At 41.4% G+C, this 529,324-nt stretch overlaps 17 protein-coding genes across 19 annotated transcripts; 9 read left to right on the top strand and 8 right to left on the bottom strand.

The window, feature by feature from the left end:
- Nucleotides 1-48,291: 48,291 nt before the first annotated feature.
- LOC109416749 (mucin-2) lies at nt 48,292-285,750 on the bottom strand. 2 transcript variants are annotated; one of them, XM_062857035.1, is made up of 11 exons: nt 285,253-285,749; nt 198,371-198,521; nt 60,296-62,465; nt 59,982-60,236; nt 59,668-59,922; nt 59,354-59,608; nt 59,040-59,294; nt 58,846-58,980; nt 51,094-52,098; nt 49,172-49,315; nt 48,292-49,110 (listed from the first exon to the last, which is right to left on the bottom strand). In XM_062857035.1, exons 2-11 carry the CDS (start codon nt 198,422-198,424, stop codon nt 48,542-48,544), a joined length of 5,097 nt encoding a protein of 1,698 aa, XP_062713019.1. In that variant the 5' UTR covers nt 198,425-198,521; nt 285,253-285,749; the 3' UTR covers nt 48,292-48,541. The 2 variants fall into 2 exon arrangements, with proteins under 2 accessions (XP_062713019.1, XP_062713020.1); XM_062857036.1 differs by lacking the exon at nt 59,668-59,922 and having other exon boundaries at nt 285,253-285,750.
- Nucleotides 285,751-309,110: 23,360 nt separating this feature from the next.
- On the top strand, nt 309,111-309,756 carry LOC134290312 (gustatory receptor for sugar taste 61a-like). Its single transcript, XM_062857419.1, has one exon. It carries the CDS (start codon nt 309,511-309,513, stop codon nt 309,754-309,756), a length of 246 nt encoding a protein of 81 aa, XP_062713403.1. The 5' UTR covers nt 309,111-309,510.
- A 74-nt stretch (nt 309,757-309,830) lies between these two features.
- On the top strand, nt 309,831-321,433 carry LOC109400822 (gustatory receptor for sugar taste 64a-like). Its single transcript, XM_029862854.2, has 5 exons — nt 309,831-309,994; nt 319,777-320,063; nt 320,127-320,289; nt 320,774-320,863; nt 321,059-321,433. Exons 1-5 carry the CDS (start codon nt 309,947-309,949, stop codon nt 321,176-321,178), a joined length of 708 nt encoding a protein of 235 aa, XP_029718714.2. The 5' UTR covers nt 309,831-309,946; the 3' UTR covers nt 321,179-321,433.
- A 53,690-nt stretch (nt 321,434-375,123) lies between these two features.
- On the top strand, nt 375,124-375,956 carry LOC134290310 (gustatory receptor for sugar taste 64a-like). Its single transcript, XM_062857418.1, has one exon. The coding sequence runs from the start codon at nt 375,483-375,485 to the stop codon at nt 375,954-375,956; it is 474 nt and encodes a 157-aa protein (XP_062713402.1). The 5' UTR covers nt 375,124-375,482.
- A 219-nt stretch (nt 375,957-376,175) lies between these two features.
- On the top strand, nt 376,176-377,001 carry LOC134284314 (gustatory receptor for sugar taste 64f-like). The gene is made up of 2 exons (XM_062843122.1): nt 376,176-376,774; nt 376,831-377,001. Exons 1-2 carry the CDS (start codon nt 376,256-376,258, stop codon nt 376,942-376,944), a joined length of 633 nt encoding a protein of 210 aa, XP_062699106.1. The 5' UTR covers nt 376,176-376,255; the 3' UTR covers nt 376,945-377,001.
- Nucleotides 377,002-403,600: 26,599 nt separating this feature from the next.
- Nucleotides 403,601-417,237, bottom strand: LOC109400821 (gustatory receptor for sugar taste 64a-like). The gene is made up of 5 exons (XM_062842339.1): nt 416,338-417,237; nt 416,106-416,269; nt 404,165-404,448; nt 403,846-404,098; nt 403,601-403,787 (listed from the first exon to the last, which is right to left on the bottom strand). The coding sequence occupies exons 1-5, from the start codon at nt 416,804-416,806 to the stop codon at nt 403,677-403,679; spliced, it is 1,281 nt and encodes a 426-aa protein (XP_062698323.1). The 5' UTR covers nt 416,807-417,237; the 3' UTR covers nt 403,601-403,676.
- A 5,178-nt stretch (nt 417,238-422,415) lies between these two features.
- LOC109400871 (integrator complex subunit 10) lies at nt 422,416-425,462 on the bottom strand. Its single transcript, XM_062860560.1, has 4 exons — nt 425,152-425,462; nt 424,829-425,090; nt 422,925-424,363; nt 422,416-422,496 (listed from the first exon to the last, which is right to left on the bottom strand). Exons 1-3 carry the CDS (start codon nt 425,340-425,342, stop codon nt 422,933-422,935), a joined length of 1,884 nt encoding a protein of 627 aa, XP_062716544.1. The 5' UTR covers nt 425,343-425,462; the 3' UTR covers nt 422,416-422,496; nt 422,925-422,932.
- A 1,026-nt stretch (nt 425,463-426,488) lies between these two features.
- On the bottom strand, nt 426,489-438,167 carry LOC109416751 (GPI mannosyltransferase 3). The gene is made up of 3 exons (XM_019690807.3): nt 437,727-438,167; nt 427,589-428,443; nt 426,489-427,530 (listed from the first exon to the last, which is right to left on the bottom strand). Exons 1-3 carry the CDS (start codon nt 437,849-437,851, stop codon nt 426,954-426,956), a joined length of 1,557 nt encoding a protein of 518 aa, XP_019546352.3. The 5' UTR covers nt 437,852-438,167; the 3' UTR covers nt 426,489-426,953.
- A 458-nt stretch (nt 438,168-438,625) lies between these two features.
- LOC109416752 (SUMO-activating enzyme subunit 1) lies at nt 438,626-439,900 on the bottom strand. The gene is made up of 2 exons (XM_062857038.1): nt 439,695-439,900; nt 438,626-439,638 (listed from the first exon to the last, which is right to left on the bottom strand). Exons 1-2 carry the CDS (start codon nt 439,784-439,786, stop codon nt 438,732-438,734), a joined length of 999 nt encoding a protein of 332 aa, XP_062713022.1. The 5' UTR covers nt 439,787-439,900; the 3' UTR covers nt 438,626-438,731.
- A 7,026-nt stretch (nt 439,901-446,926) lies between these two features.
- On the top strand, nt 446,927-447,701 carry LOC109416755 (dynein light chain Tctex-type protein 2B). The gene is made up of 2 exons (XM_019690810.3): nt 446,927-447,252; nt 447,325-447,701. The coding sequence occupies exons 1-2, from the start codon at nt 447,057-447,059 to the stop codon at nt 447,579-447,581; spliced, it is 453 nt and encodes a 150-aa protein (XP_019546355.3). The 5' UTR covers nt 446,927-447,056; the 3' UTR covers nt 447,582-447,701.
- Nucleotides 447,702-447,757: 56 nt separating this feature from the next.
- On the top strand, nt 447,758-449,236 carry LOC109400878 (sialic acid synthase). The gene is made up of 2 exons (XM_019673362.3): nt 447,758-447,892; nt 448,151-449,236. The coding sequence occupies exons 1-2, from the start codon at nt 447,776-447,778 to the stop codon at nt 449,168-449,170; spliced, it is 1,137 nt and encodes a 378-aa protein (XP_019528907.3). The 5' UTR covers nt 447,758-447,775; the 3' UTR covers nt 449,171-449,236.
- Nucleotides 449,237-471,396: 22,160 nt separating this feature from the next.
- LOC109416756 (zinc transporter 7) lies at nt 471,397-473,832 on the bottom strand. The gene is made up of 3 exons (XM_019690811.3): nt 473,647-473,832; nt 473,128-473,416; nt 471,397-472,792 (listed from the first exon to the last, which is right to left on the bottom strand). Exons 2-3 carry the CDS (start codon nt 473,306-473,308, stop codon nt 471,837-471,839), a joined length of 1,137 nt encoding a protein of 378 aa, XP_019546356.3. The 5' UTR covers nt 473,309-473,416; nt 473,647-473,832; the 3' UTR covers nt 471,397-471,836.
- A 19,659-nt stretch (nt 473,833-493,491) lies between these two features.
- On the top strand, nt 493,492-498,173 carry LOC109416769 (small ribosomal subunit protein eS25). The gene is made up of 3 exons (XM_019690827.3): nt 493,492-493,679; nt 494,070-494,346; nt 497,875-498,173. The coding sequence occupies exons 1-3, from the start codon at nt 493,506-493,508 to the stop codon at nt 497,952-497,954; spliced, it is 531 nt and encodes a 176-aa protein (XP_019546372.3). The 5' UTR covers nt 493,492-493,505; the 3' UTR covers nt 497,955-498,173.
- A 9,430-nt stretch (nt 498,174-507,603) lies between these two features.
- On the bottom strand, nt 507,604-508,638 carry LOC109416759 (nucleolar protein 12). Its single transcript, XM_019690816.3, has 2 exons — nt 508,445-508,638; nt 507,604-508,375 (listed from the first exon to the last, which is right to left on the bottom strand). Exons 1-2 carry the CDS (start codon nt 508,525-508,527, stop codon nt 507,643-507,645), a joined length of 816 nt encoding a protein of 271 aa, XP_019546361.3. The 5' UTR covers nt 508,528-508,638; the 3' UTR covers nt 507,604-507,642.
- Nucleotides 508,639-509,196: 558 nt separating this feature from the next.
- Nucleotides 509,197-515,361, top strand: LOC109400850 (protein FAM114A2). 2 transcript variants are annotated; one of them, XM_062859336.1, is made up of 4 exons: nt 509,231-509,249; nt 509,301-510,035; nt 510,118-511,146; nt 515,171-515,361. In XM_062859336.1, exons 2-4 carry the CDS (start codon nt 509,337-509,339, stop codon nt 515,243-515,245), a joined length of 1,803 nt encoding a protein of 600 aa, XP_062715320.1. In that variant the 5' UTR covers nt 509,231-509,249; nt 509,301-509,336; the 3' UTR covers nt 515,246-515,361. The 2 variants fall into 2 exon arrangements, with proteins under 2 accessions (XP_019528878.3, XP_062715320.1); XM_019673333.3 differs by having other exon boundaries at nt 509,197-510,035.
- On the bottom strand, nt 515,303-516,512 carry LOC109400851 (probable dimethyladenosine transferase). Its single transcript, XM_019673335.3, has 2 exons — nt 516,347-516,512; nt 515,303-516,278 (listed from the first exon to the last, which is right to left on the bottom strand). Exons 1-2 carry the CDS (start codon nt 516,402-516,404, stop codon nt 515,416-515,418), a joined length of 921 nt encoding a protein of 306 aa, XP_019528880.1. The 5' UTR covers nt 516,405-516,512; the 3' UTR covers nt 515,303-515,415.
- Nucleotides 516,513-516,656: 144 nt separating this feature from the next.
- Nucleotides 516,657-525,948, top strand: LOC109400870 (double-strand break repair protein MRE11). Its single transcript, XM_019673355.3, has 4 exons — nt 516,657-516,938; nt 516,995-517,597; nt 523,495-524,342; nt 525,424-525,948. Exons 1-4 carry the CDS (start codon nt 516,833-516,835, stop codon nt 525,811-525,813), a joined length of 1,947 nt encoding a protein of 648 aa, XP_019528900.3. The 5' UTR covers nt 516,657-516,832; the 3' UTR covers nt 525,814-525,948.
- The last annotated feature ends 3,376 nt before the right edge of the window (nt 525,949-529,324 follow it).

The following is a 529,324-nucleotide window of genomic DNA, read 5'->3' as shown; positions in this document are numbered from 1 at the left end:
GAATCTTCCCTTACGAAGAATCCTCCCTCACCAAGAATCCTCCCTCACAAGAATCCTCCCTCACCCAAAATCCTCCCTCACCAAGAATCCTTCCACACTAAGAATCCTCCCTAGCCAAGAATCCTCCCTCACCAAGAATCCTCCCACACCTTAAATCGTCCCTCACCAAGAATCCTCCCACATCCAAAATCTTCCCTCACCAAGAATCCTCCCTCACCAAGAATCCTCCCTCACCCAAAATCCTCCCTCACCAAGAATCCTCCCACACCCTAGAAGCCTCCCACACCCAAGAATCCTCCCTCACCAAGAATCCTCCCTCACCAAGAATCCTCCCACACCCAAAATCCTCCCTCACCAAGAATTCTCCCTCACCACCGAAAATCCTCCCTCACCAAGAATCCTCCCTCATCAAGAATCCTTCCTCATTAAGAATCCTCCCACACCTAAAATCCTCCTTCACCAAGAATCCTCCCACACCTAAAATCCTCCCTCACCATGAATCCTCCCTAACCAAGAATCCTCCCACACCCAAAATTCTCCCTCATCAAGAATCCTTCCTCACCCAAAATCCTCCCTCAACAAGAAGCCTCCCTCACCAAGAATCCTCCCTCACCAAGAATCCTCCCTTACCAAGAATCCTTCCCCACCCAAAATCCTCCCTCACCAAGAATTCTTGCACACCAAGAATCCTCCAACACCCAAGAATCCTTCCACACCCAAAATCCTCCCTTACTATGAATCCTACCACACCCAAAATCCTCCCTCACCAAGAATCCTCCAACACCCAAGAATCCTCCCTCACCCAAAATCCTCCCTCACCAAGAATCCTTCAACACCCAAGAATCCTCCCCCACCCAAAATCCTCCCTCGCCAAGAATCCTCCCTCACCAAGAATCCTCCAACACCCAAGAATACTACCACACCCAAAATCCTCCCTTACCCAAAATCCTCCCTCACCAAGAATCCTCCATCACCAAGAATCCTCCCTCACCGAAAATTCCTCCCTCACCATGAATCCTCCCTCACCAAGAATCCTCCCACACCCAAAAATTCTCTCCCGCCCAGAATCCTCCCTCACCAAGAATCCTCCCTCACCATGAATCCTCCCTCACCAAGAATCCTCTCTCACCAGAATTCTCCCTCATCCAAAAACCTCTCTCACCAAGAATCCTCCCTCACCAAGAATCCTCCCTCACCAAGAATCCTCCCTCACCCAAAATCCTCCCACACCAAGAATCCTCTCTTACCCAAAATCCTCCCTCACCAAGATCCTTCCTCACCAAGAATCCTTCGTCACCCAAAATCCTCCCTCACCAAGAATCCTCCCTCCACATAATTCTTCCTTACCATGAATCCTCCCACACCCAAAATCCTCCCTCACCAAGAACCCTTCAACACCCAAGAATCCTACCACACCCAAAATCCCCCCTCGCCAAGAATCCTCCCTCACCAAGAATCCTCCCACACAAAAAATCCTCCCTCACCAAGAATCCTCCCGCACCAAGAATCCTCCCTCACCCAAAATCCTCCCTCACCAAGAATCCTCCAACACCCAAGAATCCTACCACACCCAAAATCCTTCCTCGCCAAGAATCCTCCCTCACCAAGAATCCTCCCCCACCCAAAATCCTCCCTCACCAAGAATCCTCCAACACCCAAGAATCCTCCCTCACCCAAAATCCTCCCTCACCCAAAATCCTCCCTCACCCAAAATCCTCCCTCACCAAGAATCCTTCAACACCCTAGAATCCTCCCCCACCCAAAATCCTCCCTCACCAAGAATCCACCCCCACCCAAAATCCTCCCTCGCCAAGACTCCTCCAACACCCAAGAATCCTACCACACCCAAAATCCTCCCTCACCCAAAATCCTCCCTCACCCAAAATCCTCCCTCACCAAGAATCCTTCAACACCAAGAATCCTCCAACACCCAAGAATCCTACCACACCCAAAATCCTCCCTCATCAAGAATCCTCCAACACCACGAATCCTCCAACACCCAAGAATCCTACCACACCCAAAATCCTCCCGCACCAAGAATCCTCCCCCACCCAAAATCCTCCCTCACCTAGAATCCTTGCACACCAAGAATCCTCCAACACCCAAGAATCCTACCACACCCAAAATCCTCCCGCACCCAAAATCCTCCCTCACCAAGAATCCTTCAACACCAAGAATCCTCCAACACCCAAGAATCCTACCACACCCAAAATCCTCCCGCACCAAGAATCCTCCCCCACCCAAAATCCTCCCTCACCTAGAATCCTTGCACACCAAGAATCCTCCAACACCCAAGAATCCTACCACACCCAAAATCCTTCCGCACCCAAAATCCTCCCTCACCAAGAATCCTTGCACACCAAGAATCCTCCAACACCCAAGAATCCTTCCACACCCAAAATCCTCCCTTTCCATGAATCCTCCCACACCCAAAATCCTCCAACACCCAAGAATCCTACCACACCCAAAATCCTCCCTCACCTAGAATCCTTGCACACCAAGAATCCTCCAACACCCAAGAATCCTACCACACCCAAAATCCTCCCGCACCAAGAATCCTCCCCCACCAAAAATCCTCCCTCACCAAGAATCCTCCAACACCTAAGAATCCTACCACACCCAAAATCCTCCCTCACCAAGAATCCTTGCACACCAAGAATCCTCCAACACCCAAGAATCCTTCCACACCCAAAATCCTCCCTTTCCATGAATCCTCCCACACCCAAAATCCTCCCTCACCTAGAATCCTTGCACACCAAGAATCCTCCAACACCCAAGAATCCTACCACACCCAAAATCCTCCCGCACCAAGAATCCTCCCCCACCCAAAATCCTCCCTCACCAAGAATTCTTGCACACCAAGAATCCTCCAACACCCAAGAATCCTCCCACACCCAAAATCCTCCCTCACCAAGAATCCTCCAACACCAAGAATCCTTCAACACCCAAGAATCCTACCACACCCAAAATCCTCCAACACCCAAGAATCCTACCACACCCAAAATCCTCCCTTTCCATGAATCCTCCCACACCCAAAATCCTCCCTCACCAAGAATCCTCCAACATCCAAGAATCCTCGCACACCCAAAATCCTCCCTCACCAAGAATCCTCCAACACCAAGAATCCTCCAACACCCAAGAATCCTCCCACACCCAAAATCCTCTCTCACCAAGAATCCTCCCCTACCCAAAATCCTCCCTCACCAAGAATTCTTGCACACCAAGAATCCTCCAACACCCAAGAATCCTCCCACACCCAAAATCCTCCCTCACCAAGAATCCTCCAACACAAAGAATCCTTCAACACCCAAGAATCCTACCACACCCAAAATCCTCTAACACCCAAGAATCCTACCACACCCAAAATCCTCCCTTACCATGAATCCTCCCACACCCAAAATCCTCCCTCACCAAGAATCCTCCAACACCCAAGAATCCTCCCACACCCAAAATCCTCCCTCACCAAGAATCCTCCAACACCAAGAATCCTCCAACACCCAAGAATCCTACCACACCCAAAATCCTCCCTCACCAAGAATCCTCCAACACCAAGAATCCTTCAACACCCAAGAATCCTACCACACCCAAAATCCTCCAACACCCAAGAATCCTACCACACCCAAAATCCTCCCTCACCAAGAATCCTCCCTCACCAAGAATCCTTCAACACCCAAGAATCCTCCCCCACCCAAAATCCTCCCTCACCAAGAATCCTTGCACACCAAGAATCCTCCAACACCCAAGAATCCTACCACACCCAAAATCCTCCCTCACCAAGAATCCTCCAACACCAAGAATCCTTCAACACCCAAGAATCCTACCACACCCAAAATCCTCCAACACCCAAGAATCCTACCACACCCAAAATCCTCCCTCACCAAGAATCCTCCCTCACCAAGAATCCTTCAACACCCAAGAATCCTACCACACCCAAAATCCTCCCGCACCAAGAATCCTCCATCACCCAAAATCCTCCCTCACCAAGAATCCTTGCACACCAAGAATCCTCCAACACCCAAGAATCCTACCACACCCAAAATCCTCCCGCACCAAGAATCCTCCCCCACCCAAAATCCTCCCTCACCAAGAATTCTTGCACACCAAGAATCCTCCAACACCCAAGAATCCTCCCACACCCAAAATCCTCCCTCACCAAGAATCCTCCAACACCAAGAATCCTCCAACACCCAAGAATCCTACCACACCCAAAATCCTCCCTCACCAAGAATCCTCCAACACCAAGAATCCTTCAACACCCAAGAATCCTACCACACCCAAAATCCTCCAACACCCAAGAATCCTACCACACCCAAAATCCTCCCTCACCAAGAATCCTCCCTCACCAAGAATCCTTCAACACCCAAGAATCCTCCCCCACCCAAAATCCTCCCTCACCAAGAATCCTTGCACACCAAGAATCCTCCAACACCCAAGAATCCTACCACACCCAAAATCCTCCCGCACCAAGAATTCTTGCACACCAAGAATCCTCCAACACCCAAGAATCCTCCCACACCCAAAATCCTCCCTCACCAAGAATCCTCCAACACCAAGAATCCTCCAACACCCAAGAATCCTACCACACCCAAAATCCTCCCTCACCAAGAATCCTCCAACACCAAGAATCCTTCAACACCCAAGAATCCTACCACACCCAAAATCCTCCAACACCCAAGAATCCTACCACACCCAAAATCCTCCCTCACCAAGAATCCTCCCTCACCAAGAATCCTTCAACACCCAAAATCCTCCCTCACCAAGAATCCTTGCACACCAAGAATCCTCCAACACCCAAGAATCCTACCACACCCAAAATCCTCCCGCACCAAGAATTCTTGCACACCAAGAATCCTCCAACACCCAAGAATCCTCCCACACCCAAAATCCTCCCTCACCAAGAATCCTCCAACACCAAGAATCCTCCAACACCCAAGAATCCTACCACACCCGAAATCCTCCCTCACCAAGAATCCTCCAACACCAAGAATCCTTCAACACCCAAGAATCCTACCACACCCAAAATCCTCCCTTACCATGAATCCTCCCACACCCAAAATCCTCCCTCACCAAGAATCCTCCAACACCAAGAATCCTTCAACACCCAAGAATCCTACCACACCCAAAATCCTCCAACACCCAAGAATCCTACCACATCCAAAATCCTCCCTCACCAAGAATCCTCCAACACCAAGAATGCTTCAACACCCAAGAATCCTACCACACCCAAAATCCTCATGCACCAAGAACCCTCCCCCACCCAAAATCCTCCCTCACCAAGAATCCTCCAACACTAGACCGGCCCAAATACAAAAATGTCGAAAAATTCCACGGGGCACCCTCTAAAATCGTGCTTTTGGATGAGAAGAGCAATCTGTGAAAATTTCAGCTCAATCGGATTAAAATTGAGCTGGCGCAAATGAGTTGAAGGTTTGTATGGGATCTTCAGTCCAAATATATGGGAAATTGTACGACCTCCAGTCTCTCATTCAGCACGCTGGCTGAAAGAGTTTGATTTGGCTCATAATTGAAAAAACCCAGATTAATCCACCTAGTGGTGGTAGTGCCTTTCTCGTCAAATATGTACTCATAACCTCTACGTTGACATCAGCTGATCCTAAGAACACTCATACGCTTAATACGATTCATGTAAAATTTTACCTCCTTATAAACCCAAATTTTGCACTGCAATTGACGCAAAAGGAGATTGGAAAAACTTTATTCATTGTTGATGCGATCAAATTATTTTTTTTCCACAACATGTTGATTCATCCTACATTATAATAACAGCGCAGGAACTTAGAATGGAGTGATTTGATGAGTTTGCTTTGGTCACGAATTTTTTCTCTTGCATATATGAGGACTTTGATCATTTATTCACTTTTAATCTTACCCAAAGTTTATCAGGCTATTAGAAAAGCCACAATTCGATTTATCGCTAAAATTGGTTGTGTTCTCTTTCATAATTCCACTATTTGATGTGTCGCATGCATGAGTTCGGTTGAATTTTACGTTTGACCATTTCCGGCGAACACCTGGAACCGATTCCATGAAACTACCGGTTGTCCCAAATATTATCTATGGCTATTTTCTTGTCAACTGGTTATCAGGCTGCCTAAAAAAACATGAATTGATGTGCTGCACGGGGAGCATCCATTAAGTAAGTATGTCACGCTGCAATTGGGAATTTTCGAAGCCAAAATCGGTTCCCGGAAAGGATCTGTTATCCCAAATTTGATCTGAGACTATTTTCTTGCTAACCGTTCATTAGGTTACCGAATAAATCATGTGACATGTCATATGTGTTGATTCTCTTTTACATTTGAAATATTCCGGCGTGACAGACGGAATCGGTTCCGTGGAACACTGATATGGTCTGAGACTTTATTCCTGTCAACTGAACATCATGTTACCTTAAAAGCCGTAATTTGAGGTGTCGCATGCATGGCTTTGGTTCACATTCAGATTTGGCCACTTCTGTCGGGACACCCGAAACCGGTTCCGGAATACTACCGATAGTCTCTAATACACTGCACATCGGCGGCGTTGTCTTTTTATGTCATAACCACAGCAGCAGTGGTTCGGCATATGATCAAGACTGTGTGCGCGGTGCAAAACGAAATACCAGCGCATAGACTAATTTCAAGACCTCGATGTACCAAAGAAAACCATTAAACTTTGTGTGTCCAGTCCGGTACCCAATAATATTCGTGTATTTTTACGTATAAATTGCTTTTTGTGTAAATTATATTTAGCGTATTACACCGATCTGACAGGAGAAGGACTAAAAATAAATTATATAACGGGGTACCGAGGATTGTTCACAATTTGCGAACTTGAATGCGAAAAAAAAAAAATGCGACCATGACGCCGCTGATGCCAGCTTGCACTAGCACCAGCGGCACAGTGTGCAAAAACGTGCTTACCTTTACAGTTGCAAATTCATGATCTGATATACAATGTTGAATTCGGAATTACAAGAACACGAGAGGCGCTAGACATTTGATGTCAAAGAACAAATTGTAGAACGGAACAGGGGCCACAAATTTGCCTAAGAGAAAATTAAAATTCATTACGCATTTTTCAAAGATAATTTACAAAAAAAACAAACCCTACTTTTTAGCTTATTTGCTGTAGAAAACTAAGTTATTTAACTAAACCAATAGATTCGAGGATCTTTTTTGGTAGAAAATTTAGTAATCTTTTAAATGAGGGTTGAAAAGCTGCGTTAAACTTGCTTATTTTCAAGTTATAGCTAGTTTGAGGCAAGCAAATTCAAAAAAATATAAAAATAAATATAAAGTTCAATTACTAGGTAACGGTTTTGACCATACGTGTAGACATTTTGTTTTCGCCATTTATGATTCTCTATTACACCTTAAAAAGTTTTCATTCACGAACCTAACACCCTGTATAGTCTGAACATATTTGCTTGCTAACATTCGTAAGATTATCAAAAAAGCCGCGATTTGCTGTGTCGCATGCATAGGTTTGGTTCAATTTTATATTTGGCCGCTTTCAGAGGGACACCCGGAATTAATTCCGCCACTACCAGCAATCCCTAATGTGGCCTTAGCCTACTTCCTTGATAACCAGTCATCAGGTTATCGGAAAAACCGTTATTTGTTGTATCGCATGCATGGGATTAGCTCTCTTTTATATTAGGCCATTTCTGGTGGGACACCCGGAAACGGTTTCGGAACTAGACCGGGTCAGGTATGGTCTGAAACTATTTTCATGCTAACCGTTCATCAGGTTATCGAAAAAGTCGCTGTTTGATGTGTCGCATGCATGGGTTTGTTTCACTTTTATAAAATTCCATTTCCGGGGAGACACCCGGAACTGGTTCCGGAATACAACCGGCAGTCCACAACGTGGTCTGAGCCTACTTCCTTGATAACCGGCCATCAGGTTATAGGAAAAGCCGTGATTTGTTGTGTCGCATGGATGGGTTTGGCTCACCTTTATATTTGACCACTTCCGTCGGACCCCCGGAAGCGGTTCCGGAACACTACCTGTTCAAATATGGTCTGATAGTGTTTTCCTACTAAACGTTCATCAGGTTATCGAAAATGCCGCTGTTTGATGTGTCGCATGCATGGGTTTGGTTCTCTTTTATATTTGGCCACTTTCGGCTGAACATCCGGAACCGGTTCCACAACACTTCCGGTTCAGATATTGTCTGATACAATTTTCCTGCTAACCGTTCATCAGGTTACCGAAAATGCCGGTGTTTGATGTGTCGCATGAATGGGTTATGTTCAATTTTATATTTGGCCACTTCCGGTGGGACACCCAGAACCGGTTCCGGAACAGTTCCGGTTCATATATGATCTGAGACTATTTTCCTGCTTACCGTTCATCAGATAATAGCAAATGCCGTGGTTTGATGGGTCGCATGCATGGTTTTGTTGTATTTTCATGTCTGGCCCCTTCCAGGGGTACCGATCCGGAACACCTAAATGGCCATAACTCCGGAACGGCTGGACCGATCCGAACCATTTTCAATAGGAAACAATGGGACCAGATTCCGCGTCGAATGAACCGTCGGTCATTAAAATCGGTTGAGGTTTACTGCCAAAAAGTGATGTGAGTTTTTTTTGTACACACACATACTCACACACACACATACACACACACACACATACATACACACACACAGACATCACCTCAATTCGTCGAGCTGAGTCGATTGGTATATGTGACTCGACCCTCCGGGCCTTCTATCAAAAAGTCATTTTTGGAGTGAACATATAGCCTTTCCAGTACACTTAGTGTACGAGAAAGGCAAAAATATAGTTCATACCCTAAGGAACAACTTTGTAGAAGACTATATAATGATAAAACTTAATTTAGTTGAGAATTCAGCTAACGAAAGCAGGATAAGGACATCTTCTCCTGTTTACTCTCGGTTATTACATGCAGCACGTATTTGCTGTTCGAAACTTGCGCTCTACATCATAGGCGGCTATATTGTCCTTCATTTCAATTGCTCACGCACGTGGGCGGGTATCGAAACAATGAAGAATTACATAGCTGCCTATGATGTAGCACGCAAGCTTCGACCGACAAACACGTGCTGCATGTAACAACCGAGACTAAACGGGGGAAGATGTCCTCATTCTGCTTTCGTTAGCTGAAACCGCAACTAAATTAAGTTTTATCATGATATGGTCTTCTACAAAGTTGTTCCTTAGGGTTTCAACTACCATTATTTCAATTCTGAGCTAAATAGAACTCGCTTAACCAGCGTACTGAGTGAGAGACTGTAGGTCATCCAATTTCCCATATATTTGGACTGGAAATCCCATACAAACCTTCAACTCATTTGCGCCAGCTCAGTTTTAAACCGATTGAGCTGAATCTTTCACAGATTGTTCTTCTCATCCAAAGGCACGATTCTAGAGGGTGCCCCGTGAATTTTTTCAACTTTTCTTTCTCGCCATACAAATGTGGGCCGGTCTACTCCAACACCCAAGAATCCTACCACACCCAAAATCCTCCCTCACCAAGAATCCTTGCACACCAAGAATCCTCCAACACCCAAGAATCCTTCCACACCCAAAATCCTCCCTTTCCATGAATCCTCCCACACCCAAAATCCTCTCTCACCAAGAATCCTCCCCCACCCAAAATCCTCCCTCACCAAGAATTCTTGCACACCCAAAATCCTCCCTCACCAAGAATCCTCCAACACCAAGAATCCTCCAACACCCAAGAATCCTACCACACCCAAAATCCTCCCTCACCAAGAATCCTCCAACACCAAGAATCCTTCAACACCCAGAATCCTACCACACCCAAAATCCTCCAACACCCAAGAATCCTACCACACCCAAAATCCTCCCTCACCAAGAATCCTCCAACACCAAGAATCCTTCAACACCCAAGAATCCTACCACACCCAAAATCTTCCAACACCCAAGAATCCTCCCACACCCAAAATCCTCCCTCACCAAGAATCCTCCAACACCAAGAATCCTCCAACACCCAAGAATCCTACCACACCCAAAATCCTCCCTCACCAAGAATCCTCCAACACCAAGAATCCTTCAACACCCAAGAATCCTACCACACCCAAAATCCTCCAACACCCAAGAATCCAACCACACCCAAAATCCTCCCTCACCATGAATCCTCCCACACCCAAAATCCTCCCGCACCAAGAATCCTCCAACACCCAAGAATCCTCCCACACCCAAAATCCTCCCTCACCAAGAATCCTCCAACACCAAGAATCCTCCAACACCCAAGAATCCTACCACACCCAAAATCCTCCCTCACCAAGAATCCTCCAACACCAAGAATCCTTCAACACCCAAGAATCCTACCACACCCAAAATCCTCCAACACCCAAGAATCCTACCACACCCAAAATCCTCCCTCACCAAGAATCCTCCAACACCAAGAATCCTTCAACACCCAAGAATCCTACCACACCCAAAATCCTCATGTACCAAGAACCCTCCCCCACCCAAAATCCTCCCTCACCAAGAATCCTCCAATACCCAAGAATCCTACCACACCCAATATGCTCCCTCGCCAAGAATCCTCCCTCACCAAGAATCCTCCCTCACCAAGAATCCTCCAAAACCCAAGAATCCTTCCACACCCAAAATCCTCCCTCACCAAGAATCCTCCCCCACCCAAAATCCTCCCGCACCAAGAATCCTCCCCCACCCAAAATCCTCCCTTACCATGAATCCTCCCACACCCAAAATCCTCCCTCACCAAGAATCCTCCCCCACCCAAAATCCTCCCTTACCATGAATCCTCCCACACCCAAAATCCTCCCACACCAAGAATCCTCCCCCACCCAAAATCCTCCCTTACCATGAATCCTCCCACACCCAAAATCCTCCCTCACCAAGAATCCTCCAACACCCAAGAATCCTACCACACCCAATATGCTCCCTCACCAAGAAACCTCCCTCACCAAGAATCCTCCCTCACCAAGAATCCTCCAAAACCCAAGAATCCTTCCACACCCAAAATCCTCCCTCACCAAGAATACTCCCCCACCCAAAATCCTCCCTCACCAAGAATCCTTGCACACCAAGAATCCTCCAACACCCAAGAATCCTCCCACTCCCAAAATCCTCCCTCACCAAGAATCCTCCAACACCAAGAATCCTCCAACACCCAAGATTCCTCCCACACCCAAAATCCTCCCTCACCAAGAATCCTTCCGCACCAAGAATCCTCCCTCACCAAGAATCCTCCAACACCCAAGAATCCTCCCACACCCAAAATCCTCCCTCACCAAGAATCCTTCCGCACCAAGAATCCTACCACACCCAAAATCCTCCCTCACCAAGAATCCTCCAACACCAAGAATCCTTCAACACCCAAGAATCCTACCACACCCAAAATCCTCCCTCACCAAGAATCCTCCCCCACCCAAAATCCTCCCGCACCAAGAATCCTCCCCCACCCAAAATCCTCCCTTACCATGAATCCTCCCACACCCAAAATCCACCCTAACCAAGAATCCTCCCCCACCCAAAATCCTCCCTTACCATGAATCCTCCCACACCCAAAATCCCTCCGCACCAAGAATCCTCCCCCACCAAAAATCCTCCCTTACCATGAATCCTCCCACACCCAAAATCCTCCCTCACCAAGAATCCTCCAACACCCAAGAATCCTACCACACCCAATATGCTCCCTCACCAAGAATCCTCCCTCACCAAGAATCCTCCCTCACCAAGAATCCTCCAAAACCCAAGAATCCTTCCACACCCAAAATCCTCCCTCACCAAGAATACTCCCCCACCCAAAATCCTCCCTCACCAAGAATCCTTGCACACCAAGAATCCTCCAACACCCAAGAATCCTCCCACACCCAAAATCCTCCCTCACCAAGAATCCTCCAACACCAAGAATCCTCCAACACCCAAGAATCCTACCACACCCAAAATCCTCCCTCACCAAGAATCCTCCAACACCAAGAACCCTTCAACACCCAAGAATCCTACCACACCCAAAATCCTCCAACACCCAAGAATCCTACCACACCCAAAATCCTCCCTCACCAAGAATCCTCCAACACCAAGAATCCTTCAACACCCAAGAATCCTACCACACCCAAAATCCTCCAACACCCAAGAATCCTACCACACCCAAAATCCTCCCTTACCATGAATCCTCCCACACCCAAAATCCTCCCTCACCAAGAATCCTCCAACACCCAAGAATCCTCCCACACCCAAAATCCTCCCTCACCAAGAATCCTCCAACACCAAGAATCCTCCAACACCCAAGAATCCTACCACACCCAAAATCCTCCCTCACCAAGAATCCTCCAACACCAAGAATCCTTCAACACCCAAGAATCCTACCACACCCAAAATCCTCCCGCACCAAGAACCCTCCCCCACCCAAAATCCTCCCTCACCAAGAATCCTCCAACACCCAAGAATCCTACCACACCCAATATGCTCCCTCACCAAGAATCCTCCCCCACCCAAAATCCTCCCGCACCAAGAATCCTCCCCCACCCAAAATCCTCCCTTACCATGAATCCTCCCACACCCAAAATCCTCCCTCACCAAGAATCCTCCAACACCCAAGAATCCTACCACACCCAATATGCTCCCTCACCAAGAATCCTCCCTCACCAAGAATCCTCCCTCACCAAGAATCCTACCACACCCAAAATCCTCCCTCACCAAGAATCCTCCAACACCAAGAATCCTCCAACACCCAAGAATCCTCCAACACCAAGAATCCTCCAACACCCAAGAATCCTACCACACCCAATATGCTCCCTCACCAAGAATCCTCCCTCACCAAGAATCCTCCAACACCCAAGAATCCTCCCACACCCAAAATCCTCCCTCACCAAGAATCCTCCAACACCAAGAATCCTCCAACACCCAAGAATCCTACCACACCCAAAATCCTCCCTCACCAAGAATCCTCCAACACCAAGAATCCTTCAACACCCAAGAATCCTACCACACCCAAAATCCTCCAACACCCAAGAATCCTACTACACCCAAAATCCTCCCTCACCAAGAATCCTCCAACACCCAAGAATCCTCCCACACCCAAAATCCTCCCTCACCAAGAATCCTCCAACACCAAGAATCCTCCAACACCCAAGAATCCTACCACACCTAAAATCCTCCCTCACCAAGAATCCTCCAACACCAAGAATCCTTCAACACCCAAGAATCCTACCACACCCAAAATCCTCCCGCACCAAGAATCCTCCCTCACCCAAAATCCTCCTTCACCAAGAATCCTTCAACACCCAAGAATCCTACCACACCCAAAATCCTCCCTCACCAAGAATCCTCCAACACCAAGAATCCTTCAACACCCAAGAATCCTACCACACCCAAAATCCTCCCTTACCATGAATCCTCCCACACCCAAGAATCCTCCCACACCCAAAATCCTCCCTCACCAAGAATCCTCCAACACCAAGAATCCTCCAACACCCAAGAATCCTACCACACCCAAAATCCTCCCTTACCATGAATCCTTCCACACCCAAAATCCTCCCTCACCAAGAATCCTCCAACACCCAAGAATCCTACCACACCCAAAATCCTCCCTCACCAAGAATCCTCCAACACCAAGAATCCTCCAACACCCAAGAATCCTACCACACCCAAAATCCTCCCTCACCAAGAATCCTCCAACACCAAGAATCCTTCAACACCCAAGAATCCTACCACACCCAAAATCCTCCAACACCCAAGAATCCTCCCACACCCAAAATCCTCCCTCACCAAGAATCCTCCAACACCAAGAATCCTCCAACACCCAAGAATCCTACCACACCCAAAATCCTCCCTCACCAAGAATCCTCCAACACCAAGAATCCTTCAACACCCAAGAATCCTGCCACACCCAAAATCCTCCAACACCCAAGAATCCAACCACACCCAAAATCCTCCCTTACCATGAATCCTCCCACACCCAAAATCCTCCCTCACCAAGAATCCTCCAACACTCAAGAATCCTCCCACACCCAAAATCCTCCCTCACCAAGAATCCTCCAACACCAAGAATCCTCCAACACCCAAGAATCCTACCACACCCAAAATCCTCCAACACCCAAGAACCCTCCCCCACCCAAAATCCTCCCTCACCAAGAATCCTCCAACACCCAAGAATCCTACCACACCCACTATGCTCCCTCACCAAGAATCCTCCCTCACCAAGAATCCTCCAAAACCCAAAAATCCTTCCACACCCAAAATCCTCCCTCACCAAGAATCCTCCCCCACCCAAAATCCTCCCTCACCAAGAATCCTTGCACACCAAGAATCCTCCAACACCCAAGAATCCTACCACACCCAAAATCCTCCCTCACCAAGAATCCTCCCTCACCCAAAATCCTCCCTCACCAAGAATCCTTCAACACCCAAGAATCCTACCACACCCAAAATCCTCCCTCGCTAGGAATCCTCCAACACCCAAAATCCTCCCTCACCAAGAATCCTCCAACACCAAGAATCCTCCAACACCCAAGAATCCTACCACACCCAAAATCCTCCCTCACCAAGAATCCTCCAACACCAAGAATCCTTCAACACCCAAGAATCCTACCACACCCAAAATCCTCCCGCACCAAGAATCCTCCCTCACCAAGAATCCTCCCTCACCAAGAATCCTCCCTCACCAAGAATCCTCCAAAACCCAAGAATCCTCAAACACCCAAGAATCCTACCACACCCAAAATCCTCCCTCACCAAGAATCCTCCAACACCAAGAATCCTTCAACACCCAAGAATCCTACCACACCCAAAATCCTCCCGCACCAAGAATCCTCCCTCACCAAGAATCCTCCCTCACCAAGAATCCTCCAAAACCCAAGAATCCTTCCACACCCAAAATCCTCCCTCACCAAGAATCCTCCCCCACCCAAAATCCTCCCGCACCAAGAATCCTCCCCCACCCAAAATCCTCCCTTACCATGAATCCTCCCACACCCAAAATCCTCCCGCACTAAGAATCCTCCCCCACCCAAAATCCTCCCTTACCATGAATCCTCCCACACCCAAAATCCTTACTCAATAAGAATCCTCCAACACCCAAGAATCCTACCACACCCAATATGCTCCCTCACCAAGAATCCTCCCTCACCAAGAATCCTCCCTCACCAAGAATCCTCCAAAACCCAAGAATCCTTCCACACCCAAAATCCTCCCTCACCAGGAATACTCCCCCACCCAAAATCCTCCCTCACCAAGAATCCTTGCACACCAAGAATCCTCCAACACCCAAGAATCCTCCCACACCCAAAATCCTCCCTCACCAAGAATCCTCCCTCACCCAAAATCCTCCCTCACCAAGAATCCTTCAACACCCAAGAATCCTACCACACCCAAAATCCTCCCTTACCATGATTCCTCCCACACCCAAAATCCTCCCGCACCAAGAATCCTCCCCCACCCAAAATCCTCCCTTACCATGAATCCTCCCACACCCAAAATCCTCCCTCACCAAGAATCCTCCAACACCCAAGAATCCTACCACACCCAATATGCTCCCTCACCAAGAATCCTCCCTCACCAAGAATCCTCCCTCACCAAGAATCCTCCAAAACCCAAGAATCCTTCCACACCCAAAATCCTCCCTCACCAAGAATACTCCCCCACCCAAAATCCTCCCTCACCAAGAATCCTTGCACACCAAGAATCCTCCAACACCCAAGAATCCTCCCACACCCAAAATCCTCCCTCACCAAGAATCCTCCAACACCAAGAATCCTCCAACACCCAAGAATCCTACCACACCCAAAATCCTCCCTCACCAAGAATCCTCCAACACCAAGAATCCTTCAACACCCAAGAATCCTACCACACCCAAAATCCTCCAACACCCAAGAATCCTACCACACCCAAAATCCTCCCTCACCAAGAATCCTCCCCCACCCAAAATCCTCCCTCACCAAGAATCCTCCAACACCCAAGAATCCTCCCACACCCAAAATCCTCCCTCACCAAGAATCCTCCAACACCAAGAATCCTCCAACACCCAAGAATCCTACCACACCCAAAATCCTCCCTCACCAAGAATCCTCCAACACCAAGAATCCTTCAACACCCAAGAATCCTACCACACCCAAAATCCTCCAACACCCAAGAATCCTCCCACACCCAAAATCCTCCCTCACCAAGAATCCTCCAACACCAAGAATCCTTCAACACCCAAGAATCCTACCACACCCAAAATCCTCATGCACCAAGAACCCTCCCCCACCCAAAATCCTCCCTCACCAAGAATCCTCCCTCACCAAGAATCCTCCCTCACCAAGAATCCTCCAAAACCCAAGAATCCTACCACACCCAAAATCCTCCCTCACCAAGAATCCTCCAACACCCAAGAATCCTCCAACACCCAAGAATCCAACCACACCCAAAATCCTCCCTCACCAAGAATCCTCCAACACCCAAGAATCCTCCAACACCCAAGAATCCTACCACACCCAAAATCCTCCCGCACCAAGAATCCTCCAACACCCAAGAATCCTACCACACCCAATATGCTCCCTCGCCAAGAATCCTCCCTCACCAAGAATCCTCCCTCACCAAGAATCCACCAAAACCCAAGAATCCTTCCACACCCAAAATCCTCCCTCACCAAGAATCCTCCCCCACCCAAAATCCTCCCGCACCAAGAATCCTCCCCCACCCAAAATCCTCCCTTACCATGAATCCTCCCACACCCAAAATCCTCCCTCACCAAGAATCCTCCCCCACCCAAAATCCTCCCTTACCATGATTCCTCCCACACCCAAAATCCTCCCGCACCAAGAATCCTCCCCCACCCAAAATCCTCCCTTACCATGAATCCTCCCACACCCAAAATCCTCCCTCACCAAGAATCCTCCAACACCCAAGAATCCTACCACACCCAATATGCTCCCTCACCAAGAATCCTCCCTCACCAAGAATCCTCCCTCACCAAGAATCCTCCAAAACCCAAGAATCCTTCCACACCCAAAATCCTCCCTCACCAAGAATACTCCCCCACCCAAAATCCTCCCTCACCAAGAATCCTTGCACACCAAGAATCCTCCAACACCCAAGAATCCTCCCACACCCAAAATCCTCCCTCACCAAGAATCCTCCAACACCAAGAATCCTCCAACACCCAAGAATCCTACCACACCCAAAATCCTCCCTCACCAAGAATCCTCCAACACCAAGAATCCTTCAACACCCAAGAATCCTACCACGGCTTTTCGGGCCCGTATGAAGTTGATCACCAATATTAACTTCTTTTCCCGATCAGCCTAGATAGCTGTGTAGTGTCGGTAGCGGTTAGTTCAACTGGCTAAGAATAGCACTACGGACCGCCTGTTCCAGTGGTAGAAATCCACTAATCAGGTGACCCCTAATTCATGGTGTTATGCGGCTTTACGCTTACCGTGCCTAGGAATGAATGGCTAGGGGGGTCTAATAAAAACCTAACCGCAAACGGAGCCTGTGGAGTACCAGGGCACCCTCCACAGTATTTGCCCTTACTGTGCTAACCGGAGCAATAGCGCGGTGGACCTTGTGTTTCTCCGAGACAATCAGCTGCCCTTCTTCAATCTCATACTTGAGGCTGAATAAGGGCGGGATTATGAAGATGTTATTAATTAGTTTAAATTTTCACCTATATGGTTTCGCATTATGCGTTTTACACAGTGTATTCTGTGCATCCTCGCCTTTGGCGCACTCAAATCGATACCGATCTGGCTTTATTGTTGCTGTTCTTTTTTGTGCTGTGATTGTTAAGAGTTTAATCTTGCCAAGTTTGGGTAGTGGCTACGGTTAGGATAGCTCAGATCAATCTTCAGCACAAAAGAACAGCAACGATCAATCTTTGTAGACTTATGCAAAATGGTACAGCCCAAGTGGCGTTAGTCCAAGAACCTTACTTTCGTAAGGGGAATTTCTATTTAGGAAACCTTGTGAATCCGGTGTTTGCTACTTTCAGTAAAAATGAAATGGCAAACTCACGTGTCATGCCTCGAGCATGTGTGCTTGTCAACAACGCAATCGTTGCTACACTCATCTCTGAACTAACTACCAGAGATGTATGTGCTATCACAATAGATGTATCTGTTGGAAACCTCAACAGGAAATACGTTTATTGTTCGATTTATTTACCGCATGATGAACCATCCCCTACGGATGCTTTCAAGCAAGTCATTGCATACTGCACTTCAAAAGGCCTTCCGCTAATTGTTGGTAGTGATGCTAATGCTCACCATATAATCTGGGGCAGCTCAGACATCAATTTGAGAGGCTCCAGTTTGATGGAATACTTAAGTAGTACAGATCTTGGATTACTTAACATAGGCAACCGCCCAACCTTCATGGTATCTGGTAGAGAGGAAGTGTTAGACATAACGCTTTGCTCTAGCAGAATTAGTCACGAGCTGACCAATTGGCATGTGTCAGATGAAGAATCTTTATCTGACCATCGTTACATCTTGTTTGAACATGTGAATGTTACTTCGCAAACTTTGCGTTTCAGGAATCCCCGGTCAACCAACTGGGATCTCTTTACCGATTTGGTTGCAGCCAAATTTCATGGATACTCACCATCAATTGACACTCCAAGTGATTTAGATGATGCCGTTGATACTACAACGGCCTTCATCATGGAAGCTTTTGAAGAAGCCTGCCCTCTGCGGTCTGTGAAGACCACAAGAGGAACCCCTTGGTGGAACTCCGATCTGGCGAAGCTCAGGAAACAATGTAGAAAGAGTTGGAACAGACGACGTTCGGCTGGATCGGAGGCTTTCAGGTCGGCTCGCAAGGCCTACCAGAAAGCTCTTCGGTCTGCTGAACGATCCGGCTGGAAAAACCTTTGTACAAATGTTTCCAGTCTGAGTGAAGCCAGTCGATTGAACAAAATCCTTGCAAAATCTAAGGATTTTCAAGTGAACGAACTTCGTTTGCCAAATGGTGATTTCACTTCCTCTGATGAGGAAGTTTTAGAATGTTTATTCAGTACACACTTCCCCGGATGTGTGGATATTACATCTTCGGATGAACCTGATGTCTTTTCTTGTAGTTATGATTCTTTAGCTTCGGCTCGGAGTATCATAACTTTAGAATCGATTGAATGGGCACTTAATAGCTTTGCTCCCTTCAAATCTCCTGGGGCAGATGGGATTTATCCTATTTTGCTTCAGAAGGGATTTGATCATTTCAAACATGTTTTGAAACAACTACTTGTTTGCAGTTTTGCTACAGGGTATATTCCCAAATCCTGGCGGGATATTTCTGTGAAGTTTATTCCGAAAGTGGGTCGCGCGTCGTATGAAGAAGCAAAGAGCTTCAGACCTATCAGTTTGACCTCTTTTCTTCTGAAATGCTTAGAACGCATAGTCGATCATCACATCCGTGATGTTCATCTGGCCAATGTGCCTCTTCATGTGAACCAACATGCTTACCAATCTGGAAAGTCCACTGTGACTCTTTTACACAAAGTTGTTTACGATATCGAGAAGGCATTCGCTCAAAAGCAATCTTGTTTGGGTGTTTTCTTAGATATCGAGGGTGCCTTTGACAACGTGCCTTTCGATGCCATATTGGAAGCCGCACGGGGTTATGATATATCTCCAATGATTTCCAATTGGATTCACCAAATGCTCAAAAACCGACATCTCTTCTCGACATTGCGTCAAGCGGCGATTAGGAAATTGAGTGTTTGTGGATGCCCCCAAGGGGGAGTCTTATCACCACTTTTATGGAATCTCGTAGCAGATACGCTATTGAGGCAACTCAATAATAGCGGTTTTCCTACTTATGGTTTTGCCGACGACTACCTAACATTGTTAGTCGGTATGTGCATCAGCACCCTTTTCGACCTGATGCAAAACGCTCTTCAGGTAGTTGAGGGTTGGTGTCGCCAATATGGCCTTTCGGTAAATCCGAGTAAAACATCTATTGTTCTTTTCACGGAAAAGCGAAACCGTAATGGTGTTCGAACTTTACGTCTCTTTGATTCTGAAATCAATGTGACTGAACAGGTAAAGTACGTTGGAGTCATTCTTGATTCCAAGCTTTCCTGGACACCTCATGTTGAGTTCAGAATCAAGAAAGCTTGTATGGCCTTCGGGCAATGCCGGCGAACCTTTGGTACAACTTGGGGTCTAAAACCCAAGTATATCAAATGGATCTACACAACTGTTGTTCGGCCAATATTGGCCTATGGATGTCTTGTGTGGTGGCAAAAGGGCGAAGTGAGAACGGTCCAATCAAAGTTAGGCCATCTCCAAAGGATGTGCTTAATGGCGATGTCTGGAGCGTTCTCTTCAACTCCCACGGCAGCGCTCGAAGTTCTCTTTGACGTTGCCCCACTACACATTCATCTCAAACAAGAAGCACTTTCTTGCACTTACCGCCTATGGGTACTCGGTTTACTAGAGGAAACTCCTGTGAACCGCAGTTCAACACACACCTCGTTGTTTCCACTTTTGGTGAATTGGGACAAAGTTGTCCTTGCTCCAAGTGATCTTACAATTGCTTGTAATTTTCCATATAGGACATTTTCCACGAAATTCCCTCTCCGGGAAGAGTGGACATCTGGTTATCTGGAGAGAAGTATTTCAGACGGCATCGTATGTTACACTGATGGCTCCCTTCTCGAAGGTCGAGCAGGTGCTGGTGTTTATTCTCGTGAGCTAAGGCTGTATCAGTCTTATTCACTTGGCAGACACTGCACCGTTTTTCAGGCCGAAATCTTTGCTCTTATGTGCGGAGTGCAATCAGCACTTCAGCAGCACGTAATGGGCAAAGTAATATACTTCTGTTCAGATAGCCAGGCTGCTATTAAAGCACTTGCTTCGGCCAACTCCAGGTCGAGGATAGTTATCGCTTGTCGAACTCAAATTGAGGAGCTGAATTCAGCAAACGCTGTTCACCTTGTATGGGTACCTGGCCATTCTTCCATTGCTGGAAATGAATTGGCTGATGAGTTAGCTCGCACTGGAGCATCACATGACTTCATTGGCCCTGAGCCAGCTATTCCGGTATCCAAGTGTTGGGTGAAGCTTCAGATTGACACCTGGGCTGCCACTCAGCACAAACAATACTGGAATAGTTTGGAGTCATGTCGTCAAACAAAATTGTATTGTACTGAGCCATCTCTAGGGGTGGCAAAGTATCTAACAAATCTGTCAAAGCAGAATTGCAGCATGCTGGTCAAAGCATTGACTGGCCACTGCCGACTCAGTTATCACATGGCGAATATTCAGCAATCTGATTCATTTGCATGTGATAGCTGTGAATCCGATTATGGAACTTCGTATCATTTAATATGTAACTGTCCAGCTTTTGTGCAATTGCGTTTCCGAGTACTCGGGAAACACTTATTAAGTGAAACTGACTTCAGAAACCTGAATCTTCAGGATGTTCTGTTGTTCTTGACCCGCTGTGGTAAAGAGCTATAGGCTCTCTTTACGCTTTATGCGTTATTACAGTGTTCTTTTCAGGGCGCTGTTCGAACCCATTGTGGCACGCTTATGCGTTATTACAGTGTCCTTTTCAGGACGCTATGTGAACCCATTGTGGTACGCTTTTGCGAGTATGACGATCCTATTCCCTTACCTGTCCTTTCCCATATCCTATCCTTTTTCCTTCCCTTCTCCGTCAGGTAAATGATGAATAGGCTCGTGTTCATGGCGATGGCACAAATTTCCCGAATGGAGGAGAACGTGCCTCTAGAGCCGACCTACTGATACCTGATACCTGATACACCCAAAATCCTCCAACACCCAAGAATCCTACCACACCCAAAATCCTCCCTCACCAAGAATCCTCCAACACCAAGAATCCTTCAACACCCAAGAATCCTACCACACCCAAAATCCTCCCGCACCAAGAATCCTCCAACACCCAAGAATCCTACCACACCCAATATGCTCCCTCGCCAAGAATCCTCCCTCACCAAGAATCCTCCCTCACCAAGAATCCACCAAAACCCAAGAATCCTTCCACACCCAAAATCCTCCCTCACCAAGAATCCTCCCCCACCCAAAATCCTCCCGCACCAAGAATCCTCCCCCACCCAAAATCCTCCCTTACCATGAATCCTCCCACACCCAAAATCCTCCCTCACCAAGAATCCTCCCCCACCCAAAATCCTCCCTTACCATGATTCCTCCCACACCCAAAATCCTCCCGCACCAAGAATCCTCCCCCACCCAAAATCCTCCCTTACCATGAATCCTCCCACACCCAAAATCCTCCCTCACCAAGAATCCTCCAACACCCAAGAATCCTACCACACCCAATATGCTCCCTCACCAAGAATCCTCCCTCACCAAGAATCCTCCCTCACCAAGAATAATCCAAAACCCAAGAATCCTTCCACACCCAAAATCCTCCCTCACCAAGAATACTCCCCCACCCAAAATCCTCCCTCACCAAGATTCCTTGCACACCAAGAATCCTCCAACACCCAAGAATCCTCCCACACCCAAAATCCTCCCTCACCAAGAATCCTCCAACACCAAGAATCCTCCAACACCCAAGAATCCTACCACACCCAAAATCCTCCCTCACCAAGAATCCTCCAACACCAAGAATCCTTCAACACCCAAGAATCCTACCACACCCAAAATCCTTCAACACCCAAGAATCCTACCACACCCAAAATCCTCCAACACCCAAGAATCCTACCACACCCAAAATCCTCCCTTACCATGAATCCTCCCACACCCAAAATCCTCCCTCACCAAGAATCCTCCAACACCCAAGAATCCTCCCACACCCAAAATCCTCCCTCACCAAGAATCCTCCAACACCAAGAATCCTCCAACACCCAAGAATCCTACCACACCCAAAATCCTCCCTCACCAAGAATCCTCCAACACCAAGAATCCTTCAACACCCAAGAATCCTACCACACCCAAAATCCTTCAACACCCAAGAATCCTACCACACCCAAAATCCTCCAACACCCAAGAATCCTACCACACCCAAAATCCTCCCTCACCAAGAATCCTCCCACACCCAAGAATCCTACCACACCCAATATGCTCCCTCACCAAGAATCCTCCCCCACCCAAAATCCTCCCGCACCAAGAATCCTCCCACACCCAAAATCCTCCCTCACCGAGAATCCTCCAACACCCAAGAATCCTACCACACCCAATATGCTCCCTCACCAAGAATCCTCCCTCACCAAGAATCCTCCCTCACCAAGAATCCTCCAAAACCCAAGAATCCTTCCACACCCAAAATCCTCCCTCACCAAGAATACTCCCCCACTCAAAATCCTCCAAAACCCAAGAATCCTACCACACCCAAAATCCTCCCTCACCAAGAATACTCTCCCACTCAAAATCCTCCCTCACCAAGAATCCTTGCACACCAAGAATCCTCCAACACCCAAGAATCCTACCACATCCAAAATCCTCCCTCGCCAAGAATCCTCCAACACCAAGAATCCTTCAACACCCAAGAATCCTACCACACCCAAAATCCTCCAACACCCAAGAATCCTACCACACCCAAAATCCTCCCTCACCAAGAATCCTCCAACACCAAGAATCCTCCAACACCCAAGAATCCTACCACACCCAAAATCCTCCCTCACCAAGAATCCTCCAACACCAAGAATCCTCCAACACCCAAGAATCCTACCACACCCAAAATCCTCCCTCACCAAAATCCACCCACACCCAAAATCCTCCCTCACCAAGAATCCTTCCGCACCAAGAATCCTACCACACCCAAAATCCTCCCTCACCAAGAATCCTCCAACACCAAGAATCCTTCAACACCCAAGAATCCTACCACACCCAAAATCCTCCCGCACCAAGAATCCTCCAACACCCAAGAATCCTACCACATCCAAAATCCTCCCTCGCCAAGAATCCTCCCTCACCAAGAATCCTCCAAAACCCAAGAATCCTTCCACATCCAAAATCCTCCCTCACCAAGAATCCTCCCCCACCCAAAATCCTCCCGCACCAAGAATCCTCCCCCACCCAAAATCCTCCCTTACCATGAATCCTCCCACACCCAAAATCCTCCCTAACCAAGAATCCTCCCCCACCCAAAATCCTCCCTTACCATGAATCCTCCCACACCCAAAATCCTCCCGCACCAAGAATCCTCCCCCACCCAAAATCCTCCCTTACCATGAATCCTCCCACACCCAAAATCCTCCCTCACCAAGAATCCTCCAACACCCAAGAATCCTACCACACCCAATATGCTCCCTCACCAAGAATCCTCCCTCACCAAGAATCCTCCCTCACCAAGAATAATCCAAAACCCAAGAATCCTTCCACACCCAAAATCCTCCCTCACCAAGAATACTCCCCCACCCAAAATCCTCCCTCACCAAGAATCCTTGCACACCAAGAATCCTCCAACACCCAAGAATCCTACCACACCCAAAATCCTCCCTCACCAAGAATCCTCCAACACCAAGAATCCTTCAACACCCAAGAATCCTACCACACCCAAAATCCTTCAACACCCAAGAATCCTACCACACCCAAAATCCTCCAACACCCAAGAATCCTACCACACCCAAAATCCTCCCTTACCATGAATCCTCCCACACCCAAAATCCTCCCTCACCAAGAATCCTCCAACACCCAAGAATCCTCCCACACCCAAAATCCTCCCTCACCAAGAATCCTCCAACACCAAGAATCCTCCAACACCCAAGAATCCTACCACACCCAAAATCCTCCCTCACCAAGAATCCTCCAACACCAAGAATCCTTCAACACCAAGAATCCTACCACACCCAAAGTCCTCCCGCACCAAGAACCCTCCCCCACCCAAAATCCTCCCTCACCAAGAATCCTCCCACACCCAAGAATCCTACCACACCCAATATGCTCCCTCACCAAGAATCCTCCCCCACCCAAAATCCTCCCGCACCAAGAATCCTCCCCCTCCCAAAATCCTCCCTTACCATGAATCCTCCCACACCCAAAATCCTCCCTCACCAAGAATCCTCCAACACCCAAGAATCCTACCACACCCAATATGCTCCCTCACCAAGAATCCTCCCTCACCAAGAATCCTCCAAAACCCAAGAATCCTTCCACACCCAAAATCCTCCCTCACCAAGAATACTCCCCCACTCAAAATCCTCCCTCACCAAGAATCCTTGCACACCAAGAATCCTCCAACACCCAAGAATCCTCCCACACCAAGAATCCTCCAACACCCAAGAATCCTCCCACACCCCAAAATCCTCCCTCAACAAGAATCCTTCCGCACCAAGAATCCTCCCTCACCCAAAATCCTCCCTCACCAAGAATCCTCCAACACCAAGAATCCTCCAACACCCAAGAATCCTACCACACCCAAAATCCTCCCTCACCAAAATCCACCCACACCCAAAATCCTCCCTCACCAAGAATCCTTCCGCACCAAGAATCCTACCACACCCAAAATCCTCCCTCACCAAGAATCCTCCAACACCAAGAATCCTTCAACACCCAAGAATCCTACCACACCCAAAATCCTCCCGCACCAAGAATCCTCCAACACCCAAGAATCCTTCCGCACCAAGAATCCTCCCTCACCAAGAATCCTCCAACACCCAAGAATCCTCCCACACCCCAAAATCCTCCCTCACCAAGAATCCTTCCGCACCAAGAATCCTCCCTCACCAAGAATCCTCCAACACCCAAGAATCCTCCCACACCCCAAAATCCTCCCTCAACAAGAATCCTTCCGCACCAAGAATCCTCCCTCACCCAAAATCCTCCCTCACCAAGAATCCTTCAACACCCAAGAATCCTACCACACCCAAAATCCTCCCTCACCAAGAATCCTCCAACACCAAGAATCCTTCAACACCCAAGAATCCTACCACACCCAAAATCCTCCAACACCCAAGAATCCTACCACACCCAAAATCCTCCCTCACCAAGAATCCTCCAACACCAAGAATCCTCCAACACCCAAGAATCCTACCACACCCAAAATCCTCCCTCACCAAGAATCCTCCAACACCAAGAATCCTCCAACACCCAAGAATCCTACCACACCCAAAATCCTCCCTCACCAAGAATCCTCCAACACCAAGAATCCTCCAACACCCAAGAATCCTACCACACCCAAAATCCTCCCTCACCAAGAATCCTCCAACACCAAGAATCCTTCAACACCCAAGAATCCTACCACACCCAAAATCCTCCAACACCCAAGAATCCTACCACACCCAAAATCCTCCCTCACCAAGAATCCTCCAACACCAAGAATCCTTCAACACCCAAGAATCCTACCACACCCAAAATCCTCCAACACCCAAGAATCCTACCACACCCAAAATCCTCCCTCACCAAGAATCCTCCAACACCAAGAATCCTCCCTCACTCAAAATCCGCCCCCACCAAGAATCCTCCCACACCCAAAAATCCTCTCACACCCAAAATCTTCCCTCACCAAGAATCCTCCCTCACCAAGAATCCTCCCTCACCCAAAATCCTCTCTCACCAAGAATCCTCCCTCAACAAGAATCCTCCCACGCCCTAGGATCCTCCCACACCCTAAATCCTCCCTCACCAAGAATCCTCCATCACCAAGAATCCGCCCTCACCCAAAATCCTCCCTCGCCAAGAATAATCCCTCACCAAAAATCCTCCCACACCCAAAATCCTCCCACACCCAAAATCCTCCCTTACCAAGAATCCTTCCTCACCATGAATCTTCCCTCAAAAGTAATCCTCCCACATCCAAAATCCTCCCTTACCAAGAATCCTCCCTCACCAAGAATCCGCCCTCACCCAAAATCCTCCCACACCAAGAATCCTCCCTCGCCAAGAATAATCCCTCACCAAGAATCATCCCACACCCAAAATCCTCTCACACCCAAAATCCTCCCTTACCAAGAATCCTTCCTCACCATGAATCTTCCCTCAAAAGTAATCCTCCCACATCCAAAATCCTCCCTCACCAAGAATCCTCCCTCACCAAGAATCCGCCCTCACCCAAAATCCTCCCACACCAAGAATCCTCCCACTCCCAAGAATCCTCCCACACCAAAAATCTTCCCTCACCAAGAATCCTCCCTCACCAAGAATCCTCCCACGCCCTAGAATCCTCCCACACCCAAAATCCTCCCTCACCAAGAATCCTCCCTCACCAAGAATCCTCCCTTACCCAAAATCCTCCCTCACCAAGAATCCTCCATCACCAAGAATCCTCCCTCACCGAAAATTCCTCCCTCACCATGAATCCTCCCTCACCAAGAATCCTCCCTCACCGAAAATTCCTCCCTCGCCATGAATCCTCCCTCACCAAGAATCCTACCACACCCAAAATCCTCCCTCACCAAGAATCCTTGCACACCAAGAATCCTCCAACACCCAAGAATCCTTCCACACCCAAAATCCTCCCTTTCCATGAATCCTCCCACACCCAAAATCCTCTCTCACCAAGAATCCTCCCCCACCCAAAATCCTCCCTCACCAAGAATCCTTCCACACCCAAAATCCTCCCTTTCCATGAATCCTCCCACACCCAAAATCCTCTCTCACCAAGAATCCTCCCACACCCAAAATCCTCCCTCACCAAGAATCCCCCAACACCAAGAATCCTCCAACACCAAGAATCCTACCACACCCAAGAATCCTCCCACACCCAAAATCCTCCCTCACCAAGAATCCTCCAACACCAAGAATCCTCCAACACCCAAGAATCCTACCACACCCAAAATCCTCCCTCACCAAGAATCCTCCAACACCAAGAATCCTTCAACACCCAAGAATCCTACCACACCCAAAATCTTCCAACACCCAAGAATCCTACCACACCCAAAATCCTCCCTCACCTAGAATCCTTGCACACCAAGAATCCTCCAACACCCAAGAATCCTACCACACCCAAAATCCTCCCTTACCATGAATCCTCCCACACCCAAAATCCTCCCTCACCAAGAATCCTCCAACACCAAGAATCCTTCAACACCCAAGAATCCTACCACACCCAAAATCTTCCAACACCCAAGAATCCTACCACACCCAAAATCCTCCCTCACCTAGAATCCTTGCACACCAAGAATCCTCCAACACCCAAGAATCCTACCACACCCAAAATCCTCCCTTACCATGAATCCTCCCACACCCAAAATCCTCCCTCACCAAGAATCCTCCAACACCCAAGAATCCTACCACACCCAAAATCCTCCCTCACCAAGAATCCTTGCACACCAAGAATCCTCCAACTACCAAGAATCCTTCCACACCCAAAATCCTCCCTTTCCATGAATCCTCCCACACCCAAAATCCTCCCTCACCTAGAATCCTTGCACACCAAGAATCCTCCAACACCCAAGAATCCTACCACACCCAAAATCCTCCCGCACCAAGAATCCTCCCCCACCCAAAATCCTCCCTCACCAAGAATTCTTGCACACCAAGAATCCTCCAACACCCAAGAATCCTACCACACCCAAAATCCTCCCTTACCATGAATCCTCCTACACCCAAAATCCTCCCTCACCAAGAATCCTCCAACACCCAAGAATCCTACCACACCCAAAATCCTCCCTCACCAAGAATCCTTGCACACCAAGAATCCTCCAACACCCAAGAATCCTTCCACACCCAAAATCCTCCCTTTCCATGAATCCTCCCACACCCAAAATCCTCCCTCACCTAGAATCCTTGCACACCAAGAATCCTCCAACACCCAAGAATCCTACCACACCCAAAATCCTCCCTCACCAAGAATCCTCCAACACCAAGAATCCTTCAACACCCAAGAATCCTACCACACCCAAAATCCTCCAACACCCAAGAATCCTCCAACACCAAGAATCCTTCAACACCCAAGAATCCTACCACACCCAAAATCCTCCCTCACCAAGAACCCTCCAACACCCAAGAATCCTACCACACCCAAAATCCTCCCTTACCATGAATCCTCCTACACCCAAAATCCTCCCTCACCAAGAATCCTCCAACACCCAAGAATCCTACCACACCCAAAATCCTCCCTCACCAAGAATCCTTGCACACCAAGAATCCTCCAACACCCAAGAATCCTTCCACACCCAAAATCCTCCCTTTCCATGAATCCTCCCACACCCAAAATCCTCCCTCACCTAGAATCCTTGCACACCAAGAATCCTCCAACACCCAAGAATCCTACCACACCCAAAATCCTCCCTCACCAAGAATCCTCCAACACCAAGAATCCTTCAACACCCAAGAATCCTACCACACCCAAAATCCTCCAACACCCAAGAATCCTCCAACACCAAGAATCCTTCAACACCCAAGAATCCTACCACACCCAAAATCCCCCCTCACCAAGAATCCTCCCTCACCAAGAATCCTCCCACGCCCTAGAATCCTCCCACACCCAAAATCCTCCCTCACCAAGAATCCTCCCTCACCAAGAATCCTCCCTTACCCAAAATCCTCCCTCACCAAGAATCCTCCATCACCAAGAATCCTCCCTCACCGAAAATTCCACCCTCACCATGAATCCTCCCTCACCAAGAATCCTCCCACACCCAAAAATTCTCCCCCGCCCAGAATCCTCCCTCACCAAGAATCCTCCCTCACCATGAATCCTCCCTCACCAAGAATCCTCTCTCACCAAGAATCCTTCATCACCAAGAATCCTCCCTCACCGAAAATTCCTCCCTCGCCATGAATCCTCCCTCACCAAGAATCCTACCACACCCAAAATCCTCCCTCACCAAGAATTCTTGCACACTAAGAATCCTCCAACACCAAGAATCCTACCACACCCAAAATCCTCCCTCACCAAGAATCCTCCCCCACCCAAAATCCTCCCTCACCAAGAATCCTCCAACACCCAAGAATCCTCCCACACCCAAAATCCTCCCTCACCAAGAATCCTCCAACACCCAAGAATCCTCCCACACCCAAAATCCTCCCTCACCAAGAATCCTCCCCCACCCAAAATCCTCCCTCACCAAGAATCCTCCAACACCCAAGAATCCTCCCACACCCAAAATCCTCCCTCACCAAGAATCCTCCAACACCAAGAATCCTCCAACACCCAAGAATCCTACCACACCCAAAAGCCTCCCTCACCAAGAATCCTCCAACACCAAGAATCCTTCAACACCCAAGAATCCTACCACACCCAAAATCCTCCAACACCCAAGAATCCTACCACACCCAAAATCCTCCCTCACCTAGAATCCTTGCACACCAAGAATCCTCCAACACCCAAGAATCCTACCACACCCAAAATCCTCCCGCACCAAGAATCCTCCCCCACCCAAAATCCTCCCTCACCAAGAATTCTTGCACACCATGAATCCTCCAACACCCAAGAATCCTACCACACCCAAAATCCTCCCTTACCATGAATCCTCCCACACCCAAAATCCTCCCTCACCAAGAATCCTCCAACACCAAGAATCCTTCAACACCCAAGAATCCTACCACACCCAAAATCCTCCAACACCCAAGAATCCTACCACACCCAAAATCCTCCCTCACCAAGAATCCTCCAACACCAAGAATCCTTCAACACCCAAGAATCCTACCACACCCAAAATCCTCATGCACCAAGAACCCTCCCCCACCCAAAATCCTCCCTCACCAAGAATTCTTGCACACCAAGAATCCTCCAACACCCAAAATCCTCCCTCACCAAGAATCCTCCAACACCAAGAATCCTCCAACACCCAAGAATCCTACCACACCCAAAATCCTCCAACACCCAAGAATCCTACCACACCCAAAATCCTCCCTCACCAAGAATCCTCCAACACCAAGAATCCTTCAACACCCAAGAATCCTACCACACCCAAAATCCTCATGCACCAAGAACCCTCCCCCACCCAAATTCCTCCCTCACCAAGAATCCTCCAACACCCAATAATCCTACCACACCCAATATGCTCCCTCACCAAGAATCCTCCCTCACCAAGAATCCTCCCTCACCAAGAATCCTCCAAAACCCAAGAATCCATCCACACCCAAAATCCTCCCTCACCAAGAATCCTCCCCCACCCAAAATCCTCCCTCACCAAGAATCCTTGCACACCAAGAATCCTCCAACACCCAAGAATCCTACCACACCCAAAATCCTCCCTCACCAAGAATCCTCCAACACCAAGAATCCTTCAACACCCAAGAATCCTACCACACCCAAAATCCTCCCGCACCAAGAATCCTCCAACACCCAAGAATCCTACCACACCCAAAATCCTCCCTCACCAAGAATCCTCCAACACCAAGAATCCTACCACACCCAAAATCCTCCCTCACCAAGAATCCTCCAACACCAAGAATCCTTCAACACCCAAGAATCCTACCACACCCAAAATCCTCCCGCACCAAGAATCCTCCAACACCCAAGAATCCTACCACACCCAATATGCTCCCTCGCCAAGAATCCTCCCTCACCAAGAATCCTCCCTCACCAAGAATCCTCCAAAACCCAAGAATCCCTTCACACCCAAAATCCTCCCTCACCAAGAATCCTCCCCCACCCAAAATCCTCCCTTACCATGAATCCTCCCACACCCAAAATCCTCCCTCACCAAGAATCCTCCAACACCCAAGAATCCTACCACACCCAATATGCTCCCTCACCAAGAATCCTCCCTCACCAAGAATCCTCCCTCACCAAGAATCCTCCAAAACCCAAGAATCCTTCCACACCCAAAATCCTCCCTCACCAAGAATACTTCCCCACCCAAAATCCTCCCTCACCAAGAATCCTCCCACACCCAAAATCCTCCCTCACCAAGAATCCTCCAACACCAAGAATCCTCCAACACCCAAGAATCCTACCACACCCAAAATCCTCCCTCACCAAGAATCCTCCAACACCAAGAATCCTTCAACACCCAAGAATCCTACCACACCCAAAATCCTCCCGCACCAAGAACCCTCCCCCACCCAAAATCCTCCCTCACCAAGAATCCTCCAACACCCAAGAATCCTACCACACCAAGAATCCTCCCCCACCCAAAATCCTCCCTTACCATGAATCCTCCCACACCCAAAATCCTCCCTCACCAAGAATCCTCCCTCACCAAGAATCCTCCAAAACCCAAGAATCCTTCCACACCCAAAATCCTCCCTCACCAAGAATACTCCCCCACTCAAAATCCTCCCTCACCAAGAATCCTTGCACACCAAGAATCCTCCAACTCCCAAGAATCCTCCCACACCCAAAATCCTCCCTCACCAAGAATCCTTCCGCACCAAGAATCCTCCCTCACCAAGAATCCTCCAACACCCAAGAATCCTCCCACACCCAAAATCCTCCCTCACCAAGAATCCTTCCGCACCAAGAATCCTACCACACCCAAAATCCTCCCTCACCAATAATCCTCCAACACCAAGAATCCTTCAACACCCAAGAATCCTACCACACCCAAAATCCTCCCGCACCAAGAATCCTCCAACACCCAAGAATCCTACCACACCCAATATGCTCCCTCGCCAAGAATCCTCCCTCACCAAGAATCCTCCCTCACCAAGAATCCTCCAAAACCCAAGAATCCTTCCACACCCAAAATCCTCCCTCACCAAGAATCCTCCCGCGCCCAAAATCCTCCCGCACCAAGAATCCTCCCCCACCCAAAATCCTCCCTTACCATGAATCCTCCCACACCCAAAATCCTCCCTCACCAAGAATCCTCCCCCACCCAAAATCCTCCCTAACCATGAATCCTCCCACACCCAAAATCCTCCCGCACCAAGAATCCTCCCCCACCCAAAATCCTCCCTTACCATGAATACTCCCACACCCAAAATCCTCCCTCACCAAGAATCCTCCCCCACCCAAAATCCTCCCTTACCATGAATACTCCCACACCCAAAATCCTCCCTCACCAAGAATCCTCCCCCACCCAAAATCCTCCCTTACCATGAATCCTCCCACACCCAAAATCCTCCCTCACCAAGAATCCTCCAACACCCAAGAATCCTCCCTTACCATGAATACTCCCACACCCAAAATCCTCCCTCACCAAGAATCCTCCCCCACCCAAAATCCTCCCTTACCATGAATACTCCCACACCCAAAATCCTCCCTCACCAAGAATCCTCCCCCACCCAAAATCCTCCCTTACCATGAATCCTCCCACACCCAAAATCCTCCCTCACCAAGAATCCTCCAACACCAAGAATCCTTCAACACCCAAGAATCCTACCACACCCAAAATCCTCCAACACCCAAGAATCCTACCACACCCAAAATCCTCCCTCACCAAGAATCCTCCAACACCAAGAATCCTTCAACACCCAAGAATCCTACCACACCCAAAATCCTCCAACACCCAAGAATCCTCCCACACCCAAAATCCTCCCTCACCAAGAATCCTCCAACACCAAGAATCCTTCAACACCCAAGAATCCTACCACACCCAAAATCCTCCAACACCCAAGAATCCTACCACACCCAAAATCCTCCCTCACCAAGAATCCTCCAACACCAAGAATCCTTCAACACCCAAGAATCCTACCACACCCAAAATCCTCATGCACCAAGAACCCTCCCCCACCCAAAATCCTCCCTCACCAAGAATCCTTGCACACCTAGAATCCTCCAACACCCAAGAATCCTTCCACACCCAAAATCCTCCCTTTCCATGAATCCTCCCACACCCAAAATCCTCCCTCACCTAGAATCCTTGCACACCAAGAATCCTCCAACACCCAAGAATCCTACCACACCCAAAATCCTCCCTCACCAAGAATCCTCCAACACCAAGAATCCTTCAACACCCAAGAATCCTACCACACCCAAAATCCTCCCTCACCAAGAATCCTCCAACACCAAGAATCCTTCAACACCCAAGAATCCTACCACACCCAAAATCCTCCCGCACCAAGAACCCTCCCCCACCCAAAATCCTCCCTCACCAAGAATCCTCCAACACCCAAGAATCCTACCACACCCAATATGCTCCCTCACCAAGAATCCTCCCCCACCCAAAATCCTCCCGCACCAAGAATCCTCCCCCACCCAAAATCCTCCCTTACCATGAATCCTTCCACACCCAAAATCCTCCCTCACCAAGAATACTCCCCCACTCAAAATCCTCCCTCACCAAGAATCCTTGCACACCAAGAATCCTCCAACTCCCAAGAATCCTCCCACACCCAAAATCCTCCCTCACCAAGAATCCTTCCGCACCAAGAATCCTCCCTCACCAAGAATCCTCCAACACCCAAGAATCCTCCCACACCCAAAATCCTCCCTCACCAAGAATCCTTCCGCACCAAGAATCCTACCACACCCAAAATCCTCCCTCACCAAGAATCCTCCAACACCAAGAATCCTTCAACACCCAAGAATCCTACCACACCCAAAATCCTCCCGCACCAAGAATCCTCCAACACCCAAGAATCCTACCACACCCAATATGCTCCCTCGCCAAGAATCCTCCCTCACCAAGAATCCTCCCTCACCAAGAATCCTCCAAAACCCAAGAATCCTTCCACACCCAAAATCCTCCCTCACCAAGAATCCTCCCCCACCCAAAATCCTCCCGCACCAAGAATCCTCCCCCACCCAAAATCCTCCCTTACCATGAATCCTCCCACACCCAAAATCCTCCCTCACCAAGAATCCTCCCCCACCCAAAATCCTCCCTAACCATGAATCCTCCCACACCCAAAATCCTCCCTTATCATGAATACTCCCACACCCAAAATCCTCCCTCACCAAGAATCCTCCAACACCCAAGAATCCTACCACACCCAATATGCTCCCTCACCAAGAATCCTCCCTCACCAAGAATCCTCCCTCACCAAGAATCCTCCAAAACCCAAGAATCCTTCCACACCCAAAATCCTCCCTCACCAAGAATACTCCCCCACCCAAAATCCTCCCTCACCAAGAATCCTTGCACACCAAGAATCCTCCAACACCCAAGAATCCTCCCACACCCAAAATCCTCCCTCACCAAGAATCCTCCAACACCAAGAATCCTCCAACACCCAAGAATCCTCCCACACCCAAAATCCTCCCTCACCAAGAATTCTCCAACACCAAGAATCCTCCAACACCCAAGAATCCTACCACACCCAAAATCCTCCCTCACCAAGAATCCTCCAACACCAAGAATCCTTCAACACCCAAGAATCCTCCCACACCCAAAATCCTCCCTCACCAAGAATCCTCCCTCACCAAGAATCCTCCAAAACCCAAGAATCCTTCCACACCCAAAATCCTCCCTCACCAAGAATCCTCCCCCACCCAAAATCCTCCCGCACCAAGAATCCTCCCCCACCCAAAATCCTCCCTTACCATGAATCCTCCCACACCCAAAATCCTCCCTCACCAAGAATCCTCCCCCACCCAAAATCCTCCCTAACCATGAATCCTCCCACACCCAAAATCCTCCCTTATCATGAATACTCCCACACCCAAAATCCTCCCTCACCAAGAATCCTCCAACACCCAAGAATCCTACCACACCCAATATGCTCCCTCACCAAGAATCCTCCCTCACCAAGAATCCTCCCTCACCAAGAATCCTCCAAAACCCAAGAATCCTTCCACACCCAAAATCCTCCCTCACCAAGAATACTCCCCCACCCAAAATCCTCCCTCACCAAGAATCCTTGCACACCAAGAATCCTCCAACACCCAAGAATCCTCCCACACCCAAAATCCTCCCTCACCAAGAATCCTCCAACACCAAGAATCCTCCAACACCCAAGAATCCTCCCACACCCAAAATCCTCCCTCACCAAGAATTCTCCAACACCAAGAATCCTCCAACACCCAAGAATCCTCCCACACCCAAAATCCTCCCTCACCAAGAATTCTCCAACACCAAGAATCCTCCAACACCCAAGAATCCTACCACACCCAATATGCTCCCTCACCAAGAATCCTCCCCCACCCAAAATCCTCCCGCACCAAGAATCCTCCCCCACCCAAAATCCTCCCTTACCATGAATCCTCCCACACCCAAAATCCTCCCTCACCAAGAATCCTCCAACACCCAAGAATCCTACCACACCCAATATGCTCCCTCACCAAGAATCCTCCCTCACCAAGAATCCTCCCTCACCAAGAATCCTCCAAAACCCAAGAATCCTTCCACACCCAAAATCCTCCCTCACCAAGAATCCTTGCACACCAAGAATCCTCCAACACCCAAGAATCCTCCCACACCCAAAATCCTCCCTCACCAAGAATCCTTCCGCACCAAGAATCCTCCCTCACCAAGAATCCTCCAACACCCAAGAATCCTCCCACACCCAAAATCCTCCCTCACCAAGAATCCTTCCGCACCAAGAATCCTCCCTCACCCAAAATCCTCCCTCACCAAGAATCCTTCAACATCCAAGAATCCTACCACACCCAAAATCCTCCCTCGCTAGGAATCCTTCCTCACCATGAATCTTCCCTCACCAAGAATCCTCCCACATTCAAAATCCTGTTACCCGGCGGGTCGGATGGACCTGCCCTAGCACAAGAGACTCTTAGGGTCGGCGTGAGCTCGTCAAGGGTTCAAGAAAACGCACTCTTCTTTCTTAAATTGATTTATTTGACTTACGAGATGTGTGGGTGTGGGAGGTGTGGCGTGTATCTCGTCTCGATGAGGCCGGCCGGCGGAAGTGCAGCACGTGGAGGGGTTCTTGACGATCTGGCGGGGCTTCGGGCTTTCCACGTGCAAAGACCTAAATATTCCCACGCCTTCCGATATTCTAAGTCAATTCAACTGTGAAAGAAAAAGATGCATTCCCCCCCCCACACTCCCGTTAGAGTAGCTGCCTGGGTGTGTTTTTATTTCAATTTACACCAACAGCTACGCTCTAGGTAGGTTCTACCCACCTCACGCGCTGTATATTGGAAGCAACGGGAAACATACCATTCGTTACTGACTTTGTTTTTATGACCCATCATCGCACCCGGTGATGGCCGGGTGCGATCGTGTTCAAACACGGGAGTCGAGCCGGTAAATCCACAATATGCTTGGTGGGTCAATGGTCGCTGGGTTTGATTGGCGGCGACCGATTCCAAGGCTTAATTGTAAACCTGTAAAGGTTTTGTTTTTGATCTAAAATGTCGTACTGGACGTTGACTAAAACAACATCCGTACGGTGTCCTGGTTTCGCGGGATAGCGACCGCGCAGCGATGCGTTTGTTTTGTTTTCATGATCGTACATGTTGGGTCCGGTTGGTTTGGTGCAGCTCTGATTACGCTCGGTGGGCCGTCGATAGGAATGCCATGGAACGGATACCCTATCGATCGCGCTAGAATGTTGCGAAAATCAAGGCGCCGTATTGGCCGCATATGGCTTTAGGTAGCCAAAATTGTTTTTGTTTTGAAATCAAGGCGCGGTTTCAGGTAGCCTAGATTGTTTTGGTTTTGAAATCGAGGCACTGTATCTGCCGAGAATGGTTTCAGGTAGCCGTGATTGTTTTCACTTGGTTCGATTTTTGAACCCAGGTGAACCATAAAAGGAATGTTGAAAATCGAAACCGTATTGGCGGCATAGGGGCGCCGGAATTGTTTTGTACTCGATTTTGTTTTGCCTCCGAGTAGAAGAATGTGGGGTATAATTTCAACGAACATCTGCGGCCGGGGCCCGGCTACACAGCAAAAAAATTCTTGTAATATCACATCATTTTCGATGCACATCAGTCACGTCGTAAAATTGATGTAAAAATTCAGCCTCCTGTCACCGTAATACTGCCCCACAGGAAAATAACGAGCCAACATTTCTGGTTCCCACTTCCAGCCGCCTCGTTGAACATAATAGCGGCGGCTCGGCGGCTTGGTTCCCCATGACAGCGCAAAGTTTGTAAACAAACATGATTCCAGGAGCAAAAATCAAAAGTGGCGAAACTTTTTTTCGCAACCAATTTTTTTTCACATTTTAAAATCGTTAGTTTAAGCAAAACATGATTTTTAATTTCGCAATTATTTATTCAAAAATGAAGTCGTAATAGTATCAGCTCGTCTTCGTCAAAGGAATAAAGTTTTCATAAAATTTATAATTGTTATTAATATGATTCAGCAACAGTCAATAATCGTTCCTGGATTTTGATGCTGACCTTAAAAACATGGCCGCGTGACAGGAGGCTGTAAAAATTACATCCGTTCTACGCAGCAAATTAGCCGCCGCAGCTTGAAAGTGGGTCTAGCAATCGCTAGAACCGGAACGGTTGATGAATCATATATAAGTAAAATATTGGCATGGATTCGTACCCTGATCCGTTGATTGTGAGGCGTATCCCTTACCTCTCGGCTATTTCACCGAGTTGGGAGGTAGATGATAAACATGATACTGCTTCTGAGTGTTTTCTGGAAAGGGTTTGTTGACACTTTCCGGTGCCAACCAGGGTGTACATAGTGAGTTTGATAAATGTTGGGAAACGATGTAAGCGAATGAAATTACGTTCAAAAATGGATACATCGCCAGAACTTACGCGCCTGGATATTACAAAATTATTTGCTGTGTAGGGTTCACTGTGCCCAAGTAAGGTACACTTCAATAACAAAGCGGGTGAGGGAGAATTTTGGGTGTGGGAGGATTCTTGGTGAGGGAGAATTTTGGGTGTGGGAGGATTCTTGGTTAGGGAGGATTCATGGTGAGGGAGGATTTTAGGTGTGGAAGGATTCTTAATGAGGAAGGATTCTTGATGAGGGAGGATTCTTGTTGAGGGAGGATTTTCGGTGGTGAGCGAGAATTCTTGGTGAGGGAGGATTTTGGGTGTGGGAGAATTTTTGGGTGAGGGAGGATTCTTGGTGAGGGAGGATTTTGGGTCTGGGAGGATTCTTGTTGAGAGAGGATTTTGGGTAAGAGAGGATTCTTGGTGAGGGGGGATTCTTGGTGAGGGAGGATTCTTGGGTAAGGAAGGATTTTGGGTGAGGGAGGATTCTTGGTGAGGGAAGATTCTGGGTGAGGGAGGATTCTTGGTGAGGGAGGATTCTTGGGTGTGGGAGGATTCTTGGTGAGGGAGGATTCTTGGTGAGGGAGGATTTTTGGTATGGGAGGATTCTTGGTGAGGGAGGATTCATGGTGAGGGAGGATTTTTGGTGAGGGAGGATTTTTGGTGAGGGAGGATTCTTGGTGAGGGAGGATTTTGGGTGAGGGAGGATTCTTGGTGAGGGAGGATTCTGGGTGTGGGAGAATTTTTGGGTGTGGGAAGATTCTTGGTGAGGGAGGATTCTTGGTGAGGGAGGAATTTTCGGTGAGGAAGGATTCTTGGTGATGGAGGATTCTTGGTGAGGGAGGATTTTGGGTAAGGGAGGATTCTTGGTGAGGGAGGATTCTTGGTGAGGGAGGATTTTGGGTGAGGGAGGATTCTTGGTGAGGGAGGATTTTGGGTGTGGGAGGATTTTGGGTGTGGGAGGATTCTTGGTGAGGGAGGATTTTGGGTGAGTGAGGTTTTCTTGGTGAGATAGGATTTAAGGTGAGGGAGGATTCTTGGTGAGGGTGGATTCTTGGTGAGGGAGGATTTTGGGTGTGTGAGGATTCTTGGTGAGGGAGGATTTTGCGTGAGGGAGGAGTGTTGGTCAGGGAGGATTTTATGTGTGGGAGGATTTTGGGTGTGGGAGGATTCTTGGTGAGGGGGGACTTTGGGTGAGGGAGGATTCTTGGTGAGGGAGGATTCTTGGTGAGGGAGGATTCTTGGTGAGGGAGGATTTTGGGTGAGGGAGGATTCTTGGTGAGGGAGAATTTTGGGTGTGGGAGGATTCTTGGTTAGGGAGGATTCTTGGTGAGGGAGGATTTTGGGTGAGGGAGGATTCTTGGTGAGGGAGGATTCTTGGTGAGGGAGGATTCTTGGTGAGGGAGGATTCTTGGTGAGGGAGGATTCTTGGTGAGGGAGGATTCTTGTTGAGGGAGGATTTTGGGTGAGGAAGGATTCTTGGTGAGGGAGAATTTTGGGTGTGGGAGGATTCTTGGTTAGGGAGGATTCATGGTGAGGGAGGATTTTAGGTGTGGGAGGATTCTTGGTGAAGGAGGATTTTAGGTGTGGGAGGATTCTTAATGAGGAAGGATTCTTGATGAGGGAGGATTCTTGGTGAGGGAGGATTTTCGGTGGTGAGGGAGAATTCTTGGTGAGGGAGGATTTTGGGTGTGGGAGGATTCTTGGTGAGGGAGGATTTTGGGTGAGGGAGGATTTTTGGTATGGGAGGATTCTTGGTAAGGGAGGATTCATGGTGAGGGAGGATTCTTGGTGAGGGAGGATTTTTGGTGAGGGAGGATTCTTGGTGAGGGAGGATTTTGGGTGAGGGAGGATTTTTGGTATGGGAGGATTCTTGGTAAGGGAGGATTCATGGTGAGGGAGGATTCTTGGTGAGGGAGGATTTTTGGTGAGGGAGGATTCTTGGTGAGGGAGGATTCCTGGTGAGGGAGGATTCTTGGTGAGGGAGGATTCTGGGTGTGGGAGAATTTTTGGGTGTGGGAAGATTCTTGGTGAGGGAGGATTCTTGGTGAGGCAGGAATTTTCGGTGAGGGAGGATTCTTGGTGATGGAGGATTCTTGGTGAGGGAGGATTTTGGGTAAGGGAGGATTCTTGGTGAGGGAGGATTCTTGGTGAGGGAGGATTCTTGGTGAGGGAGGATTTTGAGTGAGGGAGGATTCTTGGTGAGGGAGGATTCTTGGTGAGGAAGGATTTTGGGTGAGGGAGGATTCTTGATGAGGGAGGATTTTGGGTGTGGGAGTATTCTAGATTGTGGAAGGATTCTTGGTGAGGAAGGATTTTGGGTGGAGGGGGATTCTTGGTGAGGGAGGATTCTTAGTGAGGGAGGATTTTAGGTGTGGAAGGATTCTTGGTGAGGGAGGATTTTGGGTGAGGGAGGATTCTTGGTGAGGGAGGATTCTTGGTGAGGGAGGATTTTGGGTGTGGGAGGATTCATGGTAAAGGAGGATTCATGTGGAGGGAGGATTCTTGGTGAGGGAGGATTCTTGGTGAGGGAGGATTCTTGGTGAGGGAGGATTCTTGGTGAGGGAGGATTCTTGGTGAGGGAGGATTTTGGGTAAGGGAGGATTATTGGTAAGGGAGGATTCTTGGTGAGGGAGGATTTTGGGTGAGGGAGGATTCTTGGTGAGGGAGAATTCTTGGTGGGGGAGGATTTTGGGTAAGGGAGGAGTTTTGGTCAGAGAGGATTTTGGAAGAGGGAGGATTCTTGGAGAGGGAGGATTTTGGGTGAGGGAGGATTTTGGAAGAGGGAGGATTCTTGGTGAGGGAGGATTTTGGGTGAGGGAGGATTCTTGGTGAGCAAGGATGGGAACACTCACTTTAAAAGAGTTACACTCACTTGATATTTTCTCTGCTCAGAAGCGTGCATTCAAGAAACGATGTATGGACGACTTTTGCATTGTGGTTTTGTCTGAAACTTTGCCGAATAGAGTAGGGGTCGCACACGCATACCGAAGTCGTGAGGGAGCTGCGAAGGCAACTCTCTACAAGGTGAATGTAAATTAGTGTTCCCATTCCTGTTGATGAAGGAGGATTTTGGGTGAGGGAGGATGCTTGGTGAGTGAGGATTGTTACCGTTGCGATGATCTGCGTTTGTTTATTTGTATTTTTTAGAATATTGTTAGAGTTGATGTTAGTAATTGTTAGTTAAAATTAATTAGTTCTTCATGTTAATTGTTAGTAAAATTATTATTTGATTGATAATAATTGTTAAAATTTGTTAATATTGTAAAACACTCCGAGAAAGCTAGGGACAAAATTTGTTAACACACGAATACACATTGAACACGCCTAACACCTAAAAGCACGGAGGGTTCGAAAAAAGGGGATATAGAGTTGCCATATGTAAAAAAAAGAGAAATAAAAGAGTCCAATGAGGGAAAAGGGAGGAAAAGGGGGGAGCAGGCTACTGGGTCGAATAGCGCTGAAGCTAAAGCCTATTCTCATCTCGAGCTCATAGCGAACGGACAAGAAAAACCTCTCCACCTAATTAAAGTGACCGTTGCTGGAAGATTGTAGTCGGTGCTACTAAAAGTTATAGTGTTGCCCGAGTGCAATTTGAAGTTGGAATCAGGTATATTAAGCAGAAGTTTGCCGTTTTAAGTATTTCCCACGAAACCCAGTAGCTCCCCTAATGCCAAATATAATCATAACCTCTATTAGGCCCCATTACCGTTGGCCTGCTAAAGGTCTCCCACGAGCCGCCAAATTCCGTGGTGAACACCTGGAAGCAGCCTCCGCTTTAGGGCTTCCGTCTAAAAAGTGCCCAGTGAGAGTCAATAGCGTCCTCTGACCCCTTGGTGCAACCCTGGAAGACCCCAGTACTCCGAAGCATCGGCCTCGCCGGTCAAGCCACGCCCCGGTCAACCGTTTTGTGTTCTCCGAAGACCTCAGGGACCTGCGAGGACGTCCTGGACCCGTGTGAAGCGCCCTGTACCGTTCAGGGGCTGCATAAAACACTACACGGAATTTATTTATTATTAATTCAACTGACTACATTGAAGTCTTATTGAATATCTTATTCTAATTACATCTAATATCAATAGAAAACACATTCAGATCGAACAAAACATTATTTCTCATAACACAACAAACTAATGTACAAATGACTAAGACAAACAAAAATATAGATTCAAGCAAAATTTATTACGTGTAAATTAAACGTTTGGTCTCCATGTATTGGTTTTACGTATAAATTCCCTAAACCGCACATTTCTAGGCCATGTTGTAGGGTTAAAAGCTCGACTTTTCATTACGGTAGGCAAAACTACTTTAAAAGAAATAAAATCTAAATTGAGATGCGCTTTCCGTTTCGACACCAGTTTTGTTACGTCGATTCGTTCGGGGTTTGGGATGCCCATAGCACGTGAAACCATCCGTTGAATGTCGCACTCACTGACACTACTATCGATATTCGTTAGAAGCACAGAGAAATTGTCGTTTTCGGATGTGTTACGAATTCCATCGCTTTCGTCGTCGATCGCAGTGTCGTCGCATGCCGTTCCATTGAGGAGCGAAAAAGATCCTGATGGTGTGGTGTGTACAGTTGTGTGTACTACCTCTGAATTGGTCGGTGACTTCTCTGCCCTAGGTAGAGATTTAGTTATCGAAGCAATGGTGTTCAAAACGCCGGCTACTACTATCTTCAGCTCTTTGACGTCATCGTCAATCGATTGCTTCGTGCTGGTGGTATCGGATGAGTTACCGTTCTTTGTGCGTATGAAGTGATCCATACAACAGTCGCACATCCACAGAACGTTTTGTGCGAGATCGTTTATCGTCTTCCACTGCATACCTCGTAGTCCAACACAGAGACAATGGAACATACCAGCGCAATCTCCTTTGCAAACAATAAAATGTTCATCATTTGCGTCGACTCTCTGGGCACATTTTCGGCAGACTTTTTCGCTCTCCATAGCAAAAGGCGGGAACGGTGACCACGGTAAACTGATTATCAATCCGAGATTTTACAGTAAATGTTGATGTTTTCGCCAAGGATTATTTTGTTCACACGTTTGATACTATCAACAGGCTCTACCGATTGACCAGTTGTATATAAAACCAATTAAAACTTTTTATTCACACTTAACTTCACGATCAAAGATAGAGCAACAACAAGGACGTCGATGTGCAACTAACAACTTGCAACAACAACGGAATGTGGTATCTTTCATTTAATTACAGTCCGACGACATCTTTTTAATAAACTATATTGAAGTATCACAAACCATCACTTATCTTATATTACAACGATTCACTTTTTCTTATATCACCTTAACATGTTCTGTATTTCTTCACCGAACTACTAAGTTTAACAATCTAGAGACACTTCTAGCTTCTTCTTGAACCGACTACTAAGTCCTACCTCCAGCCTTAGGACAGTATCTAGAGGTGTCCCACATGGGAGCTCAAGACTTATCCGATGTGCTGCCTGCGTTAACGTTGTCACCGAACTCCCCGACTACTGACCCCGACTGAAGCCAAAGCCTCCGTATTTATAGCCTAAATTTCCTAGCAATACCCGAACCAGCTTGGGCGTGTCTAAAATTCCTACGATCATTCTCGTCTTGCCGAAGATGTCATGATAATTCCTAACAATGCCCGAACCAACTTGGGCGTATCCAAAACCCTACCAAATGAAAATACTAATAAGTCCAAAACCTAGACCTCTACCTATCCTACTTGTCCTCATCGTGATTAAAATCCTTCTCTTCTTGAAAACATCACGACTCTTCTATCTTGGGCGTATCCCAAGCCCTACCAAGAATCTTAATGCCAACGAAAAACTTATATCTCCTAACCACGCCTGACTTGGGCGTGTTCGCACAAAACCTACTGAGAATCTTTACACCAAGGCCTACATCTTCTAGCCCCGCCTCACTTGAACGTATATAAGGCTTGGGTGTGTGAAAGAATTGAACCCCACCATCGACGTCATTATCATTCTCCCCATCATCATCATCGTCACCATCATCATCCTCATCGTCTTCGGAATTTGGCACCAAATTCTCCAAAACAAAGCAACCGCCTTGTTATTCAAATGTACCCTTGCTTGTGCACAATGACCCCTAGCCGGGCCGGGCCGCGGATGTTCGTTGAAATAATACCCCACATTCTTTTACTCGAAGTCAAAACAAAATCGAGTACAAAACAATTCCGGCGCCCCTATGCCGCCAGTACGGTTTCGATTTTCAACATTCCTTTTATGGTTCACCTGGGTTCAAAAATCGAACCAAGTGAAAACAATCCCCGGGTAGAGGTGAAATACTGACGATCAAAACGTGATATTGGTTTGTGTTCGCCGCAACAGCCCCTTGTATTGAGCACCTCTATTGTAATACAGTGGATCCACTGTCTATCTCATTCATCTCTTGTGAGAATAATAGAACCCCTACCCGAAGACAGTCAAGCAATAACAGGTAGCAGAAACTGATGGTAAATAGAGTCGGATTTGTTGATTGTGACCTGCAAGTGAATTTTATGCTTAATATTCTCTAGTGAAGGTAAACTATAGTGTTATTTCCTAATTGATTAAACTTGATGTATATTAAACTTATAAGCTACTTACAGGCTACTGAATAGTCCTAAATTAAGGTTGCGTGTAGGTTAAGGCATAGTACGGAGACAGAATTGTAAGTAATCCTATGAATTTGTTATGAAATCTATTCTAAAAATAAACCCTATTCTAGCTTTAAGCTGATCATTCTAAATCTTGGGTTTTGATCACTGCTGGAAGAACTCCCAACATATCTACCGCAACAGTTTGATTGACATAAGAGATAAAAGATCTGAAAATAATATCTAAAAAATGTTCCTGGAATATCTGAACAATATCAAAATTTGATATTTCAAGATCAAACTAATAGCTCGCTGCTATTGGTTAGATCTTACAAGATCTAAACATGATATGATGATGATGTTCCAGGAGTAAATTTTTGATATTATTTTTAGATCTTTTATCTCTTATATCAATCAAACCAATATCACTTTTTGATCTCAATATCAAAATATGCTATTATTGAGCTCTTTTCCTCTACCCGGGTCACGGCTACCTGAAACCATTCTCGGCAGATACAGTGCCTCGATTTCAAAACCAAAACAATCTAGGCTACCTGAAACCGCGCCTTGATTTCAAAACAAAAACAATTTTGGCTACCTAAAGCCATATGCGGCCAATACGGCGCCTTGATTTTCGCAACATTCTAGCGCGATCGATAGGGTATCCGTTCCATGGCATTCCTATCGACGGCCCACCGAGCGTAATCAGAGCTGCACCAAACCAACCGGACCCAACATGTACGATCATGAAAACAAAACAAACGCATCGCTGCGCGGTCGCTATCCCGCGAAACCAGGACACCGTACGGATGTTGTTTTGATCAACGTCCTGTACGAAATTTGAGATCAAAAACAAAACTTTACAGGTTCTAATAAACAATTGAGCCTTGGAATCGGTCACCGCCGATCAAACCCAGCGACCATTGACCCACCAAGCATATTGTGGATTTACCGGCTCGACTCCCGTGTTTGAACACGATCGCACCCGGCCATCACCGGGTGAGATTTTCATGCTTCCAATATGCCGTGCGAGGTAGGTAGAACCTACCTAGAGCGTAGCTGTTGGTGTGAAATTGAAATAAAAACACACCCAGGCAGCTGCTCTAACGGGAGTGTGGGGGGAAATGCATCTTTTTCTTCCACAGTTCAATTGACTTAGAATATCGGAAGGCGTGGGAATATTTAGGTCTATGCACTCCCTCACCAAGAATCCTTTCTCACCAAGAATCCTTCCTCACCCAAAATCCTCCCTCACCAAGAATCCTCCCACACCAAGAATCCTTCCTCACCAATAATCTTTCCTCACCCAAAATCCTCCCTCACTAAGAATCCTCCCACACCCAAGAATCCTCCCACACCCAAAATCCTCCCTCACCAAGAATCCTCCCTCACTCAAAATCCTTCCTTACCAAGAATCCTCCCTCACCCAAAATCCTCCCTCACCTAGAATTCTTCCTCACCAAGAATCCTCCCTCACCCAAAATCCTCCCTCAACAAGAATCCTCCCTCACCAAGAATCCTCCCTCACCAAGAATCTTCCCTCACCATGATTCCTCCCACACTCAAAATCCTCCCTCATCAAGAATCCTCCCTCACCAAACATCCTCCCTCATCAAGAATCCTCCCTCACCATGAATCCTCCCTCACCAAGAATTCTCCTACACCAAGAATCCTCCCTCACCCAAAATCCTCCCTCACCAAGAATCCTCCCTCACCAAACATCCTCCCTACAAACGCACTGAATGAGCTCAAAGATTTGCTTCAAGATCGGGATCTGAAGGAAAAGATTCTTTTCATCAGCCAAAGCACAGTAAAACTCGTCGAGCTATTCACTTGGTTTGAAAGTCGCCATGTAAGGATTCATTCAGCGTACAACAGAATAATGGTTTTGCTTGCAGGTATAAACTACATGTTATTTTTAAATAAAAGACCAATATTAACCCTCGAGCAGTCGCGTCTTCAACTACCTGCAACGGCACTACGTTCACGCTGTGTATCACAAGCGTGCATTTTTCATAGTGCGTGTACTCAGTACACGACGCGACCGCTCCCGGGTTAAAATGTTACAAACAGTATTTTCAGATAAATGCAAAGGGAAGGGACTGCAGCGATGGCAATGGGAAGCCTTTGCGGATGCTGCGAATAAGATGAAGCAGTGCTACTCTTCACCTACCACGCGCTTTTGCCAACCGGGTTTGAAATTCCTACGGTCGGTTCGTTTACTGGATCCTCAACAAGCGAAGGTTTTGCCTATTGATGATCTGTTTGATGGTATTCCGGAATGCGCAGCAAACAAATCTATGATAAAAGTATCGGCTTACAAACAGGCAGTTGCGGAAATAACAGACAATGTGGATCCGTTGACGTTTTGGTTTGCGAATCAAGTCCGATTTCCTCAGCTTTTCGAAATAGCGGTGAAATATCTGTCAGTTCCTGGGAACTCTGTTGACGCTGAGCGCAGCGTAAGTCAATACAATTTGGTCAACACACATCAACGTCAAAATTTTACGCAAGAAAATTTGACAAATCAGGTGCTTCTGGCAAGCAATGCGAAAAAATCATAAGGATTATGATTAAATGACTGTTTTTAATTAAATAAATTGTTGAATTTGTTACAAAAGTTAAATTTACTTGTTTTATTTATCAATTTCTTTAAAAAAATGGTCCCGCAAAATTGCCGCGAAATTTGTAGCTTTGCGGTTTGGTCGACCGCGAAATTGAAGAAATAATGCCGCGTATTTCCATTGTCCCTCATAAGCATTCTGGAGAATAATACATATATTTGCCCAAAAAAGTTATCAATTTTCAAACATTATCGATCTTTTTTCGCAATTCCAATGTTTTGGAAGGTGTGCAAAGTTTTAAAAACATGTGTTAAGTAATCTAGGTTAAAAACCCAGTTAAATGAATATTTTTAGAAAATCATAAAAGCCATTTCTTTTTTCAAAGATTTATACAGTATCTCCAAAAATAAAATTACCTAAAAGTTGTATTAAACTATTTTTGAGGCTATTGTAAACATTTTCAACTACTTTACGACACACTCCTTAGTAGATCACTTTCCACATGGGAAATCATATCCAGGAGAGATTTTTTAAATTTAGTCCCACCCAAATGTTGTATTCAACTAGATTTGTTATAAATATTTATCAGTACATGCCCATTATGTTTTACTCAGAAATTATTCAAAAGCAATTCTCCACTCTCACCCTAATGAAAATCATTGGTGAGTTGCAGAAGGGTCAGAAAAGCGCAGCACTACTAACTTGTACCGTCATTTAACACCAAACATCTTAGCACTGAAGCAACCCAATGAATGAAGGTAGTAAAACTAGAAGCTTTTACATATCGGAATGTTTTTTGACATGTATATCACCATGAAAACACGCAGTGATTCACTATTTCAAAAAGTATCTTTATTTACAATAACAACGAATACTCGTTCTCCGTTCCTGCTATGCTATGTACAGTTTTGGAACCGTTCCCAATGAAACCATGCTTTCGTTAATCGTTTAGCTCTCAGCTGTCCGTTACGCTCGATCGAATCTTTTGTACACGTGAATTTCTTTTACCTAATGCTACGTTAAAACGAAGAGTATTTTCTCTGACAAGACTTTCTAGCAATCCGACTAGCCGGAGGTCGTTCATAGCTGTTCGAACTGGAATCCCTTTACGCTGAGCGTAATCGAGATGATCTCCTTGGCTGGATCGCCCAGGTCTCGTTTGCTGCGCTCGAGGACATTCTGGCTCTCATCGATGACGGCGATTTCCTCCGCTGGCTCAGGTTCCGATACTTCCGCAAGGGCGTTGATATCCTTCAGGGTGCTTTCGCTCAAGTGCCGTGCGGTACGCAGACCGGCGGCTGGCAGTGGCGGTAGATAAGTAGCTGGAGGGTTCGTGCTGCTTGGTCTGTACGGTTGCGGGCAGTTAGGGTCCAGAGATCCTGGATAGCACGATGATGGAGTGGTTGTGGTAAAGAATGGCCTTGGACAGGCTGGGTCTGGTGATCCAGGATAGCAGGGCTGCCTACTAGTAGTCGTTGGTCGGGGAGTAGTTGGGCATCGCGGGTCAGTGGATCCCGGGTAACATTTTGGCGCGGGGCTTGTGGTGGGTTGGGGGCATCTAAGGTCCGTCGAACCAGGATAGCAGCGCAATGTGGGGGTCGTTGATGGGCTTGGTCGTGGAGTCGTTGGACATCTGGGATCACTAGATCCTGATTAAAAAGAGAAAAATCAATAAGTAAAGATAGGGTGAGTCAATTGCGATCGAATTACCTGGATAACATCTCAACGCAGGAGTCGTGGTTGGAATCGGTCGCGGTGTTGTGCTCACAGGCTTAGGGCATCGCGGGTCCGTACTGCCATTGTAACAATTTGGTCGTGCCGTGGTTTGAACAGGGCAACGAGGATCTAGCGAACCTGAAAGCGATAAATGGATGGGTAAGTGACGCGCGCTATTGTAAAAAGTACAAAACTACCAAAAAAAACCTCGCTAATCGCTCAAGACTGAAAGTAAGTATTGCAAAAACTTAAAGGAAGAATCTGAAAATGCAATATGTAACAAATTGCTGGAAAGCATGATTAAGGCTCAAGCATCCGTCATCACTTTCTCGAAAAATAAAAAGCAGTTTCGCTGTAAACCAAAACAATGCCCACGAAAATGTATTCACTGTGTTCCATTCGTAATGTGGAATGCAGTGAATACATTTTTATTAGAAAATCTTTTGTTTTGAACGAAAAAACTGCGTTCAAATGTTTGATGATGACGATGATTTCAATGACGAATTGTTCAACGTTAAGAAACACACTTTTATGGATTTTTTTTTTAAATACAAATATAATTTATGCTAATCCGTCCTGCATAACAGAGAGAGAGCTATCCAGCACCAGTATTGTACGTAAGAAATTATTGCGATAATGGCATCGAAACCCAGGAGGTTTCGAATGGCCTCGGCGCTTGCCTTAGGGGCTTCAGGGGCTCTTCAAACGCGTTTTTGTGGGATTCAAGGGGATCAGGAGATCTCAGGGTATTTCAGAGAGTCTTTTAAGATTTTATGGACATTTCAGGAGGTCTCTGAGGGTTTAGAAAGTTTTAGAGTGTTGCAGGGGAATACAGGGGTGTTTCAGAGGGTCATCAAAGGGTTTCTGGAGGATTTTAGGAATGTTTCAGAGGGTTTCAGGAGAATTCAGAGCGGCAAGGGGTTTCAGACGGTTTTCAGAGGCGTTGCTATGCGTTTAAGGGGGCTTCTGGGCCGTTTCAAGGTAATTTAGGAATACTCAATGGATGTCCAGGGTGGCTTCAGAGCGACTCAAAGAGTTTCAAGGACTCACAGGGAGTTGCAAGGGATCTCCGGGGATTTCAGGGGTTTCAAGGGGTTTTAAATTGATTTCAATTTCAGGGGACTTCAGAGCGGTTTCATGGAGAATTCAAGGGGCTTCAAGGGGATTTCAGGGGGATTCAACAGGGTTTCAGGGGGTTTCGAGAGAGGATGGACATTTCAGAGGTCTCTGGGTTTAGAGAGTTTAAGGGTGTTGCAGTGTGATACAGGAACGTTTTAAAGGGTCTTTAAAGGGTTTCTGTCAGATTTTTAGGAATGCGCCGCAATGGTTCTTCTGTGACAAGTGTGGGACGGCAGGGGACCTTGGGCGGTTGTAATGCGTTATAGAGTGTTTCTGGGCCGTTTCAAGGTAATTCAGAGGGATTCGGAGGTTGTTCAGGGGCGTTTCAGAGAGACTGAAGTTGTTCAAAGAGAACGAAGGGAGTGTCAAAAGATTTTAAAGGATTTCAGGGGTCAAAGATCCTATTTGGGGTTTCAAGAGGGGTTTCTGGAGATTTCCGGGGAACTTTAAGAGGATTTCAGGTGTTTCAGAGATCCTAAATGAGTTGCAAAATGTTGAGAGAAGAAAGTTTCAGGGGCGTTTCAGAAGATCTGAGGTAGTTTCAGGTGGTTTTCCCAAAAACTAATGCAACCCCCTTGAAAGGGATTTAAACCCTTTGAAACAAATCTGAGACCGCTTTGCAACCGATTTAAACGCCCTGAAGCCTCCTTAAACCGTCATGGAATGCTCCTGAAACGTACCTTGAACACTTGGTCAATGGCACTTTATATGTAATGAAAGAAGCAAAGCTGGAATCACATAGTAAACTATAAAGGAGTTACCCTACGAAATTAAAGCTACACTACTAGGGATCTTACCTGGATAACATCTCAACGCAGGAGTAGTGGTTGGAATCGGACGAGGTGTCGTGCTTACAGGCTTCGGACAACGCGGATCCGTACTGCCACTGTAACAATTCGGTCGTGCCGTGGTTTGAACAGGGCAACGAGGATCAGTAGAGCCCGGATAGCATCGAGCCACAGCTGTGGTTTCTGGAACTGGGGGAAGATATGTGGCAGGCTGTGTGGTCGGTCTCGGTGTGGTCGTAGGGCATCGAATATCGGTAGATCCGGGATAGCACCGTAAGGAAGGAGTAGTTGTTGGCTGCGGACGAGCGGTGGTTGGGCAGCGTGGATCAGTTGAACCTGGATAACAGCGGGCAGGCTGAGTCGTCGAAGGCAGTGGTTTTGGAGTTGTTGGACACCTAGGGTCGCTGGAACCTGGATAACAGCGCAGGGCAGGAGTCGTACTCGGTTGCGGGCAGCGTGGATCAGTTGAACCTGGATAACAGCGGGCAGGCTGAGTCGTCGTAGGCAGTGGTTTTGGAGTTGTTGGACACCTAGGGTCGCTGGAACCTGGATAACAGCGCAGGGCAGGAGTCGTACTCGGTTGCGGGCAGCGTGGATCAGTTGAACCTGGATAACAGCGGGCAGGCTGAGTCGTCGTAGGCAGTGGTTTAGGAGTTGTTGGACACCTAGGGTCGCTGGAACCTGGATAACAGCGCGGAGCAGGAGTCGTACTCGGTTGCGGGCAGCGTGGATCAGTTGAACCTGGATAACAGCGGGCAGGCTGAGTCGTCGTAGGCAGTGGTTTAGGAGTTGTTGGACACCTAGGGTCGCTGGAACCTGGATAACAGCGCAGGGCAGGAGTCGTACTCGGTTGCGGGCAGCGTGGATCAGTTGAACCTGGATAACAGCGGGCAGGCTGAGTCGTCGTAGGCTGTGGTTTTGGCGTTGTTGGACACCTGGGGTCGCTGGAACCTGGATAACATCGCGGAGATTGCGTAGTTGATGGCGGAGTTGGGCATCGAGGATCAAGGGAACCTGAAATTGATAAATATGTGGATCAGTTTAACCATGGCTGTATGCAGAAAAGTAAAGGTTTGGGGTTGTAACCAGATCCCCACCCCCATCTGCGCACGGGCCTGAATTCTACTTACTGTTGCCCTAACGCCTCTCTCATACGTTTCCTCCCTTCTTGAAAATCTCAAATTAGTCATTTATGACGACGATATGAACTTTTGTGAATGTGTGAGTGATTGAGTGAATGAGTGAGTGAGCGAGCAAGTGAGTGTGCGAATGGATGGGTTGATAATTTGGCGTATTTAGTGTTATAGTCATGTAGCGGTAAGAGACATATTAACCCTCCAGGACGCGCGCTGTTGTAAAAATTACAAAACTTCTTAAAAACCTCGCTCGTCGTATACAGTGCGAGCGCGGTTCAGTTTTGGTTGCTTGATGGCGTCCTGAAAGGTTAAAGAAGCTTGAATCATGAGAAAGAACTCGATTCATAATTTGGCGGCACTATGATGGTCATTATAGCTGGCTCAAGATTTTTTTTTAAATGTTGAGGATTCATTCAGAAAACCAGTCACAGATTTATTTAAAAATTTCTCCATTGATTTACTGAGAAAATTCTCCAATGATTCCTTTAGAAAGCCTTTAGTAATTCTGCCTGGGATTCCTTTTGAAATATATTTGAGAATTCCTTCAAAAATTGTTCTATGAATTTCCTTCATTCACGGAAAAATTCATTCACGGATTCCTTAAAAAATCCAGCAATTTCTTCCAGAAGGGCTGCAAAACGGTGAGTCGATAAGGAGAGCGTCCAACATAGCTCTGTTCCTCACAAGTTCCTACCTCATGCTTCCACGGGTCAAGCGATGACAAAGACCGCCAGCTAAGAGTTGTGTGCTTAGCTGGTAGTGCAGCCTGGGCACTGTTGTCCTTCTGACTTCAGCTAGATTGAGGAGGTACGATCCGAGTGTCTGTTCACCAAGGAGGTGCGGCTCAAACAGCGTCTGTTCTGGCATCCAGCGGCTGAGTAAGAAACGCTGCACCACGCCCAGCTAGATCCAAGGTGGTAGCCCCATCAGCGTGGTCGTCCCAGTGTTGGTTGGGACGTTAAACAGAACTGGCACGATGGCCCTCCGGCGAGACAGGAGTGTTGGCGTAGGCCCAATAAGCCACCCGTAAAAATCCCCATTGCGAATAACATAGGAGAAAATACGACTCGATACAATCGGCAAAGACCCACGCGACGAAATAAGGACTACGATTGGAAACTTGGAACATGGAATTGCAAGTCACTAGGTTTCGCAGGATGTGACAGGATAATCTACGACGAACTACATCCCCGCAACTTCGACATCGTGGCGTTGCAGGAACTTTGTTGGACTGGACAGAAAGTGTGGAAAAGCGGGCATCGAGCGGCTACCTTCTACCAAAGCTGTGGCACCACCAATGAACTGGGAACAGGATTTATAGTGTTGGGCAAGATGCGACAACGTGTGATCGGGTGGCAGCCGATCAACGCAAGGATGTGCATGTTAAGAGTTAAGGGCCGTTTCTTCAACTACAGCATCATCAACGTCCACTGCCCACACGAAGGGAGACCTGATGACGAGAAAGAAGCGTTCTACGCGCAGTTAGAGCAAACATACGATTGTTGCTCGCCGCGTGACGTGAAAATCGTTGTCGGCGACATGAACGCGCAGGTAGGAAGGGAGGAAATGCACAGACCGGTAATCGGGCGAAACAGCCTGCACGCCGTATCGAATGATAACGGCCAGCGATGCGTAAACTTTGCAGCCTCCCGTGGTATGGTAGTCCGAAGCACCTTCTTCCCCCGCAAAGATATCCACAAAGCCACCTGGAGATCACCCGACCAACAAACAGAAAATCAAATCGACCACGTTCTAATCGACGGTAAATTCTTCTCGGATATAACCAATGTCCGCACATACCGCAGTGCGAATATAGATTCGGATCACTACTTAGTCGCTGTATGCATGCGCTCAAAACTTTCGACAGTTATCACCACGCGTCGAAGTCGAACGCCGCGGCTCAACATCGAGCAGCTGCGTAACGTAGAAGTGGCTCAAGACTACGCACAGCAGTTAGCAGTGGCCCTACCAACGGAAGAGCAGCTTGGCGCAGCTACACTTGAAGATGGCTGGAGGGACATCCGATCCGCCATAGGTAGTACCTCGGCTACAGCACTAGGCTTCGCGACTCCGAATCACAGAAACGACTGGTACGACGGCGAATGTGAACAGTTGAAAAACGAGAAGAATGCAGCATGGGCGAGAATGCTGCAACACCGTACGAGAGCGAATGAGGCACGTTACAAACAGGCGCGGAACAGGCAGAACTCAGTCTTCCGGATGAAGAAGCGCCAGCAGGAAGAACGAGATCGCGAAGCGATGGAAGAGCTGTACCGTGCTAAGGACACACGAAAGTTCTACGAGAAGCTGAACCGCTCGCGCAGAGGCTTTGTGCCACAAGCCGACATGTGCCGAGATAATCACGGGAATATTCTCACGAGCGAGCGTGAGGTGGTCGAAAGGTGGCGGCAGCATTACGATGAGCACCTCAATGGCGACGTTGCAAGTACCGAAGGTGGCGTGGTAACAGATCTAGGAGTATGTGCACAGGACGAAAGACTTCCGGCCCCTGACCTCCAAGAGATTGAGGAGGAGGTTGGCCGGTTGAAAAACAACAAAGCCGCTGGAGCAGATCAACTACCAAGCGAGCTTCTAAAATACGGTGGAGAAGCACTGGTGAGAGCACTACACTGGGTCATTACCAAGATTTGGGAGGAGGAAGTACTACCGGAGGAATGGATGGAAGGTATCGTGTGTCCCATCTACAAAAAGGGCGACAAGTTGGATTGCGGGAACTATCGCGCGATCACACTACTGAGCGCTGCCTACAAGATACTCTCTCAAATTTTATGCCGCCGACTATCACCGATTGCAAGGGAGTTCGTGGGGCAATATCAGGCTGGATTTATGGGTGAACGCGCTACAACGGACCAGATGTTCGCCATCCGCCAGGTGTTGCAGAAATGCCGCGAATACAACGTGCCCACACATCACTTGTTCATCGATTTCAAATCGGCGTATGATACAATCGATCGAGAACAGTTATGGCAGATTATGCACGAATACGGATTCCCGGATAAACTGATACGGTTGATCAAGGCGACGATGGATCGAGTCATGTGCGTAGTTCGAGTATCAGGGACACTCTCGAGTCCCTTCGAATCTCGCAGAGGGTTACGGCAAGGTGATGGTCTTTCGTGCTTGCTGTTCAACATTGCTTTGGAGGGTGTAATACGAAGAGCGGGGATAAACACGAGTGGGACGATTTTCACGAAGTCCGTTCAGCTGCTTGGTTTCGCCGATGATATTGATATTATTGCTCGTAAATTTGAGACGATGGCGGAAACGTACATCCGACTAAAGAGTGTAGCCAGGCGAATCGGATTAGTCATCAATGTGTCGAAGACAAAGTACATGATGGCAAAGGGCTCCAGGGAGGAATCACCGCGCCCGCCACCCCGAATTCATATCGACGGTGATGAAATCGAGGCGGTTGAAGAATTCGTGTACTTGGGCTCACTGGTGACCGACGACAACGACACCAGCAGAGAAATTCAGAGGCGCATTGTGGCAGGAAATCGTGCCTACTTTGGACTCCGCAGAACTCTACGATCGAATAAAGTTCGCCGTAACACGAAGTTAACCATCTACAAAACGTTGATTAGACCGGTCATCCTCTATGGGCACGAAACATGGACCCTACGTGCAGAGGACCAACGCGCCCTTGGAGTTTTCGAACGGAAGGTGTTGCGTACCATCTACGGCGGAGTGCAGATGGAAGACGGGACTTGGAGAAGGCGAATGAACCACGAGCTGCATCAGCTGCTGCGAGAACCAACCATCGTCCATACCGCGAAAATCGGGAGGCTACGGTGGGCGGGTCACGTCATCAGGATGTCGGACAGCAACCCGACTAAAATGGTTCTCGAGAGTCATACGACCGGTACAAGAAGACGTGGAGCGCAGCGAGCTAGGTGGGTCGACCAAGTGGAGGATGATCTGCGGACCCTACGCAGAGTGCGGAACTGGAGGCAAACAGCCATGGACCGAGTGGAATGGAGGAGGCTACTATGTACAGCAGAGGCCACCCCGGCCTTAGCCTGATCGGTAAGGTAAGTAATTTCTTCCAGAAAATCAAAATTTCAATATTGCTTCAGATATTTCACAAAGGATTTCTTTAGCGCATCTTTTAAAGTATCCTTCAAGAATTCAGAAATTTTTTAATATAATCCTAAATGGGATTCCTTCACCCCTTTTCCTTCCCACGAATACGAACAAATATGCCAAGAAAGCGTTTCCGAAAAAAGAGCTTGTACAAAAGTTATTCAAATCTTTGCAGAAACGTCTCCAGGATTTTTTAATTACTTCAGGGATTCGTTCATGTAACTCAGCAAAAAATCCTCAAGAAATTCCTGCATTGATACTCTCAGTGATTCTAGCAGCAATTCCTCCACAGATTAATGCAGATATATGTATAGATTCAGGAGTTCTAGCAGTATGCCTCCTTATATTTCCCTAAAAATTCGTTCAGAATTTCCTCCAAGGACATCTAGGAATTTTTCTATGGATTCAAAAATTTCTCCAGAAACATGCCCTAGGAATTTTTATAGCAGTGCTATTGGAAATTTCTCAAAAGATTTAACAAATTCCCCTAGGATTATTTTTAAAGAAAATCGTCCAGATTCTCTATTGAAGGATATCTTCAGAAACTCTTTTGAAGTTTTTCAAACATTTTTTTCTTGAACTTTTACCAAGCGTTTCCCAAGAAGTATTCCTGGAATTCCTTCTAAAATACCAATAGGGGCTTTTACAAGAATTGGACCGCAGATTTCTTGGAATTTCCTTATAGTTTTTATAGTAATTTCTACATGGATCTCTACTGAAATTTCTTCAAACTCCAAACTCGTTTAGTGTAAGTGTTTTCCTTAGAAATTTCAGCAAGGGATTTCTTCACATGTTGTTCAATGGATTTTTCCTTCATAACATTCCGCTACCTTTAAAATAAAAATACTGCACAAATTACTCCATAAATTTCTTGAGAAATTCCTTCAGGGACTCCAGCAGAATATCCTACAAAGGTTCTTTGATGCTCCTGCAATTTCATCAGAAATCCTTTTTGACTTTCTTTCAGAGATTTCTCCGTAAATTTTACAGCAGATCTTCCAAAAAATTGCACCAAATATTACTTGAAGAATTTCTGAATCCCCGTACTTTTGACGTATTTATGTACATTCGAAATATCTCTGCAGGAATTTCTTCCAGGAATTCCTTCAGAAAATTTACCAGAGATTATTTAAAAATTAAAGCAGGATTTTCTTAAAAAATTTGTTCAGGAAATCCTTTAGGAATACATTTAAAAACTCCTTCAATAATTCGTCCAGAAATTACTGCAGACATGGATTCCTTCAGATTTTTTTTTTCAGGGATTCCTTCCAGAAGCTCCTTCTAAGGACTCCTTCAGGATTTCTCGAAGAATTCCTTCTGCGTTTTGTTCAATACTTCTTTCTGGAATTTCTTCCCAGAATTCCTTTTGGGATTCCTGTGGCAATTCCTTCAGAGATTCCTCTAAAAATTCCTCCTGAAATTACTCCAGGAATTCCTCTAGAAGTTCTTTCAGAGATTCCTCCAGGGATTTCTCCAGAAAATTTCTCCAAGGATTCTTACAAGAATTCCTCTAGAGCTTTCTCCGGGAATTAATCTGAAGATTCCACCAGTAATTCCTACCAGCAAGTCTCCTGGAATTCCATTAATTCCCCAAAGGATTTCTCTAGGGATTCCTCCAGGGATTCATCCACGACTTCTTCCAGAGATTCCTCAAGTTGGTTTCTCCAGGGATTCCTAGAATAATTTCTATGAAGCTTTCTCCGGAAATTTATCTGAAAATTCCACCAAGAATTCATGCAAGACTCCTGCATTTTTTTTTTCAGGTATTGTTCAATGCATTCCTCCAGGTATTGCTCAGGTCATTCTCCAGGGGCTCCTCCAAGAATTCCTTTAGGAATTTTGGGTAAGGATTCCTCCAGAAATTTCTCTTGGAATTCCTCAAAAAAGTTGTCTAAAAGTTTCCAGGAATTCATTCAGGAATTGTACACAATCCATGGAACAAAGTCGAAAGCCTTGTCACAAAGTACAGTTTGAGTTAACTAAAGTAGCAGTATTATATGAAATTGTCACATACATATCACACAGTACCGTTTTTTTGAAAATGAGCTATTGTTTTATACCCTCAGTGTTCTCAGGCTCGAAAGAATAGCACTTGAACAAATAAAGGAAAAATATCTGATTTTTTTTTTTAGAGACTACCGCAATGCGGCATTCGCCCCTAATCTGATATTCAGTTTCGTATATGATACTATTTGCATTCAATGTCAGTGCATCACAAACTTTTTCTGCGCATCTGAAATTCTATGGGAAAAGTGATATGTATTCAAAGACATTGTTCTGTGGGGAAATGGCATTCGGGGTAATGTGTCATTCGGGGAAATGGTTTTCGGGGAAGTGGTATTCGGGGGATCGTCTCCGCCAATGGTGATTGAATGAAAGTAAGAGTGAAAATGAGAGTGACAGTTGATTGATTGATTTGACTTTATTAAAGAGACTTTCAGCCCTTGGTTGAGTGACAGTGAGATTGAGAGTGAGAGTGAAAGTACGAGAGGTTTTTCACGTTATAGAAAATCGAGCATACCTGGATAGCATCGCGGGGCAGCACTGGTACTCGCTTCAACTGGCGGCAAGTACGTTGGAGCAGCAGTTGTTTGTGGACACCTTGGGTCCGTTGATCCAGGGTAGCATGATGGTGGACATCTTGGGTCTGATGATCCTGGAACACAAAACAAAAGTAATGAAAAGTTCAAACAAATCAAATCTACCAAATTCTACCTGGATAACAAGCCGGAGTTGTTGGCTTAGTTGTAGTCTGTGGACACCTTGGATCAGACGAACCAGGATAACAGCGAGCGCCTGGGGTAGTAGTTGGCGGCGGCCGGGAAGTAGTACTCTGTGGACACCTCGGGTCGGTACTTCCTTGATAGCACCTTAATGGAGCTTGTGTCGTAGGGCGAGGAGTGGTCTGTGGACACCTTGGGTCCGTTGATCCAGGGTAGCATGATGGTGGACATCTTGGGTCTGATGATCCTGGAACACAAAACAAAAGTAATGAAAAGTTCAAACAAATCAAATCTACCAAATTCTACCTGGATAACAAGCCGGAGTTGTTGGCTTAGTTGTAGTCTGTGGACACCTTGGATCAGACGAACCAGGATAACAGCGAGCGCCTGGGGTAGTAGTTGGCGGCGGCCGGGAAGTAGTACTCTGTGGACACCTCGGGTCGGTACTTCCTTGATAGCACCTTAATGGAGCTTGTGTCGTAGGGCGAGGAGTGGTCTGTGGACACCTTGGGTCCGTTGATCCAGGGTAGCATGATGGCGGACATCTTGGGTCAGATGATCCTGGAACACAAAACAAAAGTAATGAAAAGTTTAAACAAATCAAATCTACCAAATTCTACCTGGATAACAAGCCGGAGTTGTTGCCCTAGTTGTGGTCTGTGGACACCTTGGATCAGGCGAACCAGGATAACAGCGAACGGCAGGAGTAGTAGTTGGAGGCGGCCGGGAAGTAGTGCTCTGCGGACACCTCGGGTCGGTACTTCCTTGATAGCACCTTAATGGAGCTTGTGTCGTAGGGCGAGGAGTGGTCTGTGGACACCTTGGGTCCGTTGATCCAGGGTAGCATGATGGTGGACATCTTGGGTCTGATGATCCTGGAACACAAAACAAAAGTAATGAAAAGTTCAAACAAATCAAATCTACCAAATTCTACCTGGATAACAAGCCGGAGTTGTTGGCCTAGTTGTAGTCTGTGGACACCTTGGATCAGGCGAACCAGGATAACAGCGAGCACCTGGGGTAGTAGTTGGCGGCGGCCGGGAAGTAGTACTCTGTGGACACCTCGGGTCGGTACTTCCTTGATAGCACCTTAATGGAGCTTGAGTCGTAGGGCGAGGAGTGGTCTGTGGACACCTTGGGTCCGTTGATCCAGGGTAGCATGATGGCGGACATCTTGGGTCAGATGATCCTGGAACACAAAACAAAAGTAATGAAAAGTTCAAACAAATCAAATCTACCAAATTCTACCTGGATAACAAGCCGGAGTTGTTGCCCTAGTTGTGGTCTGTGGACACCTTGGATCAGGCGAACCAGGATAACAGCGAACGGCAGGAGTAGTAGTTGGAGGCGGCCGGGAAGTAGTGCTCTGTGGACACCTCGGGTCGGTACTTCCTTGATAGCACCTTAATGGAGCTTGTGTCGTTGGGCGAGGAGTGGTCTGTGGACACCTTGGGTCAGAAGAACCTGGGAAACATCTTGCTGCAGCAGTGGAAGTCTCTACTGGAGGTAAATAAGTTGGAGATTCCGTCTTCTCGTAACATGCTGGATCACGAGATCCTGGATAACACCGGACTGAACCTTGTGTAGTTGGTGCCCGTGTTGTTGATGGGGCTGGTCTGGTGGCCCCGGGGCAGCGTGGATCGGTTGTGCCTGGAGGACAACGCAATACCGGTGTTCGGCATCGGGGATCGTTGGAACCTGGGAAGCATGAAGGTCCAGATGCAGCGTCGATTTCTTCTACTGGTCTTGGAGTTGATGGCACTGGCCGAGGACAGCGAGGGTCGTTAGAGCCAGGATAACAGTCTGGAGCAGCGGTAGTCTTTTGGCTTTCAACTGGTGGAAGATACGTTGGAGCTTCCGTTTGTGGACGCGTTGGTCTTGTTCCTCTGCCGGTCGGACGTGTACCCCGGCCAGTAGGACGAGTTCCCCTGCCAGTAGGGCGTGTTGTGGATGGACGGAATGTTGTTGGGCACCTAGCATCGGTCGATCCTGGGAAACAGCGGAGCGGAGCTGGGGTAGTTGGTGGTGGTGTTGGACAGCGAGGGTCGGTCGATCCAGGAAAGCATTGCGGAGCAGCCTGAGTGGTAGGAACAGTTGGACAACGAGGGTCGGTTGATACTGGAAAACAGCGTAACGGCGGTGAGGTAACCGGAGCTACTGTAGACGGTACGCGACAACGGGGATCTCTTGAGCCTCGGTAGCAATTTGGCTTTTCCGTAACAAGCACAGCGTTGCAACGATCATCAGTAGATCCAGGAGTACAGACAAACTCGGTCGTAGCAGTGACCGGAGGTCGGGTTCTTCGGCGAGGAGGAACAGTGGTGTCTGGTTGTCGTGTAGCTGGAGCTGAAGTTGGTGGTCGACTGGGTCTTGTAACTGGTGGACGGGTTCTTCTTGGGGGAGCTTCTGTAGTATACGTGGGTTGCCGAGTTTGAGGCGGACGTGATCCTCTCCTTGGAGGGATGGTTGTGACTGCAGTTGGTCGCTGAGTGGTCGATTTCTCAACAGTTTTAACCAATTCTTCTATTTCACAAACCTGAGGACCACATCCTCCTCTACAGATTTCAATGTCGCATTTCAAAAACACTTGCATCCGATCTGGGAACTTGAATGCCTTGATGTTGTTGTGTAGAATGAGTGTAGCACCGGAACTTCCTGTTTGAGTAGTCTTTTCCCAGAGACCGAACAATTTCTTTTTGCGAGAGCAGCCGTTTTTGTCGGACAACTGCAGCCTTCTAGTTCCGGACGCGTCGTATTCAGGGCTGTCGTATGCATAACAATCCTTAACAGATACATCATACTCTCCCTTGGGATCCCTCAGATACACTAGAATGCTGAGTGCCTCTCCAATTTTGATAACACTGGGAATTGGCGAAACGTTTGGATACGATCCCCGCTGGATATCCATCCAACATTCAACACCTCCGGTTGCAGTCGGGACATTGACGACCTCCAGCATATCAACCACGAAGGGTTTGAAGAAGATGGTGTTCTGTTGCTGCTCCACCTGGCTGCACGAGATTCTTCGTGCAGTATCCCACGCTTCTTGGACATCTTCGTCGGTTTGAATCACCAGTACGTTATCAACTGATGAGCACACCGAACAGGACGGCTTGCTGCCACATCCGGCGAATGGCACCGTAAACGAGAACGACCGTCCTCCTTTGCCGGCCGAAACGTACCGACACTTGGGATCGTTGTAGTAGCCCTGGCTGTAGATGACTCCCTGAAAGTCCGCCTCGAACTCAATCGTCACCAGCATGCCATTCTTCTGGTCACACGTAACGTCGATGGTCTCGATGTGGGTGTGGTCATGCCGGGGTGCGACGGCGTTGGCCTGACGGGGGAACTTTTTTCCCGAGGGGACCAGCGCATTGTCGTCGCTGCTCGTCAGTGGGAACAGCTGAGCCGCGGCAGTCTGCGAACGTTGGAAAAGGAGAGAGGGGTGCAAGGTTATTTTATGTCAATCGTTAAATGTTACATAAATGAACGTACTTATTGAGGATTGCTGAAAATTGCCATGAGCTATCCGGCTATGCTAAGTGACAGTGCCGTTATTTTTTATGAAGTTAGGCATCTTTCGCTGGTTGTAATCAAATGTGTTTGCTTGGTAATTAAAATAGTCATTACGGTGGCTCAGGCAAACACTACTGATTTACGACTGGTTTAGCACACTAAAGTGAGTGACGTCACAGACTTACGAATAGTTTGTACGAGGAGATGCCAAAACATAAGTGAACGCTGATTCTGATTGATGAAATTTCTTTCGCGAATTCAAGTAATATTGCACATGAAGCTCCTAGAAGTGTGAACAAATATGTATAGAAAGCGAACCCAATTGTTTTGCTATTCAAAAACTATTAACGCAATGTTGAACGACGGAGATGACCCTCATTATCTCTAACCTGCTTAGAGGTTAGAAGCAAAGGGATGTAAATGAGGTTTTGAAATTTTTCACTAATTTTTCATCCCATACAAAATATATGGAGTTTCAAAATCGACCCAATTTTCTCCGATCCGATTTATTGTCATACTTATTTCTAATCATCGTAAAAATAATCCTAAAAAAGTTCTGAAAAGCATGAAATCTGAAGATTTTTTTTCATATACTTATCTCAAAATCAACAAAATAATCTCTTACACCCCTCAATTGAAATCTTAAAAACTATGTGAACAATATCCATGTTTCGATCAGGCAAACATAATACACTGGAACATCCATTCATATAAAGGCAATTAGATATTTCCATTGAGATAACATTACCTTAATGTAATTTGATAATGTTCAAAATAGTTGTAGTACTTAAGATTAGGGATAAGGTTGGTTGAAGCAGTGAGTGGAGTTAAGACACGGACACGTTCAATGAAGGAAGCACGACACTAGACAACGGACTAGCATGCAACGCCCAGAGCCACAGTCGAGAACTATCCTGACAGTTGCGGCGGGAATCGAACCCGCACTTCCCAGCACGATGCGACTAAATGTTTGGTGGCACTAGCCGCACGGCCACGAAGCCACATGAGTTAAGGAAAGTTTATGGCGTCTTCAGGATTCAGAGATGAAGGGAGTTATGATTAAGGTTTACATAGGCTCATACATCTATATTTCGTTTAAGTATGAGTTTAAAGACCGTCTTAAATATTGTAGAAGTCCCTTTAATTTAGGCCGCTGGATTTACAAGCGTATTCAGTGATCTAATGGAACATTATGCTCGCACAGCCTCATGCAACTCTGTGCTGTCAAGTGATGGGTCCAGTGTCTGTTTGAGGATTTCTGAATCGCCCCAAAAAACTCACCTGTTAGCCTGTAAAGCCTCATTAAGCCCTCTGAAAGCTCTTAAATCATCCCAAAACTCCTCGAAACGCTTTGACTTCTTCTTCTTCTTCTTCTTCTTCTTCTTCTTCTTCTTCTTCTTCTTTATGGCTCTACGTCTTCACTGGGACTTGGCCTGCCTCGCTTCAACTTAGTGTTCTTTGAGCACTTCCACAGTTATTAATTGAAGGGCTTTCTTTGCCTGCCATTGCATGACTTTGTATATTGTGATGCAATGGTACACTATGCCCAGGGAGTCGAGTAAATTTTCCCGACCGGAACGGGAATCGCCGTCTCCGGATTGGTGATCCATAGCCTTAACCACTAGGCTAACTGGAGACGCTTTGAAATGCCTCTGAAACCGCCACAAAGCTCACATGAAAACTTATGAAGCCTGGAGCCTCTCTGAAACCTCCTGAAACGCTCTGAAATGCGTTGAAATCACTTAAACGTCTCTGAAACTTTCTGGAGCCCAAGTATTAGCCCACTAAAATCACCCTGAAACCTCCTGAAATGCCATAAAACGCCTTGAAACGCTTCGGGAGTGCTATTTAGAGCTTAAGGATCCTCCTTGAACCCCCTGAAACCTCTTGAAACACCCTAACACATCTTGAAACGTATAGTACACTGGATGCACTTCAGACCCTCTGAAACCACCAGAAACGCACTTGTAACGCCTCCAAAACTAGTCGAAAATTCTCCGAAAGTCTTTACTCTGCAATGCAATGAAAATCACTGCCTTGACAGTAATTACGGCGATAGTGATAAAAAGTATTCACTGCCTGAAGCCCCCTGAACCGCCACTGAGACCTCCAGGCAACCCCCTGAATCTTCCCTGAGATCCCTCTCAAATCCATTGAGACTCCCTGAGACGCCATCGAAACTCCCTTTAGGTACCCTCTGTAATGCCCTTGAAACCCCTTGAAATGTCCCTGAGACCCACTGGAACTCCCATGATCCAGAAGCGCCCATGAGACCCCGAGAGGGTCCGCAAATCGCCCTCCACATGATCGACCCACCTAGCTCGCTGCGCTGCACGTCTTCTTGTGCCGGAAGGTCCACGAAGGAATCATGGAATAAATCTCCAACAGAAACCCAGAAGAGATCCCTAAAGGGATCCCAGGAAAAATCAAGCCAGGATTCCATGAAGGAATTTAAAGATGAATCCTTAAATGAATTCCGGGGAAAAAACCTGAAAAATTTTCTGAATTCGTAAGAAATCCCTGAAAACATTTCGGAAAAAAGCACTGAAAGAGACCTGAAGGCGTCTTCGAAAGAATCCCAGAAGGAGTATTTTCAAGAATCCTCGTGTAATCCCCTGGTAGAGGTGAAATACTGACGATCAAAACGTGATATTGGTTTGATTGATATAAGAGATAAAATATCTGAAAATGTTCCTGGAACATCTGAACAATATCAAAATTTGATATTCCAAGATCAAACGAATAGCTTGCTGCTGTTGGTTAGATCTTACAAGATCTAATTATGATCTGATGATGATGTTCCAGGAGTAAATTTTAGATATTATTTTCAGATCTTTTATCTCTTATATCATGTTACAAGTTTTACTTTTGTGTTAAATGTGCTATTTTAACTTGTAAATATTCTCCTAGAACTAATGTGCATTTATAGGGCTCTGGCAGAATAGAAGTCCGCAATCCTATTTCGATTGCCAACATTCAGGCCATTTCGGGCTGCGATTAAGTACTAGAGATGTAAACCTTTCCCTGGCACAGACTTCAAGTTATAGAACTCTAGTGATGAAACCCGAATCGGGATGCCCCCTTAGGATTATAAATTCCTAGACAAAACTCAAGCTATGAAAGCAACATATGCTGCGAACGAAAGGCAATATGCCATAGAAAATACGGTTACAGGATTGACTGATGGACCAACAACATTAATGAAACCTCGTCATCCTGTCATCGGAAATTGTTATCCAATAGGGTAACAGGGCAAAGTTTATGTTCTGTGTTGTATTTGTCCAAGTGTGATGTCCTAATTTATTACGCATTTATAGTGTTCCACTCCAATATGTTATATTTTAATGTGCATTTGTAGTGCTTCATTATATTTTTCGTAATAATGGCGCCCAACGTGGGGCCGGGTATTGGTAGGGTCCATTTACTTTCGTAAAATGGCACCCAACCGTAAAACCCACGGAGACATTGTAAATAGTGTAAATATGTTACGGCCATGAACACTTGCAGTGATCTGCACAACTACGTTGTGAAGTAAGATATCATGTGCTTTGTGATTATTCAGTTATTCCAAGATCGATTGGAGTTTCTCTGATCGATTTGGAGGTTTTGTTTAAGTTCGTACTAGTGCCGCCAAGATCTGAAGTCCAATTATATTTGAAGATTCTCTGTTCGATTTGGATTGGAGCCTAGCTACAGTTTTGTTGCAGTGTTACGTATAATTTAAGTTGCAGTGTTGCATATAGTTTAAGTTGCAGTGTTGCATATAGTTTAAGTTGCAGTGTTGCGTTTAGTTTAAATTGCAGTGTTGCATGTAGTTTAAGTTGCAGTGTTGCGTATAATTTATGTTGCAGTGTTGCATTTCTGTTATCGTAGGTCTAGCCGAACCAACTTTAAGGTCTTCCATGGAAGAGTTGCTTTGTTAAAGTTGGATGTAAGTTAGTTATATGTTAAAGGTACCTTTATATAAGTTTTTATATAATTTGAGTACGTACGAAATTTTTGTGGATGGTTTCATCCACAAAAATTTCTTTTCCGTTGGGTGTGGTTGTATTAAAAGTTTTATTTTTGTGTTAAATGTGCTATTTTAACTTGTTAATATTCCCCTAGAATCAATGCGCATTTATAGGGTTCTGGCAGAATAGAGGCCCGCAATCCTATTTCGATTGCCAACATTCAGGCCATTTCGGGCCGTGATTAAGTACTAGAGATGGAAACCTTTCCCTGACACAGACTTCAAGTTATAGAACTCTAGTGATGAAACCGGAATCGGGATGCCCCTTAGGATTAGAAATTCCTAGACAAAAGTCAAGCTATGAAAGCAATTAATGCTGCGAACGAAAGGCAACCTGCCAGACAAAATACGATTACAGGATTGACTGATGGACCAGCAACATTTATGAAACCTCGTCATCCTGTCATCGGAAATTGTTATCAATTAGGGTAACAGGGCGAATATATGTTCTGTGTTGTACATGTCCAATTGTGATGTACTAACTTATTACGCATTTGTAAGGTTCCAAAATAATTTGTTATATTTTAATGTGCATTTGTAGTGCTTCATTATAATTTTCGTAATAATCAATCAAACCAATATCACATTTTGATCTCAATATCAAAATATGCTATTGTTAAGCTCTTTCCCTCTACCCGGGCCCCTATCGTAATGCTAAAGGAATCTAGGGAGGAATCTTCAAAGGAATCTCGAAAGAAATCCCTGAAAAAATACCAAAAATATGCTTAAATTAATCCAGGGAGAAATTAATGAGGAAATCTCGGAAATAATTCGAAAACCTCTGACAAAAGTCCATGTGGAAATAATTTGAAAAGATCCTTGAGAAATCCTTGGAAGACCTGCATGGAAGAATCTCTAAAGGGTTTCTAGGAAAAAAAATCTGGAGCACTCCTAAGAGAACTCCAAAAAATTACCGGAGGAACTCTTAGAAAAAATATAAAACTCTAATAATGTGTATGTATGTATGTACAATCCATCTCCCACTGACCGGCAGTGCTTTTATGGAAGAAAAATGTCTGCGCCTATTTTTACTTTTATCCATAGACGCAATCAGTTTTAGTCCTGGAGATAGAAGGTGATAGCTCTAATGCACGTCCAACGACCCATTTCAAGTATGACAGGGCTTCCACGTACATCCTCCTCTTCTTGGCGTAACGTCCTCACTGGGACAAAGCCTGCTTCTCAGCGTAGTGTTCTATGAGCACTTCCACAGTTATTAACTGAGAGCCTCCTCTGCCAATGACCATTTTGCATGTGGATATCGTGTGGCAGGCACGAAGGTACTCTATGCCCAAGGAAGTCAAATGGGCGCAAAAGTCAAGGAAATATCCTTTACGAAAAGATCCTGGACCGACCAGGAATCGAACCCGTCACCCTCAGCATGGTCATGCTGAATACCCGTGTGTTTACCGCCTCGGCTATATGGACCCTACATCTTGAGGCCGTTTTCTGAAACAGTAAGCCCCGCATTGATGCATCCGGATATTAATTGGATATCTGAAATGCATTAACACTTCCTGAATCAAAAATTTGCAAATTCTGTTTCTGGCGCGTATTTGGTATGGTAAATATCCCATGTATGATTAAAATGACGTTTTTAAATTAGAAAGATCTCACCAAGTTCTTCATAGTCTGCCGTGATGTAGTTGTATTCTCATTTCTCCAGCGGTGCAGCAGCGATCGAAATAGGATTTATTTCATTGCCGCGTACACTTAAAACGACGTACCCTTCACTTTGCCTCCAAAATCACACTCAAATATAAAACTCTAATAATAGCTCGAAAAACTCTTACAAAAAGCTCCGTAAGAGCTCTGGCATAAATTCCTGGTGAGGGTGCTGGAACACCCGTGAAAGTTTCTAAGAGAACTTCTGAGGGAATTCCTTGAGAAGTCCTGGAAGACCTTCCGGAGGAATTACTATTTGAACTGTTCAGGAAGAATTTCTGGAGAGCTTTTCAACACAATTACATTGTAATAAGTGCTTCTTGAGGCGCAGAATCCGAATAACCTTTTCACTTCATCCTCACACCTTTGGAAGTTGAGAAATTCACTTGGCCCATGACCGTAAGATTGGAAACCACTGAGCTTCGCAAAACTGCTAAATAATTGATTGTAAATAAACAACTCAAACTGAAGTAGCTTATCACAGGTGCAAAACTTTGTAATTTTGGTTTTCACGCACTGTATCCCAAATATTTAATGCTCCCTCTACGTAAGCACTGATTCCCAAATAACACTTCCCCCATTGACGCTCGAACTCAGTTTACGCTTTAAGACCGATGCAAAAAAAAAAATAAAAACTCAATTATCAACTTTCAGATGGTGTACACATTTTTGTTAGGTTTTAATGCATCACAGTCTGCCTTTCCTTGTGGAAACTAGTAAGAACAATCACTACTGCGTATCCTGAGCAGAAGAAAATATCAACAGCATAATTAAATATGTTATTTTGGCATAATAACTGTATAATGGAATCAGTAATTTTCATGTTAATCACAGATCTTATTATGCTAAAATCTTGGCTGTCATAAGCGGCAAAATAACAAAAATCATAACAAAAAAATGTTCCTGGAAGACCAATTTAGTAACATGTTTTGTTAGATTCAGTAACATCTTAATAACAACGAATTTTGCAGTGAATTTGAAACTTGCTGTTGTTATGTTATAGTTCATCACATATTTGTACATTTTCAACAGTAGAATAATAACAAAACTTGGTCTATAACATAGTATATTATTGAAATGTTATTTAGAGGATGAATCCTAATAACTTTATAATAACAAAATACACAGATAAAAATAATGTCATTTACACGGCATGTAAACTTAATTTTAGTAATGTAAACTTGGTGTTATGATGGTTTACATGATATATCATGTAAATTTACGTTATATGTCATGTAAAACCCCACGCTCCAATTGTGTGCATCATATGTCACAGAATTTTACACTCTTTTTTCGATCTGTGTAAGATTGCACATCAAAACATGTTATAAAAAAGTAATACTTGGATAAGTCAATAATAACAAATTATGATATAAAAACAGGCTACGTGATTCTTCTTCTTCTTATTCTTCTTCCTAGCTCTACGTCCTCATTGGGACTTGGCCTGTCTCGCTACAACTTAGTGTTCTTTTGAGCATTTCCACAGTAATTAATTGTATCCCAAGTAACAATCAGCATGCCTTGAAGGTTTATTCATGTTTTATCCTGGTTTTATACGAGCATGTCAAAAAGCTAGTTGTTCTAAATTAGTTTTATGTGGTAGTTTTTTACTTTCAACCTTTGGCGTTCCATAAAACTATCATATAACTTCTGCTATAAACATCTTCAATTAAAGACTTGCAAGTAGGCATGAATAGGTTTTACCACTTATTATATACCATTTCAATAAAACTTGCATTTGCGGTTGTTGTCGGAGAGATTTTTTTTGTAAACAAATACACAAAACTATGAGGCAATGCATAAAACCAACATAAGATTTCGTGGCCGTAACATAAACCAAAAAAATGCTGTGATAAAACCGCTAGTTCTATCATGAGCTCAGTTATGACTACCTCAGGAGGGTTAGCCCTATTGGAGGAATCATCAGGAACACAGAGTTTTATCAGAAAAATATGTCGCCTAGCCGGGATAATTCATGTAAATACATAAAAACTATTACTCAATTTTATGATTTCACGTACAGCTTAAGATCAAATTAAACCATACTACACGTTTCCGTCATTTAATTTTGTCAGAAAAATTACATAATGTCTTTCAAACTCCGCTGCGTTGAATAAACCTTTTTTGCACCCGATTCCACCGAGTAAATTAAATGCATTTAACTTCCAAATTATGCATAGTTTGTGTGGCGCACTTAGTTTTTGTCATTATCACAGTCACATTCACCACAAATTTTGCGTGGCATGTCTTCTGATACGTATTAAATAGGAAAACAAATCTGAATTCCATATCTGCATCTTTCCAATTGATGGCTGGATAAACAACCAAGCATAATTTATTCTGACGATCGAACATTGAGAGTGAAAAATAATCAAAACAATTATTTGACAAGTCATAAGATGGTTTTATTTAGAAGATTGATAAAACTATGATACAACCCGAAATCCTAAGCCGGTTTGCATACGAAGTCCTGTAGACCCTAATAAGACTGGGCCAACTAGCCAGATCGTGGGCTTATTGAGGCATACAAGAACTCGAGAGCATTTTCAAGTCGGCATCAATGGTTTTATGTTTAGGATTTTTGAATCGCTAAAAAACTGATAAAATTCAAATTGTTACTTGGGATGGCTTCCTTTGCCTGTCATTGCATGGATTTGTATATTGTGAGGCAAGTACAATGATACTCTATGCCCAGGGAGTCGAGAAAATTTTCCCGACCGGAACGGGAAACGAACCCGCCGTCTCCGGATTGGCGATCCATAGCCTTAACCACTAGGCTAACTGAAGACCCGCTACGTGATTCTGTTGCTTTGAATTTGATATTCTCCTCTGCTCGGGATGAAAGCCATCCAACCTTCTCGCCCCTTTTGTGATTACAGGTATACCTCGATTTAATGGACCCTGATAATATGGGCTGAAATTTCTGAAGTAATGCTAAGAATATTGTAGGAGTCTCTGTAGATCTTTCCGAAAGTATCGCTGAAGAAATTTCTGAAGAAATTAAAAAAAATATGAAGAAATTCTAAATGAATTCCTGAAAAAAATTCTAAGAAAAAACATATTTTAAGAATCCATACATGGATTTTCTGATGAAATTCCAGGAGGAATACCTGAAGTAACACTTGAAAACCCGTGGTGGAATACCTCTTGAGATATTTTTGGAAAAAAATCCTGGAGAAATCCCCTAATAAAAATCCTAAACATTTTTTTTAATGAATTCTTCTTCCTGCAGGAATTTCTGAGAAAATACATTGAAGAATACCCGACGAGATTTCTGTTGAAATATCTGTGTGAATTTCTGCAGTAATCTCTACAAGAATGTCTTCCAGCTTTTCCATAAGAATCTTTATGAGGATCTCTGAAAGAATTTGTAGAAAAATTTCTGAAGACATCCTTGAAAGATTTTCTATTACATTCTTAAGAAATTCTTGAAGTTATTCCTGGAAAAGAAATGTCTTGAAGAAATATCCAAAGGAATATAAAGAAATCTTGAAAATTTCCTAACTCTTGTAGAATTTTTAAAGAAAGAAAGCTTTTGTGAAAATTTTGAAGGAATTCTGAATTTCTGAGTAGATGAACTTCTAGAAGAATCTATGCAAGATTTTTCGAAAGGAATTCTTTAAGTATTCTTTAAGGGAATACATGCAACATCTTTGGAAGCTATCAGTGCAAGACTTCCTTGAGGAGTTCTTGGAGAAATATCTGGAGGACACTCTAAGTCTAAGTCTACGTTCAAGTCTAAAGGAATCGCTAGGAGATTGTGCGAAAGAATTCCTGACTCTGAATTTCTTTTGGATTACGTGGATGGAGTGTTAAAGTAAATCTACGAGGAGTTTCCAAAGGAGTTCCTGAAAGAATTTCTTTAAAAATCCCTAAGAGATGATTTCTTAAATAATTTTTTTTTATTTTATTTTTGATTTTACAAATTATTCTTACGATGGATTTCAGCAACGGCCCATGAAAGAACTATCGAAAAATTTGTGGAAATTTTTTCAAAGTAATCCTTGAAGAAATTTGCAAAGTGGAATTTCTGGAGCAATTGGAAGTTGCTGTGGAAATTTCTGGTGAACTCCTTGGAAGAACTTCCAAAGTAACCCCAGTGTAAATTTTTTGAAGAACTTTTGAAACATTTCATGAAAAACTCTAGATTCGTTTCTGCACGGCAGCGCTGAAAGTTTTATTAAAGGAATCTCCTGGGGATTACTGCTCAAATTCATGAAGTTTTGTTTTTTTTTACAAAAGGGGGGATTCCAGATTTTCATGCAATTTAGTGCAAGATGCTTATTTGCAAGAATTCTTTGTGATATTTGTAGAGTTGGAGGAGTTTTTAAGCAAATCTCCGAAGAAAATTTCCGAATGAATTTTTGGAAGAATTTTTGAAAGATTCCGTGACGGATTTTTTTTGTAGAATACTCGAAAAATTTTCCGAAACAATTCTTTTTAGAAAAATTTTTAACAAGAATTTCTGATGCAACTGTTGGTCTCCAGCAAGGAAAAACTATTGGAATCTCCAATATATTCTTCAAACGAATCCATAGAGAAATTTCTGAATAAATATCCAGAGGAATTTCTGGGCGAATTTCTCAAACAATCCCTGAAACGATTTGTGTAAAATCTCGGAAAAATCGTGTAAGAATTTATAAAGCAATTCATACCAGATTTCGTAAAATAATTCTTTGTCGCACTTCTGCAGGAACACATGAAATATTTTCTGAAACAATTTGTAATATATTCATATGATTTGGGAACATTTCTCCGGATATCACCGTTATAAAGTTGATAAATCTGGGTTCACTTAATTTTATTTAACTCCGAGGAGTCGCATCAAAAGGCGATCGAGTAGATAGTGGTACATACCTACACTACTCGTACAGAAAGATTGTTCGGCAAAGGCAGCCAATTAATCGTCCCATAATAAATTAAAAAGTTTTCATAAATAATTCGAAAATTACCAATAAATAATTAGGGGTGGAAGCAATAATAAACTAGAAAAGTTCCATAAACAATTCAAAAAGCACATAAATAAATCGAAACTTCCCATAAATAATTGATTTTCTAGCAATAAAAAATGTAAGAATTTCCACAAATAAATCAACAATTGCAATAAAAAACTATATTTTTTCCAACAAAAATTTTCGAACATACTACATTATAGAACTATTATAGAAAGACTGAAACTATTGTGCAATTTAACAGACAATCGCTTGCTGTCCGAACTCGCTAACGCTCGTCGGACTAAAAAAAGGGATAACATCTCTGTTCGCATTATACCGGGCAAATTTTTGGATCTGTGGATTGCCTAGAACCGAATCGACGCAGTTACGGCGTATCGGATTTCGGAAACATCGGCGGCCTTCTGCCGCCTCAGTTCCTCAATCCTCTATGCGGCTTCGCCGCATGGCTCAGCCGGTACTTTTACCTTGCTCATCAGTTCATATTTATTGCTAAATTTTCAATTGCTTTTTTGATGTTTTTCAATTGGGAATTTTTAAATTATTTATGGAAAAATCAGATTTATTTATGGAAAATTTTAACTGTTTTGGTGGAAAAAAATGTAGTTATTTATTGCAATTATTGAATTATTCGTGGAAATTCCGACGTTTTTTATTGCTCGAAAATCAATGATTTATGGGAAATTTTGATTTATTTATGCACTTTTTGATTTGTTTATGGAAATTTTATAGTTTATTATTGCTCCCACCCCTACTTCTTTATTGGCAATTTCTGATTTTGTTACGGAAAATGATCACTTTTTTATGAGTCGTTTATATTTTAGCCTTCGGCAAATACAGCACTTGGAGATGAACCAGCATCGGGCTGAAAATCTTCCTAATAAAGCTAAATAATAATAATAAATACAGCACAATCAGTAACTTGTCACGGATCTCTAAATTTCCGAAGGAACCTTTTAAGAAATTTCAAAAGGAATCCCTGGAGAAATTACTGAAGCAATTCGTAAATGAATTTCAGGGTAAGTCTACGGAGACATTTTCAGAGGAATCTCTGAATTAATTTCAGAATAATTGGAATATTTTGGAATATTTATACAAATTTTATTGTGTATGTCCATTGCTCAAAATATTGACTTTTGAATAAACCGTGCATATTTTTGGAGACAAAAGATTTCAATCGTAACAAGCTAGCGAGATAGTGGTTTATTCGTTATTAAGCGAGAATAATTAAAACAATGCCAACAACTCCGAGCCTTTTATCGCAAACTTCATTTTCATGCTGTTCCATATGTTTTGGTACATTTTGGTATACAATTTGAGTAAAAAAAAACCAGATTAATCCACCTAGTGGTGATAGCGCCTTTCTCGTCGAATATATACTCATGATCTTTACGTCGACATAAGCCGATCCTGAGAACACTTATACGCTTAATACGATTCATGTAAAATTTGAACTCCTTATGAACCAAATTGTGCACAGTAATTTTAGACGCAAAAGAAGATTGGAAAAAACTTTATTCAGTGTTGATGCTTTGGTTACGATTTTATTCTCTTGTACATATATGAATACTTTGACTATTTCTTCACTTTTAATCTTACCCAACGTTTACCAGGCTATCAAAAAAACCACCATTTGATGTATTGCTAACATTGGTTTTGTTCACTTTCATAATCCCACTATTTTAAGTGCCGCATGCTTGAGTTTGGTTCAATTTTACGTTTGATCATTTCCGGCAGACACCTGAAACCGATTCCATGGCACTACTGGTTGTCCCAAATATTGTATGGATATGGCTATTCTCTTGTCAACTGTTTATCAGGCTGCCTAGCGAATTGATGTGTTCCATGGGGAGCATCCATTAAGTGCGTCACGCTGAAATTGGGAATTTTCGAAGCTCCCCCTCCCCTCTTCGTACGGGTTTTTCCTATACATAACCCGGGAGCATCGTGTACTGAGTACACGCACCATGAAAAAAGCTCACTTGTAGTACAAAGCGTGTGCGTAGTGTCGCTGAGGGTGGCTGAAGACGCGACTGCACGAGGGTTAAAATAGCTTGTCACACTTTTACAATTCCCTCTCCCCCTAGGATCGTGACGTACTTAATGGATGGCCTCATGTAAGATTTTGGTTTCCTTTTATTTTTTACCATTTCCGGCGGGGCACTCGTTACCTGTTCTTCAACACTACCGGTTCTCCCAAATGTGCGTCTGAGACTTTTTGCTGACAAACTGTCAATTAAGTTATTGAAAAAGCCGCGATTTGGTGTGTCGCATGCATAGGTTCGGCTTACTTTTATATTTTCCCAAGAAACAGAACTAGCTGAATAACAGTTTCTTAAGCTAAAGTTTGCTTAAGAGTGGTTTGTTCCATTCTTGTACAGCGAATATGTTTGTTGGGTTACCACTTATGACGAGACACCCAAATTCGGTTCCCGGACAGGACCTGTTGTCCCAAATTTGGTCTGCGACTATTTTTTTTTTGCTAACTGTTCAACAGGTTACTGAAAAAGCCGCTGTTTGATGTGTCGCATGCATGGGTTTGGTTCACTATTATATTTGGACACTTCCGGTGGGACACTACTGGTTCAGATATGGTCAGAGACTAGTTTCTTGCTAACCTTTCATTAGGTTATCAAAAAAGCCGCGCTCTGATGTGTCGTATGCATAGGTTTGTTTCACTTTTATATAAGGCGATTTCCAACGAGACACCCGGAACAACTGTTAATCTCCAATGTGGTCTGAGCCTACTTCCTTAATAACTGGCCATCAGAGTATTGGAAAAGCCGTGATTTGATGTGTCGCATGCATAGGTTTGGTTCTCTTTTATATTTGGCCACTTCCGTCGGGACCCCCCGGAACCGGTTCCGGAACACTATTGGTTCAGATATGGTCTGATACTGTTTTCCTGCTAACCGTTCATCAGATTATCGGAAATGCCGCTGTTTGATGTGTCGCATGCATGGGTTTGGTTCTCTTTTATATTTGGCCACATCCGTCGGGACCCCCGGAACCGGTTCCGGAACACTACCTGTTCATATATGGTCTGATACTGTTTTCTTGCTAACTGTTCATCAGGTTATGCATGCATGGGTTTGGTTCTCCTTTATATTTGGCCTCTTCCGTTGGTACCCTACGGAACCGGTTCCGGAACATTACCGGTTCAGATATGGTCTGATACTGTTTTCCTGCTAACCGTTCATCAGATTATCGGAAATGCCACTGTTTGATGTGTCGCATGCATGGGTTTGGTTCTCTTTTATATTTGGCCACTTCCGTCGGGACCCCCCGGAACCGGTTCCAGAACACTACCGGTTCAGATATGGTCTGATACTGTTTTCCGGCCAATCGCTCATCAGGTAATCGGAAATGCCGCTGTTTGATGTATCGCATGCATGGGTTTGTTGCATTTTCATGGCTGACTCCTCCCAAGGGTACCGGTCCGGAACACCTAAATGGCCATAACTCCGGAACGGCTGGACCGATCCGAACCATTTTCAATAGGAAACAATGGGACTATATGCCGCGTCGAATGAACCATCGGTCATTAAAATCGGTTGAGGTTTACTACCAAAAAGTGATGTGAGTTTTTTGTACACACACATACACACATACACACATACATACACACACACATACATACACACAGACATCACCTCAATTCGTCGAGCTGAGTTGATTGGTATATGTGACTCGTCCGTCCGGACCTTCTATCAAAAAGTCATTTTTGGAGTGAACATATAGCCTTTCCAGTACACTTAGTGTACGAGAAAGGCAAAAAAAAATAAAAAAACCCCAGATTAATCCACCTAGTGGTGATAGTGCCTTTCTCGTCGAATATGTATTCAAAAGCCATAAGCCGAAGTGTTCCTGAATTCTGAGAATACTCTAGAACGGAACAAATCTCATTTTCTTCTTTTGTCACAGTGCTCGTTGACTTATTAATGGGGGAGTAGAGTTGATAAATAATTAATGTATTTGATGAAATAAATACATAAACAATTGAGCAAATCCGCTTAACTCATCGGATTTGGTAATAAATTTTCTGGAGGACTCTAATTTCACTTTAAAATTTAAAGTGAAATAAGGGGAATTAGGGGCATAATGAACACCCTAAGCAAATGAGTACGTTAGGCCTGTATAACAGAGAAAACCTTAACATATTATCAGTTGGTTTACAACTTTAGTTTGTTTCCTACGTATTTCAAACATTTACAGCAAGTAGAATGTCTTTATTGTGAAGAAATAATGAATTGTAAATCGTGTTTATTTGGGGCTGGCAGAGAAGGTACGGGGCGAAATGGACACCCATCGGGGCATAAAGGACACCCTGCATATTTTATGCTAATTCTTTGATTATATCGATCAGTTATATAATTTGCCCACGGAGATCGATACCACAGATGAAATACTCCATTATAGACTAGTTTACATAACATCAAAGTTAATCAAATAAACTTTAGGCTAAAATAATCCAATCGATTTTTTCCAAACACTCTTAAACGCCTAACAGCATGCAATGCGCGTACATCCATTCGTAATTGCCAGTGTTCATTTCGCCCCAAATCGACTACATCATTGAAATTTCTATTTTGAGTAAATTCTAATCACAAATAAAATACTTTATCCATTGCTAAATCTACGTATACATGCAGAAAAGGTAGCATTTCACTTCTTTATATGGTAGACACACTCAAACACTCGTAATACCTTTTTTACTGCAGCGTTGAAATTATAAGAATTTCACCATATGAAAGACATGTTTCAATTTCAATGATATTTAGGTTATTTTGGAGGCATATGAATGGTACTTTTGAAAAATAGACCGATGACTTTTTCCTTTATTCTTATGTATTAAAAGTTTAGCATAAAAGTCAACGGTTTCGGCAAAAATAGGGGTGTCCATTTCGCCCCGAGTGTTCATTACGCCCCGATCTCCCCTATTTATTTGTGCCCTTCCTCAAAATGATGGATTCCGAATAAAATTTTCAAAGGGGCCCCCCTTGACTTAAGAGAAAATCGAAATTTGTGTCAGACTTATTCAGAAAAGCAACAATTTTATTAAAGCCATAATCGAATTTGAAAACTTATTGATGGCTCATATTCTGAAGTTATGTATTATGTCAAACGTATAAGCAGAGCTGAAAAAAAATCAAACCTCTCAGTTGACTGTTTGACCACCTTTACTAGCACTGGATGCCGATCATTATCAAGATAGTTCGGCAAATTTTTTTCTGCGCACTTTAGCCTTTATTTTATTATCATTGATTATAAGATGGTTGTAAAATTTGACAAAAAAGTGCGAGCTGGTGAAATTTCTTATAATAAAACCCATTCAAATTTCAACCATGTTACAGAGCGCGAGGGCTTAACCAGTTGCATCAAAATTGTGTGTAGTAATTTCAACCGCAAAAGGGTATGGATGCTATAAAATTAAAATTTCCCCATACAACTTTGCTTCATCCTACTGTATAATTACGTCTCAGGAATCTAAAATGGTGCGATTTGACAAGATTGCTTTAATTTATATTAAGATTTTGTTCTTTTACGCTTGCATTGATTTTTTTCACCTTCGCGATGCATCCAATCCTGATTCTGCAACACTGCTGGTAATCTTAGGTGTGGTCAGAGACTATTTTCATGCTGCCCGTTTATCTGGTTATCTAACATTTTTGATGATTTGATGTTTCAACCAAATCCATGTTCGCTTTTTTAACTGGCCACTTCCGGTGGGACACCAGGAACCGGTTCCGGAACACAACCGGTTCAGATATGTTGTTTGTGGATTGATTGGTAATTATCGGTGACAAATATCGGAAACAGCTTGTTAAGCGTTACGCGTTTCGACCTACTATTCTTCGGTCATCGTCAGACGCATTCAGTTGTAGTCACCCCTTCAACTTCGTCAGTTTAATATATAAGCGGTTCAGATATGGTCTGAAACTATTTTCCTGCTTACCGTTCATCTGGTTATCGATTGAGCCGCTATTTGGTGTGGTTCACTTTTTTAATTGACCACTTCCGGCGGGACACCTCGATTCGATTTCGGAACACAACCGGTTCAGATACGGTATAAAACTATTTTCCTGTTTACCGTTCATCTGGTTATCGAAAAAGCCGCTCTTTGATGCGTCGCATGCATGGGTTTGGTTTATTTATTATTGGCCACTTCCGACAGAACACCCGGAACCGGTTCCGGAACACTACCGGTTCAAATATGGTCTGAAACTACTTTCCTGCTAACCATTCATCTGGTAATCGAAAAAGCCGCTCTTTGATGTGTCGCATGCATGGGTTTGGTTCACTTTTTTAATGGGCCACTTCCGGCGGGACACCTGGAACCGGTTTCGGTACACAACCGGTTCAGATACGGTATTAAACTATTTTCCTGCTTACCGCGTATCTGATTATCGAAAAAGCCGCTCTTTGATGTGTCGCATGCATGGGTTATGTTCAGTTTTATATTTGGTCACTTCCGGTAGGACACCCGGAACCGGTTCCGGAACACTACCGGTTCAAATATGGTTTGAAACTACTTTTCTGCTTACCATTCAACTGGTTATCGAAAAAGCCGCTCTTTGATGTGTCGCATGAATGGGTTATGTTCAGTTTTATATTTGGCCACTTCCGGCAGGACACCCGAAACCGGTTCCGGAACACTACCGGTTCAGATATAGTCTGAGACTATTTTCCTACTTCCCGTTCATCAGATAATCGAAAATGCCGTGGTTTGATGGGTCGCATGCATGGGTTTGTTGCATTTTCATATCTGGCCCCTCCCTGGGGTACCAATCCGGAACACCTAAATGGCCATAACTCCGGAACGGCTGGACCGATCCGAACCATTTTCAATAGAAAACAATGGGACCACATTCCGCGTCGAATGAACCCTCGGTCGTTGAAATCGGTTGATGTTTACTATCTAAAAGTAAGGTGACCTTTTTTGTACACACACACACACACACACACACACACACACACACACACACACACACACACACACACACACACACACACACACACACATACGCACACACATACGCACACATATACACACACACACATACACACACAGACATCATCTCAACTCGTCGAGCTGAGTCGATTGGTATATAACACTTGACCCCTCCGGAGGCTGTATCAAATTTTCGTTTTTGGAGTGAACATATAGCCTTTCGGTACACCTTGGTGTACGAGAAAGGCAAAACGTGTAAAAATACTGATAAAAGTACCGTCTGTATCATAGATTATTTTTAACAAAAATTTTCTAAGCGCAAAAACTAATGTTCTTCCTGTTGTTTTTTGACGCCTAAACGGAATCTCTTACCGTTTAAGAGATATTCCCGAAAAACCAACGGCCAGTCGCTATATTTGCATAGCGGTGTCCGGCCATTTAGCCGAAAGCCGGTTGGCCGAATGCCGTTTGGCTGAATTATTATAAAAAGGATTTGGAGGCGTGGGCAAACTCTGGATAACATTCTAGCTGCCAATATGATCATCAGAAATATTTCCTTCTTATTCAATCATAAGTAATTCTTTCAAGTTTTACCATCAAGGGATTAGTTGACGTTGAAACTGGGATTTTTTTGTCAGAGATTTTTCTTTCTTTGAATCAATGGCTGTTCTTTCGAGTTATACTGATATAGGAAACAATGGCAAGATCACTTAGGTTCATCAGCATCACCGCGTTCGGCCAAATGGCATTCGACCAAATGGCGTTCAGCCAAATGACCCGCAACCATCTATAACAGCGGCCGTTCACTTGTTGCAACATATTTGCAGGCACACTTAAGGCTATATTTTATTATCATATCATAGGTTACAACATTCATGTAAAATTTGACAAAAAATGCAAGCATGTGGAATTTCCTATACAAACTTCAACCACATTACAGTGTGCGAGGGCGCAACCTATTGCATTAAAATTTTATCAAGTATTTTTAGACACAAAAGGGAATTGGAAAACCTTTGTTGGGGGTTGATGCGATCAATTTTAAATTTTACCAAACCTGCAACGTTGACTCATCCTACTGTATATTGATACCTCAGGAATCTGAAATTGTGTGATTTGGTGAGATCTCTTCACGGTTAGCTAGACGGTGGTAGTGACTAAACGTTAAACAGGAGCAAAAACGCGGCGTGCACCGTGAGCGTTCATTTTACGTACCATAATAGCCTATTTTTTAGCTAACCGTTCCTCAGGTTATTGAAAAAGCCGTGGTTTGATGTGTCACATGGTACATTTGATCACTTTCGGTGGGGTACCCCGAACTGGTTCCGGAGCACTACCGGGTCTCCCAAATATAGTCTGAGACTATATTTCATTACTAATGTTCATAAGGTTACCTAAACACCACGATTTGATGTATCGCCTGCATGGGTATGCATGGACACCCAGAACCAGTTCCGGGATTGTACCGATTGTTCCTGATGTGGCCTTAGACTAGCTCCATGCAAAGTGTTGATAAGTTTTCCTAAAAAATCGCGAATTGATGTACCGCATGCATAAGTTTGGTTCATTTTTGCAATTCGCCAGTTCCGGCGAGATACTCGAAACTTGTTCCGGAGCACTACCGGTAGTCTTAAATATGGCCTGAGACTATTTTCTTGCGCTGACCGTTCTTCGCGTTAATATGCTGCATGCATACGTTTGGTTCCATTCTACATTTGACCACTTTCGGTGAGTCACCTGGAACCGGTTTCGGCACACTATTGGTTTTCCAAAGTATGGTCTATGATTTTTTCTTGTTAACCGTTCATCAGGTTACCTAAAAAGTAATTTAATGTGTCGCATTCATGGGATGGTTCTCCTTTACGTTTGACCATTTTCAATGGAACATCCGTTATCGGTTGCGGTAGTTGTTATGAACACTACCGGTAATCCTAAATATGATCGGAAACTATCTTTTGCTAAATCAAGATACCTAAAAAGCCGCGATTTGATGTATCGCATGCATGGGTTTGGTTCACTTTTATATTTGCTTACTTTCGGCGGGGCACCCGGAATAGATTCCGGAGCAGTATCGGTAGTTTCTGATGTTGTCTGATCCTATTTTCTTGCTAACCGATCATCAGGTTATCGAAAAAAAAAAACAGATTTGATGTGTCGCTTTCAAGGGTTGGGTTTACTGTCATATATGGCCATTTATGGCAGGACACCCGGAACCGGTTCCGGATTACTACAGATTCAGATATGTTTTGAGAATATTTTCCTGCTTACTGTTCATAAGGTTATCGAAAAAGCCGCGCTTTGATATGTCGCATGCATGGGTTTAGTTCACTTTTATATTTGGCTACTTCTGGCGGGATACCCGGAACCGGTTCCAGATCACTACCGGTTCAAATATGTTATGAGAATATTTTCCTGCCTACTGTTCATCAGGACATCAAAAAAGCCACCATTTGATATATCGCATGCATGGGTTTGGTTAACTTTTATACTTGGTCACCTCCAGTGGGACATCTGGAACCGGTTCCGGAACACTAACGGTTCCGATATGATCTGAGATCTGTTTTCCTGCTTACTGTTGATCAGGTTAACAAAAAAAGCCGCGGTTTGATATGTTGCAAGCATGGGTTTAGTTCATTTTTATGTTTGGCCACTTCCGGCGGAACACCCGGAACCGATTCCGGGACATTACCGGTTCAGATATGGTCTGAGACCATTTTCATGGTTACCATTCATCAAATTATCGAAAATGCCGTAGTTTGATGTGTCGCATGTATAAGTTTGTAGCGTTTTCATATCTGGCCCCTTCCTGGGGTACCGGTCCGGAACACCTAAATGGCCATAACTGGGGAACCGCTGGACCGATCCGAACCATTTTCAATAGGAAACAATGGGACCAGATTCCGCGTCGAATGAACCGTTGGTCATTGAAATCGGTTAAGGTTTACTGCCAAAAAGTGATGTGAGTTTATTTGTACACACACATACACACACACATACATACATACACACACACAGACATCACCTCAATTCGTCGAGCTGAGTCGATTGGTATATAACACTTGACCCTTCCGGGGGCTCTATCAAATTTTGGTTTTTGGAGTGAACATATAGCCTTTCGGTACACCTTGGTGTACGAGAAAGGCAAAAATGTTCCTGGAAGACCAATTTAGTAACATGTTTTGTTAGATTCAGTAACATCTTAATAACAACGAATTTTGCAGTGAATTTGAAACTTGCTGTTGTTATGTTATAGTTCATCACATATTTGTACATTTTCAACAGTAGAATAATAACAAAACTTGGTCTATAACATAGTATATTATTGAAATGTTATTTAGAGGATGAATCCTAATAACTTTATAATAACAAAATACACAGATAAAAATAATGTCATTTACACGGCATGTAAACTTAATTTTAGTAATGTAAACTTGGTGTTATGATGGTTTACATGATATATCATGTAAATTTACGTTATATGTCATGTAAAACCCCACGCTCCAATTGTGTGCATCATATGTCACAGAATTTTACACTCTTTTTTCGATCTGTGTAAGATTGCACATCAAAACATGTTATAAAAAAGTAATACTTGGATAAGTCAATAATAACAAATTATGATATAAAAACAGGCTACGTGATTCTTCTTCTTCTTATTCTTCTTCCTAGCTCTACGTCCTCATTGGGACTTGGCCTGTCTCGCTACAACTTAGTGTTCTTTTGAGCATTTCCACAGTAATTAATTGTATCCCAAGTAACAATCAGCATGCCTTGAAGGTTTATTCATGTTTTATCCTGGTTTTATACGAGCATGTCAAAAAGCTAGTTGTTCTAAATTAGTTTTATGTGGTAGTTTTTTACTTTCAACCTTTGGCGTTCCATAAAACTATCATATAACTTCTGCTATAAACATCTTCAATTAAAGACTTGCAAGTAGGCATGAATAGGTTTTACCACTTATTATATACCATTTCAATAAAACTTGCATTTGCGGTTGTTGTCGGAGAGATTTTTTTTGTAAACAAATACACAAAACTATGAGGCAATGCATAAAACCAACATAAGATTTCGTGGCCGTAACATAAACCAAAAAAATGCTGTGATAAAACCGCTAGTTCTATCATGAGCTCAGTTATGACTACCTCAGGAGGGTTAGCCCTATTGGAGGAATCATCAGGAACACAGAGTTTTATCAGAAAAATATGTCGCCTAGCCGGGATAATTCATGTAAATACATAAAAACTATTACTCAATTTTATGATTTCACGTACAGCTTAAGATCAAATTAAACCATACTACACGTTTCCGTCATTTAATTTTGTCAGAAAAATTACATAATGTCTTTCAAACTCCGCTGCGTTGAATAAACCTTTTTTGCACCCGATTCCACCGAGTAAATTAAATGCATTTAACTTCCAAATTATGCATAGTTTGTGTGGCGCACTTAGTTTTTGTCATTATCACAGTCACATTCACCACAAATTTTGCGTGGCATGTCTTCTGATACGTATTAAATAGGAAAACAAATCTGAATTCCATATCTGCATCTTTCCAATTGATGGCTGGATAAACAACCAAGCATAATTTATTCTGACGATCGAACATTGAGAGTGAAAAATAATCAAAACAATTATTTGACAAGTCATAAGATGGTTTTATTTAGAAGATTGATAAAACTATGATACAACCCGAAATCCTAAGCCGGTTTGCATACGAAGTCCTGTAGACCCTAATAAGACTGGGCCAACTAGCCAGATCGTGGGCTTATTGAGGCATACAAGAACTCGAGAGCATTTTCAAGTCGGCATCAATGGTTTTATGTTTAGGATTTTTGAATCGCTAAAAAACTGATAAAATTCAAATTGTTACTTGGGATGGCTTCCTTTGCCTGTCATTGCATGGATTTGTATATTGTGAGGCAAGTACAATGATACTCTATGCCCAGGGAGTCGAGAAAATTTTCCCGACCGGAACGGGAAACGAACCCGCCGTCTCCGGATTGGCGATCCATAGCCTTAACCACTAGGCTAACTGAAGACCCGCTACGTGATTCTGTTGCTTTGAATTTGATATTCTCCTCTGCTCGGGATGAAAGCCATCCAACCTTCTCGCCCCTTTTGTGATTACAGGTATACCTCGATTTAATGGACCCTGATAATATGGGCTGAAATTTCTGAAGTAATGCTAAGAATATTGTAGGAGTCTCTGTAGATCTTTCCGAAAGTATCGCTGAAGAAATTTCTGAAGAAATTAAAAAAAATATGAAGAAATTCTAAATGAATTCCTGAAAAAAATTCTAAGAAAAAACATATTTTAAGAATCCATACATGGATTTTCTGATGAAATTCCAGGAGGAATACCTGAAGTAACACTTGAAAACCCGTGGTGGAATACCTCTTGAGATATTTTTGGAAAAAAATCCTGGAGAAATCCCCTAATAAAAATCCTAAACATTTTTTTTAATGAATTCTTCTTCCTGCAGGAATTTCTGAGAAAATACATTGAAGAATACCCGACGAGATTTCTGTTGAAATATCTGTGTGAATTTCTGCAGTAATCTCTACAAGAATGTCTTCCAGCTTTTCCATAAGAATCTTTATGAGGATCTCTGAAAGAATTTGTAGAAAAATTTCTGAAGACATCCTTGAAAGATTTTCTATTACATTCTTAAGAAATTCTTGAAGTTATTCCTGGAAAAGAAATGTCTTGAAGAAATATCCAAAGGAATATAAAGAAATCTTGAAAATTTCCTAACTCTTGTAGAATTTTTAAAGAAAGAAAGCTTTTGTGAAAATTTTGAAGGAATTCTGAATTTCTGAGTAGATGAACTTCTAGAAGAATCTATGCAAGATTTTTCGAAAGGAATTCTTTAAGTATTCTTTAAGGGAATACATGCAACATCTTTGGAAGCTATCAGTGCAAGACTTCCTTGAGGAGTTCTTGGAGAAATATCTGGAGGACACTCTAAGTCTAAGTCTACGTTCAAGTCTAAAGGAATCGCTAGGAGATTGTGCGAAAGAATTCCTGACTCTGAATTTCTTTTGGATTACGTGGATGGAGTGTTAAAGTAAATCTACGAGGAGTTTCCAAAGGAGTTCCTGAAAGAATTTCTTTAAAGAGATGATTTCTTAAATAATTTTTTTTTATTTTATTTTTGATTTTACAAATTATTCTTACGATGGATTTCAGCAACGGCCCATGAAAGAACTATCGAAAAATTTGTGGAAATTTTTTCAAAGTAATCCTTGAAGAAATTTGCAAAGTGGAATTTCTGGAGCAATTGGAAGTTGCTGTGGAAATTTCTGGTGAACTCCTTGGAAGAACTTCCAAAGTAACCCCAGTGTAAATTTTTTGAAGAACTTTTGAAACATTTCATGAAAAACTCTAGATTCGTTTCTGCACGGCAGCGCTGAAAGTTTTATTAAAGGAATCTCCTGGGGATTACTGCTCAAATTCATGAAGTTTTGTTTTTTTTTACAAAAGGGGGGATTCCAGATTTTCATGCAATTTAGTGCAAGATGCTTATTTGCAAGAATTCTTTGTGATATTTGTAGAGTTGGAGGAGTTTTTAAGCAAATCTCCGAAGAAAATTTCCGAATGAATTTTTGGAAGAATTTTTGAAAGATTCCGTGACGGATTTTTTTTGTAGAATACTCGAAAAATTTTCCGAAACAATTCTTTTTAGAAAAATTTTTAACAAGAATTTCTGATGCAACTGTTGGTCTCCAGCAAGGAAAAACTATTGGAATCTCCAATATATTCTTCAAACGAATCCATAGAGAAATTTCTGAATAAATATCCAGAGGAATTTCTGGGCGAATTTCTCAAACAATCCCTGAAACGATTTGTGTAAAATCTCGGAAAAATCGTGTAAGAATTTATAAAGCAATTCATACCAGATTTCGTAAAATAATTCTTTGTCGCACTTCTGCAGGAACACATGAAATATTTTCTGAAACAATTTGTAATATATTCATATGATTTGGGAACATTTCTCCGGATATCACCGTTATAAAGTTGATAAATCTGGGTTCACTTAATTTTATTTAACTCCGAGGAGTCGCATCAAAAGGCGATCGAGTAGATAGTGGTACATACCTACACTACTCGTACAGAAAGATTGTTCGGCAAAGGCAGCCAATTAATCGTCCCATAATAAATTAAAAAGTTTTCATAAATAATTCGAAAATTACCAATAAATAATTAGGGGTGGAAGCAATAATAAACTAGAAAAGTTCCATAAACAATTCAAAAAGCACATAAATAAATCGAAACTTCCCATAAATAATTGATTTTCTAGCAATAAAAAATGTAAGAATTTCCACAAATAAATCAACAATTGCAATAAAAAACTATATTTTTTCCAACAAAAATTTTCGAACATACTACATTATAGAACTATTATAGAAAGACTGAAACTATTGTGCAATTTAACAGACAATCGCTTGCTGTCCGAACTCGCTAACGCTCGTCGGACTAAAAAAAGGGATAACATCTCTGTTCGCATTATACCGGGCAAATTTTTGGATCTGTGGATTGCCTAGAACCGAATCGACGCAGTTACGGCGTATCGGATTTCGGAAACATCGGCGGCCTTCTGCCGCCTCAGTTCCTCAATCCTCTATGCGGCTTCGCCGCATGGCTCAGCCGGTACTTTTACCTTGCTCATCAGTTCATATTTATTGCTAAATTTTCAATTGCTTTTTTGATGTTTTTCAATTGGGAATTTTTAAATTATTTATGGAAAAATCAGATTTATTTATGGAAAATTTTAACTGTTTTGGTGGAAAAAAATGTAGTTATTTATTGCAATTATTGAATTATTCGTGGAAATTCCGACGTTTTTTATTGCTCGAAAATCAATGATTTATGGGAAATTTTGATTTATTTATGCACTTTTTGATTTGTTTATGGAAATTTTATAGTTTATTATTGCTCCCACCCCTACTTCTTTATTGGCAATTTCTGATTTTGTTACGGAAAATGATCACTTTTTTATGAGTCGTTTATATTTTAGCCTTCGGCAAATACAGCACTTGGAGATGAACCAGCATCGGGCTGAAAATCTTCCTAATAAAGCTAAATAATAATAATAAATACAGCACAATCAGTAACTTGTCACGGATCTCTAAATTTCCGAAGGAACCTTTTAAGAAATTTCAAAAGGAATCCCTGGAGAAATTACTGAAGCAATTCGTAAATGAATTTCAGGGTAAGTCTACGGAGACATTTTCAGAGGAATCTCTGAATTAATTTCAGAATAATTGGAATATTTTGGAATATTTATACAAATTTTATTGTGTATGTCCATTGCTCAAAATATTGACTTTTGAATAAACCGTGCATATTTTTGGAGACAAAAGATTTCAATCGTAACAAGCTAGCGAGATAGTGGTTTATTCGTTATTAAGCGAGAATAATTAAAACAATGCCAACAACTCCGAGCCTTTTATCGCAAACTTCATTTTCATGCTGTTCCATATGTTTTGGTACATTTTGGTATACAATTTGAGTAAAAAAAAACCAGATTAATCCACCTAGTGGTGATAGCGCCTTTCTCGTCGAATATATACTCATGATCTTTACGTCGACATAAGCCGATCCTGAGAACACTTATACGCTTAATACGATTCATGTAAAATTTGAACTCCTTATGAACCAAATTGTGCACAGTAATTTTAGACGCAAAAGAAGATTGGAAAAAACTTTATTCAGTGTTGATGCTTTGGTTACGATTTTATTCTCTTGTACATATATGAATACTTTGACTATTTCTTCACTTTTAATCTTACCCAACGTTTACCAGGCTATCAAAAAAACCACCATTTGATGTATTGCTAACATTGGTTTTGTTCACTTTCATAATCCCACTATTTTAAGTGCCGCATGCTTGGGTTTGGTTCAATTTTACGTTTGATCATTTCCGGCAGACACCTGAAACCGATTCCATGGCACTACTGGTTGTCCCAAATATTGTATGGATATGGCTATTCTCTTGTCAACTGTTTATCAGGCTGCCTAGCGAATTGATGTGTTCCATGGGGAGCATCCATTAAGTGCGTCACGCTGAAATTGGGAATTTTCGAAGCTCCCCCTCCCCTCTTCGTACGGGTTTTTCCTATACATAACCCGGGAGCATCGTGTACTGAGTACACGCACCATGAAAAAAGCTCACTTGTAGTACAAAGCGTGTGCGTAGTGTCGCTGAGGGTGGCTGAAGACGCGACTGCACGAGGGTTAAAATAGCTTGTCACACTTTTACAATTCCCTCTCCCCCTAGGATCGTGACGTACTTAATGGATGGCCTCATGTAAGATTTTGGTTTCCTTTTATTTTTTACCATTTCCGGCGGGGCACTCGTTACCTGTTCTTCAACACTACCGGTTCTCCCAAATGTGCGTCTGAGACTTTTTGCTGACAAACTGTCAATTAAGTTATTGAAAAAGCCGCGATTTGGTGTGTCGCATGCATAGGTTCGGCTTACTTTTATATTTTCCCAAGAAACAGAACTAGCTGAATAACAGTTTCTTAAGCTAAAGTTTGCTTAAGAGTGGTTTGTTCCATTCTTGTACAGCGAATATGTTTGTTGGGTTACCACTTATGACGAGACACCCAAATTCGGTTCCCGGACAGGACCTGTTGTCCCAAATTTGGTCTGCGACTATTTTTTTTTTTGCTAACTGTTCAACAGGTTACTGAAAAAGCCGCTGTTTGATGTGTCGCATGCATGGGTTTGGTTCACTATTATATTTGGACACTTCCGGTGGGACACTACTGGTTCAGATATGGTCAGAGACTAGTTTCTTGCTAACCTTTCATTAGGTTATCAAAAAAGCCGCGCTCTGATGTGTCGTATGCATAGGTTTGTTTCACTTTTATATAAGGCGATTTCCAACGAGACACCCGGAACAACTGTTAATCTCCAATGTGGTCTGAGCCTACTTCCTTAATAACTGGCCATCAGAGTATTGGAAAAGCCGTGATTTGATGTGTCGCATGCATAGGTTTGGTTCTCTTTTATATTTGGCCACTTCCGTCGGGACCCCCCGGAACCGGTTCCGGAACACTATTGGTTCAGATATGGTCTGATACTGTTTTCCTGCTAACCGTTCATCAGATTATCGGAAATGCCGCTGTTTGATGTGTCGCATGCATGGGTTTGGTTCTCTTTTATATTTGGCCACATCCGTCGGGACCCCCGGAACCGGTTCCGGAACACTACCTGTTCATATATGGTCTGATACTGTTTTCTTGCTAACTGTTCATCAGGTTATGCATGCATGGGTTTGGTTCTCCTTTATATTTGGCCTCTTCCGTTGGTACCCTACGGAACCGGTTCCGGAACATTACCGGTTCAGATATGGTCTGATACTGTTTTCCTGCTAACCGTTCATCAGATTATCGGAAATGCCACTGTTTGATGTGTCGCATGCATGGGTTTGGTTCTCTTTTATATTTGGCCACTTCCGTCGGGACCCCCCGGAACCGGTTCCAGAACACTACCGGTTCAGATATGGTCTGATACTGTTTTCCGGCCAATCGCTCATCAGGTAATCGGAAATGCCGCTGTTTGATGTATCGCATGCATGGGTTTGTTGCATTTTCATGGCTGACTCCTCCCAAGGGTACCGGTCCGGAACACCTAAATGGCCATAACTCCGGAACGGCTGGACCGATCCGAACCATTTTCAATAGGAAACAATGGGACTATATGCCGCGTCGAATGAACCATCGGTCATTAAAATCGGTTGAGGTTTACTACCAAAAAGTGATGTGAGTTTTTTGTACACACACATACACACATACACACATACATACACACACACATACATACACACAGACATCACCTCAATTCGTCGAGCTGAGTTGATTGGTATATGTGACTCGTCCGTCCGGACCTTCTATCAAAAAGTCATTTTTGGAGTGAACATATAGCCTTTCCAGTACACTTAGTGTACGAGAAAGGCAAAAAAAAATAAAAAAACCCCAGATTAATCCACCTAGTGGTGATAGTGCCTTTCTCGTCGAATATGTATTCAAAAGCCATAAGCCGAAGTGTTCCTGAATTCTGAGAATACTCTAGAACGGAACAAATCTCATTTTCTTCTTTTGTCACAGTGCTCGTTGACTTATTAATGGGGGAGTAGAGTTGATAAATAATTAATGTATTTGATGAAATAAATACATAAACAATTGAGCAAATCCGCTTAACTCATCGGATTTGGTAATAAATTTTCTGGAGGACTCTAATTTCACTTTAAAATTTAAAGTGAAATAAGGGGAATTAGGGGCATAATGAACACCCTAAGCAAATGAGTACGTTAGGCCTGTATAACAGAGAAAACCTTAACATATTATCAGTTGGTTTACAACTTTAGTTTGTTTCCTACGTATTTCAAACATTTACAGCAAGTAGAATGTCTTTATTGTGAAGAAATAATGAATTGTAAATCGTGTTTATTTGGGGCTGGCAGAGAAGGTACGGGGCGAAATGGACACCCATCGGGGCATAAAGGACACCCTGCATATTTTATGCTAATTCTTTGATTATATCGATCAGTTATATAATTTGCCCACGGAGATCGATACCACAGATGAAATACTCCATTATAGACTAGTTTACATAACATCAAAGTTAATCAAATAAACTTTAGGCTAAAATAATCCAATCGATTTTTTCCAAACACTCTTAAACGCCTAACAGCATGCAATGCGCGTACATCCATTCGTAATTGCCAGTGTTCATTTCGCCCCAAATCGACTACATCATTGAAATTTCTATTTTGAGTAAATTCTAATCACAAATAAAATACTTTATCCATTGCTAAATCTACGTATACATGCAGAAAAGGTAGCATTTCACTTCTTTATATGGTAGACACACTCAAACACTCGTAATACCTTTTTTACTGCAGCGTTGAAATTATAAGAATTTCACCATATGAAAGACATGTTTCAATTTCAATGATATTTAGGTTATTTTGGAGGCATATGAATGGTACTTTTGAAAAATAGACCGATGACTTTTTCCTTTATTCTTATGTATTAAAAGTTTAGCATAAAAGTCAACGGTTTCGGCAAAAATAGGGGTGTCCATTTCGCCCCGAGTGTTCATTACGCCCCGATCTCCCCTATTTATTTGTGCCCTTCCTCAAAATGATGGATTCCGAATAAAATTTTCAAAGGGGCCCCCCTTGACTTAAGAGAAAATCGAAATTTGTGTCAGACTTATTCAGAAAAGCAACAATTTTATTAAAGCCATAATCGAATTTGAAAACTTATTGATGGCTCATATTCTGAAGTTATGTATTATGTCAAACGTATAAGCAGAGCTGAAAAAAAATCAAACCTCTCAGTTGACTGTTTGACCACCTTTACTAGCACTGGATGCCGATCATTATCAAGATAGTTCGGCAAATTTTTTTCTGCGCACTTTAGCCTTTATTTTATTATCATTGATTATAAGATGGTTGTAAAATTTGACAAAAAAGTGCGAGCTGGTGAAATTTCTTATAATAAAACCCATTCAAATTTCAACCATGTTACAGAGCGCGAGGGCTTAACCAGTTGCATCAAAATTGTGTGTAGTAATTTCAACCGCAAAAGGGTATGGATGCTATAAAATTAAAATTTCCCCATACAACTTTGCTTCATCCTACTGTATAATTACGTCTCAGGAATCTAAAATGGTGCGATTTGACAAGATTGCTTTAATTTATATTAAGATTTTGTTCTTTTACGCTTGCATTGATTTTTTTCACCTTCGCGATGCATCCAATCCTGATTCTGCAACACTGCTGGTAATCTTAGGTGTGGTCAGAGACTATTTTCATGCTGCCCGTTTATCTGGTTATCTAACATTTTTGATGATTTGATGTTTCAACCAAATCCATGTTCGCTTTTTTAACTGGCCACTTCCGGTGGGACACCAGGAACCGGTTCCGGAACACAACCGGTTCAGATATGTTGTTTGTGGATTGATTGGTAATTATCGGTGACAAATATCGGAAACAGCTTGTTAAGCGTTACGCGTTTCGACCTACTATTCTTCGGTCATCGTCAGACGCATTCAGTTGTAGTCACCCCTTCAACTTCGTCAGTTTAATATATAAGCGGTTCAGATATGGTCTGAAACTATTTTCCTGCTTACCGTTCATCTGGTTATCGATTGAGCCGCTATTTGGTGTGGTTCACTTTTTTAATTGACCACTTCCGGCGGGACACCTCGATTCGATTTCGGAACACAACCGGTTCAGATACGGTATAAAACTATTTTCCTGTTTACCGTTCATCTGGTTATCGAAAAAGCCGCTCTTTGATGCGTCGCATGCATGGGTTTGGTTTATTTATTATTGGCCACTTCCGACAGAACACCCGGAACCGGTTCCGGAACACTACCGGTTCAAATATGGTCTGAAACTACTTTCCTGCTAACCATTCATCTGGTAATCGAAAAAGCCGCTCTTTGATGTGTCGCATGCATGGGTTTGGTTCACTTTTTTAATGGGCCACTTCCGGCGGGACACCTGGAACCGGTTTCGGTACACAACCGGTTCAGATACGGTATTAAACTATTTTCCTGCTTACCGCGTATCTGATTATCGAAAAAGCCGCTCTTTGATGTGTCGCATGCATGGGTTATGTTCAGTTTTATATTTGGTCACTTCCGGTAGGACACCCGGAACCGGTTCCGGAACACTACCGGTTCAAATATGGTTTGAAACTACTTTTCTGCTTACCATTCAACTGGTTATCGAAAAAGCCGCTCTTTGATGTGTCGCATGAATGGGTTATGTTCAGTTTTATATTTGGCCACTTCCGGCAGGACACCCGAAACCGGTTCCGGAACACTACCGGTTCAGATATAGTCTGAGACTATTTTCCTACTTCCCGTTCATCAGATAATCGAAAATGCCGTGGTTTGATGGGTCGCATGCATGGGTTTGTTGCATTTTCATATCTGGCCCCTCCCTGGGGTACCAATCCGGAACACCTAAATGGCCATAACTCCGGAACGGCTGGACCGATCCGAACCATTTTCAATAGAAAACAATGGGACCACATTCCGCGTCGAATGAACCCTCGGTCGTTGAAATCGGTTGATGTTTACTATCTAAAAGTAAGGTGACCTTTTTTGTACACACACACACACACACACACACACACACACACACACACACACACACACACACACACACACACACACACACACACACATACGCACACACATACGCACACATATACACACACACACATACACACACAGACATCATCTCAACTCGTCGAGCTGAGTCGATTGGTATATAACACTTGACCCCTCCGGAGGCTGTATCAAATTTTCGTTTTTGGAGTGAACATATAGCCTTTCGGTACACCTTGGTGTACGAGAAAGGCAAAACGTGTAAAAATACTGATAAAAGTACCGTCTGTATCATAGATTATTTTTAACAAAAATTTTCTAAGCGCAAAAACTAATGTTCTTCCTGTTGTTTTTTGACGCCTAAACGGAATCTCTTACCGTTTAAGAGATATTCCCGAAAAACCAACGGCCAGTCGCTATATTTGCATAGCGGTGTCCGGCCATTTAGCCGAAAGCCGGTTGGCCGAATGCCGTTTGGCTGAATTATTATAAAAAGGATTTGGAGGCGTGGGCAAACTCTGGATAACATTCTAGCTGCCAATATGATCATCAGAAATATTTCCTTCTTATTCAATCATAAGTAATTCTTTCAAGTTTTACCATCAAGGGATTAGTTGACGTTGAAACTGGGATTTTTTTGTCAGAGATTTTTCTTTCTTTGAATCAATGGCTGTTCTTTCGAGTTATACTGATATAGGAAACAATGGCAAGATCACTTAGGTTCATCAGCATCACCGCGTTCGGCCAAATGGCATTCGACCAAATGGCGTTCAGCCAAATGACCCGCAACCATCTATAACAGCGGCCGTTCACTTGTTGCAACATATTTGCAGGCACACTTAAGGCTATATTTTATTATCATATCATAGGTTACAACATTCATGTAAAATTTGACAAAAAATGCAAGCATGTGGAATTTCCTATACAAACTTCAACCACATTACAGTGTGCGAGGGCGCAACCTATTGCATTAAAATTTTATCAAGTATTTTTAGACACAAAAGGGAATTGGAAAACCTTTGTTGGGGGTTGATGCGATCAATTTTAAATTTTACCAAACCTGCAACGTTGACTCATCCTACTGTATATTGATACCTCAGGAATCTGAAATTGTGTGATTTGGTGAGATCTCTTCACGGTTAGCTAGACGGTGGTAGTGACTAAACGTTAAACAGGAGCAAAAACGCGGCGTGCACCGTGAGCGTTCATTTTACGTACCATAATAGCCTATTTTTTAGCTAACCGTTCCTCAGGTTATTGAAAAAGCCGTGGTTTGATGTGTCACATGGTACATTTGATCACTTTCGGTGGGGTACCCCGAACTGGTTCCGGAGCACTACCGGGTCTCCCAAATATAGTCTGAGACTATATTTCATTACTAATGTTCATAAGGTTACCTAAACACCACGATTTGATGTATCGCCTGCATGGGTATGCATGGACACCCAGAACCAGTTCCGGGATTGTACCGATTGTTCCTGATGTGGCCTTAGACTAGCTCCATGCAAAGTGTTGATAAGTTTTCCTAAAAAATCGCGAATTGATGTACCGCATGCATAAGTTTGGTTCATTTTTGCAATTCGCCAGTTCCGGCGAGATACTCGAAACTTGTTCCGGAGCACTACCGGTAGTCTTAAATATGGCCTGAGACTATTTTCTTGCGCTGACCGTTCTTCGCGTTAATATGCTGCATGCATACGTTTGGTTCCATTCTACATTTGACCACTTTCGGTGAGTCACCTGGAACCGGTTTCGGCACACTATTGGTTTTCCAAAGTATGGTCTATGATTTTTTCTTGTTAACCGTTCATCAGGTTACCTAAAAAGTAATTTAATGTGTCGCATTCATGGGATGGTTCTCCTTTACGTTTGACCATTTTCAATGGAACATCCGTTATCGGTTGCGGTAGTTGTTATGAACACTACCGGTAATCCTAAATATGATCGGAAACTATCTTTTGCTAAATCAAGATACCTAAAAAGCCGCGATTTGATGTATCGCATGCATGGGTTTGGTTCACTTTTATATTTGCTTACTTTCGGCGGGGCACCCGGAATAGATTCCGGAGCAGTATCGGTAGTTTCTGATGTTGTCTGATCCTATTTTCTTGCTAACCGATCATCAGGTTATCGAAAAAAAAAAACAGATTTGATGTGTCGCTTTCAAGGGTTGGGTTTACTGTCATATATGGCCATTTATGGCAGGACACCCGGAACCGGTTCCGGATTACTACAGATTCAGATATGTTTTGAGAATATTTTCCTGCTTACTGTTCATAAGGTTATCGAAAAAGCCGCGCTTTGATATGTCGCATGCATGGGTTTAGTTCACTTTTATATTTGGCTACTTCTGGCGGGATACCCGGAACCGGTTCCAGATCACTACCGGTTCAAATATGTTATGAGAATATTTTCCTGCCTACTGTTCATCAGGACATCAAAAAAGCCACCATTTGATATATCGCATGCATGGGTTTGGTTAACTTTTATACTTGGTCACCTCCAGTGGGACATCTGGAACCGGTTCCGGAACACTAACGGTTCCGATATGATCTGAGATCTGTTTTCCTGCTTACTGTTGATCAGGTTAACAAAAAAAGCCGCGGTTTGATATGTTGCAAGCATGGGTTTAGTTCATTTTTATGTTTGGCCACTTCCGGCGGAACACCCGGAACCGATTCCGGGACATTACCGGTTCAGATATGGTCTGAGACCATTTTCATGGTTACCATTCATCAAATTATCGAAAATGCCGTAGTTTGATGTGTCGCATGTATAAGTTTGTAGCGTTTTCATATCTGGCCCCTTCCTGGGGTACCGGTCCGGAACACCTAAATGGCCATAACTGGGGAACCGCTGGACCGATCCGAACCATTTTCAATAGGAAACAATGGGACCAGATTCCGCGTCGAATGAACCGTTGGTCATTGAAATCGGTTAAGGTTTACTGCCAAAAAGTGATGTGAGTTTATTTGTACACACACATACACACACACATACATACATACACACACACAGACATCACCTCAATTCGTCGAGCTGAGTCGATTGGTATATAACACTTGACCCTTCCGGGGGCTCTATCAAATTTTGGTTTTTGGAGTGAACATATAGCCTTTCGGTACACCTTGGTGTACGAGAAAGGCAAAAATGGTGCTTCAATTTTATGTAAAATTGATTTTCTCAACATTTCGAAAATTGAAATGTTCACTAAATCGAGGTATACCTGTATCTATTTTTGGATGGTGCAAACATTTTTGTAAGATTTTCAAAAAAATGTGTCTGGCTTCCCTTGTGGGCTGCATCATGAATCCGTACTACTTTCCCGCCCTTTTTTGTGATTACTCAATGTGCTTCTGAATTCAGAGGAGTTGGCAGGACAATCCCTCTGAAAGTGCGTCATACAGTGAGACACAGCAACCAAATCAAGAACGATGCAAAAATAGGTATTCAGCTAGAATTTCCCACACCCACGCTTTAAATATGTGCCATTACCCGAAAACGACAGATTTGCCGGTAGCTTGTCGGAAAGTTGATTTCCCTTCTCATCGTCGTAATCGCCTGGGTAAAAGTATTTTCTTATTGAATTTCGGTTTCTACCTACACGAGTTACGAACATTCTTGTCGAACGGATTGCTCCATTAACCACAGTTTAGTCGAAGGAAAAAGGGGTGCAAAATGTACTCCGTCGGATTTTCAAAGACGTTTCACCGACATCGTAGATTCACTTCTGCATCAAACACACCATGTGTGAAACGCTGTGAGGTAAACTTGTGGTAGACACTCTACAGGAAAACCAGCATCCAGAAGGGTTGCTAGAATTGGAAGAGTATGTTGGGCCGGACATATTGCAAGTATGCCGAACAACAACCCCGCGAAATTGTTGTTTGCCACAGATCCAGTTGGTTCTAAATGTTCCTCCAAAGTTATCTTTGTAACGAATTATGTATTATTTAATGAGTGCATTACACTCCACTCTTCTCTACAAATTCTGTGAAGGTAAGCCAAGGAATGCAGTAGAAAACAGGACAAACGTACATGCACGAGGGAACCTACGAGCCATCTATTTGTAGTACCTATAGATAATCACATTTACGGTTCCAGACAGGTTTGGAACGTGAATGAACCATTCGATTGCGGTGGGTGGATTTCAAATTTCAATTGCCATTTCTTTACAATCCGCTTCCTTTCAGAATAAACTGACAAAATCGAATAAAAACCAAAATGGAATAAAAGTCGAAATCGAATCGAAATCGAAATCGAAATCGAAATCGAAATCGAAATCGAAATCGAAATCGAAATCGAAATCGAAATCGAAATCGAAATCGAAATCGAAATCGAAATCGAAATCGAAATCGAAATCGAAATCGAAATCGAAATCGAAATCGAAATCGAAATCGAAATCGAAATCGAAATCGAAATCGAAATCGAAATCGAAATCGAAATCGAAATCGAAATCGAAATCGAAATCGAAATCGAAATCGAAATCGAAATCGAAATCGAAATCGAAATCGAAATCGAAATCGAAATCGAAATCGAAATCGAAATCGAAATCGAAATCGAAATCGAAATCGAAATCGAAATCGAAATCGAAATCGAAATCGAAATCGAAATCGAAATCGAAATCGAAATCGAAATCGAAATCGAAATCGAAATCGAAATCGAATCGAAATCGAATCGAAATCGAATCGAAATCGAATCGAAATCGAATCGAAATCGAATCGAACTCGAATCGAAATCGAATCGAAATCGAATCGAAATCGAATCGAAATCGAATCGAAATCGAATCGAAATCGAATCGAAATCGAATCGAAATCGAATCGAAATCGAATCGAAATCGAATCGAAATCGAATCGAAATCGAATCGAAATCGAATCGAAATCGAATCGAAATCGAATCGAAATCGAATCGAAATCGAATCGAAATCGAATCGAAATCGAATCGAAATCGAATCGAAATCGAATCGAAATCGAATCGAAATCGAATCGAAATCGAATCGAAATCGAATCGAAATCGAATCGAAATCGAATCGAAATCGAATCGAAATCGAATCGAAATCGAATCGAAATCGAATCGAAATCGAATCGAAATCGAATCGAAATCGAATCGAAATCGAATCGAAATCGAATCGAAATCGAATCGAAATCGAATCGAAATCGAATCGAAATCGAATCGAAATCGAATCGAAATCGAATCGAAATCGAATCGAAATCGAATCGAAATCGAATCGAAATCGAATCGAAATCGAATCGAAATCGAATCGAAATCGAATCGAAATCGAAATCGAATCGAAATCGAATCGAAATCGAATCGAAATCGAATCGAAATCGAATCGAAATCGAATCGAAATCGAATCGAAATCGAATCGAAATCGAATCGAAATCGAATCGAAATCGAATCGAAATCGAATCGAAATCGAATCGAAATCGAATCGAAATCGAATCGAAATCGAATCGAAATCGAATCGAAATCGAATCGAAATCGAATCGAAATCGAATCGAAATCGAATCGAAATCGAATCGAAATCGAATCGAAATCGAATCGAAATCGAATCGAAATCGAATCGAAATCGAATCGAAATCGAATAGAAATCGAATCGAAATCGAATCGAAATCGAATCGAAATCGAATCGAAATCGAATCGAAATCGAATCGAAATCGAATCGAAATCGAATCGAAATCGAATCGAAATCGAATCGAAATCGAATCGAAATCGAATCGAAATCGAATCGAAATCGAATCGAAATCGAATCGAAATCGAATCGAAATCGAATCGAAATCGAATCGAAATCGAATCGAAATCGAATCGAAATCGAATCGAAATCGAATCGAAATCGAATCGAAATCGAATCGAAATCGAATCGAAATCGAATCGAAATCGAATCGAAATCGAATCGAAATCGAATCGAAATCGAATCGAAATCGAATCGAAATCGAATCGAAATCGAATCGAAATCGAATCGAAATCGAATCGAAATCGAATCGAAATCGAATCGAAATCGAATCGAAATCGAATCGAAATCGAATCGAAATCGAATCGAAATCGAATCGAAATCGAATCGAAATCGAATAGAAATCGAATCGAAATCGAATCGAAATCGAATCGAAATCGAATCGAAATCGAATCGAAATCGAATCGAAATCGAATCGAAATCGAATCGAAATCGAATCGAAATCGAATCGAAATCGAATCGAAATCGAATCGAAATCGAATCGAAATCGAATCGAAATCGAATCGAAATCGAATCGAAATCGAATCGAAATCGAATCGAAATCGAATCGAAATCGAATCGAAATCGAATCGAAATCGAATCGAAATCGAATCGAAATCGAATCGAAATCGAATCGAAATCGAATCGAAATCGAATCGAAATCGAATCGAAATCGAATCGAAATCGAATCGAAATCGAATCGAAATCGAATCGAAATCGAATCGAAATCGAATCGAAATCGAATCGAAATCGAATCGAAATCGAATCGAAATCGAATCGAAATCGAATCGAAATCGAATCGAAATCGAATCAAAATCGAATCGAAATCGAATCGAAATCGAATCGAAATCGAATCAAAATCGAATCGAAATCGAATCGAAATCGAATCGAAATCGAATCGAGATCGAATCGAAAACGAATCCATTCGTCGATGTTGTACAAGGAACAACATAAGTTTAAAATTGATCGATTCGTCGGGATATTTTCTGACCAAGCTAAGCAAGACGAATGGAATAATTATGCAAATTTCTTTGTAGATGAATCTTCAGTCGTGCCTTTTGTTGCCATGGATTAAGCGCACTCCAGGCTTTGAAGACCTGTTTTCCTCCACTGGCAGATCCTTGGCTCTGGCTGATGACCTTGCATCTCTTCAACTGGCACGAAACCGTGCACACAAAGTTGGCAGATGATACGAAAAGTGTGCGACTTATTTCATTCGGAGAGATGATGTGATGGATTACGTTTTTTTTTTTTGCGTTCCGAAGGTCAAAATCAAAATAAGGTTTCTCCGTAGGAATTCATTCAACAATCTGTGTCATGAGTTCAAAAGCGACGACAGCCCGGTCTTCGCCCCTCACCGTATGATGTAATTTTACAAAATTTCCTGCACGTCTTCCAATCGATGGCGGTAACCCGGGGGTGAAGCCGGAGCGATGAGGCATGGGTGGGAGTCAATCCGAGCCCCGTCTGTTTCCATCGAAAAGCGCACGAAACTGAATCCGTTGAAGTCGACTGGAAGAAACATGTGGGTCCCGACGACGCGATGTCGACGACGACAGCTCTGTCACGCACTCCCTCCGAGCTATGGTAATTTTAACTCCCTCACCGCTTATTTCCAATACTGTATGGTACCCATGTGTCACGCATCCGAGGGAGTTGAGCAATTGAAGGGAGGATAAAAGAAACCGCGACTCGAGAGCAACTTTTTGCGATACTTTGGGCTGTTTTTGATTATAGTAGATGTACCTAGCTATATTTAAACGTTCATATTTGCGACATTTTGTAAATTTAATCATATTCCATTGTCAGGGCGATGAAAGAATTCGAACATGACGTGTGTCTACTGTCTGACAAGATGCAATCAACAAATCTTCGATGGGATGAAATTATCGTCATTTCACACGCAGTTCCATGAAAGCCTCCTGAAACTGTCTGAAGAAAGAGAAGCTCAATTATTCCTCAACCCTCAACAGTTCGAACAAAAACCATAAGATATTGGACGGGAATCTTACAATTGATTAGAAATATCGAAGATTTGGACGGTATTCCCAATAACTTTCACAGAATTACAATTACACTAGTTTACAGCATTTTTGAACTCGGTAAGCTGATGATCATTTTTGGTGTAGAATCATGCCCTGAGTTCGAAAACGCGAAAGAAAAAAATTACAGTAGAGCGGAATTTTTTCGACTTTCCATACAAGGTTGATGATTTGAAATCGATTTTTGTTCTATTTTTAAGCAAAGTCGCTCACTTCAAACAGAATTTTTAAATTGTTTTTTTCTTATTGAAAAAAAAAATACATTTCTTCAAGATTTATTGGGAATTTTGCTCAAATTTAGGGAGATCGTCCCTAAAACTCGCCAATATCATATATTTCATCATTCTGACACAAACCTCAGATTGATTGAATGGTATTGTATTCAGCTTTTAATTTATGAAAAAAGATTTAAAATTGGTTAAACAAAACGGAGTATATTTGAATTGAAGTAAATTGCATATTTTAAAAAGTTGTAAAGCTCGATATTGAGCTCAAACTCAAAAACTGTTCTACTTAAAAATTTTTTAAGGTTGGTTTCGAAATCAGCGCTAAATTGTGCTTCAAAAATTTTGGTCGTTGACAGAAGTTCACGACTTTCGTTTTATTTTGTAAACTTGTGCTATCGAAAACACCGCTATGGTTTGGTTCCCTTCCATATTTTACCACTTCCGGCGGGTTACTCGTTTCGTCACCAGTTTTGGAACACTTTGGTTCTCCAAAATATGGTCTGAGATTATTTACTGGGTAACGATTTATCATGTTACTGAATGAGTCATTGGTATGTCGCATGTATTGGTTCTCTTTTACATTTGACCATTTCTGGCGGGACACCCGGAATCCGTTCCGTATCACACTGATATGGCTTGCGTCTATTTTCTTGCCATTGTTCACCATGTTGCATACCTAAAAAGCCGTGATTCGAGGTATCGCATGCATGGGTTCGGCTTCACTTCCGGCCCGGAACCGATTGCGGATTGGGTTATCAAAAAAGCCGCGCTGTGTCGCGTTTGGTTTGGTTGGGTTTGGTTCAATTTTATGTTTAGCCTCTTTTGGAGGGAAACCCGGAACTATTTTCGGCACTACTGGCAGTCCCTAATGTGGTCTTAGCCTACTTCCTTGATAAGCGGTCATCAAGTTGTCGAAAAAGCCGTGACTTGATGTGCCGCATGCATAAGTTTTGTTCACTTATATATATACGGTCACTTCCGACGGGACACCCGAAACCGGTTTCGAAGGACTACCGGTTCAGATATGGTTTGATACTATTTTCATGTCAGCTTTAATTAGGTTATCAAAAAACGCGCTTTGATATGTCGCATGCATGGTTTTGGTTAACTTTTATATTTGACCACTTCCGGCGGGGTATCCGGAACCGGTTCAGATATGGTCTGAGACTGATTTATTGCTAACTGTTCATCAGGTAATCGAAATTGTTGCAATTTGATGTATTGCATGCATATATTTTATATCTGGCCACTCCCGGTGGGACATCCAGAGCCGGTTCCGTAGCACTACCGGTTCAGATATGGTATGAGACTGTTTTCTTGCTAACTGTTCATCAGGTTACCAAAAATGCCGCAGTTTGATGTGTCGCATGCATGGGTTTGGATCACTTTTATATTTGACCATTTTCAGCGGGACATCCGGAACACTAACGGTTCAGATATGGTCTGAGACTGTTTTCTTGCTAACTGTTCATCACGTTATCAAAATTGCCGCGATTTGATGTGTCGCATGCATAGTTTTGAATTATTTTTATATTTGGCCACTTCCAGCGGGACATCCGGAACCGATTCCGGAACACTACCGGTTCAGATATGGTCTGAGACTATTTTCTTGCCAGCTTTCATTAGGTTATCAAAAAAGCCGCACTTTGATATGACGCATGCATGGATTTGGTTCACTTTTATATTTGGCCACTTCCAGCGGGACACCCGAAACCGGTTCCGGAACACCAACGGTTCAGATATGGTCTGAGACTGTTTTCTTGCTAACTGTTTATCAGGTAATCGAAAATGTCGATGTTTGATGTGTCGCATGTATGTGTTTCTTACATTTTTATGTATGGCCCCTTCCAAGGGTACTGGTCCGGAACACCTAAATGATCATAACTCCGGAACGGCTGAACCGATCCAAACCATTTTCAATAGGAAACAATGGGACGAGATCCCGCGTCGAATGAACCGTCGGTCATTTGAATCGGTTGAGGTTTACTGCCAAAAAGTGATGTGAGTTTTTTTGTACACATACACACACACAGACATCACCTCAATTCGTCTAGCTGAGTTGATTTTTATATGTGACTCGACCCTCTGGGCCTTCTATCAAAAAGTCATTTTTGGAGTGAACATATAGCCTTTCCAGTACACTTAGTGTACGAGAAAGGCAAAAACACAGAAACCACAAGAGCTCCGGCAGCACTCCAGATAATACGGGAACTACAATTTCAAAATTCCGCACGGAAATCCCCTAAACCCCAAAATGAAATATTTGTAGGGGGATTAGGGGCATAATGGACACCCTAAGCAAATGAGTATGTTTGGCCTGTATAACAGACAGAAACTTAACATATTATCAGTTGGCCTACAACTTTAACTTGTTTTCTATGTATTTCAATCATTCACAGTTGGTAGAATGCCATTATTGAGAAGAAATAATGAATTGAAAACCGTGTGTTTTTTTGGGGTTGGCAGGAAAGGTACGGGGCGAAAGGGACACCCATCGGGGCATAATGGACACCCCTGCATATTTTATGCTGTATTTTTGAGAATATCGACCAGTTAAGTAATTTGCCTACGAAGATCAATACCACAGATATAATACTCCATCTTAGACGAGTTTTCATAACTTCAAAGTTAATTAAATATATTTTAGGCTAAAATAATAGGATTGATTTTTTTTCGAACTCTCTAAAACGCCTAACAGTATGCAATGCGCGTACATCCATTCACAATTGCCAGTGTTCATTTCGCCCCGAATCGACGACAACATTAAAAAGGCTATTTTCAGTAAGTTCTGATCAAAAATATAATACTTCATCCATTGCTAAATCTGCGTATACATGTAGATAAGCTAACAATTCACTTGTTTGTATGGTGGACACACTCAAACACTCGTAATGCCTTATTTGCTGCTGCTTCGAAATTATAAGAAATCCACCATATGAAAAAGATACTTCAATTTCAATGATATTTTAGTTATTTTGAAGGAATATAAACGGTACTTTTAAAAAATAGAACAATGACTTGTTCCTTTACACTTATGCATTAAACGTTTTACATAAAAATCAACGGTTTCGACAAAAACAGGGGTGTCCATTTCGCCCCGGGTGTCCATTATGCCCCTAATCCCCCTACTCTAACAAAAATCCCAAGAAACTCGAAAATCTAGACGGGAATCTGTACGAGAATTCCAAAAATCGGATATAGATGGGAATATGGATGTATACTAGACCTGTTCACTTTTTTTACCTACCCGTGTCACATCAAATTACCAATCCACATGCAAAAACATGTCTTCAGTCCAAAAATGAGCCACATTGATAAAGGTTTAGAGGTGTATCAAATCGATTTTGTGTTTTTTCGAGCATTTTCACGAAAATGTACTTCAATATCCACAAAATTGCACCAAAAAGGTACCAAAAATACCGTTAAAATATAGTTAGAACAATACTCTACAACTTTGCCGAAGACACTACGGTGTTTAAATTGCGTATTTCAAAGTTATTCAACAGCTTTTGTTAAAAAATCGCCAAGAAATACAATATTTTTACGGTTTTCCATATAAAAGTCATGTAAGTTTACATTGTTTTAGGTGACTAATTTTATGAGCTATTGCTCCTATGTGTTACGAACATTTCGTCCATACATCATTTTAGTGTAGAAATTCGTTTTCATTGACTAATTATCAAAAGTTTGTCACGTTGATACTAAAAATTGTACAGAGTTGCCAGCATGAAATAAAACAAAGTTACCCGTGATTTAAACGTCATTACACTTCTTTGTCTCATCTGCATCAGTTTGAATTTGGTGCAGATGGTTGAGCATGAGATTGTGGATTCGAAGATTCAAGGTTCGAGTCTTGGAATAGCATTTTTTGCGTTTCGATCCTGCTATAAGTTGATGAAACTACACACTGTATCTCAATGCAATTTGGCATCATAGCATTGTTTCGGAACCGTAGAGTGCATAGTAAGAATGAAGTTTCCCTTTATCGTGTAGTTGTGCTGATTTGTGGGTAGATAGATAACAAGCAAGCTCCACCCACAGTTGTCTGTAAAATGTTGCATCCAGAAGCAGTTCCATCATCGTATTGAATTGTTTTAGCTAAATTGATCATTATCAAACAGATGCTCAATATTTCGCCCAGTTGATCTCGTCGACATGATTTATTGTCAACAAGTATAAACTAAATATCTAGCAAGTCCTGGAATGGGCTTAATTGGCAGGTCCCGATCATTATTATTTGGGAGATTGCGTGTAAAGGGGCCATTAGACTGTTTGTCATAATGACAAATATTTGCCATGGTAGTCCGACATTCATCCGAGGTTGCCATGATTTACGTTGTGTTGGTCATTTGTTGGGCTTGTTTGACCAAATATTTGTCATGTCTAATGGGACCTTAAGTCTTGGCAGATTCATCATCCTAACTGCTACAAAGAAAGAAAAAAAAGTTTATCATGTGTTTGAGCTTGAACCTGGGACCTTCTGATCCGCAGGCTCGAGCCTTACCATCTGCACCATTTCTGATACTTAAATCAAAAGATATTAGAATACGATGGCATGACTTCTTAATCATCGGTAACTTTGTTTTAATTCGTGCTGGTAACTCTGTGCGATTTTTAGTATCAACGTGACATACTTTTGATAATTAGTCAATGAAAACGAATTCCTACACAAAAACGATGTATGGACGAAATGTTCGTTACACAAAGGAGTAATCGCTAATTAATTTAGTCACGTAAAACAATGTAATATTACATGAATTTTATATATAAAATCGTAAAAATATCGTGTTTTTTCGTGATTTTTTAACTAAAATTGTTCAATAACTTCGAAATACGCAATTTAAACACCGTAGTGTCTTCGGCAAAGTTGTAGAGTATTTTTCTAACTATATCCTAACCACGGTGCTTCATTTACCGTTATAATAAAATAAAAATGACCATCAAAACCTTAAACGCCAGTTGATTTATTATATTATTCTACACCCCTGGAGTGAATTTTAAAAAAATCGTTAGACGATTTTTTGAGTTACGCCCTTTTTTAGGTCAAAAATGCAAAAATTTGTATAAAAAGTGCTCAAAGTAATGATACTTTCTTTTTTTTCATATGAAATACCCTGTCTGCGATTGTAAAGATTGTAAATAACGTATTATAATCATATTATATTATTTATGCAATTCAGTATCATAATTTATATTTTATATAGCTCATTTCGATATCATAAAGGCCAATTTTTCCGAACTGGCCCATTATGAAACTGAAATGAGTTGCATAATGAAAAATAGTTGTATAATGTTCATAATGCAACTCATTTGAGTTGCATTATGAACATTATGCAACCCAAATGGGTTGCATTATGAAAAAAATCATTGCATAAAATTTTGTATGGAACTCGTTGCAAAACTCGATTTTTTCAGCACTCTTCGTATTTATCCAACTCGGCAAGCCTCGTTGGATAAATGTACGACTCGTGCTGAAAAAATCAACTTTTTGCAACTCGTTACATAAATAACTATTATCAAATATGTTACCCCCAAAGTGCATGGATTTTGCTATTATAAATATGCCATTTTGGTAGTTATATATACTTGCATGGTTATACGTACTGGGTATTCGAATGCATCAATTGTTTGCGGGAAAACACGGCATGCTCATGTTTTTAAATCGTAGTAGGCATTGTATTTTCGTGACAATTGAAAAATCATAATAGTGAATACTTACTACTCAACCGGTCGTGGTTTACCGTAATCGTTAAAAATGGATAACCACGAGTTCAATAGAAGAAAAGTTTGTATTCTGTGCCTCTCGAACAACAAAAACATCAGGCCGTTATCCTCTTCGATTAAAAAAGTTATCCGCGAACATTATTTGTCCGATTTCGACAGCCGGGAGTGGTACTACCCATCATCCATATGCACGCCATGCCGGGTAAAGTGTTCTGCTAAAATAAAATCGCATTTGTACATGTACAAATATGATTATACACATTTGACAAGATCTACTGATTTCTGCCGATGTGAAGTGTGCAAAGCTTCGAAAGTGATTATCGGTGGAAATCTACCAGGTGCAATGCCCAAAGTTCAGAAGCGTGGCCGTCCTAAAAGAAAGCCATCTGATGCAGCCAAAGTGGTCCGAATGTGTAATATGTGCTTATCAGAAATAATGCGGGGTAAGAAACACGAATGCAACTCTTCGCAACGAACGGAAAATTTATCTAGAATGCTTAAGGCAAAAAGTGCCCCGCCAAAAGCAGCAGAAGCGGCGGTGTCTGAATTCCTAACTGAAAGAGTCACATCATCCGGTACGAAAACAAAATGTATAATTGTTATAAAGACTAACAACGAGTTATATTTAATTTAATAGATTGCAACAAAATTCGCCTGTCCAATCGTCGAGGTAAGCCGTCTCATTACGAAAAAGCATCTGCAGCACCAGCTCCGAAAAGTCAGAACAAAGTAAGTTCCGAAAACATGTTCAAAATAAAGGCCGACAATTCTTTGAGCATGCGAAAAACTTCAGGTAATGTCAAACAGTTTTTTTTTATAAAACCAACCGGCCTTATAAAATAAATTTCTATAGGTGTCATGAAAGGACTTAAGCGGTCCGGTGTAAAAGTAGAGTCTGGAACTAATGAGAAGCTAAGAAAGATGAATTCCCAGCTTAGCGAACTATTTAGTATTATTGAGCTTGGAGAAATAACTGGAGGTAATCATTACAAACTATTTTAATCTATAAGTAATTAATGCAGTTTTCTAAAAAATATAGCCGAAAAAGTAAAACTGGATCAGTACACCACTGTACCAGTAATATATTGCAACAATATATCTAGCCTTATCGACCAGATCAAGCAAAACAGACAAACTGAAGGAGGAAGCGATGAATACATCAAACTTGGGATTGATGGAGGTGGAGGGTTCTTAAAGATCACTCTCTCCATTGTTCCACGAATGTCTGTTCGTCCCACTAAGTCATTCAAGGATAGTGGTGTTAAACGTCTGCACATAATAGCGCTGGCACCAAAACTGCCAGAGAAGTACGAATATGTTCGTCTGATATGGAACCTATTGGAACTGGATAATTTTGAATATGTTGTGGCCGGTGATTTGAAAATTATCAATATTATCGTAGGCATAATGGCCCATTCCTCTTCCAATCCCTGTCCCTATTGTGAAATTGGAAAGAACAATCTTATCGATGCTAGTGGAACACCACGAACTATCGGTCGAATAAAGGAGCACAGTGCTAGGGACAAGACATCAAAGTCGGGACGAAGTAATCATGCCAGCTGTATTCACGAACCATTGGTTTCCGGGAATGATGAAAACCTCATTTTACAAGTTTGTCCTCCGCCACCTCTGCATATATTGCTTGGAATTGTAAATGCAGTATTTCAAGCAGTAGAAAAGGGATATCCAGATTGGGCAGATTTGTGGGCTAATGCAGCCCATGTACGTCATCAGCAGCGAGCGTACGGTTTTACGGGAAGAGCTTGCCACAGCCTAATCGGAGCTGTTGATGTCCTCCAGGATAATGAAGATCTGGTAGGCTACTTCAATGTAAGCTATTGAATAGTGTTTTATTCAAAATTATAATTCTTACATACATTATATATTTATAATCTCTAGGTCCTCAAGCATTTCGAACAGGTGTATGCCAAGTGTTTTTCGTTCGATCTTATTCCTAGTTTTGAAGACGATTTAGACAAGTTCACCGAATGTTGGGAAAAGATGAACCTCCCAAAATCATCAAAATACCACATCACCAAATTTCATGTGAAGGAGTTTTGTAAAACCACCGGTCGAGGCTTAGGCTCACATAATGAGCAAGCCTCGGAGTCCGTTCATAGTGATTTCACACTAACTTGGGAACGTTATAAAACCATACAGACCTCCAAGCTGTATAAGCAACGTCTTTTGCGCGCAGTTGTAGACTACAATAGCGGTCATCTGTGATAGTCTAAGTGGAACTATTGAACTTGTAGTGTAATAAACAAATAATTGAATTAACAACAAATTTCATCGTCTTCTTGCAACAACTGACAAGTCCACATAAGCTAAAACGTAAGTAGTATAGAACATTCGCAATAACAATATTATTACTCGGAGAAAAAGGGGCATCAACGTTTCAAAAGGACGTAAAAGCATTACTGGACAACTGCTTCCCGCATCGCACAGAAAAAATCTCCCTCTTTCGATACTGTTGTTGTTGTGGTTGTGGAACAATTGAATGCTACAGAATAAAAGGTGTTGTTTGTAAAAGCAGTTACGCTCCTTTGAAATGTTAGAATTGAAGTATTAAAAAAAGACACGGACAACGTCTTCAGCTTCGGGCTGTACAGACTGTTTAAACTTAACACTAGACAAAGGACGAATATGCACCAGTGGAAACGGGGAAGAAACTATTCTTACGAAAAGTTTCAAATCCCGGAGCGGGAATCAAACCATCACCTCATAGCATGGTGCGATTATGAGCTTGGTGACCCTAACCGCACGACTATGAGGCTCCACAAGTTATTACAACTCTCGACAATTGAAAATAAGGCATTTCATATGAAAAAAATGAAGGTAGCATTATTTTGAGCACTTTTTATACAATTTTTTTGCATTTTTGACCTAAAAAAGGGCGTAACTCAAAAAATCGACTAACGATTTTTTTAAAATTCACTCCAGGGGTGTAGAATAATATAATAAATCAACTGGCGTTTAAGGTTTTGATGGTCATTTTTATTTTATTATAACGGTAAATGAAGCACCGTGCTAACGGTATCCCCGGCATCTTTTCGGAGCAATTTTGTGAATTTCTGAGTAAATTTCTGTGAAAACGGCTAAAAAAACACATCGAAATCGATTTGATACACCTTTAAATCTTCATCAATTTGGCTCAATTTTGGACTGAAGACTTGGTTTTACATGTGGATTGATAATTTGATGTGTCACGGAAAATCGGAGAAAAAAAGTTTCAAAGTGAACAGGTCTAATGTATACCTAGACGACTTTGATGGAAATCTTACATACATACTGACAGGAAATCAAAGAATTCCTTCGTAAGTCTCAGACTCTCAGGAAATCCGATAAGCATCTCATGCAACTCATGGGAATCTCAAGAATCTCAAATAAAATTTCACGAATGTTACCGGGAATTTCAACTGTTCCAAAAGAATTACCAAATTCCCGGACATAAATTCAACAAATCACAAGAATCTTGACAGTAATCCTAATAGTTCTGCCTGACGAAGACTTCAAGAATGTCGTTAGTAATACCAAGAGCCCCTACGGAAATTTAATGGACCTCCACAACAGTCTAAAGAATCTTATCAGGTCCGGAAAATTAGAACGGAAAGCCCATGAATCCAAAAAATCCTTACGGAAGTTACAACCACCTCAATAGGAATATCAGGAATCTTAACAGGTATCCCATGATTTCGGACGGAGATCTCTAATATGAAAGGAATTGTAAAAAAAAGAATTTCAAGAATTCCATTTTAAAATTCACGGATCCTAATAGTCTTTAACGGAATCTCAAAAATGGAAATAGGAATTGAACGAAATTTCATGAAATATTATCAAAAATCCGAGCGTCTGTTCACCAAGGAGATGCGGGTCAAACAGCGTCGGTTCTGGCATCTAGTGGCTGAGTAAGAAACGCTGCACCACACCCAGCTAGATCCAAGGTGGTAGCCCCATCAGCGTGATCGTCCCAGTGTTGGTTGGGACGTTAAACAGAACTGGCACGATGGCCCTCCGGCGAGACAGGAGTGTTGGCGTAGACCCAATAAGCCACCCGTAAAAATCCCCATTGCGAATAACATAGGAAAAAATATGACTCGATACAATCGGCAAAGACCCACGCGGTGAAATAAGGACTACCATTTGAACGTTGGAAAATGGAATTGCAAGTCACTTGGTTTCGCAAGATGTGACAGGGTAATCTACGACGAACTACATCCTTGTAATTTCGACATCCTGGCGTTACAGGAACTTTGTTGGACTGGTCAGAGAGTGTGGCATCGGACTTCTATCTTCTACCAAAGCTGTGGCACCACCATTAAATTGGGAACAGGATTTAAAGTGTTGGACAAGATGCGACAACGTGTGATCAGGTGGCAGCTGATCAACGAAAGGATGTGCATGTTAAGAGTTAAGGGCCGTTTCTTCAACTACAGCATCATCAACGTCCACTGCCCACACGAAGGGAGACCTGATGTTCTACGCGCAGTAGAGCAAACATACGATGGTTGCTCGCCGCGTGGCGTGAAAATCGTTGTCGGCGACGTGAACGCGTAGGTAGAATGGGAGGAAATGTACAGACCGGTAATCGGGCGAAATAGCCTGCACGCCGTATCGAATGATAACGACCAGCGATGCGTAAACTCTGCAGCTCCCGTGGTATGGTAGTCCGAAGCACCTTCTTCCCCCGCAAAGATATCCACAAAGCCACCTGGAGTTCACCCGACCATCAAACAGAAAACCAAATCGACCACGTTCTAATCGACGGTAAATTCTTCTCGGATATAACCAACGTCCGCACATACCGCAGTGCGAATATAGATTCGGATCACTACTTAGTCGCTGTATGCATGCGCTCAAAACTTTCGACAGCTATCACCACGCGTCGAAGTCGAACGCCGCGGCTCAACATCGAGCAGCTGCGTAACGTATAAGTGGCTCAAGACTACGCGCAACAATTAGCAGTGACCCTACCAACGGAAGAGCAGCTTGGCGCAGCAACACTTGAAGATGGCTGGAGGGACATCCGATCCACCATAGGTAGTACCTCGGCTACAGCACTAGGCTTCGCGACTCCGAATCACAGAAACGACTTCCAAGAGGAATCCCCGAAATAATTCCAGAAGAAATTGCCGAAAGTATTCTAGGAAGAATCCCCGGGGGGATTCTATGAGGAATCTCCTAAGAATTTAGAATCAGTAAAGGAATTTCAAGGTGAAACTCCGAAAGAAATCCAAGAGGAATTTCCGAAGAAATTCCAGGAGGAATCCCCGAAGGAATTCTCAGAGGAATCTTCGAAATCTCCAAGGAATTCTAGGAGGAATCTTCGAATTAATTCCAAGAAAAATTACAGAAGAAATTCCTGCAGGAATCTCAGGGAGAACCTCTGAAAGAGTTCTGGAAGGAATCTCCGAGGGATTTCCAAGCGGAATACTCGAAGGATTTTCAATAGGAAACCCCGAAGGAATTTCAAGGCGAATCCCATAGGAAGTCCAGGAAGCATTCTTCGGAGGAATTCTAGGAGAAATTTCTGAAGGAATTCTAGGAGAAATCACCGATGGAATTCCAGAAGGAAACCCCGAAAAAAATGCAAAAGAAATCCACGACAGAATATCAGGAGAAATCCCCGAATGAATTTCAAGAGGAATCCCAGAAGTAAGTCCAATAGGAATCCTCGAAGAAATTTTAAGAGGAATTCCCGAAGGAATTCCAGGAGTAATTTCAGAATGAGCTCTAGGAAGAGTCTACGAAGGAATTCCAGAAGGAATCCCCGAAAGAATTCCATGTAGAATCCTCGAAGTAATTCCAGGAGGAATCTTCGAAGAAAGTACAGGAGAAATTCCTTAAGAAATTCCAGGAGCAATATTCGAAGGAATTTTGGTAGGAATCCCTGAAGGATTTACCGGCGGAATCCTCGAAGGATTTTCAGCGGAATTTCCCAAAAAGAATCTTTCAAGAGGAATTCCAGAAGGAAATCCTGGAGAGGAATACTTGTAGAAACTCCATGAATGATCCCTCAAGAAATTTCTGGAGATAAGCCTGATTCTAATCCTAAGTTAATTATTGAAGGAATTCCAACAGGAATTATTAAATTAGCTTCTGGAGAAATCTCTGATGGAATTCCTGGAGGCATCCGTGGGCATCCAGGGGACTGGAAAAATCTCAATGTAATTCTACAATCAGAAACAACCCTAGGAGCGATCCCTGGAAGAATCTCTAAAGGAACTTCTCGAGAGATTCCCTGAGGATATCCTGAAGGAATCTTAGAAGAAACTTGTATGCAGGAATCCCTGAAAAATTTCTGGGGGAGTTCCCAGAATTCTCCTGGAGGTATCCTTGGATCCTCCTATAAGATTCTCCGTAGGGACTCCTGGAGAGATTTCTGAAGGAACTTCTATTGGAATCCCTGTAAAAATTCAGGAGAAGTCTCTGAAGAAACTCTGCAAGCATCCCTTAAAGTTTGTAGGAATCTCTGAAGAAACTCCTGGACTAATTTCTATAAGAACTCTTGTAGGAATTTCTGAAGGAACTTTCAGAAGGAATCCCTGCAGGAACTCCTAGACTAATGTCTAAAGACCTGCTGCAGGAATTCCCGAAGAAACTTCTTACGAAATTATTGATGAATCTCCAGGAGGCATTTATGAATCTTCCCGAAAGAATCTCTGAAGGGACTTCTGGAAGGATACCTGGGAGCTTTTAGAGAGATCCCTGAACGAACTCCTAGAGAGATCACCGAAGGAACTTCTGGAGCAATACTTGAAAGAACTCTTGTAAGAATTTCTGAAAAAAAATATCTCGCAGTAATTCCAAAAGGAATCCCCGAAGGAATTTCAAGAGGGACTCTTGAAGAAATTCCAGGAGGGATGCTAGAAGGAATTCCTTTAGGAACTCTTGATGAAACTCCCGGAGTGATCTCTGAAGGATCTGCTTGAGTGATCCCTACAGAACTTCAGGAGAAATCTTCTGTTATATTTTTTTTTCTTATGGTTGTTTTGATTACCGTTTACGTTATCCTTTTCTATTACGATTGGTGTTTTTCGGTGACGATTGAAAACTCCTTCTTTATTCTTCTTTACGTTTCAACCTACTTTATTAACTTTCGGTCATCTTCGCCACGACAAACGAACGTCCGGCGGAATCTTCTGAAGATGACCGAAAGTTAATAAAGTAGGTTGAAACGTAAAGAAGAATAAAGAAGGAGTTTTCAATCGTCACCGAAAAACACCAATCGTAATAGAAAAGAATTCTGTTATAATTGTAGGATCTCCTGGAGGAATCTCTGAGGAAATTCCTGGACTAGTTCCCCAAGAAACTCCTGTAGGAATTCCTGAAGGAACTTCAGAAAGAATCCCTGAAGGATCTTCCGCATGAATCTCTGAATCCTGAACGAACTCACTGAGTTTTCCCTGAAGGCACTCCTGTCGAGATCTTCCTGAAATATATTCTGAAGAAAAAAATCATCCCCTTATCTTTACAGAAATCTCTAGAATATCAATGGGAATCCCATGAATTCCTACTTTTAAAATCTCAACTATTCTCTGGAGTTCCAGGAATATAAAGAATCCAAAGGAAATTCTTGAAATTGCCTGGATAAACTAGAAACTAATTAGCTCAGGACATCCGACAGAAATCGCATGGACAAGAATACCAACGAAAATTACTAAAATTACTACGGGAATTTCAAATGTTCAAACATAAGCAATGCTTCTGGGGCTTTTTGCAGAAAGTTCAGGAATTCAGATAGAATCACCATAGTGATCTTCTATAGCATCGATTCGAAAATATTCGAAAAAAGGCCTTTAAAAAATCCTCTAAGTTGTTCTTGGGAGCAGGGATGGCAAGCTCTTCGGTGTGTATGGAAGTGTGCGCGGTTTTAATATGGTACTGTGCACATTGTCAGTGCGGAATGCCATCCCTACTTGGAAGAACCTTTGCAAAAGTATCTGGACTCAATCTTGAAAGAATTATTAAGCATACCCCTCATGAAATTCAAATAGGAACCCTGAATCAAAGTATACATCTCCCCTGAACAAATTACTTCATCAATCTTGGTGAAATTTTTGAGAAAGATCGTGGAAGAAGGCTTGTATAGCACGTCGCTTAGAGAATTCTCTGGAGAAAGATATCTTTGTAGGAATCTCCAAAAGAATGTCCAGCATGATTATCTGAAGACTCCTTGGGTAAATCCCTAAAGGAATTTCTAGTGTAATTTCAAAAAGAAAACTAGGAAGAATCTCTGGCGGAATCATTGAATAAATTCCTGGAGGAATTTCTGGTGAAGCCTCTTGAGGACCTCTGGGTGAGTTTCTGGAAGGCTGTTTGGAGGAATCTCTGGAAAAGTTCCCGAAGACACGGACTTGATGGTCTAGTGGCTACCGCTTCTGATTCGTATGCAGAAGGTCATGGGTTCAATCCCTGTCCCGTCCCTTTCATCCTACTTTGTTTCTTTCTATTCACTTTATCTATGTATCTCTCTCTTCTCTGCATATCCCGAGCAGAAGAAAATAACAAGTGAATAACATATCAAGGTATTTATCTTAAATGCTAGCATACCTTTATATACCCTTCATTAGGTGGTAATAAGAGGCAAAATAATAAAAACGAGTACCAAAATTTTGTATCAATAACACCTAGAAAATAACAAGTCTTGCTATTTCAATAATGAATGCATACCTAAAATTACAAGTGCTGTATTTGTTATTCCAAAGTTATTGAATAACAAACTAATAACATTTCTTGTTATTGAATTTGTTTGATGACTTCATGATGTAATGATGTAATAGCAAATCTTGTTCTTCGGTTATTTTCACTGCTAAACCAAGAAATACTACATGGATACCAAATTCTGCAAATACCTCCAACTGTTATTGTGATGTTCTCATAACATTTCGTAGAATAACGCAGCAACAACAATTTTAGGTATTAGAGCACATGTTGCTCTTTGCATGGTATTTGTAAGGTATGCCCTTCTGCTCGGGATACAACTCATGTATATTCATATGTTCATAGACCAACCAGAAAAGAACTGGAAAAATCGTCCCTTCCTTCAAACTTTCACAGTGTATGTAACGCCTACACGTTATGTAAACAAAGCGAACTGTGTCGCTGTCCTTCGTAGTAATCACCACACAATCTATCACGAACATCCCTAATCCATGGATCGCATCACCCCCAGACTCCCAGATCTCCCATCCTTTCCGTCTAACAAATACCCCAGACCGTGCTGGTTGTGGGGATGCAGAGGTGCTCTCGGTCTTTAGTAGCAACAACCAGCACACTCTAACTTCTCAACTGACTATAAGGACTTGGCCGGCGCCGTTATTGATCAAAAATGTATGAGCTGCTTGAATTGCACTTTGCGAATAAGTGGAGTGTCCCAGCCCTTATTCATTTGGATCTCAGTGCAATTAGTACCAGCTCAGATCAAACACGGAGGAGAAATCATTGACATGTATAGTCACATTTGATCGTTGATCGTTCGAATCTCAGGAGAAATTCCCGAAGAAATTTTCCCTTAAGGCGAAACTGGAAACATTTCCTCATTTTTTCAGTTTTTGTTTTTTTTTAAATAACGAAGCATTAACGGTTTTCGTACACATGTAGAGTATGGATCAATGTATCTTCTGATTTTTTTTCGTATTGAAAAAGTATTCCATTTTTTTGAAAACCCATTTTTTTGTGAAATTTTGTTCAAAAATGGTTTTTGCAAAAACAAAAAACATTTTCCACTACGAAAAAAAATCAGAAGATACCTTGATTCATCCTCTACATGTGTACGAAAACCGATTTTGAAAATATTGCTTCGTTATTTAATAAAAAAAAAATCAAAAACCAAAAAGTGAGGAAATGCTTTTAGTTTCGCCTTAAGAGGGGAGGACTTCCTCCAGCAACCCCTGAAGAAATTCCTGAAAGAGTCTCATGAGGAATCAATATGGAAATTCCAGGGGGAATCCGTGGAGAAATTTCTGGAAGAATCCTTGGAGGAATCTAAATATGTAGATATAATGGAACAAATTCTTTCATAAATCCTTAGAGTAGTACCACGAACAATGCAGCAATCCTTGAAGATTTTTTCTAATTAATACCTGAAGCAACTCCAAGATTATTACTTGCACGAATCTCTGGAACAATTCCTGACGGTTTCCTTGGAGGAATCCTTAGGAAAATCATTGGAACAATCCTTGAAAGAATTCTGAGGGAAATCTAATTAAAATTTGGGAAATTTCCTAGAGTAATTTCTGAAGAGGCTTCTGGCGAAACTCTTCGAGAAACTCTGGTAGAAATCGTGGAGACTCTTCACAGAAATCTCTGGAAAAAAAATTGCAGGAGTTTTTAAAAATCGTTCGATTATCTGAGGAAAACCTAGAAGGAATTTCTGGAGGAATTCCTAGAAGAATCTTTGTAGGAATAGAGTTGAAGAATTCATCAAGAAATATCTGGACAAATGCAACGAAGAATCCTTGAAGATATAATCTTATATACAGGGGATGGCCAAAATGTTTGGGATAGGCAACTTTTTTTCTCCCACAAAAAAATTCAACATGCTGTAACTTTTGATAGAGAGCATCAAAAAATCTCAAATTTTGACTGTTTGTCAACCTATTATATGTGCATCATTGGTACAAATTTGGGCTCGATTGATTATTTTTTTCGCGAAGTTAGAACCGTTCGGCTAAAACACTATTATTTAGACAACTCATTTTTGAACTGTCATATCTCGGAAACCAGTGAACCGAATTGAATGAATTTTTAACGATTATCAACAATATATTGATACTTAATACGACGTCATAAAATGTAATATTTTCTCACGGCGAATTAAGTTATACCGGATTGAAATTTTTATCCATATAGAGTAAAATAAGTCAAATTTACAATACCACACAAAAATTACTGACTGTGTTCTTCCTTCAATCTAAATAGGCTCTTATATATCTAATTAGAGATAACTTGAGAACAGAAGTGGAAAATCTTTGGATATCAACACTAAAATTTATTGACATTGATGTAAAAAAAATACATTTTTTCGAGAAAAATCGAAAAAGTGTCAATCCATGATAACTTTTTTCAACGTTTAAAAAGTACCCATGTTTTAATTGTTTGTGAAGCATTCACATATTGTTAGTGTTCGTTCAAAATTTCATTTAATTTGGTTCACTGGTTTCCGAGATATGACACATCAAAAATGAGTTGTCTGAAAAATAGTGTTTTACGCGAACGGTTCTAACTTTGCGAAATATTAATCAATCGAGCCCAAATTTGTACCAATGATGCACACATAATAGGTTGACAAACAGTCAAAATTTGAGATTTTTTGATGCGCTCTATTTAAAGTTATAGCTTGTTGAACTTTTTTGTGAGAGAAAAAAAAGTTGCCTATCCCAAACATTTTGGCCATCCCCTGTACCTGGACGAATGACTGGGGAAATCCCTAGAGAAATTCTTGAATTATCACCATCTAAAGGTATGACTTGCCCTTGAGCAATTCTTGATGAAATCCTTAGAGGAACCTTTCAAAGGAATCCTGGAAGCCTGGTGAAGCCAGTCGAGGAACTCTGGATCAGTGCCTGGAAACCTTTTTGGTGGAATCTATGGAGAACTCCCCAAAAAAGTGGTTGAGGAAATTCCTTAACCAATATTTGAGTGGAATTCCTGGAACAATCGATGGAGAAATTTTTGAGAGAATCTCGGGAATCAATAGAGGCATTCCTGAGGGAATAAAATCCTTAAATTCATCATGAAATCCTTAAACGGAGCCGCCAAACTACCCAAATTTGAGTTCTTTTGACGCAACCCCATAGTTTGGCCCAAAAACTCAAATTAGGGTATATCGATTAAACTCACACTAGGTAGTTTGCCTTTAATTTCAGCAAAAAAAAATATACTCAAGAGTAGGTAAATTCAACCCAATCGTGAGTTTTTGCAACCCAATTTTGACAAAAACGGCATTTACCCAAAATTGGCTTATTGGGCCTTAGTGGAATTCCTGGAGGAATCCCAGGACTAGTTGAAGAAATTCACCAATACCAATATAGAATACTCAGATAGAAATATCTGAGATACCAAGAGGTAAAGCCTGTATCCGCAATAATCGGGACACAGAAATGTGGCTGTAACTCTGCAACAGATACATTAAAATTGCTCAAATTTTGCCTTGTAATATCTTAAGATGTGTTCATTCCACCTGCAAAATTTCATGTGAATCGGTGAAGTACCTTTTGTTGTAGCAATGAAACAGTAGAACGCGAGCAATTGAATTTTGTACAGCCCCTGGTTTAGCTTATCAGTGCTGTAACTTTTGAATTTGATTAAGGAAATGACTGAAATTTTGAACACAAACCTCTCAATCTACTTTACTTGCACAGGCAAAATTTCAAAAAAATCGATGCACTATCAACAATTTTGTAGTCGAAACATATATTGGGACTGACCGGGATTTTAGCCCCTCAGACAACAATTTGTGAGTAGTCCTTGTTGTACCGATTGTATTGTTGAAAGTGCTACACCAATAATCATCAAATTTTGCAGGCATAATATACACAAAATCAACTACCTTCTGTGAAAATTTCATGGAAATTGGCAGAGACATTCAAAAGTAATGAATGGGCAAACATCGCACATGAAAAACATGAAACATTTTCACTAACACTATCCCCTATCAACACCATTTACTTTCAATCCAAATGATAAAAGTTGATGAAATTTTGCAAGAAAGTGTCTCTATAAGTATCTTAACTGCACACGAAATTTCATAATTATCCTCACAGAACCTTGAATTGTAGCTGAAAAAAAACCATGTAGTATGCGAATGAAAATGGGTGATGATTGTACAAAATCTTAAAAACCACGTCTGTTTGTTTCTCATCCACACCTAAAAGTAATGTATCGATTTTTATGAAATTTTGCTCAAATAATAAACATACATCAAAGAGTTCTCAGTTAATTTTTATTGATCCAGTACAGAGTTACTGCCGTACTTCTACGTCCCAATTATTGCGGATACAGGCTTTATCTCAGGATAAATCCTTGGAGATATTGTGAAATGGAACGAATCACTGTAGAAATCCCTTGAGGAATTCTTGATTCATTGTCTATAGGAATGCCTTAAGCAATTCCTGCTAGAACCCTTAGAGAAATCTTCAATAGGGTTCTTGGACATTTTTATGCTGGAATCCCTAAAATGATCTAAAAAAATGTATACCTGAAAAAATGTCAATAGGAATCTCTGTAGAAATTTTTGAAGAAATCCGAGGACTCCGTGAGGTCGATTTTGGTGTGACATAATTTGTGCATCGACCCTAAGTTGAATCGAATCCTTCGATACCCTTTAAACACCCACCATCTGCTGCATTTAGCCTAGCCAGAAGTAAAGGATAAATCAGAATATTTGATTTAGAGGATAATCAATTTGTATAATGGGAAAACCCCATTATGGTCAAATGCTTCAGACCAGTGAGAAAAGAATCAACATCAAACACAAACGAGGCCGCAGGAACAAAACGGGTAAACCGGATTTCCTACCGTAACGTGATTGCATCGGAAGCGCTCCGCTAAAATGGTGCGTAGGAAAGGAACGAAACACCCACCCCCTAGGCTTTGATTTTTCAGTTTCGATCCATTTTGAGCGTGGTGCAAATTCTCGGCATTTGGTGAAGTGCGGTCCGGAAGCGCTACAAAAAATGAACTAGATATGATAAATTACGGTTTTATTCGCGTAATGGATTTGGGTTTTGCGAAAGCATAAACAGCCGTCTCCGGCGTGCCTATTCTTAGATTTAGGGCGTCGATTTTTTTTGTTTCATACTTCTTGTCTGGAACCGTATAGTCTAGCAGCGAGACCGCAACATTCTCGCCGTTTAGTAAAATGTGATTGATTGTTTTCGCGAGAGTTGAGAAACATAAAGAACAGTAGGATGCTGACTTGTTACAAGAATGTAAAATCTTATGTTAACCCAGCTTATCACCGTAATCGAAGAGCTTAATCATTCAACGGTTTTGCAACCGAAACTCTTAGGATGCCACATTATACCCCCTACTAGGTGGAAAAGGTTTCCGATAGTGCTTTGTAGCATCCATTCATTAATTTAATTAACACGAACAAAGGTTTCTGCTTTAATGTCAATGGTTGTCCCTGATAGAAGCTGAACGAACATCTTGCCGAAATGACCATGTGGTGCTGACTATCGAATGCCACATATTTCACTTAGGTTAGGGCTCTATCAAGATAGAAAAATCTAAATTGTTTTTTGGACAGTTGTTTAGGATTTTGAAAGAACAAAAATTTTTCGGAGCAAAATTACCAGTTTATCAGATATCAGAAGGTAGACTGCAGCACAGGGGTGATTCCAGGTAACCAATGCAAATTCCCTGACTTACCCCCGAAACCGCATGAAACGTCCTTGAGACTCTTTAGTGCTTAAAAACACCTTGAAGCCTGAGACGCTCCTGAAAACCCTTAAAAATTCTGAAACCCCTGAAACTCCATGAAATTCCCTAGAGCCTCATAAGATCCCCTGAAGCTCGCTGACATATTTATAAGCCCCTTGAAACCTCCAGAAACACCCCTGAGAATCCACTGAAACCCATCAGACGCGGCCGAGAACTCTACAAAAACCCCTCCTTTGAGACCCCCTGAAACTCTTTGAAAAACCTTTCATTACTATTACAGTTTTTTTTTTACATTTGAAAACCTACCTTTTAAGCAGGGTATAAAAAAGTTGCAGAAATTGATTTATTATATTATTGAAAAAGGGGTTTTGTGTATAGAAGGGTTTTGATATGGGTGAAAAAACGGGCTCATTGTGTTTTAAATTGATCGAGGACATCCATTAATAATATAAGCGATTCTCCAAATGCTGAACAGTTTCTGAATATCGCTTTGTTCATCTAAATCAAGTTATTTTCGGGTAATTTTAACGGATGGTATAGAAGCAAAAACATGAGTTGCACGATATTGCATTGATTTTATTTATAAAATTATAAATATGTAGCGGTATCCGAAGATAAGAAAAATAAATCAGCATGAATAGGCAATTAAATCGATTTAAATAAAAGTTTTGCTATTTGGAACGAACAGCAGTATATTTGCAACAGACATACAAAATGAACACTCGCAATATGGAAATAAACCCTGCGTGAAACTTCGCTCAATATGGCCAGTTCACTCACTTGGCGCGCAGATTACTCATCTCGCAAAGCATGGGCTCGGGTCCGTTGGATTGAGTTGAATCTCCCAACTGGATTCCTTGTTGTTATGTAAGTTAAGAACAAGAAATTGCATAATAGAATAAAAGATTGGAACAGGCCAGTTAGATGTGAAAGCTTTGAGAGGGAAAGAGATAAAACAACTGATCGGCTCAAAAAGGTAGTCGGGACTCGTCTTTTGACAAGATCGGTCTCTGGTTTCCGGAACGAAGACCTGAACTCATTTCGCGACCTATCTGAGGAATTCGTAACTTGACCTCGGTCACTTTAATCTGACCCGTGGAAGAGGCAACAGTGTGAAGGTTTCTTAAGTTAGCTTCGCGGTGTGTTTTATAAGGTTTGCAAAACGTGAGAAGTGTCCGAGTTTCAGTGTAATAATTGTGAGTTTCTTCCTTTCCGTTAGGTGTAGTGCTAGTTAGAAGCTTAATAAAATCAGATAAAAAGGTAATTCTAGTGCTATCGATTTATAACATGTAGCTCACACAGTCGAACAGCCGTTCGACGGCTTTTTTTTGTCAGTTTTATTTCGCCGCCTCACCGCCGGCTCGGCACCCCACGCCCTATTGACGCAGTCTAGTGACGTCATCGTACCACACTGTTGACCCCACGAGCCAGCTTTAAAGGTCCCAACTACCGGCCGGAGTTGGAAGGGAGTGCAACCGTCAAACAAGCACTCCGGAAAGCGCCACGTTTCCGCCTGTGGATCACTCGCCGACGTCGAAATTGGTGAGCAATCATCCACGTTTTTTTTTTGCGCCATTCATTCCGCGGTGCCATTGTTCACTGGTGAACCAAAGGCAGCGCAGCGACGCGACGGGACGGACGAAGAGGCGTCGGTAAAACAGAAGCGAATCTGTAAGTAGAAGCCTGACAATTGTCCGCATGCATGCACACGGTGGGAAAAGGTAGCACCGGTTGAAAGTGAATCGATCCTGATGGATCCCGTTGGGAGATTCCACTCAATCCAACGGACCCGAGCCCATGCTTTGCGAGATGAGTAATCTGCGCGCCAAGTGAGTGAACTGGCCATATTGAGCGAAGTTTCACGCAGGGTTTATTTCCATATTGCGAGTGTTCATTTTGTATTTCTGTTGCAAATATACTGCTGTTCGTTCCAAATAGCAAACTTTTATTTAAATCGATTTAATTGCCTATTCATGCTGATTTACTTTTCATATCTTTGGATACCGCTACAAATATTTTCCAGAAAAAAAATGATTGGAAATTAAATTTTGTTTTGCTGAAGACACGGAAACCGCATCATTTTTGCATTTTTCTACACCGTGTTTTTAAGGACAAACGTCTTGAAATCCCGGTTCAACAGTGCATCACAACTTCAGACGCACAAATCTCAAGAAGCAAGCTTCAAACAACAATGCATTTTATTATTCTGTTCTTGCTCACTTGCAATAAGCTTAAAATAAGAAGCTCAGGTGCGCTGGTTTTGTTTACGAAGAGATTTGTGCCCTCAAAATCGTGAGTAGGTGCCAAAGTCGGCCATTGTGGCGGCCATATTGGGATTCTAACAAGTCTGTCCTTAAATAGGGACTGGGTACCCGGGTACCCTGTCGGCCACATAAGGGTTAAAATTACACTTAAGTTATTGTTACACAATAGCATTTGCTGGCAATCCTATAATAAATGTTAAGGTCGCACCCAGGTTCAAGAATTGGGATGATGTCTCTGCCGCTTTTGCATTTTTGAAAATTGCCTTCTTATCGGAATTTTCTTCTTCTTCTTCTTCTTTATGGCTCAACGTCCCCACTGGGACTTGCCCAGCCAGCAATTTGGTTGCTATATCGAAATTGCAACTGAAATAGTCACACATATATAGCACCAAAGAAATCGTATTCAATGCACGAAACAGGCATATACATACTAAAGTGGAGGCCATATCGAATCATATATACGATTACTGCGATTCCATCCAACATAATTTACGATTTCTCGAAAAAAAATCTACGATTTCACCGATTTTACCCGTCTAATTAAGCATGATCTTATTACGATTGAGTGTACCAATATACGACTCAATATTTTTAAATAAAAAAAAAAAACAATTGGTGTTCAGTGGGAATCGAACTTAGGTCCTTCGATTGAGAACTGCGCGTTATCTCTATTGGCTATACTGCCAAGTTGAAAATAGAGAGTTCAAAGTGAATGGCATGAAACGAATAAAAATTAGCATGATACGGTGCGAGACTTGTGGTGGGAGCGTTTTTGTTGTGCATTGAGTGGCACCAAAAGTGGTACCGTGCAAAAGGCCCGGAATTCACATCGTTGTTGGAATCTATACATTACTTAGCTAGTATGAAAACCTACATATTTGGTTGAAATTATTGGTATCATGGTTGGAATGTGTCAACAACAACAAAAATACAAATTTGTGATGAATACCATTTATGTAAACAAAACCATTTACGATTTCCGAGATTAAGATTCGACTATTAAAAGTGCAGTAACAATCATATGCGACTGAAAATATGAATATACGATTGCTACGATTTCATTCACTTGGTATACGACGCAAGTGTGAACCAAACGATCAATATACAACATTGTTATAGTTGTATACGATTTCACCGATTTTCATCATACCTTTAGGTAGCAATCTCGATTTAGCAGATTCATATACGATGTGAAGCGACGATTTCCACGATTCAAAGATATCATATATACGATGCCAGCGAACTTGCAGCTTGACAATAAGAATGTATGTTTTTTTCACGACTCTATCCGATTCTGTGCGATCCTACCGATAGTATCTCGCACCTTTTATGATCGGAGACGACTATATGAAACAAAATCGCAATTGAAATTTAATTTGGCATGAAATGCGATTTTACGCAATCATTGTCAACAAATATACATATTATTATACAATTCTGATTCAATATATGAAAATATACGATTTTTTCCACACAATGATTTACGATATGTGGTTGGCTGGGTTACAATATCTTCATACTGTATTATGTATTAATTGTAAAAAATATTCGTGGGATGACTATGCTGATGAAGCCTCAGTGCACAACTATAATGCTTTTGGTATATTCATGGGATATTCCAGGCTATCCAAACTATTCTGGAATTAGGACCTTCAAGGTCTACCTACAACAGGCTATACTTTTGTTTCTTTTCACTCTACCGCAGTGCTGAAAATTTCATTTCATCATATCTAAATTCAACCATCTACAACTCATTTTAGAAGCTGAACCTGTGAATATGGTATATAAAAACTGGTGCGGCTAGACCAGTTCTGCAAGAAAGTCACGAAAAAACCGCTATTGTTGGAATATTTAAGGTAAATGTCACGGACTACCTTTGAAAAATGCCAATTGATATTCACCGTGAATAACATTGGCATTTTTCGAAGGTAGTCCGTGACATTTACCTTAAATATTCGACAAATTGCGGTTTTCCGTGACTTTCTAGCAGAACTGATCTAGCCGCACAAGTTTTTCATATACCATATTCTCAGGTTCAGCTTCTAAAATGAGTTGTAGGTGGTTGAATTTAGATATGACGAAATGAAATTTTCAGCACTGTCTATCGGGACCTCGTAATATTACGAGTATCTCTATGTGTTGCTATTTGGATAACCACTGGTATACAGATGGACCCCAATGTATTCTAAAGTGTGGGTCGCAATATTTGTCAATCCTTGGATATTTTTATTGTAACGAATGCTTGCGGAATATAACGTATGCGAATTCTAGTGCCTCAGAGTGCAATTCTGATAACTTAGCAACGTTCACTTGATGATCAAGGTCATCCAAATTTTTCTGGAATTAAGACCTTCAAGCTATACAAGTTCTACTCTTGTATCTTCAGAACTTCTTAATGAATTCCCCCACGAAATCCTCCAGAAATTCTCCATGAAATTCATCAATCATTCCTCCAGGGATTCCTCCAGGAGTTTCTCCAGGATATACTCCAGGATATACTCCAGGATGTATTCCACAAATTCCTCCAGCAAATACCCCAGGTAATCTTCCAGGAATTACTCTACGAATTCCTCCAAGAATTGATCCGGGAAAAACTCCAGGATTTCCTACAAGGAATATTTCAAGAATTCCTCCAGGAATTCCTCCAAGAATTCCTAGAAAAGTTCCTCCAAAAATCCTTAAGGAATTCCTCCAAGTTTTTCGCTAAGAATATTTCAAAGAATTGTTACAATAATTCCTCCAGCAAATCCTCTAGAAATTCCTCTAAAATTCCTCCACAAATTCCTCTAAGAATTCTGCCAAAAATTCCTACAAGAATCCTTCAAAGAATTTCCTCACGAATTTCTTGAAGAATTTCTCCAGATATTCCCCAAAACTTCTATCAAGAGTTTCTTAAAGAATCTCTCTAGGACCCTCCAAGACTTTTGCCAAGAAATTCTTCAAGCATTCCTTAAGGATTTCCTCCATGAATTCCTCCCGGGATTCCTCCAAAAAGTGCTCCAGGAATTCCTCCAACAATTTCTCTAAGAATTTTTCCAAGAATCTCTCTAAGAATTTCTTCAGAAATTCCTCGAAAACTTCCTCTAGACATCTGCTGGAATTCCTCCGGGTATTCTTCCAAAACTTACTGCAGGGATTCCTTCGAGATATCTCCAGAAATTTCTCCAGGAATTCGTCAAAAAATTTTTCAGGAATTCCTCGAAGAATTCTTCCAGGAATTCTCTCAGGGATTTCAAAAGTTGTTTTCTTGTAAATTCCTTCCAGAAATTTCTCCATAAATACCTCGAGGATCCTTCAGGAACCCTTTACAAAATTCCTCAAGAAAATACTCCTGGGATACTTTAAGAAGTCGTCTGAAAATTCCTTCAGGGATTTCTTTAGAATCGAATATGTTTTCACTGTGTTTCAGAAGGAGAATGCAAAACAGTGAATATATTTGCTTTACAATTACTTATGTTTTAAGCGAGAAAGCCTCTTTCTAAATTCCGTTGATAAACATTTCTTCAACCTTCAAACTTCGTTTGTCTTTGATGGCGTATAACTCGACATAAACCTATCATTTGACCACAAAACCCAACATAGATACAACAGTGTTATCCAATGTGGATCCACGTGTGGCCCAACATTCGATAAAATTTGATCCGGCATCTGGCTGAATTTTTCAGAGTGCTTCGTGTGTCGTAACCAGCTAGTCATTTGAGTGGCAATTCATTCAAATGACAATAAAGCTCTTCTAGTTAACCATAGCACTATGGTTGACTGAAATCATTTTAAACATGACAAGAAGCAAAAATAACTGAAAAGATTCATTGGTTACTGTTCAAATGAATGAGATGAAACACTGACTCCAGCGGGTTTCAGATCGTTCCAGGGGTGTTCCGGGGGCTTCGGGGCGTTTCAAGAATGTTCCAGGCAATCTCAAAGAGTTTCAGTAGGGTCCAGGTTTGGGACGTTCCAAAGGATTTCGAGCGCCTTCAGAAGATTTCTTAACGTGTTCCAAGTTGTTTCAGGGAGTAAAAAGAAAATCGTGTTAAGTACTGTTCTTTTGAATTCCACTAAAAATTTGCATCCTTTAACAGATACGTATTTCTACCTCAACTGTAAGGTCATCTTCAGTGTCTTGACTCGAAGGATCAAAGGATGCAAATTCTTAGTGGAATTCAAAGGAACAGTACTTAACACGATTTTCTTTTTACTTACAGATATTCCCCTAACAAGCCCAGGTTTATCATCGTGTTTCAGGTAGTTGCAGGGGTGAGCCAGGGGATTTCAGGAGACTTCAAAAACATTACAGGGTTTTAGTCGGTTTCAGGGATGTTCCAAGGATGCTCTATGCGGCCGTTCTACATATAATTGTCTTATGTTGTATGGAAAACTCTATCTGCATGCGCAATTTTGCGTAGAACGGTAGTAGGGGTCTCACAGCTTCCCCACAATCCATCGGAATCCCCTTCGAAATCCTCCCGAAATCCCATTAAAAGCCTTGATACGCCTCTTATACATACCTGAAATCCCCATCGGAAACTCCTTCGAAATTTTTCTGAACATCATAAGAATCTTAAAAATGAATATTTGACAAATTTTCAATACACAGATAGAAAAAAGAGTGTAAAATTCTGTGGCATATGATGTACATGATTGGAGCGTGGGATATCACAGAAGTTTACATGACATATCATGTAAAAGTAATAAAATATAATGTAAACTTCCATTATATGTCATGTAATTCAGCATGACTCTGTGTGTTTACATGACATATAACACAAATTTACATGATATATGTATCATGTAAACCATCATAAAATTAACTTTACATGATTAAACTGAAGTTTACATGACGTGTAAATCTTATTATTTTTATCTGTGTAGATACATTCAAATTCCAGATAATGCCAAAGATCACAAGCAATAAGAATATTTATTAGAATCGCAAGAATACAGATGGGGATCTCAAGAATTTTTAAAACATAATATTTTACGGTGGCAGACAATTAAACGTTCTATAATAAATACAAAATTTCCCATAAATAATTCGAAAAGTGTCAGTGATGAAACAGGGGTGTGAGCAGTAATAAATAACAAAAGTTCCATACACAAATAAAAAAATGCATAAAAAAATCAAAAGTTTCCATAAATAATTTATTTTTGAGCAATTAAAAACGTCAAAAATGCAATGAAGAAATCAACTGTTGCAATAAAAAAAGCCATTTTCCCATCAAATAACTCTGAATTTTCTATAAATAAATCCCATGACTAACTTACCCATGAAAAACAAGTGTAGGAAAGTATGAGGCAGTGAAATGCTGAATCGAACTTATGTGACTAAAACGACTGAAAAGCCTGCGTAACTATGATTTCAATTTACCGAGCAATTGCTTGCTGTCCGAACTCGCTATCGCTCGTCGGACCTAAAAACGGGATAACATTTATGTTTGCATTATACCGGGCAAATTCTTGGATCTGTGGTTTGCCTAGAACCGAAACGATGCAGTTGCGGTGCATCGGCTTCGCCGCATGGTCTATGAAATTTTTTGGCTCAAAATGCATTTACGTTTATTGCTCGTTTTTTGACATTTATTGACATTTATTTATTGATAATTTAGTTTTTCGTTTATTGCACTTTTTGAATTATTTATTGCTTTTTAGATATTTTTTAATTGTGAATTTTCTAATTTATTATGGAAAAATCGGATTTATTTATGGAAAATTCGATGTTTTTTGGTGGGAAAATGGCTTTTTTATTGCAACAGTTGATTTATTCATTGCATTTTTGACGTTTTCAGTTGCTCAAAAATCAATTATTTATGGAAACTTTTGATTTATTTATGATTTTTTTATGGAACTTTTGTTATTTATTACTGCTTACACCCCTGTTTCTTCACTGGTACTTTTGGAAGTATTTATAGAGAATGACCACTTTCTTATGTGCCGTTAATATTTTAGCCTTTTACGGTATGTAATAGATCCACTGCAACCAGTCACTTACTAAAGCATAATTTATTTTTCAAATGTGGATTTTATGTAATTTCAGCATAGTTCCATACCTGTAAACGAAAGAAAGCAGGAATAAGTAATGATAAAGTATTGTAAAATAAATTGCTCTCGGAGAAAGAAAAAGGAAAAAAAACAACATCATTCACTGTCAGAAATGGAGACATCATATTTCATATGTTCATTACCACCATCAAGCCCTTACCCTAGGTCTGATAACCCCACAGGTGTACAACCACTTTTATCACGGTCAATACCCGCGACAGCAGCAGCAGTTGCATCACATGAACATGCAAGTAAATTCACAATTCCAATCCAAACGGACAACACTTAAAACCTATATATGTATGTAGAGATGCCTGCATAACCACATCGTCCATCGAAATCACACGTTTATCGTGCCGCATTGGGTCAAGATGATGCATAACGATTTGTTGGGTGCCATACCTACAATTTCGTATTATCATCACCGTTACTGGTGACCGTTTTTGCTGTCACCATCACACGACAACGTCTTGAACGTTTATAAGCTAATTCAGTCGCATTCGTATATGGTATGCAGATTTGGGAGTTCTTTTGTTGGGGATGATTTCAGGTATTGTCGGTAGTAACAGAAAGTAAACTTTATACTTGTCATCTTTCATAATCAATCATCCTCCCGAATCGGTCAAATAATTAGTAAATGAAGAACTTTCGCAGACACAAGTAAAGAGACTTAATTTTATCTCCGACTCCATTATCTCGTCCATGAAAGCGAATCAGCTTTATGTCGGTCCTGACCTACACCAAACCACAAACCGACCAACAATCTCTTCCCCGCACGACCACCGCTTGTGGCTAATTTTGAATGTTCCAAAACGAGCTTCGTCAAGAGCACTGCTGGCACCCAGCTGCTGCCTACTAACAATCAATGAGCGATGGCTTTCATTTGCTCACCCTTGCTGACTTTTGGAAACTTGCGTCTTTTCACCCATCGACAGGGTTTGTTTTGAACGCCCTTTCTGCTTCCCAGCCAGTGATTTGATACGTTCAGTCCATTAGTACCTAGGGTCTTGTACCATTTGGGCAGGTGTACCTATTTTGGGCACTTGCCGCTATAACTAAGTCAATTTCAAACCGATTGAATTGAATTTTTGTACAGTGTTAGATACTGTACGTGCCTAACTCTATACAAAATTTCAAATCAATCGGTTTGAAGTTGACTTAGTTATAGCGGAAAGTGCCCAAAATAGGTACACCTGCCCAAATGGTACAAGACCCTACCTAGTGCAAAAAAAAACAAAATCCGACCTTCGCATTGCGAAGCTGCGTCCACCCGTCAATTAAATGCATCCGTGTCACGCAGAAAACATAGCATTGCGTAGAGTATAGGTCTCCGCTGACTTTTTTTCCCACCGAATGAAGTGCCATCTATGTACCACGGGCGAGTCCAATGCGTCACACTGACAACACCATCCACAGGATTTTCTGCCTTTGACTCTTGTGCAAAAGATTGCCTTATATCCTGGCACAATGGCCGGGATATTGTGTGGGTTACATTGAGATTCGTAATTTTCATTTCAACAGTCATTGCGAACCAGAGTCATGCAGATGCAGTAGTTTTTTGCTAAGTCATCCAGTAGCAGTAAATCTATTCAAAACATGCAAGATTTTGCATTTTCCGGCAATTGTGCATGATTTGATTTGCATAATTTTGATTATTGAGTCTCCTTCGCTTTCTTTTCTTTCATATTCTTTCTGACTATGCCCTCACTGGAACTTGCCAGTTAGTTAATTTGAGGGGCCCACATGCAAACGGATGTAAGTGACCATTTTGTCGATTTTGACCTGAGCATATTAAAAAATTCTTCAGATTTCAAGCTTTTAGGAACATTGTAAAATTATTTTATGAAAAAAAATAATACAAAAAATACAAAAAAAATTGGTCTTTCCGGGGCCTGTGGTACAAGTGGCCACACTTTTACTTAATAAGCAAATGGTCATGGGTTCGATCCCAGCCCCGGCACTTTCGTCAGTTGCGCTTTCTCCCTGAGAGCAGCTGACACTGATGCTCTTCTGAGCCCATGGTTCAAACAGACCTGGAAACATGGATATCGGCTAACGGCAACTCATAATTGACCCTCAATCGGACTAGAAAAAGGAACAACCAACAGCCACACATTAACATCCTCGTGTTCATCATTCTACCATGATAGGGTTGATTTTTTTTTATTAATGTGTATTTTAACACTAATCTACACTTAAAGGGGGTAGAAAGTGAAAGCAGCGCGAAAAGCATGTAGTTCGATATAGTAGAATATTGGTTTACATTTATGCGCTGTATGTACAAAAAAGTGTAACAGATGTAACGGATGCAATTGGAATCGCTCACGTAGTGCCCTAGTGGACAAAAGAGCTGTAAATTAGGTTAAGTGTAAATAAGGTTAAGTAGAATAAAATAAAATGGGTCCATTTAGAAACTTCATACATTTTGAAAGACTGATGAAAAACTTTATAACTATTTACTCGAAAGTGGATTTTGTCACCCCTTTGCTTCTCATTCCCTCATTTATAAATGCTAAGATTTTTGCTATTTGTGCTGGATGAGTGCGACAGGAAATCTGTTACATCCGAAGAACTAGCTTTCTCAGTACAATAGTCCAATTCAAAACTATGTGTTTTGCTTTGCTCGATGTTATGACTCCTTCATTGGATCTTTTTCAAGGGGATAGCTGTTAACCGTTCCTCGTTACATTGAAAATTACCGGATTTTTTTTAGAGGGGGGACTTCTATACAATTGCGCTCTCATAAACATAAAAAAAATAAACATTGTGTTAAGGCATAGGTTATTATGTATACATTTCCCCTAAATTTCTTTCAGTAGAACGTATATCAAACACTCAACTCACTCTCATATAAGCTTCGTTTAAAATCAGAGTAGAATATCGTAGGCACTCTCTCCACAATATACTTTACTCTCCCTACTGATCACCAGGATCAGTAGATCGTTTTAGTTGAATACAGTCCACCAAACCGTGTACATCGCAGTCTTTCGCTCGCTGTACAAATCCGAGTACCCTCAGACGGTGTCACGTTGCTTCGTTGGGTCGCGTTTCATTTCGGTGGTAAACCACTCCCAAGGGTCACGTTCCGTCGCGAGTACCCACAATCCGGGAACCAATTCCGTTACATTTAATGGTCCTTCGAGGATCCGGATTTGGGGAATTTGTGAGTTTTCGGTAGCCAACACGTGGCTTCAAAAGTGATCTTTTGTGTGTGAATACCACAAGCAGCACCATTGTGTTTCTTTGTTCGCTTGCACGCTGGTCTATAGGCGTCGGTTCAACAATCGGCGATAGCGGATTCGATCGAGCTATCGAATCAATTCGACGGACCAGTGTCAAGGCCAGGCACGCAGCATCCAACAGGCACGGAGCTTCATCGGCGTGTTTCAGCGCACATCACCGCCGTCGTTCTGTTTGCAGCGTCGTCGTTTGGATTGGAGGACAATAGAGCTATTGTAGCTCTGGTAGCGTGAGTACACCGAGACTAAGGTACGGTAACCCGATCAAAAATAAATTATTGCATGCGAGTTTTTCTATAGTTTGTAAGGAAATTGTTTGCGATTTACACCTTTTTTGGGCAAATTGACCTGGCTACGTTTTTGGGATTTTGATTTGGATTTGGAAAATTATCGACACTATTCGCCAGTATGACATTACGCGAATTAACCAAGGCTGAGCGTGGATACTTGGATTCCCTCGTCAATGTGGAATCTTTTGTTGCCAATTTCGATCCACAGCGTGATTGGACGAGGATTGCTTCACGTCTTGAGCACTTGGAAACCCTTTTTAAGGAGTTCCGCGAGAATCGGGCCAAAGTTGAAGCACGGCAAGAGCAAGATCTGGCAGCATCGAGCTCAGGAGAGGCAGAGAAGGATGCGCAAGTGAAGAAGGACATAAATACCGCTAACCGAAAGACGCGGTTGGATTTCGAGAACCGTTATTTCGACGTGAAAGATTTTTTGGTGTCCCAAAGAAGCAACACGACAGCTGCAGCCTCCTCCTCTTCCTCTCCGCCCGGCCAAACCCCTTACTCCCGCGTTAACCTCCCGGTTTTCAAAATCCCCCCTTTTGACGGTAGTGTGAAGGACTGGTTAAGCTTTCGCGATGCGTTCCAGAACACGATCGGCAAAGATGTCTCGCTATCGCCGCTTGACAAGTTCAACTATCTGCTTTCGGTGCTCACCAAGGAAGCTAGAATTTTGGTGGAGTCAATCGAAGTGACGGCTACCAATTTCGACGTGGCTTGGCAAATGCTTGAACAACGGTTCGAGAATAAGAAGATGATCTCACGCGCGCTGATGAACAGTTTTTTGGAATCTGAGCCGATTAAGCGGGAATCGTACGATGCCCTAGTGAATCTCATCGATGCGTACGAGCGCAATCTACTGCAGCTGAGGAAGATAGGACTTCCTACGAAGGGGTGGTCGCACCTGTTGGCTCACATACTCTACACGCGTCTCGATGCCGAAACTCAAAGGCACTGGGAGCGGGCTCACAACTCACGAGAAGCGCCCACGTACGAAGATATGCTAACGTTTCTGCGCGACCATTTGGCCACCCTTCAACCGTTGGTGCTCTCCAAGCCTCGACCATCGGAATCCCGCCAAGATCATGGAAGACCAGCGCAGAAGCCCAAGGTGGGTTCTACGCTCACAACCACAGCCGTGCCGAAGAAAACTTGCCCACACTGTCAAAATCCTTTCCATTCTCCATTCAAATGCAATTCCTTCAATAACATGAATCCTTCCCAAAGGCTAGAATCAGTCAAAAAAGCTGGTTTGTGTCTGAATTGTCTCTCCTCCTCTCATTTGGTTCGGGCTTGTCCTAGTTCAGCTTGTCGTGTTTGCGGCCAAAAGCACCATACGATGCTGCATTTGCGCACTGCAAACAACGGATCCAGCCAAGGCCAAGATCAATCGCTATCGCAATCCAAAAAACCCACTATCCCACAAGGTCAGCCCCCAATCGCACCAGCTTTAGACAATTCCTCCGCCTCGCAATCGCAAGTTCTCGCTACCGCTCCCGCAACCACTGCTTTGGTCGAACCTTCCACCTCTGGTCGTCCGTCAGTCGCTCTTCCCGCTAGTGCACCGACGAATAGAAGTATCGTTCTCCTCTCGACTGCTGTTGTCAAGATAGAAGACCCCAAGGGAAACGTTCAGTTCGCGAGAGCCCTCCTGGACTGTTGCTCCGAACGCAACTTGCTCAGCGAACACCTGGCGCAGAAACTGGAACTTCGACGGCAGCACGATCCCCTAGCGCTTCAGGGCGTTGGACCTAGTACTGCTACATCTAGGCAATCGACGATGGCAACAATCCGTTCACGCTGTACGGACTACGCTATCGATCTCAAGTTCCACATCTTGCCGGAATTCAAACCTATCTTGCCATCAAATCGGTTGCACACCGATCATTGGAATGTCCCATCGTTCGTCCAACTCGCCGACCCTCGCTTCTTCGAACCCAACCGTATCGACATCATCTTAGGAGCAGAGGTTTACTATCGCCTGCTGCTGAAAGGATTCGTAGATCTTGGACCGGAGCTTCCCCATCTTAAGGAAACCGTCTTTGGGTGGATAGTTTCCGGTAAATACGACGCCACGGAGACAAGCCAATCTGCCGTCGCACTCGTCTGCACTAATGCTGATTTGGAAAAGCAGCTGGCTCGTTTCTGGGAGGTAGAGTCCTGCCACTCGAACGAAACCCTCTCAGTTGAAGAACGATCATGCGAAACACACTTTGCCGCAACCACAACCCGCGATCCTTCAGGACGGTTTGTAGTTTCACTCCCCAAGAAACTTGATGTTCTCGAGAAACTTGGAGAGTCTCGAAGCATCGCTATTCGCCATTTCATGTCACTTGAACGGCGACTGCAGTCGAACCCGCAGCTGTTGGGAGACTACGAGGCGTTCATTCAGGAATACCTCCAACTAGGGCATATGGAGCTGATTGACCCTGGCAACGAAGTCTTGCCGCCTGGCGAGAAAACATACTATATGCCTCATCACTGTATCGTTCGGCCGGACAGCGCTACGACGAAACTTCGCGTCGTATTCGATGCTTCATGCGCCACCGATAGCGGCGTTTCGCTAAATGAAGCTCTAATGGTAGGCCCCGTCGTTCAAGACGAGCTGTTCAGCATCCTCCTACGTTTCCGGATGTCTTGTTTCGTCATCGTTGCTGATCTCCAGAAAATGTACCGACAGGTGTTGGTGCATCCCTCTGATCGTCTACTCCAGCGCATCGTTTTTCGTTCCTCGCCATCAGAACCCATTCGAACTTACGAGTTGCTGACGGTTACCTATGGTACTGCGTCGGCACCGTACCTTGCGACCCGTTGTCTTCAGCAGCTTGCGTCTGACGGTGAATCGACTCACCCCAGAGCTGCTAAGGTGCTGTCGAAAAGCTTCTACATCGACGATATGCTTTCTGGAGTGGACTCTGAAGAAGAAGGAATCGAAGTGTGCAGCCAGATGATCGATCTCCTGCAGTCAGCTGGATTCAAGCTGCATAAGTGAGCCTCCAACAGTCCCAACATTCTCTACAACATTCCTGCGGAACTTCGAGAAGATAGCAGCCTTCTAGAACTCGACTCTTCATCGACGCCGGTGAAAACTTTGGGATTGCTGTGGCAACCAGATGACGACGTTTTTCGTTTCAAGATCCCTTCGTGGTCTTATGAAGATTCTATCACCAAACGGCTGGTTCTATCTGAGTCGGCACGCTTGTTTGATCCGCTGGGCCTGTTAGGACCCATTGTTCTACGTTCCAAGCTCTTTATGCAAGAGTTGTGGAAATCCAAAGCTCCCTGGGACCTTCCGTTAAGCGAACAGCAACAGCTATTCTGGACAGATTTCCGGAGTGACCTCAACGTTCTGGATGAATTTTCCGTTCCACGGTGGGCGGCTTCTGTAAGCGATCCTGTGCAAACCGAGCTACACGGGTTCAGCGACGCATCCGAGAACGCGTACGGCGCTTGCATCTATCTCCGCCTCGTTTCTGCTAGTGGAAGCGTATCTGTGCACCTGATTACTGCGAAATCGAGAGTTGCACCTAAAGGAACGGAGAAACTAGACCAAATGATACGCTTACCGCGCCTCGAGCTTTGCGGAGCTCTCCTCTTGAGTCATCTGTACGAAAAGGTGGAAAGTAGTCTGCAAATCCCAGCTCGTTCATTCTTTTGGACCGATTCCACGATAGTCGTGCACTGGTTAGCGTCGTCTCCTTCTCGCTGGAAGAAATTCGTAGGAAACCGAGTAGCAGAGATTCAGCAAATCACAGCTTCCGGTATATGGAGGCACATACCAGGCATCGAGAACCCCGCGGACGTCATTTCGCGAGGAATGCCAGCACAGCAGCTCGTTGAGCACTCGCTATGGTGGCAAGGTCCCATTTGGCTGCAACAACCGAACAGGTTTTGGCTAGACCCCGTACGAACATCAGATGGCCACGGAGCAACTTCAGGAGAAACCAAGTGTTTCCCTTCCAGCGGTCGTCCAGAACTCCATATTTTCGTTGAAATCTTCCCTTTCGAGTTTGGTTCGTGTTGTAGCGTATATGCAAAGATTCTGCAGCAACTCGAAGAAGCGGAACCGAGAGAACAGAAACACCGATGCTCTATCAACGGGGGAACTTGAGGAGGCTTTAGTGGCGCTCGTGAAACTTGCCCAGCAAGACTCTTTTGCGGAAGATCTACGTTCAATTCGCGCCACTGGCCAAGTGAAGACTTCGTCCAAACTGAAAGCGCTCTCTCCGGTACTCGTTAATGGAGTTCTACGCACCCGAGGACGCCTCAGCAACGCAGGCATATCGTATGCTCAAAAGCAGCCAATGATTTTGGACAACAAGCATCCGTTCACTCTACTGGTCGTGCGACACTATCACCTGAATCGTCTGCACGCAGGTCCCACGCTTCTCACCGCTACCATTCGTTTAAAATTCTGGCCTCTCCGACTACGAAACCTCGTGCGCAAGGTAACGCACGAATGCGTCAACTGTTTCCGCAGCCGACCCAGCTTAAGCGAGCAAATTATGGCAGATCTACCATCGGTTCGAGTTACGCCAACTTTACCGTTCCTGAACACCGGAGTGGACTTTTGCGGTCCGTTCTATCTCCGACCGGTTTCGAGAAAGGCTGCCCCACAGAAGGTTTTTGTAGCAGTTTTTGTTTGCCTATCAACCAAGGCAATACATTTGGAGTTGGTAGGCAACCTATCTACGGATTCGTTCATCGCTTCCTTGAAGAGATTCGCTGCTCGTCGAGGAGTGCCGAAAACCATATTTTGCGACAACGGCACCAATTTTGTCGGCGCTCAACGAGCACTCAACGAGTTCCTACAGCTGTTCCGATCTCAACAGAGCCGCTTGGATGTAGCTCAACGATGCTCTGCCGAGGGCATCCAGTTTTTCTTCATTCCTCCTCGATCGCCGCACTTCGGCGGTATCTGGGAAGCCGCGGTTGAATCCTTAAAAACGCACCTTCGTCGCACACTGGTCAACGCCTTGGTCACCGCCGAGGAATTCCAGACGCTCCTTACGCAAATAGAGGCGCTGCTCAACTCTCGGCCACTGACGCAGCTGAGTAACTCGCCGGAGGACTTGGATGTTCTCACTCCAGGTCATTTCTTAGTGCACCGGCCTCTAACGGCAATTCCCGAACCTTCCTACGAAGAGCTACCCAGCAATCGGCTTTCGCAGTGGCAGCAAATTCAGGAATATCTTCGACGCCTGTGGAAACGATGGTCGACGGAATACTTATCAGGACTTCAACAGCGTACCCGTTGGACACGGGAACGAGATAACATCCACATTGGAACGATGGTGCTGATCCGTGAGGACAACCTCCCGCCGCAGAAGTGGCGTTTCGGTCGGGTTGTTGAAGTATTCCCGGGCAGCGATGGGCTCATCAGAGTTGTAAGCGTCCGCACCAAGGATGGAATCTACAAACGGGCAATCGCACGAGTTTGTGTCTTGCCGATTCCGGATAACCACGCGGACTACGATGCTGCAGCGTTCCAGTCGTTCCAGGTGCCAGCAACACAAGCGACGTCGGATGGGAGGGGACCTCAAGGTCCCCTCACAAGTTAAGTATCCCTTTAGTTTTCTGAACCTTGTCTTCGCCGTCCTTAAATCTACCGTCTTGGCAGGACCTATCCCGGCTACGACAGCAGCCTACACTTCTGAAACCTTTGGTCGACGTGCTAGTTCCGACTAGGCAACCAGCGATCGTTGGTCGACGTGCGAGTTCCAACCGAGGAGTCAACAACAAGACGACAGAGTCAACGAATATAGGATAGTTCAAATCGAATTGTAATTTTACTACACGACATTTTGTACCATTCACTACACTAGTTAGTTTTTCAAGCTTACCCACCATAGTTAGGCAGTTTAATTGAAATCTACATTTCAATGGTGGGCGGTATGTTAAGGCATAGGTTATTATGTATACATTTCCCCTAAATTTCTTTCAGTAGAACGTATATCAAACACTCAACTCACTCTCATATAAGCTTCGTTTAAAATCAGAGTAGAATATCGTAGGCACTCTCTCCACAATATACTTTACTCTCCCTACTGATCACCAGGATCAGTAGATCGTTTTAGTTGAATACAGTCCACCAAACCGTGTACATCGCAGTCTTTCGCTCGCTGTACAAATCCGAGTACCCTCAGACGGTGTCACGTTGCTTCGTTGGGTCGCGTTTCATTTCGGTGGTAAACCACTCCCAAGGGTCACGTTCCGTCGCGAGTGCCCACAATCCGGGAACCAATTCCGTTACACATTGTGAGCAGTAATTTCTTCTCTTACATTAGAAAATTGATTGTTTTTGATTTTTTTGCGTCTTTTTTCATTTGGGAGACATCTATCTAATTTTTTTCACCCCATTGGGACTTTATCCAAAGATTTCTTAAGCAGCCCCTCATATTGAATTTCACAAACAAATTCCTGCAGGGATTCCTTCGAATTTTTTCAAAGATTTGTTAATAAATTCCCCCAAGAATTGCATTACAAAAAATCTCTGTGATTTATTCTTGAATGTTCTTCAAGAAATTCTTACGGAATTCTACTATTCCTCCAACATTTCTCAACAGAATATTTAGAAAATATTGCATGGATTACTTCAGAATTTTTTTCAATTATTTCTTCAGAAATACTTCAGGGATTCCTTAGAAAATTCCTCGAAAAATTTCTTGAAGGATTCATTTAAAAAAGTATCCATTGATTTCCTCACACATTCCTCTGCCGATCCCTTCGGAAAGTCTTCCAAAAAATCTGGAAAAAATCTTCCAGGGATTTCTCTGAGAAATTCTTTTGAAACAATCTAAGGACTCCTCAAGAATTTCCCCTGAGGTTCGCTCGAGTTTCTACCACAAATTTATTCAAGAACTCCTTCATCTTCTACGCATTCTTTCCGAAATTTCTCCATGAAATTCATCTCAATGGATTCATTTTAGTTATCTTTCCACGAATTCCTACATTGAGTTCTCTAGAGTATTTTTTTTCAGAAACTTCTCTCTAGAGTCCTACAGAAATGTATCCAAGGGTTCTTCTAGGTAACCTTCATTTTGTCTCCTCATAAATTCCTGAATGGATGTTTTTTTCGGGAATTCCTTCAGAAACGTTTGCCAAATTTCCTTCACATTTTTTTCCAGGGATTCCTTAAGATAATCCTCCAGGAATTCAATAGGAATTTTCTCCAAAGCGGTGTTTATAAATTCTTCCAGGAATTTCTTCGTAGAGATTCCTTCAGAAATTCCTTCAGAAATTTCTTCGCAAATTTATCCTAGAACTTCTTTAGAAAATCTCTTTCCAATTCCTTTCAAATCGCTTCATGATTTTCTTCAGATATTACTCAAGGAACTTGTTCATTAAATCTTCTATATTTTTCAGAAATTGCTCCAGCGGTTATTTTTGAAATTTTTATAAGGATTGTTTAAGAAGTTTTTCCGAGGCTTTATACAAACAATTCCCTTGAAAAATCATAAATTGCTTCCTTAATAATGTATTCCGTAGAATTCTTTTACAACTCTGCCAAGGATTACTTAAGGAGTTCTGTCCAATATTTGTTAAGAAAATCTTCAAGCGATTTCTTGCATTCCATTCCAGAAGTCTCCTGAAGATTCCTTGAGGCAATCCAATGGAAGTTACCGCAAGAATGTTTCCAGAAATTTATTGGAGATTTTATCCAGAAAATCCTTCAGGAATCTCCGTAAACACTTAAAAATTCCATTAGGTTTTTTTTTTGTTTCTGAGATACCTGCAGAAACTCATACGATTCCTTTCGGAGCTCCGCCTTGCTACATGTATTTATCCTGAAATTTTCTCAGGATTTCCTTCACGAATTTTTAAAGGCATCAATTTAGAAGTTTACCCCAAATTAGTCCTAGGAATTTATACAAGAAATTCCTTTGGAAACTTTTAAGAGATTTGTCCAGGAATGTTTGCAGACGTCTTTTTTAGGTATTTCTCAAGATATTTCAAAAAAGATTCCTTAAAAAATACATCCACTCCACGAGTATCCTCAGAAAATGCACCAGTAACTTCATTAGAGAATTTCTCCAGATTTTTTTTTATTTCTCAATCAATTCTTTAACAAATTCCACCAAAGGTTTCTCAAGGAGTTTCTTCAGCTATTCATGCATTCATTTATTTCATTTATTTAGTATTACATCAAATTCAAGATAAAACTGAATCAACAATATTTCTCCATAATACACGGTTCGTGGCTGCCGCTCTCCATCCTCGGTCGCGCCCGATGCTCACCAAGTCACGCTCCACCTGGTCCGCCCATCGTGCTCTTTGCGCTCCACGCCTTCTTGGGCCAACCGGATTAGTTGCAAACACCAGCTTTGCAGGGTTGTTGTCCGGCATTCTTGCAACATGCCCTACCCACCGTATCCTTCCGGCTTTGGCCACCTTCTGGATGCTGGGTTCGCCGTGAAGTGCAGCGAGCTCGTGGTTCATTCTTCTCCGCCACACACCGTCGAAGATCGTCCTTAGCACGCGTCGCTCGAAAATTCCGAGTGCTTGCAGGTCCTCCTCGAGCATGGTCCATGTCTCGTGACCGTAGAGGATTACCGGTCTTATTAGCGTTTTATACATGGCGCATTTGGTGCGTGGGTTAATCTTTTTCGACCGCAGTTTCTTCTGGAGGTAGACGAATTCCTGCACCACCTTGAAAGTATCCCCGTCTATCGTAACATTACTACCCAGACGGATCCGGTCGTGTTCGGTTCCGCCTACCAACATGTACTTTGTTTTTGAGGCATTCACCACCAGTCCGACCTTCGCTACTTCGCGTTTCAGGCGGGTGTACAGCTCTGCCACCGTTCCAAATGTTCTGGCAATAATGTCCATGTCGTCCGCAAAGCACACAAATTGACCGGATTTTGTGAAAATCGTTCCCCGGCTGTTGAGCCCGGCTCGTCGCATCACACCTTCCAGAGCAATGTCTAAGAGTAGGCATGAGAGTCCATCACCTTGTCGCAGTCCCCAGCGAGATTCAAATGAACTGGATAGTTCACCCGAAACCCTTACGCAGTTTTGCACACCGTCCATCGTTGCTTTAATCAGTCTAGTCAGCTTCCCATGAAAGCCGTTTTCGTCTATGATTCTCCATAGCTCTACGCGGTCGATACTGTCATATGCCGCTTTGAAGTCGATGGATAGGTGATGCATTAGGACCTGGTTTTTACGGCATTTCTGGAGGATTTGCCGTACGGTAAAGATCTGGTCCGTTGTCGACCGGCCGTCGATGAAGCCGGCTTGATAACTTCCCACGAACTCATTCGTTTTAGGTGACAGACGACGGAAGATGATCTGGGATAGCACTTTGTAGGCAGCATTCAAAATACTGATCGCCCTGAAGTTCTCATATTCCAAATGGTCGCCTTTCTTTTGAATGGGGCAGATTACCCCTTCCTTCCACTCCTCCGGTAGCTGTTCGGTTTCCCAGATCCTGACTATCAACCGATGCAGACAGGTGGCCAACTTTTCTGGGACCATCTTGATGAGTTCAGCTGCGATACCATCCTTACCAGCTGCTTTGTTGGTTTTGAGCTGGTGAATGGCATCCTTAACATCCCTCAGCGTGGGAATTGGTTCATTTCCGTCCTACGCTGCACTGACTGGTGTCGTTGTTTCCTCCGTTGACATGGACTCCCGTGCCTACGTTCTCCACGTCATTCAGGTGCTGATCGAAGTGCTGCTTCCACCTTTCGATCACCTCACGTCCGGACGGAGGCTTCCGTGTTTCTTGGGAACGGCACAGCAGTTCCATTTCTTCACACTCCGCTTCTTCCAGGCGGCGCCTTTCCTCCCGAAAGAGGCGGGTCAGTTGTTTCCGCTTCTGCTTATAACGTTCCACGTTCCGTCAAGTCCCTTACTGCAGCATTACCGCCCTTGCTGCGTTCTTCTCCTCCAAAACCGTTCTACACTCTTCGTCGAACCATTCGTCTGATCCCCATGTTAGGGGCGGCTGATCTACGTCCGAGTGCCAGGGAAGGACTCTAAGCTCAACTGTGCACTATGGTCCTCCGGAAAGTAGGGGGTTGGTGTCAGGCCCTACGAGCCAGCCGTAAAAATCCATTGTAATGGAAAATCACCAACTCGGTTTGACGAGTAAACATCAGAAAGTACATGAGCATGTCATTTATTTATAAAGCAACTTGTATATCAACTCTCCATGTATGTATGTTTTTTCTGATAAATTGCAGTTCCAATTGAGTTCGATATTGCCATACGTAAGTGGATCGGTTTCCATCCAGCGCCACAGCAATCAACCAATTCGTCAACGTCAAACCACGCGATGATCTTTTCGAGAATTAATACTCATTTGACCTCTCATGTACCTCTCGCGTTGCATTCGTATCCACCAATTTCATTCAAATAACCGACCGCGTCCAATGCAGCCAGCTTGATTGCCTAGATCCTTCATATTCTCATTACTGATACCTACCTACCTACCTACGTTAAGCCTCGTTTGAATTTTTCATCCTTGAGTGATTGGATCACACCGCTCAAGCAAACAGCCAGCAATCAGGTGGAAGTTGAATTGCCAAAAAAAAGCATCAGTCAGTGGCTGGCAAATCTCAACCAACCTGACTGAAATCTGTTGAATGATTTATGAAGTTGCAATGATGTCCTCAAATCCTGAATTGAAAATATCCAGAACAGTTCCTGAGAAGTTAATGATGTCCTAGCGTTTCAATAAGTTGATTTCATGCATATGTATTATGAGTTTATCTTAAAATTCGTTTCAACCTAAACAAAACATTCTTTTGAATGATCCGCACAGCCACTTACTCTGAAAACCACTGATCCAACATAGTACACAAAAAAGGCCATCTGCCATAAATTATTACTTTTTGCCAACCAGTTTTGAGCAGGTTAATCCATCTGTTCGAATCATGCTGATCGCACATCAGAGACCCAACGACGACGGCGAGGACCGCGAGGTTCATCCTTTTCAATCCATCGCACAACTAGCACAGTGCGGAGCGGCCGGCGGCCACCAAGCAGCGATAATTAATACCTGGCAATTAATATCCTCCTACTCCGAATGCCGGAGAACTTTTTTTTCCCATCGGTGAATTTGAATTCGTGGAGGATTAGGTTTATGCACGTCGTCGTCATAGTCGGAACATGAGGGTACCGCGCGTATGAGGTCGCACTCTCGATGCAACCCTGAAGCCATGAAACGGGCTGGGTTTTGCGAATTGACGATGGAGCGCAACACCATCCAGTGCGCTCTGGCTGTGTGTGCCGGTCGGTATGTAGAAGGTTTCGTCATTATGCAATTTATTAGTACCTCCTGAGGAAATGAGATTAAAGTGCTTTTCCCTCGCCGAACAAGATGTCAAAGTTGACGGTTATACTGTTTGATGGTGCGGTTTTATGTTATACGAATTGGCTTGCACGTTTGTTCCAGATGTGAAAACACATGCTTACATCTTTCTTTATGAGTGATATATTTAGCACATGATTAAATTTTTCCTTAAATTAAGCGACATGTTTCCGGCAAACAGGTTCAGGAAGCTTGAATGGAACGCTAAGATTTACATATGTAGAGAGTCAACTGGATGGCTCGTGCATCGAGGTGTAAAACAAGGTCTGTTCAGATAAAATACTTTGTTTACTTTATACAACTGCGCTACCGTTCTACGCCTGTTTGTCCCATGTTATATGGGAATCCCATATAACTTGGGACAATTATACGTAGCATGGCAGTGCGCTCCTGGCGTTCATATATCAACCGGGTCTATGATGAGCAGCGAGCTCGTGAGTCTCCTTTCAGTGCCAAGATCGTCCTTAGCACTCGTCACTCAAGCACACCAAAAGGTACGTGGCAACTTATCAATCCGGCCTCATCGTTGGTCTGTCAACGACGGATCCAATCTTGTCCTATGGCAAAAAATCTTCAGAAATGCCGTGAATATCAGGTCATTGAATTCACTGTGTGCACTTTTCGGCCTAATGACACTTTCGGCATAATGACCTTTTTGGCGTTATGATCTATTCGGACTGATGACCTGTTCGGCCTAATAACTTATCCGGCCTAATTACCTTTGAGTCCTAATCACCTTTGCGGCCTAATGAGCTTTTCTGCCTTATGAATTATTCAGTCTAATAAAGTATTCGGCCTTATGACCTATTTGGTACAACGACCTGTTCAGCCTTATGATCTGTGCGAGAATACTTGGCAATACAATAAGGGGCTGTCCATAAACCACGTGGTCTTTTTTTTGTGACTTCTCAACCCCCCCCCCCCACGTGGTCATTAGTCCATACAAAGTTTTTTTTTTCTTCCATACAAAATGGTCATTGGCCGATTAGAACTGCTGAGCACCTAACTCGTTCAGCAAAAACGCATTGTTTACCTTCTGGTTCGGACGCTTTCAGGCCTACCAGTAAGCTCTTCGGTCTGCTGAACGTTCCGGCTGGTAAAACCTTTGTACAAATGTTTCTAGTTTGAGTGAAGTCAGTCGGTTGAACAAAATCCTTGCGAAATCTAAGGATTTTCGAGTGAACGAACTACGTTGGCTAAATGGCGACTTCACTTCCTCTGATGAGGAAGTTTTGTAATGCTAACTCAACACACACTTCCCCGGATGTGTGAATATCACATCTTTGGATGAACCTGATGTCTTTTCTTGCAGCTATGACTCTCTGGCTCCGGCTCGGAGTATCATAACTATAGAATCAATTGATTGCGCACTAAAAAATACTTGTTTGCAGCTTTGCTACAGGTTATATTCCCAAATCTTGGCGGGATATTACAGTAAAGTTTATTCCGAAAATGGGTCGTGCATCGTATGAAGAAGCAAAGAGTTTCAGACCTATAAGTTTGACCACTTTTCTTCTGAAATGCTTAGAACGCATTGTGGATTAACACATCCGTGATGTTTATCTGGCTAACGTGCCTCTTCATGTGCACCAACATGCCTACCAATCTGGTAAATCCACTGTGACTCTTTTACACAAGGTTGTTTACGATATTGAGAAGGCATTTGCTCAAAGGCAAACCTGCTTGGGTGTTTTCTCATATATCGATGGTGCCTTTGACAACGTGCCTCTCGATGCCATATTGAAAGCCAGACGGGGTCATGGTATATCTCCAATGACTTCCAATTGGATTCACCAAATGCTCAAAAACCGACATCTCTTCTCAACATTGCATCAAGCGACGATTAGGAAATTGAGTGTTTGTGGATGCCCCCAAGAGGGAGTCCATTCCAAAGCAACACACATGGTTACAAAACAGTGACGGCAGCGCATGTAAGGGTTGCGCAGTAAGTCACAGCAACTTCTGTGCAACTGTTACATGCGCTGCTGTCACTGTTTTTTAACCATGTGTGTTGCTTGGGTTGTCACCACTTTTGAGGAATCTCGTAGCAGATACGATATATTGAGGCAACTCAATAATAGCAGTGTTCCTACTTATGGTTTTGCCAACGGCTATCTAATATTGTTGGTCGGTATAAGAATCAGCACCCTTTTCGGGGTTGATGTCGCCAATATGGCCTTTCGGTTAATCCGAGTAAAGCATCTATTGTTCTTTTTAAGGAAAGGCGAAACCGTAATAGCGTTCGACCTTTGCGTCTCTTTGATTCTTAAATCTATGTGACTGAACACGTTTGGCATCATTGTTGAATCCGAGGTTTCCTGAACACCTCACATTGAGTTCAGAATCAAGAAAGCTTGTATGGCCTTCGGGCAATGCCGACTTACCTTTGGCAAAACTTGAGGTCTAAAACCCAAGTATATCAAATGGATTTACAAAACTGTTGTTCGACCAATACTGGCATATGGATGTCTTGTGAGGTGACAGAAGGGCGAATTGGGAACGATTTTATCAAAATTAGGCCATCTCCAAAGGATGTGCTTAATGGCGATGTCTGAGATGGTCAAAATTTGATCTACGTGGTTTATGAACAGCCCCTTGTTAGCTGAGCATCGGTTAAATGGGAAAGCAATTCTGCTATCGCTTGTATCGTTCCACATTCTGCCAGGTTCCTTGTTGCAGCATGACTGCTCGCGCTGCGTACGATTCGCAGCAATGATCACGTTTGATTATAAATTGTTGCTTAATCGCTGGATGAGAACCTTTGAAAATAACCTACTATTTGGATGTTTTGAAAGAGTTCAGTTTAGTAACTGATCTAGATGTTGACAGCTTTATTTTTTTTATTTCTGATACTCTTATTAACAACCTGATTTTATAATAGAAAGTGGTTTTTTCCTTAATTCTTATTGTTTCTATCACAGAAATTATAGGTTTCTTGCCTAAGGTAGAAAATGGCATCCAGATTAAAAAGTGAGTCATAAGATAAGCCAATCACATAGTTCGGAAATTTTTGAATACGTGATCAATCGAGCAGCACTGCCTTACGCCATAACAAAGCATTTCAATATATTACTATCAAAACAAGTTTGGAAATCGATCGCTGTCGATGCATACGCAAAACACAAAATTCGTCGTTCACTGAACAATCCAAAACAACACTTCCACTTCTGATGTAGTGTCGCCCTATGACCATGTAATAGGATCAGTGCTCTCGGAGTCCTCGCCTTTGTCCGCAGCAAAAACCTGTCTCAGGTTGTCACCGAGCCCTTCTGACAATTGCCACCAATCGCTGTTAGATAAGGCCACTTTCTGACCTAAAAGATTCGTAGACAATCCTATCTCCAATTTCATGGATAACCGCTCTCTACACCCTAGCACTGCAGTAGCTACGTTTCCATGCGAGAGCCCAAAATCCCTTTCGAAGAACCAGTGACATTCCTACGTTGAGCGCAAAGTTCAACCCTAACAACAATGGAACGCAAATCGATAAATCAAAAATTGATTTGACCATAGGAGGACGCAGTGGTTCAAACTGGGCACGCTCACGTTTGGATACTAAAGAGGAGGTCCGTGCGGCTGCGCGCGCGCTGGCTGGTGTTCGAATGATCGATGAGAGACGCGGCGCTCGGGGTCCTCACTCACTATCGCTCGGACGGACGAGGAGTGTTTGATTTTGACGCACAGCTGACGGGTCCATTAGTTAGGTTGAAGCCCCCTTTACCTTTGCAAGGTACCAACGTCGTGATTATGAAGACGACGACAGCGACGGATTAGGCTAATCGCGAGCGAAGCGATACAGCGCCCATATTGGCTGGTATGCTGGTATGTTTGAAAACTGGCCGCGCAAGAATGACCAACGACAGTCAACGCACTCCTAACACCGTGAACTATCGCTTTCTGTGGTCATAAGGGATGTTCACGAATGATTCCGGACACTAAAAAGTAAAATAGTTTTACAGGATTCTTAGCAAAATTATACACAATAAAACCATTAGTTTACACTCTTCTTTCGATCACCTTAGATTTCTTTTATGGAAATCTGAAACCCATTTTAAGTTTCAAACGGGTCACCTAAATAAATTATTTTAATATACTACAATTTTTTTGCAAATGTTACTGTCATTATAAGCATAATTAACTAAGTTCATCGATTTTTTTTTTACAAAACCTACAATAAAACTGATTAAATACTTCAAAAAAGTACCAAACAGACCGAAACGTCGGGAAACAAATAAAAAAAACGACAGCGAAGTGAATACCATGAAGCACATTTCACACCCACAGATTTTTTTTTTCGTGTACAACCTTCATGCATTTTACTCCTTGACCGGCTCTTCTGGTGGTTAAGTGCCTATTCGCGGTGGAAGAGGACTCAACAGTACAAACAAGGCTGGGACAAGCTTGATCTCCGCCACACAGCGGTCGTCGGTCGAACCGGGCAGTCACTGAAAAGCTATAGTAAAATAATCATAATAATTACTACTGCAATGAACGGTAATTGTAGATCGTTTCGAGGAGCATCTTGTCCGTTTAGAGATGTTTTACCATCGATGAACCAACACAGGGCATGTCTGCTGCGGCGTGGTGCCGTTTGGTCATCTGCATTTTACGACCGTACGCATGAACATCTTCAGCTTAGCGGTTAAATGTCATCGAACTGGTCGGGATCTCTTTGCGCCGAGGTTTGAAAAGATCATCAGCCGTAAGGTGGTGTAGTTACATATGTTCAAATTCATAAGGATTATCATCGACACAATTTCACACGTAACATAATTAAGGGGTATAAGATTAGATACTCATTTTATAACCTTTACTTTGGGCAGGGTTGGTCAACTCTGAGGAGAATTCAAAGTGTAGTGCATTTTTTTTACACAGCACCCACAGCTTGCTTGATCTGATTCGCTCTACCAATCATCGCTCTCACTTCATAATGCTCTTTTGTGAAATCTCACCCGCGAGAAAGTGTAGCACATTCTCTTACACTTTTCTAGTAAAGAGCAATCAAACAACAGTACGCTTGCCCAAAATTAAAACAGCTTTCGGAAGTTCTATACTCTACTTTAAAATCGGTAGCCCAGGTTAGAACCCTTGTCAAAACCAGAGTGGCTGATGAGAGGGGCCCTAAGCATCGATTCCATTCCGGTCTGATCGAGGCTTATTCGAGTCAGTCCGAATCACGGACTCACGGCACGGCATGAGCAAGAACATGGTTATGATTGGAATAAAGTCGATGTCCTGGGGTCGACCAGGTCTTAGCACGGTACCAGCCCAGTGGATATACTGAAAGCTGTGGAGTGTGTATCCCTTCCTAGTTTTCGGGCAATTCCACTTCGTCACAGGTTTGCATGAATGAATGCGAATGATTGAGGCTGGAGTTATTTAGGGAACCCAAAATCGCCATTCGAAGCACTGACGGGGCCCTCAACCGGGGCTAGCGCAGCGCCTGGCCCCAACGCCAGCGCGGCCTGATGACAACTTCTTCTACAATAAAGCCCAGTAGAATCTCCGTACACCACTGCATGGTATGATGATCTCTAGATGATCCCAGAAATTCGTTTAAAGCGGGATTGAATTGCCAGCTGCATTGACAGTTTGCTGTAGCAAATCAGATTTTCATCGCGAGTCTCGTATTCGAGCTTGTGTGGGTGCCATGGCAACATGCATTCGTTCACGCTTCCCACACAACCGAGCAAGAAGAGGTAGTGCGGATAAATAAACTACTCTTTGCGTGGGAAAAGCTCGGTGCACTACGCTCTTTTTCGCGGTTTCACTTTTTGGTAAAGAGATATTTTTCTCTTTGAAATCAAAGAGCGTCAAGGCACACTTATCTATGCCGCACTGAAATTTGCACTTTTTAAGGGCAAGAGCGAGAATTGACCAACTCTGACTTTGGGAGCACTGATGTTTAAAGGATGCTTTTAACACCCATTTTGAGCGCAACTACGATCGCCAGTTCAAGATCACCAGGAAGAGGAATTCAGATAAGATTAGAAAGGTCGACACTCATCAGCTCACAAACATCTTTTTCTTCATTTTCTTGGCGTAACGTCCCTAAAGCCTGCTTCTCAGCTTAGTGTTCTATAAACGAACACTTTCACAATTATTAACTGAGAGCTTCGTTTGCCAATTAACGTTTTGCATGTACGTATCATGTTTAATTTTTCATAGAAGGAGGAAATCTGCTGATCAGATACCCAAGAGGTGGGTCCTCGGGTTATTCTCTCTCATTCTATCTCTTCCTTACTTTCGCAGTACACCTGTTAGGGATGACTTCGTGAAGGAGGGGAGAAGGGGCGTGCATGAGTAGCATTCCATCAGCTATCGCCTTGAGCTGTCCTCTCTCCCCTGGAAGATTGTGTCATATCTCTACCACACGTCTCCTGCATACACGGTGTCAAAATTTCGATTGTTATCGAACATTCATGTACCTCGGATTTTTCTTCGAAAATGATTAGTAGTTGGGCTATGTATTCATAATCAGAAAACTAGAAAATATTTCATCGGCGAAAATTTTTCCATACATTTTGTATGGGACTTTTTTTGGGCTAAAATAGTAATTATTGATTTTTAGTATGGAAAATAGCCAAAAACTCATCTAACTCAAGTTTTCCCCAATAGAATATTTTCAAATTTTGCATTTATTCATTATAGCCGAAATTCTAACATTCTATGAAGAAAAATCCGAGGTACATGAAAGTTCGATAATATTCAAAATTTTGACACCGTGCATACTCGACTTTTGCTCCGCGGTCTCGTCACACTTTGAGCGATCTGGAAATGCGGAGGCAACTATGCAGCATGGCCATACCGTAGTATAGAGTCTGCTACTGCCTAGCTATTCGACATTATCTTCCATAATACCGGACCCAAGATGGAACCCTGAGGTACCCCCGCGGTAATGTTGTAGCTCCTCTCGCCTTCTTCGGTGTCATAGATTTGCTCTCTATTCTGGAAGTAGCTCTCCAGTATCCGCCATAGGCTATCCGGCACTCCCATAGGTGGTGAAAGCTCGGCACACTCAATGGCGGCCCAGCTGATGCTGTTGAACGTATTCTTCACGTATAACGTGACGACCGGAATACCTTAGAGGTGGTGGAGGAATTCGTCTACCTCGGATCCTTACTGCCGAAGGCTGACGACAATGCTTGCAGTGAAATACGAAGGCGCATCATCGTGCCTACTATGGGCTTCAGAAGAAACTGCGGAAAAGTTTCACCCACGCACCAAGTGCGCCATGTACAAGACGCTGATAAGGCATGGTACACTAATTACGTAACGCAAAAATTGGCCATTTCAGACCCCCTCCCTCCCCCCATGTAACGCTTTTTGTATGAAAAGCCAAATTTTTTTGTATGGATCGTAACGCTAAGCTCGACTCCCCCCTCCCCCTATAGCGTTACGTAATTTGTGTACGATGCCTAAGACCGGTGGTCCTCTACACGAGATATGGGCCATGCTCGAGGGGACCTGCAAGCATTCGGAGTTTTCGAGCGATGCGTGCTAAGGACGATTTGGCGGTGTGTAGGAGAACGGTGTGTGGCGGAGAAGAATGAACCACGAGCTCGCTGCACTTTACGGCGAGCCCAGCATCCAGAAGGTGGCCAAAGCCGGAAGGATACGGTGGGCAGGGCATGTTGCAAGAATGCCGGACATCAACCCTGCAAAGCTGGTGTTTGCAACTGATCCGGTTGGCACAAGAAGGCGTGGAGCGCAGAGAGCACGATGGGCGGACCAGGTGGAACGTGACTTGGCGAGCATTGGGCGCGACCGAGGATGGAGAGCGGCAGCCACGAACCGTGTATTATGGAGAAATATTGTTGATTCAGTTTTATCTTGAATTTGATGTAATACTAAATAAATGAATGAATGAATGTGTGGTTCAATGTCTATGCAGTAAGAATAATTCATTATGTTTCAAATAAGCCAAGAATAATTAAAAATGAAAGATGACAAAGATATCAACAAATTACTTTTCCATGTTTTACGATAGTGACCCCAAACTTTTGGTCGATGACATGAAGAGTTAATTTACTTAATAACTTTTTTTCTAGATTGTTTAGCTAAGTTCTGTAAAAAGCAGTTGAAAGCTAATAGAAAATGTGTTATATTACCGTTCTCATCTTAAAATTTTGTAGACCCAATTTCCAGCGACACTGCCGTAAGTTTATATTAAATTTTTAGAAAATTTGGCAACTTTGGGTTAAGTTTACATACATAAGTTTTTGAAAAAGTTTCTTTTCAATCATGTTCAAAGTTTCTTTGACTTATTATCTTTTGAATGAGACCTAGAGTTTTGAAATCGGACGCAAATCGGCGAAGATATGGGCCTAAAAAAATGACATGTTTTTGAGGGGGTGACCCCAAACATCGGGAGTGTATAACATGACGACCGGAATACCTTCGAGGTGGTGGAGGAATTCGTCCACCTCGGATCCTTACTGACGAAGGCTGACGACAATGCTTGCAGTGAAATACGAAGGCGCATCATCGTGCCTACTATGGGCTTCAGAAGAAACTGCGGAAAATATTCACCCACGCACCAAGTGCGCCATGTACAAGACGCTGATAAGACCGGTGGTCCTCTACGGACACGAAATATGGGCCCTGCTCGAGGAGGACCTGCAAGCACCCGGAGTTTTCGAGTGACGCGTGTTAAGGACGAGCTTCGGCGGTGTGTAGGAGAATGGTGTGTGGCGGAGAAGGATGAACCACGAGCTCGCTGCACTCTACGGCGATTCCAGCATCCAGAAAATGGCCAAAGCCGGAAGGATACAGTGAGCAAGGCATGTAGCAAGAACGCCGGATAGCAACCCTGTTAGTTAGTGTTTGCTACTGAACCGGTTGGCACAAGAAGGCGTCGAGCGCAGAGAGCACGATAGACGAATCAGGTAGAGCGTGACTTGTCGAGCATTGGTCGCGACCGAGGATGAAGAGCGGCAGCCACAAACCGAGTATTGTGGCGTACTATTGTTGATTATGTCTTGTCTTAAATGGGATATTAAACAAATAAATCGGCACCTACATTTCAAAAGGGCGTAACTGCATTTGGAAGTAATACCTTCTTTCAAAGCTGTAGGTCGTACTGCCTCCCTTACACTCAAACCACTGTGGTTGTCGGAAAGAGGAGAGTTTTTCCCATCTGGTACTTGTTGTGAAAAACATGGAAATCATAACACATGATCCACAGCTTTAAAAGAAGGTGATGATTCCAAAAGCAGTTACGCCCTTTTGAAATGTTGGTGTCGAAATGTACGTATGTATGTATGTATCTATGTATGTCTGCGTAGCCATAAATTGAAAACCACTGATATTTGCAAAACGTATATATTGAGATGACCATTCCGAAAAACATGTTCACTTCTTCCTAGCACTTTCGTCTTGCGAAATTCTTGTGGCCCGTGAGCCCAGAATGGTAGCCACTGAGTTTGCAACACAACTATATTGCAATCAGTACGGCGTGAATAGAAAAATATACATTTTCGTGATGATGATTAACCTGGGCTTGTTAGGGGAATATCTGTAAGTAAAAAGAGAATCGCGTTAAGTACTGTTCCTTTGAATTCCACTAAGAATTTGCATCCTTTGACAGATACGTATTTCGACCTCAACTGTAAGGTCGTCTTCTGTGTCTTGTACTTGAGTCGAGTCAAGTACAAGACACTGAAGACGACCTTACAGTTGAGGTCGAAATACGTATCTGTCAAAGGATGCAAATTCTTAGTGGAATTCAAAGGAACAGTACTTAACGCGATTTTCTTTTTACTTACATTTTCATTTCATCCCAAAAATTATTGTTTTTGAGAATTTCACGTGGCCCGTGACCATGAATTGGAAACCACTGATCTTTGAAATGGACCTGTATTAAAGATACTGCTCCTTGAGATGAACAATCTGAAACATATTTGCACTACTTTTAGTGCTTCAAAAATTCCCCTGCCCCGCGACGTAAGATTGGGAACCACTGGGCAATAATCCAGTGAGTTTATCCAAAGGCATGGAATAAAAAAAACATTTCCATTTCGTCGTTAAACTTGTACTCCCTAAAGTGCAGAATCCGAAAAACATTTTCATTTTATCCACTGAACTTAGCAAAATTGCTGAATTATTGATTGTAACTATGTATATTGCTTGTAACCTTTTGCAGATTATAAACTTTGTGATTTCGATCTTTACAAAGTAATTCTGAAACTGAAAAAAAACGCTCCCTTGATTTACGCACTATTTCCTCGGGAGCATCCATTAAGTACGTCACGCTAAAATTGGGAATTTTCAAGCCGTTTTCGTTCACGATTTTCCATAGCTCTGCGCGGTCGATACTGTCGAATGCCGTTTTGAAGTCGATGAACAGGTAATGCGTTGGGACCTGGTATACACGGCATTTCTGGAAGATTTGCGATACGGTGAAGATCTGGTTCGTTGTCGACCAGCCGTCGATGAAGCCAGCTTGATAACTTCCCACGAACTCATTTGTTTTAGGTGACAGACGACGGAAGATGATCTGGGATAGCACTTTGAAGGCAGCATTCGAACTAGTGATCGTTCTGAAGTTCTCACATTCAAAATTGTCGCCTTTCGTGTGAATGGGATAGATTACCCTTTCCTTCCACTCCTCCGGTAGCTGTTCGGTTTCCCAAATCCTGACTATCAGCCGGTGCAGACAGGTGGCCAACTGTTCTGTGCCCATCTTGATAAGTTTAGCTGCGATACCATCCTTACCAGCTACTTTGTTGGTTTTGAGCTGATGCATGGCATCCTTAACTTTCCTCGGCGTGAGAGTTGGTTCATTTCCGTCCTCCGTTTCACTGTCATCATCGTTTTCTCCGTTGCCGTGGTCTCCCGTGCCTACGTTCTTCACGCCGTTCAGATGATGATCTAAGTGCTGCTTCCATCTTTCGATCACCTCACGTACGTCCGTCAAGGGGCTTCCGTCCTTATCCCTGCATATTTCGGCTCGCGACACGATGCCGTTGTGGGATGCGTTGAGCTTCTGGTAGAACTTCCGTGTTTCTTGCGAACGGAACAACAGTTCCATATCTTCGCACTCTACTTTTTCCAGGCGGCGCTTTTTGTTTGTCGGGTCCCTTGATGCTTCATTATCGCCTGCGCTGCTTTCGTCTCCTCCAGAACTGTTCTGCACTCTTCGTCGAACCATTCGTTCCGTCGATTCCATTCCACGAACCTGACGATGCTTTCGGCTGCGTCGTAGATGGTTGCTTTCTCCGTACTCCAGCAGTCCTCTAGAAGGGCCTCATCGAGCTCGCCCTCGTCTGGCAACGCGACCTCGAGATTCTGCCCGTATGCTGAGGCAACATCCGGTTGTTTTAGTCGTTCTAGGTTGTACCGTGTCGGTCGCCGGTACCGTACATTGTTGATGACGGAAAGTTTTGGACGCAGTTTGACCATCACTCGATAATGTTGGAGAAGTGCCGTCCGTCAATCAGAACGTGATCGATTTGCGATTCTGTCTGGTGCGGTGATCTCCAGATGTAACGTTAAGGGAGGCTGTGTTGGGAAAAGGTGCTACGTATGGCCATCTTTCTGGAGGCGGCGAAATCAATGACTCGTCTTGTTCGTTTTCGTCCGACTGCTACTTTCTGTTCGCTGGGGTCGTTGCCGTTGGTCTCGGTTCGTATTATTATGTTGCTGATTTTCCGTCACAATGTTTTTTACGGCTGGATCGTAGAGACTGTCATTAACTCCCTATTTTCCGGAGAATCATAGTGCACAGTTAAGCTTTGAGTCCTTCCCTGGTACTCGGACGTTGATCAGCCGTCCCTAATATAGGGATCAGACGCTTTTGTGAGCCATTCATCCTGAAGAACAGACGCTCAGGTTTGCAGAAGCAATCCCCCTTCCCTGTCAGCCTACGAGAAAAATTCTCTCTGGGCTTGGTTACCCGACCTTCCCTGAGGTTGCCCGTAATTTCCATCCGGTATTCGCGGAGGTACTCCCACACCTAACGTGGCAGGCGCCATTGCCGCCTAAAAATAAAAGATCATCAACGCTCACACACTGAAGATGCCTACTTAGTCTCCGGCAGATATCACCGGTTCCTTGTGTGAGGGTGTGAGTGTAGCTGCTCTGGCGATACTGGAGTAGCATCGATAGGCGGTCAATCAAGCTCAAGCCAAGGCTCGAGCTCTCAAGATCCCAGCCAATAGCATAAACAAGTTCCCAGTGTACCAGAAATCTCCAAGCATAATCAATTTCTTTACCTACTCCACGTTACTAATTGATGACCTTCCCGAAGAAACCATAATATTTACACGCGTATCCCACACCAATTACCTAGGGTCCACCACCTACTTCCAATGGAATAGGCACAACCCAAACAGCAATTTCACCATACACCCCCAAGGGCCACGACATCACCAAGACCGCGCACTAATTGGACAGCAGCCAGCACCGTTCCACACCATCCACCACGTTTATAAATAGGACCCATTGCTGTTGGTGGTACAATAGCTACACGCTAATTTGCATAAATTTGTATGTATTATCAAAGAAGAAATTGTTGTTTACCCAAAAATTAGCCCACCCGCTTGCCGTCCATTCATCTACTATAGTGCAGGGATGCCAGGGGTGAGGAGTGGCATCCCTGATCCAGTGGGTTCTTCTGGCCACGCCGAGATATGTATGTACAATGTAAAAAAAAATAGCAATAGCGAACTAACTTTTTTTCGATGATTGCGATAAAAACGTGCCGCAACAAAATAGTAAAAACAGAACTCCACAAGGCGTCATCATCGTCTTCGTCGTCGTCGTCGACATTGGACATCGGAAAGATTGCGCATATCTCGCCGGTTGAGCTACGCGCTCCCTGCGGCAATCAACGCGACCGATGCGATGGCCAGTTCGGTTGGTCATCACTCCAGCAGCAATGGATCGTTCATCACGGTGGTGGTACCTATTACATAATTTCGCTTTACATGTTTGGTCCCAAAACAAGCCGCGTCGTCGGTGACCGACAGACCAAGCGACCTACCGACCTATACCATGTGTACGGACGGGCATCACATCTCTTCAGCGACCTCTCCCATTCGAGTCGCCGTTTTTCTTGGAACCGGCGGCGTGCGGCAAGCGGTGGTGGATGCTGTGCGGTCATTGTGGTTGCTCGTGTAGGTACCTACCTACAGGCTCGCTGTTGAACCAAAGTGCGACCGAAGCACATCTTTATCGTTAAATCATGATCAGGTTTCAAGTACACTGGACTGGCGTGACGAGTCGCGAGATGGGGGAAGCCCTTTTTGACACCCGAGTGGGTACTGGCGGGGACGGTGGAAACCGGTTGTCCGAAGAAAGGCCTAATAGATATGCGATGCTTGAGGGTACGCATATCGATCGATGCAGATGATTGTGGTTTTGGGCGAGTAGAATCTTACTTTGTAGGGTTTTTTTTAGATTTGAATGGCTAATGTATTCAAAGGGACATTTTTCGTAGAATCAGCTACACATACCTTAGCATTAATATTCGCAACTGTGAGAAATATGCTGGAAGACTATTGGGATCATACCTGTAAAAAAAAAAGAAAACAAACATCAAATTTAGTTCTTAGGGGGCTTAATTTAGGGGGTGTTTATATTAAAAATGTGCAGAATTTGAAAAGAATAAAAAAGAGTTTTGTGCATAAATTAAGTTGGTGCTTTAATGAGGAAACTTAGTTCGAGAGAACAGATCTTGATCCAGGGCATTTGGGATAGGTCCAAGAAATTTCCAGCGAGCGTTTCAAGGGATTTTAGGAGCTTTTTAAGAACGTTACGACAGGTTTCGTTGGCGTTTCAATAAAATATTGAGACGTGGACACAGCCAAATGTTTCAATAATGTACGCAAATGAAACATGATCAAAAATACAAGTGCTAAAAATGACGTCACGTTTTATTAGATCCTGTTTTTTTTTCACTTGCCTTTGCCAGACCCAGTCACTATTTTTTGGTATCTTGACTCGAAGTCAGGTCATTGCCGAGTCCGAGTTCAACCCCAACCAGATTCATCCCATTCCCAAAACATAAAAATAGCTGTCTGATCACATTCCTTTCCAAATTCACTAATGACCTTGGCATGCCAAAACCTGTTATCGAGTTTTTTTTGAAATCGAATTTTATCACACATAAACTATAGAAGATGGTCCCACGGATGATGGACCGCATCACGCAACGACGAAATTACTGTCATGAAACCTGTCGGTGGCAACCAGTTTCCATAGTGCGATCGTAAACGCAATCAGCTGCCTGCCTGCAGAGTGCGGATTGATCAATATGCAAATGTGGTCGGATTTGATCCATCAGACTACTGCTAGCTGTCATGCATCTAAGATATGTACATTTAAATACAACATCAGCAGGGGAAGCTCAAGGTCAATATATTGCACGGACTATCTGACTCATTCATGCGTCGGATCACGCCAGGTGAATTCAGCTCGAGGTCCCACGCGTAGAAAAATGTCGCCCTCAAGTGTAATTGGGACAAATCATTCGTCGAGCTTACGTTGATGGGTCATTAAAGGTCAGAAATGCGTATTTTACAGCCTCATCTCTCGGGCGCCTATAGATAATGATTATCTTACGCCATTTGAAGTGATTCTGTGTGCATGAAGTGTGCAAAGCTGTTAAAACGCCTAGGCGTTTGTCCTTAATAATGACGGGAGTTATTGTAACGACGGCCAGGGGTTGTTTATAGGGGAGAGCAAAGGAAGGTTACAGGGGCATTTCAGGAGGCCCCAAGGGGTTTCAGCGGGGTACCGGGAGATCTCAGGGGGGGGGGGGGTTTGCAGAGAGTTTCAGAGGATTTTCGACGGGTTTTGTAGGCATTACTGGTACGTTTTCAGGGGTTTCCGAAGGTCTCGCGTGCGTTGCATGGAGTGCGAATGGGTATTAAGGGGATTTCGGAGGCATTTCTGGAAGGCTCAGAGCATTTTAGACTGGTTTCAGAGGCGTTGCGTAGGTGTTGCTTAGGTGTTGCGTTGGCGCTTTTGGGGGTTTCGAAGAATCTCAGGTGCGTTACATAAGGTCCGAGGGAGCTTTAGGGGGATTTCGGAGGCATTTCAGGAAGTTTCAGGGGAGTCAGAGACGTTATAACGTTGTCGCATCCGCCGAGAGAGACCTTGGCAGCCGTGGTCGCTGGTCAGACATTTCGACGAAGAAAAACCATTTTGATAGTAATACATGAAGTGATAAGACAAGTACAACTGCAAGATTTTCTGACGAAACAAATTAGGCTGATACGCACACCGCTTCATTAACCCAAATCATGCGTTGGGATCTGAGATAAAGTATCTGCATCGTTTGAAAATTCTGATGGATTGTAAAGCTATGTTCATTTAGAATCCGGAATGACAAAATCACGTATATCTTAGGGATGGAATAACAAACATAAAAGGTGAAGCCCTCAAAACAAAGGTTATTTATTGTACTTTCATGGAAAAATATCATTGAAATTATTTATTTTTATTTTTAACACATTTTCTCACTTTTTCAGTGTTGACCTCTCTAAAAATCTGCACAACGGTGGTAAATTTTAGCAACAACCCCTTCCGCACGTTTGTTCAACAATCAGGTCATCTATGCAGTGTCCTGAGTGCCTTGACTAGTCTGACTAGGATTCCGAAGAAAAATTGCCAAACTTTTTTTATTGCGAAAAGAGGGGCAATTCAGTGAATTGAGAAAACGCGAAATTTGAGTGTTTTTTTCGTTGATAAACACTATCCATCTGTGACGATACCACTGAACGTCTCCGGCTGTCATGGCAGCTCATCAAAATAGGTAAAACCTCTACATATCCCTTGTGTGCGTTTTTGAAAAGCAGCACGCGATTCTTGAGGCTGTCATCTTTGTATGAATTGGTTCTCATCATTTTGTTGCGAAAAAACCATGCCCAGAGTTCAAACTTCTTGCCAAATCTTCAAATTCAAAGCAGATTTTTGATGTTTTCGAATTATTTTCTTTGCTAATCTAGCATTTCAACAACAATACAGTAAAAATGTATGCAGTACATGCAGTAATTCTCTTCTACTTATGATAATAGCCGCTTCGATCGCTCACCAGCATTCTTCACCATTCGCCAATCGTTCATTCGCTTGCGATCCAAATTGCGACGAACGGCAATGAATATCCATGTCGAGCAGCTGGCGTATCGCTTTCCACTGGTGATGGGGTTGCGTGTTTGATCACGACAATCCGTTTGCTGCTTCTTTCTCGATTCGCTTCAGCAAAGAGGAGTGAATATGAATGGAGTGAGACGAATATACCGATCCTTGGTTGAAATCACACTTTTTACATGGAAAATTTCAACCCTGTTGACACGGTAGAGCAAAGTATTTTGGAGGCAGGTATACCAACTCAAAAATTGATTCGCAAAAAGATTGTGTTCAACTAGAATGTATTTCGGGGACACAGTCATTGTTGCTTAGTGATTTAAATCGTAAATAGGGTACGCGATACAAAAATGGTGGGAATATGCGTATGTTAACTAAGAATAATTGGTAATCAACATTATAATGCTTTATAACAGCTTGCAACTGCAAAAACATCGTTGGTACGTCTACCATATTATTGCCATAGTGGTCGAAACAACAATTGATATGCTCTCAATTAAACAAATTATCAAAAAGTAAGAAAATCAATCATCGATATGACGTCATTTATTCATTATTTTTGGTTATACCTGAAAGTAATCAACATACTTTGAGTCATGCAGTTGTTTTGACGTTTAGACACGATGGAAACGAAATGAGCAGAAACAAAATAAATCGAGTCGATTTTCCACGTCTAAAATTTATCACTTTTCGTGTGGTCGATTTGTTCTAAGATGCCCTTCTCTTCTCTGCTACCATGATAGAATGATGAGCACGAGGATGTTGATATGTGGCTTTTGGTTGTTTTTTTTTCAGTCCGATTGGGGGTCCATTATGAGTTGTCGTTCGCCAATGTCCATGCATCTGGGTACGTTTGAGTACATAAAGTTATTCTTGTAGATTTGAAGGACTTCATTATAGAACAGTTTGGTCGAACCTTAATGTCCCAAAGGTTTATAATAAACAAGTAGATTTCCGATTGGTCCAGTAACCACGGATAAATATGCAACGTTACTCAGTATAGCAGATACAGCTGTTGTTACGAGTGTAGAGGTAGACCTAAAGTTCTGAACTCCAAGGTAGTTGGCTGACCTGGAATATCCCTATAGTGTCCATAAATGATATTGTAGATGTCAAGAGCTTCAAGGATCTCAGTAGGGTATGCAATGCTATTATTTGTGGCGAAAATACATAATATAATTCTTGTAGATTTTAAGGACTTCACTATGTCTATAGGACAGTTTGGAACACCTAGAACATCCCAGAATATAAAACACCTTTTGATATTCTTGGCGAAGGTTAAATGAATACATATAAACGTAACCCACATTCAAGTTCAGCTTTTAGATCAACTGGTATGTCAATTATTTCGTTTTTTTTTTCAAATTTCCTGGTGTTCAGGATGTTCTAGGTTGTCAATGAAGCCCCAAATACAAATATGCCCATTTTTCCCTAATAGAAGACTCAATTTGCAGCAGCTTTGCCGAAAACAGTGTTTTGTATTATCGAATGGGTGAATTTATACAGCCGTTTTTACATATGTTGAGGTCCTACATGACCCCTCCGGCTCCAAAGGGTTATGGTAGTGATTGATGGAGATTTGTTTGAAGTTATTAAATAACACTAGTTACTGTGACGTTTCCCATGAAGGAAAAAAACATATTATAGCTGCAAATAGGGCCTGTTGACTAGCAGCAAAAAAGACTGAAGAGATTGGTTGAGAATGAGATGGTTTTTATTGCAACACTAGCATTTCTGGGGTATCAGGGCGTTTCAAGAATATTCTAGGAAATCCCAACGATCCATAGATGTTCTAGGCTGCCATTCCACACACAAAATTGTCTCATGTTGTATGGAAATCCCTATCTAGATGGCACAAGTATGCGTAGAACGTTGGAAGCCCTGGGTCTCAGGGGCCTCTGGGTCTTAGTGACCTTCAGGGGCGTTCTGTGGGCTTTCAGGGGCGTCCTCTCAAACCAACGGAAATCATTTTCCGAAATCCTTCTGAAAAGCCCTGGAAGGCCCAGATACGCTTCTGATATATGGGCTTAAATGGGGCAATCTGGTTCGCGAGGACAGATCTCGCTCCTAGGCATTTGAGATGGGACTAAGGGAGTTTTCAGAAAGTTTCCAGGGTGCTAAAAATAGTGGGTTTGAAGGGGCTTCAGGGGCGTTCTAAGGGATTGGTTCAGGGGATTTGTGGAGCCTTTCAAGGGCATTCTGACAAGATTTGTTGGCGTTCCCATGGGATTACGGGGAATTTAGGGGCATTTCAATAGAATTAAGGGGACATTTCTGGGACGTTTCAAAGGGATTTAAGGGCAATTCAAGGGATCTCAGAAGCCTTTAAAGATATACCACCAAAATCCCCCTGGAACCTCCTCGAGCCCCATGTAACGCACCCAAGACGGTCCTAAACACCTGAAACTGCCAGCGTAACGTCTCTGACTCCCCTGAAACTTCCTGAAATGCCTCCGAAATCCCCCTAAAGCCCCCTCGGACCTTATGTAACACACCTGATTCTCCGAAACCCCCTATTAACAACCCCTGGCCGTCGTTGCAATAACTCCCGTCATTATTAAATGTTCTTATGCACACTATTGACTCTAAGCAGCTTTCCCTCTTTTATGCAGGGCATAAACAAGGTGCATAAATTAAAATTAAAATTAAAAATTTTGTGCAAACGTCTTAACCAACATAAGTATAACGTTAGAACAAAAAACATATCTGGTACTGGTTTGTCACAACACGCCATAGAAGAGGGGCATGTTTTCGACTTTGACAAGACAAAAATACTTGACAAAGTTACAAATAGCTACACAAGACTAATAACAGAAACTTTTTACATTAAAATAAGAGGTGACGAAAATGTTGTGAACAAACAGATAGACTCTGCAAACTTTAAGACGGCGTACGACTCTATTATAACGAAATTAAAAACGACTACCAATGATACTTGATATGTATGTAATGATAGAATGTATGTAATTTGTATGTATTTCAATGTTTGTAAAGTTATGGCCGTCTGATAGTGAAGAGACGGCTGGAAGATTGTAAGGAATTTAATTAGTTGGTTTTGTGTGTTTTTTAAATGTTTTAATATATTTTAGAGTCCGCAGAAGATGGTCGAAGGCCAGTAAAATCGACCGAAACGTCCGGACAGTCTGGCAAATAAGTTTTTAATTATTTCTCGCCGAAAACCAATCGATGAACTACAAGCACATAAATTAAAAGTGTATACATGCTCACTTTTCTTCTCACTTTTCTCACTTTTCTTTTCGCGGTGTATTCGTTTTTCGGTTACTCTTCCTTCTCTATTGCTCCCTGCTCTACCCAGCCTCCTGTCACCGCAATACTGCCCCACAGGAAAATAACGAGCCAACATCTCTGGTTTCCACTTCCAGCCGCCTCGTTGAACACAATAGCGGCGGCTCGGCAGCTTGGTTCCCCATGACAGCGCAAAGTTTGTAAACAAACATAATTGCAGGAGCAAAAATTAAAAGCGGCGAAACTTTTTTCACAACCATTTTTGTTTCACCTTTTTAAATCGTTAGTTTAAGCAAAACATGCTTTTTGATTTCGCAATTATTTATTTAAAATAAAATCGTAATAGTATCAGCTCGTCTTTGTCAGGGGAATAAAGTTTTCATAAAATTTATAATTGTTATTGATATGATTCAGCCACAGTCAATAATCGTTCCTGGATTTTGATGCTGACCTCAAAAACATGGCCGCTTGACAGGAGGCTGGCTCTACCGGGTTTCTGACACCATGCTGGATACCCGGACGTGCACTGCTTTGGTTTTATGAACTCTTGGTTATATAAATAAAGGCTCTAAAGATGCTGTCAAAAGTTTTCTAAAGTTTTGCTTGTTTTACCCTACAATTGAAAACATTTTCGTTCGAGCATTTAACAGTTGTTCCGGTTCATGAAAAATGCGCTCAACCTAGACCAGACATGATAGAGCCATTTAGCACCGATAATTTTACTACCCACTTGCTCTCCTCGAGCGACCGATCAGCAGCGACCTTCCCCTTTCCAACGCTCTTGTAGCATCATCTCCCATTAGAAGACAGCAACCGGAACGAATCACTAAACACTTGAAGCGCACGCTTGAAGGCTTGGTCGGTCAACGGGTTCTTTCGAATCGTGTGGTATGACCGTTGCGGTGCCGGTGGTCTGTTGGCGCGCTGTAGTTCACAGCTGGGGATTAATAGGAGTCGGTGTAGGGCAAAAATCAATTCGTGAGATACACCAGAAGGTGATAGGCAAATCATCTTCCGAGATGCTGCTGCTGGAAAAGTTCATCCGGAATCGTGTCGTTCCCTATGGCCTATGCGATGGCAGTGCTTCTCCATCACGTGAAGACGTTCAGAGGACGCCTTTGCACATCATAATAGGACTCTATTAGTGTGTAATTGCCAGGTTCTAAGTAACGCGGCGCGTTCGCTGATCAGATTATCTCCCCCCGCTCGAGAGAATCGCCTCCGAAAACGGGTAAAATTGCGATGAGTTGAACAGCGGAGCAGCTTCACACGGCTTACCCGATCCATCGGAAAATAATGTCTGATTGCCACGGCGATGTTGCGATGGCGATGGCTGCCGGTCTGCCGGCTGCCGGAGTGATTGAGTAGCGATATTAGTGCTCCTTGTTACGCTAATTGTATTGAATTTTTGGATGTGATGCACGATGAAGATTGTGATTGTTGCCGACAGTTGAATGGTGCGATTCATGAAACGCAGGGATTCTGACGAACGTTTGGGACTTTGTGAGTACAAACGAGTAGGTATAAAGCCTGCGCACTTTAAAATCGGTACGCTTTCTACCGGCTGCAAATCAAAAACGGTTTAACCTAGAAAAAAATGTTGTAAGAAGCAAATGACGCTTATTTATTGTATTTTGTAGGAAAAATATGAAAAAAACAGTTTTTATTTCTTCAAGATAAAATTTTGAACTGATTGTGAAATTCATGCCATTTTATTCTGCACAAACCAATGATCGTCAATATTTTCAAATTTCACAGCTCACGGGCTGATATTTCCACAAGAAACAAAATTATACTCATCAAACATATGCTCAATAGTAGTTTACGCAACAAGGTGCAGAATGAAGATTTTTACAGCACGAGTCGTACATTTATCCAACGAGGCTTGCCGAGTTGGATAATTACGACGAGTGCTGGAAAAATCGAGTTCTGCACCGAGTTGTGTACAACGTTTTTTGCAATTTCATAAATTATCGCTTGAGGATAGTTTTTAACAAAAATTTTCATCAAACTGTACACTGATGTTCATAGCCATGTTTAAGAAAGTCTGATCATAACAGGTTATACTGTGCATTTGTCACATTTTTTCGGAGCTGCGTCCACAAATCACCAAGAAGTTGATCAAAACTAAAAACAGTTCTGTAATGGTTCATTACGCAACACAAATCAGTGCTGTAATGAACCATTACAGCACTGCTAATTTGGTGTGTGAAAGTAGGCCTTTTCCTGTCAGATTTGCGTGAGGTAAAACAGCCTATTACGATGAGAAATTGCAAAAAAAAAAAGTTACGACATTAAACTCTTGACAAATATGGTTCACAAGACCATAATAAACTTAAAGCCTTATTGTCCATTCACGCTATATTCAAAACATAATTTTACTCAAACTAATTTTTTAGGAAAAAATATTTCTTTCCTTCGTTTTTTGGATCTACAATTCCCCAATTCAAGTGGCCCAACTTAATTCATATCAAAACCTGGATTATTTTTTGGAATTATTAGCAGTTTTCCCTCACAGTAGTCGGAAATTAACATTCATAAGGCTAACTCCTCATAATAAGCCTAAAATAAGATAGTTTTCATGGATAAAACACTGAAAACCATATAGATCATGGAACTATAGATGTGCTTCTATGATCACAAATAACAAACTTCTGAGCGATTCCAAGCAACAGCATCAAAATTAAGGAAATTTTTTAATTCATGATTTTCTATTGAACTGAAACTTTGCACAGTTTTTAAGTTCCATCTAAATCGCCATTTTCCGATATCAAATTTTTATTTTGAATCACGACTAACTTTTCAAAAGGGTGTATGTGAAAATGGTTCAAAAATATTCAAAAATCTGCACAGCCAAAATGGTTCGTTCGATTGCTATGAATTTTTCAGCAAAGTTAGATAACTAAATGGTGATTCGTAAGAAAATATACACTGTGAAAAAAATCTTTTTTAACATTAGTATCATTTTAGTCACAAAAACTCAAATATCTCAAAACCCTACCTTTTTACCAACGTAATTTTTTCAGGGAAGATGGTCCATTGTATTAGCAATCTACCATAAAAAATTGGTGATGGTAAACTAATAAACAAAAAAGTTATAAGATTTCAAACATTTCACAATTTTCACATTTGGTAAATATTTTTTTCTGTGTAAATTATTTCGGTCAGAAATCGCAGTTTGATGCTGATTTTATTGTTCAGCAAAGTTAGAAAACTAAATGATGATTCCTTAGAAAATATACACTGTGAAAAAAAATCTTTTTTAACATTAAAAATATCATTTTTGTCACAAAAACTCAAATATCTCAAAACCCTATCTTTTTACCAACGTATTTTTTTTAGGGAAAACGGTCCATTGTAGATTACCATAAAAATTTGGTGATGATAAACTAATAAACAAAAAAGTTATGACAATTCAAACATTTCACAATTTTCACATTTAGTAATAATTTTTTTTAGTGTAAATTATTTCGGGCGGAAATCGCAGTTTGATGCTGATTTTATTGTTAATGGCCTTGCGTGAGTAAAACAAGCTGTTTTTATTATGTATTATGTATATTATATGTACAGTAATGTTCCGATTTTATCACGCCCTCCGTGCATTAGTCGTTTATTCATTAGTTTGCTGTTACATTTGAGGACAAGTGTTTTCCCTCTCCTTCAAGATGAATGTTGAAAGCGTGTTTTGTAACGTTAAACATATTGAAATGGGTATAGATGTTGAAGTATATTTCAAAGAATTTTTGAAAAGGGGCGTGATTAAATTGTTTAAACAGATGTCGCTGATGGTACGGTGGCATGACTCTCTGCACTTAGCACTTCTGGCTATTTCTCAGTTGTTGTCGTTTTCGAACTTCCTGCGCCCTGCTTTACCGATGATATACAGATGGCTCATTTGTCAAAGTATAGACGGCAGGACGTGCCAGTCTCTTTCAGTTTATCTATGGTGCTTTCGGTGAGATTTCGTAACTCTTTTGAACATTTTTTTTCATCAAACGGTCTACAAGAGAGCGTTGAGTTGAAGACCTTTGAGAAAGCGACTGTTCATGTTGTTCGTTAGATTATAATAAACAAAATCACTTATTAGTTTTAACTGACTAGTTTGGTGTTGTTTGCTTGGCTGAAGAAAAAAATTACTATACAATTTTTAATATCCATAGCGGTAGTATTTTTTTTTGCTTTTTCGTGAGCATTGTCATGGTATGTATACAGACAAACAAACGTAACACTGACGAAATTTTCATTGACCACGCCTTTAACGATCATTTTGAATCTTGGTTGTGGCTTTCATAACCAGAAGAGTGCCCATCGTTTCACACTAGCGCCTTCTGATGACGATATTGCACAACGCAGTGTTTCGTGAAACATCATTTCCACCAGGTGGTGGTAGTGTGAACTGGGCGATGGATTTTCACGAAAATTGTTCTAGGCGTTTCGTCTGTTTGTCTGTGGTATGCACCTCTCATGCATTTCTTGTTGTTGAAGTTACTCGCATTGTTCCGATCATATAGTCTGTTCTCTAAGAGGTTTTTTTTGCAGATCAACGCGTATATATAAAACTTTTAATATGCAGCTTTCGTCCTAAAAATAAGATTAATTCCATTTTTCTTATGATCAACAGCTTTTCAACACTATCAAGGGATTTTTTCACCAGTCAGGTACAATAAAAAGTATGACACTCTCAATATTTTTGATCACAACACTGGTGCGTCTAAGTCTGAAATAGATACTATAGTAATTATGAATTATGAAACAAAAATATCATGAAAACAACTTGTTTAATTCAGGCGGTAGCCTTTACAATAAAATCAGCATCAAAATATAATTCTCGAAATAATTTACACAGAAAAAAAAATTTTTTTTGTTACTAAATGTAAAAATTGTGAAATGTTTGAAATGTCATAACTTTTTTGTTTATCAGTTTACCATCACCAAAATTTTACGGTAGATAGCTGATATAATGGGCCATTATCCCTAAAAAATTGACGTTGGTAAAAAGATAGGGTTTTGAGATATTTGAGTTTTTGTGACAAAGATCATATTTTTTTAGAGTAAAAAAAGAAATTTTTTACAGTGTATATTTTCTAAGTTCATTTAGTTATCTAACTTTCATAACAAAATTCATAACAAACGAACAATCCGTTTTTGCTGTACAGCTTTTAGAATATTTTTGAACTATTTTCGCATACACCCTTTTGAAAAGTTAGTCGTGAGTGAATATGAAGGTTTGATATCGAAAAATGGCGATTTAGATGAAATTGAAAAACTGTGCAAAGTTTCAGATATTTTTGAAATGGTCGCTCAGGATCGACTGACATGACTCCTTGGAATTCCTCTTCTGAGTAAATTCAGTTTTATTAAAAAAAAACGTTAAATATTTCACGCCATCAAAACACATCCAATTAATTTCGTCAGCAATAGTCCATACAGCTTTCGAGCCACGATTATTTATATTGTTCTGCATCAAATCATTGGTTTCTTGTATACCCATACTATTCGTATAGTATCCTTCCCGTATGCGTATTTGCCGAACTAAAGTTTATGCGAAAACAACTTTTTTGACCTTAAATATCTATGCAGGTCTTTGATTTTCCATAAAACCCTTCAAAGGCTTACCATACCTATATTGGGAATTTTAAAACACTCATGAAATATTTTACCTCCCTTAATCAACAATCATAATACTAAGAACTATTCTATATTGCGTATTTGGTGGGTTTGATAATTATATATTCCTACACAAATCTTGAATCTGACAATGATTGATTTTTGCTCAATGTTTGCAGAAGAAACTGGCACTATTTACGAATTCAGATCAATGGCTCATCTAAAAATATAAAAACAGCAAATTTTATATTTTTTCTACAAACTACAACAGATAAGCTTCAATTGCTTCTAACAACAAGTGACACCGTTTTTGAGCGGCAGCCGGTTGAAAGTGTACCGATTTTAAAGTGCGCAGGCTTTACAACGAAGATTTGTGTCAAATTTGTATGATCCTTGATGACTTTTGGACATACTCTTCTTCTTTTTAGCCCCACTTTTTCATAAGCCGTCGAGCCAGATGAATATGTGAGTTAAAGTAATGATGAGTATGTACCTACTTGATTTACCAAAGGAGTAGACAAATAGTTCGTCCGTTTATCACATCACTAAGTCACTCAATCACCAGTCTATTCGCTCATCAACTCACCCATCATCACACTAATTCATAAAGTTAATATTTTGCCATGTCACTCACTGACCAACTTACTCGCTCACTTACTCGCCAACTTTTTTTCATCCTGTCTTACGCATCAATCTCGCTTGCTATCCAATTTACTCACAAACCGACACTCTCACCAATTTGCTTACATGCCAATTGATTCAAGTAACTCACTACCGCTAAGTGAGTGGGTTAGTGAATATGGAAGCTGGTGAGTGGTGAATAAATGAGTGAGTTACTGAATTTCTTGGTGAGTAAATAAAAATGAGTTGATGAGTGAGTTGAGGAGTGACAGATTTGTGGAATGAAAAAGATGATGATTCAGTAAGCTAGTGAGTTGATGGGTTCATGTGTGGGTTCATGGGATGATGAGTGATCTAGTTGGTTACAGTGTTGTCATAGAGGTTACTCCAAGTTACCCACTGAGAGACCAGCTCTTCAGATTAAAAAAAAAACTTCAATTACAATTATTTTTGAGATAAATATTTTGGCTTCTTATGCCTACGAGTAATAAAACTCTCAATAAACTCGATCTCCTGAAAATGTGAGAATATGAGAGGTAGTTGTAAATAGTAGCTCTATCTTTCCTCTTTTCAACAACAATTCGTTTTGAGGTGGTTTTTGAAGAAATTTTCGAGTTATAACGGTTTAGATGAGCCACCATTTGACCAAAATCTGCAAAAATTGTTGTGGCTCTAACTAACGGGGGGTCCATCAATTTGAGTAACCAAATGCATTTTCCTTACTTTTTTAGCGAGGACTTTCAGAAAATCGCCACCTACAACATTTTTGAATATAAGGCGTGAATAGTGGGCTGGTCTCAGCGAGAACAACTCAGGTTTTAGAATCATTCCACAGATTTCATTATTTATTAATAAAAAGGATTCCTTTAGAATATTCTCTAGAAAATCCTCTAGGAAAACCCTCCAGGTATTTTGACGTAGGACTACGTCTCTGTTTTCTATACCCGGTGTCATTTCAAAATTTATGAAACCAAGAGCGTTACGTTTGAGTGAAAGATTTTAAACGCTCACAGTACCTTTCCCACTGAACGAAATGATAAACAAATCCCGTTATCCGAGAGATGAAACTCCCGCGTTCAATTTGTAATATTCGGTGAACCTGAAAATCATTGATAAATAGTTGAAAAGTTGTTTTAAAGTTAGACATTGAAATCGCTGAAATCTATAAATATGGGTAGCGGACAAATTTTCTCGTTCAGTATACCAACGCTCTCTGATTGGTGCGCATCGTGGGGGCAACTACGATGCAGGAAGGAATGCGATCATGCGAGAGCTGATCGTCAGTTCCATTTCGACCACCGTCGAGGTGACACCTCGAGCTGGGCAGCGGCACATCGACTCAGCGACGACACTTGGCTATCGTACTGATAGCACCAGGAATCTCATTCACAACAGCAAGCGGCGGGCCAGTTTTCGACTGCGTCTAGCGTTGAGCGCGGAGAAAATCAACACGAATTGCGTGGCATTGTAAATTCATCAAAATCGTCCATTATTCAAACGGTTCTTTTCAGGACTATCGAAAAAGATTTCTCAAGAGTTAATTGGATGAATTTCCACCCTCGATCGAGAAAGGTGAACCTAGTGCAAAGCAAGGACAGAGCGGCGTTTCTCAGCAAAAGCAAAGCCGGTCATTAATCGCATGCACGGCAGCAAGCGGCGGGCCAGTTTTCGGTGGCGTTCAGCATTTAGTGCGGAGAAAACAAACACGCATAGTGGCATAGTGAATTCATTTAATTTTCCTCCTAATTTAAGGACCATCGAAAATGATTTTTCAAGAGCTGTGAATCGGATAATTCCATTCCAACGAACGGGAAAAGTGTAGTACAACCGAAAAGTGAATGATTTTGAATGCTTGGTGACTCAGTCAGCAACAATTATGACGTCTAATTGTTCCACCCGGACTTTGGCAACGCATTATCATATCCGGACCATTTTGCGTGAAAAATGTTTCAATTCTAACATTTTCCAAATTAAAATGATCTAAATCATCTAATATTTTGGTTACATTATCCGTTCAATGGAAATTTTCTCATTTCTCGGTTGATTTATCGTTTGATGCATCTGGAGCATAAGGGGCGGGTCATGCAAACGAAATTAACTGAAAAGCCAGCCGAATGGGAGGAGCTTCATCTGCCAATCTAGGGGTATAAAAGCAGTGTTCTCTGTTTTCTTTCGTCATTTTCGTTGGATCAGTCAAGGAGGTTGGAGGTGGATGTCACCTCCAGCAAGGCAGCAGCACAACAACCCAGCGACTACTCTCGGATATCGTGCTGATGATAGCACTTGGAATCGCATCCATGGCAGCGGCGGTGGGCCAATTTTCGACGGCGTCCAGCATTCTCCGCACTCCGCAGCGAAAACCAACACGCATTGCATGGCATTTTGAATGCATCAAAATCGTCCATTATTCAAACCGGTCCTTTTCAGGACCATCGAAAATGATTCCTCAAGAGTTAATTGGATAATTTCCAACATCGATCGAGATGTAGTGCAACCAAAAAGCAAAAGACAGAGCATCGTTGCCAGCAATAGTGAAACTGGTCATTATTGTAATCCACGGCGGTCCAGTTTTCGGTGGCGTTTATCATTCAGCACGGAGAAAACCAACACGCATTGCGTGACATGGTGAATTCATGCCATTTCGTTCCTAAAATCGTCAATTAATCAAACGGTCTTGTTCAGGACCACCGTTAATTATTCCTTAAGAGTTTGTGAATCAGCTAATTTCATTCCATCGAACGAGAAAAGTGTGGTGCAATTGAGAAGTGAAAGATTGAATACTTGGTGGCCCAGCAATAATGATGAAACCGGTCACTAATGGCCTAATGGTTCCACCCGGAATTTAACAACGCATTATTCTATCCGAACTATTTTGCGTGAAACATTGCTTAATTAAAATTAAGTTTAAACAATTTTCGAAAATGTTCGAAGGTGAATATATGACGAAGCCACACCTAGAATTTTCTAGAGCACAAATCTGAAGAACCGAATGTCGGTTTGCGCTTAAAAGTTGATCGTTTGGTTACCCGCTGGTGGTTTGCTCATTTCTCGGTTGGTTAGTTGCTTGATGCGTCTGGAGCATTCGGGGCGGGTCATGCAAACGAAATAAACTGGAAAGCCAGCCAAATGGGAGGAGCCTAATCTACTAATCAAGGGGAATAAAAGCAGTGACCTCTGTTTTCTTCCGTCATTTTCGTTGAATCAGTCAAAGGGAATGGATGTCACCTCCGCAGCTGCGCACCAATCCTGCGATGACTCTCGGCTATTTAGCTGATAGAACCAGGAATCTCTAGAATCTGGAACCAGGAATCTCAGGCTATATGGAACAGGGCCCATATCGTCGGTTTCCTGCAATAGGGGCACAACTCAAAAAATGTGAATTTTCAGAATGAGCGTTTGAAAATTGGCAAACTTGAAGCACTTCCTACAAGTTCACTTATTTCTCTCATTATTCGACAAAAGTAAACGAATTTTGATTGTTGTATCATAGAAAGGGGCTGAAGGACTATCTGTTTCATGATTTTTGGATTACTATTTTTCATCGACTATTGAAAAAGTTGACTGATTTTGAGTTGTGCCTTTATTGCGGAAAATTGGTGAAAATTCAAAAATCTCGCGTTTCTCAACAAATTTTGGAACGGGTCTTTGTGAGATGAAAGTTTGCATAGTTTTTCATCATTTGCCATCAAAATCTCAAAAACGACCAATTTTGAGTTGTGCCCCTATTGCAGGAAACCGACGATATAGCCGAGGCGGTAAACACACGGGTATTCAGCATGACCATGCTGAGGGTAACGGGTTCGATTCCCGGTCGGTCCAGGATCTTTTTGTAAAGGAAATTTCCTTGACTTCCTTGGGCATAGAGTATCTTCGTGCCTGCCATACGATATGCACATGCAAAATGGTCATTGGCAGAGGAAGCTCTCAGTTAATTACTTTGGAAGTGCTCATAGAACACTAAGCTGAGAAGCAGGCTTTGTCCCAGTAAGGACGTTACGCCAAGAAGAAGAAGAAGAAGAACCAGGAATCTCATCCACGGCAGTAAGCGATGGCAGTTTTCGATGGCTTCCAGCATTCAGTGCGGATAATTTTCAATTGTCTTGCCGAAATCTCTTGTTATTTAAAAGGTTCTTTTCAGGACCAGTGAAAATTATTCCTCCAGAGTTATGAATCGGATAATTAAAAGCGACAGACTGAAAACTTAGCAACAGCATAGCCGGCCTCTAATTGTTGTTCGCGTAACTATACAACGTATTGTTGAATCTAGCAATTGAGTTGTGTCAAATACACATGGCTACGGTGGCTCCATCTGTTAATTTCATAGCGGCAATTTTAGTTATTTTAATTATTGTTGCGATCGCAATATGATGTTTGGGAAGCTATGGCTTAACGCCTTTCAATATTATAATCATTCTTTCCTTTCGACGAAAATTCTTTCAAACTACGGTTGAACATTTATCTTCAAAATAAAATAATACTCAACCCTCAAGTGATGGCCAACCGCGCGAGTTACGGAAGGTTTAACTAATTAACATCTTATGAATGCGTTCAGTGAAATGGATCACATAGGTAACAACTTTAATCAACACATCACTCCGCCGATTTGAATTTTGCCAGCATACATTGTGTAGGCCTTTTATCGTCGGTTTCCTGCAATAGGGGCACAACTCAAAAAATGTGAATTTTCAGAATAAGCGTTTGAAAATTGGCAATCATGAAGCACCTCCTGCAAATTCACTTATTTCTCTCATCATTTGACAAAAGTAAACAAATTTTGATTGTTGTATCATTGAAAGGGGCTGAAGGACTATCTGTTTCATGAATTTTTGACAACTATTTTTCAACGACTATTGAAAAAATTGACTGATTTTGAGTTGTGCCCTTACTGCGGAAAATTGGTGAAAATGCCCAAATCTCGCGTTTCTCATCGAATTTTGGAACGGGTCTTTGTGAGATGAAATTTTACATAGTTTTTCATCATTTGCCATCAAAATCTCAAAAATGACATATTTTGAGTTGTGCCCCTATTGCAGGAAACCGACGTTATGTGATAAATTCGTTATGCATTTATTTACGAAGGTCGGACAACAATGACACGAAAAATCAGCTGATTTAAGACTTCAAATTAAAGGGCCCATTTCAATATATAAAAGTCGGAACCTCATTCCAGCCTTTGTCCTACGTCAACAATGCGGTTATGTCTCAGACATTACCCACCCCTAGTTTTTATCAGTCAAATAAGTGAAATCTCATAATGATTTGCTGTTTCAAGAAATATCAACGAATACTATTTTTGACGTAGGACTACGTCTCTGTTTTCTATACCCGGTGTCATTTCAAAATTTATGAAACCAAGAGCGTTACGTTTGAGTGAAAGATTTTAAACGCTCACAGTACCTTTCCCACTGAACGAAATGATAAACAAATCCCGTTATCCGAGAGATGAAACTCCCGCGTTCAATTTGTAATATTCGATGAACCTAAAAATCATTGATAAATAGTTGAAAAGTTGTTTTAAAGTTAGACATTGAAATTGCTGAAATCTATAAATATGGGTAGCGGACAAATTTTCTCGTTCAGTATACCAACGCTCTCTGATTGGTGCGCATCGTGGGGGCAACTACGATGCAGGAAGGAATGCGATCATGCGAGAGCTGATCGTCAGTTCCATTTCGACCACCGTCGAGGTGACACCTCGAGCTGGGCAGCGGCACATCGACTCAGCGACGACACTTGGCTATCGTACTGATAGCACCAGGAATCTCATTCACAACAGCAAGCGGCGGGCCAGTTTTCGATTGCGTCTAGCGTTGAGCGCGGAGAAAACCAACACGAATTGCGTGGCATTGTAAATTCATCAAAATCGTCCATTATTCAAACGGTTCTTTTCAGGACCATCGAAAAAGATTTCTCAAGAGTTAATTGGATGAATTTCCACCCTCGATCGAGAAAGGTGAACCTAGTGCAAAGCAAGGACAGAGCGGCGTTTCTCAGCAAAAGCAAAGCCGGTCATTAATCGCATGCACGGCAGCAAGCGGCGGGCCAGTTTTCGGTGGCGTTCAGCATTTAGTGCGGAGAAAACAAACACGCATAGTGGCATAGTGAATTCATTTAATTTTCCTCCTAATTTAAGGACCATCGAAAATGATTTTTCAAGAGCTGTGAATCGGATAATTCCATTCCAACGAACGGGAAAAGTGTAGTACAACCGAAAAGTGAATGATTTTGAATGCTTGGTAACTCAGCCAGCAACAATTATGACGTCTAATTGTTCCACCCGGACTTTGGCAACGCATTATCATATCCGGACCATTTTGCGTGAAAAATGTTTCAATTCTAACATTTTCCAAATTAAAATGATCTAAATCATCTAATATTTTGGTTACATTATCCGTTCAATGGAAATTTTCTCATTTCTCGGTTGATTAATCGTTTGATGCGTCTGGAGCATAAGGGGCGGGTCATGCAAACGAAATTAACTGAAAAGCCAGCCGAATGGGAGGAGCTTCATCTGCCAATCTAGGGGTATAAAAGCAGTGTTCTCTGTTTTCTTTCGTCATTTTCGTTGGATCAGTCAAGGAGGTTGGAGGTGGATGTCACCTCCAGCAAGGCAGCAGCACAACAACCCAGCGACTACTCTCGGATATCGTGCTGATGATAGCACTTGGAATCGCATCCATGGCAGCGGCGGTGGGCCAATTTTCGACGGCGTCCAGCATTCTCCGCACTCCGCAGCGAAAACCAACACGCATTGCATGGCATTTTGAATGCATCAAAATCGTCCATTATTCAAACCGGTCCTTTTCAGGACCATCGAAAATGATTCCTCAAGAGTTAATTGGATAATTTCCAACATCGATCGAGATGTAGTGCAACCAAAAAGCAAAAGACAGAGCATCGTTGCCAGCAATAGTGAAACTGGTCATTATTGTAATCCACGGCGGTCCAGTTTTCGGTGGCGTTTATCATTCAGCACGGAGAAAACCAACACGCATTGCGTGACATGGTGAATTCATGCCATTTCGTTCCTAAAATCGTCAATTAATCAAACGGTCTTGTTCAGGACCACCGTTAATTATTCCTTAAGAGTTTGTGAATCAGCTAATTTCATTCCATCGAACGAGAAAAGTGTGGTGCAATTGAGAAGTGAAAGATTGAATACTTGGTGGCCCAGCAATAATGATGAAACCGGTCACTAATGGCCTAATGGTTCCACCCGGAATTTAACAACGCATTATTCTATCCGAACTATTTTGCGTGAAACATTGCTTAATTAAAATTAAGTTTAAACAATTTTCGAAAATGTTCGAAGGTGAATATATGACGAAGCCACACCTAGAATTTTCTAGAGCACAAATCTGAAGAACCGAATGTCGGTTTGCGCTTAAAAGTTGATCGTTTGGTTACCCGCTGGTGGTTTGCTCATTTCTCGGTTGGTTAGTTGCTTGATGCGTCTGGAGCATTCGGGGCGGGTCATGCAAACGAAATAAACTGGAAAGCCAGCCAAATGGGAGGAGCCTAATCTACTAATCAAGGGGAATAAAAGCAGTGACCTCTGTTTTCTTCCGTCATTTTCGTTGAATCAGTCAAAGGGAATGGATGTCACCTCCGCAGCTGCTCACCAATCCTGCGATGACTCTCGGCTATTTAGCTGATAGAACCAGGAATCTCTAGAATCTGGAACCAGGCATCTCAGGCTATATGGAACAGGGCCCATATAGCCGAGGCGGTAAACGCACGGGTATTCAGCATGACCATGCTGAGGGTAACGGGTTCGATTCCCGGTCGGTCCAGGATCTTTTCGTAAAGGAAATTTCCTTGACTTCCTTGGGCATAGAGTATCTTCGTGCCTGCCACACGATATGCACATGCAAAATGGTCATTGGCAGAGGAAGCTCTCAGTTAATTACTTTGGAAGTGCTAATAGAAGCAGGCTTTGTCCCAGTGAGGACGTTACGCCAAGAAGAAGAAGAAGAACCAGGAATCTCATCCACGGCAGTAAGCGATGGCAGTTTTCGATGGCTTCCAGCATTCAGTGCGGATAATTTTCAATTGTCTTGCCGAAATCTCCTGTTATTTAAAAGGTTCTTTTCAGGACCAGTGAAAATTATTCCTCCAGAGTTATGAATCGGATAATTAAAAGCAACAGACTGAAAACTTAGCAACAGTATAGCCGGCCTCTAATTGTTGTTCGCGTAACTATACAACGTATTGTTGAATCTAGAATATTTCATGAAACTGCAATCAAAATTATCTAAAATTTCGTTAACAGCAATTGGGTTGTTTAGTGAATTAAATATTACCATTTTCTTTAGCCTAATCGAAAGAGCTCATTTTTCTGAGTATTAGGTGAATTTATTGCGTTCCAATTTCTTTGTTTTGATGGTTAAATAAACAAAACAGTTTTAATTTCCGTGGATAGAATGACAGTTCAATCGATAAAGTGACATTTCACCCCGACCAAAAAATTTTCTCCATACAAACTTTAAATGCATTTTAAAAATAGTTCCCGGTCACCAAAAATGATGAAATTTTGGATTTCGACTAATTTTTGGACGGAGATTCCGATTATGCAATAATCTGGATACCCCTAAAGAACCCAATTGAGTTGTGTCAAATACACATGGCTACGGTGGCTCCATCTGTTCATTTCATAGCGGCAATTTTAGTTATTTTAATGATTGTTGCGATCGCAATATGATGTTTGGGAAGCTATGGCTTAACGCTTTTCAATATTATAATCATTCTTTCCTTTCGACGAAAATTCTTTCAAACAACGGTTGAACATTTATCTTCAAAATAAAATAATACTCAACCCTCAAGTGATGGCCAACCGCGCGAGTTACGGAAGGTTTAACTAATTAACATCTTATGAATGCGTTCAGTGAAATGGATCACATAGGTAACAACTTTAATCAACACATCACTCCGCCGATTTGAATTTTGCCAGCATACATTGTGTAGGCCTTTTATCGTCGGTTTCCTGCAATAAGGGCACAACTCAAAAAATGTGAATTTTCAGAATAAGCGTTTGAAATTTGGCAATCATGAAGCACCTCCTGCAAATTCACTTATTTCTCTCATCATTTGATAAAAGTAAACAAATTTTGATTGTTGTATCATTGAAAGGGGCTGAAGGACTATCTGTTTCATGAATTTTTGACAACTATTTTTCAACGACTATTGAAAAAATTGACTGATTTTGAGTTGTGCCCTTACTGCGGAAAATTGGTGAAAATGCCCAAATCTCGCGTTTCTCATCGAATTTTGGAACGGGTCTTTGTGAGATGAAATTTTACATAGTTTTTCATCATTTGCCATCAAAATCTCAAAAATGACATATCTTGAGTTGTGCCCCTATTGCAGGAAACCGACGTTATGTGATAAATTCGTTATGCATTTATTTACGAAGGTCGGACAACAATGACACGAAAAATCAGCTGATTTAAGACTTCAAATTAAAGGGCCCATTTCAATATATAAAAGTCGGAACCTCATTCCAGCCTTTGTCCTACGTCAACAATGCGGTTATGTCTCAGACATTACCCACCCCTAGTTTTTTTTGGAATATCTTTCGCCGGTTGCTTCAGAAGTTCTGAACCTTGAACCTTCAGAAAATTTTCCATCACTTCCTTAAAACATTAATCTGAGGATTTCTTTAGAAACTTGCCTTATTATTATTATTAGCTTCATTAGGCACAATGGTCAGGGAGGTTTCCTACGTTGCGGTTAATAAAAATGAAACTACAGTTTATCGCCCGCCCAGCCATGGCGGAGGCATACTCGATACTATTTATTAATCCAATTCTACATTGATGTGTGAGTACAATACAAGTAGGGGTGTTTTACATATAAACGCGGTGCACAAACAGGGAGATTTTCAGCCCGCAGCTGGTTCATCTCCACGAACTTGCCTGGGAATTCTATCATTAATTTGGAATTCCCTTCAAAGTTTCTTACAGAAATTTTTCCAGGAACTCCTTACAAAAATCGTTTTTCATAAACAATATCTATGGATTTCTTCAGAAAGAGATTCTCTCAGAAATTTTTACTTCTTAAAATCTTCCTTCAAAAATTGCTCCATTCGATGCTTTTTGCAAATCTTTTCCCCCCAGAAATTCTTAAGAAATTTCTCCTTGGATTCCTTTAAAAACTCTTGGGCTTTTCGGAAAATCTTCCACGGATTTCTTCAGAAATTACTTCGCAATTTCTGCAGGATTCCTTTAAAAAATCTTCCGTAAATTCCTTCAGAAATTCCTCCAAAGTTTTCCTAAAAAATCTTCCAGTGATACAGTTTCTTCCTGAAAATTTTCCAGGAACTCGATTAAAAGTTTTTGTAGATAGGCTTGTTTGCACTGAGAGCGTGAAAATTCTGCTTTTGTGATTCACATCAGCAAAATCATCAAAAAAACAAAAGAAAGCACAAACCAAAAAGCGGGCCAGCCTGCTTTTAGAAATTCTTACAGAAATCCAGTTTTCTTTCCAGAAAGTTTCCTCCAAATATTCCTCAAAAAATCTGCCATGGACAACTTCAGAAGTTACACCAATAATTTCATAATATAATTTTCCTTTAGAAAAATCCTTGGAAGAATCATTCGGAATTTATTTTGATAGTTTCTTCTGAGATTCTCCCAGAGATGCTTCGAAAAATTCCTCCGAAAAATCCTTCAGACGTTCCTGTAAAAAAAAATAGTAGTAATTTTTCAATTAATGTTTTAGCAATTCTTCAAGGATTCTTCCAAAAAATCTACTAGTGATTTTTTTTGGAGATTTCTTGTTTAGAAAACCTTCCGAGATTTCCTTTGGCATACTCTCCATGAATTCCTAAAAAAAATATTAAGGGGTTCATTCGGAAATTTACTCCAAGCATTTCGTTAGAAATTTCTCAAGGAGATTGTATAAAAAACATAACTCCTTTGAACATTTTTCCATGAGTTCCTACCGGAATTTCATCATGAACGCTTTCAGAAATTAATATTTCATAGGAAGTGCCATAAGATCCTTCTCTGATATTTTTCAAAGACTCTTGCAGAAATTTATACAACGACTACTTTCGCAATACCTCTTCATATTATTTCTCAGAAATTCCTCTATGGAGGCCCATAGAATGTATTCCACGTTAGTCTCCAGGAATTTTAGAAGCATTTTTTGTAAATATCTTAGAGTCTGCCCATTGATTCTGTAAGGCCGTGGAATTTCACTGGAGGTTTCTCCAGGGATCGCTTCGAGCATTAGCTTTTTCGAGCATTTTCTCTTGAAATGATCCTAGAAGCAAACATCTAGGTATTTCTCCAAAAATCTCAAAAGAGATTTCCTCTGGAGATCCTTCAATATTGCGCTTGAAGTTCCTTCAGCAATTCATCAAAGGATTTCTTTAAAAATTACTTCAAGAACTCTTTCAGAAAGTCTCTCAGGAAGGCCTTCGAAGATTTTGTCCAACGATTCTTTCTGAAAAAAAATCCAAGGACTCCTTCAGATTTTTTCTTTGTAAAAACTCCTACGGAAATTCCACACGTATTCTTTCGGGTAGTTCACCAGCAATACCTCCGCGAAAATTTTCAGGGACCTAAAGATTTTTTTCGAAAATGTTCTCCAATGTTTTTTTTTCAGGAATTGTTCAAATTTTATTCCTTAGATAAACAGAATTTTTTTTCTTTAAAATCCTTCAGACATTTCTTTAAGAATTACTTCAAAGAATTCTCAAGAAATTTTCCTAATGAATCCATTTGGAACACTTCCAAGCATTCTCTCAAGAGTTCTTCCATGAATTCACTCTGGTAATATTGCAACTATTCCTTCAAGAATATTTTCAGAAATCTCCCCAAGTGATTGATTTAAGGATACTTTAAGTATACCTCCATGAATCCTGTGAAATATTTCTTCAAGAATTCAATCAAGTAGTTATCATTGAATTACTTCAAAAAATACTCAGAGGATTCCTCCAGGAACTCCTCCAAGCGTTCGCTCAGAAAATTCTCAAAGAATTTTTGCTGAATTTCTGAAAACTTATCCAAGGAGCATGATCATGAGCATTGGTGACCGTACACTTCGTAGTTGCTACTCCGTGATTGACCAGAGCTAGCGGAATTGCACAGGGAACCAATAGAGACCGAGGAGGGAAAGGAATGTTAGTTCGCCAACCGTTCGACAAGTTCTGAAAACTTATCCAAGGAATTCTTAAAATTCCAATAAGGTTTCTTCAGCATTTTTCAATCAGGAATATATCTCAGGATTACTTAAGCAATTCCTCTAAGTAATATCATTGGAATTGCTTAAATGATTCCTTCAGGAAATCTTTCAAAAAATCTAAAAGAATTTATTTAACGATAGGGATTATTTAACGGATTTCTTCGAGTAAACCTTCATGATTTGAAGAATAAGAAAAAGCCTGATGGATTAAAAAAATTGCAAAAATTTCTTCAGGAATTCCTTTAGGAACTTCCCTCATATAACTGTCACGAACTCCTCCAATGAATCCTTCTAATATATCCTTTCAGGAATCTCTCAAAAGCTAATTATTATTTTTTTTTTTTAATTTCCTCCAGTAATCCTCCATGAATACCTCTCAGGGATTCCTCTACGTTATTCCTTAGGAATGCCTCCAATGATTCCTTTAAAAAAATATCCTTGAGGACTCCTTTAAAAAGTTTCTCAAAGATTTGACAAGTTACACAAGTATGTCTTTAAAACTTCCTGCATCAGGATTGCAGCAGTATTTCCTTCATGTTTTTTTAAGTAAACTGCAAGTTCTTAATCAAAATTTCCTTCAAGGATTGTTTCAAAAATTACCCCAAGGATTCCTTCAAACATTCTTTCCAGATTTTTTTTTTCGAAAAATCCTCCAAGTATTTCTTTGAAAATTTCTTCAATGATTCCTCAAATAGATTTTCCAAAAGTTTCTTCGGAAACTCCTACACAAACTCCATCGAGAATGTGGAGCGGATCTGGTGTGATGGTTAAAGCACGTGACTGTCACGCCGAGGACCAGGGATCGAATCCCACTCCCGACAAACTCGCAAATGTGAGTTCTTCCTTCGGAAGGGAAGTAAAGCGTGGGTCCCGAGATGAACTAGCCAAAGGCTAAAAATCTTGTTAATACAGATAAAAAAAATCCATCAAGAAATGCACTAAAGATTCTTTCCGGAATTTTTTCTAGTATTTTTCCCATCTGGTATTTCTCCAAGGAATACTTGAGGAATTTATCTACAGATTCGCTTTTGAATTCCTCTAAGCATTCTTCCGGGAAATCCTCTAAGAATTTCGTTAAAATTTGTTTCTGAAATTTTTCGAAAGATTCTTAACTCCTTCAGTAATTCGTTCAATGGATTTTTTAAGGATTCTGTTTAAAGATTCTGTTCAAAATACTTCCAGGGACTGCTTCAGTTGTTCTGAAATATTCCTTAAGGAAATTTTCCAAAAATTTTTCTAAGTTTGTCGTTAGATATTTGCCAAAAATATTCATGAATAAAATGAGGATTCTTCCAAAAATTTCTCCAGACGTTCATTGCTTTGGAAATTTCTTTTAATATTTCTCCAAAGATTTTACTATTCAATATCCTGTAACGAAAAATAATTTTCAAAGACTAATAAAACAAGTTTCAAAAAAATACGTTTCAAGTTGACGTGCTCGTTTTATGAATGGAAAAGAGGATAAGCTATTTAAGGGTTTTACTGGACGAGTTTTCTTGGGATATTTTTCCATTCCATAGTCACAAAAACGTACCTTCGTTGTGTCCCTGTAGGGCCACATAAATATTACGCCGACTTCTAACAATATCACGTCCACCATTTGACTGTGCATCTGATTAATCTAAGCTGCCAAAATCTCACGCCAAGCCCCAACTGCTGCACGTTTAATCCCAAATAATGGCCTGTTAATTACATGACCTAAACCGTCTCACACTAGTTTGGCCCCTCGTAAACCTCGCAGGGCCGCCCGAAATCACGCACCATCTATCCATCTTAGATCTGCCTAATTGCTGCACGTCGCCGTCCAAGTTCGCGAGAGGTTGCAAATAATGGGAAAATAATTGTTTTGGCCACCTGTCTTCTGAATCGACCGACCCGCGATGCCGTGCATCACTAACCGTCCTAGCCATCTCTCCTCCCAGCTACCTAGTAGGTAGTGGATGGCCGGCCATCCACTGACAAAAGCCTCACATGGCAATGAAACACAACCAACTATGACCGTGTAATATGCCCTGGCCAGTGGCCTGGCATAGCCCATCGAACGTATGCGAAGACGATACCGACATCGACGACGACGGGAAGACGCACTCTGCGTTAATCGCGTGAATCTCAGAGAAAGGTCAACCACTTTTGCTACTTAGGTACCAATGGCGGCCGAACTCTGCGGGTTGAAAATTTTCATAGTTTCAGCTGAAAACTTGCGGTGTGGCGATCCGGTGCGTGCGTAGACTGTAGAATTCGTCCGTTGCTCCTCCCCAAAATGCTGAGCGATTGTGAATATGCAAATCATGCAACCGGTTTCCTGCTTTAGAAGTTGCGATGCGAGGTGTCATCAAATGCGCGTGTAGACCGCGAAGATGCTTTATGCTTTCTTAAGAAATCGACACCTGCAGAGCATGGTGGCGACTGGATGTGGTAAAACTTCTACCTTTTTGTGGAGAATGGACATAGAAATTAGCATATATCAAGAATTTGGTCTGGTTCCGTGTTTCAGAGGCAAACTTCTAAGAACAAATACGATTGCTGATTTGTTTTTCGTCATTTGGCTGAGTTATATAACATCCTAAATCCGGGGTCAAATTGATGACTTTTAAAATTATATAGGATAAACATGAACAGGAAATTGATCAAAGGTCGGACTCGATAATCGACAAACCTAATTTATTAGAAAATTTTACATTCGATGATATGATTGCGGGAAACTTACGACTGGCAGTCCACTTTTCTAAGCTAGAAATAAAGTGATTATTGTATTTTTTTTTCCAAATTTTGTTCGCAACCCATTCAAGTCAACGACTGTTCGAACCCGTATGAAGTTGATCATCAATATTAACTTCTTTTCTCGATCAGCCTAGATAGCTGTGTAGTGTCGGTAGCGACTGTCTCAATTGGCTAAGAATAACACTACGGACCGCCTGTTCCGGTGGCAAGAGTCTACTAAACAGGTGACCCCTAATTCACGGTGTGATGCGGCTATATGCTTACCGTGTCTAGGAATGAATGATTAGGGGTTTGGCTAGGGGATCTAAAAACCTAACCGCAAACGGAGCCTGTGGAGAACCGGGGCGCCCTCCACAGGAGTTTGCCCTTACTGCGCTAATCGGAGCAATAGCGCAGGGGACCTTGTGTTTCTGAAAGACAATCAGCTACCCTTCTTTAGTTTCAAACTTGAGCTAGATAAGGGTTGGATTATGAAGATGCTATTAATTGGCTTAAATTGTCACCTATATGGATTCGCATTATGCGTTTTACACAGTGTATTCTGTGCATCCTCGCATTTGGCGCACTCAAATCGATACCGATCTGGCTTAATTGTTGTTGTTCTTTGTTGTGCTGTGATTGTAAAGAGCTTAATCTTGCCTAGTATGGGTAGTAGCGTGGGTCATCGGAACCGTTTTCTCAGATCAAAGCTTTTTTTTGTTCCGTTTCGGGTCCTGAGTATCTGTGCAAAATTTGAGCACGATCGGTTGCGTCTACACTTTGCGCACTGCAATTGAAATTTGTATGGGATTTTGTATGGAGAAGCATACTTTTTTGCATTTTTGTAATAAGTTGAAAAAGTTTGTCTGAAACTTTTTAACCGATACTGTAAAATGATAGCCTAGGATGTCCTGAAAAACTTTGTTGAAGACCGCAAAGCGATCCGATGCTTTTGAAAATAGTTATAACCAACGAATCGCATGTATGTGTTTATGTTTTAACATGTAAAGGAATAACAATAGCAACAAAATCATGCTGTTTCGCCAAGCAATGCCAACGCTATAACTTTTTTCATAAGCATCAGATCACTTCGCGGTCTTCGACAAAGTTTTTCAGGACACCCTAGGCTATGTTTTCCTTTTATCGGTTACATGGTTTAGAAAAATTCGAGCATGTTATGAGAGAAATGCAAAAAATAGTGTTTTCCCATGTAAAACTCCATACAAACTTCAAACGCGATGCGCAAAACGTAGACATAACCGATTCTGCCCAAATTTTGCACACTTATTTGCGTCCTGAAATGGGATCAAAAAAGCTTTGATCTGATGGGATACCATCGAATTTTTCATTTTTCCCTATAAACGATGACCCACCCTAATGGGTAGTGTCTACAGTTAGGATAGCTCAGATCAATCTTCAGCATAAAAGAACAGCAACGATCAACAAGGGCGTAGCCAGCTTTTCGGTCAGGGGGGGCAAGCACCCTTAGCAAATTTGTACCAACAAGCTTTTATAACTAAACGCAGCACGATGAAATTGAGTATATTAAAATTATTTTTTTCTCCTCATCTGTAGAGCCTTTTAACCACTGCGTCCATTATTTAGGAATATTGTGGTACGACCCATATTTAATTTGGTGCTAGTCAAATATCCTGTCACAATTGAGCTGTGATGGACAATGGTTGATGTAACACCTGATCCCAACTAGGCACAACTCGTTTTATGAAGTTTATTACCCTGTTGGGATTATTTCGCCAAATTACCAAGGGCTCTAGAAACCCTTTACCAAAAACCGCCAATCTCTGATTGGATAGTAATCCACAGTTGCAGAGTAAATGTTCAGCAGTTTGACAGAAACGACACTCGGAGGATTGCATTTTTCCAATCTTACTTAGATGATATTTACTCGGTCAGTGACCAGTCATCAGACCAGTAATTACCCTGAGATCTTTTTTGTTTAGATTCAATAAGGACCTGGCTTTTTCTGCACAGGGTTTTATAAACCTTTTCGCTTGCTTGCATGTATCCGTGGCATTCCAATTAGATTCTACCGTGGACATTTCCCAAGTTTTTAGTTTCATCCGAAGAGCACACTCAGGAACTCCACAGAAAAGTTCAGGGCCTACAAAGCTCGATGCCACACCCTGCCTGGCTAAATTATCGGCGTTTTCATTTCCCAGAATTCCACAATGACCGGGCACCCAGTATAAAGTTACCTCGTTCCTACTGGCCAATTGCTTCAGAAAAATAATGCATTCCCACACCAAGTCCCACACTAGCTTTGATTGACAAGTAAAAGCCTTTAGCGCATTTAGAGCCGCCTGACTGTCCGAAAATATACAAATCTTAGCAAACCTATAATTTCTTTTCAGACAAATGTTGGCACACTCTAGAATGGCTTGAACTTCTGCTTGAAATACAGTGGGACTGCATCCCATTGGAATAGGTATATTAACATTATATTCTTAAAGCATTATTAAATCCTTCAGCTCTCACGCTGTTGTATTTTGTTCAATACGTTAAAAGAAAGCTCGCCTGATGCACACAAATCATGCTGGTAGCGGTGACCAATTTCTGAAAGATTAAGGAATTTTATTTACCCGTACATTATTTTGCTATGATTTTTATATTATTAAAGTCTACAAAATATTCATAAGAAATTATAGCTGAAATCTTTTGAAAATTACAAAAATTTTTGAAGATAAACCTAGAATTTCCTGGTTCATCTATGCATCCCTTTTTAATTATCTTCCAATATTATTCGCTGGGGGAATTCCTCTACAAATTATTGAAATAATTTAAATAAAAAAAAAAACATCACGTAATCCTGAAAAAGTTCTTGGGTACATTCCTGAAAAGATGTTTGAAGGATTTCTGGAATTTTTGAAGGAACTCCTGAATGAATTTTTGAAGAAATCACTTGAGGAATTCCCGAAGAAATCCCTGGAAGACTTCCTGGATAAATCCTTGAAGAAAAACTGGATGTATCCATGTTGCAATTCCTTCAGGAATGCCTGGAGAAAACCCAGTAGAATCCATGGAGGAACTCCCGGCGAAATTCCTGGAGGAATCCCAGGAAGACATTTTAAAAGTATACCTGATGTAATTCCTATATAAATTATGGGAGGAATACCCAGAGAAATTTCTGAAGAGATCTCATGAGAAAATCCTGGATGAATTCCTTCATAAACTGCTACAGGATTCCTTGGGGGAATTCTCGGAAAAATCCCAGAAGGGATTCCTGGAGGAATCCTTGGAGCAATTACTGGGAAAATCTCTAGCGAGAATCCTAGAGGAATGCCTGGAGAAACTTCTGAACAATTCCGGGTGTAATTCCTGGAGGAATACTTGGATAAGACCCAGCCGGAATTCTCGGAGCAATCCCTGGAAGAATTTCTGAAGAAATCTCCAGAGGAATTCTGGGAGGAATTACTGAAGAAATTTAGGAAAAAATCCCTTGAGAAATTCCAGGAGGATTTTCTGGAAGAACCCTTGGAGGAATTTGTGGAGGAATCCCTGGAGGAATCTCTGAAGAAAACCCTGGAGGAATGTGTGGAGAAATCCCTGAAAGAAATCCTGAAAAAATTCCTGAAAGTATTCCTGGAACATTTCCTAGAAGAATCTCCTAAGAAATCCCTAGAAGATTTCCAGGAGAAATTCCTGAAGGAATTGCTTATATAATTTCTGAAGGATGTCCAGAAGCAATTCCTGGAGGAAATCCTGAAGAAATTCCTGGGGTATTTCCTGGAGGAATTCCTGGAGAGGTTCCTGCAGAAGTTCCTGGTGAAATTCCTGGATGAAATCCTGGAGGAATGCCTGGAGGAAATCCTAGAGGTATTCCTGTGGCAATTGCATGAGGAATTCCTAGAGGAAATCTTGAAAGAATTACTGGATTATACTTTTTTTTTTTTTTGAAATCTCCAGAGGAATTCTGGGAGATTGCTATTTCTATTATTTTTATATTTCTGAAAAAAATGTCTTGAGAAATCCCCGAAGGAATTCCTGAAAGAATCTCTGGGGGAATCCTTGAAGAAATTTGTGCAGAAATCCTTGGAAGAATCTCTAGAGAAATTTCTGAAGGAATTTCTGGAGAAATCCCTGAAAATAATCCTGAAAGTATTCCTGGAGAATTTCCTGGAAGTATTTCTGAAGGTATTCCTAGAGGATTTTCTGGAAGAATCCTTGGAAGAACATCTGGGGGATTTCCTGGAGGAATCTTCGAAGGATTTCTTGGAAAAATCCTTGGAAAAATCCTTCTAGAAATTTCTGGAGCAATCCCTGAAGCTATTCCTGATGGAATCTCAGGAGAAATTCCTGGAGAAATACCTGGAGGAATCTCTAGAGAAATTGCTGACATAATTTCTGAAGGATGTCCTGGAGCAATTCCTGGTCAAATTTTTGAAGAAATTCCTGAAAAAATTCTTGGGGTAATTGCTGGAGGAGTTTCTGAAATTTCTGATAAAATTCTGGAAGAATTCCTGTGGAAGTTGCCGGAGGAATCCATAAGGTAATTCCTGGTGGAATCTCTAGAGGAATTTTTGAAAGAACTACTGGATGAATTTCTAGAGGTACCTCCAGGGGAATTTCCTAAAACAAATCCTGAAGGTATTCCTGGAGAATTTCCTGAAATATTTTCTGAAGAAATCCCTAGAGGATTTCCCTGAAAAAGTTCGTGAAGAAATCCCTGGATGAATACCAGAAGCAGTAAATGAAGAAATCTCAGGAGAAATTCCTGGAGAAATGCCAGGAAGAATCCCTAAAAAATTCCTCAGGATATTTTCGTAGAATTTCCTGGAAGAATTTCTGAAAAAATCCCCAGAAAATTTTCTGAAGAAAATCCTGGATTTGCTGTCATATTTTCTGAAGGATGTTCAGGAACAATTCCTGGAAAAATTCCTAGAGAAATTCCTGGAGGAATTCCTGAAGAAATTCTTGGGGTAATTCCTCGAGAATTTCCCCTGGAGAAATTCCTGAATGAAATCTTGGGAGAATACCTTTGGGAATTAGTGGAGGAATCCTTGAAGGAATTCCTGGAGAACTTCTAACAAAAATTACTGAATAAGTATCTGGGGGAATCTCTAGAGGAACCCTGGGAGAAATTTCTGAAAAAATCCCCTGAGAAATTCCTGGAAGAATTTTTAGAGAAATTTCTGGAGGAATTCCTGGAGAAATCTTAAAAGGGGAATCATTGGAGAAATTCGTGGAGAAATCCCTAGAAAAATCTCTAAAAAAGTTCCTGGAGGAATTTTTAGCGGCATTTCTGGAGGAATCCTTGCAGCATTTTCTGGAGGAAGATCTGGAAGAATTCTTGGAGGAATTCCTGTAAAAATTAGGTATTCCTAGAGAAAATCCTGGAAAAATTTCTGAAGGATTCCTGGAAATAATCCTGGATGAAATGCTGACATAATTTATTAGGGAATTCTTTGATTAATTCCTGGAGGAATGCCTGCATGAATTTCTGGAGGAATCCCAAAAAGAATTCCTGAAGCAATCCCAGGAGTCCCTGAAGCAATTCCTGTAAGAATAGCTGGTGGAATCCTTGGAGGAATCGCTGAAAAAATCGTAGAGAAATCTCTAAAAGAATCCAAGGAGGAATCCATGGAAGAATGCCTGGAAAATTTTGCGGAAGAAAGCCCAGGAGAATTCCTGATGCAATTCTTGGATGATTCTCTGAAGTAATTCCTGGAGAAACCTTTAGAGGTTTTTTGTACGAGTCTCTGGAAAAAATCCTTATAGAAATCCCTTAAAGAATTCCTGGATAAATTTCTGTAGGAATTCCAGGTGGAATTCTAGGAACAATCCCAGAAGCAATTTCTGGAGGAATCTCTGGAGGAATTCATGAAGGAACCTTAGAGGATTTCTTGGAGGAATCGCTGAAAATAATGTAGGAATTCTTGGAGGGGTCCATAGAGGATATCCTAGAGGAATGCCTGTAGCAATTCCTGAAGGAGTCTCCAGAGGAACTCCTGGAGAAACCCAAGTAACAATTCGAAACCATTAATAAGCACGCCAGTTTAATAAACATTGTACAAAAGCGCCGACAGTTGAACAAGAGCATATGTTGATCAAAGTGACGAACAAACATTACAAACGGTTAAAATAGAACTTTTGTTCATCATATAGATGATAATTTAATAACTAGTCGAACAAAAGTTTAAAGAAAGTTGTTTAGGGATTACCGTCAATAGCATAATAATGTTGTAACATTGTTAGAAGAGAAGCTGCTTCTAACTCATTAGATGTCGTTGTTCCACATATGATTCTGAGTGGAACAAGTAGCTTAAGTATAGTTTATTAATACTTTCTTAGTCATTTTATTCAGTTGCTGATTAGTAGCGTAATAGTATCACTTCATCGTCATTGTTCGCCATGTTCACAATTGTAAATCTGATTGCTGTTTTTAAGCTTGCACTGGATTAAACATTAACGAAGAGAGTTGCAGCAGCAAATAATTTTACACAGAACACTCATAAAAAACATCATAACTTACCTTTAAAACTACAATGATGAACGATAGCGAAACCACTGAGCTTCAAAAACGGTAGCTGGAGCGGCCCCTCTAACTACCATCGACAGAAAGTTCCCCAGCGGTTCGTTTCTTTTCCATTACACTACTCGGATTGAATATTGTTTTCATCAGGCTCTAGATCCGATTAATGCCTGATGCTTGACAGCTGGTAATTTTGCAAAACAAAAACATTTGCTACACACAGCTACTGTTAAGCTCCAGTAGCACTGCAGATGAACAAAGCTTGCTAAAAGGTCAATCAGCATGAACAAACGTTGCAGTAATGATTAATCAAACATTGATCAGCTTTAATGTGGATCTAGACAATTAGTCGAATAAATTACTCAAGCGATGTTTATTCAACGCATGAAAGGAAACGTCGTCGACATAATATTTAAATACTGCTTATTTTTTTTTCAAGTCTTGTATCCCGGATTGGAGCAGAGCAGATGCAGACGATAGTGAAGCAGTAGGTCCCGAGTTCGAGTCTTGTCATTGTTGAAAGTTTTCCATAAACATGTAATTAAAATGCACACCTGTAGGTAATTTAAAGTTGTTTCAATTTTAATATATGTGAAAAAAACAAATGAAAAATAGTAATTTATTTTGCCAATTAATTGGTATAGTAATATTGAAGAATCGTTTAACATACATGTTAGGGCCCATATAGCCGAGGCGGTAAACGCACGGGTATTCAGCATGACCATGCTGAGGGTGACGGGTTCGATTCCCGGTCGATCTTTTCGTAAAGGAAATTTCCTTGACTTCCTTGGGCATAGAGTATCTTCGTGCCTGCCACACGATATACACATGCAAAATGGTCATTGGCAGAGGAAGCTCTCAGTTAATAACTGTGGAAGTGCTCATAGAACACTAAGCTGAGAAGCAGGCTTTGTCCCAGTGAGGACGTTACGCCAAGAAGAAGAAGAATTGACAAACTCGCGGGTCATGCCTCGAGCCTGTGTGCTTGTCAACAACGCAATCGTTGCTACACTCGACCCTGAATTAACCACCCGAGATGTATGTGCTGTCACAATTGATGTATCCGTTGGAAACCTCTACAGGAAATACGTCTATTGTTTGGTGTATGATGAACCATCCCCTACGGATGCTTTCAAATAAGTCATCGCATACTGTACTTCAAAAGACCGTCCGTAGATTGTTGACAATGATGCTAATGTTAACCATATTATCTGGAGCTCAGACATTAACTTTGGAGGTTCCAGTTTGATGGAGTACTTAAGTACTTGGATAACTTAACATAACCTTCAAGGTATCTGCCAGAGAAGAAGTGTTAGACATAACGCTTTGCTCTAGTAGTATTAGTCACGAGCTGACCCATTGCACAGTGGGCAGAAACGGGCCTGTAATCGGACTTATTTAGAAGCCGCTGGTTTTGAAACTCCATCTGATGCATTTCCCATGGAAAATGGGCCGATAAATCGAATGGTGATGGTTTCATCCTGTGCCGACCTCGGGAAGGGGTTCATTTTGCCTTATTTTACCCTAAATCAGCCATTTTCAATGGGTATACTTCCATAACTCTACACGCCGCTGATTTTTTGTATATAAATTGACGAATATGATATTATTATGTTTACAGAATTGACTGATAAAGGTTTCATGCAGTGCTGAGCCTTATAAGTGACCCATTTTGCCCTATTTCACCCTATATTTATTGTTTTAATGAATATATGCTTGTAACTTCAATTCATTCAGATTTTTTAGTACATGAATGAAGAAATTTCATGCTATCATATCTACAAAATTGAATGACGATGCCATCATGCTATGCTCAGTCCAAGAAGTGGCATATTTTACCCCATTTCACCCTATATTCGAAATATTGATGATTATAACGTCTATATCTTCAATTGCTCCAATAATTTAGGCTTATAATTGGACAATTAAGATGTAACCAGCTGTACAGTATTGAATGACGATGGGGCCATGCTGTGACAAGTCTGAGTATTGGCCCATTTTACCCCATTTCACCCTATATAAGTTATATCGCAAACAGATCTCTATAATTTAGTTTGCTGCAGAATATTTTACTAACTAATCGACAAATGTTATGTTATCATCTGTTCTGAATATAATGATAGTGATGGCATGCAGTGCTGAGTTCAAGAAATAGTCCATTTTACCCTACTTTACCCTATATTTATAATTAAAATGAAAATATTCCCCTAAATCCGATTCTGATGATATTTTTGTAAAGTGAAGTACAAAATTGATGTTTTTATCTTTACAGAATTAGATGGTGATGATGGAATGCAATGCTGAGTTCAAAAAGTGTTCCATTTTACCCTATTCCACCCTACATTAACAATTTTAGTAAAAATATCGCTCTAAATCAGATTCTGATACTTTTTATATCGTATTGTTCAAATTTGGCGTAATGCTCTACAGAATAGCTTCCAGGGAAATTTTGTAAAGAATTCCGGGGAATCCTAATATTCTTATGTTTACAGAATAGACTGACGAAGCGTTCATGCAGTGCTGAGCCTTATAAGTGACTCATTTTACCCTATTTCACCCTATATTTTTTGTTTTAATGACCATATGCCTGTAACTTCAGTTTATTCAGTTTTTCTTGTACATGAATGAAGAAATTCCATACTACCTTATCTTCAAAATTGAATAACAATGACATCATGCTATGCTTAATTGAAGTATATTACCCCATTTTACCCTATATTAGTAATATTAGTGTATATAACGTATAGTGCTTCAAATTCTGCAATACTACAAGTTTATGATTGAACAAGTAATGTGTAATCAGCTCTACAGCATTTTATAATAATGGAGCCATGCTGTCACATGTCTTATTAATTGCCCATTTTACCCCATTTCACCCAATCTTAGTTATTTCGCAAACAGATCTCTATAAATTTGTTTTATAGAATTTTTACAAAGTAATCGACAAATTTAGAATCTTGACAGGGATTCCAGGTGAATCCTACAGGGATTTTTGACAGGGATTTCTGGGAAATTCGGATAGGATTCCCACTGAAATTCCTGTCAGGATTCCTGCCTGGTTTCTGCTAGAATTCCTGCCAGTATACCGCTAGAATTTCTGCCAGGATTCTGCTGGGATTATTGTCAAGAATCCCGTGAAATTCCTGTCAGAATTCTACTGAAATTCCTGTTCTGACTTTCTTGGAACTTCTGTCAGGATTATTGTCAGGTTTCCTTCGGAATTCCTGTTAGCATTCCCACGGATAAAAAGATAAAAACATCCAGTTTGTACAATACTATACAAAAAATCCTCAGCATGGGATTTAGGGGATATTTCCATTAAAATTATAAATATAGAGTTGTGTACTATTTCGTGCCATATTAGCTCCCCATTTCGTTACTACCATTCAATTCAGATAACATCAAATTTGTCGATTACTTTGTAAAAATTCTATAAAACGAATTTATAGAGATCTGGATGCAAAATAACTAAGATAGGGTGAAATGGGGTAAAATGGGCAATTACTTAGACATGTCTCGCGTTTAGTATCATACAGGCGTATCTACAATGATCGATTTCTCTTCGTCGGTTTTCTCTTCGCATTATTTCGGAAAATACGACCAATATTCGGATTATCTCTCGGTGTATTTCGGTGAAGGACGACTAGGACTAGCATCTAAAACAACAAAAACAATCAAAAATGATTTGCAGGCCAAGTTATTAGCCGAAGAGAAAATCGACGAAGAGAAATCGATCATTGTAGATACGCCCGTATGATACTGAGCGCGAGATGTGACAGCATGGCTCCATTATTAAAAAATGCTGTAGAGCTGATTACACATTACTTGTCCAACCATAAACTTAAATTATTGCAGAATTTGAAGCACTATACGTTATATACACTAATATTACTAATATAGGGTAAAATGGGGTAATATACTCCAATTAGGCATAGCATGATGTCATTGTTATTCAATTTTGAAGACAAGGTAGTATGGAATTTCTTCATTCATGTACAAGAAAAACTGAATAAACTGAAGCTACAGGCATATGTTCATTAAAACAAAAAATATAGGGTGAAATAGGGTAAAATGAGTCACTTATAAGGCTCAGCACTGCATGAACGTTTCGTCAGTCTATTCTGTAAACATAAGAATATTAGGATTCCCCGGAATTCTTTACAAAATTTCCCTGGAAGCTATTCTGTAGAGCATTACGCCAAATTTGAACAATACGATATAAAAAGTATCAGAATTTGATTTAAAGCGATATTTTTACTAAAATTGTTAATGTAGGGTGGAATAGGGTAAAATGGAACACTTTTTGAACTCAGCATTGCATTCCATCACCATCATCCATTTCTGTAAAGATAAAAACATCAATTTTGTACTTCACTTTACAAAAATATCATCAGAATCGGATTTAGGGGAATATTTTCATTTTAATTATAAATATAGGGTAAAGTAGGGTAAAATGGACTATTTCTTGAACTCAGCACTGCATGCCATCACTATCACTATATTCAGAATAGATGATAACATAAAATTTGTCGATTAGTTAGTAAAATATTCTGAAGCAAACTAAATTATAGAGATCTGTTTGCGATATAACTTACATAGGGTGAAATGGGGTAAAATGGTCCAATACTCAGACTTGTCACAGCATGGCCCCGTCGTCATTCAATACTGCAGGCTGGTTACATCTTAATTGTCGAATTATAAGCTTAAATTATTGGAGCAATTGAAGATATAGACGTTATAATCATCCATATTTCGAATATAGGGTGAAATGGGGTAAAATACGCCACTACTTGGACTGAGCATAGCATGATGGCATCGTCATTCAATTTTGTAGATATGATAGCATGAAATTTCTTCATTCATGTACTAAAAAATCTGAATGAATTGAAGTTACAAGCATATATTCATTAAAACAATAAATATAGGGTGAAATAGGGCAAAATGGGTCACTTATAAGGCTCAGCACTGCATGAAACCTTTATCAGTCAATTCTGTAAACATAATAATATCATATTCGTCAATTTATATACAAAAAATCAGCGGCGTGTAGAGTTATGGAAGTATACCCATTGAAAACGGCTGATTTAGGGTAAAATGGGGCAAAATGAACCCCTTCCCGAGGTCTGCACAGCATGAAACCATCACCATTCGATTTATCGGCCCATTTTCCATGGGAAATGCATCAGTTGGAGTTTCAAAACCAGCGGTTTCTAAATAAGTCCGATTACAGGCCCGTTTCTGCCCACTGTGATTGTGATATATCAGAAAAAGAATCTTCACTTGATCATCGGTACACCTTTCCCTGTTTCAGGAAACCCCGGTCAACCAACTGGTATCTCTTTTCTGATTTGGTTGCGGCCAAATTTCATGAATACTAACTGTCTTTTAATACTCCAAGTAATTTAGATGATGCCGTTGATACCACAACGGTATTCATTATGACAGCTGTCCTCTGTGAAGATCACAAGAGGTTCCTTGATGGAACTCTGATTTGGCAAAGCTCGGGAAATAATTTAGAAAGAGTTGCAATAGACTACGTTCGGCTGGATCGGAGGCTTTCAGGTTGGCTCGCAATGCCTACCAGAAAGATCTTCGGTCTTTGGCATAAATCATGTAGAACACAATCTGACTCGAAAAACCTTCGTACAAATGTTTCTAGTGTAAGTGAAGTCAGTCAGTTGAACAAAATTCTTACGAAATCTAAGGATTTCTGAGTGAACGAACTTCGTTTGCCAAATGACGATTTCATTTCCTCTGATAAGAAAGTTCTGGAATGTCTATTCAGTACACACTTCCCCGGATGTGTGGATACTACATCTTAGGATGAACCTGTTGTCTTTACTTGTAGTTAGGCTTGCAAAGACAAAAAAAAAAACAATTTCAATGAAATAGCCGCGTTGCACTTACCTGAACGAGCAAAATTAAACCTAATGAGCTTAGGCCGAATGTCCTTCTCCTCATTGTGGTCGTTGTCTTTGTCGTCGTCGTTATCCCCTATAGAGAGGGGAGGCTATCGACTGACGTAACAGACAACTGGCGAACGTATGCGATGTTGACTCTGTAAGAAAAAGAATTAAAACAAATAGATTAGGAACAGCTGAATATTCATGAAAGCTTTAAACTAGAGAGATTATTTAAAGCTTGAGTAGACTAAATACATCCTATTATTTCATAATTAAAGGTAATAGTTCAGAATATATACAATAGCTGTGTTCATAAAAAATACAAAACGGTCAACTTTGGCATGTTGTAACTTTTTTCTCCTATCAGCGATTGAGCTGAAAATTCAACAGCGAACTACAAATATGATGAAAATTGTTATAGCAAAATCTGAGAATTTTCGAAGCACGTGGAAAAAAGTTAAACACTATGTGAAATTGTTCAAAATAATATCAGTGTAAATAAATTGAAAGGTAGCTTTATCTTGAAGAAGCAAGAAATATTTTAGCACGCTATTCAAACAGTTTCCGCCTTAATTACAAATTAATGTTCAAATTTAAATTTTTCTAAATAGTTTGCAGAATTAAAAAAAATCAGAAAAAACACTGCTATTATTTTGATCAATTCCACATAGTGTTTAACTTTTTTCCACGTGCTTCGAAAATTGTCAGATTTTACTATAACAATATTCACTATATTTGTAGTTTGCTGTCAAATTTTCAGCGCAATCGCTCAGTTGCAGCTTGCCAAAGTTGGCCATTTTGTATGGAAAACGGCTCTCACTGCTATTTTTATGAACACAGCTGTACATATACATTATAGAAATGTGAACTTTTCAGCAAAAAATGCTGAAAACTTTCATTTACCCTTGGCAATCTGCATGTCAAATGCTATTGAGCTATTTCTGATCTAATTAACCGGTTTTCCTCATATACTAATAAGTCTGCATTTGGATGTATTATCCGTCGTGATGATTCAGGAACCATCTCACTTTACTGCAGATTTTGAAAACCACCGCTTTCAGGATGTTGTTCAGGCCATTCTTCAATTCTAGCAAGTCTAGAGACCTCAGGGAAATTAAGGGTCAACTCCAGTTGCCGGGAGGACAACCGGAATTATACGGACGTCCTCCAGGTGCAACATCTGCTCCAACTCCTCCGCTAAATAGTTCATGGGACTTCGTTATCTTTCTGAAGAACGTTGACGGGACATTATGGTCTAACATTACAGTGATGTCTCCAGTTAGCCTAGCGGTTAAGGCTACGGATCGCCAATCCGAAGACGGCTGGTTCGATTCTCGTTCCGGTCGGGAAAACTTTCTCGACTCCCTGGACATAGGGTATTATTTTGCTTGCCTCACAATATACAAATTCATGCGATGGCAGGCAAAGAAAGCCCTTCAATTAATAACTGTGGAAGTGCTCAAAGAACACTAAGTTGAAACGAGGCAGGCCGAGTACCAGTGGGGACGTAGATCCACAAAGAAGAAGAAGAAGAAGTTCACCGTGCAATGCTAGCAGCCATTATCGGTATGTAGGTTGAATAGTTCAAGTATCGTCCATTGCCGCCGCATGTTCCGTTCGATTCGATTTCAGTTTCGCACTTTTTGCATCTTCTGTGTGAACCCCCAACGCACTTAATCCCACAACAACGCTTAGGTACCTACCTCGCGTATCATGGAATGCATCGTCGGTCGTGGTGACCTCTTACCACAACAGCCGGCGAGGAAGTGTGCCAGCCTTCTGCACTAGCCAACCAACGAAGATCCATCGATGATGCTGCTGGTGACGAGACCAACGGCGAATTTCCTAATTACATAAGAGAGGACCCCTCTCAGAAAAGCGCATCTTTCGAGTGCCGGCCCGATTCGCCGTCGTTGTTCGTCATCGCCCCAAGAGGGTACTTAAAAAGGAGATGGACGAGGTGCTGGATTATGTCAAGATTAACTTCTCCTCAGTAGTCTCAGACTGAGCGTTGTCGTCGTAGCGTGGAGTCGTAGCGAGTGCAGGTGCATTCGTCTGCCTAACCGCCAGCGGATGGGGATGCGCCCCTTCAACGATTATATGACAAAAGCAATGGGATCACGGTTGACCTGGTGACTAAGCGTAAGCACGCTAACGCCTAAGTTGCGTACCGCACCAGCAGCGAGTGATTTAGACAAATTAATGGGGCCTTAGGTTGGGGCAGGTGTGACCGAGCGTTGTCGCTGCGTCTTGCTGCGAATTGATGGGAGGAGGTGTCGTCGTCGTGTAGAGACGGTTGACATATTGGACGAGTTCGGTAAGATGCGCGGTGCGTCTGATTGCGTTGGATTGTTTGGACGAGGTAATAGGTCAGCGTTTCAGCGGCAGTTAGTGGCAGCTTGCTGATGTGTGTGAAGAAGTATGCAAATTAGAGTTGTCTTTAGTACAAGCGGCGCGTGGGAAATCTTCAAATGATGCGGTGATTGCTGTTGGGAAGAGGTGGGATTCGAGTGAAGACTGAAAAAAAGTAGTCCGTTTGTGCTTGCCACAAGATGTACGAATCAAGAAAGCTCTCAGTATTTACCCTCAATGCAGAACGGACTCGATTATCCGGGGCTCGAATATCCATCATTCAACTATCAGAGTATATTTTATATATGCTGATCTGTATTTTATATTGATATTCATGTCACTTAAATAACCGTTATATCCGGTATTGCGATTCATAACTAAAATCAAGTTTTAGAATTTATCAATCAATATCACGTTTTGTGACGGGCTAGTGGTCTGGTGACTACCGCTTCTGATTCGTATGCAGAAGGTCATGGGTTCAATCCTTGGCCCGTCTCTTTCATCCTACTTTGTATCTTTCTATCCACTTTCTCTCTCCCTCTCTCTCTTTTCTACACATGCAACTCTTGAATATTCATATGTTCATAGCCATCGCTATAACCAGAAACGAATTGTAGAAATTCGTTTCCCTTCCCTACAGCACAGTGTATATAACGCCTACAAGTCATGCAACCAAAGCCGCTTGTCCTTCATAGTAATCACCACGCAATCTATCACCTTACGAACACTATAAATATCCCCTATCCATGGATCGCATCACCAACCGAACGGTGACTCCCAGATCTCCCATCCTTTCCGTCTAACAAATACCCCAGTCCGTGCTGGTTGTGGGGATGCAGAGGTGATCTCGGTCTTTAGTAGCAACAATCAGCACACTCTAAAATTCCTTTCCCTTCCCAACTGACTGTAAGGACGTGGCCGGCGCCGTTATTGATCAAAAACGTATGAGCTGCTTATATTGCACTTTGAGAATAAGTGGAGTGTCCCAGCCCTTATTCATTTGGATCTCAGTGCAATTGGTACCAGCTCAGATCAATCACGGAGGAGCAACCATTGGCATGTATAGTCAGATTTTATCGTTTTTTTTATCATTGATCGTTTTATCAATCAATATCACGTTTTGATCTTCAGTACTTCTCCTCCACCCGGGTCTTCTTCCTTTTTTCTGCCTTTGAAGATCTTTTTTGCCTGCTATTGTTCTAAATTGTGCATTATATGACACGCACTGTAATGCACGATGCAAGGAAGTTAAGAAAATTTCTCGATGGGATCAGGAATCAAACCTGCCATCTCATGATTGGCTATTCGAAGCCTTACGACTAGACAGTAAAGAGACCCTAGCTGAAGAAAAAACTAGGGGTGGGTAATGTCTGAGACATAACCGCATTGTTGACGTAGGACAAAGGCTGGCATGAGGTTCCGACTTTTATATATTGAAATGGGCCCTTTAATTTGAAGTCTTAAATCAGCTGATTTTTCGTGTCATTGTTGTCCGACCTTCGTAAATAAATGCATAACGAATTTATCACATAACGTCGGTTTCCTGCAATAGGGGCACAACTCAAAATATGTCATTTTTGAGATTTTGATGACAAATGATGAAAAACTATGTAAAATTTCATCTCACAAAGACCCGTTCCAAAATTCGATGAGAAACGCGAGATTTGGGCATTTTCACCAATTTTCCGCAGTAAGGGCACAAATCAAAATCAGTCAATTTTGACGTTGAATAACGTCCTTCGGCAACATATAGGGGTGTAACTTCAGAAAAACCAAAAATCGGCCGCGTCACGAAAAGTGGTCAGCTTTTGAACGCTAATAACTCAGTCATTTATGAACGAATTTTAAAAATTTTAGCACCGATCAGACGCAAATATTTCCAGCAATTATGTCAATTAATAACAACTATTGATTTTCAACAGCGAACTATTGAAAATTTAGGAAAAGTGAACCCATGTTTTATTCAGCCAATCACGTTCGAGCGCAGTTTTGGACTTTTCCGTCGAGTGCCTGGCAGTATAAAAGCTATTTCTTCTTCCCCTCTTCTTTCATTCTTCATCAACACCTCGAGGGGAACGCATCGGCAGAGAGCTGTGCAGTTTGCTCCGTTTGCGTTTTTCTTTAGTGTTCTTTGGCAAGCCGAGCGCGGTGGTCGGTGCCTCTTCGCGTGCGGCAGCTCGTTCGTCAGAGACGGAGGAGCACAGCTCGGTTTGCATTTTCGTTCAGCATTCTCTTCTCACAGCACATTCTCACGCTGTCGACCGCGGTAGACTGACGGACGCGGGACGGGACGGGACGCACCGACGACAACCGAGCAGCAGCGGCGGTGGTGGAATAATTTATCATTTCCCCAGTTCGGAAGCGGATGGGCGCCGACGACATGGCGGTAACGCGGTTGGGTTTGTGAAATCAAAATTCTCAGATCAAAATTAAACAGCCATTATTAGGGCTACAATTTTAAATTCCACGGAAGAGTTGATTCGAATTCATGCAAACATTTTGAAACCTACTTTGAGAGCACCGGCAGCAACCTAGAAGCAGCCGCGGCGGTGGCTCATTCGCATTTTCCCAGTGTGGTAGCGGATGGGCATGGCAACAACTGGGAATATTTTAACCGCTTGATAATCTATTCTAAATTCAAGATACGGTAACAAAAGCCTAAACTTATGCGCGCATCATAAATCTGTTTGAAATTTCTAAAACTTTGAAAAATGGCAGGTTTGCTGGAAATGAAAACTGTTAACCAGCGCTGCCAAATTTCAATAAGAATTTTAGAACTTCAAATATCTGTAATCTTTAGAAATTTTGGTCGAAAATACATGACTTTTGTACTATATACTGTCATTCCTTACTAAACATTATAATATTGGTTAATGCTAAGCCTACCTACTGATTTGGCAATGGCTAATAATAATCATTTTAGTATATTTTAATTCTCCGCTATAATAAATTAATGCAGATAAATGTGTATGGTATTGCTGAATTTTACTCCCCTCACATCTAACCAATCACGTTCGAGAGGGGAAGCCAGGCGATTGTGCCGTATAAAAGCAAACTGCTTCTTCTCATCTTCTTTATTCTTTCGTGACCCCTCGAGGGGATCGCATCGAAGGAGAGCTAGCCAGTTTCTCCGTTTGCGTTTTCCATCAGTATGCTTTGGCAAGCCGGTGGTTGTCGGCTGTTACGCTCTCCTACGCATCGTTGTACACGGCGCCAGTGGAGCAATCAGCCAGTTCAAACTGGTGCGCGGCAACAACGAGGGCTTTCTTTTGCCCCGAGTTTGCGCAGCATCGCCATCGCAAAACCCCCATCGGAATCAACGCCACCGATGCCGTTCTGGATTTGGTTGGCATAGCTACCGATTTTCACCTCATGCAACAATTGAACGATTATTGTACAACAAATAAAATTAAACAGCCTTTCTAAGGGCTGCAAAAATGTTCCTCACAAGAGTGAATCGAATAATTTTCTTAGACGACGCTTCTGGTCACAAATATGTCAAAACCGACTAAGTCTTAAAACCGTAGCATAAACTTGGCAAGCGGAACAGTGGAAATATATTAGATTGTTGTAGCATCCTTTATATTTCCCAGCCAAATTTTAATGTGTGTTGTGTCCGCAAAAATTAAACATTTCTATGCCCATTTTTGTCACACAATCTAGAAGAAAACTGTATGATATCTAGAAATTCTTAGTTATATAATTACATATTGGTAATTCCAGTCCACCAATTAGCAAAAGCTTAATGATTTGCATTTTTGAATGATCTGTTGGATTGCATCTGTTTAAACTCTTATAAAATGAACGGTTACCAAGACAATTCTGTTATAGGTAAAGATTTTTAAATGGTTTTGAAAAATTCGTTTATGGAAACATTTTAAAACCAACTACTACGCTGAACAAGTCTTGTCGCGTCCATTCTAAATTTCTATATATAAACCTGCAAAAGCAGAGAAATTGTGCGAGAGGATTTGAAATCTGCATCAATTTTCTTCGCAAAATAAATTACCTGTTAGCATCCAAAGAAATTCAAAGGTCTAGCAAACTACAGTTGGCCCGCTGAACTTATTTTGCAAATTGACTCACTGTATTTCGAGAGCAACAACATAGTTTAATGAAAGAGAAACTAGTTACGACTACCAGTACATGCATGGGCTGCCCATAAATGGTGAACCAAGAAAACCTAGTGCTGGGCTAGTACACAGGTTTAAATAGTTCTGCCGTTCGATTTGAATAGGTCGTATCTGTATAGGAATCCCAGCAAATTTACGACCTATTCAAATTGAACGGCAAAGTTCATAAGGAATGAATCGGATCGAAAATAATGATAAATTAAACTCCCCTATCAATTGCCGTCTACAATCAAACTAAACCAAACCAAAATTTCATGTCACAGGCTTTATCAATGTTAAAACAGCATTCAATAATCGAAACTAATGCATAAACGGACGTTATTCAACGTCAGACTTGCGGTCGTGTCTAGTATATAACCCCTCCAACTTTTTTTTCAATAGTCGTTGAAAAATAGTTGTCAAAAATTCATGAAACAGATAGTCCTTCAACCCTTTTTCAATGATACAATAATCAAAATTTGTTGGCTTTTGTCAAATGATGAGAGAAATGAGTGAATTTGCAGGAGGTGCTTCATGATTGCCAATTTTCAAACGCTTATTCTGAAAATTCACATTTTTTGAGTTGTGCCCCTATTGCAGGAAACCGACGATAAAAGGCCTACACAATGTATGCTGGCAAAATTCAAATCGGCGGAGTGATGTGTTGATTAAAGTTGTTACCTATGTGATCCATTTCACTCAACGCATTCATAAGATGTTAATTAGTTAAACCTTCCGTAACTCGCGCGGTTGGCCATCACTTGAGGGTTGAGTATTATTTTATTTTAAAGATAAATGTTCAACCGTTGTTTGAAAGAATTTTCGTCGAAAGGAAAGAATGATTATAATATTGAAAGGCGTTAAGCCATAGCTTCCCAAACATCATATTGCGATCGCAACAATCATTAAAATAACTAAAATTGCCGCTATGAAATGAACAGATGGAGCCACCGTAGCCATGTGTATTTGACACAACTCAATTGCTGTTAACGAAATTTTAGATAATTTTGATTGCAGTTTCATGAAATATTCTAGATTCAACAATACGTTGTATAGTTACGCGAACAACAATTAGAGGCCGGCTATACTGTTGCTAAGTTTTCAGTCTGTCGCTTTTAATTATCCGATTCATAACTCTGGAGGAATAATTTTCACTGGTCCTGAAAAGGACCTTTTAAATAACAGGAGATTTCGGCAAGACAATTGAAAATTATCCGCACTGAATGCTGGAAGCCATCGAAAACTGCCATCGCTTACTGCCGTGGATGAGATTCCTGGTTCTTCTTCTTCTTCTTCTTCTTCTTGGCGTAACGTCCTCACTGGGACAAAGCCTGCTTCTCAGCTTAGTGTTCTATGAGCACTTCCAAAGTAATTAACTGAGAGCTTCCTCTGCCAATGACCATTTTGCATGTGCATATCGTGTGGTAGGCACGAAGATACTCTATGCCCAAGGAAGTCAAGGAAATTTCCTTTACGAAAAGATCCTGGACCAACCGGGAATCGAACCCGTTACCCTCAGCATGGTCATGCTGAATACCCGTGCGTTTACCGCCTCGGCTATATGGGCCCTGTTCCATATAGCCCGAGATTCCTGGTTCCAGATTCTAGAGATTCCTGGTTCTATCAGCTAAATAGCCGAGAGTCATCGCAGGATTGGTGCGCAGCTGCGGAGGTGACATCCATTCCCTTTGACTGATTCATCGAAAATGACGGAAGAAAACAGAGGTCACTGCTTTTATTCCCCTTGATTAGTAGATTAGGCTCCTCCCATTTGGCTGGCTTTCCAGTTTATTTCGTTTGCATGACCCGCCCCGAATGCTCCAGACGCATCAAGCAACTAACCAACCGAGAAATGAGCAAACCACCAGCGGGTAACCAAACGATCAACTTTTAAGCGCAAACCGACATTCGGTTCTTCAGATTTGTGCTCTAGAAAATTCTAGGTGTGGCTTCGTCATATATTCACCTTCGAACATTTTCGAAAAATGTTTAAATTAAACTTAATTTTAATTAAACAATGTTTCACGCAAAATAGTTCGGATAGAATAATGCGTTGTTAAATTCCGGGTAGAACCATTAGGCCATTAGTGACCGGTTTCATCATTATTGCTGGGCCACCAAGTATTCAATCTTTCACTTCTCAATTGCACCACACTTTTCTCGTTCGATGGAATGAAATTCTGATTCACAAACTCTTAAGGAATAATTAACGGTGGTCCTGAACAAGACCGTTTGATTAATTGACGATTTTAGGAACGAAATGGCATGAATTCACCATGTCACGCAATGCGTGTTGGTTTTCTCCGTGCTGAATGATAAACGCCACCGAAAACTGGACCGCCGTGGATTACAATAATGACCAGTTTCACTATTGCTGGCAACGATGCTCTGTCTTTTGCTTTTTGGTTGCACTACATCTCGATCGATGTTGGAAATTATCCAATTAACTCTTGAGGAATCATTTTCGATGGTCCTGAAAAGGACCGGTTTGAATAATGGACGATTTTGATGCATTCACCATGGCATGCAATGCATGTTGGTTTTCGCTGCGGAGTGCGGAGAATGCTGGACGCCGTCGAAAATTGGCCCACCGCCGCTGCCATGGATGCGATTCCAAGTGCTATCATCAGCACGATATCCGAGAGTAGTCGCTGGGTTGTTGTGCTGCTGCCTTGCTGGAGGTGACATCCACCTCCAACCTCCTTGACTGATCCAACGAAAATGACGAAAGAAAACAGAGAACACTGCTTTTATACCCCTAGATTGGCAGATGAAGCTCCTCCCATTCGGCTGGCTTTTCAGTTAATTTCGTTTGCATGACCCGCCCCTTATGCTCCAGACGCATCAAACGATTAATCAACCGAGAAATGAGAAAATTTCCATTGAACGGATAATGTAACCAAAATATTAGATGATTTGGAAAATGTTAGAATTGAAACATTTTTCACGCAAAATGGTCCGGATATGATAATGCGTTGCCAAAGTCCGGGTGGAACAATTAGACGTCATAATTGTTGCTGGCTGAGTCACCAAGCATTCAAAATCATTCACTTTTCGGTTGTACTACACTTTTCCCGTTCGTTGGAATGGAATTATCCGATTCACAGCTCTTGAAAAATCATTTTCGATGGTCCTTAAATTAGGAGGAAAATTAAATGAATTCACTATGCCACTATGCGTGTTTGTTTTCTCCGCACTAAATGCTGAACGCCACCGAAAACTGGCCCGCCGCTTGCTGCCGTGCATGCGATTAATGACCGGCTTTGCTTTTGCTGAGAAACGCCGCTCTGTCCTTGCTTTGCACTAGGTTCACCTTTCTCGATCGAGGGTGGAAATTCATCCAATTAACTCTTGAGAAATCTTTTTCGATAGTCCTGAAAAGAACCGTTTGAATAATGGACGATTTTGATGAATTTACAATGCCACGCAATTCGTGTTGATTTTCTCCGCGCTCAACGCTAGACGCAATCGAAAACTGGCCCGCCGCTTGCTGTTGTGAATGAGATTCCTGGTGCTATCAGTACGATAGCCAAGTGTCGTCGCTGAGTCGATGTGCCGCTGCCCAGCTCGAGGTGTCACCTCGACGGTGGTCGAAATGGAACTGACGATCAGCTCTCGCATGATCGCATTCCTTCCTGCATCGTAGTTGCCCCCACGATGCGCACCAATCAGAGAGCGTTGGTATACTGAACGAGAAAATTTGTCCGCTACCCATATTTATAGATTTCAGCGATTTCAATGTCTAACTTTAAAACAACTTTTCAACTATTTATCAATGATTTTTAGGTTCACCGAATATTACAAATTGAACGCGGGAGTTTCATCTCTCGGATAACGGGATTTGTTTATCATTTCGTTCAGTGGGAAAGGTACTGTGAGCGTTTAAAATCTTTCACTCAAACGTAACGCTCTTGGTTTCATAAATTTTGAAATGACACCGGGTATAGAAAACAGAGACGTAGTCCTACGTCAAAAAACAAAATTCAAAATAATCTGCGTGCCTACCTTTTGTAGGTTTGGAATCCGGTTTGCAGATTTGTCTATGGAATTCATCATGGAGTTCTCTGGCAACACTTCCATGAGCTTCTGCAGTGATCTTTACAGGGATACAAGCTGGGATGCCTCTGACTATACTAGGATGTTACACTAGACGAACCACGCTAGCGTAGTGCACATTCAGCGTGCTTATCTGGGTCATAGTTCGACCCTAATAACATCTTACTAGTGACCACAAATCTTAGGAGATTCTTCCAGTTAACCCTTTGAAGTCGTTTTTTTTTCAAGCGTTATATAGAGTTTTTTATCTACATATTTCTGTAGTTTTGGTGCTCAACCAAATAAAAAGCGTATAATATGATGCGGAATATTTTTTCTGGATATCCTTGGTCATCCAAACTATTCTTGAGTTTAGATCCTTAAGTCTAAAGGTGCAACATTGACTTCTTTTATTATACAAAACTACAATTTGTAATCTAATGTGTCCAGTAAAAAAGTCTTCTGGAAATTCAATAGACAGTATCAGATTAGTCAGGATATCCTAGGTCATCCAAACTGTTCTAGAGTTTAGATCCTAAAGTCTACGGATGTAACGGTAACTTCTTTCATTGTTCAAAGCAACGATTTGTAATCTATCATGTCCAGTAAGTCTTCTGAAAGTTCAATAGACAGTATTTGATCAGTCTTCAGATATCCTAGGTCATCTAAACTGTTCTTGAGTTAAGATACTAAAGTCTATGGGTGTAACGGTAACTTTTTGCATTATAGAAAACTACGATTTGTAGTATACCATGTCCAGTTAGTCATCTGAAAGTTCAATAGACAGAATCAGATCAGTCGGGATATTCTTGGTCATCCAAACTGTTCTGGAGTTAAAATCCTAAAGTCTACGGGTGTAATGGTAACTTCTCCCATTATATAAAGCTGCGATTTGTAATCTATCATGTCCAGTTAGTCATCTAAAAGTTCATTAGACAGCATCAGATCTTTTGGGATGTCCTACGACATCCAAACCGGTCTTGAGATTACACCCTGAAGTCTGCGGGTGTAACAGTAACTTCTTTCATTATACAAAGCTACGATATGTTATCTATCATGTCCAGTAAATCTTCTGACTGTTCAACTGGCTGATGTGGAATATTCCAAAAATATCTTGGAACAATTATTGATTTGAACCATGTTTAGTTGTGTGTAGTTACTAGTTTTAGCTTAAGAAACTACTATCATAGCCATACCCGAGCAGAAGAGAATAACAACAGCATAACAAAATGCGTTATTTTGGTAAAATAACTGCATAATGGAATTTGTTATTTTTATGTGTTTAACATAACATATTGAGTTATAAACTTCTCTGTCATAAGCGGCAAAATAACAAGTCACATAACAAAAATTTGTTCCTGGAAAATCAATTCAATAACATGTTTTGTCATGTAACCTTCGCTGCAGTTTACAAGCTGTATCTCATATCTCGGTTTATGTATTGTTAATATCCTGAGATAATATTGTATGTAAATGTAAATATTCACACAAGAATATTTTGGATTATATTAAATTAATTAAACCCAAATAAAAGAAAAATCGAATTTCGCTAAATCTACTTTGAGTTTTATGGCAACCGATTTTGATATAGACCATCACGCCGCTTTCCGAAAAAAAATGAATTAAATCGGAAAGGCTGGCAGCACGGCAAAAAGAGACGATGTGTCGTCAAGTGAGAGCTCTCTCAAAAACGGTTCGCCAATTAGGAGCTAGGGCAATTCCGAAATTCGAACATAGCTAGGTAGCACAGTTGGATGCGATAAACTGCTCGACTCTCTCCGGGTGGCGCCAAGACCAACACCAGCAAATATGGAATGCGGCCTTAGCTACGAAGAACGTGGGTTTTGGAATAGGATCATCCGATTGCTGTATGATTGTGGCTATTCATCCCGAATAGTTAGGCAAACCTATATAAGGCTGCCCTGGCCACATGGAAGGTCTCTTTTTGATCCTGGATAGTGAAACAAGCAACAAGGTGTTATTTCGGCAGTGACCAAATTCAAGTTTAAGTCTACGGACAAAAGTTATAGTCCACGAAGAAGTTAAGTGCATTTTGCAAAAAGTGGTTTAGTTCACAGACAATACGATTTCTAGTGTGGGAGTGATTATTAACCCTACTAGTAAGGCTAGGAGTAGCCCCGGTTCTCCTTATCGCTAACGTTGAGGCCGGTCGTTTAGTGAGAGGTCGCGATACGGTTCAAAGTTAAAGACGGTACGGTGATTGACCGCGGCGTTTGTAGACCGTTTTCGTAAGGTACCGCGAGTGAGCTAAACCCTATAGAAATTCCTCTCTAGTGCTATCCAGTGATTGCCGAAGGTCGTACGTCAACACACGACCGAATCACCGTGAAAGTCCTCCGTGAGAGGTGAACGCTCCAAAGTCCGGTTAATACCGGTGAAGCCCAACGAATACCCACGGCCGGTCAGGGACCGGCGAGACCCAGGAAACCCCATCCGCCGGTAGGAATCCGGCGACGTCCAGCGAATCGTCATCGACCGGTTGGGAACCGGTGGCGCCACGTGGTACCGCGTGGTGGTGATATCACACCGTCTCTTCAGCAGTGAGCAAGTGAGTCCGTTCCTCTTTTCCAACTAGTGCTTTGACAATTTCAATAAATTATTCGTAAATGATAAAATAAAATTAGCTTTCTTTGATTTTGCCTAAAATTTGCATTGCTTCTTGTGTGAGCCGAGAAATTGATTTTCAGCCTCTATTGTTCACGACGGTTGCGAAAGGTACAGGTGAGTATCCACTAGTGCGGACGTTTGCCCCTGAGATAAAGAGATAGGTGAGCTAGTTGGGGACGTGCGGACGTCCACTTTTAAGACGTGTGGACGTCACTGAAAGTATTAATTGGCGATCCTTCGTAAAATTGATAAATCTCAAATTGTGTGGCTTAACCTCACAATTTTATCCGCACTAGGGGAGACTCACGAACCCTCATTCTAACAGTGTTTCGTGATCAGATTGCTATTCGATCTCTTTTAGCAGCTATCTGAGCGATGGGAAAGTCTGTTTGATCGGTAAAAGCAAGCAAAACGGCAAAACAATATAGCCACAAAAACACCTTTTGTTCTCGGGTGGCGTGATCTCAAAAATATATAAATCTCATGGTCATTGCGAATGCTCATCTTCTTATTATTTAACAGCGATACGACTTTCTAGCAAATTTGCGTGTGCGGAGTTTTTTTATCAGCTTTGGTGTGTTTCTAGTTGTCTGGACATATTATTAGCTCATTTTTTCCATTTACTTTGTACCGAAATTTGCAAGCGATGGCTAGTGCAGGTAGTAGTCAGATCACGTGCCTCGAAGATTTGGAGGCGCATTTTTGCGATCTTCGTGTCGATTTCTTGAACGAGGATGAACTCGATTATGAGTTACATGTGAGAGGAATCATTTGCGAAGAAGGCGCGCAGATGGTCAGAAAACGAGGAAATCTCAGAGAAGCGTTGAAACAGGAGCGAGAAACGCGCGCGGTGATTAGTGTGAAATATGAGCTAGATCCCGAAGACGATTATGCGACGTGTGTAGATAAATATAACCATACTCTTGATAGTCTGGTTGGCGTGAAAACTGTACCAACACGTTGTCAGTCTTCACTGCTGCATTTAGGAGTCAGAATAGGCAGATTGAAACAATACATGGATGAAAAAAGGCAGGATACGTTGCAGGCATTTCTCGATAAAATCATAGATTTATTAAACCGCTTCTTTTATCAGAAGCGAGACCGACAGAAAACGGATAGTGATGGAAGTGACTTGCTTATCGGGGAGTTGTTAACTGTTCCCTCTACTTTGCCAAATGTTCAAATGGTACCGGCTACGCCAAGTTTTCAGACAAGCGGCCAAAGCGCCGCGACGGTAGATTCAGAAGATATGGACCTGATTCAGTGTTTGCAGAGGTTAGGATGCCTAGACCCGTCGAATAGTTCAGGAAATCTCAAAAAGGATGTTCGAGATGCAATGCTATCATTCGAGCATGAGCTGTATCATTTGCGAAAATTCAAGCAGACTTCACAAGCAAGCTGCACTATAAAATCTCCGATGGTTACCCAAACGACGAACGTAACCTCAATTTCAAATACTCATTTTTCGAACCCCTCTACTACAGTGACAAATGTTCTGAGCTCTCTGAGAGTTACAGCAACAGTTAATGCACACCCTCCCTTGATTAGTTCCAATGCACAGAGCACCACAGCAGGTACTATTCCAAACGTTTCACTCGCATACTCGGCACCCCAAGTGTTTGGTGGTTTGCCTCACGGGTCGTCCGCTTTTGGATACCCGACTCCTTATTCGGGAACGTACCCCAGCATGCATACCTATGCTGGCTTGTATCCGAATTACTACGGAAATGCTCCGTATCAACCATATCCTCCGATTTCGTATTATGCAACTCAAGTACCCTTTTCGACAACGGTACCAGTTGTATCGGCTGTTCCACCCATGTCAGTGATACAATCAGCCTCAATCTCAAATCCAGTTGGTTCTATCAACCCACAGATAATTTCTGCTCCGGTGGTGCCTCCTATTATCCCAACTGTTCCTCAGCAGCCGGCATACAGCCATAAGTCATTGCCAGTCTCTAAATGGAAACTAGAGAAATACGCAGGTACCGATCAAGGCAGTGGATTGAATGAGTTCCTAGTGCTGGTGCAACAGTTATCGCTCGCTGAGAGAATCTCAGAGCAGGAACTGTTCGACTCAGCCTTTCACTTATTCACTGGTCCTGCCTTGAACTGGTTCATGTCGATGAGTTCTAGTGGACTGTTGAGAGATTGGAACCACATGGTGGACGAGCTGAGAAAATCGTTCGTACACCCAGAGCTAGACTCACTAGTGCGCTCGAAGGTGTACCAACGCAGGCAACAAAGAAACGAGTCGTTTCAGGATTTTTACTACGATATGGATAAACATTTTCGATCGATGACGGTACAGATGGGAGACTCAGAGAAACTGGACGTTGTGAAACGTAATATGCGAAGCGACTACAAAAAGTATCTTTTGTGGCAACCCATTGCGACCCTGCAACAGTTAGTTGAGGCAGGTCGACAGATTGATGCTTCAAATTTTTCGTTGTATAATAAAATGTTCGGCTCAGAAAAGTCGACCCATGTAATTAGTCAAATCAAATCGGGAAAGCCAGATGTGAAATCCCAACAGGTTCGACCCAACGATAAGAAATGGTCTGAAAATTCCAAACAAAAATTTTCCAACAGCGCTAACAAAGCAGCTAAGGAACCTCCAAAACCACAACCGAATCCGAAGAAATCTTCAATTTCCAGTGATTCCGCGCCCAAGCCTCCAGTAGGAAAGGAAGACCCGCGAGAGGGAAGCTCTAAGAGTATTCGTACGTTAGACAGTTTGATCGCGGCTCACAAACCACCCCAACTGGATCAATGTATTTTTTGTCGTTACACGAACCACACTGTTGACCAATGCCGATCAAGCAAAGGTCTGTTTTGCAGATTATGTGGATTCAAAGGGTTCGACACCCAAAATTGCCCGTATTGTTTAAAAAACGAGTTGCAGACGACCAAAAGTCGCCGGTCGTCAACGTCCTCCGCGTAAACTCTTTTGAGAATTCGATTACACCGTTGGAATGTTTTGAACCTACTTCAACGGATATGTACTCAAAAGAGGATCCAGAAGTACAAGTAATCCTTAATTCAATACCAAATGACAATCGACCATACGCTAAAGTGAAGCTGTATGGCTGCATAGTAAAAGGTTTACTCGATTCAGGTAGTAATTTAACCCTGATAAGTGATCGAGTTTACTCGAAACTTAACAAACCAAAGCTACATGCACTCCAAAGACCCCTGGATATTAGATCAGCCAGCGGGACCCAACTACAGGTGTTGGGAAAATTATTTATTCCAATAACCTTTGATAACCAAGTGCGTATTATTTCAACATATGTAATCGAAAACTTAATTTTAGATTGCATACTCGGGATGGATTTCTGGAAAAGATTCAAAATATCTCCAGCCATTCAACGGTGTGCTTTAGTTGAAGAACAGACTCCAACCCACGAGGAGGCTAGTTCTTCACTGACTGAATCCGAGTTTCAACGATTAGAAGAGGTTAAAAAGCTCTTTAAAGTCGCAAACAAGGAAGAAATTTCATCCACCCCGCTCATTACTCACCGAATTGAGATTTCGGATGAGTGGAAGAGCAAACCAGCTGTTCGTCAGTACCCGTATACCGTCTCTCCGAAAGTCCAGCAAAAGTTGGCTGATGAACTCGAGAGGATGCTTCGAGTAGGAATAATTGAGAGATGCCATTCAGATTGGTCCCTAAATATTGTCCCAGTAATTAAACCTACAGGGAAAGTACGAGTATGTCTTGATGCTCGCAAGATTAATGAGCGTACCGTGCGAGACGCATATCCTCTCCCACACCCTGGTAGGATTTTAGGACAACTGCCCAAAGCTAAATATCTTAGCACAATTGACCTCTCCGAGGCATTTCTACAAATACCCCTGGAAGCCTCCTCACGCCGGTATACTGCCTTCAGGGTACAAGGCAAAGGAATGTTTCAGTTTACTCGCTTGCCCTTTGGCTTGGTAAATAGCCCGGCGACCTTGTCCCGTCTGATGGACCAAGTATTAGGACACGGGGAGCTGGAACCACGAGTTTTTGTCTATTTGGATGACATAGTCATCGTGAGCGAATCCTTTGAGGAACATATAAAATTGCTTGAAGAGGTCGCTAGGCGGTTGAGAGCCGCAAACCTCGCTATTAACATAGAGAAGTCCAAATTCGGCGTAAACGAATTGCCATTTTTGGGTTACTTGTTGTCAACCCAAGGCTTAAGACCAAACCCTGAGAAAATTAAAGCAGTAGTAGACTATGAGCGCCCATCCACGATGACTAAATTACGCCGATTCTTGGGCATGTGCAATTATTACCGCAGATTTATCCAAGATTTCAGTGGTATAACTGCGCCTTTAACCGAACTGCTCAAAACGAAGAGCAAAATTCTAGGATGGAATGACCAGGCCGAAGAAGCTTTCTGTGCCATAAAGGAAAAGCTCATAACAGCTCCAATCCTCATGAGCCCCGACTTTTCCAAGGAATTCTGCATCCAAACCGACGCCAGCGACGTAGCGGTGGCTGGAATTTTAACTCAAGAGCAAGAAGGCTCTGAAAGGGTAATTTCCTATTTTTCACACAAACTTACGACCCCACAACGCAACTATCATGCTTGCGAAAAAGAAACTTTAGCCGCTTTATTGGCGATTGAGGCATTCCGAGGGTATGTAGAAGGAGCCCACTTCACTTTGATTACGGACTCCTCAGCACTCTCCCACATAATGACTACAAAGTGGAAGACTGCATCACGTTGTAGCCGCTGGTGCCTAACGTTACAGCAGTATGATATGGACATTGTCCATAGAAAAGGAAGGGACAACATAGTGCCAGATGCACTGTCCCGGAGCATTGCTCTAGTCGAAACCCGGTCAGCTTCTTCCTGGTACGAAAAGACCCTCGAGGAAGTACGAAAAAACCTCGATGATTTTGTAGACTACCGAATTGAAAACGAAAATCTATACAAATTTGTTTCCACTCCGAATCAACCGTATGATCACCGATTCGAATGGAAATTCGTTCCACCCGCAAAAGACCGGGAGGGAATCATTCGTGAAAATCACGACGAAGCGATGCACCTCGGAGTTGATAAGACCCTGGATCGAATCCGGCAGAGGTATTATTGGCCAAGGTTAGCCGCCGAAGTGCGGGAATATGTCAAGGAATGCACTACATGCAAAGAAGTGAAAGGTGCTTCCGTACCCGTTGTTCCCCTCATGGGTGATCAAAGGATAACCAAACACCCCTGGCAAATCATTGCGATGGACTATATTGGTCCCTTGCCCCGAAGCAAGAAAGGTTACCAATACATTTTAGTAATCCTAGATTTATTTAGCAAATGGATTATGCTTACCCCTGTTAGGAAAATTAGTAGTTCGTCGTTGTGTACGTTAGTCCGAGATCAATGGTTTTTCCGTAACTCAACCCCGGAGGTCATCATCACGGACAACGCCTCATGTTTTTTATCCAAGGAGTTCAAATCACTCTTGGATCGATTTAACATTCGACACTGGCTAAATGCCAAATATCACTGCCAAGCGAACCCCGTAGAAAGGGTAAATCGCACAGTAAACGCAGCCATAAGAACTTATGTCAAAGAAGATCAGAGACTTTGGGATTCAAAGCTCTCGGAAATCGAAACCATTCTTAATTCTTCAGTCCATTCGGTGACGAAGATGACCCCTTATTTTATCACTCATGGCCATGAGCTATTTGTGAAAGGTTCAGACCATAAGGAATTGTCTTCTGAACAAGATCAAACTCTTGAAGAACGATCTCAGAGTCAAAAGAAACTGTTCGATAAGATCTACGAGGTGGTAGAGAAGAACCTCAGAGAGGCTCACGAAACCGGTAAACATAGATATAATCTTAGGCACCGACAGCATGCCAAAGCTTATGAAATAGGCCAAGGTATTTATTATCGAAACATGAAGCAATCTAGCGCTGCACAAAATTACAATGCTAAATATGGCTCCATGTATCTGCCCGCTCGGGTGAAATCTAAACTTGGCTCGTCTTCGTACGAAATCGAAGATACAAACGGAAAAAGTTTGGGCATATGGCATGCCTCACACTTGAAACCCGCGTAAGCTTCCAAAGGACTAGGTAAATAATCTTGTCTGGTTCATCAATCGTAGATCTAATCGAGTTTCAATAAAATCCGTCCTAGCAACGATTCCGAAGCAAACACTGAATCGTCTTTGGTTTGTAAACAATCTTTTGCAGTTGGATTCCCATTCATCTCAGCTTTTTGAAGAGTCCATTCAATCACTACAAAGAGAGAAGAGATTAATGAGGGCTAAAAGTTCGAAAAATCGTGTCACGATCAGGTAGAAATATCCAAATATCCAAGATTTTTCTTCAAGCAGGAAAACTTCGCTAGCTAATGTTTTGCTCACGTTTTCACGATGACAGGAGAGAAAATTATTTCGAAGAAAACAGTGTTGCCAAGTTCTTTCGAATATGCCTGCATGTCGTTTCACATCCTCAATATAGCAGAGTTCGAATACGAGAGTTCTAAAATTTGAAGACACGGAAAAGAATCATTCGGTAATTTGAATCAGGTGTTTGATTCAGCCTAACCATTAGACAATCGCGTCTAAGGCAAACAGAAACGGTCGCGTGTACAGTTAGTAGTAGATTAGAGTTAAGTTATAGCCATTATGAAGTGTACAGTTAGTAGTAGCGTTTAGGATAATTTAAAAGTAATTGACTGGTTGAGTATGGTATGAAATGGAGGGCCCGCTTGAGTGTTATTTGTATGAATGGATGAATGAGCTTAGAAATAAATACCAGTACACCCCTGAAACATATCAAAGTTTCCTCGCAAAGTTGAGGGAGTAATAATGAATTCTTATCTTGAGAAAGTCGTTTTCCAAATAATGAATAAGTAGAATGAATATATCGCAAAACAATTCATGAAGATTTAAAAACATATGATTGAACGTTTTACTCGACAACAAAAGGATTTCATAACCACCAAATAAATGATCCAGACCTACTATCCCGTAGAAAAGCGTGAATTGAGTATCCTTGATCAATCTCCTCGAAGACTGATCCCAACAAAATTACCCTAATTGAGTAATTTTTCTACTGGGAGGAGGATCATTGTAACCTTCGCTGCAGTTTACAAGCTGTATCTCATATCTCGGTTTATGTATTGTTAATATCCTGAGATAATATTGTATGTAAATGTAAATATTCACACAAGAATATTTTGGATTATATTAAATTAATTAAACCCAAATAAAAGAAAAATCGAATTTCGCTAAATCTACTTTGAGTTTTATGGCAACCGATTTTGATATAGACCATCACGCCGCTTTCCGAAAAAAAATGAATTAAATCGGAAAGGCTGGCAGCACGGCAAAAAGAGACGATGTGTCGTCAAGTGAGAGCTCTCTCAAAAACGGTTCGCCAATTAGGAGCTAGGGCAATTCCGAAATTCGAACATAGCTAGGTAGCACAGTTGGATGCGATAAACTGCTCGACTCTCTCCGGGTGGCGCCAAGACCAACACCAGCAAATATGGAATGCGGCCTTAGCTACGAAGAACGTGGGTTTTGGAATAGGATCATCCGATTGCTGTATGATTGTGGCTATTCATCCCGAATAGTTAGGCAAACCTATATAAGGCTGCCCTGGCCACATGGAAGGTCTCTTTTTGATCCTGGATAGTGAAACAAGCAACAAGGTGTTATTTCGGCAGTGACCAAATTCAAGTTTAAGTCTACGGACAAAAGTTATAGTCCACGAAGAAGTTAAGTGCATTTTGCAAAAAGTGGTTTAGTTCACAGACAATACGATTTCTAGTGTGGGAGTGATTATTAACCCTACTAGTAAGGCTAGGAGTAGCCCCGGTTCTCCTTATCGCTAACGTTGAGGCCGGTCGTTTAGTGAGAGGTCGCGATACGGTTCAAAGTTAAAGACGGTACGGTGATTGACCGCGGCGTTTGTAGACCGTTTTCGTAAGGTACCGCGAGTGAGCTAAACCCTATAGAAATTCCTCTCTAGTGCTATCCAGTGATTGCCGAAGGTCGTACGTCAACACACGACCGAATCACCGTGAAAGTCCTCCGTGAGAGGTGAACGCTCCAAAGTCCGGTTAATACCGGTGAAGCCCAACGAATACCCACGGCCGGTCAGGGACCGGCGAGACCCAGGAAACCCCATCCGCCGGTAGGAATCCGGCGACGTCCAGCGAATCGTCATCGACCGGTTGGGAACCGGTGGCGCCACGTGGTACCGCGTGGTGGTGATATCACACCGTCTCTTCAGCAGTGAGCAAGTGAGTCCGTTCCTCTTTTCCAACTAGTGCTTTGACAATTTCAATAAATTATTCGTAAATGATAAAATAAAATTAGCTTTCTTTGATTTTGCCTAAAATTTGCATTGCTTCTTGTGTGAGCCGAGAAATTGATTTTCAGCCTCTATTGTTCACGACGGTTGCGAAAGGTACAGGTGAGTATCCACTAGTGCGGACGTTTGCCCCTGAGATAAAGAGATAGGTGAGCTAGTTGGGGACGTGCGGACGTCCACTTTTAAGACGTGTGGACGTCACTGAAAGTATTAGTCAGTGTCAATAACAACTCAATAACAGTGGATTTCGGAAATGTTTCAATAACAAATTTTGATATTAAAGAGTTATTGATAACATTCCGAAAGCAAAATTAGTTATGATATCAAACGATCGAATATGCTGTTGAATAAGGATGCTAAAGTGGAGGCGATATGCGTACACTTTACCCGTGGTTAAATGGAAGTATTTATGCATGAGGCCTCCATTTTAGCATCCTATTCTACATCATATGTGAGTTCGTGTTGGCTGAAAATGCTATACATATTTATTTCTGAAAAATCCCATTCAAAACCATCTATAATTTTGGATTCAGCTGTCTGTATTAGATTTGGTTGAACAAGTTTACTCAATAAGTTTGACATTTTTATCATTGAAATTCTCATGTCAAAGGCGGAATCTGGAACGTCCCTTTCAAACCCCATCTTCAATATCGTTTGCTATGTTCTCGTTTTGATGTATGTAGGGTACTTTTAAGTTACAACCCAGTCAATTTCAAACCTCGCACCGCCCAGCAGGGACTTGTACACATTACAGCACCTCCATGTCACTTAATACACCACACCTCTTATCAAATGTGATACCGTAAGCATAACATACTTTGCGCAAATAGGGCCTAACTTTCCGCGCTTTTCAAAAAATCGTTCAACAATTTTGTGGTGCATTATGCAAACATTTTCCCACGGAATACTATCACTAGCTAGTATACCGTGGGAAAAAGTTTGCTTGCACTCTGTCTCAGTTAGGATGTAATAAAAAATGGAAGAGGAAGACAAATTGATGAGAGAATATGCAGTTGTTCCCCTCTCTTACGAAATGCTGTAAATAGCGTTGTAGAATGACGTAGGTTTTATTTCAAAACTTGTTTTGGTTTTGATAGCAATAGCATAAAGTATTTGTACACTCTCAATAATACAATAATAACTAAACTTGTTCCACAACAAAATGTAATATTGAAATGTTATTCAATTGCTGTATACCAATAGCTTGGTCACAACAAAATAAGATTGTCCAACAAAACATGTTATGGAAACGTAATACCTTGATAATTCAATAATAACACAACAAGATATAAAAACAGGTTTTGTGATTTCGTAGTTATTAATTTGATATTCCCCGCTGCTCGGGTAGAGTTTTAAGAACTGAGTTCTAGAACACTTATGTTAATCCAGAAACCCGCTGGAGCAGATCAACTATCAAACGATCTTCTAAAATACAGTAGAGAAGCACTGGAAAGAGCGCTACACTGGGTCATTACTAAGATTTGGGAGGAGGAAGTATTACCGGAGGAATCGATGGAAGGTTAAAACCTAAAAAAAAGGGCGACAAGTTGGATTGCGGATACTATCGTGCGATGATCATACTACTGAGCGCTGTCTACAAGATACTCTCTCAAATCTTATGCCGACGTCTATCACCGATTGCAAGAGAGTTCGTGGGGCAATATCAGACTGTACTTATGGGTGAACGCCCAAAACGTACCAAATGTTCACCATCCGCCAGGTGTTGCAGAAATGCCACGAATACAACGTGCCCACACATCACTTGTTCATCAATTTTAATTCGGTGTATAATAAAATCAATCGAGATTATGCACAAATACAGATTCCCAGATAAACTGATACGATTGATCAAGGCGACGTTCGAGTATCAGGGACACTCCCAAGTACCTTCAAATATCGCAGAGGGTTACGGCAAGGTGATGAAATCCCGGATGTAATCTATGGAAGAGTGCTGAATTAATCCCTGAAAGAATTCCAAAAGTAATCTTTGCGAACATACTGGAGTAATTCTGGAAAGAGTTCCAGGAGAAACCAAGGAAGTCGTCACGGGAGCGCTCCACGAGGGAATCTTGAAAGAATTCGTGGAGAAATTATTAAACGGATCCCAGAAAGATTCTTGGGAGTATTTTTAAAAGGAGCCTGAACGAAGTCCCTACAGAAAATCTGTGCATATTCGATAAAGAACTTGCGGGGGAAATCTACGAAGTAATGCCCAAATGAATATCAGGAAGAATACTTGAAAAATGCAGGAAGGAATTCATGAAGGAATCTCCGGATTAAACTCTGTATGAATTGTCGAAGGAATCCCGAGAAAAAAAAATGACGTAGGAATTTTTGAGAGAAACCCCTGCAAGACTTCCGGAACGAATACCTAAAGTAATCTCGGCAGATATCCTGGTAGAAATCCCAGAAGGAGTCTCTAAATTCAAGCTGGAATCCCGGATGGAATCCCTGAAGGAATCCTTGACGAAAGCTCAGGAGAATTTTAAAAAATCCCGGGAGAAATCCCCAACGTTTGAGAAATCAATGAAGGAATCCCGGATAGAATCCCTAAATGAATCTTGAGAGGAACCTCTATAAGAAACTACTGACAAATAAATGATAAAATTTTGGGAGATATTAATGGAAGAATTTTGTAAGAAATTCCTAGCGGAAGGCCGGAAGAAATTCTTAAGGTGAAACATCAAGAAATCCCATTGAAATTATGCATACAAACTTTAGAGGAACAAATCTGACGAACGAAGCATCGAACTAAGCCGCTCTTGTTTATCCTGGCTTTGCTCACTTGCAAAAAGAGGCAGCTTTTCCAAATCGAGGGCATTTGTGTACGAATTTTTAAGATTGGTGCTCTTGAAAACGTGAGTAGGGGTCCAAGCCGGCCATTGTGGCAGCCATATTTGTATTCTCTGAAGTTTCTCCTTAAAGGAATGTCGGGAGAAGACCCTGATATAATTCTGGAGGAATCCCTGTTGCAGTTTCTGGAATAACCCGTGGAAAAATCCCAGAAGGAGTCTCTGAAGAAATCAGTAAGGGAATCCCGGGAGGAATTCCTGAGTTGTTCCCTGCTGGAATAACTAAAATCCCCATAGGATCCCCAAATAAATTTTGGAATTCCCGAAAAAAGCCAGAAAATTCCCAGAGTAATCATTGAACGAATCTTAGAAGAAATTCAAGGAACAAATCCTCAAAGGAATAAATCTTTGAAAGAATGCCTGAAATAATCTTGAGAGAAATCTTTAAAGGGAACCTTAGCGAAACAATTAGGAAAGCCCGAGAGGAACCAATGAAGAAATTCCGAGAGAAATCTCTGGTGGAATGTCGGGAAAAGTCCCTGAAGAAATTTTGAAGAATTCCCGGGGAAATTTTCAAAGAAATTACCTATTGGTTTTATGGTTGGTTAGTTAGAATATATAATACAATGAAAATCTAAACAAATATTTATTGGAGCATAGATTCGCGGCTTGCTGTTTTGTCGTAAGTTGTTTTATTTAGGAGTTGCCGTTCTTCGATATCCATGAAGAAAAACTGACGAAAAATTGCAAGTGCTCGGGCTAGAATCAAACCCATGTTTATCCGTTTAAAAAACAAACGTATGATCAACTGCGCTACGGTTCCTGGCAGGGTTTCAATTTTTTAGAAACCAAACCTGCAATCAAACTAAAACTCTTAACTGAACACCAGTGTACAGCAAGAAGCTCGGATACTCCAAACATGAATGAAATCTCCGCCAACCTAGAACCCCTTTAACATTTCCATTGACTCATCTGCCGCACCAGCAATCAGAAACATGAAAATCAACTATATTACCATAGATCACCCAGGGTCTCCCCGGTCAAGCAATACGCTCAAGTGAGCTGTTTCCCCCCATCGCTTTGCTGCAACACCCGTAGCCATTTCAATTAATTATCGACATTATTTGTTTGACATTTAGCCACGCTTGTCCAGCCACGGATCAACCACCACAGAGCGGGGCGGTAAAGCACACAACACAGCACAGCGCGGTAGAGCAATTTACGTTTCATCGTCTTCAACCCCGTTCTGGGCAACCTCCCCCGGTTTTTATATTTAGCCGACAGACCCTTCTTCGCGCTGTGACCGGTTCTGGGTTCTTTCTGCCGAGTAGGCAGGCAACGATGCACCACAGAAAAACAGACGTCTCACTCTACTCACTTCCCATCGTTTCCTTATTTAACGGATTATTCAAATATTCAGTAGTTCGCAAATCGCTCACTCATGGCGCTCGCATCTATTTTGTTCCTGTTTGACGTTTGCTCACTACTGCCATCTACTCAGGAAGTTTGCGTACCACAGCGCAATTAGCATTGAGCGATTATGTTTGCATGACGATGATTTTTATCGCATTTTCTTCCAAGTGATACGTCTGTTTGTCTGTGGATGCACACTCTCTCACGTGCCATCGAGATCATCATTGACCGTCGTCGTCTACTGGAATCACGTTTAGAATTTTCGCGTGAAACCATGTTTTCAGTCCTGTGTTGAATAAGATCTGCGATGGCATGGTGTAATGCCAGGATTCGAATCCTGAATCGCACTTGAATCCTTTCGGGTTTAGGCATCTTGGTTGTGTCAAAAATATCTAACGTGATCAGCAATCAGGCATACATTGTTGCGATGAGATATTTTCGCATTGGCTGAGGGCCGGTTTATATGAGAAAAGCTAACCGATCCGTAATGGTTATCTGAACCACACTCACATACTGCACAGACCCTGGCCGCCAAGTGGGGAAGGAATATCTTCGTTGTGAATCTTGTCATACACCACTAACTGGCAGCAGGCACTCGCACAAGTCCATACCGCCATCGATGTCACGTTCAGTTTTATGGTCCCGAGAAAAGGCGCTTCCAACAGTGTGATTCTTGATTCGTTTTATTTCTCATATTTTGCTTTATCGCCCGTTTCTCACTGGCCCATTCAGCAGCAACCGTATCCGGGTCTGGTTCTATGTCTCCTCGACTGTATGTTGGTGATGAGGATGGTCATCATCCTCCCTCATCCATAGCATCCACAGTGATGTGGGGAAAGGTGTTGGGATGTTGGGATGAAAAAGGTAGGTTCTCTAGGCTTGCGAAAATCCATACAGAGTCTTTTTAGATGGCTAATGGACTTCGCTTTATGGTTATTGTGTGCTCATACGGTTTCCAAATCGAAGGCAATTTTATTGAAGGGAGAAAAATTGATTATCGTAGTGAAGTCATCCGAATCCATCGATGGGGTAATTGATACGTCTCTTGATTTTAGATGGTTGTTAATGTTTCGTTATCGAGTCTTATTATGAGTTTATCTGTTGGCATAATGGTCACGGAATACAATAACTAACATAACTTACATATCGATAGGATAGGATAAATAGAGTACAAATTTCTTTGTATCGACACAATATAAAACGAAATTTCTCCCGGAATCTCACAAAATGAGCATTTCAATGTTAAAACTCAAAACCCATCAGTAAATAAATATATTGCAATATATTTCCAATGTGTCGACCCGTAATAATGCAACGTATTATATAGAATGTATGATAAAAATCCTAATTAATCCACCTAGCGGTGATGGCGCTAGTCAAAAACTCCACTTTACAACCGCCATCTTGAATTTAGAGCCGCCATCTTTGATTTTAGACCGCCATCTTGGATATTCAGGTCACCATTTTTGGACTCCGGACATCTTGTCCATACAAAATATACCCTTATTGCATAGTTTTAGAGCCAAAAACTCCACTAAACAACCGCCATCTTGAATTTTGAGCCACCATCTTGGATTTAAGACCGCCGTCTTGGATATTCTGGTCGCCATTGTTGGCCTCCAGACAACATCCTCATACCAAATGTACCCATATTACATGGTTTTAGGGCCTAAAACTCCTTTAAACAGCATCCATCTTGAATTTGAAGCCGCCATCTTGAATTTTAGAACTCCATGTTGGTCGCCATTCTTGGACTCCGGACATCTTCCATATTCAAAATATACTTTTTTTTGCATGGTTTTAGGGCCTTAAACTTCGTTATACAGCCGCCATCTTGAATTTGGAACCGCCATCTTGGATTTTAAACCGCCATATTGGATATTCAGGTCGCCATTTTTAGACTCCGGACATATTCTCCATACAAATTATACCCATATTACATGGTTTTAGTGCCTATAGCTCCATTAAACAGCCTCTATCTTGAATTTGGAGCCGCCATCTTGAATTTTAGACCACCATCTTGGATACTTAGATCGCCATTTGTGGACTCCAGATATCTTTCCCATACAAAATATATCCATATTGCATGGTTTTAGGTCCTAAAACTCCGTTAAACAGCTGCCATCTTGAAATTGGAGGCGCCATCTTGGACTTTCGACCGCCATCTTGGATATTCTGGTCGCCATTATTGGACTCCAAACACCTAGATTACAAAATATACCCATATTGCATGGTTTAGGGCTTAAAACTCCATAATACAGCCGCCATCTTGAATTCGGTGCCGCCATTTCGGATTTTAGACCGTCATCTTGAATTTTGGACCGACATCGTAGAATTTTCGGTCTCCTGTGTTGATATCCGCACAAAATTTGTAAACCATGCTGAAGGTTACAAAAATCGCCGCAGTTTGATGTGTCACATGTTGGGGCTTGGTTCAGTTTTATGTGTGGTCAGTTCTACCGGTGCTGGTACGGATCACTCAAATGGCCATAAATCCGGAACGCCTCGACCGATCCGGACCATTTTTAATTGCAAACAATGCGGTAAAATTCGAGCTATAATCCGAAAAATCGGCCAATGGGAAGTGCCTTAAAAGTGAGTGACCTTTTTTGTACACAGACATACATACACACACACATACATACACACATACATACATCACCTCAATTCGTCGAACTGAGATGATTAGTATATGTGACTTGACCCTCCGAGCCTTCTATCGAAAAATCGCTTTTTGAGTGAATATATAGCCTCCCAGTACACTTTGGTGTACGAGAATGGCAAAAAAACATTTTGGAGACATTCTTAATTGAATAAAGCCCATTGAAGTCCACCGCATGGCGACCGTGACAAGACTCGAAGATAGTATCTCTGAATGCCATGCTAATAACATGGTGATCAAACTGGTTTCGAACGCATAGAGTTTGCACTGAGTTTACACCGATCAGATGGTTGGTGACGAAGTATGTGTCAGTCGAGCTTCAATATCAACATTCTCCCGCGAGAGTGAGGAAGATTGGCATCTAAAAGCCGAAAAAGAGATAAAGCTGTGAAAGACGTACCCGGTTAGGGTGATGCTTCGAATTCAGTTTGATTTTCTATTCCGCAGAATCGTACCTTGTTCTGTGGCTTAGTGGATTAAAGCGCCGGACTAGCGATACGGGGTAGTGGGTTCGAAACGCACCAAAACAACTGATATATTTTCACAAATTTATCTCTCAATTTGCCAATTAAACGTACTTTGCTTAAAATACTTCAAGCTTTTACGTCAATTTCAGACATATTGGCCGACTGGTAAAACTGGAAAAGGGCAATAAAATCAGTGCTCCAGGAGTTTTTTCTGGGTTTTGCAGGGAGTTTTTGATCAGATTCTTCCGAAGGTTTATTGAGGATTCCTTTAGAAGCTGGGGTTTTTCCAGGAGTTTCTCCTGAGATTCCTAAAGAAATTCCGTCTGAGATTCATTCAAGAGCTCTTGCCAAGATTCCTCCAGGAAGTATTCCCGAAATTATTTCAGATAATATTCCTGGGACTTCTTAAGAAATACCTTCTATGTTCTGAGTTCCTTAATTCATTCAAAACTCCTCCCGAAATTTCTCTAGAAATTCCGATATTCCTCCAGAAGTTCCTTCTAGGATTACCTCAGCTATTTTTCCTGAGATTCTTCTAAGTGATTCTTCCGTGGTTTTTCCACATATTTATTCTAAGATTTCTCTAGGATTTCTTTCTGTAATACCTCAGAGAGCTCCATCTGAGATAGTTTTTGGGGTTCCTTCAGAAGATCCCTCCGGAATCCATTGTAAAATTCCTAAATGGTTCCTCCATTCACTTCTTTCAGGATTCCTACATATGTTCCTTCTAGAACTTCAAGGGATTTTTTCCGGGATTTCTACAGGAGCTGCAGGAATCATTCGGTAATTCCATCCTAGATTCCCAATGATTTCTTTTGGAATGTCATCAGATTTTTTTTTACTTTCAGGAGGTATTCCTGGAAAATATGCCTGAGAATTTCACCCGGGACTTCTTCCGGGATTCCTCTCAAGACGGAATTCTGTAGCAATCTTGGAAGGAATTCCTTAAGAAATCCTCTTAAGGAATTCCTTCCAAGATTGCTACAGAATTTCGTCTGGGATTCCTTCCGGAAATTTCATGCGAGATTTCTGCCGGAGTTCCTACTGGTATTTTTTCAGGATTTTTTTTTTTTCAGAAATGCTTCCAGGAGCCCTACAAGAACTTCATTTAGTATCATTAAAAACGGCTACGCAGTCTTGAAATTAGCAAACGATGTTTATTACTTGCCCAACGTTTCGACACGTGATTAGTGTCTTCTTCAGGGGGATATTAATTTGGTCGTTTTAGTTTCCCCCGTGTCGAAACGTTGGGCAAGTAATAAACATCGTTTGCTAATTTCAAGACTGCGAAGCCGTTTTTAATGATAGTTGAAACGATACAGCCCAGCCTCCACTAGAATTCATTTAGTATTTCTCCAACTTCTCCGGGATTCTTCCAGGAGTTCCTTATGATTTTTTTTCGGTAACTACTTCTGGAACTGCTTCAAAAATTCCGGGAATTTCTGCTGGGATTCTGTCAGGCATTGCTTCTAGATTTTTTTTTTGTGGAACTCATCCGTAGATTTCTTCAGGAACTTCTTTCGGAACTTCTTTGGCAACTCTTGCCGGGATTCTTTCGGGAAGATCTTCTGAAAATCTTCCAGAAACTCCTTCGGAAATTCTTCAGGAACTTTTTCCAGGATTCATCTGGAAACTCTTTTTTTTTGGTTTCCTCTAAGCGTTTCTTTTGGAATTCGTGCTAGAATTCGTCCAGAAGTTCCTTTTGGAATTATCTTAGATGTTTCTAATGGACATTCTACAAGAGTTTATTAGGGACTATTTTGAGTAATTCATCCTGCAGTTTTTTTTTAATTTATGGCATTCCTCACGAAGTTCCAACAGGATTTTTTGGGAAAATACTCCACCAATTTCCTTCTGGTTTTCCTCCACTAGGAGTTCCTGGAGAAATCTAAGATGGAACCTTTTAGGAATCTCATGATGAATTAGGAATCTCAGAAGAAGATTATAAAGAAATCCCATAAGAAACTTCTGCCGTAACCGCGGCATTATACACTCCCGAACGAAAGTCTGGGGTCACCCTCTCAAAAACATGTCATTTTTTTAGGCCGATATCTCCGCCAAGCGTCCAACATAGCTCTGGTCCTCACAAGTTCCTACCTCATGCTTCCACGGGTCAAACGATGATAAAGACCGCCAGCTAAGAGTTATGTGCTTAGCTGGTAGTGTAGCCTGGGCACTGTTGTCCTTCTGACTTCAGCTAGATTGAGGAGGTATGTCCCGAGCGTCTGTACACCAAGGAGGTGCGGCTCAAACAGCGTCTGTTCTGGCATCCAGCGGCTGAATATGCAGCGCTGTATCGCGTCAGCTATACCTAAGGTGGCAGCCCCACCAACGCGATGTAGGCAGCGCGACCCCGGTAAGGTAGCCCGTCAAAGCCTTTCAACACTACGAAAAATGAAGTAAGAAATAGAATATGCGAACGATACTCTCGGAAACCGACCCGGCAACGAAATAAGGACTATGATTGGAAACTCGGTACCTGGAACGTCAGGACCTTAAATGAACCTGGACGAGTGAGCCTTTTGTCTCGTGAATTGCAGAAAGTTGGTGTGTGTGCGTGGTTGCTATAAAGGAAGTGCGGTGGTCCAAAACTGGTGAACGTGAATTCAGAGCGGTGGATCCTGTCGCCAACACATCGTTCAAATATAACATCTACCACAGCGGCAGCGATAAGGCAGAACAAGGGGTCGGATTCATAGTAATCGTGAAACAGATGAAGCGATTTATGAGGTGGAAGCCGATCAACGAGCGGATCTGCGTATTGAGGATCCGGGGCAAATTCTTTAACTACAGCCTGATCAATGTCTATGCGCCGACCAACGAGAAAACCGATGATGTGAAGGATGCGTTTTATGAATGTCTTGACAAGACCTATGGAGAATGCCCAAAACACGACGTTAAGATTGTCATCGGTGACGCCAACGCACAGGTCGGACGCCACCGACGCAGAGAGGACTTTTTCCGTCCAATCATCGGTACGGAGAGCCTTCATTCCGGCACTAATGACAACGGCCTGAGATTAGTCAACTTTGCTGCCGCCAGGGGGGCAGCACCTACTTTGCACGCAAGGATATCCGCAAGCACACCTTGAGACACCCAAACGGCGATACTTGCAACCAAATCGACCATGTGCTGGTAGATGGCCGACATATCTTGGACGTAATTGATGTTAGAACTTTTCGAGGTCCCAACATCGACTCAGATCACTATCTCGTAGTTAGTAATATTCGAGCTCGGTTATCAATTGATAACCGTGTCGGACTCTAGGAACCGGCGATCAAAGCGTTTCAACATCCAGCGGTTTTCAGTAGACGGTACGGTAGCTGACTATCACCAGAAGCTGGACGAGCGGATAAGTGAGATCAACGAGAGCGATAATCTCAACACTCTGTGGGAGTCTATCTACGGAGCGATGAGTACAGCAGCGCGGGAGATGATAGGTACTGCTCAAAGACGACCTAGAAACGGGTGATTCGACGAGGAGTGCCAGAGGGTAACGGACGAGAAGAATGTTGCCAGAAGCCGGATGCTGGTGTCGGGGACCCGGCAGAGCAGGGAGCGATACAGGGAAGCAAGAGTAGCCGAAAAACGAATCCACCGCAAAAAGAAAAAAGAGCACGAGGAAAATGTGATTGCTCAGGCGCAAGAGAGTATGGAACCGAATGATATGCAGAGATTTTACGAAACTGTCAATGGCGTGCGGAGAAAAACAGCGCCTTCTACCGTCATGTGCAACGACCGTAATGGAAACTTGCTGACAGACTAGACAATGGTGGCTGCCAGGTGGAGAGAGCACTTCGAGGTATTGTTGAACGGTGGGAGTGGAAGAGCGACGGACAGAATTCGAATTGACGACGACGGACAAGCTGTGGAACCTCCAACGCTAGACGAGGTCAAGACAGTCATTAGGGGACTGAAGAACAACAATGCTGCTGGGAAGGACGAACTCCCGGCCGAGCTTCTAAAGCACGGTAGTGAGCAGCTGTATCAACTCTTACACCGTATTATATTGAAGATATGGGAAGAGGAAGAACTGCCCGCTAGTTGGTTGGATGGTCTCATTTGCCCTCTTTTCAAGAAAGGGCATCGACTGGAGTGCGCGAATTACAGAAGAATAACACTCCTCAATTCAGCGTACAAAATTTTGTCCGGAGTTCTGTTCCACAGGCTGAGGCCGATTGTCAGCGAATATCAGGCAGGATTTCGTGAGGGCCGATCAACAACGGACCAGATTCTCGATAAATTTCGGGAGTACAACTTGCAGGCCCATCATCTGTTTATTGATTTCAAGGCGGCGTACGATTCAGTAAAGAGAAACGAGTTATGGCAGATTATGATCGAACATGGATTTCCGGCGAAGCTGATTACACTGATTCGTGCGACGCTTGACGGATCGAAATCAAGTGTACGGGTTGCGGTTGAAATTTCGTCATCGTTCGTAACCTTTGACGGACTGAAGCAGGGCAATGCTCTTTCGAACTTACTGTTCAACATAGCACTGGAAGGAGCGATAAGGAGAGCTGGTGTGCACAGGAGCGGCAAGCCTCGTTGGATAAATGTACGACTCGTGCTGAAAAAATCATCATTTTGCAACTTGTTGCATAAATAACTATTTTGCAATTATGTGGCATAAGATTGAACTTTTCAATCCGAAATGGCCTACTTTTCTTCACTAGTATAAGAGTGCCGAAAAGTAGTACTTTTCAGCACCTTTAAGGGTGCCGAAAAGTTCTATTGCATTCGGATTATTGCATCCGGAGATATAACAGCTCAAAGTTGGCTATCGGATAATTATACATTTTTCTAGAATCTTTATAGCTTCGCACAGAATAGCCCGATCTTTTCCAAAATTGAACCATCGATACACAACTAATTGATCACCTTACAATAAAAATTTCAGATTTTTCGATGCACTTTTCAAAAAGTTACAGATATTTGAATATTTTTTGAAAAGTGAAAATTTTGCTTATCCCGATCATTTTGTCTATCCCCTGTATCTCTAAAGTGTCCAGACAGAGACGTCAAGAGCTGCTGATACCCATAAATCTTATATGCAAAGCCAAAACAGAAATGACGTGTCCTGTACAATGACCTCTCCTAGAAAACTTCCTTATGACTTTAATAAATTAGCAATTTGTCTAGTGGCCACTAGAGTCTATTCTCAATCACCGATTCCATAGATGACCAAGCCCCCATCATCTCATCGTCCCCCACCTTTTCGAGTCAGCACATAATCAGCCTTCAACTATTTTGATGAGCTCTGACATTTTAACACTCTTGATCATCAAACCGAAACATCTTCCATATGGCAGCCTCAGCATCACCTCCTCCAGCTCATCGCTACATCATTTTTCACATGTATAACAACGACAAGGCACACAAGTAGCACTCATAGTCATAAAATCTCGCTGTTGTTTAGACACACTGCTGACTGCTTGCTGCATCAGTGTTGTTTACCAGCATCGTCGTCTGATTTGTTTGACACCACACCACCGACCGGGCGGCCCCGTGTCATTCCGACACCAACAACAATAGACCCTCGGCGGCATGGCAGCTGCGGACAACGTTTGAAGGCAGACTACATTATTTGGACGACCCCGTGACGCGAGCTCGGTGTGTGTCTGGTGCTAGTGAATCCGAGTTCACCAAATTGGGAAGCAACCTCAGACTGTTGGACGAGGATGATTTTTGTAGATTTGCCAGCTGGTGATGACGAATACTCGAAGAAGTTTACAAAAATGAATATAAAAAGTCATAGCAAGAATCTTTGATTAGTATCAAGCTCATCAACACAATCGAGCGACACTTACAAATCTTTGGTATTGTTTTCAATAAAGCTATCATCTACCAAAATCGAAACAAAAGCATCAAAAGAAGTAACTATCGTTGCTACTTAAGCCCTGTTGGAAAGCTAAATGGAACAGCATTTCGCATTTTCCTGCTTCGATTATGAATGCCCACGCCCAGGGCAGGGATGACCCACCCAACTGAGCAACAACAAAAAATGGTTCACTGATTCGCTGATGCTCGTTTTAGGGCAAATGACTGGCCACCCTCAGCAGCAGCAAACGGTATGGTCTGGTATGGTATGCAAAAGTGATAAAGTTTATGAGACTTGATGCGAGCGATCTGGGTGGCGGCGGCGGCGTGTAAATGATGGGTAGCTGAGTTATGATGATGATGGAGATGGAATTTTGCACGAAACACAAAGCGCGATTAATCTTAATCGAGAGGAGTAATTTGGTCGGGCCGCTGCTATGGAGAACTGGAGCAGTGGATTTCCAGTGTTATGACCTAACGAACCTGCCGAAGTTGATGCAGGTATGTAATGTAATAGATACATGGCTTAAACGGGAGCTTTGTTGAAACGCTTTAGAATCAAGTTGAGGGCCTAGGGTGACACATGTTCACAACAGATATCGCCTATTCCCATCTGGAGAAGATTTAGATTGTGGATAGAAGCAAACAACATAGGGAATCGCGCCACTTGGGCGGTGGCTTCTATATTCGTCTGTTTTCCGCTTTAACGCAGTCAAATTTGAACCAATTGATACAATTTATGGAATGCGGTGAGATAGGTATAGTATCTACCCGTGTACAACATTTCAAGTCAATTGGTTCAAAATTGACTGAGTTATAGTGGAAAACAGACGAATATAGAAGCCACCGCCCAAGTGGCGCGATACCCTATGTGCGACAGTGGAATGGAGTTCAATTCTACACCATCAAACGCTAAAGGTTGTCAAGTGAAATCGTAGATTGAAGGAATAGAAGCGCTCGTATCGCGAATAGGGAGTCGGTGGGTTTGATTTCCACCGGAGCAGATTTTTTTTTTCGCAATTAAAATCTCAATGAGTCTATTCTATTGTATGTCAAAGCATTTTCAACTTCGTAATTTCCACTTGGGTTGGTTAGCCAAAGTAAAATAAAAAAATTGACATTGACAAAAAAGAAAATTGGATAGTGCCCCCGAAGGGGTCAAGTGTTACATACCAATCGACTCAGCACAGCTGATGTCTGTGTGTATGTGTACAAAAAGGTCACCTCATTTTTAGATAGTAAATATGAACCGATTTCAACGACCGATGGTTCATTCGATGGGGTATATTGTCCCATTGTTTTCTATTGAAAATGGTTCAGCTCGCTCCAGCCGTTCCGGAGTTATGGCCATTTAGGTGTTCCGGACCGGTACCCCTAGAAAGGGACCAGAAATGAAATTGCAACAAACTCATGCATGCGACCCATCAAACCAGGGCATTTTCGATTATCTGATGAACCGTAAGCAGGAAAATAGTCGCAGACTATATCTGTAGTATTCTGGAACCGGTTCCGGGTGTCCCGCCTTAAGTAGCCAAATATAAAAGTGAACCAAACCCATGCATGTGACACATCAAATCGCCGCTTTTTCTATAACCTGATGAATGGTACGCAGGAAAACAGTCTCAGATCATATCTGAACCGGTAGCCTTCCGGAACCGGTTCCGGGTGTCCCGCCAGAATTGGCCTATTTGGCCAATTGAACCAAACTCATATTGGCGACACATCATATCGTGGCCTTTTCGATGGCCTAATTGTACGGTTAGCAAGAAAATAAGCTAAGCCCACATTAGAAACTGCTAGTGTTTCGAAATCGGTTCCAGGTGTCTCGCCTAAAGTGGCCAAATGTAAAAGAGAACCAATTCAATATTCGCGACACATCAAATAGCTTTTTAGGTGTCCTGATGAACGATTAACAACAAAAAATATCTTAGATCATAGTTGGAAAAACTAGTAGTATCCCGGAATCAATTCACGCCGGAAGAGGTCAAATTTAGAAGGGAACCGAACCCCATGCATGCGACACATCAAATCGAGGTTTTTTAGATAACCGAATTGAAAGATTTCCATCCTGGGCGATTGCCAGCCATCGCCTTGATCTGTGGCCAGATATAATTTCTGTCGACTTGCTTGATTTCGTTATTGAGGCTTCGCCGCCATGAGCCTCTGGGTCTGCCTCTGCCGCGATGTCCTGCTGGGTTCCAATCTAACGCTCCCGAATTTCTGTCGCTATCGGCTTTTGATGACATCGACGATGGAGTTCCACGTTGGAGATCCAATTATGAGGCCACCATGCACGAATTATATACCACAGGCATCTCTTGATGAAGACCTGCAGCCGTTGAGTGTTCTCCATTGATACACACCAGGTTTCACTGGCGTATAGTAGCACAGATTTCACGTTTGAGTTGAAAATTCGGATTTTAGTGCACCAACTAATCTAACACGTGAAAGATTTTACAAATGAACCCTTAGATGGATTTCAGCAAGGGTCCATGAAAGAATTATCGTAAAATCTGTGGATGTTTTTTTCAAAGCAATCCTTTGAGAAAATTGTTAAGAAATATCTGGAGGTATTTCTGAAGAAATTTTTAGTGAAATTCATAATTAAAGCCAAGGGAGATTTACTGATAGATTCTTTCAAAAAAATTGAGAAGCACCCATAGGAATCTTTGCAGAAAATTCCCGATTGGATCTCACAACTTTCTTTAAAATCCCCGGAGCAATTTCTAAAACAAACCCCGCAAAAAAAGTTTTGGAATAATTATTTAGAAGATCGTTTGAGAGCATGCTTAAAGGATATTCCAAAGGATTTTTCGAGGAAAAAAAATCTAGGAAAGTCCCGAATTAAAAATAGTAAATCTCTGATATATTTTTTAAAGAAATCCCTGGAAAAATAACTGCAGAAACACATGCACAACTTTCTTACACAACTCTTTGTAAAACTTCTGGAGGAACACCTAAATATTTTTTTGGAGGAATTGGAAGTTTGCGCGGAAATTTTTGGTGAAATCCTTGAAAGAATTAAAAATTGTTGAAGGAACTTTTAAAATATTGTCTAAGAAATTCTGGAATAGTTTCTGAAGGCATCGCTGGAAATTTTATGAGAGGAACCTCTGGAGAGATTTCTTAATAAATGTCTAAAGAAATTTCTGATGGAATCTATGGACGATATTTTGTGAGAATCCCTGAAGGATTTTGTGCTCAAATCCATAGACAATTTTTTTGAAAAAAAAAAAGAATTTTAGAAGTAAACGGCAAGATGCTTTGAAAAAACCTCGGAAAAAACCTTTCCAGGGGGAATTTCTGAATTCTGAAATTTTCTGAAAGCATCCGTTAAGGAAATTTTGGCTGAATACTCGGAAAAATTTCTTAAACATTTTTTTTAAGATTTTTACAAGAATTTCTGAAGAAACATTTGGTAGATTTTCTAAAGGAATTTTCCTTAGATTCTTAAATCGAATTCTTAGAGACATTTCTGAATAATTATCCAGAGGTATTTCTAAAATAATCCCTGGTAAAATTTTTCGAACAATCTCTCAAAATGATTTGTGAAAAACCATGGAGAAATGAGTGAAGTTATTCATGACAGATTTCGCAAAAGAATTCTTTTTGACACTTCTGGACAAATGGAAAATTTTCTAAAATAATCTGTACCATGATGATTCAATTTGGGAAGTTTTCATCAAAAACCGATAAAGTTCAATATTCTGAATTCACTAAACTTATTTAACACCGCAGAATTGCAACAAAAGGCGACCTACACTGCTCGTACAGAAAGTATCAAATACAGCACAACCAGTAACCACGCTCCTATCAAGTGTGTGACAAGCTCTATCTAAATTTCCTAAAAACAATCAATTCCTGTATAAATTCCTTATCATATTGTAAAGGAGTTCCCCTAGTAAATCCTTCAGAAGTTTCATAAAAAAATACTGCAGATATTTTTTCAGTAATTCTTGCAGGAAATTCTCAAGAGGTTACTCCAAGTATTCATCCGAAATAATTCCAGCAATTCCTTCAAAAATTCAGTTCTTTTTCATTTCCGGAAATGCTTTCTGGAATTTTTGTTGGAGTTTCCAGAGGTTCCTTTCTGATATTCCTCCCGGAGATTCTCTCGAATATTAATTCAGAAATTCATCTAGGAAGCTCTAACGGGATTTGTCCCAGAAGTTCCTCGAACATTCTTCTGGGGATAACACCACAAACTTCTCTTGGAATTCATTGACATCTTCCTAAAGGATATTTTCAATTTCTGGAAATGTTTCTGAAGTATTTCTTGAGAAAAAAAAAACAAAAAGAATCCGTGGAGGAAGTTCTGAAACAATCCTTGAAGGATTTTTTGAATAAATCTACTGTCTAATTTCTGTAGAATTCTCTGGAGATTTTCTGAAGGAATATTTGAAAGAATCAGACGAACTAGCCAAGGGCTGAAAGTATCTTAAATAAAGACAATTGAAAGAATCATAGGGAAATTTCGAACGAAATCCTACAAGTTGTTGCTGATGAGATTCCTTGAGGTAAAGCTCCAGGAAGAACTGCTTGAGAAACCCTTGGTGAAATTTCTTTATATAGAAATACTTACCGGATTTTCTGTAGAAGTCCCTCATCAAATTCATGGATTATCAAAAAAAAATACCTTCTTTTAGAAATTCTTTCCGAAATCACTTCCGGATTTATTTCTTGTCGTTTCTCCAGGTATATCTCAAGAAAATCTTCATGGAATATCTGCAGAGCAATTTCCATATTTCCAGGCATTTAATTTCTTCAGAATCATAATTTGGTGATTCTTTCAAGAATTCTTCCAGATTTGTTTGAAATTTCTGCTGGGTTTCCTCTGAAAGTTCCACTAGCGATTATTTAAGAACATGTTTCAGGGATTTTTGTCCACTCATACCTTCGGACATTTGACAAGACTTTTTTTAGGATTTCTTCCAGAAGTTCAATCTTGAAATGAAATCTTCAGCTTCATGCTTTAGAACATTATCCAAGAATCCCTTCAGAAATTTGTACATAGATTTTTTTCAAGAACTCCTCCATACCTTTCTTTAAAATTTCTGCTCGGATTCTTGCAGAAATTATTTCAAGGATCCCTTCAGAGTTTTTTTTTTCTGTGGTTAACTTTAAAAATTTCTCAAAATTATTTTTTAGAAATGTCTTCAGGGATTTTTTAATGAGACTCCTCCCTTGACTCCTCCAGGAATTTTCCATTGAATTTTTCCAATAAATCCAATTTTCTCATAAAATGCTCCTTGAAAATCTTTTAGTGCTATATCAAGGGTTCCTCCAGAAACTCCTCCATAGATTGCTTCAGATTTCTTATCATAAAATTATCTCAGGGATTCTCCAGAGGTTCCTGCAGAAGCTCTTCCAAGGCTTACTTCAGAATTTTCTTCAAAAAATCCCTTGAAAATTTTCAAAAAAAAACATCATGAAATCTCCAGAGGTATATCAAGGAATTCTTCTAGAAATTCGTTAAGGGAATCCTTGAAAAAAATATCCAGTATTTTTTGAGTAATTTCATGAAGCATTTCTGTACAATCTGTGAATATCCGAAAGAATTCCTGGAGGAATTTCTGAAGTAATCTCAGGAGATATTTCTGAAAGAACAATACAAAAACAAAAACCTTCTAGAAATTGTTTCAGTAGCCCGTGACCGAATTTTGTAAAGGATTCCTAGAGGAGCCCTGGAAGAATTTCCGAAATAGTTACTGAAGATTTTTTTTTAAAAAAAAAGCTCTACATTATTTTTTAAAAAAAACCGTGGAAGTTTCAGAAAAAAATCCGTGGAGGAACATTTAAAAGAATCCTAGATGGATTTTTTGGATAAATCTGTTCTCTGATATCTGTATAAATCTTTGGAGATGTTTTTTAAAAATCATTGGGCGAATATCTGAAAGAATCATTGGGAAATTCCTGAAGAAATCCTTGAAGATGTTTCTGAGGAAATTCCTTGAGTAATGCCTGGAAAAACTGCTTGAGAATCCATTGGTGGAAATCCTTTGGGAATTTATTAAGAAATATTTAAAGGAATTCCATTAGAAAGAATATCCGAAGGAAAAAGTGAATATTTTTTAAGGAAATCCTGGAAGAATTTCCAGAGAAACAGTTACACTTCTGTAAAGTATAAAAAAATAATCTCAAGAGAAATGTGCGCTTCAAGGGATCTCAGGGGTTTCCAGGGGAGTTCCAGTGGGTTACAGGGACGTTTCTGGGATTTTCAGGTGTACCAGGGAATCTCAGAGGTATTTCAAGGGGGTCTCAGGGGGTAGCAAGACACCTAAGAGGCGTTTAAGAAAGTATCAGGGGACTCCATGGGGTCTGAGGGGCGCTTCAAGGGGTTTCAAGGGTATTTTATGGGGTTTATAGGGCGTTTCAAGAGATCCTAGGAAGTTTCAGGGAGTATCTGAAGCCTCAGGGGTACTACAGGGGGTCTTGGGGGTTTGAAGCGCCCCTGAAATGCTTCGAAACGCCCCTGAAGCCCATCAGTTATCCATTTGAAATGCTCCTGAAACCTCTTGGAACGCCTTAAAAGGCTCCAGAAACCCCCTGAAAACCTCTTAAAGCGCCACTGAAATGCTATCAATCGCCCCTGAAATCTCTAGGAATGCCCTTAAACGTTCCTGATATCCCTTGAAACTATCTGAAATGCCTTAAAACGCCCTTGCAATCACTTGTAACGCCCTTGAAACTCCTTCTAACGCTCTAAACTCCCTTGACTCCCCCTGAATCGTCCTTAACCCTCCTTGTGCATTAGGGCCATTTTTGATCCAAACCGTACACTACGTAAGCGAGCTGTTTCCAACGTGATGCATTAGGAAGGTTAAAACATCTGAAATGTCCCAAAAACCCCGCGTAACATTATTAAAACATCATCGAACCTTATCGGAACATCCTTAAAAGGCTCTTGAAATGTTTTTTTTTCTCCCTTGAAACGCCCCTGAATTCCCTTGGAACTCTCTTATGTTGGTCTCTTTCATGAGAACTTCCAGGCCCAATCTTAAATGCCCAGGAGTAAGACCTGTTCTCGCAAAGTAAGCTTCCTTATTAAAGCGCTGACTTAATTTATGCCCAAAATTACCTCTTTTTTATGCACCTGTGTGAAGACTTAGCCTAGGTTTTCGTTGAAGAATTTCACAAATAAAAAAAATGCAACCCCAGCCCACGGTATAAAAAGAGGTTTCAGTGTACAATATTTTCCAAACATGTTCTAGTAAAAAGGTGGCAACCAAATATGCATTCACTTTATTCCTCTTTTCATCTCGGGAAACCATCACTGGGAACAGGAGTGGCAGAAATTGTAGCCTTAAATTTTACGACGAGTTTACACGTTACCTTACATTCTGTCTGCACAATCCGACTGTGTACCACGAGCATGGTAGCATAAGGGTGAGGAGTTGATTTAGTACAGCAGTTAAATTTAATTTTCTCGGTGATCTTCTACCGCCCGGCCTACAGGTCAAACATTATGAAAATTGGTTTGTAAATGCCCTCGCCTCATGTACCTACAATGCCAAGAGGTTGTTTAGGGTAGGAATAAATCTGTCCAGATGGCAATGATTGTCGTAGCCTGGTAGGCTCCATTTCCGTTGATTTATGAATGCTTTTGATTGCTACCTTGACAGCGAAAGTTGTCAATTCATATTTTCTTGAAGTACATCATCTTTAACGAACTTAAACTCTAAGCTGGACTGTTGCTTTTTCCCTGATAACTTCTCATAAATTTTCTTGCAAATGCTTCGGCAAGAATCCTAAAACCTAAAGAAACTTCTGAATGGTTTTTATACTAGTTTACGGTTAGAGAAAAAAAAACTCTGGCCACTCCGAACGAGCAGCAGCTATCTGACGACATGCATACATTAAAGCTACCCCGGCTAGTAATAGTGATGAAGTGGTTGTGCTTGCATTAAGTAAATCACCTCTCTCAGCTCAACTAAAGCCTGTATCCGCAATAATCGGGACACAGAAATATGGCTGCAACTCTGCAATATATACACCAAAATTGGTCAAATTTTGCCTGATAATATCTCAAGATATGTTCATTTCACCTGCATAATTTCAATTGAATCGGTGAAGTACCTTTTGTTGTAGCAATGATACAGTAGAATGCGAGCAATTGAATTTTGTACAGCCCCTGGTTTAGATTGTCAGCGCTGTAACTTTTGAATTTGGCAAAAGAAATGGCTGAAATTTTGTATACAAACCTCTCAATATACATCCCTTGCATAGGCAAAATTTCAAAAAAATCGATGCACTATCAACAAATTTATAGCCGAAACATATATTTGGGCTAACCGTGATTTTAGCCCCTCAGACAACAATTAGTGAGCACCCCTTATTGTTTCGATTGTATTGTTGAAAGTACTACACCAATAATCAACAAATTTTGCAGGGATAATATACACATAATCAACTACCTTCTGTGAAAATTTCATGAAAATTGGCAGAGACATTCAAAAGTTATGAATGGGCAAACATCGCACATGAAAAACATGAAACATTTTCACTAACACTATCCCCTATCAACACCAGTGTCTTTCAATCCAATCGATAAAAGTTGATGAAATTTTGCAAGAAATTAACGGCTGTTCGAGTCCGTATGAAGTTGATCATCAATATTAACTTCTTTTCTCGATCAGCCTAGATAGCTGTGTAGTGTCGGTAGCGATTGTCTCAATTGGCTAAGAATAACACTACGGACCGCCTGTTCCGGTGGTAAGAATCCACCAACAGGTGACCCCTAATTCATGGTGTGATGCGGCTTTATGCTTACCGTGCCTAGGAATGAATGGCTAGGGGGGTCTAATAAAAACCTAACCGCTAACGGAGCCTGTGGAGTACCAGGGCGCCCTCCACAGTATGTAGCCCTTACTGCGCTAACCGGAGCAATGGTGCAGTGGACCTTGTGTTTCTCCGAGACAATCAGCTGCCCTTCTTTAGTCTCACTTGAGGCTAAATAAGGGCGGGATTATGAAGATGTTGTTAATTAGTTTAAATTTTCACCTATATGGTTTCGCATTATGCGATTTACACAGTGTATTCTGTGTATCCTCGCCTTTGGCGTTTTCCAATCGATACCGATTTGGTTTTATTGTTGCTGTTCTTTGTTGTGCTGCTGTTGCGAAGAGTTTAATCTTACCTAGTTTGGGTAGTGGCTACGGTTAGGATAGCTCAGATCAATCTTCAGCATAAAAGAACAGCAACTATCAATCTTTGCAGACTTATGCAAAATGGTACAGCCCAAGTGGCCTTGGTACAAGAGCCTTACTTTCGTAAGGGAAATTTCTATCTAGGAAACCTTGTGAACCCGGTGTTTACCACTTTCAGTAAACATGAAATGGCAAACTCGCGTGTCATGCCTCGAGCCTGTGTGCTTGTCAACAACGCAATAGTTGCTACACTCATCTCTGAACTAACCACCAGAGATGTATGTGCTATCACAATTGATGTATCTGTTGGAAACCTCAACAGGAAATACGTCTATTGTTCTGTGTATTTACCACATGATGAACCATCTCCTACGGATGCTTTCAAACAAGTCATCGCATACTGCACTTCAAAAGGCCTTCCGCTAATTGTTGGCAGTGATGCTAATGCTCACCATATCATCTGGGGCAGCTCAGACATTAACTTGAGAGGCTCCAGTTTGATGGAGTACTTAAGTAGTACAGATCTTGCATTACTTAACATAGGCAACCGCCCAACCTTCATGGTATCTGCTAGAGAGGAAGTGTTAGATATAACGCTTTGCTCTAGCAGAATTAGTCACGAGCTGACCAATTGGCATGTGTCAGATGAAGAATCTTTATCTGACCATCGCTATATCTTTTTTGAACATTTAAATGTTACTTCGCAAACATTGCGTTTCAGGAATCCTCGGTCAACAAACTGGGATCTTTATACTGATTTGGTTGCAGCCAAATTTCATGGATATTCACCATCCATTGACACTCCAAGTGATTTAGATGATGCCGTTGATACTACAACGACCTTCATCATGGAAGCTTTTGAAGAAGCATGCCCTCTACGGTCTGTGAAGATCACAAGAGGAACCCCTTGGTGGAACTCTGATCTGGCGAAACTCAGGAAACAATGTAGAAAGAGTTGGAACAGACGACGTTCGGCTGGTTCGGAGGCTTTCAGGTCGGCTCGCAAGGCCTACAGGAAAGCTCTCCGGTCTGCTGAACGATCCGGCTGGAAAAACCTTTGTACAAATGTTTCCAGCTTGAGTGAAGTCAGTCGGTTAAACAAAATCCTTGCGAAATCTAAGGATTTCCGGGTGAACGAACTTCGTTTGCCAAATGGCGATCTGACTTCCTCTGATGAGGAAGTTCTGGAATGCTTATTCAGCACACACTTCCCTGGATGTGTGGATATTACATCTTCGGATGATCCTGATGTCTTTTCTTGTAGTTATGATTCTTTAGCTTCGGCTCGGAGTATTGTAACTATAGAATCGATTGAGTGGGCTCTTAATAGCTTTGCTCCTTTCAAATCTCCTGGGGCAGATGGGATTTACCCTATTTTGCTTCAGAAGGGATTTGATTATTTCAAACATGTTTTGAAAAAACTACTTGTTTGCAGTTTTGCTACAGGGTATATTCCCAAATCCTGGAGGGATATTACTGTAAAGTTTATTCCGAAAGTGGGTCGTGCGTCGTATGAAGAAGCAAAGAGTTTCAGACCTATCAGATTGACCTCTTTTCTTCTGAAATGCTTAGAACGCATTGTGGATCATCACATCCGTGATGTTCATCTGGCCAACGTGCCTCTTCATGTGAACCAACATGCCTACCAATCTGGTAAGTCCACTGTGACTCTTTTACACAAGGTTGTTTACGATATCGAGAAAGCATTCGCTCAAAAGCAATCTTGTTTGGGTGTTTTCTTAGATATCGAGGGTGCCTTTGACAACGTGCCTTTCGATGCCATATTGGAAGCCGCACGGAGTCATGGTATATCTCCAATGATTTCCAATTGGATTCACCAAATGCTCAAAAACCGATATCTCTTCTCGACATTGCGTCTAGCAGGGATTAGGAAATTGAGTGTTTGTGGATGCCCCCAAGGGGGAGTCTTATCACCGCTTTTGTGGAATCTCGTAGCAGATACGCTATTGAGGCAACTCAATAATAGCGGTTTTCCTACTTATGGTTTTGCCGACGACTACCTAACATTGTTAGTTGGTATGTGCATCAGCACCCTTTTCGACCTGATGCAAAACGCCCTTCAGGTAGTTGAGGGTTGGTGTCGCCAATATGGCCTTTCGGTTAATCCGAGTAAAACATCTATTGTTCTTTTCACGGAAAGGCGAAACCGTAATGGCGTTCGACCTTTGCGTCTCTTTGATTCTGAAATCGATGTGACTGAACAGGTAAAGTACGTTGGAGTCATTCTTGATTCCAAGCTTTCCTGGACACCTCACATTGAGTTCAGAATCAAGAAAGCTTGTATGGCCTTCGGGCAATGCCGGCGTACTTTTGGTACAACTTGGGGTCTAAAACCCAAATATATCAAATGGATTTACACAACTGTGGTTCGGCCAATATTGGCTTATGGATGTCTTGTGTGGTGGCAAAAGGGTGAAGTGAGAACGGTCCAATCAAAATTAGGCCATCTCCAAAGGATGTGCTTAATGGCGATGTCTGGAGCGTTCTCTTCAACTCCTACGGCAGCGCTAGAAGTTCTCTTTGACGTTGCCCCACTACACATTCATCTCAAACAAGAAGCCCTTTCTTGCACTTACCGGTTACGGGTACTCGGTCTACTAGAGGAAACTCCTGTGAACCGCAGTTCAACACACACCTCGTTGTTTCCACTTTTGGTGAATTGGGACAAAATTGTCCTTGCTCCAAGTGATCTTACAATTGCTTGTAATTTTCCATATAGGACATTTTCCACGAAATTCCCTTCCCGGGAAGAGTGGACATCTGGTTATCTGGAAAGAAGTATTTCAGACGGCATCGTATGTTACACTGATGGCTCCCTTCTCGAAGGTCGAGCAGGTGCTGGTGTTTATTCTCGTGAGCTAAGGCTGTATCAGTCTTATTCACTTGGTAGACACTGTACCGTTTTTCAGGCCGAAATCTTTGCTCTTATGTGCGGAGTGCAATCAGCACTTCAGCAGCACGTAATGGGCAAAGTAATATACTTCTGTTCAGATAGCCAGGCTGCTATTAAAGCACTTGCTTCGGCCAACTCCAGGTCGAAGATAGTTATCGCTTGTCGAACTCAAATCGAGGAGCTGAATTCAGCAAACGCTGTTCACCTTCTATGGGTACCTGGTCATTCTTCCATCGCTGGAAATGAATTGGCTGATGAGTTAGCTCGCTCTAGAGCATCACATGACTTCATTGGCCCTGAGCCAGCTATTCCTTTATCGAAGTGTTGGATTAAGCTTCAGATTCACACCTGGGCTGTCACTCAACACAGACAATATTGGAATAGTTTGGAGTCATGTCGTCAAACCAAATTGTATAGTGCTGAGCCATCTCTACGGGTGGCGAAGTATCTAACTAATCTGTCTAAGCAGAATTGCAGCATGCTGGTCAAAGCATTGACTGGCCACTGCCGACTCAGCTATCACATGGCGAATATTCAGCAAGCTGATTCATTTGCCTGTGATAGCTGTGAATCCGATTATGGAACTTCGTATCATTTGATATGTAACTGTCCAGTTTTCGCGCAACTGCGTTTCCGAGTATTCGGTAAACACTTATTAAGTGAAACTGACTTCAGAAACCTGAATCTTCAGGATATTCTGTTGTTCTTAACCCGCTGTGGTAAAGAGCTATAGGCTCTCTTTCGCTTTATGCGTTATTACAGTGCCCTTTTCAGGGCGCTGTTTGAACCCATTGTGGTACGCTTGTGCGTTAGTACCCTCTTCCAGGGTATTTTTCCTATTTCCCTACCTGTCCCTATCCCCATCCAAATCCTTTTTCCTCCCTTTTCCCTCAGGTAGATGATGAAATAGGCTGTTATTTTGGCGATGGCACAAATGTCCCAAATGGAGGATAACGTACCTCTGGAGCCGGCCTTCTGATACCTGATACCTTCTGTGAAAATTTCATGAAAATTGGCAGAGACATTCAAAAGTTATGAATGGGCAAACATCGCACATGAAAAACATGAAACATTTTCACTAACACTATCCCCTATCAACACCAGTGTCTTTCAATCCAATCGATAAAAGTTGATGAAATTTTGCAAGAAAGTGTCTCTATAAGTATCATAACTGCATGGCACAAATTTCCCAAATGGAGGAGAACGTGCCTCTAGAGCCGACCTACTGATACCTGATCATAACTGCTCACGAAATTTCATAATTATCCTCACAGAACTTTGAATTGTAGCGGAAAAGAACCATCTAGTATACGAATAAAAATTGGTGATGATTGTACAAAATCCTAAAAACCACGTCTGTTTTTTTCTCATCCACAGTTAAAAGTAATGCATCGATTTTAATGAAATTTTGCACAAATAATAAACATACATCAAAGAGTTCTCAGTTAATTTTTGATCAATTTTTATTGATTCAGTACAGAGTTACTGCCATACTTCTGTGTCCCGATTATTGCGGATACAGGCTTTACATGGCAGATGTACCGCGCATGAAATTTTATGCTTCATCCTTCGTAGCCAAAGTCAGAGGGAAAAGTGTTTGGATGCTTGGGGCTACAGGTAACTTGTTGAAAATGCTTTGACATCCATGTGCACAACAGAACATGTGCTCGATGAACAAATTGAGATTTGAAATTATGAAAAGAAATCCACGTACTCCGGTGAGACTCGAACTCACGACTCCCAATTCGCTAGACGGGCGCTTCTATTCCTTCAAGCTACGGAGTCACTCGACTATCTCCGTCGCCAGCAGGCCTAGAACTGAACTCGATTCCACAATCGCACATGGTTATCTTCTTTTCACAATCCAAACCCCCTTCGGATGGGATTAGATGAACATCTAACACATTGTCTGTTGTGCACATGTATGTCAAAGCGGGAGAGGAAGTTATTTTTAATTGTCGAGAGCTTCGGGCACTGCCTTCCAATCACTTATTGGTATGGCAATTAGTGTGCAGTCGGACTCTCGACGGGTCGGTCCTCGGCCGACCGAATACGGTAAGGGTGACCGTAGCACCTTACAAATGTCAATTTCTTGATTTTGCTTTGGCTGACCAAGCCATGTGGGAAATTACACTGTTGAAAATGCTTTGACATCCATGTGCACAACAGAACATGTGCTCGATGAACAAATTGAGATTTGAAATTATGAAAAGAAATCCACGTACTCCGGTGAGACTCGAACTCACGACTCCCAATTCGCTAGACGGGCGCTTCTATTCCTTCAAGCTACGGAGTCACTCGACTATCTCCGTCGCCAGCAGGCCTAGAACTGAACTCGATTCCACAATCGCACATGGTTATCTTCTTTTCACAATCCAAACCCCCTTCGGATGGGATTAGATGAACATCTAACACATTGTCTGTTGTGCACATGTATGTCAAAGCGGGAGAGGAAGTTATTTTTAATTGTCGAGAGCTTCGGGCACTGCCTTCCAATCACTTATTGGTATGGCAATTAGTGTGCAGTCGGACTCTCGACGGGTCGGTCCTCGGCCGACCGAATACGGTAAGGGTGACCGTAGCACCTTACAAATGTCAATTTCTTGATTTTGCTTTGGCTGACCAAGCCATGTGGGAAATTACACTGTTGAAAATGCTTTGACATCCATGTGCACAACAGAACATGTGCTCGATGAACAAATTGAGATTTGAAATTATGAAAAGAAATCCACGTACTCCGGTGAGACTCGAACTCACGACTCCCAATTCGCTAGACGGGCGCTTCTATTCCTTCAAGCTACGGAGTCACTCGACTATCTCCGTCGCCAGCAGGCCTAGAACTGAACTCGATTCCACAATCGCACATGGTTATCTTCTTTTCACAATCCAAACCCCCTTCGGATGGGATTAGATGAACATCTAACACATTGTCTGTTGTGCACATGTATGTCAAAGCGGGAGAGGAAGTTATTTTTAATTGTCGAGAGCTTCGGGCACTGCCTTCCAATCACTTATTGGTATGGCAATTAGTGTGCAGTCGGACTCTCGACGGGTCGGTCCTCGGCCGACCGAATACGGTAAGGGTGACCGTAGCACCTTACAAATGTCAATTTCTTGATTTTGCTTTGGCTGACCAAGCCATGTGGGAAATTACACTGTTGAAAATGCTTTGACATCCATGTGCACAACAGAACATGTGCTCGATGAACAAATTGAGATTTGAAATTATGAAAAGAAATCCACGTATCCCGTATTCGGTCGGCCGAGGACCGACCCGTCGAGAGTCCGACTGCACACTAATTGCCATACCAATAAGTGATTGGAAGGCAGTGCCCGAAGCTCTCGACAATTAAAAATAACTTCCTCTCCCGCTTTGACATACATGTGCACAACAGACAATGTGTTAGATGTTCATCTAATCCCATCCGAAGGGGGTTTGGATTGTGAAAAGAAGATAACCATGTGCGATTGTGGAATCGAGTTCAGTTCTAGGCCTGCTGGCGACGGAGATAGTCGAGTGACTCCGTAGCTTGAAGGAATAGAAGCGCCCGTCTAGCGAATTGGGAGTCGTGAGTTCGAGTCTCACCGGAGTACGTGGATTTCTTTTCATAATTTCAAATCTCAATTTGTTCATCGAGCACATGTTCTGTTGTGCACATGGATGTCAAAGCATTTTCAACAGTGTAATTTCCCACATGGCTTGGTCAGCCAAAGCAAAATCAAGAAATTGATACAGGTAACTTGCTACAGCATTATGTACCACCTTGTGGATGCAACAGCGATGACACTCTCTGTCCAATCTCTGTTATTAAGTTGGATAGAGCGTCAGAAGGGGCCAGGTCATAAACGTCACCATGTGACGAATATAATGGCCCCTTTGGGGGATCAAAAGTGTAGGTACGACGACGACATCTTCCGAAGAAGGTCAGAGCCATGACGTTGATTGGATTGGATTGGCTTTTATTGAAAATCAAACTGGTAAGCTTATTCAAATAACTTAAAATGCTTGAAGATTGACTTTTTCTTTTCACGTTCGGTCCCATTTTAAATAAATAAAACTACTTCTCAGTTTAGAGTTCTGTGAATACTTCTACAACATCTTCTTCTTCTTCTTTATGGCTCAAAGTCCCCACTCGGACTTGGCCTGCCTCGCTTCAACTTAGTGTTCTTTGAGCACTTCCAGTGTTATTAATTGAAGGGCTTTCTTTGCCTGCCATTGCATGAATTTGTATATTGTGAGGCAAGTACAATGATACACTATGCCCAGGGAGTCGAGAAAATTTTACCGACTGGAACGGGAATCGAACCCGCCGTCTCCGGATTGGCGATCCATAGCCTTAACCACTAGGCTAACTGGAGACTTCTACAACATCTGCTTGCTAAAAAGAAGCGCGTTAATAAGCTGTGCAATGTGACCCAAGCAATAATTCACAAATCCTACCAACATTTGTAGAACCAATTTAAAAGCAATTTGATTTTAATAGTTAAATTTGAGAATTTTACCCACAAAAAGAAGTGAACAAAAAGAGAAACAGCCAATAGACAACAACCAGAATTACCGCATAAAATTCACACCAAGCGCAACAAAGTGTCAAACAAATTAACACCTGAGTCACCTCCTAAACACCGTCGATGCAACCGTCGCTAGCTCAAGAAGATGATTCCCCATAAATGGACATTATGCAACGGATGGTACCAGCAGGCGACTGATGACCAACAATTTGCAAATCTCATAGATTTGGAAGCAGAATAAGTAAAAAAACAGTTAATCTACAAACACATAATCAATCGAGCGAAACTCGACAAACGAAACAAATGACAATGTTTTAACCCGTCAACACTTTTGATAAATGTCTCCATTATGACGGCGACTAAATAAGATTGCAAACATTAGATGACCTCCAATTCAAGTTCACACCTCGCATCGCGCACGATGGTGAATGTCCGTATTGGCACAGCCAATTTTGAGAGACGAAAACCCATCCAAGCGCATCTCATCACGCATTTTTGTCGGGTCATCAAATCGAACCGAAATCCGGTGGGGGAAAAAGTTTTTGCGATCATTAAACATTTTGTCTGGTCCCGATATCTTTTTTCATGAACACGCTGCCACCTATTCGTAGAACCGCGCGAGACACGCACTGTCAGCCTTTCGGCCATGATGGATTCCGATTTGACGTTTGCCTAACATGCACACTACTGCACAAATCGCCCGTAATTTTCGTTCGCATCAATTAGCAAAGGGGCCGTCCATATACCACGTGGACAGAAAAATCATGGTTTTTGACCAGAAATTTCAGTAGATTCCAAAATTCAGTATCAAAAAGTTACCTGTAAAACATGCAGTAAATTATTTTTCCCAAGTTTGGATCTATATGAAGCTGTAAAAAATATAAAAATGGTGGTTATTGCCAATTTTTGTACGGTAAAAAATATTTGTATATTTATTACGAAAAATTGCCATTTTTTAAAAATTTCGGCGGGGCGACCTCTAAACGTCATTTCTGAAAGTTGCCGTCATACAAAAGTTTGTTTCTAACACCCTTAGCTATCATTTCCAGGGTAAGCCCCCAAGCTTTTTGAACATGTGCCATTTTGGGACACCCTACTGCAGAGATTCTTGAAGAAATCCTTGGAAAACTGAAGGGATCTCTGAAGATACTGTACGTTTTTATTTATAAATGGGTTAGTGAAGAAGTTTCTCAGTAATTTTCTGAGAATTCAGACGGAATTTTCTAAAAAAAACTCTAATCGAACCCCTATGGAAAATACTTAAGAAATTCCTTGTGAAGCCTTTGACTAATTACCTTTGAAGTATGTCTTCAGAAGAATTTCAAGAGAAACTCTTGAATAAAATCTCCGAATGTTTTTCTAAAATACTTCCAGGAGGAATGTGTGTTTTTCTGAAGAATTAGCTTGAATATATTGGATAAGATTCTCTTAGATTTTTTGAAGAAACTTCTATACGAATTGGAATTTTTAAGTACATATTGCTGGAGAAATGTCTAAAAGAATTTCTGGACGAATACGTGGAGAAAAACCCAGAGGTATCGGAGGAAATCCTGAAAAAAAATCTGAGGAAATGTATAGAAATAACAGGAAAAGTTCTGCTGAAATCTCTGAAAGCATTCTTGCTAGCACATTTGAGAGAACTCGTGCAATAGTCTTTAGAGGAGTCCCTGAAAAAGTATGTAGACATTCGAATCTTCGAGAATCATCAATGTAATTACTGGAGAAGTTTGTGAAATAACGATCTAAGAATTTTCGAAACCATTTAAGAACGAATCTCTGAAAGAATTTCCGACACAAAATTTGAAAGAATACCTACAAATTTTTTTTGATGAAATCCATGGAAGACCTTCTAAAGTGATCCTCGGGGAAATTTCTGAAAATAAAAATCATAGAGCCACATCTGAAGGAATCCCTTAAAAATTTTTTCAATAATCCCTGTTAACATTTTTAAAGGAACAGCTAGAGAGATTTCCTAGGAAGATTTCATGAAGAAATTGCTGAAAGAATTTCTTGAGGAGGAGTCAATGTTGGAAGTACTTCAGGTATTCTAACGGAATTATTTGAGAAATGTGTGAAGGAATTGAGAAAATTGAGTAAATCTAGACAACATGTAGAATAAACTAATTTGACTCTTATGCTAAAAATATAAAAAGAAAAAAATCAATGGGGAAACTTTGGAAGATTTTCTTTAATGAACTCCTGAGGGATTCGCTATACGAATCGCTTGACTGAACTTCTTAAGAAAACTTTGGAAAAGAAATTATAAATTTTCTGTAGAAACAGCTGGAGGGATTTCCGAACGAATCTGGAGATGATTTTTCACAAGGATATATGACAAAACAAATCCATAGATAAATTCCTGAAAATGTCCAAGAAAGGTTTCAAAGAATACCCCAGATAAACTTCTTAAGCAACCAAAGGATTTTCGTAGAGAAACTCTGGCGAAATGTCTGAGACATTTCACGGAGGAATTTCTGAGGCAATGCATGCAAGATTTTTTTTCCAAAGAATCCCTCGAGAAATTTCGGTAGGAATCCAAGGAAGATGTTCATGAATAGAAAATTTTGTGAAATAAATCTCTGGAGGATATTCATGTTTATCTCTAGAAAAAAAAATAAAGTAAAGCTGAGAGGATTTTTTAAAGGAATTTATCAATGAGTCAACTGAAAACATTTTTATATAACTACCTGAAGATTTTCCAAAGAAATTCGTGGGAAACTTGTCTGAGGACATTTTTGAAGGATTCTTTGAAATATTTACTAGGAAAATCTATCAAAGGTGTTCCGAAGAACACCGAAGAACCTTTGGAGAATTTCTGGGCAATTTCTAGATAAATTTCTGTAAGAAATGCTAGACGATTTTCAGATGAAATCATTCTGGAATAACGCATGGAATGTTTCCTTAAAAAAACTCGAGAATTTTTTTAAGCAAACCACCAAGGAATTTATGTTGGAATACTTGGAACACTTCTGTAAGAGTTCTTGGTATAAATTGTTAAGGAATCCATGAAAAACTTGCCACTGAAATATCTGGAGAAATTTCTGGAAGAAACTGATTTCAGAAGAAATTCCTGGAAAACTTTTTGATAGGACGCTGGATAAATTTCGAAAGAAATCTCTGTACGATTTTCTATGCGAATTCATAAAAGACATTTCATTTCTGATTTCCAACAGTTATCGTTAGAAGAATTTCAGAACAAATTTCAATAAGAATTTCTAAAACAATCTAACTAGAAATTTCTAAAAAAAAACAGAGGAATTCCGAAATGCTTCCTAAAATTTTTTTATGGATATTCTGGTAAAGTTCCTATAAAAAATTACTGGGCGATTCTTTTAAAATACTTATACTAATCAAATTCCTGGGAGATTTGTTTAAAGAACCATGGTACTGCAGTACAAACATTCCTTGGTTAAACTTTCAAAGGAATCCTTTTGAGAAATTTCTACAGAATTTTTTGGAAGACTTTCTGAAAACAGAATCGGTAGAACCTCTGAAGTCATTTCTGAAGGATTTTCGAAATGCATCGCTGAAAGAATTTTTAAATAAATATGTAGAAAAGCTTTTGGAGAAATCTCTGGAAGAGTTTCTCAAAAAAGCCTTTAGAGCAATATCGGAAGAGTGGAGCGGACCTGGTGTGGTGGTTAGAACACTTGACTATCACGCCGAGGACCTGGGATCGAATCCCACTCCCGACATACTCACAAAATGTGGGTTCTTCCTTCGGAAGGGAAGTAAAACGTGGGTCCCGAGATGAACTAGCATAGGGTTAAAAATCTCGTTAATACAGACAAAAAAAAATATCGGAAGAGTCGTGATCTTCGGTCACTGTCTATCAATGACTTATCGGTTTGACAATTCAGTGTACTGTCAGACTCTAGGAAGAAGTATGATTTTTTTTTTCAATACGGAGAGCTAGCTACTCAGTTTGTAACTTGGAGTAACTTCGATGGCATTACTGCTTTACATTAGGATTCGTCCCAAAATTTCTAATACCTCTCAGGATTCTTCCTGAGATCCTTTCAAGTTCTCTAAAATTCTTCTAAAAATTCTACCAGGGATTCCATCCGGGATGTCTTTATGGAATTCTCACGTAATTTCTTTGGAGATTTTTCACGGTTTTTTTTATGTCTTTAGGGTTTCCGTAAAAGATTTCTCCAAAGATTCTCGGGGAGTTATTCAGACCTTCCTTTCAGAATTTGTTCATTGACTTTGCTTGGGATTCTTTCAAGATTGTTTCCGGCATTTTTCCCGGGACTCCTTTTAAGATTTTCCCCCGGATTCCTCCATTGATCCGCCCTGAATTTCCTTTAGGAATTTCCCCAGGGATTCCTTCCGGGATTCTGACAAGGAATCCTCCAAGATTTTTCTTAAGAAATTCGTAAGGAATTCCTCCCTTAGAGAGCATCCTTCCAGTATTCTTTCAGGGATATTTTCCTGCATTTCATCAGTGATTCTTCCCGGGATTCCTTCAATAATTTTTTCTATGATTCTCCCAGGATTCCTTGCGGATTCTTTAACAAATAATTTCAGGAAAAATTTCATATCATGAACTCATCCGGGATTCTTTCTGAATTTTCTTCCTCAATTCCTTCAGGAATTTCTTCCGGGGGTTCCTCAAGAGATTTCTCCCGCCACTGATTCCTGTATTATTCAGGTAATCTTGCAGAGATTCATTGAATGACACCGTACCTACTTCGCGTGTCCTGTTCAACAGACTGAGACGCCTTGAGGAGTCCTTCGGCTGGTTTTCGCGAGGGCCGATCAACGACGGATCAAATAAGCTTTGGTAGATAATGTCAGAATATGGTTTTCCGGCGAAACTAATTAGGCTGATACGCTGTTCAATATTGCACTCGATCGAGCGATGAGGAAGCCTGGCGTGCAGAGAATGGCACTGTCATCAAAGGTTGCGTATGTCCCTCGACTTTGCGGACGATATTGATCTCATCGGCATCAATCGAAGGGCAGTGCAAGAAGCTTATGCTCCTTTAAAGAGAGCGAGAGACACCAAGGATAGGCTTGACGATTAACTTTACCAAGATGAAGTACATGATAGCGGGTAGAGACAGGGGCAGGCCTAGTGATGTTAGTGCTGAGTGCTGAGGTTGTAATGGAAGGGGATGTTTTTGAAGTATTTGAAGCATTTGTTTATCTTGTAACAATCGTAACATGTGGCAATGACATTTCCCGTGAAGTGAGAAGGCGTATTGCAGCTGCGGATAGGGCCTTTTACGGTTGCGTAACCAGCTTAAAGGAGGTAGACCGAAAGCTTTCGGAGTTTTTGAGCGCAAAGTGCTGCGGACAATTCTCGGTGGTAAACAAAAAAAAATGGAGTGTGGTGCAGACGCATGAATCACGAGTTGTACCAAGTGTAACAAGATGCGAATATTGTGAAACGTATAAAATACGGCAGCGACAGATTTCAGTGGGTTGGACGCATAGTTCAAATGTCGGAAGAAACAATATTCAACAAGGAACCAGGTAGAGGTCGGCGACTTCGTTGACAGCTGCGAACGCGCGGTTGAAGAAGATCTGCGATCCCTAAACGTTCGGGGAAGCTGGAGGGAAATCGCCTAAAACCGACGAAGATGGTGCTCTACTATACGCTCGGCGTTGGAGTAAAGTTTCTTTGTACCCAACAAGGTATCATGCGATTTTTTCAGGGATTCCTTTTGAGATTCGTTCAGGAATTCCTCCAGGGATGTCTCCCGAGAACCCTACACTTATGCTTATGGGGACTCCTCCAGAAATTTCTCCTAGGGGTTCTTCAGTGATTTCCTCTTCCCTATTCTGATTGGTTCAGAAAATTCACCCTGGATTCTTCTTGGGATTCATCATAACAATTCAAAGGCACTACTTTTGAGATAAATAAATAAATAAATAAACTTTTGAGACTCATTCAAGGATTAGTCCAACATTCTTTTAGAGGGTCCTGGTGGGTTGGCTTTGAGGATTTCTTTAGAGTTAGAGTTCCCGGGTTTTTTCTCGAGAAACCCTCAGAGATTCTTTCATATGACGAGCTTGGTGGTCTAGTGGCCACCGCTTCTGATTCGTATGCAGAAGGGCATGGGTTCAATCCCTGGCCCGTCCCTTTCATGCTAATTTGTATCTTTCAATCAACTTTCTCTCTCTCTCTTCTCTACATATACAACTCATGTATATTCATTAGCGTGGGACACCAAAAGACATTTTACTCCTGTACACTTTTTGAGTTCCATTTTGGTCCCATATCAACTGTGCAAAATTTCAGCTCGATCGAAGAAAGTATATTTTAGTGCCAGCCATTTTAAGTTTTCATACGATTTACTATGGGGAAAATCACTTTTTCAAAGAAAAATCGCTACAGGTTGCCCCTTAACCCCTAAAAATAAATCGATGAATGATTTCTGTTGGAAATTTTACGAGGAACCAGCCCTCCGAAGACCGCAAAGCGATATAAGGCATGTCGAAAAAGTTATTGACTGAAAACCGAATGCTATCTTGTACCGACTTTTCGAACCCTCTAAGCAGAATACCCTCTATGAATGAGTGTAATCAGTTTCGTACCTTTTAATTCCGCCCTATGTTGCTTATCCTTTGACAGATACGCGTATTTCGACTACCACTTGTAATCTTCCTCAGTGTCAGTTATCCACTGAAGAAGTCATCGCATTCACCCCGCTTCTATATCAAAATCCTACCGCTACTATTGTTACCCAAAAACTACCTACACATTTTTTTAACCTCTATAAAAGTACCTAGTATGTAGCTTATTTTGGTACCTATGTATTCCTATCACGTGCACTGCGCTTAGGTATGAATTTAAATAAACGTGACTGACCGTTTCCCTGATCCTTGTTAAGAAGTAATGCCGCCCTTTCTTTGTAGATTTCTAAACTTTCCGCTACGTCAAGTTTCCAAGATGAAGATACATTTCGCAGGATACTAATGTTATCCTTTGTCAACAGGTGTTCATCTTGGAAACATGTTCTGCCACTTTCGATTTAAATTCATACGCTAAACCCTTTTCTAACTCTTTACCCGCTTTCTTAACCTCTGCAATATGTTCTTTGAATCGAATTTCAAGCGTTCTTTTCGTTTGTCCTATGTAGATTTTATTGCAATGTGGACATGTTATCTTGTAAACTCCCGCTTTGTTTAAATCACTTACTTTATCTTTTGTTGATCCTAATAATGACTTAAGTTGACAGTTCCTGCTACTGAAAACTAAATCTATACCCAAGTTTCTGAATTTTGATTTTAATGATTTCGTAATATTATCATCAAAGTTTACCGCAACCCTTTTCAACTCATCTTGTTCAGTAGCAAGAGTTGTCATGCTTTTTCTAAATAAATCCCTCTTTTTCTTATCGATAATAGCCTAAACTGTACTATCGTTATATCCATTGAGTCTAGCCGTTTCAAAAATATAGTCCATTTCCTTTTGTTTGCCTATATCACTTAAAGAAAGAGTATGCATCCTGTGAATCATATGATGGAAAGCTGCCATTTTGTGCTGATAAGAATGATTAGAAGTTCTGGGAATAACCCTCATTATATTCGTTGGTTTCCTATAAATTTCGAATACAAAGTTGGGCGATTCCCTGACAATTAGAAGATCCAAGAACGACAATTTACTATCCTTCTCTTCTTCATGGGTAAATTTAATATCTTTATGAATGCCATTGATTGCTCCAAGTATCTCTGGCAAACTTTCTTTCTTGATGATGCTAAAAACATCATCAACGTACCTCCACCAACGCTTAGGTAACAAATCTTTCTTTTTCAAAATACTCTCAAGATTTGCCATGAATAATTCGCTCAGAAAAGGAGACAATGGATTACCCATTAGTGCTCCTTTTGTTTGTTTGTAAAAATTCCCTCGGAAACTGAAATAGTTTTCTTCCATGCAAAGTCGTGTCAATTTAATATAGCTACGAACTTTGTTTTTCCAATTCGACTCCTCATACTGGCTAAGAAGCCAATCCTCCAAAAGATTTATAGCTTCTTTTACCGGCACACTTGGGAATAAAGCAGTGACGTCAAACGAAACCATGATTTCATCGTCTTGACTATCACCAGAGGCTTGCAGTTGACTCCTGAGTATTATTCACCGAACGACTCTCAAAAGCTTTTGGCATGGATTGCAATTCTTTCACCAGCCATTTTGCAAGTTTATGGGTAGGGGACCCTTCCGCTGAAATAATCTCTCTCATTTCGTTACCCGGTATATGTATTTTTGGTAGACCTTTGATTCTTGGCAGAACTGGATTTGATACTTTGATACGACTAGTGTTATCCCCAATGATTGCCTTACATTCCTTAATCGTTTTATCTACATGTCTCACCATTCCAGGGAGTGGATCGACCCTTAGGGGGTCTATGCTATGCCAACGCTGTTTAACATGTAAGGAATAACAATAAATAATAAAATCTCGTCATTTTATCGATCGGGTGAGGCTTAATAACTTTTTCCACGAACGTCGCATCGGTTTGCGGTCTTCGGAGGTCTGATTCCTAATGAAGTTTTCTACAGAATTCATTCATCGACTTATTTTTAAGGATCTAGGGGTGGCTCCTAGCGATTTTTCTTTGCAGAAGTAAAATTTCCCCATAGTAAATCGTATGAAAAACTAAGAATGACGGGCGCTAAAATATAGTTTTTCCGATCGATCTGAAATTTTGCACAGGAACTTGTGTTTTTTCATTTTTTGTATTTTCCCATATAAACCGTGTACCAGGCTAGTATCTAGCCATGTGCAAAAAATCATGTCAATCGGTTTGAAATTGACTGAGTTATAGCAGCAAGTACCCAAAATAGGTGCTCCTGCCCAATTGGTCCCAGACCCTATTGATTCTCTTTTACATTTAACCATTTCTGGTGGGACACCACTGCGTCTATTTTCTTGCAACTGTTCATCATGTTACCTAAAAAGCCGTGATTTGAGGTATCGCATGCATGGGTTTGGTTTCACTTCCGGCACTAAACCGGTTGCGGAACACTGCCGGAAGTCTCTTAAATAGTCTGAGCCTATTTGCTTGCTATCATTTATTAGGTTATCAAAAAAGCCGCGCTTTGCTGTGTCGCATGCATGGGTTTGGTTAAATTTTATATTTGACCACTGCTAGCGGGACATCCGGAACCGGTTCCGAAACATTACCGGTTTAGATATGGTCTGAGTATTTTTTATGCCAACCTTTCATTGGGTTATCAAAAATGTCGCGCTTTGATATGCCGCATGCATGGATTTGGTTCACTTTTATATTTGGAAACTTCCGGCAGGACATCTGGAATCGGTTCAGGAACACTACCGGTTCCGATATGGTCTGAGAATGTTTTCCTGCTTACTGTTCATCAGGTTATCGAAAAAGCCGCGGTTTGATATGTCGCATGCATGGGTTCAGTTCACTTTTATATTTGGCCACTTCCGGTAGGACACCCGAAACCGGTTCCGGGACATTACCGATTCAGATATGGTCTGAGGCCATTTTTTTGCTTACCGTTCATCAAGTTAACGAAAATGCCGTAGTTTGGTGTGTCGCATGGATGGGTTTGTAGCGTTTTCATATCTGGCCCCTTCCTGGGGTACCGGTCCGGAACACCTAAATGCCCATAACTCCGGAACGGCTGGACCGATCCGAACCATTTTCAATAGGAAATAATGGGACCAGATTCCGCGTCGAATGAACCGTCGGTCATTAAAATCGGTTGAGGTTTACTGCCAAAAAGTGATGTAAGTTTTTTTGTACACATACACACATACACACATACATACACACACATACACACACACAGACATCCCCTCAATTCGTCGAGCTGAGTCGATTGGTATATGTGACTCGACCCTCCGGGCCTTCTATCATAAAGTCATTTTTGGAGTGAACATATAGCCTTTCCAGTACACTTAGTGTACGAGAAAGGCAAAAAATAAAATAAAGTATACAAAACTAATACTTCATCCTTACAACGCACTTCAACGGCAACTATATTGCCACCTTATACACATTTTTTTTTCTGTTCGTTTAGAAAAATTTTACAGCTTCTGTTTTTACTAATGGACACATTAGGCCTTTGTAAACACTCATGATTTTTTTGAGCCATAACAAATATGAACGGGCTTTTTAGAACAAAATGTCTCTCCAAAAACTGCCATTTCTGAGTGCATGAAGGTTTATAAGCTCGATATTCTGTTATGGTGAGCGAATTGAAAATCCAATGATGGAGAATGAAAGGCCTATGTTCCTTTTGCTTGTGGACAAAATTTCAACTTGATTGCTTCATTACTTTTAGAAACTCAGCCTTTTGAAAAAATGTACTATAATAAATGGACATGTACTAAAATTGCCATATCGTCCAAAATAATTGACCAATCGAGTTCAAATTCACACAAGTTACTTATGAATATTAGGGCAATAACCTTTCAAAAAATCAGCATGATTGATTAACGCATCACAAAATAACAACACTTTAAACTTTGTTGTTGACAAAAAGTTCAAATTTAGACCATTTTTTTCATACAAAATCGACCATCGAATTTTTTGAAAATAAAAACGTTTTTATTCATTACACCACATGTACTTTATATTGCAATGTAGAACGAGTGGATTCCGTGCCTGGTTTTCTCGGCCTTATAAAGGGTTAATGATTAAAATTTGCCACTAAAATCTGATTTGGCACTTTTATCCTACTTTTCATTTCAGCAATTCATTTTGCTGAATGTGAAATCCAAAATTGTGTATTTAGAGTTGAGTTTGAGCTAATGCATGCATATTTTTCTACGGTCGCCTAAGCCTGGCTGCCGATTCGAATCATCCAACCGCACAGCGTTGGCAGCCCACGCTGCGGAAGATCTTATCGGCCACGCTTGTTTTGATCGATTTTCGCACGCTTTGGCTTTATTGCGCGCAGCACCGCGCACGAAAGGCGAAAATCAATTACTAAGGTGAAGTGATTTTCACTAACCTATAACTATCCGTTTTAGCAATGATCGAGTCCGTTTCGCCACCACCGCACCGTGGTCCAGTGCGGTGCAGTTCAACCGGTGTAATGCGATTAGTAGGCGTTAGTTCATCCCATTTAATCGGCTTTTTTGAAAGGTTTGATGCATCAAGCGCTGCCAATCGTGCCGACCTTTGAGCTCGCAATATTGGAGAACCCGGGAGAAAAGTTGATCAATACGGAGGCCTCGAATGCCGGAAGAAGCATCCATTAGCACAGCCAGCGCTCGCTAGCTGTGTGCTATGCTATATCGATAAGGGTCAAAAAGGGCGCCCTGAGAGTGCCGACCGACCATCAGCCCATCAGTGCAGTGGAATGGATGGCTGCGTGAAAAATGGTTTCGCCATTTACACGAGCGCGCGAGAGGGAAATTATGCACCTAATGGTGTGAGATGTTGTTGAAGTAGGCATTATTTATCCTAAAACAACATTACGTCGGGCGGAGTGTATCTAAAAAACGACAACTTCTGGAGCGACTTCAATCGCATAAAGATTCATGTTTTATGGAATCTTGGAAAAAATGTCCTTGCTCCACGCGGCGGTTGGTAATGTTTACCATACGCCTTGTTTGGAAGCGACCTTTTCACCCTTCAGCCACCTTTCCGCGCATAAAAAGGGATGTAACCCACTTGGTGCGACCGCCGCGAGAGTGAACGATTATTATTCATGCTGACTTATGTCGGTTGGTGGGTTTTTAGGGTAAAACCGATGTGTTTCGATTGGCTCTCGGTCTCGGACCGGACCGGACCGGTTGTTGGTGTGTGACCGTGAAGGTGCTGTGCTTGCAGAGAGCCCTCGGGGGCTGCCGTTTGGGTTGCGCTGTTGGAGAAACCACCACGCCGGCGCGCGTTGTGCCCAAGTCATTGGTTTAACAATCAAATGAATGCATCACTCAGCGGGGCCGACAAGCGCGCGATCGGGTAAGAAAATGATAGATATATCACACAGAAATGAGCCATTTAACAGGGCGGCAGAGAGACCCCATTTGGTTATGTGGGAATACGTAGCGAAATGAGCTTTTGAGCCGCGTGTCGCGGTCGGTGACTGATACTCACGGGTGGGAAGTTGCGTAATCGTCGGGTTCAAATGAATGAATGCTTCATTCTTCGAGATGGGGCTTCTTGTTGCTCTAAATTGAGCTGTTTGAAAGCATGACGATTTACCTACATGAAAAGGAATTGGATGCAGTCGTGATTCATTTGACTGTGTCCGTGGACAGATGGTTGATGAGATGACAGAGAATAACTCATTAGGAAAACTAGAATGCATCATGTGTTAGTCAACTACATAGTTGTTTTGGGCTATGTCCTCAAATTTAAGAAAAACTGTAACAAAAAAATCTAAATATTTGGGAATGCTTATGGTGAGAAGATACGAGGAACCAACCCGATGGGCGCCAAGCGATCTAATGGAAGAGAAAAACCTAATTGCAACGTAGGTTAAGGTAGAGAATGATGCCATTTTCAAAACTTGCATCGTTTACAATGATACATAGCCTTATTTTGTTAAGCATTCAAAGTGGTAACAGCAACTAAACGATTGATACTTCAGCAGAAATATTCACGAAACTTAAAGGACGTACCCAGCTTTTCGGTAAGGGGGGAAGAGCAGCCATAGCAAATGCATACCTACTAGCTCTTATAACCAAACGCAACACGATGAAATTGAATGCGATAACATAACACGCTGTTGTATTTTATACAATACGATGAAAGAAGCTCATCGTCTATTCTATAGAATATACACAAAACAGCAAGACGCTGCACAGTGGGATCATTCTGAAAAAAGACGATCAAAACCTCTAAGAGCCGTTAGATGACATTTTAGCATATAGGTGTCTTTGGAAGATGTGTTCAGAAATATCGTCTCTATTTTTATGCATATTCACTGTATGGTAAAACTGTAGGGTAAACCCGAGCAAAAAAAAAAAATTTTCAAAATAATTTTTCAGAGGGTAGATGTTTTCAGCAAAGTTGTAGAACAAGTAATTTCAAGTATCTTTGCTGAAGACACCATATAGTTTGGACTTCATTTTTTGGGAGAAAATATGAAAGTTTAAAAAACATCCTCAAAATCAGTTTTTTGAACTTTTCCATGATTATATCGTAACATTTCAACGTGATATGTTCTACAAGTTTGTGGATACTACTGGAATACACTATCTTGCCGAAGACACCAACTCTGTAAAATTGAAAATTGCTCCAGTAAACCAATTTTTTTGAAAATTTTTCACTATTTTCACTATTGAATATTTTTTTGAATAGGCACTTTTTGGCAGCCGTGCTATCAAAATTTCAATGCTTTATCATGTCCAGAATAGACCAAAAGTGACTTATCAATCGGGTCTGATAAGGCACTTTGATTTCTGATGCTATTTTAATAGTCATTTTTCAAAGAAAATATTCACAAATTTCATACAAATCAATTAGGGTGCCTGTACCAATTATGGCATTACCAAAGGGAAACTATTTGTACAAAAATAACCAGAAGACCAACGAATGTAACCAATATGTCAAAAGATAGTTTAGTTTCCATACTTTACAGGAAAAATATAAAAACGGAGCCAAAACTACTTTTAGTATTTATTACAGCGTGTGCCAATGATAGGAACCCTGTACCAGTTATGGCTACATTTTATAACTTCGGTTCCTTTTCGCACTATTTGCATGTATTTCTTATGGGATTAGCCATAATTGGTACACTATGGCAAAAAAGGGTGCAAGGAAGCCGAAATTTTAAGGAAAATAATTTATTTCTACCATAATTTGAGCAAAATAAGGAATTTAAATGAGTGCAACCATCTTTTGTGAACGTGATCTGTTGTTCACATTTTTTTTATTGTTGATATATATCGTTAAAGGGTGAAAATCAACTATGGCGAATAATTGGTACTATAGCCATAAGTGTACCTACCCTAATACAAATTGAAAACTCACGAAAACATGCACGAAAACTTTTCGACATCAATATTTGTTAATCCAAATAGTATTCTTGTTGAAATAGTCTACATTTATAACACTGTGGTTGACTTTACATTGAATGTACGACAAAAAATATCGCTTTTTAAATTTTTAGACGAGTTTTTAATACCAATTAAAAACTGTGTTTTTATCTAATTTTTTATTGTAATTCCCAATGCATTTGTTTATGTAAAAATACATACATTAATCAATCAACTAAAACAATGATAACATTTTTTTTTTCATTTGCTATGTTAACATTATAACTTCGGTTATAAAACTAAAAAGGCGAAAATATAATGAATGCCTCTACAAGTTTTGTGTTGAAAATAAAAAAAAAATAAAACGAGTGAAACATTGTTACATCACATTGAAATAGCCAGTATCTGTTAGAGATATTCTAGGTTGTAAATCTTACGTCATGATGAAAATTCTTCACAGATATTTTATTGAAATTGGTTATGCTGTTTGATACTCTTTAAAATTTATTTTTTCCAGTTTTCAAGAAATGCGTCCGTTAGGTCGATTCCTGTCCATGATTTTCAAGATTCCTTCGTCGTAGACATATTACCTTGGGTCAAAATTTGTAGTTCAAAATAAATGACACTAACAGTTGAAGTTCATTTATTTAACTTGTTTTTTTTTATTCAGAATTACTACTTGGATGAGCTAAAAATAATATTGAAAGGTTGTATGAGACTTGTGAATATTTTCTTTGAAAATTACTATTAAAATAGCTTCAGATATCAAAGTGCCTTATCAGACCCGATTGTTTAGTCAATTTTGGTCTATTCTGGATATAATGAACCATAGAAATTTTGACAGTGCGGCTGCAGAAAGCGCTTACTCAAAAAATATTCAATAGTGAGTTTTTAACTCATCTAAAAATTTAAAAAGATATATTTTTGTCGGGTATTCAATGTAAAGTCAACTACAGTGTTAGAAATGTAGACTATTTCAACAAGAATACTATTTTTATTAACAAATATTAATGTCGAAATGTTTTCGTGAGTTCTCAGTTTGTATTAAATGATTTGTATGAAATTTGTGAATATTTTCTTCGAAAAAATGACTATTAAAATAGCATCAGAAATCAAAGTGCCTTATCAGACCCGATTGTTAAGTCACTTTTGGTCTATTCTGGACATGATAAAGCATTAAAATTTTGATAGCACGGCTGCCAAAAAGTGCCTATTCAAAAAATATTCAATAGTGAAAATAGTGAAAAATTTTCAAAAAAATTGGTTTACTGGAGCAATTTTTAATTTTACAGAGTTGGTGTCTTCGGCAAGATAGTGTATTCCAGTAGTACCTACAAACTTGTAGAACATATCACCTTAAAATTTTACGATATAATCATGGAAAGGTTCTAAAAACCGATTTTGAGGTTGTTTTTTAAACTTTCATATTTTCTCCCGAAAAATGAAGTCCAAACTATATGGTGTCTTCAGCAAAGATACTTGAAATTACTTGTTCTACAACTTTGCTGAAGACATCTACCCTCTAAAAAATTATTTTGAAAAAATTTGTTTTTGCTCGGGTTCACCCTACAGTTTTACCATACAATGAATATGCATAAAAATAGAGAAGATTTTTCTGAACATATCTTCCAAAGACACCTATATGCTAAAATGTCATCTAACGGCTCTTAGAGGTTTTGATCGTCTTTTTTCAGAATGATCCCACTGTGGCGCTGATTCCCTGATGGAATTCCCGAAGGAATCCTAGGATAAATCCTAAAACAATTGTTGGAGGAAATCCTCGAGGCATTCCCAGAGGAATTTATAAAGGAATCCCTTGTTAATTTTTTCCATCCCTGAAGGACTTTCTAAGGGAACACCCTCAAAACATCCCTGGAGAAACTTCTAAAGGAATCTCTGGAGGAGTTGCCGAAGAAATCCATGCATAACTTCTAACTTGTGTCCTTAAAATTATCCTAAAGAATTCCGGTACAAATCGCTGAAGTAAGTAATTGAAACAATTAAAGTAAAGAAATAATTGATAATGGAAACATTATTGAAATCGCTGAAGAAACCCTTGAACATTATTTTGAAAATATCCCAAAATGAATTTCTGAAGGAATCACAAGAGGAATTCTTGGAGTTATCCCTGGAGAAATCTCTGGGGAAATTTCAGCATCAATTTTTGAAAATATTCCTGGATGAATTCTTGAGTAAATTCCTGGAGAAATCCTTGGAAGAATTCCGGGGGAAACTCCTGGGAGAATCCTTGGAAAAATTCCTGGAGAATTTTGTGGGGAAATTTGTGAAGAAACCCGTGGTGAAATGCCAAGAGGAATCCCTGGAGGAATTTCTGGGTTAATTCCTGAAGGAATCTCTGAAAGAATTCATTGAGAAATATCTGTATGTACTCCTACAGAAATCTTTAAAGCCTAAAGGAATTCTGGGAGGAATCCCTTGGAAAAATTTCAGAAGAAATCCCTGGAGAAATCTCTGGAAGAGTTCCTGATTGAATTCCTGGAGAAAATCCTGGACCAATTCCTGGATGATTTTTGGAGGAACTACTAGGGAAATTCCTGGAGTAATTCTCGAAGGAGTAACTTAAGGAGTCCCTGGATGTATTCCGGGATGAAATCCTGATGGAATGCCTGGGGTAGGTTCTGAAGGAATTCCTGGAATGTCTGGAAAAATCCTTAAGGAATCCTTAGAGAAACCCCTGCAGGAAGTGCAGAGAAATATCTGGAGAACTCATGGAAGAATTCCTGGTGGAATACCTGTGTGGAATACCTTGAGGATTTCCTGGAGGAATGTCTAGAGTAATCCCAAGCGGAAACCCTAGACGAATTTGTGGAAGAATCTCTGATGAAATTATGGATGAATTCTGGAGATATTCTGGGAGGAATCCCTGGAGGACTTCATTTAGGAATTGCTGGAAGAATACATTGGATAAGTTCTAGGGGGAATCCCTGGAGCATTACCTGCAGGAATTCCTGGAGGAATTGCAGAAAAAACGCTGGAGCAGTTCCTGGTGAAATCGCAGAAGGAATTCTTGAAAAAATCCTGAGGAATTCCTTAGTCAATATCTGAAAAATGTCCGGATAAATTCCAGGAGGAGTTTCTGAAAGGATTCCAAGAGAAATTTTAGAAAGAGTTCCAAGAAAAGTTTCTGGAGAAATTCTTGGAGATTTTTTTTAAATATTCTCTGGAGCTGTTCCTGAAAGAATCCCGTATAGAATGCCCGAGTGAATTTCTGAGGGTGCCCTTGGAGGAACTCTTTAAGAGATTATTTAAATAATAAATTAGAGGAATTCCAGAAGAATCCCCTGGAGATATCCTGGAAGAAATATCATGAGGAATTCCTTAGCCAATCACAGGAGGGATTTCTAAATAAATTCCTGGAAGACATTCTGTAGGAAACCCTGGAAAAACATCTGAATAAAACCATGTTTGCAGTTATTTCTGGTTATGTCGAAATCCTTAATTGAACTTCTTAAGAACTTTTTACGGAAATTTAGCAAGAATTCCTTAACTAATCTTCGAATAATCGCTAGTAGAATCTTTTAAAAGAATTCCTGGAAAAAGTCCTGCAGAAATGTTTTGAGTGATTTTATACGGAATCGTTGACGGATATTGAAGGATATGGAAAAACTCCTGAAGAAGTCTCTTAAGGGATACCTGCAGAAATAGCTGAGAGGATCTCTGATGCAATTCCTTTGGGAATCCCTGCAGAGATTCCTGAAGAAATCCCCAAATAATGCACTAGATTAATCACTGGAGGAACCTCTTAAGATATCCTAGGGGAAACTCCCGGATGAATGTTTAATGAAATGCCTAGAGAAATTCACATTCAACCAGGACCCGCATAAGGATGCACGCAATACATCGCGATGTATGCATCATATAAAGTACTATTTTAACCGTTATGTGTCCGACAAACTTTTTGCTTTTTTCTACACCGTGCTTTTTAAATGGGCGCTGGGTACCCGGGTACCTTGTTGGCCACATAAGGGTTAAGTTACTATCGCATATATGAACGGTGGAGAGACATTTTTCATCGTATATAAAGTAATTTTTTTGAACTTATTACGATGTATTTAGTGAAATCTTTACAAAGCATTTTTTATAAGATACTAGCTGTCCCGGCAGACATTGTACAGTCAGGATTCGTTATACACGGTGCCACCCGCTTTACGCACACCACAATTTTTTGTTGTCTTTCAACCAATTTAGCTTTTAAGTTTTTTAAGGTATTGTGAATCCCAGCTTAGTCACTCAGATGCTGATGATCTCAACCAGCCGTCGTTTATCGCGAAAAGATTGCGCTCCGTTTGATTTGAATACGGCGGCTGATTATCCATGACAGCTCTCACCCGGCGGCTGCAAAAACAGTTTTAGCCAAGGTGCACACCGTGTGTAAATCATACGGGCGCGGTCTGGCGCGATCTGATGCTGCGCGTTTCGAACGCAGCTTGTTGAGAATCTAAGATAAGCGCGACAATAGTTAGCTTACGATATGCAGCAACTACACAAAAAAATGAGGCAGCTGAAAAATCCCGGAGGGCTTGATCCCACAACTTGTTTGACAACTGTTGTGGGATCATTCTAACACCACACTCGAGATTGGTTTTATTGCGATTGTTTCAAAGTTATTATCTGCTCATAATAATGTCAGTAATTTCACAATCATTCTTCTAGTTAGTAGATTGTCGTAACTTTTAATACGCCCGATTCTTTTTTTGCACGGGTCTGGTTTTCGCTATACCTCAGTCGATTTTTAATCGATTTTCATGAAATGTTGTACACATGTAGGCACGATTAGTACTATCAGTGTACAAAATTTCATAAGTATCGGTTAAAAAATGACTGAGTTTTGCTATTACTCCCACCAGACCGTGCAAAAAAAAAATCGGATGTACATATAAACACGGTCACCCTGAAGACGGATAGATTCGTGCAATCATGCTGATAAATCCATCCGTTCGTGAGTTTTAGTGCAATAGATCGAATTTACAACTCATTTTTCTGTATTAAGATGACCTAGGATAGGATCAGACAACTGAAATTCACCTGCCAATCCATTCCATCGACGAGGAAACCCCAGTGCAGCCAATTTATTTCACTCCAAAATTTCAAAAAATTTACATTTAACGAATGAAATTTGCATGCACATTCAGAACCGTGGAGTACTATTTGCAATTGTAATAAGCGTTATTTGCAACTGAAATTGCTTTTAAACCCTTCTTTCATTTCTAATGAAATATATGAAATATTCAATGGTTTTTATCAATGTTCAGGCATGGAAGTCACTTTAGGTTGATTTACATTTGAATGCTGACATATTTGAGGCGAAAAAGCAATGATTTTGAGTATTGATATCAAATGCTAAACCTACAAACTAGCCGCACGGCCAAATCAACAACAAAGCGATCTGAACACAGCGAACGGATATCAATTTCGACCAATCAGCGACTGGTCTCCGTTTGACAGCAAATTGGTCTCAAATTGGCTGACGATTGTCGCATCCTATCCTAGGAGATGACAACATCGTAGGAAACGATATCCTGACGTTCTATTTACTTTTCTGATTGTGGCAAATTAACTTGGATTGGTGTACGAATGACCAGAATGGAAAACAGTGAGAAATGCAGCTGAGCAGACACAAACGCAAAGCTATCCTACTCGTGAACAACAGAAGCCAGAATATATTCGCGCTTCCTCCACTCGCGAGCTAACGAAGCTGGTCACACTCGTGATTGATTCGCGAAGCAGCTCTGAACATTTTTCAATTTTGTGAAAAAACGAATTTACACGGCCGACAAATTTACTTTTCAGGAACAATAAAGCACAAAACACTACTACCTGATGGATAATTACTTGTTTTGCTATTAAAACCGCACTAAAATGCAATTCCCGCATCTCCATTCGTTCTTCGCGAATAAAAATTCATGAGTGTTTTTGTTTTTGTTTTGCTTCATACTCGTGAAGCAAGCGGGTGCGAATAAACTCACACACGGCTTACTCTCGGCACCGTGAGTAAACCGATTGTTGGTTTTACACTCGCGAGTTGATTCACGATAAGAGTGTTTCCATCTCTGCGAATGACATCGCAGAAATGTAGTAATAAACTCGTTTAAGTGTACATGCAAACGCGCATAAGCTAGAATCGTTTATGTTAACATAATGACGAACAATGTATTAAGTATAGAGAAACCGCGTGTGCGACTTAAACTTTATTCGGCAAACTTTTAGATAAAACTGCAATGTGAAAGTCCTTCAAATACCGTCTATTATAGCATGCTTCTGATCTGAGATAGCGACAAGTTAGTACAACTCTTTGCAAGTGAGTATTCTGAACACTGGGGAAACCCCGTACGGAGGGGAAAGGGGGTTGAATTTCCTATTTGAGCGTGACGTACTTGACGAACGCTTCCTAGCCATCATTTGACCCAATGGTCCATTTTTTGACTTTATGGGTGATCTGAGAAAGATGTAAAAATAAGTGATAGTAAGATAGAATAAGGGATCTCCAGTTAGCCTAGTGGTATGACTTTGGATCGCCAATCTGGAGACGGCGAGTTCGATTCCCGTTCCGGTCGGGAACTTTTCTCGGCTTCATTGGGCATAGTGTAACATTGTGCTTGCCTCACAATTCATAAATTCATGCAATGGCATGCAAAGAAAGCTCTTCAATTAAGAACTGTGGAAGTGCTCAAAGAACACGAGTTGAAGAGAGGCAGGCCAAGTTCCAGTTGGAATGTCGAGCCAGAAAGAAGAAGAAGAAGATAGCATAAATTTACCTATGCAAACATCAATGAGGTTATGATACTTTCCAAATTAAGTTGAATCAAAAGAAGTGGTGAATATTATCAATACCTGGGACATCTTCTTCAGGGAATTAGAAGTATTTGTTAGCTTTCGTTCTGAAAAGCTTTGTGAAAGCATAATCCGTCTAAAACAAAATTTTAAAAACGTTGGGATCCACTTCTAGAACACTAATAATATTCGCAGAATTCGGTTCGCACTTCTAACAACACAGCGATTAACACTTCTAATTCCCTGAAGAAGATGTAATAAACATCGAAACGGCAGATGAAGGAGAATATCTGATCGTTTGATTGCAATTGCGACTGCCTAGCCGAAAATCGTCCCAGGTTTCCAGATCCCTCCAGTCGATAGCTACCTCCAAATATTATCAATACCTTACGCCTCCATTTCTATCACCTTCTGCTGTACCACAAAACACAAGAAAATTAAGAGACCAGGCAATAAAACCATCGTAATTTGTGCAACAACAATCCAATGTCACCCACCCATCTTGACCCTTTCCGATGGCACACTTTCTGCCTAGACATTGTTATCATTACATCACATCCAAATCGTCCTAACCTCCTAACCCAGTGCAGTCATAGTCTGCCTAGGTAGGCAAGTAAACACAAAAGACGACAAACCAGTTCCAGATTTATCTTTAACACCACCGTTCCGTCCCGTCCCGTAGGTTATGCAAACACCCAAACTACTCCCACGTGCTTTCCTTCCTTCAATACAGCTTCGTTCAATATGCATATGAACTTCAACTGCTCGGCAAACTTGAACGTTTCACAAATGCATCATCCCCCATGCTCCTCCGCCTCCATCCAGTGAAGATCGGGGCGTTTTGATTCAAAACTATTTGAATCGAGCGAACATATGAGCCAATATGGGTGTACGATGAAATAGGGTGAGCCCTAACATTTTACAGCAAACAACTGTGGGCATCGATACATACCACGTTTCACTGGAGTACAGCAGTGTTTCGCTTCTTGAATATCTGCTTTGGATTTAGAGTAGGCGTACGACAGGAGAGAATAATGGGCTATTGTGGTTTTCTCGGTCTGACCTGGCTAATTCAGCACAGCCCGACGTTTCGGTCCCGCATATTGCCTATCCCTTGTAAAAGGTCCAATATACGCGACCGAAGCATCGGATATACCAAACTTGCTGTTTCGGTCATAAACCTGATAGACCTGGTATTGAAATTTTGATTTTGAATTGTTTTTTTGTTGTTCTTGTTGAAGCAGCCTAGTTTACTTGTTGCCATTCTTAGTTTTTTTTTTTTTATTAGCTTAGAAAATTCTATGCTAATTTACCAGTTTTTTTATTGGAATATCGGGTTCGAGTTCAACAGATAGTCTTTGCAAAAGTAAATTTCCATTACGAAATGTTCCTGGATCAACCGGAAATCGAATCTGTGCCTTGCCCTATTATATTCATTAAGTTTTTTGTCTGGAATTCTATTGTGAATTTAATATGAAACGACTCGAAGCTTTTCCCAAAAATTCACTGAAACTTTTGAATAAATCTCAAAGGATTCCATCTCATAGTCCTTTCGAAATTCTACAAAAAATGCTTATGTGAATTCAAATTCTGTCTCGCTAAAACGGTTCAGAAGTCCAGTAGTCCAGAAGCTTCAAGATTCAAGGATTGATTGATTTGATTGATTGATTTGTCTTTATTTGAGAGACTTTCAGCCCTTGGCTGGTTCGTCTCTTAGATTCAAGGAAGCAGTCTCCGTAGGTATATTGCAAAAATCACCGAAGACAGGGATGATTGGCCACCCTAGTGGAGTGGATTAGCGTTATAATAATTGAATATTGTCCGCATTTTGTGGTTGCCGCCGTAGGCAATATTTGTGCTACGATAAAATTAAATTGGAAAGGAATACACTCGCAGTAATAATTTTTTCCACACGCATCGTTCCACGGAGGGATTCCGGCCGAGGAGCCGGAGGAGGAGGACGAGATCTGTGTGATGCGACATTTGACATTTGAACGCATCATCGTCGTATCGAACACGCCGCCGGTGGTATTGCCGCACCACGACGAATCGCAAGCTTACTCAGAGCTTGGAGTTGCGTAGATGTGTTGATTTTAGCGACTTTCGATGGCGGTGAGCGTTTAGATCTCTTCTAGCCAGTCAACCTGCTTGAAGGATTTACTGCTGGAGATTCCACCTGTGCGGTGCGAAGGGAAACGGATTCTAGCTTAACTATTCCGTTATGGACGATCGTCGTTCTTGTTGGCGATTGTGAAATGTGTTTGCACACTGATGGGGTTAATTAGTTTGATGCCGCCGAGATCGGTAATAAAATTAGTTATTGATAACCTGCTCCGGTCATCTGTCTCCTGTGCAGCAATGGACGCGAGAAGGGCGGTCGATTCGCTGATCAAGGGATTGCAAAACGTTTGTACAACTTACTTCGAAAGGTCACAACATTCATTCTAGTATGCTGGTGTTCTGGAGCCTATGGCGGTGACAAAGTAGTACCCTGGTAGTATCCATTCGTCACATGTGTTGCAGTGTAGTTGTTACTTATTTTGTTGATGGATGGCGTAACAGTAAATCACGCGGCTCACGTCACCCAACCAGTCGTATTTGATTCAAAGACCATTTTTTACTGCATTATAAAACAGAAACTTAACAGTAAACCCTGGTAATTGTAGTCTTCAACTAACTTTCGTCTTTTTGAAATACTAGAAATATCAAAGAAAAGCAGGATAATATTGATATCCTAAGTATTTTGCATATCCAATGTAAATTACACGAAATTGATTATCATAATGTTTGACAGCATCGGGTCGTTTGGCCATACGCCATTTGGTCGAAAAAGGAATGATGAACTTAAGTGATGATGCCTCTGTTTTCCACATCAGTATAACTCTTAAGAGCAGCCTACGAATTAAAAAAAAATAAAAAATCTCTGGCAAAATATCGGCAGATTCAACACCAACTAATCCTTTAGCTTTAGCATGAGTTCGAGCTTAAGCTTGATTGACCGCCCGTGAATGCTACTCCAGTATAGCCAGACCAGGTACACTCACACAAGGAACCAATGAGATATCTGCCGGGGACTAAGTAGACATCTTCAGTGTGTGAGTGTTGGTGATCTTCTATTTTTAGGCGACAATGGCGCCTGCCACGTCTGGTTGCAGGTCAATGTGGGAAAGGGCAAGGAAGTGATGATTGCAATCGTTTGTATCAAGTTTTCTCAAATTCATACGGATGTCGGAGTGTTGGTTGGAAATGGTTGGCAATGGGTTCACACATTTGTGTACGGATGCCAGGCGTAAAGAAATTGATTAGTTTATTTATTACTCTGAATATAATGCGGCACAGTTCGCTTGATTGCATAACTCGTAGGCGTTATATGATAGATTGACACTGTGCTAGGAAAGTTTGAAGGAAGGGAAACGGTTTTTTCAACCCGTTTCTGTTCTAGCAATGGCTATGAACATGTGAAAATACATGAGTTGTATTTGTATATGAGGAGGGAGAAAGTACATAGAAAGATACAAATTAGGAGGAAAGGAATGGGCCAGGGATTTTATCCACGACCTTCTGCATATGAATCAGAAACGGTAGCCACTAGACCACCAAGCCCGTCAGACCAGATCATCAAATCGGCAGATTCAACACCAATCAATCCCTTAATGGCAAAACTAGAAAGAGTAGTCTATGATTGGAAGAAATGAAACATTTCTGATGATCATGTACCCGACTAGAATATGTAGGACAAGTTTTATTCGAGAAGAAAGATTCGGTTCAAGAAAAAAAATGTTTTAAAAACAACTGTAGCTGCTTAACATGGTGCGGCTTATTCTGCAAAACATACATTTCATCTTGTTTGAAAACTATCAAAAAAAAACTACACCAGGAAACTTCAAAAACCTGATCGCTTCGATACGAATTTAATATTCATAGAAGTTGTATATTAACATATTCATCGCATGCTACTAATAAAGACCTATCCTAGAGACTAGTTTTGGCCGCTTGGAATTTGGATGCTTTTCCCATCGAAATTATGCAGCCGTTTCAAGGTCAGGTGAAGAGAACCATCAAACAGACGGCAGTAAACTGATGAAACCTGTAACATCCCTGTCAGTGGGCAAGGTCATGAGATCAACAATTTGAATGTGAAATGTGATGTCACCTTAGAGTCGAGGCTAAGTAAAGACTGCCAGATTGTGCCAATCCGATAGATTGTATTATGATATTGATTGTGATTTTGAAGTGGATTTTTGAAATGTATGTGAAAAATAAACGAGTACTTGTCAGGAACTAGCCAGGGGTTGAATCCAGAACCTACTGCATATGAATCAGAAGCGATAGCCACTGACTGGACCGCCAAGCTCGTCATGTTTTATGAGTAACTGTTTGATGTATCCATTCTTAAGGTAAGTTTCCTGTTCCAAAATAAATTGCCTCCTTTTTCCGTAAGTAATTTTGATTTTTTTATTGCCAGCATTTTACCGAATCGATGCTGTAAGAAGGATGTGAACAATAATAAAATTGGCAATTCCTACAGGAGTTCCTTGTTGGATTCGTCCTTGTGGAATTCCTTAAAAGAATTCTTTTGGGAATGCTCCAGTTTTTTTTTGTTAAGCTTCTGAAATTCTTCCAGCATTTCCTTCAGGAATTCCTCAAGTCGTTTCCTTAGGGATTTCTACAACAATTCCTTTTAGGATTCTTTCAGAAGCAATTTCTGGGTTTCCTTCTGGAGTTCTCCCAGAAATCCTTCAGTGATACTTCTGAGAATGGATTCTAAACTTGTCTCAAGCAGTTCCCCAAGAATTTATATAAGTTTTCTGGAAATTTCTCCATAATAACCCTAAGAATTTCTTCAGAATCTACGCAGAACTTCTTCCAGATGTACCTCGGGAAGTCCTTCAGGAGTTCAATGAGAATTCCTTTAGGAGTTCCTAAGAAATTCCTACAGGAGCCCTCGCAGTTTTTCACAAAAACGATCCTCCAGAGTTCCCCGTGAATTCCTCCAGGAGTTCCTCGAGAACTCCTCCAGGAATGTCCTGAGGATTCCTTCAGGAGCTCCCCTGCAATTTCTCCAGGAACTCCTCGATAAATCTCCCAAGAATTGTCCAGGAATAGTTCCACAGAAATTCCTCTTGGAGTTCCCAGGAAATTATTCCAAGAGTTTCCCGTTAATTCCTCCAGGAATTCCTCCAAGAGTTCCCCGGAAATTCTTGTAGTAGTTTCCCGGGAATTTCTCCAGGAGTTCCTAGGAAATTACCATGGGGTGGGACACTCGTTAATATTGGCAGTAATATCCATTTATATTGGATTAATATTATATTATTTCAGTAATATCAATGATGCACATCAAGGTGGCATTGATTTATTTTAAACACAAAGACATCTGACAACTGCCATCAACGATGTCAATTCATTCTTCATCACATAGAGAAAAAGCTGGAAACCGTAATACAATCAATCCGCATTGTGCTTAATTGTGCCATATTCTCAGAAATTGATTTATGGATTCTGAATTTCTGAATTCTGATAAAAAAAATCCTTCCAATTCATCCATTATATCTAACTCAGTCATTCGCCAGAAATGGTAATTGAAATTCTTCTCGACGTTTATCAGGGAACTTGCAGCTAGAGCTTGAATAATCTAAACATTAGCGGCAAGTGAACTATCAGTCATTCAACCTTCCAAGGTTTCCTTGCAAGCTTCTACTTGTAATACCGTCCACGAAGCTTCCGATGATTAGTTAAGTAATTTTGGCCTATTACCCCCTGCAGTTCCCCTGACCTGATCTTTCCTGCTCCTATATTCTTAAAGTTTTCTGTATTCTCTGAAAAGCCCATCCACATCCCGTGCTATCCAGACTGGAGGATTAAAACGACATACAGGAGGACATTATCATATGAAGGAAATACCTAAGTACTGAAATTTGGTCATTGTATGAACGCCACCATTAGATCTCACTAGTAGTATGCACTATGCAGTCATGTGGAATATCGCCCGACGGCCATTGGAACAAATCCCTTTCGATTTGACCAACCTGCAATAAATCAGCCAGAGAGGAGTTAAGGAATTTTGGCCATATAGAAACCCTAATATATTTTGAAAACTTACGGCTGTGATTTGGCTGTTTTGTTTTGACATCTATAAACAACGGCAAAAAAGCAATGATCACTTGATAATATTTCTAATACCGGAATTAATATCATTAATATCTATTAGTATTTCTAATACGAAACCGAGTGTCCCACCCCATGGAAATTACTTCATAAGCTCCCCAGTAATTCCTCTGAAAAATCTTCGAGAATACCTTCAGAAGTTCGTCACCCATTCCCCCAGGAGCTCCCAGGGAATTGCCCCAGGAGTTCTCTGAGAATTTCTCCAGGAGTTCCTCAGTAATTCATCCAGGCACTCGTCAGAAATTCATCCAGGAGTTCATTGGGAATTCTTCCAGAATCTCCTTGAAAATTCCTCCAAGAACTCCTCAGATATTTCTCCAGTCGTTCCTTGGAAATTCCTTCAGAAGTTCCTTGGAATGCTTCGGGAATTCCACAGGAACTCCTTCAGAAGTATCTCGAAGGTTCCTTAGAAGTTCTTCCAAGAGTTCTTCTGGAAGATTTTCTTAGGAACTCGTGGAAATATTCCCGAGGAGCTTCTGAATGAATTCATGTAGAACTTCTGCAGGATTTCCCAAGTAACTGGTGGGAACATGCAAAGCATTTTCTAAAAGAAATCCCGAGGAACTCCTGGAGAAATTCCTAGGGTAATCTTGAAGAGGAATTCCGAATGATTTATGAATTATGAAGCAATTGACTAGGAACTTCTGTAAAAGTTGCTCCTGAAGAAATTTCTTGAGAAATCGTGGAGAGATTTTCCTGGAGGAATTTTCAAGAATTCTTCTGGAAAAAAATGCTAAGGAAATCCTAAAGACCTCCTGAATACCTTGAGGAATTTCAATGGAGCTCCTGGAAGAATTTCCGAGGAACTCCAAGAGGATCTTCTGAAAGAACACTTGGAAGAATTCTATAGAAGAAGTCCTGAATAAATTCCCAAGGATCTTCTGCGGAAATTCCCGACCAATTCCTGGAAGCATTTTTGCGAACTTCTCGTATAAACGCCGTGGAACTCCTGAAGAAATTGCCGAGGAACTTCCGGAGGAAATACTGAGGAACTTCTTGAGCAATTCCCGTGGGGCTTCTGAAGATACTCCCGACGAACTCTTGTAGGAATGGTCGAGAAGGTCTTTGAAGAATTCCCGTGAAACTCTTTGAGGAATTCTAAATATTCCTGCAGGAATTTTCGACCAACTCCCGGGGAAAGTATGGATGAATTCCTTAGGAACTCCTGGTGGAACTTGCGAGCATCTCCTGGGAGAATTTTCGTAGAACTCCTGAAGCATAAAGAAATTTTTTAAGTAACATTTGAAAGATTCTATCAATGCAAACTTTCTTACATATTCTTAAAACTGTAAAGGAATTCCCAGTATTCAGAAAAATAATGCAATCTCTGGAGGAATTTTTACCCGGCATCTACGAATAAATTAATTCATTCTTGAAATCTTCTTACTGTTACCACGCTAATTTGTTCCGTTAAAGGTAGAATGTCAATTGCAATAAGGATCGTGATATATAAATTTTAAACTACCGTCGTGTGGGGCTTCTTTTGAAATACGGGGGTACTTTGGACATTTTGAATATGGATTTTTTGAATCTAAAATATGGTTCAAATCTGTTTGATGTCTTTGGGACTATTACGACGCAATATTTTCCCCTACATTTGGTTGAAATTGTTTTTCAAACAAATCCTTTATTGCTTGTCAGGAGGCGAATAAACATCAAATGAATCATAAAAATATACATAACGTATCAGAACATTTGCTCTGTAAGCATTGTTTCTACAGTTCATAAATTTCAAAGGGTTGCTCAATTCGTGCAAGAAGTATCGACGTAGCATATACAATCGAGTATTTGTAACGATACACATTGCAAATGACTGTTTCACCTAAATAAAGGATTGATGGCCCCCAGACAGCCTTTAAGTCTATATTAAAATATCACGCTGCTCAAAATACCAAAGGTAGCACAGAACCACCTAAAACGCATATATTTATTGAAATCATGTATGATATAGTATACAATAATTATAATGAATGTCCAAAGTAGCCCCCCTCTGGTTCTATATGAGATGTCTCCGTTTGGTGTATGGACAACTTTTTTGTTTATCGATGGATTTAGTTCAAATTTTGCATGCATCCTACATACATACTCACGATTATTATGTGTAAAATTTGTGGAAATACGTTCACTACTCTGGGAGTTATAATCGATCAACGATCGATCAATTCTGACTATACATGTCAATGGTTCAATGGTTGCTTCTCCGTGATTGATCTGAACTGGTACCAGTTGCACTGTGATCCAACTGGATAAGGGGCTGGGACATTCCACTGATTCTCAAAGTGCAATTTTAGCAGCTCATGCATATTTGATCAATAACGGCGCCGGCCAAGTCCTTATAGTCAGCTGGGAAGGGAAAGGAATGTTAGAGTGTACTGGTTGTTGCTACTAGAGACCGAGAGCACTCTGCGTCCCCACAACCCGCACGGACTGGGGTATTTCTTAGACGGAAAGGATGCGAGATCTGGGAGTCACCGTTGGGTCGGTGATGCGATCCATGGATAGGGTTATTTATAGTGTTCGTGATAGATTGTGTGGTGAATAAGGTGAATAAGATCAAGCACGCTTTGGTTGCATAACTTATAGGCGTTATATATACACTGTGCTGTGAGTGGAAGTTGGAAGGGAGGGAAACGATTTTTTTTCAATTCGTTTCTGGTTCTAGCGATGGCTATGAACATATGAATATACATGAGTTGTATATGTAGAGAAGAGAGAGTGAGAGAAAGTGGATAGAAAGATACAAAGTAGGATGAAAAGGACGGGCCAGGGATTGAACCCATGACCTTCTGCATACGAATCAGAAGCGGTAGTCACTAGACCACCAAGCCCGTCATTCACTACTCTGGGAGTTATAATGTCATAAAGTTGAAAAACCATGAAAAAGTGTATAAAGATTAAAGAAGCCCCGCACGACGGTATAACATTTTATGGTTATCCATTCCAATAAATCCAAAATTGTTAACTGGCAACACTGCCACATTTTTTCCCACAATTTTTGCATACCTTGGTCTAAATCAGACAAAATCACCTTCAAATTGCATCAAATAATGTTTTCTTAGCAAAACTTGTAAGTTGGACTAATTTGATACATGAGCAAAAACGTTTTCCAAGCTTAAAACCGCTGTATCTGTAGAACGGCCAAAAAGAGACTTCGGGAAGTTACATGGGAAGTTAAGCTTTTTCGATTGGAAAATAGCTAAATAAACATTCCAACAAAATTGATCGATAACACGCGGTGTGTACATTTGATGTGAAATGAACCAAATATATTTTAATATTTTGAGTGAGTTGTAACTTTTTTTTTGAATTGTTATTATCAATTTAAATTAGGGATCCTTAACATATTTTTCTATATGTGTTTGGACTTTTGTTTTGATACTTTAAGTAAATTTTGAGGAGATCCTTTTATCTACGCTTTTTGACAGATGCCTCTAGCAGCTAAGTGTTTTGAACATCCATAAAGTTCCGTCAAGAACAGATTTAACACAGATTGCTTAAGTTCACAAAGGTCTGCAAATTTATTTGAAGGTTGGTGAAGTTCCGCTAGATCCGATCAAGCAGTGACCGCAAGCACTCGTAAAGGCCTGCTATTGATGAGTATGTCCCGCGGAAGTCCATAAAAAAATAGAAAGAATTTTGACGTTCACGAATCCCCGTTACAGTGTTCCCAGAGAACTGGCGAAGGTCCACGAAATGTGTCACACTTTATTGAAAGCAGCCGAAAATGAGTGAAAGCATTTTTACAATAATACGTTTATGTTCAATGCAGTTTCTTTGAGCTCCCTTTGTGAGGCAAGTACAATAATATACTATGCATAGGGAGTCGAGAAAATTTTCTCGACCGAAACGAGAATCGAACCCGCCGTCTCCGGATTGGCGATCCATAGCCTTATCCGCTAGGCTAACTGGAGACCACTTACTGCTTTTCACCTGATTTATATCGAGAATTGCACAATCAATGACATAAGGATCTTTAAATATTCTCAAGGTTCAATCGACAAGATTTTAAAATCATAGTAGAATTTGAAATTGAAATTAAAATCAAAATTTTATTTGATTTGTATAAATCGTTAATTTAAAACCCGAAATGAAATTGTTCTGGGTTAAAAATACCATTTATTAAGATAAAATAAAGTAAATTTAGATGTTAATAGACCAATGTAGGTATCTTTTGTTTTTTTTTTGAATATTTTACATGCCTTATGGCTTGCAGTAAAAAAAATGCATATTTTGCCCTATAAATTGAGCAATAGTTCAAAATTTTGTCGTACCGAAGCAAATTTGAGCCCGGATTTGAGTTCAGCGGCCCAAAATCCGTCAAAGACACATAAGTTTGCTTCTGATCCATAAACAAAGAGCGATACGCTGTGTAATTTACAAAACTGCCTGAGTGTCTTGTGAAATTTTCATGAATCTATTCAATTTTTTTCATTGCGTGTATTTTTTCATCAACTTTTAATTTTAAGATTTTAACCGTTATTGTCGGTTAGCTGGTTATGAAGCCGTTAAGTTCCCAACCAAAAATATTGAATTATTGATATAATTTTAGAAGACTGAATAAAACGTGTTATAAAAAAAGTTTTTGATTTTTTTTTCAATTTTTGAATAACTTATCAAAATTTTTTATTAGGCTTTTTTTCTTGGATTTTGAAAATATTCATAATTAGTTTTTCAAATTGTCACACATAGAACTGCATGATTATGAAAAGGCTGACATGTCATTTTTATTCAGAAAATTCCTGGTAAGCATACATGGGATTTGGAAATCAAAATGGTTTTGAATGGAGATGATTTCAAACATTTGTAATTAAACTTATTGACGCATTTTATGTATCTTTGTAATTATCGATAAAATTCGTATATTCTTCTTTTTGCCTTTCTCGTACACTAAGTGCACTGGAAAGGCTATATGTTCACTCCAAAAATGACTTTTTGATAGAAGGCCCGGAGGGTCAAACCACATATACCAATCAACTCAGCTTGACGAATTGAGATGATGTCTGTGTGTGTGTATGTGTGTGTGTATGTGTGTGCGTGTGTGTGTGTCTGTATGTGTGTGTACAAAAAAACTCACATCACTTTTTGGCAGTAAACCTCATCCGATTTCAATGACCGACGGTTCATTCGACGCGGAATCTGGTCCCATTGTTTCCTATTGAAAATGATTCGGATCGGTTCAGCCGTTCCGGAGATATGGCCATTTAGGTGTTCCGGAACGGTACCCCAGGAAGGGACCAGATATGAAAATGCCTCAAACCTATGCATGCGACACATCAAACCATGGCATTTTCGATAACCTGATGAGCGGTAAGCAGAAAACTAGTCTAAGACCATATCTGAACCGGTAGTGTTCCGGAACCGGTTCCGGGTGTCCCGCCGGAAGTGGCAAATATCAAAGTGCACCAAACTCATGCATGAGACACATCAAACCACGACATTTTCGATAACCTGATGAGCGGTAAGCAGGAAAATAGTCTCAGACCATATCTGAACCGGTAGTGTTCCCGAACCGGTTCTGGGCGTCCCGCTGGAAGTGGCCAAATATACAATTGTACCAAACCCATGCAAGCGACACATCAAACCACGGCATTTTCGATAATCTGATGGACAATGAGCAGGAAAATCATCTCAGACCATATCTGAACCGGTAGTGTTCCGGAACCGGTTCTGAGCGTTCCACTGGAAGTGGTCAAATATAAAAGAGAACCAAACCCATGCATGCGACACATCAAACCACGGCATTTTCGATGACCTGATAGATAATGAGCAGGAAAATCATCTCAGACCATATCTGAACCGGTAGTGTTCCGGAACCGGTTCTAGTCGTCCCGCTGGAAGTGGCCAAATATGCAAGTGAACCATACCCATGCATGCGACACATCAAACCACGGCATTTTCGATGACCTGATGGATAATGAGCAGGAAAATCATCTCAGACCATATCTGAACCGGTAGTGTTCCGGAAACGGTTCTAGTCGTCCCGCTGGAAGTGGCCAAATATGCAAGTGAACCATACCCATGCATGCGACATATCAAACCACGGCATTTTCGATAACCTGATGAGCGGTAAGCAGGAAAATAGTCTCAGATCATATCTGAACCGGTAGTGTTCCGGAACCGGTTCTAGTCGTCCCGCTGGAAGTGGCCAAATATACAATTGAACCAAACCCATGCATGCGACACATCAAACCACGGCATTTTCGATGACCTGATGGATAATGAGCAGGAAAATCATCTCAGACCATATCTGAACCGGTAGTGTTCCGGAACTGGTTCTAGGCGTCCCGCTGGAAGTGGCCAAATATACAAGTGAACCATACCCATGCATGCGACACATCAAACCACGGCATTTTCGATGACCTGATGGACAATGAGCAGGAAAACCATCTCAGACCATATCTGAACCAGTAGTGTTCCGGAACCCGTTCCGGGGTTCCCGCCGAAGTGGTTAAATCTGAAAGAGAAACAAACCCGTACATGAGTCACATCAAGTACCTAATGAACGGCCAGCAAGTGTTTCGGAATCGGTTTTGAGTGTCCGGAATAGGCCAAATGTAAAAGTAAACCAAATCCAGGCATGTAACACATCAAATCGTGGCTTTTGCGATAACCTGATGAACAGTTAGCTAGAAAATAACCTTACGTCACACTAAAGATAACTGGTAGTGTTCCGGAATTGGTTCCGAGAGCCCCGTCGAAATTGTCAAACCCTGCATGTGACACCTTCAATTTGCAGCGTTTTTTGTTAACCGATGAGCAGTTAACAAGACAATAATGTTAGACCATATTTGGCTCAGCCGGTAGTTACCCGGAATCAGATCCGGGTAGTAAAATGTAAAATTTAACCAAACCCATGGATGCGGTACATCAAATCACGACCAGTCTTGTAAACATTCGACACTTTTTACTACCTTCATTTCGTTGCCGCAGTCGGGTGTCAGTCGGCTTTGTTACATTCGTGCGCTATCGTTATCTCTTACCTACACACAACACGAGCAGTAGAACGAAGACCAAAAAACATAAGAAAGGGTCAAATCAATGTCATCTAACACGATGACATGTGTCTAATGCTAGCTTTACGCATAGATTTTAAGCCAATTCCGATTATGAACGTTAATATTAGTTTATTATTGCATGTTGCATTGAATACGACACACAGATGGGCAACATTAACATAGCTCTTATTATGGAAGAAGACAGGAATAACAAAAGCCGAACCGTCTCCCGAAGCCGCTATCGTGGTGAAGTGCATTCGTTTGACATTTTTGTTTCGAACAGTAGTTTGATTGCTTGTGTTGCGAATGTCGGAGATAAAGGAGGCCGAATATCGACGAAAAGGTTCAAATGACTGTGATCTCTAACAAGACTGATCACGACTTATCGACAACCTGATGGAAAAATAGGGTCAGACCACGTTAGATTCCCGGTAGTGTTGTGGGTTCAGCTGTGGCTTCGAAAGTGGTTAGAAGTAAAAGTGAAGCAAACCCATTCATGCGATATATCAAATCGCGGTGATTAGGTAAAGGTGAATAAATAGCAATAAAATATTCTCAGACCATAATTGGGACAACCGGTAGTGTCATGGTCCATGACTCATGGAATCAGATCCGGCTATCCCACCGGAAATTACCAAATATAAAAGTGAATTAAACCCATACATACGACACATCAGATCGCAGATTCTTTGATAATCTAATGAACGGTTAGCAAGAAAATAGCCTTAGATCACATTAGAGACTAGCTGTTGTGTAGCAGAACCAACGTTCATGTGAAAAATTAAATCGTGGCTTTGTTTAATGGCCTGATAAACATTAGGTATGAACAACAGTGACGAATAGGTCTAAGTTCTCATATATGAGAACAAAATATAGACAAAACTAAAGCGATCTCATCAAATCGTACCATTTCAGATTCCAAAGGTGTAAATTTATAGCAGGATGGGTCATCGTTGAATGGAAAAATAAGAATTTGATCGCGCCAACAGAAGATGGTGGCTGTTTTAAGGAATTTTGAGCTCAAAAACTATGTAAAATAAGTCTATTTGGTATGGGAAATATGTTCGGAGTCTACCAGAGTATCCAAGATAGCGGTTCAAAGTCCAAGATAATGGCCCAGTATTCAAGTTAGTGCCTATTTTATAGGATTTTTATTTCTTGCATTATGGGCATATTTTGTATGAAAATATGTCCAGAATTCAAAATTTGTAATCAGAAAACCCAAGCTGTGCGCTGTTTCACAAGGTCTGCAATATGACTATAGTTTGAATGGGGAAGAATGCCGGTCTTCGTCCAAAACTGGTAACCAGAAAATCATAATCGACATGCCAAAATTCAATACGGCGACTATTTTATGTAATTTTAGGTGCAGAGTCCAAAAATGAATACCAGAACATCCAAGATGGCGTCTCAATGTTCAAGATGGCGGTTAGTTTAGTTGGGGTAGATATCCGGAGTCATAAAATGATGACCGGAAAATCTAAAATGATGTTTCAAAATTTTGCGGCTTCATGACACTTGTTTGGTTTGAGTTTTCGATCGTTTGTCTTATATTTTCTGAATATTGGATGTTGGGCTATTATAAAATGTATCCATATTGAGTTGATTTTGCAAGAAGTTTTCATTTTGTATTTATGTCAATGTCATCAACATGTCGCTCGAGTTTTGCTGAAAGGATATTTTAAAGCACGAGAAAGGCACTATCACCGCTAGGTGGATTAATTAGGGTTTTTTTTGTTATAATTTCATTCGTATTATAGTCCATGGTGACTCAACAATTCCTTCAAACATTCACAATTAAAAAAAAACAGATATATGTTAATTAGTTTGACTTACGTTAGTGAATCCACTCCTTTTTTTCCTTTTAGCACTATATTTGATCTTCTTCACTTTTTACAACACTTCAGAGCCGATAGTCCTTCAATTTTCAAACAGTCCAGAGCAATTTCTTTATTTTCACAAAAACGTCACTATTCACTAGCTTCAGAAAGTCCACAGTCCATAGATATTCTTCGAAAGTGCTCTTCACCGTATCACAGCAGGATAGTAAAAAAAAAGTTCACTCGGATAACACAATCAGAACCACTGAATCCGCTCGAAGCTCTCTAGTGCGCATCCGCGACAGAATTCGAAACTGCCATATCCTAGGCAACGATGGTAAGGAAAAAGTCGAGTGTCGTCCATGTGACAACTGAAAGGCTTCTACGTGCTGACATAACTTAAATACCTTTTCGCGCGCGCGCCCGCTCAGATTTCCAAGAGCTACGCGCGCGCACCCAAAAGATGATCATCAACATCCCTGTTAAGCAGCAGCAGCAGCAACCTTAAACAACCTCCCTCCTTTTTTTTTGTTCAATTTAAGTTGTACGATCAACAAATGAGCGCGGCCCGCAAACAGCATCTTCTCACCCCTTTTCGATTGTTGTTGGGACCCAGGCTCTGGCTGAGTCACCACACCGCAAGTTGCGCGCGCAGAAGTCCGGCGGAGCCCGAACCGGAGTCGCATACTATGTGTCGCGTGAGAAAATACTCTCACTCTCGTTAGGAGTGTACCGGCTGGCTGCTGCTCTTGCCTTGAACGACCTCAACTCGACAACGGACCGACCTGTTGCACTATGGGACCCATATGGTGGCCAGAACATGTTAACGGTAGTTCGTAAGATTTCTTAGTATGGTCTATGATAGCCCTCAAGGGTTCGTGGATATCCACAAAAGTTTGTAAAGTCCTACAAAGCTACGCAAAGGTAAGTGGGGGTACACGAAGGTATGCGATGATTCGTTACGGTCCGTATTTGTCAACGAATGACCCCAAAGGGATCTACAAAAATGTTTGATGATCTATTGAAGTTCTCTGCGGCTCGCGAAAACTTCTGGAAAAGACGGGGAAAATCTGTAATAGTTCATAATAATCTACGAAGGTTTGATATAAGTCCATCTCTAGGCATTCATGAATAAATTTCCGGAAAGGTCTGTAACGTAACGTAGGAAAAATGACACGTGTTTGAGGCAGTTGCGATGGGGATCGCGATAGGGTGTTATTGTTCGAAGGAAAAAGTGAAAAATGCCGCGTGTTTGGGGCAGATGTACTTTGTCCTTCCTCGTGAAGTGATGAAAATTGATGAAAACTTGGTAGCCAACAGTATTGCAGAAAACTTAAGGAGTCAAGGAGTGCAGTGGATGCGGTCATTCGACGACATGGAACTGGGTGAGATCATTCCGATTCCTATCTTTACATCCTAGAAGAAGTTGGGGTAATTTCATCAATGCAAACGCATGAGGACTCCTGGAGTCTGGTGATATTTGCAAAATAATCTTGTAGCTTTGAACTCTCGAATTGTGCATATTGAGAGTGTGTAGCTAGTCCCAAGCACCATTCATTGGATCTCTGTGCAACTTCGACTGTTCTGGTCAATCACGGAGTAGCAACTACGATGTGTACTGTTATCTTTGCTTTGCAAAGGTCTTTGGAAAGGTCTGTAACGTAACGTAGTTAAGATTCAGGAAGTTCCGTAAAGATCCGCCCAAATTCGCATTGGTACTTTTGTATTCAGTATTCAGCCAGACGGTACAAAGCTGACGGTGTCAGCTTTCGATTTCCGATACAATCGTAATATAAAAAGAATCCCTTTCCTCAATAATACAAACTTATTATTGATAAACCGCGCAACTTTTTGACCACCTGAACCCCCACGGTGCCGTCATCATCGAGCCGGCACAAACAGAAGGGATGTTATCTCATCTCGCGACGGCCACCGCACTGTGGAACCATCATCCATGCAATCATCTCACACGGCGCCGCTATCGGGATCGAACTCTCAAGCTCAACTCGACAACCGTCCGATCGCGACCGGTGTGGTGTGTGAGACCGAGACGAGCTTGAGTGTGAGCTTGAGACCGGCTTTTTTCTGTCGTTTCCGACGGAGCGGCGGACCGGCCCGGCATCGACAGCTACAGAAGGTTATGAGTCAAGTGAGAACGAAAGTGTGACTCTTCTGCTGCGCAGCGCGCAAAGTTTCGCTCTCTTCGCGCGCGCTTTGTCGATATGACGATGTTGCGATGCGATGGCGCGCAACGCGGTACACGTGAGTGAGAGAACCGCGCTCGAGAAGAGCACTGACCACGTGCTATTGCGACTAGTTATCAAACGGTCGCATTTGATAGCGAGTAGGTACCTACTGTTTCGTTCAGTTGATGTTTAGGTTGATATTTTGGAACATAAATAATAATCGGCACTCGAACCTTTTCATACTTCCGTTTTGTTAACGCTGGTTTATTTTAGGTCCACATTAATACTATCGAAATTTAGAGTAACAGTTATTCAAAAATGTTGGTAACGCTCAACTGGGAACGGTGCAGGGGGGGGCAAGAGAAGAAGAGAAACGAATTACGAAGTTATTACCCTTATAAATTCGGCGCACAATATACTTTCGCGTGTCCTGTTCAACAGACTGAGACCTCTTGAGGAATACTTCGTCGAAAAATACCAGGCTAGTTTTCTTGAAGACCGATCAATGACAGATCAGATGTTTAACCAGCGGATAATCTTAGTCAAATTTCGGAAAAATAACCTTCAGAAAGTAGCATACAATTCGGTGCAAAGAAATGAGCTTTGGCGGATAATGTCAGACCATGGTTTTCCGGCGAAACTTATTAAACTGATTCGCGCAACGCTAGATGGATACAAAAAAAATGAAACCAATATTGTGCATTGGGCGTTTATAGAGGAGAACAAAGATTGCGTTTCGGGGGTCCCTAGGGGTTGTGTTGGGGTACGATGAGATACCAGGGGAGGTTTAGAGGGCTCCAGGGGGTCTCTGGGGGAGCCATCAAGGGGTCTCAGGGGCACATCAAGGAATCTCAGAAGCGGTTCAGACGGTCTCAGAGTGGATTCTGGGAGGTCTCCAGGAGCGATTTAGGATGTCCCAGAGAGATTCAGGACGGTACTTTGAGGGTTTCTGGGGCTCACAGGGGGTTTCTAGGTGTCTTAAACGGTTTTTGAGGTGCTCCAAAGAGCCACAAAGGACTTTCAGGGGATCTCGTGAGGCGTTTCAGGGGGTCCAAGGAGCTTTAAGGGGTACCAGAAGGACTCAGGGGTACTTCATGGTGTCTCAGGGGCTTTTAAGGAGATCCCAGTAGTCTTCGGGGTGCTAAGTGCTTAAGGCATACTGCGGTTGCACCGATCAAGCCTATGTGTCAGCCGAGCTTAATATCAACAATCTAAAACAACATACCAGTGCGAGCTTGTTGTTCGTTGGCCGCAAAAGTGCGGGACAAGATGCGGGATATAAAGTTGTGAAAGACGGACCCGGTTAGGGTGTCGCTTCGAATCCAGTTTGACATTCTATTCCGCAGAATCATAACTTGTACTGTGGCTTAGTTGGTTAAAGCGTGGGTTCAAATCCCACCAACACAAGTGGTATTTTTTCACAAATTCATCTCTCAATTGGTTAATTAAACGCACTTTGCCATCATGTTTCATGTTTTTACGTCTTCTTTGGGAGTATTCCATGTGCGTTTCACGGGATACCTGGAGGTTATAGAAGCGTCTCAGAGGGTTTCAGGAGGTCTCTGGGAGTATCAAGAGAGTTCCAAGTGGTATCTGGGGCGCTTCTTGGTCTCAGAGGCATGTCATGCGATCTCAGGGGGTCTCAGATGAGTTTTAGGCGGTCTCACGAGAGTTTCTGGGGGTTTCATGGTGTCAATGCGCTTTGGGCCGTCTTAGGGAATTTCAGGCGTCTTAGGGAGTTTCAAGCGGTTCAGGGGCATTCCAGAGAGTCTCAGTGGGCGCTTCAAGAAGCCCAAGGACGTTTCAGGTGGTCTCATGGGGTACTTGGAAGTGTCAAGGGCGTTTAAGAGAGTCTCTAGGGGTTCCAGGAGATCTCTGGGGCATATCAGGGATTCCCTGGGTCGTTCCAGGGGGTATCAAAGGCGTTTCAGAGGGTATCATGGGTGTTTCAGGCGCTTCCATCTGGTTACAGAGGTATACCTGGAGGCCTCACCCAAGAAACAATTATCAGTTTAAGAAATGTTTCTCAAAGCAGCGTTGTTAAGCCACATGTCGAACTATGTTTGGTTTAGTTGAGAGAAAACTGTTGTTCAACTCTTGTTAGCCCAGAAATGGAGAACTATTTCAACAACAGTCGTTCTATAAACATTGTGAATGTGATGTTTATTCAATGATCGTGCCATCGTTTTACAGCTGTTGTTCAACGTTCAAACCTTTTACTATTTACAAATACATCAGAAATGTAAAGATGATGTCTTTTTGTATAATCGTCTAACAAAGATCGTAGAAACAATTATAGCGCATTAGCTTCTTGGTTCATAATAACAAGCTTTCTACGACAATTATTCCAGCACAATACAATCAAAACATGGCAATCATTTCAGTGTTTACATTTGGTTGAACAAATGCTGCCAAAAAGTTTCTTGAACGTTTCTTCAATATAGCTGTATGAATGAAAGCAAAAATTATTTTTCTTTTACATATTTTTTCATATGTGAATAATTTGAAAGAATTTAATATGACCATATTTACCTACATTAACGCATTTCAATCACATTTTTATGATAGAACTCACATCGATGACAAGACTCGAACTCGGGAACTACTGCTTCACTGCCGTCTGCATCTGCTCTTCTCCAATCAGGACCACATGAATTGGAAGATTTGAAACAGTATTTAAACATTGATACCAATACGCTGCCGTTCATGCGTTGCTTAAACATCGCTTAAGTTTTGTTATTCGACTAATTGTTTACATCAACACTGAAGCTGATTCATGTAAACAAAATTTTCGGTAAGCTCTGATCATCAGCAGCGCTACTGGAGCTTAATATTAGTTGCATGGTCTCTTAGCTACGGTGCGGTGTTGTTTTGCATATTTGGTGACTTTTCAAACATATTTTCATTTTTTATACTCAATAAAGTTATTTGTCATTTGTTTTCGGAACTTACATTTCGTGTACGGAGGAAAAATATGTTTTCTCCTCTTGTGAAACTTCTTATAAAAAGTGGATCCTGAACCCGCTCGAGATTGGAAGGCTTAACCCGTGTCGTGATGAAGGAACCGTCAGGGGGGAAATTTCTCGACGCTGCTAGTTAGAGGAGCCAGCTGCTGTTTTTAAGCACGGTAATTTTGCTGCTGTTAATCAGAATAGTGTGAAAGGTAAGTCGTGATGTTTTTTAAAGTGCGATTTAATGATTTAGAGCTGCTGCAAGGCTCTTGTTTGAGGTAAAATAATATGCAGCCGTAGATGCTCTTATTAGGTTCATAATCAACAACCATGTTTACAAATTTAAACATGGCGAACAATGTTAATTAAGTGATATTATTACACTGCTAATCAGCAGCTGAACAAAACGATTAAGCCAGTATTCTTAAACTATGTTTAAGCTACTTTGTTTCTCTTTGAATAATATGTGGAATAACGGCATCTAATATGTCGGAAACAGCTTGTCTTCGTACATTGTTACAACACTATTAGGCTATCGATGGAAATATCTAAACAACTTTCTTTAAATTTTTGTTCTCTCTAAAACAAAAGCTCTCATTTTTGAGTAACGCCCATGCCGCACAGGGACTGTGTTGGAAACACACATTTTTTAAAATTGCTCATACGCTCACATTTTTGCAAAATATCAATATTTTTCGGTATTTGAAGGTGGTTTATAAACCCAGTGAGGTTGCCATGTCGAAATTATTGCAAAATACATGCTCATGAGAGCGTAGGGGTGGTGGGGGTAAAGTGGACAGGTGGGGTAAAATGGACAGGGTACAGTTTCATGGCTTTTATTGTTTTTCAAAATTTTTCAACGATTGAAGCTTATGCCTAAGCATGAATCATTATACTTTTGCTGATCTTGAACATTAAAATCAAATAATCCTCTTCAGGATGACAAGAACATTAAAAATCACGTGAAACAACGGAAATGATGTAAAATCTGCTTATAATTGCTAAGGTTTTCTCGTAAGTTATTTTCAAATTATTACAAGTTTTACACCCTAAACCAATAAAGTCCACGTAGAAGAGTGTATTCGACCGAAAAAAAAATAGGTTTTGTAAAAAAAAATAAGTTTTGGATTTTTTTTTAACAAAATCAGACCGTGGGGGTAAAATGGACAATTGGTACAAATTTCACCAAAATTTCATATTTTTTTTGCGAACTTCAGAATCATCAGCCGTCATACCTATCGTGAGATAATTGTAGTAAAAAAATTATAAAAAACCCAAATTAATCCACCTAGAGGTGATAGTGCCTTTCTCGTCGTATATGTTCTCACGATCTTTCCGTCGACGTCAGTCAAAGTGTTCCTGAATCCTGATATTTTTTAAGAAAAGCAAGCATTTTATCAAAGCCATCATTGAATTGACTTAAAACTTATTGATGGCACATACTCCGACGTTGTGTTCAGCGTAGAAGCAGAGCTGAATAATATCAGATTTCTCAGTTGACTGCTTGAGTACCTTCACTAACATTGGGAGCTGATCAATATCAAGACGATACTAACAAGCTAAGATATAACTTTTTACACATTCACAGATCACTTTGCGGTCTTCGATAAAGTTTTTCCTGCACATTCTAGGTTATATTTTATTGACCGTTAAAAACAAGAACGTAGTGAGTATAGTGAGACGTCTGTTTGGATGTGGGTTTAATATGTCAAGATTTTGTTCTCTTACACATATTTATCGCTTGCATTGATTTTATTTACTTTCTTAGTTCCGGCGAAGCATCAAACGCTGGTTGTGCAACCCTACCAGTAGTCTCTAATGTGGTATGAGCCTATTTTCTAGTTAACCGTTCCTCAGGTTATTAAAAAAGCCGTGATGTGATGTGTCGCATGATACATTTGGTTACTTTCCGGAACAGGTTCCGGAGCACCACCGGGACTCCCAAATATAGTCTGAGGCAATATCATTGCTAACGTACATCAGGTTGCCTAAAAAACCACGATTTGATTTATCTTATGCATGGGTACAAATCACTTTTACATTTGACCACTTCCAGTGGGACACCCAGAACTAGTTTCGGGACACTACCGGTTGTCTAAAATATGGTCTGAGGGTATGTTCTTACGAATCGTTCATCGTGTTATCAAAAAAGGGTCTCCAGTTGGCCTAGTGGTTAAGGCTATGAATCGCCACTCCGGAAACGGCGGGTTTGAGCATAGTGTATCATTGAACTTGCATCACAATATACAAATTCATGCAATGGCGGGCAAAGAAAACCCTTCAATTATTAACTGTGGAAGTGCTCTAAAGAACACTAAGTAGAAGAGAGGCAGGTCAAGTTCCAATGCGAACTTCGAGCTATAAAGAAGAAGAAGAAGAAGTTATCAAAAAAGCTGCTATTTGATGTACTGTCAAACCCCGCGTATTCATCACTCTTTAATTAGACACTTTTTAACTTGTACCCCGCTCATTCGAAATATGTTGAATTAAAAAAAAGATCAAATGGCACAGTGTAATACACTGTAAATACGAATGATACGATATTGTGATGTTACTTACACCCGCAGCGGCTCCTCGTGCAACTGCTACTTCCGAAAGTTCTAATTTGGTGCATTCCGACACCTGATCCGTTTGGTAATCAACTGCAGTGAACCTCGGAAGCCAACAATTGTAAATTGTACAAGCTATCAATTCGTACCACCACAATATCTGTAAGATTTGTGTTCAAAAACAAATCATACAATCTAAACAAAACTAAAATAGAGTTATTTTATCGAATTGAAAGTTTACACAGGTAATTTGACAGCAATCATTGTCGAATTAGCGTGGTTTTATGGTACGACACGCATGAATTTGATTCAATTTCACATTTACAATTTTCGTTTCACATTTTACCACTTACCGATTGTCCCTGATGTGGTCTTAGACTAGTTTCATGCAAATTATTAATCAGTTCTCCTAAAAAGTCGCAAATTGATGTAATGCATGTATGGGTTTAGTTCATTCGTGCATTTCGCCAGTTCCGGCGAGGCACTCGAATCTGGTTCCGGAACACTACTGACCTGAGACTATTTTCTTGCTGACCGTTCTTCGCGTTATCGAAGAAGCCGTTATTTAGTGTGCTGCGTGTATGCGTTTGGTTTTTTTTTCTACATTTGACCACTTCCGTCGGGGCACCTGGAACCGGTTTCGGCACACTATTGGTTTTCCAAAGTATGGTCTATGATTTGTTTTGTTAACCGTTCATCAGCTTACCTAAAAAGTCATTAAATGTGTCGAATTTATGGGTTTGGTTCTCCTTTACATTTGACCACTTCCGATGGGGCAACCGTAATCGGTTGCGGAACACTACCGGTTGCCTTAAAATCCGCGATTTGATTTGTCGCTTGCATGGGTTTGGTTCCCTTTTATATTTGGCCATTTCCGGCGGGACACCCGGAACCGGTTCTGGATCATAACCGATTCAGATATGTTCTGAAAATATGTTCCTGTTTACTGTTCATCAGGATATCAAAAAAGCCACGATTTGATATGTCCCTTGCATGGGTTAAATTAACTTTTATACTTTGCCACCTCCGGCGGAACATCTGGAACCGGTTCCGACATGGTCTGAGAATGCTTTCCTGCTTACTGTTCATCAGGTTATCGAAAAAGCTGTGGTTTGATATGTCACATGCATGGTTTTATTTAAATTTTATATTTGGCTACTTCCGACGGGACACCCGGAACCGGTTCCGGGACACAACCGGTTCAGATATGGTCTGAGAATATTATCCTGCTTACTGTTCATCAGGATATCAAAAAAGTCACTATTTGATATGTCGCATGCATGGGTTTGGTTAACTTTAATACTTGGTCACTTCCGGCGGGACATTTGCAACCGGTTCCGGAACACTACCGGATCCGATATGGTCTGAGAATGTTTTCCTGCTTACTGTTCACCACGTTATCGAAAAAGCCGCGGTTTGATATGTCGCATGCATGGGTTTAGCTCACTTTTATGTTTGGTCACTTCCGGCGGGACACTCGGAACCGGTTCCGGGACACTACCGGTTCAGATATGGTCTGAGACTATTTTTCTGCTTACCATTCATCAAGTTATCGAAAATGCCGTAGTTTGATGTGCCGCATGGATGGGTTTGTAGCGTTTTCATATCTGGCCCCTTCCTGGGGTACCGGTCCGGAACACCTAAATGGCCATAACTCCGGAACGGCTGGACCGATCTGAACCATTTTCAATAGGAAACAATGGGACCAGATTCCGCGTCGAATGAACCGTCGGTCAATAAAATCGGTTGAGGTTTACTGCCAAAAAGTGATGTGAGTTTTTTTGTACACACACATACACACACACACACACATACACACACACACACACACACATACACACACACAGACATCACCTCAATTCGTCGAACTGAGTCGATTGGTATATAAGACTTGACCTCTCCGGAGGCTCTATCAAATTTTCGTTTTTGGAGTGAACATATAGCCTTTCGGTACACCTTGGTGTACGAGAAAGGCAAAAATATTTTATATCAACAAAATATAATTTTCATCCAAAACAGTGCTTGTTTTTTACACTATTTTTACAATAACTATTTAAGTGTGTTTCAAAGTTTGTATCAAAAGTTTTAAAACAACAAAATAAAGGTATCGTATGAAATTTGATAGTTTATATTTAAAAACATAGAAACAATATGTTGTTATATAACTTTTAACGACTTGTTCATTTTACCCCATCGATTGTCCATTTTACCCCCACCAATTTTTTTTCACGCTATTTTGATGCACGATTTGGTGAAGAAAATAATCAAAGAAAACAATATTTTTTAAATGCAACCCCTTACAAGATTTTTAGAGTATATCATTATCTTCCATGTTACTCGGAAAAGTAGATGGGTTTTGCCGCATTTCCGCGGGAAACGACCAAAATGCTTAGGTTGTCCACTTTACCTCCACCACCCCTACGAGCAATTTAAAAAAAATGTGTGTCTCCAACACAGTCATGTGCGGCATGGATGTTTACTAAAAATGTGCAGGCCGAACACATTTTTGAGCGAAGGCGTTTTTGCGTGTTCGATTAGTTGTTCAATTACCAAAAAATGATGAACAAAAGTGCTGTTTTAGCTTTTGAAATATTTATTCGACACTTTTTCAACACATACTCTTGTTCAACTGTCAGCGTTTTTATACAACACTTGTTAAAATGGCATGCTTATTAGTGGTTCCGAATTGTTACTTGGGCAGGGCCCTTAAAATTCCTGTTAACCCTTTGGAATACCTCTAAAATGCATTGAAGCGCCTCTGAAACTCTAATAATCCTATTCAAGGTTGATAATCGATAAATTATCGTTATCGATAGTCGATAAACTTTTCACTGTTAATAATTTATTGATGATCAATTTTGATCCTATTGTGACGCCTCTAAAATCCTCGTAACCTGTTCGGAATTAATCTGAAACCCATTGAAAAGCCCTTAAAATAATCCTGAAACTCCCTCAACGTTTCTGAAAACCTTGACTATGAAACGAATACTGAAACCCCCTTAAATACTTCTGAAACCTACTTGAAACGCTCCTGGAATCAAACGCCTCTGAAACGTCTAGGAACATCCCTGAAATCCCAGGGAACCCGCTGAATTTCTCTGAAACGCCCAAAAAAAAAGGTCCCCGATAAAAATCAAAATAATGTAATTGTATTCCCGACTGCCAGGCTCATGTTGTTACCATCAAGACTCTTCTTTTGCTTGAACATCCGTAGGTTGATGTTCCTACCAAGACGAAGCTCAAAACTTAGTAAATCAACCATTATTCTGGTTGCTCCCGAAGATCAGGAAGTTGGTTTTTCGAAGATACTATTGAATAACCAGTTTGCTTTTTATATCACTTACCATGTCAGAGTATTACATTGGTTTCTTTTGACCAAAAATGACCAGGGGATAGACAAAATGTTTGGGACAGGCAAAATTTTCACTTTCCAAGAAATGGTAAACTAGCTGTAACTTTTCGTAAAGTGCATCAAAAATTCCCAAATTTTTACTCCCGATCAGTTTGTCTATCGCCTGTCGTTCCTTCGAGGGTCCCTCCAAGATTTTTTTCTGGTGTTTTTCCAGCAGTTCATTTCTTGATTTTTCCAAGAGCTCCAGCTATGAATTTACCTAGGAGTTCATCCTGGGATTTCTCCTTTCCTCTCTGGGATTACGTCAAAAGTTCCTTCTAAATTCCTCCTTCTAGGATTCATTCATTATTCTTCTAATATTTCCCCGACAGATTATTCATGGGTTCTTCCAGGGTTTTCTGCTAAGACTCCACCTGGAGTTTCCTCGGACATCCCTCCAGGAAGTTCAACTGGATTTTTTTTCTATAAGTTTATTCTGAGATTACTCCAGAACCTCCTTCCAGGATTATTCAGATATTTCTTCCGGGTGCTTCGGGATTATTCCAGGAATTCCAAAATTTCTCCATTAGAGCCTTCTGGAATTTCTCCTTCTAAGTTTTGTCCAGGAGTTTCTTCTTAAATGCCTCCTGTTGAGAATTCCTCCTTCTTCCCCAAAAAATTGCAGGTCATATTCCTTAAGAAGTTGCTGAAGGTATTCCTCAAGGAAGTGCTTTAGGAATTTTATAAGGAACTTACGAGAGAATTTCAGGTTGAAGTAATTTTAAAAAAAACTCCTGGGGAGTTCCTATGCGAAACACCTGAGAGAACTTAAGAATGGACATCTGGAAGAATTCCAGAATGATCTGTGAAAATTACATAGGGGTCCCCTCCAGGAGTCCTAGAAGAAGTTCCTGGACGAATAACGTAAGGAATTAATTAAGAAATCCTGGAAGGAGTTGCTGGAGGATCACCGAGATTCTTATAGAAATTTTGGAAGGAATTTCTGAAGGTATCTTGTGTTGAATTCCAGGGGGATTACTGAAAGAATCTCGGTAGGAAATCCTGAAGAAATCCCGGGAGGAATTACTGAAGTAATCCAGGGTAGTACAACTGAAAAAATCCCGAAAGATATTGCAGGTGAAATTTATGGTTGGATGTCAGATGTCACTCCTGGTGTAATCTCTGAAGAAAATCCTAAAATAATTCCTGAAGTAACTATGAGAGGAATCCATTAAGTAAATCCTGGAGCAGTTCCTGGAGGAATCATAGAAAGAACTAATGTAGAAATTTCGGATGGAATTCCTAAAGGAAAATTTGCCTGGAAGAATCACATAGAACATTCCAGAATAAATTTCTGGAGAAAACTCAGTATGAACTCCTAGAGAAATCCTGGAGGAGTTCCGAAAAATACTTCTAGAGCTATTTCAGAACGAACTGTTTTATGCATTTTAGTCTCAGATGGAACTCCTGGAGGAATTATACCGGAAGAACTCCTGTGGGATCTCGGAATGATTGACTGAACCTTGTAAGGATTACCTGAAAGAATCTCGGTATGAATTCCTGAAGGAATGTTGGAAGGAACTTCTGGACATGCTTCAAGGAACTTTTGAAGGAATCCCAGAAGATGTTTCAGTTGAAATCCCTGCATGGAAAACTCCTCGTGGAATCTCAAAAGAAAACACTGGAGGAAACCCTGAAGGAAAACCTGGGAGGGTACCTGGTAGAATTTCTGATAAAAATCCCAGGGAATTTTTAAGAGAATCCTTGGTAAACTACTGATTGATTTTCCGGCGAAATTCCTGGTAAAATTTAAAGAGGATCTTCAGCGAAGCTCTAAGAATAAATCCATTTTTATCACATTCTTTGAAAACGTCATAATTTTGGCAAACATGAAGAGATTTGAATGAACTGAAGATGTCTTTAAGGTTAAGGTCTAAACTAAACAAAGAAGAAAAACACCGGCATTGGCGTGTTTTACCACTGAGTTGTTTGTAATACTACCGATTCCGAAATACCTACCGCAATTTAACGTGGACAGGCAAATTTTCATGGCACGGTAAAGGCTGGGTATGCTGCGCAATTCAGATCCCATTGTGATCCACTAGCCTCTGCCCAGTAACTCCTATCCCTACCTCCACGCGGTACCGGCCGGAAACTATGAGCAACCTTAGGGAAGATCGGGTAACCAACCCCGGTGGGACCTTTGGTCGTAGGCTGACAGGGAAGGGGGGGTTTGCTTCGGCAAACCTGAGCGTCTGTTCTCCAGGAGGAGCGGCTCACAACAGCGTCTGATCCCCATGTTAGGGGCGGCTGATCTACGTCCGAGTGCCAGGGAAGGACTCTAAGCTCAACTGTGCACTATGGTCCTCCGGAAAGTAGGGGGTTGGTGTCAGGCCCTACGAGCCAGCCGTAAAAAACCATTGTAACGGAAAATCAGCAACAGAATAATACGAACCGAGACCAACGGCAACGACCCCAGCGAACAAAAAGGACTTGCGATTGGAAACTCGGTACGTGGAACTGCCGATCTCTCAACTTCATTGGGAGCACCCGCATACTCGCCGATCTACTGAAGGACCGCGGGTTCGGCATCGTAGCGCTGCAGGAGGTGTGTTGGACAGGATCCATGGTGCGAACGTTTAGAGGTAATCATACCATCTACCAGAGCTGCGGCAACACGCGCGAGCTGGGAACAGCTTTCATCGTGATGGGTGATATGCAGAGGCGCGTGATCGGTTGGTGGCCGATCGACGAAAGAATGTGCAGGTTGAGGATCAAGGGCCGATTCTTCAACTTCAGCATAATAAACGTGCACAGCCCACACTCCGGAAGTACTGATGATGACAAGGACGCATTTTACGCGCAGCTCGAACGCGAGTACGATCGCTGCCCAAGCCACGACGTCAAGATCATCATAGGAGATTTGAACGCTCAGGTAGGCCAGGAGGAGGAATTCAGACCGACGATTGGTAAGTTCAGCGCCCACCAGCAAACGAACGAAAACGGCCTACGACTCATTGATTTCGCCGCCTCCAAAAATATGGCCATACGTAGCACCTTTTTCCAACACAGCCTCCCTTATCGTTACACCTGGAGATCACCACAGCAGACGGAATCTCAAATCGACCACGTTCTGATTGACGGACGGCACTTCTCCGACATTATCGACGTCAGGACCTATCGTGGCGCCAACATCGACTCCGACCACTATCTGGTGATGGTCAAACTGCGCCCAAAACTCTCCGTCATCAACAATGTACGGTACCGGCGACCGCCACGGTACAACCTAGAGCGACTGAAGCAACCGGATGTCGCCTCAGCATACGCGCAGAACCTCGAAGCCGCGTTGCCAGACGAGGGCGAGCTCGATGAGGCCCCTCTAGAGGACTGCTGGAGTACAGTGAAAGCAGCCATCAACGACGCAGCCGAGAGCACCATCGGGTACGTGGAACGGAATCGACGGAACGAATGGTTCGACGAAGAGTGCAGAACGGTTTTGGAGGAGAAGAACGCAGCGAGGGCGGTAATGCTGCAGCAAGGGACTCGACAGAACGTGGAACGGTACAAACAGAAGCGGAAACAGCAGACCCGCCTCTTTCGGGAGAAAAAGCGCCGCCTGGAAGAAGCGGAGTGTGAAGAAATGGAACTGCTGTGCCGTTCCCAAGAAACACGGAAGTTCTATCAGAAGCTCAACGCATCCCGCAACGGCTTCGTGCCGCGAGCCGAAATATGCAGGGATAAAGACGGAGGCCTCTTGACGGACGGACGTGAGGTGATCGAAAGGTGGAAGCAGCACTTCGATCAGCACCTGAACGGCGTGGAGAACGTAGGCACGGGAGCCCACGGCAACGGAAGGAACGACGACGCCAGTGCAGCGGAGGACGGAAATGAACCAACTCCCACGCTGAGGGAAGTTAAGGATGCCATTCACCAGCTCAAAACCAACAAAGCAGCTGGTAAGGATGGTATCGCAGCTGAACTCATCAAGATGGGCCCAGAAAAGTTGGCCACCTGTCTGCATCGGCTGATAGTCAGGATCTGGGAAACCGAACAGCTACCGGAGGAGTGGAAGGAAGGGGTAATCTGCCCCATTCACAAGAAAGGCGACCATTTGGAATGTGAGAACTTCAGGGCGATCACTATTTTGAATGCTGCCTACAAAGTGCTATCCCAGATCATCTTCCGTCGTCTGTCACCTAAAACAAATGAGTTCGTGGGAAGTTATCAAGCCGGCTTCATCGACGGCCGGTCGACAACGGACCAGATCTTTACCGTACGGCAAATCCTCCAGAAATGCCGTGAATACCAGGTCCCAACGCACCACCTGTTCATCGACTTCAAAGCGGCATACGATAGTATCGACCGCGCAGAGCTATGGAGAATCATGGACGAAAACGGCTTTCCTGGGAAGCTGACTAGACTGATTAAAGCAACGATGGACGGTGTGCAAAACTGCGTAAAGGTTTCGGGTGAACTATCCAGTTCATAAGTATCTCGCCGGGGACTGCGACAAGGTGACGGACTCTCATGTCTACTCTTCAACATCGCGCTGGAAGGTGTGATGCGACGAGCCGGGCTCAACAGCCGGGGAACGATTTTCACAAAATCCGGTCAATTTGTGTGCTTTGCGGACGACATGGACATTATCGCTAGAACATTTGGAACGGTGGCAGAGCTGTACACCCGCCTGAAACGCGAAGCAGCAAAGGTCGGACTGGTGGTGAATGCCTCAAAAACAAAGTACATGCTGGTAGGCGGAACCGAAAACGACCGGATCCGTCTGGGTAGTAATGTTACGATAGACGGGGATACTTTCGAGGTGGTGGAGGAATTCGTCTACCTCGGATCCTTACTGACGGCTGACAACAACGTGAGCCGAGAAATTCGGAGGCGCATCATCAGCGGAAGTCGGGCCTACTACGGGCTCCAGAAGAAACTGCGGTCGAAAAAGATTCACCCACGCACCAAATGCACCATGTACAAAACGCTAATAAGACCGGTGATCCTCTACGGGCACGAGACATGGACCATGCTCGAGGAGGACCTACAAGCACTCGGAGTTTTCGAGCGACGCGTGCTAAGAACGATCTTCGGCGGTGTGCAGGAGAACGGTGTGTGGCGGAGAAGGATGAACCACGAGCTCGCTGCACTTTACGGCGAACCCAGCATCCAGAAGGTGGCCAAAGCCGGAAGGATACGTTGGGCGGGGCATGTTGCAAGAATGCCGGACAACAACCCTGCAAAGCTGGTGTTTGCAACGGATCCGGTTGGCACAAGAAGGCGTGGAGCGCAGAGAGCACGATGGGCGGACCAGGTGGAGCGTGACTTGGCGAGCATTGGGCGCGACCGAGGATGGAGAGCGGCAGCCACAAACCGAGTATTGTGGCGTACTATTGTTGATTATGTCTTGTCTTAATGATGTTGAACAAATAAATGTATGTAATTTTCATAAAATTGTGTACCGCTTTGAAAGACCCTACTAAATACAAGACTTTGACACCTGCCATCTACTCCAACTTTATTGAGTATTCATACTCCTGTCTTGCTGTCTTCTTGGACTTAATTCTGATTCAGTTCGATACAACCGTTCCCAAATAAAGTAAAGTGAACTCGTTCACTTGACATTTCATCTCGAGTATTTCTCTCAGAGTTTAGAGCGTGAATTCTTACACCTCCAGGCAAACTAAAACACCCAATTGCACTGTAAGAGCCGCCTCCGTACATGCAAACAAGTCATCTTCATGGCCGTGGAACGACTTCATTTGGCAGAATGTGCCATCAATGACTGCTTTTTCCAAGTAGCGGATGTTTGACATTTTCTATTTTTTATCTACTGGTAAGTTTCACCTTTTTGTCTTCCACCAATTGTCGAGTAGCCAAACGAACTCTAGTGCATCTCATATAAGTAAGGAACCCAGCATATGCTTTTTCGACCTTGAGGTGCCCAAATTACATTGTATCAATCCCGGTTCGAACCAGCCTGCAGCGCAGCGTCTCAATACCGTCTACCCCCGTTGGTTTGACCTCATCTAATCTGAACACTTTTTAATTTGACCCCCTCTAATCTGCACATCGTTCAAACTAAAAATTGTTCAAACGTCATTCTGCTCATGGAACGGGGTGAAACGGAACGCAGAATCAAAACAAAACAGCAAAAAGGGTTACCATCAGTGTGTTTTTCGATGCCCACAGAGTTACTAGAAGTTCAAATTAAAAAATGAACCCCGCTGGTTTGCATGAGGTGTCGTTCAAACCAACGGGGGTAGACGGTAATCGCAATTCGCCAATGAACAGGGTGGCCTTTCGCTGCGGCCCATCATGTGTGTGAACTGAACAGTTTACTCATCGCCCCACTGAATAAGTGGTAAATTATACATGTCTTTTTTTATCGCAACCTAATCTTCTTGGTCCGAGATATAAGTATTGCTAAACATTTGCTGTGCTTGCTTCATACGCATTGACTGGCTGGCTGTTGTTATGAAGACTGACCAACTATAAGGCATGCTCGCACCTTGCAGGTATACCTTCCTTCCAATAGGTCATTAAATTAAATCATATGGAAAACCACTGCTACCGTTGTTGGTATAGCATGTGTAGTCATAGTCGTCGTCGTCTGCGTGTATATTTTTGAAGTTGGCCAACTATCGGGTACATCCCTTTTTCATTCACGCGGAGTTCAACCAGTAGAGAGGTGTAACATTTTATATGAATGAGACCATGCGACGAGCCTACATAAGTATGCCAAAATACAGTGATCAAAATATATTGCTAAAGCCAAGAACGACCACTGCTAACCATGTAGCAGGAATTCTCCCAGGGATTCCTTCAAACATGTTCGCAGATTTTCGTTCAGATATTCCCCCGAAGGAGTCCGTACGGGATTCTTTTAGTGATTTAATCGGGATTTTCCCCAGGGATTCCGTAAGAAATTCCCCCCAGGGATTCCGTCAGGAACACTTCCAGGGATTCCGTCAGGAAATCCTCCAGGGATTCCGTCTGGAATTCCTCCAGGGATTCTGTCAGAAATTCCCCAGGGATTCCGTCAGGAATTCAACCAGAGATTCCGTCAGGAATTCAACCAGGGATTCCGTCAGGAATTCAACCAGGGATTCCGTCAGGAATTCAACCAGGGATTTCGTCATCAAGAAAGATTGAAAATTCTTATCAATGTTACCCTGGATTACGGTTTTTATAAAATGTATTTATTATGTTGTCAACATTTATCAGTGTGGTTGAGCATCATCAGTGACAAAGCTTCATACCCTCTAAAATATTTCTCTCCTGAATGAAGGAACTATCCCATTACTAGATAGAATTCCTCATATCCATTGCTGTAAATTAATTTCAAACTTCTTGGGATTCCCACCGAGCATGGCAGACAAACGCATCCATTTGGTGAACAACTTTACTCCCTCCTGTTAGTTTTCTGAAGGTACATCTAGCACACGCACGGTCGCGGAAAGACGCGTCGTCGTCGCCGTCGTCGCATCACTTTGACAGCGATATTGAATTCTCTGCGTATCAAAGAGTCTATAGCCGGCTATAGGTGCTATAGAGAGTTTCACACAAACAAAAGGTGGCGCATCACACGTTCCATGAAATGACAACCGTTTCTATATCTGGCTGCCATCCGTAGATATTGTGTGGTGCTCTGGTGGGGCTTTGTGCTAGAAACTTCATTTTCAATCTCTGCCAGCAACCACCACCGCACCGTCATCGGAATCGTTGTCTTGTCGTCGAAGATGGGGTGCACTTGAAATCCACTAGAAGCAGTTCATGAACTTTAACATTTCTAAGTAAGATTAATTCCGAATGTTTTTAAAAGATATTTGAACCACGTCGCCTTATGCCTTCAGCAGCGTTGCTCTTTGTGTACCGTACCGCTTCTAGGGTATATTGCCAGTTATTGCACTCAACTCAATTGTTGCATACTTACCTATATTTGAGATATATCCTATTGATTTATTGCGGAAGTCAAAAACAATCTGATTTGTGCAACATCAATAGGACATCAATACTTTAAAACTACGCAATAATTGAGTTCAGACAAGTGTTGCTCATTCAGTCGAACTTCAACTGATTGAAACAATTTAAGAAGAATACAAATCGTTTGAGAGCATTATTGTCATAAGCATTCACATGTCCTGTTCACAAATTTGTTTAAAAATATGAATAATTATTAATTTAACAACCTATATTCTTAGTACTCATCCTATCTTTTCCTCAAATATTATTGTTTGCTCTTATCTCGTCCAAACCTCGAGTTTAACGTTTCCCCAAAACTCACATAGGTATCTAGTAAATAAATCAAAAGTTTGAAAATTTGAAAAATAATTCAAATGAACTCGGCTTCGTTATGCCTGTTGGCGCATGAGCTTAAAATAAGCGATAATGTAAAAAAATCTATATGCTTATGCTGCATCCTTATCCGTACAGTATTTGGCGATTTACCCTAATACCAAATACAGAACGCGGTAGTCTTCTAATAACGTAGCAACAGAATTCAGCGGACACCATCAGAGATCTGTTCTAGCCGAACAATCAATCGGAAGGGGCTCTTTGTTTGTGCGTCTATTAATGATGGCCCTCTGACTCCATGCTAAACAAATCTCGAATGATATCGAACAGGACAGACAGCCAAACAAATCATAATTCATGGTCTGCACTGGCACGCATTGGTCGATCAATTTATCAAATTGCCAAATATGCAAAAATCGATTAGGCATTATGATTATTAGCTGGCCGTGCTATCCCGGATGCTTGCTGCATATCGTTTTCTAGCTATTCACTGGATGCTGGATTGAGCAAAAAGATCCCTGCAATACTAATAAATTCCATGAAATCAAGGAACCCTGTTTTCCGATTGATTCCCTTTTCCTGATCCATCCAATTAATGCCGGTTCCGGATGTAGCTACTTGTGAAATTTGTATTTGGCTTACTAATCCGATAGAATCCATCATGGGGCTTGATAATTTCCGAGAAGTGAAACTGTGTGTGCATAATGGTTTCCGTGATTGTAATTTTCGTATCATTCATTTCATATGCTGAGTAGTACCAGAACATCAATAACTGTTGTTCCAATACTACCAGCTACCGTGTAGTGATGTTCGTAACTAAGAATATTGAATGGTTTTTCATGAAGATGGTTTCGAACATACTCAGGATTGAATTTTGCATTTATATCTACTGATCCGTTTCTATTCTTTTCGTAACGCCAAAAACATCCCAATTGAGACAAAGCCTGCTAGTTTCGATAAGCATTTCTACAGTTTTAACTGAACCGGGAATTCAACACATCTCCCTTAGAATGAACTTGCTGAATAGGGTAACCAACAAATTATGTTAACATACATACTATGTATGTTTAACCCTCAGGATAAATTTAGGGTACATATTAAAACCCTATTTTTATGCAGGTTATTTTATGTACTTTTTTCAGAGCCAATATTGTGCATAATAAAATGTAATAATACCGGGAACGGCGGTCAGGACTCAGGAGCCGTTTATAGGAAGGTAGCTTGCAGGGGCGTTTCTAGGAGATTCCAGGAGGTTTCAGGGGAGGTCTGAGAGGAGTTTAAAGAGCCTCACGGTCATCTCACGGGGTTCAAGAGGGCTCCATAGGGTCTCATGGGCATTTCAGACGATCTGAGGGACGTTTTATGGGGCCTCACGGGGTTAAAAAGGGTCCAAGAACACTTCAAGGTGTCTCAGGGTGTTCCAGGGAAGTTCCACAAGGTCTTGGGCCGTTTCAAGAGGTCTCAAGGGCATTTTAGGGGAACGTTTTAGGCGGTACCAAGAGATCTTAGGGGCGTTTGAAGGGGGTCCCAGGTTATTTCAATGGGTACAAGGAGGTCTCCGGGGCATTTCAAGGGGGTTCCTGAAGGTTTTAGGAATGTTTCAGGGGATTTCAGGGAAAACCAGGAGATCTAAGGGGTGCTTCTGGGGGTCTCAGTGTTTTAAGGCGTTTTAGAGTGCGTTTTTGGAAGGTTCCTGGACAGTGAAGAGAATTGTCAGACAAAAGAGGCACAAAACAAGAAACAAAGAAGAGGCGGCGATTACTCTTTATCCCAACTGGTAACAGATAATGACATGATCTCGAATTTTTTTTTGTTGCAGACAAAACGGAAGCTGAATTTGTTGCGTACTTTTCAACTCGTGAATAATCAATTATTACTAATCCAAAATCGAAACTTTTTGATGATACATCTTCAGCACCGTTGCAGTGTTTACCGACTCGAAGTTACCGCTCGAAAATCACGATGCAAGGCTTAAAAATCTCTAAACTCGTGGTGCACGATCTTTGTCCTATTTTGTTCAAGTTGGGACAAACATATGTCGCATTGGGTAGAATGTCGCAACAAATTCAGCTTGCGACATTGTCATTATTGTTGCGCGATGGTTGAATTTTGATTCACTGTTCCTGGATATCTCAGGGGTAGGGGGTTCACACTTATGAAAAACATAAATTTCGAAAAAAAAAATGTCAAGTCTTACTTCCTGAATCAGTTGTTTTGGACTACCAGAAGCTACGTTCAAAATTTATGCGGAATCGAATAGGCCTAAAACGGCGCTCCAACAGCTTGAAGCTTGTATGGGAAAATGTGGCAAAATGTATGCAGAAATCTCAAGTTTTCGATTTTTGTCACTAGGTGGCACTGCACAGTGGTCCACGAACGAGATTTACGAGGAAAGATGCATTCAGCACCTTCAAATGAGTTTTTAGACAATATGGTCTTCTACAAAGTTGTTCCTAAAAATAAGGCCCTCTTTCCTCTTTTCAATATACATGAAAATTAGGGTGGTCCATTTTCAAAGAAATTGGAAACCAAACTTTTTAATTGCAAGAATAACTATATACTTTCTTCGGGAAAATTGTGAGACAGTTTTTATGTAGCTTTAAAATTGACCGATATAGAGATATTTTTCTGAAAAAGCTTAGGGTGGTTCAAGAAAAATCGGTTTGCTGGCATTAACTTTTTCAGTTTCGATTTTTCATCAAAATCGCCCAAGAAACACTTAGAGAGCATTTGAAGACGCGTCGTTTCGTGTGCTGAGATGGTCGTTTTCTCTTTTGGCTCAATAGTTGCAGGTGTTTTCCTTAAAAAAAATCATAGTTTTTCAAAAAGATGATATGACGGGTTGGGACAAACATAAAAAATATCTTTTGCCCGCATTCAAAAGAAGAAGTGTTGTTATAAAACCTTAAAAAAAGAGGGATGTTATGAATTTTCCTTGAGAGATTACTAAGGCATTTTTCAGTATTTTGCTGGATGATTCGTATCTAACGCAATTACACTTTGTTCATTGGAACTTTTCAGGCATTGCTCAAAAAATTCCTAAAATATTTTTTTTAAGAATTCATTTCGATTATCCATTTAAAATTCATGCTCACTACCATTTTTTCCACGAATGCAGCAGCTTTTGGCATGCTTCTCTAAAGCTTAAACATATTTTTTCAATCTTTATTAGTATCCCAATCAATTTTTACATTCATCAACTTAAGCTAGGTGTTCTGTGGTTTGTTACACACTATCATCCTAATTTGGTAAAATAAATTTAAGCTATTATCAATATTTATAATGGAAATGTTATTCCAGCAAAAAGTCAATGATTCCTATGAAAACTCAGTGATGCACCATATCACCAACGGATTAGAATTCCTATTCTAAATAAAATAGCAATACAATTTCTGCCAGTGTATACGTTTTCCACATAGCCCCATAAGTTGCCATCGATCGGACAATCGTTTCTAAGATATATGCTTAGACCACTCTCAAAAGCAAGCTACAATCAAAGTGGTTAACTGATGATGCCGATTGTACTTTTCAATTATTAAATATGCTTATACAAAAATTGATTCAAATTTAAAACATTAAGAACGTCACTATCAGTGAAAATGTTTTAGGCATAAAGGGAATTTCAATGAAACTTTCTTGAATTCCAATCAAAGCTCCACATCAAAACTTGTACTGCCCACTAGGGCTTCAGACCATTCCTATCTACCATTTACAAGCATTATCACATCATTATCCCATCTACTTTAAAGTATTTATAACAGAAAATTCCTTTGTTTCTATCATTCCTTAATCTCTTCCGCATCGGTCGCTACCTTCGAACTCTTTCCCTGTTCCCTGTCCATTTTGCGCCCCGAAACGCTAGTAAATATTAATAAACACTTTTTACTGCGCTTCACGCCCAAGCTTCTGTACTGACCCGTGCCGCACTTGGCATAATTTATCGCCCTCATTGCAGGACCATCCACCAGTAAAGGTCATTAATTTGTTCGACAAAGTTTTATATCCTTCACTCTTTGGATATACCGTTGTTAGCAATGAATCTTAATGATTCCAAAGATACTGCTGAAGTACTGCTTTTTATTTCGCTACTTGAATTCAAGAGTAAAAACTACATGCAAGGGCTTAATTGTTTATTTGCGTCGACTGGCTTGTTTACCAGTTTGGTGGAAAGGCAACCTGCAGTGCAGTGGATAGATTTTCCCACACAGATAAAACCGAAATAACTTACTAGCGTGTCAGAGTTTCGATAATGTCGCGTGATTGCAACAAAACTGCTGCAACTATGAGAGTTGTTGGGATGTTATGAGCAGTTTGGCATTACTAGAAATTTTCAGATTTGTGGCGAAGTCCTAAGAATATTGCACGAATTTTGGCAAGGATTACAATAGTAAAGCATCAAAGATTTTGCGAGAAAACAGGTAAACAATCCATAAAAAATCATGTAAGGAATTACCCAAGCAAACTTTTCAATAGAAATTTGTTGCACCTCCTTGGGTATACGATGTTTCCATAGCATTTGCATCCTCTGAGTGTTCATAATACCCTTGGTTCCCCTATATTGTGTGAGCACGTGAATTAGAGAAACGAAAACAATCATGCTGATACTGCTGCAGTAGTTTCAGAATATCGTATTTGATTACACACAATGTCTAGTACAAGAAATGTTACTGAAGAAAGTAAAGCTTCTCAAGAACAACTTCGTAAAGGAAGAAGTACAAGACAGCTTCCATCAGGCTATAAGACCTTGTAAGATCCGGATGCATATCGTTCAATAAATACCAATCACCTCCAACCGCCCCCTTTCCAGACATCCTAACAGGACAAATCTTCGGAATCTTCCCCCTCTCGGGAATATTCAACGAGGACCCCAGCCGAGTCCGTTTGGTGTGGTCCTCGCTCCGGGTGATCCTCGACCTGATAGTGCTCGGAGCCGGAATTGTAAACTCCATAGCGGAATGTATGCGCCTGCAGATGGTGGGAGTCAACGCCAAGAACATCAACGGCCTGATATTCTTCATCGATGGGTGCATCATCAACGTGCTGTTCCTGCAGATGGCCACCAAGTGGAACCGCGTTGTCGTCAAGTGGGACAGTGTCGATAGAATTTTCCTCACCGAGTCGTACCGGATCGAGTCCAAGTGGACGCTAAAACGCCGGCTGTGGACTGCCACGGCGCTGCTGTTGGGATTAGCTTGCTGTAAGTAAGATAAATTGGCACTTACGCAGTTGGCTGGAAACAGCGATTAATCATATTCCGATTATGGTTTTTCTAGGTGAACATCTGCTGGCAAGTGTGAATAATTTGTACGATCAGCTGCAGGAAATTGAACATTGCGGGTGGAAAGGGAACATCACGGATAACTTTCGACATTTTTCTCTGAGGAAGTTTTCCAACATGTACTCATTCGTTCCTTACAGCACCGCTTCTGCTTTGTTCTTTATGGTAAGTATATGATTCCGAACAACTGAAACACACATAAGAATGTGATCAAAGTATGAATTTCATCGTAATGAACGTCAAACAACAAATCGTAGGCTGAGCGTAAGAGCAATTGTGCGTACTTCTTCTTAAAATATCAATTTTACTCGCATAAGAGGATAGAAAACTCACAAACGTACTTATGGCCATATGTATGCTAGAGATGGTCGTGGGTTGAGTTCGGGCTTTTTTTTTTCTTCTAAACCATAGGGGGATAATCTGCAAACAGACACCCTAACATCAAGGATAGGGTAGTGTGGGGCTGAGGCCGTCTTCTACAACAATAGTAAAAGCCAGGACTACTCTCTCCTCGTACCTACTAAACACATTCCTATTGTCGCCAAATCCTACATCTCTCCGGAAGCACCAAGAAGGTATTGCTTCAGAGAGGGGCTAGTGCATATCGCATCCTCAAGGTTAGCTGCGTAGCCTGCAGCAACGATCATCGATGACTCGCTCTGGAGATCCATCACGGTAACATGCTGGCGCTTAGCCAGTTTCCCGAGTGGTCCTCACCACTCCCTTTGTCCTCGGAAGGCGAGCAGGGTCAACCCCGCCCGCGCCAAACTGCTTGGCAGACATCAAGAACTGATGCCCACGCGCAACCCGATCTGACCTGCCCGTAAGGAAGGGTATCACTACCCTTCAGGCCCTGTCAGATGCACCTGAAGGTTGCAGACAGCAGGGTCTCACCTATCCCGACCCTTGCCGGGGACCCCTTTCCAACCGCGGGTTCGGATCCAACCCAGTAGATCGACGCCATGACAGCACCGCTACCGGGACTTCCTCTCCGCGGTCACTTAATCGCTGTAAGGGTCGATCTCGACCGCAGGGCACCGGTATGACCTACGAATCCGACTCCCAACCCCTGGACCACCTCTTGTACGGCATCTGAACTAGCCATTATCCGAGTCCACGCGCCACCTCCTCTGTAGCTCCCAGACGATATGGGTGATGACCGTTGAAACGGCGTTCCAGCCAAACTCATCCCTACACATCCTCTGGACCAAGTTGTCCGGGTTTGTGTCCTCCCCTAGGTCCTCCCCGCATGTGGCAAGCATGCGGTCACGCATTGTGCGAAAACGCGGGCACACGAACAAAACGTGTTCCGCCGTTTCCTCTAAACCATTGCACACTGGGCATTCGGGAGATTCCGCATGCCCGAAACGGTGTAGATACCGTAGGAAGCAACCATGACCTGTAAGAACCTGTGTCAGGTGGCATGTAACTTCCCCATGGCGCCTATTAATCCAACTATCTACCCTCGGTATCAACCTATGGGTCCACCTTCCTTTGGTAGAACTGTCCCACGTGCGCTGCCATTTGACCATAGAGGCCATCCTGGCAGTCCTGCGTATGCCTCTTGGGCCGCGCATTTCGAAGCACTCCATGTCCTCACTGATGAGAATGCTGATAGGCACCATACCAGTAATGACGCAGAGAGCGTCGTGTGACACGGTACGGTACGCGCTCGCAACCCTCAGGCACATAAGCCTGTAAGTACTTTTCAGCTTCCGTCGGTAGCATTTAGTACTTAGCGCGGTGCCCTACGCCGGGCCGCCATACCTAAGTATGGATGTAGCAACACTAGCCAGAAGCTTGCGCTTACTGGCGTACACCGCAGAGCTATTGGACATCATCCGGGACAGTGCCGCTGTCTGCTTTTTTTTTCGTAAACCAACTTTTTCTGTAATCTTGAGTACTCCAACTGCTCTGACCCTAATCAAATTCCATTTGAGTTACGTTACCTAAATGGAGGGAACTAAATCGATTTTACCTGAATGGAGGTTTCAGTGTATCCTCCTACTTCTCCTTAGCTTTACGTCCCTACTCTGCGGCTTCTCTTTCATCGTCCTCTTCTTCGGAGGGAATAGTATCGACTGAGGGAATCTGGCAATGATATGTTGGCGGCGTAGCAGTCTTTTCACAAATCAAAAACTAATTTGTTTCTATGTCCGACGTTTCGATATATTTAACATCTTTTTCAAGGATTAGAAACTTTAGCTTTTTTGTCAGGTGGCTCTAGTTGTTCTGTGACTACTGCTCAGCAACTAGAGCCACCTGACAAAAAAGCTAAAGTTTCTAATCCTTGAAAAAGATGTTAAATATATCGAAACGTCGGACATAGAAACAAATTAGTTTTTAATTTGTGAAAAGACTGCTACGCCGCCAACATATCATTGCCAGTCCTCTTCTTCTTCCATCTATTCACTAGAGTCCAGGGAGCGTCCCACCCCTGACCCACCCTAACCTGTGGTGGCTGAGGACCTACCCACTCTTTTCAGCTTTCCAGGATACCTAGTCGGGATTCGGTATTCAGGTATCAGAAGGCCGGCTCCAGAGGCACGTTATCCTCCATTTGGGACATTTGTGCCATCGCGATACATGTAAGCCTATTTCATCATTTACTTGAGGGACAATGGGACAAAGCATGGAATGGGATTAGGAAAGGAAAAGGTGATGAAATAGGAAGGGGTGCCCTAGAATTGGGAATGAACGCATAAGTGCAACGAGAGCTCATTGCTCATACCACAATGGGCTTAATCAGTGCCCTGAAAAGGACATTGTAAAACGCATAGGCGTAAAGAGAGCCTATAGCTCATTGGAGGTAGCTTGTAACGTCATGCGACTTTCAATATGACATTGAAAGGCACGTCATCGAAAGCATCCTCAATATTCAAGAAATCACCCAAGCAAAAACTACGTTTGAGCGAGTACTTTCTTGAAAACGTATACAACTTAGTGTAAAAGAGTCACTGTGGACATCTCAAATTGGAGGGCATGTGAGTTCACATGAATAGACATGTCAGCCAGACGAACGTCACAAATGTTATACTCGACAATGCGTTTCAAGCATTTCAAAAAGAACGAGGTAACGCTTACTGGCGTACACCGCAGAGCTATTGGACATCATCCGGGACAGTGCCGCAATAGCTGTGGAGGTTCTTTTACAGGCATAATCGACGTGGCTACCGAAGGTAAGCTTATCGTCGATCATCACGCCCAAGTGTTTGACGGAGCGCTTTGACAGGATAGTGCACTCTCCTACACTGATCTCCGTCTGCTGCTCCGACTTCCGGTTGTTAACAATCGTCACCTCTGTCTTGTGGTGAGCCAGCTCCAGTTTCCTGGATCGCATCCACGCCTCCACAACCTTGATCGAGTGGTCGGTAGTCAACTTCACCTCCTCGATCGTTTCACCGTAGACTTCGAGCGTAATGTCATCAGCAAAGCCGATGATCTCCACTCCCACCGGGAACTCTAACCTCAACACCTCGTCATACATTACATTCCATAACATCGGACCCAGGATGGAACCTTGCGGGACTTCTGAGGATATGTGAAAGCACTTTGGACCACCTCCATGTCATAAACTAAAGCTATGTTCACTTAGAATCCGGAGTCATGTCACATTTTCTAGTGGCGCTCTCAATGAACATAATCATTATTCTTTTGCAGCACTCTGATCATACACTAATCCTCTTTAAATGGTAAAAATTTCATCGATTTTCTTGCAACGAGTGAAAAGTTATTTCAGATTGAAGACAAGAGGAGGAAAAAAATCTTGCACAAACACGTTGAAAATTTAGTGTGGTCAGGTACGACAGTCGCGAAAAATGTTAATATCGTCAAAACCATTATGTATTATGTGCACAGATGTTGTTAACCATGGCATAAGGAAGTGTCTTCGGAAGAAAAAAGCTTGGGTTAATTGATAAATCTGCTTTGAATTTGAAGATTTGGCAAGATGTTCGAACTCTGGGCATGGTTTTTTCGCAACAAGATGATGATCATCGCCAGCCCCAGTCCCCAACTGTCCTACGAAAGGCGGCCAAGGGACGGAACAAGCTCTTCGATGATCCCCTCCAACTTCTCCAGAGACTGCTCTGTAGGAGTCATTACACCTCTTGTCTTAGCCATCACGATCCTACAGGCATCACCAAACGGGTAGGCCTTTTGGCTTGTCCTTATCTCAGCCTTCAGCGTGGCTTTGGCAGCGGCAAACGCCACCCGCCGTTCATTTCGCTCTTCCTCAGTTTGTGCTCGCTGCATCCACCACCTAGCCCGTAGGCAAGCGCAGCGCAGATCTTTAATCGCGTGAGTCCACCAGTAATCCGGCGGTCTCCTCCCTAAATACCTCGTCATTGAAGTATGATGTCTTCCATAAATGAGGACTTCGCCTTAGCCTAGTCGCCTCATCCTCCAACCGCTGTCTGCTGTTATTGTAGTCGATGCTGTAGCGAACCGCCGCCAGGTTATCGCTACGAGTGTCACTATCGTCTACCTTCCAGGTCGAACTATTTGCTAGGCCAGCACTACATAAAGTAACGTAGATAATCGACTCTGCTCCGTTCCGACTAGAGGTACTTTTGGTACCGATATTAGCCAGATCGACATCTAGCATAACAAGTACCTCTAGTAGGATCTGACCCCGCTGGCTCGTAAAACAGCTTCCTCATTCCACGGCCCAGGCATTGAAGTCACCCGCTATTGCCACCGGAAGAAGACCTCGTTTACTTTGGCTAGATAATAGAATAAAGATAGATCCGCGAAGCTCAATCCGTTGTATCCAAATGACCTGTCAAAACTGTATCCAAACAAGCATGACGTCAGGATTCCAACAACAATGGACCCAGTCAACCAGATCGTATAAGATGTTGCATAAGATGGTAAAGTGGAGGCGATATGCGTACATTTTACATGCACCTAAATGGAGACACGCATATGGCCTCCACTTTATCATCTTATGCTGGCGGGTACTCGATATGGGTCCGATATGATGGTGATATCTGATCCTCACTTAGAAACTGCCTGACAAAGAAGTTTATGATCTGCGTCACAGTGGTTCAGATTCAGTCGCGTTTCCTGCACTGTGATTTGTCAGCTACGGCTCTTCTGAAGGCTGGGCACTTTGTACCTCCGATTATTGGGTGCTTGCTGTTCGCGGATTTCCAGGAACAAATCGAACATGTGAGTGGACTTGTGCAGCCTTGTGGTTTGTGGCGTTCACCACCATATGACCAAAACAGCTTGACCCATGACTTATGTCCTGGTTTCAGACACCTGAAGCAAGCTTCCGGCGGATCGTGCAAGGTCAGTTGGCTTACTGTGAAGCCCATCTTGAGCTTCCCTTCTTTAACGGGCTTGTTAGCTTCCACCACAGTTAGCTATGAAAGCGAAGGCCTCCATCTGGGTACATGTCAGAACCTTTGACTATACGGGTTCTTTCGCTGCCGCAGTTGATACGAGTTTCTCGTGGTTCTGCCTGGTTGCCATAATTGACTTACGAGATCTAATAAGGGCGTGCGAAGTCCTCAAGCTAATATTAGATTTCGCGGACGCAAATTCAATTTTTGGCACAAGTCCGTCAAATACTGGGTACGTCGATTCCAAGATCCATTGGCTTGGCATCGCTCCTTATCGCCTTCTAGACCTCTGAGTACCTGAACTAATCTGTCTTGATGACGAGAACATCACCTTTGTCATGTTTGGCACCTACACCCGAACCTCCATTTAGGTAACGAGTCGGGACTGCCTGGATAGAATTTTTACCTAAATGGATTTCAATGTTGCAAAGAAGTTTGAGAAGGGTAAGTAGCTTACCGATGCAAAGAAGTGGGGGGTCAATGCTTTTAGATGTAAAGTGGGAGGGCGTTTTAGGGTGTTTCAGGAGATTTCAGAGGGCTTTTCTACCGCGTTTCAAGGCGTTTCAGGATGTTTCAGAGGTAGTTTTGGGGGGCTTCAGAGGCTTTTAGGTACATTTCACATGGATTTCATATGCGTTTTAGAGGCGCTTCAATGTGTTTCAGGAGGATTCAGAGAGGTTTTATGGGGCTTCAGAAACTATGAGGTGAGTTTCATGGGGGTTTCAGAGGCATTTCAAAGCGTTTCAATGTGTTTCAATGCGTTTCAGGGCGTTTCATGGCCATTCAGGAGGTTTAAGAGGGCCTTCAAAGGGTCGCAGGTCAATTTGACAGAGATTTTATAGGGGTTTTAGAAGCGTTTCAGGGCGTTTTAAAGCATTTCAGGGTATTTCAGGAGGTATAATGGGGCTTAAGGGAGCTTCAGAGGCTCGCAGGTGAATTTCACGGAGGTTTCATGAGGGTTTCAGAGGCATTTTAATGCGTTTCAAGGCGTTTAATAGCGTTCCTGGGCATTTCAGGAGGTTTCACTGGATTTTTAGGGGGCTTTAGAAGCTCGTAGGTGAATTTCACAGAGGTTTTAAAGGGGTTTTAGAGGCGTTTTAAAGCGTTTCAGGGCGTTTAATGTGTTCAGGATTTTTCAATTCGATTCAGGGCGTTCCAGGAGGTTTCACAGGGGTTTTAATTCTCTTGTGAGTATGAACCTTAGTCATGAAGCTCTTAGAGACAATCAACTACGTTGGTAGATCCCATGACCTATACTCAAGGAAGCTCTTGGAGATCCTCAATCTGACAGTGAACTCACCACTTTACAACACATAGCAACATGAGGCTGTGAAAACATAAATTTCATAATGCTCCAATAGATCGCTGATTAAGCTTGTAGATCATATGGCCTTAACTGCAGGGAATTCTCGGATACCGTCAAACGGGGTTACTAGCAACAGCGGTGTAACTTGCAACACGATGACATACACTAAATGTGAAGCATTTTCTAATAATAATAAAAACTAGTACGCCCTACTATTTCGGTTACAGAGATTATGTGTATCAAAGATCGATTTAGTATAAAAATTAGCTTTGTTTCTTTGTTTATGGTTTAGCTACACTGTTAAAACGGATTGCTCATTTTATGCCATAAAAACATGTATGAAAATCGTGCTTCACCTCTCCCTTATGGTAAGTGCGATAAGTCTGATGACCTTGCTTGCAGTTAGGGTACCTAATAGTAAGCTTAGCTAAACGATAAAAGTTTGATAAACTTATCGACTAAGTAATGCAAAAAATCATTATTATATTCGACAACCACTATAGGGTAACTTGCAACAGTTGAATTTGACGAAACCTTCTATTATATATCTTCATTTCACGATATACTTGACAGAAATAACTAAAATGGATCATTTATTGATTACGTACCGCGTTCATTTTCAAATAACAATTTATTTTTTACATTTTTTTGCACGTGACCTTCAAACATTGCTAGGAAATACCACATTTTGAAGTTCAATTCTTGTTTCATCATGTTAAAAGTTCAATTTTTGTTTATGAACGCTGTAAAGCAATCACCAACATCAATTCTGAACCTAGATGGAGTAAATTATTTCAGTTTAATACCCAAATTTTGAGTTTGACATTTACAAAGTAGAATAGGTGTGTTTCAATCATGTTAGTTTAGCTGAAATTGCCAAACACCACTTCAAACTGAAAACTACTTGAAGATGACTCACTCTACCTTTTCAAGAAATGACAATAATCATTGTTGACATTTTGTAATGAGTGCTAAGTCACGAGAATCATATATATTTTGCGTTTGAGGGACGTGAGACCTGTTGCTAAACGATATTCTCTCGCTTGCAATAACTATCAATCCTTTCATGAAAAATTATATGTCAATTGGTTAGTGTACATTTTTTCATGGTATGTTTTTCATGCATAACATCAAAAATTTACAATACGACTAAATACTAGAATGTTAGCTCTGTTTAATGATAGCTAACTTAGCTTCATGTGATATGTTGCAAGTTACCCCACAGATGGGGAAACTTGCAACAAGCATGTATTTCGCACCTCCTGATTAGGTGGCAACGTATTTTGGTAAACTAAGTGCTGCATAGTAATCTACTCGGGGTTATTAGCGTACACGATGCTTCACAGGATGTTTCAAATGTTTAGATTTTCAATGATATTGCTTCAAGGTTGAAAAGTGTTGCAAGTTACCCCATTTGACGGTACTCTTAAACTTTTAATCCTCATACACTCCGTAAACGCCCCTAACTCTTAATTCTGCTTTTTTTCGTAAACCAACTTTATCTGTAATCTTGAGTACTCCAACTGCTCTGACCCTAATCAAATTCCATTTGAGTAACGTTACCTAAATGGAGAGATTTAAATAGATTTGACCTAAATGGATCCTACTTAACCTTTTGGAGCCGATTTTTTTCGCCGCTGTCGACGCAACCTCGCTGGTGTCGAACACGTTTGTTATGCTCGGTTTCATCGCCGGGGTCATATATGACCCCTCCGGCTCCAAAGGGTTAAATGGAGGTTTCAGTGTATCCTCCTACTTCTCCTTAGCTTTAGGCCCCTACTCTGCGGCTTCTCTTTCATTGTCCTCTTCTTCTTCCATCTATTCACTAGAACTAGAGTCCAGAAAGCATCCCACCCCTGACCCGCCCTAACCAGGAGTGGTTGAGGATCTACGTAAGGTGTCTCACTCTTTCCAGCTTTCCAGGATACCTACACTGAACGGCGGCTTGTGGTGAAAATTACTATTCTGAGGGTCAATTTATTGTGGATATAGCACCAAATTGGTGTCGGAAGTAACTTCATTGACTTCCGCTGCCCTTCCTATGCGTTAAACATAACGTCGGAAGTAGTGCGCTGTATAGTAAATCTGATGTTCTATACAGCGCACTACTTCCGACGTTATGTTTAACGCATAGGAAAGGCAGCGGAAGTCAATGAAGTTACTTCCGACATCAATTTAGTGCTAAATCCACAATAAATACACAACGCCACTAAATTTGTGCAGACTGATTTTCGTTTCAATTCAACAGAATTATGTTTTCAATTTTACCATGGACTCGATTTTCAATTAAAAAAAGTTTCTGTTGGCAACCGGATTCGAACCAAGAACCTTGACATCATCAGGCTCGCACGCTACCACTCGGCTATCGAACCGGTTGATGTGAGAAGAATCAAAACGCACACAAGAAGCGTTGGTGGGTCGATGATCATGTTTTGCCATGGTAAATTTAAAAACATTTTTATGCTTGTCATTACTGAAAGCCGCCTTTCAGTGTAGTCGGGATTCGACTTGCCGGCGTTACAGCCCTTCACACTCGGGATTAACAACCTCCTGACCTTGCGAGTGCCACCTGGTAGCTCATCACTTGATGAGCTGCCTAGCACGATTCTGCGATTGCCTGTCGAAAGCAATCGTGTCCAGCGTTCCCTTCGGGTTACCTGCGAATACAAATGCCTTCGTTTGAGTAGACGTCAACGCCTGCAACTTCACGAGCTTTACCGCTATCGCTGTGCCTATGAATGTATCATGATCCTGGTTGGCCGTCAGCATCGAATTACAAAGTCGTTTTACACCTTGAATTGGGGTTACCCAGTTTGGAGGACTTTAACCCCTGAGCAGGTGATTCGTAGAGCTATTCTAGTCTGGTAACTACACAGCAAATTTTTTTGTGCTTTGAGAAGATTCTCCAGTAGCTCCAAAAATAAGTAGTTTCATATATACCATAATCACGTAACTTTCTCCAGTCCGCCGTTCGGCTAGTTTGTCAACAACTAAGTAGAGTCAAAATTGGTAAACGACAATAATTGAAGTTATTGCTGTGCGAAAAGTAACACCTTCTTGGCTGTTGTAAGTCGAGCAGAAGCCCAAACCACCGCATCGCGTGCGAGCGTACCGCGTATACCATCCGTCAAAGCAATTCACACATTGCAGATTTCATGTGGGCTGTAAACAAATTACACAATTTGGAGGTCAAGCCATGGTAAACGAATTTTAGCCCCAATTAACGGGAAGCGCGTCATCTCATTGATGGAATATTTAAATTTTGTATTATTTAATCTCCTCCCACTCCACAGTACGTATCGTTTGCCCTGACGCTGTACTGGAACTATTTGGATGTGTTCATCATACTGATAAGCATTGCCATCGCCACCCGGTTTGACCAAATCAACACCCACCTGCGGACGTTGGCCGGCGGAGGTGTACTGATCCCGAACGAGCCCTTCTGGATCCGGGTCCGGACGCATTATGTCTCCCTTTGCGAGCTGCTGGACGAAGTGGACCGGGCCATCGCCTGGATTGTGCTCATATCGTGCGCCACCAATTTGTATTTTATATGTCTGCAAATACTGAACGTGTCGCAGTAAGTTTATAATTAGCTGATGGCGGTGGAACGGAATGGTTCTAACAGTTGGTTGCCCTACAGGAAGCTGCGCTATCCAATGAACGACGTCTACTACTGGTTTTCGTTGCTGTTTCTGATTGGACGAACCGCGACGCTGTTCCTGTGCGCTGCCCACATCCACGAGGCTGCCAAAAGGCCGCTCGATATCGTAGCGAAAATTCCTAACAATGGATGGAGCGTTGAGGTATTGTAACCCGAACATAACTGATTGTATTGCAACCATGTGACACGTTTCGAAGGGTGATATCAATCAATGAACTGATCCAACGGGTTTTCTTGGCATTTTTGTTTTAGAATAATACTCAATCAAGTTAATTTCATTTGTATGAGAATGTTCAAATGAGTCTTTATCTCCTTTAGAAATCAAATTGAGTCATCTGAACAATTACATTAAATTTAAAAATGGGCTTTTCTTGTCAGTGGAGCTTGTAGAGACCTACTTTCGGACTCCCAACAAATGAATTTAACACACCTAAAGTAGCACAACACATTCCTTAGCAAATCGTCTTCCCAGAATCAGCGTTGGAATTTCGATCAGAGAGAATCATCTGTCCTTCCCAGAAGATTGAAGCAACAATCGCTTCAAAACCCCCGTTCCATCACGAAAACCCTCCTAAACCCATCCTAATCGTAACAGCACAATTGCTCTTTCTTTCCTATCGTTTCAGTTGGACCGATTTTCATCGCAGTTGAAAAGCGAAACGATTGCACTTTCCGGTATGGGCTTCTTCCACATCACCCGGCAGCTACTTTTCTCGGTAACGAATTTTCCTAAACGCGCCCATTCCATTCATCTCCAATCTCAAACATCACCATTTTGCCAAAAAATGCGAAAAAATCCTCATCCATAGAAGTGTGTCAAACTGAAACCGATTTTCCGCCTCGAACCTTTTTCCTTCTGTTTTCTCCTTCCATACACGCACTTCCGGAACGGTGGGGGCCAACCGCATCAGATGGCCGGCACAATCGTAACGTACGAGCTGGTGATGCTCAAATTCGACAAGGAATCCGAAGGCAAGGGCTACATTCGACCGTGTTCGTTTTTCGATATCGAGAAAAAGTGGCTCACATGATTCGTCGTTGGAGGGGGTGCTGTGATGGTGAAGGTCAACCGGCAAACGACGACGAAGACGACGCATTCCGCAAAACTCATCAAATCGATGATGATAACTTTTCTGGAACAGGGTTAGAGGCAAAATGGTGCGTGAGCAATCGAAACTGGTTGTGTGGTAGAGATTATGTTTACGTTGCACAGTGGTTCAATATATTGAAACGCGAAATGAAGCATTCCATGCTGGTAATCTCAACTGAAAAACAAAAAAAAAAATTAAAAATTATAGCTCCACAGTAGAATAGTTTAGTTATGCACAAACACAAGTAGATTATAGTTTACGAAAATAAAGGCAACAAGGTTCATTTAGTTTGTCATTTCTTTGCGAGAAAGAACTATTTTTTCCTTTTTTTTTTTTGTTTTTATTAATGTGTATTTTAACTTAAATGCTAATTCTACACTAAGAAAGAACTACTTTAATTAAGGCGATTTATTTAATAATTAACACTTTACAAATAGTGGATACCAGAGTGTACTGAAAGGCTATGTTCACTAAAAAGAATTTTTGATGTAAGGCTTTGAGGGTCACATAAACCAACCAACTCAGTTCAACGAATAGAGATGGTCTGTATGTCTGTATGTGTGTATTTGTTTTCTTTCTTCTCTAAGCAATGGGGAGATAATCTGCTTAACAGACATCGGAACGGCCCAGGACCAGGTAGTGTGGGGTTGGGGATTGTCTTCCATAGGCAAAGTAGAAGACAGGACTACATCCCGACCCACTAAATACATTCCCATTGTCGCCAAACCCTTCGTCTCTCCGGGACCAGCGAGGCACTGCTTCGGAGAGAGTGAGCTACGTAGCCTCCCTCAAGGTGAGCTACGTAGCCATGCAGCGACGAACATCAATTACACGCTCTTTGGGGAGTCCACCAAAGTAAAGTGCTGACGCTTTGTGAGCTTCCTGGGTGGTCTTACCACTCCCTTTGTCCCGGAAGGCGAACAGGGTCGCCACTACAACAAGTACCAAGAAATGATACCGCGTGCACAACGATTTGACCTTCTAGTAAGCCAGTACACAGAAGGACGTGCCGACACTGCCGACATGAGGCCTCCACCTGCCCCGACTTTGCCGAGGACCCCTTTCCAATCGCGGACTTGGATTCAACCCAGTAGACCGACGCCACGACTGCAACGCTACCAGGATGTTCTCCAGGCGACGATCGGCACAAACCGGTCCTTCGGGAGAACCTGCAGGGCCAAAACGAAGTTGATATGGCGCCTGTTGACCCAATTATCTACCCTTGGAATCAACCTGGGGGTCCACCTTCCTTTGGTTGAACAGTGGAGGCCATCCTGACAGTCCTACGTATGCCTCTTGTGCTACGCATTTCGAAGTACTCCTAGATCCTCGCTGATAAGGATACCGATTGGCACCGTACCGTACCAGTGATGACGCAGAGCGCATCGTGTGACATGGTACGATGCGCGCTCGCAACCCTCAGGCACATCAGCCTATAAGTACTTTCCAGCGTACCACGGGCGCCATAGCTAAGTATGGACGAGGCGACACTAGCCAAAAGCTTGCGCTTGCTGGCATACACCGCAGAGCTATTGGACATCATCCCGGACAGTGCCACTATAACTGTGGAGGCTCTTTTGCAGGCATAATCAACGTGGCTACCGAAGGTAAGCTTATCGTCGATCATCACCCCCAAGTGTTTGACGGAGCACTTCGAAGTGATAGTACAATCGCCTACACTGATCACAGCTTGCTGCTCCGATCTTCGGTTGTTCACAACCACTACCTCAGTTTTGTGGTGATTCACTCCAGTTTCCTGGATCTCATGCACTAATCCACAACCGCGATCGAGTGGGCAGTGGTCAATTCCACTTCTTCGATCGACTCACCGTAGACCTCCAACGTAATGTCGCCAGCAAAACCGACGATCTTCACTCCATTCTGGAACTCTAACCTCAACACCTCATCGTACATGACATTCCATCCCAAGTAACACAGAAAACATCTTTGCATAATTAATTTTTTAAAGATGCTTATTAAGTATAATATAAGAGACTCAGAATACATCTTGTGTTATTATCGAGCTGTAAATATGTTGGAAGATAACAAACATCACCGAAAACATCATTTTTGGTGTCACGCATGAAATACTTTTGTATAACAATTAAACAACATAATAATCTCTCATATGAAAAAAAATCATGTCGCAACTCTATTAAGTAACACTAACAAGCAATCAATGCAAAGAGTGCAATGGACTAGACCCTTCTTAGGATACTACTGGTGCCAAAACGTTATCCATTTCACAGGAATATAGACGATGATCGAGCTTCTTTCAAGAACCAGGACCTACACATATGCCGTATTTTGTTCTCTTGCAGCCAGTGATCGCGTCTTGGCCAGGCCACCTGCAATGTTCCGTTTATCATATAACCTGAGCTTATCAGATAAACTTCGTTTTCCCAAATAAGAAATCTGGGTAGCTAACGACAACATGAAACAGCAGCCTGAATATAAAACTGGCCGCTTCAGCATTTCAACGTTATAAACACAAATCATTAACTGTGTTTGTTTGCTGATCCAGGTTTTTGCCTTTCAAGCACCGCCGGAACTATTTTCAACTTACTGTTCTTGATGGTAACATACACTCGGCCTCCGCTTGGCTTGAAATCCTCCGTGACTCCGTCTTAGGGATCCGATATACTGCTTCGTAATTATAATTATCGACCACCTAAAATCCTGCAGAAACTGACGGGCCACCGCGGCCAATTGGAGATGCTTGAAGATTTTTGTTGACATTGATTTGGTACTTTGACAGCTGTTGGTCTGTTATGAATAAAGCTATAAAAAAGTTTTTTTACACGTTGTAAAGATGTACAGTAAACTAAATTATGGCTAATTTGTAGTTCTGTTGAAAATATGTTTTTTAGATGTATTACCATCGTAATTTCAACTCTGGAATTTTTGAGATATGTTTTGTGTATTTTTCTCAGATTACATTACCGATCAAAAGAATAGATACCCCAAATAAAATAAGTAGCAAATTGGAACATTTCTTTTGGTTTTTAATGAAATTATGAAACTTGCTTTTTTTAATTATAAATTTCACAATTATATTTGAGTCATAGCCAGTAGTGAGCTATAGGCACAATTATAACTTGGTTAGAAATTCAAATTGATCTCAATATTTTTGAACTACACTGTAAGCTAGATGGAATTAGCTGCCATATTGCTTTTCATGTTGATATAGAAAAATATGTCATCAAACCGCGCCATTTAATTGTTTCAACATACAATTTTCAATTCAATTCTATGGCGGCTGAATTATGGATGAGTAAAAACAACTGTTTCACCATAAATCTGAAACCGCAAGTTGAACATCTCTACTGCTATTGACTGTTGAGAATGTCATGAATAATTATAAAAATAGTTTACAATATGTCATCTTTGATCATTAAATGGCATTGATCACTTGGTACTTTGATTTATTTTTTCCGAATTGCAAGAGTATACTTCCATCATTATTTAGCCGGTTGCTACTCATATATTTTCTACTCATATTAGTTTGCAAAATAAAAGGTACCCGTAGGTTGTGTTACCTACATATAGCTTAAGTAGAACCTATACATATGATATGTTACATAAAAGTTGTGCATCAGTTATATAGCTTCGAAGTAACTTCATTTCAACTAGTGAATAAGATTGTATGTTAAAAGTACTTCACAAGTTTTTTTTTATTGACACATAACTCAATTTGAGCTAATCGGTAAATGAAAGCTGGATGGAACGCAATTATTAGTACTATAAGTGTTGTGGAAAACATCTTATAGAACCAGATAGATGTTTTATAAGCCGCCATTTTTTGCGCTGTTTTGAATTTATAAGTGTTCAATATTGCGTAAATTATGCAAGAATAATACAACAGAACTTGTACGAAACGTGTATTTTAAACTATTATATAGCTAGATGTGTTACTTGGGATAACACCGGACCCAGGAAGGAGCCTTGCGGGGCTCTTGAGCACTTCCGGCCCACCTCCATGTCATAAACTAGTACTCTATTCTGAAAGTAACTTCCGAGAGTCTTGTACAGGTATTCGGGTATCCCAGACGCAGGAGCGCTTCGGCAATAGCCGCCCAACTGGCACTATTGAACGCGTTGCTTACATCCAGAATCACTACTGCACAGTAGCGAAATCTCTTGCTCATACGCTGGAGCGCTATCTCGACGGTTTTTGGAACCGACAGGATAGCGTCTACGGTCGACCTCCCTTTTCGGAAGCCGTACTGGCTATTCGACAGACCATTTACACCCTCGGTGTGCCTCAACATTCTATTGAGGATGATCTTTTCGAGCACTTGTCGATCAACCGCCGTGTCGATCAACCATATTGGTCTATATGCCGATGGGTTTCCGGATGGTTTCTTCGCCTTTGGCAATAGAACTAGGCTCTGCCTATTCCATACTTCCGGGTAAACTCCCTCGTCCAGACAGAACATCTCGGGAGCCTCCGCAAAAGCTACTTTTAAAGCCAGGTTCGGAGCTCCGTCCGGACCTGGGGCCTTACCTACGCTAAGGGACTTTGCTATCCCTGCAAGTTCCACATCGGTGACCCTCTCCTCATCGCCAGCCCCAGTCCTCGGCTGTCCTACGAAAGCAGGCCAAGGACTAGGATCATGACTTGGAAAACGGCCCTCGATGATCACCTCCAACATCTCTGGTGATTGCTCTGTAATAGTCATTACACCTCCAGTCTTGGACATCACGATCCTGTAGGCATCACCCCACGGATTCGCATAGGCACTCTGACAGAGACTCTCGAAGCAGGCCTTTTTGCTTGCCCTTATCTCGGTCTTCAGCGCGGTTTTGCAGCGACGAACACCACCCACCGTTCGTTTCGCTCTTCCTCAGATCTTGTTCGCTGCATCCGTCGCCTAGATCGTAGGCAGACGCGGTGCAGGTCCGCTATCGCTTGAGTCCACCAGTAAGCTGGTGGTCTCCCATTTCTAGGGTGGACTCTCATGGTCGCATCGCACGCACGCGAGAGCATCGCTGCCAGCTCATCGCCGTCTAATCCAAGTAAGTTTCGCACACGACGGAGCGCTTCCCTAAATACCTCTTCATCGAAGTATGATGTCTTTCACCTATGAGGACTTGGCCTTTGCCTAGCCACCTCTTCCTCTATCAGCTGCCTGCTGTTGTTGTAGTCGATACTGTAGCGAACCGCCAGATGATCGCTGTGAGTGTAGCTATCGTCTACTCTCCAGTTCGATCTACTTGTTAGGCCAGGACTACAAAAAGTAACGTCAATAATCGACTCCGCGCCGCTCCGACTAACATTAACCAGGTCGACTTCAAGTATGACCAGTGCATGATCTGGCCCCGCTGGTTCGTGAAACGGTTTCCCCATTCCACGACCCAGGCATTAAAGTCACCCGCTATTACCACCGGCCTTCGCCCTGTTAGCATGGTCGTCATACAGTCCAGCATCTGCGTGAACTGCTTTATCGGCCACCGCGGATGCGCATAACAGCTACAGAAGAAGACCCCGTTTACTTTGGCACCACGAAGCCCTCATAGGTAGTAGACACCAACACGTCCATTTTGCCGCCATTTTTTCTGGACCCATCCGAAACCCAGTTGCCGTTGCCGGCGAGTACTCGGTATGGTTCCGCTATGATGGCGGATGGCGTCCCCCACTCAGAAACCGCCTGTCAAAGCAGTTGCTAAGCTGCGTCACAGTGGTTCAGGATCAGCTGTGTTACCTGCACTGCATTTGTTCACTGCGGATTTCTTGAAGGCCGGCCACCTTGGACCACCGGTACAAATCAGACAAATGGGTGGACTCGTGCATCGCCTTCAAGACGTCCGAGTACTTTGACTGTTCGGTTATGATGACGAGCGCGTGCCGCTTCTCTCGCGCTTGGCACCTACTCATTTACGCCTTGGTTTGACGTCCCTAACTCCCTAGACCAGCGGCTTTAACTTCTTCTTCTTCCGCTCGACCTTCGTCCAAGGGGGGTCCTCCCCTTGGGTCGCCCTACTCTGTGGTTGCTGAAGGCCTAACAACGGTCGGAACCCCTTGTTCATTCATCCTTCCAGGACGGACCAGCCTTTTCAGGCCCACCCTTCCCAGCTTTCCGGGTCACCTGGTCCGACTTGCCGGCATTACTGCCGACCTTCGGGGTTAGTATTTGTCTAGCCTTGAGGGCAACGCCAGACAGCTCCTCGCCTGACGGCTGCCTCACCCGTTTCTGTGAGTGCTTCTCACGAGCAGTCACATCCGCCACACTTTTTGGACTACCTGCGAAAACGAAGGCGTCAGTCTGGGTTGACTTCGTAACATTTTCTTTTGCAGATTTCGCCGCTGCTGTAGTCTTCACGAGTCTCACGTGTTCCTGCTTGGCATCGTCCATCGACTTACGAAGTCGCAACAGGGCCGTTTTCAGGCCAATGTTGGACTTCGTGGACGCAAAGTCGATGATCTTGCCAAGCTGCTGCTCAGTCACCTTGATCGCGGGCAGTCCTTTTCTCTATTGGTTGATGACCGTCATCAACCGCGCACCGTCTAGTATCTCCACCGGCTGGATTGCCGGAGAAAGAATCGTAGTTCCCACGCTGGAGCTATGTGCACAGCTTTCCGCTCCTACATCCTCGCTTCTCCTCAACGGAGACCTCGCCAACCCACTTCTTGCGAAGGGGTTAGCCTCGCCACTATCACTTCCTCCTGCCCTGCATTAACGCGGTAAGGGACGAGCAATTATGGGGGTCGCCCGGGTACCCCACAGGCTCCGTTAACGATCGAGCATCTTTTAACCCCCTCGATCACTCATTCCTCGGCACGGGTCGCTTGACACCTTGAATTGGGATTAGTAGTCATATTCTTAGCCGGCGACTACGCGACTGACTCGCAAGCGGGGGGAGTGTTCGTCAGGTCCCGGGACTGTAATCCCTGCTTCGCATTTGACGACTGTCCCCTACCCCAGACTACCTGGGCCTGGGCCGTTCAGGTGTCTGTTGAGTAGATTATACCTCCCCCCGCCCTCTCGCCAACATTATTGCTTCTAGATAAGAAGAAAAAAATGACCACTCAAATTAATTTCTGTAATTTCTGCGCTGTCCCAGATGATGTGATGAGCAATGGCGCCATTGCTAACAATCAGCCAAAGGCCTTTTGCATACAACTATGCAACAAAGATGATTCATCTTGCGGTAAATAAACCGAACAATATACATTTTTCCCGTTGAGAATCCCAACAGATACGTCAATTGTAGCAGCATCAACATCCCTGGTAGTTAGTTAAGAGATGAGTGCAGCGATAATTGCGTTATTGACCAGTACACATTGTCGAGGCTTGACACGCGAGTTTGTATTTCCTTTTACAGAAAGTAGCAGTGGGTTTACAAGATTTTACCTAAATCAAGACCTAGATAGCAAGAAAGGTTCTTGAACTTGAGCCACTTTGAGTAAACCATAAGTCTGTAAATATTAACCATTATCGTTTTTTGCCTTTCTCGTACACTAAGTGTACTGGAATGGCTATATGTTCACTCCAAAAATGTCTTTTTGATAGGAGGCCCGGAGGGTCGAGTCACATATACCAATCAACTCAGCTCGACGAGTTGAGGTGATGTCTGTGTGTGTATGTGTGTATGTGTGTGTACAAAATAAACTCACATCACTTTTAGGCAGTAAACCTCAACCGATTATAATGGCCGGTGGTTCATTCGACGCGGAATCTGGTCACATTGTTTCCTATGGAAAATGGTTCGGATCGGTCCAGCGGTTCCGGAGTTATGGCCATTTAGCTGTTCCGGAGCGGTACCCCTAGAAGGGGCCAAATATGAAAACGCTACATACCCATCCATGCGACACATCAAACTACGGCATTTTCGTTAACTTGATGAATGGTAAGCAAAAAAATGGTCTCAGACCATATCTGAGCCGTTAGTGTTCCAGAACCGGTTCCGGGTGTCCCGCCGGAAGTGGCCAAATATAAAAGTGGACTAAACCCATGCATGCGACATATCAAACCGCATGCGACATATCGTTATCGGAAGATGTCCCACCGGAAGTGGCCAAGTATGAAAGTTTACAAAACCCATGCATGCGACACATCAAATAGTGGCTTTTTGAAATCCTTATGAACAGTAAGTAAGGAAATAGTTTGAGAACATATCGGAACCAGTAGTAATCTGGATCCGGTTCCAGGTATCCCGGTGGAAGTGGCCAAATATGAAAGTGATATAAAACTCATGTATGCGACACATAAAATCACGGCTTTTTAGGTATCTTGATTTAATAAAAAAAAATGACGATATTTGGAGCTACTGGTAGTGTTCCGCAACCGATTACGGGTGTTCCACCGGAAGTGGTCAAATGTAAAGGAGAACTAACACATGAAAGCGACACATTAAGTGACTTTTTACGGAACCTGGTGAATAGGGTGGCCCACACTTATATGAAAAACAAAAATTTCGAAAAATACCAAGTCTTACTTAGTCACTTAGTCACTTTACGGTCTTCGACAAAGTTGTTTGGCATATAGTCACCTACAATAATACCAAAGGACTTAATTGTTGAACGCTTACAGCGCCACGTAGCGCCAAAAATCGTAAACTTAAGATTTTTGCATATATTTGACCACGTTTTCCCATACAAACTTCAAGCTTGTTGAGCGCCCCCTTAGGCTTGATCGATTTAGCTCAAATTTTGAACGTAGCTTCTGGGAGTCCAAAACAACTGATTCAGGAGGTAAGATGTGGTATTTTTCGAATATTTTGTTTTTCATATAAGTGTGGACCACCCTACTGTTAAATGATTAACAAGGACAAAAATGATAGGCCATGCTTTGAAAACCCATTAGTGTGCCGAAACCGGTTCCAGTTGTACCTGTGGTCAAATGCAGAATGGAAACAAACGCAGTATGTTCAATAACGTATTCTTCGATAACACGAAGAACGGTCAGCTAGAAAATAGTCTCAGGCCACATTTAAGGCTACCAGTAGTGTTCAGGAACAAGTTTCGAGTGTCTCACTGGAACTAGCGAAATGCAAAAATGAACCACACCGTGCATGAGGTACATCAATTCACGACTTTTGCGGAAAACTGATCAACAATTCGCATGGAGCTAGTCTAAGACCACATAAGGAACAATCGGTACAATCCCGGAATGGTTCTGGGTGTCCCACTGGAAGTGGTAAAATGTAAAAGTGATCCATACCCATGCATGCGATACATCAAATCGTGGTTTTTTAGGTAACCTAATGAACACTAGCAATGAAATAGTCTCAGACTACATTTGGGAGAACCGGTAGTGCTCCAGAACCAGTTCCGGGTACCCCACCCGAAGTGACCAAATGTACCATGTGACAAATCAAACCACGGCTTGATACATGAATTTTGTAACTTATGATATGATAATAAAATATAGCCTTAAGTGTGCAGAAAAAACTTTGTCGAGGACCGCAAAGCGATCTGTGATTTTGTAAAAAGTTATATCTTAGCTTGTAAGTATCGTCTTGATATAATTCGGCCGTCAGTGTTAGTGAAGGTGCTCAAGCAATTAACTGAGAAGTTTGATATATTTTAGCTCTGTTCATACATTGAACATAACGTCAGACTATGTGCCATAAATAATGATTGAGTCAATTCAATGATCGCTTTGATAAAATACTTGATTTCTTTATAATGTATCAGGATTCAGAACACTTTGGCTTATGTCGACGGAAAGATCGTGAGAACATATTCGAAGATAAAGGCACTATCACCACTAGGTGGATTAATTTGGGTTTTTATGTTGAAGATTGATCTGTGCTGTCCTAACCATAGCCGCTACTAAAACTAGGCAAGATCAAACTCTTTACAATCACAGCACAGAAAAGAACATCAGCATTAAACCCAGAACGGTATCGGTTGAAAAACGCTAAAAAGAAGGATGCACAAAATACTATGAGTAAATCTTATAATGCAAAAATATAGTATAGGGAAAAATTTAATCTAATCAATGACAACTTCATAATCTCGCTTTAATGTGACCCAAAGATTAAGATTGAAGGAGGGCAGCTGATTGTCTCTGAGAAGCACATGGATCTATTTTACGATTTAGAGCCTACAACAGAACATATTGGAATCAGCAGACAATATTCTTCGAAACCCCTGTGTCAAACTGGTCGATCCGAAAATGACTCTATCGTTCAAATTATTTGTAATATTAGCCACACAATATTGAAAAAATACAGCATGACAAGACGAGAGATAAAATGAAGATGACACTAATAATACTGCTACTGCTGCTGCTGCTGCTGTGCTGAGGGACGACAGTTGATGGACTAGAAAAAAAATCACAAAGCAATACCGGTTTGGAAGATTGGAAATTTCACACACGCACCATGACAATTTCGTGTCATCTTTTTGTGCCACCACCGGCGGCCCCCCATAAGCCGCAATCGATGACCTTAGAGACAGCCAACACAACGTGGTCCAAACAACCAACCGACAACAAACGGATGATGGTGGACATCTTCTGACCGCTTCAGTTCCTAAGGGGGTGACATGCTACGCACCACGCCCGCACGCGAAGCACGCTAGATATTAGATAAATACCGTCCATAAACGACGTAGACTTCTATCGATAAAAAAAATGTCAATTGGTGTGGCGTATTGACTCTGGTCAGGCCTCATCCCCCACCAAGTCAACGTAGTTTATGGACGAGCCCATATGTGTAATTTGCAGTATTTGCATATGATATCATCTGCCAAGCAGAAAAAGCGGCAGAGGGCCTCTATAACGATCGACCCAAGATTCAAGAAAGGTGCACGCTTCACACGTACGCATCACGCACACTCCTTCGATGTCCAGATGTCTTTATTTGTTGGGCAATAAAAATCACAGAAAAGGCAACATTTTTTCTGTCAAAACTTCTCGTTTTGCGGGATATTATAAGCTGATGCCGAACAGCAGGTGGTTGAGTTGCTGCATTTGACAGAGGGATTGATTAATTGGCCTTGCCAGTCGTACATGACTAATAAAATGTTGGACCATGCCGGCGACTGGTGTGAAATCATTTGGTAAAGTGATGGTTAATTGTCTGTTATTAGGAAAAGACGTACTATGTGCATAAAAATGTCTAACAGGACGAAGAACTGTGCAATGCTGACAAAGTAATAGACTCTAAAGGATGAATCATGCTCTCTAGAGCCTACTTAAAGCTATGAACGCTGAAAAAGATAATGTACAGTATAATTCTGACAGTTTTCTATAGAAGTAGGCAGTGCTGAAAATGTCATTTTGTCATATCTAAATTCAACCTCATCCAGCACATTTTAGAAGCTCATCCTGAATATGGTATATAAGAAACTTGTGCGGCTAGACCAGTTCTAAGAAAGTCACGGAAAAAGCGCTCGTTTTTTTAATATTTAAGGTAAATGTCACGGACTACCTTCAAAAAATGCCAATTGATTTTTCGAAGGTAGTCCGTGACATTTATCTTAAATATTCGAAAAAGATCGGTTTTTCTGTGACTTTCTTGTAGAGCTGGTCTAGTCACACAAGTTTTTCATATACCATATTCTCAGGTCGAGATTCTAAAATGAGCTCGATGAGGTTGAATTTAAATATGAAATGACATTTTCAGCACTGGAAGTAGGATTCGGTTTTGGCAAGTTTTACGGCCAAATTGAAATATGTTTTCAAAAAAAAAACAGTAGCTACCTATGGAAGCAAGAGATCGATATTGGCCATACTTTAAACTTTTATTTTTTTCATTTTGCTCGCTCGTATATGTAAGGTTCAGAAAACTGAAAATTAGATGATTTCTTCTAGTTTTTTTTTAATTTATTTTTTTTTTTAGGTTTATTACGTCACGTTTTTAGGGAGAGGGGGTTTGGAGAAGATGCTAACATAAGGCTAAATTTCAAAAGGCTGAATGCACAAAAGGCTGAACACAAAAGGCTGAAAGTAACATAAGGCTGAATTTCAAAAGGCTGAATGCACAAAAGGCTGAATTTGCGGAAACGCACGAAAGGAGTTATAGTACCTCTTCTTCTTTTAATGGCGTAACGTCCCATCTGAGACACAGCCTGTTTCTCAGCTTCTATACGCAGTTCTACAGTTATTAATTGAGAGCCTTATCTGCCAATGACCACTTTGCATTTGTATATCGTGTGACAGGCAAGAAGATACTTTATGCCCTCGGTTGTTAAGGAATTTTCCATCACAAAAAGTTCCTGGTCCGAGCGAGAATCGAACTTGTCACGCTCAGCATGACTACCCGTTCGCTAACCACATCGGCTACATATATGAGCCCTAGTCATAGGCTGTGCTTAGTGAAGGGGCTAATGATGCATACCAACGAGCATAAAAAACGACTGATGATATTTCAATCAGAGATTTTTCCTTCTTTAAACATGAGCTATTCTTTCGAGTTATGCTGTTAAGATTGGTCGCCATAACAGCTGCTAACAATGTCATCAGAGATTTTCCCTTCTTCTAAACATATGCTATTCTTTGGAGAAATACTATCATAGTTATGTAGGCGATCAATAATGCATAGCATGGAATTTTAGCGCGGACAAATATAACGCTTTTCGATGTAAAACATAGTAACGGAAGCATGTTCGCCTAATGACAAAAAAGATTTAGTTTGGCCAACTATTAATTAATGAGCGGTAGTATGCGTCAAATGTCAAGCTCAAGCAAACCAATACAAGTGCCAGGGCTGGTTGGTCGGCCAACTAGCAAATTTTCAAAAAGACCGTTATATCAGTGTACGATATGAATAATAAGAGTGTTATGTCTGTTTGTCTGTGATGTTAGTGCTGGTCTTCAGCACGACTGCTTATGGGCTCGTCGTTTGAAAACTAGTCGACTCATTATTTCAGCCTTATGTTTTTTCAGCCTTTTGATATTTTCAGCCTTTCGTTATTCAGCCTTTTGTAATTCAGCCTTTTGTTATTTCAGCCTTTTGTGTTTCAGCCTTTTGTACGTAACCCGTTTGGAGAACGTGACGACCCATACAAATAATGGTAACGTTCCATACAAAACGTGTGGCATAGGGGGGAGGAGGGTTGAATACTATAATTTTTGTATCATCCCTAAAATAAAGTACGGTTTACATATGTATTTATTTTCTACACTCAAAAACGAAATCACATATTATATGGGAAAATTCGATAAAAAACTGCTGCTGGGGTTAAGTTTACCGACCTCCAACACAGTTTAGGGTAGCTGCTAGTAGAAGAACGGTTTCCAGGGATGATCTCTGAATTGGAGAATATTCTGTGTAGGTGCCATTGCATCTGACCCATTATTCGTGTTGCATCGGGTTTGTTCAGCCACATATTAAAGCGACATAAAGTTTACACAAACAGACATTACATTATGAAGTATAAAACTGCTATGGGCATCCTGCTCGGTAACTACTATTTGCGAGGACCCATGCTTAACTTCCTATATTAGTATATTCTGTTTAGGTAACACGAACGACCCTTACGATGCTCTCTCTTGTGTAGAGACTGTTACCCGGCGGGTCGGATGGACCTGCCCTAGCACTAGAGACTCTTAGGGTCGGCGTCAGCTCGTCAAGGGTTGAAGAAAACGCACTCTTCTTTCTTAAATTGATTTATTTGACTTACGAGGTGTGCGAGTGTGGGAGGTGTGGCGTGTATCTCGTCTCGATGAGGCCGGCCGGCGGAAGTGCAGCACGTGGAGGGGTTCTTGACGATCTGGCGGGGCTTCGGAATGTCCACGGGTCCAGGACGTCCTCGCAGGTCCCTGAGGTCTTCGAAGAACACAAAACGGTTGACCGGGGCGCGGCTTGACCGGCGAGGCCGATGCTTCGGAGTACTGGGGTCTTCCAGGGTTGCACCAAGGGGTCAGAGGACGCTATTGACTCTCAAACGGGTCGTCGTACTGGGCACTTTTAGACGGAGGCCCTAAAGCGGAGGCTGCTTCCAGGTGTTCACCACGGAATTTGGCGGCTCGTGGGAGACCTTTAGCAGGCCAACGGTAATGGGTCCTAATAGGGGTTAGGATTATATTTGGCATTAGGGGAGCTACTGGGTTTCGTGGGAAATACTTAAAACGGCAAACTTCTGCTTAATATACCTGATTCCAACTTCAAATTGCACTCGGGTAAAACTATAACTTTTAGTAGCACCGACTACAAACTTCCAACGGTCACTTTAATTAGGTGGAGAGGTTTTTCTTGTCCGTTCGCTATGGGCTCGAGATTAGAATAGGCTTTAGCTTTAGCGCTATTCGACCCAGTAGCCTTCTTCCCCCTTTTCCTTCCTTTTCCCTCATTGGACTCTTTTATTTCTCTTTTTTTACATATGGCAACTCTTTATCCCCTTTTTTCGAACCCTCCGTGCTTTTAGATGTTAGGCGTGTTCAATGTGTATTCGTGTGTTAACAAATTTTGTCCCTAGCTTTCTCGGAGTGTTTTACAATATTAACAAATTTTAACAATTATTAACAATCAAATAATAATTTTACTAACAATTAACATGAAGAACTAATTAATTTTAACTAACAATTACTAACATCAAATCTAACAAAAATTCTAAAAAATACAAATAAACAAACGCAGATCATCGCAACGGTAACAAGACTCACACAGAAAACACAATCATCAGGTGGTGAATTAAAGGTGGATTCTACATTAGGAGTGTCAAGAGGATGCAGGAATGCCTCCAGGTGTTTCATCAGCGATTCCTTGAGAAGTTCCTTCAGATATTCCAACAAGAGTTCCCTAAGGTATTCCTCCAGAAGTTCCTTCAGAGATTCTTTCAGGAGGATTCAGGGATGCCTCCAGAAGATCTATCAAGATTTCATCCAGTAGTTCCTTCGGGAAGTCCTTCAGGAGGTGCTTTACCGAAATTCATCCAGGAGCACCGTTAGAGATTCTAACAGAAGCTTCAGGGGTTCGTGTAGATGATTCTTCAGAGATTCCTCCAGAAGATTTTTTAGAGATCTTTCCGGGAGTTCCTCCAGGAGAATTCAGAAATACCTTCAACAAATTCCAACAGAAGTTCATTCAGAGATTCGTTCAGAAGTTTCTTCTCAGACTTCTCCAGTAGTTCTTTCGGGAGTTCCTCCAGAAGTTTCTTTTGGGGATTCTCTCAGGAGTTCTTGCTATTCCTGGAGATTTTAGAGATGCCTCCAGGAGCTACATCAGAGATTTCACCAGAAGTTCCTTTAGAAACTCCTACACGAGTTCCTTCAAGCATTCTCCTGGGAGATCCTTCATAAATTTCCTTAGAACTGTAATCAGGCATCTTTACAGGATTTCCTCCAGGAATTTCTACAGGAACTTCTCCAGGATTTGTTCCAGGGACTCCTTTTAGATTTTCTCCAGGTTTTCCTTTTAGATTTTTTTCAGGAATTCTTTAGGGGATCCCTTCTGAAAATTATTCGGGGATTCCCCCTGCAAATCCTCCGGAGATTCCTCTTGGAAAACCTTGTAAGACTCCTCTTGAAAATCCTTCAAATATTCTTCCTGGAAACCCTTCGGAGATTCCGCATGTAAAACCTTTGGAAATTAATCCTGGAAATCCATTGGGGATTGCTCCTGGAATTCCATCAAGAATTCCTTCGGGGACTTTTCCTGGAATTCTGTTGTTTATTCCTCCTGGAATTCCTTCGAGGATTATTCCTGAAAATCCTTCGTGGATTAATCCGGGAAATCCTTCATGGATTTTTCGTAGAAATCCTTTGTGGATCCATCGTTGAAATCCTTCGGCGATTCATCCTGGAATTCTTTCGGGGATTCTTCCTTGAATTCCTTCAAGGATTTTATTCCTTCTTGAAATTCTTCGGAGATTTTTCCTCGAATTGCTTTGGAATTCCCGCTGGAATTCCTTTGGGGATTCTTGCAGGATTTTTTTCGGGGATTCCAGCTGTAATTCATTCGGAGAATCCTCCTGGAATTCTTTCGAGGATTCTTTCTAAAATTCCAGGAAAAATCCCCGAAGGAATTTCAGGAGGAATCCCCGAAGGTCCAGGAGTAATCCCCAATGGAATTCAAGGAGGAATTTTCGAAAGAGTTTCAGGAGGAATCCCCAAAGGAATTCCAGGAGGAATCTCTGAAAGAATTCAGGGATTCCTAAGTTCAAACAGTGCGTCCTTATTATCAAATTTGATACCTTTTGAAGCTTCTAAACAAAACTAAACAAAACAAAAACTACATTAAAATGAATCTTTGATTGCCCTTCAATGGCAACGCATTAATGCGACATAAACTACACTAAAAATATGCGACATGCACTACACTAAGGATACGGGTAATGCCACAATATGCCTAATAACTTTCTTATAAAATTTCTTTGCTTCGTCAATGTTGACTTGATGGTAAAATTTCGATCACGCCGATTCACGCCGCTGCTACCTATCGCCGAAAGTTGCCTCCGCTTCTGACACACCGCTTCTTTCAGACGCCGCCTTTTCAACCAAAACAGGCGGGTCTGCTTTTTCCGCTTCTGTTTGTAACGTTCCACGTTCTGCCGGGTACCTTGCTGCAGTATTACCGCTCGCGCTGTGTTCTTCTCCTCCAAAATCGTTCCATCGATTTCTTTCCACGTACCTGATGGAACTCTCGGCTGCGTCGTTGATGGCTGCTTTAACTGTACTCCAGCAGTCCTCTAGAGGGGCTCACCCTCGTCTGATGACGCTGCCTCGAGCTTTTGCGCATATTCTGAGGCAACATAAGATTGCTTCAGTCACTCTATGTTGTACCGTGGCAGTCGCCGGTACCGTACATTGTTGATGATAGGTGTAACGATAAGGGAGGTTGTGTTGGGAAAAGGTTCTACGTATGGCCATGGCCCAAGGCTCTTTCCAGCACGCGCGTAGAGTAATGCGGGGCAAAAGTTCACACCTAACAGACTTCACAAAATAAATATTAAACGAAAAGAAAACAATATCGTTTTTCTTCGTTAAACAGGTCCCTATCATGTTGCCTTCAAAACGTAGTACTAGATTTTTTCGCGTTCCTTTTGTAGTTTTAGTAATACAATTTTTAAAACATGTACACCAATGCGAACTTTTGCCCCATAGTGGGGGCAAAAGTTCGCATTATGTGGGGCAAAAGTTCGCACCTTGTACAGGGTAGTTTATTGGTGTGATGTTCATTTATGTCATGTTAATACATGTTCGTCTTTTCATTCTTGCCATGATATCTGTTTCTTTTTGTTCTTAGCTTTACGGCCCAACTGGAATATGACCTGGTGTTCAGCTTTTGTATAGAGTGTGTTTTATGAAGATTTCCACAACTATTAACTAAGAGCTGTCCTTTACAGCGTTACTGAAGTTGTCAAAATACATTGTGGGGTAATCATAGAGATACGTGTTGCACAAAATACATGAAAAAAAAATCAAATATGCAGCAAAACTGTTGAACGGGACCGTAATCGCATCTTATCCCCATCAGAATGGCGATGAATTATAACTGTGAATTTACAAACTAAGCTATGAAAGATGTAAAGTAGATGAACATAAGACCTTCTGAAACGTACGAAAAGACACGACGAGGATGACGGAGAAAATGTTTTAAAAAGGTTTTTAGCCATTTTTCATTTATTTATTTAAATGGGTGAACATAATGTATGCCTTACAATCAATCTTCTTACAAAAGTAAGTTCAAACCCTTTGCCGCAACGATTTCAGGGTGCATACTACACATATAATGCATATATAGTAGTTTCTATACGAAATTATCATTGCTTCAAAGATTCTGTAAATATATTGATATACTATAGACTCAGAAATCTAGTGCGAACTTTTGCCCCACTGTCGAGGTTTTAACAATGTCCCTTTCTGCAAGAAGCACTAGTAGTTTATTGTTAATTCGAGTGCACCTCGCGAACTACTATGGAATAACAGTTCTCCGACATCAAGAGGTTATGAGATTCTTCTTCTTCCTGTTACTACATATTCTTATTCCACCAAAAGTTCTATCAAAACACCGAGAAACACATTTTTTCGCATTACTCTGCTAAACCATAATGAAATCGTTCCAATTTTTATTGACGAATTGCTGACCTGATTATGTGTCGAACCCATACAGATTTGTTTGGGTTCTTAACTCGTGCTCAGAAAAAGACCCACTGCGAACTTTTGCCCCGCATTACTCTATTGTTGCCGCTCTGGCATATGATATGATTACCTCTGAACATTTGCACCATGGATACTGGTAAACTGCAACGCTAGGATGCAAAACCCGTGATCCTCCAGTATATCGGCAAGTATGCGGATGCCCCCGATGAAATTGAGAGAACTCCAGTTCCATGCACCGCGCTTCCAATCGCAAGTCCCCTTTGTTCGCTGGGGTCGTTGCTGTTGGTCTCGGTTTGTATCCTCTTGTTGATTATTCGGTGCTTGTTTTTTACGACCGGCTCGCAGGGCCTTACTCCAACCCCACGGTTCACTGTCTCTGGAGGGACCCAGTAAGTTTGACGAAGCAAACCCCTCGTCCTACTCTGCATACGACCAAAGCTCCCACCGTTGTTGGTTGCCCGATCTTCCCTAAGGTTGCTCGTATCCCCGCCGGTTCCAACTAGCAGATATCGAAAGGAGTGGCATGGCAAGGAGCTGAGGGACCTACAAGTCGTCTGATTCGCTGTACTAACCTTTACCGTGCCTTGGAAGATTCCCATTCTCTACTGCACTGACGAAGTCGTTTGCTGTGTTGTCTTGGTCTCTTATGACAACGTTCTCTACCCCATCCAAGTACACCTTCCACCTTTCAATCAACTCACGTCCGTCTGTCAAGTGGCTCGCACCCTTATCCCTGCACATTTTGGCTCTTGGCATAGATAGGGTTTTAACAAGGGTTTTATTTTAAAAAATATACCACGGGTGGGAAAAGAGGTTTATAGATTTTCGTGGTACCTATTCAACCGTTTCTGGTTCTGGTCACGGCTGTACATAAACATAATGGCTAGTAATTGAATTCTGTAAACAAAGCTGCCATCATAATTTTACCAAGCTAAAACCAGAACGTCTATCGTGAGTGCAAATAACGACATTTTTTAACATAGCAAAACAGAAAGTTGCTCTTATCTTTATGACGCATATCTCAAGTTTAATTTGCATACTACAGATAACAAAATGACCACTTCCTGAATAACAGTTTCTGATCGATCACAACAACTAAATATCGAATCAGTCCAGTACGATCCAGATATTGGGATTGGTCGTGCATCTTCACCACTGCAAGAACTGACACCTATATCGCAAAAACCAAAGCACAATGCTCATTAGCAAGAAAATTAGTCACTCATTCGTCGCTATTCATTGGGGATCCGTAACCCTCCCAACTTGTCGACATTTGCCCCCTGAGCTTCTTTGCTTTCCATAAATGCACTCCCTCCTGAACTGGCTTTCACGTTTTTTGAACAAATAGCAAACAAGTTGCTGGCTTAAATATTGTGCGGCGCGGATCCCGTCAAGGAGTGCTAAATTATTTTTGACATTTTTTCTTCAATCAAGGTCGAGACATCGAACGGCGAGATGCGCCCGCTGATGTGACGAACAAATGGTAGCTTTCGCGGGCGCGCGCGAGCCGTAACAAGAAAAGATTCGATAGGCTCTGTCGCTAAGGCATATAGGGTGACAATGGGTATTATCGGCAGGTTTGTTCTCTTCGTCATGGGGGGTTTTTGTCAGCCAAATTGCCTGAAACTTGGCCATATAATTAAGCTTAGTTGGGAAGGATTTGAGACCAACTCTGAGTTCAATAGGTTTCAAAAAACCCTCAAAGACGAAGAGAACAAAACGGCCGAGAATAGGTAATTTCCCCTATGCACTTGCCGTCATAACCTGATCCTTCCATTTGTTCGTCAATAATGGGGGAGAGCGGGGTGAAATGCGATTAAGAAACATTTGATTTTTTTTCTTGTCATTCTATGGATATATATTGATGCGCAATGTTTCCTGATTCTTATTCGAAGATCCATTAGATTGCAAGTATTGGTCTCTAAATTTCATAACTTAATCTACAGAAGAGAGACTCATACGTTTGAATGAGAGATAATTTCTATAGAATAAATGAAAGAATTAGTATGGAACGAGCTCACCAATATATCGATAAATAGCTTTTTACGGCCATTAAGGCATTAATCCTCCAAAACGCTCATCTCCAGATAAGTATTTTACGGAGTTAATGGGACTTAAAACCGCATTGAGCACCGATTCCTCCAACGGCCGAAAACCCGAGGTTGCAAGGGGGTACACAGCTGCCGACCGCACTATCTCGCAATCAGCTCAGTGATTCCAAACATTTGAACTTTTAATATCTTGTCTCCCCGATCAATCCGTAGTTGGGCACCTACTCATCATTTTTACGCCGTGAAGACGATCAGTCAGTGCGTCGCGACGTGAGAGATCTATCCATTAATTTATCATCTCTTTTTGTTGTGACCAGTGTGGACCGCTAATGGTTCGGCGGACACCGTTCGCTAAGAGGTGGCCCTCGCATCATTGAATGGTGTGTTTGCTGACGCCAAAGTTCATAGGAAAAACCTGATGGGTACGCCCCAGGGGCTCAGCATTTTTGTGCATCGATTCGGTTCAACGACAATTAATTTGAACTTGAACCGCTCTTGATTGGATGCAAACAAAGCACGCTTTTTGAATTAATGCCCTTTTGATGTGCCCTTGATAGGATAATGACTATATTAAAAGTAAGCACATTACGAATGTAGAATGAAATTCAAACTGACTATTTGCTTGACTTACTAAATCTGGCACATTTAATCGAAAATCCTTATCCAGGGAACTGCAATCTAATCAAAAGTCTCCCGGCACTAGGTGACAGCTCCCCACTCCTGAATGGCTTTAAAATATCGCCGACAGTGACAAACCCGATTCCATTAATTTACATATCCAATGGAGGGATCAATATCGTTTGGAAAATTCAATTTTCCGGCATAACCGCCATCATCGCTGCTGCGGGACCACCACATCAGGGACCGCTGGCTGCAGCGATGATACGGGCTGATAAGAGAACGTCCCATGCTTGTTAATGTTTATGCGCTAGCTGAGTGTCCCTGTTCGTAAATCTGATGGAAGGGCCATATGGAGCAGCGTGGTTTACGGTAACAATTTCATCGAGCACTTTATCCCGTGAACCTGAAACTCATCCTGTTTTCCAATTTCCTCCAACTCTTGTGCCCCTGCGCACATTCACATCCATCAGCTGCGGGACATAATAACAAACATCTCACATTCGCATATAGCTTTCATCTATATTCTATATCTCGCCCAGCCCTGTAGGTAATTGTTTGTACCTAGAGAAGCAGATACGATATTCGTGTGGAACGACACGGGTGTGTACAGCAGGTACGGCGTGCCAATTTATTACAACTTTGAAGCTGATGCGGAAATACTAGAACACCAATTTGCTCATTCTGAACGCGCGGATTTGCTTGCCACACTCAACGAAATAAGAATGGTACCACTCCAGGGTAGAGCTTAATGGCGGAATGATATAGGGTAGAAATCTATTTCGTCATATGCGCTATTTCCCGTCATATCAGCAGGAAATAGCCAATAGTTACTGATTTTCCAACTTACCTTTGGCAATGGCTCATCAGATGAAAGCAAAAAGATGTAGACTAGGGGCTGTTCATAAACCACGTAGACCAAAATTTGACCATCTCAGACTCCAACCCCACCCCCTCCCCCCTCGTAGACTTTTGTCCATACAAAAAAATTAAAATTTGTATGGAGCGTAGACTTTGGCTAGACCCCCCCCCCTCCTCCCAAAAAGTCTACGTGGCTTATGAATGGCCCCCTATCAATAATTCAATAATCAATTACGCGAAATTTCACATTTCAATTTCGATCCAATTATGATTTGATATTATTTCTCAAAGAATATCATCAGAAATACTAAACGCTTTGAGAGATTCCTTCAAAAAATTAATTAAAAGAAAATCATCAATGGATATTTTCAGAAATTTCTTCAGTCATTCCTTCAAAAAACTTTCCAGGAAAATTTTAATTCACTCTGCCAAGAATACCTTCGGGAATTTCTCTAAGAATTCTTCAGAAATTCATTCTGGTGCATAGACCTAAATATCCCACACACTCCGATATTAAAATTTAATTCAAATGATAAAAGTGCATTTCACCCCACACTCCCATAAGAACGGCTGCTCGTGTGTTTTAAATTCAATTTACGCTAATAGCAATGCTCATCGTAGGTCATCTACCTACGCGCGGAATTTCGGAAGCAATGAAAATCGCACCATACGTTACTGACCTAGTTTTTATGAGCCATCATCGACCGCTGGTGGCCGGGCGCGATCGTGATCGAACACGTTGGGCCGGTCGGTGTGGTGCAGTTTTGATTACGTTTGGTTGGGTCGACGACGATAACGATGATGAGGGTAATGATGATGATGACGAGTAGGATAGGTAGAGTTCTATGTTTTGGACTTTGAGTAATGCATTGTCCAGTTAGAATCCGGACGCAAAGGATAATTTATTGTGACGCTCTCAATGATCATAATCATATTGTTTTTACAGCAGTCTGATCATAAACAAGTCCTCTATTGATGGTGGAAATTTCATCGATTTTCTTGCTACGATTGAAAAGTTATTTCAGATTGAAGACAAGTGAAGGAAAAAAATCTTGCACAAACACGCTGAAAATTAAGCGTGGTCAGGTACGACAGTCGCGAAAAATGTTAATGTCTCCATAACCATTATGTGTGATGTGCACAGATGTTGTTAACCATGCCATGAGGAAGTGCCCAAGGAAGATTGAAGTTTATGTTCATGGATAAATCTGCTTGGAATTCCAAGATTTGCCAGGAAGTTCGAGCTCTGGACATCGTTTTCTCACATCACGATTATGACACCAAATGTGTACAAAGATGATAACCTCAAGAATCGCGTGCTGCTTTTCAAGAATGCACACAAGGGATCTGAAGAGGTTTGAGCTAATTTGGTGAGCTATCACAACAGCCTGAGATGTGCAGTGGTGTCATCACTGTTGGATAGTGTTTATTAACGAAAAAACCCGATTTAATCCACCTATGGTGAACAGAACCCTTCTTACACTTATTAAAAATATTGTTGTATTATTCGTATTTAACAAATTTATTTTGTGTGATTGATCAAAAGTTCTAGAAAATATTGTGGATTTGGCATCTAGTGGATTAGTTTCCAAAATAGCATCAGACCATGGACTAAACTACCAGAAATGCCAGACACCTCCTAGAATCTTGTATCAGAATGTTAAAAAAAAATAGCTTACATATTCTGGAATATTGTATCTTTTGTTAACTGCCAAAAGATCTTGAATCGATCAACAAATGGATAAGAAAATCAGCGAGATACACTTCGTCTAATATCTATTAATCAGTCGAATAAAATAGCTCCGAAGTACTTGGTGTTCATGGTTATGGTGTAAAAATGATATATCTACTATGTAAATCAGTTTTGGCATTTACTAGTTATTTTGGCTGTCCAGTTCTTGCATTTTTCCCACAATATATAAATTCAAAGCTTTCATTTAACATATTGTTAGTTTTCATTGAATTCCTGTTTATTTGTAATTTGTTATTTATAATTTTATTGAAAATAATAACCTGCTAGTATACACTTTATATGAGGTCAGCATTATTTATAGAAAAATAATTTTCCTTATACTGACCAAAAGCTTATGCAAGATAACAAGTGAATATAATAATAAATAAAAAAGGAATTTATTGAAATACTCTTCGAAAGATATCTCAGTAACCGAATGTCCAATCGAAATAAAATTTAAAGGCCTTTTACAAGGATATTGTAACTTTCATTTGGTGCTTAGAGAACCCAAATCGGTTGACAGACGGCTGAGATATTTATTATGGTACCCTTGGTCAAAAATCTCTCAAAAAGTTAATCTGTATTACCCCCAAGTACTCTTTGAAAGATATCTCGGTAACCAAATGTCCAATCCTAATGAAATTGTATAGGGTTCTACTAGAATGTTGTAGCTTTCATTTGGTGCCAGGATAACCGAAATCGGTTGACAGACGGCTAAGATATTTATTATGATACTTTTGATCAAAAATCTCAAAAGGTTTAGTTGTATATATCCTAAGTACTCTTCGAAATATATCTCTGTAACCAAATGTCCAATCGAAATAAAATTTCTGGGCGATCTACTAGGATGCTGTAGCTTTCATTTGGTGCCAAGAGAACCCAAATCGATTGACAAACGGTCGAAATATTTATTATGATATACTTGGTCAAAAATCTTAAAAAGTTTAGAAGTATGACTCATAAGTACTCTTCGAGAGATATCTCGGTAACCAAACGTCCAATCGAAAAAAATTCAATAGCGTTCTACTAGGATGTAGTAGCTTTCATTTGCTTCCAAGAGAACTCAAATCGGTTGACAGACGGCTGAGAAACGTGCGTGACTTTTTTTTGTAACGCACATACACACACACACATACACACATACACCTATACACACACACACATACAGTCATTTGCTCAGTTCGTCGAGCTGAGTTCATTGGTATATGAGACTCGGCCCTCCGGGCCTCGGATCGAAAGTCGGTTTTTCGAGCGATATTTATACCCTTCTTATGGGTGTAAGAACGGTAAAAAGGAATTTATTGAAATACTCTTCGAAAGATATCTCAGTAACCAAATGCCCAATCGAAATAAAATTTCAAGGCCTTTTACAAGGATATTGTAACTTTCATTTGGTGCTTAGAGAACCCAAATCGGTTGACAGACGGCTGAGATATTTATTATGGTACCCTTGGTCAAAAATCTCTCAAAAAGTTAATCTGTATTACCCCCAAGCAGGCTTGATAATCCTCCTCGAAATCAAAAGAGTTTTGCAACATGCTCTAGAGCGGTGTTTTGCTTTTGCCTCGTCGCGAGGGAGCGAAGGAACCCCAAACAGAGAGGCAAAAAAAACTGAGCGAGGAAGAGGGGAACGAAAAAAGAGCCGATGATTATTTCGGGTTTTTGAGTGCGATTTTCGCCTCGGGAGTCTTTCTTTGTATGGGAGTGGAACTCGCGAGAGCTTTTTGAGTGTGAGTGGACGTGAGAAACACAACAAACAATTATGAGTTTTGGACGAACTCCTTGCTGCGCGGCAAGCTCACGCTCGGTGCTGTTGAGGATTTGCGTTGTGATTTCTGAGTTTTATTTTCACTCCTCAGAAAATCGCCGAAATCGCTTACTCATTTTCTCGCGAGGGAGTTTCTGTCAAGCCTGCCCCCAAGTACTCTTTGAAAGATATCTCGGTAACCAAATGTCCAATCCTAATGAAATTGTATAGGGTTCTACTAGAATGTTGTAGCTTTCATTTGGTGCCAGGATAACCGAAATCGGTTGACAGACGGCTAAGATATTTATTATGATACTTTTGATCAAAAATCTCAAAAGGTTTAGTTGTATATATCCTAAGTACTCTTCGAAATATATCTCTGTAACCAAATGTCCAATCGAAATAAAATTTCTGGGCGATCTACTAGGATGCTGTAGCTTTCATTTGGTGCCAAGAGAACCCAAATCGATTGACAAACGGTCGAAATATTTATTATGATACACTTGGTCAAAAATCTTAAAAAGTTTAGAAGTATGACTCATAAGTACTCTTCGAGAGATATCTCGGTAACCAAACGTCCAATCGAAAAAAATTTCAATAGCGTTCTACTAGGATGTAGTAGCTTTCATTTGCTTCCAAGAGAACTCAAATCGGTTGACAGACGGCTGAGAAACGTGCGTGACTTTTTTTTGTAACGCACATACACACACACATACACACATACACACATACACACACACACACACATACAGACATTTGCTCAGTTCGTCGAGCTGAGTTCATTGGTATATGAGACTCGGCCCTCCGGGCCTCGGATCGAAAGTCGGTTTTTCGAGCGATATTTATACCCTTCTTATGGGTGTAAGAAGGGTAAAAAGGAATTTATTGAAATACTCTTCGAAAGATATCTCAGTAACCAAATGTCCAATCGAAATAAAATTTCAAGGCCTTTTACAAGGATATTGTAGCTTTCATTTGGTGCTTAGAGAACCCAAATCGGTTGACAGACGGCTGAGATATTTATTATGGTACCCTTGGTCAAAAATCTCTCAAAAAGTTAATCTGTATTACCCCCAAGTACTCTTTGAAAGATATCTCGGTAACCAAATGTCCAATCCTAATGAAATTGTATAGGGTTCTACTAGAATGTTGTAGCTTTCATTTGGTGCCAGGATAACCGAAATCGGTTGACAGACGGCTAAGATAATTATTATGATACTTTTGGTCAAAAATCTCAAAAGGTTTAGTTGTATATATCCTAAGTACTCTTCGAAATATATCTCTGTAACCAAATGTCCAATCGAAATAAAATTTCTGGGCGATCTACTAGGATGCTTTAGTTTTCATTTGGTGCCAAGAGAACCCAAATCGATTGACAAACGGTCGAAATATTTATTATGATACACTTGGTCAAAAATCTTAAAAAGTTTAGAAGTATGACTCATAAGTACTCTTCGATAGATATCTCGGTAACCAAACGTCCAATCGAAAAAAAAAATTCAATAGCGTTCTACTAGGATGTAGTAGCTTTCATTTGCTTCCAAGAGAACTCAAATCGGTTGACAGACGGCTGAGAAACGTGCGTGACTTTTTTTTTTGTAACGCACATACACACACACACATACACACATACACACATACACACACATACACACACACACACATACAGACATTTGCTCAGTTCGTCGAGCTGAGTTCATTGGTATATGAGACTCGGCCCTCCGGGCCTCGGATCGAAAGTCGGTTTTTCGAGCGATATTTATACCCTTCTTATGGGTGTAAGAAGGGTAAAAACACTCAAATTTTGCTTCTTTGGAATTCACTGAATAGCCCTTAATTTCGCAAGAAGAGAAATATTTGGCAAAGTTTCTTTGGAATCCTAATCAGATTGGTAGAGGGTCTCAGGACACTACAGAGATGACCTGATTGCTAAACAAATCCGCCGAAGGGGTTGATGTTAAAATTTACTACCATTGTGCAGATTTTTAAGGAAGTAATCACGGAAAAAATGAGAAAATGTATTAAAAATTAAATTAAATAATTTTAATGATATTTTTCCATGAAACTACAGTAAATTATCTTTGTTTTGAGGGCTTCACCTTTGTTGAGGGCTTGGAGTTTGTTATTCCACCTCTGAGATATAAGTGATTATCTGCGTCCGGATTCTAACTGGACAATGCTTTAAATATCTACTAACTCTAGCATTCCCTTTATGTGCATGCTTTCTCGCTGAATTTTACATACATATTTTTTCTGTGTGGAGCGTGACAATATTGTCCACACAGGATCGTCCGGCACGTTATCCTGCTTGCTGCCGCCGGAGAGTTGCGTCAATCTTCCCCTGTATCTGCTTTAGGATGTCTTTGAGAGCGATACACAGTTAACATGATGCCCTGCCAATTATTGCATACAGTCAGGTCACCCTTTTTGGGCACCTTTACAAAGACGCCTTGCATTCAGTCGGCCGGAAGTACCGCAGTTTCCCATATGTTGCAGAATAATTGATGTGCAGATACTAAGGGGTCAGCTTTGAGCATCTCGGCTAATATGCGATCGACCCCCGGGGCTCTGTTCGATTCCTTGCTACGAATGGCTGTTCCTATCTCCTGCACTGATTGAACTTCGGTAATGCGTTGAACTCTTGGCGGATTCTGCTGAGGTGTTAATGGCGTGACCGATACTTGAACAAGGTTTCCAAAGTGCTCGCACAAGCGTTTCAACTGATCAGCCAGGTCGGTCAATAACTGTCCAGACGTGTCTTTCACGGGCAGTCCCACTAAGGCGACGTTAGACATCGTAAAGGAGACGAATGTCGCCGGTGCGGTGTTTGCGGTTTTCTCGCCTTCGTCGGCTAGTTTTCGCTCGCTCTATCGCGGCTTTGGCGTTCCTGCGCTCCTCTGTCTTCCTCCAGGTGTCATCTGTGTTCTACTGCTTTCTCTGAGTGCGTAGCTCACCCAAATTATTCTTGCCGGTTGCGATGAAGGCGTTCTTAATGGCACTCCATTTATCGTCTACACTCCCACCTTCCGGAATATCCGCAGTACGGTTCTCCACCTCCTCGATGAAAGATGTTTTCACCACAGCGTCTTCCAGTCGGCGTGTGTTGAACCGGCGCTCGATTTTCTTCTAGTGTCCTATGGATCCTCGCAATGCGCAGCCGGATCTCGCCGATTAGGAGATGATGGTCGGACGCAATGTTGGCGCTACGTTTGTTCCGCACATCAAGAAGGCTCCATCTCCATTTTCGGCTGATGTAGATGTGGTCGATTTGATTTTTCGTGAAGCCATCACGGGAAACCCTTTTCACTTTGTGCACTGGTCGATAAGAAAAGAGCGATCTCCCAGACATCATGTCATGGTTGCCACAAAACTTTGCAAACATCTCTATGTTCTCGCTTATTTCTCCGAAACCATGACGTCATATGACGTGCTCATAGTCCGAGTTGTCGGAACCAACCTTCGCGTTGAAGTCGTCCAAGGCCTTGATATCACCATTCCGATTCTTGTCCACGACTGCATTTACATGACTGTAAAAGTTCTCTTTGACTTGCATTTCGGCAACATTGGCTGGCGCGTAACATTGGATCATAGTAAGGTTTCCAACCCGTGTTCTGAATCTGGCTACAATTCAGTAACAAATTTTGAAAACGACGTATAATCAATGGTGTAGCATTGATTATACGTCGTTTTCAAAATTTTTTACTGAATTATCCTTTCATCAATATGTTCCCACCCCATGAGCGCAGCGTGGGCGTGAGCGCTGAGCAGGAAACCAACTCCACGGTGGCGAGGAGCGTATTCACCTCGTAAGCCAGAGTATACAACAGTGCCCAGGCTGCACTACCAGCTAAGCACACAACTCTTAGCTGGCGGCAGTGTTGCAAAAATTCAATTCATTCATTTGAACACTAACCAACCAATCTGTTCAGTCATCTTTCCTTCTAGTTATGTTCAAAACAATTTCATTCAATCAGAGCACCTATCAAATGAGAAGCGAATCCTTGTCAATTGAATAAATTGTCACTCGAATGAGTAGCTTAACTCGAAACACGAAAAATCCCGCAAAATTCCGCCAGACTGAAAAAATGTCGAATGTCGGGTCAAAGTCGGGTCAATTTTTATCGAATGTTGGGCCACTGTTGGACCAACATTGATCAACTATTGGGTCTAAGTTGGGTTTGGTGGCCAAAATAAAAATAGGTGAATGATAGGTTGATGTCGGGTTTGACGTCATCAACGATGGTAAAAGCTTTGAACCTACAACACCACACATTTATGCTTCCTAGCTGGGGCTCAATTGAATGATATGTGCCTTGACTGAGGCTGGAGCTGATGTCAATTGAATGATCAGAGGCTATTCAATTGATATTCCGATAGTAAATGGAAAAATGAGTGGTTACCATTCTCAATTTCAGCTTTAAATGTCGGTTGATACTGACACTTCGCACCACTGGCTGGCGGTCTTTGTCATCGCTTGACCCGTGGAGTGGAGGCATGAGGTAGGAACTTGAGAGAACCAGAGCTATGTTGGACGCTCTTCTTATCATTTCACAGTTTTGCAGCGCCGTGCATGGATTGCTTCAGAAATTTCTCCATAAGAGGCTTCAGAAATATACACAATTTTTTCTCCATAAACTCCATGAGAGTTTGCTCCAAAAACTTATCGACGGATTCATTCAATGAATACCTTCAGTAATTTCTCCAGTCATTGCTTCAAAAAACTTTTTAGGATTTTTTTATGACACTCTGCCAGGAATACCTGCGAGGTTTTCTCTTAGAAACTCTTCAGGAATTCTTTCGAAGATTCATTTAGAAAATGCATCGCTTTCTTTAGAAATTTCTCCAAAAATTGTTTAGAGATAACTCCAGAAACAAATTTCAGAACTTCTTTATAAAATATCTATCTGATTCGTTCAGAAATTGCTCCTTGGATGTCTTTACAAAATCCTTCAGGAATTCCGTTCAGAAAGACTTCCAGAAACTTCCATGAGTCTCCTCAGAAATTTCTCCATAGATTCTTTTTGAAATCCATACTAGAATTATTTCAGGAAATCTTCCACGGATTCTTTCAGAATTTTTTTAGCGATTCCTTCAGAAAATCAGAAGTTTATAATTCATCTGGAAATTTCTCCAAAGATTTCTTTAGAAAATTTTCCACAGACTTCTTCAGAGATTTTTCAAAGTTTCCTGGCATTTCGAGTTCCTACAGGCATTCCGTTGGGGATTCCTTCAACAAAAAATTATGAGATTCATGCATGAATTTGTCCAAGGATTGCGTTAAGAAATCTTCTAGACGCAATCGCAATCAAACGATCAGATATTCTCCTTCATGCGACGTTTCGATGTTTATTACATCTTCTACATAAACATCGAAACGTCGGATGAAGGAGAATATCTGATCGTTCGATTGCGATTGCGACTGCCAAGCCAAAAATCGTCCCAGGTTTCCAGATTCCTCAGTCGATAGCTGCCTCTAGAATTCTTCTATGAATTTAAAAAAAATCCATTGATTCCTTCAGAAACTACTTCAAAAATTCGTTCTTAATCTTATCTTCAAGAAACTCCTTCAGCGGTTTCTTTAGATATTCTTCCAGAGATTATTTAATAGAATCTTCCATGGCTTTCTTCAGATATCCCCTCATTAACTTCTCCAAGAACTCTTTTAAGTGGATTTCTTCTTAAATTTCTTTAGGATTTCTTGTACGGATTCGTAAAACATCCCTCAGATTTTCTACAAAGATTCCTTTAGAAGTTCTTTCGATGATTCATTCATAAATTATTCTACCGGTTCTTTCGAAAATAGTCTTCTAGAGATTTCTTCAAAAATTCATACAAACCTTTCTTCGAGAAGTCAACCAGGAATTTGTTGAGGACTGGCTCTAAGCTTGCCATTGAAAATTCCTGCATGTATGTGTCCTGGATTTTTTTTTTTGTTTTTTTTTTTTGGGATTCATCCAGAAAATTAACAGAAATTCTTTTAGACATACTTTCCATAGATACTTTGAGAAAACCCTACAAGAATTTTAGTTGAGGATTTCCCAGGATTTTTAATAAATAAACTTTTCTATGTATTTCGCCAGAGGTTTCTCAAGGTTTCCACATAGATATTTCTCTAGAGATTTTTTCAGAAATTCCCGCGGGTTTTTTTCAGATATTCGGCTTGTGATTCATTCCCTATAATTACAGGGATTCTGCCAAAGATTTCTCCAGACATTTCTACAGGAATTCTTTCAGAAATTCCAGCTTGGATTCATTCTGAAATTCCTTCAGGGATTTCTTCAAAAATATCTCGAGAAACCTTTTTATTATTTCTTCATGAGATTTTTGCAGGAGTTTCGGTAAGAGATTTGTTTAAAGATTCTAATATTGAGTTTTCAGAAATTTTTATAAAATTTCTTCAAAAATCCAGACATATCTTCTAGAATATAGAGATTCGTGCAGGATTTTTTTTCAGATATTCGTCTTGGAGTTTTTTTTTCAGAAGTTCTTCCAGGAATTGAACAAAAAAGTACTGGAAGAATTATTGAAAAGAATTATTCCCGGAAGAAATTTCTGAAGAGATTCCTAGACGAAAATTCTTGGAGCTATTTCTAAAGCTATCTCTGAAGACATCATAATTGAATTTTATTGGCTTTTCTCGGTGAACTTAATACTACTCAAAGAAGGAGGGAGTAACGAAAGTAATGAAAGAAACGGTGGATAGAATCGCAAGTGTGCGACGAGAGAAATTGAATAGAAGTTGAAAATTAACAGAGGGCCATAATTGAACAACACAATCACAACGACGACCCCTTTGCCTAACGTTCTCGTGTTGAACGGCTAGGTACTAGTAGTTTGATGATGACTACTAGCCCTAGACAGGCTTCTAGGGCTAGTAGTCATCATCAAACTACTAGTACCTAGCCGTTCAACACGAGAACGTTAGGCAAAGGGGTCGTCGTTGTGATTGTGTTGTTCAATTATGGCCCTCTGTTAATTTTCAACTTCTATTCAATTTCTCTCGTCGCACACTTGCGATTCTATCCACCGTTTCTTTCATTACTTTCGTTACTCCCTCCTTCTTTGAGTAGTATTAAGTTCACCGAGAAAAGCCAATAAAATTCAATTATGATAAAGTCATGCGGTGATTAAACCTAGAAAGTATCTCTGAAGAAATTTCGAAATGAATGCCTGCCAGAATACTTGAAAAAACTCTTTAAAATATCTTCTTAATTGAAAGAAAAAAAACATAAGAAGCTTCTAGAAGAACTTTAAAAGTAGTTCCACAGAGAACAGACATTTAAGCTCGAACAAAAACACGTTGTAATCATGTGTAAAAGATTTGGGTGTACCTCAACGCCACCAACGATAACTGTCCGACTTATAAACTCGATTTTACCACATGATGGCGGTGTTCATCGTTAAAACACACTAGCCCAAAAAGCGACATGAGCGCCCAAATGCCGAAAACGATGATCCCAAGGAACAAAAACGACAACATGACAATGTAAGTGATGTGATGCTAGCTACCCTTATACGACCGATACAAAGTTCTCTGTGGTAATTCCTAAGGCCAGTAGTACACAGGGTCAAATATTTGACAAGGAAAGAACTCAAGAAACAACATCAGTTTGACACTAATGAAAATTCGATCGAGTCAAACAAGATGTTTGAGCATTGGTTTCTTTTTGGACAAATATTTGACCCTGTGTACTAGCAGCTTAAGCAAAAATGGTTTGATCAATTTCTGGGGAGATTCATGTAGAAATCCGTATAGAGGACCTTCAGAAGAAACCTCTTATAAATTTCAGAAATCACTGCAGAAATTTCAAACAAATGTGCTGGTGAAATTCTTGAAGAAATTTTTCAATAATTTTCTGTGGATTTTCTGAAGGAATCCTTCAGAAATGGCAAAAAAATCTAAGAATTCCTCCCTAGAGAATTCTTAGATTTTTGTTTTGCAATTTCTGAAGGGATGTTTCTTAGAAATTCCAAGGAATAGATTCTGGAGTAATTTGTCTCAAAGAATGCAGGTTCCTTCATAGCATCTTAGATCTGAATATATCCTAAACACAATCCCTGGAGGAACTTCTTCGTGAAATTCTAGAAAAATCTATTGAGAGTTTTTTTTTCTAAATATACAGGGTGTTAGGTTCCTGAGTGCAAACTTTTTAAAGGGCGATAGAGGACCATAAATTGTGAAAAAAATTGTTCTACGCATATGGTCAAATCTCAACCGTTACGTAGTTATTGAACTCCCCATGTCTTTGACTCTTATTGCCTTAACTGGCTATAACTTTAAAATGGTCAAACTTATCGCTGTTTTTTTACCCTTATTCGAAAGATTATTGAATTTTCTATCAAATGGCATCTTTCAATCGATTGGTTAAGTTAAATAACTAAGTTTTCTAGAGCAAATAGCCTTAAAGTTGTGTGTTTTAATTTGTTTTTGTCAATTATCTTTGAAAAATGCGTAATAAATTAAAATTCTTTCTTTGGCAAAGTTGTGGCCCCTGCTTCACTCTACAATTCGTTCTTTGACATCAAACTTCTATCTCTTATCGTTTTCTTGCAATTTCGATTTAAACGTCGCATTTCAGATCATAAATTTGCAATCGTCATGGTAAGCACCTTTTTGCGCACTGTGCCGCACATTTAAATCAAAATTGCAAGAAAATGATAAGAGTAAGGAGTTTGGCATCAGAGAACGAATTGTAGAGTGGAACAGGGGCCACAACTTTGCCAAAGAAAGAATTTTAATTTATTACGCATTTTTCAAAGATAATTGACAAAAACAAATTAAAACACGCTATTTTTAGCTATTTTGCTCTAGAAAACTTAGTTATTTAACTTAACCAATCAGTTGAAAGATGCCATTTGATAGAAAATTCAATAATCTTTCGAATAAGGGTAAAAAAACAGCGATAAGTTTGACCATTTTAAAGTTATAGCCAGTTAAGGCAATAAGAGTCAAAAACATGGGGAGTTCAATAACTACGAAACGTTTGAGATTTGACCATATGCGTAGAACAATTTTTTTCACCATTTATGGTCCTCTATCACCCTTTAAAAAGTTTGCACTCATGAATATATGGAATACTACTTGAAAGAATCTTTGGAATAATCTCCGCATCTATGTTGAAAAAATTTAAAGAAATCTTTCCAGAATTTTTTGAAAAACCCCCTAGAGAAATTCTTAGAAGAATTTCATTCGATATTTCTTGACTAATATATGGAGAATTCTCAAAGAAAATATCCTGGAAGAAATCGAGAGTATCCCAAGAATTTGAAATTAAATTTCTCAAAGAATCTCTGAAAAATTCATAGGAGAAATTTCTTAAGAAACCCGTAACCACAGAGAACAGACATCCAGGCTAGAACAAATTTCATTCGGAAAGTTGTGTAAGGATTTGAATCTTTACTTGAGTAAGGTTGCAAACCAATACACGATGACAACACTAACGCCACCAAACACCATATTGCCACAGTCAGTGGTGAATTGAAACATTTCAAGTGGTGAATTTAATTAGTATGGGAAATTAACCGATTGCAGCGCCACGCTATTGCCACTTGTGTTGCCGATTTCAAATGGTCGTTAAATCTCTTACACAGTTTCCGAACTGGACTTGGATGTCTGTTCTCTGTGCCGTAACCTAGTTTCAAGATTAATCTTTCGAAAAATTTCGGGAGGACTTCCTGAAAAAATCTTCCTGAAAGAATGGAAACATTTTCAAAGAAATACATGGACATGAAAGTTGTCGAAAGAGATATCTGAAGGAATCTTCAGATCTTGCCCAAAACATTTTCGGAAATCCTGCAAGAAAAAATTAATCCTGAAAAAATCCTTAAGAATTTTTTGGTGGTATTCCTGGAGGTAATCGTGGAAAATATTCCAAAGAAGAACATGGGAAGAATACATTTTAAAAGAGTTCTCTGAGGCATCTATAGAAGAATTTTTGCTGAACTTATAAGTGGAACTCCCACGTACACAGGGAAGTGGCTGTAGGCAGGAGGAGTCCACTGCTGCTGCATCCGAGTGATTGTTTTTTAGTTCGTCGGATCGTGTTTTCGCGTGTGTTGAACGGAAAAGTCAGCTCCGCTAGCATTTTAGGAGAAGTCGATGCAGGAATTGCTGGAAGTTCCGACCAATTGTGTTTCAGTTCATCGAGTCGTGTGTTCACGTATTTGTATTTTCTTCGATGTACCCGTCGTTAAATGGCCGAATACTTAGCGAGTGGTGTGAACGAGTGAACATTGAATTTGGTTTGGAGAGCATTCTAAACTTATTGGATACTGACACCGGAGGCAAACACAGGAAGCCAACTGAATATGATTGTCCGGTAAGTTCATTCCTTGATATTTCCTTTTTCTTTAAACATGACATATAAATGGGAATTCCGGAGGAAGGGGGGGAGGGTTTGTAGCCTAAGGAAGCTAAATGAACTGGTTTCTGGGCAAATGTTCGTGGGGTGGCCATGCTTTGTCACGAGATAACAACCATTATGCTGTTTGCCGATGGTTTCCAGTGAATTTAGCTTACCCTGCTACAACAAACCATCAGGTAGATCATTCCGTTTCAGTATAACTCTACAGTAGGGTGGCCCACACTTATATGAAAAACAAAAATTTTGAAAAATGCCAAGTCTTACCTCTTGAATCGGTTGTTTTGGACTCCCAGAAGCTATGTTCAAAATTTGAGCAAAATCGATTAAGTCTAAGGGGGCGCTTAACAAGCTTGAAGTTTGTATGGGAAAACGTGACCAAATGTATGCAGAAATATTAAGTTTCCGATTTTTAACATTAGGTGGCGCTGTTAGGGTTAAATGATAAAATCCTTTGGTATTATTGTAGGGGACTATATGCCAAACAACTTTGTCGAAAACCGTGAAGTGATCCGACGTCTGTGAGAAAAGTTATACCCCAGGAAAAGTGAGGCAAAGTATTGAGATTTCATTATTTATATTATTCCTTTACAATTGGGTTCTTTAGGGATATCCAGATTATTCCATAATCGGAATCTCCGTCCAAAAATTAATCGAAATCCAAAATTTCATCATTTTTTATGCCCGGGAACTATTTTTAAAATGCGTTTAAAGTTTGTATGGGGATTTTTTTTTGTTCGGGATGAACTGTCATTTTATCGATTGAACTGTCATTCTATCCACAAATATAAAAACTGTTTTGTTTATTTAACCATCAAAACAAAGGTATTGGAACGTAATAAAATCACGTTATACTCAGAAAAATGAGCTCTTTCTATTAGGATATAGAAAATAGCAATATTTTGTTCACTAAACAACCCAATTACTGGAAAACAACCAACAACCATAATGTCTCGCCTCATTTTACCTAGGGTATAACATTTTTAATAGGCGTCGTATCACTTTGCGGTCTTCGACAAAGTTGTTTGGCATATAGTCACATACAATAATACCACGGGGTCACAGCACCACCTAGCGGCTAAAATCGAAAATTTAAAATTTCTGCGTACATTTGGTCACGTTTTCCCATACAAAGTTCAAGCTTATTGAGTGGCTCTTTAGGCTTAACCGATTTTGGTCAAATTTAGATCGTAGCTTCTGGGAGTCAAAAACAACTGATTTAGGCGGTAAGACTCGGCGTTTTTCAAAATTTTTGTTTGTATATAAGTGTGGGTCACCCTACTCTACAGCCATAGGTAATCCTTGCGCTGATGGTGGGTACACAATCATCAATCATCATCAACTTATAGATGGAACTCTCACAAGAATACGTTCGGGCTTCAGAACTGCGCTCTCGAAAAAAAAATACAGAAGAACAATGTGGGCGCAGAAGAATGAATCACGAGTGCACTCTGCGGCAAACCCAGCATCCATAAGGTATCCAAAGGAGGACGAATGATACAGAGGGCAGGACATTTTGCAAGAATGCCGGACAACAATATTGTAAATTTGGTGTTTGCCACTGATTAGGTTGGCACAAAAAGGCGTGGAGCCCAGAGATTGGGGTGTGGCGTGATCTGGCGAGCGTTGGGTGTGACCAACGTTGGAGAGCTACAGCTACAAACCGAGCATTATGATGGCAAATGGTGGACTGAATAAACTTAATTCATTATTTCCAGTCAATATGTAGGGAATCGCGCCACTTGGGCGGTGGTTCTATATTCGTCTGTTTTCCACTATAACTCAGTCAAATTTGAACCGATTGGCACAACTTTTGGAATGTGGTGAGATAGGTATAGTATCTACCCGTGTACAACATTTAAAGTCAATTGGTTCAAAATTGACTGAGTTATAGTGGAAAACAGACGAATATAGAACCACCGCCCAAGTGGCGCGATACCCTAGTGGGAAAAACAAAGTGGCACTATTATTATTTCGCTCGGTGTACAAATCAACGTGTAGAAAATCCACCGTTCTGGTCTCATACTGAAATTTTCAATAAAAGCCCTAGGTATTTGTTATTGTCTAGTTAAGGCAGAACGACAACCATTCATTGTGCGGAAAAACAGAGGGTACGCGGGCGGCAAGCTTATCAGCGATGGATACGTCCTATAGAAGGCGCTACAGACACTCCAAACACTCGTAGGCGTTACACATAGGAATAAAAGAGCTAGAAAACCCTGAACTTCAACGTGTAAATCGATGAGAGTGGCCCTAATACTGGGTTAACCCCCCAACAACGTGTCGAGCTGCGACAATCCGAACAAACTAGAACAAGCCCCCACCGCTTATCACCACCACCCCCTACCAATAGCCCACCGCGCGCCGTGGAAACTCGGGAAAATTCACAAACAGATCAACCGTCGTCGTCGGTTAGATTGCCACCACCACCGCACCATCACCGTCACCCGCCGCATTCAAATCCAGCACGCGGTTAGTCGGTTCGAAATTACACACCAAGCTTGTTATGAATAAAATCAGCATAAATTAAATGAGCATATCCTGCGGCCGGAATCCGTTACCACGCCGTCAACAGCCGGGCCGGGCCGGCGATGAGGTCAATGTCGATGATTATGAATGATAACAACGGCAACGACTACGACGACGACGACGACGGTACGGGATCGCTTGCTATTAGGAGGAAAATCGGCACACGATAGACAATGATGATTATTGTTTTCCAACCCGCCAGGAGGATGTTTGGCTCAAATTTGAATACATCGTGCATAGATAGGCATGTAGGTACATTAACTTTAGGATAGGATTGGTGCTCGGTGTGATTACTGGATGTGATTGGACGTTATTGATATTCTGTTTGTGCTTTCGCCAGGATAAGGTTGATTGTTTGCTGGAGCAGATTATAAATCGATTTCTGTTGTGGAAGGTAATTATCATCCTGTAATTGGTAAACATTAGGATCACATACTTGAGTGTATTGCTTGCTGTGTGTGTTAAGGTGTGCTTTAAGATGCGTTGAAATAGGAATTTTCAATTGTGATATAGTTGAAAAAATACGCCATTCAATTAAATAAATATAACGCCACAACAAACGTTTAAATTTCTCAATATGTACATGCAAATTATAAAATACAAGACATTATTTTCCATGAATCATTCGATAAGAATAAAGAATATCTGCTTGCTGCTATCCCAAATATCAAAATAATTATCCAAATGTTCTCGAAGAATTCTGCAATCCTTACCCTTTTTCAAGTAATAGTTCTCGGATAATCTAACTGGTTTAATTATTATTATATGATTCGCTTTTCCTGAAAAAAAAACCCGTAGGGCAATCACAGAAGGAATCTCTGGAGCAATTTCAAATATATAAATAAGCGCCAAAGGAATTCCTGAAATAATTCTTGAGAAATTTATAAAAGAAGCGCTGGAAGATGGTTCCTCGAATAAAATCTCAAAGGGATCTTTGGAGAAATTCCAGAATTCCTGTAAAGCATTCCCGACGGTGTCTTTGGAAAACCCTTAACGGAGATTCCTAGTAACTCACTGGAGGAACTCCTGAATGAATCCTTATAGGAGTTAGCGAAAAATTGCGAAAGGAATCTGTGGAAGATTTTCCTGAAGCAATTCCCGAAAAAACGGATGAAGTCCGTAATCGGAAAAAGATTATATTACTGGAGGGATTCCCAAAAGAAAAACCCTTGTGGAAGAAATTCCTAGAGTAATCCTTTTGAGAATTCTTGAAAAAATCTTTAGAGCAATCTTTGGAGAAGGAATTTCTAGAGGAACATTAAAAAAAATCCGAGGGAGGGGTCTTTTAAAGAATTTCTGGAAGATTTTTTGAAGACATTCCATAATGAGTTCCTGAATAAATTCCCGAAGAAACCACTGGAGGGATGCGCAAAGAAATTCCAGAAGGATGCTATGTACTTCTCGGATGGTCGGACCTCTGGCTACGATCTGAACACGGCAAGTGTCGATACGAGCTTTACCCGCGCAGAGTTAGCTATTCTCGAGATCAAGGGATCAATAAAAGCCTACACGCGCTAATTACTCATAACCAGGTTTTATTTCAAAACTACTCACCAATTTGTGTGTGGTGTGCAGTGTACGGTGAGCTGGCCGGCCGTTACTGCTGCTACAGGTGACTGTGGTACCGCGTGTACATTAAATTTTGGCAGTTTTCAATTGCACTTCACTGCCTTGTCAATACAGGCATTACATTACATTTACAGGTACAATACATTTTTCTAAGTCAAATTTAACCCTCCTTTTGCATTAGGATCATTTTTACCCAAACCGCACACTACGTCAGCGAGCTGTTCCCAACGTGATGCAATAGGAAGTTAACCCTCAATGCCCTAGGACAAACTTTTTCTTTTTAATCGGTTGATACTCAGGATCTGTACAATATAAAAATAAGTGGTTTTTCACTATGATCGATGGGAAGAGTTGTGCTTTATGCAAGGGTAGTTTTCAAACCGGAAGTCCATGCTCGAACCTGATTTATAATCTACAGCTGCCTTTTCGCTACTTTTTCAACAAATAGCTGTTTATTCTCGGTAAAATCAATCAAAGTGGAATCTAAATCTGGCCTTTAATTTCTTAGCGAAACGTGCTTTTACAAATTGGAATCAATTTTGTAAATTTGGACAGAAACCGATAAACGCCTAAAAGTATGCAATGATCTAGTAATTCGTTGGCTAAAAGTATGACTCGTGTTTGAATTTTAGGTGGATTAATCACATGAGTGATACTTTTAAAAGAAAGGCTCAAATATACAAAACAAATTATTCATAGACACCAAATTTCTAAAGTCATCTTTTCAGGTCCAAAATTATTATGATCACGAAATTAGGTCTTAGGGAGTCCTACCGCAAGTACACTCCTGGGACCAAGTTTCAGATGCAACTCATGCTAGAAAGCAGTCTCAGAATTATGTTCTTGCGTTGGCCCAACACTTCAAGTTATGAAAGATTTCAAAATTATTATAAAATACTAGATTCATAGACGAATCGCCAAAACATTGCACCAGGGAACACTTATTTCCGATGCAAAAACAGGTTCAAACATGGACTTCAGGTTTGACAAGTACTCTCACATGAAGTACAACTCTTACCATCGATCATAGTGAAAACTGCTTATTTTATATTTTACAGATTCTGAGTCACACGCTTAAAAATAAGAAGTTCGTCCTGGGGTTTTGAGGGTTAATATTAACTTTAGGCTGCTACGGTCGCCATATGGAAAGTGTTACTAATGGACGTTCTTTCCCGATGACACCAAAACGCCCAGTTTGGTGGTTAAACTAATAATGTTTCATTGATCGATTCTTAATCTACATATATGTGAAAGTAAGCACGATATGTGCGGTTGGGTCGCATTGTAATTCGAGATAGTTAAATTGCATGATATGCTCGGTGTCATCGAACTGATTTGTGCACTGCTGCATATGCGTTTCCTTTGCGTGAGAACTGTCTTCGCGGGGTACTTGACTGATGGTGCGGCCTTCTAAGAATTATGGCAACACCTGGACTTCAAGTGTCTAATATAGGTACAAATATGGGTTGTTGCTACGCATGCCACACATTGATTTGCGGTTTTCAGCAAAGTTTTTCGGGTCAACTGAGGCTATACTCTATCATTTTTATTCCTGTTCAGGTTTGCCACTGCGACCAGTTCTTAGATCTATCGTGACATCACCCGTATCCTTAGTGTAGTGCATGGCGCATTACTCAATTGCCATTGAGAGGCAATAGAGTATCGATTTTGATACAGTTTTTGTTTTGTTTCCTTAGAAAACAAAACAAGATTACTAATATTGGCCATGCATCGGAAGCCTAGCATCAATGTGATATAATAGAGGTGTGGAGGAACTCATCGTTTGCTTGTGTTAGTGAGGAGTAAAAATAAACAACTTTTGAGGGGAGGGGAGGTGACGTCATACAAGTTCATAAACAATGTATGTAGAATAGGCACGCGACCCAATCGCGTGCCTGATCTACCTGCTCGGTTTATGCGAAAAGAAAAAATCAGCTGCAGCATATGTAACTAGTTGAAAACTCCCAAGGGGTTTCTAATGGACAAATCCTCTCAATAAATACATAATCTGGAGGAGCTTGAGGGCAAAAAATACATATTCCCTTACTCTTTGCCTCTTCCTATCGAACGGCGGCCACGAGTAACGAATTGTCGCAAAAAAACATCGTTTTGAGGACACCAACTACCGTAATTACTTTTGCTCAGTTGCAGTATTTTCTTGATTCAAGTGTTCGTCAAATCTTTAAACAATACACCATCTGCACTTGATCCTAAAATAGATAAAACAGTTGAAAATTTTGCAAATCCTGCATTTTTTCCAAACGCTGCCAACTTACCTTTGTTTTGTGTTTGAATGAAATAACAAGATGCAGATCACCCTTGGTAACAGTAGAAGTAGGGGAAGCGGACCAGCCGAAAATTTAGGCGGGCTTCGTAAATTCACAACAACTGACTGTATGACGTCAATCGTCGTCAAGATGCTGAAGGTTGCTATGTTAAATAAAAAAACAGCGCACTAACACTAGCAAAGATCTGTGTATTACACAAAACGATCTCTACACCTTACTTAGATCACATTGGCCTAGCATCACCCTTGTTTTACTGCTAAATTCTCCCCACTAGGAAGTTTAGGACCCGGGTTTTAACATTAGCAGCAATTTCATTCCAATAATGGAACATATGTTCAGTAATAAGAATTCTGGTATGTTCCTTGCATACTAGCACTGACCAGTCTTTGAAGAGTTAGTACATACATTGATCCCTAACCCAATTTAATTTCGTTTGCATTGAGTTTAGCCTCGGATGAGGAGGTTTTTAACTAATTGCAAAATATAGTTGGTTAGCCTAAAACTAATTTAATACTTAGTTTATTTTATTTTTATTTTTTGATACTTTAACATAATCGGCTTTATACTTTCAGAATAATTTTAATATTTTATATGGAAAATGCAAAACAGTAAGTTTTCCCATATAAAATCCCATACAAATTTCAATTGCGAATATGTAGATATAACTGATCGCGCTCAAATTTTGTACAGTCACTCAGGATCCGGAATCAAAAAAACCTTGATCTGAAAAAACGACCTCAATGCACGCTAGTGGTCAACCCATGGCCACCGTAATGTGTCCTGAAGGAGCCTACTTCGAGGACGTTTTGGCATGCAACGGTTATTTTTTCATGATTTTCCATATTCAACATCTTAGTAGTCGTAATAAAGCCAGTGACCTCCCTGGTCAACCTGTGGCTATAGGAATGTTCCCTGGAGGAACCTGCTTCGAGGACGGTTCGGCCATGGCGCAAAAACTAGACATGTGACGGCTCAATCTTCACGATTTTTCACATCCATCATCTTGGAAATCGAAAAAGGAACATTGGCCTCTCCGCTAGCCTCTCGTTAGAGGTTCCTCCAGTAATTCGGGTATTTTAGCCAATAGTGGACCCCTTACCTATAGTGGACCCCCTTATATTTTTCCTAATTTTCCTGCTTAAATCTGTTTTTACCGGTGAACTTCCACCGGGAGACGATGGATCATGTTCCTAGCCAGTAGTTACAAGTGGTGGAGCTACGCTGGGAAGCAATAATTTGATTTTTTGAACAAATTTGTAAATGTAAACAAATCTGGGGGACCACTATTGGTTAAATCCAAGGGGGTCCACTATTGTCTCCGTTTTAACATGGTAAGAGAATACGATTTATCCTATAGTGGACCCCAACAATCCTTTAGTGGACCCCGGGGGGACCACTATAGGATAATTTGAGCCAGATTTGAAATGATTATTTTATGGGAAATATAGGGTGGTTTGGTAAGGTTTTTGTGTGCAATGTGCAGGAAAGACATAGAACTTGCTGTGCAAACGTTGACAGGGGCAATTTAATTGGAATATCATACTGTTTTAACGATCAGAGCAATTTTCAGCTACTAAGGGGTCCACTATTGGTTAAAATACCCTCATTCCGAGAAGGATTCCTATAGAAGTAACCTTCGAAAAGCTCCAAGGAATTCTTTTCAGGGATTCCTCCAGGAGTCTCTTACGGGAATTTGCTTCCAGTATTCCTCCAAGAATTCTTTTAGATATGCTTCCTAGATGTTGTGGTAGTTCCTCCAGAAATTAATTACATAGATTTTTTCCAGAAATACGTTCCGTTCTCGATAAACACATCCGAGCTCTCTTCCACAAGTTACCTCCGAAAAGTCCGGATGTTTCTCTTGAATTTTCGGACGAAACTAAAGAATTTCTTCAGGAACTCGCCAGGGAGATTCCGCCAAGAATTCCTTCAGAAGCTTTTCCGTGAATCCCTCCAGGGATTCCTTAGAGAATCGCTCCGGGAGTTCTTTCAGAAATTCTCCCAGTATGTTGTTCCGTGAGTTCCTTCAAAAACTCGTGCAAGAGTTCCTCCGAGAAATCCTCCGAGAATTTTACCTGGAGTTCCTCCAAGAATTTCTCCAAGAATTTTTCCACGAAGTTCACCCGGGAGTTCCTCCAGGAGTCCATCCAAAAGTTGCTACAGGAGTTCCTCCTGGATTCATTGAGACTTTGATACAAAATGGAATAATGAAAATAGAAAAAATAAAAACAAATAAATCACTAACAATCTTGCAAAAACTATGGACAATTCCTACCTAAACTCCTCACGAAATGCCCACTCTAATATTTTGCTAAATATACTACGTATTCTCAAAATTCCAAAATGTTACTTTCGAAGCAATCGCTGAACAAATTTCTGTAGGGAAGCCTACAGGTATTCCAAAAGGTATATTTAGGCAAATTACCGTCGTGCGGGGCTTCTTTATACACTTTTTCGTGGTTTTTCAACTTTATGACATTATAACTCCTAGAGTAGTGAATAAATTTCCACAATTTTTACACACAATAATCGTGAGTATGTATGTAGAATGTATGCAAAATTTGAACTAAATCCATCAATAAACAAAAAAGTTGTTCATACAATCGGACACAACTCATATAGAACCAGGTGGGGGCTACTTTAGACATTTTTAACTATAACAAAACTGCATTGAAAATACCAGGGTTATTTAGAAAACTACGTTGTACCAGTACTGTAGCATACTATATCTTACATGATTTCAATAAAAATATGCGTTTTTCGATGGTTCTGTGCTATCTTTGTTATTATGAACAGCGTGCTATTGTAATATAGACATCCTTAAAAAAGGGGATCATCAATCCTTTATTTAGGTGAAAAGGTCATTTATAATTTATAACAATTCAAATCTTCGATTGTATATGCTACGTTGATACATTTTGAATGATTTGATCAACCCTTTGAAATTTATGAACTGTAGAAACAATGCATACAGCGCAAATTTTCTGATACGTTATATAAGTTTTTGTGGTTTATTCAATGTTTTTCCGCATCCTGACAAGCAATAAAGGGTTTGTTTGAAAAACAATTTCAACCAAATGAAGGGGAAAATATTGCTTCATAATAGTCCCAAAGACATCAAACAGATTTGAACCATATTTAGAATTAAAAAAATCCATATTCAAAAGTGTCCAAAGTAGCCCCGCATTTCAAAAGTAGCCCCGCACGACGGTACCTGAATAATTCATGAATGATTCGCCGAAAGTATTCTTGGAAAAAAAAACCTACAAAATGCATACAAGAATAAATCCTCAGATAAATTCTCAAAGGGATCTCTGGATGAACTCACAAAAAAAAAGAAATCCTTAAGAAATCCCTGAAGAAATAAAAAATCCACCCAAAAAATCTCTGTAGGAATACTTAGAAGAATCTCCAGATGAGTTCTTGAAAAATTGCTGCCTAGGAAAATGTCCAAAGAAATCCTTACTAGGATTCTCTAAAAATCCATTGAAAAAATCCCGAATGAAACTCAGAAGGAACTCGTGTAAGAATCTCTGCAGGTATGTATTTTTTTTTTTTTACTTATTCGTTTATTTGGAAGGCTCGGGCGCCACATGAGCATAACTGAGCCGAAATCTTTTGTTTTTTGTTTTTTTACAATGATTTTACATTTTACAATTTATTACTGCCTTAAGCTATGTTAGTTTGGGAAGCCGAAGTACTCGCGGCTGTTTCGAGGTTAAGGATTGAGAAAAAAAAATAAAATTGGGAAGGAGGGATTTATGGGTTTAAAACTAAATTATTTGCTAACTTATACTAAAACATTGATGGGACAAATTGTCCATATCTGTAACGGAACCAAAAAAAAGGACTTTATCGGTAGAAAACGACAAGAAGAGGACAAACGGAAGGGGGGTGACGACAGACAGGGGCGAACAACAAAACCAAAAGGCGGACAACGAAAACAAGGAACGTACTACATCAAACTCTGACATCAACACGTTTCAAAAACTGGTAAATCAGGTTCATGTATTCCAAATCAAGTCCTGCCAACACTTCTCTAACGGGTTTCTGTTGTTTTCCTCGGACCCGGAGAATTTCATGCAGCTCAGATCTGACCTCACGATACTCATTGCATTGCCACACGACATGTTCGATATCCTGGTAAGCTACGCTACAAACACAGAGATTGCTTTCTGAGAGCCCAATACGGAAGGTATGTGCATTCAACAAATAGTGGTTGGACATCAGCCGACACATTACACGAATGAAATCGCGGCCTAAATCCAACCCTTTGAACCATGGCTTTTTCGACACCTGTGGAATGATGGAGTGCAACCATCTACCCATCTCTCCATCTCTCCATTTGTGTTGCCAGCTGATCAAGGTCTCCTGACGGGCCAATGCAAAAAATTCGTCGAAGGCGATTTGACGCTCGTAAATATCGCCTCCGCTAGCGCCCACCTTAGCCAGAGAGTCCGCTTTCTCATTGCCCGGAATTGAGCAATGTGAAGGGACCCAAGCTATGATGATGATGTATGAGCGTTTGGACAAAGCACTCAAGACTTGGCGTATTCCATTCAGGAAGTACGCTGAGTGCTTCATCGGTTTCATTGACCGAACAGCCTCCAGAGAGCTTAGACTGTCGGTAAAAATGAAGTAGTGCTCAGGTGGAAGAGTGCGAATGTAATCTAAGGTGTAGTATATAGCCGCTAGCTCAGCAATGTATACCGAACATGGCTTTTGAAGCATATAGGTGGCGCTATGAAATTCGTTGTAGACACCGAAACCACTCGAATCATCGGTTTTCGAACCGTCTGTGAAGAACTGTCTGTCCCCGCTAACATGCCCGAACTTACTTGCAAAGATCTGTGGAATACCTACGGAACGAAAAGATTCCGGAATACCGGTGATCTCATCCTTCATAGAGAGATCAAAATCCACTGAGGAGCTGTCGAAGTTTGAGAAGTTGTCACGATTGGTGTTAACCGGAGATGGGCTTACCTCCAGCCCATCATGTACCAATAGTACACACTCATAAAACGAGTTTGAGGGTTCTGTTCGAGCAGCTTTTCGAAATTTTCTATGACCAATGGATTCACAACCTCGCATCGGATGAGGAACCGGAACGATAACTCCGCAAAGCGGTCTGTCAGAGGCTGTACACCAGCGAGTACCTCTAAACTCATAGTGTGAGTTGAGTTCATGCAACCTAACGCGATCCGAAGACAACGGTACTGAACCCGTTGAAGCTTCAGCAAGTGTGTTTTCGCCGCGGATTGAAAACAGAAGCTACCGTATTCTAAAACCGACAGAATGGTTGTTTGGTACAGCCTGATCAGATCTTCCGGATGTGCTCCCCACCATGTTCCGGTAATAGTTCGCATAAAGTTGATTCGCTTTTGGCATTTCTGTATCAGATACACAATGTGCTTTCCCCATGTGCATTTGGAGTCGAACCAGACGCCGAGATATTGAGAAGACATGCTATGAGTGATTGTCTTACCCATCAGATGGAGCGGAAACTTTGCCGGTTTGTGTTTTTTAGAAAAGACAACCATCTCAGTTTTCTCCGGAGAGAATTCGATACCCAGCTTGAGAGCCCAAGTAGACAAATTGTCCAAAGTATCCTGTAGTGGTCCTTGCAGATCGACTGCTATTGATCCCGTTATAGAAACAACACAGTCATCCGCAAGCTGTCTTAACGTGCAATTTTCCATGAGACAATCATCTATGTCTCTAACATAAAAATTGTAAAGAAGGGGGCTTAGACATGAACCCTGGGGGAGACCCATGTAGCTAATTCGTGAAACTGTCAAGTCGCCATGAGTAAAACTCATCTGCTTCTCAAACAGCAAATTATACAAAAAGTTGTTCAAAATTGGTGAAAGGCCACTTTCGTGTAGTTTGTCGGAGAGAACATCGACACAAACTGAATCAAAAGCTCCCTTAATATCCAAAAACACTAAGCCCATTTGCTGCTTTTGAGCAAAGGCAAGCTGAATTTCTGAAGTAAGCAACGCAAGACAGTCGTTCGTTCCTTTGCCTCTGCGGAAACCAAATTGTGTATCAGACAACATGCCATTCGATTCAACCCATTTGTCCAGTCGAAAGAGAATCATCTTCTCTAACAACTTCCGCAGACAAGACAACATCGCGATTGGACGGTACGAATTATGATCCGACGCGGGTTTCCCGGGTTTTTGAATAGCTATCACTCTCACTTGCCTCCAATCATCCGGAATGATGTTGTTATCCAGGAACTGATTGAACAAGTTCAACAAGCGCCTCTTAGCGACGTCGGGGAGGTTTTTAAGCAAGTTGAACTTAATTCGATCCATTCCTGGAGCGGAATTGTTACATGAAAAAAGAGCAAGTGAGAATTCAACCATCGAAAACGGCCTATCCATGTCGTCCCTATCCTCGGAAACATCACGAATTATTCGCTCCACGGGTACGGAATCTGGACAAACTTTTTTTGCGAACTTGAGAATCCACCGAGGAGAGCTTTCTCGATCCTCGTTTACCGACGACGCGTTACGCATTCTTCTCCCGACGTTCCAAAGAGTTCTCATTGATGTCTCGCGCGATAAACCCTCGACGAACCGACGCCAGTAATCGCTTTTCTTCGCCTTGATCAAGTTCTTAAACTTGCTTTCAAGGGAAACGTACCGCTTAAAGTTTTCAACCGAACCGCGTTTCCGAAACTCTTTGAACGCAGCGGATTTCTCGCGATAGATTTCTGTACATTCGCTATCCCACCACGGATTGGGGGGTTTCCTACGAGCCGAAGGACCTGGAACTGGCCGACGTTGTGCCTGCAGCGCGCTACTGATGATCAGTTCTGATAGAAACTGATACTCTTCCCGCGGTGGAAGAATTTCTACCGATTGCTCACCGTCGATAATTGCTTCCGCGTACTTTCCCCAGTTAATGTGTTTCGTGAGGTCGTAGGAAATGTCAATAGATGGAGGTTGACGTGAACCATTGGAAATAGAAACAACGATCGGAAGGTGATCACTGCCATGGGGATCCTGGATAACCTTCCATGTACACTCCAGCGATAGTGAGCTCGAACAGATTGAGAGGTCTAATCGGCTGTCTCTAGGACTGCCATCTTTAGCTGGAGGTGCCACTCGCGTAACTTCTCCGATGTTCAAAATTGTCATGTTGAAGTCGTCGCAGAGGTCATATATCAAAGTTGAACGGCTGTCATCGTACAGTTCCCCCCAGCCTGTACCATGGGAGTTGAAATCTCCCATCAGCAGCCGTGGCTCAGGCATAACCGAGCAGATGTGGGCGAGATCCCTGCGAGATATCGCAGTTCTCGGTGGAAGATATATGGAGGCAACACTGAGGGTTTTACCTCGGATTGTCACCTCACATGCGACGGCTTCGATGCCTGTCATCGGTTGAAAATCGACTCTGTAAAATGAGTGCTGCTTTTTGATCCCTAAGCAGGTATGTATTCCCGAAGGAATCCTTGGAAAAGCCCTAAAATTCCAAAATCTGAAGGGATTCCGAAAAAAATCTCTGGAGAAATTCACTAAGAAATCTCTGGAGGAATTTCTGAAGAAAAATCCTTAGAAGAATCTCTGAAGGAATTCCCGGAGGAATTCTTGAAGGAATCCTTGGAAAATCTACAAATAATTCTTTACAAGGATTCGTGGAGTAATTTCCGAAGAATTAATTGAAGAAATTAACGAATGACTGGATGAATTTTTAGAGGAATCCCTACATGATTCCGTAAACGAATACCTAGGGAAAACATCTGAGAAATCCATGAAGTAATTCTAGGGGTCATTTTTGATGAACTTCTTGGAGGATTTTCGATATGTATGTACAGTACACATGATACACACGGGGGACAAACTAATAAACATGCAATCTATTCATTGATCGTTATCCTAATAAACGAACAAAAAATGATAAAGTGGAGGCCATATGCGTACATGCCTTCATATGGGCGCATGTTAAATGTACGCATATCAACTCCATTTTGCCATCATTGGTTGACTGGGCAGGTCGAAAGTATCTGTTAGACCGGCCCAAATACAAAAATGTCGAAAAATTCCACGGGGCACCCTCTAGAATCGTGCCTTTGGATGAGAAGAACAATATGTGAAAGATTCAGCTCAATCGGTTGAAAACTGAGCTGGCGCAAATGAGTTGATGGTTTGTATGGGATGTTCAGTCCAAATATATGGGAAATTGGATGACCTCCAGTCTCTCATACAGCACGCCGATTTGGCGAGTTCGATTTGGCTCAGAATTGAAAGAATAACAGTTCATACCCTAATGAACAACTTTGTAGAAGACCATATCATGATAAAACTTAATTTAGTTGCGGTTTTAGCCAAAGAAACCAGGATGAGGATATCTTCCCCCGTTTACTCTCGGTTGTTATATGCAGCACGTGTTGGTCGGCCGTAGCTTGCGCGCTACATCATAGGCAGCTATGTAATTCTACATTGTCTCGATACTCACCCACATGCGTGAGCAATGAAAACGAAGGACAACATAGCCGCCTATGATGTAGTGAGCAAGTGTCGAACGGCAAACACGTGCTGCATGTAACAACCGAGAGTAAACGGGGGAAGACGTCTTAATCCTGGTTTTATTGGCTAAAACCGCAACTAAATTAAGTTTTATCATGATATGGTCTTCTACAAAGTTGTTCATTAGGGTATCAACTGCTATTCTTTCAATTCTGAGCCAAATCGAACTCGCCAAATCGGCGTGCTGTATGAGAGACTGGAGGTCATCCAATTTCCCATATATTTGGACTGAAAATCCCATATAAACCTTCAACTCATTTGCGCCAGTTCAGTTTTCAACCGATTGAGCTGAATCTTTCCCAGATTGTTCTTATCATCCAAAGGCACGATTCTAGAGGGTGCCCCGTGAATTTTGAAAACTTTTTTTTCGCTTCATACAAATGTGGGCCGGTCTAGTATCTGTGTATACTAGCGCCACGTGGCGGTAAAATTCGAGATTATGTGATTGATCTCCTGGCAGCGATCGAAGTCCTTAACAACTTTGCTGAAGATTGTTCCTCCCTATCTGGCTTGAATTAATTGTTGCATCTTAAAGAAATTGTACCGGATGTAACTATGCACACTAACGCCATGTGGTGATAGAATTTATAGCTATGCAATTTACCACCACGAAGTAGTTGTTTTATTTTTTTTTGAACAACTTTGCCGAAGACATACTGCCGGAGGCAGAATTCCACTCGAATTTTTATGAGCACAAACCTGAGGACCAATCAAGCAAGCTGATTGCTCCATGAATTCCTTCGAGAATTCCCCTAGGAACTTTCCCAGTAAGTTCCTTCAAAATTCCCTTCGAGAATTTCTCCGAAAATTCCTCCGGGAGTTCCTTCAGAAATTTCTCCAGGAATTCTCCAAGTAAGATCCTCCGAGAGTTAGTTCTGGAGTTCCTCTGAGAATTCTACCGAGAATTCCTCCGGGAGTTCCTTCAGGATTTCCTCAAGGAATTCCTCCAAAAGTTTCTCCAGGAATTTTCCCACGAAGTTCCTCCGAGAATGCCCCAAAAAGTTCCTTCAGGAGTTCCTCCGAGAATTCCTCTGAAAAATCCTCCAGGACTTCCTTCGAGAAATCTACCAGGAATTCTCCCAGTTCCTCCAAAATTTCCTCCAGGAGTTCCTCTGAAAATTCCTTCGAGACTTCCTTCAGAAATTCTTCCAAAAATTCCTCCAGAAATTTTCCCAGGAAATTCCTGCAGAAGTTTGTCCGGGAATTGCTACAGGAGTTCCTCCAGAAGTTCTTCAAGGAGTTCCCGTAGGATTCCCTCCGGGAGTTCAGCCAGGAATATTTCCATGAATTTTCCCAAGAAGTTCCTCCGACAGTTACCGGAGAAATTCCTGGAGGAATTCCCGGAGGAACTCCAACAAGATGGATATGGAAAATCGTGAAGATTGTGCCTTCGCCTCGCCTGCCTATTTTGGTGCTATGGCCAAAATATCCTCGAAATAGGCTCCTCCAGGACACATTCCGGTGGCCACGGGTTGACCAGAGCCAGGGAGGCCACTGGAAGATCATGCATGCCTAGTTTTGGTGCCCTGACTAAAATGTCCACGATTCAGATTCCCGCGGGGGTAGTTCCGATGCCCGCGACAGGACCAGATTGGGTTGGCCGGCTCCACATGTCCACTACCAGAAATGCATTAACCAGCTGAACATTCTTGCCGCAGACACCAACATTCAGTGCTTCGTATAATGCTTGTGTAAACAAGATTCCTCTCACTAAACTGTTCAAATCGCGAATCCACTCTTCTGCTATCGATTGTCGCGCTAGTCGATTTCTGTAATAGCCTTTCTACTCGACTCGACATTGATAGCAGGCGAACCGAACTCAAGTTATAAAATAGCAACCAACCGATAATACATAATAGAATTTTAAGATAATGTTTTAAAATATTGAAGGTAAATTTATAAAACATCAAAATCGATCAACTACTACGACGAGCTTTGTGGTCACTGCGAATTCTTCATACTTGAAGGATTCATCAATGATCGGAAGTTTTTATCTGAATTCTTCATAAAACCCTGCCACACGCTAAGATCGCTCAGCACTAAAGTGTATAATTTCCAAACTACACAGCAAATAATTTTGTAATATCCAGACGCGTAATTTCTGGCGATGCATCCATTTTTGAACGTAATTTTATTTGGTTACATCGTTTTCCAATATTTATCACACTCATCATGTACACCTTGATTGGCACCGGCAAGTATCAACAAACCCATTCCAGCAGATACCTAGAGGCAGTATCATATTTATCTTCTTCATTCTAACTCGGTGAAATAGCCTAGAGGTAAGAGAAATGCCTCACAATCAACGGATCAGTGTACGAATCCATGCCAATATTTTACTTATATATGATTCATCCATCGATCCGATTCTAGCGATTACTAGACCCACTTTCAAGCTTCGGCGGCTAATTTGCTGCGTGGGAAGGATGTAATCTTTACACCACTTTTACGACGCGACTGATTTGCAGCGAAAATGATGTGATATCACAAGATTTTTTTTTGCTATGTACACCAAAAATGTGTAACACTTACACATTCACAAAATTAGCTCCTGCGTCCGCAAAATCGTGAAATTCGCAAAAGTTTTTGTACGGCAATCTAGCTAGGTTTACTAGTGACCTTGGTAAACAAAAGAAATATTGAAATTTCGCATCTAGAAGAGTGTACGAGCTGTTCTTTAGAATGTGTAACTGTTACACATTTTTGTGTGGTCTGAAAATTATGCACTTATGAGTAGGCCTTACACATTTTAGGTGCTGAGTGGTTTTAGCGTGCAAGTATTTCTCCTGGAGTTCCTCAATATATTTCTTTTATAGTTCTTCTACGGATTTCTTCATAAGACCATCCGGAGATTCATACTGATGATGTTTATCCCGGAATTTCTTTTGTGCTTTTTCAACGTCCTTTGTTGTTTCTTTTGTAATTCTTTTAAAGATTTCTGCTGAAATTCTTTCAAAGATCAATACCAAATTTACTTCTGGAACCTCTTCCCGAGTCCTTCAAGGAATATCTCCTGGACTTAATCCGAGGATTCCCAGAGATACCCACGGATGGGATTTCTTCAATGGATTTTTCTGGAGTTCTTCTGGTGTTCCGCCAAGGATTCCTCTTAGAGTTTCAAGATGGATTTCCCTGCAGTTCTTCCAGGAATTCGAACTGATGGTGTTCCATCTGAGATTCTTTCTTGAGCTCCTACGGGAATTTCTCCTACTACATGAATTCAATCTTTAATTTTTCCTGCAGTTCGTGGCGTGTTTCGTCCTGCAATAACTCGAGGGATTTCTACTGAACCTGCTCCAAAAAAATTTTCAAAATAATATTTCACTTAAACTTTTTCTTTTTTTTTCTATATTTTGGATTTCACATGACTTAATGGATACTATGAATTTGAGGTAAATGATCACAATACTCGTTCATACAAACGCCCATTTTATTTCAGATATGACTGTGAACTCACGATGATAGATCCACTGTGGCGTGACCGATACGTACTATGGAAGCAAAGCAAAATCTTGCAACTTGATGAAGAGCTCGACAAATCTTTGGAAGACAACGACTCAGAATGCGACTTCTTCCACATTGCTATCGCACCAGGCAGGCTTGTCCGCACTCAGCGCATGAAAATTCTGCTCTTTTGATTTACATCCCCTAAACCATCGTATTTATTCAATCTTTCTATCTTACCTGATAGAAGGATGTTGAAATATCCTAAATGTCATTTCGAACTGTCAAAAAATCGCACCGCAGTGCCACACTGTGCGCGCAAAGAGAATTTCACCCGGGTGAATTCACCCCAGTGAATTTCTCTTTGCACGCTCAGTGCGGCACTGCGGTGCGATTTTTTGACAGTTCGAAATGACATTTAGGATATTCAAACATCCTTCTATCAGGTAAAATAGGAAGATTGAATAAATACGATGGTTTTGATGGTGTAAATCAAAAGAGCAGAATTTTCATGCGTTCAGTGCGGACAAGCCTGGCACCAGGTAATAATAACAGAATTTCCAAGACAACTTGCTCATTAAAATTCTGCATCACAGTTCTCCGAATTTCCCAACTGTTTGGAGTCTTCCCACTGCACACCGTGATGAATCGTCTTCCACGGGAAATGCTGTTCAAATCGACCAGCTGGGCAGCGGTTCTGAGCATGGTGGCCAATTTCGGAGGATACGCCGTGTCCGCACTAAGCCTGAAACGCCTCGCTAGATCCGGACTGGATGCTATTAACATAGCCGAACCGTTTTTCTTCGCTGTGTGTGCCACGAGTGCAGTTCTTTTCTGGGCACTGGCCAAAGAATGGCAGTTTGTGGTTACCGTGTGGGCGGAAACGGAGCGGGTATTTCTGCGTAAACCGTTTCGCGGTAAAAGACTGAAGAGCAGCATCCGTCGTACCGCGATTGTGGTTTTAATGCTTGCTCTTGGTAAGTAGGGTTTTATGTTGATGTAGAACTATTCCATAACCAATATCGATATTACAGCTGAACACATCTTTTCCGTGGCAAATAACATCGCCAATCTACAAAGAGAAATCAAGCATTGCAACTGGACTATTTCGAAACCAGTGAAGTTCTTCTGTTTGAAAACCTTCAGTTCTTCATTTCATAGCATTCCATATAACCTTCCAGTGGCAATCTATAATGAGGTGAATACAATCAGTGCAATCATATCTGTTCAAATTTCATATCGTGCATCATGATCTTCTATTTCTTTTAGTACGTAGTCGTCGCCATGACATTCGCGTGGAATTTCGTAGACCTGTTCATAGTGCTAGTCAGTATAGGTCTGACAACTCGCTTTACTCAACTGAACACACGCATATCGGATCGGATACGAAGTGGAAGCAGCACTTGCGAGAATTTCTGGGAACAAATTCGCATACAATACGTATCTCTCTGTGACTTAGTCACTTTACTGAATCGATCTATCAATCGTCTGGTGTTCGTCTCGTATGCCAATGACCTGTACTTCATCTGTCTACAGATAATGAACGCCACCCTGGAACAACCGTTTTTGATAAACAGAGTGTACTTCTTCTATTCGTTCAGCTTTCTACTGCTGCGAACATTTCTAATGTTTTGGTACAGCTCGCAAGTTCAGGATGCTAGTCATCAACCTTGTAGGTTGATTCTACGGGTTCCGAACGACGAATACTGCGATGAGCTACAACGGGTGCAAATGTACTCCAGGCGAGGCGTTAGTCTCACAGGAATGGGCGTTTTTCTAGTTTCCCGAAGGATATTCCTAACGGTAAGGCTTACGGTCTTGGCCAAACAAAGGTTTGCTTTACGATTTGCTTTTTCTAGATTGCTGGAACGATCATAACATACGAATTAGTGCTGTTATCATTCCGCGACCGAATTATGGACCAGCCGGATGATGATGACGATGTGTCATGTGTGCCATTGGATCTTGACTGAGCTTGACTGAGTAATGGTGATTCGTATGACAATCATGTATTAATAAGTGATGCACCTTCTTAAATCATTACTTTTCGAATATGATCCTTTGTTTTCAATTTGAAAGATATGTCATCAAAAATGATTTTATGCAATTTAGTATCATAATTTCTATTTTATATAACTCATTATGGTATGATAAAGGCCATTTTTTCTGAACTGGTTCATAATGCAACTTAAATGAGTTGCATAATGAAACATAGTTGCATAATGTTCATAATGCAACTCATTTGGGTTGCATTATAAATATCAAATGAGTTGTATAATGAAAAAAATCATTGCATAAAATTTTGTATGGAACGAGTTCCATACGTATTTATCCTATAAATGTACGACTCATGCTGAAAAAGTCAACTTTTTGCAACTCGTTACATAAATAACTAATCTAAGAAAGACATTTCATTTTATGTTCAATGGATCAATGAAGCCAACTTTTCAATGTTCACCGCATGTAAACAAAAGCGCCACCATATATGGACATTAAGACATTAACCCTCGAGTAGTCGCGTCCTTAACCATCATCACGTACGCTCACACTGTGTACGACAAGTGTGCATTTTTCATGGTGCGTGTACTCAGGAGGAAGAATAAAACAATGGTGGCTCCCAGGAGGAGAGAGAGCACTTCGTGGTATTGTTGAGCGGTGGGATTGGGAGAGCGACAGCAGAACTCAAATCGACGCCGATGGGCAGGCTTTAAAATCTCCTACGCTAGTCGAGATCAAGACATTAGGTCTTGTTTATTTATTTATTTATTTATTTATTTATTTAGTGATCAATGATGTTAGGTCTAGTCATTAGGTGACTGAAGAACAACAAGGATGCTGGGAAGGACGAACTTCCCACTGGGCTTCTCAAACACTATAATGAGCAGCCGTATCAGCTCTTACACTGTATTAGGAGGAAGGACCGCTCCCGGGTTGACATCGTGACATCAGTCACAGTCAGTGGAGTTATGTCAAACACACAAGGCTACGGTGGCGCTATCTTTTTATTCCATAGCGGCCGATTTAGTTATTTTAGTGATCCATGACTACTACGATTTCTCTTTGTTGAACAGAATACCTGATCAAGTAGCTGACATGATTGTGTACGCCGACTTAACTAAGGGAACGCGGACGGCATCCATTTCTTTCTCTTTTCTCTATGGAGTTTGACAGGTTGGATTTGTGCCTCCTTACGTCTAGCATAAATTCATAATCCAGTCAAAATGTTCACCAACACAATCGTGAAAGTGGAATGTTTAACTTTTTACGAGGGATATCGGGTCAAAACGCTTATTTCGGATTAGATCTCATGAATGTGTTGAGAAAGCGGAATAAATTAATAATTTTGAATTTTAGAGTGTCGGTCTTTAAATGAAGGTTCTTCTTCTTCTTCTTCTTCTTCTTCTTCTTCTTCTTCTCCTTCTCCTTCTTCTTCTTCTTCTTCTTCTTCTTCTTTCTCTTCTTCTTCTTCTTCTTCTTCCTCTTCTTCTTCTTCTTCTTCTTCTAATTCTTCTTCTTCTTCTTCTTATTCTTCTTCTTCTTGGTCGGGCTCGCTTCAACTTAGTGTTCTTTGAGCACTTCCACAGTTATTAATTGAAGGTCTTTCTTTACCTGCCATTGCATGAATTTGTATATTGTGAGGCAAGGACAATGATACACTATGCCCAGGGAATCGAGAAAATTTTACCAAGCGGAGCGGCAATCCATAACCACTAGGCCCCTTAAATCATGTTCCTATAGAGTACTAATACTTTGTAAAAAGACACACAACACTGCTTTTCGCAAACTTTCCTTGCTAAGGTGCGTTTTTCTTCATTTGCTTTCGCTGCTGTATTGAGTGAATGTTAGTATTGGTGAAGTCTGGTTGCTCAAGATAAGCGGCAACAAAATCAGTTCCCCGAAGCACCCCCGTGAATTCAACCCTTTGGAGCCCAATTGTTTTAACCTTCGCTGCTGCAACCTGCTGGTCTCCAACACGTTTCTTATGCTCGGTTTCATAGCCGGGGTCATACTGATCCCTCTAGCTCCAAAGGAAGCAGTGTTATTTCGAATAAAATGACGCATTCCAGTCTGTGTTCCTCATAGCCGCTCTTTCAACTTCTGGTGGTACTGATGTGTAACAACTTCTGCTGTAAAGCGCTGAATATTGAATCGCAACGGTCGTTGAATTCTTGAGTACGCCACGGTTGATAACTACGAATCTTACAGACAACGAGATAGTCGATGTCGATGTCCCTACTCCTGAGGGACAGGAGTTAGGTTGCATCTAAGGGGCTGTCCATAAACCACGTGGTCATTTTTTCCTGAACTTTAGACCTTGAAAATTTTACAGAACATGGCTCTAAAAATGTCCTTCCAATTTTTTTTTTTATTTTTCCGTATTTCGAAAATAGTTTTTCCGACTTTTCCAAAAGATTTTCCTCAACAGCGGAAAATTATGTGGAAAATATGTTTTATACTATATATATTAGGCCTGTCCAGCTTTCCAAAAATGTTCTCTGATTCTCAAGTCCACCCCCATATTTTGATTGGCATCCTAAAAGAAGTAACTGGTCAAAATTTCAGCCAAATCCATTGAAATTAAGAGGTGCATCAAATCAATTTTGTGTTTTTCGACTATTTTTGAACTTCAAAAAATCATAACTACACTAAAACTTGTCAAAACTTAATTCTTCCGGCAGAAATTGAAAGCTATACTTGTTTGCTACAACTTCTCCGAACAACGTGTGCCAATAAAATTGAAGGAAACATGTGTAATTATCACATTTGTGATCAGAAAAACCTTGAAAAGTTGATTTTTTGATAGATTTCGTTCTAGAACACCCTAATATACTTAATAAGTTGGATTTTCCAGAACGGCATCATATTCTCCAATGTTTTTTGGTTATTTGCTTCTTTGACACCAATGCTGTAGGAGTTGAGCAAAAATTACCAAAATTCGGGAAAGCCAAATGTGGCCTCAAAACTAGCTTTCCGGGTGCAATCACGCTTTGGCGCGCAAAAAGTGGCATCGCGTCAGCCTTGATATGATAGCCAACACCTGTCATCACGCTTGTTTGTTATCACCTGTGATAGGGGGTAGCCAAGGTAAACTACAAGGAAGCAAAGCTACTACGTTCAGTACAATTTCGCGCCACAGCGTGATTGCCTCCAAAAAGCTAGTTTTCAGGCCACACTTGGCTTTCCCGAATTTTAATATTTTTTGCTCAACTCCTACAGCATTGGTGTCAAAGAAGCAAATAACCAAAAAACATTGGAGAATATGATGCCGTTTTAAAATATCAAACCTATTACGTATATTAGGGTGTTCCAGAACAAAATCTATCGAAAAAATAACATTTTAAGGTTTTTCTGATCACAAATGTGATAATTACAAATGTTTCCTTCAATTTTATTGGCACACGTTGTTCGGAGAAGTTGTAGCAAACAAGTATAGCTTTCAATTTCTGCCGGAAGAATTAAGTTTTGACATGTTTTAGTGTAGTTATGATTTTTTGAAGTTCAAATATAGTCGAAAAACACAAAATTGATTTGATGCACCTCTTAATTTCAATGAATTTGGCTGAAATTTTGACCAGTTACTTCTTTTAGGATGCCAATCAAAATATGGGGGTGGACTTGAGAATCAGAGAACATTTTTGAAAAGCTGGACAGGCCTAATATATATATATTATTTTTTTGAATTGCTGAGAAAATTTGCTTATGATTTCACAAAAAAAATGTATCTACAATGCTTCGTTCTTGAGTTATGATTTTTTCAAAGTAGGTGGTGTCTGTGGAAAATGTTTTTCCCACTGGAGTTTTCCGGAAAATTAGGCGACCCTAATATTTTTTCAATTTAGTTTTTGTTCATATATACAGGGTGTTTGTTTCCGGACTTTAAATAATTTGAGGGGAGATAGGTCCTAATGAGATATGAAAAAGTGCCCAAGGAACATGGGGTCGCAAATCACTGCTAAGTGAGTTATTCAAAATTCTATGATTTTTAACATGCAAAACTTCAAAAAATTATATCTCAGCTATCTTTGATCAAAATCTCAATCTTTTTGCATGAATTGAAAGCCTGAACTATTGTGCTGTTATGCTTCTTGGACAAAAACTCGATCTAAAGTGATTAACATGCTTAAATTTTGGAAAGTTTGCGGCAAAAGCCGAAAAAAATGCTCTTTTTTTAGGTATTTTTGTTGTTATCTAATGAAAACACGTAGTAAAGTAGAAAAGTGATATTCTACAAAAGATGGTTTATGTTGTTTTCTACCAAACTCTCTTTGGGACCAACATTGAATTTTTTGTAGTTTGGTCACAATAATTAATTCAAAGTTAGGTAAGAAACTCATCGAATTGCGAAAAACATCGCCTCGATTTCATTCAACCGTGCTTTGGCAGCACTTCCCGTTCGTGTGCTTGCTGTTTACTCTCCCAACAGCAGGCAAGAGAAACTATTGCAACGCACATGAATAGCCAAACATTGCCACACAACCAACCAACTCGTCCTGATTGGTGTTATGTTTGGTCGTGCATAACAAACATTGCACCAATCTGGGCGAGTTGGTCGTTCGGGTGGAGAGCCGGAGAAGTTTGTAGCCACGACCATGCCTCTGTTATTGTTGATGTGGGGAATGCGCACAGTTTAAAGCAGCGCATCGAATTTCCGCTATGGCGGAAAGCAATGCGGAGGTTGCGTACGAAAGGACGCGCGCAAGATTTTTAAAACATTGATATGCTAGTAGCGATACTAATGTTGGTCGCCGAGAGCATGACGAGCTGCGTAGTGTTTAAATTCCTTTGCCGAGTTGGGTTTCCTTGCACTCGCATAGTCAAACTGCGGTGCTATTCAGATGGGGTGGGATTATGCTGACGAAGTCAGATATTATTTTATTGATTTTAAATAAGTAATTCAATAAATAATTCCATAATTAATTACAACATTATTGTATACTAATTTGCTAAATAAGCTGTGATTAATCTTTTTTCTGGCATTACGTGCCATCGGGTACACAGTCTGTTCTGTACTATTTAAGGTATGAATGGGTGATATTAAGGTGGATTATTGCGGGAAGTTGGGGTTTTTAAATGAATGTTTGAGAATTTTAGAAGATATTGGGGGTATTGTGAGGGAAGTTGGGTCCTTTAAATAAGTGTTCGGTAATTTTAGGTGATATTGGGGGGCATTCTGAGGGAAGTCGGTTCCTCCCAATAAGTGTTCAGTAATTTTAGGTGATATTGGGGGGCATTCTGAGGGAAGTCGGTTCTTCCCAATAAGTGTTCGGTAATTTTAGGTGATATTAGAGGGCATTCTGAGGGAAGTCGGTTCCTCCCAATAAGTGTTCAGTAATTTTAGGTGATATTGGGGGGCATTCTGAGGGAAGTCGGTTCTTCCCAATAAGTGTTCGGTAATTTTAGGTGATATTAGAGGGCATTCTGAGGGAAGTCGGTTCCTCCCAATAAGTGTTCGGTAATTTTAGGTGATATTAGAGGGCATTCTGAGGGAAGTCGGTTCCTCCCAATAAGTGTTCGGTAATTTTAGGTGATATTGGGGGGCATTCTGAGGGAAGTCGGTTCCTCCCAATAAATGTTCGGTAATTTTAGGTGATATTGGGGGACATTCTTAGGGAAGCTAGGTTCCTCCCAATAAGTGGTCGGTAATTTTAGGTGATATGGGGAAGCAATCTGAAGGAAGTCGGTTCCTCCCAATAAGTGTTCGGTAATTTTAGGTGATATTGGGGGACATTCTTAGGGAAGCTAGGTTCCTCCCAATAAGTGGTCGGTAATTTTAGGTGATATGGGGAAGCAATCTGAGGGAAGTCGGTTCCTCCCAATAAGTGTTCGGTAATCTTAGCATGCGCTCAACTACAGTATATTTGGCCCCTCAGCTCCAATGTCATGCACGCTGCCCGTAGTGCACGACAAGCGAGCACGGCATTGAAGCTGAGGGGCCAAATGCGCTGTTATTACGCGCATGAATTTTAGGTGTTATTGGGAGGCATTCTGAGGGAAGTCGGTTCCTCCCAATAAGTGTTCGGTAATTTTAGGTGATATAAAGGAGCATCCTGAGGGAAGTCGGTTCCTCCCAATAAGTGTTCGGTAATTTTAGGTGATATTTGGAGACATCCTAAGGGAAGCTGGTTCCTCCCAATAAGTGTTCGGTAATTTTAAGTGATATTGGGAGGCATTCTGAGGGAAGTCGGTTCCTACCTATAAGTGTTCGGTAATTTTAGGTTAAATTGGGGGGCATTCTGAGGGAAGTCGGTTCCTCCCAATAAGTGTTCGGTAATTTTAGGTGATATTGGGGAACATTTAAAAAAAAGACACTACACCGTTTTCAGTGGTTGCACAGACTGAACATTCACTAACATTAGGCAACGGACAATACGGAACACCCAGTGGACCAGTGGAGGATTTTTCGTTTGACGAAAAGTTTCCTCCGGCTTAAGCGGGAATCGAACCCTCACTCCGTGGCACTCACAATACGCCTAAACGACTGACGCCGCTAACCGCACGGCCACGAAGCCCACAATTTGAGGGAAGTTAGATCCTTCCAATAAATGTTCGGTAATTTTAGGTGATATTGGGGAGCATTCTGAGGGAGGTTGAGTCCTCCCAATGAGTATTTGAAAACTTTAGATGTTATTGGGGGGCATTCTGAGGGAAGTCGGTTCCTCCCAATAAGTGTTCGGTAATTTTAAGTGATATTAGGGAGCATCCTGAGGGAAGTTGGGTCCTCCCAATAAGGGTTTGGTAATTCTAGGTGATATTTGGGGGCATTCTGAGGGAAGTCGGTTCCTCCCAATAAGTGTTAGGTAACTTTAGGTGACATTGGGGAACATTCTTAGGGAAGCTGGGTCCTCCCAATGAGTGTTCGGTTATTTTAGGTGATATAAAGGAGCATCCTGAGGGAAGCTGGGTCCTCCCAATGAGTGTTTGAAAACTGTAGGTGATACTGGAGGGAATTCTGAGGGAAGTTTGGTCCTCCCAATAAGTGTTCAGTAATTTCAAGTGATATTGTGTGGCATTCTGGGTACTCCCAATTAATTTTTGAGAATTTGAGATCAATGCTTCTTATGTTTAATCACCGCATGACTTTAGGATAATTCTATTTTATTGGCTTTTCTTGGTGAACTTTATACTACTCAAAGAAGAAGAAAGTAACGAGAATAGCAAAATAAACGATGGATAGAATCGCAAGTGTGAGGCGAGAGCAATTGAATAGAAGGCTGTCTAGGACTAGTAGTTATAATCGAACTACTAGTACCGAGCCGTTCAAAACCAGGACCTTAGGCAAAGAGGTCGTCGTTGCGACTGTGCTGTTCAATAATGGACCTCTGTTAGTTTTCTTCTTCTATTCAATTCCTATAGTCGCACACTTGCGATTGTATCCACCGTTTTTTTCCTTTTTTTACTAGCGCAGACCTTCTGATCCATAAAGAACAGTTTCTTTCAATACTTTCGTAACTCTCCTCTTCTTCGACAAATAATAAGTTAACCAAGAAAAGCCAACAAAATTCAATTATAAATTTCAGGTGATATTGAAAGGCATTCTGAGGAAATCTAAGTCCTCCATATTAGAGTTGGGAAATTTGGGGGATATTGGGAGGTATCTTGAGAAATACCAACGAGTTTTTGGAAATGTTTGTGATATAGGTGAGTATTCTGCCTGAGAATGCCCCCCAATATCACCAAGAATTACTGAACACTTATTGGGAGGACCCAACTTCCCTCAGAATGCCCCCCAATATCACCTAAAATTTCTAAACACTCATTGGGATTACCCAACTTCCCTCAGGATACCCCCAATGTCACCTAAAATTACCGAACACTTATTGGGAGGACCCAACTTCCCTCAGAATGATCCCCAATTACACCCAAAATTACCAAACCAAAATTACCTCCAATGTCACCTGAAACACTTATCGGAAGAACCCAACTTCCCTAGGAATTAACCTCAATAACATCTAAAATTTTCAAGCACTTTCTTAGAACCAACTTCCCTAAATTACCGAACACTTATTGGGAGGACCCAACTTCCCTAGGGATGCTCCCCAATATCATCTAAAATTTTCAAACACTCATTGGGAAGACCCAACTTCCCAAGGATGCTCCCCAATATCACCTTAAATTACCGAACACCTATTGTGAGGAACCGGCTTCCCTAAGAATGTCCCCCACTATAACCTTAAATTATCGAACACTCATTGGGAGGACCCAACTTCCCTCAGAATGCCCCTCAATAACACCTAAAATTCAGTTGCTATCCATCTTTCGCTCACACCAGACGTGCGTTGTAGTTTTTCTCCACCAGATTTTATTGTGTCGCAACATGCCGAGTATATCGAGAAATAACTGTGTCGTACTTGACATTTCTATTCTTCCACGGCGGCCAAGCGTTCCGGACATTAGAAAGTTCCTCGATGAGGAGCTCAAGATGGACTGGACCTCAGTGAAGAGCTTGCAGCTGCACAATGTTAAAAACGTTGTGTATCTTTCGATGCACAGCGAGAAAGCCGCCTCTGACATCGCATCGAAGTTCCATCTCAAACATTGTATGGAGTGTGATGGAAAAAGGATCGATATTCCGCTGCCGGTCTATGTCGATAGCACCGCAGTGGATGTTCGTATTAATGATCTCCCGGAGGAAATCGACAACTTGGCAATAATTAACCATATGAGCCAATATGGTAACATATTTAGTATTCGAAATGAGGTCTGGAAGAATTATTTTCCAGGCCTCAATAATGGAGTTCGTGTAGTGCGAATGCAAATAACCAAACCAATACCATCGTACATAACTATCGCTGACGAAATCACGTCAGTTACTCACTTCCAACAAGTTCGCACGTGTAAAAACTGCGGAGATAAACTGCATTCAAAACTTCGGTGTTCAGAAGCCGCAGGGAAAAACAACATCCAACCGCGCCCCATTAGCACACCACAGCCGCCAGTAACAACAGCTTCTAAACAGCAGAAATCAAACCACGATGAACAATGGCCATCTCTGTCGAAGTCAGACGCCGCCAGTGTCAAAGCAACAGCATCCAAACCAAGCAAATCTGAAACAAAGCGGCAAAGATCGATTGACTCGGACACAGCGAATAGCAGCCAGATAACAAAGAAGCCCGCATCATCAGCCTCCATCGCAAGTGATAGCAGCGTTATTGTAGCCCCTGATGTTTCGCCGGTACGCACTCGCAATAGACGGTCTTCGTACTCTTGGATCGAGGATGTCGAATTGAGGACGCAGTACATGGAAGAAGACGATAGAAGGATAAACGAATTGTATGCACAAGGTTACCGTTGTAATTAAATCATGTAATCACATTTATGCAAATTGGCTCCGTTATGCTTTTGAGCGCATGAGCCTGTCAAATAAATGATTAAATAAAAAAAAACACCTAAAATTACCGTACACTTATTAGGATGACCCGACTTCCCTCAGAATGCTCTCCAAAATCACCTAAAATTATCGAACACTTATTGGGAGGAACCGATTTACGTGAGAATGTCCCCCAATATCACCTAAAATTACCGAACACTTATTGTGAGGAACCGATTTCCCTCAGAATGCCCCCCAATAACACTTAAAATTACCGATTACTTATTGGGAGGACCAATATCACCTAAAATTACCGAACATTTATTGGGAGGAACCGACTTGCCTCAGAATGTCCCCCAATATCACTTAAAATTACCGAACATTTATTAGGAGGACCCAACTTCCCTCAGAATGCCCCCCAATATCACCTTAATTACCGAACACTTATTGGGAGGGACCGACTTACCTCAGAATGCCCCCCAATATCACCTAAAATTACCGAACACTTATTGCGAGGACCCAACTTCCCTAAGAATGTCCCCCAATATCACCTAAAATTACCGAACACTTATTGGGAGGACCCAACTTCCCTTAAATGCACCCTAATATCACCTAGAATTACCGAACACTTATTGGGAGGACCCAACTTCCCTCAGAATGCCCCCCAATATCACCTAAAATTACCGATCACTCATTGGGAGGAACCGACTTCCCTCAGAATGCCCCCCAATATCACCTAAAATTACCGAACATTTATTGGGAGGAACCAACTTCCCTCAGAATGCTCCCCAATATCTCCTAAAGTTACCGAACACTTATTGGGAGGAACCAACTTCCCTGAGAATGCTCCCCCATATCACCTAAAATTACCGACCACTTATTGGGAGGACCCAGCTTCCCTAAGAATGTCCCCCAATATCACCTAAAATTACCGAACACTTCTTGGGAGGACCTGGCTTCCCTAAGAATGCCCCCCAATATCACCTAAAATTACCGAACACTTATTGGGAGGACCCAACTGTCATAAGAATGCCCCCCAATACCACCTAAAATTACCGAACACTTCTTGGGAGGAACCGACTTCCCTCAGAATGCCCCCCAATATCACCTAAAATTACCGAACACTTATAGGGAGGAACCGACTTCCCTCAGAATGCCTCCCAATAACACCTAAAATTACCAACCACTTCCTGGGAGACCCAACTTCCCTCAGAATATCCCCCAATATCACCTAAAATTACCGAACACTTTTTGGGAGGACCCAACTGTCTTAAGAATGCCCCCCAATATCACCTAATATTACCGAACACTTATTGGGAGGACCCGGCTTCCCTCAGAATGCTCCCCAATATCACCTAAAATTACCGAACACTTATTTGGAGGACCAAACTGTCTTAAGAATGCTCCCCAATATCACCTAAAATTACCGAAAACTTATTGGGAGGGACCGACGTCGCTCAGAATGTCCCCCCATTATCACTTAAAATTACCGAACACTTATTGGGAAGACCCAACTTCCCTAAGAATGTCCCCCAATATCACTTAAAATAACCGAACAATTATTGGAAGGAACCAACTTTCCTCAGAATGCTCCCCAATATCACCTAAAATTACCGAACACTTATTGAAAGGAACCGACTTCCCTCAGAATGCTCCCCAATATCACCTAAAATTACCGAACACTTATTGGGAGGAACCGACTTCCCTCAGAATGCCTCCCAATATAACATAAAATTACCGAACACTTATTGGGAGGACCCAACTTCCCTTAGAATACCTCCTAATATCACCTAGAATTACCGAACACTTATTAGGAGGAACCGACTTCACTCAGAATGCTCCCCAATACCACCTTAAATTACCGAACACTTATTGGGAGGAACCGACTTCCCTCAGAATGCCCCCCAATATTACCTAAAATTACCGAACACTTATTGGGAGTAACCGACTTCCCTCAGAATACCCCCAATATCACCTAAAATCACCGAACACTTATTGAGAGGAACCGACTTCCCTCAGAATGCCTCCCAATATCACCTAAAATTACAGAACACTTATTGGGAGGACCCAACTTCCCTCAGAATGCCTCCTAATATCACCTAGAATTACCGAACACTTATTAGGAGGAACCGACTTCACTCAGAATGCTTCCCAATATTACCTAAAATTACCGAACACTTATTGGGAGGAACCGACTTCCCTCAGAATGCTCCCCAATATCACCTAAAATTACCGAACACTTATTGTGAAGAACCGACTTCCCTCAGAATGCCCTCCAATATCACCAAAAATTACCGAACACTTATGTCTCCCAATATCACCTAAAATTACCGAACACTTATTGGGAGGAACCGACTTCCCTCAGAATGCCCTCCAATATCACCTAAAATTACCAAACATTTATTGGGAGGACCGAGCTTCCCTTAGAACAACTCCCAATATCACCTAAAATTACCGAGCACTTATTGGGAGGAACCGACTTCCTTCAGAATGCTTCCCAATATCACCTAAAATTACCGAACACTTATTGAGACGACCCAGCTTCCCTTAGAATGTCTCCCAATATCACCTAGAATTACCGAACACTTATTGGGAGGAACCAACTTCCCTCAGAATGCCTTCCAATATCACCTAAAATTACCAAACACTTATTGGGAGGAACCGACTTCCCTCAGAATGCTTCCCAATATCATCTAAAATTATCGAACACTTATTGGGAGGAACCGACTTCCCTCAGAATGCCCCCCAATATCACCTAAAATTACCGAACAATTATTGGGAGGAACCGACTTCCCTCAGACTGCTCCCCAATATCACCTGAAATTACCGAACACTTATTGGGAGGAACCGACTTCCCTCAGAATGCCCCCCAATATCATTTGTAATTACCGAACACTTATTGAAAGGAATCGACTTCCATCAGAATGCCCCCCAAAATCACCTAAAATTACCGAACACATATGTCTCCCAATATCACCTAAAATTACCGAACACTTATTGGGAGGAACCAGCTTCCCTTAGGATGTCTCCCAATATCACCTAAAATTACCGAACACTTATTGGGAGGAACCGACTTCCCTCAGAATGCCCTCCAATATCACCTAAAATTACCGAACACTTATTGGGAGGTACCAGCTTCCCTTCGAATGCCCCCAATATCACCTAAAATTACCGAACACTTATTGGGAGGACCCAACTTCCCTCAGGATGCTCCTTTATATCACCTAAAATTACCGACCACTTATTGGGAGGACCCAGCTTCCTCAAGAATGTCCCCCAATATCACCTAAAATTACCGAACACTTATTGGGAGGAACCGACTTCCCTTAGAATGCCCCCCAATTTAACCTAAAATTACCGAACACTTATTGGGAGGAACCGACTTCCCTCAGAATGCCTCCCAATATCACCTCAAATTACAGAACACTTATTGGGAGGACCCTACTTCCCTCAGAATGCCTTCCAATATCACCTAAAATTACCGAACACTTATAGGTAGGAACCGACTTTCCTCAGAATGCCTCCCAATATCACCTAAAATTACCGAACACTTATTGGGAGGAACCAGCTTCCCTTAGAATGTCTCCCAATATCACCTAAAATTACCGAACACTTATTGGGAGGTACCGACTTCCCTCAGAGTGCCCTCCAATATCACCTAAAATTACCGAACACTTATTGGGAGGACCCAGCTTCCCTTAGCATGCCTTCCAATATCACTTAAAATTACCGAACACTTAGGCGCTGTCCATAAACTACGTAGACTCATTTTGGGCCATCTCAGAACCCCCCTCCCCCTCCGTAGACTTTTGTTCATACAAAATTTTCGAAATTTGTATGGAGCGTAGACTTTGGCCAGACCCCCCCGTCCCCCCTAAGAGTCAACGTAGTTTATGGACAGGCCCTTATAGGTAGGAACCGACTTTCCTCAGAATGCCCCCCAATATCACCTAAAATTACCAAACACTTATTGGGAGGAACCGACTTCCCTCAGAATGACCCTCAATTTAACCTAAAATTACCGAACACTTATTGGGAGGAACCGACTTCCCTCAGAATGCCCTCCAATATCACCTAAAATTACCGAACACTTATTGGGAGGAACCGACTTCCCTCAGAATGCCCTCCAATATCACCTAAAATTACCGAACACTTATTGGGAGGTACCAGCTTCCCTTCGAATGCCCCCAATATCACCTAAAATTACCGAACACTTATTGGGAGGACCCAACTTCCCTCAGGATGCTCCTTTATATCACCTAAAATTACCGACCACTTATTGGGAGGACCCAGCTTCCTCAAGAATGTCCCCCAATATCACCTAAAATTACCGAACACTTATTGGGAGGAACCGACTTCCCTCAGAATGCCTCCCAATATCAACTAAAATTACCGAACACTTATTGGGAGGAACCGACTTCCCTTAGAATGCCCCCCAATTTAACCTAAAATTACCGAACACTTATTGGGAGGAACCGACTTCCCTCAGAATGCCTCCCAATATCACCTCAAATTACAGAACACTTATTGGGAGGAACCGACTTCCCTCAGAATGCCCTCCAATATCACCTAAAATTACCGAACACTTATTGGGAGGAACCGACTTCCCTCAGAATGCTCCCCAATATCACCTAAAATTACCGAACACTTATTAGGAGGACCCAGCTTCCCTAAGAATGTCCCCCAATATCACCTAAAATTATCGAACACTTATTGGGAGGAACCGACTTCCCTTAGAATGTCTCCCAATATCACCTAAAATTACCGAACACTTATTGGGAGGAACCGACTTCCTTCAGAATCCTTCCCAATATCACCTAAAATTACCAAACACTTATTGGGAGGACCCAGCTTCCCGTAGAATGTCTCCCAATATCACCTAAAATTACCAAACACTTATTGGGAGGACCCAGCTTTCCTTAGAATGTCTCCCAATATCACCTTAAATTACCGAACACTTATTGGGAAGAACCGACTTCCCTCAGAATGCCCCCCAATATCACCTAAAATTACCGAACACTTATTGGGAGGACCCAGCTTCCCTAAGAATGTCCCCCAATATCACCTAAAATTATCGAACACTTATTGGGAGGAACCGACTTCCCTCAGAATGCCCTCCAATATCACCTAAAATTACCGAACACTTATTGGGAGGAACCGACTTCCCTCAGAATGCCCCCCAGTATCACCTAAAATTACCGAACACTTATTGGGAGGACCCAGCTTCCCTTAGAATGTCTCCCAATATCACCTAGAATTACCGAACACTTATTGGGTGGAACCGACTTCCCTCAGAATGCCTCCCAATATCACCTAAAATTACCGAAAACTTATTGGGAGGACCCAGCTTCCCTTAGAATGCCCCCCAATATCACCTAAAATTACCGAACACTTATTGGGAGGACCCAGCTTCCCTTAGAATGTCTCCCAATATCACCTAGAATTACCGAACACTTATTGGGTGGAACCGACTTCCCTCAGAATGCCCCCCAATATCACCTAAAATTACCGAACACTTATTAGGAGGAACCGACTTCCCTCAGAATGCCCCCCAATATCACCTAAAATTACCGACTTCCCTCAGAATGCCCCCCAATATCACCTAAAATTACCGAACACTTATTGGGAGGAACCGACTTCCCTCAGAATGCCCTCTAATATCACCTAAAATTACCGAACACTTATTGGGAGGAACCGACTTTCCTCAGAAAGCCTCCCAGTATCACCTAAAATTACCGAACACTTATTGGGAGGAACCGACTTCCCTCAGAATGCCCTCTAATATCACCTAAAATTACCGAACACTTATTGGGAAGAACCGACTTCCTTCAGAATGCCCCCCAATATCACCTAAAATTACCGAACACTTATTGGGAGGAACCGACTTCCCTCAGAATGCCCTCTAATATCACCTAAAATTACCGAACACTTATTGGGAGGAACCGACTTCCCTCAGAATGCCCTCTAATATCACCTAAAATTACCGAACACTTATAGGGAGGAACCGACTTCCCTCAGAATGCCCCCCAATATCACCTAAAATTACCGAACACTGGGAATGTCTCCCAATATCATCTAAAATTACCGAACACTTATTGGGAAGAACCGACTTCCCTCAGAATGCCCCCCAATATCACCTAAAATTACCGAACACTTATTGGGAGTAACCGACTTCCCTCAGAATGCCCTCTTATATCACCTAAAATTACCGAACACTTATTGGGAGGAACCGACTTCCCTCAGAATGCCCTCTAATATCACCTAAAATTACCGAACACTTATTGGGAGGAACCGACTTCCCTCAGAATGCCCCCCAATATCACCTAAAATTACCGAAAACTTATTGGGAAGAACCGACTTCCCTCAGAATGCCCCCCAATATCACCTAAAATTACCGAAAACTTATTGGGAGGACCCAGCTTCCCTTAGAATGCCCCCCAATATCACCTAAAATTACCGAACACTTATTGGGAAGAACCGACTTCCCTCAGAATGCCCCCCAATATCACCTAAAATTACCGAACACTTATTGGGAGGAACCGACTTCCCTCAGAATGCCCCCCAATATCACCTAAAATTACCGAACACTGGGAATGTCTCCCAATATCACCTAAAATTACCGAACACTTATTGGGAGAACCGACTTCCCTCAGAATGCCCCCCAATATCTCCTAAAATTACCAACTTCCCTCAGAATGCCCCCCAATATCACCTAAAATTACCGAACACTTATTGGGAGGAACCGACTTCCCTCAGAATGCCCTCTAATATCACCTAAAATTACCGAACACTTATTGGGAGGAACCGACTTCCCTCAGAATGCCCCCCAATATCACCTAAAATTACCGAACACTTATTGGTGGAACCGACTTCCCTCAGAATGCCCTCTAATATCACCTCAAATTACCGAACACTTATTGGGAGGAACCGACTTCCCTCAGAATGCCCTCTAATATCACCTAAAATTACCGAACACTTATAGGGAGGAACCGACTTCCCTCAGAATGCCCCCCAATATCACCTAAAATTACCGAACACTTATTGGGAGGAACCGACTTCCCTCAGAATGCCCTCTAATATCACCTAAAATTACCGAACACTTATTGGGAGGAACCGACTTCCCTCAGAATGCCCTCTAATATCACCTAAAATTACCGAACACTTATAGGGAGGAACCGACTTCCCTCAGAATGCCCCCCAATATCACCTAAAATTACCGAACACTGGGAATGTCTCCCAATATCATCTAAAATTACCGAACACTTATTGGGAAGAACCGACTTCCCTCAGAATGCCCCCCAATATCACCTAAAATTACCGAACACTTATTGGGAGTAACCGACTTCCCTCAGAATGCCCTCTTATATCACCTAAAATTACCGAACACTTATTGGGAGGAACCGACTTCCCTCAGAATGCCCTCTAATATCACCTAAAATTACCGAACACTTATTGGGAGGAACCGACTTCCCTCAGAATGCCCCCCAATATCACCTAAAATTACCGAAAACTTATTGGGAAGAACCGACTTCCCTCAGAATGCCCCCCAATATCACCTAAAATTACCGAAAACTTATTGGGAGGACCCAGCTTCCCTTAGAATGCCCCCCAATATCACCTAAAATTACCGAACACTTATTGGGAAGAACCGACTTCCCTCAGAATGCCCCCCAATATCACCTAAAATTACCGAACACTTATTGGGAGGAACCGACTTCCCTCAGAATGCCCCCCAATATCACCTAAAATTACCGAACACTGGGAATGTCTCCCAATATCACCTAAAATTACCGAACACTTATTGGGAGAACCGACTTCCCTCAGAATGCCCCCCAATATCTCCTAAAATTACCGACTTCCCTCAGAATGCCCCCCAATATCACCTAAAATTACCGAACACTTATTGGGAGGAACCGACTTCCCTCAGAATGCCCTCTAATATCACCTAAAATTACCGAACACTTATTGGGAGGAACCGACTTCCCTCAGAATGCCCTCTAATATCACCTAAAATTACCGAACACTTATTGGGAAGAACCGACTTCCCTCAGAATGCCCCCCAATATCACCTAAAATTACCGAACACTTATTGGTGGAACCGACTTCCCTTAGAATGCCCTCTAATATCACCTCAAATTACCGAACACTTATTGGGAGGAACCGACTTCCCTCAGAATGCCCTCTAATATCACCTAAAATTACCGAACACTTATAGGGAGGAACCGACTTCCCTCAGAATGCCCCCCAATATCACCTAAAATTACCGAACACTGGGAATGTCTCCCAATATCACCTAAAATTACCGAACACTTATTGGAAGAACCGACTTCCCTCAGAATGCCCCCCAATATCACCTAAAATTACCGACTTCCCTCAGAATGCCCCCCAATATCACCTAAAATTACCGAACACTTATTGGGAGGAACCGACTTCCCTCAGAATGCCCTCTAATATCACCTAAAATTACCGAACACTTATTGGGAGGAACCGACTTCCCTCAGAATGCCCTCTAATATCACCTAAAATTACCGAACACTTATTGGGAAGAACCGACTTCCCTCAGAATGCCCCCCAATATCACCTAAAATTACCGAACACTTATTGGTGGAACCGACTTCCCTCAGAATGCCCTCTAATATCACCTAAAATTACCGAACACTTATTGGGAAGAACCGACTTCCCTCAGAATGCCCCCCAATATCACCTCAAATTACCGAACACTTATAGGGAGGAACCGACTTCCCTCAGAATGCCCCCCAATATCACCTAAAATTACCGAACACTTATTTAAAGGACCCAACTTCCCTCACAATACCCCCAATATCTTCTAAAATTCTCAAACATTCATTTAAAAACCCCAACTTCCCGCAATAATCCACCTTAATATCACCCATTCATACCTTAAATAGTACAGAACAGACTGTGTACCCGATGGCACGTAATGCCAGAAAAAAGATTAATCACAGCTTATTTAGCAAATTAGTATACAATAATGTTGTAATTAATTATGGAATTATTTATTGAATTACTTATTTAAAATCAATAAAATAATATCTGACTTCGTCAGCATAATCCCACCCCATCTGAATAGCACCGCAGTTTGACCACGCAAAAACGGCTACGCTCAAAAATGTGTTCGGCCTGCACATTTTTAGTAAACATCCATGCCGCACATCACTGTGTTGGAAACACACATTTTTTCAAAAATTGCTCGTACGCTCACATGAGGATGTATTTTGCAATAATTTCGACATGACAACCTCACTGGGTTTATAAACCACCTTCAAATACCGAAAAATATTGATATTTTGCAAAAATGTGAGCGTACGAGCAATTTAAAAAAATGTGTGTTTCCAACACAGTCCTTGTGCGGCATGGGCGTTACTCAAAAATGAGAGCTTTTATTTTAGAGAGACTGCGAGTGCAAGGAAACCCAACTCGGCAAAGGAATTTAAACACTACGCAGCTCGTCATGCTCTCGGCGACCAACATTAGTATCGCTACTAGCATATCAATGTTTTAAAAATCTTGCGCGCGTCCTTTCGTACGCAACCTCCGCATTGCTTTCCGCCATAGCGGAAATTCGATGCGCTGCTTTAAACTGTGCGCATTCCCCACATCAACAATAACAGAGGCATGGTCGTGGCTACAAACTTCTCCGGCTCTCCACCCGAACGACCAACTCGCCCAGATTGGTGCAATGTTTGTTATGCACGACCAAACATAACACCAATCAGGACGAGTTGGTTGGTTGTGTGGCAATGTTTGGCTATTCATGTGCGTTGCAATAGTTTCTCTTGCCTGCTGTTGGGAGAGTAAACAGCAAGCACACGAACGGGAAGTGCTGCCAAAGCACGGTTGAATGAAATCGAGGCGATGTTTTTCGCAATTCGATGAGTTTCTTACCTAACTTTGAATTAATTATTGTGACCAAACTACAAAAAATTCAATGTTGGTCCCAAAGAGAGTTTGGTAGAAAACAACATAAACCATCTTTTGTAGAATATCACTTTTCTACTTTACTACGTGTTTTCATTAGATAACAACAAAAATACCTAAAAAAAGAGCATTTTTTTCGGCTTTTGCCGCAAACTTTCCAAAATTTAAGCATGTTAATCACTTTAGATCGAGTTTTTGTCCAAGAAGCATAACAGCACAATAGTTCAGGCTTTCAATTCATGCAAAAAGATTGAGATTTTGATCAAAGATAGCTGAGATATAATTTTTTGAAGTTTTGCATGTTAAAAATCATAGAATTTTGAATAACTCACTTAGCAGTGATTTGCGACCCCATGTTCCTTGGGCACTTTTTCATATCTCATTAGGACCTATCTGCCCTCAAATTATTTAAAGTCCGGAAACAAACACCCTGTATATGAACCCTACCTATGAAGTAAATTTCATCAAATTCTGAGAACCTTCGTACCAATTTTTACGATAATAAAAAAAAACCAAAAGTGTCACAAAAAAATCTATTACGAAATCTGGCATGGATTACTAAACCAATTCCTCCATGAATGTTCACAAATCATTTCAGAGATTGTTTGAGAAATTCTGGAGGGGGGTGGATTTAGGGTTTACATCAAAAATTCATCTGGATATTTAGAGAATGTACCAGAAATTTCTGCAAAAATTCTTCTAAAAAATCGTTTTGAAACAAATTCTTTCGGAAATTTGTCCCAGCATTCGGCCGAAAATTCCCTCACGAATTATTTAAAAAAAACCTTTCATTTCATCCGGTAATTTTTATCAGGGATTTGTTTACAAATTCCTGCTTTTCGGCGAATTTCACAAACAATTCTTTCGAAGCATATTGCATGATTTACTTCTGAAATTCTTCCCTTTAAAAAAAAATGTCCTTGAATTTGAGCAAAAAATCCTCCAGAGTGTCTTTTAAAAAGTCGTTCAGAGATTCCTTAAGAAATTTTTATATTGACTGGTTTGCTGAATATGATACACCGCGCGGCCTTTGTAATGTTCCAAACGCGCATTTCCACGAAATTCCACGCGGCAAATCCCTGAGGAAAGGAACAGCCGCACTTGAGGAAACGCCGCAATGTTATCTCCCATAAGAATGGAGTAAAAGGGGAGCAAAAAACGCGGCTGTTCCTTTCCTCAGGGATTTTCCACGTGTACTTTTGGGCAAATGCGCTAATAGACTTTAGACTTTCAGCGATGTCTTCAGACACTATTCCAGAGCTTTTCAAAAAATGTTCCAAAAGTTCCTTCAACAATTTGTACTGGAATAACTTTGGAAATTCTTGCAAGGATTTCACCAAAAACGCCCACATCAACTGCCAACTTCTTCAAAAATTCCACTGTGGATTCCTTCGAAAGTTTCTTACAACTTTCTTACAAGTTGTGTGTGAGTTTCTGCAGAAATCCCTCCAAGAATTTCTATTGAAAACCCTTCAGGGTTACTCCATTTTTCCAGGACTTTCCAGATTTTACTTCCTAAAGTTCCTCCAGGAATTTCTTTAGAAAATCCTTCAGAGATTTCCTCTATTTTTTCGGGACTTTTCTAGATTTTATTTCCAAAAAATTCTTTCGAAAATTTCTTTAAGCATTCTCTCAAACGATCTTCCGAGGATTTATTGCATTTTTTCCGAAGTTTGCTTTAAGGCGAAACTGGATCCATTTCCTCACTTTTTGATTTTTGATTTTTTATAAAATAACGAAGCAATATTTTCAAAATCGGTTTTCGTGCACATGTAGAGTATGGATCAAGGTATCTTCTGATTTTTTTCCAGAAGGAAAATGTTTTTCGTTTTTGCAGAAACCATTTTTAAACAAAATTTCACAAAAAAAAGGTTTCTGCACAAACAAAAAACATTTTCCATCTGGAAAAAAATCAGGAGATACCTTGATCCATACTCTACATGTGCACGAAAACCGATTTTCAAAATATTGCTTCGTTATTTTATAAAAAATCAAAAACCAAAAAAATGAGGAAATGCTTCCAGTTTCGCCTTAAATTGCTCCATGGATTTTTTGTTGAAACCCTGAATTTCTGTCAGAAAATTTTCCTGGGATTTGTTTAGAAATTCCTCCATGGACTGGAGGATTGTGAGATCCATTCGGGAATTTTCTGCAAGGAATTTTGCCTAGGGTTCCTTCACACATTTTTTCAAGGGATTCTTTCAAAAATCTGCCATGGCTTTTAGCTGTACCCGGCAAACTTTGTTTTGCCTACTGCATTTTTTGACGTTTCTAGTTTCTATCCAAGACCAAGTCCCCGGTCACAAAACGTATGGAAGATCGATTTTCAAAAACTCTCAATTTTTCCATGTTTTTTGCCTCATAAACCTTCCTTGGGTGAAAACTAACAGAACAAAACTAAGACGATCAAAATCGGACCTTCCGTTTGCAAGTTATGCGTGGTCCCACGTATGCCACTGCATTTTCATATATATAGATTCAACTAATAATTTCTTCAAAAATATCTCCAGATTTTCCTCCAGAGATTTCTTTACAAATTTCTCCAAGGATTACTTTGAACAAACTTCCACAGATTTTTCGATATTTTTTTCATGCACTCTTGCTTAAATCTATCCTAGAATTCATTTAAAAACATTTTCACGAGTTCCTGAAAAAAATAATCCAGGGATTCTTAAAGAAATTCTTCCAAGAATTCCATTAAAAACTCTTCGTAGATTTACTTAAAAAAAACATCCAGTATCTGTCAAAGGATAAGCAATTAGGGCGAAATTAAAAGATACTTACCTTACCGATCAGGCTAAGGCCGGGGTGGCCTCTGCTGTACATAGTAGCCGCCTCCATTCCACTCGGTCCATGGCTGTTTGTCTCCAGTTCCGCAATCTGCGTAGGGTCCGCAGATCGTCCTCCACTTGGTCGACCCACCTAGCTCGCTGCGCTCCACGTCTTCTTGTATCGGTCGGATGACTCTTGAGAACCATTTTAGTCGGGTTGCTATCCGACATCCTGATGACGTGACCTACCCACCGTAGCCTTCCGATTTTTTCGGTATGGACGATGGTTGGTTCTCTCAGCAGCTGACGCAGCTCGTGGTTCATTCGCCTTCACCAAGTCCCGTCTTCCATCTGCACTCCGCCGTAGATGGTACGCAACACCTTCCGTTCGAAAACTCCATGGGCGCGTTGGTGTGTAGAGGACCAGGGTCCATGTTTCGTGCCCATAGAGGACGACCGGTCTAATCAGCGTTTTGTAGATGGTTAACTTCGTGTTACGGCGAACTTTATTCGATCGTAGAGTTCTGCGGAGTCCAAAGTAAGAACGATTTCCTGCCACAATGCGCCTCTGAATTACTCTGCTGGTGTCGTTGTCGGCGGTCACCAGTGAGCCCAAGTACACGAATTCTTCAACCGCCTCGATTTCATCACCGTCGATATGAATTCGGGGTGGCGGGCGCGGAAATTCCTCCCTAGAGCCCTTTGTCTTCGACACATTAATGACTAATCCGATTCGCCTGGCTTCACTCTTTAGTCGGATGTACGTTTCCGCCATCGTCTCAAATTTACGAGCAATAATATCAATATCATCGGCGAAACCAAGCAGCTGAACGGACTTCGTGAAAATCGTCCCACTCGTGTTTATCCCCGCTCTCCTTATTACACCCTCCAAAGCAATGTTGAACAGCAAGCACGAAAGACCATCACCTTGCCGTAACCCTCTGCGAGATTCGAAGGGACTCGAGAGTGTCCCTGATACTCGAACAACGCAAATCACTCGATCCCTCGTCGCCTTGATCAATATTTAGTATCAGTTTATCCGGGAATCCGTATTCGTGCATAATCTGCCATAGCTGTTCTCGATCGATTGTATCATACGCCGATTTGAAATCGATGAACAAGTGATGTGTGGGCACGTTGTATTCGCGGCACTTCTGCAACACCTGGCGGATGACGAACATCTGGTCCGTTGTAAATCCAGCCTGATATTGCTCCACGGTATTGGTGATAGACGGCGGCATAAAATTTGAGAGAGTATCTTGTAGGCAGCGCTCAGTAGTGTGATTGCGCGGTAGTTCCCGCAATCCAACTTGTCGCCCTTTATGTAAATGGGGCATACGATACCTTCCATCCATTCCTGCGGTAATATTTCCTCCTCCTAAATCTTAGTAATGACCCAGTGTAGTGCTCTCACCAGTGCTTCTCCACCGTATTTTAGATGCTCGCTTGGTAGTTGATCTGCTCCAGCGGCTTTGTTGTTTTTCAAACGGCCAACCTCCTCCCCAATCTCTTGGAGGTCAGGTGCCGGAAGTCTTTCATCCTGTGCACATACTCCTAGATCTGTTACCACGCCACCTTCGGTACTTGCAACGTCGCCATTGAGGTGCTCATCGTAATGCTGCCGCCACCTCTCGACCAGCTCACGCTCGCTCGTGAGAATATTCCCGTGATTATCTCGGCCCATGTCGGCTTGTGGCACAAAGCCTCTGCGCGAGCGGTTCAGCTTCTCGTAGAACTTTCGTGTGTCCTTCGCGCGGTACACCTGCTCTTCCATCGCTTCGCGATCTCATTCTTCCTGCTGGCGCTTCTTCATCCGGAAGACTGAGTTCTGCCTATTCCGCGCCTGTTTGTAACGTGCCTCGTTCGCTCTCGTACGGTGTTGCAGCATTCTCGCCCATGCTGCATTCTTCTCGTTTTTTCAACTGTTAACATTCGCCGTCGTACCAGTCGTTTCTGTGATTCGGAGTCGCGAAGTCTAGTGCTGTAGCCGAGGTACGACCTATGGCGGATCGGATGTCCCTCCAGCCATCTTCAAGTGTAGCTGCGCCAAGCTGCTCTTCCGTTGGTAGGGCCACTGCTAACTGCTGCGCGTCAGCCTCCTGTCACGCGGCCATGTTTTTGAGGTCAGCATCAAAATCCAGGAACGATTATTGTCTGTGGCTGAATCATATCAATAACAATTATAATTTTTATGTAAACTTTATTTCCATGACGAATACGAGCTGATACTATTATGACTTCATTTTTAAATAAATATTGCGAATCTTTTCTGAAATCCGCATACCGGCCAACAACTCGTGCGCCGACAGCCCATGCGCCGGGCTGTGCGCCATACAAAATGTAAATAAACAAGTGTCAAAATGGTTCGCGCCAAGAGCTCTATCTCTCTTAGGGTTCGGTTCCATTTATTGTCTAAAACATTGAACTTCCTTATGTCTGGAAATAATGTACAACAAAGATATTATTGACGGTAACAACGCTTTTACTTCATTAAACCACTGATTAATAGTGATTTGGCTAGTGAAAAACTTGGCGCATAGGCAATCGGCGCGCAAATTGTGCGCTGGTGTGCGGATTTGAGTTAATCGTCGCAAAGTGCCCAACACACATTATACCCTGGCGCGCAACCTAGAGGTCGAAGAGAAACTTGTCGAAATGCTAACAATTCTCGAGAAGCTCAATAATTGCGAAATTAAAAATCATGTTTTGCTTAAACTAACGAATTTAAAAGGTGAAAAAAAAGTTGGTTGTGAAAAAAAGTTTCGCCGCTTTTGATTTTTGCTCCTGGAATTATGTTTGTATACAAATTTTGCGCTGTCATGGGGAACCAGCCTCCTGTCACCGCAATACTGCCCCACAGGAAAATAACGAGCCAACATCTCTGGTTCCCACTTCCAGCCGCCTCGTTGAACACAATAGCGGCGGCTCGGTAGCTTGGTTCCCCATGACAGCGCAAAATTTGTATACAAACATAATTCCAGGAGCAAAAATCAAAAGCGGCGAAACTTTTTTTCACAACCAACTTTTTTTTCACCTTTTAAATTCGTTAGTTTAAGCAAAACATGATTTTTAATTTCGCAATTATTTATTTAAAAATGAAGTCATAATAGTATCAGCTCGTATTCGTCACGGAAATAAAGTTTACATAAAAATTATAATTGTTACACAAGTTTACAAAATAAAACGAAAGTCGTGAACTTCTGTCAACGACCAAAATTTTTGAAGCACAATTTAATGCTGATTTCGAAACCGACCTTCAAAAAATTTGAAGTAGAACAGTTTTTGAGTTTTAGCTTAATATCGAGTTTTGCAACTTTTCGATATATGTAATTTACTAAAATTCAAATATATTGCGTTTTGTTCAACCAATTTTCAATCTTTTTTCATAAATTAAAAGCTGAATACAATACCAGTCGATCATCTGAATACAGGTTTTGCGTCAGATTGATGAAATTCATGATATTGACGAGTTTTCGGGACGATCTTCTTAAATTTTAGCAAAATTCTCAAAAATTTTTGAAGAAATGTATTTTTTTCAATAAGAAAAAAACAACTTAAAAATTGAGCATTGATTATGGAGAATAAGATGTTTAAAGTAAGCGACTTTGCTTAAAAATAGAACAAAAATCGATTTCAAATCATCAACCTTGTATGGAAATTCGAAAAAATTTCAGCTCTACTGTATTTTTTTTCTTTCGCGTTTTCGAACTCAGGACATGATTCTACACCAAAAACGATCATCAGCTTACCGAGTTCAAAAATGCTGTAAACTAGTGTTATTGATATGATTCAGCCACAGACAATAATCGTTCCTGGATTTTGATGCTGACCTCAAAAACATGGCCGCGTGACAGGAGGCTGTGGGGAACCAAGCTACCGAGCCGCCGCTATAGACGAGTGCACCGATGAACTGAATTCATCGCGGTCCGAGAATTCTGACACTAGAGCGGGGCCGCTTCCAATCAGAAGTGAACGATTTCCAATCAGAATTGAACAATTCTGATTGGGAATGGCCCCGCACTAGTGTCAAAATTCTCGGACCGCGATGAATTCAGCTCATCGGTGCACTCGTCTATTGTGTTCAACGAGGCGGCTGGAAGTGGGAACCAGAGATGTTGGCTCGTTATTTTCCTGTGGGGCAGTATTGCGGTGACAGGAGGCTGTGCGCGTAGTATTGAGCCACTTCTTCGTTACGCTGTTGAGCCGCGGCGTTCGACTTCGACGCGTGGGTGATAACTGTCGAAAGTTTTGAGCGCATGCATACAGCGACTAAGTAGTGATCCGAATCTATATTCGCACTGCGGTATGTGCGGACATTGGTTATATCCGAGAAGAATTTACCGTCGATTAGAACGTGGTCGATTTGGTTTTCTGTTTGATAATCGGGTGATCTCCAGGTGGCTTTGTGGATATCTTTGCGGGGGAAGAATGTGCTTCGGACTACCATACCACGGGAGGCTGCAATGTTTACGCATCGCTGGCCGTTATCATTTGAATTAAAAGATACAAAACTAATTACACTCATTCGGAAAAAATGGATTATATACCTCATTGAAATAAAACTATATTATACTTCTAAAATAAGATAACTCTTTAATTTATTCTCTTTCCAAGTATTCTATCTATATGTAGTTGCTAAAATTGTCAGTTTAAATTTTAAATTTGTACTCATCAAGGTCTACTAGACTTAATCCCTCGAAAACGCCAGCCGCGAACATGGAACCACGGCACCAATGCCCTTGGTATCTTTTGCTACTTTCAACATTACCAACTGATAGCTTACCACTAAGCCGACCATCTGTAGAAAATAATTTCAAATGTCAAAAGTTCATTTCTTAATATGCTTACAATCTTACCGCCAGCATGGTTCTTTTGGTGAGCCGAAAAAATCCTATTCCACTGTAAGCGACCTTGTCGGACCTCAGCTGAGCAATGTAACGCTCAAGTTCCGAACACCATCCTTTGTTGGGAATACTTCTGCAGACCACCAGCGGAGCTTTGGCCGTTTCGTAGACCATCGCCGCGTTGTGGAACACCATAGTTGTCTTGATGATGAGGTAAATCAGGGAACACCAGTGATGGATGCGCGAAGCGGTGCTCTGTTCTTTCCTGTGAATGCAAATGTCTGTTTCAAAATCGATTCTCTTGTCCAACATGTGAGTATTCTTCAATTACCTGACTATTTTAATCAACTCGTAGCACATGAGGTACAGATTTTTGCAACAGGAGTGTACAATTATCAATGCCAAATGGGAGTTCGCTTCCTTTACAAACTCACAAAGCAGCACATACTGGAAACGGATCTCTATCCAGAATTTCTCGTTCGCTATCATGATTCCGTTGCCGAATATCTGTACCTTTTCGTAGATCTCATGGAAGTAGAACGATATTCCAATGCTGGTCAAAATGATCATCAAATCGTGGCAAGCCCACGCCAGTTTCAGAGCCACGTCCAAGTACTGAAAAATAATTTTCAAAAAATAGTAAATTTAACGATCTTTGCTTCGGTAGGGTTCGGCAGTACGCAATTGGTATAAAATTGAAAGAGTTATAAACGAAAATTCCACAAAATAGGCATACCGTCAAAAGGGGTTACTTGCAACAGCGGTGTAACTTGCAACACGATGACATACACTAAATGTGAAGCATTTTCTAATAATAATGAAAACTAGTATGCCCTACTATTTCGGTTATAGAGATTATGTGTATCAAAGATCGATTTAGTATAAAAAATTAGCTTTGTTTCTTTGTTTATGGTTTAGCTACACTGTTAAAACGGATTGCTCATTTTATGCCATAAAAACAAGTATGAAAATCGTGCTTGACCTCTCCCTTATGGTAAGTGCGATAAGTCTGGACCTTGCTTGCAGTTAGGGTACCTAATAGTAAGCTTATCTAAACGATAAAAGTTTGATAAATTCATCGACTAAGTAATACAAAAAATCATTATTATATTCGACAACCACTATGCGGTAACTTGCAACAGTTGAATTTGACGAAACCTTCTATTATTTATTTTCATTTCACGATATATTTGGCAGAAATAACCGAAATGGATCATTTCTTGATTACGTACCGCATTCATTTTCAAATGCCAATTCATTTTTTTACATTTTTTTTGCACGTGACCTTCAAACATTGTGAGGAAATACCACATTTTGAAGTTTCATTCATGTTTCATCATGTTAAAAGTTCAATTTTTGTTTATGAACGCTGTAAAGCAATCACCAACATCAATTCTGAACCTAGATGGAGTAAATTATTTCAGTTTAATACCCAAATTAGCGAGTTTGACATTTACAAAGTAGAATAGGTGTGTTTTAATCATGTTAATTTAGCTGAAATTGCCAAACACCACTTCAAACTGAAGGCTACTTGAAGATGACTCACTCTACCTTTTCAAGAAATGACAATAATCATTGTTAACATTTTGTAATCAGTGCTAAGTCACGAGAATCATATATATTTTGTGTTTGGGGGACGTGAGACCTGTTGCTAAAAGATATACTCTCGCTTGCAATAACTATCAATCCTTTCACGAAAAATTATACGTCAATTGGTTAGCGTACATCTTTTCATGGTATGTTTCATGCATAACATAAAAAATTAAAAATACAACTAAATACTAGAATGTTAGTGCTGTTTAATAATAGCTAACTTAGCTTCATGTCCTATGTTGCAAGTTACCACACAGATGGGGAAAATTGCAACAATCATGTATTTCGCACCTGCTGATTAGGTGGCAACGTATTTTGGTAAACCAAGTGCTGCATAGTATTCTACTCGGCGTAATTAGCGTACACGATGCTTCACAGGATGTTTCAAATGTTTAGATTTTCAATGATATTACTTCAAAGTCGAAAAATGTTGCAAGTTACCCCATTTGACGGTATCCATTTTTTTTAGTTTCCAAATTGTTTGGTGAACAAATTACTGTGACATAGCTTTATGGAGATCCACCCAGTACTGATTCTTCAGAAACTTCTTTGAGAACTGCTACCAATGTTATCCGCAGAAGTTATTTTAACGTGTTAAATTTGACCTCGGATTATGGTATCGTTATACCGTGAGCGGCTGTCCATTTACTACGTAAGGCAATGTTTACAATTTTTTGACAACCAAAGCCCCCTCCAACCCCATTAGAATTTTCTCTATAAAAGTCCAACTACGTTTGTATGGTTCTGATTTCAGAAACCCCCTCCCTTCATAATCACGAAATCTCGACATAAAAGCTTGCCCTTGCACGACGGTTTACTTTTCATAAATAATTGTAAAGTTGGCTTAAAAAAATAGACACACGCAAAACCTCAAGTTCATAGGCACAAAGTGAACAACTTGATATGACAAATTTCGAAAAAAAATCCACGTAGTTCTGGTGGGATTTGAACCCACGTCTCCCCAATTCGCTAAAGAGGGTGCGTAAACCAACTTCGCCACAGATCAACTCGAATGTTGATGTTTTTCTGATAACTAACCGAAATGGTATGTAGACATACGTGAAGCCCGAAGTTCATAGGCAAAAATGTGTTGAAAATGGGCAAATTGAAATGGAAAAATGAGAAAAAAAATCCACGTAGTTCTGGTGGGATTTTAACCGAAGGGGATGTAGAGCAGCGAAGAAGAGCGTGGCTCCGCAGAATCGTTAGCTGTTCTGTGAAGAAGTTGTTTTATGCACCCTGTTCATCGGATTGAAGAGACGTAAGTTCAAATCCCACCAGAACTACGTAGATTTATTATTTTTTCGTAATTTTCAGTTTCGATTTGTCCATTTTTTCAACACATTTGAGCCAATGAAATTCAGGCTTTACGTATGTCTAGCATATAATTTCGGTGGGTTATCCGAAAACATCAACACTCGAGTTTGAAATAGTTATTTATGCAACAAGTTGCAAAATGATGATTTTTTCAGCATGAGTTGTACATTTATCCAACGAGGCTTGCCGAGTTGGATAAATACAACGAGTGCTGAAAAAATCGAGTTTTGCAACGAGTTGCATACAAAGATTTTTGTAATTACGAAAAACACCTATCGATTACCACCTTTACTTGCCAAAGCCTAGTTTCGAGTTCAAAAGAAATTGCTCAAGAAACCGATTCCTGGCAGAAATTGTCTACTGTGGTTGCCATTTGAATTGTCATTTCTTCGCAACTGCGTACTGCGATCGAAGAAAAACGGTTTCTTGGGGGATTTAGGGAAGGAATTTCCCATGCATCAAGATAGGCAAAGAAATTCTTTCTGAACTGCAAACAGCGCTTAACCAAACACATCATGATAAAACAGGCAAGCGGCCTTCCACGTGCATTAGCTTGTAAGCTGATCAAGTAGGCGTTTCAGTAGGCCGACAGACCAGGACAGACCGTGATGACTGTCACAAATTTTCAAGCTTCCGACCAGTTCGGTCTGGCGCTTTGCTTTCAAGTTTTACAAGAAAAAACACCATAAATGAACTGCAGGACGTGCCTGAGCATAAAAGGAATACAATTCAGGTAGACTCATATTATTTACAGTGGAAAATGATGTCAAAGAATCATCAAATTGACCATTCATACAACAGTGCCAAAAAGTACTACTTTTCAACACACTTAAAAGTGCCGAAAAGTAGTACTTTTTGGCACTGTTGTTCAAATGTGGAAAAGTTGGCCTTTTCACTGCACTTTCACCGATCGAAAAGTGAGACTTTTCGCAATGAAATTACAAAAAAAAAGTGTAATTTTGAACAGCTTAATTTTTGACTTTTTTTAAATGCGTCTGTATCGTGAAAAACCCGATTTAATCCACCTATGGTGAACAGAACCGTTCTTACACTTGTTAAACTATATGTGTTTGGCTAAAAGTTCTAGAAAATATTATGCCTCTCAAGAAAAATCAGAATATGGCGGTTATCTGCCTCTGGATTCTGATATTAGCGCGACAGTCACTAATAATAACAGCGTCACCAGATTTAAAAGTATATAATTCCATTATATGGGGTTTGACAGCAAGAACACTCATTCCACTGAGCCACTCTTGCCGTTCGTCACAAATACATTCAAAAACATCTGTCACTTCGCGAAACCCACGTGCTTTTGTTTTTGGCGGGAACACTTTTTCTTTTGTTTTGCCTTGCGACTGTCATGCGGCGGTATGCCTTGCGAGCGTACGACCGCCGCAGGACTCTAATAAAAGATAAGCGCGACAATATTGTGAATTTGGCATCTAGTGGATTGGTTTTCAAAATAGCATCATGGACCATAGACTAAACTACCAGAAATACCAGACACCTTCTAGAATCTTGTATGAAATTTTTAAAAAATAACTTACATATTCTGGAATATTGTATCTTTTGTTAACTGCCAACAGATCTTGAATAGGCTTGACAATAGTTACACTTTGTGTAACATCTCTTAATCAGTCGAACAAATTAGCTCCGAAGTACTTGGTATTCATGGTTATGGTTTAAAAATGATATATCTACTATGTAAATCAGTTTTGGCATTAACTAGTTATTTTAGTTGTCCGGTACTTGCATTTTTCCCACAACATATAAATTCAAAGCTTTCATTTAACGTATTGTTAGTTTTCATATAATTCCTGTTTATTTGTAATTTGTTATTTATAATTTTATTGAAAACAATAACCTGCTAGTATACACCTTATATGAGGTCAGCATTATTGATTGAACAATAATTTCCCATAGACTGGTCAAAAGCTCTTGCAAGATAACAAACGAATATAATAAGGCTGATACAAATTTATTTTTGACTTTTTGTCTCCCCCCCCTTCCAAAATTTTTGGCTGGATTTTGTATTTTGAGGGGGCAGATAAAAAAATATTTATCAAAATATCGGGTCTTGCCAAAATATCTTTAACAAATCCGATGAGTTTTTATTATTTTTCAGAATAAATGCTTTATTATTTTTATCCCCCCCCCCCTCGACCAGCCAAAGAGTGGTGGGACAAAAAGGGAAATAAATATTTGTAACGGCCTAATAAAAAAAGGAATTTATTGAAATACTCTTCGAAAGATATCTCAGTAACCAAATATCCAATCGAAATAAAATTTTAGGGCCTTTTACAAGGATACTGTAGCTTTCATTTGGTGCTAAGAGAACCCAAATCGGTTGAAAGACGGCTGAGATATTTATTATGATGCACTTGGTTAAAAATCTCTCAAAAGGTTAACATGTATTACTCCCAAGTACTCTTTGAAAGATATATCGGTAACCAAATGTCCAATCCTATTAAAATTGTATAGGGTTCTACTAGTATGTTACAGCTTTCATTTGGTGCAAGTAGAACCGAAATCGGTTGAAAGACGGTTGAGATATTTATTATGATACACTTGGTCAAAAATCTCAAAAAGTTTAGTTGAATAAATCCTAAGTACTCTTCGAAAGATATCTCTGTAACCAAATGTCCAATCCTAATAAAATTTCTGAGCAATCTACTAGGATGTTGTAGCTTTCATTTGGTGCGAAGAGAACCCAAATCGATTGACACACGGCTGAGATATTTAGTATGATACACTTTCTAATTTAATCTAATCTAGTGCTTGCACAGCCAGTATTGAAAAGCATCCTGGAAATATCAAAATTTCTTCCGATATTTTCTTGTCAGCATTAATATTTGCAGCATATCAGAGATGATGTGACACAAATATTAAAACGGCCAGGCCCACTGTGCAGACTAATGGGTTCGAAGATAATTCAAAAACTTAAGGCAATCAGGTTATCCACTTATGAATAACATGATTGGCAAACTTTTTTGAATTGAATGAAGGAAGAAACGGGGACAACCGTACCAACCGTTTCGTTTTAGGGGAATGGTGTTTGAACATAAAATTGTTGGGAGTGGTGCTGCTAAGAAGGTTAATGCACACTCCGTTGGCGTCTCTTTTCCTGGGATGGGGCACAGGCATTTCTCCATGTGTCCTGGCTTCAAAGCCTAGGCTTAAGCGCCATTACTCGCTCTCTGCACGTCAAAAAAAACACAGTAGGCAGGCAGAACGACGTTTGCCGGGACAGCTAGTAGTAGATAAATGAGATATTTAGTATGATACACTTTGTTAAAAATCTCAAAAAGTTTAGTTATATAACTCCTAAGTACTCTTCGAAAGATATCTCAGTAACCAAATGTCCGATCGTAATAAAATTCAATAGGGTTCTACTGGGATGTTGTAGCTTTCATTTGCAACTAAGAGAATCCAAATCGGATATCAGACGGCTGAGAAACGTGCGTGACTTTTTTTTGTAACATACGCACACACACACATACACACACACACAATACACACACACAAAGACATTTGCTCAGTCCGTCGAGCTGAGTCGATTGTTATATGAGACTTGCCCTGCGGGCCTCGGATCGAAAGTCGGTTTTTCGAGCGGTGTTTATACTTGTGTTTATACCCTTCTTATGGGTGTAAGAAGGGTAAAAAACACCACCACATGGCGACCGTGGAAGGAACTTATAATCTTCGGATGCATGTTTTATTTACTACTAGCTATCCCGATAAACATCGTACTGCCTGCTTACAGCGTTTTTTGGCATACAGTTCCATAGAAAATCCCCCGCAAATTCGTTTGTATGGTAGCACCCCTTTCCAGAGGAGGAGGAATCTCAGTCCAAGCAAAGAGCCATCCCATGCCCGAAACACCTCGGCATACACATTTTCACGCCCATCGGTTCAGTAGTTTCAGTAGGCGCAGTATCATAACGTCCGAGGCCATAATGTCCCAGGACCTTTTGGCGCATTTTTTCGGGGCATAACGTCCGAACATGCAGATACGCCACGAAGTCCAAGGAAAGAAGGCACATAGGATATTATGACACATCCAAACTTTTGGACGGTATTTTGCAAAAAAATACGACTTAACGTCCCGGACAGTGTGGCCTCGGACGTTGTGATCCGGCCCCGTTTCAGTAGTAGGAAATTCATCTATCTATATCTACGTGCGGGTATTCTCAAATCGAATACGACGGTTCGGAACGTCCATGCTTCGAACAGTCCCAAAAATCGTCCGTTGTTGCCTTCACACCTGGTTTCACAGTCATATGTGTGACAGAGTGGTACGCGCTTTTTTTGCTACCTCACTCAAATTTCATCTACGCTCCCTTCCATTTTTCAACGATGACAGCAGGAGGTCACATCAAAAAACGAGGTAGTTTGTGTAAAAGTGGCAGCAAGGAGACTCAATTTGACGAGGTTCGTAGAAAAGGACGTTTGAAATAGGGTGTCGAATCGATCTTCAAATAGGGTGGCCAAGAAACGGATTCACATAATTCTTTTGCTATTGTATTCGCCCAGGAATCCGACGTGTTCGTAGACGAATAAACTTTATGAAACCTACTGGTAAAGTTAATAGAAATATGAAAAATTGATGAAAAACCAAAGTGCTACAATTACACAGCGCAACATTTTTTTGTCTCAAGATCAAACTTAAGTGTCTCCGACAGATTTTGGGCCGCTGAATCCAAATCCGGGCTCAGATTTGCTCCAGCACGTCCCAATTTTGAGCTATACCCCAATTTATAGGGCAAAATATGCGAGTTTGTGCTTTTTTGACTGCCAGCCATTAAGCATGGAAATATTTTTTTGAGGCAATCAAAAGGTAAATTGGTCAATCAACATCTAAATTAACGACATATGCAAAATATTTCGTTTTATCAAATCAAATTTGATAGTTTTAAGTGATTCATGTTAAGTACAATATTTCCCATACACGTCATACTTTAAAAGTTACATGCAAGTTTACATACTACCATAAAATGCTTAAATCTTTCAAATTTGATTTGGAAAACGAAATATTTTGCTTGAGCCGTTAATTTGGATGTTAATTGACCAATTTACCTTTTGATTGCTTACAAAAAAATATTTCTATGCCTAATGACATGCAATCAAAAAAGCTCAAAATCGCATATTTTGCCCTATAAATTGAAGTGTAACTCAAAATTGTGACGTGCTGGAGCAAATCTTCGCTCGGATACGGATTCAGCGGCCCAAAATCTGTCGGTGACACAATTAGAATAACTAGCCACAGAAGTCCAATGTCGCGACTGTTCGTGTGACTAACATCTAGTTTGCCACGTCCTTACGCCGTCACTAGCGGTACTAGAAGTGTCAAATAAATTTTGTTTACCAAAACAAAAGATCCTCTACAAGATGGATACTTAAAAATAGTCATATATTACAATCAAAGTTATTAAATTAATTAAATAGAGAAAGTGACAACAGCGCCATTGGAGTTCTAGTGTATTTCTATTGTGACACATAAGTTTGCTCTTGAGACAGACCAATAGTTAATTTTTGTTGTGCTGTGTTACCAGTACAAATGGCCACAAGCGCAATGGAAATGATCGTAGTGTGCGTTGTCAAGATCGAATTTCATTTGACATTTCAGCATAGCCACTTCAATGTAATTGTGTGTAATGATTCGCCTCTGAACCGGCTGAACAGTTTAAGGTCCCATTAGACATGAAAAATATTTGGCCAAACAAGCCCAACAAATGACCAACACAACGTGAATCATAGCAACCTTAGATGAATGTCGGGCTCCAACGGCAAATATTTATCATAATGTCAAACAGTCTAATGGCACCTTTAGCTATAACTTTTATAACTTCGATAACTTAATTCATGGATGCCTTCATTTTTCCATACACTACTCTGGCCCATAAGACGATATTTCCTATATAACTCTATGCTCTCTTTGGCACAGTAAACTTTAACCTCCATAACTCCTGTACCGACTTTCCGAACCCTCTAAGGGAGCGTTTGCAAATGACGCAATGGATTGTTATTACGTTACTGGTACGGTGCAACATCCTAAAGATCCATTGAGCACTGTACTGAAGAAAACTCATTTCCAAAGGTATTCTAGGTGTTCAATGAAATTCTGTGAGTTAAGGCATTAAGATCTATAAGCGTAATCAATGGATTTTTGTTACAGTATCCGACATTATCGACGTCAGGTAAGTGTAGAATTAGCATAAGTTAAAATACACATAAATACAAACAAAAAAAAAATCGACGTCAGGACCTATCGTGGCGCCAACATCGACTCCGACCACTATCTGGTGATGGTCAAACTGCGCCTAAAACTTTCCGTCATCAACAATTTACGGTACCGACGACCGCCACGGTACAACCCAGAGCGACTAAAACAACCGGATGTCGCCTTCGCATACGCGCAGAATCTTGATGCCGCGTTGCCAGACGAGGACTGCTGGAGTACAGTGAAAGCAGCCATCAACGACGCAGCCGAGAGCACCATCGGGTACGTGGAACGGAATCGACGGAACGAATGGTTCGACGAAGAGTGCAGAACGGTTTTGGAGAAGAAGAACGCTGCAGCTGCAGCAAGGAACACGACAGAACGTGGAACGTTACAAACAGACGCGGAAACAGCAGACTCGCCTCTTTCGAGAGAAAAAGCGCCGCCTGGAAGAAGTGGAGTGCGAAGCATCAGAAGCTCAACGCATCCCGCAACGGCTTTGTGCCGCGAGCCGAAATATGCAGGGATACAGACCGTGGACTCTTGACGCACGGACGTGAGGTGATCGAAAGGTGGAAGCAGCATTTCAATCAGCACCTGAATGGCGTGGAGAACGTAGGCACGAGAGACCACGGCAATGGAAGAAACGACGACACCAGTGCAGCGGAGGACGGAAATGAACCAACTCCCACGCTGAGGGACCAGCTCAAAATCAACAAAGCAGCTGGTAAGGATGGTATCGCAGCTGAACTCATCAAGATGGGCCCAGAAAAGTTGGCCACTTGTCTGCAACGGCTGATAGTCAGGATCTGGGAAACCGAACAGCTACCGGAGGAGTGGAAGGAAGGTGTAATCTGTCACAAGAAAGGCGACCATTTGGAATGTGAAAACTTCAGGGCGATCACTATTTTGAATGCTGCTTACAAAGTGCTATCCCAGATCATCTTCCGTCGTCTGTCACCTAAAACGAATGAGTTCGTGAGGAGTTATTGTCTATCCGGTTGGAATCAAGACCGACATTCAATCTAAAATTGCCATTTTCTTGGTCCATAAGTGTTGCAACTGTTTCGCATCTAGTGCGCTGTGTTGCTGACAACAACGGGAAGGATGCGCACTACTTTTGACATGATTAAAAAAACGTCGCGAGTTGGGTCGCGTCGCGACTTGATTGTGCGAAGTCCGGTTTGGTGGCGGCCCGACAATATCAAGCCGGCTACATCGACGGTCGGTCGATAACGGACCAGATCTTCACCGTACGGAAAATCCTCCAGAAATGCCGTGAATACCAGGACGCATCACCTGTTCATCGACTTCAAAGCGGCATACGACAGTATCGACGCGCAGAGCTATGGAGAATCATGGACGTAAACGGCTTTTCTGGGAAACTGACTAGACTAATTAAAGCAACGATGGACGGTGTGCAAAACTGCGTAAGGGTTTCGGGTGAAGTATCCAGTTCATTCGAATCTCGCCGGGGACTGCGACAAGATGACGGACTCTCATGCCTACTCTTCAACATCGCTCTGGAAGGTGTGATGCGACGAGCCGGGCTTAACAGCCGGGGAACGATTTTCGCAAAATCCGGTCAATTTGTGTGCTTTGCGGACGACATGAACATTATCGCCAGGGCATTTGGAACGGTGGCAGAGCTGTACAGCCGCCTGAAACGTGAAGCAGCAAAGGTCGGACTGGTGGTGAATGCATCAAAAACAAAGTACATGCTGGGTGGGCGGAACCGAACACGACCGGATCTGTCTGGGTAGTAATGTTACGATAGACGGGGATACTTTCCAGGTGGTGGAGGTATTCGTCTACTTCGGATCCTTACTGACGGCTGACAACAACGAGAGCCGTGAAATTCGGAGGCGCATCATCAGCGGAAGTCAGGCTTACTACGGGCTAATAAGACCGGTGGTCCTCTACGGACATGAGACATGGACCATGCTCGAGGAGGACCTGCAAGCAATCGGCGTTTTCGAGCGACGCGTGCTAAGAACGATCCTCGGCGGTGTGCAGGAGAACGGTGTGTGGCGGAGAAGGATGAACCACGAGCTCGCTGCACTTTACGGCGAACCCAGCATCCAGAAGGTGGCCAAAGCCGGAAGGATACGGTGGACAGGGCATGTTGCAAGAATGCCGGACAACAACCCTGCAAAGCTGGTGTTTGCAACTGATCCGGTTGGCACAAGAAGGCGTGGAGCGCAGAGGGCACGATGGGCGGACCAGGTGGAGCGTGACCTGGCGAGCATTGGGCGCGAACCAGGATGCAACGTTGAACAAATAAATGTATGTATGTTGTCACATTACTGATGCAGTGCAACATCCGACATATCCATGGAAGTTCTATAGAAGAATGATTTCCAGAGATGTTCTAGGTCATCCAAGAACTTCCGCGAGTGAAGGCCCTAAGATCTACAAGCGTAATCAATGGATTATTCTTACATTACTGATACGGTGCAAGATCCTACAGGTCCAGGGAGCACTGATCTGATATTATAGGTCCTCTAAGAACTTCCGTGTTAACGACCTTAATGTAATTAACTAATTTACAAAGATGTTCTAGGTGCCCCAAGGACCTCCATGAATAAAGGCTTTAGGATCTACAAGCGTAATCAATGGCTTGTTGTTTCATTACTGATACGGTGCAACATCATTCAGGTTTTCATGTTGTCAACCATGGACCTGTAGGATGTTGCATCGCATCAGTAACGTTACAAAAGTCCATTGATTATGCTTGTAGACCTTAAGGCCTTTACTTGCGGAAGTTCTTGGATGTCCTAAAAGATATTTGAACAAAAAACTTCTCTTGAGAACTATGCTCCATACATCTGTAGGATGTTACACCGTATCAGTGATGTAACAGAAATCCATCGATTACGCTTGTATTTAAGTCTGGAATATAGGGGAACTTACGGTAATTTTGTTCTCCTCGTCATGGGGGGTTTCTTGAAACCTGTTGAACTCAAAGTTGGCGTCAAATCTTCCCTAACCAAACGGAGTTATACGACCAAGTTTCAGTCAATTTGATCTACAAAAATCCCCATGACGAAGAAAACACTCCTGCCGATGATACCCACAGCGCACCCACAGTCACCCACGATGAAATAAAATATAATAGGAGACAAACTAAATTTGAACCTACCTCAAAAAACAACACGATCAAAATGTTGTAAGGAACATGCTTGAGTACGAAGGAATAGTTGCGAGTGGCGTAATAATGTGGAAAATTATCCACAATCCAACCGCAAAACTTCGCCTCACGATACTGGTTAACCATGTCGGCAGCTTTCGAAATCACATGTAACACTGTAAAAGTTTGTTTAATTATTATCAATACGACGAGCGATAAGTGCAGCAATTTCTTAAGTCCGTACCGATGCAGTTCACCAGCAAAGTGCATGCAGTAGCACGTATCGGCAGATGAATTCCTTTCTTCCCTTCGCCGCCGCTACTACCAAATACGAAGACTTCATGGATTTCACCAAATTTAACAACCAGCTGTTTCCATCTCTGGGCAATCATCACCAGCAGCATTATGCTAAACACCGTATCCATGTAGAATAAGATCCCAATTATGCTCTGCGTGTTGACTCCTCCGACCCGCGTCAGTCTTTCGTACTCAACGACACTCATCACTAATCCAATCAGCATAATGGTAACCGAAAACAAGGCTCTCAACGTAAGCCACCGGAAGCGCAAATCTTGAGGATCTTTTCTCGTAATCCCGTAGACGGGAAATACGCCTATCACTTGGTACAGCAGCAAAATCGGTCGCATGGCACTGTGGAACGTTTGACCGTGCTGCATTTTCGAACTTGGCTGGCGCGAAACGGCAGTCGGCATGGGACTTTATAATGCAAGAATGTTGCAAACCACTAAGATTGGGATAATCGATAGCACATGTCTATTAGCCCTTTAACCGATGGTATCCTCAATTTTATATTGACTTTTCTGATGTCATGGCTTTAATAACAATAAAATTCAATAGACTTGAAACCACATACGGACAGCCATGTAACACTGTTTTATGAGACCTCTGGAATTTATGTATGGATCGTCGCACTTTACTAAACCTTATCTACCCGTCAAATCGTGACGTAGTTTATGAACATTTTTTTTTATCTGTATTAACTAGATTTTTAGCCCTAGGCTAGTTCATCTCGGGACCCACGCATTACTTCCCTTTCGAAGGAAGAACTCACATTTTGTGAGTTTGTCGGGAGTGGGATTCGATCCCAGGTCCTCGGCGTGATAGTCAAGTGTTCTAACCATCACACCAGTTTCGCTCCACAGTTTATGAACATTCCATTACTGAATTCGTCAGCTAATACCAGGTTGGATTTTATAACAATCACCGACGGTTCTGATTTATAATTCAGAATACAACTTGAGAACTTTGAATTATCTCAAATAACCACTACGGCCAAATAGGGAACCACTATGGCGATAACTGGTACACTCAGCCAAGTTGCTACTGCAGTATCGCAGGATCAGCTATATTCACACACGAGAAACCAATGAAGAAGCTGCTCGGTAAACTGACAAGCATCTTCATTTTTAGGCGAAAATGACGCATGCTACGTCAGATGGCAGATCAATGCGGGTAAGGGAAGGAAATGATAATGCAATTCGCTTTCCCACCACGACAGACCCCGTTTACCAGTGGTTCCCAAACTTTTTGACAGTACCTTTTCATATTTTTTTTTATGTCGTAGCACACCAACAATTGGTTATAACATTAATCATTCTTTATCAAATTATACATCAATTTAAGGTAAATAAGTAAGTATAATTACCGGGGCCCGTGGCGCAGTGGCTACACGTTCGCTTCATAAGCGGATGGTCATGGGTTCGATCCCAACCCCGGCACTTTCGTCAGTTGCTCTTTCCCCCGAGAGCGGCTGACTCTTGACCCTCTTCTGAGGTCTCATAGCTCAAACGGACCCAGATAATTGGATATCAGCGAACGGCAACCCATTATGGACGACCCCCAATTGGCTTGTTTAGCGGTGTTGAGATAATTCCATATTCTGAATCTGCATGCCAAACTAAGCCGGAATCCAATTTTTAGTGAATTTTGGTGCCCGGGAACAATCAGTCTGAAGTTTGTATGGTAGCGATTTGTCGAATCACCCCTCGTCGTATTTTGTACTGGACGGAGCTGTCAAACAGTAGCCAAGCTGTCAAAAGGTGATTTCAAAAAATCTTTTTGAAATTGATTTTAGGTATCAAAATAAAGTTCTAAAAATCTGAAAAAAATCATGATGGCACAAAAAAAGGTGCTCTTTCGTATGAAATCAAAAAATCAATACATTTTTTCTAAATTTAAAAACCCAATTGAACTGGAAAAGGAACAACAGCTACACATAATATAATAAAATACAAATAGAATACATTTACGCGCTGTACAAAGTGTAAGTACTGCCGCCAATTGGAATCGCTCACGTAGTTCCCTAGTGGACAAAAGAGCTGTAAAATAGGTAAAGTGGTTAAGAATAAAAAAAGTAAGTATAATGTTCGTTAAGGAAATTGATAAAGATTTTCAAAAATATTTTCATGATTTCAAAAATCGTATTACAAAAATTAACAAACGAAATGTGGGGATAGCGGAAGGAGTTTTTTTTAATTCTCGATGTTTGCGTAGCGTATTTTATGGACGTTTGTTTCTAAATAGATGTTTCTTCTTCCATCGGATCCAATAAATTAAATTTTGATTCAATATCAATTCTGATAAATGTGGATAATTGTATTTTATTGCACTCGTTATTATTGAAGAACATTAGGCAAAAGAAAAGACTTCAGCTTGAAAGGGTCAGTGCCACTGAGCCGATTCCCACGCACGTGTGCCGCATGATTGAAATATCACCGCAATATTGCAGAATGCACTGTTAGGTATCGATGGTATAAGATAGATAGTTGGTCTTTAAACGGAACATTTATTTACGAATATGGTGCCATTAGTTAGCAGTGAAGATATGGGGCGGTTAGCAACAAAAGTGAACCGTCTACTAAGTAAGTTAGCAGTGCTAACTGCACTAATGAGATGCTATTATCGTTGATGCTTACCATTCACGTGTTTTTCGCTCACATGTACTTACCATACACGTGATTTACAGCGGATTACCCGCTTTGCGTGTGGTCACAATTTGGATCAGCAGGAGTAAAATCAATTCACTGAGTATGACGGGTCGGTCAATAGCTGTCCATATGTGACTTTCACGGGCATCGTAGCATTAATCTTAGTCCCACTAAGACGACGTGAGACATCGTAGAGGAGACGAATGTCCCCGGTATTTGCGGTTTTATCACCTTCGTCGGCTAGGGAGTCCGCCCACGCTCTTTTGTCCCGTCTACATGAGCGCTTCACTTCCTTCTCGAGAGCCGAATAGCGCTGACGGGCTACGGCTTTGGCGTTCTTTCGCTCCTCTATCTTCCTCCAGGAGTCATCTGTGATCCACTGCTTTCTCCGGATGCGTAGCTGACCCAAATTCTTCTCGCCGGTGGCAATGGAGGCGTTCTTGATGGCATTCCACTCTACGCTTCCACCTACCGGAATATCCCTAGCACGGTTCTCTAGCTCTTCGACGAAGGGCCTATTCACCGCAGCGTCTTCCAGTCGGCGTGTGTTAAACCGACGCCCGATTTTTTCCTCCTGTCGCAGGATGCTATAGCAATGCGCAGACGGATTTCGCCGATTAAGACCTAAGACCTAGTATTAATCTATTTCATTTAGACCCTGTTGTCCGATGAAAACAAACACAATAAATAAATCAATAAATAAATTATGAGGTGATCGAACGCAATGTCGGCACTTGTTCCGCACATCAAGAAGTCTCCGTCTCCATTTCCGGCTGATGCAGATGTGGTCGATTTGATTTTATGTGACCCCATGCCACTTTGTGCTCTGATCGATGGGAAAGAACGATCCGCCAATCACTACGTCATTGTTGCCACAAAACACTGCCAACAGCTCACCGTTCTCCAAAGTTCGATTAACGGACTTCGCTCAGTCCTACGATCTCAAGCTTAATACGGCATGCCTCATTGGCTAGCTGTGCCAGTTTGCCCTGCTGGGCTAGGGTTAATACATTGCTCATGAATCAGTTCGAAATCTTTTATTTTCGGTTTCTGTAACGGTTTTTGGGTTTCGAGAACAGTAGGTTGTTGGCCTAAGGATCCCTATCCACCTGGGCTACCACCTTAGGTACTCGCTTAGGTATAGCTGCCGGCGGAAAAGAATTCCATACTCAGCCGCTGGATGCCAGAACAGACGCTGTTTGGGCCGCACCTCTTTGTTGAACAGACGCTCGGAACGTACCTCCTCAATCCAGCTGAGGTTACAAGGACAACAGTACCCAGGCTGCAATACCAGCTAGCACACGATTCTTAGCTGGCGGTCTTTGTCATCGCTTGAACCGTGGAAGCATGAGGTAGGAACTTGTGAGGACCAGAGCTATGTTGGACACTCTCCTTATCGGCTCATCGTTTTGGAGCCCATCCTTGCTTTCCAATTGACTTATTGTTCTTGAGCTACTTGATGCGATCCTTAACTTCTCTCAACGTGGAAATGGGCTCGTTGATGACGTTGTCTGTCTGCGCTCTCCACTCCATTCAGGTTTTTTTTTTTTTTTTTTATCTGTATTAACGAGATTTTTAGCCCTAGGCTAGTTCATCTCGGGACCCACGCTTTACTTCCCTTCCGAAGGAAGAACTCACATTTGCGAGTTTGTCGGGAGTGGGATTCGATCCCAGGTCCTCGGCGTGATGGTCAAGTGTTCTAACCATCACACCAGGTCCGCTCCACTAGTCTCCATTCAGGTGCTCATCGAAGTGCTGCTTCCACCTTTCGACCACCTGACGTCCACCCGTCAGGAGGCTCTCGTCCTTATTCCTGCATAGTTCGGCTCGCGGTACGAGCTTCTGATAAAACTTTCGTGATTCTTGAGGGACGGCACAGCACTACAGCAATTCCTCGCACTCCACTTCATCCAGGAGGTGCTTTTCTCCCGAAAGGGCTGTTGTTTCCCTTGTGTTTGTTTCGTTACAAGTTCTGCCGGGTTCCACAGTGTTATGGCAGTGTAACACCACCTTTAAAATATTGTATCTCACAGAATGAGATACAGTCAAAGGCGAGCGCCGCCAGAGAAAATAGGTAGAGAAGCGAAGAGTGAACAGCCGCCTGAACGGCAACACTTTTTCTGTTTTGATTTCATTGCTCGGAGGCTGGCAACTGTCGCAAAGCAGATTAATCCACCCATCGAAGGTAGTGCCTATCTCGCTTACCGCATTTGAAAACTTTTTATACTGTTGTTGTATTAACTAGGAATTATCAAACTTATGTTCCAAAGTGGAACAATTTTCATTAATTCAAGAAATCAATGTTGTTTGCACTGTTATCACAAACTCATTTAGTTAAGTTAAGTTTGTGCTGTTATCCATAATATTTGGAAACTTTGGTGAAAATTTGTTTGAAATGAGTGCAATACTTATCTTCACTTTTGCGGCAATCGTCAAGGTTTGTTGATTTTGTTCATTAGGATACCAGTTTGACGGTTCGATAAGGTATTTTTGGCTTCACACTATTCGCTTCTCTACCTATTTTCTCTGAGCGCCGCTACCTCTCGAGTAGGCATGTAGACGAATAGGCGAAATAAATATATGAGAGTAATGTTTTAACTGTACACCCTTAAATGAAACAACACAGCGCACGAGTAACTTTCACGCAGCGAGCAAAAAGACAAAAGAATTTTCACGCAGATTTGTGTAACACCGGATCAGCACATTTTTTGTGTTGATCCGGTGTTACACAAATCTGCGTGAAAATTCTTTTGTCTTTTCGGTCGCTGCGTGAAAGTTACTCGTTGCGCTGTGTACATCGAGTTCTGCGTGTAGACCGAACAACTTGTGTTTATTGTATGCCGTTCCGATGTCTTGTCGTTTATTACACACAGTTCACCTTTCTTCTTTGCAACTGCAGATGCACGTGTCATGTTTTCCGCATCGAATCAAGCAGTCTGGTTCAAGACATACCGTGAGGTCACCATTCACCGCTCATTTCATATGATTTATATTCAAATCGTATGAAACGAGGGTTGAATAGAGCATCAGTGGTCACCTCATAGAATACGAGGTGACGACATTGGAGTCGGCTATCCATCCTTCTCCCTTCTTTGACCCATTGGATGTAGCAGAACATTCGATATTCACACTTCGTGGAAATGCGTATGTTTCTTTCTTGACCATCGGACAATCACGCTTCATCCGTATTCCGACATCGATGGCAAGAAATCTTCTTCTCGGGACCGACGCGAAGAAATTTAGATAGATTTGTATGTAGTACCCACGTTGTAGTTGCGCTCCACCTCGACGGGAAGCTTTGCCTAGAGTTTAGCAGAGCTGCCGCCCAGATTTCATTATCTTTTTTGTTACAACACATTCATTAGCCATAAGCGGACATTTCGGACAAAAGAATCATTCCACAATTTAATCGAAAAATTATTATGAAAATGCATGATCCTATGCTAACTACCTACCTACATTCAGGCTTGATAATCCTCCTCGAAATCAAAAGAGTTTTGCAACATGCTCTAGAGCGGTGTTTTGCTTTTGCCTCGTCGCGAGGGAGCGAAGGAACCCCAAACAGAGAGGCAAAAAAAACTGAGCGAGGAAGAGGGGAACGAAAAAAGAGCCGATGATTATTTCGGGTTTTTGAGTGCGATTTTCGCCTCGGGAGTCTTTCTTTGTATGGGAGTGGAACTCGCGAGAGCTTTTTGAGTGTGAGTGGACGTGAGAAACACAACAAACAATTATGAGTTTTGGACGAACTCCTTGCTGCGCGGCAAGCTCACGCTCGGTGCTGTTGAGGATTTGCGTTGTGATTTCTGAGTTTTATTTTCACTCCTCAGAAAATCGCCGAAATCGCTTACTCATTTTCTCGCGAGGGAGTTTCTGTCAAGCCTGCCTACATTATTACTTTTCGAAAATATTCTGCAACAATGTCATGTGTTGTTGTTGTAAGAACTGCACCAACAGTTCATCCAGATCCTCATTGCTGCGGCTGATCTGTTGTCTAATCGCCTGTTTGAAGTCCTCTTTGGCGCCTTTATCCACTCCTCGCGTACCGATTCGTCTAGATCCGGCGGCAGCTAGATTGTTACTGCTCGACGACAGCGCCAGCTCCAGTTTTATATCGGGACAGTTTTGCCAAAGATACATGAATTCTTCCACTATTTCCACATTCACCACATAGCTGGTCCAGATGGGATAGCTAAACTGACGGCGAGATTTGATGATTTCAAAAATGATTTCCACAATCGTGGACTCGTGTGGCCAGTTCAGCTGGCAGAGAACAAGGAGATTGCCGATCACACCGTTGGAGCATTCCGGATCGCTCAACTTGGCCTTGAGAAGTGTGATGAGCGTTTGAACTATGTAGTGGAGGATGGAACGCTTGGTCAAAGGCATCAGCATCAGAACTCGAGGTGCCGGGTACAGCGCAACGTTCTGTAGATAGTGACCATTTGTGGCCGGGAGGTTCTGCAGAATGTTGTTCATTAATTCGAAAAGATGGACATTGATAGTCCCTTGTACCAACGCAAGGCCAAACAGGCGAACGTTTTTCTCTAACTGAGACATGTTGCGCGCATTCTGAGATTGAAGCAACGAATGGGTTTCCTCGTGCTGCCCGACATAAACCGACAAATCTATCAGGAATTTTTGAATCCACAGCGATAAACCCGGAATGCGAATGATCAGCTGGGTGAAATCTGCCTTCAAAATTTCATTCGAGTGCAACAGCTGCCAACAGTTGTACGATGTAACCAGACAATTTGGGGCATCCGGATTGACTGGTCCGTTGACGACCACTTGCGGAATTTCCAGAACCGATTCCATCTGTCGGCGTTTTACGTCTATCTTCAGGTCCTTCAACCCCTCCACCAAAATCACCTCAACCTCGTTATCCTTCCCTTTCAAACGCGAAAAGTTGATATAATCTTGAAGCGAGAGCACGAACACGATCGTAGCGCAAAACAGAATTTGTTTGTTCTCGGAAGGTCTCGGCGGTGCCGATTGGACAATCTGAATGATTTTCTGCCAATAGATGTCCTTGCTCCAGCCCTTTTTGTACGGAACGAACGGCTCCCACTTCAGAATCGTCCCGCAAAATTCCAGAATTTCAAAAATCTTCCGCCAACAGTCGGCAATCGTGCGAGCTTTGTCCTCCGTTTCGGTCAGCATCTGGTTGAGATAATATTCGAAGCACACGGCCATAATCTGGTGGACCAATTTGCTCGGCAGATCCGGTGGCCGGTTGTACACGAGGGGAATTGCTTCCTGTACCAGCATTTCCTTAAAGCTGGGGATCGTGATGTTTTGGACCAAGGTTTCCAACAGTCGTGGCTGCAAGAAAAAAATTAACGACCTTAAGATATAGGGTTCTCTCTCTTCTTGGCGTAACGTCCTCACTGGGACAAAGCCTGCTTCTCAGCTTAGTGTTCTTTAAGCACTTCCACAGTTATTAACTGAGAGCTTCCTCTGCCAATGACCATTTTGCATGTGTATATCGTGTGGCAGGCACGAAGATACTCTATGCCCAAGGAAGTCAAGGAAATTTCCTTTACGAAAAGATCCTGGACCGACCGGGAATCGAACCCGTCACCCTCAGCATGGTCATGCTGAATACCCGTGCGTTTACCGCCTCGGCTATATGGGCCCTAGATATAGGGTTGTTACAAGTGTAAAAAAATAGCGCCAAATTCGCGCATGCAATTCCAGAAGTAATATCTTGAGATTTTAGAGAGGAGTTTTTAGAAACCCCAGAAGATGATCCCAGGAACAAAATTTATCCATTGAGGATCAACTTACAGCGTGCGTAGATATCGCCTGGGGAAACCGCTTCAGTAGCAGCAAAATCAATCGGCAATGATCCAGATTGTTATTCGAATGAGCAGCCGTCAGCAATAGAATCTTGTGCTGCACCTCGTACGAAATATACTGGAACATCTTGACGTAGAACTCCTGCTCCGGTGTTGTGGTCCCCTCCGGAACCCGAAGCGCCGACGTCATCAGTGAGATTTCGTTCAACAAACTGGCCGGTGTTTGATGTGCATTTTGGAATGTCATGATTCTGGAAAATAAGCAGGTAATTATTGACTTCGTGTTTTATTGATTGTTGTTTAACAACTTACATATAACTCAAGCACTTAGCGGCTTCCTCAAAATTGTTGGCATTTTTCTCGATTTCGTACGCCTCGAACTGGACACCAAAATCGTTCGGGAAGAGCGTCTTCGCTGCGATAATCCATGCTTTGGCCGTATACGGGTCTGTGGTTTCCTTGGCTCTGGCAATCAGATACTTCTCACTGGACAGCACTTCCATGGTTCAGTTTCGGTATATTTCAATTAATTTTATCCAGAATTTCATTGAAAAATGTTTCAGAGCAAAACAAACATTCCACCTGCAGCGGCGGCTACTCGCCTAACACGGAATTTATTTGACAGCTGCAACACTGGCAGCACTGATCACGGATGAACTCGTCAACAAAGGTTCATTCATGCGGGGGTTGCCAAATGGCATTTTGTATCACTTGAGTGTAATTCTAGATTAAGGTCAAGGCTTACCAAGTCCTGGGTAATGCGGCTAGAGTTTCCAGCTAGAGTGCATACAACAGGGAGGATGACACAAGATTGCACAATTCGAAAAAAATGTCAAAAAGTCGGAAAATTCACGGAAAAAACGGCAAAGCTTTCGCGGGTTTTACCGGGGTAGGTATTTCTTCTTTTTTGGGATATTTCGTCTTGGAAAAACAAATGAGCCTCGCTGTGGAGCTTCGTAGCCGTGCGGTTAGGGCAACATTAAATTTATGGTTAGGGTCACCAAGCTTCTAATCGCACCATGCTATGGGGTGAGAGTTCGATTGGGGTGAGAGTGCAAATCGATTTAAATTATTTAAACAAGTGAGTTATTAGCAGTTGAAAATATTTGACATTTTTCACAATCACCCGCTTCAGCATGACTGCTCATAAATATTTTCATGGGGAAGCGAAAACCATCAAGCGTCTGCTTGACTGCCGTCGGCGCGGCGTCTGATGGTATCCAGCAATTTACGAGCGCTAATGGCCGCCGCGATTATGCTCTCTTTCTGGTAGGGATAAGCCGATCTGACGTTTGGCTTGTGTCGTTTGGCAGCTGGTCGATAAGTTTTCTTATCGATCTTATCGACCAGCTGTCAAACGACACAAGCCAAACGTCAGATCGGCTGATCCCTACCAAAAAAAGTGAGTGTAATTGTGGCGGCCATTATCGCTCGTAAATTGCTGGATTGGTGCTGCCGTTGTTTTGTTTTTATTTTACTGGCGGTATCGATGAACGGAAGAGAAAAAAATATTTTTGCCATCCCTGGCTGCTGATCAACTATGAACACACTGAAAGCTTGTAATTCATTGACTATAATGCGTAGGTATCAATAATCTCGTCGCCAACATCGAGCACTGGATTTCGGTTAAAAATAATGACACTTCAATATTATTAAAATATGAACACTTTATTTCGTAAAAACATGGTAATCTTAGCAAGGTTTCAGCTAATCAGGAAACTATATCTAGGACATATGACTCTACGGCAGTGAAGTTTCAATTTCGCCGAGTGACATGTCTCAGTTTGACACAATCTTGTCGGGTAATCGAGTTTGTCAGTACATACCTATCTAAACGTTTTTCACAATCGAAAAATTGCTGCACATTCTTTCCCAGAGAAAGTTTGTTCGATTCTTACACTAGATTACGAAAATATGAAAAAGTACGCGAATGCTGAATTCAATTGCCAAACTTTATGCCCAAAAGCCTACTGTTAATTGCCGCACATTAAATAAAAAAAAATATAATTTTCAACCAAAAAGAAATAATTTGGTTCCACGGAAACGTTTAAAGACACAAATAAAAAGTAATGTCAAATGCACACGAAATCTTAAGCATAAGAAGGTCGGTCTTTTTAGGCCTCTGTTTCGCCCTCAGTCGGTTGATTGTCAGGTTCTTCCTCTGCCGCAGGTGGCGCTGGTGTTGTAGGTTTATTGGGGTTGTATCTCTCATAGATAACCACATTTCCACCAACTTTGTCAGTTGTGTAATCAGAATGGAAAAATGATTCCATCTTCTCATAGTTTGCAAGAAAATCCTTGATTTCTGGTTCTAGAACGTCGAATGCAATTACGTGGGATGGCATGGCACTGCGTGGATGAACTGGAATATTTCGGCGGAGCCAGCTGATTGGATCCTTGTAGAAAGTGTCGGCTTCATCAATGTAGACATGGTCTTCGGAAAAGTTGGGTTCGCAACGCAAAAACCGCATGGTCGTGTTTTGATGGATGTGGCTGTGGAAAGGCGTAGAATGGCAAGGCATCAGGAACAAGAATTTCGCACCTTGACCATTGTCATCTCGATAGTTCTTTGCGACATTCTGCAGCGAAGACATTACGTCCAAAGTTCCACGCTGGTGGACGAAACTTAAATAATATGCCGGAATGGCATTTCCAACTAGCAGCACAACAGCAGCCAGCCAAACAAGTTTACTAAAACAAAAAAATATTATTAGACGGGAAATTTGAAATTATCTTAACATTCACCTACCCAGAAGCTTTCCTACTCCAGCGGGACAAGAAATCTGCTGAAACGTAGAGGCAAACCGGAAGAACTTGTAGCAGAAAACGGAATTCCTTGTGTGGTAAAAACGAGTAGACCACAACCGTAAACAATACACTTAAAAGCAGGATAGCTCGTTCTTTGAAGACCTGGCGATGACGAATGGTTTCCACAGCAGCGAACAGGAACGGCAGTGTTCCGATTCCCAGAACAGTTGGAAGACCCACGTTGCCGTACCAGTACCATGGATGTTCGCCGTAGAAGCTTCCAATACCCTTTAATACGTTGAAACGTAGGAACTCGTATGGGGATAACAGCAGCGATCCATGTACGAAGGTATCGACAGCTACAGCAAATGTGCCGACAACGAACCCAATCACCAGGTACCGTTTCAGCAACAACTCCCATACAGGATACGACGATTTCTTCATATGATACAGGCACAGTGGAATCCACGGGAGGGCAGAGGTGGGTCTCAGGAAAACCGATATGGCTACAGGCCACAAGAAGGCAGTGCATTCCGACCCTGACCACGGGAAGTAGCTCAGAGCTATGACCATTAGCGATGCTTCCAAAGTATTCGACAGTGTACGAGATGCCGTGTAGAACCAGAACCACGATGTGGCTGCCATGAAAATGGACCACTTGCTCTTGTTCGACCACACGTAGAACCGATAATCCGAATAAGCCGAAAGAAGGGCCTGAAGCACACGTGGCAACAGAACGAGCAGCTCGACGCAATCCATCTTGACCAGTTCCAACAACTTGTACACAGCAGCTATGATCGAAGGGTACACATAACTACGGATGCCATACGTCCATTCCCATGTGAGGTGTCCGTACCTGGAAAAAGTAGAAACAGATAATTGATTCATCTTGAAAAAATCTAGGCCAGAAATTATTCAAAATCAAAAGATATTACATTTGAATAGTTTTAACATTTTATTCTCTAGCGAAGCATAACGTCTCCTTTACAACACTTCAATGAACCTGGTACCGTCTTACCCCGCTCGTTCGACACGTTTTAATACGACACTTTTTAATTCGTACCCCGCTTATTCGACACATGTCGAATTAAAAACTGTTCAAATGTCATAGCGATGTACACTGTAAATGAAAAAACAGTTTGATAATGCTCTTATACTCGCGACCGCAGCAGCTCCTCTTGCAGCCGCTAATTTCGGAAGTTCTGAGTTGGTGCGATTCGACACCCAAACCGCCTGGAGACTAACCGGAATGAACTGAGGGTGGTAACAATCGTAGAAAGAACAAGCTTTTCATTCGTACCATTGCAATTTCTGTTGAAGTTATGTTTCATAACAAATCCGGAAATCAAAACGAAAACAAAAACAGAGTTGCCAAATTTCAATGAGCATGGCGGTGTAGGGTGACCAGTTTGTCGAATTAAAAGTTTACCCCGGTTATTCGACAACAGTCGGTGTTGAGGATCGTTTATTCTATTCTGCTATTATCAACGCATTCCCTGGTATATGCCTATCTGCGTAGTCTTTTCACTGTGCAATACGTCAATAAAGTTAATGGGCTTGTCGGACAAAAGTCATGTAGATAGAGGGCTGAAAGTCTCTCAAATAAAGATAAATCAATCAAAACCATGTAGCTAGGCCAAACGCCTCACCTAAAACTGTTTGGAAGGCACAATTGTCCCGCCCACTGGTATTTTTCAATTAGTTATTTATAGGCAGAGATGGAAACACTCTCATCGTGAATCAACTCGCGAGTGTAAAACCAACAAACGGTTTACTCGCGGTGCCGAGAGTAAGCCGTGTGTGAGTTTATTCGCACCCGTTTGCTTCACGAGTATGAAGCAAAACAAAAACAAAAACACTCATGAATATTTATTCGCGAAGGTCAAGTGGAGATGCGGGAATTGCATTTTAGTGTGATTTTAATTGCAAAACAAGTAACTATCCATCAGATAGTAGTGTTTTGTGCTTTATTGTTCCTGAAAAGTAAATCTGTCGGCCGTGTAAATTCATTTTTTCACAAAATTGAAAAATGTTCAGAGCTGCTTCGCGAATCAATCACGAGTGCGACCAGCTTCGTTAGCTCGCGAGTGAAGGAAGTGCGAATATAATCTGGCTTCTGTTGTTCACGAGTAGGATAGCTTTGCGTTTGTGTCTGCTCAGCTGCATTCCTCACTGTTTTCCATCACTGCAGGTTGGGTTCATATATAAAAAACAGAGTCGCCTAATTCGAGGTCTAATTTTGCGGAAAACTCCAGCGCAAAACAATCATTTTCCACAGACACTTACTTTAAAAAAAACATAACATAAAAAAGTATCGCTATACATATTCTGATTACATGATGACCAGGGATCACAACCATCAAAACGTTCCACACTTTACCTGTAGGCAGAGTTTAAAATTTTCATTTTCAGTGAGTGAAATTCAACGTGTATTTTGAAGATTCTCAACTGAGGCATCAAAATAAAATTCATTTTGGTGAATGAATTTTTTCACCTATTCATTCATTTTTCTGTCACTGACAATTTTCACTGAGAAATAAAACTGGACCGTCACTCCCGATTATACTTCCAATTACCTCAAAACTTGTGTATAGTAGTTAATTAGAATATTAATTATATTCTCTATTTGTCCATTAAGTCGGATTGTGCGTCAGGTAATAGAAATTGGACATTTTACGACGTGCGAAAAAATATTCGTGACAGAGAATTGAATGAAAAAAGAGAGGCATTCAGCTGACAATGAACATGGCCAAACACGAATGAAAAAATGAGAATGTCAATCTTCACTTTCAATCTTCGATTTTTTTACTCTCTGCTGTAGGCATGATGATTACGCTACCATTACCATTACGGAACCATCATGGCTAGCGATGTTGAGGATCGTTTATAATTCTATTAACAATAATTTTTCGATCTACTCATCTACCTACAGGTCCTTCGCATCGTTGATGAAAAAAATGACGACTGCGCTCCGAGTCCACGCAAAATATTATGGAACTAATACTCGAAGAAATTTCAGAACAACGGTTTGCCGTAAACGCAACCGCCTTGCTATTTATCGCTGAGCAGTAGTATGGGACAAACATCAAATTCTCGCTCCAGTCGATTTTTTTGATTCTATTTAGGACCCATATAAACTGTGCAAAATTTCAGCGCAATCGGTGAAACTATAATTTAGCGCAAGCGGTTCAAAATTTTCAAAGGATTTACTATGGGAAAAGTTCACTTTCAGATAAAAAATCCCAGAGGTCGCACACTTAATTTGGAATACAGTGTTCGGTAATTTTTTGACGAAAATAGAAAATCTGAATACAGTTATTCTGCATTGTTTACCTTTTGCACCCGGTTTTGACAGTTGGAGTGCTGAGCCTCAGTAAAATCGATTACCGAAGCTACTGAAATAGTTCTGCTGTTCTATTTTCGTCAAAAAATTGTTGAACAGGCAATTCAGGTTTGAGTGTGCGCCTTTTGTCTCCTTACGTCTCCACTACACAGAAATGTCTTGCCATTTTGCTGCCAGAAAGAGAAAACGTAACAGAAATGATCAACACCACTGCTTTCCATGCAAACAGCGAGAGAACATTTCTGTCATGACACATCTGTCCAGCAAAATGGCAAGACATTTCTGTCTAGTGGAGACGTCGGGTTAGTTCAAATCGATCAACGCTTCCTGTAGAAAAATCATTTATGAAACTTTCCTTCGAAGACCACAAAACAATTGGAAGCTTGTGGAAAAAGTTCAATGGCGTCTCGTAACCTCTTTTTTTTACCTGTTCAACGACCCTAAACTTGTATTTGCGAAGAGTACAGTACCAGGATCCAATTGAAAATGGACGGAAACGACTATTCTCGTCATATTCTACAAATTACAAACCAATTTGTTGAGAAAATTCAAGAATTTACATTCGTTGAACAGGTAGATTTGAGGTTAGGGAATCGCCACTGAAAAAGTTGATTTATTGCCGATTACTGATCCAACGAACGGCTTTTTGTTTTGTTTTATTAGCAGCACTGTAGCTGCTGCCTTGGCTGCTGCTGTTTCTGGGGGTGGTGATGCCTCCCGCTACCCCATGCAAAGGTGCCAAAGTCGGCCATTGTGGCGGCCATTTTAGGTTTCTGACAAGTCTTTTCTTATGAATTATCTTATGAAATTTTTTTTATGCGAGGTATGCACTTCAGGCTGCGGCCAGAGTGGACGCGTCACGCGACGCGACGCGGTGCGGCGCGTTTTTGACGCGGCTTCCAACGCGACTTGATAGCCACAGTGAACGCGGTGCAACGCGTCTGTTCGTAAAGCAAACTGAAAAGTTTTCATAATTTCCTCCACCTTTACACATGAATACTGACCATAACTATTTTATTTAATAAATATTTTATTAAACTCACTATAGTTATTTTATCTTTCAAATTACAACAAACGGTGAGAAGTTTTGTTAAGATTTTTTGGATATTGGATCACTTCACACCATCAATGTATAATTTCCAACTCGGGTTGCAGAGACAGTTTGTGACAGGTTCGCCTTGACAACCAGTAGCACACAATCAAAGCGAGCTGTCCCCTATCTATCGGTTTAAAAGCCATAGCATTTCAACAGTTTTCTAGAGTTATCTAATGAAAAATTTCCAGGAGATATGTGATTATTGTGCTCAACCTAAAATTAAAAATGAATAATTTATCTAAATTTACCTTCAACTGCTATTTATTTCAGATGATTCAGAAGAGGTATACATTTGGGACAATGGTGATTCCCTAACCTCAAATCTACCCGTCCTACAGGCACAAATTTTGAAATTTTACAAGTGTGCTTGTAGTCAGAGCTACCACAGGGTTGTATACGTATAAAATGGCACCCCTTCGTTTATTTTTAAACAGCAATGCAATGGAACAAATATGTTAACTCAAAAATAGTATATTTTTATTTTGAAACAATTTTTTAAGCCTACAGCCCTAGTAGAATACTTCGAGATAGTAAAATAAACGAGAGGGTGCCAACCGTTTTTGTGCATGAAACATGGGTAGGGGTAATGTGAAAGCTCTGCTTGTAATGAATGTAGAATGACAGATATTTCGATTATTTCCGTTAAGTCTTTAATCATAAATTTGAAGGAATTACTGATTTTGTTTCGCAGAATAGGTGAAAAGTGAGGTTACGAGACGCCACCGGATAAAAAACATGTGGTATTATTCATGTTTATATTTTTACATTCACATTTGAATGCATTTGAAAAACAATTTCGTAAAATTAGCGCCGTGATTTGGTAAAAACGGACGAAATCCACACAAAAATACAAAATTCTCCGCGCGAACCGCGTTACTTCCGCATCAAAAACAGTGCATGCACTGTTTTGTCGTGCGTCGCGCGGCTAAACGCTTTCCGCTTCGCATCGTTCCGCGCGCACTCTGGCATGTTATGATTGTTTTCCCTGTATTCTAATGAACGGAGTTCTGCCGCGCGTCGCCGCGCGACTTGTCAAATGCCGCATTGCACCGCGCCGCGCCGCGTGACGCGTCCACTCTGGCCGGCACCTCAAACGGAATCGCTCAAGTAATTTTTGTTCAGTGTATTATTTTTCCGTGACCGGAATGGTCAAGAACACAGAAAGCCCCATAGAGCTTGCTGACGTTTATTCATTTTTCTCTTTCAAACATGTAGGCGGAATAGGATTTGTTGTCATCGAAAGGTTTCCCGATGAAAACAAATCCTATCCCGCCTGCAAGCTTGAAAGAGAGAGGTGAATAAACGTCAGCAAGCTCTATTTGATTTGACATTTCGTTTCAGCTACGTACTAGGATCCTGAATAAAGCGACGCTTTACTATTTCTTGAGCGATTCCTTGCCTGAATTTTCCACGCATCGAGATAGGCCAAGAAATTTCTTGCGATCTCTACCCATTAATCAATTAATGCACGTCAATATGAAAAAAAAAATATATGTATCAACAATGTATTTAAGAACCTGTTGGAATCATCAAATAAATTCAAGCCTAACTTAACCAAACACCGTATGTAACATATGCAAACAAAAAGAAGATTTTCACATGAGGCGATGAATTTCGTTAAGGAGTACTTGTATCACTCACCTTTGGGGATGATTTGTGAAAAATTACCCGGATTTTTCACGTTTCTGAAATGATCAATGTATGAGTTGCTATGGCAACTGCGAACTTCCCCTCCGATTTTCTCCGTTTGTTTATTTTGTTAGAAACGGTGTTTGGTAAAGTTAGGCTTGAAATTGTCTTCAGAATTTGTTGGCAGGACAAAACCTAATTTCGGAGTACCGTCAAGGCGCCATTCACCGTGGGGACTCCATTCACCGTGTGCCTTCGAATATTTTTTCATTATGTCCATATTATGATTGAATGATATGACAATTTCCCTTCAATTTCACCAATACAACACGGTGAATGGCGCCTTGACGGTAATTCGCGAAAAGGTCGTATCTGACAAAAATTGTAAATTATTTAAGTGATTATAGAACTAAAAAGATGCTAGATTTTCCTTCTAAATACTCACGAACTTTCTTTGATATCACTTTTCTAACTATTGAAAATCGCGGATTAATTGGAAGGCGTAATTCCATTCTATGTCGCACGTCACACGAAACAAGAATTACGCCTTCCACTTCTGATGTTTTGTTTACGAAAGTAAAAGGCAAAACTGAAATCAAAACGTAAACACGGCGGTAGTGAAAGGTGAAACTGAAGTCAAATCGAAATTCTGTCAAATCCATAAACAAGGCGAAAATTAAAAGGCGATTCTGAATTTGATATCGATTCAAGGCGCATAGTATTAAGAAAATGTGTCAGAACTGTGTCATTTAAGCTTGTTAATGTTTAATTACTCTGAATTACTTCTAAATAGGAATTAGGTTCTTTAGGGGTAACCAGATAATCGGAATCTCTGTCCAAAAATTAGTCAAAATCCAAAATTTCATCATTTTTGGTGCCCGGGAACTATTTTTAAAATGCATTTGAAGTTTGTATTGAGTTGTCCAAAAAATGTCTCACTAAACCTAATGCAAGCCTATCCATATACGGGAGAACAAAAGATGTTTACAAAGTTCTTACAGATAGATTAACACGGGAAATCTGAACACAAACCACTACCACACAGGAATTTGGATTGGTCAATGGAGAATTTTTTTTGTTCGGGGCGAACTGTCAATTTATCGATTGAACTGTCATTCTATCCACGGAAATTAAAACTGTTTTGTTTATTTACCCATCAAAACAAATGAGTCGGGACGCAATAAAATCACATTATACTCAGAAAAATTATCTCTTTCGATTAGGCTAAAGAAAATGGCAATCACCCTCATTCTTGTTTTCGATCGAATCCACTTTCGAACGAAAATCGTTCGCATTCCCGTTTACGCCAGCAAAATCAAATGGCCTACTGATTCGATCGAACCAAAAACGTTCGAAAGTCGATACGTCCGTAAACAAGAATGAGGGTGAATCATTTAATTTACTAAACGACCCAATTGAAATTGTATCAGCATAATTCAGTTGTTGTTTTCGCATTGCCATTGCTTTGCAGTTGCGCCCTGTTTGCGTATTACTACGAAATCATCACTTTTAAGATCTCACTTGCCCTGGGGTACCTTATACAACTCATTTGGATTGCATAATAGTAGTTTACGCAACAAGGTGCAGAATGAAGATTTTTACAGCACGAGTCGTACATTTATCCAACGAGGCTTGCCGAGTTGGATAATTACGACGAGTGCTGTAAAAATCGAGTTCTGCACCGAGTTGCGTACAACGTTTTTTGCACCTTCATAAATTACCACTTGAGGATAGTTTTTAACTAAACTTTTTCATCAAACTGCACACTGATGTTCAAAGCCATAATTAAGGAAGTCTGATCATAGCAGGTTATACTGTGCAGTTGTCACAATTTTTCAAACCTGCGTCCATAAAGCATCAATAAGTTGATCAAAACTGAAAACAGTGCTGTAATGGTTCATTACGCAACGCAAATCAGTGCTGTAATGAACCATTACAGCCTAGGGCGGGACAGCTCTAATATTGATTAGCGGTATTAGGCAGTATTAGGAATACTAATCCCAGAGAGAATCAATTTTTGAACAAAGTAATCCATGAACTGGATTGATGCCAAATGTCAAAATTATGAAATGCGTGATTTCATCGCTCTGATGTCGAATCTGTATGAATGAATGTCGTCAGCAAAATAAATGCAATTCGGCTGCATATTATTTATATTTTAGTGTTTCTCACTTCTGCAGCAACGATTCTGGACGATGGCGGACACGATCACCAAACTGTGGTGCATTGCAACTTATTCTATGTCCCAAAAGATTGAACCTATGATCTCCGCACAAATCATTCCAACTGATGCATTATCAAGAATCTATCTGCCAATGGTCCACGCGAGAGAGGGTGGAGTGGTTTGATCCAGAGAAGACTACGTGATTTATGGACAGCCTCAACTAGTTTAGCCCAACGACCCAACGATCTAGCAGTGGTATCCAGGCTGAAATCGGCATTGGAGTGCAATATGTCATAATGCCCGTCTGTTAATGCATATTTTTCTCCATTCTGGGTTTTAATAAGCTTACGCAGCCGTCTCAGGGAAATCTTTTGCGTGAGCTCGATTAACAAACATTAAACAACGCACTTTCATCTGCCCAATGGAAGTATCACTACGCAGTTTACAATTCAATTCAATTTGTCTTTATATTTATTCAGTATATCTGCATTTGCAATAGCAGTGTTACAGAGCTAGTACAGTACAGTACAGAGACGTTCCTTTGGGACCAGCATTGAAACCACATCATCCTCCTGATAAAACCCCTTTTAGATTTTTGCTTTTCCGTTCAGCGACATAGGCTTCCAAAAGTCATCTGTCCGGTAGTCTATATGAAGATCACGCTATTTTCACAGCTAAAGAAAACCAACAGAAATTGAAATGTTTAATTAAATAGGTTAATTTAAGGAAATCCACAAACAAACCGTATTTCCTAAGACCTCTCGTTTTCGTGACAGTTGGTTGTTGTATGAGAAGTCATGACATACTACAAAAATTTCGTTCCAATTTTGGCCGAGTATTAGGAATCTAATATTTATTAGCGAGTATTAGCACAAGTATTAAGAGCTGTCCCGCCCCTAGATTACAGCACTGTTAATTTAGTGTGGGAAAGTAGGCCTTTTCCTGTCAAATTTGCGTGAAGTAAAATGGCCTATTACGATGAGAAGTTGCAAAAAGTTCATTATGCAACTCACTCACAAAACTTGCAGTATGAATATAAAGCCGATGCAAATATTTAAATTGTTTTATGTCACCCCCTCCCCCCATTCAAAAATCGCAAAATATTAAGAAGCGAAAAATAACATGGCGTCCCATGACTTGTTCCTTATTATTTTGTCCCTTCCCCCCTCCTACCTGATGAGAGGTCTCGACATAAAAGAAAAAAAATATTTGCATCGGCCTAATTGGGTTCTTTAGGGGTACCCGGATTATTTCATAATCGGATTCTCCGCCCCAAAATTAGTCTAAATCCAAAATTTCATAATTTTTGGAGTCCAGGAACTATTTTTAAAATGCATTTAAAGTTTGTATGGGGAAATTTTTTTGTTCGGGTCGAACTGTCATTTTTGTGATTGAACTGTCATTCTATCCACGAAAGTTAAAACTGTTTTGTTAATTTGACCTTCAAAACAAAGGTATTTGAATCCAATAAATTGACGTAATACTCAGAAAACTGAGCTCTTTCGCTTAGGCTATAGAAAATAGCAACATTTTATTCATTAAACAACCCAATTGAACTCTTTTTATTATGCAAGTAATTCAAGTTACATAATGAACCAGTGTAAAAAATAAGACATAATAATCAAAATAAAAATACGTTTGTCCGATTACATAAAGTATTATTAATTTTCACATTGAAGAACCCCTTGACCCACCTTATCATCCGAAGCCAAGACTTAAACCCCACGTGATTGAGTTCATCCGAGGTTTACCCGCCAAGCGTTCGCAACCAAAATAAACACTCGCCTGACCCGCAGAATTTTGAAATCTTCCTTCCACGTCGCCCGCTGGACGCCACCCACCCCGCACTTCTTGCTTCTTCATCTTCTTCGTCTGATGCAACCCATCTTCCATCGCCGAAAACTTACCCAAATGCAAGCCGATGAGCCACCTCCAAACTCTGCCAGTACTCGTCCGGGACGTACCAGGTCCGCACCAGGAACACGGACGCCAGCCGTAGGCCGACGAAGAACAGCAACACTTTATTTAACATCGCTTCGATTCAGTTCCTGGGATGCTTTTCGTTTATCAAAATAATGCCGCAACCATGCGTCGCGTGCTCGTTCCAATATTTCGAATTTTCACTCGCTGATTTCACCAACTGATGAGCGTTTTTTGCCACGATAAACTATCACATTTCGATCGGAATCACACCGACAACACTTTAATGGACCATTTTTGACCGAAACGATTAGAAATAACGAAAAATTTAGCGAAAAACCACGGTAACTAAACTCGCGACTGAGGGGCCTCCCTCGAAGAAAGCACTCGACTGTACCTGGTCCGGTGGATGGATGGATCACCACCGCTCCGTCGTCGAATGAACTTTCTTCACACTCACACCATCACGCGCAGCTGTGGCTGTGGAGTACGCAAAACGCTAGAAAAACGGTTTCGGTCTAAACGAAAATAAACTTTCGCCTACACACACACCAATGCTGTTGGTGACGTGATGCCGTGCTGCACGCCAGTGTTGTCAGATGTGCTCAACTATTCTGATAGTAGGTCAGATCCGTGGTCAGATCATACTCTTGTTGGCATTGAATAACGTTTCTTTTTTTATAGGTAAATAATTGATTGTTAATTTGTCGTGTAGATTTTCATTGTAAATCCAAAAATTAACATTGATCGATTTCGGTTCTTCTTGTTTCCAATATCAGGGTCATACAAAGCTAATAGCAAATAACCGAGTATTTCTCAGTTCCCCGACCCTCACGAAAGGCTTCTTCATTCAACGTTTGTCGCTAATGTTAATGTTTTATGGAAATAAGATTAGTATATGTATTGAATAGCGTTTCAGATAATTATTACAGTAAGTGGCTTAAATACTACTTTGCCGGCCGGTTACTCGGTGTTTGAACAGCGCGTGCCTTTTAGGCATCCACTCCAACCGATTCGATAAAGCCGCAGCAGCTTTCCGGATCAAACAGAAACACATTGTGATGGGGGGCTTCCTTCTGCGAAACGGTTTTGATGATCTCATGTGCCACGGCACCTCCCACGATGGCTGCAGCCGGTGAGATTTGAGCGAAAACGTGCACGAAGGCACTGTCCGGAACCAAATCGGGGGCAACTTCGTCCCGCATCTTTAACAGCTTCTGCAAATCGGCTTCCCGTTCCGAGTAGAGAGGATCACGTTTCTCGTCGTCGCGGAACTTTTGCAATACACGCAGCATTGGCAGCGCCGGTCCGGAACGCTTTAGCTTCTTCGCATACGATGGAGCCTTGTAGTCGAAGTCCAGCAAAACCTGGTAGGCTGGATATGTCAAAGTGCGCTTAACCGTGGAAGTGACCAATTCAGTCTTGGTTTTCTCGTGCGGCTTAGAGACAATCTTGTGCTTGACGACATCCTCGGCAAAATTATGCTCCTGCAAGTCGGCAAAGCTGAACCCGAACATACCCCACAGATCAGCCGCAAAGAACTTGATTCCGGCTTCCCGACATACTGAGTCAATACGTAGCAGCTGCTCCGTATTGGCACCGATGATGCAAACCACATCGAAACCCTTGAAGAACTCGTCCGTCTTCTTCGAAAGTTCTTCCGTATCTGCCTTCAGCTCAACCATTGGATTCAGCTGCTGAGCCCGGGACAAGGAAGCTTCCGCTCGATTCGTTCCCAGCGAATCCTGAGGAGCCAAAAACTGCGAGCAGAAATCCGTCTCGTGTACAACTTGGTTATCCAGCAGTGTAACGGCTTTCACACCAGACAGAATCACATTCTTAGCTATTTCCGCACCCAGTCCGTTGACACCGGCGATCAGGATGCGAGCGGCTCGTAACCTGCAATTTCAAGGTTATGTTACACTGACAAAACATCAACACAAGCAAAAATTTACCTTTTCTGAGAATCCAGTCCCCACAAACGGATCTGACGATCGTACAACTCGGCTTCCTGCTCGGTCAGCTCAATTCCGTTTGCTTCAACCATTTTTTACTGATTTACCGGTATTTTTACCACAATTTTATCCAAAATTTACAGATTTAACTTTCGCTACAGCAGCGTCTGATTCACAAAGGCGGCGTCTTCAACTTTGTTTAATGTTTTCACACGACTGTCATTCCCAGCTCAAATTCGCCCGAGAAGCCGGCAGGCGAAATGCAGAGACGGAGTTCGCATGTTTGATATAAAAAAGATTGACCTATAACGCTCGTTGAAATCTACTCTAAAGAGAGTAGATTTCTACTCAGTTGCTTACTTTTCTAAAAACTGTCAAAAGTGAGTGACAGTGCTTTTCGTAACTGAGTTGATTTCTACTCTATTTGACAAAATTAGTAATCCACTCACATTTGAGTAGTCTCAATTTTTTTACCACTCACTTTAACGGAAATATCTTAGAACAATTTGGAAGAATCTTTGCCAGTGTTAAGTTGTTCTCGAAGTTGTTAAAACAGGTTTAACTATTTTAGAACTCAGCAAGAAAAACATGTAGTGCCTTTCACCGCTGAATGTTTTAAACGTCGATGGAAAGGGTGATTTTGAAAAGTAAGTAAGTATGTTATTGATTTGGCATCAAAACTCGAACTTAACTAGATTTTCAAAATCGTCATTACCATCTAGGGCAACGCCTCGGTCTACGCTTCCCGGGAACTTCCTTTATTGGAAAAGATTCAGCTGATCGATACGGTACGGGGGCTGCTAACCACGGAACTTCCTGTTACATCTAGCGGATAGCCGAGCGGATAGCTGCCTTTGATGACCAGCAACAGCTGAACGGAGTACGAACACACCACATGGGGGAACTCTCGGGAGAACTTGGCATCAATAATGGCTCAAGTGGAATGGCAATAACCATCGATTAAAATCTAGATTTATATTGTGCAGAATTTGTAGGATAGTTTTATGTATAAATAAAATGTATGTTGTATTTCATTTATTTTGAAATTGACATTTTTATTTGAAGAAAAAGAAGAATCTAAATAAATCCACAAAAGTGAGTAGAATCGACTCATTTCGCTAATTCCCTGTAAAATGAAAGTGAGTGAGAGCTACTCTAATTTGAAGAAAATCCAATATTACTCTAAAGTGAGTAACTGCCCATTACTCTTTTTTGAGCTGTTCCACTTTGTACCAAAGTGGGTCGAATTCTACTCACTTTTGAGTAGATTTCAACGAGCGTGTAATGAAGTGACCGATGGAATCTTGGTCTATAAGAGCACCTCACGGAGAAATTGGGTACTTTGTAATAATGGGTATCCAGATTATTTCACGGAACTACAAATCAACACAAATTTAAGTTCTTTTGACGCAATCCCGCACCTCCGTGGAATTACTCAAATTTGCGTCAAACCGCGATAGTGGTCACTAAAGTTCTCATTTGATCGTGGCAAAAATTTTCACCCAGTGGTAAGTTATTTTCACCCAGCGGAAGCTTTATTTGACGCAAATTTGGGTTTAGTCAAGATAACCCAAATTTGGCTTCTTCCACGAAGCAGCACGCTTGTGTCGGTGCTTCTCTCTTCATTTTTGACAACATTCGTGTGGGGCGAGGGGGAAAACAACCCAATGCTGAGTAAAAACTAAAAGCTGTTTAGCCAAATTTGAGTTTTTTCAACATATTCCCTGGGTTAAAATATTTTTCAGTGTTCATTATCGGATTCTCCGCCCAAAAATTAGTCGAAATGCAAAATTTCATAATTTTTGGAGTCCGAGAACTATTTCAAAATGCATTTAAAGTTTGTATGGGGATTTTTTTTTCGTTCGGTTCGAACTGTCATTTTATCCCTGATTTTATCGAATAAACTGTCATTCTATCCACGAAAATTAAAACTGTTTCGTCAATTTAACCATCAAACCAAAGGTATCCAATAAAATCACTTTATACTCAGAAAAATGTGAAAGCAACATACAATATATATAGCAACATGGTATGGGAGCGTTCACAAACTACGTCACGCTTTTAAAGGGTTAAGTAAAGTGTGACAACCCATACAAAAATGTCAAAAGTTTCATACAAAAAGTGTGGATAGGGAGAGGGGGGGTTGAAAATTGGCATTTTTTGCGTGATGTAATTTATGAACGCTCCCTATCCTCAAGTGTCGGTAGCCGTGTGGATAAAGTCTGCATCATTTTAAGATTTTTGTGCTCTTTTCATAAGTCTTTCTTATGAAATTGGCCATATTTTTATAGTGTTATGTTGGCATCCATAACTTTTAGTTATAGCAAACATTCATAAGGTATTTTGATAATTTTCGCTAGTTTTTTCGCTCTTCAAGAGAATAGGCCTAATCAGAAACCGTTTAAAATCAGCTGCTTTTTCAGTCGGTTGCGATTCGTCCATGTTTTTGAAGTCAGCATCAGTTTCAGAACAAACATTTGATTTGAGCGTGATTTACGAGTAACATTTTTTACCTCTTCTTCAGGACCCCAATTATTAGCTAATTCACACACGTTTTTATTTAAAGTACTATATATCAATTTTTCGGTCTCACTCAAATCAGACTGAAAAATCAGATACAGTCCCGATTCGTTCGTTGGCGGCTCGTTAAATGGGCTGTCTCGATGGTAGGATGTTCGCTGGTTGGAGCAAAACCCAACTAAAAAGCACTGTCAGGCTTGTCCGCACTGAGCGCATGAAAATTCTGCTATTTGGATTTACACCATCAAGCACATCATAAATTATAAATCTTTTCATCTTATCAGATAGAAGGATGTTGAAATATTGTAAATGTCATTTCGAACTGTCAAAAAACCGCACCGCAGAGCCACACGGAGCGCGCAAAGAGATTTTCACCCGGGTGAAAACACTCTAGTGAATTTCACTTTGAACGGCCCGTGCGGCGCTGCGGTGCGGTTTTTTGACAGTTCGAAATGACATTTACAATATTTCAACATCCTTCTATCTGATAAGATGAAAAGATTTATAATTTATGATGTGCTTGTTGGTGTAAATCCAAAGAGCAGAATTTTCATGCGCTCAGTGCGGACAAGCCTGAGCACTGTCAATGTCAAAATCGATGTCAAAACGAGTTTGACGTCTGAACCGAGGTCTGAACGTCGTCGCATCGCAGCTCTTGTACACAGACCGTTTGCGCAAGTATGTGAGTGTTTCGTGACGTATTTCTTGCCACTTGCGTGTGTCTAGAGCATTTTGATCAGTTGTCAGTTGCCCCAACCAACGAAAACGATTCGCTAATCGGGGCGCAGTCGTGACCCAACGAGCGAATCCTCACTGTAGTCCGAACGGGCCTTACCCCACGTCTCCACTAGACAGAAATGTCTTGCCATTTTGCTGCCAGAAAGAGAAAATGTAACAGAAATGATCAACACCGCTGCTTTCCATGCAAACAGCGAGAGAACATTTCTGTCATGACACATCTGTCCAGCAAAATGGCAAGACATTTCTGTCTAGTGAAGACGTCGGGTTAAGGGTATGCCGATCCTGTGGTTTTCTAATAGGCTTCTTCAGTTGACACGTCCGTGTATGCCACTGTTTATAACTGCCGAATAAAGGCGCAAACGCTGAACTGTCATTTCCATAGGAGAACTGTCAAAGGTTCCCAAAATCTTAAGAGCGTATGAGAACACTCAACGAAAAAAATCACCGACTTCGGTAATGTTTTACCGAAATGCTTAGTGTTCATGAAAAAAACTTTTGTTATTTTAAAAATTTTAAAAGATTTTTAGTAAAATAAAAGTTAGAAGGGAATGCGTTACATAACATTGTCAAACGCACCCACTCACCCTCTCTTTCAACTGTCACATTTTGTAACACCTCGTTGTACACCCACGATATTGTCGGGCCGCCACCAAACCGGACTTCGCACAATCAAGTTGCGACGCGACCCAACTCGCGACGTTTTATAATCATGTCAAAAGTAGTGCGCATCCTTCCCATTGTTGTCATCAACACAGCGCACTAGATGCGAAACAGTTGCGACACTTGTGGACCAAGAAAATGACAATTTTTGATTGAATGTCGGTCTTGATTCCAACCGGATAGACAATACCCAGGGCTCTACATTTTCAATTTCAATTGAAATTTTCAGGCGAAGTTTGTAAACAATGTTTTCAATCGTCAATGGAAACAAGGCGCCATCCTAGGGGCAAGACACTGTGCAAACAAGAGCAACTCTGAGAAATTCTGAGTAACTCTTTTCACCAATGATCGACGAAATTTGTTGAAAAACACCCCTAAATCTGCAAGAAAAGCGAGATATCGGGCAATATTGTTTTGATTTTGCGATGAATCAGGCAACAAGGCAACACCCAAGCAAAAACGGGAGCAATCCGGAGGAATTCTGAGCAACTCTGTGAAGGAAAATGTACTCTCCAGCACAGTGTCTTGCCCCAAGGCGCCATCGTCGTCGCTCAGCCCGACTGTCATCGTCACCGATGAACCGACGCTGCTGCGTCGTCACAGATGCCATTTTGTTTCGCACTCACAAGCTCACGCACGCTCGTTCGACTTCGAATGAATTTCTCTGTTACAACTCCATTAATGAGTGTAACAACCGTCAAATCTGTGAAATGTTAATGTATGCTATGCATATTTGAAATAGTTTATTACCCATAAAAATATTAAACAAACATATATTTTAGACAATTTGAAAATTTCAATTGAATCCCAGTCGGTGTGAAAATGAGCCGCCACCCGTCGTTGCGTCGAAGAAAGTGACAAGAAGAGCGGATGAAGCGAAGCGCATGCATGTTGTTTTGAATGTTCCCGTCGTCGGCGTCCGTCCGATGCTGATGGGCGCTCGCTTTTAGCGTCATGTTTTGATTTCGACGATGTAGGCCCCTGATACCCACCCACCCCCTTTAGCGTTATGAAATTTGTGATCGAGCCCAAATAAAAAAACTATTTTAATTTTTTAAAATTTTGAAAATGTGGCCCCCTAAGGTGAATATAGAACCACAGATAAACAGACGTAACACTCTGATAATTCCCATCGTTCACCGATTTAACGATTTTCTTCAAAATTTGATAGTTGACCAACTGCCCAACCGTGGCGCTCGCATAGGTTTTGTTCGAGTTTGACGTTTGCTCACTACCGCCACCTAGTTGGTGTTCGGCCAAACATATTCCTTTTAGCATTGGGCGAATATGTTTCCATGACTATGATTTGAATCGAAAAATGTTCGAAGTGTTACGTCTGTTTGTCTGTGATAGAACGAAGCCACACCTTGAATTTTCAAAAGCACAAATCTGAAGAACCAAGTATCGCACTAAGCTGAAAAGTTGATCGATTGGTCACCATCAGCAGGTTACCAGTCGATCAACTTTTCAGCTCGGTGCGATGTTTGGTTCCTCAAATTTGTGCTTTCGCAAATTCAAGGTTCGTTCTATATTCACCCTAAAGTGAGGTTATGTTTTGTGAAATCCCATTTCGTATTTTAGTGTTTGAATTCGTTCCATATAATATTTTTTTGGTATCGGGGTAGAAAAATCGTTTTATCGGTATTAAATATTGAATTTACCAAAAAAAAAAATGATTATTTAACCTATGGGGAACTGGCTTTTCCCTTTCAAACTTCCAAATTTTCGCGACATATAGGGTAATTCGCCAATTGTTGAACGGTTAGTACTGGCATTTTGGTTTTCGTTCGTTTTTCCGTGCATAATTCCACTTTAGTTGAAAAATATCCAGTGAACGTCTAGATCTACTCATCCCTTATACTGCCCATTGAATTAGTATTCCCTTAAATTCCATTTTCTAAGAGAAAATAGAACATTTGTATGGGAAGTCTGTAACCCAAATGTTGAACGCTTCCTTAAGCTAGCTCATTCTAATGTTGGACGGTTCTCGCCAATTGTTGAACGGTTGAAGCTTTGTTCGTAATTAATGACGTATAACCCGACATCAACCTATCATTCATCTCTTTTTATTTTGGCCACCAAACCCAACATAGACCCAACAGTTATCCGATGTGAGTCCAACAGTGGTCCAACATTTGATAAAATTTGACCCGACTTTGACCCGACATCCGATATTTTTTCACTCTGGCGGATTTTTTTCCGGATTTTTTGTGTTTTGTGCCCAGCTAGTCCGAGCTAATGACAATTCATTTAAATGACAAGGAATCACTCATTTGAAGAGAGCTCTAGTGGACTGAAATCAATTTAAACATGACTAGATGCAAAAATGGCTGAAAAGATTTGATTAGAAGCGAAAACGACATAAGAAAAGTATGCCTTTAAAAGCCCCTGAAACACTTCTGGAAACCCATGGGACCAACTCAACCCCCAAGAACACCCGTGGAACTACCCTGAAATTCCTTGAAAACACGTGGGTTACTCCTGAACCTCCTGGAACGCCTTGAAATACTCTTGGGACCCTTTAACACTCTGAATTCCTCTTGAACAACTCTGGAATGCCCATGAAACCCATTGAAAACCACTGGAATCTTTCCGAAGCTCACTGGAACACCCCTAGAATATCCCTGGAATGCCCTTGAAACACCATGAAATGCACGGTTAGGTAAAGTGGAAAAAAAAATTCTAGCAGTAATGCTAACATTGTTGGTTATGCCAGTGTTCAACAATTGGATCATGGATGCATAATGATAGTGTGATAAGAAAAATATTTTTTCAAATTAAATTACAATGAAAATGTGATCTTAAACAATGTTAAACTGTTAAGGACATCCTTCCAGTTCTTGTAACTATGGCGTGCCTCTGATATTTGTGGTTGATTTGCCCGCAAAGCTTATTTCGTAACAGCAATTTCTTAACATTAATCTTAAGAATTGTGTAGTTTTCGCGTCACCAGCGGTACTAAATTTTCAATAAATTTTTTTTGACATAAAATATGTATAATTTTGTAAATTAATTAGAGCAATATCCTGTCCCACATGTATATGCATCTACATCATACGTTTACGTTGGATGAAAATTATTTAAGTAAGATTTATAATAAAATATTCAGAAACTGTTCAACATTTGGGTAGTGTTCAACAATTAGCGAATTACCCTACCTCTATTTTCAATCGCCAATTCGGCTTTGAACTGAAAATGTATTATAGCAAATGTTGTTGTATACCAACCAGGCTGAACACCGGGCGAAAAGATACTATAAAATAAAGGCTCAGCTCGGGAGAGCTTGGCTTTTCTCTCAGCCACGACTCACCCGGGAAACGAGCAGAGCAAAACAAAACGCAAAATAAACGGATCGTCATAACTATCATGTTCTCTCAACTAAACTAATATTTTTTTTTAAAGTTTTGTACATAATTGAAAATCAATCAAAAATAACATAGAATGCTTCAGCAAGAACAACTGCTCAAAGTAGACCGGCCCTGCCCGGATCCCGACCCTAATGTGGCCGCGGCTGCCACCGCTGAATCGACTCCTCCCCCGCCTAACACGTACCAGATGCGACCGACTTTGGAACAAACGTTCAAATCGGAGAAAATCAAACAGATCATCAACGCGGTCCTTCATGACACTTTAACGGGTAAGTTGGCTCGGGGCTTAAAAATGTCTTGAATGGTTAATCTTCATTGCGATTTACGTGGGTGGGGTCCAGGACAAACCTACACGGCCGTAGACGCAGCCCGGTGGACCAAAACCCTGGCCGACGAGATTAGTCTGAAGGTGAAAGATCTGGAAATGAAACGGTACAAGCATGTGGTCCAGGTTGTTCTCGGTCAACAGCTAGGCGCCGGTTGTAAGTACATTGCTCGCTGCCGATGGGACGCCGAGTGCGACAATCAAACGTCTGGCGAGTTCAAGAATGCCACGATCTTCTGTATCGTCACCGTGTTTGGACTTTATCTGTATTGATCGGTAGGGCTGAGATCGTTGTGTGTACGTGTTCACAGCGTTTTGTGTGATATTGATATTCATTGGTTTAATTTGTAGAGTAAGATGGCTTTTAATTGAATGAAGTATTGTACCGATTTGTCTCGATTAGAGTCACTCGCTTCGAATAAAGCAGTACGAGTCAAAACTTAAAAGTAAAAAAAACAGTTATTACCATGAATATTTGTGGAAAGTTTGTTGGAGAAATTCATCCAGTCTTTATCATAGCAGAAATCGGCCAAAATCATCAAGGTTCGCTGGAAATTGCAAAAGAGATGATTTTGGAAGCTAAGGTACTTTGTTTGATATAAACTGTGTATACAGAATGGCATGTCCCAAATCGGGGATAACGTGCCTCTGGAGTTGGTTTTCTGATCCGGATGTTGTCCCATACTAAAAACCGGGGAAAGATCCAAAAAAAATAAAAGCTTGTTTAAAAGCATGTTTTGTACTTCACGGTAACATATTTCCAATAGTTTGAAACAATGGCACCGTCCTGTACACGCTATAGAATCAGACACTATATGTTTCTTCCAATTTCCACATCTTAGGAACTAGGCGTTGACTGCGTTAAGTTCCAGAAGTCTAATCTGAACGCCAAGTTTACCCGGAATGCCCTTGAAAGATCCTACTCGGGGCCCAACTCTTGGGGGTCAACCTACGGAGAGCACAAATCGCACTTGGAATTTTCGACCAATGAATATCGCGCCCTACAGGAGTTTTGCTCCGAAATAGATATTATGTTCACTGCGTCAGCAATGGATCCAGTCTCTCTGCAACAACTGGTAGACTTGGAGGTACCTTTCATAAAAATTGGTTCCGGCGATGCCGATAATCTTCCCATGCTGAGACAAGCCGCGCTCGCCGATATGCCCCTAGTCGTTTCAACCGGAATGCAATCGTGGGCTCAAGTCCAGCGGATTCATCAAATTCTTCGCGATACCTCCACGGCACTTCTGCACTGCATTTCGGCTTATCCCACGCCTCCTAAAGAGGCACACCTCAATCTGATCCCATTGTACAAGCGCCATTTTCCAGAATTCATCATTGGTTACTCAGGACATGAGCTCGGGCTGCAGATTACCGTAGCTTCCGTACTTTTGGGAGCACGTATCGTCGAACGTCATTTCACGCTGGACAAAAGCTGGAAGGGAACGGATCACCAGGCGTCCCTAGATCCAGCAGAATTCGGTAGACTGGTCAGATACATTCGAGCGGTGGAGAACATCGGTTGTGTCCGGGAAAGTCACCAGATACAGCAAATTTGCGCACAAGTTTTGCTCGAGTCGGATTACAACCGGGACGAACTTGGTCAAGCCTTAAAATCGGTAACGGTGGATGATCGCAAACTTTTGGAAGCGGAAATTGCTTGTCACAGTAAGTTGGGCAAATCACTAGTTTTCGGCAGTGATGTTGAACCGGGTCATGTATTGCAAAAGGCAGACGTTGCAGTAAAAGTTAGTGAGCCCCATGGTCTTTCGCCGACGTTGTACGATAGCGTTGTGGGAAGAAAAATTGCTCGTAGCTGCCGTAAGGACGATCCCATTCGAGAGAATGATTTAACTGATTGAATGATATTAAATGTTGAAAACTGAGTTACATTTTTAAACAGCATGTATAAAATAATGCCAATAGAGTACTGTTTATTGAAATGCGTTAGTAGAGAAATTTCCAATGATTTATTTTATTAAAGCAATCCAAGCATATCGTTTTACCTATCCCATGTAACAAAGTATGCCAAATAGACTAAAAGTGGTTCTTCAAACCATTTTAAAACTAAAATAAAAGATATGAGGTTTCATAATGGTTCTCAGTACCTCTATCAGACTAATTGGGTTGTTTAGTGAATAAAATATTGCTATTTTCTATAGCCTTTTTGAATTTTCTGAGTATACCTAACGTGATTTTATTGCGTTGCAATACCTTTGTTTTGATAGTTAAATAAACAAAACAGTTTTAATTTTTGTGGATAGAATGACAGTTCAATCGATAAAATGACAGTTCGACCCTATTTTAACCTTTCAGGACGCGCGCCATCTAGCAACCGAAACTGCACCGCGCTCTCGCTGTATACGAAAAACGAGGTTTTTTGGTAGTGTTGTACTTTTTACAACAGCGCGCGCGCTGAAGGGTTAACAAAAAAATTTCGAACATGGTTTAAAAATTTTCTCACAATAAAAAAATAGCAGAATTCATATAGGAAATTATGGCAGCATAATTCCTTGTGATTAAATCTGAAGAGTTGCAGGAAGAATACTCCGTAGCTGTCGTGTCCGGACGGACACTATGGCAGTCCGATCAATCAATTCTACCGGCCGAAACTCTTCACAATCGAGGAAGGATGCAAACGATGCAACCTATAGGTATACTCGTGCGAAATATTTTACACGACTCACCAGTGGTGGAAAGCATCATGCGCTTGGCGTGATTTTTAATTCACATCGAACACAAACTTTGTACTCGTGCTCGCGAACCCAAAAAGCGAAAGCGGTTCACGGTTTGCCGAAGCGAAGAACCAACACAAAACCAATTGGCGACTACGAAGGTTGATGAGCCGGGAAACACTCTTTCTTCCTACGCTGTTTCTTATGGGAGTATGAGTGAAAAAAAAGCAAAAAATCTTCCCTCCTTCACTTTCTCACAGAAAACCGCAAACAAAATCATCACCTTCGTAGTCCCCAATGTCAAACGAGCCGGATCGCAGTTGATTCGCCAGAAGGATCGCAATTTGCTCACACTTGGTTCGTTGCCTTTCTTTGCTCCTAAATATAATTAATTTACTGTTTTATGATTATATTGGACAACTACCATTCCATTAAATCATATCAACGAAAAAGTTTACGAAATTTCAGGCCAAACATTTCAATAGGTCCTATCTGCATTTGAGAGGCTCTCTTTGTTCACTTTCTCTTTCAATTATTGCAATGTAATGGTACACTTTTCAACTATTTTTGCAGTACAAATCAAAAGTCGATTGTTTTGACCATCGTTCAATGCAAGGAGACAATCATAATACAAATAAACAGCTGAGATATTAACGAAAGAGAGGGAAACCAAAGAGAGCCTCTCTTCTGCAGATTGGACCTTTAGACATGTTTGGCCTGATTTGATTTCATTAGAGAAATATTTCCGTAATAATTAGCGAAAAAGCCGTAACCAACAAAATGTACACAATTTGAGTAATTGCAGGAGTGAAAAGATGCTAGATTTGTCTTCTAAATGCTCACCAAGTTTCCTTGATATCACGTTTCTAACTATTGAAAATCACTGATTGAGTGAAAGGCGTAATTCCATTCTATTCCAAACGAACAAAAACAAGAATTACGCCTTCTACTCCTTTGTTTTGTTTGGTGTTTTGTTTACGAAAGTGAAAGGCGAAACTGAAATCAACACGTAAACACGGCGATAGTAGAAGGCGAAACTGAAATCAAAACGTAAACACGGCGAAAGCAAATGGCGAAATTCTGTCAAAATTATAAACAAGGCGAACAGTAAAAGGCGATTCTGAAAATGATATCGATTCGAGGCGCATAGTATTGGGCGAAATTAGCATTCTTAGGTATCAATTCAGGCGTAATTAAATAAATGCAATTTTAGTGCAAAAAATATCAAATTCGTGCAGTGTTCTTAGAAAAACAAGGAACTATGTCAGAACTGTATCAATTAACCTTATTTAAGTTGAATTATTCTGTATTACTTCTAAATAGGAATTGAAATTTGATCAGCAAAATTCGGTTGTTGTTTTCGCATTGTTATTGTTTTGTTAGTTACGCCCTATTCGCAAATTACTCCCGATTTGTCGTGAACCACTGAAACACAAAAGCATCGCAGTACAGAATGATGCGAATCTCTCGCTCGTGTAACTGTCGGACGATCGCGAACCACAACAGCACGAACAGTTCGCTCCGCAGTGGATAGCGATGCGATGGCATTTTTTTGTGTCTTCTGAACCGATTTTACTCTCGGTTTTCTAGCTCTGCTTAACCGCTTAACGTTGCTCTTTTCCCGCTTGCTTTGTTTTGGTGCCACTCGGTATCGCTTCCATTGATATAGGGCACTGCACTGTTTTGATTTTGTATGGGACTTTGACGTTTCGTGGCCTTGTTGTTTACAAAATTTCTGTAAGAGTGAGAGAGAAGGAGAGATGTTCATGCAGTGCCCTATATGTAATGTTGCTATTTTTCAATAATTACTTGCTCATCAAAGCTCATCATTAAGCTTGGTATGCACCTGGAACGGAAAGCAGCCAAGTAAAAAATCCTCTAATTACCAAAGTAATTTTGACAATCGAGCTTGAGAGCAGAAACAGAAGAAGAAGAAGAAAATAATCGACGAAATGTTTGTTTACAAACAAATTCGGATTATTTTTTTTGGTTTCGTGTCGGCTTGCATAGGATCCTGCCAGATCCTGCGGGCTAGCAAATACAAATACAACAGTAGCACCAGCAGCGCTGGCAGTAGTGGAAGTACCCTCAACAGTAGCACCGGAAGCAACAACGTCAAGCATTGCTCGTCGTCGGAACCGTTTGCGTGGTCTGCTTCAAGCCGATCCAGTTCTACGCCAGTGCGACCATCTGTGTACTTCGAGTGTTTTACCCGGATTCGGGTGCTGTGTCGGCAGAACGATTGTCCCATCTGTTGGCGGGATTTGGCCAAGGTAATCTCGAAGACGCTGGCCCCGTATCGGGAGCTGGACGTGAAGAATCAGTTTGAGTTGTACGATAAGCAGTATCGGACGGACGGAGAGGTGCAGCAGGCGTTTTTTGAGCTACTGGACAATAAGTGTCCCAGGTGCGACGAGAAGAACTTCTTCAAGCTCGACATCCTGCAGGAGCATGGCCATCCACCGGCGGATCGGCAATCCGGACATCGTCGGCCATCGGGGCCATCCGCTTTGCGAGTACTGCGACAAATTGTTCCTGGACAAGGACGAACTGTTTCGGCATCTGCGGAAGATGCACTTATTTTGCCACTTTTGCGATGCCGATGGGACCAACTACTTCTACGGTGACAATGAATCGAGCGAGCGAGCAGGAATAGTTTACGGCGGTGTTCCGATCGGAAATAATCTGCGGGCGCATCGAGCTTCGGCCCACGGCAAGAGTAAGAATAAGCTGACCAATAAACAGACCAGGACTTTAGAGTTGGAGTTCAGTTAACGTCATTCTGGTTCGGGACCTTTGGGAAGTGGCCCCGGCGGTGGTCGAAATCGTGGTGGAGAAAATAGCGATCGCGGGGATGGCGGTGGACACCGCGGAGGCTACGACACGCAGAGAGATGTCGATGCGATTTGTCTCCGGTAGCTGTGTGGAATCAGAAATGATCCGGGATGGGAGGAAATTTTGAAGAGTAAGTATTTTGCCTCCCTTTACCAATTAAAAAAAGCGTTAGTTGTTGTTCAAAAACTCATAAATCACATTTCATCTTTCAGTCACACCGATTGATTCCTCGCTGCCACCGTGGACTGTCTGGAAGAGGCGGTAGCAAGACATATATCCTGAGCACTACTTCATCCCATCCAAACTGGAATCGTCTCCAGCCAATGAGATCCTAGTGAAAAACACCCTATGGCCAAAGATGCAGAAACTACGCGCTGGAGGAAGGATGCGATTTACAGCTGGTGATCCAAGCAAATGAGTGTCCACAGTATGATCATTTAGTGCTGATTGGACGCACGATTCGGTCCATGCTTCCGGATCACAAAATAGGAAGGTGATTTTATAGTGTATAGGAAGGACTTAAAGCAGATTTGCGGGGTGCTGGATTGGAAAGGAGAATTTGTGATGGCATTTGGAAGAAGTAAAGTAGAGGATCCGGTAGTTTGATCAATGGTTTATGAAATAGATATGTATTGTGTTTTGCATTCATACATTAACAATACAATAAAATGTTAAACTAATAAACTGTAAAAGTTCCAATATGTAGGAGTAAGAACTGATCTGTTATTACAGCTAGTTAAAATATATATTAAGTGTAAGTACGAGCAAAAATGTTTTCTTAGACGTTGATACATCATGAATTTTCTTAGTGTTTTAGGGATTCTTCCAGGAGTTTATCCTGTCCTACTTTAAAGAGTTCCTTCTGGTATTCATCCAGGAGTTTTAATGGGATGCCATATAAACAGTAACTTCTGGAAGGAGTTCTTTTCGGGATAACTTTAAAAAATACTAAAGGGATTTCTACATCTATGCATTTTGGGATTCCTCTGGAAATTCTACTGAAAATCTTAATGATCCTGGAAAGAATCATTTCTGGAATTCATTCAGTCGTCATTCGTCGTCAACCTCAGCATGGTCTAGCTGAACATACCGCTTCGGCTATTGAAGCCCTTCTTCCAGGAGCTCTTGAGATTCATTCTTCCCTGAAATTCCTCCAAAAGTTTCTCGGGAATTTTCGAGGAGTTTCCGGGAATGCCTCCAGGAGTTTCACAGGAATTCCTTCAGGATTTTCCCGGAATAAGCCTCCAGAAGTTCTCCGAGAATTCCTCAAAAAGTTCCTCGGAATTTCCCAGAAGTTCCGCGGGAATTCTTCCACACATTCCTTCCAGGGGGAAATTCCTCCACACATTCTTCCAGAAGTTTCTCGGGAATTCTTATAAAATTTCCTCGGGAATTCTTATGAAATTTCCTCGGGTATTCTTCCAGAAGTTCCTCGGGAATTCTTAGAGAATTTCCTTGTGAATTCTTCCAGAAGTTCCTCGGGAATTCTTAGAGAATTCCCTCGGGAATTCTTCCAGAAGTTCCTCGGGAATTCTTCCAGAAGTTCCTCGGGAATTCTTCCAGAAGCTCTTCGGGAATTCTTCCAGAAGTTTCTCGGGAATCCTTTCAGAAGTTCCTCGGGAATTCTTCCAGAAGTTCCTCGAGAATTCTTCCACACATTCCTCGCAAATTCTCCCAGAAGTTCCTCGGGAATTCTTCCAGAAGTTCCTCGGGATTTCTTCCAGAAGTTCCTCGAGAATTCTTCCAGAAGTTCCTCGGGAATTCTTCCTGAAGTCCCTCAAAAATTCTTTCAGAAGTTCGTCGAGAATTCTTCCAGAAGTTCCACGGCAATTCTTATAGAAGTTCCTCGGGAATTCTTATAGAATTTTCTCGGGAATTCTTCAAGAAGTTCCTCGGGTATTCTTACAGAAGTTCCTCGGGAATTCTTCCAGAAGTTCCTCGGGAATTCTTCAGGATGTTCCTCGGGAATTCTTCAGGAAGTTCCTCGGGAATTCTTCAGGAAGTTCCTCGGGAATTCTTCAGGAAGTTCCTCGGGAATTCTTCAGGAAGTTCCTCGGGAATTCTTCAGTAAGTTCCTCAGGAATTCTTCAGGAAATTCCTCGGGAATTCTTCAGGAAGTTCCTCGGGAAATCTTCAGGAAGTTCCTCAGGAATTCTTCCAGAAGTTCCTCGGGATTCTTCCAGAAGTTTCTCGGGAATTCTTCCAGAAGTTCCTCGGGAATTCTTCCAGAAATTCCACGGCAATTCTTATAAAAGTTCCTCGGGAATTTTTATAGAATTTCCTCGGTAATTCTCCCAGAAATTCCTCGGGAATTCTTCCAGAAGTTCCTCGGAACATCTTCCAGAAGTTCCTCGGGAATTCTTCCAGAAGTTCCTCGGGAATTTCTGTAACTATTCCCGATGAAATTCTGGAAGAATTTCCGCGTAACTTCTGGAAGAATGCCCGAAGAACTTCTGGAAGAATTCCTGAGGAACTTCTGGAAGAATTCCCGAGGAACTTCTGGAAGAATTCCCGAGGAACTTCTGGAAGAATTCCCGAGGAACTTCTGGAAGAATTCCCGAGGAACTTCTGGAAGAATTCCCGAGGAACTTCTGGAAGAATTCCCGAGGAACTTCTGGAAGAATTCCCGAGGAACTTCTGGAAGAATTCCTGAGGAACTTCTGGAAGAATTCCCGAGGAACTTCTGGAAGAATTCCCGAGGAACTTCTGGAAGAATTCCCGAGGAACTTCTGGAAGAATTCCCGAGGAACTTCTGGAAGAATTCCCGAGGAACTTCTGGAAGAATTCCCGAGGAACTTCTGGAAAGTTCCCGAGGAACTTCTGGAAGAATTCCCGAGGAACTTCTGGAAGAATTCCCGAGGAACTTCTGGAAGAATTCCCGAGGAACTTCTGGAAAGTTCCCGAGGAACTTCTGGAAGAATTCCCGAGGAACTTCAGGAAGAATTCCCGAGGAACTTCTGGAAGAATTCCCGAGGAACTTCTGGAAGAATTCCCGAGGAACTTCTGGAAGAATTCCCGAGGAACTTCTGGAAGAATTCCCGAGGAACTTCTGGAAGAATTCCCGAGGAACTTCTGGAAGAATTCCCGAGGAACTTCTGGAAGAATTCCCGAGGAACTTTTGGAAGAATTCCCGAGGAACTTCTGGAAGAATTCCCGAGGAACTTCTGGAAGAATTCCCGAGGAACTTCTGGAAGAATTCCCGAGGAACTTTTGGAAGAATTCTCGAGGAACTTCTGGAAGAATTCCCGAGGAACTTTTGGAAGAATTCCCGAGGAACTTCTGGAAGAATTCCCGAGGAACTTCTGGAAGAATTCTCGAGGAACTTCTGGAAGAATTCCCAAGGAACTTCTGGAAGAATTCCCGAGGAACTTCTGGAAGAATTCCCGAGGAACTTCTGGAAGAATTCCCGAGGAACTTCTGGAAGAATTCCCGAGGAACTTCTGGGAGAAATCCCGAGGAACTTCTGGAAGAAATCCCGAGGAATTTCTGGTAGAAATCCCGAGGAACTTCTGGAAGAATCCCGAGGAACTTCTGGAAGAAATCCCGAGGAACTTCTGGAAGAGTTTCCGAGGAACTTCTGGAAGAATTCCCGAGGAACTTCTGGAAGAATTTCCGAGGAACTTCTGGAAGAATTCCCGAGGAACTTCTGGAAGAATCCCCGAGGAACTTCTGGAAGAAATCCCGAGGAACTTCTGGAAGAATTTCCGAGGAACTTCTGGAAGAATTTCCGAGGAACTTCTGGAAGAATTCCCGAGGAACTTCTTGAAGAATCCCCGAGGAACTTCTGGAAGAATCCCCGAGGAACTTCTGAAAGAATTCCCGAGGAACTTCTGGAAGAATTCCCGAGGAACTTCTGGAAGAATTCCCGAGGAACTTCTGAAAGGATTGTGGCAGAATTCCCGAGGAACTTCTGGAAGAATTCCCGATGAACTTCTGGAAGAAATCCCGAGGAACTTCTTGAAGAATTCCCGAGGAACTTGTGGCAGAAGAATTCCCGAGGAACTTCTGGAAGAATCCCCGAGGAACTTCTGGAAGAAATCCCGAGGAACTTCTGGAAGAATTTCCGAGGAACTTCTGGAAGAATTCCCGAGGAACTTCTGGAAGAATCCCCGAGGAACTTCTGGAAGAATCCCCGAGGAACTTCTGAAAGAATTCCCGAGGAACTTCTGGAAGAATTCCCGAGGAACTTCTGGAAGAATTCCCGAGGAACTTCTGAAAGGATTGTGGCAGAATTCCCGAGGAACTTCTGGAAGAATTCCCGATGAACTTCTGGAAGAAATCCCGAGGAACTTCTTGAAGAATTCCCGAGGAACTTGTGGCAGAATTCCCGAGGAACTTGTGGCAGAATTCCCGAGGAACTTCTGGAAGAATTCCCGAGGAACTTCTGGAAGAATTCCCGAGGAACTTCTGGAAGAATTCCCGAGGAACTTCTTGAAGAATTCCCGAGGAACTTCTGGAAGAATTCCCGAGGAACTTATAATAAATAAATTATTGACAATATTTTCTATAGTTTCTGGAATACATCCCAGTGAACTAGAAATTTCTGAGAATATGTGAGGATTCTCAGGAATTATATAAAAATATTCCATATTTTTTTCTGATTTTTATAAATGGTTGAGAATATTTTCTATAGCTTCTGGAATACCCCAACAAACATTTTTGCTGTACAAGAGTGGAACAAACCACTTATCCCAGATGACTGGGAATTTCTGAGAATTTTTAGTGATTAGGTATATGAATATAATCCATAATGCTGATGATTTTTAGAAAAGATTAAGATTTTTTTATAGTTTCTGGAATATATCCGAGATGACTGGGAATTTCCGAGAATCTTTAGAAATCATTAGGATTTTTTTCAAATATATTCCATTATGCTTCTGATTTTTATAAATGATATTTCTATAGTTTCAGGAATACACCCTAAATGAATTTCTTAGAATCTTCAAAAATCATCAGGAATTTTTTAAATATATTCCATAATACTACTGTTGTCTATAAATGGTTGAGAATGTTTTCTATAGTTTCTAGAATACATCCCAGGTGACTGGGAATTTCTGAGAATGTTTAGGGATTCTCAGGAATTATATAAATATATTCCATAATGCTACTAATTTTTATAAATGATTGAGAATATTTTTTATAATTTCTGGAATGCATCCCAGACAACTGTGAATTTCTGAGAATTTTTAGTAATGATTTAAATATTTAAATATTCTATAATGCTACTGAATTATATAAATAATTGAAAATATTTTCTATAGTTTTTATAATAAATCCAATTTGGTTGGGAATTTCTGAGAATTTTTGGGGATTCAGAGGATTTATATTAATATATTTCATAATCCTATTGATTTTTATAAATGATTGAGAATATTTTCCATAGTTTCAGGAATACATCATAGATGACTGGGAATTTTTGAGAATTATTTAAACATACTCCAAAATTATACCGATTTTTATAAATGATTGAGAATATTTTCTATAGTTTCTAGAACATACCCCAGATGGCTGGGAATTTCTGATAATTTTTAGGGATTCTCAGGAATTATATAAATATATTTCATAACCCTATTGATTTTTATAAATTGTTGGGATTATTTTCTATAGTTTCAGGAACACATCCCAGATGACTGGGAATTTCTGAGAATCTTTAGAGATCCTCAGGAATTTTTTAAATATATTTGATATTGCTACTGATGTCTATAAATGATTGAGAATATTTTCTACAGTTTCTAGAATACATCCCAGATGACTGGGAATTTTTGAACATTTGTAGGGATTTTCAGGAATTATATAAATTTATTCCATAATGTTACTGATTTTTATAAATGGTTGAGAATATTTTCCACAGTTTCTAGAATATATCCCAGATGACTGGGAATTTTTGAGAATCTTTGGGAATTCTCAGGAATAATATAAATATATTCCACAATGCTATTGATTCTTATAAATAATTGAGAATATTTTCTATAGTTTCTAGAATACATCCCAGATGACTGGGAATTTCTGAGAATTTTTGAATATTCTCAGAAATTTTTGAATATTTTCCATAACGCTACTAATTTCTATAAATGATTGAGACAATTTTCTATAGTTTCTGGAATACATCCCAGATGGCTGAGAATTTCTGAGAATCTTTGGGGGTTTTCAGGAATTATATAGATATATTTCATAATCCTGATTTTTATAAATAATTGAGAATACTTGCTATAGTTTCAGGAATACATCCCAGATGACTGGGAATTTTTGAGAATCTTTTAAGATCCTCAGGAATTTTTTAAATATTTTCCATAATGCTACTGATTTCTATAAATGATAGAGAATTTTTAGGGATACTCAGGAATTATATAAATATATATAGTCCACAATGCTACTGCTTCTTATGAATAATTGAGAATATTTTTTATAGTTTTTAGAAAACATCACAGATGCATGGGTTGATTGATTGATTTATCTTTATTTGAGAGACTTTCAGCCCTTGGCTGGTTCGTCTCTATGCATGGGGATTTCTGAGAATCTTTAAATATCCTCACGTTTTTTTTTTTAAATATATTCCATAATGCTACTATTCTTTATAAATGATTAAGAATATTTTTAATGGGAGCCCATATAGCGGTAAACGCACGGGTATTCAGCATGACCATGCTGAGGGTGACGGGTTCGATTCCCGGTCGGTCCAGGATTCTTTCGTAAAGGAAATTTCCTTGACTTCCTTGGGCATAGAGTATCTTCGTGCCTGCCACACGATATACACATGCAAAAATGGTTATTGGCAGAGGAAGCTCTGGAAACTGTGGAAGTGCTCATTGAACACTAAGCTGAGAAGCAGACTTTGTCCCAGTGAGGACGTTACGCCAAGAAGAGGAGAGAGAGGAATATTTTTTTATAATTTCTGGAATGGATCCCAGACAACTGTTAATTTCTGAGATTTTTTCGTGATTATTTAAATATATTCTATACTGCTACTGAGTTTCATAAATGATTGAAAATATTTTCTACAGTTTTTATAATATATCCCATTTGGTTGGGAATTTCTGAGAATTTTTGGGGATTCTGAGGATTTATATTAATATATTTCATAATCCTATTGATTTTTATAAATGATTGAGAATATTTTCAATAATTTCAGGAATACATCCCAGATGACTGGGAATTTCTGAGATTTTTTAGAGATACTTAGGAATTATATAATTAAATATATTGAACCGAGATGAACCAGCCCTGGGCTGAAAATCTCGTTAATAAAGATAATAAAAAAAAAATATATATTGAACAATGCTACTGCATCTTTTAAATAATTGAGAATTTTTGTTATTGTTTCTAGAATACATCCCAGATGCTTGGGGATTTCTGAGAATCTTTAAATATCCTCAGGATTTTTTTCAAATATATTCCATAAAGCTACTGTTTTCTACACAGCTAATCGCGTTCGGTAATTTTTACCGAAATCTCAACCGCTGAGCGGTCGGTAATGGATTTTCAACGAAATTCTGTAAAAAATAAACAAATTTCGGTAAAATGTTATCGTTTATCTGTCAAACTCTAACGACCTTCGGTAAAAGTTGCTACCTTTACCGATTTTTTCCTGTAAAATAAACTTAACGGTTGAGATTTCGGTAAAACACTACCGAAGTCGGTGATTTTTTCTAACTGTGTATTAATGATTGTTTCCAGATGGCTGGGAATTTCTGAGAATCTTTGGGGTTTTTCAGGAATTATATAAATATATTTCATAATCCTATTGATTTTTATAAATGATTGAGAATACTTTCAATAGTTTTAGGAATACATCCCAGATGACTAGGAATTTCTGAGAATCTTTAAAGATCCTCAGGAATTTTTTAAATATATTCCATAATGCTACTGATTTCTATAAATCAGCGTTTCTCAAACTATGGGTCGCGACCCACTGGTGGGTCGCGGGTTGATTTTTGGTGGGTCGCGAAGGTCAGCTAATCATTTTCTAATTAAAAAATATTCCCTTGGAGAATCGGCAGTGTTAGTTCTAGAAATTCGGGTTATCCTTATTTCTATTCAATATTTTATATTATAAGTCTTAGTCTGGAGTATAATGAATATTGAAACTATTGTCTGCGTTCTGAAATCGATTCTAGAACTATGACTTTTCAATCAGATGGCTTAAAATTTGGGTAAACTTTTAGCTTTTACTTTTGTTCTTAAAAACTGAGATTAAGTTGTTGTTTTAAGTTTGCATTTCACGTCGATTTTAGCAGTTAAAATATAAAAAAATATCAAAATAAGCAAAAAATACCACAAAAACCTTAGCTTTGACGAACCTAAGTAAGACTTTTACGAAAATCAGAACAATTGAAACATGATTTGAATAACAATAGAAATAAAAAGTGTGTATGAAAGATATGACTAAAAATTTCAAGAGGATCCACTCAGCAGTACTAGAAATCTAAAAACTCTGTTTGATGTCCATCCACTCGCTATCAATATTCATAGCATTTTCATCCCGAACTTTCATTTTTAATTTGATTTTAAATTTCTGTAGAAGCACAAAGTTGCCATATCTTTAAAGAGTTTGAAGAAATTCTTTTTCTTTATTTAGCCTGATACAAATTAAATTTTGACTTTTTGTCTCCCCCCCCCTTCAAAAATTTTTGGCCGGATTTAGCATTTTGAGGGGGCAGATAAAAAAATATTTATCAAAATTTCGGGTCTTGCTAAAATTTCTTTAACAATTCCGATGAGTTTTTAATATTTTTCAGATTAAATGCTTTATTATTTTTATCCCCACCAGTTTCTACGTGCTGGTGGGTCGCCAAATTCTATAAAAATCAAAAGTGGGTCGCAAGCTAAAAAAGTTTGAGAACCCCTGCTATAAATGATTAAGAATATTTTCTATAGTTTCTAGAATACATCCCAGATGACTGGGAATTTCTGTGAATTTTTAAATATTCTCAGGATTTTTTTAAAATATATTCCATAATGCTACTGATTTCTATAAATGATTGAGAATACTTTCTATAGTTTCAGGAATACATCCCAGATGACTGGTAATTTCTGAGAATATTACAAGATCCTCAGGATTTTCTTAAATATATTCCATAATGCTACCGATTTCTATAAATGATTGAGAATATTTTTCATAGTTTTAGGAATACATCCCAGATGACTGGGAATTTCTGAGAATTTTCAAGGATTCTCAGGAATTTAATAAATATATTCCATAATGTTACTGATTTTTATAAATGGTTGAGAATATTTTCTATAGTTTCTAGAATATTCCCAGATGACTGGGAATTTATGAGAATATTTGGGAATTCTCAGGAATAATATAAATATATTCCACAATGCTACTGATTCTTATGAATAATTGAGAATATTTTCTATAATTTCTAGAATACATCCCAGATGCCTGGGAATTTCTGAGAATTTTTAAATACTTTTAGGAATTTTTTAAATATATTCCATTATGCTACTGATTTCTTTAAATGATTAAGAATATTTTCTATAGTTTCTAGAGTACATCCCAGATGGCTGGGAATTTCTGAGAATCTTTGAAGTTTTTCAGGAATTATATACCTAAATATATTTCATAATCCTATTGATTTTTATAAATGATTGAGAATACTTTCTAAAGTTTCAGGAATACATCCCAGATGACTGGGAATTTTCAGGATTTTTTTTTAAATATATTCCATAATGCTACTGATTTCTATAAATGATTATGAATATTTTCTATAGTTTCTAGAATACATCCCAGATGACTGGGAATTTCTGAGATTAAAAATTATTAGGATTTTTTTCAATATATTCCATAATGCTACTGATTTCTATAAATGATTGAGAATATTTTTTATAGTTTCTAGAATATATCCCAGATGACTGGGAATTTCTGGGAATCTTTGGGAATGGACTACCTGCTTTGCGCGCAGCCACAGTTGATCAGCAGGAGTAAATCAATTTAATTTTGTATGGCGAAATGCATCTAAACTTGAATTACTTGAAATACAAAGCTTTCCCGAAAAAATATTTGGTAGGCTTAATAGTGGTCACCATTGTGCACAACCACTACCAAATATTTTTTCGAATAATGTGTTCCACTTTGAAGAATTTGCCTTTAGATGATATTCGCCATACAATATTTTTGCGATTTACTTATAGCGATTTTTCGCGCATAGAAGCAAGCGCCACATTTGTCGATGCGGAGAGTTCTATAGTTTCTAGAATATGTTCTATATAGTTTCTAGAATATGTTCTATAGTTTCTAGAATACATCCCAGATGCCTGGGAATTAGAAGACATCCCTGATGGAACTCCTGAAGGAATCCCTGAAAGAACTCCTGGAGGAATCTCTGAAGGAACTCCTGGAGGAATCCCTGGAAGGAACTCCTGGAGTAATCTCTGAAGGAACTCCTGGAGGACTCCCAGAAGGAACACCTGGGGTTTCATTCAAATATTACGTAACGCAAAACATGACAATTTTAGACCCCCTCCCTCCCCCACGTAACAACTTTTGTAAGGAAGATTTTGAAATTTTGTATGAAGCGTAACACAACGCTAGACCCCCTCCCTCCCCCCATTACGCTACGTAATACTTGAATGAAACCTGGAGGAATCCCTGAAGGAACTCCTGGAGGTATCCCTTGCGGAACTCCTGCAGGAATCCCTGAAGGGACCCCTGGAGAAATCCCTGAAGGGACTCCTGGAGGAATCCCTGAAGGAACTCCTGGAGGAATCCCTGAAGGGACTCCTGGAGGAATCCCTGAAGGGACTCCTGGAGGAATCCCTGAAGGGACTCCTGGAGGAATCCCTGAAGGGACTCCTGGAGGAATCCCTGAAGGGACTCCTGGAGGAATCCCTGAAGGGACTCCTGGAGGAATCCCTGAAGGGACTCCTGGAGGAATCCCTGAAGGGACTCCTGGAGGAATCCCTGAAGGGACTCCTGGAGGAATCCCTGAAGGGACTCCTGGAGGAATCCCTGAAGGGACTTCTGGAGGAATTCCTGCAGGAACTCCTGGAGAAATCTCTAAAGGAACTCCTGGAGGAATCCCCGAAGGAATTCCTGGAGGAATCCCCGAAGGAATTCCTGGAGGAATCCCCGAAGGAATTCCTGGAGGAATCCCCGAAGGAATTCCTGGAGGAATCCCCGAAGGAATTCCTGGAGGAATCCCCGAAGGAATTCCTGGAGGAATCCCCGAAGGAATTCCTGGAGGAATCCCCGAAGGAATTCCTGGAGGAATCCCCGAAGGAATTCCTGGAGGAATCCCCGAAGGAATTCCTGGAGGAATCCCCGAAGGAATTCCTGGAGGAATCCCCGAAGGAATTCCTGGAGGAATCCCCGAAGGAATTCCTGGAGGAATCCCCGAAGGAATTCCTGGAGTAATCCCCGAAGGAATTCCTGGAGGAATCCCCGAAGGAATTCCTGGAGGAATCCCCGAAGGAATTCCTGGAGGAATCCCCGAAGGAATTCCTGGAGGAATCCCCGAAGGAATTCCTGGAGGAATCCCCGAAGGAATTCCTGGAGGAATCCCCGAAGGAATTCCTGGAGGAATCCCCGAAGGAATTCCTGGAGGAATCCCCGAAGGAATTCCTGGAGGAATCCCCGAAGGAATTCCTGGAGGAATCCCTGAAGGAACTCCTGGAGGAATCCCTGAAGGGACTCCTGGAAGAATCCCTGAAGGGACTCCTGGAGGAATCCCTGAAGGGACTCCTGGAGGAATCCCTGAAGGAACTCCTGGAGGAATCCCTGAAGGAATTCCTGGAGGAATCCCTGAAGGAACTCCTGGAGGAATCCCTGAAAGAACTCCTGGAGGAATCCCTAAAGGAACTCCTGGAGGAATCCCTGGAGGAACTCCTGGAGGAACCATAGCAGGAACTCGTGAAGAATCTCGGAAGGAGTCCCATAATAAATTCTTGGAGGAATCTCAAAAGTAATCTCACAAAAACCTCATTGGAGAATCCAAGAAGCATTCCTGGCAGCGTAGAAGGAATCCCAGCTGAAAATTCTAAAGGATTCCCGGTAGGAACTGTAGGAATTGTGAGCGCAAGAACCGAAATAAATGAAAACATGTAGATGTGTGGAGAAATGCAAGAAAAAATTCTTGAAAAAAAAATCCCAGATGGAACTTTTGGAAGAACCCCAGTGATTCCTAGAAGAATCCCAGAGAAGCAACATCAGAGAAATTCCGGAAGGATCTTCTAGAGGAGCTGTAGAAAGAGCTTCTGAAAGATTTAGAAAGAAACCCCTGAAGGAAATGAAGGAAAATAACAGATTGAAATACTGATTCTGGAATCTCAGAGGAATTTTTTGACAACGGAATCTCAGAAAAAACTTTTAGGGGAATTTCAGAATGAACTTCTGGAAAATACTAGTAGGAATTGCTAAGAATTTCCAATAGCTTCTGGAGAAACACCAGATAAAATTTCTTGAAGAAACCCAGAAGGAAGCTCTGGAGGAATAACATAAAAAAAAATGAAGGAATCCCATTAGGAACTCTTGGAGACTTTTCAGAAGAAGCTCCTGGAGGAATTCCAGTAGTAACCACATATAAACACTTCTTTTTTGAAAATAGTTGCTCTCCACATTCATTTTTCTTGATTTGCAACAAGTCCCGGCATCTAATCCCGGCAACAGCTGACCGCAGAGTTCGTGGTGCTGGTTCCATAGAGATATTGGGATTAGATTCCGGCAGGGAACTTTATCTATTATTTCAGAAGACATGCTTGGAGGAATCTGGAATTCCCGGAATAATCTTTGAAGGAACTGTTTCAAGATCCCGGCGATTCCTAACGGAAGCCTAGGAGGAACTCATGCAGGAATCGTAGACAGAATCTCGAAAGGAACTCCTAAAGAAATTGCATAATTATTTTCTGGGAGAATCCTAAAAAAACCGGAATTGATGGAGCAACCCCAGATAGAAATCTTGGAAAAATCTAAGGAAATCCTGGTGGAATCCCAAAGGATACTTTTGACGGATTTTTTAAGATAAATTCAAAAGAATTCTAGAAGGAAAAGCCGAAGAAATTTTAGAAGGAACTTCTGGGGAAAATCCAGAAGAAACTCCTATAAACCCCAGATAAAACTTCAGAAGGAATCCCCGAAAAAAAAAATCATAGAAATCTTTGAGGTTTATCACAGTGTCTTGAAGAAATTCCGGAAGGAACTTGTCGAGGAATTCCAGAAGAATCTCCTGGAGGAATGCTCGAATGAATTCTTGGAGAAATCCCCATAGAAATTCATGAAAAAATCCTCGAAAGAATTCTATAAATATCTCACTTCAAACTAGTCAGGAACAAATCAATGAATTTCTTAAATGAAACCAGAATGAAGCATCCCCAGGAAGATCGGAAGAGCTTCAAGAGGCATTCTGTAAGGAGTTCCAGGAGGAATTCCCGTAATAACTCGTTGGAGAATTCAAAACCATAAAAGCCACCAAGGATATCACCTTGCTGTTTACCGAAATATGCACATTGGTTGAAAAGCCACTACCGAGGTAACTTCCTTCTTCGTGAACCCTTTGTCCATCACTTTTTCTAGATGCTTTTCAGTATGTATTCCCAAAAAGTTTCCATTTCATGCAAATCCCCGCTACAATAGCTGCAAAAGCTACTGGTTCCGGCATCTGATCCAGTCGTCCACGTAGAATTCCGGCAGCAGCGGCAGGGGTTCATTGTGACGACAGAGTTCCAGTGCTGATTTCAACGAGAAACTGGTACTAGATTCCGACAAGGAATCGGATTCCGGCAGGAACTTTCTCCAAAAATATCTTCCAGCTGCACCCGTTGTTGTTTACGTATATCGCACCGGCACGAACCTGTCACTGAAATGTCACTTTTACTTGCGGAATAATGGGTCAGATCATTTTTCCCAAAGCAAAAGTGACAGTTGGTTTGATCGACACAATCATCACACCATCATCACCATCATCATTGTTCATCGATTATTCCGTTTCAGCTGCGTACTGCTCAAGTAATTTTGAGAGCGGAATCATTCCGTGACCATTTCTTGGCCTATCCTTTTCCACAGTACTTGCGAGGTGCGTACTGCCCATTAAATACAAATTTTGTATTTTAATCACGCGCGATTATGCCGTGCTCTGATCATCGATGAGCAAGAGCAAAGATATGGGAAGAAAAACATAATGAAAAGTGCAAACGACTGTGTGCACGCTAAGAAAATGTTACTCTAAAATGAGTAAGATTCACACAAAACTGAGCTAAACTGGGACAGCTCAAAAAATGAGTAAATTGCATTTCCAGCGATAGCGCTGGCCCAAGTGCAAAAATTCAAACAGCTTAAGCCGTATAATATTCTTCGCATCATCAAGAATATTATACGGCTTAAACTGATGAGATTTTCGCACTTGGGCCAGCGCTATTGCTGGAAAAAAAATTTACTCAATTTTGAGTTGTCCCACTTTAGCTCCAAAATGAGTGAATTTTCTGACCGTGTGAGCATCTGCTTGTGTCGCAGTGCGCTCGTTTGTTCTGCTCGATCATACCGAATAGAATGGATCGACACGGTTCGGCCCGAACACTTGCGGTGCACACAGATAAAGCATTCGAATATACCGACACAAAAGTGCATGCATACCAAGGATGGGAACACTCACTTGTAAAGAGTTACATTCACTTGCAGTTTTCTCAGTTCAGAAGCGTGCAAATAAAAAACGATGTATGGACGACTTTTGCCATGTGAATTTGTCTAAATGTTTGCCGAATGAAGTACGGGTCGCACACGCATACCGAAGTCGTGAGGGAGCTGCGAAGGCAACTCTCTACGAGGTGAATGTACCCAAGTAACCACAAGCATTATATCATAACATTAATTCCATCGTATTATAGTTTAGCTAATGCAACATAACTTTTATTTTACATCTGTCAAGTAATGAAGCGTTTAATCTACATTATGAAAGCATTGAAGCATTACGAGATTTTGACAGTTCTGTATAGTTCTATAGAGCCGTTGTTAAATGCTTCATTGCATTACCATGTTAAAAGCTTTATAGCAATCAATAATGCAAGCATTTATTACTTTATATGTGCCTTTACTAAAGCTTCCATCGTTGTAAACAGAAAAATATCGCTCAGTTCGAAAAAAAAACTGTAAAACACTTTTGGAAACAGAACCATTCAAAACAAACCAAAATTTTCATGGATTGCTGCGGAGCACTTAGATTATCATGCTCTGATGTTGCTGTGTGAAAATTTATATTATGTATGTTTTTTTGGGTTTCTGGTTGGGACATGAAAATAATCAGATGCTGAGGGAACAAAAATTATGTGGGGTATCGGTTTCCTTGTTTAACTCGATTTCATAAAAGGAAGAATTGAAGCGCTGTTTGTATTGTTTCTTATTTATTGTATTTTAGGTAGAAGTGAGCACATATGAAAACAAAAAAAAACAGAATCAACACAGACGAATTTATATTCGAGAGTAACATAACTGATGGCATTCAGACCCCGGCACATTTTTTAGAGTTGCTGAAAACACAACTCAATAAGGCACTTGCTAAGTATACTTTACTTTATGTTGCACATTTTTCCAGGTGCAAAATACATGGTATCGTAGCACACAGCATTAGCGCGTCCGAGTTTCATCGTGGTCAGTTTCAGCAGTCTAGGTTCAATTTCCGAAATACAATGTGTTTTTTATCAAAGTGAGAGTATCGGAAGATAAAAATAGATAGAAAAATGATAAACATACTTTTTTTCTTTTTTGACATGATGCATTAAGTGTGCATTCCATGCGATTTGATTGCATTAGCTATAAGGTACAAGCATTTTATATGCTTTAGCAATCACCACAGTAAAGCTTGCTGTAAATCAACAATAGTAGCGCCACTTTCGACTTTAAACCTACTTTAATGGTGCCTATATGACAAAACAACTTTATATCGCATGTCATATAATACACTATAAAGCGAAAATAATGCTCTATATAAAGCGTCATGGTTACTTGGGTAAATTACACTCACCTCGTGGAGAGTCGCTTTCACAACTCTGTCACGACTTTGGGATTCGTGTGAGACCTCTTCTTTATTTGGTAAAGTTTTAGACAAAACCACAAGACAAAAGTCGTCCATACATCGTTTCTTGATTGCACGCTTCTGAGCTGAGAAAACAGCAAGTGAGTGTAACTCTTTGCAAGTGAGAGTTCCCATCCCTGACGCATACCAAGCCAACTATGTCTCGTGATGAGCATATTCAGCGATGAAAAGCACGGATTGCCTGGAAAGCGTCCGCTCAGTGCGAAAGATAGTTACCAACATCGCTGATCGTTGTCGAACCGAATCGTGTGCTATTCGTATGGGCGGTTGCACAGATGCTGCGGTGGAAAGATACTTTTCGCTCGCTGTTGACAACGACTCAAGGCTACTCGCCTATGATTTCACTTAATAGCAAGGTTAAATAGCTATTGTTAAGCTATAAGCTGTGGAATCTGGGAGTCTTCCGGTTGGACAGTCCTAGGTGCAATCATATATACCGCATTTAGTTCACCACTGGACTGCGAACTGCGACTTCATAAGTGCGAAAACGTAAATAAAAGTGCGCGATTGCATCAAATCAGGTTGATGTCTTCGGCGCACTATTTCTTCAATCTATGGTGAACAAGTGCTCTGAAGACACCGAGTTGATTTGATGCTATCGCGCACTTTTATTAGCGTTTTCGCACTCGTAAAAACTAGTGCGATAGTCCAGTGGTGCACTAAATGCGCTATACCATTACAAATTTGCCTTTCGCAAAAAAATCATGTATGCAGGTATACAATATCTTCTTCCGAGAAATAAAAATATGAATAGCCTTCGTTTTTTATAAGCTTCGTAAACGCATGGTTCATAAACATGAAATTTTTAAGGGATTTTATTTGAACATGGTTCACAAAATCTGCAAGAATTTCTTTTGAGAATAGAACCAGAATATTGTGCAAAAAAAATCCCAAACGATAAAAGTTCACAATTTCACAATCTTCCCTAAAATCATGAAGAAATTGCAAAGAACTGCAGGAAATTCATTTGAATATTGTGCACCAAAAAAAATCCTAAACGATAAAAGTCCACAATTTCACAATCTTCCGTGATTTTAGCCACAGAACTGCAGGAAATTCATTCAGATATTGCAAGGAGATCATTAAGAAATGTTCAAGGCCTTCAAGATTCGCACCGAAACTTTTAAGTAAACTTCGAGTTTTTACAAGAATTTTTCAATTATTTCTCGAAATAGGATATGTGTGCCATCAGTAATCTCACGCTCCTTTATTTAACCTATTCGAATACAAGCGATTACGGCACTGATTGATTCCGTTCTTTTTGTTTTCATGGGTGCTCACTTCTAACAAAAAACACAAAAATAAGAAACAAAACAAACAGCGATTCAATCCTTTGTTTTTCGTAGGATGAAAATGGGAGTCACATGTTTAATAAGGGAACCAATACCCTACATTAGCTAGCTGTGCTCATTCTGCGAATGGAGTGACATGAGAAAAGTCGGAGTCGTATATTGTTCATGCAGTTGAAAATCGGAATTTTTGACACGCGAAAATCGATTTTTCTTCCAAACCGTGCATCGGACGTACGTCGGACAAAGTGCGCTGGATAGAGGGCCAGATCCGCTGCCCAGCGCACTACGTCCGACGTTAGGTTTCACGTATGGAATTGGAGAAAACTCGATTGTCGCGTGTGGGGAAACTTCGGGTTTCAACCGCGACGATAATATCGAAGTGAGGAATACCGTCTCGAATGAAGTGACTCACCGTGTAAATCAAATGGAGAGTCCAGCCCAGTGACAGGCATTGTTATCAACATCTCTTTTGTTATAATGGCCCCAAAATGTGTTGATCAAATGAAAATGGGCCCCTGATGTCTGAATTGTCACTCCATGTTATTGATATAGGCGTGTCACAAGCGTGGGAGAGTCACCTCATTCGAGTCGAGATTTCTCACCTTGATATACGACTCCGACTTTTCTCACGTCACTCCATTCGCAGAATGAGCACAAGCATTTTTTCCAGTAAAATTTCTAAATCAGTAAATCTTACTGAGTAAATCATCGGCATAAACGTTAAAATAATTGAAAATAGTGAGGATGATGAACCTGGGCTTGTTAGGGGAATATCTGTAAGTAAAAAGAAAATCGTGTTAATAACTGTTCCTTTGAATTCCACTAAGAATTTGCATCCTTTGACAGATACGTATTTCGACCTCAACTTCAGTGTCTCGATTTAGTTGTACTTAACATGATTTTTTTTACTTGAAAAAGTGAATTTTGTTGAAATTTCATAAAAATAGGGACTTTATAGTGACTGACCCTAAAATAGTGACCAAGTCACTAAATAGTGACTCGCTACTAGGCCTGAGAGCCATCTGACCGGTACAAGAAGATGTGAGCTAGGTGGGTCGATCAAGTCAGGCCTTAATATGACCGGTAAGGTAAGTAAAGGTAAGTATGCAAGACCGATGTTTTCCCGGTTTCCACACCCTTCGCTTAGTCAAAGTTGGTAAGGAGCACAGCAAGTTTAATTAGGTACGATAGATTTCAGCGAGTATCTTCTACTCGAAAGGAAGTTCTTTTATCGTTCTATGATTGATCTACCCAATCAGACAAGCATGGTTTCAACGTGGGGCTGATATCTACTGCTTCTCCAAAGAAACATAGTACAATAAAATTAGGTCCTTAATCTTTGTAACGCTTGTAAACGGACACAGTACAGCTAACCAAGAGGTTAGCAACTGAAAAAAATATCTTTAATTAAATATAGTTATGATGTACTGTCCATTCACTCAAAAAAAGTATAGGTACCTCGAAAGTAATAGAATATTGTGTGTTCAATTTTTACATCCGTTTTGCTCAAGTTTGTTTAGGGTCAAAATGCAAACTTTTACAAGTTTCTAGTGACCAGTTAGTACAGTTTCACGCGCTCATTCATTTAAGTAGAACCTAAATCGATGAAATAAGATCTTCGATAAAAACGAAGAAACAACACACGCGCAATCCTAGACAAATATGTACTTACTCGATTTCTCCTATCTCACACAACTTAACTTATCACATTGCGGCATAGTCGAGCTGAATGTAGATTTGCCGGACGCCGATCGCTTCGAAGATCATGCGCGTGTGCTGTACAACGTACCGAGGATCAACGTTCTTGGACACCTCCAACTTGATCGCCCCAACGTAAACATCACTGCATAGCGTCCAAAAGTGAGGTTCCTGAACGCTGTAGACTCCAGCCAGGCCCGTCACCTTCTGGTAGCACTGTGGCAGCATCCGATCCAAACTGACCGGCTGTCGCTGCATCAAAACCATTACGGATTCCCTGATCAAAGACAGAGTGCTCAGTCCGATTGTCAGGGCTATGAACATACTGCAGATCGGATCAGCCCTCATCCAACCGAACAGCTGCATCAGAACTGCCGAAATAATAACTCCCACCGATCCCAACGTATCGGCCAATATATGCAGGAACACTCCGCGCATAATCTGCGAGTTGTTCGAAGAGATCGATTGGTCCATATTGATCGATGCCGACCCGTGGCTATGCCCGTGATGATCATCTCCTCCGTGGCTGTGTCCATGGCCGTGATTATTAGCCAACAGGTGATGTGTGTCGCTGTGACCTCCATGGGAATGTCCATGCCCTCCACCGCCGCCGCCGCCGCCATGGCTATGGCCATGACCGCCACCGTGGCTGTGTCCATGACCACCATGCTGGAATGCATAAATGCCGACCAGATTGACCAGCAATCCCAGTACCGACACCACAAACAGGCGCTCGTGCTTAACCTCCGGCGGCTCAATGGCCCGTTCCACCGCCTCGGACATGATGAAAAATGCAATGAACAGCAGGAATAAACTGTTCACAAACCCTGCCAGCACTTCTGCCCGAACGTAGCCGTACGAGTATTTGTCGTTCGCCTTCCATTTGGTGATGACCGACGCGGCCAGTCCGGCCAACAGTCCCGTACAGTCGAAGAACATGTGGAATGAATCGGAAATAAGACCTGCGTTTGGAAAGAGAAACCAAGTAAATAAGTAAGAGACCTTAAAGTTATTATTTTCAAAATATTTCAACTAAACATAACAATATCAATAGATCTAGAGCAAATTGTATTGTTAATTATAGGAAAACTTTACTTCCAACGACATACATATGCAAAATGGTCATTGGCAGAGGCCTCAGTTAATAACACTGTGGAAGTGCTCATACAACACTGAAAAGCAGTCTTTATTCCAGTTGAGGCGTAACTTCAAAAGAAAACAGGAAATTATTTATATTCTGCTGGTCTTCCTAGTGATCCATAAAAGGCTTGCAATTAGACATTGAAATAAAACTCACCTAAACTGTTGGTCCATATTCCGTACATCAGCTCAACAAACGCAAAACTCAAATTAAGCAGCAGGAACAAAAACAGATTCCTCGAGTTCCGATCGGAAAAAATCAACCGGGTCAGGCTGTTTATTTTCTCCCGGACCTTGTACGTGAAGCCACGGGAATCTTTATGTGTAAGCGGAAGCATTTTGAATCGCTTTTCCTATCGTGTCTCCTCTTGTCCTAAATGCAAACCCCTTTCTGTTGTGTTTCGGGGAGATGACCGAAAAGCTTTTCAATCGTACTCGTTCGGAGCCTGAAATCATAAGAAACAATCATCTTGTTATCAACGAAATTAGATAATGAAACTAGATTTTTTCTTCTGAAAGATAAACAACGATTACAGTCATAATTACTGCGGGTTCTTCGTCATCAAGAGCACCGATGCCGATTATTGCATACGTGTTCGAGGTGAAGATGAAGATCCACCCAATATACCTTCCTTTAGAATAACGCAATTAAAATACAATTTCCGTCCCAATTTACCTGTTAGCCAGGATGCACAGTTGCTGTACTGCAAGCAACTATATGGATTCCATTTCTAAACACTCGATCAGCACTAGAACATCTCTTAAAACTCCATAATATCGAGCAAAAGAAAATTACAATCTGGAATTGAAAAACTTTTCGGCAGTCTCTGCGGTGTTGATTCGTTGTCACCTCTGATGGGCGATGGGCCGATGCCGCGATGACAGAAGTTTGACAACCGCAGTGGACCTGCGCCAAAGTTTGCGTTTCTTTGAATAGGCTTTTTCTTGTGGCATACCCGCGGCATACCTGATTATTTTAAGCCCATTCAAAAAATAGTTATTTATGTGACGAGTTGCAAAAAGTTGATTTTTTCAGCACGAGTCGTACATTTATCCAACGAGGCTTGCCGAGTTGGATAAATACGAAGAGTGCTGAAAAAATTGAGTTTTGCAACGAGTTCCATACAAAATTTTATGCAATGTTTTTTTCATTATGCAACCCATTTGAGTTGCATAATGTTCATAATGCAACTCAAATGAGTTGCATTATGAACATTATGCAACTATTTTTCATTATATAACTCATTTCAGTTGCATAATGAATCAGTTCGGAAAAATTGGCTATTATGATACCAAAATGAATTATATAAAATTGAAATTATGATACTGAATTGCATAAATATTTAAATGATATTGCTGACTGCACCCCAAATTGGACTGACACAATAGTGTGCACACACCTTCAAAGTGTGATTACAGCGCAGGGATACGTCGGATCGAATTGAGGTCTTCGGTGCACTTATTCCTTGTAAATGGAGGAATAAGTGCACCGAAGACGTCGAGACGATCCGAGGCAAATGTGCACTTTTATCACACTTTTTAGGCGTACCATAAAAAGTGTGATACAGTCGGAACCCGCTCGTTGAGCCACAACCTACACCCAACCAACGAATTCGATTCGCTAAGTTGGGTGAAGTGACAACAGCACAAGGAGCGTGCGCATTTTTTTTAAATCATGTTTGAGTTGGAAGCAAAAAGGAAACATTTTCAATTTGTTTTACATTTAGAGCAAAACTGATACGTTTTGCAAGATACATATATGGCCAATGCGAGAAATAATTATTTTCACCCATTTTCAGTCGGTAAAGTGAAAATATCAGCGGACCCGCATGCGGCAAGGTAGGCCTACTGCTCATCTTTTGCGAGTGTGTTAGTGTGACTGGCAACGCGACCAGAAGCCTAGTCGAATCCTGCTTGGAAATCGGTTTGTTTTGTCGATGGGGGTGGCCCGCGAAATCGCATTGTGTTGTTTGGGAAGGCCCGCTCGATGCATGTTAGGTAGGCGTAGTTTGTTCGAGTTTGACGTGCCTACCCAAGTAACCAGTAAGCCGTAAAAATTGGCATCAAGTCGGTTCTATAGTCGATAATAGAACAGGGCTAACAGAGCTAGAAGAAATTATATTCTCCAATAGAGCTGCTTCAAAGCCACATTTGGCGAATTATTCGGTTGATATACGGCCAACTCTAATCTTTCGTACCGAGTCTCTGACAAGAAATCTGTCAAAACTGGGACAAGGAAAAAAAATAAAAATAAAGTTTTCTCCTGTCCTTTTCATGCGTCTTACGTGATTCACTTCAATTGTTTTTTTTTGCTGCTCGATCCAGATTCCAGTTAAGGATCTCGAGGGTTCCACTTCAAAACACGGTTCTCGTCATGCTTGCCATCTGCTCCACCAGTATACCATGGTATTGGCTCGCAAAATACCATATTTGAACTAAACCAAAGTTGAATGTTGAAGCTTCAAGTAGGAACAGTTGCACTCGAAAAGTCGATAACAGCAAAGAAATTAAATCAAAAACAGCCAATCGTTGGTATTGGAGGAAGAGAGAATCAAGATGGCATGCATTATTTATTGGCACAGATTCAGAAACATTAAGGGAATCTCCCCGGAAATCCATGACGATACCAGAAAAATAAAAATGACCGGGAAACTACTAGCTGTTAGTTAGAAATTGGAAACTTATATCGCCTGTAATGCAGGAAACACCCACGGCACTGCAGCTCCTTCCTGTTCAGCTTCAGATCGCTGGCGGCTCGTTATACTTGAGGCAGATATCATGCAGGAGAAAATCCTCGGTGAAACTCCTAGTCATTTAATCAATTTGATGCTGCAACCAGCTAGCAACATAATTTTCGCTGAGTTTTACTCCCATCTTTCTTCTTTAGTTTTGTTTTGTTCAGAATCTGTTTTGATTGACATAAATGTCATGCACGACAAGCCGTCCAACAGCACTGACAGTCGTCTTATTCGACTTATAGGCACAGGGCCTGCAAGCCCTACAAGATAACGATATATACCTATATACGGCCTACTTTACTGCTCATAGTTTGCAGGGCCTATAAGCATTTGAAAACCTTGTGCAGAGCTTATTGACACTGAAAAGCTGCTAGATGGCCTTTCAAGTGTTTACAACAGTGCTTAGTGGTTACCTGGCTATACCCTCCCTGGAAAATATAGATGTTTATGAAACCACCCGGACCAAAAGCAAGCACAAAACACTTTCAATGATCGACAAAATAAAGATTGCCTATGTTTTGCATTTGTTTCGAAGTAATTATACATATTCTTTTTTTTTAAGAAATATGAAATAGAATTTTTTTTCTCGATTATCAGTAAAGTTTAAGCAACCAAAAACTCATTAGCTCGCCCCTCGGAATTACAGATTGGTTGTCATTTTCAGTTTGACATTGAATTATGACAAAAAATTGTGTAGCTTAAAATGCTGAAGTCAGATAGTTATGGTGTCTTCAGCAAATTTATTGGTCATCACACAAGAAACATGTTTGCCGAAGACACCATAGTGATTTGACTTCAGCATTTTTGGCTACATAATTTTTTGTCTTGGTGCATTTTTATTGTCAAAATTCAACCTATCTGTAACTTTTGTAACAATAGTTATTACTGAACTTTTTCAATAATTTTTGAAAATTGAAATGTTTTGTAGTTCGTCACAGAAAAATGGAAACAATCGCTTGAGACATAACTGAGATATTGCAATCCAAAGTTGACTAGCTTGTATGGGAAAACGGCTTTGGTGCATTTTTATTGTCCGATACTGTATGCGCAGACAGACGTTCTAGCTCGAACAAATTTATTCAAATTTTCTATGTAAATTTTCACTAGCGACACCTAGGCAACCGATTGCCACAGTGCAGTCGCGTGCAGTTGACAGTTAGAGAAACCACGTGCTTACAGCCGCTTACTTACCACCCAATTCACCACCCACCGAAAAATAAAATCAAAACAAACACTGTCAAAATCATTCCTACATTTGCGTTACATTCACAAAGATTTTCCAATGCGCGTGAAGTTCATCCAAATGCAGTTTTATTCAAGCAAATCTATGTAAAATAAAAGTAATAATGTGCAAAATAGTTTACGAGAGTCCTGCGCTAATTTGTGCAAAAGATTTTAGACATTGAATAAAAGTCATTTACTCTGCACAAATTTTGTGGAAACATTATTAGCGTGCAACACGTGCGGTCTTTTCCCGCCATCCGGCTGGAAGACGACCGTGGTGACAGTTGTTGGTCGCAACGCACATGTGAGGCAGCGATTGAATATGAACGTCGCTAACGCCATCTGTTCGCTGATTGCCACTTGGCAATTTGTGGCGGCCATGTTTTTTACACAAGCTGCTGAGTCAAACTTGAACGTCTGTCTGCGCTGTATGGTTCAAGAGTACATATTTACTCATTTTTTGACGTTTTTATTAATCGTAGTTGAGAATATATAATTTTTATTTTTTTAGCCTTTTGTCTCGTCCCTAGCTTATAACAAATACTTTGAGTGATTTTTTTTCACCGTGTATGTCAGATTAGCCTGTGCACGCCGGCAGGATCGACATACGAATGACACTAATGAGTGGAGCTTTTTTGTCGACTATTCAAAGCTTTCAACAATGTTCGACACTCGATGAGAAAATCTTATTGGAATCTTATTGGAATCGTAAACAACAGCTTTCCCCATTGAACCCTTATTGCACAGACAAACAGACGTAACTCTTAGAGGAAATTCATCAAAAACTTTTGCCCATCGTCATTTTTATGAGCACACTGCCACCTGTTGGTAAAACCGCGCGCGACACTGTCGGCCATGATGGGTTTCGATTTGACATTTTGCTAACACGCACACTACTACACAAATTTCCTGTAATTTTCGTTTGGCTCATTCAGCAGTGTACACGTTACTGGTAAACGTCAAAGCGATCGAACACTAGCACATCTGGTGGAACGATCGCGCAAATCAAATGGAATTTGAATTGATCGTTAAATGCATGTGCCAAGTCGTTTTGAAGAGTGTTACGTCTGTTTTTCTGTGCTTATTGACTGAAATTCAATTCAACCGTTATTTTGTAGTTAAAAACATGATTATTTGCCACGCGAAAATAGATTTTTTCGTAAACCGTGTGATGGACGTACTTCGGGCATGTTGCGCTGGATAGAGAGCCAGATCTGCTGTCCAGCGCATTACGTCCGACGTTATGTTTCACATATTTGAAGAAAAATCTATTATTTCTTTGACAAAGTTTTTTTGTAATAAGCAGGAGCATTAATTTCCAAGAAATTAGTAGGGTAATTTTCCAATTGTTGCACAGCTAAAAACTCGCCTATTGTTGCACACTCCATGTTTTTCTTATGGAGTTTGCAACAATTCTGGAGCAACATTTGAAAAGGGCATACAAGCATTGGTAAACAATGACTTCACACGTCGCTCCTGAGCCCCCATCAGCTTATTCACAAAAACTAAGGCCGTTACCAGATAGAGCAAACATCGATCTTTCGGATAACGGTGTTCATTTGTGTGGGCGGGCTGCTGTTATGCCCTACGGAGCGTTTTCGAAAAAAGACACAAGACCTCTTGGGTCCTTTTCAAATGTTGCTCCAGAATTGGCAAATTTTTAGCCGTGCAACAATTGGCAATTTACCCTAGTTCGTTACTATTCCGCCGCATAGGTAGTCGAAGCGACACCATGTGACGGAAATGCTTCGTTTCGGAGTAATTAATTTTGTCCCGCTAGATAGCGATCCTGGCCCCCAGTGCATTGTGACAGCAGTCGAGTTATATCAAACACACAAGGCTACGATGGCGCTACCTGTTCATTTCATAGCGACCGTTTTAGTTATTTTATGCCGTTTTTCTTTTTTAACCTGGGTTGGAACTAAATTGGCGGAAAATGTGTAAACAAACAACTGGAACTGGAACTGGATCAAAAAGGAAAACGGCATTAATGATCCATTCAAAGGTATTTACAACACGAAATACACTCATTCGAAGAGGATATTCTGCTTAGAAGAGACACTGAGGAAGATTATAAGTAGTAGTCTAAATACGCGTATCAGTCAAAAGATATACATTAGAGAGCGGAATTAAAATGAACAGTACAAAACTAATTATTTATTAAAAGGACTCACTAAACAGTTTAAATTGCTGCGTAAGCCCTGATTTTCTGTTATTTGAAATGTTTCATGAAATTGTGAATCAAGGCGATCGCGACCTTTAATCAGAATATACTTTAATAAGTGGTTTACGCTGTCAAGTGAATCCCCTTATTAATTAATTAATTGATGACATTTTGTTAGATGGAGGTCATAACAATAAATAAATAAGTAAATTAAACTTCCAACCGTTAAAAAAATCACCGTTCTAGTTTGCAGTTTTGCATTGAATTAACGACAAAAAAGGATTGAATTTCCAGCTATTGTTATACTTGCCGTAATTGTTTCTAATTAATTCTGTTAATTCTACCGTCTACCCTCGTTGGTTTGACTGCATCTAATCTGAACACTTTTTAATTTGACCACCGCTAATCTGCACATCGTTCAAACTAAAAGTGGTTCAAACGTTATTTTGCTCATGGAACGGAGTGAAACGGAACGCAGAATCAAAACAAAACAGCATGCGTTTTTCGATGCCCACAGGGTTACTACAAGTTCAAACTAAAAAATTAACCCCGTTGGTTTGCATGCTGTGTCGTTCAAACCAACGGGGGTAGACGGTAATCTAATTTGATCTTAAATTATTTTTTCATGTAACTAATGATAATCTTTGATGTCCCGAATAAAACGGTATCATACATAAGCCATACGGGATATCATTTTCATATCATTCGTGTTATCATAAACTGGATTATAAATCGATGATACAATCAATCATATCGATGCTACCTGTTATCATTTGTGGAGTTTTAATGATAGACCGAATGGGTTGTTAAGTATCGTTACCATTCAAAAATGCCATTTTTCTCGAACAAAATTTTAGCCATATTATTCATATTATAATCGCTTTATCGTATTTTTTATGATACAGTGAATAATTAAAACAAGGCGGAAATATTTCATGAAATATTTTTTCATCGACTCGAAAAAATACACCCCTGCGAGCATTCGCTGGGCACTGTCAAGTTTTTGTATCATTATATGAATCGTTGTTTACATTCGTGGTGATTTTTTTACCAGTTTGCCGGATCTGAGGCAGGATCGGGAATCGAACCGTGTTATTGATACGCTTGCTCCTTCTCGCGCGGTGTCTCCGTACTGGACCAAATTGAATCGTCAGTCGCGAGTGATTAAAAGTGGTAATGGTTCTAAAAGTGGAAACCCTGTCGAATTCGAGGAACATCTTCCTTGACCACTGGTATTGACCGCATCGGAAGGTAAGTTTTCAAGTGACTGCAGTGATTAGCTGGATGCAACTGCTCGGCTGGAAACGTTAAGGCAGCAGTCACCAGCCGTCGTAACAAGAGCCGGAAGAAGGTCTATACTACAGTTGAGTTCTTTGTGCTTATAAATGCCGGATTTCGTTCCCCCAATGTCTCGCCCAAAGCTTCAAAATACTTTGCAAGTGGCATTTAATACGAAAGTAACTGGATCATGCGAACGCAGGGGCTTTTGTTTTGAGGTTCCGCTCGTGGTAGGTGGTGGTAGATGCAAAGTGTTAAACCCAGTTTTTGTGCCAAAAAGGCCAAACAACGGCATTGAAAATCAGACAACAATGCAGACTAACGTGATGGCCACTTATTTTAACCGTTCAATACTAAATATAGTGAAAAAAAAGTTAAAAACATTATTTTTGTCGCTGCAATTTTGGTAAATCCTATTATTAAATATTATTCAAATATTATTAAACGTATCATTATTATATGTTCAATGATACTTGAACTATTCTGAATTGTTGAAATTTTTCAACCCGTATCATATTATCATAAAACGATTACTCCTTGTATAGTTATTATTGCACCAATGGAAATCGTACACACTAAAACCTTGAATTCCACCTCGGTAATATTTTTTGCTGAGTTAAAACTGTAAAAGTTAATTTATACTGAGGAATCAGTAAACTATTGAACATTTATCCGATCTCAGTATTTAGTATTACCGATCACCCGGCAAAATAAAATATTTTTACAAATATCAGTAATAGAAAATACCGATTAGGATTGTATATTGCATTGCTCGGTACTTCTATTGAGCTCCGTAAATAATTTTACCGTACAATCAGTAAAAAAGTGCTGAATACTCTTCAAAACTATAACCGAGACCTCAGCTCCTGGAATACTTGAGTGACGCCCAGGGTGACGCCATTTGTATTTATAAATGATAGTCAGATTTATTCTTGCGCGGTTCATTCGAACACCTTTTTTCTCAAATTTGTTGGCTTTTAGCTTATTTTTGGCTCAAACAATTTTGTGTTTTTGTGAAGCTTATGACGTGAAAAAATCATTTGGTAAGTATGCATAATAAATGAAGTTAGTTGAAATTTTACAGCGAAGCATATTTTTCTCTCTTCGTTCTGTTTCAGGATAGCTGACTGAGTTGGAAGATCGCCTAAATATGAATTATATTAAAGCACTAACAGGAACAGGAAAGTGCTTTGTACAAACTGGAATTCTCGGAATGCCACAATTCTTGGCCAGACGCTCTACGAAGGGGCCGATGAACTTTAAACATCCCCAGACTTACGTATCCTCCGGCGGAACCTGCGATATACCTAATTTGGCACTGCCAACAGTTTGTGGTTGCCCTTGCACCGAATGCAGATTGATATCTGAATAAAAATCAAGATGACTTAAAACATCTATGTTTCTATTCATTTTCTCAAAATTTTCCTTTTTTTTGCATAATTTACCAATAAAATTTCCGGAAAACCATACAAGATACTGAGTCGCTCGGTAAACTGTAAAAAAAAGTTACTGAGTACTCGGTACTTCTTTTATTATGCCTCTCAAGAAAAATCAGAATATGGCGATTATCTGCCTCTGGCTTCTGATATAAGCGCGACAGTCACTAATCATAACAGCGTCACCAGATTTAAAAGTATATAATTCCATTATATGGGGTTTGGCAGCAAGAACACTCATTCCACTGCGTCACTCTTGCCGTTCGTCACAAATACATTCAAAAACATCTGTCACTTCGCGAAACCCACGTGCTTTTGTTTTTGGCGGGAACACTTTTTCTTTTGTTTTGCCTTGCGACTGTCATGCGGCGGTATGCCTTGCGAGGGTACGACCGCCGCAGGACTCTAATAAAAGATAAGCGCGACAATACAAAGTATTCAGTAATAATTTGACGAGCAGCTCAGTGATTTGTGACATTTCATCAGATGTAACGTAATACCATAGACTAATTTCAAGACCTCGATGTACCATAGAAAACGATCAAATTTTCGGTGACCAGTCCGGTACCCAATAAATATTCATAACCGTGTATTTTTTTCCGTGTAAATTGCCTTTTGTGTAAATTTTAATTAGCGTGTTACACTGATCTGACAGCTCTGACAGTAAGGGACTAAACATAAATTACGTAAAGTGAGTACCGAGGATTGTTCACAATCTGCGAACTTGACTGCGGAAAAAAATGCGACCATGACGCCGCTGGTAATACCGAGTAATCGGTAGTTGAACTCAATTACCGAGATGATCACCGAGAGCTCAGCAGTTGAGAATTCGGTAATCTGATAACTGAGCCCGGTAATAAAAGTTAAGTGTGTATAATATGAATGATGCCATGAATAGTATTTTTCTATGCGGGGTATTACCAGGGGGTGCGACACTGTAATCTTTTTCGAATAATTTTAAAAGATTAAAAAAGATTCGAAAAGATTCAAGATGATTCGGCGAGATTAATATATAAAAAAAGTGCACCCGTCAGTTTTATTAAAATAGCTGGACCATTTCGTTCAGTGTTTGTTTTGGTTTTGAGTAATGAAGCGATCAGCATAGTCAACATCAGATCAGTTCGGGAACTGAAAATGAACAAAACTGAAGGTAATTTGCTTTAATTTACATTAATATAAGTATTTAAAATCTAAATCTATTTCAGCTGCAGTTCAAGCGCCGTCACCGCTTCACATACGTAAGGTAATGCTCCCGCAATGCGACCGATATCCGCGCCATAAGAGCACCGCCACGGGAGTCCTCATCGCTATCCCTATTATACCACTCCTTTTCGGGTGCTATTTTAGGATAGCACCCCACCTTCCCACCAGTGGTTTCTATTTTGGGATTAGGGACTTCAAAAACATATTGATTTTCCACCGTGCGTTGCTAAAAGCGGTCCTTACTTTTTATTGGACGTAGTACAAATTAAAACAAATTAAATATGTCCAAACTTTTGATGAATCCTGCATAAAGTGACAAAGGCATAAAGGGTCACAGACAAGCACACGTAACACTTCTAACATTTCGTCACAAACAAGCAGACGTCTCCGGTCTCCCTCTAGTCATCTCTTATCGTTTTATTTTTTAAAGAATATTTAAACCAAATATTCTGTAGTTTGCAAATTGTTCGCAGACGGCGCTCACATAATTTTTGCTGCCGCTTGACGTTCGCTCACTACCGGCACCTACTGAGCGTTTTGTGAAATAGCGTGTTTGGCATTGGGGATTATGTTCACATGACGATGATTTTAATAGCAATTTCTTTCAAGTGTTACGTTTGCTATTCAAAATCATAGTCGCCGAAACATATTCACCCAATCTAGAAGGATTGAGTTTGGCCAATAGAGTGGCTAATCATAAACTAGGTGACAATTGTGAGCGCATGTAAAATTTGAACAAAAACGCTGCGAACGCCACAGATGGGCAATTGGCCAACTATTAAATTTTTAAATAAACGTGAATCGGTGTACGTGGGAATTATTAGTGCTGCGTCTGTTTGTTTGTGATAGGGTTCTGGAAAACATCTAGTCACGTAAGACAAAGTACATCAATATTCACCTCTTGCTCTATTTATCCACTGCTGTTCATTTTCCACACCACTACTCAGCTCACTTCACCGCAAAATGTAAATAAAGAAAGTGACGTCACACAAACCATCGGAATAGCAACTCAGTGCAAGATTTGAGTGGGTCCCCAAATGTGGAAACCCATCGCTAATCCCATGTCGCGTCCTTATTTTTCATTCCCGTTTAGATACCACCGGTGTGAACATGGGTCCCTATTCAGGGCCCGGAAATAGGGATAGGGACCCAGATAGGGACGCCCGTGGCGATGCTCTAAGGAACGTTTCCATCGCCGGAAAGTTGATCGAGATGGCCATTCAGTCACTGCGATTCGTTGACCCTCAGGTGTTTACCAAGGCACATCGTCTGTAGAAACTTTCCCGTAATGCAGTTCTTCGGCCAAAGCGGCCATTGGCTCCGTTTTTCTGTGTAGTCGCTGGTCTACAGAACGCTGAGGTAGGTTCGGAACTATGCAATGGCTAAACATAGGTATCTCAACATTCAATTCAATCTGCAGATAGCAACGCACGAGACGATTCGCAAGGAGCGCAACCCGGTGGTCAACCCGAGGCAGGTAATATGGAAATGTTCGAAAGAACGCCATCGGCAACCCGAAGCAGTTCGTCATCCTGGCGCACTGCATCTTTCACAGCATCCACGGAGTGTGTCCTATCGTGGCTCGAAAAAGTGATCGGTCGCCACATCGAGCTGATCCGGGTGGCCGACATCAGTGGTGTTGATCTATGCCATATAGCGGTCCGAGCTTCCCAGGAGTACTGCATTGGCCTGTGCCATAACGAGCAAGATATATGTATCTCTATTCTGTCCAAGCAAAAGGAGTACTTCAAGCATCCGCTGATCGAAATATAGGTGTGTTTTGTGAATTTTGATAGCAAACATGAATTTGTAGAATTGTTATTCCGAAATGCCTTTTTATTGGATATAGTGGATACACGTCGGTGAAAAGCATCTAGATCTTCAGTTTATCATTCAACACAACTTCACACGGATTCCAATTATGTTTGTAGGTATCGGTTGATCATCTTCGTTTCCCGTTCAGCTTAGAGAGCTATGCAGTGTCGGTATCGGTTATCTCAATTGACTAATCCTACTAAAAACAGTCCAATATACAGGTGACTCCTCCTAATTCATGGTGTGATTAACCCTCCTTGTGCATTGGGGTCATTTATGACCCAAACCGTGCACTACGTCAGCGAGCTGCTGCCAACGTAATGCATGAGGAAGGTTAACTCATGCTTACGGTACCTAGGAATGAATTATTAGGGTAGTCTAATGAAAACCCAAGAGATGTATTGTGCATCACCAAGCAACTTAAGTGGACTTGGTGACCATCTCAACGGCAATTTCTGAGTACAAGGAAGAACAACTTAAGAACATTTATATATTTTTGAAGTAAATCGTAAATGTATTGTGTGTGTCACCAAATAACTTCAGAGGACTTGGTGAACCTTCTCTACGACAAGTTCTGAGTACCAGGTAGAATAACTTAAGAAAATTGGAAGTAAATGAACTGTGCGTCACCAAACAACTTTAGAGGACTTGGTGAACCTTCTCTACGACAAGTTCTGAGTATCAGGAAGAACAACTTAAGAAAATTCATCATTTTTTGAAGTAAATTGTAAATGTATTGTGTGTGTCACCAAACAACTTTGGAGGACTTGGTGAACCTTCTCTACGACAAGTTCTGAGTACCAGGTAGAATAACTTAAGAAAATTGGAAGCAAATGAACTGTGCGTCACCAAACAACTTTAGAGGACTTGGTGAACCTTCTCTACGACAAGTTCTGAGTATCAGGAAGAACAACTTAAGAAAATTCATCAAGTTTTGAAGTAAATCGTAAATGTATTGTGTGTGTCACCAAACAACTTTGGAGGACTTGGTGAACCTTCTCTACGACAAGTTCTGAGTACCAGGTAGAATAACTTAAGAAAATTGGAAGTAAATGAACTGTGCGTCACCAAACAACTTTAGAGGACTTGGTGAACCTTCTCTACGACAAGTTCTGAGTACCAGGTAGAATAACTTAAGAAAATTGGAAGTAAATGAACTGTGCGTCACCAAACAACTTTAGAGGACTTGGTGAGCCTTCTCTACGACAAGGTAGAATAACTTAAGAAAATTGGAAGCAAATGAACTGTGCGTCACCAAACAACTTTAGAGGACTTGGTGAACCTTCTCTACGACAAGTTCTGAGTACCAGGTAGAATAACTTAAGAAAATTGGAAGTAAATGAACTGTGCGTCACCAAACAACTTTAGAGGACTTGGTGAACCTTCTCTATGACAAGTTCTGAGTACCAGGTAGAATAACTTAAGAAAATTGGAAGTAAATGAACTGTGCGTCACCAAACAACTTTAGAGGACTTGGTGAGCCTTCTCTACGACAAGGTAGAATAACTTAAGAAAATTGGAAGCAAATGAACTGTGCGTCACCAAACAACTTTAGAGGACTTGGTGAACCTTCTCTACGACAAGTTCTGAGTACCAGGTAGAATAACTTAAGAAAATTGGAAGTAAATGAACTGTGCGTCACCAAACAACTTTAGAGGACTTGGTGAACCTTCTCTATGACAAGTTCTGAGTACCAGGTAGAATAACTTAAGAAAATAGGAAGTAAATGCACTGTGCGTCACCAAACAACTTTGGAGGACTTGGTGAACCTTCTCTACAAGTTCTGAGTACCAGGTAGAATAACTTAAGAAAATTGGAAGTAAATGAACAGTGCGTCACCAAACAACTTTAGAGGACTTGGTGAACCTTCTCTATGACAAGTTCTGAGTACCAGGTAGAATAACTTAAGAAAATTGGAAGTAAATGCACTGTGCGTCACCAAACAACTTTGGAGGACTTGGTGAACCTTCTCTACGACAAGTTCTGAGTACCAGGTAGAATAACTTAAGAAAATTGGAAGTAAATGAACTGTGCGTCACCAAACAACTTTAGAGGACTTGGTGAACCTTCTTTATGACAAGTTCTGAGTACAAGGTAGAATAACTTAAGAAAATTGGAAGCAAATGAACTGTGCGTCACCAAACAACTTTAAAGGACTTGGTGAACCTTCTCTACGACAAGTTCTGAGTACAAGGTAGAATAACTTAAGAAAATTGGAAGCAAATGAACTGTGCGTCACCAAACAACTTTAGAGGACTTGGTGAACCTTTTCTACGACAAGTTCTGAGTACCAGGTAGAATAACTTAAGAAAATTGGAAGCAAATGTATTGTGCGTCACCAAACAACTTTGGAGGACTTGGTGAACCTTCTCTACGACAAGTACTGAGTACAAGGTAGAACAACTAAAGAAAACCGATCATTTTTTAAAGTAAATGTATTGTGTGCGTCACCAAACAACTTTAGAGGACTTGGTGAACCTTTTCTACGACAAGTTCTGAGTACCAGGTAGAATAACTTAAAAAAATTGGAAGTAAATGAACTGTGCGTCACCAAACAACTTATTAAAGGACTTGGTGAACCTTCTTTACGACAAGTTCTGAGTACAAGGTAGAATAACTTAAGAAAATTGGAAGCAAATGAACTGTGCGTCACCAAACAACTTTAGAGGACTTGGTGAACCTTTTCTACGACAAGTTCTGAGTACCAGGTAGAATAACTTAAGAAAATTGGAAGCAAATGTATTGTGCGTCACCAAACAACTTTGGAGGACTTGGTGAACCTTCTCTACGACAAGTACTGAGTACAAGGTAGAACAACTAAAGAAAACCGATCATTTTTTAAAGTAAATGTATTGTGTGCGTCACCAAACAACTTTAGAGGACTTGGTGAACCTTTTCTACGACAAGTTCTGAGTACCAGGTAGAATAACTTAAAAAAAATTGGAAGTAAATGAACTGTGCGTCACCAAACAACTTATTAAAGGACTTGGTGAACCTTCTTTACGACAAGTTCTGAGTATAAGGTAGAACAACTAAAGAAAACTGATAAATTTTTGAAGTAAATGTATTGTGCGTCACCAAACAACATTAGAGGACTTGGTGAACCTTCTCTACGACAAGTTCTGACAAGAATTATTTGATTTCCTAAAAAAAATGTTGTAGAAGTACATAGGTATTTAAAATCAAAATTGAAGGTGTTATGCGTGTCTTTGTAACTGAAGGAGGACATGGTGGCCCATTTATTGTTTTCAATATTTTGGGTCAGAGTATTTAAATAGTTAAATGAAACTAACTACAAATATATACTTACTTGTTTCGTGTCTCTTCGTAAAGGCTTAATCTGTCAATTGAATTGTATGTATCATTTTAAGCCCACTTGAACAGTGAACATGGCCAATAATAGCCTTGTTCAGAAACCCTGGATGCAATTTCGGATTTTTTTAAGTATCCCCCCCCCCCCCCCACACACACACACCAGTTATATTTATTGCCATAGATGAAAACAATAAAAAATAAATACATATAACAATAACAATATGATAATGATATCTGAATCCATTGGCTGGATGGGATGGTGGCGAAGAAGATCCTTTAAAAATAGGGAGACTGCAACAGATTTGAAAATAAATTAACGTATTGGTTATAGCTTCCCCTTCTTTGTGTAACGTGCCCACTGCAACAAAAGCCGGCTTTTCAGCTAAAGTTTTAACATTTTAGTTAAACATTTAACGATTTCTCATTAGGTCAATGAGTTATTTTACGAAATTTGTGAAAATTCCCAATTTTAGCGTGACGTACGTAATGGATGCTCCCCTATATAAGAGTATTGTGGTGACCGATAACAGTACAGTACAGCAGCCCAAGTGAACGTTCCAATTACGGTACATGCCCTGGAAAGAACGGCCACACTAACTCTCCCATCTGATTACTGGAGATAGAGGGCCTATATAGCCACAGATGTGAAGGCGTGGGTGTTCAGTATAACATGCTGAAGGTGACGGGTTCGATTCCCGGTCGGAACTTTACGTAATGGAAATTTCCTTGACTTGCTTGGGTATCTACGTGTCTGCCACACGATACAAAATGGCCATTGGCAGACACTGTTATCAATTAATAAGTATGGAAGTCCTAACAAAGCTGAGAAACAGATTTTGTCCCACTGGAAACGTTACGCCAAGAAGAAAGCAGATTACAACGAAACAGTGTTCACCTTGGTGTTCACTCTTTTTAATTTTATTCAGAATACCTATTCCTTACCTTCAAGAATATGCCTCGAGGATTTGCAAATTCTTCGTTTGGTGTCGAATGAAAAAGACACTGGACGCTGGGATCCAGTTATTGTAATGCTGTATGGGGACGAAGAAATATTGTATAGTAGTCATGAGAAAGGCTTTCAATAATTACAAGCAAAATTCTTACCTGTCACTTCGTCAAGACAGTATTCCACAAAGAGCTCAAATCGTGTATTCAGTGTCCGAAAACTCTAAGCTGTTGGCCAAACATCGGCTGCTGCATAACGGCAGCGGAAATCGCTCAGCGAAGAGAATCTCGAGGACAATGAAAAGGAAGAGGATGAAGAGCCTCAGTGCTTAAGGGAACTGAAGGACCTGGAAAAAGAAAGAACAAGACATTAAAAATCCAAGATAGGGGTAATTATTCTGGGTCTCGTACCGGCAGCGAATTCGAACCATCCTAATCCGGTTCACGTTCATGCTCAGAAATCGGCCGTCCCATTCAGGCAGCCGTCAGAGCCGCAACATTCCACAGCTGTCGCAGTAACTTCCTGCTTGCTTTCCGGTTACAATTTATGATCTGGTTGTGGAAGTTTATTCGTTCCCGGACACATTGGCATAAAACACACCGGAAATCGGACTAGGATTCTCCGAAATCTTACGGATTTCTCGAAAAAGTAGCACAAACACCGTACCGACCGCACCACTTTGTTTTTTTTTTTTCGATTTCGATTGAGCTCGACACGTTTGACAGATTGCGCGCAAAACACTGAAGCAAAAGTGCTTCTACATTTTTTGGTCACAATTTTGCTGATTCAAAAAGATTCGAAAAGATTCCGAAAGATTAAAAACTGATTAAACTTAAAATCTCGGAGTGTCATCCCTTTGGGTATTACTTACCTTCACGTTAGTCTATTGTCGTCACGGTTGAAACAATAATTTTTTCTTCAAATAAATATGTGAAACATAACGCGGATGTAATGCATTGTACAGCAGATCTGGCCCTCTATCCAGCGCAATATGTCCGAAGTATGTCCACCGACGAACCGACGTGACAGTGGTGATTCTAAACTGTCCCCCCCCAAATTTAACGGTCGGTCAGCGAAGCGAGCGATCGATTCTGTCAAATCAGCGCAGACACGAACCGTTTCCTATATGAACACACGGGGGTTTGGTCACAGACAAACAGACGTGTGACTTGGAAGAAAATGCGATAAAAATCATCGTCACGCAAACATAATCGCCCAATGCTAATTATGCTGTGGTACGCAAACCTACTGAGTAGATGGCGGTAGTGAGCAAACGTCAAACAGGAGCAAAAACGATGCGAGCGCCATGAGCGAGCGATTTGCGAACTACGGAATATTTGAATAATCCGTTAAAAAGTGAAACGATGGGAAGTGAGTAGAGTGAGACGTCTGTTTGTCTGTGGTTTGGTGTCGAGCTAGCAAATCATCGCGAGCCGTTATAGAGGTGGCGATAGTGTTCGGCTATTTTTCATCATGGCGCCGCGGACAACAATTTTGAATTTATTTGTTCTAGCTGTCACGTCGGTTCGTCGGTGGTATGTCCATCACACGGTTTACGAAAAAAAAAACGATTTTCGCGAGACAAAAAAAAATCATATTTTCAACTACAAAATAACGGTTAAATTGAATTTCAGTCAATGAGAATTCAATGGGAAAAGCTGTTGTTTACGATTCCAATAAGATTCCAATAAGATTTTCTCATCAAATGTCGAACACTGTTGAAAGCTTTAAAAATGATCGACAAAAAAGCTCCACTCGTTAGTGTCATTCATAAATATGTCGACTACGCCTGCGCGCACAGGCTAATAGGAACATTTTTGAAATCCCAGTGCGAAAAATGTCGAGCTCAGTCACACAAGGTTGACCTCAAATGTCAAAGTAGAACTATTTACCATTTTACTTATTTTGAATTTTCTCATTATTCCTTTGTTTTTCAAGTTCGAGCAAAGTACAATTCCGATTAGAATACCACAGACAAACAGACGTAACACTCTGATAATTTCCATCGTACACCGATTTAACGGTCTTTTTCAAAATATGATAGTTGGCCAACTGCCCAACCATGGCGCTCGCATCGTTTTTGTTCGAGTTTGACGTTTGCTCACTACCGCCACCTAGTTGGTGGTCGGCCAAACATGGTCGATTTAGCATTGGGCGAATATGTTTCCGTGACTATGATTTGAATCGAAAAATGTTCAAAGTGTTACGTCTGTTTGTCTGTGAGAATACCATGCTTGATCGTATTATTCAATATAAGCGAGATTTCGTCTTTAATTTTAGGACCCTATTTTAAATTAAATACCGTTTTACCCCGCTGGTTCGACACGTTTTAATACGACACTTTTTAATTCGTACCCCGCTTATTCGACAAGTGTCGAATTAAAAAGTGTTCAAATGTCACAGCGATGTACACTGTAAACACAAAACAGTTTGATATTGCGCTTATACTCGCACCCGCAGCAGCTCCTCTTGCGGCCGCTAATTCCGGAAGTTCTGAGTTGGTGCTATTCGACACCCAAACCGCCTGGAGACCCACCGGAATTAACTGAGGATGTCAACAATCGTAGAAAGAGTGAGCTTTCCATTCGCACCACCGCAATATCTGTTGAAATTATGTTTCACAACCAATCCGGAAATCAAAACAAAAACAAAAATAGAGTTGCCAAATTTCAATGAGCATGGCGGTGTAGGGTGACCAGTTTGTCGAATGAAAAGTTTACCCCGAGTATTCGACAACAATCGGTGTCGTATTAACGGGGTAATACGGTAAACCAATGGTTTGAACACTGAATCCAAAAGTAACAATGAATTCAAATGTTAATCTATTATTTGTCTATGTAACAATGAAATCTAATGTGAACCAATTGTAATCATTATAAAGAATCAAATTTTAAAATATACTGTATAATACATTCACAATAGAAAGCAATGTTAACATAAAAATCTATTGTTTTTCAATTGTTTTTCCCATAGCCTTAATATTGTTCGTTTTTATACGGGCAATGACGAACTTGCGAACGGTTTGTGAGCTGCCGGATGCAGCTGCGACTGGGAGCCTGAAGTGATGACGTACTATGGACAGCTATAATACCGAGTATAATAGGCTCCTAAAGGCCTATCTCAATTTCTGCATAATTCGATCAGGCATTGATTAAAACGACATGTTTACTCATTTTTTAAGTATTCCTATTAGGTAAAGCCCATAAAATATATTTTCAAAAATTTTAATAATTTTTGCAACACTCCTTGTTTAGCACTAAATTTTGGGTAAATTTTGTTTACCGTGTATGTCAAACAGGAACATTTATTGTCAAAAGTGAGCCAATGTGGTGTCTTTTGCAACCCGCCGTTTCACTTTCGTTACGTCAAGGTTGACCTCGAATGTCAAACAAGACCTGCTCATCATTATTTTATTTTCAAGTTTATTAACTATTCTGTTATTGTTTAAGTTCGGAAAAATTACCATTGAGATCAGAAAAGCATGCTCTTTCGTGTTATGCAGCAAAACCGGGGAAATATTTTTCATTTTAGGACTCTATTCAAGTATTCAAGTATCAAAAAAAAAATCAACCTGATCGTAGATTGCGCGAAATTTTGGATTTATTTATTGTCGCGCTTATCTTAGATTCTCAGCAAGCTGCGTTCGAAATGCGCAGCCTCAGATCGCGCCAGACCGCGCAGGTATGATTTGTACACGGTGTGCACCTTGGCTAAAACTATTTTGCAGCCGCCGGTTGGAGCTGTCAGCCGCCGTGTACAAATCAAACGAGCGCAACCTTATGGCCCTCAGCAGGATCTGAGGGTGTGAACCATTTCGCTTATTCTTTAACTTTTAGTTAAAATTTGACACTTCGATAGTTATTTTGAAAATAACCCTACTCCCGAGCAGGGTTAGTCTTGACAGTTCGATAGTAATTTTTTGTTCGCAATGATTTGGCTGCGCACTGTATTTTGTTCCAAATAACTACTCGTCTGTCAAATTTCAAATGGACCGCCGTCGTGGTTATTTTTTAACTTTTCGATGGCAAATAACTATCCAAGTGTCAAATTTTAACTAAAAGTTAAACGAATAAGCGAAATGGTTCACACCCTGAGTGATTAAGCTAGGATGTACACGCTAAGAAAAAAATACCCTAAAATGAGTAAGATTCACACAAAACTGAGCTAAACTGGAACAGCTCAAAAAATGAGTAATTTTATTTCCAGCGATAGCACTTGCCCAAGTGCAAAAACCCAAACAGTTTAAGCCGTATAATATCCTTCACATCGGCAAGAATATTATACAACCTAAACTGATGAGATTTTCGCACTTGGGCCAGCGCTATCGCTGGAAATAAAATTTACTCATTTTTGAGTTGTCCCACTTTAGCTCCAAAATGAGTGAATTTTCTGACCGTGTACAATAAATTTAATTTTATGGATTTTCTTCGGGTGGTGCATACCTTCCTTCGCTGGCAACCCTGGCGCCTTGGGGAGTCGCGTTCGCCGTACCGACCGAAACGCACAGCTGTCAAAGTTTGCGTTTTGCCACTTCCTTCTATCATCGACTGTCGTCGGCGGACGTTCTTTCCGAGTACATTTGCCAATATGGTAGGTTGTGTTTTGTGCTTTTTCGGTGAAATTTGGCTGTTTTCGCGTTGTAAATGCAAAATATTCGTTCGGGAAATGATGGATCTAGTGCGCTCCCGTACGTAGAATGTGCAAATTTTGGCGGATTGTGTGCGTTTAGTGGATTTTGCGGACTGGAAGTATCTGCTTCAAGTAGTGACAACTTTCGAACTGTTTCCAGTGTGAACTGAATTTGTTTATGGACTGTGTTCTGCATGTGGCAGAAATAACTATTATCGCGAAAGCTTGATTGTGTCGCGAGGAGTGCAGATTTTCTCCGTGGTCGTGTTAACCGCGCAAAAATAGCCAAAATCCCGAAATGTTATCTAAGTAGAAGGAAACCGGTCATTGATGTTTTTGTTCTCGTTTTAGCCTCCGAAGAAGGATACCAAGGGAGCGGCAAAGCAGCCGCAAAAGACCCAGAAGAAGAAGGAAGGGTCTGGAGGCGGCAAGGCCAAGAAGAAGAAGTGGTCCAAGGGAAAGGTCCGCGATAAGCTGAACAACCAGGTTCTCTTCGATAAGGCCACCTACGAGAAGCTCTACAAGGAAGTGCCCGCCTACAAGCTGATCACCCCCTCGGTCGTGTCTGAACGTCTGAAGATCCGAGGCTCCCTGGCCAAGCGCGGTCTGCGGGAACTCTGCCAGAAGGGTGAGTGTTTTCCTATGGATATATTTGATAATTTTGTTTTAGCACTGAGAACTATTGAGATTCAAGTAGTTCCGTGAGCATAAGCACCCTGAAGATGATAAAGATCGAATTCCGATTGGTTTAACGTTTTTATAAAGTTCTACAACTGGAAAGTGCTGGAATGAAGATGCGTTCACTGGCTTTCAAACAATACTAAACTAGAGAACCAGGGGGATGTTAAAGATATTACGGAGGATTTGTACAAATCTCTGGAAGACTTGCTGTTTAATGATAGCACCTATAATAATTTTGATATGCTTCATAGATTGGTAAAGGAAAACAAATTTTCGTCATTCGTCAACGCCTTTAAACAGTATGTCGTGTTGACTACTTTTACAATCTGGCTTTGAATCTCTTGGCATAGCGTGTTTCCACGACTTGGAATCAGTTATAGGCATTATGACCATTATCCAAGCACCGATAAACGCCCAACAGTATGCAATGCTCTTGAAATTTCATGTAGTTTGAAGTGTTGTGTTCAAAATTCGTTTATTTTTCGCAGTCAATACTTGTGGAAGTGATCTTAAAAGAACACTAGCTGAGCAGCAGTCTTTGCCACAGTGGGGACGTTACAACAAGAGGAAGAAGCATGATAACAGAAACAATATGTAATGGAAAAAGTCGGTGTCTGAATCGTTTGTTTTTATTTTTGAAATAGGATGAAGAAGGGTACTCCTACTATCCACATTGTTGGGATGTTAGGATATCTAGAAGCCATAGGATGTCAGTTCCACGGAAAGCCGGAAATGCCGGTAATCTAATCATCACATTTTATGATCCATATGCAATATGCATATGGAACATATATGCGATTCACGGTAGTGAAACAAATGGAGAAGACTGAATGCGAATCCGTTGTGGATTAAGCATTTTAAGTTGAGGGTGTTTTATGTAGGATTTGGGTACTAGCAATGGACGCCCTAAGCCATCGAAATTTACTTCTGTGGCTTTTTAGCTATGTTAAGGCAGTGGATTGTTCCAAAGTAGATTTTTTCAACAAGTTTCACGTCCCCTCCTTTAAGTTCAGACCGTCAAACATACAACAATAATAAATTATTCCAGTGAAAAACGCATTTGAAAATACGGATCGATGTTGCCGATAATGGACACCATCGGGGTCCATTATAGGATTATTTACAAATATCTTGGCGCCTAAGTAACACCGCTAGCCATGATGGTCTCCAATAGCGGAAGGTCCGAAAGAGCTTGAAACTATTGAGAAATCATCATGTCTACAGGTCGTAAGCCCTGATAAAGTGTGGAACGTTTTGATGGCTGTGATCCCTGACCATCATGTCAAAACCCAGGGATACCCAAGTGACCATACTGTTAGGGTGTAGGGGTTGTATGTGTGAGGCGCATATATTGACAGGCATTGCTATGGACCGTTAGGGCTGAGTAGGGTCGAAGAATGGATCTACGATTGCTGAATTATACTGAAAAACTCGTGATTCAGCAGTGGTGGCACCGCTTTCCGCTTTTGTTCGGCCTTGGTGGTTTGTGTGGGGTGGTGCGTGTCGGTGTGTGTGTGCTTTGTGCGTGTGGTGCTTACGGCTTCAGCAGGGTGGTTACTTGGGTAGTGTGGGATAATTGGGTTTGGGACTGAGGGGGTCGTCGTTGATAAGGCCGACATCATTGAGTGCTCAGTGTTGGCGGTTGTATTGGTGACGATTTCTTCAGCCTTAAGATCTCATTTATACCACGCACAGATTTTTGGGAAGAGGGAGTACTTTGTAATGCAAGAGAGGGATTTAAACTCTGCGTTACGGGTTGGGCGAGGTCATGCAGATAGACTCAACCCAGGTGACCGTGCGGCTCGGACAGTGATGCATGAATGAGTGCGGTGTGGGTGAGGTGCGCTGCCCTGTGGGTGCAGTTGAGTCCGGGTTGGAGTGGAAAGAGACCCTTCTCTACTCTAGGTCGGGTTCGGTTGTACGGGCGTGGTAGTGTTTGTCTTATTTGTGCCGTGTTGTGCGTGATTTGCGGCTCGAGCTGTGTGGTTACTTGGGAAGTATTGTGCTCTGTAATCTAGATTTTGGTTTTAAGGTGAAGCTAAGGCTGGGCTGTGCCTCGGATTTGTTGGGCGCAGGTCGGGAGAGCTGGTGGCAGTTTGTGCTGGGGGGTTTACTCGATTGGTTATTCACTGATGGTGGCCAGTCGATCGACTTATCGGCGCTGCCTGTCATTTGGTTCTTGGGGTTTGTGCTCTCGAGGTTCGGGGCGTTGCTTCGTTGTATCTTCGCTTTAATACTAATATTCCTTGTTTGATTTAACTGACTGTTTTCTACAGGCGTTTAACTCATTCGATTTCATAGATTGCCAAATTTAAGGGTAATGGTTCAATAGGGTGTTAGCTATCAGAGTGGATTAGAACGAGTTGGCGCCTACAATACACCAACACTGACACACACACTCCAATACTTACACGCACACATGCACCTACAACTAGCTGTAAAAGACCAGTGGGCGGGACAATGGTGCCTACCCAACAGTTGTAGGTGGGGTGTTTGGCTTAGCTACATGACTTGGTCCGGCAAGCCCATAAACATCAATTGGTAGACGTATTGCCTAGTGAAAAGACAACGCAGATGGGCGAAAGCCAGGGGATGCGTTGATAATAGCAGAATAGCAGAATTTACAAATATCTTGGCGCCTAAGTGGATCCCCATTTGATTTCCATGTAAGCTGTCACGCCGCCAGTGGACTCTCCCTGAGTGTGCGTATAGTGGACCCTTTTGAGTGTTTACATTCATTAAATAGTTAAAATAACCGATTGTTGCGACCACGGGGTCATTTGTTTGCCAGGATTTGCTGTGTAGCAATGTAATTGATGTTCCCCCTGTGAAAGTTGCCTGGAAACAGTTGATTTGGGAATTTATATTTGAGTTTTTTTCTGAAGGGGGTACACTACTAGCACACAACTCCTACACTCTGGATGATTAGAGGCTATGTCATTTGGCATAAATATCTAATGTTAAACATTCCTCAACTAGGGGAACTTAGGTATTTTCGGCATTTTTGTTCTCTTCGTCATGGGGGGTTTTTTGAAACCTGTAGGTCTCTCAATCCTTCCCAACCAAGTTGAGCTATATGCCCAAATTTCAGGCAATTCAGCCCACAAAAATCCCCCATGACGAAGAGCACAAACCTGCTGATAATACCCTTCGTCACCCTATTTCTATTTAATAAAAGTATCGTTTTGTATTTGTATTTTATTAATCGTACGTAAGCCTGTCAGTTTTACAACTATGTATCAGGTTAAGAAAAGTTAAACTACACAATTGTGTAGCAAAGTCTACAATGGAAAATAAATCGAACCTACAAATTGAAAACCTAAAGTAAAAGTATCGACACGATTTAAGAGGATTCCAATGAAATCATTCAATTACGGACCCATACTTAGGGATATTATTAAATTATTGATTGAACAATGTTAACGCAAAGAATACTATGATATTCAACCCTTTCCTCTCTCTTCATCTTCCCCAGGTCTGATCCGGATGGTCGTCCACCACCACGCCCAGGTCATCTACACTCGCACCACCAAGGGAGACGATCCAGTGGCGTAAGCTGTCGCTGCCAACTGAGTATTGTTAACCGCTAGGAGCTATCCTATATTAGGTGAAGAGAACATAAGTGCGTGTGTACGATTGCAACCTGCGTTTTGTCGCACCCCGTTACAACGGTACATTCTGAGGAAAGTGAGGGGTGAACAGTTTAGATGATATTCGCCAGCAGGATGTAACAAGTTGCGAAAGAGGAGATAATATACTTATTGCTAAGTAAAACGGTGCGCTGTGTTCAGTCAGTGTGAAGTGATGACATCCTTCGGTTTCCAGGTAGGAAAGCTAATATTAGTATTAGCATTGAGCGAGTCGCACACAGTCGTTGGTCCTAGACCTGTGGAGGAGCTGTGGAGTACCAGGGCGCCCTCCACAGTATGTTGCCCTTACTGCGCTAATCGGAGCAATGGTGCAGTTGACCTTGCGTTTCTCCGAGACAATCAGCTACCCTTCTTTAGTCTCACTTGAGGCTAAATAAGGGCGGGATTATGAAGATGTTGTTAATTAGTTTAAATTTTCACCTATCTGGATTTGCATTATGCTATTTACACAGTGTATTCTGTGTATCTTCGCCTTTGGCGTTTTCCAATCGATACCGATCTGGTTTTATTACTGTTGTTCTTTGTTGTGCTGCTATTGCGAAGAGTTAAATCTTACCAAGTTTGGGTAGTGGCTACGGTTAGGATAGCTCAGATCAATCTTCAGCATAAAAGAACAGCAACGATCAATCTTTGCAGACTTTATGCAAAATGGCACAGTCCAAGTGGCCTTGGTCCAAGAACCTTACTTTCGTAAGGGGAGATTCTATCTAGGTAGCCTTGTGAACCCTGTGTTTGATACCTTCAGTAAACATGAAACGGCAAACTCGCGTGTCATGCCTCGAGCCTGTGTGCTTGTCAACAACTCAATAGTTGCTACACTCATCTCTGAACTAACCACAAGAGATATATGTGCTATCACAATAATTGGAAACCTTAACAGGAAATACGTCTATTGTTCGGTGCATTATAAAGAATCTTTATCTGACCATCGCTACATCTTTTTTGAACATTTAAATGTTACTCCGCAAAAACACCGCTAGCCATCATGGTTTCCCATAGTGGAAATCATCATGGTTACAGGTCGCAAGCCCTGGTAAAGTGTGGAACGTTTTGATGGCTGTGATCCCTGACCATCATGTAATCAAAATCCCAGGGATACTCAAGTGACCATACTGTTGGGTTGTGAAGGTTGCGTGTGTGGGGTGCATATATTGACAAGCATTGCTATGGATCATTAGGGCTGAGTAGGAGCGGGGAATGGATCTACGATTGCTTAATTGCGATTATACCTACTGGTATAGTCGTGGTTCAACAGTGGTGGCGCCGCTTTTCGCTTGTGTTCGGCCTAGGTGGTTTGTTTAGGCGGTGCGGGTAGTTCTGTATGTACTTCGTACGTGCAGTGCGTACGGCTTCAGCATTGTGGTTACTTGGGTAGTGTAGGATAATTGGGTTTGGGACTGAGGGGGTCGTCATTGATTCTGCCGACACCATTGAGTGCTCATTGTTGGCGGTTGTGTTGGTGACGATTTCTTCAGCTTTATAATCTCATTTATACCACGCACAAACTTTGGGAAGAGGGACTGCTTTGTAATGCAAGAGAGGGACTTAAACTCTGCGTTACGGGTTGGGCGAGGTCATGCAGATAGACTCAACCCAGGTGACCGTGCGGCTCGGGTCGTGATGGATGCAGGAGTGCAGTGTGTGTGGGGTGCGCTACCCTGTGGGTGCAGTTTAGTACGGGTTGGAGTGGAAAGAGATCCTTCTCTACCCTAGATCGGTTTCGGTTGTACGGGCGGGGTAGTGTTTGTTTTATTTGTGACGTGTTGTGCGTGATTTGCGGCCCGAGCTGCGTGGTTACTTGGGAAGTATTGTACTCTGCAATCTAGATTTTTGGTTTTAATGTGAAGCTATGGCTGGGCTGTGCCTCGGATTTGTTGGGCGCAGGTCGGGAGAGCTGGTGGCGGTTTGTGCTGGAGGGTTTGCTCGATTGGTTATCCACTGGTGGTGGTCAGTCGATCGACTGTTCGCGCAGCCTGTCATTTGGTTCTTGGGGTTTGTGCTCTCGAGGTTTGGGGCGTTGCTTCATTGTATCTTCGCTTTAATACTAATATTCCTTGTTTGATTGACTGACTTATGTACAGGCGCTTAACTCATTCTATTTCATAGATTGCCAGATTTAAGGGTAATGGTTCAATAGGGTGTTAGCAATCCGAGTGGATTAGAACGAGTTGGCGCCTACAATACACCAACACTAACACACTTACACCAACACTTACACGCACACATGCACCTACAACTAGCTGTAAAAGACCAGTGGGCGGGACAATGGTGCCTACCCAACAGTTGTAGGTGGGGTGTTTGGCTTAGCTACATGACTTGGTCCGGCAAGCCCATAAACATCAATTGGTAGACGTATTGCCTAGTGAAAAGACAACGCAGATGGGCGAAAGCCAGGGGATGCGTTGATAATAGCAGAATAGCAGAATAGCAGAATTTAAATGTTACTCCGCAAACATTGCGTTTCAGGAATCCTCGGTCAACAAACTGAGATCTTTTACTGATTTGGTTGCGACCAAATTTCATGGATACTCACCATCCATTGACATTTCAAGTGATTTAGATGATACCGTTGATACTACAACGACCTTCATCATGGAAGCTTTTGAAGTAGCATGCCCTCTACGGTCTGTGAAGATCACACGAGGATCCCCTTGGTGGAACTCTGATCTGGCGAAACTCAGGAAACAATGTAGCAAGAGTTGGAACAGACGACGTTCGGCTGGTTCCGAAGGCTTTCAGGTCGGCTCGCAAGGCCTACCAGAAAGCTCTTCGATCTGCTGAACAAACCGGCTGGAAAAAACTTTGTACAAATGTTTCCAGTCTGAGTGAAGCCAGTCGGCTGAACGAAATATTGTAAAATCTAAGGATTTTCAAGAGAACGAACTTCGTTTACCAAATGGTGATTTCACTTCCTCTGATGAGGAAGTTTTGGAATGTTTATTCAGTACACACTTCCCCGGATATCTCGAAGTCATCCCTAACGGGCGTACCACGAAGGTAAGGAAGAGAGAGAATGAGTTTTTAGTGGGTCGATTCCCACATCACCCGAGGAACCACCTCTTGGGTATCTGTTGCAGATTTTCTCATTATATAAAAAAACACTTCCCCGGATATGTGAATATTACATCTTCGGATGAACCTGATGTCTTTTCTTGTAGTTTTGATTCTTTAGCTTCGGCTCGGAGTCTGGAATCGATTAAATGGGCAATAAATAGCTTTCCTCCTCTTGGGGCAGATGGGATTTATCCTATTTTGCTTCAGAAGGGATTTGATCATTTCAAACATGTTTTGAAACAACTACTTGTTTGCAGTTTTGCTACTGAGTCTATTCCCAAATCCTGGCGAGATATTACTGTAAAGTTTATTCCGAAAGTGGGTCGTGCGTCGTATGAAGAAGCAAAGAGTTTCAGACCAACACCCAAAATGGTCAAAACTAACTTTTTATCAAATTTTGCTACCTGAGGGGTAGTCGTGGGTAGGTATCGACTTTTGCCAAATCCCATTTACACTCAATCTGCGTCTGTTCTTCTGAAATGCTTAAGAACCAGTGCTGAAAATTTAATTTCATCATATCTAAATTCAATTACCTACAACTCATTTTTGAAGCTGAACCTGAGAATATGGCATATGAAAAACTTGTGCAGCAAGACCAGTTCTGCAAGAAGTCACGGAAAAACCGCTATTTTTCGAATATTTAAGGTAAATGTCACTGACTACCTTTAAAAAATGCCAAATGATATTCTCCGTGAATATCATTGGCATTTTTCGTAGGTAATCCATGACATTTACCTTAAACATTCGAAAATAGCGGTTTTTCCGTGACTTTCTTGCAGAACTGGTCTAGCAGCACCAGCTGCACAAGTTTTTCAAATACCATATTCTCAGGTTCAGCTTCTAAAACGAACTGTAAGTGATTGAATTTAGATATGACGAAGTGAATTTTTCAGCACTGCTTAGAACTATACTGCCCCCATTCGCACAACAGTCCCATGTGAATAGGAAACCCAGCAAACATGGGACTGTTATGCGAATGGGGGCAGTATAGACACTATAGATTCCATAGACTCGCGGAGACATGGTTGAGCAATACGATTTTAGTGTGTTTTGTCATGAATTTAGAGTGTACCGAGCGAATATGACGTCACGCAATCCATTGTCGCTATTGAAATCGTGACGTCATGCTCGTTTGGCTACACGAACTGACAGTTCGTTTGGCTACAGTTGTCTTCGCCTCCGCGAGTCTATGGAATCTATGTATAGTATCTATACTTAGAACGCATTGTCAATCATCACATCCGTGATGTTCATCTGGCCAATGTGCCTCTTCATGTGAACCAACATGCTTACCAATCTGGAAAGTCCACTGTGACTCTTTTACACAAAGTTGTTTACGATATCGAAAAGGCATTCGCTCAAAAGCAATCCTGCTTGGGTGTTTTCTTAGATATCGAAGGTGCCTTTGACAACGTGCCTTTCGATGCCATCTTGGAAGCCGCACGGGTTCGTGGCATATCACCTATGATTTCCAATTGGATTCACCAAATGCTCAGAAACCGACATCTCTTCTCGCTATTGCGTCAAGCGGCAATTAGGAAATTGAGTGTTTGTGGATGCCCCCAAGGGGGAGTCTTATCATCACTTTTGTGGAATCTCGTAGCAGATACGCTATTGAGGCAACTCAATAATAGCGGTTTTCCTACTTATGGTTTTGCCGACGACTACCTAACATTGTTAGTCGGTATGTGCATCAGCATCCCTTTCGACCTGATGCAAAACGCTCTTCAGGTAGTTGAGGGTTGGTGTCGCCAATATGGCCTTTCGGTTAATCCGAGTAAAACATCTATTGTTCTTTTCACGGAAAAGCGAAACCGTAATGGTGTTCGACCTTTACGTCTCCTTGATTCTGAAATCAATGTGATTGAACAGGTAAAGTACGTTGGAGTCATCCTTGATTCCAGGCTTTCCTGGACACCGCATGTTGAGTTCAGTTCAGAATCAAGAAACGAAGACTACATTATCAAGAAGACTTGCAGCACTGCTGACTCGACTGCTGAAAATCGGGAGTCACTGCTAGCAGCGTCACCCCGGATGAAGGTGGCACTATTCATGATAGTATGTGTAAATTTTCATACTCGCACCAATACACTCTTACACTTTTACACAAAGGTACCACCTTAGCTCACCAGTCGGCGGTGCCGTCGGTGACGCTTTCCGTTAGTATGATAAAATAATAGAGTTGCATGATGTCTTCTTGATAAAGTAGTCTTCGCTATACTGCCCCCACTCGCAAAACTGTCCCATATGAATAGGAATCCCAGCAAAGATGGGACTGTTATGCGAGTGGGGGCAGTATAGCATGAGCATGAGCATGATTGACCGCCCGCGGTTGCTCCTCTGTTATTGCAAGGACAACTGCATTTACACAAAGAACCAACAGATGATGCTTGGGATTAGCTTTCTCTTCATTGTGTAAATGCTGGAATCCCAATACTTTTCAATAAGCAATACCAGCGCCGGCCGCGTCCGAATGCAGGCCTGGTAGCGAGTCACTATTTAGTGACTTGGTCACTATTTTCGGGTCAGTCACTAAAAAGTCACTATTTTCAAGATGTTTCAACTAAAGTCACTTTTTCTGTTAAAAAGTCACTATTTTCAACTATTTTTAGTGTTTTGTGGCAAATGATAATCTATTCAGCGGGAAAAATAAGAATTGGAGTGATAAAAGTGCAAATGAAGCATTTGTGTGACTGGAGACAATAACATGTTTAGTAGCTGTGTTAGCTAATGTATCAATTGTCAAAATAGACTGACTGATTTTGAGTATTGTGGTATTGTTAAGTCAAGTTAGGTGTCTTTAACAGAAAAATCTCCAGTGTGAAACTGATTCATCTATTCAGGGGTTGTCTTTTTGCACAAGATTCATACGACAAACTAAAAAGCATTCTTTCCCATTGAAGTTTCTGAACATTCTACAGTAAAGTGATGAATGTTTTTGAACTATTACCGGAACAAATATTGGTGAGAAATCTGAATAAACTTGCCATTATTCTCGGAAATAAAAAGCACAAAATATTTGCCAGAACTCTTGAAGAAGTTCTCGACGGAATTAACGTTACAATAATTGTCGATGCGGACTTCGAAATATGCTCCTGTATGACCTCCATGACAATTTCTGCATGAATTCATGCAGGATTTTGGTGAAAATCACTGAATATTACTTGTGAAATTTTATCTCTAGCTAAGCTTTTGTCTAAATTTCTGTAGGTATGATATTCTAGTTCCACGCCTAGAAAATGATAAAATTCTTTGGCGAATGTTTGGAAGAGAAATCTTTGAAATGATATTTTCCATTCGATTTTCAAAAATTGTCCACTACTTTTGACAACAGTTTTTTCGGGAACACCGTCAAATACTGTTTTGACTATTTTGTCTTTAACTTTTTGCTTTCCTTTTTGCTGATATTTTTGAAGCTTATTGGAAACGATAGCTATCAACACTTATTATTCCCCAGCTTCCCAGATTTCCAGATACTCCAGTCACTAGCTACTCTGTAAATTTAATAACTTCTACGGAGAATCCGCTCAAAAATAAATAAGAAATTGCATCCCGAACTATTTTTTCAAAAACTTCAAATGTGAGAGAAATTTAAAATTAAAATGTCATTTTCGTCACTGATTGTTTTTTGTAATTCCTCGGAAATGTTTGAAATATATACGTTAACAAATACTACAGGAATTCTATAACAAATTCTGCCTAAATTTCCCCTTCTTATAGTTTTGACAGGTTTCTCGCAAATATTTTCAAAGAAATGTGAGAAATTCTTACATAAATTTGCCCACATATTGTTGATTTATCTATCTATGCTTTCTTGATTTTCTTAAAAAAAAATCATCAAATAAATTCTCCCGGAATTTTTAAAAGCAATTTCGTATCTGAAACATCGTTATTCCCTACCAGGAAAATATATATATTTCTTTTAATTTCGCTTTTTTTTGTAATTTTGTACAATTTTCTCTAGAAATTTTAGCAAACACTATTCCATGATTTTTGCCAGCAGTAAATCCCGCAGCTCTTTCAAATAAGGCTCAAGGGCCTAATTTGACCTGAATTTCTCTATAAGATCCAAAGAAATATCTGCATTAATTTTCATATAAATCTATTTAGAAATTTGTTCAGTTAGCCTCATATCAAATTCTTAAAGATAATATCAGCTTTCACTAAAAAAAATACCAGGAACTTGCACCTATGTTTCCGCATTGAATTTCTCTAGAACCGACTAAAGAGAAGCTGTAGGTGTCAACAGCCCTTTTCGTTCATTGACTTACTATTCATCTAGTTCTGCACAATATCTGCTTGTTAACTATTGTATACACATGCATTTTTTATAATTTTTGAAAGAGAAGCTTTTCCTGAAAATGTTTATTATGCGGTAGCCCAAGATTTTCTAAATCAAGTTCGGCTCACAATTTTAGGCTGCTAATTATATTTTTGTTTCCCAAAAGTCACTATTTAGTCACTTTTTTGCCATGTGTAAGTCACTATTTGGTCACTATTTTCGTGAACTTGGTCACTAAAATAACTATTTCAACCATCAGTCTTTGCTACCAGCCCTGAATGCAGGTCAATTGAGGATAGGGAAGGAAGTGATGACGTGATTCTCGCTTAGGCCAATAACCGAGGAATTCTCTGCGTTACTACGAGAAATCACTAGGAGTTTGGACAGGGGAAATGGAGATGTGTTGAGGATTTTGTCGGGGTAAACGAGTGTAATGTTTTGATTCGCGATTAATAATGCGCTCGCGAAGAAATACCCTTCTAAACCTTGGACGACGAACGCGATCTTTTGTGCCTCAAAACTCACCCTACAAAAGTTGTTAATTCGCAACTAAGGAGAACACAATGCTAAACACCGACGCATCTGTAGTTTGCGTTTCCGCGCGAGACAATGCTGAACGCGATCAATTCACAAGTATTAACAAAATAACACGTGATAAATAAATCAGAAAGATCTTACCGCATGGTTCGCCGTCTATCTTTTACCGACCCTCTCTTTTTCCAGAAATTCATGCAACCTTTATTTGAGTCAAAACATTTATTCATTTGGACTAAAATATAACAAATGTCGACACCGAAGATGAAGAACCATTCAAATTGTTGTGTTCATGCAAAAAATGAAAGGAAATTATTTATTATCAACTAAATGTGCATTTGGAACTAGCGCCGACACATGACGTGACGAACTTTTCAATATTTGTTAGATAAATACACAAAAACCAGAGCAGAATTGTATAAATCCTTTAGCATTAATTATTATTATTATTATTATTATTATTATTGTTATGATAAAATGGAAAGAGCTCACCAATTAACATCCTTCGAAGTGTCCAGTGCGTATGTGCTACAGCATCTTCCACTAATTGGCCTCTTCTCCGAAATCACACTGAACCGCTACAACTACACACGGGTACGTCGATGTGGACAGTCAAATAGACGACGACGACGGACGATCCGAATGAAAACGCGGCCTGTACACTTTGCCTCCAAAAACTCAAAGCGGCATTTCGACGTTACCTCCAAAAACACACTAAACTGTCCTGTACGAAGATGAGCACTGTGAAATAGACGACGACGACGACGCGCTCGCGGCCGAACCAAATGAAAAAGCGGCATTTGGACGTTGCCTCCAAACACACACTAAACTGCCCTGTACGAAGGTGAGCACTGTGAAATAGACGACGACGACGACGCGCTCGCGGCCGAACCAAATGAAAAAGCGGCATTTCGACGTTGCCTCCAAATACACACTAAACTGCCCTGTACGAAGACGAGCACTGTGAAATAGACGACGACGACGACGACGCGCTCGCGGCCGAACCAAATGAAAAAGCGGCATTTCGACGTTGCCTCCAAAAACACACTTAAGGTGAAACGGGACGCCGTGTTATTTTTCCTATCTTGCCTCTCTTTCTAACAATTTGCCTCGCGATTTCGAAGATGGTAATCTCGAGTTCTATCGCACTGAAGATGCTGAAAACCAATCAGCATATGCACTGCAAGTGAGCATACACAGTGATAGGTTTTTGTTGCAAAATATGAAGTAGAATCTGAGATTACCATCTTAGTAGCAACAGAGCAATGGCGGATATTTCCCCGACCGTCCCGTCCGCCCTTAACTGCCCTGTACGAAGATGAGCACTCCGTTTGTTATGCGAGTGGGGGCAGTATAGCTCAAAAACAAAAAGGTGTGCATTTTGCACAGTACAGTCATGATCAATTCAATGAAACAAACTACATACCTAGACCTACCTAGGGTCTGGGAACATTTGGGCAGAAGCACCTATTTTGGGCACTTGCTGCTGTAACTCAGTCATTTTTTGAACCGATTGACTTGAATTTCTGAACATAACTAGATACTGTGCCTTCTGAGTTACAGCAGCAAGTGCCCAAAATAGGTGCTCCTGCCCAAATGGTACCAGGGTCTATTAGGTATATTTATATTTTGTCTGTTACCTGTTTCACTACCAATGATTTCTCTGAATACAAACAACACAGCATAACATTTAGAGCCTTTATTATAAACAGATTCCTACAAACTAATCTCTCCCTCCACGTTTCTTTCCCTTGCCTTGTTTAACGCCGTCATTCAACTTACCCTTTCGCTTCAGGTGTTTGGTCTTGAAATGCCGAACCCGGCGAGAGTTTTTCAACTGCTTTTGCTGCTGCACCCGAACCGACCGCTGGAAGGCTTTGCTTTTCTGCATCGACTTTTGTGCGTGCCGTTTGAGCTTTTTGTTCAGCTCTTTCTTGGAGCGAACTCCCTCCAGGTTAAGTACCGGTCCGCGGGGTTTCTGCTTTCCGCCGGATGGGGCCTGTTTGTCTTCTGGCTGCTCCTGATCCTCATCATCTGAATCGTTGCCGTGCTTGGATTTCCTCTTTTTCGAGCTTTCTCCATCCAGTTCCATGCCTGGAACAGTGTCGACATCTTCGTCGTCGCTGGAGGATTCCTCTTCATCCTGGTCCTCTTCGGCGTCTTCCTCGTCGCGCACCACTGCGGAATTCTCTCCGATCCAGTTGTTTTCCTTGGCCAGATCCGTTGTGGACAGTTCGACCACTTTGACTGTGACGTTTTCGGTGTCGTATTCGTCGTCCTCACGGTCCGCAGCGGTCAGCTCCGGGATCGGTTTGTACGAATGGTACAGCTTCTTGACGTTATCCTTCGCCTCCAGCCGGATTCGACGAGTTTCCTCCTTGAGTTTACGCTGGAGATCGCCATGGGCTAGCTTTTTCCGGTGCACTTTACGCTTGTGGAATCCGGTGAGAAATTCCCTAGCAAAACAAGAACAGATACAAGACGTGGAAATGATGGGAATGGATGGCAACAAAATCGGTACTTACTTTCGCTTGTTTGGATCAAATACAAGTTCCGTTTTCCGCTTCACAAAAGCGGGTTTGTTACCGCTTTCTGATTTGCGCTTCATTTCACAGAAATAACTATAATACGAGCTCAATAATTGAAAATATTTTAAAGAGAATCCAAAAATGCACTAAAACACATGCCAGGATGCGATTGATTCTCGCGTGTTTTGATACACACTCCAAAATGTCAACCAACCGTTAGCTGGCACACAGTGGCAAATTCAATTTAGAGTGTACGATCTCGTTCCGAGTCTCTGGGAAGTATCCATCACCAAAGTATCTAAATACCAAGGTAAGAGATTCCCGCAAATGTCAAAAATGAGACTCACCAACACATCTGCGTTAGCTATGAAAAGTTGGTGATTTTACACTAAAATGTCATTATCTCAGCAAAGTTTATGAAGTTTTATTAGTTTGTATGTTTCTAAATGCTGAAAAAAATATGTTTAGAACCAATTAAAAAAAATGTTTCCGATTTTCAAATGGCGATATTTCCTGTTTTATTGCATGGAGGTCACATTTAATTCAGTGAGATGCAATTAAATAATTGTTTCTACGATAGGAGTGCTTAATTTCGTAAGAAAGTTTGCTAAATAGTGATGCGCCCATACAAATCAGCGCAAACTTCATAACTATTTTTTTGCTTTTTTCCTTTTCTCACTAATCCGTGAATATTAGCGGGAATCTCTTACCTTGGTATTTAGATACTTTGATCCATCACAACATCGCCGCCACGACTGACAGCTCGTTGTTGTTTCATCAGCATCCATCTCTCGCGAACAGCGTAAAAATTTCAGTATTTTTGTATTATATTTAATTACCTACTAAATTTTAGGAGCGATCCCGTGAATTCCTGCAAATTTATACAACAATGTGTGATTCCGATAATGAAGAGTTTGAAAGTGCGGATGAAGATTTTGAGGACGTGAAAAAACTGCAGAAAGGTGACAAAATGTTCCCCCCTGCTGCTGCAGATCCAAAGTCTGACGTGGAGCCTACGAGGAGCAGTGGCGACGGTGCCAGTGGGAAGGATGACGACAAAGCTGCTGACCTTGACCCGCTGGACGAGACCAAAGAAGAGCCGAAGAAAAGCGGAGTTAGGAAAATTATTAGACCTGATAAAGAGCGGCTGAAGGAAGCCAAGTTGGTCGTTGGCAATGTGGAAGAAAGTGTTGACCAAAAGAAGGATGCGGCGAAAGAAGCTATGGCCAGCACTGGCGATGGTTGGGATGACTTTGATGATGATTGGGGAGATTTTAGCGTTGATGCGGCTTCAGCCACGAAAAAATCGAAGGAAACAGAGCAAAAGAAAGCGGAAGCGAATACCAGCTACAAAGATGTGGACATTGATGAGGTGGAAAATAAGCTCAAAGATTTTATGAAGCGACAAGATGATCCTCCTGTGAGCTCAGTACTGGATCGCTTGTCTAGTCAGCAGGACCCGAGCAAGTCTGTGGCGGGGACGGGACAATCATGGAGTGGGTGGAAGCCCAGCTGGGGCGGTGCCGCCGTGTCGTTTCTGTCTTCGGCGTCTAAGAGTGTTGCCTCGATTACGACTAATATAACTCAGGTATGGAGCGTCGCTTAGCTCTAAATTGTATTTATTTTTGCATTAGAATTATCGTAAAATGTCGCATTATAATATTTCACAGGCAATTGAATCAGGAATCGGCGTTCCCACCCCGGAAGAGATGGCTAAGCGTCAGGCAGAGGAAAAAGCTAAACTCGAAGCCGACGGTTATGTCCCGGAAGACAATCAACCAAGGGGCGAACCCAGGTCCACGACCGCAACCGATCGGTTTGGGTTCGATCAGATTGTTTCGGGTGTGACCCAAATCAGCAGTAAGGTCATAACCGGTGGATTGGATACTTTAGAGGGGATCGGCAAGAAGACCATGACGATTCTGCAGGAGAATGATCCTGGATTGTTGAGTAAACGAATGAACGATGGTGTTGTGCTGAGTCAGGTGCTTCGTGAAGCCAAGGAGAAAACCGAGGAGCGCGAAAGAAACTTGAAGCAAGTGCAAAAGCATCTTTATAAGAAAAAGTTGCACTTCGAGACGCTCTTCGATGATTACCATGGTTTGGTGCACTTGGAAGCACTGGAGATGCTTTCCAAGCAAGCGTCTCTTAAACTGGATTCCTTAATGGTTCCCCTCACCGGAAATGCCCTCGAAGAGCTACAGGAGACCATGAATGAGGTTAAAGAACTTTGCGAGTTGCCTGATTCGGAAAACGACGACACCGATGGAACCCATACTGTTGAAGAGCTAGAACAGAAGCTCAAGGAAGCGGTTACCGATCTGGACGAAGTGAAAGTGGACTTCCAAGATCTACTCAAATGCTGGCGAGAGAACCTCGAGTGGATCGAATCGTCGACAACAACCGTACGATCATCACAGCAAATCTTCGAAAAGGCCCTGCACGCCCTGGCGCAAACGACGGCCTTGTGTGTGCTGCGAATGCACAAACTGGCGGAAATTCTACTGATACTGGAACATCACAGCACGGCCAACGAAGCCGACGCCTTAGTTCAGCTGACCACCGTTTTCTGTTGGCATTTGAGCGGAGTGGCTGCACGGTTTTCAGCGGAGCTTAGCAAATTGAAAGCGGACCAGCAAACGCGCCGATCCGCTGGGGAAGATAGCGATAATGCACTGATAACGAATATTTTCTTGGAGGTAAGTAATGAGATAAGCGCAGGACTGTTAGAGAAACATTACTGTTGCACATTTTCAAGTTTTACTCCATCTTGCTAACCCTCGAGTGATCGCGCCGTTGTATTTTGTACAACAAACATATAAAAACTCGTTTTTTTTTGTACTCAGCATTAGCATGATGCTGGCGGTGGTGGCCAACCACGTGAACGACGGAAAGTTAACAGTTCAGTGCCATGAAGCTATGCCATCGGACGTATAAATGTCTCATGTTAAATTTCGACATTTTTGAGGTTTTTGTGTTAATAACCAGGGTGCCTACTCAAAACTCAAAATACAATTCCCCGAGTTTTCCAGGTTTTTCCAGATGAAATTTTGAAAGTTTTTTATTCAAAAAATAATCAAAATTTTCTAAAAATTGTAAAGGGTTACTTAGGGTATCATCGGCAGGTTTGTTCTCTTCGTCATGAGGGATTTATGTCGGCCAAATTGCCTGAAGCTTGATCATATTCAGCTTGATTGGAAAGAATTTGATGCCAACTCTGAGTTCAAAAGGTTTCAAATAAAAAACCATGACGAAAAGAATAAAACTGCCGAAAATACGTAAGTTTCCCTACTCTTCAAAAAATCATTCAAGATTTCTGAGCGTAATTTCTGGAATTTCTACCAAAGTTTCTTCCTGGCTATCCGCAGGATTCTTTCACAAGATATCTGTTTGAGTACGTCCCGATATTTCTTGCGAAGGTTTTCCGATATACTTCCAGAGATTCTCGCTGGATTCCTCCTGATGATCCATCCAAAACTATTCAAAGTTTCTTAAAGAATGTCATTGGTTGAGCCTCATAGCCATGCGGTTAGAGTCCGGATGGATGCGGGTTCGATTCCCGCTCCGAGCGATGAATTTTTTCACGAGAATCTTATTATTAGCCACTCCGTGTTAAGTTTCTTTCAATCGGTAAAGCCGCCGGCTGAAGCCAGTGTCCGTGTCTTTTTGAGTGGTTTTCCGGGATAGCTATCCAATAGTTAATGTCGGGATTTTTACCGATAGTTTTCCGATATTTCTCTTGTTTTCCTCGCGGATCTTCGTCCGTAGTTGCTTTCAGGAATCCATGACGTTTTCAGAATTCCTTCTTGGATGTCCTTAATATTTCTTCTCGGGATTACTATTACCTAGAACTTGCCTAGAACTTTTTTCGAGATGTCTCATTTTTTCTCAGGTTTTTCCTGAAGTTCTTGTCGAGATTTCTTCAATAACACTTTGCGGAGTTTCTCGCAGGAATTCCCTTTGAATATTTCTCCAGGAATTTCCTATAAGGTATTTCGTAGGTTATCTCAGGAGACATTCTGAGGAAAACCCGTAGAAGAATCCCTACAATAACTTTGCTAGAAATCCCTAAAGGAGTATCCAGAATCTCTGGACGATTTCTGGTAAAGATTCCGGGAAGAATTTCGGGAATAATGCAGAGAATCTCAGGTAGATCACTGAAAGAAATCCGACACAACTACAAGGAATAGCCTGACTCTGAAAGAATGCAAGAGAAGAATTCAATGAGAAATATCGGCAATAACTCCTGTGGAAATCCCAGAAGGCACTCTGGAAAAAAATCATGGGAAAAAGTCCAGCGTAAATTAAGAAAAACTCTGAGAGGCATCTCATGACCAACATCGGAAGCAATCTTCTGGGAGAAGTTACTCTCAGGATACTCCGAGAGAAATTTCAGGTAAAACTTCAAAATAAACCTCGCGAAAACTTTTAAGAAATTCCTGTAGGAGACCAGGAAGAGCATCTCGAAGAAAGCCCAAATTGTTTGAAGATATCACAGCAAAAAAAATGAGAGAAATCTCTTGAGGAACTCTTGCAGTAAATTCGTGAAAACTCCTTCAGAAACCTTCAGAAATTCTGGGAAGATCTTCTGAGTTCTGAGGAAGTCCCAAGAGGAACACCGGAAAGAATCGCGTAAAATTTCCATAAGAAATGCCAAAAGATATTCCACGATTTATCCCGACAGAAATTCTTATAGAGCATTCGGGATAAATTATGGTAGAAATCCTACGAAGATTTCTTTGAGCAAAACACTGAAGGAACTCCGGGAAGAAACAGCATCCCCGTGAAAAACTCCAGGAGAAATCGGTTGGAATTCAGGAATCCTGGAAGGAATCCGGAAGTATACCTTTCCGGAAAAATTAAAAATGAATACCAAAAAATAGCGTCAAAAATGCGGAAGGAATTTCATAAGAAATCCTGGGAGACATTCCAGGAGGTATTTCTAAAGAAGTTCCAGAAAGAAACCCTGTCGGAGATTCTGAAAAAAACCTTGTAGCGAAATTTCTATATGGATTTTTACTACATACCAGGTTTTTATTCATACGACCCAAAGTTTTTTATCGGAGTAAAATTTCCCTGAGTATACTCAAGATATTCCCTGAGTATTCCAGGTGTTAAATAAAATTTTCTGAGGATTCCCGGTTTTCCAGGTTTTTCCAAGTAGTAGACACCCAGGAAACGTCATATTTTGATAGGTTTTTTTTAAATATTTTGTCAACATATGAATTTATAAGTATTTCGATAGTTGAATTGCGTTGAAGACAATCAAATGCGACCTCAGCCAAAGTTTTTTGAAACTTCAAATGTGTTTTTCTCGAGTTTTTCTGTTGTAACATGTGACATTTATGCGTCCGAGGGCAGTATAGATCTGATACGATATTTCAAAACTCCTTTGCGACAAGCTGCATATTTTGAAGTGCAGTGTTTGAGATTCACTTTATTCTTGTGATTGAATGCCCAACAAACAGAACTAGCTGAATAGCAGTTTCTTAAGCTAAAGTTTGCTTAAGAGTGATTTGTTCCACTCTTGTACAGCAAAAATGTTTGTTGGGTGACGTTACGTTGATGAACTTTTCAAAGAATCGTGAAGTCTGAAGATCCAAATATCGTACCACGCTGAAAAGGTGTTCGATTGGTCACTTGCTAATACAAAGAAGAAAAATGTAATCTAATTGATTATGTAATACTCTTCGTGCCAGCCCTGTTGTCAATACATACACGTTAAGGCCCCTTAGCTTAGCGTGTCATCGCAAAATGGCTTCTTCAAAATCATTGACCGAAATCAACTTTACACAACATTGCACCAATACATATTTGTAAAAAATCGACGCTTATCTTATTCTATAAAATAATCAATTACACGCAAGATATTTGGCATAAAAATTAATTCACACTACTTCAAATACAAGCCTCTTTCCAAGTAATCACGATACTAAAGCATTATTTCACTCGAAAGTAGAAATTTTTAACGATTTGTTTCGACCGCACTCAAAATGTTGTTGGCGGTGTTTACCACCCACCGCAGTACCAACGACGACGGCGGCAGCGCGGTGATATTTTTTGGCGCGCACAATCATCGATCATTGCACGCAGTGATGTCGATCCTGCTGGCCAAAGCATCAATAAAATTGATCGAAATCAATCAAAAAGTTAAGTCAAACCCATTGGTTATGCGTCATAAAATCAAAAATAATTTGTTGGGTGATTATTTTTTTTACTTTTTAGCACAAATTGTTAGTGAAATAAGCAAAGCATTAAAATTTACGAAATCTTCACCAAGCGGTCCGCCAGCACTGCTGTTGCAGCAAACATAAACAATGGGAAAGCGTACTAAAATAATTCGATCATTTCTAGCTTGTTACATATAAAATCTAACATTTTTCGTGACATTAGGATATGTTTCCTAGTTATTCATTGAAGTAGAGTAGTTTACTGCTTGAGTTGCTTCCAAATGATTTATATTGTCGAAATGTTTACATTGGAGGTACCGAGACAAAGCGGTGCTATTTTTGTTTGTTTATGGAATTGATATAGAAAGGCTACACAATGGAGATGAACCAGCCTCGGGCTGAAAATCTCCCTAATAAAGCTAATAATAATAATAAGGCTACACAACTACTATCGTGCTTGATGATTGTTTGGAATAAGAATCAAATAAGAAGAACAAAATTTGAGCTGACACGAAGGGGCCTTAATTCTGTTTACATTTTTATCCGCTTCTAGGGTTCCAACAGTACTTCTTACGTGCAGAATGCTTTCCAGTTGTTCATCCCAATACTGCAGATCGGAGCAGCGTAGTTTCCGTTTTCCCTAGCATCTTCAACGCGAGTGTTTCTAATCGTATAAATCACAGTGTTTTATCGGTTTAAATAAATGAAAGTTTATTACTCTTCTTGTATGTATAACAAATCGTAGCTTATGGTAGGTATTGGAATACCCATTGAATCATTCCTAGAGAAAATTTCCGATTAACTGAAATGAATGCCTTCAGAATTGAACGCATGAAGAACGGCCATAAAATCGTCAGTGTCCATGGTCCGAGCTCGTTTGCTGCCAGCGTCGATCTTTGCCAGGATGCCTTCCACCTTGTCTTTAATGCTAAAGCCCTCTGGTACGTCTTGGTTTTTCAGCGAGCATTGCATTTTGAAATTCTGCTCCAGTGCTGTCATGACCGAGGTCTGTTTGAAAGCCGCAGCCAGGGTCTTGTTCTTGCGCAGAAAAGCTATCCTCGTTAGGCCATCCCACTCGGTGTAGTTGATCGGTGGCGGAGGATTTCTCGGCTCGATCCGGACCACACTGCTCTCCACTTTGGGCGGTGGCCGGAAATTGTTCTTTCCCACCTTCATCAGCATGTCGACCCGCGCCAATAGCTGCGTGTTAACGCTCAGTCTGCAGTACAGCTTGTCTCCCGGTTTGGCTACCAATCGTTGAGCAAATTCCAACTGGAACATGAGCACCGCACAACGGAAGAACGGTCTGTGCAGCAGCAGTTTGAAAACGAACGGTGAACTGATCTGGTAGGGCATGTTGGCAACACAACAGTCGAAAAATGGTAAATCCGCTTTTAGGACGTCTCCTATCAGGATCTGTAGTTTAGATTGCATCGGTGTGCCCTGGACACGCTTCTGCAGTTCCGCCACCAGTCGGGGATCGATTTCACAAGCGACTACCTTTTTGACCTTTTCCAACAGCTTAACCGTCATGTTACCGGTACCGGGACCGATTTCCAGCACCACATCCGTTGGTCGAAGTCCGGCCTTATCCAGCATCGATGTGACTATGAGGGGATTCTTCAGAATGTGTTGACCGAAGTCCTTGTTGAAGACGATACCTGGACGAATGCGAACAGCATGTTAGCATGTTGAAAATAGGTAGGAAAGTACTTGAAATCTGGCGTACCTTGTTTGGCCACATCGGTGTGGACACGGGATTTCTTTTCTGCACGAACTTTCGGCATTCTGATGATTAATTTTACTTGTTTTACAATAAAAATAAATGAACTTTGGGTGCACTCGGATATCAGCAAAATCACAACACAGCCATGTGCAAACGAAATGATTGAAAAAGAGTATGAAGAAAACCCAAATGTCAAAGTCCAGTGACTGAGAACGTACTTGCTTGTGAGGTTGCTAACGCTTGATGATTTTCAACAGTTTCATTGAACAGTTCTTTTGAAACGGGCGCAAAATTCTAAACGTCATCTTCAAAGCCGTGGGGAGGGAGGCGGGCCGGCTTGCAAAACGCGATGTAAACAGAAAAAAAAGTTCAGGTTCGACCGTTCGTTCTTCCTGAAACAAGGTTTTTCAGGAAATTTTTGTTAATATTCTCAGTGTTCTGGTGCCACGACCTGTCTGTTAGTTTTACTTTTTGTCCCGTTTGTGCAAAATGTCCGAGACCACGCCAAATTCCACCATCGACCCGGAGGACACCATCAAGATTTTGGTGGCAAGTGATATCCACCTGGGATACAACGAGAAGGATGTGATTAGAGGTAAAGATCTCGTTTCAAAATTAACTGTGCTTCTTACAAATTCGTCCAACTTTCAGGAGAGGACAGTTTCATTGCGTTCGAAGAGGTTTTGCAGCACGCATTGGAAAACGATGTGGATGCCATCATCCTCGGGGGCGATCTGTTTCACATTGCCAATCCCTCCACGAACACGTTGAACAGATGTTCACGGTTGTTGAAGACATACTTGCTGGGTGATAAACCCATCAAGTTAGAATTTCTGAGTGATCAGAACGAAAACTTTCTGGAATCGCTCAACAGAACCGTCAACTACGAGGATCCAAACATGAACATTGCCATCCCGGTGTTCACGATCCACGGGAATCACGACGATCCGAGTGGATTCGGGCGGATCAGTTCGCTGGATTTGTTGAGTACCAATGGCTATGTGAACTACTTCGGCAAGTGGACGGATTTGACGAAGATTAACATTAGTCCGATTTTGCTGAAGAAGGGTGAGAGCAAAATGGCCCTGTACGGATTAAGCTACATCAGCGATGCAAGGTTGGCGCGGCTGTTCAACGAAGCCAAAGTGTTCCTGGAGAAGCCGGAAGATTCCGACTGGTTCAATGTGATGGTGGTGCACCAGAACAGGGCCGACCGAGGGCCGAAGAATTATCTGCCGGAGAAATCCCTGCCAGGTGAGTATGAGTAGTAATCCTAAATAATCTTCTGAGGCGAATGACCAATGTCAAAAACATTGTCCGGGAAATACTCATGAGCAATACTCATAATGATCTGAGGCGAATACTACGGATTAAAGCTTCTCACCTAATGTGCCTATATCCCGGCATTTTTCCTGTCCTAGAATTCGGGATTCATGGGGAGGGTTGCATTGAAAAAGGAAGATTGAATTAATATTTTGCAATTCGAGCTACAGCGTGCGCTTATCTAGGGATACGATAAATCACGAATAAACCAAAATCCCAAGACTGTTTGTCCCAGGGGGACACTGTGTTCCCACCAGTGACGTAGCAAGGGTGTGCGGAGGGTTCGGTCTGTACCGGGCCCCCGAACTCAGGGGGCCTCCACATCAGGGAAGGTTTCTTGCACTAGTTTGAATAAAGTTTTTTAAATGGCGCAAGCTTCCTATAAGTAGGTATAAGTTCAATACTTCGCAGATCTGCTGGAAGGGAGGTAGCGGCCCTTCGTAATTATCAGGAGTTTTTGGAATGGGACAGCTCAAGATGGCTTATTTGAAGTTCAATTATAGATGTACATACACACTTTATTCAAGTAGTAGTTAATCAAATTAGTTTGATGACTACTCTTTGCACCTACTGGGGCCCCAAAATTACAAGAAAAAATGTGTTAGAAATCAAAATTGAATTTTACGAATTTCAGTACCGATATGGAAGTTGATTGATTGATTTGTCTTTATTAGAGAGACTTTCAGCCCTTGGCTGGTTCGTCTCTCGTTATGGAAGTTAAATTCATGAGCATTGTAAAAACGTTCCCGATATCCTAACCACATGACCAAACATAGCTGTTGACTTTGCTTAAAGTAGAAGCTGGAATTCAAGGGCCCTGTTCATAAAAATTAGGATCTGAACACATGTCGCGTCCACTGGCGTAGCCACGGGGGGGGGGGGGGGGAGGTTTAGGGTTAACCCCCCCCCCCCCCCCCCCCCCCCTAGAGCCAAATTTTCTGGAACAAATTTCCAGTATAAAACGCTTTGTGATGAAAATTTTTTTCGGCTGCGCCGCTATTTTCAACCTACGGCTAAAATTCATTGTATATATTTACGAAATGTGAGTGTCAAATAGAAAAAGGTATTATTGAACATCGAAAACCCCTCCCAGAGCAAATTTCTGGCTACGCCACTGGTTGCGTCAAAACCGTAATAGGGTTTCAAACCAATGTGATCACATTGGTTTCAAACTACTTGGACACCCGCGTCAATTCCCGGAACCTCACAGCAAAACAAATCAAAATATCACTTGCCGCATAATTTCAAAACGCACTTCAGTATGTAATCATCTACCGCAACATTTCCGCAACGGGATCCACAGTCAATGAGCTACACGTTCACTCTGAAGCCGCACAAGTGCTCAGAACAACTATAACACGAAGACGATTGCCTTCGTCAGCACAAAGATGGGTGCCGAAGTGATTTCCCATTTGATTTTGCTGGAAGTTCGGCACTGGTGCCGAGAATTGGCGCTGGACTAGGTGCAGTACACTCGTTTAAAATGAATATTTCCGGCAGAAAATCTTCACAACAATCACTGTTAATAACAAGTTCACGCAATAAGGTACATAGCTGATTCAGCTGGAAGAAGTGGACGAAACGGTCGTTTCGTGGTGAATTTAGGTAATGCCCAATTTTTACCTGTAGTGCCGGGAATGGAGTCGAAAACCCTAACAATAGTTTGGCCTTTTTTTTGCTTTCGTATGAAAAATAAGTGCAATCAACGTATTCCAACGATTTCACCAAGTATTTCTTTCCAAATATTCCTTGAAGAGTTTCCCCAAGATTTTCTTTGGGCAAGGGGATATGTTTTACGATTTATCTAGCAGTTTCTTGAAAGACTCCTACAAAAAAAAATATATTTAAGAAATACCTTCTTACAACTTCTTCAGGAACTCCTCCAAGCATTTCTTGGGAAATTTCTTCAGAAACTTATCGAGGAATCCTTCAGGAATTCCTTCAAGGATTTTTTTTAGGATTTTTTTCAAGCCTTCCTTCCAGGAATACCTCTTTGGATTCCTTCACAAAGTCCTTCATCGAATCCTTCAAATGAACCTTAAAAAATTTCTGCAAGGATCATTTTAAAGATTTCTCCAAGCAGGAATCTTGCTGGAGTTCCTCATGGGAAATATCTTTGATGAATTTTTGAGATTATGCTTGGAGCCATACCTGAATGGATCCTTGAGGTATTCTGGAAAAATTTCTTAAGGAGTCCTTGACAAAACTAGATCAATTTAATCTTTAATGAGATTTTTGAAGGATTACTACAGATTACTACAGTACCATGAAGTAATACAGAAAGTACTAGAAGTACTATGAGGAATTACCTAATGGATTCCTGAAGAAATTTTGAAAGCAAAAGGATTTTTGGAAAAGAAATCAATGGAAACCCCAAAGAATTTCTCGCCAATACTTTGGTTCAAATCAAAAAACAATCTTCAAAAGAATTCTTATAGATTTTCTTGAAGAAGTTTCTGTAAGATTAACTGAGAAAATTTGTGCAGGAATCTCTTGGGGATGTGTTCATCCTTGTAGGATTATCTGAAGGAAAACTTGGAAAATCTGAGCAATCCCTGAAGGAATCATTGTAACGTAGCTTAAAAAAATCCTTGTAGAAAAAGATTAAATTTTTATTGAAAATTCTTTAACGAATTGTGAAAGAGGACTTGTTGAAATCACCCAAGGAATCTCTGGATGATTTCCTACATTAATTGTTGGAGGGATTTCTGATGATGAAACGAATTCGTAAGAAATTCTTGAAATAACTTCAAGAAAAGCCGCTTGATGCATTGCAAATAGAACCCTTGATGTCATTTCTTTAAAAAAAAATCTTGAAGGAATTCCTAAAGCATTCCTCTGAGAAATCGCTGTAGGGATCATGTGGGGTAGCGCCAAAAGAATCATTTGTGGAAATCTTTGAGAAGACTGGGGAATTCTTGAGAATTCATATTACTGAAGAAATTCTTTCGGATACGCTTGGAAGAAATCCTTAAACAATCGCTGAAGCAACTTTCGAAGAAAATCTTGGAGGAATTTATAAAGAAGTCCTTGAAGTAATTCCTAGATAAATCGTAAAAGATATCCAAGAAAGAGTTCTTGGAGATCCTCATTTGGAACAAATGCTTGGTGAAATCTTTAGAAACAATTCTTAGAAGTTGCGTGAAGGAAATCCGGGTATTATCGCTAAAGAAATCTTTAAAGGTGTCAATTGATTGATGCACCAAGCGAAAATAAGAAGAAGTTTTGACATCCAAGCGGTGTGCCGTCGATTAGATCCTCGTCGCTGATTGGTCGATGGATGTAAACGGCACACCGCTTGGATGTCAAAATTCTTCTTCTTACCGCTTGGTGCATCAATCAATAGAAAAAAATCCTGAAGAAAAACTTGGAAAAATACCTGCATAAATTATTGAAGGAATTCCAGTAGAATTTCTTCTTACATTTTTTTTATTTCAATTTCTGAAGTATTTCTTTAAGGTTGAAGGATTCGTCATTGACATAATCGTCATCATTGAACATTCAAAAGCAGTTTTCTCGCTCAAAACATGAATTTTTACATTGAAAATGTGTTCACTGTACTCCATTCTGCATCCGCAATGCAGTGAATACATTTTCACTGCAAAATTTTCAGCTTTGAACGAGAAAACTGCTTTCGAATTTTCAATGACGACGATTGTGTCAATGACGAATCCTTCAACCTTAACCCTCTAATACCCATTTTTTTTATTTTGATCTAAATATCATTTTTCGTCATCCAAAATCGATTTAAACATGTTTTGGAAGATGAATCGTGTTACGTACGCGCCGGCGGGGTGGTCGAGTGCATCGTTGCACATAAATTAGACGCGAACGTACATTAATAACACGAATAAAACTTTATTAAAAACTGGACTACAAAGTACAAACATTCGCGGGAAGCGCGAACTATTACAATGGCTGATTTATTATTGTTTACAAATATTTATGCTTCGCGCATCTACGGGTAGTAGTCAAGCTGCTACCAGTGAGCATAGCAGTATTGGTGGTGGTAGCGATCGGTTGATCACTAGGTTGGTCCAGTGGTTCCCAACAAATCGAGAATTAAGATTTCGTGAATTTCAGTTTTTGATTTTTCTAATTTTTATTTTTGAACATCCCCACACTTTTAAATTTTTCCTGGAAGCCAATTTGGGGAATGGATTTTTTTGAGATGAAAACATTTTGAGATTTTATGATTATTGTGAAAATATTATTTTAAATTTTTTCACAAAAAAAAATATTTTCCGTGTAATTGTAAGGAAAATAATTTAAGAGTGTATTCGATTCCCTTAAACTATTAAACAAGGATAGAATGATTTGGGAAAAATTTGAAATATATTGATTGTAGCGATTCAATCAATACAAAATAAACAATGGCTTCTAAATGGTGACTAAAACATAAATTTTTCAGTGTTTTTTAAAAAATGTAAATACGCTTTAAAATACACCAAAAACTATTATGAGATATACAGAACAGTCCTAAATATCAGCCAGAAATATAAAAAAATAATTTTCTACGAAACAAAAATTACAAAAATGCTCAAATTATACCCCGTCTAAAGGCGGGATTGGGTATTAGAGGGTTAATCAATTCTTGACAATGCTTCAGTAATGGCTTTGCGAATTTGATCAGATTTTTTTCTACGGAAATTTCTTTGAAAATTCCGTCTGCAACTTCTCGCTGTTTTTTTTGAGAATTCGTTTGAAAAATCCCTTGGTAATTACTTCGGGAATAACGGAAACATTCTCTGAAAACTTCTTCCGGAAAATTTATACGGGAGTTGATTTAGTAATTCATTTGGCACTTATTTTGGAAATTGATCCGGTCAACATCCTGTGAATTACCCTGTGAAAATCTTTCGTATAACCTCTGGCGGAGTTTTTTCGACAAATCCTTTGGTAATTTTCATTGTATTTGATCTGAAAAATCCTATTGAGTTTTTGGGGTTTCTTGGACTTTTTTTGAAAACTTTTTCAATAATGCCTTCGGAATTCGGTTTGGTAGCTCTTTTGGAAATTTCTCGGCAATAATATTTGAAATTGATTTAGGTTTTAATTTTTGAAAATATCCAAGGTATTACTTTTCTAAATTCTTTGGGCAATTGCTTTGGAAATTTATCAGGCAACTCTTACGGGATTTACTTCAGCAATTTCTTTGTAAGTTTCATCGGCAGTCTCTTTTTAATTCTTCTGATAGTTTTTTTTCCAAATTCATTCGGCAGTTACTTTAAAAACTCCATAGTCAATTCGTTTGTAAATTGAAATGGCGAATTTGATTTTTTTTTATCTGTATTAACGAGATTTTCAGCCCTAGGCTAGTTCATCTCGGGACCACGCTTTACTTCCCTTCCAAAGGAAGAACTCACATTTTTGCGAGTTTATCGGGAGTGGGATTCGATCACAGGTCCTCGGCGTGATAGTCACGTGCTTTAACCACCACACCAGATCCGCTCCACAATATTTGAAAATTTCTCTGGTAATGTCTCAGAAAATTCCTCTGGATTTTTTTATTATTCGTTACGGAATTCAGTCTATTGTTAAATTTGAAGTTCTATGAGAATTGCTTACATTTATAAAGTTTTCATTGAAGGAATTCTTGAATGCTTGAAAGGCTTATTAAAGGAATTTCTAAAGCATTTCTAGCAAAAACACAAATTTGTTTCCGCACCGGGCCCCCAAATTCCTAGCTACGCTCCTGCTTCCCATCGTTTCTGTCTTATCTCTGGAGATATGTATAACATGCAGATATCTAATACAAAGCTAATCGACACCTGATCAAACTTAGAATTGGTATCATCTACATAGAATGTTCTGCTACTGCTACTTAGGTTTCTTGGATCTGGTCATATGGGGCCACGAACACGACTGCCGCATTATACCGGAGGAAAATCCCAACAAGAAGTTTTTCGTCACTCAACCGGGATCGACGGTGGCCACTTCTCTTGCCGAGGGGGAAGCACTGGACAAGTGTTGTGGAATACTCAGCATTCACAAGAGCCTGTTCCGGTTGGATCCTATTCGGTTGCAAACGGTGCGACCGTTTATTTTCGAATCCATCAACATGGCCGAGTACTTTGACGAGCTTGGCTTGGACGAGGGCGATGTGCAGCAAAAGATGCAAAACTTTGCCGCCGAGAAAATCGAAAACATGATCAAACGTGCCGAGGAGAAGTTGACCGGAAATGAGAAGCAACCGAAAGTTCCTTTGATTCGATTGCGACTGGATATAACCGATGTGGAGCAGCAGTTCAATGCCATCCGATTTGGGCAGCAGTACAGTGGTCGTGTTGCCAATCCGCAGGATATGATCGTTTTCAAGAGGAAAATTACCAAGGCAAAGGATGAATTGAAGCCGCTGGACAAGGATGCGCTGCTGGAAGCGTACGAGAATCAGAGGGAAGCAACTGCCAATCGTGCCGAGGAAGTGGTGGATAGGTACTTCAAGGAAGCAGACGAAGATAAGCAGCTGGAACTGCTGTGTTCTAAAAGTATGAGCGAACTGACGAAACGCATGGTCGATTACGAGGACGACGATGCCGCGGACAGCATTATCAAGTTCTACGAACGCCAAGTGCTGAAACACTTGGAAGGGCAGGCCGTTAACGAGGACAACATCGAAGAAATATTGGAAGGCTTTCGCTCGAAGGAGCGGGATACGTACAACGATATGTTGAAGGTGAGTAGTCCATGAAATGTTGACATATCCATTGGTATGTTCAGCAACCCTTGTTGAATAGAATAGGAATGTATGAAGACATACAGGGGATGGCCAAAATGTTTGGGATAGGCAACTTTTTTTCTCCCACAAAAAAAAAATCAACATTCTGTAACATTTCATAGAGTGTATCAAAAAATCTCAAATTTTGACTGTTTGTCAACCTATTATATTTGCATCATTGGTACAAATTTGGGCTCGATTGATTAATTTTTCGCGAAGTTAGAACCGTTCGGGTAAAACACTATTTTTTAGACAACTAATTTTTGAACTGTCATATCTCGGAAACCAGCGAACCGAATTGAATGAATTTTTTAACGTTTATCAACAATATATTGATGTTTATTATGACGTAATAAAATGTAATATTTACTCACGGCGAATTAAGTTATATCAGGTTGAAATTTTTACCCATTTAGAGGAAAATAAGTCAAATTTACAATACCACACAAAAATTATTATATGTGTTCTTCCTTCAATCTAAATAGGCTCTAATATATCTGATTAGAGATAACTTGAGAACAGAAGTGGAAAATCTTTGGATATCAACACTCAAATTTATTGACATTGATGTAAAACAATTACATTTTTTCAAGAAAAATCCAAGAAATGTCAATCCATGATAACTTTTTTCAACGTTTAAAAAGTACCTATGTTTTAATAGTTTGTGAAGCATTTACATATTGTTAGTGTACGAGCAAAATTTCATTCAATTCGGTTCATTGGTTTCCGAGATATGACAGCTCAAAAATGAGTTGTTTAAAAAATAGTGTTTTACCCAAAAGGTTCTAACTTTGCGAAATATTAATCAATCGAGCCCAAATTTGTACCAATGATGCACATATAATAGGTTGACAAGCAGTCAAAGTTTGAGATTTTTTGATGCGCTCTATGAAAAGTTATAGCATGTTGAACTTTTTCGAGAGAGAAAAAAAAGTTGCCTATCCCAAACATTTTGGCCATCCCCTGTACATACCCAATGAAAAATGGACAATTCTACAAAAAATAGAATAACAATATAGGTACCTATCTAATCTTACAGATGTTGGATTCACGTAGCCAGAAAGGCCCTCCGGCAAATGATCAACCTAGACCCAGCGCCCAGGACAGCGACGAGGACCTCGACGTTAAACCAAAGGCCAATTCAGCTTCAGTATTCGCACCACTTTCGACAACGGCGGCTGGCGCTACCACTACTACCACCCGCGGAGGCAAAGGAAGCCGAGGTGGACGAGGATCGCGATCGACTGCGGCAGCCGCTTCCGGTTCCAGTGGTCGCGGTCGGGGTCGCGGCAGAGGGGCATCTAACAGTTCGACCAGTAAGATCGATTCGTTCCTGACTCATACGGCCAAACCGGCCGCTAGTTCTCGGGCCAGCAGTCGGAACATTTCCAAGGTGGTGTACATTTCCGATGAGGACGACGACGAATGAGTGTAAATAGTATTAACCTGCTGTTGTTTTAAACATTCCCAGTTCGAGCTCTCTGTAAAATGTTTTGTTTCTGTTTCGTTTTTTTAAACATCACATGAGCCATATTGAATTCAAGAAATAAAATTCCTACGAATACCTAACAGTTGATTATACAGAAAAGTTGATATTATTCATCAACTAGTAAAACATGAGAATTTCCTTATTTTTTTTAAAGTTATGTCATTTAGCTGGTTTTGGTTAACAACTGCGTAAACGTGTCTTTCTCGGGCATCGTAGTATTCATCCTAGTCCCCATAAGGCGACGTGAAATATCGTTTCTGTGATATTTGTGCTCTTTTTACGAGTGGCGTGACGTGACGCAGCTCAAATCGAATAAGACGAGTCTGCGTTTGATTCAACACGGCGAGTCACCTCATTCGAGTCGAGAGATTTGCACCATGATATACGACGAGATACACGAGTTGAGATGCGTCACGCCACTCCATTCGTAGAATGAGCATTTCGTTTATTTTTGTCAACTGCTTTTTAACTGGCCCAGTTATCGAGCGTCCAGCAAAAAAAAAACAGTTCAGCTAAACAGCAACCAGTTAGCGAGCGGATACTGTATTCGAAAGCTGGAAGCAGTACATCAACAAACATCTCAATTGTGCTCATTCTAAATGTGGAATGAAGTGACGTAATTCGACTCGTATATCGAGGTAAGATCGACTTGAATGAAGTGACTCACCGTTCAAATCAAATGGAGAGTCACCTCATTCAAGACGAATTTTCTCACCTCGATATGCGAGTTGAACTGCGTCACATCACTCCATTCGTAGAATGAGCACAAACTCAGATACCTACTGCGAACCGAAATGTGTAGTGTAGAATTGCGGACACTGTTTTATCTATTGTGCTCATTCTTGGAGTGACGTGACAAAAGTCGGAGTTGTAGGGTAACCAATATAATTTGGACCCCCTGGATCGTATTATCACAATTTTCACAGATTCAATGAAAACATGATGAAAATTCTTAGAATCATTCGCTAAATTAGATTGCTATGGACGGGCAGCAATAATTTCCTTACTGAATATAGCATTATTTACCTTGAAATTATTTTTCGTCAATTTCGTCATCCGTGTGAGTGTCGCAACATGTTTACGAAAAGAAAATGTTGGTGCCGAAGAAACTAGCACATGTAAACAAAAACATTTATCATTCTAGCGCATTAAATTCGCAAAGTTCGTCTAATCAGCCTTTGTCAATCAAGTAATGAGGATGTGATCCAGCATATTCAAATGGAAGATGCTTCGAAAATAGTTTCAAACGGGCTTAAACACTTAAGAGGGTCCAAAACAGTGAAAACTGATTCTTCAAAAATCAGTTATTTTCATTAAACTTTCAGCCAGAAATGACCTTGTTTGTATTTTTGACGGACAGTAAAGGCTTTAACGATCATACTATCATCATCATTATGTGAAACACCCTCTGAATATGATTGATTTTGACTTAAATTCAAACTAATGTCCTCTAGGGGTCCAAAATTCGACCGTTACCGTGATTTCGGGTGAAATTGATCGACGTGAGGGCAATTTTTATTTGTCAAAAATAATGCTTTGAACATAAAACAATTTGTAGAAAATGACCATCATCTGGCTCAAGGGTTATTGAATGATGAGTTTACATGTTTTACAGATAATTAGTCACATATTTCTGTATTAAATTCAATATTTTCCGAAACTGTGTGTTTGGCGATTTTCAAAGACACTTTCAAACTTTTGATATCGTAGCTGTATCGCACATGGAATAAATATTCGAATGAATGTTTATAGCTGCCAAGTGTTCGCTAAACCCGATTTCGTCATCAAAAGTTCTATAAATATTAATATTTATGCATAAAATTGTACTTTTTCTCATGTAATGACTTATCTAGTAAGCAAATTGCATACTTTTAGGCGTTTTAGTTGGATTTATTAAACTTTAAATTTAAATAATTAAGAATATAAAAAACTTGCATAAGTTTTACAATACATACTTTTCGCATTCTGGGGTGGATAATTCAGATGGAAAATTTATTTCCAGCACTTACAAAGACATTTCACTGACTGATCAATTTCACCCCGGAACTAAAATTTCTGATTTTTTATTTTAAATGATATTTATTGCAATAACATGATTTGCAGTAAAAGTTTCAACCTCGTTGACTGATGAAACCCGTGGTCGTACTTGTTTTAAAGCATTGAGTTTGAGCATATCGATAACTATTCAAAAATTAGAAGCCAAAAACGGTGGAAAGTGATCAATTTCACCCGAAATCACGGTACCCTATATCGGGGTGAGAAATCTCGACTCGAATGAAGCGCAGAGAACAAACATCCAAGCTAGACAAAAATTCTCTCGAAGGTAAGTGAGGAGTGTAGCACTTTTTCTGCACCGCTCAAGATAGTGCAGCACTCAAAAATTCGAGAGTGTAGCAGGTGTACACCGTGTCCACCAATCAACGTTTGCAAAACTGTAAATATTTTGGTTTTTATTCACGCACACCAATGCAGCTGCACCGAAAATGTTCGTTTTTGTAGTGAAAAGTGTAGCACGAAGCGGTGTAGCACCGCCACAAAAACGAAAACGACATAAGGGAAGAAACAGAAAGATGATTGGAATGAATGACTCGGTTGGTCGAATATGATTTCAGTTTGGAGAATGTTGTGGTTAAGTATAGATGGTGGATCTTAGCGAAAAAAATAAATAAAAAAAATGAATTTGAAAATGAAACAGTGATTTTTTGTTATTTTAATTAAGAAATCCTACAAGGAGTGACATTTTTTAACCTTGAGAGAACTAGCGTCGGGATTAACACAAAAGGCCGAAACACGAAAGGCCGAACCACGAAAGGCCGAATCACAAAAGGCCGGATCCAGTGTAACTACCACAAAAGGCCGAAAGCACAAAAGGCCCAATCACGAGAGGCCGAAGGTAATGAAAGGCCGAATTACGAAAGACGCATATTAACTCGATTTCCGTTTAATTAAATGCTCTATTGCTTAAAAGAATGTATATGAGGGTGGTTTAAGTAGTTTATAACCTCAAATTGAATAGTTGTAAATTAGTAGTAGTTTCACTCCAACGTAAAATGTATGTAAATGTGAATCATGCGGCACAGCCGCATGGAGGATTAAGGAACTGAGGCGGCAGAAGCCCGCCGAAGTATCCGATATCCGATGCACCGTAATTGCATCGATTCGAATTCCAGCAAAACAGTAGTTTCAATAGTATGCTAGGTATAATGCGAACAGAAGTTGTTATCTTTTTTTAGGTCCGACGAGCGTTAGCGAGTGCGGACAGCAAGCGTTTCCCCGATATATAGCAAAAGTAGTTGTTCGGCCAGCTATTTGCTGCCGTTAAGGTGAAACATCAAGTAATCACAAACAAACTTTGGAAGCACAAATCTAACGAACGAAGCATCGAACTAAGCCGCACTTGTTAATCGTGGCTTTGCTCACTCAAAAAAAGAGGCAGCTTTTCCAAATCGAA

The sequence above is a fragment of the Aedes albopictus genome, chromosome 3 (genome assembly GCF_035046485.1).
Source record: "Aedes albopictus strain Foshan chromosome 3, AalbF5, whole genome shotgun sequence".
Classification (NCBI taxonomy): Eukaryota; Metazoa; Arthropoda; class Insecta; order Diptera; family Culicidae; genus Aedes; species Aedes albopictus.
This window is presented reverse-complemented; position numbering and strand designations above follow the sequence as displayed.

Coding starts and splice junctions, on each gene's coding strand:
- LOC109416749 (XM_062857035.1), bottom strand. CDS start 198,424: ATGAGGAGAAGGACATTCGGCCTAAGCTCATTAGGTTTAATTTTGCTC. Junction 59,923..59,981: donor AACTCCGGCTTGTTATCCAG/GTAGAATTTGGT, acceptor TTTGTGTTCCAG/GATCATCAGACCCAAGATGT. Junction 49,111..49,171: donor TGCGTTGAGATGTTATCCAG/GTAATTCGATCG, acceptor CTTTTTAATCAG/GATCTAGTGATCCCAGATGT.
- LOC134290312 (XM_062857419.1), top strand. CDS start 309,511: ATGCGCCTGCAGATGGTGGGAGTCAACGCCAAGAACATCAACGGCCTG.
- LOC109400822 (XM_029862854.2), top strand. CDS start 309,947: ATGTACTCATTCGTTCCTTACAGCACCGCTTCTGCTTTGTTCTTTATG. Junction 320,290..320,773: donor ACAATGGATGGAGCGTTGAG/GTATTGTAACCC, acceptor CTATCGTTTCAG/TTGGACCGATTTTCATCGCA. Junction 320,864..321,058: donor CCCGGCAGCTACTTTTCTCG/GTAACGAATTTT, acceptor CAACCGCATCAG/ATGGCCGGCACAATCGTAAC.
- LOC134290310 (XM_062857418.1), top strand. CDS start 375,483: ATGCGTTCAGTGCGGACAAGCCTGGCACCAGGTAATAATAACAGAATT.
- LOC134284314 (XM_062843122.1), top strand. CDS start 376,256: ATGACATTCGCGTGGAATTTCGTAGACCTGTTCATAGTGCTAGTCAGT. Junction 376,775..376,830: donor CCCGAAGGATATTCCTAACG/GTAAGGCTTACG, acceptor TGCTTTTTCTAG/ATTGCTGGAACGATCATAAC.
- LOC109400821 (XM_062842339.1), bottom strand. CDS start 416,806: ATGCCGACTGCCGTTTCGCGCCAGCCAAGTTCGAAAATGCAGCACGGT. Junction 416,270..416,337: donor TTTGCTGGTGAACTGCATCG/GTACGGACTTAA, acceptor AAACTTTTACAG/TGTTACATGTGATTTCGAAA. Junction 404,099..404,164: donor GAGTTGATTAAAATAGTCAG/GTAATTGAAGAA, acceptor TTGCATTCACAG/GAAAGAACAGAGCACCGCTT.
- LOC109400871 (XM_062860560.1), bottom strand. CDS start 425,342: ATGGAAGTGCTGTCCAGTGAGAAGTATCTGATTGCCAGAGCCAAGGAA. Junction 425,091..425,151: donor GCTAAGTGCTTGAGTTATAT/GTAAGTTGTTAA, acceptor CTTATTTTCCAG/AATCATGACATTCCAAAATG. Junction 424,364..424,828: donor AGGCGATATCTACGCACGCT/GTAAGTTGATCC, acceptor TTTTTCTTGCAG/CCACGACTGTTGGAAACCTT.
- LOC109416751 (XM_019690807.3), bottom strand. CDS start 437,851: ATGTTAAATAAAGTGTTGCTGTTCTTCGTCGGCCTACGGCTGGCGTCC. Junction 428,444..437,726: donor GCTCATCGGCTTGCATTTGG/GTAAGTTTTCGG, acceptor TACTTTTTCCAG/GTACGGACACCTCACATGGG. Junction 427,531..427,588: donor TGGAGTAGGAAAGCTTCTGG/GTAGGTGAATGT, acceptor TTTTTGTTTTAG/TAAACTTGTTTGGCTGGCTG.
- LOC109416752 (XM_062857038.1), bottom strand. CDS start 439,786: ATGGTTGAAGCAAACGGAATTGAGCTGACCGAGCAGGAAGCCGAGTTG. Junction 439,639..439,694: donor GGACTGGATTCTCAGAAAAG/GTAAATTTTTGC, acceptor TTGAAATTGCAG/GTTACGAGCCGCTCGCATCC.
- LOC109416755 (XM_019690810.3), top strand. CDS start 447,057: ATGCTTCAGCAAGAACAACTGCTCAAAGTAGACCGGCCCTGCCCGGAT. Junction 447,253..447,324: donor CCTTCATGACACTTTAACGG/GTAAGTTGGCTC, acceptor GGTGGGGTCCAG/GACAAACCTACACGGCCGTA.
- LOC109400878 (XM_019673362.3), top strand. CDS start 447,776: ATGAATATTTGTGGAAAGTTTGTTGGAGAAATTCATCCAGTCTTTATC. Junction 447,893..448,150: donor AGATGATTTTGGAAGCTAAG/GTACTTTGTTTG, acceptor TCCACATCTTAG/GAACTAGGCGTTGACTGCGT.
- LOC109416756 (XM_019690811.3), bottom strand. CDS start 473,308: ATGCTTCCGCTTACACATAAAGATTCCCGTGGCTTCACGTACAAGGTC. Junction 472,793..473,127: donor AATATGGACCAACAGTTTAG/GTGAGTTTTATT, acceptor TTCCAAACGCAG/GTCTTATTTCCGATTCATTC.
- LOC109416769 (XM_019690827.3), top strand. CDS start 493,506: ATGGATTTTCTTCGGGTGGTGCATACCTTCCTTCGCTGGCAACCCTGG. Junction 493,680..494,069: donor CGAGTACATTTGCCAATATG/GTAGGTTGTGTT, acceptor TTCTCGTTTTAG/CCTCCGAAGAAGGATACCAA. Junction 494,347..497,874: donor GCGGGAACTCTGCCAGAAGG/GTGAGTGTTTTC, acceptor CATCTTCCCCAG/GTCTGATCCGGATGGTCGTC.
- LOC109416759 (XM_019690816.3), bottom strand. CDS start 508,527: ATGAAGCGCAAATCAGAAAGCGGTAACAAACCCGCTTTTGTGAAGCGG. Junction 508,376..508,444: donor TTTGATCCAAACAAGCGAAA/GTAAGTACCGAT, acceptor TTGTTTTGCTAG/GGAATTTCTCACCGGATTCC.
- LOC109400850 (XM_019673333.3), top strand. CDS start 509,337: ATGTGTGATTCCGATAATGAAGAGTTTGAAAGTGCGGATGAAGATTTT. Junction 510,036..510,117: donor TTACGACTAATATAACTCAG/GTATGGAGCGTC, acceptor AATATTTCACAG/GCAATTGAATCAGGAATCGG. Junction 511,147..515,170: donor TAACGAATATTTTCTTGGAG/GTAAGTAATGAG, acceptor ATCCGCTTCTAG/GGTTCCAACAGTACTTCTTA.
- LOC109400851 (XM_019673335.3), bottom strand. CDS start 516,404: ATGCCGAAAGTTCGTGCAGAAAAGAAATCCCGTGTCCACACCGATGTG. Junction 516,279..516,346: donor CACCGATGTGGCCAAACAAG/GTACGCCAGATT, acceptor GCATTCGTCCAG/GTATCGTCTTCAACAAGGAC.
- LOC109400870 (XM_019673355.3), top strand. CDS start 516,833: ATGTCCGAGACCACGCCAAATTCCACCATCGACCCGGAGGACACCATC. Junction 517,598..523,494: donor GCCGGAGAAATCCCTGCCAG/GTGAGTATGAGT, acceptor ACTGCTACTTAG/GTTTCTTGGATCTGGTCATA. Junction 524,343..525,423: donor CGTACAACGATATGTTGAAG/GTGAGTAGTCCA, acceptor CTAATCTTACAG/ATGTTGGATTCACGTAGCCA.